The 505560-nt window shown below is 39.4% G+C and overlaps 6 protein-coding genes and 2 long non-coding RNA genes across 26 annotated transcripts in view; 4 read left to right on the top strand and 4 right to left on the bottom strand.

Annotated features, from left to right (window-relative positions):
- Positions 1-58945, bottom strand: part of PHEX (phosphate regulating endopeptidase X-linked) — a 99851-nt gene extending 40906 nt beyond the window's left edge. Inside the window, exons 1-12 of one of the 2 annotated variants that reach the window (XM_021552941.4) lie at positions 58810-58945; positions 54556-54624; positions 53241-53402; positions 38073-38159; positions 36831-37057; positions 33636-33704; positions 32945-33061; positions 29845-29928; positions 29386-29531; positions 23096-23189; positions 18386-18514; positions 14835-14936 (exon numbers count right to left, since the gene is read on the bottom strand). In XM_021552941.4, the coding sequence (XP_021408616.3) occupies positions 14835-14936; positions 18386-18514; positions 23096-23189; positions 29386-29531; positions 29845-29928; positions 32945-33061; positions 33636-33704; positions 36831-37057; positions 38073-38159; positions 53241-53402; positions 54556-54624; positions 58810-58921 (1398 nt within the window). In that variant the 5' untranslated portion in view covers positions 58922-58945. Of the gene's footprint in view, positions 1-14834; positions 14937-18385; positions 18515-23095; positions 23190-29385; positions 29532-29844; positions 29929-32944; positions 33062-33635; positions 33705-36830; positions 37058-38072; positions 38160-38800; positions 38943-53240; positions 53403-54555; positions 54625-58809 lie in introns of those variants that run through there. The other variant, XM_085559662.1, reaches the window with a different exon arrangement.
- A 23031-nt stretch (positions 58946-81976) lies between these two features.
- SMS (spermine synthase) lies at positions 81977-125233 on the bottom strand. Its single transcript, XM_021553026.4, has 11 exons — positions 125138-125233; positions 112019-112139; positions 104725-104818; positions 103918-103982; positions 101316-101491; positions 99364-99518; positions 98395-98484; positions 97312-97426; positions 96774-96853; positions 86019-86134; positions 81977-84727 (listed from the first exon to the last, which is right to left on the bottom strand). Exons 1-11 carry the CDS (start codon positions 125187-125189, stop codon positions 84685-84687), a joined length of 1107 nt encoding a protein of 368 aa, XP_021408701.1. The 5' UTR covers positions 125190-125233; the 3' UTR covers positions 81977-84684.
- A 114-nt stretch (positions 125234-125347) lies between these two features.
- LOC146768802 (uncharacterized) lies at positions 125348-152986 on the top strand. 2 transcript variants are annotated; one of them, XR_014949944.1, is made up of 3 exons: positions 125348-126284; positions 126376-126456; positions 126744-152986. It is a non-coding gene; the product is annotated as an uncharacterized LOC146768802 (long non-coding RNA). The 2 variants fall into 2 exon arrangements; XR_014949943.1 differs by having other exon boundaries at positions 125361-126456.
- MBTPS2 (membrane bound transcription factor peptidase, site 2) lies at positions 146296-186760 on the bottom strand. Of its 5 annotated transcripts, none has more exons than XM_021552920.4 (11): positions 186601-186760; positions 181448-181596; positions 179612-179750; positions 175802-175905; positions 173233-173360; positions 169682-169800; positions 168680-168860; positions 166156-166250; positions 163740-163935; positions 153378-153453; positions 146296-152078 (listed from the first exon to the last, which is right to left on the bottom strand). In XM_021552920.4, exons 1-11 carry the CDS (start codon positions 186673-186675, stop codon positions 151856-151858), a joined length of 1485 nt encoding a protein of 494 aa, XP_021408595.1. In that variant the 5' UTR covers positions 186676-186760; the 3' UTR covers positions 146296-151855. The 5 variants fall into 5 exon arrangements, with proteins under 5 accessions (XP_021408595.1, XP_085415827.1, XP_085415845.1 ...); XM_085559710.1 differs by lacking the exon at positions 146296-152078 and adding an exon at positions 163545-163609 and having other exon boundaries at positions 153397-153453; XM_085559701.1 differs by lacking the exons at positions 179612-179750; positions 186601-186760 and adding an exon at positions 182296-186179.
- Positions 186761-197616: 10856 nt separating this feature from the next.
- Positions 197617-238459, top strand: SMPX (small muscle protein X-linked). Of its 5 annotated transcripts, none has more exons than XM_085559802.1 (5): positions 197617-197779; positions 201317-201376; positions 206579-206668; positions 210287-210440; positions 219794-219944. In XM_085559802.1, exons 2-4 carry the CDS (start codon positions 201338-201340, stop codon positions 210425-210427), a joined length of 270 nt encoding a protein of 89 aa, XP_085415928.1. In that variant the 5' UTR covers positions 197617-197779; positions 201317-201337; the 3' UTR covers positions 210428-210440; positions 219794-219944. The 5 variants fall into 5 exon arrangements, with proteins under 5 accessions (XP_085415928.1, XP_085415923.1, XP_085415946.1 ...); XM_085559797.1 differs by lacking the exon at positions 219794-219944 and adding an exon at positions 237969-238459 and having other exon boundaries at positions 197625-197779; XM_085559820.1 differs by lacking the exon at positions 219794-219944 and adding an exon at positions 218207-219018 and having other exon boundaries at positions 197625-197779.
- Positions 238460-255673: 17214 nt separating this feature from the next.
- Positions 255674-261250, top strand: KLHL34 (kelch like family member 34). The gene is made up of 2 exons (XM_085559678.1): positions 255674-257984; positions 258126-261250. Exons 1-2 carry the CDS (start codon positions 257913-257915, stop codon positions 260022-260024), a joined length of 1971 nt encoding a protein of 656 aa, XP_085415804.1. The 5' UTR covers positions 255674-257912; the 3' UTR covers positions 260025-261250.
- CNKSR2 (connector enhancer of kinase suppressor of Ras 2) lies at positions 261159-467237 on the bottom strand. Of its 8 annotated transcripts, XM_077781640.2 has the most exons (22): positions 466690-467231; positions 431259-431422; positions 419377-419579; positions 408646-408733; positions 394015-394056; positions 384732-384851; positions 378176-378235; positions 373422-373490; positions 357053-357199; positions 347337-347470; positions 343391-343602; positions 339385-339474; positions 337795-338009; positions 319838-319886; positions 318748-318920; positions 316575-316648; positions 314038-314109; positions 308224-308291; positions 303584-303684; positions 301900-302443; positions 266872-267068; positions 261159-263891 (listed from the first exon to the last, which is right to left on the bottom strand). In XM_077781640.2, the coding sequence occupies exons 1-22, from the start codon at positions 466751-466753 to the stop codon at positions 263676-263678; spliced, it is 3102 nt and encodes a 1033-aa protein (XP_077637766.2). In that variant the 5' UTR covers positions 466754-467231; the 3' UTR covers positions 261159-263675. The 8 variants fall into 8 exon arrangements, with proteins under 8 accessions (XP_077637766.2, XP_077637768.2, XP_077637767.2 ...); XM_077781642.2 differs by lacking the exon at positions 357053-357199 and having other exon boundaries at positions 466690-467237; XM_077781641.2 differs by lacking the exon at positions 373422-373490 and having other exon boundaries at positions 466690-467235.
- A 239-nt stretch (positions 467238-467476) lies between these two features.
- LOC110483267 (uncharacterized) lies at positions 467477-483366 on the top strand. Of its 2 annotated transcripts, XR_014949942.1 has the most exons (6): positions 467477-467666; positions 467888-468103; positions 472355-474667; positions 475818-479882; positions 481914-482047; positions 482174-483366. It is a non-coding gene; the product is annotated as an uncharacterized LOC110483267 (long non-coding RNA). The 2 variants fall into 2 exon arrangements; XR_014949941.1 differs by having other exon boundaries at positions 467477-468103.
- Positions 483367-505560: the final 22194 nt, after the last annotated feature.

Below are 505560 nucleotides of genomic sequence, written 5' to 3'. Positions count from 1 at the left end.
CTTCAATTTCTCAATCTCATTTCCAACCCAAAGTCATAATCCTCCATTTGTGACATCACAATTAATTGTGGTTGAGATAATTAAGATGTCACAAACAGAAGATAACAACTTCAGGTAGAAAATTAGCAGCAGGAGAAGACGATCTCTTTAGCAAGAAAGATCCCATTGTCATGCAAATTGCCCTAGTAATAAAAAAATCAATGGAAGAAAAATGCTGAATGGAAAATATGAAATGAGCCAAATTAACTCTCAACAGAATGTTTCCTCACTTTGACAGAAGGTTCAGTAGTCTTTCATGATATTTTAAATGCTGTGGTAGGGAGGGAGAATAAAAAGCCAGGAAAGGAGCAAAAGTCAGCCGCAAGTTTGTATGTAATCTAGAGCGTCTGAGTTTTTCCTGGTGGTGTTGTCAGGTCCAACCAACTGAACTTTGCAAGGAATCAGAAAATTTCCTTTACTATTTCCCATGTTTCAATACTACTTAAAACTAGCTTTGGAAAAAGGAAAGGCAAAACCCAACATTTTTCATTTCTGCTAAGTCAGCTACTTAAACAAATCAGGTGTATCTCAAATGTTCTGCATGAGTTCATTATTTGCTTTGTGACTTTCACATTTGATGTTGTGAGACTGAGATTTCTAAGCGTGAGAACAAAATAGTCGGACACTATGAGACCATTTTATAAGGGCTATATAAAACCCTAGTAAATAACAGAGTGTGTCGAGATTTTTGAAAGCAACCTCAAAAGGTAATGCTGCTTTTAGTACTTTAATGCTTTGTCAATGTCTAAAACTGTCTGTATTTTGTGAGATTAGATAGATAGATAGATAGATAGATAGATAGATAGATAGATAGACAGACAGAAGGGGAAATGTTATATTGTTGCATTTGTTACTTAAAAGGCATTACCACAATATGTGTGGTTTAGAGATCTGAGCAAATAAGACACAAAATTGATGCTGACAGCGAAGGTTGTTTGGCTCCTGGTTAGGTAAACTGTTTCCTATAGCCAAAGCAAACCATCATGAGAGAACATAGGCGGCCTTCTGAAGTCCTAGGGAATCCCTCTGACTGGGATTCTTCCTAGAAGCTTTGCATCAGGTGCAAACCTTTTCAGCTGAGCCCAGCACATGGCACAATTTATTTACACAGCTGACAAGTTAGAAAGTGTCATAATGAGAACAGGTTTCTAAATTTGCATGTTGGAAGTCTTGTTTCTGTGCCTATTTTTCTGTTCACTTGTGTAATATTTAACAGCAGTTGGGAGATTCCTTATTTATATAGCACAAGGAAGTGGAAAACTCTTCTACAGCTTGCTTACTTTTTGATAATGATGTCATTATTTTCCCCTTGATAGGATTAAAAGTATATATAAGAGACCAGCCTTCCAGGAGGCAAGCACAGGGAGTCAAATGAAATGTGACAAATGTACAGGAACCAGCCATGTGGCAATTGCACATGAATCCACCATAAATCCACCATGCACAACTTTTTATGGTTTAAAGGCTCATTTAACTCCTTTCTCTAATTTGCATATTAAACAGCCATGTGTGCAGGAAGAAAAGAGGAGCTGGGGTATTTCCCCCAGGCACCATTAAGCACTCAGCCTGGGTGTTGGGTAAATTAAGGAAGCTCATTTCTGCAGGGTGCTTTAGGGTAAATCATGATGACTCTTTTCCATCCCAGCAGCCAGAGGGAGCAGGCTCTGGGGCAGAGGAGCCAGAGTGGGATTACTTCCACCACTCCTTTGCATGGAAGTTCCCCCACTGACTTCAACACAACTGGGATTTTCCCACCAGTTTTTCTGTCACAGCGAGAGCATTGCAAGTCAATTTCCTACATGGGCAAAATAATAAACGAGCTTTCACTCTCTGCTTAACACCCTGCCAACGTGGGAATGCACACGTGTCTCAGCACTCCAAAGCAGCCCAGGTTCCAGACTATTCAAATTCTCATTTGACAACCAAGCATGTGAGCATCCTGAGAGCTTTTTTGTCTCTCAGAGTATGACTTGGATATTTTATATTACAGTAAGTACTGACATATTTTACTTACTTTAAAGAGAAAACAAAACAAAACATATATCTCACAACAAAGTTTTATGAGTCTGACAGAGATCTTCTGTATATTAACTTGACTCAATAACTTTGTGAATATCATTTTTAAGCTTCTAAATATATAAAAAATTAATACAATTACAGTTCACTGAAAAAAATTAGCATGAAATACATTGTGAAAGCTAAAATAATTCATGGCAAAGTAATGTTCCATTTAATTACAAAGATTAATTCAGCCTTTATATTTGTGCCCAGTCTTTTCATTTTTCATTGAGAACAGACGATTCAAGAGCCATCTGGTAAAACTGCTGCATAAATATCACTGCATCTATCTAGGGTTTACATACGGAAAAACTAGAAAAATAGAATGATGGATCTTGGCAAAACACAGTTAAGTTCCATCACAGGACTAAAGCCCAATCCTACAGATGTCACTAGGAAATCACTACTGACTTGAGTGAGAGATGGATTGAGCTCACCCTAATTATGCACAGTATTTCCTTTGTGGGAAAATGAAATATCAGGGATTTTCACATTGCCAACTACAAAGGAAAGTGAAGTGGCAACTTAAACATGAACACTTGGTCTGAAGTGACAATTTTTAACAGTACTTGATCTGCGGTGAACTGTCTAATCCATACTCAAGAATATCATTATTTATTTTTAGAACTTGGCTTAACTGTTCTATTTTTGTTGCATAACTGTCCTCATTTTGTTTTGTCACAGTAATAGAAGCTGTGTAGACTTTTCAAGAACTGGTGTTTCATTTAATAATAATTCACATTCCACCATTTCACACTGCACCATAACCATCCCCTCTGTATTACAAGAATTGTTTTGAAAGCTCTAAAATAATTGCTAAAATAAGGAAGACAGAATCACAGCTATTATTGCCTCTTGGTAATAGCTTGAGGCCAAGGTCAAAGAAAAAGTAAAATAAATAATCAAGTGACTTGTGTGAATAATGACTCTCATGTACACATAAAATTGCTTTCACTTAAATACACATTATGGTTTCAAAAGTAGCTGAATCCATTTAACAACTTTGTGCTGCCAAATGGAAAAAAAGTCCTAGTCCTTGTCCTTCTCCCCCACTCCTCTCAGCTCTGTCCATAGTTCTTCTCATGCTGCCTGCACCCCCTGCCTCCAAAGGCTGCCTCAGCTTCTCAACACATCTTTCTGTGGGACCACTTAACACACCAATAACAAGGTGGAAATTTAACCAAGATTTTCCCAAGCTAATTTTCTGCCAGATCACTGGGCTGAACTACTTACTACATGGAAAGACCCAACAAGTTCTGGAACTTTTACAAGCCAAGTGCTGGGGACACATGATGTGACAAAATGGAGAAGGGTTATGTGGTACAATAGTTACCTCCTCCTCCGAATGATCTTTTGAAACCAAAGCCTCACTCAGACAAAACTTGCTGGCAAGACAATGCTATTTAGTACACTTAAAAATAACATACCATACCTTATAATCCTAGGAAACAGAGAGGAAAAGGGACACAGCAATTCCTAAGACAACTGTTCATTGAGATTATATGTTCAGTCATAATAACTACTATTCAGCAAGACAATATTATTATTACACACCATAAAGTTTAAAGCATCCAGAAGTTTAGTAGGACTACCATGGACAAAAGAGTCAGAAAAAGCAACAATGTACATCAGTGCTACTCTTTTCTGTTCTAAATCCATTCTGGCTCTCTGGAATACAAAGATTCACTCATTGGTTCAAGCACTGTGATGAAAGTTTCACTAGAATTAACCTTTCAGTTTAAATGGATCCCACGTGAAATTATTATTTTTTTAGCAATAGAAATGGATTAAGTCAGAGAAAGTGTGAAATTAGCATTTTTATTTCAGTCTTATATAAACATACTAATTGACTGTGATATTTTCATAAGCACAACTCCTCAGTTCAGTGCAGCACTACAATTAATAGACCTAGTCATATTTTCTCCTTCAACCAGAAACTCATTCTGCTTCTCACTTTGCTTTAATTTTGCTTAGAAAAAACAATTCTTTGTCCATTTTATTTTAATTCCAGATTTCATTTGCAACCTCTGTATGACAATTAGCATGATTCCATTATGTTATAAACAGAATATTATATGTAAGAGACATATATTCTGTCTTTCGCAAACAGAGCATCATATCTGCAATACCTCTATTTGTGGCACACAGAAAATATTTTCATCTTTGAAGATGTAAGTGCACTTACACTGCAGATCAGCACAACTGAGTTCCTGGCACAGGATGTGTGTAACTGCTAACTATTCCTGTCCAAAGCACCTGGGTGAGTTTTAAGGGTCTTTGGATTGTCAGTGGAGCTGGAATGATGCCCATGGACCAGAAGAAAGGATGATGCCCAGATATGCAAAATGCCTCAGCTATGGCACCACACCAGCAGTGACAGGTCAGCTCCAGTGTGGGGGTCCTGTGTTGGATTCCTCTCTGCACACCTGTGGATCACCTGGGGCACGACTGCACCAGGGTGTGTGGAGAGCTGGGAGCTCCTGCAGTGGCACTTCAAACAAGCCAGAAACTAAAGTGTTGTGCTCTGAAGACACAGACTATCATTAGTATCATGTTGCTATATAGTTAGATATAGATATAGATTATATAGATGTAGATGGTATATATAGATATAGATATATAGATAGAGATATATGTCCCATGGTGTGTGCTGCTAAACTGCCTTTGACAGGGCTCATGCCAAGCTAGGCTTGGACTCTTACTTAGGAGTATGTGTAAATCCATACTCTTCCTGCCTTTATTTTTCAGGCAACATTCCATGTTTTCTAATGTAGCTATCTCTGAAAACCAAACAACCAAACACACTCCCCCAACTCCAAATTCTCTTTGTGTTTTGAAATTAACTTAAATATCTTCACTGATACAATTTTGCACCAGGATCCTAAGGATTTGCAATAGCAAAAAAAAAAAAAAAAAAAAAAAGCCACCTTTGGTTGGTCTTTGTCACATTGGCGAGCTGCAGAAATTATTATATTCTATAGAAACTCCTTCCTGGAAGTGAAGGAACTCCTTCACTGCTAACCCCCAGAACACCTCGTGAGTTGACCCACACTCCCATGTTCATGCCACTTCTTGCTAGAAACACACCCACCTTGATCAAAAAATATTTTCTGCTGTTTTGTTTTAGCTCTAGACAAGCAGCAGGCTTAATAAACCCCACTGTGCTAGCAAAATAAAAGTCCCCAGGGATCCAAAAAACTGTGCTGAGATCTCTGGCACAGGATACTGAGAGAGCGGCAGGCTCAGAGATCAGGAAAGGGTGAGGAAGCTCTCTCCCCATCATAACTGTATGGGATTTTATTTACCACAGCATTTCTTTTCCAGTTTTATGCAAAACTCTGAATAACCTGTTCCAGAAAGGGACAACTTCTGACCTTAGTCTCTGCTTGCATCACTTTACATTCATTTAACATTTTCAAGGTTAAGCAAAGGTGCTGAGCAGTTTTTTTAAAATAAAGAATAGCATGTGAAAAATTCCCTTTTCATTTCTCATTTCACAAGTGAGTTTCAGCTGCAGTCTTGATGCAACTGAAACCAGACATGGTAGAGACCCCTTTTAACACTACTCAAACTAAAATAGTGACTGAGAACTTAAACACCAGTAGTACTCATGACTTGCATGTTTTATCTGAGGAGGAATTCCTTTTGCTTGAACAGGGACCTGACCAGCACTGTTCCAGTAATATATGGGGGGAAAGCAGATGTGTACATAATTAAATACATAGGCTGCAGAACACAGAAAAAATATACAGAAAATCCTCTACTCTCTACTCAAGATCAAATTCCTCTCTATTCCAAACCTTTACATATTTTTAGTTTTAAATAAATTATATCTAGTTATTTTCACATTGATAAAGCTCATCCCATATGCAGAAAATTGAGCACAAGACGCTTCACAGCTCCCTCACAAATTTTGGCAGCTGAGGAAGATTTTACTCTTAGCTACAGCATCCTGGCTTCTAAAAGGCCACTAAAGGAACAAATTCCTCAGTCGGATGAGCTGCTTGTGATATAGTTCCTTTATGGGTAAACTCCAGCAATACCAGTACCTGAAGCCATTTAAAATCTCACAACTTTGCTTCAGACCCCAGTGACTGGTACAACATCTGAGCAAGATGAAGTGCTGCTGGTTCACGCTCCTGGCTCTGGACAGCTCCATGGTGGGGTCCATGGTGGGGTCCCAGCCCCACCCTGCCCTGCTGAGCTCCTCACTCACTCCCAGCCAGCAGGCAGCTCTCTTCAGTGAGCATTTACAGCACATGGAGATCACCACAGCCAGGAAAAGCACTTTCATTGCAGAGAGAGGCAACGCCAAGCACATACCTGGGCATGCCCTTGTAAACTCCTCCACACAGAGAATGGCTCTCCTGCACCTCCGTATCTGCTACTGCTGAGCTGGGGGACTACACTTTGTAACTGTACCTCTACAGAAGACAGGTTTATTTGTTAAAACAACAAAGATAGTGAAAGTTAAAGCTGAAACAATCCAAGAGTTTCACAGGTGGTGGAAGATGTCTAGCTCTTTGGAAGAATTACTCTGTCATTTAGCATAACGATGTTTCCATGTTGCATTTCTGCTATAAAACCTTGCGATTCACCCTGGTCCCTGAGCATCTGCAGGTGTCTGTCCATCTGTCTCCCTCCTATTTCAAGCATGAGATTTGTCACAAGTGTTTTGATGTTACACACCCATTCTGGCCTTATGTAGTCGTGGCTGATTCTGAAAAATGACAGCTGTGAGATCAGGGTTAAATACAATTTCCTCTCCCTTCACCTGTTTTCCACTATCTGTTTGCACGGTGCTCAGGTTATTAATGGAACTGACATCCCTGCACAACTGAGTGAGCAGTAGCAGCAGCCAGATAACAAGGGAGAAGCTGACAGCAGCAATCTAACCCCAGAGATAAGAGATAAGCAAACATGCCATGGCTATTAGTTTCAGCTCTGGCCAATGGAGAAGAACATCTCCTGTGGTTACAGATCCAGAAGGCCCAGTCTTCCTGGGAAGGTTAAATTAAATTCAGGATGTGATAGCTGATTCGTAGAGTTCAAAAATTAAAGTTTGTGATGAGAAATAAATATTTGATGTAAAACTAATATGAAAGAAAAGGGGATGTTAATCTGATAGAAAGTGAAGATTTATTTTTATTCAGCAAAAACCATGGAACACTTCTACTCCAGAAGGAAAATACCATTCTCTGTTTCTTCTAGGTGAAAAAATGTTACTCTAAAAACTGGCATTTTCCAAACAGCTATCTCAGGAATGATGTAGGAGTGGCAGCCTCAAAATCCTGACCAAATTCCAAACTAGGTAAGTAGGACAAATTTTAAAATCCATTACATCATTTCTGAGAAGCATCTACTTTCCTTACAGCTTCCTATTGAGTTGTCCCCTTCTTTTCATATATCCATGCACATGATAGAAGAAGGAATGAGCTGTTCAGCCTTAAAAAGGGATGACTGAGAAGGAACCTCATCAATGCCTCTAAGTATCTGAGACTGTCAGAGGATGAAGCCTTTTGGAGGCTCTTCTCAGTGGTGCCAAGCAATAGGACAAGAGGCAGAAACTGATACACAGGAAGTTCCACCTCACCATGAGGAAGAACTTTACTGGGGAAGTGACCAAACACTGGAACAGATTGCCTGGAGAGGCTGTGGAGTCTCCCTCACTGAAGATGGTCAGGAATGATCTGGGCACATTCCTATGCCAGGTGCTCTGGGGTGACCCTGCTTGAACAGGGACGTTGGACCAGATGACCCCACTGTGGTTCCTTCCAACCTGAGCCATGCTGTGATTTTGTGAAAAATGAGTTAAACCAGGAAGATAAACCTCTAGAGATAAATATAATGCACAAAGGAATTGCAGACATGTTGGAAAAGAGTTAAAATGTGACTCTGCCTTTTCCAAACTTCAACACATTCCAACCTTATAAGGAGATTGGCTCAGTGCTCCCTGCAATGCAACCACTACAATGCAACCAGGCCCTTGAATGTTTTGCATCCAGACAGAGACTACCCTAATTTCAGAATGCTGACTTCCACAAAGGAGAAGTGTGGCTAAGGTTTAGTTGGCACTCAACAAAAGTACACTTTCCAATTAATAAATAGGAAGGTGGTTTCAAGAATATTTGAATCAAACTTTCCAGTAAAACCAGTAAATTAGAAAGTCATCAGTCACCCCTATGGCTTTTGAACAGGAATTAAGTGTATGACTGAAATTAGAGTCTTTGGAAATTCCTCCTGCTTTTCTGAAGTATGTTTAGCAGTTTCTGTGAGTGCTCTGAAGCAGTCTTACATTTTGTGAAGTTCTCTGACATCCTTAAAGCAAAGATATAAAGTCTTCTTAAAGGAACATGTAAAATGTGTTTTGCAAGCTTTAGTTTTGGAACTCCATCCCTCTAACCAAATATTTTTCTATCAGCTTTGTGCTGGCTTTCATTCTAGAAATAGCCATTGAAATCGGAGGCACTGAGTCTCAGGGCTGGTTCCACTGTCATATTTTCGAATTAATTTTCATAGGATGGGTCCACAGACCCCACAAAACTCAAAAGGCATTTCTAATTTTTTGCAGAACACCCAGTAACCACATTCAAGACTGGATGATTTGTCAGCTTTGTGCAAAGTAGCTTGGCATTAAGCAAGATTAATTTCAGCTCCTGAAGCTGTGGTGCCTGGCCTTTTTGTCTGGGCTTCCCTCAGGTCTCAATGAAATGTTATTTTTCAGAACTGTATCTAGTCTTGGACAGTCTATGTGAAGAAAAGCAGGAGGCTTCTTTCTCCCAGTATGTATTGCTGTGCCAAGACTTTACAGAAGCAAGAGTGAGCACAAAAAGAGAATATGCAATGATAATTCTCTGGTTTCTTCACTACCATAACATAGGAAAAGACTTTCAGTCAAGCAAAAAGACATTCTTTTTACCCACAGAGCACTGTGAGGCAGTGGGGCTCATTACTTTGGGAAGTAGTGGATGATGAAAATTTTTGTGGGTTCAAAAAGTCATTAGATAAACTCACAGGAGGAAAATATGAATAAATACAAAGACACCACTTCTGGCTCAGGATGAAAGTGAGCTGCAGTTCGTCAGAGGCCAGGAAAGGACAGTGGAATGTGTCCCTTTATGCTCACCCTGTCCTTGCATTGACTTTAAACATCTGCTACTGTCTGGCCACTGTCCGAAGCAGCCACTGGACTCTGCTCTGAGTAGTGTCACTGTCATGGCCATAGTGAAATCACCCAAATGTGAGCGAGAGAGAGACCAAGGAGAACTGGGAAAGGGGGTTGTGGTTCTGATAAGTGACAGCAGAGCTGGACAGAGCCAGCAAGTTCTGGCTGGGAAACAAATAGCTTCAGTGGGATAACCCACAGACACCCATTCTTTAAAGTACCTATACTTTGTAAAATCAGGGCTTGTACAGATGGCTCTCGATTTCCTAAGAGCTATTGGCCCAAATTACACTGTGTTGTCTAGGGAGGTTTGCTTTAGATCTCTGAAGAAGCAGAACAAGCCCTGTAGGCTAAACAAAGGTACCTAACACTGCCCGAGAGAGCCACCTATAGCTAGGTACTGATGTTTTGCTCCTCTTGACTCAGCCTTCAGACTCAGAGATGTGGAGAAAACAAATGTTGCATATACAACTTCCTTAGAAATAAAGCAAAGCAGCAGGCAAGTTCAGGAGCCAAATGATTGCACAGTGACCTTGGGATTTGTGCTCCATGACTTAAGGAGGTTAATAATGTTACAGAAAAATCTTACTAGAGGAAAAACAAGCTCTTTTTTGGCTTATCATCCATCCTTTAAAAATAGTGCTGCAAAGCAAAAGAACTAACTCCCAAATAGGAATTTATTCCTATGCCATAGCCTAACAGGATATTTTACAAGAGAATTGCAGAATTTAAGAAAAACCTCTCTTTTGAAGCCTTCAGTTAAAGCCAAGAACAAAGGACATTTTAGGAAGGAAAAATAGTGATTAATAAAATGATGGTTCCTGCCCAGGAGTGGGAATAATTTAGCATGTCAGTGATGATCTTCCATTGAATTATCCTTTGAAGAGCAGAAGCAATAAATTACCGTTTTAAAAAAGTGAGTCCTCATCACACATCAATGTTACATCAATGGAGTTTCAGTTGTGGGTTCCCCCTTTCCCCTGTGGCTCACCATGCCAAAACACAGCTGTCAATACCATTTAGCCACCATAGCTGGCTGCATTCTGCACCTTCATTGTAGGGGAAACAAAAGGGTGTCCCTTCTCTCCTCCACCCCTGCAGTCCTGCTCAGAGGCTGTGGTGTGGCCATGGGTAATTCACAGAACATGCATTTGAAGAGTGTTGTCGACACATCCTTGGGGCTGCACCCAGTTGAATAATCTCTCTGTTCTGCAAATAAGGGCAAAATGTAATGACCCTTACAAAAGGGAGACTAAAAGGACAAGAACAGAAACCTGTTTGGGGTGTTTATTTGTTTAGCAGAACATTCCACTGAAAATTCGGGGGGTTAACAGACATATTGAAGCAAATTTGAGATGATAGTTAAATACAGTCAATAAAGAATAGAGCAGAAGAATAAGGACAGGAGAGAAAACATCACCACAGCTCAGAGCCGAGCGCTTCTCTCGGGCTCGGAGCTCCTTTGGAAGCAGCGTGAGCTCCATCCAGAGAGCCAGGTGAGAACTGCACTGAAGGCAGAGCCACCTCACCCTGCCAGAAACCTTTTTTGTCCTTTGCAGATGGTCAGGCTTAAATTCATCTTTCGATCACAGAAAGAAAGGAATTGAAGGGAGAGAGAGAGGTAAATTATTAGATGTTATCTCATTATATTGTTTTGTTACGAAAGGAATGTCAAACCTTAACTCCAAACTACACAATAGCTAAAGAGATTATTCTCAGATATCAAGGCAGCAAGACAATTGTTCCCTGTGTCACATGGAGTAGTAGATTTGATCCTTTAAACATCAAATTAGTAGTGTCCCCTCTGAGTAACATAAAACAACAGGACAGACACAAAGAGTCGACGACATAGTGATTAGATAGAGCTGACAGGCTGCCTAAAGCAAAATTCACAAATAGTTTCTACCAGAGGGTCTTTCGTAAGTCCTTTGGAGGTCGATGGCTCCTTTGATTGCAAAACATCAGGCTGACAGCAAGGGATACAAATTTGGCCTCAGCCAAGCACAAAAGGTGGCCATCAATCAGAAAACAGGAGGCAAAAAAATACACAAAACAGTGAGTATCTGAACCACAGAGATTTGCAATTAATTCTCTTTCAAATCTGCCATGTCCTTTACATTACAATGTTGTCATCTAAAGAGACAATCACCACAAGGCTTTCTATGCTCATTGTCCAGACACACAGATCCCATATTGACTCTCTTCTTCTTTCAGGAAATGAGTAAAAAAATAGTTAATGACCCAAATATGTCTGGAATTAAAGAAAAACGAAAGGAAATTAAACAGATCACATGGGGCAGGCTCAGTAAACAAAACCACTGTCAGGTTTCTGCAGTTAATTTCTTTTCAGAGAATTTGAACATTTCAAAAATAAAATGTGATTAAAAATACAGGGGATGAGCAAAATATCTGAAACAGTCATTTCCATATAGGATATAGTTCTGCCATGGAACTTAGAGCAGAACCTCCAATCTGCACTGCTACAAGCATATGACAGTTACTAATGAAAACATAAATGACCACAACATCCTTTACCTAACTAATAGCATCCTTTCTTTACTTAATTGATAGAATAGAATTAGAACGTTTCAGTTGGAAGGAAGAACATCTTGCCCAACAGCTAGACCACCTCAGGGTAACCAAAAGTTAAAGCACAATGTTGAGGGCATTGTCCAAATGCTTCTTAGACACAGGTTTGGGCCATTGACCACTTCTTCAGGAAGTCTTTTCCAGTGTTTAACCACCCACTTGGTAAAGAAAGGCTTCCTAATGTCTAGTCCAGTCTCTTCTGAGGAAGTAGCTTTGAACTGTTCCCACACATGCTGTCACTGGACCCCAGGGAGATGAAATCAGCACCTCCCACTCCACTTCCCCACTTCAGGAAGATGCAGAGGTGGCCCCTCAGACTCCTTTTCTCCAAACCAGACAGCCCCAAAGTCCCCAGCTGTTGCCCTGCACCCTCTCTCTCCCAATTTATGCTTGGTACCTAGTGTTTCTCCATCCTGGGTGCAGAGTCCAATGTGTGGATGACATTTATTGACAAAGAAACTTTTACAGATCTCTATAATAAAGTAATAGTGGGGTTTTTTTGACCAACCAATCTCCCTCATAAAATTCATGCTTGTCTGTGCTGCTTTATTAAAGCCTAAGTATTTAAAAAGTAACAGCAGAAAGTGCTAGGCTCATGAGATTTAATTAGAATAGTGTAACAGATTTTGAAGGTTCTGCTGTATTATAAAACTTAGATTTCCCCTGTGAATTATCTGACCCTACATGTAATGAATCTATTTCTTGAATTAAAAACATGCTCATCCAAGAGTTCCAGGACAAACAGAAGATCTATCATTAACAATAAGTAATATTTAATAAACATGCACACACTCCATGACTGGAAATCTACCAAATGTCTCTCTAGGCTCTTTCCTTCCAGCCAAGTAGCTATTTCTGTGGATCTGAACTTAAACTTGTAGACGTAAGCCATATCACATAATCATTGCTGCAGTATCTAAGGCATTACATAACACTCATGTCTTATAAGTTTGACTTTGTTCCTATGTCAGCAAACTCTGAAAAGGTTTTTCAGTTCAGTGAGAATTATTTTGAACCATTGGCTATACATTTGATAGTACTATGGCTTGTAGTATTGTATTTGTTGTACTTATGGAATTTAGTTTGCCATGCATTGTTCAGCCCAGAGTCACCCCACTAACTTCAAAACCTTCAATGACATGTCTAAATTGGGAGCTTCCAAAATCTGTCAACAGAGGGAAACAGCCATCTCTACCCACCAAAGAGCTAGCCTACCTTCTGCTGAAAATCCTCCTTAAAATGGGAAAGGGAGAGCTTTTTTTAGGAGTTCATTGGGTTTTGGCAATGTTTGTATTGTTCCCTGCTGAAAGGCAGGTAGTAAAATTTGAACAAAGTCACTAAGCATGTTGTTACATAGAAATATCTTTATTAAGGAAATAATTAGAAAATTTTCCTGTTCTTATTTTGCATCAATTTTAACAAATATCTAAATTACAGATCATTATATTTCTAATGGTATTTCTAGCAAAAAAAAAAAAAAATGCAACAGCTAGGAAGAAGTAATAACTGCAGCCCATTTACCACCAGGTTAGCAGGAAATAAATGTCATTTTACTATTGTTCTCTTGTTATAGAGCTTATCAGTGCATTTATGCAGCTCTATTTCATTTGCACGTATATGAAGAGCACTGCTGTATAAAATGTAAATGGACTGCATATGGAATTTAAATCTTTCCAATGATAAAATTGCTCAACAGCCTGACGTTCCCCTGTCACACAGCCCCCTGAATATCAGGCTAGCCCAGAGATCCGAGGCTTTGAGGGGAGGAATATCAGGAGATGGCAAAGATTTCCAAAAGAGGCTCTTACCCCAGATATGTTGGTTCAGCTCTCTTTATTCTGTGTTGTCCATGTGGAGAGCGGGGCAAAAGAGAACAAACAGGAAATGTCAGGGGTCTGTATAGACTTTGGACAGGGTGGGCTTCCCTGGCTCTCCACCAACCCCATTGGGGCAGGAAGGAGGGGTCCAGGGTTATCTGATCAGAGTCACAGGGTCCCGGGGAAGGGGGCACAGAGTGCCCATGAGCTCACTGTAACAACAGCCTTTTCATTAGAATTACTAAAAAATTTGAAGTTCATGTTTGCTTTTAAATGAAAACACTGCTGTTTTTATTCAAGCACAGAGAGAAGGAACAGTTCAGCTGCATTTGCCTCTCAGTTTATTCAAAAGAGGATGCTTACTAATTCACTGATATCCCATTGCCTCAATAAATAAGGACACAGACCTACACAACACACTCCACTTGTCTTTTTATACACCTCCTCCAATTGCTGCTCTGGGGGCAGAGCTCTGCATCTAGACAATCTTCCTTTCCACTCATCACATGCTGTAAATGGGAGAATAGGGTGAAAAGGAGGTTTGAGTACATCCTCTGGCCTTCACCTTTGCCTCCTGCAATTTATTGTGACTTTATCTGAAAGCAATCAGGACTAGTGATACCATCCTAGATTATAACACTTTATAACTGGCATTATTCTGTCAGGAAATGGATATTCAGCTGGGATTGCCATTACACTCTCAAAAGACAGCTCTCAAGTTAGGCCTCCCACCACAGCACTGGAAAAACTGTGAAACCTGAATTATTCTCATATCCCCTTCTAGGCTAGATCCTCCATCTTCACAGCAAATACCCTTGGCTAACACAGGTAGTTTAGACACTGTTTTCTGTCTATAGATTGCTGTGTCCCTGGGATCCCAGGCAAGGTAAAAACTTTGTCAAGAAAAGCCAAATCTGATATAAGCTCATACTCTATATCAGCCAGAGTCAGACAGGGAAAGATGGACGCAAGGAAAGAAGAACAAGGTAACAAAAATAACTTCAGCAGAGAAGCAGGAGCTCAGATGGCTTGGTGTCCAGAAAAACAAATGTGTCCCTTCACAAAGAAAATGATCAGTAAGCAAGCGGAACTGCAAATACTGTTATTACTCAAGTCAAATTTTTATCATAACAGGATTTTACTTATCCAACATTTGTATTTATTACCTTCTCATGGGCTTTTCTTTTTGTTTCAGAGTCCATCCAGTCGTTCTCCTTTTCTAACATGTCAATAAAAGCCCAGCGAATTCCTTCTGTCAATTCCTCCATCTGCAAAATATTTAGTAAATCCATCCCCAGTAAAATATATCATAGCAGAATCATTGTAAGGAAAGGTTTGGTGTATGTAGGATGGATAGATTTGTTTAGACCACAAATTATTGCAGATCAGATGGTATCAGCTGTGTTTCTTGAAGGCTAATTTCTGCTTTCTCCAGTACTAAGACACTTCTGAAGGTAAGTTTTTTTCCATCTTCATTCCCTTCTGACATCACACACCCCATTGATTGCTGATCATTTCATGTCATATTTGTGAGAATACCTATCTTGAAAACATAAAAAACACTAAGAGATTTGCAGTCCTTGGGGAGATTTCTGTCCCTTAGGTTCTAGATCACTGGCCCATGCAGAAAGAGCCAGCTGCAAGGCATTTGTACAAATAAAGCCTTTCCTTCAGAGAGAATGTCTGTGGTCTGATTTGGTTTATCTGAGACTGAGATGTGCCTTATTAATGCTGGCAAAGAACTGAATTTGGGCTGACAGCATCATCAGCCAAATACAAAGCAGTATCCAAATATTTAGCCTGTATTTAGCTGCATTTGTGAAGCATTGCTACCCTGTACTTACTGCAGGGAAAGAGGCCCTGGCTCACACCACTGAACAGCCTTAACTGCTTCTGTGGTCCTGGACCACCAGTGACAGCTTGGATCTGTGCAAAACTGGGTAAACCCACAACCATTTTGCTCAGCTGCTTCTTCAGACACCTCTGCACAGCCAAGCCCGCATCTCAAGCCATTAAAAAAATAATAATAATAGGACTGTTCAGTGAGTATTCACAATAAGAAAACACTGAAATGCCAAAAAATTGGAAAATAATGGCTAAGATATGCGTTATATGAGTCTAAAGAGCCTTCATTCCTATGGATCTGTCTGGCAGCCCAGAAAAGTGTATGCAACCAGCTGTGTCTGTTTATGTCAGCAGATGAACCCCATGACAGATAGCCATGGGAATGCTGTGAGAGTGAGGCAATGAGAGAGATCCAGCCATTGACTGACTCCTTTAGCACAAACCAGAGTTGAGACAGCACAAGACTTGACAGATACCCATTAGATGAAGACTTATTGGAACTTTGTGTTATCAGTTATGTTACATTTAAAAATAATGAAAATGTCAAGCAGCAGAGATTTGTATAATCTTATTCTATAAATCTAGTAGATCTGAAATGTCATTATAAGCAGGGACTAAACCATCAAAGTAACATTACTTTTAGCTAAATTGTCATTAATGCATCAGATGAACATTTTAATCTGGAACTGTCCTTTATTTGTGGTGCAGTCAGAAGAAATGTAGCAAAGTTCCTTAGATTATTCATTTTTTCCTACCCTTTTCAAAAAACATTTTCTTATTTTTAGAGGCAAAATGGGACGGAGCAGGTCTAGCATTAAATATGACTAAGGAGTAAACTTTCACAGTAAACTGCATCCCAGGAAATAGGTAACTTGAAGATATTGATGGCAGAGCACTGACTCAATTAACTTCATTCACTAATGAGGTGAACTCCCTGTATTTGGAGGTTACAAGTTCAAACTCAAGCTCTGCAGCTGGGCCCTGGTGTATACTTAGGCTTTATGCAGCAGCTGTAGCTGCAGGGGGCAGGGGCAGAAACCTATTCCTGCTATCAAAGTTATTACTGAAACTGCTCAGGCGTATCTGTAAAAAACACTGCAGGCACTCTGAGTTAGAAGCAGTGCTATATTTAGACACAAATAATGTCTTTCTTGATAAAAGAAGTATCTAAGGTATGAAACATCAATCACAAAACATGGGGGGGAAAGAATCCATATTATCCGTAACTCAGGATTTGCTTATCATAGACAGATATATGCCATAAGCCAGAAAAAAAAAAAAAAAAAAAAAAGAAGAAGAAAAAAATTGTACAAATAAGAGTACTTTACTCACATGCTTTCTTACTGCTTAAGAAAGAGAAATAGAACTGAAAACCAATGAAATGAAAATGATAACACCACAAATTATTAACTTGAAAAGCATACTTCTAAATGAAATGCAATGAATTTCATCTGTGTGTAATTTTATCTCCATGGGTTTTTCATTTAAGACTGAATTTTGTGACCTACACTATGAATTTTATATGCATTTCTCACTACAGGTGCTATTGCGAATTCAGACTTGATAATTTTCCAAAGCCTTGGTCTAAAAGGAATGTGCATACTAAGAAACATTCCAATTAACTTGCATTTCAAGAGAAACTCTGCTCTATCTGCTTCTCATAATTTTTCCTCACATATGCAAATATGAGTGTCCATCCCCTCCATAAAGTGTACATTTCTTATACTCCTACTCTTCCTACTTATCTGTGCAGGATAACGTACTGCATATGCCTGGAATATTTTTGCCACAAAATGGCCAAATAGCACATTACAAACTGGATCAAGAAAAAGGAGATAGATTCCTCGGAGAGGAAACTCCAGTTGAAGGCAAATATGAAAAGAAATGCAGAACCTGGGAGGGAAACAGATGACAAAGATTTGGACAAGTCAAATAAGTGTGTGCTTTCTAAAATGGAATCCTTCCTTGAGAAAGAAGTCTAAACAGATTAAGCCAGACAAACTCAGGTTACAGAGCCAGGGCAGTGCAAGGCTTTCACAGAGCTGCTGCTCCCAGCACAGGGTGCCATCTCATTTTTCCTAAATGGTTGTGCCTCTCCTGCATGGAGAGCTAAGTTCAATGACTAAATGAGTCAATTTGAAACTGATTACTGCTGAAAAATCAATGGCTGCAAAAGCAGATATTGGAAAACTTTGTAAGAAAAGCATGAACTGAAAGTAAGTAATAAATTATTGTGAAGGGTAATTAATTATTTGAATAATGAAAATTTTAGAATGAGGATGAACATCTTTCTAGACTCAAAGTATGAAAGAATATTTCCTTCCACTGTTCAGCAGAAAAGATTTGAATCACAGATATAAACTCTCACTATGTGACTCTCAGCTTCCCTCAGTTTGGGCCAGACATCAGTCACATGTTTCTTGCTCAGATTATGGGTGAAGCAGTTACAGCCTGAAAGAGTAATCTTAAAACAGAGAAATCTCAACCAGTTTTTTGATTAGTCAGTAAAAACTTTACCATAATAAATTATATTATTTATACTAAACCATTTCTGATCAATACCCCTCATTCTGTTCCTGCACAGCCTGGCTGTAACTATTTGCATAAATCATCAGTGTTCAACCTGGTTTTGGACTGGCTGCTTATTTGTCTGAAGGACAAGAAAGGAAAGCAGGGGCAGTGCCCAGATGGGCAGAAAGGCAACACTTCTTCAAATTCATTCAATTTTCTCCTAGTGTTTTGGGGTTTTTAAATTCAATGAAAACATTTTCAAGAATCTTCTCTTTTTAAACTTTGGTCTAACATCAGAGGCAATTTGTGAGGATGAAACCACTAGCTGAAAATTTCCAGACAGAGACTGCAGAGGACTCACCATCTCTTTCTTGTCTTCTTGAAAATGGGCTTTCACAAACATCTTACCCACAACATAGGGGAGGGCATTTTCTACAAGGTCCACACATTTATCCCACTGAGGCAACAAAGTTGTAGTCCCATGGATCACCTGTTGACAGGAGCAAGTATTAGGCCATAACATCATGCTGTTTAAGGAGAATCCAAACACAGTATAGGCCAAAGCATGCTTGTCAAAAGGCCACCAAAAGGAAACAATAATGATACTATACAGTTATTTCTCTTTTCATCCAATGCTATGACAAATATTTTGAACATCACAAAATACTTGTAAGATTTTAAACTTCAGAACAGTACAATGGTAGCAGTGATTTAGACACTAGGCTTAGAGAATTCATGCTTACTTGGGACTAATCTTGGTATTCTTTCTGTGTGAGAGACAATTTCCTCTAGAAAAACCCTGCTGTGAGGTATCTCCTGAAAACATTTGCCTCTCCCCTGACAGGGTGAGATGCCTAGGGAGATTGTCCTCATGAAAATTGGGTTAATCCTTATGAAATACCTCCTGCAGAGCCCTCCATTGCCATGAACTAATGACATCTAACACAGATGGGTACATGTTCACACCTTCTTGTCATTTACCTGTCCAACTACTTTTACAGCAGTTTGTATAAAATAGTAAAATTGCTTTCAGCTCCTTTCCCAAATGGAACATTTTCAGGAGAGAAGAGGTTTAAATAATCAAGAACACAATATGTTTGTCTCCCCCCAAAAAAACAGTCACTCTGTTGCAGTAGAAAGATGTCGTTAGAACAGCTTGCAAGTTTTACTAAAGGAATGGTAATAAATACATTCTTTCAGGCTCTGATGATGTCACCATAAATTAGAAACAGTCAAGAATGGTCAACACAACAAGGAACAAGGCAAAACAGAACTCAAGAGCATTTGCTGCCTTGGTTTCTGTTTCTTACAGGGAGAATGTTATTACTGTGGGTGCTTAGCTAGCTAACATTATATTGCTTATCAAGATGGAGTTTGTGTAAATAAATCCTGCATACAAAGATAGGAGATGAGTCCATGTGAGCAACAAGCAGTGCTGACTTAAGAATATTTTGTTATTTTTCAATGTTAGTTTCAATGTTCCCTTTCCACTTAGGGAACTTCTTAAGCTTTTCCACAGAGAACAAGCACAATTCCAGTCTGGACATTAATACCTGACAGCTGTGTAAAGGTAGAGTATAGTCAGCATCAGACCAGAACAGGTGGAATAGAGATTTTGGCCTCTCATAATTTATAAAAGCCTCTTAAGCACCAATTTTGCAGTTTCTTAGCTCTTTCTTTTTCCCATTATTCTCCTTCTTTGAGCACAAGATTAAATGTCCAGCAAAATGAAGGGTTTGGATTTGTCTTTTGCCAATAGGAAAATATTTCATTGGAAAATTCCAGAGCAGCTTAACCCTCAGCCATTGAAGGTGAGATATTTTGGTAGTTCAAAGATCGATTTTTCCCTATCATATTGGCTGTAATTAAGCATAATCAATGACTCACACTTAAATACACTAGTGAATTGCATTTCCAAGTGCTTTTTATTAATACTGTATATACAGTAATAGATTTTCAATGGCGAAGAGTACATTGCTTCCAAAAGAACTCCTATTAGTCAAACCAATGCACAGTAAGGTGATATTTTTTATAAACAGAGCCAAATTTGACAATCGACTCCTTTTCCAAATTCTTCAACCTTTATACATAACACAACAAAACACTCAAAAAAAGATAAGAACAAAAGAGAAGAAAATTTCTCTCTGGGGTCAGAGTAAACCTGAAATGAAGATTTTTCCTGACGCAGGGGGAAGAAGGGGAGTTATGGCATTAGTCATCAGAGCTTGAAATTTCTTCCAAAAGCTGTGAGTATGCATCAGCCATAGAAATAGTCAGGAGACAGAGCTGGCTTTTATACAGTGACATACTATTATTACAACATAATAATTATTATTATTTTGATGGAGGCTTGACTGTAAGGAGGACATAAAGGCAGCACAGGCTGTGAGACCAATAAAAATAGAGTTGAGAGGAATAGATTATATCACACAGCTGGTTTATTGATATTTATTTCACAACAGCAACAGGAACTCCCTCAAATGGTGCTCCTAATATTAATGTACCACTCTAAAACACAGTACTTCAGGTAGTAACAGTGCCTATAAATAGCAGGTTTCAAGCCCTCCCAGTCAATTCAGAACTTCACGACACAATTAACCAACCTCTTCCCCAGGTGCCACTGCACATTTACAAGGTCTCAAAGTGCCACTGCAGAGGAGATGCTGATAGTTGCTGATGTGATACTCAAAGCACTTTCTCTAGAGTCAGCAGGTTTGTCCTATTTCTAAACCTGAAGTTTTTTTTAAAGTCTCATCATGTACTTTTCCTTCTCCTTGCAAAGATTATAAGGTCTTGGTGCCAAGATTTCTACATACAAGGTATAAAAGCCATCAAAAGAAAATGAGAATCTGATGAAAAAAAAATAGTCTGCTTATGATGGTTGAGGATGACTGAATTAACAAAATGATGAATGTATAAATGCATCTTTTCCTTTAAGGGTCACTGATTTATCTCATGGTCATATCTTTTTAGTAGTAATTAAATGTATTATTCACTTACTTGGCAGAGGGGTTGGTGGGTCCTTTTTATGATCCTAAAGTGCCTCCAGTTCTCCATCCTCTGACTAGATAAATCTATTCAACAATAGAGTAGTCCAATGCCTTGGACTCCATTCCTCATGTCCTTTCTATTGACCTGTGAAGTCTACACCCATCTACGTAGCCAGTATTGTTTAACTAATTCATCAGTGACTTGGAGGAAGGGGCAGAGGCCTCCTCAGCGAGTTCACTGAAGACTCAGAGCTGGGAGGAGTGGCCGATACCCCCCGAGAGCTGGGCTGCCCTTCAGAAGGGAGACAGGCTGGAGAGATGGGCAGGGGAATGGCCTGAAATTCAGAAAAGGCAACTGCAGGGCCCTGCACTGGGGAAGGACAAGCCCAGGCACCAGCACAGGCTGGGGTGACCTGCTGGAAAGCAGCTCTGCAGAGAAGGGCCTGGGGGTCCTGGGGGACAATGAGCTGCCCATGGGCCAGCAGTGCCCTGGGGCCAGGAGGGCCAACGGGATCCTGGGGTGCATCAGGGAGAGCCCTGCCAGCAGGTCAGGGAGGGGATCCTGCCCCTCCACCCAGCCCCTGTGAGAGGAATCTGGAGTGCTGTGTCCAGTTCTGGGCTCCTCAGGACAAGACAGACACAGAGTTCCTGGAGCAGATCCAGTGAAGGGAAACAAGGATGAAGAGACTGGAACATCTCTCTTATGAGGAAAGGCTGAGGGAGCTGAGCCTGTTCAGCCTTGAGAAGAGACAACTGAGAGGGTAGCCCATCACTGTTTAAGAGTATCTGCAGAGGAGGTGCCAAGAGGATGGAGCCTTTTGGAGACTCTTTCCTGTGATGCTGAGAAATAGGACCAGAGCCAGAAATTGATGCACAAGAAGTTCCACCTGAACATGAGGAAGAATTTCTTCCCTGTGCAGTGGCCAAGCACTGACACAGATTGCCCAGAGAGGGTGTGGAATCTCCTTCACTGGAGATGTTCAAGAACCATGCGGTACAAATTTGTCACTGTGGTTCTGACAGCCAGTTTCTCATATCTTACATGAAGAAAATAACATCTTTAACAAGACTATTTTGAATATGATCTCAGAAGTAAAAGAAGTTGCCTTCCCTGTGCAATTTCCATCAAGCTATTGGAATTTATTTTTAGGTATGTGATCAACTCAGAATTATTCCACTATTACTCAAAGCAAAACAGTATAGGTTCTTTAATTAGTCACCTGCATGCCTCACCAGGGAGGACAGAACACCCACACCTCCTGCACCTTGCCAGCCTCCTGTTGTCAGCCAATTTGCATAATGGCAAAGTTCACCATCCAAAGTGGCTTAGACACAAGACAAAGAACCACTCAGTTTCAGTTTCATCCTTGGTTTACTTAAGGAGCCCTCACACTGCCCACACAATTACCAAGGTGGCTTTCTATTCAGGGTTCACTTAATTAAATGTATGTGTTTTACATAAATGCCCCTGTTACTGAACAGATAATTAGTTCTGCTCTCACAGCTTGTAGCAGTTTTCTGGTTCTTCTGCAACCCCAAGCTGGAAGGCACCTGATCATCTTCTCTCTGGAAATGGCTGGGTATCCTTTTGCTAGAACTCATGCAATGACATTAGAGCATGGGAGAGCTTTGAGCAAGCTTCAAGAAAGTGAAATGCTAGACTTCAGTTTTAGTACAGCTGTATTCACAAATGGGTAAACAGTAGTTTTCAAAAATTTCAGGTTTTGGTCAAAAGGGTTTGTCCTGAATGTCACAGTACACATAACCTAATTCAAGTTTCTGCAAAAGAAGACTAAGTTTTTTAAGGGGAGGTTTCAAAACCTCTTTAACATAATCTAAAAGACTTTTTTGTTTTAGTGTCATATAAGTGTCTTAGTGTCAAACACAAAAATATGTGTATCAAATACAAAAATACATATGTCAATTGTTTTAGAGTGTGTCTTAAAAAAAAAAAAAGTTTAGTCAATAAATTAATCCAGCATGGAAAACATTTTGTGTTTTGCAAAGGTATAAGCAACTATAAGGGAAACCAGCACTGTAAACAGTAGGACCCTTGTAAATGCTATGAAAGCATAACTTACCCGAGCAAATTCCAGCCATCGATACTGAAAACGTCTGCTGAGGTTAAATAACCTTGAATAAACCATCCTCCATACCAGGTAATTGGCAAGAGTCCTGTTAAAGCAGGCATATTTTTATCAGACATGTAAACACCTATGATGTACCACAAAGCACTCACAGAAATAGCTCCACAAACGTTTTGCCCGAATGCTGGAAACTTCACCTTAAAAATTAATGATCGATGGCCAAATTGATAAGTCCCAATTACATAGAATAATCTGTATGATTTCAGCTATTTAATATATAATTGGTCCATGATAACCATCTTCTAGAGATTATTTATGACAGGTCCATCAGCAAGTACATAATTTTTAGGTAATGTTTTTTTTCAAAAGGCAGCTTTCATTTTCCTTAGAAGTGGCAAGAACTGTGTTATAATAATAGTTGCATCAAAGTTCTATCCAGAGATTAACTAGTTTTTCTTTTGTAGATCAAAGTGAATTTTATCTCCCCTCATTAGTAGGACACACAAATGGTAACAGAATAGATAACAGTGCATCCCATAGACACTCTCATTATCCCATAGTTGTATCTTTCATTAGAAGTTATCAATATGCTTTGAAAACTTATACTATTCACAAAGTTATTAAAGTTTTACCATTCCTATTTTGTCAGATGGATAATTGAAATACCAAAAAAGAGAAGTATCAGTAACAAAAATCTTATAAGAATTGAGGCTGAGAGATCAAGGAAGAGCTTGTTTAAAATTCCCAGGAGATCTGGCATCCATGTCCCTTTTCTAAAACTTTGGGCACCTGATTGGAGGATTTATCCAGCCTAGACTGATCTCTCTCCATGTTCAGCAGTGACTGTATAAGCTAAAAGTGCATTCTGAAATACACAATTCAACCTCAGTCTCAAAAGAAGTTCAGCAATGGCTTACACTTACTACTCTCATCTTCTTTTATACATGACACATTTTTCAAGGATAGTCATTGCTTCAAAGCTTTCAAAACAAAATAGGATATTCAAATGTTATTTGTTTCCCACTGGAATACACATAACATTTTTGTCAGGCTTCTGTGTAGATAGGAAAATGGTTTCTATGCAACTGAAGGTGCTGTTATGGACTGTCTGAACAACTCCCCCATCTCTAAAAATCCCATTTCTGCAATCTCCCATTGCCATAAGTGTGGGGCAATGCAGCTGTTGCTGCAGTGTCACTCCATTAGCTTCACCAGAGACACATCCCAAGCAGCTCCCTCCTCTGAATCAGAACAGCTTGGGAACACACTCTGTGGGCTTGCTGTCTTGACAGCAGCATTTGCTTGAGACATCACTTCAGTTTTGCCTTTAACCAAGCTCCAGTCCACCCACACAAAGCCTTCTGCTCAAGATGTGTTGTTGCATCTCTCACACTGGGTGTATTCCCTTTTTTAGTACACAGATATATTCTATAGTGCACCTAATAATTGTAAAACATAACTGAAAAAATATTTTTAGCATGCATAATGTACATTTATAAGATAGTGCATGTCACAAAAGCCAAAACAATTAGCTCTGTTTAAATAATCACACCATTTTAAGATAATGTTTAGGAACATTAAAAATTAATTTCAACCTAAGAATTGCCACAGAGTTCAGATTTTTTCCCTTAACAAGTTTCTGACAATGTGGAATTTTCTCACTCAATGACAAGAGAAGCATCCTAAAAGCACTCAGCTCTCACTGTTTTGGTAAATGACTCGAACTCCAGAAACCTCACGACAATCTGCCTCAGATATTTCAGCAGAACTGAAGAATATCCAGCTGTAGTGACTTCTGCAGCATTTATACAAATCTTACAGATTAAAAGGTTAAAGATTTGTTTCCAATCAAAAGCCGTAGGTAAAATCCTTACCTAACTCAATCACTATCACATCGATTATGTATTACAATTTGATACTTAATCACAAAACCAAAATCAATTCTGTCTTTTGTGTACTTGTTTTCACACAGCAATGCTTGTCCTTATATTTGAGTTGGGGAACCTCTCTCAAACTGGTAGTGAATGAAAGACTGAAATTTATAAAGGCTGGGTCTGAACAGGTGACTTATTGAAAAACAGTAATATCAACAAGAATTCAGAAATGTTTATGTCAGGTATAAGTCAAGAAGGGGGATCACAGTTGCAGGAAATATAATTAATTGGAGATTATTTTAATTTGGGAAGGAAAAGGCTGACACATGCTAAAACCAAAGCTGTCTGATGAGACAGTAATAATTCCAGATTGTAACCACAACAGAACCACAATACATTAAACAACAGGGGGGTTCCACTTGAATGCTTATGAATTGGGGATGGGCAACAGGTGGAAAGGTTGAGGGGGTTTGTTGTCATGTTTGAAGCCCAGTGTGCTTTAGTTTGTTTTTCAAAACAAAACAAAATAGTAATTTATCTGAATTTGTTTACTTATTTGGGAAATTATTATTTTACATTTTGGGCTAACTATGCAAACTTCAAATCATTCTATTATTTTCAGCTGGCTTAAAAACTGACACTTTTTGCTGATAAAGTTACTACAGTGCAGATCTTGGGGTGATTTTTATCTTAATTTCCCAAATAAATTCACTGAGGCACAGAGAAGTTGATCTCTACACATTGAGAAAATTCAGTAGACAAAAAAAACAAAAATCCTCTCTGCTCTTTCGATGAGACCAGACTATTTGTTGCTGTAACCTTTCAGAAGAGTACACTCTATTTTAACTTCCTTTAAATGCCCGTTGCAGAAAGTGTAGGCTCACTTCTAACCAGTATGACCCTTATTCTGACACACACTCCCAAAGGAAGTGGTAGAGAGATCGTTTGCTGGGACAGTTAAAATTATACCAGTACTTATGAATATTTACTAAAGTACTTTCTGTCCTGTCTGAGAATAAAGTAGGTTGCTCATGTAAAATTCTGTGAGTTTGCAATATTTTAATCAACAGACATGGTAGCAATTAAAGAGGACAGATTTAATATGAGATAGGTGAGAAAATTAATTGACATTTTAAGAAAAAGATCCTTCACAAATTTTAGATCTGTTTGAAAATTCTATTCAGAATTGAGTCACGAATCAAATTATAAGTACTGAAAAAACTTTTGCCTCTATTGCTAGAGGCAGTAATTCAAGGCAAATTATTATAACTTCTTTGATTTTTCAGATGCAGACTAAGACCAGAGAAGAGATCCAGTGCCTCCCACCATCTCTGAAGAAAATTCCTCATATACTATATGAATTAGAGTTCTCAATTAATAGTCCCATATTGCAAAGATATGGGAAGATAAGACAAGGGAAAAGGGGCCTACAAGAAAGCTGGAGGGACATTTTACTAGAACATATAGTGATAGACAAGGGAGACTGGCTTTAGACTAAACAAGGATGGATTTATCAGCTATTAGGAGGAAACTCTTTACCGTGAGGGAGATGGGGCACTGAACAAGTTGCCCAGTGAGGCTGTGGATGCCCCATCCCTGAAAGTGTCCAAGGCCAGGCTGCCCTTGCCCTTAAGAGTGTGTCATGACAATGGGCTCTAAGCAGCCCAGCCTGTGCAAGGTGTCCCTGCCTGTGGCAGGGGTTCTGAAACAAGGTAACCTGTAGGGTCCCTTCAATTCAAACCATCATATGGTTCTATTAAACTAATTATGCATTCTGAGCTATGAGAATGATAAAGCTGCTTCTTTCAACAGCTGCAAGGATCTCCAAAAAGGATGCAATTTAGAGTATCCTATCTATGGCTCCCATAAAGCACCAGCACACCGGTAACAGGGAAGGGATAAAGGGATATCAGCTCCTAATTAGTACCAGCACAGCTCTATCTCCCCTTTCACATGGCACAGCTGTACTGGAGCTCTGAATTGCTCATTTACATCACAGCTACACACACACATCTCTTCTTCCTGTAATAGGGACAAACCCCATAAAAATGAATTAGTACACCAAGAAGCTGAAGGAATCCCTGAAGACCCCTTACAAAGGTGTGACTTACTTCAGCACCAGACATGACAAAGGCTAGCTAACCCCAAGCTGGTGGAAACTCCTGCAGGCTATTTGCTGAGATTTTTGGGAAGCTTTTTATGGAGAGCCCAGCTCCTGGGCTGGAGTCACAGCAGTGCTCTGGCCTGGGGACTTCAGACTGACCTCTGGACACCACTGCACCTATTTCAAGCTCCACACAGCAACTTGATTATATGCAGTTAAGTAAAATTCTGCTAAACTACACCATGTCAATGTGCTCTCTTCTAGTAATACTGCCCCGTGAATGATTTCACAATTCAAGATTGCTCAGCAGGTTCCCTGAGGGAGAAATTTTTAATACAAGGATTGTGAGTCTGTACAGCTTGCCACCTCCAACACAAAGTGCTTTTGTAGCCTGACTTAATTTTCACTCCATTCTTTCCTCCACCTGAAACAAACTTCATTAAATACTTTACCAGATCACTGGGTAAAATACTGGGGCATGAGCCATCTTTTTGTGACATTTTAAATAGTACCCAGGCTAGCAGGGTGCTCATTCAGGAAAAGGACACACAAGGCACTGGAATAAAAGCTTAATCTAGGGATAGCCTTGTAACTGAAAAGAATATGAACTTGGTGAAAGCAACTGCTTTTCCTAATGGCACTCATCTCCTGAAATGATGATAAAATAATTACCATTATGAACACTGAAGCAAATCTAAAATTTTGAAATGCTTTTCTAGGAATTTCAGGTCTGGATATTTATAGTAACAAATCAAATTCATGTTGTTTACATTAAATAAATCTTTAAAATGTAATATGGAGAATAACAAATGAGATTACCTAAAATAAAATATCCTTATGATGCTTTCAAAGTTCACCCTACAAGGAAATGCTGAGACCTCATTGTTAGGAGTTCACCTTGAGGTGATTTCCTAATTTTCTCAGGCCAGATAGCAAGGTTACCTCTGAAGCAGACTCTGACATTTTAAGTAATGAACATTAGCACCTAATAGATAAACATGATCTTGGTTATCAGGCCTGGGCTGTTTGGATACATTTTACACACAAGAATTTGAAACCTGCTTGGATTCAGTTTAGCAGCATTTGCCAGTTTCTAACATTTTATGATGCAAATTTCTTAGGATAAGACTGGGCAGAAAACGCCTAAGTCATTAACACCTATAAAATATGCCCTGTGAATATACTGGAACTGGTTTTGTTCACCCTCTCCCCCTGACCTGTGAGGTCAGAAACCTGGTTTTGAGCTTTGCTAAAGACAGGCATTGCAATTATTTCTGATCATTACTCCGGCCTCCTTCTGCCAAGACACACAGGCTGGCTTAAATTCTCTTGAATACTCAGATTTTCCTTGAATAAGAAACTAATGGAAAAAGTCTCCAGGTATTTACTCTGTAGTTACAGAATATATTTGCATCTAAGTGTATTTGTATGCAGGGAATAACAAATTCCCTATTATCTTGCTAGATATGCATCCTCTAAATCACACATTTATACCCACTGACCTAACAAACTTTGAGTTAGAAAACAGGGACAGACAAAATAATTTTAAAAACTTTTTTTGATAGATTAATATTGGCAGCACTAATGCTACTTATCCAAATCTTTTTAAATAAAAGATATTTGATTATCTGTAGGCAAATCAGTAATTTTTATTTTTCTAATTGTTTGATTTGTGTGCTATTTTTACAGATAGTATGAATTAATGTAAGCATTCCATCACTAGTGCCAGAGAGAGACAATATAAGAATAATCTTTGTCCTTTTTTTCCTGAAATACATTTGGTTGTGGACATATTGTACAATCAGCACAGACTGATATTTGGGGATAGCATCAAGTTCAGTAACATGCCTCAGAGACCAAATTATCACAGAAATCCCCTAGAAGTCATCAGTAAGGATGTTTCAAATGGGATGGCATTTTTTCATTACTGATCAAAGCTGTCTTGCTTCTCCGTGCAAAGAACATATACCATGTTTAATTTGAGTTACCTGCATTTTACAGCTATGTTCTACAGGTGAAAAGGATTTTTATAAGATACAAGACCCTATAAAAGTAAGAGATGCTGAATGTATCTGGAAAGAGCAGCTTTACTGCAACCTGTGTTAACCATAGGAGAAATGTGTTGAAACTGAAAATTCTCCTGCTGTGCACAAGGTAATATCTAAATCCTTATTCAGACAAAACCAAACAGACTCTCTGCCTAGAGGCTTGATTACAAGACTAGCTGAAACTCATGAAAAAAAAATAGAAAAAGCCCAGCATTTGATGTCCCCTTACAAGTGAGTGAAACATCATAGGATCCTTACTTTTTCCTTTCATTTTCTAGTATCCTGAATAAATCTTTGAAGTACTGCGGAACACGGACAATCACGTTTTCTGAAGGACCTATATCTTTAAGCTCAGGATAGACTTTGGTGTCAATCACCTTCTTGATGTATCCCAGCCAGTCAAACTGCAATGACAAAGAGAAGGCTGGTTAAAGCAGATTATGGAAGTGAGATGATTTATTAACTAAGTTACTTATACCTTTAAAGCTAATTATTTCAATGCTTTACTTATTAAAATCTTAGAAACTATTGCACTTTCTCACTACATATGTTTTCAATCCTCATTAAAGTTGGAACTATATTTAAAATAACATATACTGTAAATGAGCACACACATTCTTAATGATACATCTTTAACATGGTGTTCTGAACACTAAAGACAGTTTTAATTATACAAGCCATATATTAAAAAAAAAATTTCAGTTATCCCCAACCAACCTGTGGAATCAAGGCACTAAGGTCCGATATGTTCATTTTATTGTACATCACCTCACTTGTTCGATTTTCATATGGAATCATGATCTGGTGAAGAAAAAAAATGCACAAAACCATCAAAACAAGGTTTATCCTGCAGGGACTCTTACGTCATTACCATCCTTCATAATCCCAGTGCAAAAATATCTCACCACCTGTTTTCCAAACATTTATGGCATTAGCCTCTGTTTCTGAGGATTGCATTTAACTAGAAAATATGGAACATATTTCCTTTTATGTTTAACTTATTACTGGGGAATTTAATGAACTGCATGTCTTCTTTGGATTTTAGACTAATTTAGCTTGGATTATGCTAAGGAAAAAACATATTAATACATAAGAGAGAAAAGTACACCTTGAGCATTAATACTTATTTTTATTATTAATATTTATTAATACTTATTCATTCCTTCATTCCTTCTATTGAATAGAAGCCAACTTCAGATTTAATAGGTCAAGTTTGAGATAGGTTCATCTTCATAACTGGAAGTGCATCTCATGCGTCAGATTTGAATATGTTCTTGCTAGGGCTTTATTCCACCTGGGAGAAGGGCCAGATACACACAAGTTTCTCCTCATTTCACCCCATCATCCTGATTTCCATAGCATGAAACCTGAGTATATAGGCCAGAAATTAATAAAGTATTTTCCAACCAGGCCTCTCATGTGGGTGAGCAGAGGAGACGGATCTCAAGTTCCTCTGCAGTGTCCAAGGATACAGCAAAAGAAATCCTAAATATGAAGCAAGACCTTTTATGACTGACAAGAGGGACATGCAGACTCCAAGACACTGTGGAGTGTAGTTCATAATAGTAAAACAAACAAAGTACAGATACAGCTCAAAAATTTCTCAATGTTCAAGAGAAATAAAAATTCCCAATGGCAATTCCAGCCTGCTGTAAGGTAAATCTTATACAACAGGCTGCATGCTGGGCAGTCTAAAGGACAGAGATTGACACCTGACTAACCAGATCACTGGCACTTCTCCAATCAAAATTCTCCAGTAAGTGTTTATGGTTTTACTATTGCCCAAGCCAAGGGGAAAGAAACTTGCTTTATTTTCCCTTTCTGCAAATTTCATTTATCTGAAAAATCTTTAAACACTTCTTGAAGCCATTTACTCCCTTCCTCACAAAACTTTCCCTCCTGCTCCAGTGATTCAAACTTAATAAAAATCTTCCTTGTACACAACAAGCTCTCTCAAAGCATGCCACTCCTTCCTATTCTTGCTGCCTCTTCCTGAGCATAGAAATTCTCCATTATATATGGAAAAATGAAAAAATGCAGAGGAACACAAGATACAATAAAACCTCCAGGAAGAAACAGGACTACATCCATCACAGTAAGATGTTCATATAATCATTATGTTTATTAGGGTTTATGCAACAATCCACGTCTATTGACTGATGCCTAATATCTTGACAGATGTTAGGAGGATTATCCTTACTAAAATAACCTGTAAGCAAGCATGACTTGTTGCATAATGATGTGCATTACTGATGCTGAGGGTTGTTACATGATCCACGTCATCTTGTATGGCAGCTTCATTTACGTACTTTGTGGATTAATGCTCTGTAAGACAATTGTTAAGCAAAGCATTAGAGCTACCACAGCTAAGGATACCTCTTCTTATGCCATCACTGATAAACAGAACAAATATGTACTGTTTTTCAAGTGTGCTGGGTCACAAGGAAGTATTTGTGCTTTAGTCCATCCATGCTAAATAGCTGCAAATGAATATTGGGCTTGGCTTAGATGATTGACAAAATTTCCTCCCCTTCAGCAGAGAGATGGAAATACTGATTGGCTGCTATTGTGGGTGGCCCTCACTTCTGTACAAACACACATTAAGAAGTATCCTGTAGACTGCAAAACCAGAATCCAGATAAAAGACACCTGCTGCATCACCTGTCCTATGCAGCAGATTTCTATGCTAACAGAAGACCAGCATATCACAGGGATAACTTCTTTCCTTGCACATATGAAGAAGGAATACTCAGCTCAGCTGGCAGTTCTGCAAACCAGCATCAAGTCTATACCCTTACTTTTGGTGGTTTCCCAACACTGAGGCCAACCCTTCTCTTTAGTTTTAGTAAAGGTTGAAATGATAATGAAGTTGCCGCTCCCATGAGTGGGATTCCTGTAGTAGCCACACTGAAACAGAGGTATAGAGAAGCAAAAACACTCCTTCAATCTGCACTAATCCTGTGGTATAAATTAAACTCCTTGCAAAAATGTCACCAAGTAAATGTCAGAACCAAGCACCAGATTTAAATATGCTAAACTTTACTATCTATATCCCCTAAATTAAAATATCCACTCTCCCAGACTACTCCATGAAAACACTTCAGGAGCTAAGGATGGTACTGCTGTAAACACCACCTCTCACCACCAAGATCCAATATCCCACCTAAGTCTTGCACTGCTTTTAGACTGTTCCACAGAGAATAAGCCCAGTCTGCTTCTTAAACAACAAAGTAATATATTTTTAACACAGGTGCGTGGCAGGAGCTCAGATTCTACACAGCTTCAAAATTATAGAAACACTTAGGTTGGAAAAGGTCTTGGGTTATGTCATATTTTTCCAGCTGACCAGTGGGTACCAGTGAACTGGGGTAGATGCGCTTCAGCTGGGATATTGATCTCATCACCTTTTTGGAAGGAGAAGCCCAAATTCGTATGGGACCATCCTCAGGCACTTCCACAGTTTCTAACACATCAACAGCCCCTGTATCTCTGTTGCCATATGGGTCTCCATCTCCCAACTCCATGGAGATGGCAGACCAAAGGACCTTGCTAATACACCATCCCTTAAACATTGCCATGCCACCCCCAGGCTTGCCTCTGGTCAGCCTGGCTGACATTACAATTTAAAACACCAGGGGTTTCTGGCTAAGGTTTTTGCCCTGAGAATAAAATTTACAGTTTAACAATTAACTAAGGGAGAAATATTATTCATCCTTTCTTCATCAGGATCTGCTCCTTCTGCTTCTAAAATCTCTTTGCTAATGCTGTTGATACAATGGCTTTTCATTTCAAGAGAGGATTAGATTAGATTACCAACCTCTGCTATTTTAACTTCCAGTTTTAGAACTGATTTCATATCAGATTCGGCTCGGGAGGCATTTGCACCCAGAAGCACTGCTGTATCAACCATGAACTTCAAAAAGGCATCTCGGTACTGCAAAGAAAGAGGAAGACTGAAATGACAACAGGATTTGCTCTTGAGAAAATTTGCTCTTGAGAGTTGCAGCAAGAGACCAGAAATGCCCAGGTATAGAAAGGGGTATATTATTTTCATGCCTTATGAACCAAGGTTGTGCTTTCCTTACCTTGAATGGCAAGCAAGTTAAAAAGGAGAAATAACACTGTAAAAATACCGTGTATGACAGAGACAACTGCTGTGGTTCAGGGAGTACAAAACTCAGGAAATGCAAATGACATTCTGGATTAGACGGACAATATTCAGCTCATACAAATGGATTAGACAATGTGTAAAAATGCACACCAATATTTTAAGCCAACTAATACAGTAACCACCATGGGACAGAAGTACTTGCATACAAGTGCAAGCTTCACTTAGGAAACTGCAAGAGTATTTGATAGAAGTGTGTTTTCTGCTAGAAACCCTGCAAAACCCAAATCCAAACAAAGCACAACCTTTTCTCAGTTTGGAGCTCAACAAAAACAAAACTAACAATTAAAAAAGATGGGGGGAATAATGGTGGTTCTATTTTTCAGCTGACAATACTTACAGATTTGGCTTCTGTAGTATTTTCTAGATAATCCTCTCGAGATGCCAGAGAGAGGCTTGCTTGATCAAGCTGTTAAAAAAAAACACAAAGTAACATTTAACAGCTAAATTCATCAGATTCAAAGATAAATTGACAAGCAGCTTTGGAAGAGTTCACATTTTTCTGAGTTGTATGCAAATACCCAACATATAAAACACTGCACCAGTCTGAGTTGGACAGGATTTCAAAACAACAGGAAAATGCTATGCTGTGCTGACAGGAATTAGCTAAATCACATTACTGTGGTCTGGGGAGCCTCAGATGACCCCTGCAATAGCTAAGCCACCTAAAGAAAAGAATCACAGGTGTGATTTAGCTGTTTAAAACAGCTACATCAGTGAGTAGGAAATGCAAAAGGACAGGGCCTACAGGATCAAAGCACAGGTGCTGATGACTGTGCCTGTTTCAGGGGTACAGGAGTCAGCTTGGGACCACACCAGTCCAGTGTATGCACCAAATACCCCCGAGGTGCTGCAGCATGAGAGCTGCTGTCTATCTGGGAGGCATCATCAGATTTTTGTGACTGAAGCTGGGGTTACACTTTTGAGTTTCACCCTAGACCAGCACCGGGGCTGTACTCAGTCTTCTGAACAGATGAACTGAAACTGAAGTGCCAGCCAGGACTGCATGCACAGGATACTGTTATATCCCCAGTACCTTAGCTAAAGGTGTCTGGTAGTCCAGAAGGATCTTTGACCTTCATTTACCTTTTCCATCTAAACATGGATCAGATTTTCTGGTCTACATTCACCCTAATACTGGAATTAGACCTGAAAGTTTGAGATCTGCATTTAGTGTTTTGAGTAAAATATCTACATGGGAATATTTGCATACTGTTTCAAATTCCTAACCAGGAAGAACTCACTACACAGTATGTATTTTATAATAATTACTAGTAACTGAGATTTCCCAGAACTTTTCAATGTAATCAACTTAGGTTAGGGTATGGAAGCCAAAGCTGAAAACTTCCATTAACCGTCTTCCAAACTCTGAATAAGATACAGATTGGAGCAGAAGCAACTTCTTAGATGTTCTAAACAGTTTTGGTTTGATGCTGCAATTGTTTTTAAAAGGTAAGTCTAGTGACAATAGACTGTATTTATTCATACAATTCATATAAGTCTTATTTAATCTAAGTACTTTAGGCTAATTGATTTATATTTCACATTTTCTACATGTGAAAAATAAATAAAACTTAGAATTTTAAGTGCATGAATAAATGTAATCTTTTCCTCTACATAACAAACTATCCTGAGAAAGGAGTTATTGTGATGCTCAGTGCAATTCTCATTCTTTGAAAAACAGCATCAGTTTCTTTTCTCAGCACAATGATGCAAAAAGAATATACTCATATTTTTTTGTACATGTGTCTTTGCAATAGTTAACTTCAGATTATTTGGGGAATTTCAATTATGTGACTGTTACATTAAATGCTCATTCAAATTCCCTGGTCTTAGAATTAGATTTGACAGCATATTAAACCAAGAGAGCACAAATATGAGAAACAAACAAAAAATGTTAACCAACAGCTTCAGCATTCATGAAAAAAAAAAAAAGAAAAAATATCATGCTGAATGCTGAACAAAGTTTTATTTGGAGTTTCCACTTCTTTTATGACCCATTGATGGTTTTGCAATGCTGAACAAAAATAATTTTGCAATAAAGCCATTTTTACAAGAAGATTGAAATACACTGTGGTACATCTACACCCCAGGGAATTTGTTAAAACATGGACAAAGTACAGCAGTGGCTTTGCATTCTGCAGATCAAGGTCCGAATCAAATTAACATCAGAATACCCACAGAATATACGTCATTTATAGCATGTAGTGCTTCAGTTAGATATTTAATTCCTAGGTGCCCCTAAGCATCGTCAGTGAAGGTCCTGCTGGTTGTAAATAATTTCCAAGAGACCAGCACTGAGGGTGCTCCTGCCCAGCCATTTGCTGACAGGAGACTTGAACTGAAATATTATGACAGGAGACACTCAGATAAGCATCTCCCTGATTCTATAGCTTCAGTTCTTTTGAGTGAGTCTCCAGCTGAAGAAAACCTGACAGGATCTCAACAGCATTGTAGCAGAATGAAACCTTTAACACAGCAAACTGTTGATCTGCTGCTGATTATTCAGGAAAATGTCCTAGAGATGAAGGAAAGTTACCCTTCAACTTTATGCCAGTTAAATGCCTCAGTCAAAAGACACATGGAAGAACTGACTTAGAACTGTCCAGTACCACCACAGTCCCTAAATACAATGTATTCTTGGCTACATTCCTACAGCTAGCCAAGATGCTTGCAAAATAAGGATCTGAGATCCTTTTTTTTGCTGTGATGAATGCCATCGTAACTTTCTTATTTGTTCCTTCTCTCTTGCTTTCATGAACTATTTTCTTGTAGCCATGGAGGGAGGGTCTGCTCTGGCTTCTCATCTGAAGTTCTTAAACAACAATGCATTTGGCTCAGGCACTCAGTCTTGTCACAGTTATACAATTTTATCTGGAGTTTTGTCAGACTACAAGGAGACAACATTTCTTAAGTCTTTTTCTTACTAAACTGTTATTTAATGCCATGCATTGTTAACAATTTGGCAATGTTTTGGTCTAAAAGCAATTTCAGGAAAAATTCAATTGGTTTAAAAGCAATTTCAGGTCTAAAAGCATTTCAGGAAAAATGTGAATTCTCTTATTTCACATTTAAAAGCACTTGGGATAGATCTCTCTTTTAAGATGCTGTATAAGCACCAGATTAAGTGTTTCCATCTCAAGAAAAACAGCTCGAGTTCAAAATCTCTGCTACTGATGGACCATTTTTCATCCTTACAGACAAAAAGTCTTCTTCATGAAACCGATGAGTCATAAGCAGCACACAGAATTAGATACTGAGTTCTGATTCTCCTGCACATAGACCCTGGCTATTGGTCTACTGGGACATTTTTATGGGTTTTTTCCATTTGAAAGAAGAAAACCTGTACAGAAATACTTTTCAATAGCATGTGGTTGCTAGTGACTTCTACATTCCCATAAACAGGCACCTACATGCATCTGTAAGCCAGCAGATAACAACAATCAAATGTAAACATTTGGTACGTAAATGTGTTTTAAAAAAAGAGACCATAAAACAGCATGCAAAGTGACCTGTTAGAAATGCTGCACTCTACCTTCAGGATATAGCGGTGGGAGATTTTGTCATCGGCAGCCACATACAAACGGATGAAGACAGAGCTGCTGTATTGGCCACGAAGAGTTGCCAAGGCTTGGACCAAGCTGAACTTCCTCTCTGACCACAGTCCTTCAGGCCCAATATTGGATTCCAGCACAGGCCAGCGGAAAGGTGAATGCTTCAGGATACTTAACAGGGGTTTCACATCGGCTTTTTCAATTTTATCTGAAATGCCCAAGTGTAACAACAATTACATTCCAGACAATTCAAGTCCAGCAGCAGCCACACAAGACAAAGATTTATTGGCATCGATTGACTTCCAGGCAAGGCAATCACAATAGCTGAAACTCAAAGCCTCTGCTCTGCCTGTGAGCAGGGCAGCATAGAAGTCCAACCCTGTTTATCTGTATCAAGAATAAGAGAGGCAAGTCAGCACATTTCCAAAAAGGCAAAGGATAGAATTAGGTAAATTTTTTTAAAAAACACTCTTTGCTTAGGAACTAGCATAAAAATTTTACTGGTTTTAGGGAAATTTTGGGGGTTATTGCTCATAATCAAGTCCAGAGGGGCAATATCTGGGCACCAAGGTTATAGAGCAGGCTGTCTCACTTGCTGGCAGTCAGATGGGCCATGCTGTGTGCAGGAAATAAATCCTGAAATAGTCAGAAGGACAAAGGGGACTTCCAAGCCTTCTTTCACCTGTGTAGCTACCTAAGAGTAGTGATATATCCCGAATTAGTGAACATTACCTTACAGCATTTACAAACTGAGGAAAAGCACTCTGCTAACATGGCTAACTTTCTTGACATGCAGATACCAAAGCTAAAGAGTCAGGACTGTCTATACCCAGCCCTGGGGTAGTGTTTTGATTAAACAGATTTAGAGAAATGTAGAAGGTGATGAGCAACAGGCACTTGAAAATATCAGTATGAGAATTTCATCAGAGTATTCCTCTGATTTAATAACCCCAGGCACTAACCCCACAACCGTGGGGCACAGTTTAACATCCTTTTGCACAGATAAATATCTCTTCACAGTTCTGACAAGCAGAGGTTTCTCTAAAACTGACTTGCACCTGAGTGTATCACAGTCTCAGTTCACAGCTTCAACCCCTGCTGAATCCATATCAGTACAATCCATGCATCTGCATAGAGCTTCACAGAGCTCTGCAGAGAGACAAAAGCCTGCCTTTATAAATGCAGGAAATGCATCTGTGACCTCCTCAAATCAATCTACCTACCCTCATTCATGCAGGATGCATAAAGGATCTTGGCCTTCTGTACAGCTTCACTGTCTCGTCTTTTGCTGATGGGTTTCTCTAGCAATGCTGAAAAAAACAAATAATTTTTTTCAATACTTTGGAAAATGCAGACACTGCTTGCCTGTTTCAGCATTTTGTATAATCACAGGATTTGTTTAATTAATTATGAGGCTCCATGTGTACTTTCTTAAGTAGTAGCATAAACATAATTGCAACTTTTTCAATCCCCAACAGAGAAGGATTTTTTACTTATTTATTTTAAAAAGAACTGATATAAAGCACTAAATGATCGATGCAGCTTGTTACTCATCCTCACAACCAGCTACCCTCAGCAAATAGAGATGACAGGCAGTTGTGGGGTGAGGGTGGGAACCAACACACAGAGAAGGGAGTCAGGAATTTTTTCAAGTGGCTCAGCTTCTGGTGCTGGTACATGATGAAATCAGGACCTAACAGAGAAGGTTACAGGATCCCAGGAGCAAGCTGTAAATCAGCCACGATGCAGCTGCAGATACAAAGTACAGTGGCTGAATGCAGAGGCAGCTGAGCTTCAGAGAGATATATCAGCCCAGGTGCTGCACAGCACAAGCACTTCCACGGCCAAGAGAAGCAGGGAACTCTTGAGCACAGCACAGGAATGGGGCTAGCAAACTCTGTTTGACCTCATCTGGTTTTGCAAGACCCAAGCAGGTCCTGCACAGCCTTACCTTAATGTTACTGGGACCACTGGATGGAGTGGCTTTGCTGGTATCAAGTCCCTCCTGTGGTGTGGTCAGCCAGAGCTAAAAAGCCTTGAAAAATTCCAGACTCCATTCCGTGCACCAACGTACCACCCAGGGCTCAGTGCAAGTGCAGTGCAGTGCAAGTGTGCTGAGCAGCATGCCCCACACAAAAGGGGGAACAAAGAAAACAAGAGTCCCAGAGGCCTGTGAATGCAGAGAACCACTGAGACTCCATAACACCAGCCAGGGCAAGACAAAAAGCCCTATTGCCCAATTCTTTTGCTTAGACAATTAAGAGATTTAATGACATTATTCCCTCTTAGTTATGAATAAGATTTTTCTATAAAAATACCTGTGGAGAGGATAGCTTTGGTTTCAAATCCTCAAATATTTCCCAATTTATTAAATATAATATAATGCAAATAATATATATATATATATATATATGTTCAGTGTGTACAATTCATAGCAGCATAATCAGACCTGTTCACATTTTTAAATGGCATTTTGAAAGAAATTATACATGAGTCCTTCATAAAACTAAGGATTAAAATCTTCCCTCTCATTACAGCCATTACAATAATTTCTGTCTTTGCCAGTGACCTGTACAACCATGAAATTTTGAAGCTAATAAAATCCAATGGCTAAAGCTCAAGAGAGAAACAGATTATATGAGCCAATAAAATCAACTCTAGAGATACAACTGCATCAAATTGTGTTAAAATCAGACCTGATGTTTTTCCATCAAACCATTTCATTTTTGTGACATCTACCCCATCTCACTACTGCAAAGAGTGAGGTGGGGTAGATGGTGCCAGCTTGCACAGAATCCTTTTATGAAGACAATTCTCAGTTCTGATAACATAAAATCCAGTGATCAAATATGAAAGACTCAATAAGATGCTTGAATCCTGTGGACACTGAAATAGAGGGTGTGATCCATGGATGGTCTTTAGGCTGTGGAGATTTCCCAGCCTTAACCTCAAGATTTCAGAAAGATTTAGAAGCTCAAACCTGGACCACTGCTCACAATCACATGATTTCTACACTAGCTAGTATAAAATCCAAACACAAGATTTAGAAATTTGCTTCTTATTTAATTCACAAATACATATAGATTTTATGTGTCCTTGAGTATTTAAATTCTTACAGATGAATAGCAAGAAAAGGCAAGAATAGGAAGAAAAGGCAAGAAGCACAGCATACTGATCAAAGATATATGTAATCAATTAGTCTGTCTAGAGGTTGCTTATTCATGGAAAGAAAGTCACTACTGTGATTGAAATCTATGTAGGCCTATCAAGCTCTCTTTAAATTAGCAAGATTGGGTCCTGTGAGCAGCCTGGCTGCAGCTGCAGGCTCTGACAAACCCACTCCATACAGAGCTATGTTTGTGTGGGTCTGTGCACGGAGCTCTGCAGGGCAGCAGCTCAGTCTGCTCTCCCAGGGCTCTGCAAGCTGAACAAACCTGCCCCAGGGCCATCCCACGCTCTCTGAGCAAGGGAAATGCCAGCCAGTGACATACAGAGAGCAAATTCAGCCTGCCTGAAAAAATTCACCTGATCTATAGCTGCTGGGAGAATTGTCTTTCCACTTTAGAAAACTGTAATGCTTCAGATATTTTCTGTTTTGATGCCAAAATGTAAGCAAAACCAATGTTGTCTTTCAAGGGATAGGAAGAGGAAAGACCACCAAAGATCAGTTAATGCTGCACCTCATAAGAAACCACAGATTTGCTGTTAAATTCTTTTGTGTTTCCAAGCTCCACCTCTCATGCCTCACTAAGGAATTGTGTGTGTTCATACAAATCTACGGAGAAGTTCAGCCTGATAGGCTTTCCTTAAGCACAGTTTCCTTAAACTTTGACTTAGTTAGGGAGATCAGGACTACCAACATTTTGACTAAAACAGCTCACTTAGCACTAAGAAGGACACTGAGCTTCTTCTTGGAGCTGTCTTGCTTGCTTGCTTTCTGTTTTCTTGTCTGTTTTCTTGTTTCAAACTAAAAGTTCTAATTCCTTAAAGCAATCTTCCATTTTAGAACACCATTTTTTTACCTCTAAAGAAGAATTGTTAGGAATAAATAGTTTTGATCAGATTAGGAAATACACATCAAGCATCCAACAAAATCTGCACAGGTTAAAAAGAAACCATAATCTAAGCTGATTTCCACACATCTGAAAATGCACAGAACTGTTATTAATATCAACCAAAATTTAACAATTTATTGCTGCTACTGAGTTATACCATTAGCCTGCCTGCAAAGCAGAATATCATAACCTAAAATCACCAGGACAAACAATATGAACCAGCATAGCTTAAGCCAGTTGAATATACAGTTTGAATCCCATTTCCTTAGCCAAATATCAAGGGTATGTTTGAATAGCTTTTAGCAAAACAGTTAACTTTAAGTTACATCTTTCACTTTCTTCACTTTTAAATTATTTCTGAAGTCATTTTCTTTAGGATAAAAAAAGATCTTTGCCTCAATCACTGACCTCAGCACCTCATTGTTCATGTTTCCATATGCACAGGATGCCCAAATGCAAGATTTCTGTTTTTTGTCACATAAAACTTAGTTATGGCAAGTGTCAACACCTATTAGCAATTGCACTTCACAGTGCTGTAATAACATAACTCATGTCATTAAGCAGCTACTACTTCAGTCAGAAACTGGCTAAAGGTGTTCATGATATCCAAAGCTTCCTGAGGCTGCAAATGGCTTCATCATTCACTTTCTTTCATAAAGGAGATGAGGGTGTAGTCAAGGTTCTTGAACTTCTGTCATCCCAGGTCTGGCAGGTTTGCACCATTGCACTCCCTGACTGTCATATAAAACACACAGATTAAGCATCACCAGCAAAAAACCACTCCATAGCTGGGAGAGATCTTTATTTGTCCAAACTGGAGATGCTCAGATATACAGTGAAGGAATAAAAGGCACATCTGTGGGTGGGGAACTGGGAAGGAAGGAAGAGAGTTTATACTGAGTTGCCTTCACATAGTTCTTTTTCAGGGCAAGAGTGCTAAAAAAGGCCAGCTTCCTGTGGTTTCCTACCCTTGAGTAAATAGCAATCATCTGCTGTTAAAAGTGAGAGCAAGGCACATTACAAAGTAAGCTTTGCACGTGTGTTTATTTAACTGCATACTATTCTAAAGCTGCTAAGGATAATCTTGTGGCTAAGTGTTACCTTTAATCTTACTTTCCATTTCCAGCCCGTGTTGATTTTCCAGCCCACTGTCTTGCGCAGCTTCACTTTTGTTTTCTACCATCATATTTTATTTATGGCACCAAGAAATCCCATACCTTTCCTTCTTCTGACTTGGACTGCATGAAAAAGGATTGCAATGCCAAATTTTCAGAGAAAAGAAACATGCACACCATTCATTCAGATTAGAAGTATTGATTTCATTTATCAGTGTCCTGATCAGATTGTATATATACTGTACCCTATCAGACAGTTTTCTATATATATTGTTGTGTTGAAATCCTGATAAATACTGTGTTATTCATGAGGTTTATTTCCTATTCTAGTGAAAAAATAAGTTTTCTCTGCACTTTTCAACCCTAAATATAGAGAAATATCTAGTTGGTAAAGACAGTAGCATTTCTTCCATTAGTTTTTGTCCTTATCCTTTTACAAACATTTCCTCTGTTTGGAAAATGCAAGCTCAAGTGTTTGTACAGTGATATCTGACAATGATCTGAAATATATTATAATGCTTTGTATCTTAAAGAAAAAGAACTCCATGTGCAAACATCCCCCAGGGAATATGCATGGACTGTAAAAAAAACAAAAATTATACAAAAACCCCAAGGGACATCCTATTTCCTGGGAAGTTGTAACCCTGGAGGACTGAAAAGCTAAAAGCAGACAATAATTCAGTGTGAACTCCCAGGGCAATGCTAGAATAGACAGGAGTCTTGGATTGCAAAACCAGAGGAGTATCAAAGTGGGGAGATGATCTTAATATGTACACAGGCTGGTGAGACAGACTGGAACACAGCCTGCCCTTTGGCTGTTGTCTGAGCTGTAAAAACAATGTTGGACAGTTGGACAGAGGGCAGAAAAATATCAAAACAATTGGGTTTTTTTTCTTTGGAGGGTGTGGCTTGAGAAAGAGAAGGGAAGGACAAAAAAAGCATGCAATGAGGGGACATGATTTTTTTCACAAGAGATGTGAAAGGGTGATGGGATCACAATATCAAAACACCTTTAGAAAATGCTTGGTGCCAGAGAGGTCTTTAGTCTATGGCAAAAAGGCAGAAAGAAAGCCAATGGTTGAACGATGAAGACAAATTCATCAGTGACAGTGATTAACCACCGGAACCAGCAACCAGAGAAGATAATGGCTTTTCTGCCCCTTAATATTTTCAACATGCTTTTTTGGGAATAAACTTTACCCCAAAGTCAATTATATTTCATCCCAGTGCAATGCTGAGCTGCATTACATGGGCAATGTAATTGTCTGTGACACAAAAAAGGTCATAGGAAACAATCTAGTGGTTACTCCTGCAATTGCACTCTATACATTTAGGATACAGATCTCAAAGCACTCTTAGGCATGACAGAGCAAGGAGACACAGCCATTATCCATTGTTGCAGATAAAGAAAGTGAGCCACAGATTATTACTTATCTAACTAATGTCAGGTTCCAAGTGACTGGAATAGTGCTCCTTTATGAGCATAAAGCTTGCTGAACTTGATCCACACACTCAAAGAGCTTGATCCTTTGGAGACAGTGAATGCCCCTCAGCCTCTTTAATTTCAGAGACAGTGGGAGTTGCTTGGCATACTGACATGATGCTCAGTACTAAACTGAAAGCAGCTCATAATGCATTTTTTTTTGGGACCAGATTCAGAAAGCAGCCCAAGGGCCTACACATTCAGCAGGTTTATTTGTAAATATCCAATGACAGAGAATTTCTCTTTCAATATTTGAGCAATAAAGACTCTGCTAGTCATCCTGCCCTCACTGTGCTCTGCAGCTATAAGAACTAACTTACTTGAGAAGTTGAGAAGAATAATTAAAAGAGCTGTTCCCATCTCCAGCTATCAGTGACAGCCTTTGTTTCCTCCCTAAGTTAGCCCTATTCTGTGCTACCTCTGTGAAAAAACAAAATCCAAGTTATCTTTTGAAAAATTGCACATGGTCCTCTGATGCCAACAGCAGGTCCTTGTAAGGATGTTCTGTGAGGAATTATCTCTTAAATGCAGAGAAAAACCTTTTCAAACCTTGGTTGGTGTTTAGCAATCAAACCAAACACACAAGACATGTGTGCAGAATGTCATTCCTTGAGGTCCCTGAACTATAAAATAATTATGACAAATCTAGTCCTCCTTAAAAATGTCTAACTCTTAATTCCCATATTTGCTTCACACTTAAGAGGTATGACAAAAGAGTTCCTGAAAAGTAACCTCTGAAACCCAAGTATCCAACTGCACCTGTGCCACTGGGGTTGTTTAGCCCTCCAACTGCATCATGAAGCCATTGGCCCCTCTTTGAACTCTCAGCACTCTGAATTTCAGAAGACAAGGTCAGTATGGTTCACAGAGCAAAGATTTGGCCAAGATGCCAAAGGGCACACAAAAAACTTTGAAACCACACTGCTATTACAGATATCACAGCTAGACAAATGTACAGTCTGAAGCAACATAAGCTTACACATTCCAAGAGTGATAATTTTGGAATGGTTTGGGGCCAGCTGACATTCATTTAGAGTATCTGGTTTCCAATTCCTCCTTTTCAGAGTTCAAAGTGAAGGAGAGCTGGCAGTGGTAAGTATCATTGTGCCTACGAGGGGCATAATGTCCTACCCCAAAATAAAAGCACTGGCCACAGCATATAAAATTATACACAAGACTGCTGAGATCATTTGACCAATGGTAACATTCCTGTCTTGATACATGAAAATAAGAATTTTACTAGTCTGCAACATTCCAGGTTGCAAAATAGTCAGAGAAGAAAATCTGATACATATATTTTTATTCTCATCAGTTGGGAAAAGGGACTTATACTGGAATGGGATCTAGAGGGGAGAGTGAAGAATATTGTATATGTATGTATGTATGTATGTATGTATGTTCTAAATGGAAGTGATAGACTTAATTGATATTTCAAGCTGAACATATTTCTTGGAACAAGACAAGTATCATCAAACCAAGATTATTCTTAGAGTTAAATCGGTTCCCTCAGGGCACTCTTGAAAAAGACATGGACATCTGCTGTAGGACACAACATTTAATGTTTCAGCACAACTTTATCCCTCTTAGCAGGTTAATAGCACAGGTCAAACTCCCACACAAATGCACCTGCCCAGCTTCCATTTCAGAATTGTTTTGCATCTGGAAGCCTTGGAAGAAGAGCAAAGCAAGATCTAGTCTGCCTGGAAAATACCACAGAGACAAATCTCAGTGGAGGTGCAGATACCTGCTTACAGTTCTCATCTGACACCAGTGCAACCCAACCTCAAACACATCATTTCAAGGCCTCAATACATTCCTTTATGTCTTTAAAACACAAGTTCTGCTGAGAATGTCTCCTGATAGGCAACTTAAGTGTGCAAAATCACTTCTTTCCTCTAGTAGAAATTGATAGCAATATTTGGTTTCTGAGGGTTCCCTAAAATATGAGCTTAACTAAATTTATTTGTTTTTTGTAAACTACTAGTAGAGCTAATTATTCTGTAGAGCTTCTTGCTAGTTCACGTATCTTATGCACAGTCTGGCATGAGAAGTCTGGAGTCCTTTTCCCCACCAGACACTTTATTAGAAGTGAACTGCAAATAATTTGTTTTCAAATAAAAATTTGTTTCCAAAAGTCCAAAATATGAAAATACACAATCTAAAGATAAAATTTTTATTCCCTTGCAAATAAACAAGCAAAAAAAAGTGATGAAAAATGTTCTCACCACCATAAATAAATTAAATAATTGCTAACTTGTTACTGACATTAAGGATCTTCTTCCTTTTCTTTGTGCATTGGTGGCTGCAAAGAATTCTCCATTTCAGAGCACAGGAAAGGAAGCATCTAAGCCTTATGCAGTACAAAATATATTTCATTGCATTTTATAAATATGTATTTTGAATTTCTGATTAATTATAGTCCATATTTCTCTACTGTTTGCAAAATATATATATGGGAGAACAAGCTAGCATCAAAGGCTTGCAAAAAAGTCTTTCTCCATATGCTTAAAACTATCCTTGCCTAATTAATGCTTTTTGCTTTGTGTGTCTAAAGTAAAATAAGATAGCAAATCAATACAACTTTCTGGTGCTTATAATGCAGTTTTTAAATGCTTCCAAAGTACACCTTATTTCCACTTTCGTGGCTTTTGTATTCCCAGTCTTAACTAGCCTTAACCAGAAGTCTTAACCAGGTTCTACTTCTTTCTTACGTTTCTTCTCTCAGTTCCTCATTGTTAATAATCAGGTCACCAGAATCATCTTACTGGAGTACATAAGTGATTGAAATAATCACTCAAAGCAAATTTCATAATGGCAAACCCCTTATTCAGACAGGAATATGAAATAATGCAGAGCACTAGCCTCCTCTCAGATTGCCCTACACCTGCTGTATTGCATATTCCCACTTTTTTGGAAGGCAGAACCACCCAGGATGTCAAAAGATGGGGTCATTAGTCACTTTTGGAAGGCCTGGTGTTGGCTTACATAGCTTCAGATATGCCTTAGATATTAAATATAAAAGTTTCCATATTTTCAAACAAGCAACTAGTTTATTTTTGGTTTCTTCTTTAATAAAACTACCAGTGTATTCTGCACCTCCATGAGTTCATTCCTCAGAATGGCCCTTGTGGAGCTGATGCTTTAATCTAGGTCTGTCTTGCTTTGATAAACTGTGTCTCCCTCCTGCCCTTGTTTTATTTTTTGAGCTGAGGGGAGAGGATGGGTTGGTGGTTGGTTGGAGGGAGAGAATTTAGTTTGTTTGCTTTTTTTTCATTGTTTTGGTTTTTAGGGGGTTGGTTGGAGTTTTTTGTTTGTTTGGGGGTTTTGTTGGTTTTTCTTAAAGGTATTTAATAATGATCAAGACACCAGTTATCAATTCAGGAAGCTATCTTTTTTATTTGATGCAATTAATGTCCATCAGCCAATTTCTTGATGGCAGCATTCATCTCATCATGGATGGAGCAGTTATTCTAGAAAATAACGGTCCCTCATTATTAATTTTTCTGATATTCCAATGGAACATTTAGATCATTATGAATTAATTTTTAACTCACAAGGATGTAATTAATATGAATATGTATTCCCACAGGAATTCATTACAATCTTGTAATTAATCAATTCATATAGGTTTTAGTTCCCAAGGAACATAAACCAAGTAGAACAAAAAAATATTCCCAAATACAAATTTAATTTAAGGATTCTCTATTTAGACATATAAACCTAACTAATATACTGACATTCTAGGGTTCCTCCTCACCCCTTGAAAAGAAATTCTTCAATTCTTTCCTTGAATATCCATTTTAGCAGTATGGAAGTTCTCACACAGCTGTGCTTACACAAATGCTTCCTAATGCTGTTCAGTGCCCTAATACATAGCACATTTCCAAAACAGAAATGTTTGTTTACAGTTTCAGGATTTTGTAAATCCTCTGAGTCTGTATATCAAAAGATAAGCCCATCATGTGAGTTCCTCCAAAAGTCAATGTAACTGTACACAAACTGTGACCAAACCAAAAATTGTTTTATATGTTGGTGATAGCCTCCGTTCATAAATTAAATTCCAATAATACATCTTACTCTTTTGAGTAGAATTGCCCTCTTCCCTACCCTGCCCTTCTGGCCTCCTAGTATTATGCTTTAGGATAACACATGTCATTATAATGTTAGGCAAAAGATTTTAATACACATTTTCAACAGAATGGCAGCATTACATTTATTTCATTACAATAATACTTTCAACATGTACTTGTGGATGTTTTTTTTTTTTTTTTTGTCAAATGGGGAATCATATGTCATGGATTGCTGTGCCTTCCAAGGCATCAATCCTGATTCTGTAAAATTACCCACCCAAACACAGCCAGGATGACACATATCATACAAACCCCAGGTTCACTGTAAATTTAAGGGAAATATGTGCCACATGTGGAACAGGAGTGAGCAGGATGCCCTGCTCAGGCTCTAGCTGAGGGCTCAGAGAAAGATGCCATTCGAGTCTCCACACCAGGCAGACGCTGTGGGAATCCTGCGGCTCAGTTACTGTGCTGCCTTTAAACCTCATTTAGGAACCAAAATTGTCTCCTATCTGTACTCATGGTTGCCCAAAATGACCCATTACACACAGTTTTCATTCTGAGCGGCCACAAAGCCTGGAAAAGGTCCTGGCTTCTCCACTTTTGACTTAGGTATTTCATTTTACCAAAATGCTATTAACTTCTTGCCTGGAGAGATTTACCTGACTTGTACCACTTATATTTTTTTCTTACATTCAGATAAATAAGCCACTATAGGAAAGATTTGGACCACTGAAAAAGTGTTTGTACCATTGAAAAGAGATCTATTTATTGCAAAAATGACCAAGCAAAACAGCATGAAGTGCTATTGATTTTTTCTGCCTTCTTGTTATTCAAGAGCAGTTAGCCAGCAAAATATTGGAGGCAAAACCATAAATATCCTCTTTTATTTGAATTGCTGCTGGTATTCTTCCTCATACATGGGACAGCTCTCAAAAAGCTCAAATAACTTTGAAGGAAACAAACCACAAGAGACAGGTCAGCTAATATGGAAACCTGGGGATGAGTGTCAGCAGCTGCATTACAGATTTCATGGGACACTTCCAAACTATCCCAGTGGTCCCAGCTGAGCACCAGCTGAATGGTGGGAGATAAAACCTAGCCCTAGAAGAGCCCTGTGGCACAGGGTCCTCTGTGCAGGACAGGAACCACTCAACAGCAACAACAACTGCTCAATACCAACTCCTGGGATCAGTCTGAAAGGATATCCTATAGTCAAACAGCATAAATTTCCAAAGAGATATTTTTACTTACTGGTTTTACTTATAAACAATTTCTTTTCCAAAGGAAATCATTGAAGATTATCCTGGGAAAAGTTGCCTATGCTGCCAAGATATTTTGTTTGCTGTCTGTCTCATGTTCTTCAGAAACCCACACACCATATCCTCCTAAAAGACCTCCATTTCTGTTTACCACATTTGAAATTCCTCATTTTAAACTGACTGGCATTCAGAAACAGCCAAACTACAAAGCTTAGCACAGCAAATCAGCCTGAAGTATGTGTCTCACTGGACCAGGAACACTATGGACACTTAATTTGTAAACCAGTTTCCACAGTAATAAATTAAGATTAAAAGGTCTGAAGACATGTTCACAAATGATTCACATAATTTAAATCAGCTCCTTTGCAGTGCTGAGATTTAGGAATGTTTATGGAGTTTTGTTTTGTTGTTTTTATTTTAATTTATTGCTTCCTGCATGGTCACTCACAGAAAGAAAAAAATAAGCTAGCTGTGTACCACTATACTTCAGAGAAAGGAAAAACAGCTTCTGGGTTCACCACCAACACTCACCACAGGCAATAAGCACTGAATTATGTGCCTCAGACCTCCACCTCTGAACAGTTCACAAAAAGCCACTTGCTTTTCAGTGACAAGACAAAAGCACTCCTAATACCTTAATGGAGGCCAGCAAATCAAAACAGAAAAATTCATCAGGAATGCAAATAGCTTTGCAGGAAATATTATGGTAAGTGGAGAAACATTTAATAACTCCTAGAGTCACTGCTGTCTTGACCTGACAAGAGTCTGAAGCTGAAGCTGTTGCAGATTGAGATCACTTCTATTCACACAATGCAGGCCACAGCCAAATGATTCTTTCCACTTTGAAGGACTCCAAGGACTTCCCCATCAGAGTCCTGTTGGGCACAGAAATGTTTGCTCTTTAGTCAGGTACTTTCTAACATGTCTGTGGTGTAGCTGAAAAGGAAAGGCTGGCTTCAGGTCAGGGACAATCTGATCTGGCCCAGAATGGTTCAGGAGAAGTAGTGGTACCTCAGTCCTCTCCAGGAAAGTTCTATAAGGAACAGTTCTATAAGAAATTTTAACCTAAACATGTCCCTTACCTAGGTTTGGGTCATAACCCAAACCACAGGCCTCTGCTTTTGAGGTATTTTTGGCTCTCTACAATTATCTTCTTTACATTCCTCCACGACGCCTGAAATCCTGCTGAAGGTCTCATCCAAGGAAAGACCTACCACTACTTTCTCCAGGCTAAAACTTTATTTATTTTGTATAGTCAGGAGATCAAAGTGAGTTACACATGTGGTTTGTGGATTCCTCTGAGCACAGAAAAATAAACCCAAGTGACCCTCAAACAACGTATAGAAAAGAAATTAAAGGGGAAATGATGATATGATTTTAGCTGGAATGCATCTTAAGACATCTAGACAAAACCATGGGAGCATAATATATATATATGTTTTCCTACCCCATTATAAACCCAAATCTTAAAAAAAGAAAAAACTATTTTGAACTATCACATTATGTTTTGAATATCTAGAAGAACCCCAAAATTAATGTTTCTAATCCTGATCCCTTAATAAGCCAGAGATATGCAGACAAAAAAATCTACCACCAAGAAGTTCTTAGCTATTTTCCATTGACCTACTGCCATTTCCTCTTCTTGGAATTCCCTATTAAGGCACCAAAAACCTTCACTGATACAGAAAATATTCTACCCTTTTTTGAAACTGACACCTGCAAAGCTGTATGCTCTTGTGAGTCTCAAAAAACCTCCAAAAACCCACAAAAACACACCAGGGAAAAAAAACACAAAAACCAAAACTAAACAAAACCCAAAAATGCACACACATGCACCAAAAAAAAAAAAAAAAAAAAAAAAAATCCCTACCAAACAAAGAAACCACAAACAAACCAAAACACCAAATCCAAAAGACATTGAAAAAATTGCTTCATCATCAAGCCCACTAACACCTAATGCAGGGCTCAGTACATTACATTACACAGCCACAACTACCGTTTTTTGGTAAGACAAAATTAATTCTTACACTTGCTACTCATTATCTACTGAAAGATCTTCTGTAGCAATTGATCCTGAACAAAAAAAAAAAAAAAGCTTTTAGAATATTAAATATACAGTTGTGCAACCTGTGTATATAAGTCTTTGCCCAAAACCCCTTTCTCCAGAACAGGAGTAGGCTCAGGAATATTCAGGGAACAGAAAACAGATTAGATGTCCAAATAGTTTCTTTTAAGTAACATATTTTTTTAATATATAGCCTGAATAAATGTTTCCATCTATATTGTACCATTAAAGAAAATCAAATATGAAAAATGTGTCTTTCTGGCCAAGCCACGTTATCATTTTAGAATTAATAGTTTTCTTTAATATGATAAGTATTTCAGAGCATGAAAGTTGCATAATGACCAGGTCTTTAAAGACTGGGTTTTTTAATCTACCAAATGTCAAACAGAGATATTTGCCATGTGGTACAAAGTTCTACTAAGAGTTCTTGAGAAAGGAGAGATTAAATTTGCTTCCAAGGTCTATTCATTCCTATAGCTGCTTCTCTATGCAGGAGTTCTTCCTCTTACTAAAACTGCTAGCAAGGTTATGGTCATACACAAATTAATAACGCAGTGTTGAGCTAATATATTGAAATAACTCAAGAGATAACACAAATATACCTAGAGGCTGAAGTTATGCTTATTATTTCAGCTGCCAACGCTTCCCTTTTTCCTTTTTTTTAATTACAAAGAATATATTTTGGAAAGTTCATGAAGTAAAAAGTTAAGGAGGAGATGAGAAAGGCTATTTTAAAAACACTCCTGTACACCAACCAGCATTTCACATCTTTTTGTCCCTGTCTGTGCCAAGGGCCACTTATTAAATAAATTTGTATAAACTCCCTTTATCTGATATGGAATTTTCATTAAGCAAATACTTCCCACTTGGATGTTTCTTTCTTTGTCTTACTTTTTTTCTAGCTATGTATTAGCAACTTCTAAAGGAACTGCGTAAAGAAATAAAATAAAAATCCAGCTTAGCATGATGTCCTTGATTAGGACCTGTAAAAAGAGGAAATTAAGGATGACAGTGACATCTTGCTACTCTATATTCAATTAAGACTGGCTTCTTTGTGGCTATGGTTCATGCAGGACATGCAGTTATCTAATACAGAACAATTCTGACAGCAGAACAATTAGAATGCAAAGCATAACTTAAAACAGGCTCTGGCAATACGTTTTTTCCTTTCCTTGTGGCATCTTCAGCAGACTTTAAACAGAAATCTTGAAATCATGTACTATGCTGAAAACCAAAACTTGTATTCTGAACCCAAATACAGCTTTTAAAATACTTAATGAGGTGAAAATTGGATACAATAAGACTGAAAAAAAACAATTGGAGAAGGGCTTTGGTGCCTACAGAAAATCCAAAGAAAAATAAGTGCTGTATTTAAGCATTAAATTCTAAAACTGACCTCTGTTCTGTGGTGAGCTCAAGCCAGGCCCTTATGTCAGTTACTCAAGGTGGGCAAAGCTCAAGTACACTACCAACAGTATTAAATCTTGCATGTCTCCCTTTTTTTGAATGACTCACTTCTAGACAAGACGGTAGGAATCTGGCAGGATTTTCCTGCCTAGCAATAATCATCACCCTTTCTCCCCAGCTGGTCTGCAGGGCTTCCTGGCGAGGCAGCCACACTGCAGAGTATAGCCCAAAGTCAAGTCACATGCAGACTAAAATACCTTTTTTCCTACACATTTCCACCCTGGGGTTATTTTTTCCTCCAGAAACACATTTTTAAGCAACTTTCTGTTTCACTGATGATAGCTCAGGTACTTCAGTGGCAGTCTGAATGGCAGTGGGAAGGAAACCCAATGCCCAAACAAGCTCCATCTCCGGAAGCCTGAGAATTGCCTCTGCCAAGGGCGAGGTGAGTGTACTGGAAAACATCATTCTGGTTTGGCCTTATTATATTCATTCCTGCTGTTGGCCACCGTTAGAGACAGCTTGGTGCCCTAGACTGATGATTGATTTTGGGACATTCTTACATGCTTTTGCTGAGCTTCTGGACTGTGATCTAACCATCTACTGCAAGGGAGAAAGAGTTAAATCCCCTTGTCTTTTCCTTTTGCTATACTCGGTATAATTTCATCCCTCCATAACTGGTAGAATTTTCAGAATTCCCAGCAGTCCTATTCTTTGTCCCAAATTCTGTTTATGTTAAATTCTTTATCTCTCAATGAAAATCTCAATTTTTAATTAAAAAGAGAAAAATATACTTAAAAGAGAACATCAAGTCAGGCTGTTGGATGTTATCCAGTGACAAGAACTGTGGAGATTTTTTGGTCATCTCAAACCCAGCCAATTAACAGGCTACAGTGACAAGCCAACGAAATACTTCTAGAAATTCTCTACTTACCCTTTAGTTTGAGGTCCACATTGTGTCGCAGCCAGGGATAAACACCATAGTTGGACATATCTTCAGGAATGGGGTTATTATATATCCAGCCATCACATGCAAATCGATAGAAGTTCTCACATGGATCTACAGATTGATTTATCTTGCTCAGGATGCCAGCAGCTGTAAAAAAAGACACCACATAGATTTTGTGGAACACTTTTTCCTAAATAGAGAATTACAGAAGGCTACAGTCCAGAAATTATGATTAATGAGAAACAAACAAACAAACAAAAACGACAAAATGTCTGCAATAAATCTTCTTGAGTGCCATACAGCAATGATGGCTGAACTTAGCACTACATGAACATGACCTGCTGGAGCCAGATACCTGAAGACAGGCTCTCCATTGTTGCCATGACAGAATTAATTGCCTGAGGAATTAGTAGTGTTACATATTAAGTTGATTGTGATTAGCATTTCAGTAACTATGCAGTGTTTACCTCTAGTTGAATACTGCACAAGCAAACAGATCAAATTCTGATCTACCATACACTGGAAAAGACTACTGTATTTTCAGCTCTATTTTGTGATTGCTTCCTTACCAGTTGCTATTGTCAGTGAAAGAGAGGTGGTAAGAGAGAGATCAGTCTGACAGGCCCAAGACTCAGTAGCTTTGCATCATAAAAACATCAAATAGTTTGGCTTGGAAGGAACTCTTAAAGGTCACCTAGTCTAACCTCCTGCAATAAGCAGGGACATTGTCAACTAGACCAAGTTGCTCAGAGTCCCATCCAGCCTAACCTTGAATACTTCCAGAATGGGGCATCCACAACTTTTCTGAGTGACTTGTGCCAGTGTTTCACCACCCCCACCATAAAAATTTTCTTCCATATAACTAGTCTGAATCTACCCTCTTATAATAAAATCATATAAAGTGTGTGTCAGATCTGTACAAAATCATCTCTGTGCTTAACAGTACACTTGCTAATTTTCTGATAACTGGAAAGGAAGCAACAAATTATACCTGAAGGTCTAGTCACTCAACATTTTTTTCCTATTAAAGAAAGGAAAAATAATCCCTATGGGAAACTTTGAGTCAACCTAGTTTGACTAGTATTAGACCAAATTAAAATCCAAATTTTAATTGTACAAAATAAACAAAACAGAAGCAACTTTAACAGTGACTTTTTAAAAAGTTTGGTGTTGTTGTTCTTTCTTCCTCATTAATTAAGCTTTCTGAGTAATATGTATAATGGGAAAAAATAAATGGTATAAATACCTCATTAACATACTATAATCATGATATAATTGAGATTATAAAATTGCTGCTTACCAGCTTCAATGCATTCTGCAGTCAAACAGTACTGTTGCTTCGGATGAAACTTTATGAGACCTTGGCTAACTGCAAAATGGAAAACCATAATGAGATCATTTGCAATGAATTTTGACAGCTGCAGTGAAATGTTGTGTACTTGATCATTCCAATATCAGTGCAGCCTCTGGTCCCGGTGCTTCTCTGACTTAGAAAGCACTTAGAGCATTAGATTTAGAGCACTTAGAATGTATATTAAGTAAATATTTAGAATGTATATTATGTAAATACTGCAGCTTGTACAAATAACTCCCCCCTCCTAGTCCCGCTTTCTCCTTCCCCCTCTGTGCTCACAGGCAGCACAGAGCAAGGGCTGCCTCTGCACAGTGCCTGGAGCAGCATCACTTCAGCCCTACTGACAGTGAGCACCACACCATGCAAACAATTCAGCATTGTTATCATCCTTCAGAGCTTGGAAACACAGGAGGATAGAATGGGTTAGAAGGGACCTTAGACATCCTCTGATTCCAATGCTCTGCCCTGGGCAGGGACTTTCCACAGGACCAGGTTGCACTTTCCATGGCTGGAAATGAAACAGGGAGCAGTCTCCCCACCCTCTGCAGGGTTTCCACATCTCCCCTGAGCTGCAGGGCCCACACTGCCCTGCAGCAGCACTGCCCAGCACAACCCAGCATCAACAGGATATTCCCAGCGTCTCCTAATTCCAGCCTGGAGCAAAGCAGATTGCAATGGGCACAAGGATAGACGTGCTTTATAAGGCACAACCCAGTTTCTGTCTGAATTGTCTCCCAAAAGTATTGTGATTGCATTTGCTTCCAAAAGCCTTGCTGAGAAGAACTGTGAAAATGTCAGTTAATTTTGCTCGTATTTTAAAAACATGTATTACAACTGCCACTGAAATTTAAGCACAGGAATTGCTAATTTCAGACACTGCTCTCAGGCAGCAAATATGGAGATAATTGATACTTGGGATTAGGAAGGGAGAATCCCATGGGATAGGTGAAATAGTTCTCATTAGATGTGCTCAGTAGGCATAAAGAAATGTCTCATTATATCCATTATCTTAATAATATAGTCCATGGAAAAAATAAAAAAAGCAAATAACACTAAGCAAAAAAAAACAACAATGGAATATATTATGGTACCTTAGCTTTAACAGTGCTGATAGTTCTAAAGCAATTTCTGCTGTAGTTACATCTTGTTTCAAAGTGATAGAAAAATATGAAATATCATTTCAGCCCAGGAATTTTTTTTACAAAAAGTCCTACAGCTAGAGTTGAATAGTAAGCTGTTTCTTCTCTTCCAGTCTCACAGTTTTAATGGCAATTAATGACAGAAATAGCTGGATTTCAATCCACATTTCTCAAAAAAATGGGAATGTAAAACTATTTCTGGACAGCTTTTCCACAGCTTGCATTGGTTTAGTGAAACACAACACCTCAAACACCTTTGTAAATTAGCCAAGAAATACACAAGATTCTGAGACATACTAAGGTTGTAATTGGAATATTGAAGAACAGGAGAAAATAGAGAAGTAGAGCTCTCCAGAATATGATTTTGAGCTACTACAAAGATGAACTACAAATAATGGATAATGACCCTTTTAATTAAGTGCTGCACTCCTCCCAGCTCACCTTTATACATGATTTTAATTTAGCCCTTTAGAATCTATCCAGGTCTTGAATGTTTGCTAGACTTTTTTTCTTAACAAAGCAGAGAAAGGAAGGAAAAGGCCAGACATCATTTCATGCTTAATCTGAAGCAGCCCTTGTGCTTTTGATACTTATAAACAAACACAAAGGACCATTTCAACTGGGAAACATTTTATCATTTTTATTATAATATTATATATATATATATATATATATATACACACACAATTTTATCATTAGAATAAATTTTTGGCAGTAACATTTCCATTTTAATTAACAGCTAATTTTGACAGAAAATCTTTGCAGTTTTGCTCTCTTGCCTTTTTATTGTTAAGATAACTATTCATGACATTATTACTTAGAGTCATGGTTATAACCCTCAGTGTTCTAGCTTCCTCCTTGATAAGCCTGTTTCCAGATTCTTAAACAAATACACACCACAACTGAGCTTAAAAAAAAAAAAAAAAAAAGGATAAAAGAAAAGGCATACAAATATACAGATGCAAATAATGTGAATGTTCCTGTAATGTGAGAAGCCTAAAGACTACCAAGTCTGGAGAAGAGGCTCTCAAATTGAGATTCAAAGCTGCCTGACTTCTCACCCAAGGGCACTGGAGATGAATCTGCCTCCTCCAAGGAGGAGGTGGCTCCTGTCCTGTCACAGCCCCCACTCCTACCACAGTGTCACAGGCAGGACCCCAGCAATGCTCCCCACTGAGGTCACAGTGAGCTCACAGCCAGCACGAGCAAGGAACAGTAAATAACAATGTCTGATTCACCCACATCCTCCTTAGACTTGCAGGAACTATGAGAAGAAAAAAGCAGGAGAAAGATACATTTCACTCCTCAGGCTGGAAAATTGATTTCAGGTGTACCAGAAACAACAAGTTTTGCAGACTAAATGAAAACTGAAGAAAAAAGGATATCTTGAGGTGCCATAAATATTTAATATGGACGGAAAAAAAATATGTCCATTTCTACAGTTAAATAAAACTTTTAAAAAAATAGCTCAAACTTACAAACAAAACCATGTCACAATGAAACACGGAAACATCTAATTGAAAAAATGTTAAACCAAAACAATTTAACCTTTTTTCCTTGGTTCCTTAGCTTGAAAAATTCAGACCATTTCCAAATAAATTCTAAAAAAATTTTGGTTTACCCAAGGACAGCATTTTTATTTTCTTAGCAGTTATGCCAATGAAAACTTCAATATTGAGCCCCTGCCTAAAGAACATGCCACAGGCGCACTTGGAAAACTGTCTGCAAGAATTAATATATTTGCTTGAATTTTCACACCTGGCCTATGGATAAAGCAGTTCTATCTCTGAGAAGCTGTGGTGATAAATGTCAATTACTTTTATTGCTCTAAGCAATAAACAAACAAATCTAGTGCAGACAAGAAGAAATAAGGTCTCTCCATTATTACTCTCTTGTGTTTATACTGCCTTCTTTAAGTTAAAAACTTTTCCTTTTATCTAGACATTTAAAGATTCAAACTCACTCATGGTTATAAAAAGTTGGCCTGAATGGGATCACTAACACAGAAGTTATTTTCCTGCAAATATTACAGAAATTGCTCCAGAGTAGAAAATCTCTAACCAAGAGTGATCCTGGTGCTTTAAATATTCTATAGAAAACCTGACATCGTTATGTGACTATAAACAAAGCAGACCTTTCAAACAAAGTCACAAGATCATAAAGGATTGGAGGAAAGCAAAAGATATGCTTAGAGGCAAGGTTTCCACCAATCTAGGGAAATCTGTGTTGATCTAAAGAAATAAAAACTTGCGAAGAATTGTTCCAAAAGAGGATCCAACTCTGCAAAGTTCTTACAACAAAGCTTCCTCTTTTGTTGGAGTTTCTGGACATATTTATACTTCTACTCATAATTTCAGAAGTGTAGGCATATGCTTTCAAGTGTTATGCTAACAAAACCACTCTACAGGTAATTCCAAATCTGGAAGAGGGAAAAAACTATTTCCTTCTCTGTTGCATCTAGTTACAAGCTTATATATCTAACAAAAATATTTCAATTTCACCCTAGATGCATTCTTTATGACTTCTGTAGAGGCAACTTCACAATTCATCATAGAAGAACAGAAAGATCTAAAAAACGTGCACACATATGCATAATTGAAGCTTTCTACAGGGGTTTTAGTCAAGCCCTAAATGAAAACCAAATGAAGGAAAACCCAAAAAGATTCCATAAAATATGTGCAGTACACAGTTTCATTTTTCAGGAAACAGAATATTACTCCACATCGGTCACAACCACTGAATCCATAATCAGCAAAATCTCACCTGCTTCTCTCTGTCCTGTGAAAGAACCCAAGTCTGGTCAGAACACATTCAACTGAGTATCCAAATTTAAATTCAGCATTCAAAACATTACATGAGTTCCCATTGCATTTCCCATCTCTAGCATTCCCAGAAGAAGAACTCCTTTACTGACACATATCCCTTTCAGGATAAATATAAAAAGGGAGGAAAGAAAAAGAGACTTAGATTTTCACCAAAAGACATCATGAGGCACAAACAGTGGCACCCAGCAGGCAGGCTGGGGAGGCTGTGCTCAGGTTAGTGTCGACGCTTTACTTACCCAAGAAAAGCGCGGTGCCAAGCACAACAGTGCCACTCACAAAGACACCGAGGGCGATCCGAGTGGCTTTGCTGGCTGCTCCCCTGGGCTCAGGGACTGTCTCTCCTTCCATCAGGATAGCCTGGGAGGTGCTTTCTCTCTCAGAAGTCTGGTTTTCCCCGGCTGCTGTTGTGTCAGTGTTTCAACTGTTCACCAACTGTGCCCATGAGCTCTCCTCCTCTTCTCTCCTATTTAAAACTCCTGGTTTTGGTCATGAACCATTCCTAGGCACTTCCTGCTCTCTCCCTCTCAAAGCAAAATCACATGTAAAATAAAAGCTGTCTCCTATGTTTTGCTCTGCCCAGGAGGAGGAAAGGCAAGCAGTGGCCACAGTTTGTGCAGCGCTTGCTGCCTGTAGAGCCTCTAAGAGCCAAGCGCTCAGCAGTTCCCCTTATCAGGGGTTCCGAACACGAGCATTTCACAACGTCGCCAAACAGATGTTTTAACTATTCAAAGAGCTGCACACCCTCTCCAATCAAAGCAGGATTGCTGACAACTTCTACAAACACAAGTCTGATGGAAGGGTTTTTTTTTTTCCTTTTTTGCACTTATTTAAAAAGACTAATTATCTGCTGACTAAAGTTTTCTCCTTTTAAACCATTGCTGCTGCATCATTTGGCTTCAGAAGAGGTACGCACTCAGCAGTCAAATCCCTTTTTAAAGCTTCCTAAGAACTCTTAGAATATCATGTAGCATTTTATTTCGGGAATTTGGTATGTGACACTGTGTGCCAAAAATCACAGTCAAGCAGCACAAAGCAATAATCAGCCAACCTACAGAAAAGTCCTGCTCTAAAAGCTAGATCTGTTTTTTCCTAGGCGAGATATTTCAGTCCTTGTGGGTACACAACACATTTTAAGAGATGATTCTATGCTTCCAAGTCAAGTACTACTATCAGCTTAGTGGAAAAGTATCAACTTGGTACTTTAAGATGGTGAGGGATTAAAAATAAAATCTTATATGGTTTTCTCAGTGGAGTAGACTTGATAGTCCTCTCTCCATGAAGCAAACTTTCTCCATTCATCAAGTAAAAAAATAGCCATTTCAGGGTGAATTCTCTGAGCTGAATGTGACAATCAGCCCTCTGAGGAGGGCGCCCTGAGGAGCTCTTCCTTTCTCAAGGGCTGGACTTACATACAAAACATAAGGATGCAGGGAGAGGCAGCACCATGCCCATGCTATCAAGAACAGTTTATGTTACTGAGTTACTTACTTTCATGGGGACTTAAAAGTCCTTATCCCAGCCCCCAACCATCCTGATAAAAAGTTGCACAAGCAGACAGAGAAGAAATGCATGTCACAAAATGTGCGTGATGGCAGTTACCAGCTTGGAGACTGAAAACTTTTTCCATGTGAGCACCTGCACACAAGTTGTCCTGGATGTCACATGGACATAGAGGGAAAGCCTAGTTTATCTAGAAGAAGACTAAGCATTTAAAGGTCTTGAAATCCTCACTTCTCATCCCCCTCTACTGCCTTTTTGGGGTCCTGCAAACAAAATGCCCTCAGTTCTTACTCCTGTCCCTCTTCACCAGCAAGCTCCAAGAGGGCACTCCCATCTCTGCTTGGTCCAGAACAGGAAAAAAAACATTTTCTCCTTTTCACCTGCCTATTATCCCACATATAACCCATGACTTTGACACCCATCAGCTGAGGCAGAGCGGAAAATGATGCTGCAGAACCAGGAGGGCCACATGCCTCCCACTATAAAAATTCCCACTCGTGTGAAGGACTCCATGGGTGTGAGCAGATACCTGGTTATAAGAAATACTCAGCACAAGACTGTTACCAGCACAGGTTTGGGAATGCATTTGTGTGACGTTGGTGCAATTGAGTCCTCATATCAGAAATCACTATGATCTCAAAGGGGCTGCCAGAAGGGCAGGGTATTGACAGAAGATCCATGGACATTGTGTGATATCAACACTTAAACCATTGTATCCATGATCCAAACACTGAGTAGACCTCAGAAGGACCCTTTGACAAGTATTTGCTGTTGGTTACCTAATGGTTTTTCTACTGAACCCCAACACTACAAATGCTGAGCTATTGGACCTTTATGTCCCCACAACCAATACTGAATTATCATATGCTTACTTAATCCCCCCATAATTTCTAAATTTCAGCTGCTTCCCCCTTGAGCAGTACTTGTATGTACTGAACATCATGCTCTATCACGTTTCACTAGCAGGATTTTGCTTTCATCGATTGTTGCACAATCATGAAGTCTTATAAAATAAGGCAAAGTCTTATAAAATAAGGGCCTTGTTACCCTCGTAAAACAATGGCTCAGGTCTGCTACTTAGGCTAAGTAGAAGGGAAAAATGGGAGAGTGACTTAGCTGGAATAGGGGTAGAGAGACGTGAAGCGACGTGAGAGCCGGGCTGCGCAACTGCCGCGTGTCCGCACCGCGCTGTTGGTGGTTGGTTGACTTGGGCTTGTTGTGCCTTAAAACTAGGTAAAGTGATAACCAGTTAACTGCTTAGAAAGGCCTGGTTTTTGCAATAAAGCAGGGCTCCTTTGCACTGCCTGGGGACTCTGCATCACTCTGCATCGTCACAATTGATCTCTTTCTAGGACAACATCAAGTCAGAAACTAAGAACAGTTTTCAACAGACAAAGCAGCAACCAGTTATTTCTCTTTGGAAATCTGTGTCAGGGGAGGAAGGAAAGGAAAGACAGGGAAGGAGCAGGGTGAAGCTGGACATTCATTCCCCTCTCCCAAACACAGGAAGTTGAGGAGTATGGGAACATGGAGCTACCCCAACAAAATCCAGCAAGCTCCAACTACAGGAGTCCTCTGGCAAATCAGCTCCAAGCAGCACCTAATCATTGTGGCAAGAAAAATCACAAATCAGCTGTCAGCAACAGAATGACTTTTCCATGTTTGGGTTTGTGGTCTTATTTACACTGTGGCATAAAGTGTCCTCTCTGCTGGCTGTAGAGCCTGCCTGCAGTCAATAACCCATCTTGGTTTCTCCAGCATGTAAAGAACTATAAAATTACAGCTAAACCATAAACAGCTGCAGGCAACAGCTGCAGAGGTCCACTTCTGGCAGTGTTTGAAAAGGTGCACAGAGCACATGTAAGTAAGTTCCTGATACTGATGATCTGTGACAGAAGCCTGTGGAATTTAATTCACATTTTTGATGAGAGTTCTAGGATTTGGTTGCCTTGCTCTTCTCAAGTCCAGCAGCTCTTTGGCAGGTACAGGACATATGGCCACACCTCCTGCTGGAACTGCTAACAGCACTCCTGGCCATTGCAGCCCAATAAGGCACTTAATGAGGCTATGCAAAGACTCTGCTAAACATTCATAAAACATTGAACAGAAACAGGGAACAAAAAATGCTACATGCTTCAAACCACACTTCATTCACTCAGAATTCCATCTCATCAAGATCCCACTCAAACAATAGGATCACTCTGGCACTTTTAACAAATTCAGGACAATGCACAAACAATTCTATCCATGGTCATATGCCAGAGCTGGCAAACCCTCTGGAACATGCTCTGGGCTGAGCCACATCAAGTGTCTCAGCCTCTAGGAAAGGTCTGTCTGTGAATATGTGTGTTTGTGTATGCACATAAACGTACACTCACAAACACACACGTGTGTGATATCCTGCTCTTCCACAGGCAGACACAATTCCCGCTTCTAGCCATTATGTCAGAGTCAGACGAGCACTTATCCGAGCTAAAATCAATAGGACCATGTCAGCTTCTCCTCACAGAGCTTGGCCCAAGAAAAATGAGGTTTAATTATTCAATTGATCAACAAAATTGCACATATTGCCCAGTTTTTACTGAACGGTCAAAACCAGTTGCATAGGTGTTGGTGAATGTCTGGAACAGCAAAACAGCCTGATGTCAGCACATGGCCAGCCCAACCTTGCTCAAAGAAATTGTGGGCAATGAGCCTAAGTACTGTAAAATAGTTCATCTTTCTAGCATTTAGATAACTTCAAAACGTATTAAAACAATCACTGATACTTTTTATACAAAGAGAAAAAATTCCAGTTCAGTTCTAGATGTAAACCCCAATGTAAGACAGGTAAAACACAATAGGTTACACCAACACATGAGTTACATTGCCTCAGAGGACACTGTTCCCATGGTGCACATTAAAAACTTGCCCTACCTGGGAGGTGTCTAATGCACATTAGTGCAAGTACAGCTTAACAGAAGTAGTCCACAATCACAGTGTCACAGCTTTGGTGATGTACTATTGAGGATTTTTTGCCCATGGTAAAAGGAAAATACAGCCACCATCACACTGATGGAAGCAGAGACACCAGACACAATTTGAGTGGCTTCCTCATGGAAGCCACTCACATGAGTGAGGGGATTGAGCCTTTCAGTAGTATATTTGCAGATGACACTAAGCTGAGAGCGTGTGTCAATCTGTTGAAAGGTAGGAGGGTTCTGCAGAGAGACCTGGAACAGTTGGAGGGATGAGCAGAGTCTAACAAGATGAAGTTTACTAAGTCCAAGTGCCAAGTCCTGCATTTTGGCCAGAGTAATCCCCTGCAATGTTACAGGCTGGGGATGGTATGGCTGGACAGTGCCCAGGAGGAAAGGGACCTGGGGGTACTGGTTGACAGCCGGCTGAACATGAGCCAGCAGTGTGCCCTGGTGGCCAAGAAGGCCAATGGCTCCTGGCCTGGATCAGGAATGGTGTGGCCAGCAGGAGCAGGGAGGTCATTCTTCCCTGTACTCGGCACTGGTGAGGCCACACTTGAGTGTCGTGTCCAGTTCTGGGGCCTCAGTTTGGGAAGGATGTTGGGACACCTGAGTGCATCCAGAGGAGGCAACAAGGGAACACAAGCCCTGTCAGGAATGACTGAGGGAGCTGGGGGTGTTTAGCCTGGAGAAAAGGAGACTCAGGGGTGGCCTTATCACTCTCTACAGCTCCCTGAAGGGTGGTTGCAGTCAGGTGGGGTTGGTCTCTTTCTCCAGGCAGCAACTGACAGAAAAAGAGGTCACAGTCTTAAGCTGCATCAAGGGAAATATAGGTTGGATATTAGGAAAAACTTTTTCACAGAAAGAGTGACAAAGTACTGGAATGGTCTGCCCCGGGAGGTGGTGGAGTCACCATCCCTGGATGTGTTTAAAAAAAAGACTGCATGTGGCACTTGGTGCCATGGTTTAGTTGAGGTGTCAGGGAACGGGTTAGACTCGATGATCTTGAAGGTCTTTTCCAACCTTGTGATTCTGTGATTCTCATAGAAACAGAGGTATATGCTGGCTTCATTGAAAGAGATTAATTAGTATGGGTCAGAGTAAAGGCTGTATTCCATCCCATTTCAAGGGTTTCACCCTGGGCCTTGAACTGTTTTTTTGGACTATGCAGCTGTTGTAGCCAGAACTGGGCTTTACATACACAAAGCATACTCAAGAAAAGCCCAACATGTTGCATTTGAAGACAGCTTGACCAGTTGTCATCAGATTGCTGAATTTTATAAATTACACTCCCTTGGCCACAAAAGCTGCCAAATTTCTGTACAGCAGCCAACAGAAACCACACTCTGGCACTACTTCATGTCCTTTATTCATGGGACAAATACAGCTGGAAATAAATGACTCTATTGTTTTCCACTGGTCCAGCCACATCACAGAAGGCCTCAGTGCATCTGTGAGAATGTGGATAATTAATTAGGAGTCAATACTGAGCCAACAGAATTTGCAGGGCTCTAAACAATGCTGGTGGCAAGCTTTTCCACTAACTGCAACTGTAAGATCACCCTGCAAAGCAGAAAACTTTGTTCTCTAACATTTAATACCCCCATTTTTTTTTTTTTCCAGTTCCAAGTAAACAAAGCTATTCTCATTACCCTAAGAATTTTTTCTCCCTGCTGCAGGAAACATTGCATTCTCTGACCAAAAGGTGCTTATATGTAACCTAAACAGTAACTGACTATGAAACCCAACATCTGGGATGCTTAAAGTTACGCCACTCAAGTTTGCAAGCTTTTTATTTGCTTCTTTTGAAAAAGCACTTTAATGAAGCAATACATATGTTCTCAAGCAGAAGGAACTGCTTTAGGTCTTCCGGCAATTTTTTGTCAAGAAGCACATTAAATTCTAGCTAAACCAAACACTATTCTCCTAAAGACCACATTCGCACTACAACCAGAGAGTGTTTACACTCAGCCATCACATGGGCATCCTTCCCATCTGTCATCCTGCTGTAGAGATTAAACAAGGGTGAATGCTAACATGAGCTGTAGAAAGGCATTTTAGTTGGGGATTAAGAAATACACAAGATACCCTGGCATAACTCAGAGCAAATTTTTGCTTTTTTTTTTTTTCATATAATCTAACTATGTACATAGGCTGTAAAGACACTGCAAAAGACATTGCTAGGAAATGTCACTTTTCTAGTGAATTGCTAGGAAATGTCACTTTTCCACAGCTGTAGGTGCACGGAGATAGAACACAAATATCTGTTGTTTCCTTAAAATATTGCATCATTCCACCAGAGCTTTACCCACTTATTTTGCTTTGTCCAGATGTTTGCTGACAGTTGTCAAAGTCTATTTATATGAGTGGAAGCAAGAAGCTTGGTTACCAAGGAGTTTGTGTTCCATGGAGGAATTTTCAGGTGTGCAGTGAGACACACATTCACTGGTATTTTAAATTAAAAGAAGAGGAGATACACCTCCTGTCTCTCAGAGAAGCATGACTGTCTCTGCAAAAGCAATGGTTTCTGCCTCCTCTCCCACTTGGATCTCCAGCACCACAAATCTGTCTTTGGCAGCAACAGAGCTCAGAGACAACTGCAGCCAGGAGCAGAGCAATTGCTCCACAGAGGTGCCACTGAATAGGTAACAGGCACTGTCAGTGCTATCTGCTCAGGACTTGCTTGTGCTAACTTCTGTAGGAAACCAGAAAAAGTGAAGCAGAAGCTCCTCCAAGTGCTTTAACCCCAAGGCAGTAGAGCTCAGCAGTCCTGTCAGGCACAAGCTCTGGTGAAAGCTCTTCTCACACAGGGGCTGTTGGGTCACATCTCTCTGCACAACAAATGCACCTAACCACGGGCTTGTAGCAGAAGTAAGAGACCTTTTCATCCACGCAAAGACTTGTCAGAATTTATATCTTTGAACCCAAATTCCCTCTGTCAAATTTGACTGAAGTTGGCTGACAAGGTCCAGCATTATTTACCAAGGCTGGGTGGGAGAGAAGGGATACAGAGACAGGAAAGCACAACTGTATAACCTCTGCTTTCAGAACAAAAAATACCCAAGAAAAACAACAACAAAAAAACCCCAGCCACAAACCTAAAATATCATATCCTGCTCTTCCAGGGCATTGCTACAACCAGCTCAGGATCTTACTTGAAGTTAGTTTTATTTCAAAGCATTTTATTCCACTGAGTTCTTTTCCTTCATCTCAAAATGAGATTAAAAGTCACTTTGCACACAGCTAAAAGCCAGAAAAATCACACATTAAATATGTCCTAAATTAAACGCCCCTTGACAATGTGAGATTATGTGTGTATTAATTCAGTGGAGGTATTTCTAGATATTTCTCATCTTGTCCTCATCTTGGTGCAACTCTAGTAACTATGTATGCATCTAATAATGCTGAGTAGCAGCCACTCAGCAGAGTTTAAATGTGTTTAGTCAGCAAGTTCTCTGGAAAGGAGAGACCAGAGTTGGATCAGGTTGAAACCACAGCAAGAGGCCCCATGGGACAGGATCACTGAGAGCAAACATTTGCTTTCCTGAAGCTGCAGAAATCCTCAAAAATCAGTTAGGCACCAACTATAATTATCTTTACAAGTCAAATTACTATGTCTCTGACAGCCCTTCCCTTAAGTTTCCAACATCTCTATTTCAAATAAAACTTTCTTGCCTTCTTTACTATTAACACAAGGTTTTAAAAGAAAATAAAGATTTCTGCAATATCAAACATACCCAAACTACTTGTTATAGATCAAAAGCTGGATCATTACATGGTATTGCTCTCCATAAATTTTCACTAACCTATGAACAAGTAACTGGATTAGGGAAACTGATGAAAGGGCCTCAGCTCTAACTAGCTACTCTTAGAATGTAAATAACCCTGCAAAGAAATCAGCAGTACTGTTAGCAAAGTTAATAACAATGACAAAAATACTAATGACCAAGCTTGCCTAAAGGGAAGGAAAATTATGCTGATCAAAGCTAAATCCTTTTCTACAACTTGCAGAAAGGATCACGCTCTTCTGAAAGTTTCCTTAACTTCTTTAATATGCACTTCCCAAGAAAATGACAGTAACTTAGTCCACTAAAAGACACTGATAAATTCATAGGTCTTTAATAATTAAATGCTGTTTCTGTTGCTAGTTCTTTGAAATTGCTGCAAACACAGCCAGCCTCTTCCTTGGTTGAACTGGTTGACTGAAATGGGACATTCATTATCCAACTTTAAAACAATACTAAAGTAAAATTCCCACGATGACTGTGCTTTTCATAACAAAGTGATAGATGTGATAAGTGTCTTGCAACTTGGACTACCAACAGAATTCAGATTGGCCAGAACATACTCACAGCATTTGCTTTACCTAAGGAAAAGTCTGCAGGCTGCCAGTAAGTTTCTAAAAACAACCTAGGAGTATCATGGCTTTTGAAGCAGCAATTAGTAAGAGAAAATAAGAGCCCAGAGAGCATATTCCATCTCCCCAAAACAGAGAGAAAGCACTCACAGCCAGACTACATCTGGACTAAGACACAAAAAGGATTTCCTAGTGGCTTCCAAAACCTGATTTAACTCCTCATTTGGGTACAGTCCCCACCACATTCAAGGCAGCTCAGAACACTGGTAAGACCTTGATGAAAATTCCTGTGTGCCAGGGGTATCAGAGAAATCAGGATCCCAGGCTGTGCTGTAGCCAGCCAGAATGTGGTCCCATAGCCCAGGGTATCAACTGTGTTGAGGGAAAGCCCTCCATTTCCTCACAGGACTTTCTTACACTTCTCAGAGGCTAAGACCTGCTCCTCTTACAAAAACCTTTCCTAACTTTCTCTGGTTCCCAGTCTTTCCCTGGAAAAGCATTCTGAAAAAATGCAGTGCCATGTTCCTCCTTTTCACCCAGCTGCTGACTGTTGCAGAAATTAATTCATTCCCTTTGCTGTCACTACTCCCACTTTTCAGAGCACCAGAACACATGACCAGGAATGATGCAAATGCAGCTCACTTCACTCTGAGTCAATCAGATAAACTCACACTCCTGTCTACGCTTTCACAGTGTGATGTCATGACTTCCTTTTCTTGGGACATTGAAGCCTTTGTCTTTGGAAAATATGCTCTTACAAGGTAGGGAATGCTTTCAACCTCATTTTAGAAAAACATTTACAGCTTGCTGCTTTTATTTTAACCACATTTTTTTCTCCCTATATGTGAGCATAAAAGGAAAAATAAAACATAGTTTTAAGCTAAATAAAATACTGAATGAAACTCATCCATTGTTGCATGAATCCGGATGCACTATAAAATATTTAAAGCTGTTCAAATATATTCTTATCAGTATGACGTAAAATGTGTTTTAGTATGTGGAGTTGCGTTATGTATATGTTTTATTATCCCTGTATTATGTATTGGTTTATTCCTTTGTACCCCCGTGTGCAACTTGGTTTATCCCCAGTTTTCCCGCCTTGTCCGCCCTTCCCGCCTTCCCAGTATCTATCCATCACCCTGAAAGAGGCATTTTACCCCCCCCGGGTGCCTTGTCTATCACTCGGTGCCCCTTCCCATCCATCCAGAAGCTTCTACTCAGGGCACCGGGTGATTGGGCGAGGACCTGGGGCTCCCCCCATATCCTTCCCCCATTGGACCCCACCATATCCCCCCATCCCGGAGCCACCCCCTATCCCTATCCCCATTGGTCGTTGGATACCCCTCCCTTACAGTTTATAAGCCAGTGCAAGCACCTTGTGCTTGTTCCTGTTGGCTGGTATCGTTCTAGGATATTTGGCCCCGTTGGGCTACAATAAACTCGGACTTAGCCCCCAGCAGGATCCGCTCTTCATTTACCACCGCGAGGCTTGCTAGCGCTGCCCGGAACCCACAAAGGCACTCTCCAAACCCCAGCTGGGAGCGGCGGAGGGTGCCTCCATCGCCCGCCCTCGCCCCAGGATGAGAGCTAGCCGGGGCTGAGACAAAGGGAACCGGGGCGGGAGCGCGGCAGCTGGCGCCCAACGAGCGGCCCCGTTTTCGCGGCGTTGGACCCTCGTTTGAGGATTTTAGGGTCGCGCAGACCTGAAGAATCGTCCTCCTGGCCGTCAGCTACCCCGGCGAGAGCAGACCCACGTTTTAGTGGGTGGCACTCTTGGGGACAGGATCGGCAGCTCTGGAAAGCACCTCCAGAGTCGATTCTCTCGCGGAGAAGCCCTGCGATTGGTTTTTCTTTTCCACCCTTCCCTCTCGGACCCCTGTGGTTTGTGAGTATAGGGGCCCCTGGGGCTTTCCCGGTCCTTTTTTTGGTTGGTTCCTTTCCCCTAGGGTTTAGGGGAAGGATCCCTTTTTGGTGGGTTTCTTTTTCCCCGGGGTTCGGGGAAAAAATTCCTGTTTTTGGTGCTTCCCTTTCCGGGCGGGAAGCTAAAGGACCGCGACAAAGCCGGAAGTGTGGTCTTTTGTTTTTCGTTCGTATTTTCCCAATCGTAGGCGCTGCAGCACGATTTAACATCTAACAGCCATGGGTGCAAGGCTGTCCGTGCCGCAGAAGAGCATTTATTCCCAAGTTGTGGGTATCCTTTTAGTGGGGGGAATTAAGGTTAAAAAATCTGAAGTAAAACAATTCGTTCAGTGGTTGTCGCAAACTTTCCCTGACATTTCGCCAGCTAAATTATACCAAGCCCCTTTTTGGGAACAGGTAGCGGAGAAGATCCTGCGACAGTCAGATCTCTCTCTCTCCATATTCACCCATTTGGCTCTCCAAATTCGCGATATAATTAAATATCACTACGAAAGTCTGCCACAGCCAGCCGCAAACAAACCGATCCCCAGTTCAGCGGATAGTTCATATAACCCTACTCCGCTTCCCTGTCCCTCAGCCCGGTCGCTGCAGTACGATGCAGCGCTCGCCGCTGCAGCGGAGCGCGGGGCAGCTGCTGTCGCTGCTCCCGAGGCTGCGGCTGCGGCGGGCGCTGCGGGAAAACTGCGGCAAAACTCTCCCTCTCTCCCGAAGTCGGGTATTATCAGACAGGCATCCCGGCATTGCCCGCAGGCAGATTCTGGCCCCTCTGAGAATACCCTAGACACCCCGCAGAGCGGTGCAGGCACTGTCTCTGCTTCTACCCGTTCCCCTTCTTCCCCGCGCTGTACAGCCCCGTCCCGTACAGACTCCGTTCGTTTTCAGTTATCCCAGACCCCCGAAGATCCCTCATCCCCCATCCTCCATCCCCAAACCCCACGAAATGGCTCCCCTTCTTCCCCCTTCCCCAGGACACAAGATGGAGGTGACCGCGTGGGTTTTCCCGCCACTCGTGCTCCTTCTTCCCATGATCCCTGTCCTCCCCCCTCCCATAATCCCTTCCGGCAGACCAACCCCTTCTGCTCCCCAGATTTCTCCGCCCACCTCCCTCCTCCACCCCCCGTCAACTCCCCCTCCATTGAATTATTCAACACCCCACCCCTCACCTCCACCCCCGGGGAGGGGAGTCCCCACCATACCACTCCCCCTGCTCCAGACCACGCCTCGTCCCCTGGTTCCCACGACCCCACTTCCAGTTCCCACGCTTTCGGTTCCCGGGGGGGGGAGCGTGGGAACCCCGATCCACCCCAGTCCCTACCTGCCTTCTCGGCCGCACCTGTCACCTGTACCCCGCGGCGGGGGGGTAGGCCCCTTGCACAGTGGTCCCCCATCCCCCAGCAGACCATCAAAGAGCTCTGCAAGGCCAAGAAGGGGTTCGGGATGGAAAGCGAATACTTCCGAGGCTTATTAAAAGCAACCCTCTCCTCCAAAGAATATGTCCCAGCAGACATGCGAACTCTCTTCTCCTGTTTAATTACCCACGGAGAATTCCTCATCTGGGAGTCCGAGTGGAAGCGGGAGATCAGAGAGGTGTTACCTGACCTCTGGGCCAATGCAGATAGCTCTAGGGATGAGGATGGGGCTGTAATATCGCTAGACCACTTGTGCGGGGAGGGGGATTGGAAAATGGGGACCAAGCAGGCGGAAAAAATCCCCAGAGAGGCGCTGCAAGTCAGCACTAGGGCAGCAGAAAAGGCGTTTTTTAAGTTAAGACCCAGCGGTACAGTTATTAACTTCTTGTCCCTAAAGCAGGAATCCCTAGAACCTTTTGTCGCGTTCATGGATCGCTTGCATCACGCGATGGAGGCTCAGGTCCCGGACGAGAGGCTGCGAGAGGGGATGCTTGCCACAGTTGCGAGGCAGAACGCTAACGACGCGTGCCGGCAAGCAATCCTCAGTCTGCCCCTGGACCCTGAGCCTACCCTTCAAAGCATGCTACAAGTCTGTGCGAAAAAGGTGACAGTTCCTGCTAAAGACATTCCAGAGACTCCTAAACCACCCACAAAGAGAGTAGCCTTCGTTGAAGCCGTGACACCGCCAGCCACCCCTTCTCCAGATCGCCGCCCTACAGGAGCACCCCCGAGGAGACAACAGCACCATCAGGCCTGCAATCTATGTAGGCAGAAGGGACATTGGGCTTCCCAATGCCCGCTGAGGGACGAGTTTTTTAGGTTTAAACAGCAGCGACAAGAAAAGAGTGCCCCCAACTCGGGGGGAAAACAAAAAAACTGAGTCATCAGCGCAGTCCCTCCCTGCGCGAGGACATAAATATGGTGGGTTCTATAACATCAGAGGAGGGGAGGGACGACTACCTGCAATGCCCACCTGAGGACATTTCACTGGACTTGACACACCAGATTATGGCTGACAAACCAGCCTATATGAGGGAAGATGTGGATTTCATTCCCACTGCTTGGCTGGGTCGAGGCCCGAACCAGCCCAAGCCGATACTTAACATCGTATCTGGTTTCTCCCCATATAGGTTGGCCCTGACTGAAGCTCTGCACCTAAGGGACAGCGACTGGCACTCCATCGCTGTCGACACAGAGGACCCAGGAACCTGGAGGAACCTCCACAGTAAGTACATCGTTCTTGGGGACACAAAATTCACGCCTCTCGAAGTCACTATTGCACCATCCCTGACATCTAGGAACACCGAGCGATTAGTGGTGTGGCTGCACTGCCCCCATCCTCCAGTCTTCCTTCCCAAGGGCCAAATCATCGCCCAAGCCATTCCAGCATCTGGGCCTCCGGCACACCCTGAGAATCTATGGAAGAAGTCAGCGAAGAAGAGCTACCAGGTGTGCCAGGCCCAGGTCATAGGGAAGGAAAGACCAAAGCTCTCCTGCTATATGCGGAAGGATGGGGAGTACAAACACCTAAGCGGTCTCCTAGATACAGGAGCAGACGTGACGGTCATTCCCGCACGGGATTGGCCGTCACGCTGGGAATTGCAAAACGTGGCGGGGAAAATTCAAGGTGTAGGGGGTTCTCAATTGGCAAAGCAATCAAAAAACATCGTAAAATTTGAGGGGCCGAACGGACAATCGGCCTATTTACGCCCGTTCGTATTAGATTACACAAAACCCTTATGGGGAAGAGACCTGATGGCCCAGTGGGGGGTCACAATTAACATCCCGACCCCCCAGGTTTTTCGGGCAACAGTCACTGAAGAGCGTCCTACCCGAAAACTTAATTGGCTCACAGATACACCAGTGTGGGTAGAGCAGTGGCCGCTCAATAAACAGAAATTAAAAGCGCTTCGGGAGCTCGTGAAGGAGCAACTTGCCAAAGGAAATATCCAGGAAACAACATCCCCCTGGAATTCCCCTGTCTTTGTCCTGAAAAAACCTGGCAAAGACGAGTGGCGCCTCCTTCATGACCTTCGCGCCATCAACAATGTAATAGAAGACATGGGTCCTCTCCAGCCAGAGATGCCGTCCCCCACGATGTTACCAGAAAATTGGGAATTGGCTGTCATTGACATCAAAAATTGTTTTTTCCAAATTCCCCTACACCCTGATGACGCACCACGGTTCGCCTTCTCGGTTCCTTCCATCAACCGAGAAGCCCCAATGGAGAGATACCACTGGAAAGTTCTTCCCCAAGGCATGAAAGTCAGCCCAAGCATTTGCCAGTGGTACGTCTCTTCATTGCTGTCCCCTGTGCGTGCAGCCACCGAGGGCGTGATCATCCAGCACTATATGGATGATATTCTTATTTGTGCCCCCAACAGCGATCTACTTACACACGCGCTTGAACTGACAACCAGTGCGTTGGTTGCTGTAGGGTTCGAGCTGCGAGAAGATAAGATTCAAAAAATGCCACCTTGGAAGTACCTGGGTTTAGAAATAAACAAGCGGACCATTGTTCCGCAGAAATTGGCCATAAAAAATTCAATTCGGACTCTAGCCGACGTGCAGCAGCTGTGTGGGTCTTTAAACTGGGTGAGACCCTGGTTAGGTATTAACAACGAAGACCTAGCCCCTCTTTTCAATTTATTGAAAGGGGGGGAAGAGCCTAGTTCTCCCAGGGAACTCACTCCAGAGGCCAAAGCTGCTTTGCAGAAGGTTCAGGAGGCAATGTCTGCCAGGCAGGCCCACAGGTACGATCCGGGCCTGCCCTTCAGATTCATCATATTGGGCAGACTGCCACACCTCCACGGTGTCATCTTCCAATGGGCAGACACCCTAGGAAAGGGCAAGGATCAGGACAAAAGGGACCCACTCTCCATCATAGAGTGGGTATTCCTGAGTCATTCACGATCCAAAAAGATGACACGGCCACAAGAGCTAGTGGCAGAGCTAATCCGCAAAGCGAGAACGCGGATTCGGGAGCTGGCGGGGTGTGACTTTGATCACATCCACATTCCTTTGAAATTAGAATCGGGCCAATTCACAAAGGCAATGTTAGAACACCTGCTGCAAGAGAATGAATCATTGCAGTTTGCACTGGACAGCTACACCGGAAAAATTTCTGTTTTGAGACCGGCCCACAAAATTTTCAATTCCGAAATCCAATTCACTCTGTCAACAAAACAAATTCAGAGCAAAAAACCCTTAAAGGCTCTAACAGTTTTTACGGACGCGTCCGGAGGGTCCCACAAATCAGTAGTGACTTGGAAAGATCCTCAAACTCAGCAGTGGGAGGCAAATGTTGTTGAAGTAGAAGGATCCCCTCAAGTAGCTGAGTTGGCCGCAGTCGTTAGAGCTTTTGAGCGGTTCTCTGAACCTTTTAATTTGGTAACTGATTCGGCCTACGTAGCAGGTGTAGTGTCTAGAGCACAGGATGCAATCCTGCAAGGTGTCTCCAACGATGCCCTTAACAGGTTGCTCTCTAAGCTGATAAGACTAGTCTCCCACCGAGAGCAACCGTTTTATGTGATGCATATCAGGTCACACACCGACCTGCCGGGGTTCTTGGCCGAGGGCAATCGCCGTGCCGATTCCCTCGCTGCCGCCCCCGCACAGCTGGCGCCGCTCCCGGACAAGTTCCAGCAAGCAAAGATCAGCCACCAGCTTTACCACCAAAATGCGCCTGGTCTGGTCCGGCAGTTCCATCTAACCCGGGACCAGGCCAAGGCCATTGTGGCCACATGCCCGTCCTGTAAGTCGCTCCCACTACCATCGGTGAGCGCAGGGGCTAACCCTAGGGGTCTGAAGTCCTGTGAAGTGTGGCAGATGGACGTTACTCATATCCCCTCCTTCGGGAGGATGAAGTACGTCCATGTCTCCGTGGACACCTTCTCTGGAGCAGTTTTCGCCTCTGCCCACACAGGGGAGAAGGCCAAGGAAGTAGAGAAACACCTGATACAAGCCTTCTCCATGCTAGGCGTCCCAAAACAGATAAAAACAGACAATGCCCCCGGGTACACATCCAAGAAATTCGCAGACTTCCTGCAGCAATGGGGAATAGAACATAAAACTGGCATCGCCTATTCCCCGACAGGTCAAGCCGTAGTAGAGAGGACTCATCAAAGCATCAAAAGGATGCTTAAACAACAACAGTCGTCAGCTAAAAATGAGTCCCCACAGGTTCAGTTAGCGCGGGCCCTTTTTACCATCAATTTCTTAAACTGTTCCTTCGAGTGCCTCAACCCCCCCATCGCGAGGCACTTTAATTCCTACGAGCAGAGCAAGGTCAGGGAAAAGCCGCCAGTTCTCATTAAAAACCCTGAGACCTGGCAGCAGGAAGGACCCTATGACTTGGTCACCTGGGGACGGGGGTACGCTTGCGTATCCACGCCCTCAGGCCTGAGATGGGTCCCTTCCAAATTCGTCAGACCATATGTTCCTAAGACCCAGAAGAGAAAACCAGACAGTCCTCAAGTTGGGTACGCCGCCCTCCGACGGCGGAAAAGGTCCCCCTCACCTGGTCCCCCCTCTTCCCTCCCTGGCTCCTGGGATTCTCTGTTCCCCTTTGAGTTAGACCTCCCCTACCTCAACTATTAATTTCAGTTGCTTTCTAAAGAAACAGGACTTTTGCTGCTGCTGGGACTCATTGTGTTTATTACAAGCTTTAACATAGTGATGAACTGAAACCCTTGAACAAAGAAGGGTTTCAAAAAGAAGAATTTCCAGAAAAAGGAAACATCTAGTTTCAAAATGAGCCCAGTGACTGTAAAGCCCCCGTTTAAAGACTTACTTTATCCTCTTCACCTTTCTTTCTTTTTAAACAAAAAAAGGAGGAGATGTGGAGTTGCGTTATGTATATGTTTTATTATCCCTGTATTATGTATTGGTTTATTCCTTTGTACCCCCGTGTGCAACTTGGTTTATCCCCAGTTTTCCCGCCTTGTCCGCCCTTCCCGCCTTCCCAGTATCTATCCATCACCCTGAAAGAGGCATTTTACCCCCCCCGGGTGCCTTGTCTATCACTCGGTGCCCCTTCCCATCCATCCAGAAGCTTCTACTCAGGGCACCGGGTGATTGGGCGAGGACCTGGGGCTCCCCCCATATCCTTCCCCCATTGGACCCCACCATATCCCCCCATCCCGGAGCCACCCCCTATCCCTATCCCCATTGGTCGTTGGATACCCCTCCCTTACAGTTTATAAGCCAGTGCAAGCACCTTGTGCTTGTTCCTGTTGGCTGGTATCGTTCTAGGATATTTGGCCCCGTTGGGCTACAATAAACTCGGACTTAGCCCCCAGCAGGATCCGCTCTTCATTTACCACCGCGAGGCTTGCTAGCGCTGCCCGGAACCCACAAAGGCACTCTCCAAACCCCAGCTGGGAGCGGCGGAGGGTGCCTCCATCGCCCGCCCTCGCCCCAGGATGAGAGCTAGCCGGGGCTGAGACAAAGGGAACCGGGGCGGGAGCGCGGCAGCAGTATGTTTTAAGTTCAGATGTATTTGAATATCATTTGTTCACAATTAAATGCTTAAAACTGGCCAAATTTCTGTTCACTGGAAAAACAAGTTACTCACTGCCACCAGACAGCCAAGCAGGTGCTGGAAAGGCAGGTCACAAGTATGATCTAGACTTAGACCATGCTGCTCTGCTCTCCCAAATGATGCATGCTCAGTACAGAAAAACACTTCTACTGGAGGAAGGAACTCACTGTGGCCCACACAGGTACCCTGCCACTGTAATTCACTGAGCAAGGACTTGCCTTTGTGATAGCATATAACAGCACTCCTTGTGCAAAGGTATCTAAAGCCACATTGTTGATTTTGTTTGTAGCAAAAATGAAATTAAATGGGCCTCATATTTCTTTCTTTTTAAAAAGCAGAGCAAAGAAGGCCAAGAGCAAGGAAGCTCATGTTGCACCAAATTGGTTCTGTCCCCATATTCTTTAAAACAAATTCCTTGTGAAAAAAAATCTATCTGAAACTTGAGTAGTATTATCATATTTTTAATCTAATTCTCAGAATAACAGAAGAAAATCAATCCATGTAACCAAAATCAATTGAGACAGCTAAATTGCTGACATAAAATTTTATTTTAAAGTTTTGAAGGTATGAATGGAAACAAGAAACCAAAAAAAAACCACACCCCCCTACTAAGCTACACCACCAGCAGAGTACTGACACAGGTTTTTCATTCCCACTAGATTAAAGATACTAGCTCACCTTTTACGTGCTGTAGAAGTTCAAATTATTTGAAACTTCTGGATGACTGAAATCAAAATACCTTTAGTTGGAAGGGGCCCATAAGTAATTCAGTAGATGGGGTCAGAGAAAGGCAAGAAAAAAACAAGAGGTAGCACACTTAACAACTCCTCTCCCTATTTCTAAAGCTAGTATAAACCATGATGCTCTGCAACCTTTACTTTAAACATTTTTCCCGTATTCTACACCTGGTGTGACTTGCTCCTCAATCCCATGGGAACCACCAGTTCCCATTCCTGCTCACCACTGAGGTCTGCCAGCACATGAGGAGCCAGACAGGTATATTTGAAGCACGGACAGCTTTTTCATCCATTCATTTCAGCAGTGTAGCTGAGAAACATCAATTTCTCATTTCCCTTTAACATCTCTGCTTGCTTGTTTTTAACCCACTTGGTTTGTCACATGGCCATGGGAGAGCTCCCTGAAATTCTCATGGCAGATGGGACAACACAGGGTGAAGCCAAAGCAATGAGAGGGCAGGGATAGCTGGGACCATTCACATGGCACAGCCACTGAATAAATGACTCACAGCAACCATCTCCTGTAAGCTGTAGCATTGGGGGACTGGGTTAAACAGACCTTAGAAAACACTCCAGTCAAGAAAGTCTGAATTATTTCTCTTTGAGAAGTTACAGCTAATTAAATTTCCATATATCTCATAAGCATTTTCAGCACTTCTAGAAACAGAAGTTTAGAGAGACAGGGGACAAGAGGAACTCTTACCTTCTAGCTTCAGCAAACCTAAGGGTTAGGTCTGCATTGGGAGCAAGCTCTCAAAATAGTTCTAGCACAGCCCCTAGGCTGAAAACACACACTGCAACAGAAGCGCTTTGCCAGTAGTTTGGATCTTTAGATTTAGCTCAAGAGAACAACCTCTTTCATTGTTCCAGAAGTTCCAGTTAATACTTTTATGCCTCCAGGCTAAGCAGTCAGCTATTTAAAAATGGTTTGGACTCCTCAGTTTTAATGAGGCTGTTTCTTGCCCTACTTACCTAGAAGAGCACTAAATTCCTCTCTTATTTTCCCAGTCATACCTAATGTTATCGCCTGTTTAAGGCTGAAGGTGCTCCAGGGAGACCTTAGAAAAATGTCCATCCTACAGACCTCCCAGAGAGGTGGGGAATGTCTCAAGACTGAAAGCATTTAAAAGGCATTCGGGTAATGCCATTTAACAACATGCTCTAACTTAGGTTACTCTGAGGTGGTCAGAAAGTTGGACTAGATACTTCTTTTTGCTCTAGATGTTCCTTCCAGCTGAGCTTTTGTTCCACTCATCATTTTACCAGTAACCAAATTGGTTAAATGTGTTGCCAGTTAAAAATGCAGGGAAGTGAGCAACAAAGGTTAAACACCTTTTCCACCCTTTTTTACTGGCCTCAAATTCACTCCTGGCTGTTCCTTGTCCTGCTCCCCTGAGAGGTGCAAGGCACTGAGCTGGGCTCAGTCACCACCACCAACTCTCCTCTGCTGCTCCATCTTGCACACACTTTTCCCTTGCTCCGGTGGGATCCCACCCAAGGGCTTCAGGACGAACCTGCTGCCAGAGGGGCTGTCGTTTCTTCAGGAAAAAGCCGCGTACCCCAGTGCAAGTCCTGTGGAGAGCCGTGTGGATCCTCAGGCCCCATTCCCTCCACGGGCTGCAGGGAGCCCGTGCTCCACTGGAGCCATGCCCAGGGCAGCAGGGGAATCTCTCCCGATGCCTGCAGTGCTTCCTCCCCTTCTCCTCCCCCCTTGCTGTTCCCAGCTCCACTCTGCAGCATTTTGTCACCTCTCAGCCCAGCCACTCCTGCAGCTTCAGCGCTCCCAGGCCCAGAGACCCGGCCAAAGACGCCCATTACCTGCACCGTGAGCGGCCTCCGCAGCTGCCTGGCAGACACAGGCAGTACTTCTACTCGGGAGCAGTGCAGAAAGAACAGCAAAAAACAGAAGTCTCTGCACACAAGGCCATCTCCCAGCAGCCATGGAAGTGCATCAGAGGTGGTGAGGCTCCAGCAGCAGGTGAAGGTCTGGCAGTCAGAGTAACCCAGAGGCCTCTGCAGGCCTTTGGGGCTCACTGTGGGACCCCAGAGCAAAAACCATAGGGGCAGCTGAGGCAAGCCTCTCTAGCCTTGGAAAAAGACTAGAGGTTACTGCTCTCTGTAACCACCTGAAAGGAAATTGTAGAGAGGCGGGGTCACTCTTTTCCCCCAAGTCACAAACAGTAGGACAAGAGCCAGAGGCCTCCCTTGGTGGCACAGGCAGTTCACACTGGCTATTAAGAAAAAATTTCTTCACTGAAAGCGTCGTGAAGCACTGGAACAGTTGTCCAGGGAAGCAGATGAGTCACCATCCATGGAGCAGATATGGCATTCAGGGACATGGTTTAGTGTTGGCACTATTAGGTTAATTGTTGATTTTCTTCATGCTTCTATTAAGTGCATCTAGACTACAACTTAAGCCACATGGCTGTCTGCAAATCAGCTCCAGAAAATGCCAGCAGATAACAGTTAAATACTAAGGAAAGGAAAGTTATACATACTGTAAGAATTTTACAATCCTAGTAGAAACATTTTAATTCAAGACACAGGTGAAAATTTCTAACAGTATTCAATCCTTTCTAAAACAAAAAGTCATGGCATGTTCCTATAAGTATTCTGTCAGCCTTCACTGTGATTTTAAACAATGAGCTGTCAAAAATTTGTTTCCTGAAAAGAACTTGTCATCCTTCCACCCCAATTAACTAACCAGTGGTTGTCAAACATCATTGAATACACCTAAGTGTTACAAGACATGCCAATCACTAGAAAGTAATTTCACAGGATGTCCCAGTGAGGAGCCTAAGAGCAGAACCAGGACAAAGTATGGAACAAAAATAATTTTTAAAATCAAACCCATCATGTTTGATAATTAAAGTTAAACAGGGAAGTGTTAGATAACACTAGCAGCCACCAGAACAAAAGGCTTCACAGAGCTTCCAGTACACACTTATCTTTGTTATTCCCATCTACTAAAGCCATTGTTTTATTCCATTGGTGCATTTCTGTGCCTATACAAAGAAGAGTTACAATAAAATATTTCCATTATACACCAATAAAAAATGCTTTTGTATTTGGGTGCTGCACAGGCAATATGGTATACTGTGCTGTGCATTCATCGTTGAGTCATGAAACACACAATGTTATCATGGCATGTTGAAGTCAGATGGCTGTAGCAGTGCGTTTTAGTTATTATCATAATTTGTCAATTCTGATCAGTATTTCCAGTTCCATGAGCTGAAGACAGCAGAGACACCACTGCCCTCCTCCTTTCCATGCTCAGTGATGATAATCCATGACAGTTAAATCCCACAGCTGCCTTGTCTTTGGACTTCATGAAGTCTGTATTTGCTTCAGTAATCAGTCTACCCTAAACACTCCTTAATCTGAAGTTTCCTTTTAGTCTTCATTTAATTTCCAGCAGTTAAGCTCTTTTCCTTCTAAAATACTTAGAAGACATCTTGCACTCATTACTAGTTAGGAAAAAACCCAACAACAAAACAAACCCAAATGTTTCCAATTTCTCTTCCTTCTCTGTCCAATACCATCAGAGGACAGGCTGGGCAGAGTGACTGGCACTTTTTTGTATGTCCAGATGTGTTCCCCAAATTCCCACACCACATCTGTTGTGCTGTCCTGTTTCTTGGTTCCTCCTCCTGGCTCATTTCCTCAGTTCCTTTCCAACTTAATGCCTCTTGCCCCTGCATCCTTTCCACTCTTGATACTGCACAGGAATACTACTCATCACACTTCCAATTATGAAGTTAATTTCACATTTTACTTTTCCTTCTTTCTACCTTCTCCGTTTCTACCTCTGCAGCTTAAGTTCACTGCAATGTATGACCACAGTATGAACTTCATATCCTCCCAGTTCCCATTCCACATTCCTCATTCCTTGCTTCCTAAAGCATTCCACATTTCAAAAAGGCACTTCTGAGCTGCTCAGTGCTATTATTAATCGCTGCAGCAGTTGCTTACTTTGCTACTTCTCTCACTTGTTCCCTCAGCATCTCTAATGACTCGAACTACACTTCTCTCTGTGGGGAAAGTTTGTCAGCTTTCTCCTATTACCCACAGGCAACATCATCTACACTCTCCTATTCCGCAATTAAAATAAGAAATTGAGTTCTCTTCCTCTCACCCGTCCCCTCACCTTGTTCCCTCCAGCAAGCTGTCAACACCTCAAACTCTCAAACAGCAAAAATAAAAACCCAAGATACCTATCTTCCCTCCCATGCACGTAGGAGCTCCAAAATTACTCCTTACCATCAGTCTATGTGTGAGACTTTTTTCCCCTCAAAGTTATGCCTTCCCCCTCTCTTTTTCCCTACGAGCAAGCTGTCTGCTACCACTGTACTTAATGCAGATGTGAATAATTCTCTTTTCCAGATAGCTGGAATTCATGTAAATCTCTCTATATTTTCTGGAAGTAATGTCTTTCTTTCATTGTATGACATTATTCTGGGGTGTGATTTGGTAAGACTGATAACTTCTGCCCATCCTGTTTGTGCCCTTCTCCCTGTTTCCTACACTTCTGTGCCAGTTTCCATCATTCTCAATGTCACACTGACTTCTCCTAAGCCTTTTCTCTGTGCCACACAATGAGTCACACTGTCACCCAAAGCCAACTTACTGCTTTAGCAGAAAAACTCAAACGTCCACTTAGAGGCCTTCAAAGAATTCATGTTTAAAATGCTGTACAGAAAACTAACTCTTTCTAGGCCAAGTATCACTGAAGCCTCAAGTGATTCTCCCCAACACAAATATCAGTGCACTGTTCCATACTACAGAGTATCTTATCTGAACATTTATTATATAGAAAACAAACCAATTTCTTAAACTGAGACAGAAAAGATACTCAATAAAAGGACCAGGAAGTACCTTTATGCAACAAGGAAAAAGGAGGTACAATGGTAAGCATCATACCCATCAATTCTGTCATTGGAACACTGAATCCACAACGGATTTAACAATGCAAACACACAAGTAATGACAGCGTACCTTTATTTTAACACGTGCACTGCACTGATGCAGTAGATACAATGCCAGCAGTCTTCTCCTTGCACAAACTACTATCAGTCAATAACTTCTAGGTGGAAGCAGAATTTAGTGCAAAGAATAATTAAGAAACTTCTAATGTTAACCATGTCTTGGGAACTGTTTGCATACATAGTGCAGCAATCACAGACATTTCCCAACTGGCCTTAAACATGGAAAACTGATCAGCTATAGCAGTTTGCATTTGAAAAGTCTAACACAGAGACTTGTTTTTCTTTCTAAAAAATCTATACTACAGCAACAAATAAATAAAGACTAACAATGTGTATATATATTTGCTCAGAATCAATTCAGTAACTTAAAATATAATGTTCAGTGTTTACTGAATTGCTTTATACTGCACCTATCACTGCGAAACACTACGTTAAAAAAAAGTTAAGGAAAAAAATAATTCTCCCAACTCTCTCCATACCCTTTTAGTTGAAAAGGTTGCAAGCACTGCTGCCTCTCAGCTATTAATATGCAATTCAGGTCCCTTGGTCATTCTGGGAATCTTTACAGAACATCCCTGCACACCCAGCAGCTCCCTGTGCAGCGATATCAAAGGGAAGTACAAGCCCTGGTACAATGAGCAGATTAAGTCATCTTCTAGTTCACAAGTTTCTTTGCTAAAAACCAAACAACCCCCACCTGTCATGACTGATTTCCACATCTGCCAAGCTCACCCAGGAACACAGATGCTCGGAGCTCTGTCCCTGTGGGCTTCACTTCACCTACATGAGTAATCACACTAAGAACCAATGCAAATATTCATGCCTGCAGAGGTATGGATACACCTGCTTACAGGATATCTGCATTCATCTGCAGCTACACAAACTGATTGCAGTCCTGGATCATAAATCAAGAGTCTCTATTAGATTAAAGGTAATGATATCAAAGTTTTCTGGGATGCATACAACAGAGCTAGAACATTCAGAGACATACAGGAAACTTTATTCTATTTAGAGGGAAGCTCCGTTCTTTGGGAGTATTCAGTGATTCTCAAGCTGTAGGCCATGGAAGAACCGCACCCTGTGCATATTGCAGAATTAACTGCGATAATTTAAACTACTAAGACTGAAAAATGCTTCTACTGGCTATCCAAATTGAAAACATTTTAACAGATTTAGACCAATTATAGACCAAAGAAAAAGCAAATTTTGGCACATTTTCTAGCATCAGTCCAGAATTCTGCATAGGCTTCTCAGATTCTATGAAGAGTTTATATACGTGGGATGCAATAAAATATTTCTTTATGTATGGTGTAAAAACATAAAGGACAGCTTTAGTATGGTTTGTTTTCATTAACAGTATATAGGTGGGGCAAATCAACTCTCTCCAATAAAACTAAGAAAATGCTGATATGGGTGTTGAATGAAACATCATCATTGCTCAGGACTAGAGTGTTTAGGGAAATAGTGCACTTCTTATTCTACCTTGGAAAAGTAAAAAATGCACATATTGGTCATATCCTTCCTACCTCCTTTCAAGTGGGATTTTGAAGCACAAATATTTTAGTCCCTACATAGCAAACTCTCACAAAAATATAACGGCTGGCAGCATGAGAAACTGCTGAAGAAAAATGCATTTTCTTTCAGAACAGAACTACAAGACACCCCAGCTTCTACTGGTTTTTACACTGCAAATGAATCTAACTGAGCAAGAGCTTCACACGATATGGGCCATCCATGGAAATACAACCAGCACTGACCCAACTGAAGCACACATGCACTTGCTTCAGAACATTCAGTACAGGTGCACATAAAGATAGATCACATCACACCACATTTCTGCATCCTCTAAGCCAACTTTTGATTCAAAAATCTAGTGCTTCCCATAAGGCTAGGGAGAGGATATGCCCACACAAACCTCATTAGACTCAATTTCTTGCACTGTGGTGGAATGAAAACCCATCCTTGATATTCATGCTTCAGTACAAAGCTACTGTCAAATCCATATCAGAATCCAAATAATCAATATGGCAGCAACTAAAGAAATCCAGGAGGTAAAAGGCAAAAGATTCTTCTGCAGCAGAGATTACAGCAATGATGAATTGCTAGGGTAAATAAAAATTTAAGACTGGCTTTCTTCCCTTTGCAACAAAGGACTTGGGGTATTCTACCACATGATTTTTTTCTTTTTAGTTATGCCTTTCTCTATATGGAAGCACTGCAGTGTTCATTTAAAAAAAAACAAAACCACACAAAAACCCTCTCCCATTTTTAAAAAGCACCGTAAATGAAAAATCTGTTGGAAAAACAAAAACAACAAAAACTCCATGGACCACCCTTCAGGGATGAAATGCTAAAGATGTCTTTTTTAATCAACCAGTTTGTGAAGATCTACAAAAAAATAAAAAGGATCACATTCTAAAGGTTCAGTGCAGTCAGCAGCTATATAGTTTTGCTGCTTATTCATCTTTAAGTTGACTTTCAAAAATAACACCCTACTCGTCAAAATATACATTTTCCATTTGCTTTTAAATTAAAATAATAATAAAAAAACATTTAAAGAATTCACAATCAATAGCATGACTAAGTTTCAGGATCATCTACAGCATATAATTTAAAGGTTCAAGATGCCAATATGCAGCATGTTGCAGGTCTATATGCTCCATGCAGCATGTATATTTAGGATCATCTCAAATAATCTTGATGTTCAGATGTCAGTCTGTTTCTTCCAAATCGTGTAGAATACCCATCTGGAGAAAAGAAGCAGTTAAGGAAAAAAAAGGCAACACTTGTACACAGTTAAAATGTAGTTCTTTTTACTTATATTTAAATTCTGAAAATTTCTGGTAGCTCATAAAGAGTAGGGAAAACACTCAAAAGTGAAAGCTACCTGGATTCTCATCTTGACTCAGCAGTTCAAAAGATGCCTACTCTTCAAAACACATACATGTGGCAGATGTAAAGGCAAAAATAACCAGTTCCTCTGGAACTGTAAGCTTTAAGGGCAAGTATCTTGCTAGCCTTCACATGCTTTTGTCTTGAAAATGCAAGGTCAAACCTGCATTTCACAGAGTTGACAATAATGAGAAGCAGGAGGAGCTGGCTATAGTCAGTATGGGGTCAGTATGGAGGCTGCAGCAGTGAGCACTTCCAGGCTTAGAGACACAGGAGGGAGGCAAATTAGCCCACACCACAGAAGAAAGGTTGTGGCAGTATTATGTGCTTAATGTATTATGAATAAGAAATATTGTGGCAAGATGTTTCCTGTCAAGAGAGACAGCCACAGCAGGCTTCACTCTGCAGAAACATTTCCAGGGAGATCCCACAAAAGCAGCAAACACTCAAGTCAAAGGCAGATGGCAGAACCACCTTACAGCAGATCAAAATGCCCCTCTCGAGCTAAGGGCTTGAAGTTTAAACTTCTAGGCTCCTTATATAACTTCCTTGCTACCCACAAATTGAAGAAATTCGGAAGGATTATTTTTAGGAATGGGATGTTGCTGAAAATATGCATACCCCTCTACCTGGAATATTTTCCCAGTAACACTAACTAGTAATGATTGCTAGGAATCACTCTTCTCCATTCCCCAGCCTTAAAAATCAAGCCTGAGCTGTATGTTCAAGAATAGTTCTATCAGACAATATCTAAAGATCTGGATGATGCTGATCTGTGTGAAATTAGTTTCTTATTTTTGTAAAAGAAAATAAGAAGACACAGCCTTGTCAGAACTCCTAGGCAGCATTACCCTTATCATACAGTTTATTCTACATGACATACACCACTCAAAAATATTAACAAAAACACAACCTGTTCATGAAAGGTGCTGATCATTTCACCAGCTGTGAATTTATAGCACTTTTAGAAAACAATTCCTAGAATTATCCTCAAAATAAAAATTCAGTAGTTCATTTACCATGAAAAAAACATTAAGTATTTAAATCAGAGCTGCCTTTTTGCTTGAGTTCATTACCTCCAAACAATCTAGGCTTGCTTGATTTATTAATACACACTCTCCAGTCTTCTTCAATCTTTAAGGATACAATTCCATGTAGGAGGGAACACACACAGTTTCTTTTGAAAACTCCACAGGACAATAAAGCCTGCTAAGCTGTTCTTCATACATAGCCAAGGCATCGGTCAGATTGATACAGTTTCCCTGAAGAAAAAAGAAGTCCCAGTCACAATCAAGCAAAATTTCAGATGAATACATACATTTTGACATTACTGCAAGGCTCCCACATATTTCAGAACCAGATACATGTTGTTCTTAATGATTAATATTTACAAGGCAAACACTGAACAGCTTGTCTTCATTCTGCCTATAGCAAACAACAATTTGTATCCTTTCAAGAAAGGCTAAGTATAGGGGGATTATCTATATTATCATTAGCAGAAGCAACCATTATATGAGGGCTTCCAGTTAAAACAGACCACCATGTTTGTTTACCTATAACATCTTCTCCATAACCATTTTCTTTATAATTGCTTAAATGTACTAGTAAACAGTATTTTTCTGTTATTTAACATTGCCTAGATTTTACAGTGTTTAAAAACCTACAGCTTATTAATTTTAAACACATTCTTCCACAATGAAATATGACAAAATACATCAAATTATACAGAAGTTCTCTGGCTGCAGGCTACATTATCTTGAGTTTCCACACGTCATGCTTCTGAAGAGATTCCGACAGTACTTCTTTTGCCTTAGGGGTGAAACAACATCTCATTCTTGGTATATGAACACATCATGGACTACCAAGAGTGAGGAATTAAAAAAAAAAAAACAAAAAAAAACCAAGAAATAAACACCCCACCCCCCAAAAACCCCAAGCCCAAAATCCCCCAAGAAACATCCCTCACCCCCCCCCCCAAAAAAAATTAAAATAAAAAACCCCATCCCCCAAGCAACTCCTATTTGCAAGCACTGCCATGTCCCAAGCTAAGTATTAATAAGAAGCAGAAGTTACTGCAATGTATACCTGGGGTGCCCAAATGGAGAAAGCTCTAATTTGAAGTCTGAATTGTCCATATCCGTAACATTTGAAGATTTAGTGGTTACAGTGAGCTCACCAGAACACCAGACTGAACAAATATCAACTACCCAAAGCAATAAGAGTCAGCTGTGCAAGTTCAATCAAAAAAGCTTTGTCAAGTTTCTTGACATAACCAAGTAGACAAGCAAACACTTTACAACCTTAAATTCAATGGTCTTAGGAAGAGTGTGGCCAATACAAGTTATTTGGACACTAATTTGAAATTAAGTTGAATACAGTGACCACTGCGTGGTCTACAAATAATTTAGGTTTTTTTTTTTTTCTCCAGGTATGAGGCACTGAATGAAGACTCACCAAATGAAGTGTACTGTTGCTGTGGCACAGCACAGAGAAAATATATTCCGTGATTGTGGCCAAGGTGGATATTGTTAAAGGCCCTTAGCACACTGACAGCCAAATGAATTGATTTGTGGTCTTCTACTTGCACCACTTTCCTGAGGAATCTTCAGCTCAACCTATAGGCCCCAAACATGATAAACCAACCAGGCTGTAACATTATACATCAAGTTATATGATGACTATCAATCTCTCCTGCTCACACAGTATGTGCCAGTCTGGCCATACGTGGGGCAGGATGAGATCTTCAGGAGATGTGTGTCCCCATCTTCCTGTAGTGGTTCATTTACTAGTATGTAATATGAATGTCTTTTACTGTGATCTAGCACAGACTCTGCTTTCCTCTTCAGATTTCTGATCAGTAGATAGAGAAGCATTAACTAGCATTTTCTAGAGCTATTCTCAATATAAAAATCCTCAGCTTTCCCACACACTTTACCACTTCTAGTGGAGGAATGTTTGCCAAAGAAGATAAAAAGGAGAATAAAAAGAAAATTTTCATGTTAATGAATACACACAGTTCCTAAAGATCCAGCACAAGAGCCAAAGCCCCACAAAATGATAGCAAGAAATGCAAGGCACAGAAGTTGTGTTAGAAAGAAAAGGAGTCTAAAGCAACACCCCCCATTTACAGAATAACAGTATCTTCCTGCTGTTCTGAATGACTGTGGGAAATTTTTGTGTGTACATACAAGTACACATGATTTTGTTTTTTTTTTTTTTTTAACTGACCATTGAATGCAGTATCTTGTTCATTCCTGCTGTTCAATTACACAGGTAACCTACACCTACCTGACTGTGAAAGAATGCAGATAGCTCAATTAGAAAACACTAGATCTACTGAAAAAATTAGCTCCCTTACATTCACATCTTATTCAATATTTTAAGTCCTCTAACTTGAAATGAGGACCCCACAAACCAAGAACTTACTCAATGCTTCCAAAGTGTCTGACTGCCTATGCTTCACACATTGTGTTGCACTGCTAAGACACTGCAAAGCTTTTAAATCCAGGAGCAGAGTATTAAAGACTTGTTTTACTATGCAGCTTACTTTTGGTGCTCCCAGATTTTTTTAAATGGCCTTAAAATTATTACATGTACACAGATGCAACTGAAAATTATTTTTCACAAAGCAAAGAACTAAGATGAGTTCGAACAATATCTGTGCTCTATAAAGCATACAACAGGCAGAGGCTAAAACAAGCAGAAATCACATTTGAAATCAGTATTTCTATGCAGCTCCATTTACACTGATTTTTCCATGTAACAACATCAGATGATAACTAGAACCAAAGTGTAAAATGTACATTCTGACTTTGGGATTTATACTATTTTTTCCTTCTTTTTATTGGTAGGATTTTTTCACAGTGTATTCAAAACATTTCTATTTCCAGAAGAAGTGAAAAGAGAATTCATTCCACTCATCTTCCTCTGAATTTTCTGCATCCTGCTCATTTTTTTTTTAATTGTGCTCAAGCCTTCACAAGTAGAAAAGAAAACCTCAACTTAAAAAAAAAAAAATCTTAACACAGCATCTTGACAATGGCCTCAGGCACATGATGTGATTCTTGGGATTGTCCTGCACAGGGCCAGGAGATGGACTTGGATGATTGTTGTGGGCCCCTTCCACACCGCAAAATCTATGACTCTACTCTATTCTATCACTCTCTAATCTTTTAAAAATCATTTCTGGGAAAGCACTCCTTCAAAAGAATTTGCATAAAATATGTTTGATTACAATTTTGATTATATTGCACAAACAAACTAGTACTTGCTTATTTAGTAAAGGAATGTGACATGCTGTATATAAATTTTCATATTTGGTTTTGGGTATCAGAAAAGAAATGAGACTTACAAAAAGGTAAAAGACTAAAAGAAAGTGAGCACAATAAACAGACTGCTGCAGTACTTGTTTAGTAACCTGTTATTATCCAGGGGATTGTGGTGGGGTTTTTTTTGTTCAGATGCCCTTTACCAAACATCTCATTTTGTTTCAACATCAGACTGAATCCAAAAGAAAACTAAAAAACAACCTGTGTGTAATTTGAGTCATAAATAGGAACACTGCTAGGTAATTTACAGAGCACACCACTATTACGCAGGGAGTTGAACAGGATACACAATGACAGAAGAGTATACAGATTCCCAGACTGTTGCTTCAGTATTTCATCATTTCACCCTTCTCTAGTGAGGGACAAATCAGTGCAGACACCATGGAAAACAAATTACAGGAACAATGAACATGCCAAAAAACAATTTCTACTTTTCAAACCCACAATCTCCAAATCAAGATCTTGCCTAAAGGTTCAGACAACTCACCTGGTTCTTCTATCAACTTTTTTCTTCTGGAGAAACACTACAGAATTTTATAGTTCTGCATACTTTTTTTTTTTTAACTATCTGGCTTCAGTCAACACAAAATTAAGCACTCAAAAAAATCAAATCTACAAAACCTAAGGCTTACTTCAATAAACTTATTGAAAAAAAAAAATCAGTATTTTTAACACCTTTCTTTAAAATATGACCAGCTGTACTAACCAAGACTACATTTTAGTAACAATGTCAATCACACTTGGATGTTCCAGTATCACCCAAATGCCACAGAGAACCAAGCCCAGAATGCAACACAGTGTTCACTTTAACTCCCACTGCCTAATGAAGAGTTATGTGGTAGAGCAATGCATTGTTTGTTCTAACAGACACCATATAACTCAAAGAACAGCTAATACTGAATGCTGTTCAATAAGGTTTAAAGCAGATGACTCACCAATTACACATTTTCAAAAAGCAAAATCACTTCCTTTTTTCTCCCACAAGGTTCAGCCAATTTTTCACCATATACAAAAGACCCTACCAAACTCCTCTCCCTAGCCCTCCTCACTTAATCTCTGTTCCATGTCAAACAATTTGACAGGTAAGAACTAGGAGAATGAGAATTTATTTTACCTTTAAGATGCATCTCTCTGACACAAAAATACTTAAGGCAATTTTAACTTTTGAGATTAACAAATCTTAATGTCTAGAACCTTGCTTAAGACAGTTGGCTCCTGAACTGCTTCACAGCCTTTGCATCCTGAGTCTGCTCAGTGCTTGCACTCGCTTCAACAGCTCATCCCCTCATTTTCTGGGCTCTCACAAGGCATAAATTCTGCAGTTCCTTGGGTTTCGTTTTTAGGTTTCTACAGGACAACACACAACAAATTTAAATAAAAAATACAGCTCTGGACAGACAAAAATCATTCTTTAAAGTAAGTAGCAAAACAAAAAAAATTGTTTAAATTGGCCCTGTAAGTTCCAGTTAACTCTGCCCATTATGTCCATCAACTGGTTACAAGTTGAACTTAGGCCACTATGTGTTGGGAAGGATGAATAAATATAATTGCCTGGCAAAAGATTCACAATAGGACAGCCAGGATGAAAACAATCCCCCCTACTGGTTAAACAATGCCCTTACCTACAGATAGGTCCAAAAGTCAAATGGACTGTTCCATCTCAACCCCCAAAATGTATGATTCATCCCACACCTGTAACCCTCCCCTGAAGCATCAGGTGTCTGTGACCCCATTGGCCCAAGTCTTGGCCCAGCCCACCTTGAAGCCCCCTGATAAGGGGCCTCAAGGGGCCAGACACCCTCTTGGAACCCCCACCCTCTTGCAACTTCCCCCCTCTTGGAACTCCCACCCTCTCCTAGAGCATCCTCTCTACCCCTTGTCTCTCCCCTCCCCAATCCCCTCAGGCCTTGCCACGTGCTGTGTCTGGCAGCTCCAAGCAAGACCTTTCACCATCCTAATAAACCTGATATTCTAAGAGCAGCCTTCAGAGATCTCTCGTCTCCATTCATCAAAGCTGTCCTGGAGCACAGCGTTCCCTACAACTATGCTTCCTCCAACCCTCAGAAAGTAAACTACTGAGTTAAAAGCAGGTGAAAAGGTTCTTTTTCCATACTTGCCCATTTCTTACATATCTAACACCATATATCACGGGCCACCTTTGTCTGTGACTGTATGCCAGAGAAGTTGAATTTTTATGTTTAGCATGGGTTTCTATTTTTATTTTATAATGATGTGCCAGCATTGGACATGGCCATGGTTTGGTTTTATCCTTCCTCACTTCACATTGACTAATAAGCAGTAAGACACAGAGCATGAAACACCCAGCATCAAAGCTAGGCTTAGGTTTTGGGGGACACTGAGGGCTGTTAAGGAAATAATGGAGTCAAACCCACTTGTACCTCCACTGGCTAAATGCTCATTAACAAAAGGAAATGAAACGTCTGTTCCTTAAAGTCTCTTGAACTACCAAGAAATCACAGAGGTTCACATAGGGACATACAGCCATTCTTCCAACTTCCTTTCATGGTTCACTCATGGAGAATCTTGCTCCCTCATTGGAAATGCTAATTAGAAAGCCCACACAGTAGCCAAAAAAAGGAGTCTAACTATGGAGCAACATGATGATTGTCTGGACATTTAGAGGGCTGTATATGAGTGGCCAGGAAGAGACAGCTTAGCGAAGGGCCACATGTTCATGTGGGAGACACATGATCCCTTCAGTAGGTCAGTGCTGTTTACTGGAACCTGTGAGTGGTCTGAGCTTCTATCCTGCCTGGGCTGAGTAACCCCAACCAGGAAGTTACAAATTCCTGTTCAGAGGTATTTTTAAAGGTTCTACTACATAAACAGACTGAAAATGACAGCCTTCTCAACCTCAAAAGATTAGATCAACAGAACAAAAACTTAGCACAGAAAAAGGCATTTTCTTAGCTACACACAATCCACTGACACTCAGAGAAAACTTTACAACCAGTCTCAGCATCTGACAGAGCATGGCTTCACAGCTCTTGGGACAATCCTCATGTGGTACTGTGAATGCACAAGGGTGATGGTTCAGGTAAACAAAAAAGAACATATCATGCTGCTATCTACAAGTATATATACTCACTTGTAAGAAATCACTTGGGCCATATAAAAATCATACTTTTAGGGAGTCCAATACTGTAAAAACACTTAACATGTTTGGAAACATATTGCTGGGAAGGTATATTAGAGATGAAAGTGGACCTCAGGTTACACCAATGTCTTACATCCTTATCAATTCCCATTTCTCTCCACTGTGATGGCTGGGAGCCTGGACCTCTGTCTCTCCTTGGAGAATATAGCACCAAGTGCCTCACAGACATGGCCTCCTATCATATCATTAAGTATGTCAAAGCACCAGCTTCAGAAGAATGGAAATAAGAGCATGCCATATGAGCACTGAACCTCAGAGTGGTGGGATTATGTTTAACAGTAAGTTTTCACAAACAAGCTTCAAGTCTTAAACCTACAGACAGGTTTGCAAGTCCTGCAGGCTAAGGGCCCCAAAGCTCATGTCTCTCTGTGCAGATTGAGTGTTGCAGCCTCTGTGCAGAGGTTGCAACACTCAATATGGATGATGCAGCTAGAAAAGCAAGGGCATGTAAAGCACATCTGCTACTCATACAAGTTTTTATTCTAAGCTGTGATTACTATTTGCACAGAGAAAATAGAGGCATTTTTCCCCAAACACACTCAGACACAAATTTAAAGCAGCAGAGAATGACATCCATTAACTGCCCTTTTGTATCTTTCTAGAGCTGAAAAAAAAGGAAGAAGTCCCTCCTGCATCTTAAAATTGACAACATAAGTTCTTATATCCCCTAGGAATACAAATAAACAGTCTGAAAAACCTTCCACAGGAAGAATCTCTATAAATGTTAATGAGCTGCCAGGCAACACCGGTTAGCTGCCTCCACCCAGTGGTGACAGGACATTCTGCAGCAGCATTTGGAAACTGCTTTGAGCATCACCACGGAAGGAATCCCAAGGGAACCACCAGGTGTGTTAAGAGCAGCGTGCCAGAAATTATTCTTTTTATAATCTCAGATAAATTATATCCATCTGGAGTTAGGCAGCACTAAGACCCTGCTTGCTGACAATTCACGTGCACATCAGAACATTTTCTAAAACTTGTGCAGAACTCAAAGAGGTGATGAGCATTTCCTTTTATTTTTCCCAGCAGTGGCATTTAGACAGACAGCAATACATTATGGGAAAGGATGGCATTCTGTGAACACAATTCCACTTTTAGGTAAAGCATTTCTTTGGCATTGAAATAAATTACATTCTAACTAGATGCACACAGTTCTGTTCTGGGTGCAAGGGGACCAACTACAAACTACAAAGGACAGAAATTTTCAATGTTAGTACAAAATAATGCCAAGGCAGAAGAGACAACTGCAATTGCTGGCTGGTGGTCACCAGGACAACAATCCTTTTGCTGTATTTTTCCTACGAGACATTTCCTCACCATAGCAAAGATGATACTCCAACAAGTAAGTGGACATTCCCTCAGTCCCTTTTCTTGACGACATTTAATATTTTTTGTTTTAAAGAACCAAAATGCGAGGAAGGGGCTGGGGGGCATACAGTCTTGCATTTTAAAAACACAACTGCCTTAAAAGGCACATGATTTCTTCAGCAAGGCCTGCTGTGTAACATAAGCATCCTGCAAGTAGATAGCTGAACCAGAAGTAACTTAAATTCCCAATGTTAATACACAGAAGAAAAAGCACTGGAATTTAACAGCAAACACAACAGAACATTCAAAATAGTTTATGAGTTCCCAATGTGTGACTAAGCTGCCAAAGTTGGTAGTGGTCATGTTTGAATTTCTGTCTATAGTCTAACCAATCCTCCAAGTAGCCAGCTTCAGTTAGCTTAATTGAATTTAAATTTAAGTAATTTAAACGAAGTTATAGATAGCTAATTTTATTCAAAGCACCCCAATAGTCTGACCAGACTGTTGAGTTGTCTGAGGGTGTGGTGGGTTGACCATGCCTGGATGCCAGGTGCCTACAAATAACACCCTGCTCAGCTGGACAGAGGAGAGAAAATATAGCAAAAGACTCATGGGCCAAGATAGGGCTGAGGAGAGAACACTTACCAGTTACTGTCACAGGCAAACAGACTCGACTTGGGTAATGAACTCAATTTCCTCATCAAATCAGAGTGGGATAATAAGAAATAAATCCAAATTTTAACAATACCTTCCACTACCTCTCTCTTTTCCCCACGGTGAACTTCACTCACGAATTCTCCACCTCCTCCTCACTGCACTACTGGAGGATGGGAAACGGGGACTGTGGTCAGTTCATCCCATGTTATTTCTGCTGCTCCTTCCTCCTCACACTCTGCTCCCGTCTGGGCTCTCCCCCTATGGGAGACAAGTCCTCCAGAACTTCTCCAACCTGAGTCCTTCCATAGGCTGCAGTTTTTCATTAATTGCTCCAGCATGGGTCCCCTGCAGGGTCACAGGTCACAGTTTCTGCCAGGAAGCCTTCTCTAGTGTGGGGCTCCCACAGGGTCACAAGCCTCCTTCAGGTATCCACAAGTTCCACCATGGGTTCCTCCAGAGGCTGCACGGGGATCTCTGCTCCCCTGTGGAGCTGCAGGAGCACAGCCTGCTACTCCATGGTCTTCATCATGGGCTGCAGGGCAATCTCTGCACTGGTACCTGAAGCATCTCCCCCCCTCCTTCAGTGACTTTAGAGTCTGCAGAGCTGTTTCTCTCCCATGTTCTCACTTCTCTCTCTGGCTGTTGTGCAGCAATTTTTGGCCCTTCAACAATCTTATCCCAGAGGCACTACCAAAGTCACTGATGGGCTCAGCCTTGGTCAGGAGCAGGTCCATCCTGGAGCCAGCTGGTACTACCTCTGTTAGACATGGGGAGCCTTTCTCACACTCCTCCACTACCAAAACCTGCCCAAATAAACCCAATAGAGGGTTATTCCATTTTTACAGAGGACTATTTTGTTTTTTCAGGCTCAACTGCAAAGTGGCTACAAGGACCATCAAATGAGCTGAGTAGTCTATCAAAAGATGTATCAAAAGCTCTAACAGCTGTCTGCCCCAGTATTACTTGTCCTTTTTTCAACATCTTCAGGAAGACTAAATTGCTAGAGAACACTGCTTCTATACTCCAGCCCCTGCTCTGGCTACCCATTAGCCCTAAGTCCAATTTTAAGCCACATCAATTTTAATATTGTTTCTTTCCCATCCTGCCATGTTGCTTTGGGACCACAAAATGTAACACTTCATAGTTTCACAACTGCTAAAACCCACCAGAGCTGGTTCAGGATTGCTATCCTTTCCTTCCTTCTGTGCAACCACATGCTGGAGAGCTGACTTACCTCCTCCCATCAGGGCAAAACAAGCAGCAAGGGCTGCACCTGTCTCCACCTCAGCTGGTTCCAGCTGACACAGAACAACCCCCCTGCCCTCTGGCTGCAGCACAGCCATCATTTCAGCTTTCAGCACAAGCTTCTTTTCAAGAGTCCTTCTGCAAGGTCCAACAGAAACTGTCCCCAGATATACGTTTATCCTCATTCCAATAAGGCGAGTTACTATTGCTGTGTATGCTACAAGGACAGTAACTGCAACACAACTTGCTCTGTTTCCAAAACATTTAGTGTCATTTTCACAGCAAAGACTGCCACAAATATTTCTACAATTAACAAGACAGAAATGCCATTAAAATTTAAAAGTGTGGCAAAACCATGTTAATCATGTATTTTATTTCAACCACAAGATAATTTTGTTGCTCATACAACCACAGCATTTTAAAATAGAGCAGCCTACTAGAATTGCCAGAAACCTCATCCCACAAGTTTTGCATTTCTTTATAAACCTGCACAATTTTAAAATAAATGAATTTCTATATATTTCAGAGTTTAAGGATACTATTCTAAATTACAGTACTTACATTCTCCACACATCAGAAGTCTAGTTTATGAGCATGACAAAAAACATACTGCTTCAGAGACTTAGACTTCACTAAACCATCTGCTGGCTCCTGTCACATTCTTGTACAATAGCACACAACTTTGTAATATTTCAAATTCAGGATTACCTGAAGTATTATCTGTTGAAAGCTATACCACAATTCTATTACCTATGAGGTGACTATACCAATTTTCTCATCTCACTGCACCTATGTCAAACTCTTACACTTTAATGAATGACAAATTTCTGTGGTTTATACTCTACAATTAGAGACATTAGCTTAAAAACCATGTATCTCTTCATGAAGTACATCTGTTCTGCTTTTCCAAGAACTGTTTAGCTGCAATATTCTGAAGTGTGCCTTGCTGAGTCTTAAAATTATGCTTTTGAACTCCAGACAAAAGCAGTACATATTCAGCTGAAATAAGGAGAAAAGACAAATCAGTTAGCAAATCCTAACTTTCATGCAAAATGCCTGTTAAGTCATTAAAGGGAGAAAACCAGCTTGAAGTAGATTTTCAGTTAGCTTTGTCTTTTTTTTAACTGAAAATATGCAAATTGTGATAGATATAAAGCAGTACTTTATTATATCCAAGTATCATACCTGTGTGAAGTATTTTCCATCTTGTTTCAGGACTTTCATTGAGAGGTCAAGAATCAACCGTAGAAATTCCCATGTGGAATCTGCATATGAGCAATGATTGAAAAACAGAACAGCACATTATTGGCTTGTTTACTTATTACATATTCAAGACTTAAAAAGTTTTTAAAAATAAAGCCTGGATTAAAAAAAACAAATGCAAACCATACACAATGGCAATGACAGCATGAGTATTGTTTTTCTTCACAGGAATTTTCCTGAAGTTTCCAAGAAATTATGCAGCGAGGAAAATTTACTGGAGTATGAACTCCAAATACTTCAAGAGTTACATGAGTTTATATTATTCTGGAATAAGAGACTAAAAAGAGTGCTAGGCACTTGCTAGTCTTTTCTAACATTCAAAAAAACAGTTGTCTTTTTTTCTCAGATCTGCTTCTTAAATCGAAAAAAAGAAAGCATTTATGCTGCAGACTATTATGCAGCAGAAGGACAGAAATGTGAAAAGTCTCAGAAGTTTAAGTAAATAAGTTAGAAGATTTACCTTCTTCTGGAGATGTGGAGATTGGAACAGCTGTCAGATCATTAATTACATAATCAAACATTCTTCCTTCTTTGGCATATCTCTTCAGTACCGGAATACAGTCTTCAATTAGAACCTATAAGAATGAAATATTGTTGCTAGTCCTAAAAATACCCTAAAAATGACCAGGTAAAAGAAACAAATGTGGACTTGCAGAAATTAGGAGGAAAAAAATTACAACATTAAACACATGTTAAATTCTAGTCTCCACTTTCAACTTTTTACATCATACAGAAAGGAGGAACTTTGTAGGAATTCTGACAGTGAAAACACAGGCATTCCAGGACTGAAGTTCCTAGATCTGTGACCACTGTTCTTTCTACCAAATGCTGACAACAGTTAGCAGTTCCAAGATGTTGAGTTAAATAAAGTATTTGTATGAAGGGCCACTGATTTCCATGGAGTAGCATGTGACTTCTGTTATTTTTGTGTATTTCTATTAGCTAGCTTTTGTAAGTTTGTAGCTGTGACAACAGCTAAGGGCCAGTAATAAAAACAGAAACATGTCAAATTACACTGGGCTCATTTGTAAGTGCTATCAGATGCAGCACAAAGAACTCAACTGCAGGGATGCATGACATTTATTGGGGCTTTTACTTTAATATAATAGCAGTGTAATACTAAGGGATTTTGCCTGCAAAATAAAAATAATTGTTAAATGTGTATTCCAAATTCAGCTATTTTCAATAGTCTAGAACAACTAAGAAACACATTTCTTCTTTGTTTTTAAGAGTTTAAGGAATGATGTTAAACACAACATTCTTACTGCTAGCTCTTCTTTATTTCTAAGTTAGAGCGATCATTCTCCTATTTCATATTCCTTAAAAGCTACATATGCAATAAATTTTAGAAGTCTAAAGAGAGAGTTAAAATACTTCCAACATAAACTCCACTTATTAAAATATGCAAGTGTCGTACAAAAGAAAAAAAAGATCTTCCCAAATTTGAGTCAGACGACTTGTCCCCAAAACTTTGCCATAGCAATCCTTCCAGACTACGTGTATTTGAAATAAGACTTGCAATGAAAGTAAAACAAAGTATTACCTGGTAGCAGTCTCCTTTCAGATTGTCTAAGACATCTCCGCACGTTTTACGCATGTGTTTTTTACACCCGTCAATCACCATTTGGTCAATGTTTGAAGCTTGTCAAGGCATAATTGATTCCAAAAATACAGTTAAGAGTTTCTTCTTCTTCAGAAGCAAGTTATCAAAGAGGCATTCACAAAGAAATAATTAGATGTGTGTAGGGGTAAATATACTGCAATAGTCGACCTTATGTACTGGCCTCCAGATTAAATTAGATGATCACGAAGTGCTTATTCTTGGTTTTAACCAGTATTTTTGATACCTTAGGTTATCATTACTGTGAAAGTCTGAAATGTGAACTGTAAGACTACGGAAAACTATAAAGTTAAACGAGATTAAGATTTTAACCTACACTTTTGAAACAATTATTTTTAGTCTTAGCAAATAAATCTCAAAACCTAGGATGATCAACATCTCATATGGCTAACAGCAATTTATGTGACAAACTACAGAATGTTGAAAATTGGTTTGTATTGGTATTTTTAGAACAGGGTTGGTCAATTAATCAATACTGTTGATCAGGTCCTGACATTTCTATGGATTAAATTTTTTTGCTTCTAGGCACTATTTTTTTAATAGCTTTCTTTAGGAAAACAGACAAACTCAAGAAGGCAGAAGTGAGCCCAAACTTGACAGACCTGTCTTCTGTTATTAGAGAAAGCACCAGTCTGATGACACAGGCATTCCTTTCCAATCATATGTAAACTGCTACTCAAGACTTATGGTATGGATTGGGAACCTGAAATCAGGTGTTGCGTAATGACGCACAAGTATGCAGCCAATGGGTCTCTCTAAGGTGACAAAAAGATTTCACTTTGGACCCTATGTCCTCACACAAATCAAAACCTGACAGGTAACTGTGCTCAGTGCTGGTATCAGAAGAAAGCTCAGGTTGATATGAATGATGGGCCATTTGTCAAAGGATATCTCTACCATAGTAACCATCTTTGGCTTCAGTTTGACTATCTCATATAGTATTCCTCCATCACCACCTCCTAGGATTAGAACTTCTTTCCCAGTGTAATCTTCCTTTCCACTGCCCATTATGGCTTGAGTATATGCCAGGTCACTTTCTGCCAGATCTGAATGGAAGGAAGAAAGAATTGGACAGCAATATTAAATCTTCAGTTGTTCCCAATAACTGGTATTAATCCAGAGGTGATACAACACAGACCAAAGCAAGAATATCTACAGAAACAACCTGGCTATCAGTGACAGTCCAAGTAATGAGACTCTTCTCAGAATCCCACATAATTCCCCAGTTCTCCACATGAGCCCAACAATGGCCACCTCAGCACTGAGCAGTACTGTGCACCACGAGAAAAAGCAGCAGAGCAAAACCATCGGTCTTGGTAACTTAATGCTGTCACTTCATACTTCAGTGGGCTTTTATCTCACACTCATCCTGCACGATACAAATCTGGAAACTTTTGAAAATCCATTGTGGATCCCAGCTAATAAGAGCAACCTGGATGCACACCCATGGATCCCTGCACAGAAACAAACATGACCCTTAACACCCAGGTGCTGAAGAGCCCTGCAGCTTGCCTGCTGCCAGCATTAGCTTCAAAGCAAGCAGTAACACTGCCAAGCTGCAACAAGGGCCAAGATCTACACTACAAGGGCCAAGCTCTGTGCAGCAGCACATCGTGGCACATCCTGTCACTCTGCCTGGCAATCACTACCTCACTTATGAGCGCACAATAACAAAATGAGACAAAGCATTATTTCAAAGTCCCATGGAAGGGAAGTAAGTAATGGCATACTTCCTTTTCTACAAGGAACATTGTCATAATGTTCAAGTAAAACCTCACCTCCATATTATCTCTGATGTAGAATTTCTGGCTAGAATAACTGAGTATCCAATTTGATGATTTCTAATACAATTCTATCTGGATTAGAAAATACCTTGCTAATGAATTCAATAGCAGTACTTTTCAGCTGCCATCTGCACAGAAACCCTCTTGATACTTGCAGAAAGTTAATTGAATTGTTAGAGGTACTTTCAATGATTTCAAAAAGCTGTATTTCAACTTCTTAATTACTCTGCCATTAGAGTGAAAATAGGTATTCTATCCCTGGGCAGCAACATCCTTCATTTACCACAGTCAATCCCTTTTCAACATAAGAACTAAGATTTTACAAAGCATAGTCCTGTTGTTGCCTAGATTTTACAGTAAACAGCAGTCTCCAGCTTTAAAGAACAGTAGTCCACCTTCTCCTAAGTCCACTTTCAAAAATACAAAGGTCAGCAGGCATGAAGTACCACATATAAAAACCCTCACAAAAAGGTTGGGTCACTATTTTGATTAATTTATGAGTTCTAATATTTTGAAGAAGAGTCAAAAGATGTTCATCAATAAAGCATCTAAATGGTTTTGAGATACAGCTGTCCTATACCTCACCAAGCAGGAAATTCCCTTAGAGAATTAAAGGGAGAAGCAAGATTATGCACACACACCAGGTCACATTTCATATTTCTTTGGAACTCCACTGTGTTTTGAAGACTGACAAAGTAGCTTGTTTTACTTTCAAAGAGAAGCTCTTAGAAGGTTGGACTGGCAACAGAGAAAAGTTCATATAAAAGAATGGAGTAGAGCAAGCTCTGCTATAGAACATCATCTTCTATTCTCCCATGCCACTTTCTGTGGCAAAGACGCTAACTCTGGAAAAATAAACTTTATTTTTTTTTTAACTCTAGATTTTACACTGGTCAGCCTGATGAACGTCCTTAATGTATAGGAACAGATATATGTGTACATGCACAGTTTCCAGTATCTGAACCATTACCTTTAGACATCTATTAAAACTGCCATAGGATAGAAAACAACACTTCTGACATTTTTACACCAGACATTCTTAAATGAAATGATACTTACTAACATCCCCACTGAGAATAAGAATATTCCCAAATTGTTTTGAATGCAGAATTTTAATGTTCTGAAAAGGTGAATCTTCATCATAAACAACTTCATCTATGTCATACTCCACCAGGCGCCCATCAGCTGTGGGCCAGTATCTATCAATAACACCTCCTCTCAAAATGGCTGGCAACCTGAAAAAAGTGATATGAGAGAAGATTACAACAATTTGGAATGTTTATTTTTTTTTAATCCCCTCTAAACATACTGTGGATTTGCCACATTAAATAATATATATAAGAGGCTTCTAAGAAAACTTGCCACATTTAACACTTAACAGATATAAGAAATTTACCAGTCATATGTTAACTTGCTAAGGGACAGGTAGCACAAATGGTTCTTCTTTATGTACAACTTCTACAATGTACCTGTAAATTTCTCTCTATTCTACGAGACAGAATTTACACAATGTATGAGCCTCTATAGAAGAATCAGCTCATTAACTAGAAATTAATACAGTACAAAAACAGAATATAGACCAAAAAAAAACCACATGAGAAAAGCTTTTCTAATCTTCTGTTCAGTTAAGAAAGCCATTTCTCTGAGATTAAGTGGATCTCATTCTGAAGCTATACTGAGACATATGTTAATACATAGAGAAACAAAAAAAAAAAGCACTATTACAGTGTTTCAAACTGAGCTGGGTCAGCCTGCAGTACATAACCACAATCCTTGATATCAGTCAATAATCTGCATTACTTTTTAGAAGTGGTTCAAGCATCTGCTAAGATTGCTTTGGATATGTTGTTTGTGGGTTTTAGGATTTTTTTTTAATTCATAGATATGTACCTTGGTTCAAACCTGTAAAGACAAACTATCTTTGATATGACAGTAAACAATCAGATTGCATTTAGGCAAAATGTGCAGGCACAGAGTTCATCAGATCTCCCACAGGCACATCAAAGAATTAAAGGGTTTTTTTTCCAGGAGACTGTAGCAGAAGACAGATCCAACAAGCTGCTTCTAAATTCCCTAGCGATTCCCAATCAACATTCCAGAAACGCTTCCTACCCGCAGCGAGCCGCCAGATGGCGGCACACGGTGGGAGCAAGAGCAACCCTGCCTTACAACAAAAAGGTGTGAGAAACTTCTCCAGCTACATTCATCCTACTGCAGCTCCATGTGTCCAGCTGACACCAAAACAAAACAATGCAAAATGAATTTAAAAGAACCCAAAAAAAACCATATAAAACCTCACAAACCAAAAACAAGCGAAAAAAGACATGGAGGAGTGTGTGATAAGATCCATGCCAGATGCACTGTTCTAGGAGGTTCATCTCCCTATACAAAGGTAATCAGAAGATCCAGAGCACTCCAGGCAAACTTTGTCCCGAGCCACTCTTAGGAAATTCCTATCACAGGGATTCCACAAACTCCCTTTATCATTTCAGCATCAAAACAGCCTCAGAAAGCTTCTCTCCATAAGCAGAGATGCAATCATCTATGTTCATACACTGTGCACCTTTTGTGAGGATTTACCAGGTTGAAGTACTCTCTTCTCTGATAATTACTGTTTTACATGCAACTGTAAAACAGAAATAACAATATGCAAGTATAATACCACTTTTCAAATTACCACTACTTTACTTGTGCTCTCTCAACCTCCAGATCTACTTTCTGCCATAATACTGCTTCACTCCTTGGCTTTACTGAGCCTCGTTGATCTCACACTTGCTTTTTACTTTTCTTGACCCATTTTCACTTTTATGTTCCTTCAAGCACCTGCTGCACTTCCTGCCGTGTGCATGCCTAGAGTAAGTGCTCCCTGGCTTCAAGGTATCAGTCACTTTTCAGACAGCCACCACAAAGACAACAACAAGCCACATACAGTATGAGTTATTTCAGCACCAGGCCATGAGCTGCAATTTGAGTCTTTAAATTTAAACACATAGCCTTGAATTTAAATAATCCAAACTGACAAAGGGCTTGCAAAGTCTCCATTCTTAAGTTTAATTATATAAAATTTGCTACAAAACATACCTTCTTGGCAGATATGTTAAAGTACACATACCCACAAGCAAGCACCATGATGCACAGCAGAGGCAGAGATGTGAGAAAGAGCTGCAGGAAACCTTGTCAGGGCAAAGTCTCCTCTGTGGGCTTGAGCTCCATTTTAGCTCTAATGCTCACCCCTAGTCCCTGTGCCAGAGCTGCACTGCAGCTCTATCCCCACCTGTCCAAGTCTTTTGCCAGTCCCTGACACCCAGCTCATGCTCAGAGTTGCCTCAATACTACAGCCCAGCCTGGCAGTCATAGGGCTGGGTCTGATCCTGTTCACCTTCTCCATGAGCTATGGGATGTGGCCCATAGAGTACAGTTTATTCCCCAGCCTATTCCTCTACCACTTTTGGCTGCCCAGCTCTTTCAGAGCAGTTTGCTTCTGCTTCCATATTGCATTATCTCTCACTATTTCATGCAATCTTCTCAAGAAACTAAAAAAATATCCCATCCATACCTTCATATTCCAGGCTATTCACTGCAATACTGCAAAACCTAACTTGCTTATTATCTGTAGTAACTATGCAGACACGCCACATAAGAAGCAAAGATACAAACTTACCGTTTCACCCTTTTTATGTTACCATGAATCAATTCTTTCATTCTTTCTTCTACTTTGTTTAGAAGCTGCAAAACAGCAAACCAGAAGTACAATTTGTAGATCAGCACTTCATGCAAAATATCTGTTAAATTAGCCTACCTGGAAGTCAAAAGAACAGCACCTGCTATGAAAAGGCTATGAAATGTAACACTAGAAGCCCACGAGTAACTAGCTGGCCTCCTCAGCCTTGTTACTAGCAAGAATGTGCACATTTCAGCAGCTGTCATCACTGCATTTAGCTGTTCTCCAGGACAACAAATCCAAAGAGGGAACATGAGAACCCTTCAAAGTTCCATTCCTGCTACAGCAGTGGCCTCTTCCCCTGCAGTATTCAATGTCTAGAGTCTTCATGCCAGGGAAGATGAAGTTGTTTTTCTCCACGGGGCAAAAGATTGAGTATGAAGGCTTCCCATCTCTCAGAACAGAGAATACAAAGTCTCGCACTAATACACCAGGGCTGTAGACAGAGTATCTCACGTCCTCTCTCACTGCCCTGTGTAGCTAAAGAGACTCAAGCCCTAAGCAAGGCTGCTGTATCCTCACAACTGTTACAAAGATGAGGCCCAGTACTTGCAGAGGAGTGTGTGCATTCACACTCACATGTGTGCACAACTTCAACAGGTGCTACTGCTCCTCATCTGTGAGCATCCAGGTTTGAACTGACCTTAATATCTGTAATCTTTTACCATGACAGACTTTGAGAGACGTGACAAAAAAGGGGTTCCCCATACAATTAGGTAAATCTAGTAAGATAAGCAACACTCGTACCTGATCAACTTCTTCTCTTCCTTTCATGTCATCACTGTAGCTCTGCAGATCCACCAACACTAGTCCATGAGGGTGAATTCTCAAATTGGCAAAACTACAACAGAGACAGTAATGACAATTTTATTATCAAAAACCAGAGTATGGAAAGCAAATCTAAAACAAGGTATATTAAAATTCAAAATGAATATATTTTTCCCCAGTATCTGTAGCTGTTGGCAGCACCAGTTCAAGTCTTCCTCTGCAAGTCACAAAGAGCAAACAAAGTTGCAAGAACTTGCCTATCACTACACAACTAAAAACCAGTAGGAAGCAAAGCAGGGGAACAGGGTGTTAAGCTATAAGAACAGTGGTATAATGAGAAGACACTGCTTGCTAGTCTATAAGGCCTGCTGGAACAGGTGTGTTGGTTTGGGCTTTTTCATTGAAAACAAGCCTTAAGTAAACAGACACTCCTTCCCCTGTGTTTTCCTTTTCACTTCTGGGGATGTGTCTGTTTATCTGTAAGTGAAAAACAATAAGCTTCCTGGAGCAAATCACAGCTTTGACTAGCAAAGAAGTTGCAGCAGCAAATCTCATTGATGAATACAGATGGAAAGACAACAAAACTCCTACTGTATATTTACTACAGAAACATTTAAAGACCAAAGAGCAAGGCTTTGCCACACTAAGTATGTGAGGTGAACAAAGAATCTCCGAGAACTTGCAATTAAGAAAACAAGAATTAAGGGCAGTGGGGAAGGACACCAGGAAACAATGTAGCAGAGGCAAAATCTTTCCCATTCTAGGGAGGAGGAAAGACAGAAACTGGCTGCAAAGGAAGCAGAGGAGAAAAACATACACTGGAAAAAAAAAGCAGAAGAGGGGATGAGAACAAGAATGGCTGAACAAAGAAAGCAGGGTATTCAGGCATAGAAATGCACTAGTACAACCTGAAACCTCAGATAAAGCTGTATCATTCTCTGAATGCTCCATTCTCTGTCTCCTCTTATCACCCCACTCAACCCCAAAGGAAAACACAAACCAACACTTGTTATGACAAAGTTTGTCTGACCTTTCATCTTCCTACCACTCCCACCTTTTTTGTCTCTTCCAGAGCTCCTTTTGCAAAACTGTCAGCCTCAACAGGGATACTACCTCCCCCATGGTGCTGGGACCTTCAGCCCCCAGCTGCAGTCACAGATACAAACCTGAATATTGTGTGTTATCTGAAGATAACTTCTGGCAACTCTAAAACAATCAAATTATGAAACTGACTGAAGCAATTCAAGAATAAAAACACCTTGCTGGCTTTGGAACAGCAGTGATCTGCAGCTCTGATGTGTTACTACTGTCACCCAGTTCTCCTCAGAGGATGGGTCTGGGCACTCCTAGTCTTTCCTGAAGACTCTGCAGACAGGCCCTGCTCCCAGGAAGAAAAGGTGTTTCTACTTACTACACACATGCACACCCACGGCACACAGACTGCCACCACCCTGGAGCGGCCCTCCCTCCATCCCAGAGCTTCCCCACTAGGTGTCCTCCGACACAGGGTTTTGGCTAGGGATCACAAGAGCCTACCAGGATTCTGTCTTTGTGAGGGTTTGGGGGTTTTTTAAAGGAAAGACAAAAGAGCAGAACTTGGAAGCACTTGACACTCCAGCAGGTTTTGGACATGACCATTCACAGAGAAAAGGGTAAAGTCCATAGGCCCTTAGAGCTGTGGCATTACAGACAGAAATATGTATAAGGACTTCAGAAGACAGCTCTGTCATTTGATTTCCTGAAAACTGGCATAGTGTCAGAAATATTTTCACTGTTAGAAAAACTTTTTATCAGTTCACTTCCACATTCTGGGAATTGCTGTTGGCACAAATGAGCAACAGATAGACTGCCCTGTGACTCGAGTTCTCTTTTAAATTAATTTCTCATAAGAATCACACAGGTGTCATAAGATTTGACAGCTGACATCTTCACTTCCCCTGTGACTCGATGAGAGCCTCAGCAGGGGATATTCCTGCCCCTGCTTTGAGATGGGAGGTAAGAGAGGCAGAGAGGAGAGCTGCTCTGAAAGTACAGCCACACAATTCCAGATTTGTAAGTGGTATGACAGCATTAGAATAAAAGACAACAGCCTGCAGAACCATCCATTTCATCCAGCTGCCACCTCTAGCAGAACAGAAGGGTCCTGACACCTGGGGCAAGGGGGAAGATATGAAAGGTAGGCAGCAGGCTGTGTGATGGGACAAAATCTCAAGTTCCAACAGGTTCCAAGTTGCTGGCTGATAGTCTCAGCTGGTGTACAGTAAAAAAAAACCAAAAACTTGAATGAAATTCAAAATACTCAACAATAATACAGGTCCAGGTTGGTTATACCTTAGCTATAAGTTATCTGGATGAAAACAGAGACCTAAAATAAGCTAAAATGCCCATAAAGATTTAAGCACACAGCCAAGAGTACAAGTGTACCTAAAAAAGTTAACAGTCCAGTATTAAGTAGTATTAATGCAGTAGTGGTAGGCCAAAGCAGAGCTCACAAAAAGTTACTAGCAGACAGCAAAGGCTATGCTGGATTTTGCCACTTTACATTTTTCTGCTTGGCAGAACATACATATGAATTTGGTTTCTATCAGCAGCTGCTCTTTTAATATGTGGAAGAGGGTTCTTTAAAACAATGACAATACTTTCCATTTTCTATCTATGAATATACAGGAAAGATTACTTTAAAATCCATACAAGGGGAAAAATAAACTTTGCTTCAAAAGTAGCCCCTCCTGTCTCATCTTTCTGAAAAAATATAACACCTGTTTTTTTTTAGAAAAGCCACCTGCCACGCTTCTGGTGTGTGCTTGCATGTAATTTCATAAAAGTAGCAAGGGGGAAAAAAAAAGCTCAGTGAGGAGGTATCCTCTTCCTTTCCATCTAGCAAGGAAATCTGCATCTGAAAAGCAGCACTCACTAAAGCAGCCCCCATTGTAAGAACACTCCGCTTGCTGCTGCACCTGCATATCTGTCACATCCTCCAAGACAGTGCTCAAGCTTTTTGTGCTTGTATGCAAACAGGTGTCAGCTACAGACACAATTCTATTGAGTTCTGCATCTTAGCACCTGAACATCAGAAAACATCAGATGTCAACAAATAATTCCAAACTGCATGAATCAAAAAGTAACTGCTGGAAACAGGATGCAAAGATCAAAATATTCTAACCCAAAATGCACCATCCTACCTTAGTTAATTGTACTGCAAAGTACAAGGAAACACTGCAATTCCATGTACCCAAGAAAGGATTTCCCAAACCACCACACCCAGAGAATAAAGCTGGATAGAAAGACAGGTACCTACAAACTCCACTTTACCCATCAAAGCTTTTATCTGCTGACTAACTTTGAATCGCTATAAAAGAGAACAGTTCAAGTATTTAAAAAACAGCTTGCCACAAAAAGCATCACCTGTCAAACTACTCAATGAGAGAGGAAATAAAAATTTGCTTTTACTAGGAAAATGTAAAATTTTTGAAAATGGCATGAGACTGCTTCACTAAAACATACTCTTTTTTAAAGTTCTTCACCTTAATTACAAAGTACTTGAGGGATCTTAAGGAGCTAGGCAATCACATTATACTATTAGTCCAGTTCTGTTTTTACAGAAGAAGAAAATCAAACCAATAAAACCATTTGCTGATTCCTACCAACTGCTTCTTATTCTTCAGCCCATTTTTACACTCTGGGTCACTCCATAGGCAACTACAACATTTTAGCCTGCAACAAAGAGCTGAGGAATGTTCATCCTGCTCCTTTAAAATGCGCTGTCTAGCATACAGAGTGGTTAGCAAAGGACTAACAAAGAAAAAGTAAACACACTCCCCTCTCCCTTCAGAGTGTTAACATATTCATCAGCATCTCTGTGACATACAAACCAAATTCAACTGGCTAAAGCTTTCACTGCTGTGAAATCAACTGCAGTAGGATTAGAACTTCTCTAAATGAGAATTCAGACACCAAAGTAAAAAATTAATGTGTAGTATAAGGGAGGACAAAGCTTTTCTAAAAGACACTCTTCTACTGTAGAAACAATGACTCAAGTTTCAGGTTTTGGGGGTTTTTTAAGAACTTCAAGGTGGAACATGAGGGACATCACAAAAGAAGGAGCACAGATGCACAAGGAAAAAAAACAATCAAAGCTCTATGCAGTATAATAAAAGACTACTCGCTCACAAGCAGTAATGAGATTAAGTATTAGTTGAGAAGACAGCAATTTGTAAGTTTTAGCTTCACTGATTTTTCTCCTTAACTTAGATGTAACAGCACTTCTCAACCTATTGAAATATACTAGGTAATATGACTCTGTACTAAGTCATATATACATTAAATAAGGTAAAAACTTCATATTTTAGACCTAACTTAACTGTTTAGTCCAAGATAGTGAAAGCATGCTGGCTTAGTGTGACCCTATACAAACCACTCTAGAAGGAATCTAAAAACACAAAACTCAGAAAAACAACACTGCTTGAGACTCAAAACTCAAGAGACAGTGTTCCACTCCGGCACATGCTACTGCTCCGCAGGCAGTGCTTGGGCAGGGCGGCTGGCAAAGCAGAGAGGAATGCATCCATCCCCACCACTTCAGAGAAGAACTTGAGTGGCTCAAGTGAGCCATTCCCTGCCCCACTCCAGAGCCTTGTGTCGACAACCCCATTAGTAAATTTCTTCAACTGAACCTCCCTCAAATAGGTTTTTTGTCAGAACAAATCACAAATTAAATGGACCAGGTAGAGTTGCCACATGACTTTTGCTTGCTTAGCTTTGCACAAAAGAGAACAGGGATCTGTTGCTTTGGTAATGACAACAGGAAAGCAGGTCTTAATCCCCAAATCAGCTCCAATTCGTTCAACCAGCACAGCCCTCCATGGAGCTGTTCCCATGGTGGCTTTGTCAGACTGCTTTGTCAACAGCAGGGCCCACAATTCCAGACTGCAGCATGGGGCACCCTGCAGGCTATGGGGGTTATCTCAGCAAACTTTGGAGTACAGACATTGTTTAGCAACACATTACTTCTCAAATATTTTCCCCAGGGATTAGTACCCAGCTTGTCACATCAACTGCACATCTGTCTTGCAATGGCTCGGTCACCTTTGGCTGGCTAAAAACACGTTTGTGTGCACATGCTCACAAACCCTTACTCACAGACCCACTCCATCTCTCCTTCTAGGGAACTTGTGACAAGTTGTAGCCAGCCATTCTTACAAGAGCTGCTCATAACATACCTACATCACAATTCTTTTTTCCAAGTTTTACTACAAGCTGCTGCTAGAAATGAAGTGCATTCACTGCTTTGCAGGGAAAGAAGAGAAAAAGTCTGCATGCCTTGGCTACTTTCTTCGTAGTTGTGTCAGGTAATATTTTTATGCTAACTAAAATGTATGACATTTTAGGGTACTAACATAAAGTGCAGACAAACTTGCCGATTTTAAAACAGAACTAGGAAGTTCTGTTTTAACTATTTAGTTCAGTTGAAATCCATATGCTTATCAGTTCACTCTTACAACTTGTGAAATGTGTTTGTTTTACAAGGATTTTTGACTGTCCAGTCTGTTGGGTTTTATGGGTTTATAACCTCATTTGTTTAAGTTAACTGAAACTACATCAAACAAATACAAACTACACTAGCAGAAATATACTATTTAGGGTTACCTTAAAAAATTCAGGCTCGTTATATAACCAGAGGAAACAAAACTGCTGAGGTCCCAAAACTCACAGAAAGTTCCCCTACACACGTTTAGTTGACAGTGTAACAAGAGCAATCAAGTCAGCTATTTTAAAATATAGGTTTTTATAAAAACCTTTCTCAGAAATGCTTCCAGGTGCCAGTTCACTTATCTCTTGGAAAAGTTATGCAACAAAACACTGTTTTCTAGGAAGTTCCTGGAACACATCAAAAGACAGGCAATTTAACTCTGAAACTGCTCCTTTAGAAGAAGCTATCATCTTAAATTATGATCAAATGAATGATCAAATAAATCTGCAAAAAGAAAACCCAATTTGAGAATTCACATCTCAAATCCCTCTAACACTCAAAGAAATGCAGGAAAGCAACCTGAGGTCACGTAATCAAATACACCCAACCTTTTAATCTTCTAATTTCTTTTTACTTTTAGGTATTATCTTTTAATTCTTCAGAGTTGGTAGAATCTTGATATTATCTTTTTAGGAGAATTACATTAAAGTTTAACTCAATAGAGAGGAAGGATAGAATCAGAGTAGAAAATTACCAACTTTGATATCTTTTCACTGACCCAGAGACAAAAGGTTACCAGAACTCAATGTTGATCAAATTATTCAGGAAGAATAAAAAAGCACAGGTAATTAAAGACAAATAAACAAGGCTGTACAAAAGCAAGACAACTAACAGGTTTTCTAGACAAATTAAGTACAATAACCAAGTAATTTTGAGCAGAAAAAGCCAGTGCCACATTTGAAAAGCTAACTGAAATCTAATAAAAACTTCATAGAGCACAACTGAGAATGATAAACATAGAACTACTAGTATCTACTTACTTGTTACCTTAGTTTGTGTCCCAAAAACCCCCCACCAAAATAAACCCCAATTAAACAAACAGAAACAAACCACCAAACAAAACAAATCCAACCAGCAAAAAACAGAAAACACGCAACCCCAAAGCAGCAACTGCCACAATTATGACAATAACAATAAAGAAATTTAGTGCAATAAAACTATGGTAGTTACTTATAAATAGACCAGATTAATGTAGACCATAATCAACTAACTGTAAGGCAGCATCAGGAAATCAAGTGAATGTAGTTTTGTTTATCAGTTTGTCCCAGCAGACTCAGCTTTTGTGTCACTAATGACACCAACCACCCTTATCATGCTGTTAATTACCTCAGAAGCTGCTTGAAAACTTGAAGCATAACAGCATGTAAATACAGACAAACACAAAGTTGTCGTTGTTCACATGCCAAGGTTAGACTCCAACATGTTTAGACATATTTAATGGTCAGAAAATCACAAATACATTGAACTGACTTGAGCTTTCCTGCATCTGGAAGGACTAGTGCTGAGACCAAGGCACCATTCTATGGTACAGACCAGACTGACCAGCTCAACCTTCTGATATCCAAACTGCAAGATGACATAGTCCAGATTAGAAACAATATTCTGCTTTATCATAGCTACTTCATACACAAGGCTGATAAAAGGATAGGTTTCCCTCTCAACACTACCGGAGGTCCAATAGAGGGAGAAGTAAACATTTTAAGGAAGGACAGTGGAGACATAATCAAAAGAAAATCCACTCACCTGCCATTTTTTTTAATGTAGGTTACTAAATAACCATGGTCTTCCCAGTTATGAACTGTTTCTGTCATTCCCTGCTCCTGAAAAATGGGCTGTAGAGCTTTAAGAACGGCATTACAATCAGCTGCAAGATTAAGAGAGAAAAAAAGCAATCAGTGAGGATTTTCCACTCAAGTTACTTCTGCCTCTTTTTAGAGGCTGGAAAGTTTTTCCCAGAAACCTGGATTAATTTTTCTTTAAGTACCATTTGACCACTCTTTCATGTATCTTCTCTTCTGCCATCCTCATCTACCCAGACATATTTCTCAGTGCATGGGTATCCAAACAACTTTAAATCAGTTTTCACGCCTGAGCAGAAATGGTTATCTACTATGGATGTAATTAGAGTATTTTTATTATGGCTACTATTGATCATATACTATATCACAATCCACACAAGTCTTTACTTACATAATTACTTTTTAAATCATTTAATACACAAACAGCAATCCCAAAAAAAACCACAGAACTGAGAAGAAACCTCAAAAAAATGTTAAGCTGTAATACTAGATAACTACAAAGGCATTGAAGACTAACCTATCCATTATACCCCTACACAACATCCTTTTTTCTAATATCCAGGTCAGATCAAGTCCCCAGCTGAAATCTTCATAATAGTATGAAAAAGAACTCTCAGAAGAGCACAAAAAGCTCACTTGGAAGTAACTGACATTACTCTGGTACAACTACCTTCAAAAGCAAGCTGATAATTTGTCCATACAGGTGTTTCCTTAGTCAGAACATGCTAAGTTCAGAAGTCTCAAGGTTGCTATACAGTTTTGTGGGGGGTTTACTACCCTCAACACAGCTTTAATGAACAATTTTAGTTTCTTCAATTAAGTGTCTCAAAAGCAAGTTGCAAGCTTTGCCCATTTATTTTGGAGTTGACAAGGTGAATTAGTGGAGGATGCTCCTAAAATTGCACTTAGCAGAAGACAGACAAAACTGGAAAGACTTACCACACCAGTGTCAGTGAGGAGACCTAACAAAACATCTACAGGATGTTCCTAGAAGACAAGTAACATCACTTCCACCTCACAAAACACAGAACTAAGCCACTATGGTCATGCAGTATGGCATCAATACAACCAGGATTTATTATCTCCACCAGAGAAATCACCTGACACTGAGGTAGTACGGAGGCAGAGTTTACAACCAATGCTTCAGCACAGACACAATCTTCCCCACTGTGACTTTTTTAAAAGAGTTATTCCCAAGGTAATTACTTTCTTTTACCCCTGTTCCCAAAATGCACATACATTGGAAGTAAAGGGAGCCAGCAGACATAATCAGCAAGTTTCCAGGATAAAATGGAGTTGTACGAGCTACAAAGAAGTGAAAAAAATATCCATACCAAATAAACCAAAGTCCATCAATCAATCGTCTATCCAACTCCACAGCAGACTAAGCTAAAAATCTAATTGCTTGAAACTTATGTTTGCCCAGCCATAAACCCTAGACTTGAATTACCCCTGAATATTTCAACCAGACTGAAGTAACTGATAGAGTATTTACTTTTCTTCAAACAAAATCAAGAGCAAGGCAATTTCCCAGTAGCCAAGGATATTTAATAAAAATTGGAAGGTTTTGCTTATCACTCATTCTATCTGATCTCAATGCATGTTCTGAGATAAGATTTCTTTTTCACCTTCTAAATCTCACTCATTAACTCATGTTACAAACTAAAGGCAAATAGAATTGACAAAACTAAATTCTGCTAGCTCACAGTGAATTATTTAACTGCTGGATCCTTCTTAGTCAGGAGCACCACTGATGAAACAGCACAGTCCACTACCACCATGGAACTTCCTCCTTCCCCTACCTTTCTGTAAAAATATGCATCATCTGTACCAGTAAGATTTTAGACTTCCTATCCAGTGTCAGGTTCTACCACAGCACAGGCAATAGGGCTCAGAGTACACAGAGTGTCTACCCAGTAACCATGGTTACTACAGTAGTAATAAACTGGCCAGCAATCAAACCAACATGTTTTTCAGACATCAAAAGAATAGATAAATGGGGCCATAACTATGAGCCACAGTTCTTAAACAGGTTCTAATCTCTGCTTTGCACTGGTAAGGGAATTTTGCGAGGCTCACTTTGAACTTGCAGCTTCTGGCAGGCCATCAGCCATTTTGGAGAAGGTAAGAGCAGCTGCTCCAATGCCAGTACATTCACAATGAATTTTTGTTACTTCAGATATGTCATCCCCACTTCTTCAGTAACATTTGCTTCTTTTCCCAACTCCCTTACCTTCTCCGTTTCTTCCACAACAAATGCCTACTTTCACCATTTACTTCTTAAGCCACAGAAACATTAAAAACTCTGTTTACTAATGTATTGCATACCCTCCAAGGACCAAGAGCAAAATTACATGAGACCCAAATTGAACCACTGTCCAACCAACCCCCAAACCACTTCACTTCTGCAAGACAACAGTAAGATGGAGAACAGAGTGAAAGAACTGAAGTACTCATAACACATGTAGCCTGTTTTCAAAAGCTTTAAGGAATCCTGCTAGGTGCATCTTGGCAGACACTGCAGGACAAATCATCACAGATACTTTTCTGCTCCATGAACATATCAACCCCTCATATACACCTCATCACTCAGCCGCAGAGTTCTTTGTTAAAAAACAGGCACAAGCTTGATTAAGCTCTCCCAATTATGCTATTAACTTTAGGAAATTAAAACAACAACATGCTCTTTCACCAGGTATCCTTTTAGTTATACCACCCAAGATTTGCCTTGGAGGGCTAATTAACTCTCCCAAGTTGGAGATTCCCTTATAAAATGTTTGAGGTCTAAGTGGTTGCTTGAAGGCATCAGGAAGTTTCCGTGATCTCAGGATATCTCACCCAAATCCACTTGTCACCCCCTCACTCCAAGCTCAGATATGCTCTTATCAAGCATTGATAAGCAAATAGGACAATGGTGATTAAAACAAGAATACCTCTGAATCTACATCTAAATGCTTATTCAAGTAGTCATTATTTTTTTGGTTATTAAGGAACAAAAGAAACAAACTCTGGATATCAAGTATAAAATACTGGTTTAGGCATTTTATAATTAGTTGCCAGAAGTAATGAAAAATGCCCAGAATTTCAACTTTAGAGAACAGGAACAAAACCCACTATGTATAGGATTTGAAATATATGTATTTTTCAGGAGAGTTAATGCCCAGTTTAGCCAGAATATTTTTGAACCCCAGCACATCTGAAGAGAAGACTCGCAGCAGTTGCAGATGTTCCTCTGAATTTGAGCAGCAAAGCAGTCAGTAATTGACAGTAATCTGTGAACCTGAGAGCAAAGTGCAGAGTTGCTGTAATCAAGTCTGGTCTCATGCACAACACTGGCTAGTTCCACCCTGATACTTGAGCTCAGTGCTGGAATCATCTGCTATTGAGCCAGACTATCTCTAAAATATTCTGGATTAAGACTTCTTCATGCTTTACAATTAACAAAATTTCAGTAAACTATGGGAACAGATTAATTTTCATTTGAAAATATTCACCCCATTTCCAACTTTAAATTTTTCTTACGCTGATTTTCACTAATTTCTTCTAATAGTTGAGAATATAGCATAACCAAAACAATAAAACACATCAAAGCATTTATATATGATTCTGCAACTGAAGAATTTTGTCTTAGCAGCTAGATACTCAGTAGAGAAAGGTGAAGAAAACAAATCAAACTAAGTGCTACATTAAGAACACATTAAAAAGTTAGCATACATTAGGAATAAAGATGCAGAATATGCTTATAGTAAACAGCAACCTAAACTGCTGGCATATTGTTTTAGTTCAGAGCTGTTTAGGTTGTTTCAACATAATAAACTCTTGTGTTTTGCAAGTCTGATTTTCTTGCACACAGGCACTTTGCCTATCAACTCAAATTCTTCAAAATTCTTACAGGAAAAGGAAATACAGAGACAGAGTGGGGGGGCGCCACATACAAGTGGTGAAGGAACGCACCTGACAGAAGAGATTAATTTCTAGGCAGCTGAGGTCCAGGGACAGTTCAAGAAGAGCAGCAGGAGGGGGTACCTCCAACGTGCTACAGCTGCACACCTGACTGCTCTGGCACTGAACTCAGAGTCAAAACTGGCAGCCCCCTCCACCACCACCACCTCTTACTGGAAATAGTGTCCTCAGGCTCGCAGGTGTACAGGGAATCTCTCACTCACAGACTGATCCAAGGCATTTTTCCAACACCAATATTAATGCCAGTATCTCAATCTTAACCATCAAAAAACTGTAGAATTAAGAGGTGTGCAGCAGAAATCTTTGGTGAGCAAATTGTTCATAAACTTTAAAAATCCAGAGCCAAGGAGAAGCACAGGCTCCCACGTATTTTCCATGTCCTAGATGTTTTTAGCACTTGAGAAAATAGAAATAAAAACAAAAAACCAACCAAACAAAGAAAAAAACACCCACCAAAAAAAAAAAAAAAAGCTAAAAGTCACAACTGTTTATGGAAAGTCAACAGCTGCCGCCTCCTCCTCCTAGGTCCCCCCCTCCCCTCCATTGTATGTGACCAGGTAAAACAGTACATAATAATTTGCAGATAACTTGTTATCACTTAGTCATCAACTCCTGCATGGCAATCTTTTTCTTAGAACTAGAAAACTTGAGGACTGTAATTCTTTTGTGCTAGTTAAAAGGATCTGCCTGCACGGAAAATGAGTGAGCAGAGCACACTGGTGTTTGGAACAGACTATCCAGAGTTTTCATAACAATATCACAGGCTCAACTCAAGTCTGAATGCCAACAGTTGCCTAAGCTGAGTCTTGTCCTCCAACAAGAAAATAACTCCACACCCCACAAGAATGAAAGTACACCCTCCAAGCATACTCCAAGACCCCTGCTTTCATGACTACCCAGAACAAAGCAGGTAGCTTTTTCCAAACATGTAAACAGATTCAAATAAATAACAACTGGCTTTAGCAACATACACCTTCTGGGTATTAAGATTCAAAGTCTCCCACCAGAACACACACACAGGAAAAATCCTTTGTTTTGTCCTTGACAGCTCTGCAAGAGAAGAAAACACCAGGAAGAGGAAAATCATACTAAAATTACTCCTTTGAATCAATTTACACCCACAAGGATCATCCTCATTATACTGACTTCGACACAGAAGCCAATAAATCATATATGGCATGAGGCTTATGGGGGCAGCAGGTGGAAATAGTCATCTACTACTCATTCATCCATGGGAAAACAGATCATTGAGTTTTCTAGTGCACATGCTCTATTGCATCACGTATTACACAAGGCTAGGAGTAGAAGCCTGCTTTTTCCAAAGGTTTCCACAGAACATCTCCCCCTATTTTTAAGGATTTCCAGCTACATAGTGAATGTGGGCAAATACAGCTATTCTGTATCACATCAGCAACAACATGAACTTAATGGCACTTCCATGTGATCACCAGAGCCAACAGGAGTCACTCTGGGCATCCAAGGGTCCCTTAGGAAATTGTGAGTAAAACAAGCATGATCAGAACAAGCTCTCAAAGCATTAACAATACCCAGCTACAAAAAGGAGAATTCAACACTCTCTCCTCCCCTGCCTACCATCACCTTTGTATTAGCTCCCTAATCACTTTCAAGGGAGAATTCTACAGATCTCAAGTTTTCAGCAAATATAGGTCTATGAGATCCATTCCCTTCCATAATGGAATAAATAGGCTAAAAGTAAGTTAGCCTTCACCCTTCCTCTACTTGATTGGCTGTATTACATCTATCAAAATATCTAATTTACTGCACAAATATAGGGTGCCTCTGCTTGCGGGTTCATCAATATCTGAAGGCTCATTCCCAATGATTCCTACAGAAGAATGTATTACGGAAAATTTAAAAGACTCCACCACAGAGACCTGTGAGTGGGGTTTTCCCTTATTAGCTTTCAGCAAAATTTAAGAAAACCTCATGTCTGGAAGCACATTAGGAACCATATTTTCAATCACTAGTAGAGTCTCCCCCATTCACTCTGACATCTACAAATGATTTCTTTCTCTATTTTTAATTAAATATATGCTTTAAAAGTATTTTCCTATACCTGGCATCTAATTGCAGTTAGTAATGTTATGACATCCAATTGTTAACTTTTTCAATGCCCAGCTTCTGGAAATGTGCACAATAGATCACAAAGCAATTCTCTGGTAACTCCAAAAAAAACCCAAGACAACGCAGGCTTCCATTTGAGCCTTAGTATCAACAAATGTAGTTTCAATGCCTTAACAAACTTCATTTGTCCCCCAGTAACACACAACTCAAGTCCACCAACTGGTATACAAAGACTGTTCACATTTTAAATCTTAGCATCTGTTGAAATACCTGTAACCCTTCCGCACAAGAAAGCTCTAGAGAAGAAAACACCCTTGGTAACAGAACTTCAGCATGTCCAAATCATATGAGCTCTTCTGATCGCTTACATTTTTCAAGCCACTTTCATCACCTCACCTGTTAATCTTCTACATAACCATTATGCATAGTACTTGTCCTATATACTTTTCTTTCAAGGATTTTGATATTTAAGAGGCATGGTCAGAGAAATGCATCTGAAATGGAAATACTGATGTGTCAAAAGCAGTCTTCATTTCCAGCAACAATTTGCTCTACAGCCTCAAACCAGAGCCTCACAAAAAACATCTCCCACACTGTTAGCCTTCACCTTTGCAGGTGACACAGTTCCTTCATGTCTCAGCAAGCAACCACTGAGAACTTGACATCATGCTGGAGAATCAGATAATTATATTTTCAGAGTTCCAGTCATAAAGCATTTTAATCTTCAAACCTAGAAACCAACAAAAGCAGGCAATGAGTTCATAGCAGTCGTTACTGCTAAAAATGGAAAGCTATTAATACCTGTATTAACACCTCCTGACAAGCCCCATTTGTGCTCTGACACTCAGCAGGCCAGTTCTTGGTCCAGGCCTGCCAGAACTAGACCATGGAGACCTGCAGGGCTCAGCTCATAACAGCCCAGACAAAGGCGCAGGCTGAGCCCACACCACTCGCGGAGGCTGCTAAGGAAATACAACCAAAACAGACCCATTCCTGAACTGCAGTTGCAAACACACCTTTAGCCAAGGTTGATAACATATTGCAAGCTCCAGAGACATCCAAGTCTTGTTTAATACTTATTTACATGGTCTTCACATACAGATCATTGCTAAGGAGTCAGCAAATTTTGTTCACATACCATAAATCAATAAGGTAAGGAGATAAGCCTGTCATCTGCATGTTATCACTGCAATCAGGTGTTTCAGCACTTCAGACAACCCAATGCTTGACAGAACCAGTCAAATTTAGCTATAAGGATCAGAGATACCATTCCCTCACAAGAAGTTCAAATATACTTAACATGTTTTTACAGCTAACTGCAGCCAGCTCCAGCCACAAAAGCAAAATCTGTCTCATAGGAAAAAACAAAGCCTTAGCATCTCTAGTACATCAGACAACAAAAGCAGCCACTAGAGAACATCAAATTAGAAGTAACTCTGTACAGGTAAGTGCTCAAATCTGTTATTGATGAGTTTTATTTATAATCTTAGGCTAATACTGAACTTGACATATTTTTCCTCCTTCATACACAAGTTTGACTTACTTGAGAAAGAAACCACAAGTTTTCAAGAGAAATATCAAATCTTCAATTGCAGTCATCTCTTGCTGCATTCCCTGCTATTTCTACACTTATTATGGGATGAACAATGTTTCAACATCTAGAACTATTGATTATCTGCTAAATAAACTAAACCAGCACCAGTTCCAAATTGTCTTTATTACAGCAAGACACAGTTCAAAACACAAGCAACTGAACTCATGCAGTGTTTTCCCAGGTAGAAGTTAAGGCAGAGATTTCAGAGACAGTAGCAAGTAAAAGCCAATGCAGCACTCCCCAACTCCCCCCCTATCCCCACAGTACTTAGTTCTCCTAAACACTCCTCTTCCCAGCATTTACCCTTTCAGAAACACATTTTCTTAATTAGTTCTTAAAGTAAGGAAACTCAACAAAAATGCTTTTAAAAGGTGTAAAACTCAAAACCTTGTGTCTTCTCCCCTTCAAAAGTTTACATCAACACAGCCAAAAATAAGCACATGAAACATCAGTACTGCTCCATGAAGAACATTAAGACTTCCAATCCAAACAAAGACAAGAATGAAAATATTATTTTAACTGCATTCAGTTCAAATATTTAACAATTTGATGGCCAAGTAAAAACTTCAATACTAAAATATTTAGGAAGGTAACTCAGAACACCTGGTAGTTAAGATTTTACCCCAGCATAGTGCCAGAATTGAACAGTGGACCCAACCCTGCAAACAGGAAGCAAGCCACTAACAGAGGATGCTCAGCCTACAAAAGGTCATTCCCTTCCTTTTATCTCCTTGAAAATATTAATTTGAGGAAAACCAGATCGTGTGCACACACACATTCACTTGAAATTTTTCTTAAATTTAAGCATTGCCCTACCTGCACTCTCTCAAACCCCAGCATTCCCAGAGCGTGTAATTCACCCAAAAGCTTCCTAAGCTTTTGTTTTAGTAACTGTGTCAGCTCAGGTAATCACTGCTGTCTTCCACCAGCTCACTCATCTTTGCACCAAATATGTATATACTTTCATAATAAAGTCCTCAAACTAAGTAACTGGAGGAGTCTCAAATTCATCTCTTCTGACTAACAAAAAGACCACAACTAAAGTTTTCTATGCCCAAGTTAAAGAAGGCCAGTGAGCTGTGTCGATATTTATAAATATTAGTCTTCTTGTATTTTAGGATAGGGAGCACTCTGCTGCTTGCCTGCTAAAGCTGTCTATCTCAAGGGTCACAGATAAGTAAAATACCTCTGTTCAAAGGCCTGAACTCTTGAGTTGCTAATTTAACCAGCTCTTGAGAAGACCATTACTGAAACTCAGGCTGTTCTATCCAGCTAACCAAAGATTCACCCCTGCTTGTATTTTTAACTGACTACTCCTAAAAAATTAATAAGGTGCCTAATTAGAGGAAAGAGTGACAAGGACAGGCAAAGGGGCCTTTTTTAAAATAGTATATAGATTTTTATCGTACACAAAAAAAGCCAAGGACAGCACACAGACAAGCAAAAGGGTGTTTTTTTTAATAGTATACAGATTTCTGTAGCACACAAAAATATTTATTGAAAAGTTTGAAAAAAACTGGCAGCTTTTAGCAGAAGTACATGGCTTTAATCATCTCATGTAACCCTACTCCCAAGGCAATACTGCGTTCCCCCATCTAAAACCAACCCAAGAGGACCTGTTTTGTCAAACTCCCCAGACCCATGTTTTTATTTGCATTTCCAACAACCTTATGGAAGCATGACTGCAAACATGAAGAAATGGCTATGTAAGTTATTGATGTCACAATTCTTGCTGAGTACATTTGAGTCCTGAAGAATGTACATGTCAAGCTGCACAGTCCAATACTCCAAGACAACTGGAATGCCTGAAGAAACTAGGGCTGTTATTGAACAGGTTTGTAACATGCCAAGTCAGTCAGCCAGTGGGAACAACCCACCAGAATTCACACCATTCTGCAGCACAAGCAGTTGCTAACAGCTGCACAAGTATTAACACATGACAAAATCCCATAGTCCTCATGCAGAGCTGTATCCTGGAGATCTTCCCCTGCCAGCAACAAAGACAGCCTGCATCCTTTACTCACAGAGAATCTCAGAAAACTGAGGATAGACAAGAGACATAACCAGAGAACAAAGTGATAAACAGATCCCAGAGAACTATAAACATCACAGCCTTTATAGTCATCTTCAGTCTTGATGGTAGACAATTACAGTGATACCTTTGGATAGCTGCTATATTAAATGTGGACAGTGAGGAACACATACAGATTATTTCAACAGTGTATAATGACTCAGACCAAGCAGATTCTTTAAAAAAAAAAAACCCATCATTACCATGTACAGTTACTGCAAGATACATGCAATGAAACAAACTATTGTACAACCTTCCTACAAAGTACAGATGCAATTATTTGGACTTGTGCAAAACCTTTGACATGATCCCTCACAACATCCTTCTCTCTAAACAGGTGAGAGCTGGACTCAGTGGGTGAACTGTTTGGTGCATAAGTAAGTTATTGGACAGACCCATCCAGAGGGTCATGGTCAGTGGCTCAGCATTCCAATGGACATCAGTAACAAGAAGTGCCCCTCAGGTCCATAAGGGCACCAGTTATTCAGTATGTTCATTAATGACAGACAAAGAGATCAGTTACAGATGGCACCAAGCAGAGTGGCACGGTTGCCACACTTGAAGGATGGGAAGGCATGAAAATGGGTCTGGACAAGCTTGAGAAGTGGCTCATGGGAATCTCATGAGGTTTAACAAGGCCAAGTGCCATGGGTTGCACCAAGGTCTGGGCAACTGCTTTTATCAACAACATCTGGGGATGAACAGAACAAGAGTAGTCCTGCCTAGGACTCAGGGGTGCTGGTGGGTGAAAGGCTGGGCATGATCCAGTAACAGGCATCTGCAGCCCAAAAAAACATCAGTGTCCTGAGTGTTCACGGCACTGAGCACAACAGGGTGAGGAAGGGAATTCTGCCCTTCTGTTCTGGTGAGGCCCCACTTGCACTGCTGCCTCCAGCTCTGCGGTCCCAGCACAGGAGGGATATGGACCTGTTCAAGTCCAGAGACAATCAAGTTTAAGATGTTCAGAGAGATGGAGAATCTCCTCTACAAGGAAAGGCTGAGAGAATTGGGATTGTTCAGTATGGAAAAGATAGCTTTGAGGCGACCTAATTACAGCTTTCCCGTACCTGAAGGGAACGCAGAGTTGAAGGGAAACTTTTGAAAAAGAGCCTGGAGTAACAAGGGAGAATGGCTTCAAACTGAAAGAGAATAGGGTTCAGTTCTTTACTGTGAGGGTGGTGAAGCATTGGGATAGACTGCCCAGAGAATCTGTGGATACCACATCCCTGAAAGTGTTCAAGGCAGGTTGGATGTGGTTCAGTGTAAACTGACCTAACCCAAGGTGTAGCTCCCCATGGCAGAGAACTTGCAAGTACATAAGGTCCCTTATCTACGTAGATAAGGTCACTTAAGGTCCCTTTCAACCCATCCATGACAAGCTGGCAACTTTTGTTATATTAACAGCGACACAAAAATGCGCATTTGTCAAAAACAAGTACACAACTAATGTTTTGAGGAACATGGAGTGCGCATTACCAAGTTTACAGATTCCGCCTTGTTCAGGGGGAAAGATGAACCAACTTTAGCTGAGACCTAGAAAAAAACATGTTATCCTCACAAGATCTGAAGGTCCAAAATCAAACATTTAATTTTACTAAATGCCATTTCATGGCATTCCAGACCATTCAGGAGTCTAGTTGTCCACCTAATTTGGAGAAAAAAAACTGAATTAGTTGACAATTTATGATTAAGCTATAGGGTTTAGCTCCTGTAACATAACCTACACATGCACATTCATCAACTTTTTCTATTTAGATGACTGTTTGTGCTTTGGACCATAGACACTAGATGAGAGGAGAAACTCCACATAAGAAGTACAAACCATTTACTGGGCTGTCATAGCTGAAAGAAAGTTCTTCATATTTCACTGAAGAGGTCTGTTTTGCTGAGACAAATGTAAGGGAAAAATGCTTCTTCCTTCCTTTGATCTACACAGCAACACTTCTACAGTGGGTCCATCCTCCCATCCCCACTTAGGCACATCCATCTTGGTGAGAGAATGATGCAAACACTGCCCTCAAAAGTAAAGGCAAGTGGAAAAGCCTACCTAAAATCAAAGCAATTGCTGAGATCCTTACCACATTTTCTAATGAACAGCATTGTTTTTTATACCATAGAGGAGCTAACATACCTATGGCTTATTTTCCATACACCTACTTTATCCCTGGCGATTTGCATCCTTCTGTAGAAGCCAGTTATTGTTGTAACTCTTGAACCTATGGTAGTTCAGTGGACTACAGACACAAAGAGGCCATTGTGGGGGGCTGGCTGGTTTCTCTGAAACTGGTTTTTACACTAGTCTGGTTTACCAATTCTGCTCATGCTAGATTAGTCAAGCACAAGATGCAAGGAAAATAGCAGGACTATCTCATTTACCATTAAAGTGGCTAATCCGCCCTGAAAAAAACCCCGTGTAAAAGGGAAACTGAAAGGTTTTCACTGTGAAAACCACCGAAAGCACACACTCTTTGGGAACAACTGCAGCAACACCTTCCCCTTCCTGCTCCCGGCTCTCCGAAGCGCACATGCAGCAATGCCACAAAGGGCACAGCTCGCAGCAAAGCCCCCGTGGTCAGAAACCTCTTCCCAAACCAAGCTTTTAGAAGATTTTGTCTGCAGATGCAGGGCACTGCCTTCACACCGAACTGGGAAGGAGAAAGGGGTTCCACAAGGAGGCGAGGCCGGCCCGGGAGGCCACACCGAGCCCGCGGCCTGGCCCGGCACTCGGCGAGGCGCTTTGGCGCCCGCGGCAGCTCCCCCTTCCCCCACCAAACCTTCCCCCGCCTCGGCCGCGGCAAACGCGCTGGTGGCCGCGGCTCCGGGCCGGAACGTGCCCCTGCAGCCACCCGGGGGCAGGCCTGCCACGGCCCGGCGCTCCTGCCCCAGGTTCCCGCAGCCCCGCAGCGACACCGCACGCCGCGCCTCGCTCGGCGGCAGCCGCAGCCCGGTGCGCCCAGCCCGCCTCAAGCGCGGCGCGGCCGCAGAGCCCGGGCGGCCTCGGGGTGCCCCGGCCCGGCCGCTCGCCCACAGCCGGGCTGTGCTTCCCTTCCCCGGCCCTGCCGTTCGGCGCCTCCCGCCCGCCCCGGCCCTGCCCAGCCCCGCCGGTGCCCCCGAGCGGGGCAGCCCCGCCGCGGCGGGCCGTGGGCAGGAGGCCGCAGCGGGCCGCCCGCCGGCCCCGGGGCTCGGGCGGGCACCGCAGACAAACACGGCCCGGCGGGAGCGCGGGGGAAGGCCGGAGCGGGGAGGCGGCGCCCGCGCGGGCCGCAGCCTCGGCGGCCCCGGCCGGACAGCGAACGGGGCGGGCGGCGAGGGGAAGGTGCGCGCCCCCCGCCGCCGCGGAGCCCGGTTACCTGTGGCGCCGAGCAGGAAGTCCAGGGTGCTGTGCCGCGCTGCTGCTGCCATAGTGAGGTAGAGCCCTGTGCCATGCCTGGAGCGGCGGCGGCGGCGCGGCCGAGCGGCGGAGCGGCCCTATATGCGCGGGGCTGCGGCGGCGCCGGGGGGGCAGCGCGGCGGGGCGGGGCCGGGGCGGGCCCGGAGACCCGCCCGGCGTGGCCGAGAGCCCCCGGGCCGCGGCTCAGCGGCGAAATCCCAGCCCTGAAACCCCACGATGGTGGCCCGGGGGTGCTGTGTGTGCCTGCTGCCCGCCCTGGGCACGGAGCGGGCCCGCCGGCCCTCCCTGCAGAGGCACCACCATCAGGGAGTCTTTAAAGCCTTTTGTTTAAAGTCCTTTTTATTCATAACGGGTAACTGTGAAACACCGCGCTGAATCCACAAATTATATTAATCACGTGCAGTTACAAACCCAGCAAAATAGTATCCAGAAGTAGTTAGCTACAAGATTAATCACAGAATCACATCACAGAATCAATTGACCTCTGAGATACCGAATCCAACCTATAGCCGACCACCACCATGTCAACTAGACCATGGCACTGAGTGCCACGTCCAGTCTTTCCTTAAAAACATTCAGGGATGGTAACTCCACCACCCCTCTGGGCAGCCCATTCCATTAACCTTTCTGTAAAGAAATTCCTCCTAATGTCCAACCTAAACCTCCCCAGCTGCAGCTTAAGACTGTGTCCTCTTGTCCTGTCACAGGCTGCCTGGCAGGAGAGACTGAGCCCTATCTGTCTACAGTCTTCTTTCAAAGCAATTGGAGAGAGCATAAGGTCACCTCTGTCTCCTTTTCTCCAGGCCAAACAACCCCAGCTTCCTCTGCTGTTCCTCATCAGATTTGAACTCCAAACCCTTCCCAAATTCCACTGTCCTTCTCCGGACATGCTCCAGCCCCTCAACGTCCTTCCTGAATTGAAGGGCCCAGAACTGGGCACAGGACTCCAGGTGTGGCCTCACCAGTGCTGAGGACAGGGGAAGATGTTTGGCTGCACCAGTCACTAGCTTTATTGCATGAATTAATGTGGATTTGCACAATGCCATGGCATCAATGGTTTCACATGATTCTACAATTAAATGAAAAGATTTACAAGTAACTGCCATGTGAGTAATCTAATGTGTTACCATGATTATTTCCATAACTTTCAATAAAGATATTTTCAGGGCAAACTTCCAGTATCCCTGTTTTGAACAGTTATAGCTCTGCATAGACACCCTGAGCAAAGCAGAAGCATTCATTGGAAATGTGCATCAGAAGACACACAGCCATCTGCAGGTCTGTACTAACTATACTTTCTTCAGATGGTCTTCATGTGACACAGCTCATGCATGAGAGGTTGGGGGATTTTATGATTCATTAGCTAAAATATACAGCTTTGCATGTTCCCATTCAATGTCTTTGATCCAGTCCTGGATGTTACAGGGATTATATAGTTCTGTTTGGGTGGCTTGTGTATCCTTGTTGCCATTCCACCCGAAATTCTGATTTTTCTTTTTGTTTTAATTTAACCCAAATCAATTCTTTCTTGCTGCCAACTTCAATCTCTCTACATTTTTTTTCAGGACATGCAACTGCCACAGGACAGCCAGTAAAATCCTGCTCTTTAAAATCTCTTACATCTCTCACCTTTGCTTGTGGCTGCTGCAGTGGTTTCAGTTACCTCATTCCATGAAGGAACTTACTGGATTGATTTTTACTCTCTTCAGTGAGAGCAATGCCTTGTGTTCTGTTCAACCTATTACATTGTCTATCCACTGCGGAATAATTGGATGAAGGTAATAGAGATGCTGCCACCTAAGTGCCTTCAAATGTATTATTATTATGCCCTTACATACACATGAGCAACTTTCCTGGGTTTACAGGGAAGGAAAAAAAAAAAAAAAAAAAAAAAAAGGAACATCAATATGTCATCCACATCTTTTCCTGGCATTAGTTTTGCAATTGAAGGCCAACCATTTCAGATTGGCACTTAGAGAAAGTTGAAACATCATCTTTTTAATTAAATTTGCTGTGGAAAAAAGAACAGTAGTTTTACTGTGTCTTTTTTTATATGATGAGAATTTTGTGATTTTGTAGTGGGTTGAAAAGCTGAAAAGGCTAATGAATTAATCCAAAGAACAGTACAAAGTCTTTCTTAAACTTTGACTTAAAGGAAAGTTCTTATGCATAAATGACTTTTGCAGCTGATCATTGGGTTAGGTGGAACTGGGAAAGCTGGAAAAACTACATGAAAAAATTCAGTAAAGGGTGAAAAAGAAGAAGAGGTTCATCTTGGAAACTTTGGTAGAGCTGTAGGAAAACACCCAACAAAAGGAAGAAACCTGCAATATCTGTATGTAGGAGTGAAAGTAAACAGTAAATTACGTATGGTTTTACAGAAAAGCATAAAAAGAAAGCCCACAGAAGTTAAGCCTCCTTGTGCAGGATCCCATCACTGAGGAAGGAACTAACACAATCCTCTTCCACTTCTTTGGCATGACTACTTTGTGCATACTACTTAACTAGGTCATGCCTGGGATATTTTTGGGAATCTTCCTGTTAGAAAATTACACTGAAGGGAATTTAAAAAAGGGCAATTAAAATAATTAAATAGATGAAGGGATTGATTTATGAGACAAGATCAAAAGATCTGGAATATTAAAACATGTTTCACAAATGCTGTGGAGTTTGGGTGACATCACGTTGTTAAGATTAGCACAGACTGTTTGGAAAGAGTTTATTCAGTGTGACGTTACCTGCGTATTTTGAAACTAGTAGAAACTGAAAAAGTGGGGAAAAAAGGTTGAGGCACCAGTGTTTGAAAAGCTTTGTGCTGAAAATCAAGGGCAGAGACCATACCCTCTACAGGTAGATTGGATAGATTAGAAAAAAGACACCAGCTGATGGGAACAATCCTTGCACTGGCAAATAGCTGGGACAAAGGCTTTGCAGAGTATGCAGTAACCTGCACTAGATGTGTGGTTTAGCCTGCATAACCCCTGTTCTTCATGCAGGACCACAGCAGGCTGAAATACCAAGTGTTTCAAGTCTCAAGTTTTTTTAATCAGGGTATAATAGCATTTTTAACCACAGGTTCCCTGTTCATCCTCTCTGACTACCTCTATTCGTTGTTCTAAAGATATTTCACCTACAACTGCCACAACCCTAAATTCACCTCAGGAATGAAAGGTAAACCAAACTTCTTCTCATACACAGCTAAGAAACATCCCTTAAGAAAAATATTCTTTTTCCTCATTTTTATAATCTGTTCAGAAATTCATTAACTTCAGGTCCTGCTGAGTCCAGCCCAGGGTTCACTAAGGTTGCCTAACAACAGTAGATTTTTTTTCCCTGAATGGCTAAAAAGTTTCTAAAGTAATAAAACATTTAAGACAGGAGTTCACAAGGGTTCTTTTCACCCTTGTTTAGGAACACTTGTGTATCTTATGGCTTTATCACTTGGGAATTATGTGGCCATCTCACAGTGCTAATTGAAACCTTGAAATTAAATGTATCTATCTAAAATTAACTTACACATGAGTTCTTTCTCCATGCCTGGTTCTGTATATTCAAAGTATTGTTAAAAATTAATGCAATACAATTATATAAGCCGAATAACATGTGCAAACATATTACTCCAAGCTGAAGTGCTTGCTAAAAGATATCACCAAAATGGGAAAAGCAGGGGCTGCAAACAGAAGAGGGTTAGAACTTGGTACAAACCCCTGAAAGTGTTTTCATCCTCTTCATTGTTTGTGCATCTGAATAATTTTTTCCCAAGGAATTTTATTTTTTTGAACACAGCTCTAGTCCTTAAGTACTTGCTTATCATTGACAAAAGTCATGGTAAATTTTGAGAGGAAGGAGAGGGAAGATAATACTTCATTTTAGAAAAATATTGGTGGGGTGGGATGGGAAGAGGTTTGTAAGTTAATGGTTGTTTTAGAAATGATTTGAGGTGACAATGTGGTATCAAAATTGTGACCAAACATGAAATTCACCACTTTGCAAAACAGCATTATCTTATTATATAAGATGAAATTTGTGGTTTCTGGAGGTGAACAACTGTTTAATACAACTAAGAAAACTAGAAGTGATTATTGTAATGAATTTGCTTCTTTAATTTGTATTTCTACTCTTGTGCCTGAACATGTTACTGTTTACTAAAACAAATACAGTTTATCCCCCCTCTCTTGGATGCTTTGTATATAATGTATAAGCTTGCTGGGGCATAGCTTTAGAGGCTTAAAAAAAAAGATAGCAAACTGTCCATTTCAAATTAAACTTAGGCAGTGTGGAGTCTACATCTTAATGGAAATTATGAGGAAAATCTCTGACTTTAAAAACAAGCATATTGAGTTCAACAGGAAATTTACTCAGATAGATTACAAGATGAATAAAGACTCTTTTTTTTCTTTTTCTTTTTTTTTCTTTTTTTTAATTCTGCAAAGAAAGACCCTGGAGAGTCAAATTATATCATACGATGTAAGACTTCTCACAGAACAAGAGAACAATTTCAGGAAGCTAGCAAACTCAGATAAGAGTTAATTACTTAAATAAGTGCTACCATAAATTATAGCAGCTATTATACTCCGTGATTTTTGAGAACCCTCTGCTGGATTTTAGCCAGAGTGCTGTGTGTGAACCCTTGGGATTTCCTCTGGTCGAAATAGACTCTGCTCTGTTTCCTTCGGGCAGAGGTTATTTACCATTGAGGTGAAACCTTCAGTCCAGTCATCCCAGGATCCTGGTCCTCCTGCACATCTTCAGGGACACCTTACTTGCATTAAAACACTCACTAATCAGGCTTCAATCTTGACAGAAGCTAATGAATTATTTTGATAACACTGAGAAGTAGCCACAGAAAACACTTACAGACCCTTCCCTACCTTTGCCTTCCCAACAGCATTCTCTAAGCTTAGCCCACATCGTACCTTTAACCTGCACATATTGGGAGGTTTGGAGTTGAGGCTTTTTCCTAACTGCCAAAATGCCACAGACCTGATGGAGTTTCGTCTGTGTTTCTCTGTAGATGTTTGACCATTCAACAGAATTCCCCAGAATCCTAATGAGTATTTCCTCACCCCCAAACCAAATATAAGTAAAGGCTAGATGAACACTGCTTTTCCATCCCAACCACAGTCTTGTGGTGAACTTAGCACATGATATAGCAGAATTTGATCAAGCTTTTCTTTAACATCTGTGTCATTTCTCAGAACAATTACAGTCTATAAATCCCTCTTGGTGTTTGAAAATAGCTGTTGAGGAACCTTTTTTATAACTCCTATCAGATAATTTTCCCTATTCACTCTTTGTCCCCAGTCATCATCTAATCCCATGGGCAGCTCATCAGGTGATTCCCAGTAACACATCAGATTATTGTCCTGTTGGATAGCAACAAAGGACTTGTCTGGCTTGTCCACCTTCTGTCATGCCTGTCACATTGTCTGGATGCACCTCCTCAGGCATCGATAGGGCTTGCCAGTACTAGCCTTCTTTTATGACCTAAGCTATAGAAGTTACGTGTGATGGCTGCATCAGCTTGTTAGAATATCTAAACCACTCCCAAGAGGTGACTTAGAGAGTACAGGACAGGACCTGTGGTTCACAATCAAAAAGAACATAACAGAAAAAAATCAGATTCTGATGCTTCATTGCCCCACACACAAAGCAGAATGGCAGCAAGCTCAGGTGAGGTCAGATAACCAGTGCTAGGGGTGGCTGTGTGTGACATGGTTGGGACTTCAGGATAGCCCTTGTTTCCAGCAGCAATACAACACAATCATTTGTCTATTACATTAAGCTGGTTTTGCTTTTTTCTTTTTTTTTTCTTTTTTTTTTTTTTTTCTTTTTTTTTTTTTGTTCTCCTTCTGTTTTGTTTCTATGTCCTAATAATAGCTGTCACAAAAGCAATAATAAGCAGGTTTCCCCAATCCCTTCAAGTTACATCATTCTGTCTGTTCATGATAATTTCCCATGGTACGCAGGTGACTTCAGGAAGAGGTTACCCCTAGATATCAGAAAACACACTGAATAGATAAATCCCCTCTTTTTCATCACAGCACTTTGTATCCAGTAGACACCATTCTGCTTTCTGCAGCTACAGCTGAAACAATGTAAATAGTATTGAAAACCTAATCAGGGTTAAATAATTTCTTTTATACCTTGTAAAACTCTTTGTATTAGGGAAAAATATACATGGGGGGATAATTTGTAATCCTAGCCTCTCATAACATGAAGAAAATAAGATTCTTTCTGATCAATGTTTTTTTTGGGGGGTGGGAGGGAATCCCTGCACAGTGAAGAATGGATGGTAAATTGATTAAAATTAGAGTAATGAATTCATCTGGACAGCATGGAGGCAGTACAACAAATGAGCAAAAGAGAGGGAGTGTAAAAAAAGCACAATAGAAAAGATGTTTTACCTTAACTAGACATCAGTAATATGTACTTTATATGCGTGTTTTGCAATATTATTTCTCATGAAGTTGTTTTGCTCCTTTTAGTTACTTTTTCCAATTCTCTTTTGAGTGTTGATGCCTCAGCTTGCACTCTGTGAGAAATGCTGATAAATTATAGTGTGAATTTTATTTTCATATCTGTATTGTATACTGGATTCAGGGCTTCTTACATTAAATTCTGTTGCCACTGAAGTCAGACAGACTTAATGCTATCTTCAAGGGAGCCAGAATGTCAGTATTTGTCTGGTGCACTGCAGACAAGGTTAGACCAATATTCTTTTTTACCTGATCCTTTGACTTTTCAGGCAGAATTGTATGTAACAGCATTCAAAATATAAAACCAAGGAGCATGAACAAAATGCTTAAATACATGCCAATAACACACTAGCTACAATTAAGACATAAACTCAACTCAACCCCTCAGAACTCTATAAGGGGTATTACTTTATTGATGAGTTCAGCTTTCTTACTGTGAGACAAGGTATTACTATTATGCCTGTCATGAGGGAACCTTTTAATTTCAAGTGCAATAAGAATTCCAAGTCAGAAAATGGTCTCTTCTGCAAAGGGATTTCCAGATTAAAGAAAGGAAAAATGTCTAAATAGCAACATGCCAGTGCAGAACAGCTGTTGCACATCAGGCTCTCCTGTGCACCCTGTTCATGAAACTTATCTCCTTTAACTCAGATATCTACAATCCAGAAGCCTGTATTTGATCTGGTTGTCTTGACTGCATTCAGAAACAGCAGAGAGCCAGTTTTAAGATTTAGTTCATCTCATCTGCAATTTAATCCAGATCAGTTAAAATGTGTTCTGTTCCTCTCTGTTGCATATGAAGAGTTCAGGTGAATTTCACATTCTTGGAGTGCTTTGAACAGATTGAATTAATTTCCTTCTATTCAGCGATACTGTCAACATGAAATAAGAATTGTCACATGAGGATGAGAGTCATGATTACTTTTTTCCAAGTTTTCTCCTTAGCAGAAACTTTTGTATCAACTTCTCCATTTTCTATTGTAAATAAGAAAGAGCATGTGCTTAGGAAAAAGAGATGAGTTTTCTAGGGGAAAAACTGATACAGTAAGTTGGTAGTACAGTTGATAATATTGATCAACTCAGCTGGCCATGGTCTCATTTTATTTGCTGTCAGACCATCTTTGAGTTCATTAAATAACATCACAGAAAAAAAAGTTGAAAGGACTTTGTCAAAGACTGTGGCTTTCACAGTCAGTTCCTCCAAGAAGTTGTCAGGTAACATCTAATCATAAATTTATATGTTTTTTTAAATGCAATGTAAATTAAATTGTAGAGTCAAGAATATAATCCAAAGTTATTGATCTTGTAGCTCATCTAAGTGCTTTCACAATTAGAGCTAAAATGGATAAACCAAATTTGGAGAAACAGATAAAAGTCTAGTAGTTAATCTTCCAAAACCTATGGAAAAATACTGACCCCATTAACAAGGTAGTACAATAATAATGTATTGCAATCTGTTACCAAAATTTCACCAGAACTCAATAAAGTAGTAATTGACAGTAATTACAGCAAAGTGCCTTTTGGAATTGACATAAAAATTTTCAGTCTGAAACAGACTGTTGTAAACATCAGAGAATTTATGTGTCCTTGGAACTCAGAAGTTTGTCAGGTAAGATAAACTGATTGCAGAAGTTTGTCCCCACTGGTACCAGCTGAATCTTTACTAAAATGTCTCTACTGATACTTTGAGAGAAACTAGAACAGTAGGTTAGGAGTCAGGAGATCAGTGTTTTAATTCTTAAGTTGCTAATGTTTATTCCACTCAAAAAGTGGTACTAACAGTACTTTCTTTCTCTGTTAGTTTGTACACCCATGAGGATGAAAACTGTTTCAGTTGTGACATTTTAAAAAATACAAATTCAACAGGTAGCTCTAAATTCCTCTTGTGAAGAATGTATATGGTATTCTACACAAATTTCCCATAATGGTTCTTTATTACTTGACTAATATTATCTGAGTGATTCCTTATACAGTCTTTAATATATTCTCCAGTTATTTAACAGGTTAGTTTAGATTTCTTATTTAGGTTTTCTTCTTTACTCTGTTAATTTTAAACTTAAAGAACTCCTGCTGAACACAAAATGGCATGTGTGATAAAGATATTGTCCATGAGTAAGCAGTTGTTCAAAAGATAACATGTAGTTTGTTTAGAGGTTTTGGCTGCAACACTTATAGAATGACTATTATTGCCAGCAACATTAATCTCAAATACAAGAAAATCAGAAAAGTAATCAGATAGGAATACTTACCATATGCAAAGTTCAAATGTAGGTGTTTTTTTTTTCTTCCTAGCATCAGAATTCTTGAAGGTTTTCTTCAAAGTGGTGAGAGGTGAAAATCTTGAGAGGGAAGATTTTCAAAATTTTAAGGGGATTTCCAATAGAACCTGCAGCTACTGGTAACACCTGAGGATAATTTTCAAAGGCAGGACTTTTGAGCACAGTATCTATTTTGACTTTGGGGTGAAAGTTGTGAAAGAAATGAAGACTTGGCAAACGAGATAGAGGAAAAAAATTTCTTATACAGAATTCAAATTGTCATTAATTTCTTCTGTCTGGACAAAACTGGAAGCAAAACTCCTTGATGGGAGTTGTGTCAAAGCCTAGGCACTGAAGATTCCATTTACTTCAATAGACAAGGATTGTTCAGCTACACAAAGGAAGGCTATTCATAAAGGGTTCTGTAATTTAAGAAGTTCAAGTGTCTTACAGAATAACATGCAATTGTATTTTCTTTATTTTAAAGTTTATCAATTCAGGGTCTTACATCTTACTCTTGAGAGTACATGAATCTTGAAAAAAAAAGCAAGTATCTCTTTTGTTTCCTGTCATTTCCCAATCCCAACTAGACCAGCATGACATGCAAAATTAAAAACATAAGTGAATAGGTAATGTAATTAGAATTTCTGGTGTGGAAACATTTTAATTTTTCAATTAAAACTTGACAGAAAGGTTGCTTTTATGACCTAAAGCAAATCGTGGGTAATTTAGTTTGGTCTGGCTCCTATGCTTTCAGTGTTTTGGGATTGCTACTATGCAGGGGTTAAGCTGTCAGAAGAAAAGAATGTATTGTTGTACCTGCAGGGTACTAGAAATCCTGGTTAGGTTTCTCTTCTGATCTAGGCAGTGATATGGTGGCCTTGTTTTTGTACTCTGATGAATTCAAGCTGCTGTGTTCTGAGTGCTCACTACTTCCTGACCTTTTTTCTATTTTGCCATGTTTTCACGGGCTTCATCTGTCATAATCAATGATACTGTGTTTCATTGTGCCAAAAGAGCTCAAGCTGGTGTCTTGTCAATGCCAAAAGACACTGATTCAAAAAGATATTTGAGAATGCTGAAATGAAACTCTTGGATTATATTTTCGTCCTGATTCCTGTTTTAAATTGTGCACTATTGTATTTCTCTTCATCACATACTCAAAATGACAGAGTCCTATGTAACAATAAACAATGCGGAACTGGCAGCCTTTAACTTTTACTGTTTGCTTAGGAAGTGTGCAGGAACTAATGACAAAGTGCATGAATTAATTTTTTGACCAATGAATGCTGAATAACAGATTTTGCAACAAAAATGGCTCAAGAAAAGACAAGATACATTTTCTGTGTGACAGACAATTCTGGGTCTGTCAGACAAAGATGTAAAACTTAAGCAATATGTCATGCAGAGTTCTTGGAACAAATTATGCAGTTGCCTGATTCCATTCTTCCAGAAGACTTTTCCACAGATTTTATTGCACTCTGACACGGTTACACTATGGCACTGAGAGTCACTGACACAAGGAGCCCAGGGCCCTCCCTTTGTGTTATGGGCAGCACAGTACAGCCAGATTTAGTGTGGAGCCTTTGCTGGCTGCAGCACTGCAGGACCATAGAAGCAGCAGCCAGCTCTGTTTTCCCACTCGCTGTCCTGTGTTAAAACTATGTGGATGGATGAAAAGACTCGGCCCTAGAGGCTCACAGCTCATCCTGTCATAAACCAGGCTTGAGGACTGATGCTGGGCTCCCTCTGATCCCCAGGCATTGCTGTAGGGCTTCCTGGTGGTGTGGAAACAAGTCCCATGGGATCACTGCAATAAGCCTGCAGGAGGAAGCCAAGATGGTTGGAGGAAATACTAGTAAGCACCTTACTCTTTAAGTATTCTTCTTCCCTGGAAATATTTTCTTGTCAGCATTTCTACTGTTGGATCCCTTCTAGTTATGAGATCACATGATTGTGATTTTGCAGAGTAAAGCCAAGGGACTCTGAAAAATTTCTTTGATTTCTGAACAAGAAAACAAGTATTATTACTATGCATATAACACTATTTAGTCTACTGACCACTTAGCAACAAATATACTTTACTTTCAATTAGATTTATTTGAGGTGCTGAAGCAAGTCCAGAGAAGGGAAACAGAGCTGGTGAAGGGTCTGGAGCACAGGCCTTATGAGCAATTGACAGGACAAGATGAAATGGTTTTGAGTTGCACCAGGGGTGGTTTAGATTGGATATTAGGAAAAATTTATTCACTGAAAGCATTGTAAGGCATTGAAAAAGGCTAGCCAGGGAAGTGTTGGAGTCACCATCCCTGGAAGTGTTCAAAAACATGTGGGTAGGGCACTGGAGGGCATGGTTTAATGTTGAACATGGTGGTAGGACTGCGTTGATAGTTGGGCTTGAGGATCCCAAAGGTCTTTTCCAGTCTTAACCATTCTTCTTTATTTCTTTCTTTCTTTTTCTTTCTCATTCATGAATAATATCAAGATAAAAACATATTAAATTTGTTTCCCTCTGTTTTGTTCAAAATGTAAATGGTACTTTTTAATGGGAAAGAGACCAAAGTTCTCTGCTTGTAGGTAATTCTGGTCAAACTGTATCTTATGAATAGGATTAGCTTTAGGCTTACTTCTGTTAGTAAGTCTCACTTATACCTTTATAATAATTAATGGAGCTCAACTTTGAGGGATAGTGCATTATAGTATTATTCCCAGAGTTGTCCTATTAATATGGCAACCATCAGGCATGACATATTCCATTGCTCGGATCATGTGCAGTCTGTGTGAATGGTAGCCTCCAGTAACACATTTACAGTATATCCTTCTGCTGAAAACAACACAGAGCTCTATTTATAAACTGTTTAGGAGTTAAATGTCTCATAAGTGTTCCAGCCCTTAAAACCAAGCATTTCCACTTCCAATGTATTAGTGAAATGACCACATTTATTCACAAACATTCTCTGGGCTGGCTTTATCAATTCTAAACCACAGCTGAATCAATGACATTTTCTCCCTTCATCGGGCTTTCAGTCAAGCCCACAATCACTTTCCTTGTGTGCCTTGAATGTTTAGTTGGTAAATACTGCAGGATAATATTTAGCTACAAATAAAAATCTGTCGTTACTGCCATGTTATAAACACATAGGGAAATTCCAGTTTAATTTTCTGAAATTGCATGCTTGCAGCACTAAATATGTGGGATTAAACTGACTTTGAGAGAATGCTGAGAAGCAATAAGATGCTTTTGGCGTGGTGCTGTTTCTGAAGGCTTTGCAAAGATGCTATCATGCAGCATTTCAGTCATGGCAGGAATGAACTGGAAATTTCCTGAGAAGAGGTGGTGGGTAGGTAAAAGGTTGCTATAAAACCTTAAACCTCCCCTAAGGTCAAATTGCAGGCTGCTTGAAACAATGAATCTTAAAAACATGTAGTGCAACTGTGGTGTAAATACAAAATGAGCTGCATGAGTAAGTAGATAAGGGAATTATAAAAAAAACCCACAAAATTCCTCAGAATGAGGGAGAATCAGTGACTATCTATATGGTGTCTCTTTAATCCTTACACTCTTTCTACAGTTTCAAGTCCCAGTCATCTCTCCCATTCCCCCTTTCAACTTCCTGTCCCTCAGTTCCATTCTCTCTCCTTTCTTTCCTGTGATCATCACTTTAAATCTTTGCTGACTGGAGGCTTTGTTCTTCAATACTCTCCCAAATATTTCCCCTCCACTAACTTGATTTTTAATTTGCTGCATGCTACTCCAGCCCTGCTTCTGTCTATAGCTCTTTGATACTTAATTTACGTTAATATCTTTCATTTATCTCAGCATCTTGATCTTTCGAAACCAGCAGAGCTTTCTCCATGTTCCCATTCAAGCCACTTCTACCCAACCTGTTCTCAATGCAGCACTGTTTGTTCTCAGTGCTTCTTCCTTTCTTCTTCTCTTAAACCATATTTTTTTCTGTTTGATACCATCATTTGCATTCCCTCCTGCTGAGTCCTTTGTAGGATGTTCATTCCATCAGTTTCTGATTTCTCTGCTGTTTACAACAGCCTTTTCTTGCTCTGCCTGCACTGTTGCTCACTTCCTGACTGAATTAATTTTCAAAATGCATGCTGCTCTTGGGGTTTGGACTGTATGACAGGGTTCATGTTTAAGACCTAGTATCTCTATTCTAAAAATCAATTTCTCCAGTGCACACTACTTTCAAACCATCTTCATATCAGTACTTGGAGCCCCACTCTCCAAACAGATGCACATCATTGTACACAGAAAAGGGAGTTTCTACACAGCAAATTTATGATCCAAATACTGAAAAGAAAAGAGATGAGCAAAATGCCAAAACATTATTGTTCCTCTTTTACATGGTCTGAGCTGAAGGTTTAATTCAGCTCTTGTAAAAACTTCGTCCAGTTTGTTAATGGTGGAAATATTCTGTTACTCAAACCATCATCTCCCTGGTTCTCCAAGAAGTAAAACCAAGCCTGGGCAGATGTGGAGATTTCTCAGCACCTGCTGTAGTTACTCAGCATCACATTTAAGGTGCTGTCAGTTTTGATGACAGATGTATTGCAGGCTCTACTGTGAAGTGCAGTCACCCAGTAGAAACTGCTCCAAGGCACTAAACCAGGCTGCTATTATTTCAGCTGTCCAGGAAACTAGTGTGATTGTGTGTGATAATATGGTTAGTGCCCTTACTAGCACCTGTCTTCAGTTTTTCCAACCATTTTATTTTTTCTTTGGAGGGAAGTAAATCAGAGTCATATACACAAACACAAATGTTGGTGTGTGGTAAGCAATGGTCCTGGCGTGCAAGTTGGCTCTTCTAAGAAGACTTCATTTTCTGTTCTCTTGCATTGGAAAAATAAATCCTTTAGACTGAGAATTCTAGAAAAATACCCAGGTTCAGTTGTTGCTTTCCAGAATCTTGGCTGGGTGTTTACATGATGCATGTAAGGCTTATTCACTGTAAAGTCATCTTTCTTCCTAAAGCAAATCATCCTTCAACGTTAGTCCAGTTTTTGCCTAATATTGCTAATGACCTCAAGGGAGATAAAGCATTAAGCAATAGACTATATGAAAGTATGTAACCTGGTATATATAAGCTAATAATCTCTGGCCAGAAGTGAAGCCTTTCAAATAGTTGCCACAGCTGGCAAACTACACTTAATTACATAGGGAGTCATCATTCTCTAAGCAGCCCTTGTCAATCATATCAGCACAGTCATTTCTTTTAAAGACATGTAAAAACTAGAAAGTCTGATAAATACATTTGCTAATTAAGTCCCCAGCTAAATCAAGAGTAAAACACAGATGCCATGCTCCTTCTTTGCTTCCTCGTGGCTGCATAGGAATGGCTTGTTGAGAAATTATCACTTTTTCATTTAAAAATCATGTATTACTGACAAAACAAAGGCAGGCAGATACTAATAACTTTGCAATGTGTTTCTGGATTTGTTTGTGAGAAGGTGAAGTCAAAGTGAGGAGGTAAAGTCAAAGTGAGGAGGTGGGGGAGGTGCTGGGAATAGCAGGAGGTAGAAGAAATATGGGTTGTGAATTCAGTGTCAAACTGGTAATCATAGAATCACAGAATGGTTTGAGTTGGAAGGGACCTTAAAAACCATCTCATGCCAACCCCCCAGCCATAGACAGAAATACCTCTCACTTGACCCGGTTGCTCAAAGCCCCATCCTGGCCTGGAACACTTCCAGAGACATCCCCAACCTAGACAATCTGTTCCAGTGCCTCACCACCTTCACAGTAAAGAATTCCTTCCTAATACACAACCAAAATGTGCCCATTTGTAACTTAACTCCTTTCCCCTTGCCCTGTCACTGAGCACCCTTGTGAAAAGTCCCTCTCCAGTGAAAAATGAACAGTCAGCTGTGACAGGGAAGTTGTTTCTCTAATTGGCTTTCCAGCCTTCAAACTTGATCTTGGCAGAAAGACAGGTGAGCATTTCTGAAGGTAATAAGTGATTCTTTTCTACTACAGCAGAGATGTATGGTGTAGGAGATGGACAGGGATGATGTGAGGCCACACATGTAATTGAGAATGCCTGTTTTCAGGCATACATTTGGCCTATTTCTAAGCCTGTTCTAGAAAGCTTGATTTCTAAATCACTATCTCCATCATTAGTACTTTTAAGCATTAATGTTTACTTTCTAAACTCTTTTTATTGTAATAGTTACTTTAAAAAAAATGGAGAGATTGTTAACTCCAGATATCTAGCAATTAGAAATTATTCATCATGTTTCAGTGATCTTAAAGACACACACATATATGAGATACTGTGTTAGTAGACTAAAATATTTTAAAATTGTGAATGATTAAGACCAATACTTACAAGTTTTAGAACATGTTCTAAAACGTTCTCTGGAGGAATGTGGTGTGCATGAATGAAGATCTTTTGAGCACGGTAATCAGCCACAAACCAGTGTTTATTCACACAAAGCTTTTTATTCACAAATGTGCCAAAGAAAGAGGAAATAAGGCAGTGTAGGAACCAACACTGTTTGACTCTCTACTGCCTGATTGCTCTGAGCAATCCTATCTATTAATATAGTCCTGCATCATGGCTGTGGAGCAGCTGTGCCCTGGCTGCTCAGCCAGGCTGGGTCTGCAGTATGTTGGTTGAGAAGCAGCCCCAGAGCCTGGTGCTCCTCAGATGGCTTCTCTGTGGTGGTATGTCTGTCTTTGTTAATCTAGAGAGAGGCTAGGGTGACTTTCCAAATGCCTAAAGCAAGTGACTCAAGCTAGGTGGGGTTCAGTCCCTGAATTCCTCCCCTCACAGCAGCAGCCTGTTCCATCAACAAGCAGCCTTGAAAGCTTGTTATAGCCCAAAGCAAAAAAAACCTTCCAAATTCCATTTGATTGCCACATTCTTATGCTTCCATACAAAATAACTTTTACAAGATGTGCTTGAAGAATAGGGCTATGTCTTACACTACAGAAGTAAAGAGTTTTGCAAAAAGCATTAAATACAAGAGAAGCCCCTTGCTTCATTCTGTATGTTGAAGCAACTCTTCCTCCTTCAGTAGATCCAGTTCTGACCCTGTTCTTTAGCCACACCTCCTTACTCTGCTATCACTTTAACACTCCATAATCCCCTCCATACAGGGCCAGGATGTTTCCCACTGTCAGTGCAGCCAGACCATGTCTGTGGTGAATGAGGATGGAAGAAACTACTTCTTCATGTTTTCATATTGATAAGAGTCTCTCTGCTCGTGCACAATATTGCTCTGTTTTCATATGCATATCATATTCAGGGTCTACTTCAAGAACTCAATTTAATTTGGACCTACAATTTCCTGGTATCAGGTCTAACTGTCTGGCTGCAGTGTTAAATTTCATAGGACTGCATTCCAAAGCCCAGGATGCACAAGCAAAGATTCCTAGTTTCAGATGCCCAGCTGACTAATAAATTAAGCTGTTCTTAAGACAGCTGACTTTCCTTACAGCTACACAACAGCAAGTTTTTGGTGCTGATACAAGGTCAAACATTTGGAGCAGTTGAAGAGGAGACAGCCAATTTCAAAGCTCCTTTGTTCATAAGCTTCCATGGCCCAAGCTGCACACTCCTTAGACTTGGAAGAAAGTTAAAATGTTTTTTTAAACATTGAAAAGGTATTTCAGCAAGTTCTGTAGAAAGGCAGAGAAACTTTTCAAATAAGAAAGCGATTTTACTCTTTAAAATAAAAGCCTTTTCCCCCCAAAGCTTAAAATTGGCAGCATCTCTTTTAACATTCCTCTCCAGCAAAAAACCACCTTATTCTTACGTGGTTTGTGTGCATCTGCAGATACAGCAAAGATTAAAAAACCCCAACTACCAAGGCATAATTTCAAACACTCCTGGAAACTTCATGGCTCTGTCCTGGAGATTTTAAGTAGATCCTGGCCAAGACCTGGAACTCACCTACAGTATTACATAAACTGTTCAGTGGTTCACTAAACAGACACTGGATTGTGCTCAGGCTGTTTCCCATCTGCTGTATCCCGCTCCCACCCTGCACACAGCATTTACAAAGCCAGAACTAACCCCTGCTGCATTTTGTGGGATGCTGGATTATAAAATTTCACACTGAGACTGAGTGCTGTGCTGAGCCTCAAGCAAGAGGAGCAGCATATGTCATTGCCAGACCCCAGCCTGGATGTTGTATGTGAGCCCCTCTCCTGCCAGGGCTGGGCATGTGCAGAAGAGCTTGGGGCTATTTTGGGTAAAAATCTGAGCTAGTTCTGGAGGGCTGTTGACATCAGGGAAAGAAAAGTCTTAATGGTAGAGCTTAGTGAGATCTACTGGCCTGTCCCTGCTAAGGACTGCAGGTGCCTCTCTGGGGCTGGCCCTGGCGGGTGCTGTGGGGCACACAGGAGAGCGCAGCGGGATGGATTCTGCTCTGCAGGGTGGCCTCACATCCCAGGCCCAGAGAGAGCTGCTCAACCACTCTTCAGTGTTTTATGGATCTGACAGTGCCACTTCACTGCAGCTACAGCCTGTGTGGTTCACAGCCTTCTGAGGACACTATCATTACTTTTGTCTAAACTGATGCTAGTGCAGGCCAGCAGAAGTTAGCAAGTGCTTATTAAATTTGTATCTCAGTGTATACACAAACCCATGGCAGAAGCCAAGAGGTTCATTTTGCCTTTTAACTCCTTTTTGATCTAGAAGAGTGCCTTCATTTAAGGGGCTTTCCCCCTCTATTTATTTACTTACTCATAATTAATAATAAAAATAATTATTTTAAAACTTGCATGAGCATTAATTTTCTGGTCTATTTTTGCTATTTTACATCAGAACACAAAAGGTTTGGTTTCATGACCACATATATGAGAACAGAGTGATTTATACATTTAGTGTCCCATTTAGCATCACTTTGTTAAATAATCCACTTTTATTTTTACACCATCATTTGCACATGCTAAAAGAGAACCCCTCTAAGTAACCCTGTAAGTGAAAGCTAAAATGTTCTCTTCAGAATGGCTTTTGGTATTTTCAATCAAAATGAAAAAAAGAAGAAGGTGAAAAAAATAGTGCGGTTCCAGTGAGCTAAAATCAAAACTGAACAATAGGTTTCTGCATTTTTATGAAAAATTACCACTTGATAATATGCTGAAGTTTCCACGACAATGACATAATATTTTAACTTCTGGTCTAACTTCTGGTTCAGCTCCATTTAATTGCAGAGGTCAGTGGTACACAGAGGCCAGTCAGGTTAACTGTACTGAAGTGCTCTCCTTAGGAGTACCTTTGAATATAAATGCTGGAAAAATAACCAGAGTCTTTACCTATGACAAAATAATTTTATCTGTGTTGGTTCACTAAATGAAACAGTGAATTTTATTGCAATAAGCACACTATGCATTTATTCCTTCCTTCAGCACTGCAGCACGTTTAGCTCTGCAAGTGCCAGAACATTTCCAGGGAATAAATTCAAGCATCTAATAAAGAGCAGTAAACAGTCAAAGTTAAGAAAACAAAAAAAATCGTTGGTATAACCAGTGGCAAGTCCCCAAGAACTTTATGGTTCATAATTTTTGTTGATTTTGCAGCAATGGTAGAGATACAGGTGGTTTGGCCAAGTATCTGCTAGTTATTCAAATAGCTACAGGAATGAAAACAAAGCCAAGGGGCAAAACATTTAAAATTTTATTTTCTTAATAATTGCATTTGTAAGGTTAACTCATGCTGAAGGGAGATTGTGGAAACAGGAGAAAAGTTCTGACTAACTGAAAGTCAGATTGGTCCTGATCCTCAGTCAGGGAGAGGGACAAACTGAAGTCTCAACACCCTGAACTGCTGCCTAGAAGGACAGGCTCTTATTGCCCCTCTGATCTTGCTACCAATGTGTTTTCACCAATGACTGAAGTTTGTTAGTTCTAGTCACAGGTCAGCTCTATAAATGCCTCAATGGGAAGAAAAAAGTAGTAAAAAAGTTTACTGTGGATTAATGATTCTTTAAATTAACAAACCACCTCTCTCTATCACTTCCTTCCCTGACTTTATCCTGTTCTTAACTCTCATTTCTTGTCTCCTGCAAGTTAAAAACCAGTCAAATGCACAGTTGTGGCACTTAGCAGAGATGATCACAGACCCCTCACAAGCCTTGTCTCTACCTGGTGCCTCCACAGGCTGCGACTGATGGAATTTTCCTCATAACATCAGCCTTCCTTTTTCTTGCTGTAGGTAAGGCAGCAACACTAATTTCTGCTGCTTCCAGGCCCGAGGTCAGTGCAGGAGGAGGATGGATGCATTCTGCTAGCCTGACTTTTATAACAGTCTGGATCACACTATTCTGCATAAACAGAAAAGCTTAGATGAATTTTATGTCAGATATACTTACTGAGAAAGCCTCATAGTCTACTGTAATTCATGAGCCAAAAAGAAAAAAATGCAAGGAAGGAAAGGAATCTGTTTGGCTTGATGTGTTGCCCACGTGCAAGCATCTGATGTGATACAAAATGCCCTCAGGTACCTTCCCAAGTATCCAGCAGCTGGTCCAGAATGTCTTTGATCTCCAGTAGGGTCTCACCCACATCTGGAAGCCCCATGTGTAGGTCTCAGAAACCCTGAGACTCACCCACCAGGAGCCAAAAGGAGACAAGTGGGGATGAATTTCAAAATGTTCTTTCAAGTCAGATTTTTAACCTAAGAACACCTTAGGATATCTCAGACCACACCAGATGCCTGTGTGAGCAACTGAATCAAATTCAGTTGGTTTGGGGAAATTAAAAAAAAAAAAAATACCTGGTAATATTTTACTAGATGTCCTCAAAGAGCCATAAAAGGTAAAAGGACAGGAACTTTGTAATGCAATAGCAAATTAAAAGGATGTCATTAAAAAGAAAAAAATATTTCTTTTCAGTTTGAAAGATTCTTTTGAGGGGGAAATAAAAAAAGACGTAAGGACCATGTGTTTTCAAGACAGGCAGAAGTGGCAGTGACGTAGTACGCAGCCACTAATATACTTGCAAAGAACTAAAAAGAGGTAGAACTAATCATAAATGTAAACAATATGATAAATAATTGGTAAGAATATCCAATTATATTTCAACAACACCAGGGTCTTAAAAGTATGAAAGCAAACACCAGACCTACATCTCTCTGAGGCAAAAAAAGGGGAAGAATTTAGTCCAGCTACAAGACTATGTATCAGCTTAGTCCTCATAAATGTTGTGAATTCTCTGTTAACCAACATAAGATTAAAATCAAACCTTAAATTTTATTTTGTTGTGTAGGTCACATCAGAAGATCATAAATATACTTTAAAAGTATTTAAGTGAGTTCAGTGCATACAGATGATATGCAGATATTTAGGAATGCTTCTGCTTGGTGGTGCAAACTGGTATGATCACAGGAAGAATTACATTTAGCTTTCTTCATAAAGTTACCAGCAATAAGACTCATAGATACAGGGTCTCATTTTAAAATTTTCCCTTAAATTACGTTAGTGGAAAAGGCAACATTCCTCAGGATGACATTAGGATATAATTGATTATTTTTCCAGATTACAAGAGGAACATACCTCATCACAGTAGAGGATAAGCTTTTCAAAACCAACTGAAAAACCTCAGAACTCTCCTAAAAGCTTATATGCTTCAGAAAAAAAAAATTGCTACGTATCTACCTTTAACATGTGTAAGAGGAAAAAAAGAAGGCATCTCCTCATGCCAGAAAAATGCAATTCAGAAAAGAAAAAACTGCATAGCAACCTATCTGGGAAATGCTACCAATGTGTCCAATCTGTGCTTTTGTGTCCATTTCTCATGGCAATCTTTTATCTGGGAACAAAGCCACAATTGCTGAAACAGCTCTGCTTGTATAAAGCAGCAGTGTGTCCAGCAGGCAACAAAGGCCAGCTCAGTCCTCAGAACAAATAACCTGGCTGGCTCCAGATGAGCTTGCTCAAGAAACAGCAACAACGCTTCCCTCGCACCCAGAGCTGGGTGCCAGCACAGCCCAGACACCACCTGGACACCCAAGGAAACCCGTCCAGAACCAGCCAGGGGATGTGCCTGGCTCTGGGCTAGCCTGGATACACAAATCAGAAGTTGCTGTATGTAAGTTCACTTTTGAAGACCTGACATTTTAAGTTCCTCACACAGGAATGGCCAGAGCAGTGGTTTTGCCTACCTTGACGATGACATCCAGCATCAAATATTTGAACTATTACTATGATAAGCTGATAAATAAGGGAAAGTAAAGTTACACTCATTATTATTTTTAGGAGGTGGTCAGATACCAAAAAGAATAGTGTATCTTGTTGGTACCCAGAGAGAATATATGAAGCACATATGAAGAAAATGAGACCATATGACAGAATATGGCAATTGCCACTAATAAAGAATTATGTCACTCTACCTTATTTATAAAAACAGACTTAAGCACATCAACAATCAGACAATGAATTTATTTGCAGGATACATTTATCATACATAGAAAACAATACTTATTGTTTGGTTAATTAAAGAGAAAAAAGCAAAACAAAACCACAATGCATTATTCAGTGTTCCATATATTTGTTAGCTGACATTTTCAAAATGAAGCTTTCTTTTTTTTCCTCTTTTTTAAAAAAAACCATGATCATGAACAATGCATAGTGGGAACAAAGGGTCTAGAAATCTAACATTCCACAGCTGTGAGTCAGTGTGAAAAATAAGGCCATGTAGAGGGAAAAAAAAAACAACCCACAGTGAATTTCTAAACAATACATATTCAATTGACAGACTTCAGATAAGATCAACTAAGTACATGAAATCAAAAAACAATGTAATGTAAGGAAAAGATGAATTTAAAATATTAACCAACAACTTGGAAATAGTTTTTCCTAGTGATGGCTTGGAAATAGTCTCCAAACTTTACCCAGTATCAGTGAAGATCAATTATACTATGATACTGCAAAAACCATCCCAGGATGAACATCCAGAGGTGAGAAATACCCAAGTCCATTTTACAAAATAAGCTACAACTACCCCTGCTACTTATTCAGCACATATTTATTGAAGGAATGACAAAGTGTTAAGAAAAAAGTTTGACCACCAGTCACTGAATGATTCAGTGAAGGGCTGGAAAACATATCTTCCTGCTCTGAAATGTTAATTAAAAGTTCTTTTCAGGTTTCATGACAATGTAAACGGAATGAAAGGAATTGCAGTGTCATATCCTGCTCTTTGTTCCTGTCCTTTCACACCAGGTCAGCAGTGTGAAAGTTTCATAAAGCTGCCATGAACAGAAGTCCTTCACTGCCCTTAAACGCTGCCATCTGCTCTTCACATGATGCAGTGGATGAGCCCAAGGACCAGGAGTTACAGAGCTGCTGTTTTCTGGCAGTTCCCAGTGAATGTTCCCAAATGCTGCATTGATACAGGGTGTGTATCCCAGATAACTCAGTCACATTAAATAACTAATCAATAGAAAGCATTACATGAAATTCAGGATAAAGAGGGTATAAAATATTTACCAATATTGGATCTTACCCCTGTTAAGAGTCAAGATTCCTTACAAAATTACAAGAACAAAGCTGAGGCAGGACTGGTTGTGGAAACTAGCCTGAATGCAGGTGTACAGAATGCATATTTTACAAAAAACCACTTATATTTAGAGTTTAATTCACATATTTTAAAAACAATTAAATACAGACTAGCCTATATAAACCTTTGTAAGCCTTCTTCATCTGTCATTAGTGATATCCAGATCTGTATGAAAGCTCTGAATTTTTAAGACATACATTATTTAAAAAATATTCCTACAGGTCACCCTCTGACATCATGTAAAATGTATGGGAAGCTTTGGGAACGCTGGGATTGCTGATGTGCTAAACGGAACAAAACATATCCTTATTAAAAGAAAGCTGAAATACCCTGACTGCCATGGAGAGTTCTGTCCTGAAAACTTTATTTCTTCAGTATGCTCTACACAGTCTTGTTCATCCCAGTTCTCCAGAACAGCACAAACAACAGCAGTAAAGAGTGAAGACTGACCTTTTTCAGCCACCCTGAAAAAGCTGTGTTTACCATGCTTGTAGCTGAGGCTTCACAGAAATAAGACACATGCTTTAAACACCAGCTGAACAAAACTTATGCAGCTGTGATTACATCATGTCCCCGTCACTTGTCTTCTGTTAATAAAGAAGTTAAGAATTGCTTTTGGGAAGAAAACATAAGTTTCTTTTTTCAAACCCAGAGAAAACCATAGAGAGAATTCACAGTGAGAAGGAAAAAGAAAAACAAAAGCCTGCATTGCAGGATATGGAGGGTTGCTGTAAGCTATCCCTAAAAAAAAGCACTAATCCATCCTATGGCTATGTATGTCTGTTATACAAATGTATGTATACATATATATCAAAAAATGTAGAACTATCACATTAACATGGTTGTCACAGAAACTATTAACATGGTTGTTTCATTCTAAATAAAAAGGATGAGGTAACAAATTTTCCACTGTGGCTCATAATTTGGGATGACTAATCTGCAAGTTTGTCTATACTTTTTCTACTGAAGCCTCTTTAATTTAATTTGTACAGAAGCAAGCTGGTTTTAAATTCCTAAGTTAGCAAAGAGCATGTAACATCTCCCATGCTAAGGAGTTTGCCATTTTCATGTCATATCATGCACTATCAGAACATGCTATGTAAATATTTGCTGATATAAAAAATTATTTCATTAGAAAAAAAGTAGAACAATGATTATAATTATGGAATTATTCTGGAAATTTTCAAACAAAAGCTAAGTATAACATTTCTGAATATTAGACATTACTTTTTCCATCTGATACAGATTTAAAATGCATAGTATATACATAAAGAAGAGCAGCCATCCAGCCTTTAAGAGTGCTGTGTTTTATAGTCCAGTCAATATGCCCTTAAATTATATTGAGGGATTCTGCATTAAAGATTCTGAAGGGCTAATTAGAATAAAATATAGAAGGATTTAATTTAAAGACTTCCTATTTTTACAAAAACAAAACACACATCAGAAATACTCCAGTAAAAATCTTACACACAAAAATCACTCTGTACTTTTGTGTTTTCCCTTGCTAAATAAATGACCAAAACCCAAGGAAAAATCATCCCAGTGAGTGTATGTAGGGCACATGCTTATCAGAATGTAATCCATATGTCAGGATTATAGAGAATGAAATGAACTCACTGAACAACTTCTTCAGAGAGTAGTCCAACCTATTACCTTTGTCCACACTGAACTGTGCTATCTCACCATTCATACTCAGTTTGCTTAAAGTCTTGATTTAAAGAACCTGTACATACCTAAATCAACCCTTACTCAGTTAAATATTAGCATGTGGAGAAATGGACTCATGAATTATTTTTAAGCACTTCTAGTACTCTCCCTTCCATACATGATAAGCTATCTAGGGTCTTTACAGTGCACTAGTGTGTCTGTTTTGCTAAAGCCATGACCAATGTCTTCTCCACTCTCTTCTTGCTTATGAGGTCAGACACAGACTGAAGTTCTACTCAGTAGAACTGTGGCTTTCACTGATTGTAAAGTACACTGGCTTTAGCTTCATTTGATAAAACTTCATGTTTTGGTAGCACACTAAATAACCAGGAACAGCCTGCCAGTCTCATTATAGCAAATGAAATTTGTGCATGCCAATTCAGAAGTTTTGGGTTTTTCCAAATCTGTTGCCTACACTTCCATGAAAGGCATTATGCTAAAGGATTGTTCCAAGCCATCGTAGTCAACATGAATAAATAAATATCAAACTTGACAAGTTTTGAAAGCAAATATCCTGTCTTACTAAGCTACATTAAAACTTCTAAGTCCAAATTAATTTTTTTGCACTGTAGATTGAATAAGACAGAGAAAAGTGTTACAGAGTCACTGAAAGAGCTCAGATAAGAAAACAGCCACTGAGGTGAGACAGCAGTCTGGAACAGTCTCAGAACCAGGCCTTGTGCAAGGACCAGGCTGCTCCTGTCCTCCTGTCCACCAAGGGATGGCAGAGTGGTCCATCAGAACTGCTACTCTGAAACCTCTCTGTGTTTCCAGGTGTGATGACAAATTAGGGTTACAGGTTTTCCTTTCTTGCACTTTGTTTTACTTTTAATGGTCCCCAAAGGGGCCAGCTCACACTCGATGGAAGGATTCACCCTCTCCTACCAGGACCTGTTCCAGCTTGCCTGGGTTGAAATGACTGAAGAGGAGAGGCACAGGCCAGCCACTCCACAGAGTAAACTTCAAGGGCCCACTCAGCCTGTGGCAGCACTGGAAGGGGATATAAACTAGCAAACAACAAATAAATAAACATGGTTTCAAATTGCTGATTCCATCATTGTAAGAAAGGAGTGCATCTTAAATGTGAAAGTTACTGTGCAAAAGTACACATAAATGTACTTTGAAATTACCCAGGTTTTCACCTCAAGTGCCAAAATAATCTATTTTACTTGGTCATGGATGTTTCAGCACTCCCTGCAGGCAAGGATCTGTAAGCTGAGGTTCCACTTCAGTTCCTGATGGAAAGGCCATTTCTGTAAAGGAATTCTGAGCTGCAGCAGCTCCTATGGAGAACACTGTATCAGGCAGAAGTTGTAGGGTATTTTTAGAAAAAAATTCTATTTCAAATATTTAGGCTTCCAAACCAGAGCATTTTTGTTTAAATCTCGGCCTATATTGAGCAAGGCTCTTGACTGAACCTGATTTAGATAAACTAGGCAATATATCACAGGAAGAAAAGACATGAAATATATAATCCTATTGGGTACAAAATATTACAAACCTAAAGAACTTCAAAGCACATCAGACATACTTCAGTCAGTAAAACACTGACTTGTCCTTCCACTGTTCATTTAAGAACAAAGATATGGTCTGTATTCATCTCAGAAAGCAAAGCCAAATGTTTAAATAGTTAAAGTCACAATCATATTCTTCCTCTAAATAATTCATATCTAAGACAAGCTAAATATCTTTGTTAGCTATCTTTGAACAGAATGAATCCTAGCAAAGGAAAATTCCCTTTGAAATACAGAAAACCATCAGTGAATTACTGTACATAGTGCATGCATAGCATCAGAAAATAAGACACCATAAAAACAACAGGTTTCACTTTCAACTGTGAATAGAATACAGTATTATTTTCTGAGTAAAACACCACAAACATTACGTATCACTTAGGAAAACTGTGCACAGCATACTTCAGCACTCAGAAACTAAATTTCAGTTATCTTGTAGCTATTGCTGACAAATATTGCCTTTAAAAAAACTTCAGCTGCATCTTATAACACACAACTGAAAGTGTAAGCAACACAAACATGTGGGCTTTGTTATCCTCCCACATGCTTCTTTTTTAGCAGACATTGGCACTTTTCATCTACATCCTGAGGACAACATTCCTCCGGTCATTTTGGCCAGGTGGAAAGGAAAGCCACTAACCCAAATGGCTGCTCTCTCCCCACTAACACATGGTAAGCATTTACCTAGCTTTTCCCCATTTTGAGACCAGACTTTAGGGCTTCTTAAAATCCAGTTTGGTAGAACACCAGACTAAAAAAAACCAAAACAAGTCACTGAAGCATATGCTGATGGAGAAATGATCAGAACCCACACAGAAAATTATTTAAATTATAAAATAAAACTGTTTTTTTCCTCCCACTTTGCAAATGTTTGAGAGAAAATAATTCCCTTATTTTGAGATCTGAATTAATGAAGTCTGATTTTTTCCTACAAAATCTTAAAATGCAATTTCTCCAAAATTAATACAGTGCTTAAAGAGTAAATAAAAAGGCTCCTGCTTTTTCCTATTAGATTTCTCATGAACACAGGCATGGTGTTATGAAGTTTTAAATTAAAACAGCAACCACCAATTGATTATTCTTTCAGTCTCATATTAGGGGAATTATTTCAATCTCAGTGCTGGACAAATTTTAAAAGGTAATGGATTCATTATTTTTATTCATTATACTTTGAGAACTGATGGAAGAATGTCCAATGTTCTATCGTGCTGTCACCATCCAAAGTCCCAGTGCAACATTGGCAGCCAAAAGTGCACTACCAGCAAGCAAAATCAAAAAGCCAACAAGCTCTCTGTTTTGTTTTTCTACAATTAGGGAGCTCAGTGTGGCTTCCAGGAAGGAATTTAATATCCATTGACCATCCAAAGCGAAGCAGGGCACAGCGTTGACAACTGCCAGTGCTCCTGATAGTGAGATGAGGTACCTGGTTGAATGTAGTTAAGGTTCATTAAGAGTATCTGAGAAAATATTTTAAAAAAGGTAATAAAAAATAAAGATGTATGTATTGTATTTCTAGTATGCAGACAGAGACATACAAAGGTTATTTTTCTAGCTGCAATTCTGTTTCACGGAAATTATATGAGTAAAATTAGTTTCATGCCATAACATAGCCACTCAGAGAATTGCCTCTACAGATTTTTATTTTTTAAGAGCTAAGTTTGGGTACTTAAACCTGCATTTGTCACAACTTGAGTAAAATCAGGAGACGGCAAAACCACCATCTTTGCTTGATTTGTGTGGTTTTGGAGGAAGGTTATAGCTCTGACACCATGTCTGAACTAAGAAGGTATTTTCTAGACCCAAGTATGAAATCATGATTAGGAATATTTTCCAAAACACTCCCTAGAAAATGACTAGAATATCATCAGAAATCTGACCTATCTCTCCTACTTACCTGTCAGGCAGAAAAGCTGGGTGGATTTCTGTACGTGTGTGTGCACGTGAGAATGAGGCACGGGTAATTTTCACTGCTGTTAAAGGCTTGCTAACTGCAGTACCCACCTCCATCCTGAATGGCCTGGCAAGATACAGTCAGAAAGCAGCTGGAGCAGTGTGAACCTTGATGTGTTCTCAGAAAATGGAAGCTTATGTACTACCTTTCCTCTGCTTCTATGGACTTGTTACTAAACTGAACTACACAGTTTAGTTATTCTATGGCCAGCACAAACATTTCAGTTCCTAAGGCTAAGGGTTCCTAGATTAGCCACATTCAAATCTACTAATCTATATGTATGTGTGTGTATATAATCTTATTAATATAAGCAAGAGTTAATTGAATCATCCTGTTTTTTGAACAGCTATTTTTTCTTTTGAAGGAAAAAAAAAACAAAACCAAAACTACCATATCCTGTTATTTATCAGTAAAATGATACAAAAATTAATAAAATTCTGATATGGCAAAGCTAGCAAGAACATCTCATCTTTCCTGACTTAAATGCAAGCTTACTTTGGCTTTCTTGTCACATCTGTTCAGGCACACCCTCAAGAGTTAAAAAAAGCACTGACCAAAAATATGCTCTTAATCACAAGAAAGTGAGAGATTTCATTTTTAGCTTGGCACATGGACAATAATCAATGCAGAGATGGGATAAAGATGTCAATTTCTACAGAAATATTTTAGGGCATCCTGTCTAAAATGACATCCAACTGAATTTTGCTAGGTCACTAAATTCTGAACAGTTCCCTTCTTACCTTAAAAGAACAAACACACTTCAAAGGATACTTGCAAAATGTCTCTATCATCACAGGCAGATCAATACTTAGAAAGTTTTGTCGTGGTACAAAACTGCTGAGACTTACTGAAATGAAAATACACAAAGCACGAAAAGACATTCCAGGGTTATAAAATTATGAATTTTAGATTATAATTTTGCAGAAAAATCACATGTGAAATGACCCTCTTCCAGGACAAATAATCAACCTCAATAAGGGTTTCATTGGGCTTTTTTGTTTTTACAAGAGTGCAGCTATTCTATTTTTCTTAAATGTGGCCACTATCACAATAGTCACTGCACAAAGCACAATTAGCATTTCAGTAAAACTAGATCTAAAATACGCATTTTCAGAAGGCATCTTTAGTCATAAAGACTCCACTATATGCCAGTATTTTTCAAAGATTATAGGTACCAGACATTTTCAACATATGCAGTCCACATGCACACTGTGGGTGCACATGTATATTTTCTCTGAAGGCCAGAAAAATTTTCTCTGGCAGTACCTGCAGAAGATCCCCAGGAGAGATAGGGAGCAAAATTCTGGAGTCCCTCTGAGAAAGCAAAGGCTGTGAGGGGATGCACAGCTGTATTACACAACACCAGTCAGCTGATGCTTCAGGTTTTAGGCTTTTATAGTTTTCAGATTCTGTTCTGTTTTAGTGTGTAGTTCTGAGCTTCGTATTATGGGATGGTAAACTCTCTTTACAGAGTAGGGAGACAAAGCAATCCCTTCTCTAGCTGGGGACCAGGGACAACAAATCTCAGACCCAAGAGCATAAACAAAGGTGGAATGAAGAGAGAAAAATAAGAAGGATGGGACTTCATAACATAAAGCTGTAACTGGACAATTAACTCCAATATGCTAATGAACCAGAACTTATAAAAATGAGAGACCTCGTGACCAGTCGTCCATTTTGTGACCATTTTGACTCATCTTAGGTGTAGCCCTGGCTGGGCTCTTGGACTGCCCAAGGTGGATCTAATGAGGCCTTTTAATAAATGCCTACTTTATTCTTTGACTCTGTCTAGCCTCTGTTCTAAGTCAGCCCTCACAAGGCATCATAGCCAGTACGTAAGTAACTTTTCTGTGTTCAGATGGTAAGTGACTTCAAGATATAACTTGGTGCGACTTAAAAACCTGGGAGGTGGGACTTGGCAGCCTTAAAAATAGTGACTGGAAAATTGCAGTGTCAACAACCACATGATCTTGAATACTTTATTACTGTACCCACTGTTCTTTGAAGGTGTACATGAACCTTCAGTAGACTGCATGTCAAATGTTTCTGAGAGATTCTTCAAGGCAGGTGCAGTAGTTTGAGACCTGCCAGAAGGCACTAAGTTGGTACAGGGATGTTCCACCTGGGTAGCATTCTGGATCTACCAGCACCAGGGACTGTTAGAGAACTATTCTGTGACAGCTGCAAAAAGAAATGCCTTTCCTACTAAAAGGAAGGCACAGCGGGGTCTCATCCCCAGAAGGAAGAGGTTAGGGTAAATTAATGCAGAATTAGAGAACTAACTTGAGAATAAACTTTCATAGTACCACCAATACTCTCTGCCTTTAAAGAAGAACTTTAGATGTGAGCTGCCAGCCACAATGGCCTGAATTTTCCCTACCTATGTGGAGAACAGTTATAGTCATAAGAAATATATACATCTACAGAGATATTTGAAGGCAAGAGTTCAAATCCCATTCAAAACAAACACCTTTTGGGAAAGGAACAGTTTAACCCACCCTTGGATAAATTTTAACCATAGGCTAAGAGAACACTGGGAACAAAACATACCAGAAGTAGTATATATTTCTTAGGAGTGAGATCAGATTTCTTCAGGTTCACTAAAGAATTCAAAGACACAGCAACAAAGGTGAGAGAAAGTAGTTCTAAAGTCACATAAGGCATAGAACTGGTCCATTCAGCCACATAGAGACATTTTTTTCTGTTAATAGGTGCCCTTCTGGTAAGTCCAGACAAAAAATACACCATGGGTTGGAAAGATATGAACAGCAAGGAGAACAAAAAAAAATAATGGGTTTGATGTGGCAACAATCAGAGAACTTTTCAGTATCAAAACTGCCAGTGTGCTTGAAAGTCATGTTTTTGCTTAAAGCTTAAGACTGACCTTTGATTTAGGGGAACTGAGAGAAAACAAATCCGTTGGATGACTGAGTGAAGACCACAACAGACAGAAATCCCGGAGAGCACCCAGCTCAGAAAGTCAAGTCAATCACAGAATGATTTGAGTAGGAAGGGACCTTAAACATCATCCTGTTCCAACCTCCCTGGCACAGGGAGGAACATCTACTAGACCAGGTTGCTCAAAACCCCATCCAGCCTTGCCTTGAACACTACTGGGGATGGGGCAGCCACCATTTCTATGGGCAACATGTTTCAGTGTCTCACCATAGTAAAGGATCTCTTCACTGTATCTAATCTCTTTCTAGAAGAAAGCCTGTATAATAAGCCACTGATTATCAGAGATACAACTGGAAAGTTCTTTGACACATTCTATGCATTTTTCTAGCAGTTTTTAGTATCAAGGCATGGTAAAAAAAAGTTGAACCAAACAAAGCCCCAAAGATGCAAATTTTTTTTCCCATTATACCTATTCTACACACAGAATTACTCAACTAAATGCAGTATTTTATTAAAACACTCCTTTAGCCTTATTTTAGAAATTACATAGGTTAACCAAGCAGACACCACAGCCTTCTGCAGTTTGATAAAGGGGCTTTCCCCAGTGCAGGTGCAGGACCTTATACTTGGTCTTATTGAATGTCATGAGTGTTCTTTTCAAGGTTGTTCAGGTCCCTCTGGATGGCTTCCCATTCTTCAGGTGTGCCAACTGCACCACTCAGCTTGGCATTATCTGCAAACCTGTAGAAGGTGACTTGATCCTGCAGTGGGGAGGCCATTTCCCAGCCCTCGGGTGGAGCTGCCCTATGGGATGTGCTCGCCCTGCTTGGGAGGGCAGCTCCCCAGGAGCACCCTGAGTTCCATCCCCACACAGGCCCACCCTGGCTGCCCGCTCATTCCAGGGCCATGAGGTCACACAGCCCCAAGGTGCTCCAGCAGCCCTCCATGAGCACCCTGAGTGCCATCCCCACACAGCCCTGCCCTGGCTGCAACAAGGCCATGAGGTCACAGAGCCCCATGGCACTGCACTGGCCATAAGAACCAACTACTCAGCCCCAATCCTCGACTGCAGCAGCAGCAGCAGCAGCAGCGTGGTGGAAGGGGGATCATGGCCTTTGTCCACAGTCTTTTCCTCTCCCTCCTCATCCTCCTGATGGTCCTGCATCCTGGGGCTGCCAACTATGCTCAACAGAAATCACAGGAAGCAGGTAAGCTGCCAGCATGGGTCCAACTTTTCATGGCCAGATGGGGGGTTTTCTCACCAATATGTTTTTTCCTCCAGTGCTTTAGTGAGGGTTTCCTCTGTGTAAGCACTTTCCTGGTAAGGGAGTCTCAAGGGTTCATCTCTCCTCCAGGGGGTGTTGCACAATGTGCTTGAAGAGTGTTGAGCTGCCAGCTCAGAGGTCCCCAGGTCCTCCTCTGCAGCTCTGGCAATCCACTGACATCTTGCTCCCATGTTGTTACCTGACCCCCAGTGCTTCTGTACACAAAAGCAGAAGATCCCAACACACAATGGAAACACTTCTTTGTGCTTGCTTCTAGCTGACTCTCTAGCAGATTCTCTGGCAGCTTGGAAGAAAGATGGTTTGGAGCTCTTGGGTGAGCCTGAAGCATGCAAATTCTCAATGTCCCTTCCTTTGAAAGAATAATTATCACTAATGTGTCAATAGCTTACTAATGAGCAATTTTCTTTAAGATGTCAAGACTGATGGCTTGCAGAAATCTCTAGCTGCCAAGTATATGTATAATCCCACAGGTAAGTTAGTTGGAAGAATGTACATTTACCTTTTAATCTTCCTTCCATGTCAAATGCAAGTTGTTCATTCCAAAGCTGATGCCAGCCTCTGTCATGGTAGTTGTTGTCCTATGGTCTGCACAGGATGGCTTTGTGGCAGCAGGCTCTTTCCCCAGTGCCTGATCTTGCACATCACATCAGCAACTAAGCTGAAAGTGTGTTAGGTTGAAGACATCTGGATACCATTGCAGAGACAATGAAAAACTGGAGTCTTGCACAAACATAGCTTGCTTGCATCTCCATCCCAGAGCTTTCTCTGAGTACCTAGATGACCAAAGCAGAAAAGTAGCCCCAGGCAGGATCCCTCTCATGAGCTGAAGGTCCACATTAGTGTTCTGACTTGTATGTTGGGCAAGGAAGCTAGAGGGAACCTCCCCACCCCCCTCTATCCTCCGTGCCTGAGCCATACTGAGGCTTTACCTGTATCTCCTTTATGGCAGTGCTGCCCATGTCTGGAAAAAAGAATGCGCAAGCTGGTGAATCTTCTCAAGAAGACCCAAAGCACTCAGGTACTGAGCAGTCCTGCTGGGGTCCCTTATGGGGAGACACATCCTGAAACCTGGGAGTGGCCTCAAGGGGTGCACATGCTGCAGAAAAGGCAAAGCTCAAGTATTGCCTGTGAATGCCCGACTCCATCCCCTTGGGGCGTGGGAGTAGGCCCAGAGAGGGAGAGTTTCAGGTGGAACTTCCTGATGAGTTTTTGCTGAAGAAGTGCCAAAGAAGTGGCCAAGCTCCCCACTGTGCTCTCCTCCTGATCGTTTGAGTTCTGTTCAGAGGGACAACCTGTCCCCAAAGGGTGGGAGTATGCCTCCAGGATCACCACTGGGGGGAAGACAGAGAACATTCTGTTGATATCAAACATGCTGGAAGTTCACAAGTGGTAAACTGGCAGAGGACAGGCTAACACTTTGAATTGCTCTGCAGAAATGGCTGGAGAAACAACCAAAAAAGTTCCTAATGCCACTGAGCACATCGAAAGCATTTTCTGTCGTGGAATACGCTGTATGATAGGCATGGTGATAGCTGTGGTTGCTGTGCCAGCTGGGATACTGATATGTTCTCTTGCAATCTGCTGGTGGTGTAAGAGAAAACGGTGAGTCATCGACCCCCTCACAGCTCCTGCTTTCTTAAAGTTGGCTCACAGCCACAAAGCACTCTAGTCAGGCTGCTGTGCAGCAGCAAGTTAGTGGTTGGTTGAAAAACTCTGCTGAGGCTTTTGCAGCTGTCAGCAATTTTATCTGGGTCTTCTCTTGGGGCGCCTTCTTGCTCTGGAGATAGTGTTTGCTCAAACTGAGCCTGCCTGGACAAGAGTAGCTTGCAGGAGTGACAGGCAGAGGCAAAACAAAGTCAGGATGAGAAAGAGTGGGGGGGTAATACTGCTCTAGAAAGCAAGAGATGCATTGGCACCTCCTGCTGACCAGTGAACTTGCCTAGAGGAGTCCCTCTGTTTGGCGGTGCCTCTGCCAAGGCGTGTCAGCAGCTCCACTCCCAGCAGTGAGCCCTGACAGCTCCAGGCCCTGCTGTGAAGGACAGTCCCTGTGTGTCACCCACAGCTTAGCCACCTCCTCTCTCCACAGGCGCCTCTCTGGAGACCAGCAGGAACGCACCCACCTGATCACACACTCAGACAGCCAGACCAGCTCACCTGAACCTGCCATGCCACTGCAGTAACCCTAATAAACTCACACATTAGTTCCCTCAGCTGTCCCTGTTCCCCTGCCCCTCCCTGGCTGCCCTTAAGCAGCTGTGGAAACTGCCCAGCCCCAGCCACAACAGAAACAGCCCCGTTTATCCCCAAACCTGCTGGCCCAGCCCTCAGGACAAAGCTGAAGATGGGCCTGCCAGAGTAGGGGTTGGGCTGACAGAAACACAAACAACAGCTTCAGGCATTGGCTTTTTGTCTGAATAAAAGGGACAGTCTTCGCCCAAGTATTTGTATCGTATCAGAATATCCAGAGTTGGAAGCGACTCACAAGGATCATCAAGTCTAACTCCTGGCCCTGCACAGGACATCCCCAAGAGACACACCATGTGCCTGAGAGCATTGTCCAAATGCTGCTTGAACTCTGCCAAGCTTGGTGTCATGACTGCTTCCCTGGGATGCCTGTTCCACTGCCTGACCACCCCCTGGGTGAAGAGCCTTTTACTGACATCTGACCTAAACCTGGAGCAGTTTCAGGCTATTTTCTGGGGTCCTATCACTGGTCACCAGAGAGAAGAGACCAATGCCGCCACTCCACTTCCCCTTGTGAGGTTGTGGACCATGATGAAGTTTCCTCCAGGCTGAGGAAGCCAAGTGACCTCAGCTGCTCCTCAAATGATTTCCTGTCTAGACCCTTGACAATCTCCGTAGCCCTCCTCTGGATGCACCCTAATGGCTTGGTATCTTTCTTATATTGTGGTGCCCAAAACTGCCCACAGCACTTGAGGTAAGGCTGCCCCAGTGCAGAGCAGTGGGACAAACCCCTCCTGGCAGTGGACAGGCAGCCCTCCTGGCTGCCAGGGCACTGCTGGCTCATGTTCAGCTTGCCACTCGCCAAGACACTCAGAGGTCCTCCTGCAGGGCTGTTCTCCAGCCTCACATTACCCAGTTTGTCTGTATGATAGGTCAAGTGATATCCAAAGCAAACAACTTGTCAAGCTGAAGGCTGATATCAGAACATCTGATCAAAACTCCTGTTCATGAGTAAAAATAGCAAAATGGCTGAGACAGCCAGTGTATTCAAAGGTTTCAAAAGACACACTGAAAAACACCGTAGTTTCAAAGCTTGACTGCCTCTTGACAAATGCCTAATGGCCACTACCATCCTGAACCTGAAATTATGCCTACATTGAGAATGGATCATTGCTCTTCTTCCTTCTTTGTTACAATAAACTGTTGTCACTGACAGCCACTAGACATGGATCTAAACTCCAGACCTTGCTGCAAAGCAAGCTCCAAACACAGAGAAACTCTTCAGGAAGTTTCTGGACTGAGCTCTAGAGACTGTAATATGAAGCAATTAATTTTGTGGTTGTAATGGATCAAACCTAATGGCAGTAGGCAAATCTGTCCTCTGAAGAATAACAAAAGAATTACAGAAATTACACTCTACAGGCTTGTCTTCAAAGACACTGCCGGGAAGAGGTGAACAGCAATGAGCCTGGGTGAGAGAAAACAGTCATTGTTTTCCCACTCTAATTAAACAATTCTGTGACCTGGAAATAACATTTCTTTTGTTGGCTCATGCTAGATGGTGTTGGAGAAGGATTCACAACAGACAGAATTCTAATTGGAAGTGACTTGGAGACTAGGTTGACCAAAGAGCTTTTCAAAACTTCTTCATGGGGGAAAGAGCATGTATGTCATGGAGGAGACAGACAGCATGGCATGAGATATTTCTGTGTGGTCTCCTGAAGAACTATATGTGTAATCCTTTAAACCTGGGTTAAAAGCAATGAAGGACCATCCTCAGTTATAAGGGTAAACAAGCATGGAAACACTGAGAGAACAGGCTGTACCAGAAAGACCTTCAGCTTGGATTCTGGCTGTTGTTGCTCATAAACTTGCCCAAAGCCAGGAAGTGCCTTTTTTTTTTAAGATTTGGATACAACAGATGTAGGAGACTGGTCAAGCTTGAGGAAGTGATCTCTAGGTAAGTTCCAACTTGTTTCATGAAGAAAATCTTAACGGTTTTTAGTCTGTGATGGGTAAGAGTAACATTCAGGGATATGATGTTTCCTCAAGTAGTGTGAATTCCTAATATAAATCTTAGTCACCAGATTCTTCCCAACCAACAAGGAAGAAGAGAAGGAAGCAAAAATGTCGCACTATTAGAAATTACATGAGGGAATAAAACCCCTCATACATAATAAAGAAGAAACACTTCAAATTTGCAGGGCAGTACTGGCAGGGCCCTCCCTTTCAACCTTACATATCAACTGTCCAACAAAGGAAGGGACTCTAGAACATGACTGGCCTGCAATAGGAAGAGTTTAAAAGACTTAATACCAAGTGTATTGAACTGACAGTATGAATTTATACTAGATAACATTACATACTTTTTACAGAAAGGATGCTAATTAAAAGCATTAATGTGTCTGTCCCAAACAACATGCACTCCTAATCATCCTTCTGTTTTAGTTTTGGCCAGATCTTCATCCCTGTAAGTTCATCATTATAATTCTTTACTGGACACTGGTATATATAGCCTCCGTATGGACAAAAATATTTTTGCTAGGATATTTTAATTTGAGGCAACAGAAAGATTTAATAGAAATAAACTGTGGAGACTGTTTCTTCTAAGTAGCTAATATAGATTACTTTAAAAAAAAATGTGTCATTTGGAAGTTATCTTCAAATGAAAATATGAATTAATTACTGCTTTTCCATAAATCAGGACTACCATGACAACAATACAAGCCTAAGAAGAAAATAATGCATGCATAATTTTAGAATGTTATTCAAACATTGCTTTAGTAATATTTCTAGAGAAAGCATAGTCATAGTACACACTAGTACTACAACTCCCATATTATGTTGTGTGTTAAATATAGCACCACTCTGAAAAGTAATGTTTCCTGCAGGCAGAAATATCACACTAAAGAATAAGGCATTTCATTAAAACATATTCTTATTTCAAAGCTCACACAGTAGAGGAAGAAATTATTTTCTTTTTTAAACTGTAAAAAGCAGTTACCATTTTCTGATCGGTCACATTTGGGAAAAAAAAAAAAAAAAAAAAAAACCAAACAACCCACATTAAACCTGTGGGCCCCAGCCAGTCATATACAGTGCAATGCTAAGCCTGAAATATTTAGAAGTTGTTTCACTGGAATTAAATTCTACAATGGCACAGCAGACTGCCTGCTACCCAAGCCAGCATCCTATCATTTTGGTCTAGTGTTTTTCCAAAAGAAACATAAGAGCATAGATTACATTTGCAGCAAAGCTGGTAATAAAATTTAACTTCTAGCTTTCAATGTATTTTTCATGTATTATGTGCACAATTCCAAGAGAAAATCACTTCACAATTTTATTCCTACATGTGTATGCAAACAGTATTTTTACAAAATAACTTCTTAAAGAAGAACTACATCTTTAAATGCAGTAACAATCTTTTCTGACTTCTGAAAGACTGGCAGGTTCAATCCTTCTGCAGAATTACTACAGTGGAAACACCAATGAAAACTCCATTGCTCCTATTTACTGAAAAGGGAACAATATCAATTGTTCCTCAGTACCAATAGTTGGTATTGTTAAAGACCAAGAAAAGGAATTCTGAATAATTATAAAACTCTGTTCTTAAAATATGTTGCTGCATTTAAAATAATTATCATCAGATACAGTAGTGTGTGTTGGTAACACACAAGTGAAAAATGGTTTCCTCTTAAATGATATAAGGCCAGAAGTAACAAATGAAGAGATCATATTTTGGGCTTAAATTAGAGTATATTGTAAAAAAAAAAGTTGAAATAAGTAACTCCTCACAGACTATCAAATTACTAGCATGGAAAAATAAAGACTGATAGATTTAACTGAAAATATGGTATCCAAGAACATTAACGGATTTACACCACCAGATTTCATCACTGTTTCTAAAACTCTTTTGTACCTAATTCCAGTGCTTATTTAGAAAAGTACAATGCCTTCCTAAGGAGATACTTCCAAGGTAGTACTTCCAAAATCACCCCAGGAGTTTCAGATCTCTGTGAGGAACAGACACCTTCCTCACAGGAAGGGATAGCAATTTAACACTTCAAACTTCTTAAAGCCCATCTGCAGCTAATTTTCACCATGCCACTCAAGCTATCAAGCAGGATGTTGATAAATTTGTTCATTCTTTCCATACTCATTTCAGGAGCAGAATTACTTCTTATTTATATAAGATGCCCAAAGGAGAGTCATAGTTAACTTCAAAGAAAGGAACTAAAATTTTATATGTTACTTAATTTAGGGCAGTCAAATGAAAAAAATAAATCAGGAAAAACTATGTTGTGATAACACTTGTGGCTCAGTAGTCATGGGAATTTGTCACAGATACTTGGATATTAGGTGTGATTTAAGCAGTCATGCTAATATTCTAGGCAAGGTGTTGGAGCAAGGTGCCCTAGAGTTTCACAAGAGCATTTTGAGACATTTATGTGCTAGGAAAATGCATGCACCTGGTTTCTATGACTAACCTGAATAAGCTCTGTTCCAGAAATAGCCCTTTCATAGTTTTCTGAAAAAACAACCATCTCGTATCACATATGGTTTCTATTACCTTCAGAATTCATTGCATTGTGAACATTTTATTTTAGGCCTGAGTAGTCCATGTCTCTCCACTGGCTGTAAGAAGAAATGGATTCTGCTTTAAACAAATTAACACAGAAGCACTCCAAGACCTTGTTTAAGCAGGCAGACAAAGGAAATCATATTAGAGATTGCTTTTGCTAAACTTTCAATAAACAATACCAACCTGTGTACTGAAGATGCATGGGGTGGCCTACATAGAGCATGTCAATATGGGGTGGATGCTTTACCCTGATTAGCCTTGTTTGGTTCTCCAAAGAAGGAGTCACACAAAAGCTTGGAACGAAGTCCTTATGGCAGTCCATGTTGGTTCGACAAACTTTGCTGGCTTCAATAACTTTTCGTGCTGGCAGACAGGCATACTGCAAAGGGCATTTAAAATCATCATGAAAGGTAAAGGTAAGCTATTTTCCAGAAGATCAAATAAAAGGAATAAAATATTCCTTTTTAAACAAAGAAATTCCTCACTGATATAAGCCCATGAACAGCTAAAATCTGATTTTTTCCCTATTTTTTTGTTGTCAAATCGTGACAAATCTCTATACGATGCATATTCAACCTGTCATTCCATATTTTGTAGTGTGGAAGAGAGAATATGTACATATAGTTAAATAAAAGCAAATTATTTCTACACATATGTACAACAAAAAAAGTACACGTATGCATAACAAAAAATCATGCCATCTAAACACAGGTCAGTGATTTCTAATGGACGAGCTTATATCAACATCCTAATGACTTACCTGTTCAAGATGAAGTTTTAGCAAATAAACCAACAAACCTAACTGGTGTGTGGTAGCTAAGAAATCATTCTCAACTAAGATGAACACAGGACACAATGCACTCCTGTGCCCCAGCCCCTGCCTATAACACTCTTTCACTCTCTGACAGACCAGATCTTTCTTGCTCCCCACGGGCCAAAGACAGTACAGCAGAAGGGAACAGGAAATTAGTTTTCTCCTTCATGTCTCTTGGAAAATCTCAGTGACACGTTTCCTTTTATTCTAAAAATAGAAGCAAGGAATCATAATCTACTGTTTGCCTTAGGAGGAAAAGCAAAAGTAATTTCTACCTTCTCAGCCTGATCATTGCACTCCCCATAACGCATGAGTGTCAGGCCCTCATCATTACCCTTGATACAAATTCCTTCTACTCTAATGAAGGAGAAGACACACTTTAAAAAACTGCTGCAAAGACCATTTAAAAAGAAGTTCAAAGCTCACAGCCAGCCTAAGGACACTTGAAAGTCACAAGGTCTCAAGCTTTCTGATGCTTTTATTTCTTCCCTGTTCATAAGTAGCAACTACAAGCTCAAGAATGCCCAGGCTCAATGGACAGTGATTTATCAAATCTGCTGCCACTGCCATATTTCAAATGAACCACTGGAATGTGTTCAGCTCTTAGTGGTTAAATACCCTGGAGTAGGAAGTTTACCACTATAGAAACTGTAAACATAGCAGATTTGGAAAAAATTTATTTGAATTTCTTCAGGTATTTATCACTAGAGCCAGAACAATAACAAGCTGGTATGTGTAGAAAAGTTTACAAAGTTGATTTGTGTGTTCTTCTGCTTGTAAAGAACCAACAGAAATATTGCATCACTGTCAGTATGGAACACCTATTTTAAAAAACAATGATGTATTTTCATAAAATCATAGAATGGCTTGGGTTGGAAGGGACCTTGAAGATATTCCATTCCAACCCCAGTCACCAGCAGGGACACCTTGCCCTAGATCAGATTGCTCAGAGCTCCATCCAGCCTGGCCTTGAACATTTCCAGGGATGGGGCATCCACAGCTCCTCTGGGTAACTGTGCCAGTGGCTCAGCACCCTCACAGTAAATAATTTCTTCCTAAAGTCTAATTTAAACCTGCCCTCTTTCAGTTTAAAGCCATTCCCCCCTTGTCCTATAATTATATGACCCTGTGAAAAGTCTCTCCCCAGCTTTTTTGTAGCCCCTTTAGGCACTGGAATGCTGCTAGACCCTTTTATAAGGGAATAAGGCAAAATGCTATTGAGAAACTTTGTTTCTATGCAACAAGAAAATCAACATAGTGAAAAAATATTCTAGTATGGGCCTTTATTTTGAGAAACTGAACAATCTCTAGGACCTTCTCCTGCATGTTTTCATTTAAATTTAGGGCTTCAGACAAAATAACTGAACAGGCAGTCCAGGGCTTTGCTTTCCCTGTAGTGCTGAATATTTTTAAAAGACTGAAACACGAAAATAAGCAATTTCGACTTCTTCTCAAAAGTTTGTTTTCTTTTCTCACCAGTATCGTGCATCCAGAATACTGAAAATGACTGAGGTGTCTTTCTGCATTAAGGAATGAGGTGTCTAAGATTTTTTATGATTCTTTCAGAGACCCCCTGTTTAATTATGGGAAAAATAGTAACTAATATTTTGTAGTTTTTAAGCTGTAATTGGGAAAATAGCATATATGCACACCTTTATTGCTAACTCTAGATATTCTTAAACACTTCAGTATGTTGTATAGGTGTTGGCAAATATTACTAATTTAACATTAAAAAAATAGATTTAATAGATTTATCAAAGAGAATTAGCAGTTTAAGTAACTTACCAGATGTCTCTCCAACTTATTGCTGTATGAAAAGCAAATGTCTGTGAGGCTGTTGTTACTACAACATTCAACTGTGCCATCAAGTCTTCTGTAAACTAAAGAACATAGCCATAGAGCAAATAATCAATATTATTGGCTGAAAAAATTAGTCTTTGAATGAAGTAAAGCAATTATCCTGCAGCCTTAGAATTACACAAATTCACAGTCTAGCTGAGGCTCAGTCACAACTACAAATAAAGCTTCACCACCAACATGTGAAAATCCCATGATTTCAGTCATGTCACATACTGATTTTTTCACCTTTATAAATCACCTTGAGATACTGGTGATCTTCCACTACATTATTTTGAGTATTACATGTTGCAAAATACTTTTATATCCAGTGCCCCTAACTTACACCAATATTTGTCATAGAAATTTATTAGCTACTACTGTACTGATTTCACTGGCTGGTTGTTGAAACGGCCAAGACTCAAAACATACTTTTTACATCATGAAAGCCTTCCAATCCTTCAAGGCTGCAGCAGTGAACAAATGATGTTTTAAACCATGATTCAACTAGTCTGGTAAAGAACCTTTATACATATGCTCTTGAAATTAATTAAGCCTAACTTGCTGTCCAGCTTAAACACACACATTTGCAGAAGAGTGGTCACAGAAAGGATCTGTATCACAGCAACTGCAGTCCCTTCCCAGGCAGATCAAGCCTGCGATACTGGTTGCTGATTTATCACTGCATAACCTGCAATCCACTGACACGGAGCTTTATGCCTGGGGCTTACAGGTGCAAGCACTGTACTGTACAAACCTTTTTTCAAGTACCCTGAGGCTAAGAAACCACATATATTTTTGAATAGCAAATGACCATGAAATTAGTATCCTTATAAACTACATTGAATCCACTTTTCTTTTTTTAATTTCAAAACGTTCCTTAGGGCATTGTTTTCTCTCTAGCTTCAATACTCAGCTCACTCTCCATTTGTTTTATGGTCAACTAGATGGAGTCCATTTGCTATATGCATTTTAATCAATACTCTGTATTTATGTCAAGTTGTGAACTGTCAAGATTTTGATAAATGACAGCTGCTTGAGACCATGCAGAGTTCATTTAATTTTAGAGGAATATTTCTCACTGCTGGAGGCTTATGACTCCGAAAATGCAGACAGACTGGTCTGATTAGAAGGCAGCAGTGGGAACAATGGGCTGCTAACACAATACAGCAACCAGGTTTGGAAGCAATATTGAATCTCCAGCACTAAGTCTCTATTATTCCAACCTAAATAGGACTAGTTCATCTGCGAAATATGCAGTTTTATTACCCATTAATCCAAAATTGCACTTCAGAGAACAGAACAATCTGAGGATATATATACCTACAACATCTGAGAACTGTTCCTTGTCATCCCTGCCCAGCTGAAAGCATGGGCCAAAGTGGCACTCCTCTTCAGAGGCATAATCCAAACTGTCAGACATCTAAAGACAGGTTCTTACCCATACTCCACTAGTTTCCATTATAAATATTTATCTCAGTACTGGCTATAAGATCACTTTCTTTACATAATAAAAAACCAAACAAACAAAACAAAACAACTTTTTCGGCCTCAGGAAAGTTTTATAGTGCATCAAAAGCAGGGACAGTTGAGTTGCCTGACCTCCTTTTTTTTCCCAGGATGATGGAAAAATGCAGTGACAATTTTAAAGCTCTGAATAGCATCCTACAAGCTTTGCTCAGCAGCAACCCCCTTACCTCTGGAATTCAGTTTCCATGAATGCTTGCATGAAAGAAGCTTTAGAGAGCTTCAGGACTTGTCACAAGACGCTCAGCCAATTTATCTTGACTGTTCTTTTTTGTTCTGTTCAATTTTTGTATATTGTTCTAGTTTAGTTCAGTTCTTTTTCTTTCTTTTTTTGGTTTCTTGGGGATAAGCCCTTACAGCAATAAGCACTCCAATGTATAAAAGGAAACAGAAGGAAGTAGACTGACTTCCAGAAGCAGTATGTGCAATCCAGACAAAACTGAGTTTATGGGCAATGACATAAAACCCTATAGGGAGACACATCTGAAGAAGCGACCATAATAAAGCACATTATTGGGTTAAATCCTATAATTTTCAATGGCATGCTGATCAAAGCTGTGACATAACATGAAATTTACATCTGCAAAAGATCACTGAGTTGCTCCATTTTACAGCAATTAAAATAGAGGAGAGAATTGTACTACTGCTAAGAACCAAGTTCTGCAATATCCCAAAGAAGCAAATTTTATTATTCAGATCATACAGGGTATTTGTACAGGATGACTGAAAGAAATTCCTATATCTAGCCCTCCCTCAGTTTCAGATTTCACAAAACAGCATGGCACATTGGTAATTGCTTAAGACAGGACAGCAGATTTGATTTACAAGAAATCTGACCCCAACAACAAATTCTAAATCCAAAGTAGTCTTTAAGACATGATTAAATTAAATTAAAATATAAATTAATTAACATACAAAATAATGAGGAGAGCACCTTAAGTCATACCTCTAGCTGGAAAGCTTAATTGCTGTAGGGTGGCTGCACTTACACAGTAGCCGACCTGTGACTTCTCTGAAATGTCTCCCAGGCAGGAATTCCAGTCTTCCACATTATAAACTGGGCAGTCTTGTAGGTTAGTAACAAGGTCTCCCACAAAAAGACCTCTCGGTCCATTGGCAGGAGAATCCTGAGAAGAACAGAGAAGTCAGTCATTATTACTACAGGAGGATAAACAAGGATTAATTTACAGTTCATTGAATACTATGAAATCTTCAGGTTAAGACACTAAAAATAGGGGGAAGGGGAGGGAAAGGGAAATCTCCAAGTATCCTGGACACATCTTCAAATTTGAGTAATTATTTTCATAATTAATAAATAATAATAAAAAAAGGTAGGAAAACCCACAACATATTAAATTCAAGTAACAAAAATTAATACCCTGAACTTTTCAAGAAAGCAAGTGTACTTATATTTTCAAAGTATACCTGTAGTTTCACTCTCTCCTGAGTTTTATCAATTGACTTTTAGATCCAAGAAAGACTGGATTATTTCAGCTCTGCTGTTCAACTGTGCTGTATTTGATTAAGTCAGAAAAAAATCATTCCAGAATCCCAGAAGTCTATTTCGCTTCCAGCTGACCAAACAAGGAAATCAGCTCAAAATAATCTTTAACATTAAAACCAGATAGCAGTAACTGGAGTGATAATGCAGTTTCCAGTAGATTTGCTTTGTGCCAATACTGAAAAACAGTTAAAACCAGAAATAAATCTGCAAACTCATCTCAAATGTCTCAACAGTTTTAGAGTATGCTAATTAGTCTATCATTATTCACACCATGTTCCTTTATTTACTAATACTAAGATACATGAGACTGAAAGGGAAACTTTAAGCAAGAAGTTCAGTATATTAGATTCTGCAAAGGGCTACACTGACCAAATCTGATTGTGATAATAAGAGGTACATTTCAGATCATAAAACATAAAATATGGAAACAGCAGATCTTCTTACCTCTGCAACCTCAGTGACAAGTGCCCCAACACCCGTGTAATAGAATGGGAAAAGAATGGCTGGCAGCAGAAACAACACCATGAAACTGGCAACACCAAGAACAAAATTATGCCACACCCCTAAAAAGAAGGTAAAAAATGTTTCTAAATAAACACTAATAACAAAAAGTTGGTTTTTAAATGATCCTACAGCTGCCTTCTAATTAACTTTCCTGAAATTATTACTGCAAGAAAAAAAGAAAAGTTAATTTGTGAACATAGGTATAAGAGTACATAGATTACAGACTTTAACTTGTAGGATGCCACTTTGTAAGGCAGTTTTAGAGAAACCTCTAAGCTCCTGAGAATTATACTATCAAAAAAGACAGGAGAGCAGTAAGTCTATTTCTACAGTGTCATTCTACCAGATTAAGATTTCATGTACCACTTCTTCTAAGTATTAAAGGGTAGTGTATCCAGAAGAGAAACTGGGCTTCTGAATCAACTATTAAAATACAGTTTCTATCTACAGAGTTGCCTTCAATTAAAAAAAATAGTGGAATGAGATATATTATGTGTTGCCTTCTACCACAATAAACTGTTGAAATAAAGAATCTCAATAAATGGGCTTATTTTTGAATAAACACTGTTTGTCCTAGAGAGTAAGATGTCTGATATTGACTTGCAATTCAGTATTTGTGATGATAAACTGCATTATTTCAATTAAAATTATGACATGTATATATGCCAAATTAATTTAGAAAATTATTTGAAAAAAAGCTTCTTCTACAAGAAAATATGGACCTGAAACCCCATCAAGAAACTGAATTGTACAGTCAGGACTTGCTGACACATTGTTTTGGGGAACTTATTTGCAATTACCATCTTTATAGTATGTGGTTCTCCAGAAGCAATGAGCCACTATCATAAGACACAGCTGGTGCTCAGCATCAAAGTTTTGTGGCTTTTTCCATATTCAGCTCTACACAATTCCTCAGTTCCACAATTTCTCATTAGTTTGTGATCTCAGACAAACAGTTTTGTACGAACAATGCAGGAAAACCTTTCAGTGTTGAAGAGTCTTTATTTCTTTCTTACAGTGCTTCATCCTGTTGTGAGGAGTTTGATTAAATTCTATACTTACAGTGCAGATACAGCACAGGAATTCCATTAAATATATTTACAAATATATTAAACCTATATTTTTTGCAGTGTATATAACACAGAAATCATAGCATATGGCAGACTTATCTCCCCTGTCTATCTCCGCATCTCACCTCACCTTCTTTCACACTTTTAATGCTGCAGAAATGAGAGACATTTTTGGAGTTCTTGAAGTAAGTTGCCATTTCCACTGGCACATGCTTCTTAAAGTAATTTTTTTCTATAGTTTTAATTGTATCTCATGGAAAGGCACTCAGATAGAGGAAATGTTTTTGTAATCAGTTCTCCTTATCTCACATACACACATTTATTTGCAACAAATCCAGAAGTAGTGAGCAAATATTTTAACTGTATTGTTTTAACTTTTTTATCTTAAAAATATTTTTTCAGCTTAACACCTTAACAAAAGACAAAAATGTAAAATGGAAACAAAATTCTTTTCAATAGTGTGGCTGCTACACAGAGTCAACTGAAAAAAAAACCCCAACCCTTAAAATAATAATAATAATAAAAAAGAGGTGATGGTACTGCTAGAGAGTGACATGGAATACTTTCAAACAGCTAGGAAAAATGGGCCTTGCTACCAAAATTGACACCATTTGCTGTGTGGAATACAGCAAGAAGTCTAAAATAGAAAGGTTTCAGACTCATGCCACGTAATCCACAGAAAAATAAACATACTCCAAATCAGAATACATGCAGAGGCACACTGCTCAGTCTACCTTCTTGCTAAAACAGCCTCATCCTTGGACACCTAATTTCTTACATTTAAGAAGAGACACTTTACACAACCCTAAAACACCTTAAAATAATGTATTAACTACTAATTAATTTAAAAAAGAAAATCAAAAGCATTTAACTCCTGTTAAAGACAAGGTGAAATTTATTAAAAATTATCTCAGAAAGTGACACAAATATATGAACTAATTACAAGAAGATGCTGCACAGAATCCCTTTTCATCTATCTAGAAGGTATGGAATTATGCTATAAATATCACAAGTCTTACAAGAACACTAATTTCCTATTCTTGAACATATGATGCCATCTGCTGTACAAAAATATATTTTTTAATCTCCAGAATATAGCTGGACTACATAAAGAATATTTGGTATTGGCCTTTATTCTAGCTCTGTTACTTAGCTACTATACAAAATATGAGCAAGTCTCCCTAAATTTAAATTTCTGAACACCAGGAATAAGCTAATTCAACTGCTCTGACAAATATAAGAAATTGGTTGTTTACTGAATATTGCATTTTATCATTATGTGAATTATTTTTGTTGATTCAGGTATCTGGAATACAGATATATTTAATTACCTAACATTTCTAATTATTTACTTGATTTATGAAAGCTTGAAAACATGCATGCTAAAGGCTTCTCTATGTCCACCCTTTATATGATGTTTTAGATACAACATTCAGGAAACAATGTTAATAACTAAACATTACAACAGGCTGGCTGCTAGCCTGCAACAGAAAAAACACCAGTATCAAGAACTGACCCAAGATGATAACTTCTATCTCTATTTTAGTTCTTTGGGAGCCACCTTTGTCTCTGGAAATAATAATACAAGTGGTTCAGGCAGAGCAACACAGTCTCAGCTTGACTTTTCACAACCAGACTCTACCTCCCAGTAGCCAGAGACTTCAACAAACATCAATTCAAAAACATCTGGAAGTTATCTAGAGCCAAAAGCAACGGTTCTCTTTGGATGTTTGTGTTTTAACCTTTATTTCCTCCTGATGGAAACATCAAAACACAGTGACCTGTACAATAACAAAACTCAGAGGTCAGTGAAAATCTCTCACAATACTATTGAAAAATAGATTGTTCCTATTGCAGAAAACAGTAGTGAATTGTTCAAGGATGTTGATGGGAAGTAGTTTTTCTCATAGGACCATTCTGGCTCAGTATTTCCCAGCTTGTGTGCTCCAAGGTTTTGCTATTTAGACTATAAAATATGCAGAAACATCCCAAACAACAAACAAACAAAAAAGACAGAGGAACTTCTGCACCCAGTGCAAGAGCTCTTTCTAATGAGAGGAACACCAGAAACCACAGTTTTTCCCCAACTACACAACTGGAATTTCTTATGCACAACTATTACTACTCTGAATTGGATCTAGAATATAATAAAGTTTTTCAAGACAAGAAATTTGTGCTCATTTAAGATCTTAGAAATGGACATCTCCAGCCCAGAAAGCAGCTCAATAAGGACAGTAATGATCAAATGATTCCCTGAGATGCCAACACAGGTTCAGAACAGAAGGATCACCATTAGGTAAAGAGAAGCTTTGGTACTTACTTATTCTAAACCTTAAATACTCAAATGAAAGATTCACAACGATGCCTTGGAATAAGTAACAGCACTAAGCAAAGATTTAATAAAAATCCATGAACTATTACCTGCACAAAATATCCTTAACTGCTGAACAGGAGATATCAACTGCAAGTGAGTTGTGAAGAGGTCAACAAATGCTCCAGGATAGATAATGAAGATAAAAATTCCAAATCCATTAAATCGTACTTGTTCTCTTAAAAAGAAGAAAAGAAAAGTGAAGCGGAGTAACTGCAAACAAACAAAAGAAAAACTGAGAGATTCTAAATAGCACACAGCTTTTGACAACAAGAATGACTAAATTTTAATTATAAAACTAATTTATTTTTTGTACTATCAGTATAACTGAAAGATAATTAAACCAAAGGATGTTTTCTGCAGTAGTTGCCACTTCTAAGCAGTATACTTTTTTAACTTTGGTAAAAATATAAAGGGTAAGTTCAACTTCTTTTCTGTCCCCTGGTAACAGTAATACATAAAATACTTTTTAAAAAACTACCTAACTTCCATATTATCATGTATTTCAACATTTGGGGTAATTGTTCTTTTAAGTAAAACAATGGCAGCCCATAGGAAGCAGTTTCAAACTCATCTATGTAAAAATATTACCAAGAATCAATTGCTTTCCTTTTAAAGAAATACTTCTATAGTTCTGGAATTTTTAAATCTGTTTCTCCTAAATGGACTTTAGAGTACATTGTAAACTAAGAAAAAATGAGGAAATGTCATCTGAAAAAATGAAAACAAGTCAAGAGGTTAAATGAACAAATGCTAATGCCCGTCCAAACCTTAACACTCCATTATTCAATATATTAGTAGCTGACACTATTATACAGATATTTTTTTTTCCAAGGGTTTGCAATTACTTTTAAATTGAATTTTTTGGAAAAAACACATTAAGGTTTTTTGAAACTAGAAACTGTAGAAGGGACTTAAGAGAGGCATGGGAAAATCATGTTCCAAGACAAACCAGGCACAGATCAGCTAATCCCATATCTTTACTGAGACAATATACTGGGTCTGACCTTTTCCTTATTTACATTTATCTATTTAATGTGTATATACACCAAAAGAAAACAAGGAATTATACACAATAATTCATAGTTAAGTCTCACACTAATACTGTGGAGCTAACTCATCCCATGTTACCAATTAATAATAGGCAGTTTAATGCCTGTTCAGGATTTCATGAAGGGTAGAAGATACACAGGGAGGAAGAAAAAGACTTGCTTGGTATGAGCCTTGACTAAGCTAAGGCTCAAATATTTAAGCTCTTATAGTTTGTAGCTAATGCTTTCTAGTACTGAAGTTGGCATAAGTGTATTAGATTTCAGGAAGGTTAAGTGACTTCCCAGAATAATAAAATTTGCCCACAGCACAGCTTTTTAGTGAAGTTGAAACCCTGAGAACTTACAGTAACAGCACACTACAGACTCAGCATATGCCAGAAGGAGAATAAAAAAGCCATGCAGAAAACAGCAGCAGCAATGTTGGCTGCCAAAATACATTGGACCAACCAATTTCTCCTCTGAAAAAAGCTGGAATTTTTTTTTTTTTTACAAAAATATAACCTGAAATTGAATATTCAAAGCCTTTGCTGTAGACCTTGAAATAAGATATCACACCATTAAGACACAAGAATTATTCTTCCTTTCTGCTTAAAAAGAGCTCTGTATTAATGCCTAGTTTCTCTGCAGTCTGCCAGCAACATGCAGTAGAAAGAAAATTTTGTTTCTTCTTCCTATGATGGGATAAACAAAAGGTTCATCCTCCACAGAAAATTCCCTGTGAATATTTGAGGGAAGACAGCTGAAAGACAATCAGAGCATATGAAACACAGAGGTTCTCAAACCACCCCTTTGAGTGAGAACCTTTGTGGTTACAAGAAAGGTATTATATGGGTTAAAATGCAGTCATGACTCCCTACACTCAGGAAAATCAGAGAAAGAACTTAGGGCTTTATGCTCAAAGAAGGGATAATAATGCGGCCCAGAAGAAATGTGGAGGACACCTGATCATCAGTCCCAGTAATCACTGCTTAACCTTCTTATGCTAAAGTGGCATCCAAAAGTAATAACTAAACTGTAAAATAATTTTTGTGAAGTAATCATCATAGTTAAGGACATTAAAAAATATAATTTTTGATCAAAGCTAATAAATCACAAAGGTTAACAGGGGCAAATCACATTTGACCAAGTTATTGCTTCAACCTGTTCATACTATATTCACAAGCTATGTTTAAACAAATCAATTAAAAATCTATTTTAAAGTATTACTGTGCAATAGCACATGAGCTCAAGTGTCACAAGCACAGAAATTAAATGAAATTGCTGTGGAAAAAACAGGGCCACTTTAAAAGGTAAAAAACAGGGCCACTTTAAAAGGACTGTTTTAAACCTGATGTTATATTTGCAAATTGGAAGTCCTTTCCTCATAATCTGTATAAATGACACTGTATTAAAACTCTGTCTCTAATTTGTACACCCTCCCAAACTTCAAATCTAAGGAAGATATGAATTACAGACTAAACAGACTCTACATAAGACAAAGCTGTGCTAACATCATTCACAGCTAGGTAACTGCTCTGGAATATTTGGCTTTGCTGTCAGAGTAGCAGAAAAGCAAAACAGAAATTACCGAATCGCTGCCACCCCATGGCCGACTTCGTGTATCACACCGCTGATGAGGATTGCAGAGAAGAAATAGGTCAGCTGGCTGATGGGCAAATTGACACCAGGCACCTGTTGATGTGGGCATGACAACAAAACAAAACATTGGAGGAAAACAAGAGGTACAAAGACAAATCATTCAGGGGCTGTTCTCATGCAGCATGATCAGATTGCACCTCTTTTATCAACGTATTCAGTGTATTTTAAAATATATTAAATATATAGTCTTTTGTGGAACATTAAATACCTCTCCAGGCACAAAAGCCCTCTCCCTACCCTATATATTCCCCACAGCTCTGATCAAATGTGTCCTATTCTATATTAAGCTCAAGAAGTTTGTAAAAATGTACACAGACTTCCATTCAAATGAAACAGGCTTGGCACTGTGAGCATGCAGCCAGTCATGTAGCTATAGAAAAGATTCACCTTTCAGAAGAAAATAATAAAAACTGTATGGCTCTTTAAAGAGTATGAACATGAAAAGTTAAAATATTAGTTGACAGCTGAACAGTCAGTCTCTTCCTTCTCTCTTCCTATACAAATCATAAAATCATCCCAGTTTACAGGGTCAAAAAAAAATTCATCTGTTCTTCAGGTTTTGGTAGTCTACACATGGCAATTTAACCTTAAAAAAAAACCACCTTGAAATGAGTATACTATTTTAATTTGCCTATGACATAATATGCAGGCCCCTCATAGTCTTCCTGTTGCTGTGGATTCTCATTACTCCCAGGTCCTTCTCTGTGCTTGTCACAAGACACCAGCTGCTTCCAGACAGGCTTCAAAGTGGTCACTAGTCAAAGCATGAGGAACTGTTTCCTCCTTCCCTCTGATGGACCTTCATCCTGCTCGGTTCCACCCCCTCAGCTGCTGGGCTGCAGTGGGATTGCTCTGGGACATTTCTCCTGTCACATCCACAGCTTTTTCTACTCAAGGCAGGCTGCACTCCAGGATGCTCACTAACAACTGATGTGAACACAACCTGAATTGCAACCCAGCCTCACAAAAGAGATGCTGTGGGCAAAAACCCCTGGCCTGTCTACAGAACTCTATAAAACCCAGCATCATGGAAGACAAAAGGCTGCACATCCAGCTAGGTTGGATCCTACCTTTGTTCTGTCCTGCACATTCTTCACTTATATGCATTTACCTACCCAAGCAGCAGACCTCTACAAGAGTTAATTGAGACAATCTAGCTAAGTTAAATCCTTCAAAAGGATTCATTAATGTTAATCACCTCACAAATTCTGTCCAGTGTGATGGTGACCAAGGAATTTACCTCAATTGATTCAGCTGTGGTACCTCACAGTATGAAAGACAGCCAGACTTCATTTCTTAAAGTTCACTGCTTGCATTGCAGCATCAGCTGGTGGCACTAATGCATCACTTCAGTGGCATTGCCTCTGCAGCGGGAGGACAGATGGCAACAGCAAGAGCTGCCATCTCAATTCTACCATGACTACAGCCTTTAGAACACAGCACCAGATGCTCTCAGACTTTATGTTAAAGAAGCTATTTTAAGATTCACCTAAAACATTACTTCTCATGAAGGGTTCTGAAACCAATAGCAGTATTTTGTTAAAAAAGCATGCTGTCTTGTATTTTATGGCCTTCTGGAAATGCCTTTAGTAAAAGAAGATCCTTTCCTTGTAACTAATCTGCCTCTTTCCTACTTTTGTCAGTAGGCAACCAACACAAGTGGGGGCAGCTGAAGAGAAACAGCCCAGCTACCTATAGATAGGTATTTTTAATCAAGTAGATAACTGAACATAAGAGGAAGCATACAAAAATCTTAATAAAATATAAGTACAGCTGTTTCTCCGTCTCTCCACACCGAGAGGGTAAAGGTTAAACAGCTTTATGCCACAGGCTAAAATTAAGTTTACAAAGAAAAAGTGGAGTTTTGTTGGGTATTTTAACAACTAATTTGCTCTCTTCCAGGCAGCCAAATACAAGTAAATAATTTAAACGAGAAGGTCCTCCTAATTCATTCTTCACCTCTTTGGAACCACATAAGTCTCTTTTTGGTGTCAATTTACACTAGCATATTCCCCTTAAAAAGAATACTGAAACTTGCTAAAGGCAGAATTATACAACTGTGAAATGAAATAATGAGGTAAGAAAGTAAGAGAACCACAACTGAACTTAGGAGAAGTAACCTTATCCCCACACATGACATTACTTTATCCCTTTCTATTAAACTGTTTTCAGTGCCAGTCAATCCTTGGTTTGAATGCAGTGATATTGCCAGCAGGCAGCCACTGAGGAAACAAGTCCACATTGAAATTGTGAACATTATCCTACTTTTCTACTTTTGTTGTTCCAGTTCACACCAGATTAATTCCAAAGGCTCATCTTTACTCTGGTTGTGTCTGTGTCATTTTCTTCAAAAGCAATATATTGTCAATGACCACTTTACTCTGGTGTCACAAAAGTGGATGGATCCATACAATGACCTCAGAAAATGAAGACGTAAAGGAACTTCAGAAAGGTTATGACAGATCCTGCTGGAATGTAAACTACAAAATTTTTTGTCTCATGTTCAGCTCATGCCCTCCCAGATGCACAGACTGCCCACTCCTGTCTGCCCCCAAAGGTATCTGAGGAGCAGGCCTTGGACAGGGGACAGCAATGGCAGTGACAGCAGTTCTCCCTCAGGTCTCACTGCCTGCTTTTTCCAACACACACTGAACTCTGCATATTCACTCTGCTTGTGGGAAACCGACCCAGCCATCCAAAGGTACTGAGTTTATGGCACATGCTAAATCAGGCTTCCTGTGCTCATGCCAGTCTAGCTGCATGCAGTCAGTTTAGTGCTTACAGGAAGGTTTTTTTGTCTGCACACAATTCTCAACATCTAGTCACTTGAATAGCTGAGTACTCAAATGGAGTAACAAGGCTGGGCACCTCTGCTCTAAGCCACACAGCAGAAGGCAGAGCAATCCCATAAAACTTTCTGAATTTCTGGAAAATGACCATACATTTTGGCCACATTGCACTCTTGGTATAAAAAAGGTGACTAGGAATCCTTCCAGGTTAAAACTTGCAAGGCAATGTCAGTTCTTCCATTACTGCCATGTGAAGAGATTAAAAAGACAGTATTTGAAATCTCTCCTATCTTGTGAAATACATTCCATTCTAAAACTATAAAATATATTGTCCAGCACCAGAAATGCATAGAACAATTAAATATCTCATTGGACTTTGATACTGCCAGAAACAGCACTTGAAATTTCACATAGTAAATTAAGTCATAAGTCCTTGAAGAATCAAAAAATACTCCTCACTAACAATTCTTTGCTTCTACTATCACACAAAAGTTTTTGTCCTTCTTTCCTTTTCCACTGCTGTTTTGTATTGTATTAAAAGAAACAGAACTTGTCTCCTCTTGTCAATTATGTATGAGATCTGCAAACTTTAAGGTCACCAGAACCTACTGCAAAGCTTACAGGCAACAAGTTCTTAACTCACTTTTATATGCTTAGTACTATAATTATATTCTTAGTACTGTAATTTAGGGCTTTTCAGAATGATTATCCAAGTCCCACTCCTGAGAATTTTTAAAATAAACTCTTCCACATGTTTGCCTTCATTTGCCCTTTTTCTATACTCACTCTCCGATTTTTAAGGCTGGAAAGAATCAGCACATTTTCATGTAGATAACATCAGGAGTTGGGTTATTCGTGCATAGAATATTTTAGCACCCCATACCCCATTAAGACGCTGCTTTAGATGTGTACACAGTTCTCAAGCAAAGACCTGAGGAGGGAACACCCACCACGACTTGCAGCATTCGATCATTTTGGGCTTTCGGAGCCTCGGTGAGCATCTGGGTCAGTGTCTGCAGCAGGGTCTTTCCAAGCAGAATAACAGAGCCAAACATGGCAACTATTCCAAACACCATTCCTACACTGAACCTACACAGAGAAGCAAATAGTTCAACAATGCAGAGCCACAAGAGAAAAAGGGTATTATCTCTGGCTATGTAAATCTCTGCTTTACAGCAGAAGTTTTTACACAAACCACAGGGCAAAACTTACCTGATGCTACCACAATTTACCAACAATCCAGTACAAAAATGCTAAAGGAAACGAATAACAATAATATACAGTAATAACACGAATAACTTATATTCTCCTTGTTTAATAAATGTTTTACATCCAAACCATATCTCGATCAATTTTCAAATACTTTTATTCAGTTACCTAATACGTGTAACTTGCTTGCAGCTATGAATCTATGAATTCAGAAGACTACAGAAACATAACTAACAATGTATAATTTGCCATGTTTCACCACAGCATCACATATTTAGAGACCTGGATCAAATCATGGGGCAGTTCATTTTGCATCTTTCTTACAAAAAATAAAATGAGCTAATGAACAATAAATGAGACTGAACCTTTTTTAAAGAACAATAAATGAGACTGAATCTTTTGTAAAGAACAACTAAAATGTACAGCTGCAAGACCACATTAACACAAATTTCTTAGGCTACATTGCTCTTCTCAACAATTTTTCCTTAAAATCAATGTTGAAAATAATTTATTGTCACTCCACCTAGTGACAAAATTTTATTCAGCATTAATATTACTATTCTTATTTTACACTGTCCTATAGCTGAAGAATGTGCTAACTTTCTTCTAACTAAAAAAAAACTTGTGGGATGCAAATCCAGTACATACACCTCACTACCAGTCCTTCTTCCTCTCATAACAGCTCAACTGTTCTCTTATCAGCCTTAATGGAGCTCACTGGGAATTAGTAGATTTATTTTAAGCAACATGTACTTGTAATGTTAATTAAAGAGACTAGTGGAAACATTATACTGTAATAAATTATACACATTAAAAATTGTAATTGATACAGAGCTATTTCAGACTGATTATTACAAAATCATTACATACTAGAGAAACCAATTTGAAGTACATCTCTTTTATTACTATCTCATTGAAGGTAGCAATACAGGAAATGAAACAAAATTCAAACCTCACTCATTTTATATTTTCAGAGCAGATACAAAGTAATGGTAGGAAGGCAACTGAACAAGTTTTCTAAACCAGTCCAGGTGCACCCATACTAGACCACCCTACTTATCTACCCATTCCCATCACTGTACAATGTTTGCATGGAAAAGTGCAGGCAGATAAAAGACAGAAGGTAAGCAAGGTACCTGAGCAGGTATCATTGCTGAATGTCTGGGCAATGATAAACTACAGGTACACAGCTGGCTCTGAATACTTTGTAAACTTGAGTGGTTGGTAGAGCTCAGTCTACAGAATTGGGAATGATCTAGGATCTCAGCAGCTGCTCTCAGACCTACTTCTGCATGCAGTATTGCATGTAATAGCTGTACTCTTCACAACTATGCATACTTCAAACCACAGGTAAAAATAGTTTAAGGATTTCTAGTTTTATAGAATCTCAATATGCAACCTGTATTACACTTACGAATTTTTTAGCAGAGGAATTGTACTGGCACAGTACATTTAGAGCAACCATTCCAATTGGTTTTATCATTAGCCTATTAAAATACACCCACTGCCCAGTTAAAAGGCACCAATGTGGTTCAATAGCTGACTCAGACAGAAGAAAAAGGATGCTGAATTTATACCACAAGTAGAGGAATTTGGGTTTCCATCTCCCCCAGTTGTAGAACTGGCGGTTGAAGAGAGCCGTTTGCCAGCGCAGGTGAAAGGGAGAGACGCTCAAGCCGTATGTCAGCAGCCACTCCTCGTACGACGCCTTCAGAGAGTTGGAGGACTGCACACAACAGAAAACCAGTTTGACCAAAACATTCTAGGAAGATTTTGTAATGTGACTGAGCAGCAAATGTGATCTGTTTATATAAAAACAGGCGCAGAATTTCAAGTAGATGTCCTACACATTATTTACATTTTGACATATAGGTATGTGTGACAAGTAATGTGAAAAAGTTATGTCACTGTTTAGATGTTATTTCCAACAACTGAGGGTTCATAAAAGAGATTTGGTGTCCAGAGTTATTTGACAAACAAGGTCTTGCATCATCTTTCCTGGTGTTAAATCACTTTCAGTAGTTCTACTTTCTGGTTAGAAGGCTAGAGACTGTTGATGGCATTCTTTCAACATGCAATTATATTCCAATAAACATTTTAAAAAGTACAATAATGAAAAATGCTTCTTTTGTCTCCAGCTGAAAAAAACTTTCTAATACAGATGAGATATGGCTCAGTATTGCAGATACCTGCTAGTAAGGATAAAAACAAAGTCTATTTTTCAAACACAAATACTATGCCTAAAGAGGATCGGGAATATCTGATCAGACTAACAGAAAACCACAAGGAATTTAAATATATCAACCTGTATTGCAATAGCAGTTTCAGTATGGCAACTTCCCAGCATTTCAAGATACTTCCAGTAGTTCCAAAGACTTCTCTTGATGAGAAATGTGACCTATAAATGTGACCTATGAATACTTACCTACAGCATTATCTTGAATTATAGACCAACAGACATGGTTTTTGCAATTTCTAATTTCTTTACTTTCTGGTGCCTGCATTTTCAATAGGCTTTAGTCACCTGCTTCATGGAAGCTTGTGTCAGAAACCCAGATGAAGGAATACTTTTCTTGGAGGAACTGAGAGCTCAGGAAAAGCACAGATGAGCTTTGAGCATTCTGACACTGGGCAGTTCCCAAGGCAGGAGTGTCTCCCACAATCCAGACAAGTCTTTGGAGCTGTCTGAACTGAAGCACTGTTCCCAAGGTTCCCCACAAGCAGCAACACCTGCTGAAGATATCCAGAATGTGTAGTTCACAACAGGCTCCCTTCTCCTCCCTGACAAGAACTCCACAAGTTTCTGGCTGTTGTCCTTGGTCTTTGAACAAATTTAGAACTTGCCAATTCCTTGCATTCCTTCTGCCCTGTACCACAGTGGTGGGCGGGGGGGGGGGTTGAGGATCTCACACTGCACAATTGTATTAACAGCCTTTATCATTTTGTCAAATTAATTAAATCTTAAACACTAAAAGTTTATTTCAAATAACAAATTTCCTCAGCTGCAAGACCCATTTACTTAAGCCATTGTTCATGCATCACCTCTTACACCATTTATCCTTTCTGCCTATATATTTCTGTGTAATTTCCTTCTTCTTCATCCTACTGATTTCAACCACATTTTTGTTGTCAGCTGAGGGCACCAACAGAAATTTTCACTGTAATGCACTCCCATCAATACCACTCACTCCCTATGGCACTATTAAGTTCAATCATACCAGCTTTTGCTAATTTTAACAGAAGAGATCACAAAGATGATTAGACTTGTACACAATTAGTGATATATAAGCCAAGGAAACAAAGAAAAAGACCTCCTCACATAATCTACCCAATAATTCAGAACAAAAATACATGTATCATTAAGAACCCCTGATATGAGAAACTGTCATTTGTGAATTAAAAAAAAAGTCCTATTCATTCACACGGTCAAAAAAAACTCAAAACCACCCTAATGCATTATTCTAATAAAGTTAATCAGATACATTGATTTGACACTTGAAAAAGTGTTCCTTTTATCACATGCAAACCCCACTTTTTTCCCTAGAAATGCCACAAATTCATGCCTTTCAATTCATTCCAACAACATCACAGCCCCACTGTCCTAGCAAGAAATAAATAAGTATGAAGTTTTCCATGAGGAATATGGAATCACTGACTATAGAGCCATCAAATGTGGAAAAGAAAGGTACCAAAATTTTTCCTTTTGTATTTTCCTCACAATTTGTGTAAATGTTATTCACGATCACTGAATGACTGCAAACTTTTGCAAAACATATTAAAAAGCTTTTTGCAGAGTTTTGCTCCTTCTGTCCTGATCCTAGTGGGATCCCCACATGAAACACACACCGTCATGCCCTGGTATGCTTCATTTCAAGCTGCTTTCACACAGGCCTTGGCCCTGCTTCTCTGAGATCTAAGAGCTCTTTGTTAGATTAGTTTTGCTATGAAAGCAGCACCTATTTATCTATGCAGCCTTTAAAATGTTGGACACCTGCTAAGCACTCCAGGAGCTCCACAGCAGCCAGCCTGCAGGAGTCAACATTCTTCTTTGCTGGCAGAATCTCTTCAAGAGCTCTGAATCATTTCAGCTTCCTGACCTTAAAAGCTGAGAGCCAACCTTGACTGAATGTGTCTAATGGATCCTTTACTTCTCACACCAGAAGGAGGGACAACCTCCTACATGTCACTCCTTCCTGATCCTTCAGGCAGAATGAAATGTGATGACTTAGGATGGAGGGAGAAGGAACTTAGGGGTCTGAGTGATTCCCTCTTACAGAATCCAAGCTTCAGTGAAAATATTGGTGGCAGTGATACAATGAGGAGCAAAAAGAGGGACTTAACATTTAAAATCCAGCTTGATTTGGCACAGCTTTAGCTTTCTGACACAAATGTATCTTTTATTTCAAGCACTATTATAACAATTGAATTTATGTGTGCAAAAATAAATTTATAAACAGTTATACTTTCTGTATAGTAGTCTAGGAGTCAGACTGCCAAAATAGAATATTTAAAATCTGAACAATACCAGTAAGGGAACAAACTGAGCAAAAAACATTGCACATTGAACAGATTTACAGAATAAACATTAACTGCAAGTTACAGCACACATCCTTCTCTTGCCAAAAATATCAACAGGATCACACATGGAAATGTGCTCCCACATTGTTTTTCACTCAATTCTCTGTACATCCTCTTGGCGTAATTACACTGAAAGTGATTTGAGATTTAAACAGTACAATTAATTAAACAGTAAAATTTTGCTATGGTAGCTAGCAGCCTTGGGTTGTGACTGTGGTGGAGATTTACAGTACAAGCAATCTCGGCTTCCTAATGATATAAATCTGGTTATTTAATCCAAATTGTATTTCAACTGTGGTAATCACAGTGAAACCTATGACTGAGATGTACAACAGGAGATCTACCTGCAAGTTCACTGCGGCTCAATAGCTCCCACATAATTCCTGAGGATTAATAACCTTGGTCAACTTCTGGTTAAAAAAATCATAATTAAAATTTAACTCCTGGATTCTCACACTTGCTATAGAATTCTAGGCATTGCCCCTTCTTTTCCAACATAAATCAGGCATTAAGTAGGCTCCAATGTAGGGGATTTTTTTCCCTCCCTTGCTGCTGCAAGAAATTGCGGTGACTCTCCTTATTTACAAAAGTAATTTTACTGATTTTATGGTCTAATAAATGATTTTACAGTCCAATGCAGAAAGAGATCTTCAGAATCTCAGAGATGCAAATGGTCTCAGCATTATGGCACAACAGTTCTCACTTCACAGCCCAAGAGCCCTCAGCAGACACAAAGCTGCTGCCAGAGAAGCAGCCTCCTGGCTGACCTTCCTGCTGTGTCTCACTGCAGCCAGAGCACCTTCTCCTGGTACCTGGCCAATCTTCTCATGTGTTTCAAAACAATGCTGTATTTTTTTTTTTTTTAACACTTAACACAGACTTGCAGCAAGAAAATTTAAGAAGTCTTCAGGTAAACAACCCTAATTGTTATTGTCATGATGTACAGGCTGTATTTTGCAATTATCAGCTTTCATCATTAACAGAGCTACATTTGCTCTCCAAATAGCTGCAGGGGGAGACACTTTTCCAAGTTTTCTAAGCATCTGAATTTTCTTGTATTTCTTCCTATATTTCACAGGAGTAACAAAATGCACATTTTGTACTTTCATATCACTAAACCTTATGTGCCTTGGCAGAAACAGATGCAGCTCCTGGACTGTAAAATTAAGAAATACACATCAAACCTCTCATTTCATCTTCCCTCATATTTAACCAGCACATAGCCTACTTTGTACGCGTTCTTTCAAATTTCGATCATGCCTTAGAAATCACATCTCTGAATGTGTAAAAAACCCCAAAACAATGCCACACCACTTAATGAAACTTCAGCAATGCACAGATGCATCCCATATGTAACAAAGGATGTCCTGGTGTATTTTCTTTTTAAAACTTTCCCTATCAGGAGGAAAAGGATGAGTCTCCTAATACTCTCTGAGGATCAAAGTTTATTGCTTTAAAAAAGTATTTGTATCGAGTTCTGAAATTTGAAAAACATTAATTTTTTTCCAGTAAAACTAAAGATACTCAAAAGAAATAAATACGCATTGCTTTTTACATCTTTTAGGAAAATCGCCATTACAAGGCACATACTCTACACCGCAAACTTACGAGGGTGTATTTTAGGTTTTGTTAATACAATAATAACAAACTCCAGACAGCGCGTTAAAACGCCACGGGTCCTTTGGCACAGAGCGGCTCCCGGGCGCTCTCCCGGAGCCGCTCGGAGCCAGCGCGGGGCGGGAGCGGAGCAGGGGCAGCCCGGCCGGGAGCGGCCGGATCGCCTCAGAGGGGCCCGGCCGGGATCGCCTCAGAGGAGCCCGGCCGGGATCCCCTCAGGGCCCGCGGGATCGCCGCAGAGGGGCCCGGCCGGGATCGCCTCAGGGCCCGCGGGATCGCTTCAGAGGGGCCCGGCCGGGATCGCCTCAGAGGGGCCCGGCCGGGATCGCCTCAGGGCCCGCGGGATCGCCTCAGAGGGGCCCGGCCGGGATCGCCTCAGAGGGCCCGGCCGGGATCTCTTCAGAGGGGCCCGGTCGGGCGCGGCCGCTCCGCCAGCCCGGGCTCGGCAGCGAGGCCCTGGGCCCGGCGCGGAGGGGGGACGGAGCTGTCGCTGCCTCCTCCCGGCCCCGTCCGGCCCCGCGCCCTCGGCCCTCACCTTGAGCAGCGTGTCCGCCAGGTACACGGCGCACCAGCCGCCCAGCACGGTCACCACCACCGGCACCGGGATCATCGCGGGCCGCGCCGCAGCGGGCAGCCCGGAACCCAAGCTGCCCGGAACCTTTCTCCCAGCGGCTCTGCTGCCCGGGCGGACGGTTCCGGGCGGCGCGTAGAGCGAGGGCAGTTGCGCCGTGACGTCACGGGCCGGGGCGGCCCCTCCCTCTCGACGTTGCCTCAGCCGCCGCCTGCGGCGCGCCCCGTGGGGGGCTGCGGTGGCGGCGATCGGGACAGTAAAAGTAATTAGTGATGGCAACAACAAAGCACGTTGTGGAAGCGCCTCAGTAATGTTCCAGATAAAAATTGGTCCAGCCAAATTAAGAATGAAAAAATATAAATTTTGTTAAAGATCGAATTCTGTCCGAGTCTGCCGCAAGGAAAAGGGCAGTGCCGAGCCCGGGCCCGGCGCTGGGCGCGTCACGGAGCGGGCAGAGGGTCCCGCTGTGCCCACACCGCCCTCCTGGGACAAGCAGGTTTTATAGGCAATATTCTGCCCGAGGCCGGGATTTCGGCAATCCGTCTTTTCTTCCCATTCGAAGTCCCACATATTCATAAAGTCTCTTTTCTCTGTGTTGGGGTAGAACAATTCGGGGTCCGGTGGTGATGAATCTTCTTGATGGAGTTAGGGGAACAGGGCTTTCAGATGTATCAGCCAGATGATCCCAGCAATTCCAGTCTAGAGTCGATCCCAATCTAGAGTAAATCCCAATCTAGAGTCGATCCCAATCTAGAGTCGATCCCAATCTAGAATAGATCCCAATCGATGGCTGTTGCCGTTGATGATCAGCGCCCTGGCATCCCTGTATCACCTCGAGAAGCGAGCCACATGTATTAATTTGCAAATGAGGTTTTGTCAGAAACCTCATTTTTTCGAATATGTGGGGGTAACTCCCAGTGCTGGCGTGTGTGCTTTCAACAATATCAAATATTACACATATCATATTATACTGGCGTGAATTACATTCATTACATATAACAGGAACAAGGGAGTGATGGGATTCCCTTTAGCCGCTGGTGTTCTGTCAGTAATGAGCACCAACCTGGTTGCACAGCAGAATCATTCTGTGAGGCTGCCTGGAGGATGGCTTTTAAGCAAATGTTTCCTGGGCTCCTGTTTCCTTCCCAGGCCATGGTCAGTGCTGATTCTCCAGCCAGTGTTGGGTCAGGCTGACACGGAGCTCATTTTCCTCACAGCTTTGCATCGAAGGTGATGGTGACACACCGGGATGTGGCACAGCATCAGCTCTGTCCCTGCCACATTCTCCTGGCACAGGATACGACTGGACAGCTGACCCAAATTAACCAAAGGGATATTCCATATCATGTGGCATTAGTTAAAAAAACCTAAGCAATGGAGGAAGAGGCATTTGTTATTTACAGTGTTTGACTTCTACAGCAAGTGAGAGAAAACAGCCCTGGGCAGCCTCTCATCATTGGCATTTGTGGGTGCAGAGTAGGAATTGATGCTGGTAGTTGTTGTGGTTTGACATGTCAAACCATGACAGTAGCGCACGCTTTCACTTGTTGTGTTTGCTCAATTCCTTTGTCTTTCGTCCCACCTTGGGGCTTTTCTGTCCCTTACATTTAGATTTTCCATCATTCTAACAATCCCACGTTTTGATGGAAGCTGTCTGTGTTGACTGATGCCTTTTGAGAGGGTTGGAAAGAACTTCATTTGGACATAAAATCTGAAGAATTGCAGGAAGTGTATCCAGCCCTGCATGCAACCGAATTTGAATTTATGCACTTTCATAGATGACTTTAAGATGTCCTCAGCATCTAAAAGGACTTACAAACAGTAACAGAATATTGAGATCTGATAATGATTTTTTATTTCTGCACTGGTTCCCAGTCTAAAAAAATTATCAAATCATTAAAGAATTATGCAAATATGATTTATTCTACACTTTATTGGTTGAAAACTCAAGTTGTTCCACAGACCAACATGAATTTAATGTAAATATACAGACTATAAACCAATGGTGGTCTTCAGAAGCAATGGAGTGGAAATGTATTCAAACAGTTGAGAAGACAAGTATTTTTCCTAGTGTCATATGCTCACTGAAATAAAGAGAAATAAAATGGACGTGTTTAAATGAATCAGTTGGTGACCAGGTTTTATAACATTATTGTATTTTTGCTTCTATGTTCAGTTAGTGTACCATAAAAATACAGACTTTAATTTTTTTAAGTTTTCATAGAAATTGGAAGTGCAACTAAAAAAGGAATTAAAATACACAGTCCATATTTAACTGCTGGGAAGTTTATCTCAAGAAAACAAACAAAAATCAGAATTTTCTAAAATGCAGAAGGTGGATGAACAGTTCCATCAGTTCTGAGTGAACTGCCAGCCCCTGTGTTCTGACTTGGGTGACTTGAGCAGGTGCTTTGCCCATGGCGGAGAGGCAAAGTTTGTCCTTGTTGCCACGGAATTAAATTGTTGTCTGTGATGTGTTACATTTTTTAAGTAATGGTATTCAGGATTAAAGATTTCCACTTTAGAATGGTTCAGGAGGTAGCCCAGATACTGATGCTCATTTTCCCTCTGCTTGGTTTTTCTTAGAGCCAGGTATTAAGCTGCAGCAAGCCCTGCAGACGCCACATGAGTGCACAGTGCCCACACGCTGTTCCAGAGCAGTTCAGCTCTCAGGAGGCACAGCTGAGGGGTGCATCAGGGGAGGGCAAGGCTGAACCTCAACAGGGCAACTATCAAAGAATGTTGGAAAAGGTTAGATATCAGTCATCATACAAGAGTATATAGGTCCATGCAAAAAGCTTAGGCAGCAAAAAAGTTCTCTCATAAACAATAATACTGATTAAATATATTTTATCAAGTAAATACCAAATATAATCTGTTAATAATACATTAATTAAGATATCGTGTTCAGCTAGTGATTTAATATCATAGGCATCTTTTTCTAGACGTGCTAAGTATGTTTATCTTAAGATTAATAATAGGTCTAATAATTAATCTCTTCAACTTCGATCTATTATTGGAGTAGATATGTGATTATTCAGATATTACCATAGATGCTGATGTGTTGCATAATAAAAAGTAAAACTAGCCTGAACAGCACTATCGAAAAGTCTTAAGTTAGAGGGGCTTGCAGGGCTTTAGGAAAATTGTACCCAATTGCAATTCATCACAAGCTCAGACCTAAAATCAGCTAAGATGTTGATTCTGTCAAGGAGAGGTTGTAAATGTTACCAGTTTGAAGATACTACAATCAGAACATGAATTGATTGGATAAGTGTTTGAGCCTCGGGGAAAGAAAATGGGGTTTTAAATATGTTCATCAGTAGATTGTTGGGCATAGAGATGAGCTAAGGACAGGAAAGGACTGCTGGGATAAAATGTGATTCTGCAAGTGTTTATGTGCCACTGTAACTTAAAGTGAAGGGGTGCTTTCACAGAGTACAGGAATGTTTCCAGAATGAGCCTCCAAGCCTACCTGAGAATTTAAAGTACATACTAGAATGCATGAAAGAAGAAATCCATGGGAAAAGATGAAATAGATGGTCCCTTTAGCACTTCTGCAGGTGAGGAGATTGCTTCTGGAGGAAATAAAGAGATCAGAATAAAGAAGAAATCTGAGAAACTAGAGGAGACATACAGAGACTGGCATGTTACAGAGACGTGTGGCATTGGTTGTGAAACTGTGAAGGAAAAATATGTTTTCGTTACCTTTCTAGTAATATTGTATAAAGAATCTCAATACAGGGGAGAGAGGTAGTGGAATTATGGATATACGAGGCAGTGGAATTATGTGTGATATTTTAAACTGAAATCCAAACAAGAAAATAAAAAATACCCTTTCATCTTTGCTCTGTTTAAAACAGGTAATAGTAGAATGTCACACTATTTAATTGGTTTGGGTGTTTTTTGTGTTCCAATTACAGTATAAAACAGTCTTGTTTTATTTAAATAGAAATGAGGTCAAAATACTCCGTTAAGGTTCAGGAATTGTTTGCAGTATTTAACCTGGTTACCAAAAATACGTGCTGGAAAGGTGGAATTTTGATTTTTTAAAACAAATGAAATTTGTTCTTAAGTCACTATTCATGTGAAAACATAGGTAAAGCACAAGTGTTCCTAGAAATATGCCTTTACTAGATTATTAAGCAAAAACCACTAGTTGTACGTGCTTTTTCACCAGTTGTCTCATAGTGTTAATCTATAGCAAAACAAATGATATTTTTTTCTTATTTGCTGTCAGTTTGCAGCATGTACCCATCTGTGTTAACTCTGTTAGGCAAATCTCAGCTGGATTTAGATCTAAAAGAGGGTCCTCCAAAGCTGTTGCATTCTGAGGAGAAATAGGTATCAGACTTTAAAGAAAAGCAAAGGAAATGGAGGAACTTGAGAGATGTGGCTTGAATATTATTCTAGAATACAGCTCCATAAAAATATTATTTTCAGGCTTATGTTTCCCATTTTTATATTATAGTCTTGCTTGCACCCTCTGTAATAATTTAGAAGTTTTACATGAGGAAAATCTACTGAAGAACAGCTATTCAGCATTAGCTCTTATGTTGGGAGCCCTTTACAACTTTAAATGTCTATCCATGAAAGTGAGCTTACTTAATTACAGGAAATAAAGGTCTTAGTCAGTGAAGGAGGAGACCATGAAAGGGCATAATATCAAAAAATTGTTTCAAAGTTTGAGGGATTTTTTTTTTTTTTTTTTTGCTTTAAATTACCTGTGAAGTCTCTATGGACACAATCCCCTGTTCTACTGCAGAACGCAAAATAAATTTAATAGTTTCAGTCTAACAGCCTAATGCCTACTGTAACCTGAAATAAATACACATGATAGCATTAGACCTATCAGCTTTGAACCCCAAAACCTGTAGGGCAGCCTTAAACCCTAGGGACAGAAAAGGTAAAGAAGTGCTTTAGCATAAGCAAGTCAAAGTGAGGTAACAGTTTGAGACAAAGTAATCTGTAGCTATCATTGCATAGGCTGTTAAAGCCTGAAACATTTCTCTTAGTAGTAGCATAGGTCGGGTTGGGTTGGGAGGAGCCTTAAAACCATCTAGGTCCAATCCCCCACCATGGGCAGGCACACCTTCCCCTACACCAGGCTGCTCAGGGCCCCATCCAGTCTGGATTAATCTGTGCGTGTGTGATGCTTAGCTGTTCTGAGCAATAGCAGTGTCTTGCACAGGATGAACCAGTGGGGATATCCCCAGAACTGCTCACTGGGGCTGCACAGGTGGCTGAAGCAGCTCCTGAGTTGCTTCATCGTGCAGCACAGCACTCAGTTAAACCAGCACTGGCTTTGTTCTACCTCAAGGACAGAGGGGAGCAGCTTTGTGATTACATAGCACTGCACACAGTGGATAAACTAATTTTAACTGGTGTCCCAGTACTACAAATCCACCCTGCCCCTTGTCAGCCAGAGCACCTGTGAACTATCCATGACAAAACTGTGGGTTTGCCTTAGACAACTTTGTGTTAGGAGCCTAAGCTAAGAGCATTTCCTTTCTTACTAAGCAAAATAGTTTGAGTTGGCTGCAATAAAACAGGGACACTCTAGTCAGAGCATAGTCAGTACCTCACCAATAGCGGGTGGGCACAGGAAACACAGAGCAGCCCTGTGGTTTTCAAAAGTAATTTGCAAGACAAATGATTTTCAAGCATAACTTTTATCTCCAGATCTTGAGAACTGAACTGTACTTAAAGAGCTTTTGTTGCACAGCCAGAGGAGATGGAGTGAAACAGTTTGAGTTTCTTTTTCCAGGCTTTTTTTTTTTGTCCTTGTATAGAAGACACTGCCTGTCCACAACTATAATTCATATGGGTTTAAAGTAAGATGTGAAGATTTTAAAATCTACTTTTTGTAATTTGCTAAGAGAAACACTTCTTGATGCTGGAGATTTGATATTGTATTGGAAAACATTGTTGCCCAGTGGAGCAGCTGGAGAACTTGTCTTTCTGTGCCAACACTGAATTCTTTAGGCAATTTCTCTGTGAACATTGCAGTATTTGTATGGCAGGAGGCCACAGATAATTGAAAAATGTTTCTGTAGCAGATTTGATTCAATAAAAATAAGGTATAATAGAGATCATGTTTGACTACTTCATAGGTAGGTATGACTAATAGATTTATTCATCCCTTCATCATGGAAAGAATTCATTCTTAGTGGCTCCAGTTTTTCAGAACATTGGAGGTGTGACAAGGTAAGGATTTTTTTCCTTATGACTCTTGAGAATTAAGGTGTAAGTGTCCTGATATTGATTCAGACTTTAAAAACCTTCACATCCATGATTTAACTATCTTTATCTTTTATTTTCTGTTCAACAGGTACAAACCAAAGATAGCAACTGATAAATCACATATAATTCAGCAGTTTGGTGCTGTTGTACTTGACTTTGGTGACTTTTTATCTAAAGGCATTAATTTATTTATACTGTCCTTGAAATTCTGCTTCCTGCAGCCCATTTCCTCATCTTACTTGTTCTGGGTGCATCTTTCTACCAGACAGATTTTTAGTGTCTCAAAGATGTATTTCTTTCCTCTCAATATGCCATTCAGATAAGAAATCAGCAGAATTTAGTCATTGTTCTCTTTGTTATACTTTCAATGATTACACTCATGGAGGAACCAAAGCTGCAATTTTTTGTCATACTTTATTATAACAGATAAATAAATTACTTTCTGTGGTGCCAAGTCCCCAAGTCCTCAAGTCCTCTGGTATAGCTGTACCTAGTTTTCATATATATCTTTGGGCTGAGTCAACAGCAAAATTCCCTGCTGCAGTCAGGTAAGGTCTTAATTGGACAAGACCTAATAGTGCACAGCTGATATGATCAGCTGATGGGGATGGGCATCATCAAGTAAGATAGTACATGCTTACTTAATTATCCTGATTTGTGAAAACAATTAGTAGTCTCTGTTGAATGTTTCAACAGTGATTTAGTCAGTTCCTGTTTTGCCAAAATTGCTTGCTGAGAACAGTATCTGATAGTGCAGTGTCATGTCTTTTGTTTCTCTCCCAAATAATTCTGAATGATTACAGTAGAGAGGGTGTTTACAAAAATCAGCATGTAATTTAAATTTCATATTCAAAATCTGCTATTAGCCTTGCTCTTTCTTATGCTACCAGCTTTGCGAGATATATTGGTTAAAATTTACCAGGAGAAAAGTTGAAACAAATTTGTTGCTTGTACATCATCATCATCATCGTCTTTCAGTTGCTGAAAACATTTGGGTAACTAGAAATTGTACACACTACAGAGCAACAGAGAATATGGCTTTTGGGTAATAGTGGTCAAAGCTATGATGCTCTAGAATTTATATGGATTGGATTCATAAGACAGTTTTCAGAACTTAATACAAATTCATAGATGATGCTAACAACACTATTAATGATGCTGTAACTCTGAAATTCAGAACAAGGTCACTGTGAGCCTTTAATAAGACCATCTCCTTAATGCAAGCCTAATTATTTCTCTATGGAACAGTCTGTGATAATAATCATCATGCTTTTCTATGGAAAAGAAAGGGAGTATGCAGGTGTTGAATTAATATTTAGTAGCCAGAAATGCCACAGAAACAAAATCAGATACTTTAGATATGTTTTGTATTGATTTCCTGCCTACTAGATAACAGCAAGCATTTTTACATGCTATTTTATGTCATTCATTATTTAAATGACTTGATGTTATTGTTGTTGGCATAACTATACAAATAGAAACTCAAGGGCAAGTGCTTGATTTTTTTTCTTGATATTAACAAATAGAGATTTAACAAAATGAGAAGACTTATGCAACCAGTAGATGATACTTTCTCAAACAATTTTTCTTGTGATAAAATTGCTGAGATTTGATACTCCTTCTGCAATGTATGATTCAAAGTTGCTTTCTGTTAAAATCAAACATTGGAATCGTTTGTGATACCTGGTAAAATTGAAAGTTCCATTGTATTTTAAATTTCTGTAGTTCTGTCTGACCACATGTGACTAGGAACCGTTGCTAAAAATCTCTGCCTTTCATCAAGTCCATGTGCCAAGTCATTATTACATGGACACATCTTTACTAAGGGGAAAGAGTCCAAAAATACAAATAAGACCTAAGTGAGTTAGAAAGTGGATGGTGAGTTTGGGGTTTTTTTCAGGAACCTCTTCATAAGTCCTCTGATAAATCTGTGTCATAGCAAGTTTCTTTTTTTTACATCTTAACCAGTAATTCCAGTGTGTTGACTGAAAATAATAGTTATACTAGTTACACTGCAACTTTAGTTTGCATATTCTTCATAAAAAATTCAAATGAACTTAAGGATAGGAATTAATTAGCCAAATACATAATATCATGGGCCCACTATTCTTACCTGATTAAAACTGTAATTTATGGAGTTAATATTAAGATAGAGGAGCAAAGTTTTGTGTTTCTAAAGATCTATAACATGTTGCTACTACATGGTAACTTAAAGCAAGACTCCAGAAATGTTTTTTTTTTTTAACTTTTTACTTCAAAGAAGTCTTATTTCAAGTGAGCTGAAGTTGTGACTTCTTATGTGTGGACTTGTATTTTCAACTGTATTACACTGTTTGCATTACACTAAAACACTGTGGACTACAATAGAAAAATAAATTCTTTTGACACACTCAGGAAGTTTTATCTGTGCTCATGAGGTTTCTCAAAAAGCAAAACATTTATGTAAATGTATTAAGTAGTGACAGCTTTAAACAACAGTTCTGACATTATGCAGTGAAATATCTCAGTGGAGAAGTAAGACACATACACAGTTCTGTTAACTATCAACTTCATTTTCAAAACTAGTAAGTTGTGCCAGGAAGCATATTAATTAGACAAGCTTCTAGCAATGCCACAAAAGTATATTTTTAACTTTATTGGGATTTTACACTTCAAATAAATGCATTTCTACTATATCTTTTGGATCTCTATACATGAGACATAATAATTTTATGCCATGTGTGTCAATGTACAGGGTCCTAACTTGCCAGACACTGAATCCATCATCTGAAATGCACATATGCCTCCTTATTTACTTCCTAATTTCTCTGCTGCATGCATTTACCAGGTGACTCTGCAAGTCATGGGGCTGTGCATCCTAGGGGTTATTCAAAGGCAATAATATGCTGCAAAACAATGCTGAGGGACTATTTTTCCCTTCAAAATCTACTCATACCTGGATTTCCTGATATTAGTGATAGGAGTTAAGTTTACTCCTTTTATTCTCACAATTTGATACAGTTAAGGTATAGTGATAGTTACTGGATGTTAGGTAGGGGACAGATTCATTTCTTGTTTCCACATCACTAAGACTATAAAATTACCTGTCACTACTATGAAAATTTGTTGAAAGGAACAGTGTTGAGCTGATATTTCTTAGGCATATTTGCAAGACGAAGAAATTATAAAATCTAAACAATTGCCTACCTTTGCTTAATTAATGATACACAGAAGAAAGAACTATGCATTCAAGAGCTAGTTTGTAATGTTACTATTGTAATATAAATTGAAATAAGTTAATGTACAGGACCATGTTACAAAAATATATTGCCTCTTCCATTGCCTCCTGGTACTTTTGTTGTAAATATGAACCTTCAGAAGGAGGTATGTAAAGTCACTTACCTGAGTCTGGCTTTGTTTTAATGTGGTCTCAATGACCTGGAAGGCAGGGCCTTTGGCTGCAGACTGCTCTATTCTAGCCAAAGAACAGCTTTGCAAGCCCTCTTGGGAATTCCACCACGTTTCAAGTGCAGTAGTCCTCTCATGCCTCAAATTTTTGGCAACAGGCATAATCAGCCTATCTGAGGAATAGAGGTCTCCTTGGAACGAGCTGATTGCTGTGTGTATGTCCAGCAGTCCTGACCTACACCAATGCATGTCCTGGTTGCATGCCCACTTCTGTGTCGTCCATCTTCTTGTGGCTGCTTGGGAAGGGGGCAGCTGTAAGTAGTCAGCAATCTCCCAGAGCTGGTTGTCAGCTTTATCAGCTTCCAGATGACAACATTTTTGGGAAAGACAGCAGTGGAGAGTGAGTCACAGGCTTAATGAAGCAGCCTGCTTGGTCACCATCCTCTTTGAGATACTTGAAATTAAAAGGGTCATTTGTCAAATGAGTTAAACTCCAAGGAGATCCTTGACAGTTATTGCCCATAATGACGCTGCTCTTGTCACCATTACTACTGTGGGTCCAGTGGAGATCAGATACAGCAGAGGAGTGAGGAAGAGGGAAATTCATTCTTGTGAAGATGCACAGATGACCAGGAATTTGCACTTCTGCAAGTGGAAACCTGAGGATATGCCCCACGCAAGACTTGTTGTGAGATCTCCATCAGTAGCCCTCACTAAGACAATACTCCAGCCAGCATGAGCACAACAGTGTAATGTTTTACTTCCCTCATGAGCTATAACAACTCTCTCTCTCTCACACACACACACACACACACACTCCTCCTTTGGCTTTTCTTCATCCCCACGTGGGCCTGCAGGCTCAGCAGCTGGTCGCTATGGCCCCGCATGCTCAGGAGCCCTCCCTGGTGAGCAGGGCTGTCCCGCAGGGGGGAAGGCTCTGCTGACACCCCTGGGCAGCTGCTGTGTGAGTTTGCTCCCAAAGCAGCAGCAGTACGGTCACGTTGGTGTGTCAAGCACCTCCCCTAGATAGTTCCTCTGAGGTGACTTCTTCATAATTATGTCTCCATAATTATTTCCTTCTCCAGTGTGATGTAGGGAGGTACACACTGCCCCAGATGCCATGGGAGGAGTTCTGTGTTACCTGCTACTGCTGTGTGCCTGGCACTTGGGAAAAGCCTGGAATGACAGGGAGAGGGAGGGCAGGAAAAGGACCTAAAGGTGTGTTCCTTCAACACCTCCTGCTTGACAGTCGAGCCCTGCTTTTACCATGGTCAAGTGTCACAGGGGACCAAGTTAGAGGGTGAATCAAACTCTATATTTAGGAAGAACAACTGGAAGCTATGACAGGAATTCCCTTTTACACTTCGCTTCTCTGCTGAGTCCCACTCCAGCCTGGAGCAGCACTCAGTGCCGTCCAGGCTGAAAGCATCGGAGCTATTTCAGACACATTAAAAGGGTCACAGTCAATACCTCAGCTGGTAGAAGAAGGTACCACTTTCATCATCAAAAGGAGGTGTGCATACTCACTTGACGGTTTGGAACTTTTTTTATATAAGTAAATAAGTTAGCTAACCTTGAAGGGGTCAACTAAAATCGTGAAAGACCCTCAAGAGAACTCTTTACGAATTGCTGTGAGTTTACTGCAGTAGTTGTGGGTTTCTACCTATATTAATGTCTCATGCAGTGTATCAGAGTATTCAGAGCAGAACGCTATTGCTTCATAGTCCGTGAGGATCTAAACATTAAAATAAAAAGTCACTTAAATACCTCATGACTCATAAGTGTCTATGAGCCTGAATATTGTAATACATAGACAGGTTATTGTTTTCTGTTTGTTTATTATAGTTAATGAAATATTACATTATGGTTTTGATGTAAGTAAGGTTTATTTCACTAAGCTTAATAGGCAACTGTAGAAAAGATTATTGTGTATGTATTATGGAAAATGTGACCACATCTGCCTAGAGCTTGTAGTAAGTTTTCATGTAACAGGCTGAAAGCTGCCGAGTAGGGGTTTCTCTTCTTTCATTGTACTGGTTGGGTCTCACAGTCGTTCAGCTCCTGTCGAAGTCTTTTAATAAGATAATGCACTGCAGTTCTGTCTCCAAAATGCCTGTTGTGCTTGATGCTGTGCATGCAGTGGGGGGAGAGGACAGCTTCCAGCTGGGGCAGGGGGAGGGCTCTTGCTGTTGTCTGTGTGCTACTGTGCATCTCTTGTGTGCATTACAAAAGATGGCATTATGATATCTCATCGTATTTAAAGCAAATTTAATAAATCAGCTTATTATCTTGCTGCATCCCTGTCAGTAATTATTTCAGCAGAAAAACAGAAGATGATAGGTTCCTTTGTTTTACAAAGTTTCGCTTCAAAACACTCATTTATTTCACTGCAGCTGTCCTATATTTCACAAGTAGTCCTGCCTGTGAGTACTTTCACTGCAAAGCAAGGGAATTTGCAAGGGAAGGCTGCCCTAAACCAGCTCCAAACTGAATTAGCATTGCCACTGCTTTCTAAGTTTGGCTCAGCATGCAGCCCATAAAAGGTAAAAGGTAAGGTGTGTGGGGAGGCCAAAAAGGCACCGGGGAATAGAGGCAGCGTGTCTGCTTTTTTCTGCCTGTCCGAGATGTGAAATCCTGCTGTGGAAATGAGGGTGAAGTGGGATTTTTTCAAGTTTGCAGAGCTGATTGGAATACCAGAAATAACTTAATACAATCAGTGCAGCACTCTTGACTCTCTCTCTGAGATACAAGGTGAAAGAAAAAAGGAATTTCTAGAAATTAACTAATCACTTCTGTAATGGATACTTCTGTAAGCTAAGGTTTATTTTCCTATGATTGATGGTCAGTATTGCTCTGTAAGGAAATTCAGGGAAGGGAGGGAAGGGGAAAGAGCCAGAGATCTATTTTTACTCAGTGGTGTGCTGTTGTCCTGATTTCTCTGGCGGTAATGAGGACAGCACGGTCTGGTAGGAAAATCACCTCCTCCAAAAGCAGTCCTACACAATTGTATCATGCATCCCTCTTTAGGAACCGGTGTCTGATTGCAGTAATTTCCAACACTGGCTGCTTGTGAACCCAGAGCACCTCGCTGAGGAGCACTAATGCTGTGCTTGTTGCAAAGCTGAGGTTCAGGGTAAATCCTTCCCATTTATCTCTAAGTGGCCCAAGAGGTGTGTATGGGTGTTTTTGCAATGCACAGGCATGCAAGATGAAGTACATCTTAGCAAGAATTTCTTCGTGACAGTGTTTGGGAAGTAGATCCACTATGTTTCAAAATATTTAATGCTATTTAAACATTTTTAAATGTGCTTTTGTTTCTATTTTTCATTCTGATTAGAAAGATGAGAAGTTGATTAAAAATTAATTAAACATTCTATATTATGACTCCTATCTTCCCAGTCAGTTGGGAGATTGTTGTGTGTTTATTTTAGAATACAGTCACTGATCAATGGAACAGTTATTTATATGCCTAGTAAAGGTTTTAAAAAATAAAGGAGACAGAGTGTAGTAAATACTTTTGTGTTTTTGAAATCTGAATTTTGTCTTGAATGTCATTTGCTGAGATTGCATCCCCTGAAGTGAATTATGAAGTTTTTTAAACTCCCTCTCATTTTAAGATTGTATATATAAAATCACAATATAAAGTTCATTAAAGGAATGCTGGTTTTATTTTGCACAGTGGGATTCTTTCTGATTTATGAATTTAGTGGAAGCAATTTAAACCCAAACAATTTATGAACATGATTGTCCTCTGAATGCTGTGTTGGTTTAGACACCACTTTTTGCAGCTCGGAGTGTGACTAGAGGGAGACCTCTAATGGCAGGTAATTTGTATTTTTGATTCTGTTCAGCATCATACACAGATTTAAAACTGATGTGAGAATATGCAGGAGGAAGTCTTCTAGTCAGTCCCAGCAATACAAATTCAGGCTGATATTGCTGACATTCCAAGTGGAAGCCAACCTACAACTCATTTGTATGTTTTTGGGGGACTGCCTCATGTGGCAGTTACACTCTTTGAGGTACCCAAGTCTTCACACACTGTTAATTTCTTGGTGTATTTCTACTGTTGTCTCCTTTGTAATTTATTTCTGTTGTCATTACTTCCCTTCCTATCTAAGATTAAATACAGTATCAAAAATGTGCTGTAGTTCATTGGTGATCAGTGACTCTCCTGGTGAATTAATTTCTCAGCTTTTAGAATTACTGCCTTACTTTATATTATGATAGTTAAATAACAAGGCTTTGATGAAAGTCTACTCCAGTAAAAATCTAACTTCTCCCTATTCAGTGAGAGAATAAAAGGCTGAGATGGCATTTCAAATAATCAGCTAATAAAAATTTATTTTACTTTGATATGTTCCCCTTTGCTATTTTATATTAATACTGTATCAGTCCATATCTCTCCACTTGCATAAAGTTATATGGAAAATTATGTAATTTTGGATCTCATTGCTAAAGAAAATTGATGAATCTGTATGATTTAAAACTTTGAAGGGAGGCTACTTTGTGCTCTAGCAACTGTCAAGGAGAACTTTTCTGCTTGACCATCTTGATCACTTTCAGTCCACAGGCATTAAAGATTTGCAAGGATTGAGAAAGAAAATGGTTATGTCTGCATTTATCAATATTTTCTAACAAGTTACATTTTATTTGAGAGAAGGCTTAAACTGAAAGTTCTTATAATACCCACATACATACTGTGACTGGGCTAATCATATACTGCTTGTCCTCAAATCTTCCTTTAATTCTTACTCATTTTACAGTTCTGTTAAGGTTTGAGAGATTCCTTATCTCTACTCATTATTATTTTTAATGTGAAAGAGATAGCTTCATTTGTGGCTATGAAAGATTAATTGGTGAAGCTCAAGTGTTCTGTCTCCTCCTGATATCAGAAGGAATAACTAAACAGCTTGGAAACTGAGATGGAAACAGGAGCTGGGCAGATGAAATGGATGCCTGTCAAGAGGCAGCATGGGTTAAGTTCTAGCTTATCTTCCATAGCTATCAGAATGTCAGAGCCTGTAACACTTTCCAATTTTGCTTGCAGGGATAAGCCTCTGTTGTAAAAATGTCACAACAACCAGCATCACATGTCAAAGCCATTCAGGTAAGAGACAGCATTTATGTTTTTAATATAATAAAATAATAAATCTCATCCTCCATTGCTTTGCAGACTGCATTTTTACTCAGACAAAGCACCATGGTAGTGCTAGCTGGGGTTATTCTGTTAAAGTGAAAAGCTTAGTAGATATGAAAGCACTGAAAAAGTGTGACCTGGAGATCATCTTCTGATCTGAGCTGACAAAAAAAAAAACTGGATCAGATAGGTTCATTAATCACTTGTTTGCATGGTCTTTGCAGTGTTAGGTTATGTCTACTGGAGGATCATCCAAGCAAAATATGGTAATGCATCTGCATAACTGTTAAGTAAAAGTAATTCCTGCAACTATTAGATTTTCCACAAAGCCAATATAATGTTGGGAGAATTAGAAGCTAAAAAGATAGCATGGGTGTTGTGAAGATTTTCATGTCTGCATTCTTAAGGAGAAAAACCTTCAAGTCCAAATAACTGTTTAAGAAGCATTTATTTAGAAGCCAAAGGAAAATGAGAGAAACGTTGATATTTAATTTGAAAGATTCTTGTCTGCCACATACCTCTTCAATGATATATTGAAGGATGATGGAGTTGATTGTTGCATACTTGTAGCTTATAAGGATAGAATGGATTGTTGCATAATTGTAAAAGAAACAGCTGGAGAATTATCCCAACATCATCATGAAGTAAGGTCATGAAGTACATGTTTAGTTTATGTTATCAATAGTTCTTATCAAAAGGCCAAATATCTTCTGAACTGAAGAATCTTACAGAATTCTCATGTATTTTGTAAAATGCACTTCCAATGAAATTTTACTACAAGTTCAAGTTGCCTTACCTAAGAAACACAAAATGAAATTTCTGAAGTCTTTTTTGTTCTGTTTTCTTGAGATAATACTAGTGCAATGGATTGGAATATCAAGATTAATTAGCCAGGGGCTAGGCAGCATACTGAAAATGTAAGGCACTGTGAAAATGCAGATTCTTTTTATCATCATCATCATCATCATCATCAATTCTGCCAAAATAGGCATGCAAAATACTGTACTCTAATTCTGTTGAAATTAGGGAAAAAAAAAGAAATTTTGCCAGACTTTTGATTTCACTCAGTTCAAATTTTAATCCCTCTTTTACAGTGACTATAGAAATGTTTGTAGGATTAATGAAAAAATATGGCTCTTTAATAGCTGAAAAGTATTAATTTATATTTTTCATTTAAATTCCGTAGGTACATACATACATTTCTAAGGAATTATTTGGTTTACATTTTTTTCTTAGAGATGTAATGCTAGGCTGCATTTTATTTCTAGGATGGCTTCCAACTTCTAAATATAAACAATGCTCCTAGGTTGTTCATTTTAAAAATGCATTAAATTTAGGCACTAGGTGTAATATTTTAATAAACTTTAGTTTTTGCAAACGTAATTTGAAATGTGAGAAAAATTACAGCAAAAAATTAAAATATATCTATTAAGCATTGTGTCATAGGTGGTTCTAGCAGGGAGACTTGCACTTGAATTGATGCTTGTTATGCTTTGAGCAGTCTAAGAACTATGACTCAAAATGTCACATTACTTTTATACATTGTGATTCATATCTTATGATCCTTTGCTATTGTGTGCTGGTATAATAGGACTGATGTGCCCTGGGGAATGCACATCATGCTGCAGCAATGGGAATGTAATGGCACCTCACTAACTGAAGTGTTTCATGGTGTTCTGTGTCTGAAATGGTTTTTTCTCACTGTACTAGATATAGACAAAAATGTTCACTTCCCAATAGCTACTAAATACAGATGCGTGAGAGGCAGCAACTGGTTCCCAAGAGCAGTTTGGGGCAAAAGTATGTTAATTGCTGGAAACAATTGCTGACCTCCCCTTCACAGTGTGTTAAAGGCTGTGAAAAGCTCTGACTGGAAATTATTTTAACTTTAAACATTCTTGGTTTCGCCCAGAGGTAAGGGTGAGGAGGTTTCTAGGGTTTTTGATTGTTGTTGGTTTTTGTTGTTTTTTGGTTTCTGGATTGAATTCCATTTTCTCTATAGCTTCTGTTTCTTTCTTTCTTTCTTTTCTTTCTTTCTTTCTTTCTTTCTTTCTTTCTTTCTTTCTTTCTTTCTTTCTTTCTTTCTTTCTTTCTTTCTTTCTTTCTTTCTTTCTTTCTTTCTTTCTTTCTTTCTTTCTTTCTTTCTCCCTTCCCTTCCCTTCCCTTCCCTTCCCTTCCCTTCCCTTCCCTTCCCTTCCCTTCCCTTCCCTTCCCTTCCCTTCCCTTCCCTTCCCTTCCCTTCCCTTCCCTTCCCTTCCCTTCCCTTCCCTTCCCTTCCCTTCCCTTCCCTTCCCTTCCCTTCCCTTCCCTTCCCTTCCCTTCCCTTCCCTTCCCTTCCCTTCCCTTCCCTTCCCTTCCCTTCCCTTCCCTTCCCTTCCCTTTCCCCTTTTGCCTTTCCCCTTTCTCCTCCCCTTTCTCCTTTCCCCTTCCCCCTTTCCCCTTTCCTTCCTTTGTTAATTTTTTTGTAATTAAATACATTTCTACAGAAGTGTCTTTCCAGATTACTCAGGTATTCATCTGGACAGCCAGGAATGGCTGTGATGCTCTGAAGGACTGATCCATAACAGTCCTCAACTCATGCACAGCTGCATCATTTGTATCCTAACCTTAATACACTCTCTCTATTAATAAACAGAAAGAAGAACACACCAAAAAAAATCTCAAAGTACCAATTTAATTGAGTCAAACCAGCAATATATTAGTATGCCATTTTTACAGGTGTTTTTCCTCTGGTCTGTTCAGACGGACCCTGGTTGAGCACATACCTAGTAAATATGGTAGGCCTTTCAAACAAAGAAAGAGGCAAACTCAGTTGTTTTCATAATTAGCATGGTTAAACATAACAATCACACTTAGAAAGTCTGTCTAAAGCAATTATAATCTAGGATTTCCAGAGTCTAGAAAAGAAAATTTCCTATTTAGCATTTTACTGGATGGAGATCCTCTACGGTCATATCTACATCTCAACTCACAGGTGACAAAAGTCTTGAAATGTATTTTTAAAACAAAACTGTGAAATTGTGCTGAACACAGCACAAGTCTTTGCAGAGCTATGCTGGTGTACAGAATTTGGCACACCCATTACACAGCTGCTCATCTGTGAGACAGGACCAGCACTGGATTAAGAGAGATTCACAGCTCAGGACTTTGCTAACTACGGTCAGGAATTGTTTGGAAGTGTCATATTTTCATTTCATGATGTAAATATTTTAATTTACAGTATGTGTTATTAGATCCAAACAGTTTTAACTACGTCTTTCTTAAAGGACGTTCATTTTACTAAGTTATTTTGTCATGACTGTGTACTTCCTGCCTGAACTCTAAGCAGGCAAAAAAGTACAAACTGCGTTAGTGTGACACAGATTACTGGGAAACTGCTGAAGCAGACCAAAGAGTTGTTTATTGAATTTAATTAGCAGCTTGGGACTTAGTGGTTCAATTTTGCTTTCTGAACCTCTTTTAGTCACTGTTGGTCTGTCAATCACAGTGGGAAATGCAAGGGCTGTAGTGTTCCGTGGGAGGCTGGCTTCTGCTTTGGCTGCCTCCAAGGGGAAGGAATGTCCAAGTTCAGGATGTGCACCACAAGGAGGGATATCTCTTACAGTTTCAACTCTTCAAACTTGTATAACCATGCTAGCTGTAATTTGCAGAGAAGTTTCCCATTCCAAAAATCGAAGCTGTCTGGAGATACCAGAGCTTGGTGGGGCAGTTACTTAAAAGAAGAAATAGCAAACCTGGGTTTTTTCCACCCATAAATGAAATGAGTTAGTTAGGAGCTGTGAGGCTGAAAATGTCCTGTCCCCTGGGAACTTAAAAAGTGCAGGCAAAAAGTTTCACAATATCTAAACTAATGCCCAGTGGAAAACCTTTATGAAACAACTAGTGGTTGTCTGTGACCCTGCAGATATTTGGCAGCCCTACTGAAATTACAGCGTCATCTTACATAAATAACATAATGAGAAACAGGTAAGTAGAATACAGGAAAAGCATTCATTTCTTGGCAGTTGGATTCGCTCCTCATTTGCTTACAGCTGTCAGAACAGTTGTTGTTACTGAAAAGCGTGAGCTGTTTTCCTGTGGTTGCCTGAGTGGGTCACGATCTGCAAGACCATAACTTGAGCAGAAGGATGGGATTATTCATCTTCATTTAGTGCAGATCAGTCAGATGGTAAAGGACAAGAACAGAGCTCGCTGTTAGAAGGTTCTCTGCTTCCGCTCCGTAACATTATCGATTCAACCCCAGGTTTCACCAGTGGGAGTCGTGGTATTTTGATGACATTTCCTAGGAGCAGCTTCTCTTCTGAGATCACGAGATAAGAATAAGGATAAATTGTGCATTTACTTGATCATGCCATTTGACTTTTAAAACAATCTTGGCTGGGTCACATTGAGAAATGGATACTTTTCAGCTGCTTTTTCCTAAGCAGTGTTTTGTACCATTCTATTCCCCAAAATCTTTACTTTTAAGATATCCATTATCAGCCCAAATTATGTTATGGCTACTGGTTTTCTGCCCCAGATAAAATATGATATTGATGCAGTTGTGTGGGTATAATTCTGGAGGGAGCTTGCAGAAGCCAGGGGCCAAGTGGTCTGCCCAGTATTGGAGCAAGTTCAAGTATTTGCAGTTCATACCAACTGGGGGTAAATTTTTTTGGTAAAATCACATTTTAAATACTTATGGCTTAAGATGACCCAGAGCAGGCTTTCCTTCTAAGATTCCTGTGATTAACTGGTGTCATTGGAGAACGGATAGTGGTCCAGTCATTGGGTGCTATTGAAGGATTTGCATGATTTACACTTAAACATTGTTTTTGGCACTCACTTTCTGTTTGACCTTGACCAAACTGAAGCAGACCCAGGTGCCTAAAGACACTTTAGTGTCCAGTACTCATTTGTTTTAATGGCCAATGAAATCAGAAGGCATTAGTCTAAAATGCACAACTTCAAAAGCTTTCTAGTTTGTTTTTCCACTTTCTCTCTTTCAAATGGAGATGAAAGCACTTCTCTTTCCACAGGAGTGGTGTGGCGATGCATACATTAAAGGCATAAGTGCTTGGAAACCATGATGATGTCTATATGCTTATCACATTCCTTTCGAGTTTTGCCATTTACCAACTGTATCTTTATTTATCAGTCACTATTATATGCATCATAATTTCCTCCTCACAGGCTAATATTAACATCCCAATGGGAGCATTTCGACCTGGTGCCGGCCACCCTCATAAAAGAAAAGAATTTACACCTGAAGAAGTGGAGGAGGTAAGCACAAAAGATTTTTTGATTTTTTTCTGACGAGAATCCCTGCAATACAATGGAAGCCTTTAAAGTGATCTTGTATCTCCACATACCAATCTTAGGTACCACAGCTGAACACGCACTCATCATTCATGGAAATAAATGGCACTTACTAACACTTCATGTATAAATAGTTCTGCTTTTGGTGCCAAAGCACCTATAGGAATATAAACTGTTTCAAAGGTGTGTAGCACTGCTTCCCCGGCGGGATGATATCTGCTGTCAGAGATAGGATTTCACCAGAAGTATTTGCCTAGATGGGAGCTGATGAGATACAGCAGGAAAAGTTATAGCAAGGCTTTGGAAGACTTTGCTGCTGCCTGTCGCCCTGTGGTGTGATTTATTGTTACAGCTTAAAAGTATTGGAACAGGTTTTCAAACACAATGCTTTTTGGAAGGTTTATCAACAAGAAGAAATTGAATGTGAAGATGCTTACAAGTTAAACCAGAAATTCTGAACCCATTTAACTGCCCAGGGGTGAAAATACTCCATTTTAGACTGAATTCTGTATTTTCATGCTTGTATTTTACAGGAAGTGTTTAACACTGAGTTTTGAATATAAAATCCAATTTATACCTTAACTAACATTGGTCACAAAGGTTATGATTAAACACAGATATCATATTTCTGAATCATACTAAAGCATCTTAATTACCATTAACTTCAATAATAAATGAGACCCTAACACCCACAGTGGAAGAAAAGGTAGTGGTAGATACTCCAAGCAAGATGAAAAAGATGGGTACTCCAGGTTTCCTGGCCAGTTTACTTAGTTTGGATTCACAATCCCTACATGAGAACTCATCCTGCTGGGCCAGAGCTCCCACTGCTCCTCACAGCCAAGGGCAGGACAGGCTACGTAAGAGCCAATGCTTCTTTTCTTGTCTCAGATTTTTTTTCTGAATTTTGCCATATTTTCATATAATGTGCTCTGTGCTTTGTTTACAGAGAACTTTCCTGAAATAATCAAACCTAGGCTGACTTGGCTCTTATGAAGATTTAAAAAACAAACATAAAAAATTACCTTGAACACATATTGTGACTTTCTCCCTTGGAAAGGAATCAAAGCATATTCTCTCTGCAGTAATTAAAGTGGTGAAGGAGTGCATGTTATTAAGCAGAAACTAATATAGCATGTGTGAGTTCCAGTAGTGTTTGAGAAATAAAATAAGTGACTGGTGCTGATAATTGCATTTCTTTAGGTAATTGAATGTTGCTTTGTTTCTCAGCTGTATGAATACTCTCTAGGAGAGAGAGTATTATGGACTAGGAGAGAGAGGACATTATGGAAGTTCTTGGCCCAGGTTTTATGGGCACTACTTAACCAAACCAATGGGATTACACACTACAGAAAAAGATCTTGTTCTAGGAATAGAACAAAAATGCTACCAGTGAATTTGTAATTTCAATTTTCTCATCTTGTTAAGTTTTGCCATACAGCTCATGATTTTTAAGAGTGATTTTAGACAAATGCAACTTTTGCTAACAGTGCATAATCACTGTTAACTGCATTTTCCACTGTATTTTAAAGCATTGACATAGGAGATGAGGGAAATATGGATCTTACTCAAAGGGGTGGTGGAGTCAGATGGAAATGTATATTTTTGAAGGTCAGTGGAGCAGATATGTTAACATGAAAATAAATGGAGGGTGGGAATTACAGAAAATAACACTTCTTCAATCAGAGTATTCCCATGCTTGTATTTTTTAACCCGTATTGGATATCTAAGTGACTTCCAGGCTTCCTTCCATAAAATGGAAGGCTTTAGTCTAACCTCGGCTGTGTGCTGCACATGGAGTGAGTGATACAGGGAGCAGTGAGGTCACAAATAGCAAACTCCTGAGGCTGGGAGAGAACGCTGACAATTTATGGAGCACAAGGTCTCCAAAATGTGTACAAAGCTTGCACCACTTGTGCTACAAGAGGAATGGTATTGCACGTGACTTGAAATGGTATTTTTTTTACATAGTTTCTGCTATGTACTAATAAGTACTACAGGGTTCAGAGAGTGCTTGTTTCTGCTGATTATTCAGATTAGCTGGAAAAACTGTCAAAGGAAACAATACAAGCTCATGGCATCTTTGACTACAATTTTGTGCATCCTTCCAAACAGCTTCTGTATCAATTTACTTATTCTGCTGCTGTGCTTTGCTACTGTTTCAGGATGTTAGATCATTAAGCCAGATATCAGGCAGTACATACAGTTCCTGGTGCTGAATTACTGGCTGGGATTTGAAATTATCTAGCAAAAAATAGTAAAATATTATTAGTATTATCTTGGATTAATTAACAGTGCATTGGCTAAAATGTGAGGAAAGATAACACAAGTGTACCGAGCCAAGAAATGTAATTATCACTTCAATTTTCTTATATCTGGTGGTCTTAGGAAAGTCCTTAAAGATCAGATAGGAAGAAAATGACAGTTTTCTACAATACCTTGTTTGTTTGCTACTTGACATTGCAGTCTTGTTCCTGATTAGCATATAGTCCATTAGTCAACAGAGGAAAAAAGAAAGGGGTTTACTGGCCAATAATATTTGACAAGTGATGTTGGAATTTAAAAAATTAAGTTAAATATTAAGAACCGACTGTTCACAGTTAATGCACCTTTTCAAAAAAGGTGGCTAATAAATCTAAATAATGATTGAACTTTAAAAAGCCCATCACAAGATGACATTCACAGAGTAATCAAAAATGAAAAATAATTTCATCATGAACTTATTTGTAATAAAATATAAATTAATCTCTACATGTACTTGATTCCTCCTGTATACCAGCTTTATAAAATACACAAGAGGCTGGAACAACAATAAACCCACGTCTGGAAATCTACTCCTTCAAAATATTACCCAGTCTAGGGTAGAAATGGTCTAAAATACTCACCTAGAAGCAATAGTACAGCTGAGGAACTACCAAGGGCTGAAATACTGTGGTTCATTGGGAAATTAGCTGAGTTGCTCACTATTGTGTAATTCCTGTTATTTAACTGGCATTTTTACAGTGTCAGCAAAATAGCCATGCAGCACTACCATAATTCAAACATAAAATTACAAAAACCCATCTGGTCTTGCAAATGAGGTTATGAAAAGTTAAATTTCAACTCATGTTGAACTTGCATGGAGCTTTTGGAGTCCATAACCTACTATCACAGCTCTTCTCCAGAGCTGCAGAAGGGCATGATGATCTTCCTCTCCAAGTGTCTGGCAACTGTGAAACTCTCAAAGGAATTAGATGATAAAAATTGTTCTTCTACTTTTTTGTCATCTAAAATATGAAAAATTTGGAGTTGCCTTTAATTCTCCAGTCAGTTATTTTCTAGTAATTGCCTGGCACTTTAAATTCTTACCCATTCTAATCCTCATTCCTCTACACTGAGCATCTTCTGTCCTTTTTAGAATGTTGCTAGACATTATAGACAACAACCAACAAATCAACGTATCTCTTCATGCCTCCATCCTATTTTCCACTGGGATTGCCTTTAGTATAAAAACATCATTTCCTGTTTTTAAATAACTGGTCTATGCTCATGATCAAGAGATTGTTTTTGCAGCAGGAAAGTCACTGGTGTCCTTTTGTGCAGAATGCTTCTGCTTCAACGGAGGAGGAGAAAGAGAAGAAGCTGCTCCCAGGAGCTAAGAAGCTTCCAGGTCCTGCTGTCAACTTGTCAGAGATTCAGAACATAAAGAGTGAGCTGAAATATGTCCCCAAAGCTGAACAGTAGCTGGAAGAAGCAGGTGAGTAGAAGAGAGCTTCTCTGCATGGCTCTAGGAGGAGCAGGCTGATCCAGAAACCTCTCTAAGTAAAAAGATGGCTTTTCAATTACTTCAGTGGACCTGGAGTCACATCCCATAATTCAAATAAAAAATATTAGAGGTCATAATTGGGATTTTCTGTTATTTCAAACATAGATTGTGTTGGAGACTATATCCAATGATATATGGCACCCATCAACCGGCCTGAAGCAGTCTATTCAGCATACTGAGAATTTGGTGTATTTGGAATATTGAAGCCACCTTAAAGCCACCTTAAAAATAACATATTGCTTCAGAAGCACAAGTTTTGCAAAATATTGAACTTGTATTTTTACAATATAACCACAAATTAATGTTTTACAATGCAAATAAATTTATTGCAGTGATGGACAAGTAGGTCAATATTTTTAAAAAGTTCCTTTGGAAAATTAGTTATTTGATATTAAATTATTTATGTAATTCAAAATTTACCTACTAATGGTTCCATGTATTTGATCACACAAACATACCCAATGCTATTTGTGGCACTCCAGGACTTTCTGTAGTCCAGCACAGGAAGGAGCTGTTGGAGAGAATCCAGAGGAGGGTCACAAAGGGGAAAGGAGGGCTGGAGCATCTCTATGAAAGACAGCCTGAGAGAGTGAGGTGGTTCTGAGAGAGGCTCTGGGCAGATCTCACTGTGGCCTTTCAGGACTCAAAGAGGGCTTTTAGAAAAGATGGGGACAGAATTTCTTGTCATAGGATAATGAGTAGTGGTTTTAAACTTGAGGATGTTGGATTCAGACTAGATGTAAGGAAGAAGTTTTTTACAGTCAGGGTGATGAAACACTGCACCAGGTTGCCCAGAGAGGTGATAAATGCCTCAACCCTTAAACATTGAAGATCAGGCTGGATGAGGCTCTGAGCAGTCTTCCTGGTCTAGTGGAAGATGAGTCTGCTTATTGCAGAGAGGTTGGACTAATGATGTTTAAAGACCCCTTCCAGCCCAAACCACTCCATGATCATTTTATTTAAAACAAAATATTCAGCACTTCAGTGCCAACTTCAGAAAAATTTATATCTGATTTCAAACAAGACCTGTAAACCTTTGTTGTTCTACATTCTGAATCTTATAGAAATTAATGATAATTTCTGTCCATGAAATTATACTTTTATTTCCTTTGAAAAGCCTTAGTCAGTAAAGATGTGTCAGGCACTTACAATGAAATCTCAGATGTACAGAGAAATTTTAATTAAAAAAAAAAACAAAAACACCACCCTGGCTACAGTAAGAAAAAGATAGCTGTGTCACATAATATTCACCTGAATTGCTAGCTGTGCATACTGACTGATAACTCCTTTTTATCCTGAAGAGAGGCAGAGGAGTTGAGCAGGAGAAAATCATCTGGAATTTACTGCACAGAAATATAAATGAAGACCAGAGGAAAATAGAAAGCAATGCAAAGGGGTTCTGGGACTGCAGAAGTGCTAAGAACCAGGAATCTTAAAAGAAATGGTGTATAATTTGAGTGCACTACCTCAGTGCACTCTGCATCATTAACTTATTTTTTATGTCCAGCATAAATACGCCATTTGGAAGGAAGGAGTGTATAGTCTTTTCTTGCTTTTACCCTGCTGTGTCATAATATTCCTGATATTTTAAAGATGCAATAGAGTCTTTCTCTTCAGGAAACTTGGGAAAAAAACATTTTGTAAAATGTAACATTTTAGTCATTTCACTAAAGCACTGCCCAGAGAAATATGAATTTTTAATGTGAGGCTTTAAAGAGGTTTTTTCCTGTAAGAGATATTGCAATGTAAATTTAGCCACATATTTACTCTCAGATGATTGCTGTTTTTAACATTTAAAAGTTTTTTACTAATTACCTCACTGAGAATCTGACAGAAACATTTAGGGCATGCTCAGATGTTCACTCTAAAGTTTTCTACAGAAAGCTCAGTAAAGTAAAGGGCATCTTGAAAGCAGAGAGGTTATTATGAAGTAATTTTTGTCTCTGTCCTTCTTTTGATGTATTGGTTATCAGGTTCTGACAGGGATACAGATTTCTAGATTTTGGGTAGTGCAGTCACAGATCAAATCTGAAAACTCAGTTTCCACAGGAGCTCCTCGCTGGAGCCTGTGAGTTTGGATGTTGTTCAGAACTAAGCATGTGCATGAATTCCACATAAAATTGAGATGTAAATTAATCACATGCCACATCCAGCAGTCTTGAGTGATACTAAATCTAAGGAATGTCCCCTATAAGAGGAAATTCGTCAGATTCAGTGCTTAAGTTGTGACCTGCAGCCTTGTATAAAATATGATATTGTCAGAGAGCTGCTTTATGATTGATCAAGCAAATCCGGAGAAGATTATCTCAGTCTGCAAGAAATGCACAGTCACATATGCCTGATACTTTGCTCCATCTACAAGGAGGGGTTAGAAATCATCCTTTGGCTGTGATGATCTCAAAAGTATGGTGAACTGACTGGTCAATGGAATGTGCCTGTGCAGAGTGTGTACTGACAGATGAGGGTGTCCTTTGGTTTTCACAGTTTGGAAATTAATTCTCTCTTACATCAGTACTATAATCTTCTCAGATATTCACTACTGATTTCCCTTTGATATTATTTTTTTCTTTCTTGTCGTACTCTGTAGAAAATACCTACTTTAAACAGTTAGAATAACTCCAAATACTCTGGATAATTTCCATTATTCTGTGACCCTATAATATGGTACAATAAAAAAAATCACAAGTACACTTTAACATGCCACAGATATCAAAGCTTTTAGAACCACAGGAGGTAAAGTTATTTCCAACTTTACCTCCTGTATTGTCATATTTCATGCTTAGTTTCAGTAAATTGCAAGCTAACATGATTAACTTTGTATTAATTTTGATCCATGTTTTCTTGCTCAGTTTAGCAAGCAAACCCAGCAGCAAAAATAAGAAACCTACAACACATTAAGTTGGTTCATTATTTGCAAACCCATCCCTACATAATTTGCACTTTGGAGCAACTTCTGTTAAATATCTGTGGTCTTGCTCTTCACCAAATTAGGAAACATGAATAGACTTGCTAAGATCACAATAGTGAGTAGAAGAGTTGGTGGGTGGAATGTAATTAGGGAGATATCATGAAGCTGAATCCACTAAAGGCCATCAAGTACTCCTCAGTTAAGATATTACTGTAGTCAACCCTTATGGGGATCTGGTCTATCATCTATAATTAGCTAATTAGCATAATCTGTCATAAAGTTTTTTTTCTTCCATACCTGTACATGATGTGTTACATGCAGCTAGTTTTAATATACAACGTGAGTTATGATTCATTTCCCTTTTCCCCATCTACAATTTTTTTCTGCTCTCTTCACACCTGGACATTTCTACATGCACAGGAGTGAAGCATATGCAAAATAAAATAGTAGCAAAATATCATACACTAAAAATACATGCCCTCTTGAATAAGTAATGGTGGGAAGCATTTAGTTTGTGACAAATGGAACCTGCTGTGGCTGAGATTTATTGCCAATTGTTGTGATATCTCATGTGATAACTAGTATGGTGATTGTACTTGAAAATGGGCCTGAGCACAAAGTGGTATCTCACCTTAGAATACAGAGCATGTCAGCCAGTTACTTCTGCGACTCATGTTCATTCTTCATTCTGTGTCCCTTCACCTTTTGTGTCCTGAAGTGTGGAGGGCTGTGTAACAAATCTCTTTATGGTGAAGGGCCATGGAGTCTAAATGCTGGACTTTGGTTTCAGAGGACCTAAATCTTCAACTAAAGTGGTCTGGTCCTTTCCTCTTGAAGAACATCTTCTTCAAGAGGAAAGGACCAGACCAGACCACCAGAAATTTACTGTCTTGAAGTTACAAAACTCTCTCTCATGGACATAGGGGCAGCACTCCCAGCACTGTATTCTGATTATGTTTGGGGAAAAGAATTGTCAGGATCCCCATCACAATGTTGATGAGATGGTTTCTCACCCTCTGATACAGTACTTGCAGACAAATTGTTGTCTTTACCTGGAGCTCTACTGGAGAGAGTGGTTTGATTGCAGAAGGTAGTTCTGTTGTCAGGTTACAGAAGCAAGGGGAACTGTATTTTGAAGGCTGAAGAACTAGCAAAAGCTTCCTAGGGCAGGTTAGCCTTTGCATTATGCAGAGAATTCTGCTCCGCATAAAATCAGAAATCTTGTCACATAGCAGCCTCTGAGATTAGCATAATTTGAGGAAAAAAGAAAGGGTAAAAAACCCTAACAGAAGTTCCTTAGGGAATAAAGGTCTTATATCCATACACATAAGATGTTCCTTGGTGTTGCTATTAATTATTTACATTAAAAAATTTGTTGATCACCCCAGGCTAAAAATGCACATTATAACTTTGCCCACTAAAGATTTAATTACAGTTTCCTGCTATATATTGCTCTAAAGCTTCCCCTCAGTTAGCAGCAGCCATTTACCTCTCCTGGTGTCCCTGCTTTGACACACAGGTTAGTGTTTGCATCTTATTCCTGTGCTCACATGGATCAGAGGGGTACAGTTAAACTGCAGCACAGTTACAAGCAAGGTTATGGCTTTTTTTCTCCAGAAAAAACAACAATGCTTTGCTAGTAGAGGATCTCTGACCTGCTGTAAGCTCTTGAAAGAGCACTGCAGTTTTAGGAATATGTGTTCATTTAATTGAGTCCCAGCAGCCAAAGCTTGTGTGAGAGAAGGGAATCCTGCAGCCAGAGAATGCCGTGGTAGGTCAGGAGATGAGATCTCCTGGAGTGGGAGCTATGGGCTGAAGAAGGAGGATGTGCATCAAGAATTTCTGCAGGACCCTCCTGCCAAAGTCAGAGGGGTCATGGGGAGATCTCCTCCATGTGCATAAGTACCTAAAGGCAGGGTGCAAAGAGGACACAGACAGGCTCTTCTTGGTGGTGCCCTGTGGCTGGACATCCCCCAACATACTCACTGTGTGGCCAGTGTTAATTTCAAAGTGCTTCTTGTCTTCTTCTGTCTATCTATGACTTCCTACCATCCTGCTTGTTTTGATTCAGAACTCCCAGACCAGCAGCACTCAAGGATTTCACGGCCAGTCATCAATTTTGTTAGGTCCCTTCTTCTTGTAAAATTGTCCTAAAGAACTAGGTAGTTGAAAGCTTGTAGAATTTTTTTATAACATATTTAAAGTTCTTTTGGTTTGCCTTCCAGTTTTTTTGAGTCTACTTAAGATGTGCTTTCAGACTTTAAAACAGAAGAGCTAGAAATTTCTTTTCAAAGAGAAAAATATAATATCCAGGACATTACAGTATCAGAGGAATCTTTGTAATCCTTTTACCTCCTCGAGAAAAAAAAAAAAAATTTTTTTTGTTTCCCAGGGTTTCTGCAATCAGAAGAAAAAATTTAGTTGTCATGGTTTAACCCCAGCCAGCCACTAGGTACCACACAGGCACTCACTCACTCCCCCACCACAGCTGGGGCAAGAGAATTGGAAGGGTAAAAGTGAGAAACTTTTGGGTTGAGATAAAACCAGATTAATAGGTAAAGCAAAAGTCATGCAAGCAAGCAAAGCAAAACAGGGAATTAATTCACAGCTTCCCAAGGGCAGGCAGGAGTTCAGCCATCTCCTGGAGAAAAGAGCACCATCACAGATATCAGTGATGATGGGGCAGCACTCCCAGCACTGTATACTGATCATGATGCCATATGGTCTGGAATATCCCTTTGGACAATTGGGGTCACCTGTCCCAGCTGTGTCTCCTCCCAGCCTTCCACACACCCCAGCCCCTCATCAACATGGCTGTAGGAAAAGCAGAAAAGGCCTTGGCTCTGTGTAAGAACTGCTCAGCAATAATAAAAAACATTTCTGTATCATCAGCCCTGTGCTCAGCATAAATCCAAAATTTAGCCCCATACCAGCCACTGTGAAGAAAATTAACTCCACCCCAGCCAAACCAGCCCAATTTCCTCTGACATGGCCTGCAGCTGTCCTGAATTGAGTCTCCATGGCCAGCACAATGCTGTGGTAAGCCCCAGCACACACCAGGGCTCTGCAAGTCAAGGAGAGATTTCCTTCTCACTCTCTAGCTGAATTGTGGAAGAGGAGGGCGAGAACAGGCTGGATAGAGGCTTGAAGGTGTGTGTAGGAGGTTAATTTTGCCAAGTAAAGAGCAGGGCATATTCTTATAAACCACAAATGCTTCTACATAAACTAGTTAGGAAAAGAATCTGCTTTGTGGTTTTGGAAACTGACTAATAACTTCAAAACAAAGACTGAACAATCAGAAAACATTTCGCTTCAAAGCAAACTACAAGAACAGATGCTTGTATTTTTTTCCAAACAAAAAAATAATTAAAATCTTTTATTTCCAAACTGTATATTCAAGCAGAGCTTTTTATTATTATTATTACTTGAAGAGACAAGCCCAAAGTAATACCTTGAAGAAATCTGTCCTAATTTTTAGATGAGTATGTTACTAACTGCTCTGTCTGCACCATACACAAGACAGTTTGCAGACATCTTGAGATGGACAGGCTTCTACACAGAGACAGGAGAAATGTCTTCATTGAGCCTCTCCCTTTGAAACATTAATGCACTTAAAGTAACAAAATACTTCCAATGCTAGCAATGTGGGCCCACAAACCTCTGCTCTGTTCTCAAACGAGAACCATTTCCAGAAGAAAGGTCCGAGAGTTTTATCTGAAAGCTGAAAATTTTCATAGATCACTGATATTTAATAACTGCTTCCCTATGGTCGTCCTGTTCATGAACTTCTCTTAGACCCTTTTATAAAATAACCCCTCTATTTTCACTGGTGCTGTTCATGACAGATTTTCATAGAAAATAAACTTTACACTCAATTGCCTGAGTGAGATGCAATTTCTGGGCTGACATCCCTCAGAAGAAGCTTAGAAAGGCAGGAGGTCTCGTGAGATACCAGATGTTGAGGGATCAGTGAAGTGTGAAGAAGGAATAGAGTCAGCAGGCTTTTTCTTGCTTATCTCTGCTAGATGTGTTAAGAGTTAGCCCATGAACTACAGCATCTATCAACAGGTACTACTGGAATGCACTCCTATTGGAAACTTCAGAACAGAATACCAGGAATCCCTAAAACTTCAGTTATTTGCTGTGTGAACAGGTCCAAGTATTTAGATGAATGTTCTGTGACTTGAAAGACACCTATCCCAAGTCATATGCATATAAATCCATGCAGATCTAGTTTTAACCAGGGAACTGTGGACATTAGAGCAGGAACAAGATCGTACTGATCACTGTTAGGGAGCTATGAGTGATACGAGAGCCATGCTGTTTCTCTCTTCCTGGAAACTGTCCTGCTGGTGTTAGGTATGCCTGAAGCAATCAGACACTGTAATGACAGAAATCATCTGAAACACAAAATAATAAGCAATTCCAGTCATTCCCACCCTATATAGTTCAAAATGTGTTCAGCACAAGGTTTTCAAGTGCTACATGGAAGTGAAAAGGCTAACTGCTTTGGAATACATGAAGTGTGACTTCCCACATTAGTAACAGCTCAGATAGTTTTATCAAATCTACATAAATTGTAGCCAATTAAGTTGACAGTATGATCTGAAATATCTCAGCTCTGATGTGATAATCAAACGAATTTTCTTCTAAATTTAGTGCCTCATCATTTTGTTTTATAGATTTTATTCATTTCATTTGATAGAAGACTGCCTAATTATGTTCTCACAGCCTTGTGCTTAAAAACCACATAAATTACTGCATTACTGTACTTTGTCATCTCTTGCAGAACTGGCTCAATGAGCCTTGTCACCCCTGTCCAGGAGCAGGCCATCTGCAAGTGTCCCAAGCCCTGCTTTGTACTCAGGACTACACCTGCTTCAGCCACCAAATTGCTCCTGGTGTGCCTTCTTTTAAAAAATGTAGCTCTTTTAGTGCCAAGGCTACCTCTGTTTCACACTTATTTGCAAATTTCTTCAGAGAATAACATTTTGTAGTGTTTGAGCTCACTGTGTATAGGTAGAACATCATATGTATGTAGAGCTCACCATGACACTAATCCCAAAATCTACTGTCCCTTTGTCAACACTACTGAGGAAATGCTAAGCTTCCAGTGCAGTTGGGTTTTGCTGACCCTATCTGCCGTTAATCTTCTAATTTCCCTTTGATTTGCCAAATATGCTGTATTTCCATGTGAACAAAGGACACAGCAAAAATGAGCAGTTCCCTGCAGAAATACGTATTAGTTTTACTCTCAGTGTTGGTCATAATTTATTTTTCAAATTTGATTTGCTGCAGGTTTTAGCTAGCTGAAGGGAGACTCAGCTGAACTAACTTTTACTTCAACTTGGGAACAAGAATAAAGCCTGTTTTTTTGTCCTGCCATTTACTGCTCATAACAGTAGGGCTGCATTTGCTTCTGACTGCAATTGAGTGAGGTTCATGGACAGACATGGGTTCCAGAAAAGCATAATAAAGCCCTCAGTCTTGCTATTCAGAACTTACTCCCCCACCTTGGTAAAGTTGATGTAGCATTGCTTTTAATTTAATAATTCAGTTATTCAATGGATAAAAGAAATAAATGGAGTCCTTCAGCTTTTAGCTCTCCTGGGTCTTTGTTCTCGTTTATTGCCTTGGAGCACACCTTGTCTTAAAATTGCTGCTACTCCCACGTGAGTTTGCAGAGCCTTTCAGGGCACAGAGAAGCAATCTGGAGCAAATGATGGCAGTGCTGGGAAGGCACTCGGGGCAGGGAGGCGCTGGCCGGGGTCCCCAGCTCCAGAGATGAGCCCGGGAGGAGCGGCCGTGTCCGCAGCCGCCACTGGCAGGGCTGGGCACAACGGGGCAGCTGGAATTGCTTTTACTGAGAAAACATCAAAGAACAAAGAGCTCTCCCCAAAGCCAAAATGCTCCTCTTCTGAGGGAAGGATGACGACAATAAGTGGATATTGCTGTTTCAAAGCTTTGAAACGTGCTGCCTTTGTGCGGAAGATGAAACCAACACAAAGTATGTACTGAAATGGAAAAAAAATGCATATGCAAAGACTTGAAACCAAATATTTGAGCTAAAACAGGCAGAATATAGGGAAAAGGACACCTTCAGTTTTTCTGTGTTTACAAATTGCACTGCTCTTGACTGCAGTATCCTTCCCAAAGACTGTTAAAGATGAGATAGAGTATGTCCTCTGCTAAAATTAATGAAGGATCTCAGACCTCCATTAAATACTTAATGAAGGATCTCAAACCTTTTAATTTTGAATTTCTCAATTTCCTTGGTCTTGTGGTTTTGTCTGAAAATATTTGAATTGATCTGTCTCTTCAGGCTTTGAATAGAAGCATTTATTTTTGAAAAATATGTAATATTTCTCTCTTTCAGTTCTCAAGAAAAGAAGAGCTCTCTCTGTGAAGATGAGACATGTTTTCAGTTTTTAAATCCATTTTGCTGAAAGTTAAGAGAGTCTGGATGGCTATACCACACATGTACCCTTTTTTTAGTTTAAGCCCTTCATTAAAAAAGTAACAAATAATGTAATAGTTCATCTCTTTCTGCTTTTTATATGCTTCTAAATTTTTTATTCTGGAACCGAATCTTAATTCCTACTTTTTGTTTTGCAGTCACAGGTTATCCAAAGCAAGTAAAAAGTAAAATATTCTTTGATATCCATAGGCATTTCTTACATGTACAAAAAGCCAATATTTTCATTTTCTGAGATATGCCATCATATATGTGAATAATGGGGCAAATTAATTCTGCAGCTAAGTGTTGTCTGTCTCCAGTTACTACAGTTTAACACATTGCTAGACAACACCTGAGCCACTGCTGAGCTCATGAATGCTCCAAAGTCTGTGACAAATCATATTTGTGTTCTGCCTTACATGCGTAGAGAACAAGAACCTGGCCAAACCTGTGTTAAACCTGGCCACAGAACACCACAGGTCACTTGACAAGCAGTCGTGGGCCATGTCCAAGTGTGATCTGCAGCTGGGTTGAAGTTAAGAGCACCAGTTTCCCTAAGGCAGGATGACAAAGAGGGTGATCAGCTCCAACACCATCAATGCCTTGCTTTAATAGACACCATGGCTCTCAGAGAACCTGGTGCTGACCTGGGGCTAAAAGCCTCATTTTTGAGCTAAAGAAGCAAAGTCAAGTCCTTGGGGCTCCATTTCCAGTGAGATTTTTGGCATCTTAACCATATTCATCAAGGCAAATGCATGGTATAAAGTCATGTGCCACGGCAGAAGAGTACCTTGAGCCAATGGAACATTCATCGACATCCCCCAGCAGTGTCTGGAATTTTATTAGCAGCACAGGAACCAGATCCACATTGGGCAGAACGATGCAGGCAGCTCCAGATAAGCCATCCAGGATGGCAGATCAACACCTTGCCCTGCTGTGTTCTGACCTGCCCCAGGGAGACACTTCATCTCCCTGTCTCCCAGTGGTCTCATGGCCATGGAGGTGATCCTCTTGCATCATCTACCAGAGGGAAGAGCTGCCTGAACCCCAGCTTCTGTAAACACTTACTGGCCCCCTGGCTCCAGGGACCTGAAGTGCCTCAGACCCTGAAAGCAGGCAGGAGTGGAGAACAGCTGGCCCACATTATGGCACTGTCTCCTGCCTCAGTTGCTGTATCCCGAGGGACAGACGAAGGCCAGAACTGTCTTCCCCTGCCAGGTTCCTCTAGCATTACACAGGGATAAGTCCTGGCTCCTCCCATCGGGAAATTGGCCGTAAAGAGATGTACAAGGTTACTGAGAGAGGAAAATGGAAGTAGAGAGTCCTGTCTCACCCATAGTCCTCAGTGCCTCTGATCACACAGGTCCCTTCAGAAACTTTCTGCCTTGCAGAAACCCACACTTCTGTCATCTCGAGAAGATGGTTTTGCTTGTGCTGTTATGAACCCTTGAGACACTTCTGCAAGAAGCGTGGTGAAGTTTGTGTGGAAAGCTTTAAAAAAAATGAAAACAATCAGATTTTTTCCCCTGGAGCTTCAGCAATGTTTTCAAGTAAAGCCAGGAGACATTTCCTGTCACCCTGATTAAACAGTGTGAACTGTCTCCTCCAGATATGCTCCAATTTTTTAAAAAAGCAAATAGAAAAATTTGCAAACATGCAAGAGAAGGGATGTGCTGGTGGCCCCTCCCTTCTGCCTTGGCTCAGTGGTTATCACACATACACAGCCAGGAAGCATGAATAAACCAGGTCAGGTCCTTCTTTGCCTCAAAAGGATTAAAACCCACAATTCTTGCTTCCCTGGAGACTGCAGACTAGCTTGGCAGGGGGGCCCTTTCTAGATTTCAAGCTAAAGCTCACCTTCTGTGCAGAAATGAATTAATGTGCAGATAAGTCAGCCTGATGGCAGCTTAGCAATGTGGAGCTCAACTGGAACTAAGGAAACTTGCTTGCATGTGCCTTAGCCTGTGGATTACTGTGTGCCATGTCTAAAGGCTAATTTGTGTAGCAACAGTCTTCTTAAGCTATGATTTGAAAGAAACCAGGGTGGCTGCTGCTGTGTGTTTGTACAGTCTGATGCAATTTGTAGGTGCTGAGGGGGACAGTCTCTGTGGAAACCCACCAAGCTTCTGGGCACTGCTTAGGTTTACATGTCTCCCTGGCACTCAGATGAGCAAGGTTATTTAAGCTCAGGTCATTTTAGATGGGCATGAGCACAGTTTGAGGTTATGGTGTAGCTGGCTTGTGGTTTTGAGGACCACAATTTTGGATTTAAGTACCTGCATCCCATTTCCACCTGAGGCATCCAGATTGCTGGGACTGTCCTCTAGTGGTAAAGAGCTCAACCCCAAGGTTACTCAGTGGGAACCGTGCTCATGAATCACTTAAGTGGATCTGAAAATCACAGTCCAAATTTGAATCTTTAAAGTGCATTTTTCTCACTGTTGAGAATGAATGGGGCTCTGTGTTTCTGCAGTCAGATCCAGCACCTGTGTGGTACAGCTGTGTGAGTGCTCCAGCAGGAGCTGCTGCATACCTTCTGAGAGGAGCCTTTCTGCCAAACTGAGCAAAAGAAATATTTTCCACAGAAATTGTAGATCATGGCCATGCAAATTCAAATTGGTCTCTGGTGCCTGTTTTTTTAACAGCAGGTGATTCCTCTCAGCTTTTCCTTCTGTTTCTCTGTGGAAACATATTCTTTTTCTTTTCAATTTGTTTAGTCAGAAAACAATTTTCTGTTTTGAAACATGGTGCTGTGAGAAAGCTTAGTTCTCCCATATGTCTTCCAGTCAATCCCAATAACTCATTTCTAAATGCTCACCTGTCACAGATTGCAAATCAAATATTAACACGACAGGCAACATGTTGTAACACTTTATGTTTTGGAGAAACCTATCTATTCCTTGGAAAAAAATGGGCTTATATTTGAAACCCTAATAAATGACAAAATCCTATAAACACAACACACACACACACACACACACACACACACACACGCATGCACACACACACACACACACACACATATTTATATATATATATACACACTGGTCACTGATGTGAAAACACTCCATTTGTACTGTAGATTTATGGATTTATGTATTGAATATTAAGCTACTTGTCCATAGACAAAATGCCCCGCTACCTGCAGTAGCTTTGAAGAAGTGAGGTAATGTGAAGTATTGAACATATCCTGTACAGACCAGATGTCAGAATACACAGTTTTCTAATGCAGTCAGTAAAATGTCAAGTTAAATTAACAGCCTGTATATAATGTCTTGGCTTCATGCTTTTCCATCTCTGAGGCGATTCTCTGGGTTAGGTGCAAGACGCCTGTCAAATTTCCCAAGCTGATTAAGAACTCTCACTTTTCCATGGCAAAGGAGCCATAAAACCTCAGATGAGGCTTAAATATGCAGAAGAAGCTGCAGAGACTCTGGGTTATGTAAAAACTATGTTGGGTTTTGAGTTGGCAATCATTTTCTCACCACCCTTTCCTTTTCCTCCCATTTGCTATATTTTTCAATATATTTTGCTTCATACAAAGTGCTAAGAATTTCAGAAAAGTATTTGCAAAGTGCACATAAACCACTAAGTCTCAATTTAAATGTATTGAAAATAAAACCACAGCCAACTTCTGTCTCATCTGTGAGTATATTTGCAGGGATGTGACCATTGTCTCAGGCCCTCTTTTTATTGCACGTGCCAGAGTTATGTTGAAAGAAAACAGGTGGATGATTAGCACCACTATTAATCATAGTTCAGTTGTGCTGTGATATTATCTGTAGGCATATCAGACGTACACTATATTTATATGGAACAACACTCACTGACACATTATGAATTCTGTGAGAAGAAGCCATATGACCAGGAGAAAGTAGCATTTTTAGAAACTGTAACTAGCACAGAGAATTAAATGTGGGTTATTTGCAGTACAGACTGGGTAAGGTGGCAGAAGAGGCAGAATTCATGATGAATAAATTGGGTATTGCTGCTCAAATAGAGATATCTGAGATTTCTTTTGTCTTTCTTGGAGAGGAGCATCTTCTCGATCACAGTGTCTTCAAGATCACAGAGCTTGCTGCTAATGCATTGAGAGCAAAGAAATCAGACTGAGGGACGTTAGGGATAGGGATTGCTTCAGGTTTGGCAGGACTGGCTGGCCCCAGCCCCAGTGCTGCCCATCCCTGTTCCTGCAGTGCAGCTGCACTGAGGAACCACCTGGCTCCACACCAGCCTCACAGTCGAGAAGAAGCAACTTCCCTGCTTCCAGAGCCCAGCAAGGACCACTGAGTGTCACTTCAGCTGGCTGGGGTCTCTGGGCACATCTTCTCTTTCAGTGGCAGAGCAGCACACAACACTGGGTGTTACTCTCACAGAGCTTCAACGTGTCCAAGTGCCCACCATATCCCTGAAAAGTCCTGAAAGAGCCAAAATTACAGCAGAGATATGTTCCTTTCCTGAGGCTTCCAGACAAACACAGATCCTGGCAAAGCCCTCACTAGTGTTCACCTCTGGGAAGCTTCTGAAGTGAATTCTCTTTGTAACTTTAATTGCAGTTTAGTTTTAAAGTGGGGAGCACATAAGGCAGCAGCAGGAGAGCATATGCAGGACGATTTCTCCTCCCCAGGGTGGCAGGTCAAGGGGTGGCAGCCCTCTGTTCAAAAAGGCTCTGTAGAGGTTTGCTGCATTTTTTCCCTTTAACTCCAATAGCAGAAGCAGGTAGATTGTGCTGCTGCCCTTCTGTGTTTCCCTGGCTACCACAGAAATGTGCTTGTTTTACTTTCCCCAGCCTCTTTTCAATAGTACTGTAAAGGAACAGTGTGTCCTTCAGCTGCTTCAGCAATCTGAAGTGCTAAAAATGCAAAAAACTCTTTTCTGACAATGTTTTTTCTTCTTGTGCTTCTGGGTTTGACATTAATAAAGACCATTTTTTCCCAAGTACTAGTTTTCAAATGAATTGTGGTTTTGTCAACTCTATTGATATAATGATTTAGTACAGAACATTGCCCAAAGGGTTAATGGTGAATCGAGTTTATTTACACTGTTGATTGTTGGTAGGATGTGCGTTTGGGAATTTACTTTTTTTGGTGGGGAAAAAGAAAAAAGGGAAATAACTGTTACAGTCAGATAAATCCCAGTCAAAACATATCGGTAAATACTGCATCGTGGCAGTAACTCTTCAGGGAAACTAGAGGGCAAGCTTCTAAAGTACTTTGAGCTCTGTAAACCTGCAATTAGGTACCTCCTCAGCTTCCCAAAGAAACGCTAAGTGCCTCACTCCTAGGGGCTTGCATGTTTAATCAGCTAAATGCTTTCCAAATACTGCCCTGAGAGGGCTCAGGAAGCCTGCTGCATAAAAATAATAGTCCTTGCTATTTGTCAGCAGTCAAGCAGCCCTATTGTAAGTCTGCTGATTATTATATCCAATATAACTGAGCTGTCTTTTGCCTATCCCTCCATTTGTCACAAATTTTTGCCATGAATTGTGTCTTACTGTGTACGAGAAATCACTGTGGGCCAAATAGGGTTTTATTATTATTGTTATCATTATTGTTGTATGTGTGAGTACTGCTTAGCATCTGCATGGGGCTTGGCTTCTGACCCATTCATAAAAAGAATTGTTCACTTCCTATGGGTCAGTCTTTGAGTCAGGGGAAACTGGGTATACAGCTCATTTTTAGAGCTTGTAGTTGTCAAAATGAATCTTGAAGGTGCAGCATTAAAGTGTTTGGCATCACACACCTGAATGAAGGTGCAGATCAATGCAGCAGGAGGCTGAGATAAGGCAGAGGCTGTGGAACCAGTTTGGGAATGCCAAGTTTATGTTACACTGCATATTTAGGTCCTGCCCTCAGCTGAACCAAAAGGGAGCAGGAATAGCTGGAGTTAAACCATACTATTTACAGTTTTTAAAAAATAGTTTATTTGTCCTCTGATTTGGGAAGCTATGTCTAGCAGCTTCTGAATGTTAGGACTCTTGAGCAGGGATTAGGATTTTTGAGTCTATCAGACCTGAAATTGTTGACCCTTGGAAGCTTCCAAAGTCAAAGAGCAGCACCAGCCTCCTGGGCAGCTGCTGGGATAAAAAACTGGGCAGATCAGTCATGCTCAGTGTCCCATGTTGCATCAGGAGAATTGCTGAAAGCAAAATGTTTCCATAAAAAGTTATATTTTCAAATCACAAAACTTTCCCAGTGGAAAAATGTTCCATCAGAAAAATGTTGGACCATTTTGACTCTTGGCATTCTCTAAGGTACAAAACCTCATTGCATTTTAAATAAATTTCAGCAGCCTCAGACCATGCCAACTCTCAAGCAACAAATCAAGCAAACTTGGCTTTTTCTCCAGTAATTATCCAACCTGATAATTCTCTTGTCATTTCACCCTTTTGCTTCACTGAAGGAAGAAAGGGCGTGTTTGTAGCACACCAAGATGCTGTTTGCTTCTATTTTCATTGCCCCAGAACTTAAAATTCATAAAAAAATCATGATCTAAATATATATATGATTTTAATCCCAAAGTAAGCATATACAAACAACCCCAAAAATCAATTACCTTCAGGATACAGATGACTAGACTTTGTTTTATAAAACTTTTTTTTAACATAGTCATTTCTAAAATCAGCATTAAATGTGCTTATTTTTCAGGGACAAACATAAGACAACATTCTGCTTTGTCAAAGTTTGAGCACATGGCTTTTGAAAGCCTAACCAGCCAACAACCAGAGCTTAGACCTTTCCTCTCAACCATTAAAGTTGTACAAAAATGGAGAGCATTTGCAATAAAAAATGGGTGACAGAGCTAGGATCCTGGACAATATGTGAATTCCTATGGATAATGAAATAAAAATCTTTGGACAATATTAAAATCTGATAGGAAGTGAAAAATCAGGCAGTATGGAAGCTAAGGGTGAGTGTTTATTTTTTTGTCATTTCACGTGAATTAACATACTGTCTGCCTTATATTGTGTTGCCTGAATTTTATGATTCATAACACTTTTCCTCATACCATCTCATAGCTACAAAATTATGCATGGTTCCAAAACAAGCACATCAATGCTGAATCATTTCTACAAACCAGTAAGACTCTGAAGTAGCCTACCTCACTTTAAGTACAGGGAAAAGAAAACTTGGTATTGATATCTTAATATTTGAATATTAATAACAACTATTAGGCTTCATGTTCAGTTTTGACTGATTAACTGATGCTTTTGTGAGTCATTTATCAATTCAATATTATTTTAATATGGGATTTTTGACATTAAGTTCCTCAATTTTTTTAAAAAAGATAAAGCCACTGACTCCACAAAAAATTGTCAACAAAGACCCATGGCACCTTAAAAATGCCATTAGTGAGGGACTCCATAGGAATCAGCAGCATGCCAAATATTTCACTTTCCACAGTCTTTGTCCCTGCAGTTCTAACATCTCTGACAAAAAATAATATTTAACCTTTTGCTTACCATTTTTTAATTAAAAAAGTACAGACAATATTTAAACCCTTCTCTGTGAAAAGCACGAAGCAGTGCTGCTTAGCACTCAGTGTGTGTCTCTGGAGAAAATGCCAGCTTACCAGGAGTTTTAAGTGGCAGCCAGCATGACAATAGCAAAAGACATGAGCACCCAGGTGTGAAATCATAGAGCCTTTCCAGCAGCAGCATTTTGCTGTGTGATAGGTTGCATTCGGATTTGTGAGAATGTTTCATAAATAATTTCAGGTAAAGCTTTAATATTTGATTGGAGAGCCGGCACAAATGAAGTGCAAGCATAAAAGAAATCCAAGGGCAGTGCCTTTCTCCAGAATCTCTTTTGTGCAAAGCAACTTGAAAATCATTGTTCGTAATTTAATTATGTAGCACAGTTGTGCCTTTTTAGAGTTCATATGGCATGAGGCAGAACAACCTTGAGGGTGATAGCCCACGCCTACATTGGCTTTTATTGCACTGTTTGAGGGACCACAAGAAGACTGGATTCCCTACCATAAAAATGTCAGTAAAAATAACATAATCTTTCTCCAAATTTCAGCCTCCCCAAATCAAATATTTTTCCAGCAAAACAAAACTGGGTGGCCTGAATTTTCCCACAAAAACACAGAATATCTGGGGATTTTCAATTTCCTGAGAATGGATCCAAATTTTTAAACTAAATCAGGCCCTTTTGTCAAGAAGCTTTGATTTGTTAGATTTCCAGCTCTCTGTCCACCCCAAACAACATTTCTAAGTGCTTGCAACAGCTGTTCAGCAGCTCCAACCTTTGGTGCTGTGGTTCTGGTGCAGACACAAGAATCAAGACCATGATGAAGTTTTCCAGCCCAGGCTGCTGGAGGGTTTACACGGCTGGGAGGTTCCTCACCGAGCGTGCCCGTGTGTGCCAGGCCTGACCGTGTTTGATGTTATAAACGGGACCACACTCCCAGTACTAAAAGGGATTTCAGCATTTATTATAATGAAAAGAAAAGCCCAAAGCAAGGGGGCCTGGGGGCTGAGCAGGAGTGTTCCCCCGAGGATGCTGCGGTGCCGGCGCTGGCTCTGCTGAGCAGTGATGTGCCCGATGTTCCAGGTGGAGAGACACAGAATCAGTGGTTCAGATGCCCCTTTTGGTCCTGGTTTTTTGTCCCTTTGAATTGGTTTCTTTTTGGATCCTTCATTTGCGTGAAGGTTTAAGGCACTTGATTGTCCCATTACAGTTCTGCTCAGGCTGGCTCGTTTCGCTGCGGGTGGTGCACTTTACTTAGGTGTACTATGGTATGTAGAGTACCGTGTGTGGCAAGCACATTTCTCTCCCTCTCAGGATTTTTCATTGAGGTGCACAGAGAGAAATGAAAGAGAAAACGATTTATATTTCTGCTCCTTGTTTTTCTTATGTGGATTGTGTTTGTAGATTTGTTTACCTGGAGTGAGTGCTTGATTGGATTCTGGTGAGGATTGTTTGAGCCTGATGGCCAATCCAACCCACCTGTGTCTAGACTCTTGCGAGAGGGTCACAAGTTGTGTTGGAGTTAGAGAAAGTAGTAGGTAGTTTTAGTATCCTCCTTTTATATAGTATATTAATGTATTTTGCATAGTTATAATAAAGAAATAATTCAGCTTTCTGAATTGAGTCAGACATCGTCATTTCTTCCCATTAGGTTCACCTGCATTTACAATAACCATACTTCTTATAATGACCCTTTTCACCCCTTTTACCATAACCAAACTAACAGCACATGCTTAACAATTATCAACTGTTTTACAGCTGTTTCTAACCTATTTTTAACATTTGATCTGGGTTACAGAGTCCAGTACCAGTGACCCTGTTGCTGCCTGTGTACTCCAGCTGCAGACACCTCTGAGGTGTTTTCCCCAGCTCATCTCTGTGGTGGGCTGCCAGGTGCTGGCTGCAGGGAGCCTCTGCAGCAAAAGCACTCACCCCCATGGACATTTTCTCCTAGCTGGAAACTTTGTTTTCAGAGACACCCCTGGCTGAGAAACCCCAGTCATGCAATTAAATCTCAGAGGGTGCATTTCATATTGCATCACCACTCTCAGTAAAAGAAAGATGTCCCATTGTTTTAAATGTCACAGTTTTTCTTTTACTTCCTCTTTTAATATTTTTATTGTTTATTTGGGTGTTTTTGTTTGTTTGATTGACTTTTTGTATAGAATATTTTACCAATCATTATTTTATTTGTATTAGTATTTCATCTGGTACCTTCTGTATAGATCTTTGCCTTGTAGACACCATGTTTACCAGTCCATAATGGCTCCTAGCAACCTCTTTTCTTTTTCATGCTACTCCACCACCCAGGTGCATTGCTACTGGCTATTTTCCACCCTGTGCCTGCAAGCAGCTGGGTAGTTTTAGTTATCATTGGAGAAATCAATTGGATTTATTGCACCTCAAAGATGGTAATAAACACTTTGCAGGATCAGCCATTAGGCTTTGGCTTCCTTACTGATGAATTTGCTGTAATGATAATTATGAAGTTTCGCTGTCTGCTGTTATAGGCAATGAAAATCAACAACCATAAACTGTCCAAGAAATCCCTCTCTAATCTCACCAACATAAACTTTTTGCTCCTTAAGCTCTTTAAGTCATTTGGTTTCACTAACAGACTATTTGGGTGCACTTGATAACATGGTCAGGATGACACCTGACAGCAGTGACCAAGCTCTTGAGTGATGCCTACACTCACAGATGCTTTTTTCAAGCAGAGATTGGATAGGTGAATGAGAAACAATTAACATGAACCCAGAGAACAATTTTCCCTATATTGATAAATAATTGCCAAGAATAATAACTATAGGCACACACCTGCATGGACTTGGCAGAGCTTACTGAAGAACTAAAAAGGAAAAGCTTTTTTTTTTCCTTCAGAAAACACTAATTTAAAAGGTAGAAAGTGCTGCAGCATACTTCTCATTAACAGAAGTAAAAAGAGCCACTGCAGCTTCTTATCAACAACTTTAATCATAGCATATGGTATATGCTGCTTAATCTTTGCTAGCTATTATGAATCACAAATTACCTCATACAGTCCCAAAGCAACTGAAGATGGGTCTGCAAAATCTTTTTATAGGGGTGACACTTCAAGTTATGAGAATTTGTAGTAAAAATGTTAATGAAAAGCAGAAAATTGAATGAAAATTTGAAGTTAATGAGAGGTAAGCATCTGTTACAGCCACTGTGCATTAAAACCTGTACATTATGCAGAGAAAATTTAAGGGATAGCTCCAGAAAAAGTCATTGCAGAAGTAGTAATAATACCAATAACAGAGTATACCTGAATTTATATAGGGTTTTCTTTGTAATAACATTTTAATGTGCTCTACATAATCAGTCCTTTAAAATTCAGTCTCTTTATTAATTACTCAGGTATGATAAACTTTAAAGTGTGTTTTATCAGCTTTAAGAAACTGATGGTTTTCTATCTTTCTACACAATGTATTTATATCTGCATTTGTAGTGAATCCATTAGCTAAAAAAACCCATGCTCATTAAGGTTCTACTTCATGTAAATGAGAACTGGCAGCCCAGCATAATGTTTTAGGCAGCTTTCTGATCTCAGCCAAGAAATGCCCAAACAAAAGTAAAATTATAACTGGTCAGGCTAAAGAGGTGTAGAAGTTCAGAACACATATCCATGCTCTAGAGGTTGTAGTGTTTGTAGCACACTACAAATCCCAAAACTCTTGAATTAGTACTAGTGAAGAGGTAGGGCTATTTTTTTTTAATCTTTAACTGGAAATGCTGATATCTGAGGTTTCTTTTTTTCATTTTTGAAACTGCTACTTATTGCAAGATCTTGGGCCACATGCATGTAGATCATTGGCATCTGGGCTCCACTTACAAAAAAAAATACAATATAACAAATGACAGGTATCATGTATTTGTGGACATTAGGTCCTTCAGAGAACAAATTTAGAATTCAAGTTGATCTGAAAGACTTCTACTTGACAGCTGTCATTTCAGAATCACTGAGTGAAATTGTGTCTCTTTTGCAAGTTCCTTTGGTGTCAAAGCTTTGTGTCAGTGCAGGTAACAAGAAATTTTGATAACAGTATAACACAAGGAATGCTTCCACCTGACTTTTCCTGTGTTAAATAGAAGGGTCTATTGTGTCTGACTGGCCCTGCTGGTACACAGCACTTGGCTGCAGCTCCTGTGTGTGTGCACTGCCGAGCTGCAAACAGTGAAAGGGTCAAAACTGTCCTTCACTCCCCATGCCACACTGTCTGAACTGAGATTTAAATCAGAGAAAGAACATATGTATGTCAAAAGGACCATATGGCTTTCAATAATTTCTTCATAGTGAAGATAGCAATGTTTGTTATTTAAAAGATTATTTTTGTGTTTTGGTAGAAAATATTTTTTTGCCTAGAGCTCTTTGTCAGGCAAATTGAAAGAATAAAAATTTTGACCTTTCTCTTTCTGTTTTGAAACTCTGCATGTATGTGTATGTGCAACCTACATTTCCATCTTCACCTGCTTCCTTACATATTTTTATCGACTGTAGGTAAAGGACAAAAAAAATTTTAAAAAAGGCATAAATGTTTATCTTTCCATTATTTCACAGGCACAATGCCCAGAAAATATAAAACAAGAGAAAACATATTTTAAAAGATATATGATATATGCTCAGCTAAATGAGAGTTGCTCTCATTATCCTGACAGAAATATAACAAATGTGTTGAAATAATTTGTAAAAAAAACATGCAGGAAATTAAAATAGTTTAATTTACAGTTGTATCTTTCATTTAGTCAACCAGATATCACTTTAAAGGAGTCAGGGGATGAACTCCCTTCCCTTTGCAACTTAAAACATCTCTCTGGCATCCCATTGTGGTATTAATATGTTAACCTGGAGCACATTTGACTTCCTACTTCTTCCTCTGGCATCTGTGTGGACAGTGATCTCAATATGATATAAATATTAAAGTAGTTGCATGGCAGAAGCTGATTGTAGCAAGTGCTGCCCATCAAAGGGAAATGAGGGGAGAGGAATTAAAGCAGATCCCCTGGCACTCCAGGTTACTGTCTCCAAAAGGTCAAGGCTTTTACCAGATGTGTAGGAGAATTAGAGTCTCAGGAGATAGTCTGGCTTTATTTCACCTTGACAATTCACTAGAGCAATGAAAAGAGACATGTCCCTGAATTTACCTTTTACCCAGGTTTTTCCTTCTGTAGAGCAGTGTGTTTGTAATTCTAGGCTAATTCTGCTCCAGACTCACAGACGTTCACGACCTCTGTCCCCTTCTTTCCTTACTGTAACTGATACCCTTTTCATTCCAGTGTGCTGTTGCTGGGAATGGCCAGATGTCTTTTAAATGACATAATGGGAACAACACTCTTTCCTAGGTCTCCTAATTCTGTAAGAAGTCATTACCTTCACTTCCCACTTGCACTTTTGGAGGGGCATTTTTTAACCCTTTTTATAAATTTTTCCAAATGGTGCAGGATTTTCCTCAAGCAGCCATGCCTGTTGTACGTGTGTAATTCACCTGGTATGTAATAAACATTTTCAGTAGTTTGGAATCTTTAGAGTGTGGATGACCTAAATCCTGATCCACAGCCTGGCTGAACAGTATTGTGAAGACAAGGGCCAGTTCTCCAACTGTGAACTCTGTCTGCTCCCAGATAGAGCTCTCCTTGCTGCCTCTTTAGAGGGTTGCACTTATGGCTGAGGTAGTGGTGAGTAAGAGATCTATAAATGGGCTCTGGTGAGGAGTAAACATCATGTGGTCGTTCACTTTGGAAGCTTGTTGAGTGGGAGGCATTTACTGAACCTTGGTGCACTTGCTATAATCACTGATCTTCGAAGTGCTAATGTCTGTTTTCTCCTGTGTAGAGTTACTTCTTATAAAATAAGATGCCTTAACAGAATTTTAGGGTTAAATGTATAGGGCTGGAAACTATTGAAATAAAGAAAAAAAAAATTAGTGCCCAGTGATTCATGCCTGGTCTTTAATTATATAATATTAATGTATTAGCAAATGCATATATGGAGATACAGCCAAAATCTGGATGGATTTCATGTTTCTTCTTCTTTCAGCTACCATGCTCTCTAAGAACAGAAAGCACTGACAACTGGAATTACTAGTGGTTTTTTAAGAATAAGTATTTTGTGTGCTTGCTGTTAATTAGTTGGCTGTTTTCAGAGAATAAAAGGGAGATACAGAATTAAAAACTGTAGTTTTGAAAAAGGAAAAAGTAATGAGATTTTACAATTAATTTCTTTATTTGAATTTATTTTTGAAGCTGCATCTGTGTTGAACAGCACAAACATTAAATAATTTCTTATATAAAAATAGCTACTGCTTTTTTTCTGTGGTCAGAAACCTCAGGGATCCAGTCTTTTTTATTCCAGAAGCTGACACTGGCATGTAACCTACTGCAATCATAGCCTTGCAGATTCTCAGTCAGGGAATAGAGGTCTTGAGGGCTGAAAACTCCTCTAATTCCATGATTCAAAGCACTCCTAAGTATGTGCTTATGTCCACCCTTAATCAGGACAACATTTAAGCATTTGCTCTCAAGTATATTATTTTTTTAAATGGCTGAGGGCTGTTTGGTGCAAGGTTGATTGGAGCAGCGAGGGAGTCTGGTGAAAACCTGCAGCAGCTGAAAGAATCACCAGAGAACATAACTGTGAGCATTACTAATGTACCATAAGCAACCTATTTTTGAGTTTACAGGCTCCCATGGATCTCTGGAGGAGTTTGTGCTCTAAAAATAACGTGCCTTTGGGAGCTGGGACAGGGAGAATTGGAGCTGGCCAGTGGGAGGTCTGAGTGGATTAGAGCATCACAGGGAGATAATAGAGAGTCCACTGGCTGCAAAGGGAGATCAGGTGGTAATTATAAGCAATCAGAGAGCAGAGAGTATACCTGAGAGAAAGGTGATACATTTAACAGGTGTTAAAATAGCATCACTTGCAAGCACCATGCTTTAGACAAAATTTGAGAAAAGTGGGCTTGATTTTCCTCAGCACCTGAGCCCCATGGAAATATTTATCATCATGGCAATTTGGTTTTTGCTTCTTTTGGGTGGCAAGGGGCAGGGTTCCTGGAAGCTATAGTTTTTGATTTTTATTGCTCCTCCCTGCAGGCACATGGTCTCCTGGAAGGCTGGGTTTCCTTTGGTTAGAGCTGCTGTGTCCCAGTTGTGACTGGAAGAACTGGACAGCAGGTTTTTTGGTGGTCCACTGCCTAGTGAGAGACCCTTGTCATGGAAGGAGGGAAGCAGAGAGGTGCTTGCTTGGCTGGATGGGATACAATGCCAGTTTGGACCTTGCAGCCCTGAGGTCATGAAGGTATTAGGGGATATTAATTTCAATGGGAGCTGGAGGTCAAAGGTATGGGAACCATGAGGAAACAAAGAAAGGACAAAGTTATTGAAAAAATGGAACATGTGACCAAAAGTAATCCCATCAACCAGATTACTTGTTTTATTAGCAACACAGTAATATAGTTTATAGCACCTTGCTGTTTTAGTTTGTAATCTCACTGATGGCTCCACAGCTAGGCAGGGGCAAGAAGGACCTTGCACATGGCCCATGAATCCACCTTGGCCCTCATGAGTAGAGGACAGCTTCCCCTGGGACAAGCAAAGCCTCTGCCAGACTTGCAGACTGCCTGACCCCAAGAGTGCCTCAGGAAAACATCCAGTCCCATGTCCTGCCCTGGTCATTGCTCAGGGCCGTGTCCAGTCCGGGTTTGAATATCTCCAAGAATGGAGTCTCCACAACCTTCCTGGGCAACCTGGACTAGTGTTTGACCACCCTGATGGTAAAATAAGTTTTATTTCTTATTTAGATGAAATTCCATGTATTTCAATTTGTGCCTGTTGTCTCCTTTCCTGTCACTCAGCACAGTGAGGAAAGTCTGTCTCCATCCTTTCTGTACCCAAAGGCTTTGTGCCCACCTTCTTTGTGTCACCACAATCTTGGGGCTTGATGTGCCCAGCACAGGATGGCTGTCATTAGGAACTCGGGAAGTAAGGAAAGATTAAACTACTTAAAGAAGATCAGCATGTAGCTCCCATGCAAGGCAGATGTGTCCTCCAGGGTGATACCTGTTGCTGTTGGACACAAAATCAGTACAGAAAAGCTTGGTGAATTCAAGAGAGAAAAGACTCAGTTTTATTTCTGACCTCACAATATATAAAATTCTAAAAGTGACAGTGGATTGGAGGATGAAGTTGCCACCTCTCCAACTACACTGCTCAAACCAACCCTTTATTAATTCTCTCCTCTCACAAAAAAGAATGTAAAACAACCATTATTTACATGAATAGTGTGTGAGAACTTCAGTAGAAATATGTAAACATTATCAGAAGGCTAAAAAAGTTTTATAAGAACTTTAAAACATTCAAAAGAACTATAAAACAAACACTTTTAAAAATCAAGGCAACAGACACCTGAGAAAACACAGCCTTAAATCTCAGATGCTGAATCTGCTAGAAAGATGCAAAAAAAAAAAAAAGTAATCCTAAAACTCAGAATGCTAAATTACAGTTATCCATCATGCCACAATCTGCCCACAATGTGTTTGGAGGCAGAATCTGTCACTGGCCTCTTTGAGCAGAAGGATCAAAAAACACTTGTGATGCTGGGGACCACACTGTGCTCAGGTTTGCCTGGTGTGCCCTGCACACTCTTTCCTGATCCCAGGCTTGAGCCCTTGAGTTCAGTCATAGCCAGCAATGTTTTATTCACATACCACTTGAAAACAACCACCCTGTGATACTCAGGAACAGGCACAGAAGAGTTTGAAAGAGAAAGGAGGATAATCCTGAATGCTGAAGCACACGGAGAGTGTGTGTAGGCAGGAGGTAATTACATAGGACAGGATTACTTGTGTGTGTGTATCCCAGGGAGCCATCAAATACAACCCTAAAGCTGGATTTTGTTTTTGAGAGCAGAAAGAGAAATACCTTAAATTACCTGACTGGAAGGAAATTTCAGCTGAAACAGAACAGTGCATTGCCTTCCTGAGCCCAGCTATGAGATGGCTGCACTGTTTGATTGCTAATGGCCACAGTGTTGTTGGTAGCACTACACAACGTGTTATGGCCACCTCACTGTAGGCAATGACACCCTCTCACTTTATTTCAAGACAAGTTAATTAATATTTGATTTCTTTATTTAAAGGTTGCCACCACTTTCAAGCAGTCAGTGTAAGTTGTTCAGGGTTTCTCTTAATAGCACCTCTCTTCTCCAGGGAAGAGTTTCTTCTGAAAGAGAATCCCAGCCTTTTGAATGTCCCTCCACCGTTTGCTCAAATGTGCACAGCCTGAATGTGTTCAGGAGCACAGCAAAAACTCCCATCATGTAACACGTTGTGAATATAGAAGGTTGTCGTTTTTTGTTCTGTCTTGTGACTTTTTCTCTTGTTTTCTAAGTGTTTATTAAATGTTCATGAATTCAATAAAATTTACCAAAAGTAGACATATTCCTCCACCTCAAATACCTTATACCAAAGTGTATCAAATACCCAAATACTTATATCTTAGCTGATTGAACATATATGCTGAGAAAGTTAGTGTCTTGACCTTTTGAGAGTTAATTGTAAAACCTGTTTTCAGGTTTTCAATATTGAGCTGTTTAGAACCACTGATATCAATAGCAACCATGGTATTTCTTAATTTCAAATAGAACAGAAATAGGCCCTGTGCTGGGCTTCAAATTAGTGGTGATTTTGCAGGAAGAGTCTGTAGATGGGTCAAAGGAAACTGCTCATCACTCCCCAGACAGAAGCTAAGTACCCCCCAACCTTGCTTTAGATAAATAAGTAAGTGGGATTTATGAAAAGAACACAGAAGATACTTTGCTACTGTTTCTAGAATACTGCCCTTAGTGCTGGTCACTCATGAGAATTAAAGCAGAAATAGGGAAGAAGTGAAGCTGTGACAAAAGTAGTTACAGGAAGATAGACACTTCCAAAAGAAGAGAGGCTGAAAATTCCCTAGGGCTATTCAGTTTGGATAGAGTCTCACCAGTGAAGAGTCTAACAGACAGAACAGAAAAGGCAAGAGAACCAAAAGCAGTTAAAAAAGCAGGTTTTAACCAAAGCAGTTTTTAAAAATAAAAATGCACAGACATATATATGTATGTATCAGTAAGTAGGTACTATTAAACAGTAAAATTAAATACCACTTTGATTTTTATGAATTGATGCATCCCTACTCCCTACAACATGGCCACACTGCTGAGCCACAAGTCAGGATTTGCCTCCTGTGCCTGCTGAAGCAGTGGCAGGGCTTTCCTGGGGCTGAGTCCCACCCAGGGTCTGCAGGATGCTGGGGATGAGATGGGCAGTGGGGTGGGGCAGAGCCCCAGCACCCTGTGCCAAGGGCAAAACTCAAGGATTTGAAGGTCTGAAGTCTTGACAGAATCATGAAATTTCCTCAGACAGAGATCTGGAGAGTAGGTGGGAAAAGCTAGTGGATCAGAAGGATTTGTATTCCCTGAGCTTGGCTGTAAACAAGTGCTGTCAGCAAAAGAAAAATTGCAGGTGTGGAGAGTGTCCTCCCCCTCACAGCTTTTCTGCATGATCTGAAAATACCTGTGAGTGCACTGATAATGATTAATTTCTGGTCTTGTATTTGTTGCACAGGTCTGACAAGTGAAATTGAATGGGTTGCAATGAATGGAGAAAATTTCAAATATTTTATATATTTGTATGAAGACTATGAACTTCCCAACTCTTCAATACCCCATAAGAAGCATCTTATTTTTACATTTTTATCAATGCTTTCTCGTTGACCATTTTGTTTAACATAGGAAAGTAGTGTTGAAATAAAACAGAAGAAGGCAACTAGCAATGAATGTGTATGTACAGGAATGATTTTGGCCTGAGTAGTGTAATTTGAAGTTTGAGCAAAAGTACAAAAAACTTTTAAAGATTACATTATTATTTTCAATTAATTTGGTTTCTTTATTTTTGAAAAATGTCAATGTGTACAAATGAGTTTTTAAACTCACAAAATACAGAATAAATTAGGGATGTAACATGTTCTGTTGTGAGTTCCTAGTTATAGAAGAGGTATCATGTACAATGTGTAATAAAGGAAATTAAAATATTAAAAGCAGTGGTCTTTCTGGTGAGTTGAACTAATTTCTTCTTTTGTTGTAGAGACAAAGGGTTTCTTTCCCTCCTGAATCTAAAATGCACTGCAGTTCTGATACTCATGCATCACATTTATGCAATGAATATACAAGATGTGAGGTAGCTGACAGAAAACCTGCAACCATTATTCAAATAAACAGTCATCCAGCCTTGATGGAATATGTTCATGAATATAGCTTGGAGGATCATTATCTTCAAAAGCTCAGATCAAAAGGGGACACTGGAATATGGATGCTGGGCTAAAGTAATGTATGATCACAGCACCTCTTCTATAGAGTGATTAATCCTTGATGCTTGCTTTTTATGGACTGTATATAAAAGGACACTGATGCATATTCCATTTTTGGAAATGAGATCTTATTGTAAGAGAAATTTAATACACTGTGTCTCCATGGTCTCTTTTATGTTACTTACTGTAAAGGGATATGAGGAGCTGTTTTTAATAATATTCTTCTAATGTTGATTGAAACTATTCTACATACTCTGAAACTCTCTGCCTGGCTCTTGTTTATTCAAATAAAATAAAGATAATTATTCTGGTAAGAAAACAGATTTCAAGTTGAATATTACTTACAATGACATCCATCCAATTCTTGTTTGCTCCATCAGATAATGCAAGAGCTAACTGAAGTGATTTTTGAATTTTAAGTTTCCATATATTTGCATTACTTTGTACAGGAAATTAGAAAAGAGCTGTACTCTCTGAAGCTCAATTAAAATGACATTCTTGTATTTTTTGCTTTGAATATGCAATATCAACATTGCTTACTGTCCTGCTTCAACCTTACATGCTCTGATTTCCCTTAATGCATTTCTTGGAGGTGAACATCCCTGAAGGATGGGTTGAAATGGAAATGTCAAGAGATGGAATGTATCAGGAGCAGCTTTCATTTACATCATAAAGAGATGAACATGTCTGTTCAATTGAAAATGAACAGTTTTCCCCAACACTGCATTATCAGTCACTGGTATTGGACTGCATTGTTCCTACCAGTCTGGAAATGATAAAAATGAGAAAACATGTAATCCCTTGATCCAAAAGCATGCTGAAGGTGAGATGAATCAGGGCCTTGGCTTTTGTTTTCTTTACTCAAAAAGACTAATTTCAGAGAACTGGGGAAAGGTAAAGCCTCATTTCTCTCCTCTTATAGTTAGGGACTTCACAGTGGAAATTCCAGGAGATGGAGAGAGTTGGGACCACATTCCAGTCTTCATACCTGAATGTGTAGGTGAAAGAAAAAAACCTCATCCCTGACAGAGGAGTGTGGTTCTTTTGCCAGATTTCAAATCCTTGTTTCCAAATAGAGGGGTACCACCAGGAGCCACTGAAACACCTCCAGAGTGGGGAGGGACCAGTCAGAGGCAAAGAATACTTTTTCTGAGCATTTTCATTATTTTAGATGAAAATTTTTACACTCCCTTGAGACTGACACCTAATGGGAAGTGGAGATCAGTGAGATCCCTGAGTTAAGTCTAAGTACTACAAGAAATCCTTAATAAAACATGAAATTATCCACCAAGTACTACGAAAAAAGAAGGCTGTGAAGAATCTCTGTCTCAGCTAGCAAACTTTACAACTGGACTGAATCATCTTGTGCTAGTGAGGTTATTTTTCATCTAAGCCTTATGGAAGGTTCTGGCTGTAGGGCACACACAGGCCAGTGAAACATGTCCCAGGCAACTCTGCAGCCTAGTACTTCTGGCATGGGAAATTCTATCCCCAAGTGTTAGAGTTTGGCATAAATAAAGGATTGAGCTCTTACAATGAAGAATGAGTACTGAAATACATAATAACAGATCGTGCTAAAATCATGCCCATTTCCTGTGGTCACAAGGGAGTGTTTGTGGTGTGAGCCAAGCTCACTGACAGGTGTGCATGAACACCTCCCTAATGACCACCCCTAGAGAGTGGAGCCAGAGGAGTGGCTGCTCCAAAGCAAACAAAAAAGCTGAGCCAGAGAGACAAGCTCCCCTCCACCCCTGTCCCCGACCCTTTCAGCAGGGGACCCATGACATAAAGCAAAATACCTGAATTTCAGTGTCATCTCTGTGTGGTGCTGGTGTGAAATCCAAATGACAGTTCTGCCTCTGTGTCACCAAGCACTGAGCATGAAAGGTGGGGGAGAGTTTCCTTTGTTAACTCCCAACCCAGTGCTCTGCATTGCATTTTTTTTTGTCCTAATGCCAAAAAAGAGATTTTATTAATCTAAGAGAAATTGCTCAATGATATTGTGGCAACATGTTCTGTTATAAAAAAATAGAAATAGGTGTCATGCAGTGCCCACAGCAAAGGGTTTAGTCTAATGAGACTGCAAGACCCCAACACATCTGGGAAGAGAGTTTTAATCACTGGCTAGTGAACAAAACCACACTTGAATTATTTTTCTGGTTATCTGTACAGAAAAATCTGAACACATTTAGCTTAGAAGTAAAGATAAAGATAGAAGTAAAACAATAATTACGGTTACTTGAAATTTTTGGGGAATTTGAATTTATCTCCATTGGTTACTCTGGTTTAATCACTTTCAGTGAAAAGATTATATTGCTTCTGCATTTCTGAGGCAAATAGTGTTATTTGTCTTAAAACTCTGGAGGCTTGGATTTATGCATTAATTTGAATTATAGAACTAAGCAGGCAGTTTTGTCTTTTTTGTGATGGTGTAAGCTAGTAGTAAAAGCAAGTAGTTAAAAAAAAAAAGCAGTACTTCCCCACTGTACTGCTTTACCTACTGTATCAGTAAAACATCTGTAGTTACATGCAGCTGTGTTTATGGGGGTGAGTTCCCCAAACCAAAGTCTGGAGGCACAGTTCATGAGTTCAGTGGCATCTCAGCAGCACCATGCTCAGTGTACTCACAAGGATGATAGAGAAGGTCCTTTTATTTATCTCTTGTTTTGTGCAGTCTGTAAATTATTTATGAGAAGGCATTGAAAAATCTGGCACTTTGGCCATTTTTTATTATAAAAAATTGATGTTGAGAGAAGAGAATCACGGAAGAGGATCCAAGAAAAATAGTTGTATCTTTTCTTTAGCTTTAGGGGCAAAATATTGAAACAATTTTCTTTTGCCCTTGTGACTAAGTCCCAGTTTCTCTAATGTGTGCATATTTAATTTGAATGAGTTTTTGCAGATTAAATAATGTGCTTGGAAAAAAGATCCTAATTTTGGTATATAGGCTGCCTAGTACTACTGGTGCATAAATAATTACAAAGGAAACTTCCCCTAAAGCCAGTTTTTCAGTCCTCAAAAAATACTGCATCCCCAAGATAAAATATTCTGTAGAGACAAAAAAACGGAGCATTGGATATAAGATCAGTCAAACCTGGTGAAATCCAGTTTTCCTGTGTCTTTGGAAGACATTTCAAGCCATTTATAAAATAAGCACACCTAGCCATATGTTCTATTTACTTCCCACTACATTACTTTGCAGCAATCTATGAGGTGGATGTTTTTAAAGGCATCCTGCAGAAGACTGGTGGCTGACTGCAAGTGCAAGTGAAGTCAGAGTTCTCTGGCCCTGATACCTACTGGGGGTTTCTTAAGCACTGGTGGATGTTAAATCTTGTCTGGTAACTAACTAAATTTGATTCTTTCTGGATGTCATACTGTGAAAACTGATTTAATCCTTTGCTGTATCTTTAGTGAAACTAGAATTATATTTGTCTTTCTTATAGATGATGCATCCACAGTGAATGCTTTTTACAGGTGCTGCAATAGTTTCTGTTGAGAATAATCTTCACCTGATACAGCAGTTCTTCATTTCCATCTAATATTTTCCTAGGTGAACAATTGCAGGGTTTTAGTGGTCCATAACACATTTCCCTTCCAACAGGCAACTGACATTCCAAGGCCTGGATCTTCTATCCTTAACACATATCTGTCAGCCATGTGAGGCAGGTTTGCACACAAGGGGCAGGATTCACACATTTTTTTGAGCACAAGCAGGATCCATATGAGTAGATGTCATGGGTTGACACTGCAGCTTCCAGGCACCCACCAAAGCAGCTCACTCACTGTCCTCTGCAGCTGGACAGAGGAGAGAAAATACAATGAAGAGTTCATGAGTTGAGGTAAGGACTGGGAGAGATCACTCATCAAATACCACCAAGGGAAAACAGGCTCGACTTAGAGATATGAAGAGAATTTATTGCTAGATCAGCGTAGGATAATGAGAAGTAAAGTAAACCCTTAAAAAAACCTTCCCCTACCCCTCCTTCCTTTCAGCTCCACCTCCTAGCAGAGCTGGAGACAGGGAATGGGGGCTGTGATCTGTTCATCTCCCGTGGCTTCTCCCGCTGCTCAGGGAGAGGAGTTGTTCCCCTCCTGCACCCTGGGGTCCCTCCCATGGCAGACATTCTCCATGACCTTCTCCAGCATGAATCCATCTCAGGGACAAGAGTCTCCCTCAGACTGCTGCGGTGTGGGTGACTCTTCCATGGGGTGCAGTCCTCCAAGGACAGGCTGCTCCTGCCTGGGAGCAGGGCCCCTCTCTCCACAGGTCTCCCAGAGGATCACAGCCTCCTCTCAGGCATGTGGGCTCCTCCATGGGCTGCAGGTGGATCTCTGCATCCCTGTGGATCCCCATCAGCTGCAGGGCCACAGCTGCTTCACCATGGGCTGTACCAGGGGCTGCAGGGGAATCTCTGCTCCATCACTTTGGAGCACCTCCTGCCCCTCCTTCTTCACTGACCTTGGTGTCTGCAGAGTTGTTACTCTCACATGTTCTTACTCTGCTCTTCTCTGGCCAAAAATTACTGCTGTGCCACAACTTTTGTTTTGATTTCTTAAATATTTTATCACATAGATGTTCCCTCTATCTCTAATTGGCCCATCCTTGGCCAGCAGCCCATCCATCTTTGGACCCACCAGGGATTGGCTCTGCCAGACATAGTGGAAGCTTCCAGTAGCTTCTCACAGTCATTTTTGTGGCCTTCCTACTACCAAAAGCCAGGCCAATGCAAACCCAATACAGTAGATCAAGTCATCAAGTGCAGGAGGATAGTGCAAGTGGAATGAACTCATAGAAAATGAGATGGGGAAGGTGGGGCTGAGAGACAAAAGACAGCCTAGGTGTAGGTTTCTGCTTTGAGAAACAGGGCAGGGAAAAGATTTATTTCAGGTAAAGCAGATTAAATATTCTGTAAGGCAGATTAAATATTCTTATAAGCAGCTGGGAGAAGTCTCACAATCACTGGCCCTTTTTCTCATGGGAGCCTTCAACTTTCCAGTTGTCTGCTGAAAATACACTCCACAGGGAGGAAAGAGTCCAGGAGGTTCCTGGAGTGTGTGGAAAATTACCTGACACTGGCTGGTGAGTGAGCCACCCAAGGGAGGTGCCCCGATGTTTGTGCCCTGTTGTGTGGACAGAGGAGTCGTGGGTGATGTGCTGCTTGGAGGGTGTCTCAGGCAAAGCCATCATGAAACAATAAAAGTTTTTGACTCCTGGAGAAATAAGGAGGGGGGTCAGCAGAACTGCCACCTCCAACTTTCAGAGGACAGCTGGTCACAACTGGTATTCCCTCAGGCTCAGTTATGGAACCAGTCCTGTTCAGCAGAATTTGCTGATGACATCAAGCTGGGTGGGAGTGTTGATCTGCTGGAGGGCAGAAAGGCTCTGCAGAGGGATGTGGACAGGTTGGATGGATGGGCTGAGACCAGCTGTATGAGGTTCAGTAAAGGGAACTGCCAGGTCCTTCACGGGATCACAACAACCCAAGACAACACTCCAGACTTGGAGAAAAATGGATGGAAGTCTGTGAGGTGTACCTGGGTCAGCCCGGGGGTGCTGGTCAGCAGAGGCTGAAAATGACCCAGGTGGCCAAGAAGGCCAATGGCATCCTAGCCTGGGTCAGCAATGGTGTGGCAGTAGGACCAGGGCAAGGATTGTCCTCCTGTACTCAGCACTGGTGAGGCCACATCTCAAATCCTGTGTTCAGTTTTGGGCCCCTCACTACAGGAAAGACATTGAGGGGCTGGAGTGAGTCCAGAGGAGGACAATGGACACTGTTTAGTGGTGAACTTAGCAGTGCTGGTTTAAAGATTGGACTTTGTGATCCTGTCTTTTCCAAATTAAACAATTCTATGATTCTGTGATTCTAAAATCCCCGCTGTCATACCATTTCTTTCTTCCCAAATTTTCAAACAGGTAGTTCAGCAAGTTCACCTGAGCAGGTCCAGCAGGTTGGTGAAGATATGTGCTGGACTGAACCATGAGAGATAAACACTTAGAAGAGGCCAAACACTTGAGGACAAATTTTAAAGCCCTTGGATCATTATTGTTACTGAACTTAGGAAAACCATCTTTCTCCTGGCTTCCACCCAACAGTCCTTTTTTATGCTGAGGTGCTGATTTGGAGATGCTGGTGAGCAATGGAAGAAACAGCAAGGTTTGAATAAATAGGGCTCTACTTCTCAGTGTTGCTGGTTGTTGTCACAATTGCTGACAAGCCTGGCCCTGACCTGATGACGAGAATTACAAGGGTGAGGGGAACATCCAGATTTGTGCTTTCCTACAGAAACTAGGTAAAAAGCACAAATTCTTAAATGTCTTATTGCACAGACAGGCAACAAATGCACACACACACACAAAATCAAATAAAACACATAGTGTCCTCCCCCTCCCTCTTTCCATGGCAGATACGTGTCCCTGGAGCTGGGGTATGGTTTCCCAGCCCTCTGGCCTTCACAATGTTCTCGGCACTGCTTGTACACTCCCTGCGTGCACATCCATATGCTCATCCTCTGTTTTTATTGCTGAAGGTTATTGAGGGTAAATGTAGGCCTCCAATGCCACTTTCTATAGCCAATTTAGAGCTCTCAGATAATCTCCTGTGAGGTCACCCACCTCTTCTAAATGTCATGCACGCATGTGATCTGAAGGCCTTCACAGTCTGTCCTCATGCCTGAATGACATCCCTGTGACTCAGCCACTAACACCTCTGAATGAGGCCATCCCTTAATTCCCTGCTATGGCTGTTTCTCCCATAAAATGTTACTGAGCATCCTCACAATAAGAGAAATCAAGTGGGGCAGTGCGAGGGGAAAGAGCTCCAAGGAGATTAGGAAAATGACACTGGACGGCACCACATAGTAGAGAAAATTAATTTGACATCAAATTCATATAGTCATGACTTAAATGGCACATGTGGGGTCTTCCCTTGCCCTTGAGAGCAGAGGAATGTGCTCTGCCTATGCCCCACATCCAGCAAGGCAGCTGAAATCAGTTGTGTTCTGATCTAAGCCCAAAGGCCAGGTCAGCTGCAGGTGTAGGGGAAACTCTGCTGCTGTGCACCATGGATCCATCAGCAGCCTCCACCTGGAGAAGAGCCCCAGCAGATCAGGAGTTCTGGAGGAGCCTGATTCAGAAGGACACGAGGTGGGACCACAGCCTCCAAAACCCCTTCCTGCTGGGGTGGAAGCAGACCAGGAAGGCTCCTCTCCTTCCCTTCTCTTCCCTTCAGCAAGACCCAGGCTCTGCTAGCTCTGCTAGCCTCTGCTGGGATTGCACCCATCTAGCCTGCTTGGCTGAGGCTTCCTGCCCTGCAGGGAGCTCCTCACATCTGTGGGGAAAAACCCAGTGCCCAGGATTTCTAGTCCTTCCCCACAAAGCTGGGACTACCTCATCCCTCCGTGAGGTTCTTTAGTGTGACTGTGATTTCCTCTGTGAAGTCATTCTGTGCTGGAGCAGCAAGTGAACCAGTACACTGGGGAAGTGATTTTGCATTGCAGGATTTCAAGATTTCAATGTGGAGGCCTAATTCCTCCAGAATTTGTCTTGTTGTATCCCAGCAGTCTCACTGGTGTTGCATTGTCTGGCAAATCTTTACCAAGAGCAACTTCCAATTCTTCAAGGGGGTCTCTCTGCTGCACCTCCTTCAGCTTGGTATGGTACAGCACGAATCAGAATATGGCTGTGGTTAGTCTTGATTATTGGTTTTTTTGGCTTACTGATATTTTGCACACCTTGCTCCTTCTCCTCAAGAAAAGAGAGAATAAAGTGACATCCAGAAATGCAAATTACTAATATCCAGAACAAGAAATACCAATCTAAAAAAGAAAATTACCTGTTTTATTCATCTTTATGACATGTAGGAGAAAAAACAAGAAAAACTAGCTCTGACATCAGTGATGGTGGAGTTAATTTCCACACTAGTGCAGTCAGTTGTCAAAAATGCATTTTTTGTAGATCTATCTCAGCAGTTCTCAAATCATGACATCTCTGGGAAGCAGCTTTATAAAGAGCAGTGATGTTGGGCACTGACCTTCCGATGGGTTTTCCTGTGAAGAGGCAGTGCTTTCAGGCAGACAGTTTGCATGCCCTTTGTTCTGTACATTTTCAGCTTGCTGACATGCTTAGTAAATTTTGCAAACAGCAATTATGATGTCTCCAAAGCATCACACACCAGCATGTATCCAAGGCTTTCTCCTATTTAAAGCTTTTGTTTTTCAGTAAAGCACCTCTATTTAGAAATGCATTTGTGTGAATCACCAAAGCCTGAGGACTCTGTGTATTAGAAGCAGAAGATCCTTAACTACAGCCCTCAGAGGGGTTCAAAATACCATCTAATCCATCTCCTTGCCTCCAGGCAGATTTATAAGGAATGTATTTTTACAGAACACTTTAAAGATGATGCCATGTTTGATGGCAACCTCATGACCTCCCTAGGCAATTTGTTCTAACCTTTTGTTGTCTTTACTGTTAGCTAATTTAAAGCTGTTATTATTTGCCTGCATATATATATCATATATCCGTGATATTACATGTTATGCCTCTGCAGGAAACACACAACACTCAGTAGAACAATCAAATTGAAAAATTATGACAACCATTATCAATTTCCATCCCAGAGGTGAGAAAGCAAACCCTGTATTTCCCAAGACATCATTGGCCTACATGCAAGAGGGGACCTTGGTCTCCTGTCATTTTTCTAGGTCAGATGACAAAAATAATGAGTCTTAAAGGAAAGTGAGCAGGTTCTTGCTGAGCCCAAGCAAGGAGGCTGGCACTCAGAAGAACTAGAAATGGTTCCCAGTCCTGGGAGGCTCCACCTTCTCTAATGCCACTAGAGAACAGACCAAAACCAAAACAAGGGAAAAAAGGAAAGGGGTAGGTGACTAAAGTTTAAAAGTCAAACCCCAAACTGCTTAACCATGCAGAAGATGTAGCTCAGAACACATTTTTTTATCTTCACAAGCAAGGAGCCCAAATTGTTGGAACCTCCAACAATGTCAGACATTTTGGGGGGTTCCAGGCCCTGGTCAGAAGCATTTGAGACCCTGACAGGCAGCTGGAAACAGCTGTGATTTTGAGTTTGAGCCATGGAATGATTTACCAACTTTGCAGGAAGAACAAGAAGTCACAAAAGTTTAGCTATTATAGTAGAAGTAGTTACAAAGTAGAGGGAAGAATTTTTTAGTGCTGTACAGGGGGGTTTTAATACCTGTACAGGAGGGTTTTTACTTTGTACATGGGGGTCAGAGGTTTTAAGATGGAGGGATTTGGGCTTGTCCTGTCCTCCCTCTTTCTTCTTCCTTATCTCCATGTTCTTGGTGATATTGGCACTCACAGATTGGTTTAGAGTAGAAAAGCACCATTTAATATAGGTAATAGGTATAGGGGAAAACTGTAAACATGTAACACGTAATGTACCATATAAAAGATAGCAGCAGCCCTGGGCTGGAGGAGAGGAGAAGAAGACACAGACAGAGAGGATGTCAGGGTGTGTGTGTGCCTCTGCCCAGGCTGCTGAGCAAACCACAGCAGCCTGAGAAGACAATCCTTTAGATAACTTGAAATAAAGAACCATGAGACCAAACAACAAGAGACTGCTGAGCTTTTCTTTGGAAGCACGGGTTGGAGGAGAGACTTTACCACCACACGGAGCCCCTGAACCAGGCCAGGGTTCCATCACAAATGAGTATACAGTGATTGGTGCAATTAGAAATTATGCTGTTTAAATGTAAAGAGTCAGCACAGAAAAAGTCAAGGCACAAAGTAGGATTATACCTTCCCCAGTGATTCTCCTGGTTGGAACTTTTGGTCATGATGAAATGAAAGTCAGTATAAGAAATATTGATAGAGATAATTTCATGTCTCAACAGCCTTTGGAAGTTGAGACTAGTAGCTGAGTTGAAGCTTTTCTGGAGCTACAGCTTCCCACAGTTGTGTAGGGGATGTAGAAGGACTGAAGTTGTTTTGGAAAGCCTGAACCATTTTTTATTCCTAATACAAATGTTCACCACTAATATCAATCACAAGAAAATCCTTTTCTCTTCTCTCCCTCCACATTTTTTAAATGAGAAACTAACTCTAATTTCCTGGCATACCATTAGCACCCAACACATCAAACCATCCAAAAGGATAAGAAGAATGAAGACGTCTATTTTCATCACTGAACACATAAGCTTTTAAAAATAACATGCTGAGGTGGGCCAAGGGGAGAAGAACTTTACCCCCCATCCTTGCACATTCGTCCCATAGTGATGCCTGCTTTTATGGCAGTGCAGGCTGCCACAGGAAGCCAAGGTTAAATAGTTTAAGGTTGAATAGCCTGGCTCCCCTTGGAGCTAGCATTTGTGACCTTTAGAAGCCTGTCCAAACCAGAAGCTGGTAAATATTTGTTTCTAAGAGAAACCCAAACAATTAAGAGTAAAAGGATTTATTGACTGCAGTGACTTACAGCAGTGGCCTCATGGGAGGGAGGTTTCCAGCACCTTCTGAGTGTTCCAAAAGTGCCCATTGCACACAGCACTGTCCTGAACAAATCTGACACTTTGGTGTCACCTTGATAACAGAGTCACAGAATTTTAGTAAGTAGGAAGGACATTGTCATGAGGAGCAGTGGCCATTAGGATTGCTTAGCTGCCTGATGGGACCTTGGCTTCCAACTGCTCTTTCTGCCTTCAAAAGTGGCCTGATTACTTTTGTTTTCTGATAGCATCCAGCTATGCCTATTTATCCTCTTGTTTTTCTTTTCAGTTGAGCATTTCAATACACAGGAAACCACAAATGGCCTTTAGGAACTGAAGTTCTCTGCAATACTTTTTTTTTTTTTTCTGGACTTATGGCAATGTGCTGCAATTCCAGAAGCTGTAGAAATGCAGTATTTTCTCCAGTAACTCTTTTCTGAAAATAAGAGGAAGAAAATAAGAGGAAGATCAGGAGAATGCCTGATCTGAGTAGTGGGGGGGGGGGGGGTGGGGAGGGGGGAGGGGGAAGAAATCAACCTTTTTTAATGAATTACTTTTATTAATAATTTAATTAAACATTTCCAGAAGTTGAAGCAGTAGGAAACAATGCAGCAGGGGCTCCCACATAACACTGATGTCTGAGGACTCTGCTCCCCAAAGCATCAGTGAAGGCTGCAGAATGAGCACAACCTAGCAGAGATTATTGCTGCCCTTCCCCATCACCAGGGCCTGCTCTCTGCACACAAGCCACTGACAATCTCTACACAACAAGAGTCAGTCCATTAAAAATAAAGTGCTGTAGCTAGAAACTCACCAGTCTCTCCTCTATAGGAGATAAGGGGCTCAGTTGTAAAGGTCTGATCTTTAAAATTACCTTTATTCTAACAGGACCATTGGGAGTTGATTATACCCTGAATATCAGGTGAGAAAGCTGGCATATAAGGTTGAAAAATTAATCTGAGACAGACTCCCAAGATCCTCTGTGCTAAGAAAGTTATGTTTCTGTTTGTTCCAGAGTTGATGGCAAAATTTCTATTGGCTTTGAAGGAATCAAAACCAGTCTCTATTTCCATATAACTCTGTAAACTTTGGACTGAAAAGCAGTTATTCAAGCACAAAGTTAATTTGAAGAAAATTGCAAAATATAGCTCCGTGCAGAAGATCTGTTAGACTTCTAACAGCAATTTTATATCATCAAAGGCAAATAAAACCTGTTGGGGAAAAACAGACAGGTGATTTGTATGGTGACTGCTTTAATATTCTGTTTATACTTTCAATTTACAGCCTCTAAGCCACAGTCAGGCGTAGCAGAAATATCAGGGTGTGCAGTTTGTTTGCACAGACTGTTTATTTTACATGTTCAGCTGGTGTGTGTCAAAAGTGAGTGGATATGGCTATTTCAAGGTATGTCCTGACTTGAGTGTTTTCTTTCCAGACACTGTAATCTTCAAACCCTGGAAATTATGTTATGGTGCTGATGATGGGAAGTATGGGAGAATTTACCTAACACAATCAATTTTTTTATAGGTTTTGACTTAGCTGGTGTAATGAAGTGCTATACCAGCAGTGTACAGTATCTGCCTGCATAAAGATAGGCTGAAAGTCTGCCTCCAGTCTAATTTGTGAAGTTAATATTTTGACTTTTCTTTTGGTGTTTTTTGGTTTTGTTTCCTTTCATTTTGTTTTTTTTGCCAGGGCTGTAGGCATATTCATATGTTACTGTGAGCTGAATGAAGGTGGAGAGATTATCTACTGCTCTACATATATAAGCCTATTCACTTTTTGAGATTAGGTTTCTTCTGACCATATTTCTTATTTTCACAGTACAAATTCAGGAAATTTTCTTTGTGGCAACTTGCTTGTTTGACCATGGTTCAGCAAAGAGAAAGACTGGTAGAGGATGAAGGTAGGGAAGCCCTTTCAATATGGTCAAGTTGGCCTAAACTATTCTATTGCTGTCCCTGAATGGCAGGGGAAGGTGTGTTGCTCTTAGACATTTCAAAGTTTGTGTTACCCCACAAAGAGTTTCAGGTTCATCTGTCCCCTTCACCTGCTTTTTCTTCACTTGTCTACAGTTTCCTTTCTCGGGAGTGACAGAACTAACACAGAGCAATGATTTTCCTGCTTCAGGCAGGCTGCTGCTCTGTCATGCCAGGTCACACTGCTGGGGCTCAGGGCATGAGTGGTCACTCCCTTCAAGGGTCACTTATGTCAATCCTTACCCTAGACACATGAGACCAAAATCAGCTTGCCAAATAGAACAGCCTTTCAAGCTGTTTTGGGCATACTATGTGTTTTTTCTGTGCAGGCAAACATTTTCACTTCCATAATAGAGTCAGTATTTGCCTTGTTCCTGTCATAAGAACTCCAAATTAAAATTAATAAAAGTAAGATCATAGCACATTAATTCTTGGAGAGTGCCTTGGAGATGAGAGATTTGGCTCACTGCTATCCACAGTTTATGTGCATGCCCAGCTGGCATCCAGATCCTTCATAGAGGAGGAGAAATTTGCTAGACTGGTAGTTTGTCCAGTGTCATTGGAGAGGTGACACTTTCACCCTCCATTCCACTGTCACCTTTGGAAAAACTATAAATGTATAAATGTTAGAGTTAGAAACAAACTTCCCATTTTTACCTTCACAAGAGCAGAGGTGTGTGTCGTGTTTTCTCGTGTCCTATAGTGACAGGGGTAAATGACACACATTCCATCAATGTCTTTGTCACACTCCAGTATGGCTTTATTCAGTCAGGAGTCATTGAGGAAAAAAAGCTCTTTAGACACCTGGGGGTTTGTCATCCATCCTTCATTCTTTGGCATGTGCAATTAATTCCAGCTGCACTTCACCCATGGGTGCTCTCCCACTCTCAAACCTGAGAGCTTGTGAATAAATGAAAAAGGATCAGCATGTGCAGGGGCAATCCTTTCACTCCCAAGGATAAGCCTGAGTCTTATATGACATGGAGGGACCAAGTCCAGCTCACTAAGTGATGTGGGGGTGCTGCTGACAGTGATCACAACAATGATGACAATAGTGTACAGACTTTAGGAACACTTTCAGTGATCAGCTGAGTGTAGACATGAGGATCTCATTGTCCCATGCAGTAACAGCAGCTGATTGCACTGTAACCTTTACTTTGCTCACCAAGAGTCCATGCCTTGGAGAACATTTTCATGAATGTGAATTAGGAAATCAAAGAGGATAGTAGAGCTGAATCCTAATAGCTGATGTGAAAAGCACTTGGTTTCAGAGACATGCAGCTTTACTTCAACACTGCAGCTTTACTTCATCTCTGTGGTGTCCCAATACAGGAAAAAGTCAGTTTTCTCCTCTGTGCTCTCAGAGCACTGGTTGTACCTTACTTCTCTATCCCTATAAAAACTCATCCTCCTCCTAATTACAAGTAAATGCATTCAAAGATCATTGAATGTGTCAGGCTAGTCCTCATGTCCTTATCCTTTTCTTAGACCTGAGGTGTATCCCAGCTGTAGGGGTTTTGTGCTGGATACAGGTATCACCATGGAGATCAGGCCAGGGTGGGCTGGGCTGTGTGCAGGTGGGTGGCTGTGTCCAGCCAGGCAGAGGGGAAAGCTCAGCTCTCCTGCCACGAGGAGTCACACAGCCCAGCTGTTGCCACCACATCAGCCATCCCACTGCCCAAGCAGATAAGGGCTGGGAACAGAGTTCAACCAGCCCCAAGGTCTTTGGGAGGCAGGAATGCCACATGGGGGTCAGAAATGTTCCTTTTATAGCAGGAGGGCTTCCATACGTGCAGACAGGACCCCGTGAGCAGAGCAGCTTCAGCCAGGGCTGTACAAACCCATGCTGTGCAAAGTCAGCAGCCAGAGGTGTCTGTGAGCATCCCCCAAACTGGAGGCAGAGGGAAGATGTCCCTGGGCAGGGGTTGCAGGTCCCTCTCTGCCCCAGCAACAGCACAGGCAGCACTGCTTGCCCAGGGCTGGAAGCCAGGGCTCAGTGCAGAGCATCTCTGGTGCCACCTGCCCATCACAGGAACAGATGAACCCCAAGCAGCCCTCCACCCTCAGCTGTGAGATGCTGTGAAAGCTATTAGTGCATCTGCTCTGAAATGGGCTCATTAAAATACACATTCTCCTCCATTATCCTGTGGCTGCAGTGCCTGACTCATCCCACTGCAGTTACTCTGGAATGGGAACCCAAGTTTAAAATTTTCCAACTTTTTTCTATCCACCAGGGAAGCTCTCTGGTGATAGCAGTGGAAGCTGGAACAGCTTCTGTCTTCATGGGAGGCAAACAAAACCTGCAAAAACAGAGAGAGAGAGAGAGAGAGGAGATAAATGAGGCACTGTCCAATTGAAAGTCTGTTATTTCATGTTGCCTTTCACAATTTGACACGGGATGCTTTCTTGCACAGCTGTAGCTGGTGCTGGAGTAACCCAGCTGGGATGTGGTCACTCTCAGCCCAGTGTGCCAGTGGTATTTCCCCCTTTCCTCCTCTTTTCCCACAGAGCACAGAAGAGTGCCACACAGCCATGGCTTAGCAGCCTGGTCTTGCAGCAAGCTTTGGCTGGGGTCCCTGCTCTGACTCCTGACCATGCCACACCTCACCTCTGCCCAGGGCCAGACAGAGCCTTGCACTCAGCTTTTCTGCCAGCACTGTCCCCAGACACAGACCCCTCTGAGGTGACACAGGGGTGGGCACAGGGGGCTGAGGGATTGCAGAACTCCCCAGCTCACAGGGACAGTGTCCTGTGGGCACCCCTTGCACGGGGCTTAAAGCCACCAGCAACCCCAGCCTCGCCCTGCCAAAATGGAAACCTCACGGCCTCAGCCCATGCAAGCTGAGAACCTTCTCTTTTGCTTTTATACACAGACATGATCTCACCAGACATTGCTTTTAGCTGCAAGAAAATTCCTCCCTCTTACTGTTTTGCTCTTAAGAACTTCTTTCCTGGGCTAAACATGCTTTGCTTTAAATAGATGTGCTGACCCAAATACTACCATGAATGATTATTCAAGGATGAAGAACAGACTGGAGTCCAAAGATTTTTACAAGACAACTTAAATCAATATGATCTTTCTGATTAGCACTTCTAGGAAACCTGTATGGCTATACTCATTACTTGGCTCATTTTGCTGTTATTTGTTCATGCAGTACATTATCAAGCATCTGAAATATTTACTCTGTTGTCCCCTGGACTGCACTGATTTCTTTTGGAACAAAATGTAGCTTGATAATCTTCTGCTGTGGGTTTTTATAACTAATATTTTACAGTAACCTACTTGTTAGTAATGAGCCTAGTATCACTTATACAACTCTTTTTATAATATTTACCCTTAAAAAATAATTTGCACCATTTAAAATATTAATTAAATTGTTTATTAACCAATGGCCTACTTGCAATATTAAACTGAACATGGCATTGCAACTTGGGACATTTTTCAATTTTTTATAGCAAAAACCTCTGCATGTGTGGAAGCCAACATTTTTCACAGCACACATCTAAATGTTTTTTTTTTTTATTTCAGACTGCCTACTGTAATAGAGCAGTCACTTCAACAGAAAATATGCTGAAAGCCTGAAATCTAAATCCAATTTAAAGTCTAAATGATGCACATGATTAAAAATGTATTATCTATCCCACCAAATCAGCATCATTGAAACACTAATATTTCCCTAATTTTAAGCACCATCTAGTGAGTCAAACGTTAGATCTGATCTTCCAAATTACACCCAAGGAAAATAAGATCCTGGTTTGACTGCATCCCACTTAGTGCTAGGTCTCGTGCTGAGATTTGTAAGTCAGCTGTATAGTCACTGTCTGTTCTCTTAGTAATGGACATTAAATATTCCTCCAAAGGTGCTGGAGACCTGAGCTTCTGCATGAAGATAATTTGTTTGTTGACAAAGGAGGATCTTGGCTGAGCAGGCTCCCTAGTTAGATAAGGCTAACTGCCTGGAAGTGAAGCAGGGAAAAACCTCATTTTGATAATGATAATTTTTTTTATCACTCCAGAGCAAGGGATTGGAAAGAATGTGGTTTTATTTCAATTATAAGCAAAAAAAAAAAAAAAAATCTCCAGGCAAATAAACAGCTTTATAAGGATCATGATTCTTACTACTTCCATTAGCTGGCTTGCCATGAAGATGAAGTAGGTCTGAGAGAGAATAGCACAGTAAATCTGCATACAATTATAGGACCTGCTTACCTGGCACTGGTGTTAAATCAGTTCAGTTAAATCAGCACCAGGAACTGACCTGTATAAACAGCCCCCATGGATGGAATTCATTTGGAAAGCAAGTGATGCACAGCTGGCTGGGTTAACATGGGCATTGGTTGGGTTAACAGGGATGTTCAGACTGAGCCTCTCTGAAATTGCAGAGCTTGTGGCTGGAGCTGTGCTGGTACTTTACACGTTCTGGTGCAAGAGCAGGCAGTGGCCTGGCCTTGCTGGGAGTGAGGAAAAGGCACATTGCCTTAGACAGCAGTGCCTCACTTGGGAGGCAGGAGTGTCATATGGGGGTCAGAAATATTCCTTGCCTGCTAATGCCAATACCCTCAGTTGGCCAAGCCATACATTTGACCTCTTTGTGGTCAAATCTGGGTCCAGGGGAAGTGGATTGATTTATGTGTCCCCAGCCCTACCAGCACTGGCACTTCAGTGATGCCCGGGGCTGGTGGACCAGCCCAGCTCTGTGCCCAGGGTCCCTCTGGCTGCTGCAGCCCCTGCCCAGCCAGTGCTCACCTCTGCTGAGCTGTCTCTGCTTGGGAGGTCACACAGTGAGGGAGGCTGGCCTGGGCCACAGACAGCTCTCTGCTGTTCTGGTTTTGGCTTTTCCCCATTGCTGCCTGTGCATCACCTCTGGCTGTGCCACAGCAGCTATGGCAGCGCCGGCTAAGGGCTGGAGGGGGACAAGAACTGTTGACTCGCCCCTCAGGCTCCCAGGGAAATTGTGCTGGACAGTGCCCACCTGCTATTTCAAAACAGTGGAGGTTTATCTGCACCTCGTGTTACAGAAATTTGGTACCTGGTGGGATTTAATCAGGGAAAGCAGTGTCTCTAGTGGGAGTGGGAGCATTTAAGGCCTGGTCCCTCATCACCAGGACTCATGACTGCTGAGGGGTGATAGAGGTTCCTGGCCTTTGGTCTCTACTTCCAAAACAGGAGAAGTATCAAAACTGAAGCTTGGAATCATTTTCTCTAACACTTGAAATAACTTAGTGTTGTCCCAACTTGGACATTGGCAAAACTGCTGGGAAAAAGAAACAAGCATCCCTTTTCTCCTTCATCCCTGCTGCCCATACATGTTGTGTTGCTAGCAAAGGGAAAGATCTTTTAGCAAAAGATTTGTGGTCTATAAATGGTCATGATGGAAAGGGGATTCTAGCAGGAACTCAAATTTCAGAGCTATACAGCAACAAAAAAATAATGTTTTTGGAGTCCTTCTCCACAAAAAGCAGAGCATGTGTAGATATCAGTCTGTTTAGCAAGACAGTTTAAGCTCACTGGAACAGGCACACAGCATGCACAGTCCATATTAGGATCCAGTCATCTCCAAACACTGCTTAGCTACAGGGGTAAGACAGAATTTAATGACATCACATAAATAAATATAAATTGATACAGTAAAAAGGCTTTACCTTGGGCTTAAGCAAAAAGCAAAATTTTCCAGTCCTGTGCGATCCTTCTCTGCTCCCAAGTCTGCTGGCTCACAGTGCAGCAAAATGATCAGGCATTTATCAACCCTGGCAAGCTCTGCAAGTCCTGAGAGTGTTTGACTTGGAAAGAAAGGTGTTGGGACAAGATTCCTGAACACCTTCACCCAGAGTTATGCAGGGAAAAAAAGAAGAAATAAAAGCAAGCTTCAAGAGGTCAGAATGTGTAGCCTGCCCAGAGCTGCTATTCCTGGTAGAAATTAGACCCTGAAGTGCCCAGGTGAAAATCAGGGATAATCCCTGTATAAGTGCTTCTAATTGGGACAAACTGAAAGTGAGGAAGTTGAGCAAGACAGCGCTGGCCCACCCCTGGGGGCTCTGGGTTGGTTCCCAGCTGGTAACTGAGAGCAGAATTATGCAAAGCCTCCTCTATAAACAGAATTTGGTTTATTATGGCCGAACTGGGGGAATCTATTTTTATCACCACTTTGTGCAAATGTGTTACCCTTGTGATATCCAGCCAGGTCATTCCAAGTCAGCTGCTTTGGCTGTGGCTGTCACTGGAAGCTCCTCTCTCTGCCCAGTCCCTGGCCCCATTTCTCAACCACCCGGGGTTGGCTCCCAGGCGAGGGGGACGAGGGGATGAGCCTGTGGCTATTCTGGTAGCTGTGAGCTATGGAGGTGTCACGTGAAGCAAAGAGCCAGAAATGCATGTCAAATCGAACCACTGACTAATCATGGTATTTTGGTTGTCTTAGTGGCTGCCAGGGAAAGATTTATGGGCTCAGAAAAATCTTCCCATAATAATCCCTGGGTGCTGATTTGATCTTCAGCTGAGGCTTCCCAGGGCCGTGCGGAACGAGGACGGAAAGGGGGCTGCTGTCCCGGGGTGGTGACGTCTAAACTGATCCGAGTTCAACATACAAAGAAGAGGAGAAAAGTCAGCGCTCTCTTCTCATCTGTGTCTGCTCAGAGCCACGCGCTGGCAGCCAGAGAGGATCCCTTTGATCTGCCTGTGGAGCAAGAAGGGTTGGGGGCGACGGCTGAGCAGACACGAAGGGCCACTTATTGGGACTGTCATCTAGCTCCCTCATCTGTCACCTGATGGCCAGCCAAGCAAGGGCTCGGCACAGCTGTGGACCCTTCATCCTTGTGCAACTTGTGGAGGCAAGAAAAGTAAGCATCCTACAGCTGATATGACATTCGGCTATTTTTTCTATAAAGGAATGAATTGAATTCACTACAAATCTACTAACTGTCCCCCTATGCCAGGCAAGATACTGACTTGTTATTTTGGGTTGGGCTTTTCTCTAACAGCTGGAGGTCTGCTGGGCATTCAAGCAATGGCTCTTGAGTAAGGCAGCTGTTTCAATATCTAATTGCATTTTAGCTCTAATAGCTCAAGAGAAAAGCATTGCATTTTCTGCCATGAGCTACTTCCTGTCCTACTGCAAAGCACACTGCACTACCGTGCTTGCTCAATACCAAAGCCTGAGATCAGAGGGCTTTCTCTGTGACATTTTGCTGAAAGTGAAAGAAAACGAGTTTCCTGCACACAAGTCCTTGTTGGCATGCTCCAGTGACTACTTCCGAGCCATGTTCAAAAATTACACCCAAGAGTCTAAAGCCAGTGTCATTCACCTACAAGTTGTCTCACCCACTGGGCTCCAGCACATCCTGGATTTCATTTACACATCCTTCCTGCCCCTTTCCTTTGAAAGTCTGGAGGATACCTTGGAAGCTGCAAGCTACTTGCAAGTCACTGATGCTATCGGCTTGTGCAATCAGTACTTAGTTAACAATCTTGCCTTGGAAAACTGCTGCTACTCTGCCAATGTGGCCAGGAAGTTCTACCTGCCAGACGCCCTAGCAGCTGCAGAAAAATACATTATCAAAAATGTCTGGAAGCTGCTGGACTTGGATTTGTCAGGACTTCTTGAGCTGAACTTCAGGTCTTTGCTAGCAGTGATTCAATCACCAGATCTCCCCATGGTGGAAGAACGCCGCCTGTTGAATCTTGTCCTGCTGTGGTTGAAGCAGGATAAATCCAGGCTGGATCATGCAAGCAGCCTTTTAGAGCACATAAGATATGGTCTTATCCCAGTGGAAGAGCTGAGAAAAACCTACACACAGTCAGAAGTGTCCCTCTCAGCAGGTATTAAGTGCTCGATCATAAAAGCGATAAATTATCACACATCTGTATTCAAACAGCCTGTCGTGCAGGATAAGTCCACCACACTGAGGAACCAGAAAACTCGGATCATTCTGCTGGGGGGAGGCACAGCAAGCGAGGGGCTCGTCACTGATGTGGTGGCCTTCGATGTTTACAATCACAAATGGAGAACCCTCACACAGCTGCAGGACAGGGTGCAGAACCACAGCGTGTGTGTGGTGGGGAACTTTCTCTATATCTTGGGAGGAGAGATAGAAAGTGGTACCCTTGGTGATGCTAAAATTGGAAATACCTTATCGGTTACAAACAAGGTCCATCGGTATGATCCGAGATTTAACACGTGGACCCAAATCACGGGCATGCTGGAAAAGAGATACCAGTTTTCTTGCTGTGTGCTAGGCAGGGATATCTTTGCCATTGGTGGAAGGGGTGAGGACGGATTGCTGCATTCATCTGTGGAAGTCTATGACATCAGCAGAGATAGATGGAGGAAGGCCAGGGAATTGCCATGCAGGATACACGGTCATGCCAGTGCTGTCTGCAAGAACACCATATACATCTCTGGGGGCAAGTACTCGGCCTCAGCCAGCACAAGCAATGACGTTTATTCTCTGAGCTCACCTGAAGGGCAGTGGGTGAAATGTGCCCCAATGAGCATTGCTCGGTTTGGGCATCAGATGGCAACAATCAGGGGATCCATTTTCACTTTTCTGGGACTGTATGAACCTTTCTCTGAAATAGAAAGGTATGACCCAGATCAAAACCAATGGACTCGGTTGAAACCGCTGGTCTACGATCGATTCTCCTATGGCCTGGCAGTGGTAGAGGAAACAGCTCTTCTTATTGGGGGAAAGAAATGGCAAAACTCGCTGGAGGTCTCCACGCAAGACGTGGTTGGCTATGACATTGACAACGATGGCTGGGAAGAGATCTGCAAGGCCCCTCTGCCGTGGTGTGGGCTGCAGTGTGCTGTGCTCCAGCTATCTGAGGTGGCCGAAGAGCAGGACAGCGACAGCCAGCAGAAGAAGCTGCCCAACTGCTGAGCTCCCATGCTGAGGAACATCTATCCCAGGAGATGAGTGAGCAGGGCATTCCTGCACTGGCACTGGCACTGAACATGAAAGTGGAAGTTTTGCTTGGATAAGCCAAAAGCTTGGTGGAAACAGGCAAGAAAATCTGGCTCCAGCACAGGAAACACATCTAGGATTTATAGAGCTGGAAGCTGATCTCACTGAGCAAGGATGTAGCAAGCAGCACGCTTAGAGGCGATGAGTGAGAATTGTAATCCTTGACTTTTGGATAATACCAAGATAGCAATTAGTAGGTGTTGCAAGTGGGATTTTTAAATATTAAAAAATATAATCCATATTTTCTGTTTTCTTAATCAGAGGTAATTTTCCCAGCTGGTAAGTGTTATTGAGTTTTTATGCTATGGCTAAGCGAGAGCTGTATAAAGACTAGAAAATTGATGCCTACAAGAATTAGTAGCAAGCATTGCCAAGGAAAAAGTATTATTTGATATACTACTTACTAGGCAAGAATGTCTTAGCTAACCGGCATGAAATTACTGGCAGAAAGCATGGACTTTTCACTATGTAGACTCAGCTACAGCTGAAAGTTAAAAAGTGTTTGATAGAAGCCATTTCTCTCTCAGTGGCCTTTGTTGTAGAACACCTTCCAGATGCTTAATTTGTGTCATTTTAAAGATGCGCACTGCTGGTGATGTACAATTCTTTTGTATCCAAACCCTGTATTGGCTCAGATGGCCAGAGTTGAGTGGATATCTTTATCCTTAGCCTCCAAGAAGTTTCTTACAGGAGTAACAAGCTGTTTCTGATGCCTTGGCATTTACCTCAGCACCATATGCTGTTTATCACACCTGTTCATAAGGCTAAAATGCTTTGTTGCTGTTGAGCTGCTACATGAGAGAACCCAGCAGTCAAAAAGGTTTACTTTCATCAAAGAGTACAAAGGGGAGGGAGGTAACTGAAGGTTTTCAGAAGTCCTTACTCAGTGTCTGCTTACATACAAATCAGCAATTGTGTCACTCCCTTTTGGCCACACTGGCAGCATTTGAAATCACACTGGGGTACATGAATATGTGAAATGTAGACAAAACGGTCAGATGCCACAGAATCAATCTGGTATGGACTAAAGGGAATCTTGAGCCATAAATGTTCATTTAAAAGCTAAATTTATTGTACTTCATTTTACAGTGTTCCCTTTCTAGGCTGAGAGTTAATACAATAAAAATATATATAGAAGAACATTTAATAGTTTTAAAAGAAGGCAGCACAATGGAGAGGACACATGTTCTTTGTCACTAGACTAGCTTAAAAAACTGTAATGTTTCATTTTCACCTTTAAAGCAATCAAGCTAACTTTACTAATGTAAAGTGCAGGCAGAACGGCTGTTGCATAGCAACAGATCTAAGTCTTCTGAACTGCCTTGGTTTTGACAAGGAATCAACTACACAATGTGCATATACATCCATCAGATATAAAGAGTTTTTCATATGAATATATTTACTTTTGGTCCAGTAAAACAATAGCAAGAGAATCTAAATGCTTGGAACAATAGCACAATCCATTTCAAGTCAAGCATTTTTTAAGAGAAATTTACAAAAACCTCACAAATTTAATATACAAGTCAGTACCCATGCAGTAAATAAATGTCCAGTTTATACAAACAATATTCTTCTAATAGTACAAATCTTACACTGGATCCAGAATTCTATACAAACGTTAATACATGATTTGTCATCCAGACAACTTGAATATAGGATTACTGAAAATGGGCTACAGAAAGGCCACTCTTCTGTACAGTTGTGCAAAATCTGCAGAACATTTGCAATCCAAACACAATAACAAGATAGAAAATGAGGGGTAGAAAAAGGAAAAGAAAAAAAAAGGGGAGCAAGAGAGAAAAAGGGGAGAAAGCAAGAAAGAAAGAAAGGAGAGAAAGGAGAGAGGAAGGAGAAAGGAAGGAGAGGAAAGAAAGAAAGAAAGAAAGAAAGAAAGAAAGAAAGAAAGAAAGAAAGAAAGAAAGAAAGAAAGAAAGAAAGAAAGAAAGAAAGAAAGAAAGAAAGAAAGAAAGAGAAAGAAAGAAAGAAAGAAAGAAAGAAAGAAAGAAAGAAAGAAAGAAAGAAAGAAAGAAAGAAAGAAAGAAAGAAAGAAAGAAAGAAAGAAAGAAAGGATTTCTGTCCATTCTTTCCTTCATCCCTTCATGGATATAACTGCCAGGAAATATCAGAGTTCATAAAGTTTAAAGTACATTCACTGAGCTGTACAGGCAATAGTCTCATGTTGGTTAAGAGTACAACTCATGAAAGTATACAGGAGGCTTTTCCTTTCCACATGAGCACTATTAAATCATGAGTCCTAACTTATGCAGCAAAATACTGAAGAGCAGCAGAAATACTTTGTCATGCTCTTAACATTTTTTAAAACCAAGTTCATAAAAAGTAAATATATGATTTAAGAGTTCTCTCACACTTTTATTTCAGGCATGTGCCTAACCCTAAGGAGCTATTTCCCCTCATATTCACTGGGTTGTCTTTAGCAGATAACAAATCTCATGGAAGTTTAAAACATTTTAATTGCCTTGTGAACTCAGCAGAACCCAGAGACATCCCTTCCCCTTCAAAAGCAAACCAGAGGCTTTTTTACTCCTTGGTTATTTTTCAGGTTCCATGCTCAATTCTGCTCTCATCACACATAATCCCTGCATACAATACAGCCAAATTTCACAGCTGAGAAAACACATAGGAAACTACTTGAAAAATCCAATTCACTCCTTTTCTATTGTGGGAATCTTCAAAGCATCTCAGATTTGAAGCATTTCATTGCAAACCTTTTCCACTGCTGCTGTTCAGGGCTAAAGAAACGCTGCTACCAACGATGTTGAAAGTCTACATTTTCCCTTTTGCAAATCTGCACATTATACTGATACCTTCAGTGCAAAAGCATCATCAATCACAGTACCATGACTATTTTTTTTAAATCAACCTAATGTGATTAAGAGACAACACACAATTTGGTCTTAATTTAATACAAACCAGCATTCCTTTGCAGTGATGGTAAACCTTAGCAACAGGCTTTAAAAAAAGCACAAGGAAATAAGACCTAACCTTTTGACACTTAAACTCACATTAGTTACTTTTTGTCTGCTGATTTTCACCATTTTATATGTTTGACAAAACTGAAATACAACCACTGCATTATACTTTCCCCCTGTTATTTAAGAAAACTCCTAGAGTTTCTCATTAAATATAAAAATTGGTTTTCTCCCACCACCAAAACAGTACCTGCACTCCAAAAATGCAATGCAATACTGGAATTATATAATATAAAATATCATTGTAAAACTGACCTTTGATAACAAAAGCTTTATAGCATGTGGAACTTCCTGCATGAAGGCCACAGTCTTCCAAAAATGCTTTTACATACTTTTTTTCAATAGCTAAAGATCATGTTTTTTTAATTCACAGAAAGTAAACACAAGCAGAGCATTGGTAGCTTATAAAATATACAAATCCTCATTAAAGAAGTGGTATCATTGACCACTGAAAGTTTCACACAGCTGAGTAACATTAAAATATAATTTACTAGAGCTCTCACATATTGATATAAAAACTACTTTCTGCACTTAAGTAAAGGGCTGGGGTGTAGCAAATGGACAAAAAGAGAGACTTTCATACATGAGTTTCTATGTAAGAGTGAGTGTGTGCCAACGAGGCTATAAGTGCTTCAACCTCAGAGGAGCCATTAACAGAGTCCCTCCGCGGGCTGCTTTCATAGGTGTTCATGAAGAGATCAAGGTACATTTCTTTCCATTCTTGAAAGTCTCTAGACGTCAAGGCTGGATTATCCAGAACTTTATCTATAATGGCTACTTCTCCTTCCCTGGCCTGTGAGAGAAAAGGAATAAGCAAAGAGTTAATGCAGGTGATGAGTCACTGACAAAATCAATCACATCGGTGGAAGCAGAGAATGGGGGGTAGAACTCAAGCCTCAGAGCCCCTGAAAGCACAGGGACTACCTGATCTATGAGCACTCACACACAGAGCCTTTCTACAGGGTGTGCCACATTCCCCTGTGGGACTTGGGCTTCCCTTGCCTTGTCCAGAACCCTCAGTAAGAGTCCCTATTCCACCACTTGCCCCCTTGTTCAGCCCCAGAAAAAGCAAGTCCTGTACTATTTCCTATTAGCTGCTGCATTTCTCAGGGTGGGTTTCACACAGCAAAGTGCCATCTGTTTGCTCTCGATCAGCATCACAAGTACTGCGTGGGTGTGTGGGATGCAGACACACGCACACGCCCAGCCTCCTGCCCGCCAGCACAGCTACACCTCCTCACCAGGCTTGCCATGGGGCACCTGAGCTCTGCATTGCAAGGGCTGTGCAAGGAGACTCACAGGAACGACAGCTCATCTGCACTACAGATCTGCTGCATGCCAAGGGCTGGCTGGCTGCAACCTCTTCCACCACTGACGTGGCAAAGAGAAGGCAGAAAAAGGGAAAATATAGCTGCTGCTGCCTCCTTATGCCCCATGGAGGCAGGGATGTGACTGTCCCACAATCCCTCTCTGGCGACTGGGTCACAGAGCTGAGTGTCACAGTAAGCCTCAGATGTACCCACAGCCACTCACAGCTGTTGCAAGTGGTGGAAACTGGGTGCCACAGCCATAATCCTTGGAAACACAGCCAACACACACCTCTGGTTCCCAGCACTGCTACTCAGCACAGGAATGGCATGGCCACAACCAACCTCCCTCCAACCTCCCTGCAAGATGGGTTTCACACTCCTCATGGCTAACTCATATTTTCCATGTCCATACTATGAGTAATTAAATCATTCTGGCTAGCATGGCAAGGGGAAATATCAAGCTGTGTATGATGGAACAGATCAGAAGGGTCAGAGACATCTTCCTTAAGCAGTGCTTTCATTGCTGTGCAAACAATAGCAAATTAACACTACCTGCTAGAATATTCATTTCCAGAAAGAGAGGGCAAGCTGAGAACATGCTGTGGAAAAGGAACCATGGGAACTCCTGATCACCAGATCTCAGCTTGAGCTACCATAACTTATTTCTCACAGATTATGGCTGGTCCCACACCTCTGCAGTACCAGCCAGGCAGCTCATACTCAGTCATCAGAGAATGATTTTATGTTGTCACAGGACAGAGAGCACAGGGGTCTTTCATGAATGACTTAGAAGATAGGACACCAAGAGCCAGAATCAGTTTGGAGGACTGTCTCTGGATATTATTATGTAGGATAAAATTCAAGGAGAGTTCAGAACATCAGTGCCAACAGGCTAGTGCAATTGGCTGCACTCAGGAGGGAGAAATCACAGGTACTGATAAAAAGCAAGACTAATTGATTAGGTAATAGCAGTAGCTACTGCTTGATACAATTGCCAGTAGTGTGGCAGAGGTGGAGCTCTGGGCTGTAACGCAGCCAGTCACAAGCTACCATGTTGTCACTGCAAACCAAGCATGTGTCATTCTATGCTGCTGCTCTATGCAGAAAACAACAATTATCTGTCTTTGCTCCTTGCTGCCACTGCATTTTCCATTATTGGTCTCATGTACATAAGCATGATTTACACCAATCACAGTCCAAACAAGAGTGCTGACAGGCTTAGAAAATATGGCTCATGGACAGAGAACGGAAAAATTGTTTGCTTGGTGCAAAGGAAAGAAGTTCCAGAGAAGCACAAAACCAGGAATGTATCTCAGGTATCAATAACCACTAACAAAGAGACAATTCAGCATGGCAGCAGGCTGCTGATGCTGAACCACAGCTGTGGTGTGAGACCCCACTGTGGTACAAACCCAAAACTACAGCGTGAACCTCCTGCCACCCCGATGTCTGTGAGCACTGTGATTTTGTTTCAGTTTCTCATGCTTGAAGAAGCCATGGACAGCTGTGAATGTTGCCCTTTTTTGTCAGCCTTCAACCCTACAAAGACTCACATGCCAAGATAATAATGCAAGTTGCCTTCAAGGAGATGATGCAGTACAGAAAGTTAAGCACATGTAGGATTTCTTTTCAGTATGGGAGCCCCACAGCATGAAAATAATATTGTCTAAATGCTTCTCTAGGTGATAGAAAACTAAATTAATTAATGTTTATAAAGCCCTCTTTGATGAAAGCTGTTACAACATGCACTGTACAATTATCTGGTGGCTTAAAATGTGGTAATTTAATATAGTTAACAGGGTCCCTAAGGAAATCCAGCATATTGTTTCCTGAAATCTCTATCAGGGCATAACTGAAACTGCTGTAACAAATAAAGGAAACTGACAAGGAGACTAAAAGAGCTGTAGTACATTTAAAATTACCATATAAATTTTAAAATCTATTATTATCACTACTTATTTAATCAATCTTACTGATTAAATACAATGATCCTATCAGTTTTCACAGAAACCAAGCATACAGTTTCCTCCTGGACAAGCTCATCAATTAGAAAACAGTCAAATGTTGCAAAAGATACTGTTCTCTTCTAAAGGCTGGCTTTGTTTAACTTTAGACTTTGGCAATTACAAAATGAATGTGTTTTGATAATTCAAAACCTTCAGGGATAAAACAGGGATTAAGGTTTCCTCCAGTAATTTGGTGTCAACTTCTGTTAAACTAACTAGAGGAGGAGCAGCTGACTGAGATTAAATACAAGAAAAAAAAAGAAATTGAAACTGATTCCCTCACTTTGACTGCTCTCCCAGGCACATTTTTCTCTTCTTTTCAAGCAATGCTTCCCCATGTGTCCCTCGTCTGCACACCGGGGCTCAGCCTGGACTCCAGCTGCACACAATAATCTCTGATTACAACACAGCCCGATCCAACCCTGGGGCAGGATTTTTCCTCCCTGTTTTATCTCACCTTTAAAGTGCTTTTCAGAATTCGCAGCTGGTGCAGTTTTTCATTGACTACTGGATCGCTACATCTCTTTATAAAAGATTTCTTATACTCCAGCTTAGTGGAAATCCGGTGTTCTCCTAAAGGAGACAGGCTGGCCTGCTCCAAGGCTCTGTACAAATCTTGCAAGGAGTCTGCTGTTTTTTCCTCTACAGTTTCAACTGTAATGAGACAAAGGGGAAAACAAAAAAAGGAGGAAGAAATAGAGAAAGCAATAATGTATCATTAATGTGATTACATGAAGACCTATAAAAAACCTTTGCCAAATGTTTAACAGGTTTAACTAGACCATAAGGAGAATATTTCACACCTCCTAAGTTCCAGAAAGGAGCTCAGAACTGCTCCTTCTTGCTATTGGCCTTCACAAGAAAGGGAGAAAAACTTTCAAGAATGTAAAAACGTGACATGCAACAAAAGAGGGGAAAAAAGAGAAATAGCTCAAGGTGCAGTAATATTAGAGTGACTTACTAGCAGAAATCAGATTTCTGGTACTGCAGTTACATAGTTCTGGTGACTTCCTTATTACAAGCAGAGCACCCTGGGAGCATCCTGCTAAGGATCAGGGATCACATCTCAGACTGAAAGTGCTGATAACAGCACACAAGAATATGTGATGGTGGTCCTGGAATGACACATCCTTTTCCTTCCTAGGAAAGTTCACTTATTTTTGTCTCTTATTTTTGATACTCAGTGGTGTTGTTCAATAGTCAGTAATGCTGTCACTTATTCTGGTCTGTTACTTTACTATTACCTCATGGTTCAGCAGCAAACTAGAGACTAAATATAAGAGCCATGACCTGGCAGCATAGCAAACCAAAACAGAGCTGTTTGCATTATAGTTTTGTTTAAAAAAAAAATCAATATTTATTGTATACTGTATCAAAATAAGAAATAAGAGAAGTATTTATTTATTATAGGTTTAAAATATTTGTTCTAACTAGTACTGAAAGCATTTAAAAAGTAAAAAAGAAAATAAAGGTTTTGCTTCTTTAAAAACAAAACCAAGCAAAAGCTGGGGATGAAGTGTTACTCTGATATGAGCATCTGAAATGCTTCATTTAGAAAACATCAAACCACTTCAACCTTTCACACAATGTTTCCCCCAGAGGAAAATCTTTGGTGACTCCGTACAAGCTTTGCAAGCACCAGTGCAGTCAGGATTAGCAGAGTGGGGATCAGGATTAGCTGGGGCAGCTCTTGGGACAGTATTGGCTGTGTCCCATGGCTGTGTCCATGGCTGTGTCCATGGCTGTGTCCATGGCTGTGTTCCATGGCTGTGTTCCATGGCTGTGTCCCATGGCTGTGTCCCATGGCTGTGTCCATGGCTGTGTCCATGGCTGTGTCCCATGGCTGTGCCCATGGCTGTGTCCATGGCTGTGTCCCATGGCTGTGTCCCATGGCTGTGTCCATGGCTGTGTCCATAGCTGTGCCCATGGCTGTGTCCCATGGCTGTGTCCCATGGCTGTGTCCATGGCTGTGTTCCATGGCTGTGTCCCATGGCTGTGTCCCATGGCTGTGTCCATAGCTGTGTTCCATGGCTGTGTCCATGGCTGTGTCCCATGGCTGTGTCCATGGCTGTGTCCATGGCTGTGTCCATAGCTGTGTCCATGGCTGTGTCCATGGCTGTGTCCCATGGCTGTGTCCATGTCTGTGTCCATGCCTGTGTCCATGGCTGTGTCCCATGGCTGTGTCCCATGGCTGTGTCCATGGCTGTGTCCATGCCTGTGTCCATGGCTGTGTCCATGGCTGTGTTCCATGGCTGTGTCCATGTCTGTGTCCATGGCTGTGTCTATGGCTGTGTCCATGCCTGTGTCCATGGCTGTGTTCCATGTCTGTGTCCATGGCTGTGTCCATGGCTGTGTCCATGGCTGTATCCCATGGCTGTGTTCCATGGCTGTGTCCATGGCTGTGTCCATGGCTCTGTCCCATGGCTGTGTCCATGGCTGTGTCCATGGCTGTGTCCCATGGCTGTGTCCCATGGCTGTGTCCCATGGCTGTGTCCATGCCTGTGTCCATGCCTGTGTCCCTGCTGTCCCTTGCACACTGACACACGTTCACACAACACCCAGACACTGCCTGTGCTCCCGGAGCCCTCGGGGAGCTCCCAGCCAGTCCTGGCTTTCACACTGTGCCTGTTCTCCTGGCTCAAGGTGCCTGTGTCCTCCAGAGGTTTCCTAGAAGCTCTTGTAGGAAGGCTGCTTGGTTCCCAGCATTTACCCTGGGACACCCTGCTCCAGGACAGTCATTTCTACTGGCTGAAAGTTTGCCACATACAGAAGCAACTTTCAGTAAAGAACCTCAGTGTCCTCATGTGATTAGAGGGTTTCTTATCAGTCACCAAGAGAGAAGACAGCTTGTGTTTAAAAGTGACATTTTTAGCCCATCAAGAGCTACCTGAGGCCACCTCCCATTTGAACCCGTACTATGCAGTAGGGCAACAACTCTCCTCAGGCTCAGGCAAGAACTCCAGAAACCCAAATCTCCTCACCCCATCACAAAAAGTGTTTGCTTTTGTACAGATATTTATACAATTCAAGAATTTTGCAATCAGCAACTAATCTTGCTTTATCTCTCATATGTTTATTCCTTTGGCTTTTCAGAGGGCAGATGCTTTTAAAGCACACATTTAAATTTTTTTTAAAGAGATATGGAAGTGAAGAAAGATTGGAGACTTTTTATAGATGGAATTATTTTGAATTTGCATAGAGCTCATCCCATCCTGTGCTACCCTGCTTGGTGAGCTGGGGTCATCACTGTCAATGGTGGCCAGAACTGAAATAAAATAGAAGAGACTCTTTTCTCTTTCTTGTAATTTTCTTTCTTATTAAAACATTCAGTAGCTGAATAATCATAGAGTGGTTAAAATCTTTTGTGGTCTTGATTTTTATGCTTTCTTACGAAGTCTATGCAGCAATGAGGTCAGAAGTTTGGGATCTATCAGTTCCTATCAGATGAATGCTGATGTCCACCAGTCTGACAGCTGTGGAAGGGGAATGATTTGCTAAAGGGCAAAGGGAAAACTCCCTCCTGGTCTGACACACGAGTATTGGACACCTGTTTCTCTCTCTCTATCCCCTTCTCATCTCTTGCTATGCAAGGCAAAAGAGGTCTTTCCTCAGGTGTCCCCAGCAGCACTGCCAAGGTTGTACCCTGAGGGGATTAGGGCAGGGATGGCTTCCCTGCATGAAGAAGCAGGCCAGCGCTTTGTTTCCACACCATCTGAATTCACTTTACTAGAGAGATCTAGAGCCTGGATTGGCAACCAGCCACTACACCCAGGCTTGCCATCAAAAAAACATGGTTTCCTAAAACACAGAAACTCTCCACTAAGGCAAAATGCAGCATTTGAGTTCAGTCCCAAGGTCAAATACAGAATGACAAGTGAATGAACCTGGATGACAAAATGGCCCCTGCCCAAGAGTATAAACCCTGTGCCAGGGGGGCTTGTCCTGCCCTGCCCACATTGCTGGCGTGGGATCTGCATGGCTGGTGCTCCTCAGGGCTCATTCCCTGGGACAGGCACCCACTGCTCGACATGGGCCTCAGAGGGAGCGTGGACACCAAACCTACCAAGCTTCTGCCCTTCCCTGAATGGGAACAGCTCTGAGCCGGCCCAGGAAAGGCCCAGCACTGTGGGGGCAGAACACAGGCTGGGTCAGTGCTCTGCCTGTCAGCACAACACTGACAGGAGGTCTCTGGAAGGCAGCAGCACATCACCTCCACACGGCTGGGGCTGCGTCCCCCACCACCCTGTCACTGACTCGGTGATGTCACTATGAGCAGCACGTCAAAAACGGGACAGGATTTCCTAAAGAGGAAAGAGGAGGAAATAAAAACAAGTCCCTTAAATGCCTTGCTGCTGCTGAAGCTGGGAAAGCTTTAAAGAGGGCAAGATGCCATGTTCACCCATGGTGGGGGAGAGGGCAGTGGGTGGCACAAAAACACATCCCCAGCCCTTAATATTTTCCAGAGAAATGCTGAAGGTGGTGCTGCTGCTCTCAATGGCTCTCAGTAGGCGGGAATGAGATTACACACACATCTCCCCTCCCTCAGCCTTCTGCTAGAGGCTTTGATTGATTTCCTGTAGGTGTTGGTGAAACCCTTGGCACCATGAAGCATCTGAGGTATTCTGTTAGATATAGAGCTGAGCTTAACACATATTTTCTTTTTAAAAATTGGTGGATTTGTATGCAAGTCATGCTTTTACAGCATGGCTGTCTTGTTAAAGAAGAATAAGACATCTGGTAATGTTTTGTTTAAGTAGAAAATGAGGTCTAATAGGATTTGCAGGTGACCTCAGACCAGCAGCCAACACAACAAATTGTTTTTCTCACTCATTTGGCTGCTGAGTTGGGGGTTGCATCTTTCCTGTTTCTCTGAATGCACTGCCAGGTCACAGTTTCCACATACTGCTGAAAAGCTGTGTCTTCTCTGAAGCTGTAATTTTGACCCCTGCCCCTCACAAGCCTGAACAACTCTATAACTCAGGGGCAGAAATAAAGCTGCACAAACTGCAACACATGGGATCTAAATCTAATAGAACCCTATCTTCCAAATGCAAGAATACACAGGTACTGAATTTTGTAACAAAGAAACTCCTGCTGTCTTCAAGTGAATGCAAAGTTATTTGCATTTAATTCTGGAGATAATGAATACATCTCTCTAGTAAACATTGTGTTTATTATTATAATTTACTATTCTGCTTTACATAGGAAAAGTTTCTGAACTTTTTGTACTTTGCCCTTAAAATGCAGTAAATCTCTGTAACTACTTTTACATTTTCTCCGGAGTGAGAGAGATGAAGATTATGGTTGAGTAGGTGAAACTCCAACAAGTCAGGAACTGTTTGGGTTCTCAGCATTCAGGAAAAAGCTAGTGGGATTTCTCATACTGTGTTGTCACTTGCTGTTGAAAAGAGCATGCACCAAGCTCTGTGATGTCCTAAGTGTCATCATCTCCTGGCTCTGTTAGGAAATTCATCTTTCCATTATTTCCCTCTTATAAACCAAGATCATAACAGCATAAGGTACTGTTGCTGTCGAGGCAGGACAGGAATGAAGAGACTCTGATCAGAAGGCTGTGAGAGTAAAACTCTGATTTATTCAAAATACACCGCTCTTTTATACAGAGCTTCATGAGGACCAAATCCATTGGTCCTGAAGTGAAAACAGCCCACCACCATTGGTGCAAAGTGCTTGACGCACAGTGATAGAACTTAACTATAAACAATATGAATAACAAGAGAGATAAAAAATTATTTACATTGTTTTCCAACTCTTTCCCAGGCTTCTGCCTGGCTAGAAACTCCCGTTTCTCTCTTTGACTGAATCTGAGACCCACAAGGTACTTCTGTGAAAAGTGACCAGAGAGAAAGTTACCATTGGTATTTACATGGATCAAGAGATGATTGGTCTGTGTAAACTGATGATTCAGGAAGAAGGTACTGAATTAGAACCCTGTAGAAGGTCACCACTGCAGCCCAGCTGGCTAACACACTGCTCTCTGGACACAGAGAATCTCTAGGTACACACTTCTCAAAAATCTGCTCTAAATATATGGAATAACCTCCAGCAGTTTTCAGTAGAGGTCCCTGCACTTCTGTTCATTTTTCTGCTAAGCTCAAGCCACCAAAATCTTGCATGGTTTTTGTCTTTCGGTGAGTTACCAGAGGAGCCGTGATTTCATGTGGGGCTGAGTGAACACAAGTGTCTGTGTAAGGATGGTTAATAAATTTTGTCACTACCCTGCTAACAAGGTCATATTTCAAGGATCAAAACTCTTCATTGGGGCCCCTCTGGTCTTTGCCAGTGCCTCCAGACACCACCTACACTCAACCCCTTTGCCTTCAGACTTCTCATCCTGACTGAAGGGCACTGCTGCCACCCTGATGGAATTCTCCATTTTCCCAATATCCTCTTTTCTGTTTGCTCCCTTTTCTGCTCAGTGACGCACTTTCCTTCGCTGCGCGACTCCTCTCACACACGCCCACTCCTCTCCTTGCAGTCAGCCCTGCATTTACCAACCTCTGCAAATCCCCAGAAAGCCAAGCTGCTGTGAAGTCTGTGACAGAAGTGAACAAGGCACAGTCAGACTGAAATCTCCAGGCTCCATTGAAATTTAAACTTCCATTTTCACTCCTTTTGGTGAGCTCACTCCCTCTGGCAGAGGAACCAGCTAACCTCAGGTTTCTCAGGATATTAAGGAGGCAATTTTGTTAGAATACATCACTAATTACATTATTAAGCAGCTGCCATGTTATTTCTTCCTCCAAATCCTAAAGATTTGCTTCCAATTTGACAGCTACACCTTTTTGCTTCACCTTTTGTGTAGGGGAGGCATTTACCTCAAGTGTCCCAGAGACCTGGGAGTGAGTAAATGCAGTAAATACTCCCCCAAAACAAGAAGCATCCCAGGCCTCTGGGAAGTGGTCTCAAGTTAGGTAAAACAGCCTTGGGTGTACAAACCTCCGGGTGTTTTTTTTGTCTTTTTCTTCTTGACCCTGATGTGTCCATGTTTGGAACAGACATCCTGGTCTGCCACAAGCTAACAACTGATATAATTCCAGCAGCAAGAAAGCTTTTGTAACCCTCCTATGCCACAGCAGGTTCTCTCTGCCATGTCTAAAACAGGGACTATCAAACCTGCCAGTGGTTTCACTGCCAGGCAGGCAGAGCAGCACACAGAGCCCTGCTGACCCCTTGGGAAGGGGCAGCTCTGCAGCAGCTCTGCAGCCCCTGCTCCAGCTGTGCCAACAGGCAGGCAAGGGCTGTGGCCACAGCGTGCAACAGCCTGGCTGGGCTTCTAAACCCCAGGGAACACTTAGCAGAGACTGAAGGGATCTCCCTAGGTACTAGATACAAGGTGAAAAAGAAGAAGGAGGAAAGGAGAGTGGATGTGGATTTTAGCACTGTCGCAGCGAAGGGGAGAAAAGAAATTTCTGAAGAAGCAGTTGGTTTCTCAGTGCAAGGCCCAAATCCATCTTTGCTGCTGTTTAGGTTAATCATTAAGAGTCCAAATTGCCCAAGAGTGAGACATACCCAAATGCTTCTAATACAAAGATTCAGGAATTAATAATTTTTAACACTATTTAGATGGCTGGCTGGCAGACTAAGCTATGTATTTCCTTACCTCCTCCCCCCAGGCTAAAAGGAACAAAGTGGTGAAATCAATGTAAGGCTTAAAGGAGATGGTGTCTGCAGAGCTGTGGCTGTCCATGTCACTCCTGCACAGGTATGGGGGGAGTTACAATGACTGGTAGCTCCTGGTAGCTGACTGGTACAAGCTCCTGGTAGGAAAATGTTACAGGTCACATCCCTTATTACCGAGAAAAGGAAGAAGTAACACAGGATTTAATCCTGGCATGGTACAGCAGGCAGGAGGTGCAATAAGATGCAGGTCTACATGGAAACAGTAGCTAAACATCTGCTCTGGGTAAAATAGAGCAGATTTCCCTGTTGAAGTACAAAGACACCTATGCTATGTCCTATGCCACATCCTATGTGACTTTAAAATCAAGGCTGGACTGGATATGTGATTACACCTGTAAACACACACACACACATCTTTATATATATATATATATATGCCTACACATACACATCAGCATATTAATGTTTTCTATAAGTGAAGAAAACTTAAAGCAAGCTGAGTTAAAACTAAATTAAAAGCAAAACAAGTTCTTCTTCAGCAGTACCCAGTCTTTGCAACCCTTCCCCTAGGTATTCCTTCCCTTTCCCTGCCTTCTTCTGATTCATGTAATCTTCTGTCCTTTCTATCCCTGTGTATGTGAAAGTGCAGGATTTTCCCTAAAGTCTTGAATCAAGGAAGAGAGGAGCATTGTTTAAAAACAAGCATTGATCCGTATGTTTGGTGAAATTTTAGTAGCTGGAGACTACTAAAATAAAATTATTACATTTTATATTTATTGTATTTATGATTTTGTATTTATTCAATGAAGGTATTAAATCTGGGTTTTATACCATCATTTCCTCTAAAGTGGAAGTACTTTTGGGTTACTGGAAGAATTGTACTGAGTTTCCATTCTCTTCCATTACATAAACCTTCAGACAAAAAAAGATACTCCCTGGGGAGGGTGCTCACTGAAAGCACCAACACAATAGAGTCCTGCACTTGCTGGAGTTTTACACCCAATGGTATTGAGCCTGCTTCTCCTCTCACATGCATGAGCATAAATTGGGTTTCTTGAAATACAGTGAACTGTGCAAGCAAGTGGAAAACTCATATCTCAAACGATAGATATCTGAAGTTATTTCAGGTATTTTCTGCTACAGCAAAGTTTAATACCAGAATCAGGCAGGTACCATCTTTTAAAAGATCTAGCCCTAGTCTCGCTAAGGCCTGACAGATGCCAAGCCTTTTCTGTGGCACCGAAGGTCTAATTCTTATTGTGAACTACTTCTGGCACTAGCAGTTTTCCTTTTGGGTCAGTAGATCCCTGAGAATCTCTTTTCCACTGGAGACACCTTTCTGGAGATGTCTGAAGGACGAGCCAGGGCTACACAGGCCTCCCGTGCCTGCTGGCTGCAGTGTGAGCTGGCAGGCTGGAGCACGTTCACGTGTTCAGCCTCCAGCCTTCATGGCACACGTGGGCTGCTCTTGCTCTAGGTCTCACACCCACCTCAGCCACATCTCTTCAGCCTTCCAACAACTGGAATTGGTTGCAAAACACAGCTGACACTAAACTGAGCATAAGGAAAAACCCTCAATGTCTCTCCCTGCAGATCTGCGTTGCTGAGCTGAAAGCAGCATTCAGCCACTTCTGACATGCACTTAGCAGTGAAGTACAGGTGCCAGCTAATGAGTTACTGTGTTAGTGAGAAGGGGACACACATAATTAGCTTTTGCTGCTCATGCTGCCTCTTCACAGCTCTTGCATGCCTCACATGAGCATCTGTAGCTCCCTCTTTGCTCGCAGTCCTGCTGTTTCATGAGGTTATATTGGTGGGCTGTGATTTCAGAGAGGACAGAAGAATGAAGTCACTCCAAAGCTTCCCAAAGTAATGGAATTCTGATCAGTGGCAGAACTTTTCTGCAGTAGGGTTATAGTTGCATCCTTCCTTGGTTTTGGATATGGTACTCCAGTCATTAAGCTGCCTATGAAGGCACCAGTTTAACTTTCATCTGCTGATTCTAGTGACTCTCTGGGAGAATTTTACACAATGAAATAGGATATCCTGACATTTTTATGTGCCACACACTGATATAAGTGCTGTTTAATTTTACTAAAAGCTATCAATGCTGAAGTGAAATAAACAGACCAATCACACTTTGATGGTACACTTCCCCTTGGGCTCTGCAGTTCAAAAACAATAGAAAACTTGTATTTATGAGGAAAGCCAGGAGCTGGAGCAAAGCGGGCAAAACTGCTAGACATGTGATGATTCTGTAACTTTGGAACAGGATGAGGAGTTCCTTACAAGTATTAATTCACAGTATATAGAAGCAATTACTCCTTGAGGAAAATACTGGTATTACAAACCTAACCTAAGGCTGCAGCACTCAAAGCTGTGAAAGGTTAAGTGACAAACGATACGGACCCAGTGACATTACTCACCAGTCAGATCAAGCCACAGTCACGCTCGCACAACAGCAGTGCCTGTCAAGGCTTATGGGATTGATACCTGAAAGCAAGCCTGAACAGATGGGGGACACGTTCCTGGTGAGCAACACCCACCTGGAAAATGAACTCTACTTCAGGCAACACCCCAAGTTGCTTCTTTGTATGAAAATGTAGCACTGAGACTGGAGTTTTCCAAAACGCATCACTAAGGAATTGCAATTCTAGGTTCAACATGGGAGAAACTTTAGTGTGGGCAGGGGCCAGGTTAATTGAATGTCTGCCTCAGTTACCCCTGTGAGCCACTGTGGTCTGCTGGGGAAGCCCCTACTCCCCAGGCGTTTCTGAAAGGGACCCGAAATACTTCCCAAAATGTTACCCCAGATGATGTCATATTTATTCAGATATTCAGATTTATTAATGGATTTATAACTGCACATTATGATAGCTGCACTGATCAGATTCCAACCTAATTAAGCTGTGCTCTGATTTACATGTTAATTATGCAGGGCACAACACTGCCAAATATTAGGCACCCCCCATCAGCTGCTGAATGCCCATCACACCCCCATGGTCTGTAAGCACCACACAGAGTTCAAGGTACCTTTCAGGACAAAAGCTATTGCTGTGACAAGAGAAATGCAATAATTCCATGTGGCTTTTCTAGACATCACTCATGTCACCAGATGTCAAAATGAACTTGTGAACATGAATGAACCTTAGCATAAAGTGCTCTCAAAACTGGCATGAGAGTGGTCACAGCAGAAAGGTCCATTCCCCACCCATTGGGCAGAATGTGTTTGCCATGAAGGGAACAAGAGAAAGGAACTGAACACTGAATGTCAGCCCTGGCACACGATGGTTATGCAAAAGCAAGACAGAAAATTTGCTGGCTTATTTCCTTTATTAAGCCCAAAATAACACCTTTAAAAAAATCCTGACTTCATGAATAAATCAAATGCCTTCATTAAAGAAACATTTACTGCCATTTTCTATACTTTATTTTAAGGCATACAGAAAAATATTTAACAAATGTGTATGCAATTAAATGCCAGGGACTGCTAATTACAGCCCTTCTGAATGCCTCTGCAAAACAAAGATACTCAATACAATATGTTAGAAAGGGAGGGGAAAAGAAAGAGAGGAAGCTGAAGACAATCTAATAGGCATTAGTGCAGATATATGCTGGCCTTTGGCTACAAGCAGCAAATAAGCCATCAGTGTTACCCCAAATGGCAGCCAAAGGACATTTTAGAGTCACATCCTTGCTTCTGCTTCTCTAATTCATTTCCAAAACGTTTCACCTCTAACTAATGATGGAATTTAATGACAGAATGTAAAGGACTGGCTGGGGTTGCAGGCCATTCCAAGACTTTAATCACATATCCTTCAGGTTGCAGAATCTTTATGTACTTAGCAGTGATTTATCATTCCTGGCAGAGGCAGGTACTTCAAAGGCAACCTTATATAAAAAATAAATTCTGCCTTTGCCAAGCATTGGAAAGAGCACTAAATTAAATTTTAAAATCAATTCTACAGACAAACTCATTGGGTTTGTCTATCTGGCCAACAGGCAAAAATTTATGACAGTACAGTTTTGTAATCAATAATAGCAATACAGTGCATGTTTCTGATTGGAAAAAATTAAAAGATGCCAAAACAACATTGCTAAATATTTAGGCTGCTTTGTGACAGTCCCATTGAGCAGAAACATAAGACATGCATTTTGATGGATTTCCAACTAATTTATGTAATACTATAGTTTTTATTTTTCAAAAAAAAGAATATTAAAACTATTATAAGCTTTGTCACCTGCTGTAAGGCAGAATGAGTTAAATTTATTCACTGCACATTTCCTGTTTGTGAGGCAAAAAAGCATAATTTACTTCTTTATAAAAGGGAAATATATATATAACTATATATATATATAATTTTATTTGGTATTAACATAATGCAATACCATACATTGAGCAAACAGAAAGAAAACATTTCAAAATACATTTTTTAAAAGTATCTCCCCAAAAGATAGTATGAAATATCAAGTAATTAGCATTAACATTATTACAATACACCCTTAGCCAAATATATCAAGGAAAATCCACATTCTAATCACAGAGAAAGAGGCAAACATCAACCCATAGGGGACTCAGAACATAATGATAAATACAATATCTGAATCTACTTTGAGTGACATCCAGACAAATACTGGCCCCAAAACAGCCCTCTGGAGTCTGGGTGTTACACAGAGAATACTTTGTGCCTGCTTGGCCAGGCAGCATCACTCACATGTTTTAGTCCTAGAAGATAAAGAGGAACCAAAGAGTTTAACTGCAGAGTCTAATAAATCTCAGTGTGAGGTATCTTCTCCGTCACCATCCGAACGAGTGCCAGCGTACCCTCTGGGAATTCAGTACAAACCACTGGATAAATGGAAGTCTCTGAAAGGTCTGTACATACCTCCACTTGACAGAATACACTTAGTTTAGCATGACACAGTAAGGAAACTTCCTTCACTAATGTGAAGCACTCTTAAATGACACGACTCTGTCTGGTTGGCCTGAATGGGTTCACTGGAGTTCAGTACAAGCAATGGGAAATTACAGTTACCATGGCTGAATCCCTCTTTAATTCCTCAAGGTGTGCAGAACAAAACTGAGTGACATCAAAGCCCTTCCCCTGCCAAGACCCTCTTCCCCTTCCGTTCTCCCGTGCGGGGGGCAGTATTTTCTGCAAATGTGCTCCATGTAGACTGGATCTGACTTTGTGCCTAGTCCCATTGTGGAAAGGGTGCATTCTTCAAAAGACTGGCCATGCCCTTTGACACCTTCCTGGAGGCCTCATATTCAGGCATGTGGTTGTCTATGCTTTAACAGGTTCTCTGTTATAAACATCAAAGTTATTCAAGAAGAACTGACTTTCTGAACGGAGGCCATTAGGTTGCTTGCAAGAGGCTGAAGTTGAGTCTCCGTCGTGCCAATTCTCTAATGATAAGTTTATCAACCTTTGAGTCCAATCGGTTCAGTGCCAAGAGATGTGGTTCCCATTTGACATGGAGAGGTGCTATCAACTCTCGCAGTGTATTAGCCTAATATGATAAAGCAGTGATACAATATGTTGAAAGATCGGTGATGTGCCATTATTTCCATATCATATTAGTAAATTAGAAATACTATCATGCAAACAAGAGCAAATAGCAAATCTGGCATACAGCAGCAGCACTACAGAGCCTTTCTAATCTGCATGCAGCGATGCTCGTGAGGACAGAGACATGGCACTGTTCTGCTATTACACCTCACCCCATTAAAATATACATCCCTGATGCAAGAGAGGTATTTAGGGCAGAAAGTTATATATTCTCTTTTTGTAGATATGTTTTTAAAAAGAACAGAACAAAGACCAATTAAAAAACCCCCAAACAACCCACAAATAAAACAAGAGAACAATACACATCCTAACCAACTTGGTTGGTTGATTTTCTCCATGTTGAAGACACATTAGCTCATTTGGAAGCACTGGGAAAGGGTCACATGAATGAGGAGAATGGAAGCAAAGAATGTGCCCCAAATCCACCAAACGTGCTACAAACACAGAAAAATAATCCTGGTGGCAACTTATGCGTGAACTAGAAAAAGAGGTGGCACAACACAATCTGGCTCCTTTCGTTCTCCTAGCTGACAGTCCAGCGTTGTGCAATGTTGGGTGAAGGATAAGATACAGAGCTAGGAGATCGTGTGATTTTGCAACCACACTGACATTACACACTTCCATAAGCTAGGGCTTGAGAACTCGAGAATCTTTGTGGACCTGTGTTAGCAAAGAAAAGAGAAAGAGAGAGGTGGAATAAACAGCATACAGCTAAATTGTTTACTTAGAGTTTCTGTGTGGATATGCAGTCTCTGCACAGGCAGTTTCAAAAGCCTGGCTGCTCTCAGTGCATTCCCTATTCTACTGCCTACTACACTAAATTGTAATAAAAAAGGAAATTCCATGGATCTTAATATTCATTGTCATTTTGAATCCCAGATATGGAAAGCTGGGGGATATTTTGTTGTTAAAAAAAAAACAAAGAAAGAATTCAACTGTGCATAATGCAAAGATGTACAAACTCATTCCAATTTAACTGGTGGAATTTGTTTAACCCCTGTTAAAAAGACTTTTTTTTTTCTCCAAAAGACAGGATGGAAAGGAAGGAAAATATCAAGCACTGCCATTTTTATTTTTGAGCATATCACAAAAGGTCTGGAAAGCAGACAAGAAATATTTTCCCAGGGACAGAAACCGCAAGGTAGAAAAGAATCCCAGATGGAAATATTGGTGACATTTACTCCACACATGGCAGCAATTGAAAAATGAGTTTCAGAAAGGCAGAGGGTGAGCAATGCTACACAGAACTCAAACCCAGTTCAGCCTCTTCTCTATTACTGGGACTCTGTGCGTCAACAAGGAGAGGAGGAAGAAGTGTGAGGAAAACAGTTTATATAACTAAATTCTAAGTATAGCAGTTAAGAGAAACTTTTATATAACCTATTGTTTAAAATAAAAAAACTCATTTGATTCCACAATCAAAATGAAAAAAATCCCAAACCCAACCTCCAAAACCAAATCCCAAACCCCTGACAAACAAAAGGCCAAACCAGCACATTTCAGGACTCATGGGGTTAAGGAAAGGGAGGACTTTGCAGAGTACAAATGGGAATGTTTTCATATTTCATCCTGTTCTATACTATGAACAGTGGTAGCATTGAAAATAAGAGTCTTGGATTTATTTGGAAAAAGGCACTAAGTGAAAGAGGATACTGCTGCCTCATAGGTATTACTTCTGCAGTTTATCCTGTCATCTTATGGCTGTTGTTCATACAACTTAATCACTAAGAATTCAAAATTTTGTTTAAAAGGCTGGGCTTTGGCAAAAGAAACTTCCTTTTTTTTGTGAAACAAGGTGGCTGTGAAATAAAGGAGGGTTACTGAAGTTAAGGCAAGGGCATTATCTAGCAGATGTCTATACCCAGCTCTTGCTCATGCCCAGCCAAGTCTGGCTGGGACACATCCTCTAGCTGTGGAAGAACTGTACTACCTTCAACACATGGTGGGACAGGACTTGTGTTATGTACATAAAATTCAACTAAATTTTGCACTAGAAAACTATTTTTGAAAAAAAACTTGCTAGCATGACATACTTTTGTAAAGACTATTCCATAATATTGCTAAGGTTTGATTATTGTATAAATTATATAAATTATCAAACACTGGCAATTTTTCACTTTCCCAGTTTGGATTAGTCACTGTGCATGAACAGCCTTCCATTAACCTCTTAAGATAAGTAGTAGCATATGATGTCCTATTCATCTTAATGTGAATATAATTATCAGACCCTAGGGGGCTTTTTGAAATAGATTTTCAATATCACTTACTGATAGCAACTACGAGTTTAGAAAATCTGCTTTTTAGAAGTAAAAATTCATTTCCCTTATCCTTACAAGCCCCACTTTTTTTTTCCATATCACTAACATTAGCAAAATTATTTATGTAAAAAATCTCTAGTATATGGCTTTGCTTCTAGATGAGGGTTTTAAAATTTGTTTTAAAGGAGAACAAATACAAATAACAAAGAACAAGTAATGTGCTTTTGGATGGATACTTATTGACACTACAACTTATGAAACTCATGAGACTTGCAAACATTTTAAAAAAGAAACCAACTGCCATTCACATACAAAAATGAATGTGACCCTGTGAATACAGCAAAGTGACTTACTGCATTTATCAACCAAATTATGTGCACATTATGAGAATAGTTTTATGGCAAATGACTTCCCCAGAGTGGTTACAGACACAAAACTGTCTGCTGTAAATCTCTGCCTGTTTGTTGAGCTAACATGGTCATGTAGGATGTGAGGAATTTTATATCTGAACAAACCTGCAGCAGTAGGAGGTACTTTACCCATCTAAAGTGGTGAGGCAGAAAGCACCTGGGCTGGGATCAACCCACCAAGCAGGAGCAAGGGGATGCTCTGCAAGCCTTTCCAAGTGTCAAAAGCCAATAAAATGTAAGCAAAGGGAAGCAGAAAGTTCTCATGAGAGAAATATTTGAGAGTCGCAATCAATAAGGTCTCAAAATGGCTCTCAAACAAGGAATCCTATGTAAGGAAAGGGGCACAGAAGGTGATACAACTCCTCTTACTGATCTATAAATAAATTTTTAAGGAACACCAGCAGTCACTAATAAGAAGGTATAGTTAGGGTTTTCACTTTGATGTGTTTTTTGATAATAAAAAGCACAAGATTTTACCACTGCCACTTAAGAGTACACTTTCTTATCAATATTCACATTATATATTTTGCCTGAACAGACTACAAGATACCTTTTCATTAAATGGTATGTTTATGACAAATTTTCTTTTCAAAGAAGGGTTAGGTTGAAAAATAGGTTAATAAACTTATTTTTTAAATACATACTGAAGATTTAGAAGATTTCAGATTTCCCATCTATAGTGACCATCAGTAAACCTGTATTTGCCTTTTGAAGATTTACCCTTTCCTTAGTTTCTATCCTATTTTGTGTACCTATTTCTACATCTGTCTACATATTCAGGAGAGAAGAACTTTGACTGGAAGCCCTTACCTACTATCTAGTCCAATAATCTAGTTATGCATTTTCCCCTAAAGGTAAACACTTTTCATGAGTGATCAGGTTCCCAACAAGAATGAATTAAAGAACAACAGGGAAGAGAAAACCTTCCCCATGTACCACAAACTGTGACCTGGCTGCTTCTGCTGGAAGTCCACTGGCAGATACATCTAGCTCCTTACTGGAAATGACACAAAGCTCTTTGACACGGTCCTGGGGAAGAACACTGGCAGATCTGCAAACTGTCTGCAGCTCAATGGTGGGAAGCTCCCACCACCTCCAGGTGTCAGACAGATGCCATGCAGAGATAAAAAGGAGCTGGTGGAGAGCCTGGCAGTGAGATTGCCTGAGGAAGGAGGGTTTTGGTGACACATCTGGTGCAGATCCCCAACACCATACTCCAAAGCAGCACCTCCCCACATTATCCTGTGGGAATCCAGTTAGGTATGGAAGCAAAAGCAGGAGTCACTCAGCATTGCTCTGGAGACTGCAGTAAAGGGCACTAAATCAAACAATTAAAATACAGAAGTATGCTATCTGCAAATAGCAGGTTTCAGCTTTTACAACATCACAATATATGCTTCAGTGTCCCCCATGTCCTCACCGAGGAACACCAAGAGGACAAGTGTTCCATGGGAAGCACCATGGTGAGGAACAGGCACAGGGAGGACAGATGGGGGTGTCAGCCCACATACAGCCTCCAGTGCCTGCTCCTCTGCAGGTGCTACATTGGTCCCATGAGAACAAGGGAGTGGAAATTACAGGGCTCTGATCAGCAGGCACTTTTCCTCCCACTTAGCACAGTATTTCTAAATTGCAAATGTAACCCAGCTCTCCTATGCACTTCATGTACTACAGCTACTGCTAAATAACCCTCTGTCTGCCCAGTACTAAAGAACTAAATAAACTAAAATGTAGCACATTAAATCGCCAAATTACTAACTCTTACTATATTATTATACTGCATTATATTATATTATATTATTCCTAATTCTGCCCCTATTTTGTCCCTCCATATTAGATATATCTCATGGTTATTCTTATGCTGTTTCGATATCTCTCTAATATCTATCTGCAAAACTCTCTCCTTCAGCTCATTACCAGGGTCTTACTGGGATGACAGTTCACAGCTTCAAGATGGAGCAGTTTGAGTGTGGTTCTGTCAGAAAATAAAGTTATTTTTCCAGAGTAGTTAATTTTGTAACCATTGCAAAGCAATACAAAGAGCTGCTCCCAGAAAAGGAAGCCCTCTAATTTGGGACATAACCAGTGAGACACAGTTGAATAACCATGTTCAGCAAAAAAAAGAAAGAGCAGCTGGCTGAACTCAATTTTATATAGATTTAGAAGGCATAGGATGTAATCACAACTTTAACATCCCACTGGGCAGTTTATGAATTCTGATAATGATATTAAAACTTCTTCATACTGGCACTCTAATTGCTGGATTACACAGAGACTTAAGTTACATAAGCCTATGGGACATGCCTCACCCAGGACAAGTCTATGTTACATCCCAAAGACAAGCACATGAGGCACGTGTCTAATGGTGAGATTCCTTTCAATGCAATTCTTAGTACTATTTATTGTAAGCTAAAATCAGCCAGGCTATGATTGCAATGGCATATAAAGCTCAATTTAATCTACCAAACCTCCTGCATTGTTTATTTTGAGAACTGCTTGAAAAGCCATGTCCTTGTTTCCTAATCATAAAGCAGGAACTGTAGTTCCAGTCTATCACAACACAAAGATGAGAGTTCTGTTTCCTGACTAATGATTTGGACATCAATCCTGAAAAAAACCCAATGTACTGATTTTTTGCATTGGTATCAATGATTTTCTAAATAAGTATTTAAGCAGAATTGGTCTTATTGTTGTGACAAATTATTCTGTGTATTACTTTTTAAATTACTTTTTCAAGCAGTGTATTTCTGGAATTTTTTTTACATTAACTTGCTCAGGGCTTTAAAAGAAGACAGACACATATGGAATTAATTATAGCATAACAAATTTAAATTTACACAAATAAACTTTTAACTTCAACCAGTACAAGCCCCTTTGGTCAGAGAAGACTTAAACAGCCCATCATCAAGTAACGTAATTGCCTTTTTCTGGTGTGCTTTCCATACTGATAACAAAAACACCAATACACTGACAAAATCCTGGGTATGACTAAATAACACCCAGCCAGACTGTCATGATCCCACAGCCAGCTACATCCAAGGGCAGAGGATTGGAGATGCTGACCCTGCCACAACTGCTGACAGCTGGAGCAACCTGCCAGCCTGGCCTGGGTCAGTGAAAGAGCCACAGATCACCTGAACACTGTAAGTTACTGATAGCACACCTTGTGGTTAAGGTAAAATGACCAGACTGAGAAAAAAAGTGTTATCTTGTTTGTGTCATATTTGGCTGAGGTTTTTCAGCAGCTTTTGCTAAAGCCTCCAATGGGAATGGTGTCAAAAACTACTCAGGGAAAACTGGGGGAGGAGATTATCATTATTTTTATACTAACATTCATCATGTTGAGATACTTTAATTTAATTTAGAGCTCACTGGAGGGGCACACACACAAAACATGGACTCTACTATTACTGCTCTGGCAAGGCCAACAAGTGAAATGTTGGCACCACTCCTGGCTGTTGTGCTGTGTTTAACAAATGTACTCCTTTCTCCTCATGTTCTAGCACGTGTTTCATCTGTCAATCCAACTTGCCTTGACTGTTCCCAGGCAAGTATTATTGTTCTGCTCTACTCTATTTTTGACTCAGTCAGGTGTCTTTCAGGTTTGAGAAGGACCATATTTAGCAACAAAAATGCTATCAGACTTGAAGCCCTCCCTCCTATCAACAACCTGAAATATACTGCATGAAATTAGCATATAAAGAAACTTCTTTTAGAAGTCTTGCTTTTAATTAGTTTAGTTCCCATAAAAATAAGACAGGAATCACCTTTCTTTTTCTAAACCAATGACTGAGTTGTTTTCTTGGCTATCTATGGTGTCTTGAAAGTCCATCAGACCAACACAGAAATGACCTCCTTGTTTGCCTGGAGGAAATTCCTTACCTGTTTTAGAGTATAAAATTAAGAATTACTGATTAAATGTTTCACACCTTTTGGAGGCTGAAGATTTGTACTTTCATCTGGTAAATTTAAATTATTTTTATGAGAATAATTATCTCTATATAAAAAGCTTGCACTGGAAGGTTTTATGCAAGGCACTCTTCTGAGAGGCCAAACATTGCTATGTTATTTGTTAAGAATTGCTTGCATATTTTTAATGTGTAAAAGCTGTTTTCAGAGGGGATCCAATTTTTTCATAAGAAGTGCATCTTAAGCCTTTCATATTCCAAACAATGGTATCACTAGTGTAATAAGAGAAAATCAGGGCTTCAGAGGGATTTCATTACACTAAGGATTCCTGTTACCGGAGTGAAATGCTGGAAACATCTGAAGCTCTTGACTGTATTTTAACTTTAAAGATAGCAATAAATAGCAAATTTTAAATTATTTCAAATCCCTGAACATGCTAGACTGGATGAGATATAGCATGGATAGTATCTCCTGAAGCCTGCTTAGACAGTATTTCTGTATGCCCTTTAGGAGGGGAAAAACCAACAAACTAATCAAGGGAGTATTCTGTCATATCACCTTATGTGCTCAAGCTCCTTATTTAATACTCTTTCTGAAAACCACAAGGCTGCCATTCATGAAAATGGATGGCAAAAGGGATTTGCCAGACTGGCCAGGGACCTAGACAAAGCTGAAGGATGCCATGCCAGGGTTCCATGACACTGATGCCCAGCTATGTAGGAGTCCTTAGCCTTTCTCCCCAGCCTTTTCTGAAATACAGGCACCCACCAAAGACCCTCTTGGTGAGAGGACATGGTGCACACAGTGGTTTTCAAGGAAAGATCCTGGTAAAATTCTTGGTGAACTGGTGATAGCTAGTAAGGAAGTACATCTACACTTCCATCAATTCCACCAATTCTTCCACCAGTCCAGGAGGCTTTTACCCTCAATGACCTTTGCACAAAGGTGCAAAGACATTGGAATGAAAATTGCTTCTCTTTAGCCTCTGTCTTAATTCATCCCCAAGCATCTCCAAAACTGCCACAGCTACACCTCCACACACTGTTTGGTGAGGTGTAGCTGCCATACCTCCGTATGATGGCATTGCTCCACAGAAAAAAATAATCCTGCGCTGAACATATTACAGCACCAATATGTGATTCAGGCCCTGGTTCTCTTCTGCACAGCTGATCCCTTGCCAGTGTGGAAGGGCAGAGCCTGGGGGAGACCTGCTGTTCCCCTGGAGTGATGGAGCAGTGCACAGGGCCCACCTGGTACCAATCTCATCATTCCTAAGGTATGTCAAACTCCTCTACTGGCAGAAACACCAGAGTTGTGTCAGAGATGGGCACTTCTCAAAACCTTTTGAGTTGTTAGAAGTGGTGTTCTTTTCCGTGAAACTGAAAAAATTATCTCTGCAGCTTTCAACTGGAGATAAGAGTGCCATCATCTTAGAATATGTATGACTACTTTCTAGCTTCTGCTACCTCATCCAGGTCTTTTGATCACAACAAGGGAAAAATACTTTTAGTTTACTCAAAGTTAACAATATCCAAGAAAAGAGAAGTCTTATTAAAGTGAGGGCAGCTGTTCCCTAAAGGGCTGCCCCAGCTCTGGGAGCAGCTGGGCACAGGAGAATGGCTGGTGTGAGATGGTGGCTGATCAGGCTGAGACGAGGAAGAGGAGCTGGAGAAAGGCAGGTGCAGGGTAGGAGGGAACACCACTGACACCTGGTACTGGCATTGCTGTAGCAATCTGCTGGGAGGTGGGGACACATTTTAAATATAACAAGTTTTACAAGACACCTCTTGATCTGAGTGAAGATGTGGAGCACCTCCAGCAGTGCCAGGCCCCAGAGCCACTGTGTACTCAGCCCTTGGTCCTGCCAACAGTGCAGAAAGGGCATCGAGAGACTCGAGGAGAAAATCCCTTACTGTCACCACAACTGGTGATTGTTGTATGCAAGGGAATCCAAATGGACCAAAACACCCTGAGGTGCTGGAGGAAGGGTTACCTGTAAGAACAGCCACCTATTGAAAATAGCAGGTAAGAGTGCCCTTCCCTCAGGGGATGGTAATCCAAAGGAGGGGTTCCTGCTGTCCACACCAGTCACATGCACGAGCAAGGTTTCCCTGGACAAGCTGTAGCAAGACCCAGAGCTGTTATCAGGGATATATTCCCAGCAATTTGCTACACACTCTGCCTTTGGTTTGCTTAAGTGCCTTTCACTAAAATATCACCACTAAACAAAGAAAATATTATCATCTCTACAGCCTGAAAAACACTAAGTATCATATAGCTGAGCTCTGTTTTATCCCATAACAGCAACCTCCATGTTATGCATTTCTCAAGCTGCTCAGTTAGCTATTGTCCTCTGCTATTTTCTTCAGAAGCTACATTGTCTTTTTTACTTTCTTCTTCTCTGCAGTCTTGTGCATGAATAAGCATTACATGTCTCTTTTCATGCCTCACCAACATCAAAACCAAACCTTTTTCCTTTTTCCCTATCAGGCAAAAACATACCAAACAGATCCATTTAGTTCTCTTCTTGGATTGCACTTGTTAAAAACATCAAATCAGCTTCTACAAAAACAGAGGACTAGGGAGGTTTGGCTTCTACCTACATATAAACTCAGGAAGTAGTGTAGATAAAGCAGAAACAAAAAAGCCCCAACATATATACTGGTATATGGTATACATTATCAGAGCACACTCAGCTGAAGATGTTTGAAACAACCCCTTAGAAGGTGTGTGCAGAAACCTTGGGGTATTTCAGAACTGAAAATCCACAGTTAGAAGTCTAAGTGTAGAGAACAGTCTCCCCTGCTCAACCTGGAACTACCACAACCATTTGCCTTGGAGGGAGGAAATTAGTTAGTAAAACCCAGGAGCACCAGAGATGAAGATTTGGCTGTATATTTCTGGTCATTAATAACACTGCTAAAGATGAGCAACACCAGACTAGAGAAATGTAAAACATATGAGGGCAAAATAAAGAAACAGCCTCATGCATTTGCCTTTTAAAAAATTTACTCTATTTACATACAGTAGAACTGAGAAAGTACTCTGAAGAAAAAGTCTCAGCTAGTACTTTCAGCAGACAAGAGCTAAGGGGCCAAAAATAACTGTTGCTGCAGCTAATTATGGACATTGATATTACAGGGTTTTCAACTTCATAATGAGGTTATGCCAGAGTCTCCTCCTTGGAAGACAACTTGCACTGAGAAATACTTCAATGCAGTGGCATGATCAATGCACAGAACATGGCTCCAGCATAAAATCCATTCACGTGGCTCACCATGGCTCAAAATGCTAAACTGCATAAATCTTTGAAATAAAGCCTAAAGCAGCATAGATGCATTTACAGTAGGTTATGCTGTAAGAGAAATGAGACACTGTAGAAACAAAATACTTTTAAAATAGTTTTTCTAACTGAGGAAAGATTTATAATACCATCATCCTCATTTGTGGCCCAGAGAATTAGAGGCTGATGGGATTTTCATTTCAAAAACCAGTCACAACTTAATTAAACTTGTTTCATAGCTTATCCTCACCAATACAGATTTATGCCCTATTTCTAGTCTTCTACTTTTTGCTTCCATCTTACCCTACTCAATTTTGCAGTCTCCTCCCCAGCTACCCTGATGTTTCCAATGCCCAAGTACTACAGATCAGACCGCATAACCTGTTTATTTTATTTTTCAAGAAAAGGGGTAAATTAAGCCTCCACCACCTTGGGAGTGTGTGCTTTCCTTTGTTCATTGGGTTACTCTCAGCAACCTCCTACTCCCCATCATTCCAAGGAGCAGTGGTACTGACAAATGCACAGAGCTTTCTGACAGCCTTGGCAGCAAAGCCAAATCCATGTAGAATATAAAATTTCACCCCCCCATGCCCTCATCCTTCCACATTCAACCTCCACTAAATTTCAGGACTAATGAAATCCATAAAGATCTAAGTTCTGTTCTCAAAACTGAAGAAGTCTAATTTTTACTTCAAGTGACTTTTATACACTCCTATAAGTCCCATAGTCTTATTTAGCCACAACATACACAAGCTTAGGAAAACTGTCTTTTGGGATGGGACAGGCCAAGAAGAAGGTGGTAGTTCTGAGTTGCATAACTGTAAAAGCCATTTCCAAACTGTGAGTCTTCAAGGCAATATTTTTTAAACTTTGTGAAAACACTCACACTTCCTTCCACCTTCTAACAATAGTTCAGAAATAATTGTGCCAAAAATTTCAGTCATACTTTAAACAAGTATTCCTAGGAAAGCTAACACACATCTTTTTTCCCCCTCTTCTTTTACTACAAAGACATTTTACAGATATTTTACCAATTGTGCAAGGCTTTAATAAAATTATTTTCTCAACTTCTTAGAATTTGCATAGATACAGGGTAGCCTGTTTATGCTGTAAGAATCATGACAGCCACTATAAGATGTCCTTATCTGCTAGCAGAATTTGTAACTCAAGGTTAAAACACAAAGTGAGCAGAGAACTTGGAAACTATTGATTTATTAATCCATAATGCAGTAATGTCTAAAGTGCATTTATGTTTTTTCGGTCTTTTTTATTAATTTTATTTTTATTCCATGGTCTCACCATTTCATAAACTCTGTTAAACTTTCAGTGTCTTGGTATAAAAAATTTTTGGTGAAATTAGTCAATTAATAGTGAAATTAGTCTAGTTCATTAATAAGTATTTCTAGCCCCTAAAATGTGATTACATGAAACTCCGAGGATACATTAAGAAACAGGACATTAAATATTTAGATCATACAGTGACACTGGAGAAGGTAAGCAGTATAAAGGTAAGCAATATAAAAAAAATAGTAATTCAGTCTTGGATAGTTTTAATTTGGAATCTAAAGCTTAAATGGAATTTTCCCCAGGCTCTTCACATGTCTGGAAGTAAATAAATAAAAATTCTTTCTTCTGTCTTCTAAAGAAACAGAAGCCAGCAAATCCAGTTGTCTTTAAAGTATTACAATAAAGTTAGAAATATAAATGTTTTGCTGCAAAATTATGTACATGTACTTATCTAGATTAAAATTAAAAAAAAGAAGAAGAAAATGTCTTGAGAATATTTTTTTTTTTTTTAATTAAAAGTTTAAAATAAATGGCAGGACACATTCTAGCAGGGAGGAAAGAAACAACTCAGAATAATCAGCTTCAAGCCTTTTATAGATTTAGTATGATTTTTAGATTGGCTTTCAAGTATGCACATTAGTACAGCAAAAAAAAAAATCTCACTTTAATGCCAAGTGTAGAAGCAACTAAAATACTGTTATGCGAATTCTAAACCAGATTTTACCACTTTTACTACAGGAAAATACTGTCCAATTTTGTCTCATATTCACCATCTTTCAAGTATTCCATAAAGACCACTTTGCACAAGTAGGAAACCCCACTAACAGGGGATTCTGGCATTGCCAAACCCCTGGGTACCATGCCAGGAGCTGCTCCTGGAGCCTCCCCAAGCCATCCCTCCTCACTCAAAATCTGAGCTCCTTTTAACCTGGGACTACAAGCACAAGGATCTCCAGCTGGGTTTTCTTACTTGTCTTATGAGTCTGCTGGTAAAGTGATGAGGGTAAACTTCCTGCCCTTGCCACTGCCTGATCTCTGTCCGTCCCTGAATTTACAATCAGGAGAAATCTCCTTAGTGAGGCTTCCTTCTGCTTCCTCCTTGAGGCCTGTAAATAATCTTATGATTAAATGAACGTTTCAAAAACTGATTGAAAGATGGTTTAAATTGAAGTTTTTTGACAGCCTCTCTCCCCTCTCTCTGATTGTGATAACAACTCAAATACTTTTAAAGAAATCAGTGGTGATATTTTATATTCCAAAAGCCTGAAGTTTATCCCTCTGGAATCCAGAAGAGAAGAGATAATTAGCTGGTATTATTTTGTGCCAGCAGTACTCAAAATGCGAAGCCAGAAAGCAAAAATCCTACTTAAAATGCAGCCATTTTCTTCATATAAATACACTAAGATCCTGCAGAGAACTTCTTGTATACTTTGTTTATACAATAATGGTATTTAATAGCACCACACTAGTACATTGATGCTGGACTGTTAACCATCCAACAAATTTAAAAATTCACAAATTTGGCGCACAAAAGGAGACATAAAATATTTATCTTCTTGCCTATTTTATTAATAATGAATGAGATCTGTGAAATTGCCGGATTACATGTTTTTTTTGTTTGTTTGTTTAATAATAATGAATGAGATCTGTGAAATTGCCTGATTACATGTTTTTTTTGTTTGTTTGTTTAATAATTCTGTATTATCACATTTGTTTCTAAAGAACTGGAAATTCTTCATTCTTAACAGAAGATCTTACAAATTAAACACACATGGCTGCTATAAACTCTGACCATTAAACGCTTTTGAGGGATGGAATCCTAAGTGACAAAAGAAAGAGACTTCTGCTCCCCACTTATCTCCAAGTAACATCTTTGGCCATTTAGATGCAGAAGGTCTGTGACACAGAGAACCCCATTTTCCTTCTAGAAGTTCAGCTCTCAGAAGTAAACAATATTAGTCACCTACCCTATCCAAGGTGTCCTCTGACAGCAAAGCCAAGCCCAGCTGGAGGAGACACCAGAGGTCCCTTTAAAGGGAGAGGCTGCCCTACATGGGGTTCCCCTGAGGCTGCTCTGCATCCAGGAACTATCCCACACGGGACCAATAGCCTGAACAGTGCAGGAGAATAAACTTATTAAAATCCACAGGCACCAAAGTGTGAGGAAACATCTCCTAGGACTGCTGGAGGACAGCCTCAGAGCTGGAATGATCTAGAGGGATGAAATCCCTTGCCAAGTTTTATATAACAATATGGTAAATGCTGTGCTAACAGACACAGAGCCTGGCAAACACCAGGTTAGTCTGCAAGGCTTTTTTTTTTTTTTTAAACCTAGTCAGGCTGCTAGTTTTACAAAATGTCATATATATTTGTTGGTTGGTTTTAGCCCAATTAATTTGACATTTTAATTCAGCTGAGGCTTTTATTTATATGAGCTACTTAATGTGGATAGGTAAGAGGCCCAGGAAAAAACCAGAACAATTACAATTAGAAAAACAACCATTAAGCAGAAAACCATCTGGGACACTGCAGAGCCCCAAGTGAAATATGAAGTACAGTATGGCTGCCAAACAGATGCTTATCACAGTACAGAGCATAAAACAGCCAGGGCAGAGCAAGCTCCCTGGTCTCAACCAGATGTGCTGCACCCAGCTCAGACTCTGCCATGGCAGAAGGGATGGGATCAGCCTGGGAAACCCAGGGAAGCTCAGCAAGAGGAGTCAGAGGCCTATCAAACACTAAGGATGGGAAAAACTAACTCAACCTTCACAGCAACCTTTCAGCTTTGGAAGAAGGGCTGCTGTAATGGAGCAGTCTGTTTCCTGTGCCATAAGGGAATGGAAATGCTGGGCTTAAATTGCAGAGGGAACAATTCAATATCCATTAGCAGAAAAAAAAAAAAAAATTCCTTCCCAGAACAGCAAAGAGGAAAAGCACTGTCTGGAGGGAATTAAGAATGCCCACCACCAGGAGTGTTTAAGATTTGGACGGTATGGCAACTCCAGATTTGGATGGCAGACTTACAATGGATAATCTTCCAAATCATTTCCAGCTCCCTGGCTCCAAGGCAAGCACATTACACTTACAGCTTTGCCAGGATCTTTGCAGGGACCAAGATTTTAACCTATATACACTGCCCTCCTGCACTGAAAAGGTCTAGGAAACCGGTAAGGAGATAAAGATGCCAAAAATTAAGCATCTAGTGCCATTTTAGCTGTCCAGGGGTATCCAAGGAAGTTGCATAGGGCTGCCAGGTTAGACACAAGATGAGTGACCCTCTGGAGCAGCAGCTAGTGACTGCAAGAAAAGGCAGCCAGAAGGCCAGGCTAGCATGATAGGACAAGTCACAAAAAATTGTCCTACAAGATTGACTGCATAGACCTCTATGAAAATATTCATCTTAAACCCAAAAATTCTGAGGATTTCTTTTTAAAAAATAGTTTAAACTGATTTGCTTTGTAACAAATCTGCCTTTTCAGGATGTTGACTGTTTGCACTGAAGTCTTTAGTATCCTATCCTGCTTCCCATGATGAACATTAATTAAACAAGAATGCATGTTTACATGGTGACCCTCCAGACATCCAGCATGGTAGTAGTTTAATAAAACTGTATTCTTCCCATGTCCTTCCAAGCACTACTGACTCAGGTTCATCCTTGTTTCAATGATTGCCTTGAAATAACATGAGAGCCACACACAACAGATGGTACCACCTGGAGATGTAATGAATACATTCTGGAAAGACTTTAGGACTCCTCTGTTCCCCTAGTCCTACTGGTACTATGCCATCATCTTCTGACTTAATTGCCATTGATTATAGAAAGGGTTTCATCTTTTTTTAGCTTTACAAGTTTAAAATTATACATTTCTAAAGAACCTTCTCATGTAAATGATAGGGACCTAACTTTTTTTATTGTAGATTTCTGTTTCCTTTGCATTTAGAAACCTTCAGATTAGGCCAAATCTCTGCTATATTTCAAAGAAAAACTATGCCAGTTCTGCAAAACTTCCAGTGAGAAATGGCTTTGTCATAGAAAAATTGCAATCAAATTGCAGTAGTCAAATCTAAGAACGTCTTTATAACCATTTTCAGCAGGTTTAAGTGAGAAGTTTTATATAAATGATTAAAAAAATGCATGTTTTCAATGTTTATGAAACCTAAATGAATTTAAGGTTAAATTTTAGGACAGGAAAACTCTCTTTTCAATGGAAAATTATGGGTTAATGAAAAAATAAAGTTGGATTTTCCTTTTCATTCAAAAAACAATGTCAAAAATCTACATATCTTCACTCAGGAAATTTGACTATAACTTCAGAATTGAAAGCACATTAAGAATTGAGGGAGTTGAAGCAGCAAGCACAAAAAAAGGGCATTTTTAATATTGCTACCAAAATTTTTCAGGCCAACAAACTGGGAAGGAAAAGCAGTGAGGTAAACAGAGAGCCCTAGAGGATTTGGACTGTTTTCCCTCTGTTGCTTGTGGAATGTTTTACCATTTATGAGTGACTTTTCCCAAGGAGAACATCTCTGCAGCCAGACCCAGACAGGGCAGCAGCAGAGACAGAGCTTGCTGACACCATGAAGTGGAAAAATTAAATGTAAAATAGATTGGTTACACAACACCTGGAGAGAATTAATGCAGAACATAAAAAAGCCCCACGAGAAATATATTCTTGCATGTATATATTCCTTATTTCAAGGGGGTCTCTGGTAGGGAGTAGCATAGCTCCATTCACAGTCCTCAACTTAGTAACTGAATTGAGGAAACTTAGGAAGAAAAGCAATTTGGAAGAATGTCCATGTAAGAAATTCTACTGTGAACTTCTTTTGCATATAAAAAGACAATTTAATTAATATATTTCAGGCAAAAGCAGATGACCTTTATTGGCAATGAGACCCAAAGCTATTAAAACCAAAATAAAAGTAGGAATTAATCTCTCCTTTGTATTTTTAGCAGCATGGGCAATAGAGATCAAATAAAATTTTAAAGGTGGCAACAATATATTTGTGGGCAAAATGCATCTATACGTATAAACACTAACAAGCATAAAATTAAAACTAGTCTTATTTTTGTTGACAGCCCATATTGCTTTCTGAACTGCTACTCAGTAAATGATTCAATACTTGGCTTTCAAACACTGCAGGCAATATCTTCCCCTTGAACTGAAATTTAAAATCAGGATATAGAGGTTTTATATCCCATCACTTTTGTTTAGAATACAAACTCATTTCTGCAGTGGAGTTGTTTTTGCATATGAGAATTGAAAAAGCATTATTTTATAAATTTTAAATTTTAATTAAAGCACATGCCAAATATGAACATATCTACTCCCAGTTGTTTATCTAAGGTGGTCATATTTTTGAACATAATTAGGCAGCACTTTTAGGTAAGCTCAATCTGAGTTAACAGCAAAAACAGTGCCTTGGAGGCAATAGGAAAAGTAGAGAAGGCACAAAATGCTGATGGTCTTCAGCCCACAGGAGTGCAAATGCCCAGTCAGGTACCACTGGAAGGCTCAAATGGGAATTAGGAATGAAAAATCAGATCACAAAAACAAAGCTCAGAAAAAGCAGACATTTTATTAGCCTACTCCAGTGTCTGAGCATGCATGGGCTGTGTTGCCCAGAAGGATGTCAGGCAAAAATAAAAAAAACCCGACTTAGCAAATGCTCTTGGTTGTACAGGACTGATAGTGGATGCAGTAAGAGAATAAAAGCCTCCTTTAGTGTCTCAGAAGGTGCTGCACTTTGTGCTGTTCACCAGTTTCATATAGAATACTTCCTAATGTGAAACATTACCTCAATTTCTCATAGCTCTGTTTATTTAAGACACCCCTAGGCATTAATTCCAGAGGGGAATATACAGTATCTTAATGCTTCCTCCCTCATCTCTTGGTGAGGATAAAACTGGGTGGTCAAACAACAGGACACCACTAATGATGTCCTCTCTAAAATGGAAAGAGGCTGTCAGAAAAGCAAACTGCCCTATTAATTTCAGCCACACATCCTCATCAACTCCAGTGTGTGCAATCCAGGCTTTATGTGTTATTCATCCTGACTCACACATTTCACTGTTGCCTAAAACCTGCCAAAGTGAAGACACGCTACCTAAAATGCAGAGAAGCAAGACTTAGAAGTGTACACAGGGTACCACTTCATAACACAGTGTTTAATTAACAAACATTGATCCTTCTGAGACATACCTACATGCATTACAGCCCCCTCATTAAAAAGAGGGAAGTCTCCCTAGACCTGTATTTTAGAATTTGAAATACCTGGCCTTATTCAGAGTATATTTTTTACTGGTACTAACTCCTTCTTGAAAGCAAATGCTGCCATGTCTCATGTATATACCTTCTTGGGCACAGTGCATGATTCTTGCTGCTAGTCATGGGAGTCTTTAGCTCCTCTGTCCTATTTTGTGAAAGCACTGCCACCTTCAATTTAATTCTGCAACTGGGAAGTTGCAACATGGGAAAAATAGTCCTTAGTTTCCCTTATTCTCTGGCTAGTTTGTACTTTTTTACTGGGAAACAAAAGAAGAAAACCTCTCAGGCTTGGCACCTCAGCACAGTCATTTGATACCTCTTTCAGTGACCAGCCCTCCCTGACATAAAGGTGAGCTTTCCTGAAACCCTCCACAGGGACTGGACATCTCTCAGAGCTGCTAAATGCCAAGGTTACCTCCTGCTCTGGCCTTTGACAAGTGTTTTCAGTAGTTTAGGGTCAAAAGGCAAATTTCAGAGACTGGAGCATGAGGCTACTGTGTTCCTCTGAGGTAGCATTCACAAGACTGTGTGGACTAAGCACGGGATGCCAGGAGATGTTGCAAAACTGCACAAGAGCTTGTGCTGATGGAGCAAAATGCCACGGAATACCTGTGAGTTTGCCCAACCTTCAGAGTGAAATCTTTCCAAGGTGACAGAAGTCACATGAGGAAGGTTGTAGCATCTTGTAAACACTCTGGAGGGTGAAACCAGTGCAGCAAACAAGCGGCTCTCAGCCATTAATTGCCCCAGAAGGGCAGCCAGTAATTTATTAGAATTTATATGAGATTTTGTTACAGCTGTCCATGATATATAGAAGGTATTATCCAAAATTACAATAATGGGGTAGCAACAAAAAAGTCCTTAAACACATGTCAGGAAGAATGATTGCATTAAGAGTGCAGAAAAAGAACTGAAAACTTGCAGAACAAAGAGGCAAGAAACAACACAGAAGGAAATGGAATTTAACACTGTGAAGACAATCTAAGTGATTTCTTCCTGCTGCAAATACCTTTTCAAACTCCAACACAGACATCAGTGCTTTTCTATCCATGTTCCCTGAATAAATTTTTATGGAGCCAGCATAGAATAAATTTTTATACAGCCGGCATAGTAGAAAACTGCCTTGCACACTGTTGCAGGTCCCAGGTGTGAGCTCTCTGGAAAGTGTGCCAGCATTAGCCCAGCCAGTGCTGCAGCACACGGAGCCAGCAGCAGAGCTCCTGTCCCAGCAGTCCTTGGGCAGATGACAGCACCTGGGATTCCCCCAGACACAGCTGTTCTCCAAAGACTTTTTCAGGGAGTATGCAAAAAAGATGCAGGTTTTTCTGCAACTAAGTTGACAGGATCAACAGCCAGATATACCCTGCAGAGAGCTAGTTATGTACTTCTTTTAGATGCTGACATTAGTAATGCACAAACCAGAGAAGTCTTTGAAAATGAAGGAACCACCACCAATGATAATTTTAAAAAAATAAAGCAAAAAATGAAACAAGCTTTCCTGGGACAAAACCTGGAAGTAGTCTCTGTAGAAGTATTCTTTGCAGTCAGTGGCAGAATCTGCCGAAACAGAGAGTGCAGACTGAGGTGGGGCCAGAGGGGAAGAGGGTGACAGTGTCATGATACGCTGCTGTCTCCTTCTACTACCTCCCACTAGCAGAAAACAAACCTGAGAAGGCCCAACTCTTCCTTCACAACTGAATCACAGAAATGCAAACACTGTGCCACAGCCTCCAACCTCTCTCTGTGTTCAGGCTGCCTCTGAACAGCACAGCAAGGGGCATGTTTGGTGCTGCAGGTCTGAACGTGGTTTGCCATTTGCATAGTCAGGAGCAAACACATGGAAAAGCTTAAATATCCCACAAGAGAATCCTCTTCAATTACAAAGCAAGTGACCATTACAAGATGGTGTCAGTATGAAACATCTACATGATTTACACAAAAGTCATTTGGGAAATAAAACAATCCATTAAGGATTAGCAGTGCACTGTTAATGTGATATAACAGGACAAAAATATGCACCTGAACACACAACAAAGGTAGGTCCTGACAGATAAACACAGGAAAGGACAACCCATATTTTCAATCTGTCATATATATCTAGGCATTGTAGCAGAGTTGATACACAGAACTATTTTCAGGGTCAGTAAAGCCTTGAAATATCTATTTAAGACATAAAATGGTGACTGACTGAGAGAAGATGTTTAATTGTTGCAAATCAGTGTAACTTTAGTACAAAATCAACAGAACTATGTTAAATTATAGCAGCTAGAGACAGGATCTGAAAAAAGTGTGGAGCTCCTAGTTTGTGTTGCAGTTATTTGAAAACAATTGTGCAAGAGAAGTTGGAAGAAACAGGATTGCATTTTACTATTTAATTTAAATTCATGTAACTCTAAAAGTGAGAATGTAAAACCAGAAAGCTGAGAAAACAAACTTTTGGCAATGACATCTGACAACAGCAAAGGAGCTGCATTCTTGTCTCACACACAGAGCAATAGGAATGATTAAGCTTTAAAACACACACAAATACACACAAGAACACAAATAATCATCCAAGAGCCCAGCACTGTGTCAGGATCACAAACATGTAAGGCAAATAAATATATTTAAAAGATTCTGATACCACATGAGGGAACATTCAACGTGAGGTTAAAACATTTCTGAAAGAGAGAGGCTTTCCTTTCTCCAGCCAGTTGCAATGTTTCATTCTCCCAGAGCAATGGAAGTGAAGGAGGCAGTGAGGTAGCACATACAAGGTCACCCATCACGTTAGTGACTTAGCAGATGTAAGCAAATCTCTCAACTCAGAAACTGGATTTTGCACTTAAGAATACCACTTGCAGGAAATCCTCATGCCTTTTACTGGTAAGGGCACTGGAAAAAGTCAGTGTTGCAAACAGAATATTGCAGTCATAGCAACAAGCAATTCAACACTTAAACTTTGCAACAGACAAGACAGTATTTTACTTCTGGTTTTATAATTTCAAGGTCAACAACTCATTAATAGCACTTAACCTGTCTAGCTGGTTATCAATGTCTCAAAAATAATCTCCTGTTAAAGCCTCAGACAAGGAAACCTCCTAATTCAAATAAAAAAAATATAAGTTTATGTATACATAGAGACCACTTCAAAAATTACACCTTTGTTCTCCTTTTCTGGAAATAGAAAAGAAGGATGGAGAAAAGCCCAAGTCCATTACATCAAGTGCTAGCCTTTCACTAGTAATTAGCAGGCTATAAAATGCTACAATCAGGTACACAAAGGCATTGAAATTGAGATTTAAAACACCAAAAAACCCCTTCGACCTTGCAACAGTATCTGTAAGTAGTGCCCAAACAGCACAGCAAAGCCAGTAAAAGCCAGAAAAGTCTCTTTGACCCTTTCCATTTTCAGTAAGGACTTTTAAAAAAATATTTTTACATTTCTATCAGTAAAAACGCATTTGAAATCCAAATCTTAAGGCTAAAAATAGGACAAAATGTGCTGCATGGTTGATGAAATTTAACCCTGTTAATTAGATACCTTCATTTCACAGTCAGTAAGAATCTAATACCACCCTAATAAATGTACCCGTTTTTTTGCAAAGCATCATGCATGAACACAATTGAAATAGTGCTTTTTTAAACTTTTAATGACATCAAAATTAATTTCTGCAAAAGAAACCACTGTTTTCTCAAAGCAGCAGAAGAAAATATAGAATTGGAGATGTTTAAAAGAAGGTAATGCCTAATGCATAAGGGCAACTTTTGATCTCTCTCAAGTGTACTAAATAACATCCACCTGAATTTTAATGCTCAACAAAGGTGCTAACTTTAATGAATCAACTTAGGTAGGTAGTTAATCATACAAAGCTTTCATTACCCTTTCCTCTCTTTTTGTACTTCTTTACTGCAGTGAAAAAGCTGAATTTGAAGGAACAGATAGCAGAGACCCTTGGAGAGCTCAAGGGCTATCCTGCCTTCTTTGCCACTTCTGATAACTTAATTGCAGTGCAACCCCACAAATCAGTTTCACTGATTGACCCTACAAACTGGGTGTGGACTCAACGTTGCTAGCAGCACATGCTGAGAAGCTCCACAAATGACAGCGAAGGACAGAGCATGAAACAGACACAAAAATGTGTTTACATGTTCAGGAATGGCAGGGACCTTCTCTAATTCCTGGTTATTTGGATTATGTTTGATAAGTAGCACCAATATCTATGGAGTTTATGTGCCATGTAACTGACAGTTACTCAGCAGTAAGATTTTTTTAAGCCTCACTGGTCACAGTTTTCTCTATATTTTTTTGTTTGTTTGTTTGAAATGCTTTTTGAATTTCTTTCTTTATAAATCACAGTAAGGAACTGGGTAAAATACTGAGTAAAATACCTTCTCTTTTTCAACTTCTTACAGATTTTGGGATGTCTTGTGACCTGCCTGCCTGGATACTGCATAATCACAGCCTGACTCTGCACTCCAGGATTTACCAAGAGGTTTTCACAGCTCAGATGGGGTTGGCTGGAAATCTTAACAAGTATGTCCCTTGAACACACGTGTCAGTGGAGGAGGACACTGTGCAAGTGTAAATGTGAAGAAAGCATGGAAGCAAAATCCATTTATTCTAAGGATTGCTAGTAGGTGACTGGTGACCAGCCTACAGGGAAATGTCTGGTGATCATGAGATGCCATGCAGCACTCTGGTTATTAGGCCTCATACATAAGGCAGACCAAAGAGGTGTGCAACAAGGGGGACCTGGTAAAACATGGGGGATGTTGAAAGACTGTTGGGGATTTTTGATAGGAAAAAGGAAAAACAACCTCCACATTACACAAACAGGACACTTGAAAAGCCACAGAAATATTCCATACTTACTTTTATCTTCCTGGTTTTCTTCTGCCGCTTTGCCTTCCGCTTCCTCTTCCTCCTCCTCCTCCTCCTCCTTCTGCTGTGCTTCTTCGTGGTGGTCGGCAGCGCCGACTGAGAGGCTCTGGCAGCAGTGGTTGAAGCCGCTGTCCCGAGGCAGAGTGAAACTTCGGGGCTTTCCCCCATTCCCGTTCAGCACTTGCATCCGCTCGCCCTCCACCAGGGGGAAGGGGCCGTAGTGGTCTTGCAGGTGGCACTTCTGGGTGGGCAAGGTGGACTGCCGCCGGTGCTCGGGGGACACCACGGCCACCTCGGAGAACACGGAGTCCTCCAGCGGCAGCGTCTGCAGGTAGTGCAGTCCCGAGCTCGTGAGCGGCGTCTCGATGAGGTCCTGCCAGGAGCGCCGCTGGCTCGCCGTCTTGCGCACCGGGGACTCGGTGGCGCTCCCCGCCACCTCCGGGCGGAACTCCTCGTGGGACGACTGCGACTGCGACGTCTCCGTGGACGACAGGCGGCTGTGCTTGGGCTCCACGTAGGGGCTCGTGCAGCTCATCTGCAACAACAACAACGCGCAACCTTCGGGTCAACGCCGCTAGACCTGACGCTAGTCATAACCTGCCACTGTCAGCCATGGCACCCGGTTCATTAATAAGTTGCAAACTTACCTAATTAACCTGTCCTGATCCTAATTTTAACGCATACCCATGGCTGTATGTCACACCTGTTGGCCAAGTACTGATAGTTATTCATAGTAAGTATCTTTACTATGTCACTTAATCCATAAAATAAGCCACGAAAATTTGCAGAAATGTTGCAAAATATGGCACTATGGAAGACATAGAAAAGATGTACCTCATTCAAAACCTTAAAAATGCTATCCAAATGCCTGTTATCCTATTTTGCTTTTCTTTGGAATCATGCTTGCAGTGCTTCAGCACTGTCATTCAAAGATCTATAATTTTGTAAGATAAAGTGCTGCCTTTAAATTAAACATCATGAATGTTCTCTTTCCTCTGAATTTCCCCACTGTTCATTCCAAAACCCATATTGAAGTAAGATGTATTAGTTAACACTGAGTATGCAGAGATGGAAGTTAAAACTTCCAGTGGAGAGTAAGTTAGAGGTCTATAATAAGGTTTTATATCAACAAATGCTTCAAGAAAAATAAAAACAAAACTCCCCTTTTTTTCTAATTTATATGTTTCTATAAGAGAAACCTACTTTTTCACAATAAGAGAACAGCTGGTGTTGCTGTTTCCAATACATGACAGAACATTTTTATGCTGGCATTTTCTCTGGAAATTCAAGTGTAATTTGTTACTGTAATGCTTCACAGCACAACTGCTGGAGCCTTATAGAAGAGTCTGTGTTGTTCCTGAGGTAATAACATTCTCTCAGAAAGTCGATAAGGGGGTGGTGAAGGATTGCATGGATGAGTAGCTGTCCATCATGAATGAAAAACAAGAAGAATGACTTCTGTAACTTACTCTATTTTGTACAACAAGTGGGATTATAAATCCGTGCTCTCTACAAACCAGTGGAAAGAGCAATGGTGGCCATTGGTGTTGCTTAACCAATGCCTTAAGTCAAGCACCGACTAAAGAACACATGTTTGGGTGCCACCCTGGGCAGGAGAGCAGGCAGAGGTGGCACTTCGGGCACACGTTCCTGGGGACAGCTGCAGGGGACTCACCGAAGGTGGCCGTGGGTACGTGTCGTACGGGGGCGGGGGGCTGTCCTGCTTCGGTGTTGATGGAGTGTCAGCCTCCTCCTTGTCACTCTCACTCCAGTAATCTGCAAGTCACACAAGGATCAGGTCAAAAACTGCCAACACATTTTGATGCAGTTTTGTATCAGAGATTTGCTTTCACAAAAGCAACATTAAATTCCTCCTTTAGTATTACTGGCAGTGAAATACCAGAATGGTGATGCTGTCAGTGTTAGCTGCTGCAACTTGGAATTGTCTTAATCTAAAGAGGGAAAATTCTAAATATTGTGGAGTATGCTAAACCTAATGTCCTATTATAGAGCTATGGACAACAACCTGAAAATGAGACACAAATTTTACCCTTGTGCACATCTTAAAATGCAACAGGCATATAGGATACTCTTAACACATGTATCAGACTTTCAAATATTTATACCGCCACAAAAATAATTATGATTGGGCATGTATTGGCTGAAAAATACAGAAATATCTTTGAACAGAAATGATTAAAAAAATAGCTTTGATAAAGTCTGCAAATAACATCAACAAATGTATTTAATCAACTGGCAAATCAAACAGATAAGAGTTATTGCACCCATGAATAATCAGTGCTATTTTTCTACCCATTTTCTCCATTATATTCTACCATTTAGACATGTTTTTCAATTCAATTTTTAATAACAAACAGCTGTATTTGAGGCAAGACAGAAAAACTTTTTATCACGTATCTGCATCATAAAACAGCTGCTGCCCTGTTGTCCATGCAAAACCATAAAGGTGATATGGTAAGGAAAAATATGACAATGACATTTAAGAACACAGTTCAAAAAGAAGGATGAGAAAATATAAAGGATACAGATTTTGTGGGTTAAATTAAATGGGCCACAGCATTTAATTTTTTCAGGAAATCAAGCCTTGGCCAAGCTTATTTCAAAAGAGAAAACACATAGAAGAATATACTACAAACGAATTTATTCTTTTACAAAGATTTTTTGAAGGAGAACAGCATCTAACTAAAAGGACACTGAACCTTAATATTCTCTGAAATAAAATCCCCTAGTTAACTGCTAACTTGGTTCAAGACAGACAACTCTTAACATTTTTGCACATTGTAAGACTTACGCAAACATTTCTGTTGTCACTTCATTTCTGACTGTATTACCTTCCAGTACTTGGGTAAATCATTGTACAACAGGACACTACAGCTCAGACTGCTTACAGATTATTCACAGGCAATTTTCACTTCACCTCAAGAGTTTAACTAAGTGCATCATTTACTACTCTTCCTTTGATAGATAAGGAGAAAATGATTGATTACTGCTTCACAAATGATCTAAACTAAAAATCCGAGCTGGCACAACATGTAATTTTGTCTTTAATGATTTTTTCTTACAATTACTGTATGCTATGATCAAAAATCTACCATATTTAATCTTATTCAAGACTTAAAACATAAACTTACCTTTAAATTACAGAATCTTGAAACAGGAATCTCTATAGTTTTGTATTTTTTTAGATTTTAGTATTGGTGGGGATAGCCTTATTTATCTATTCAGTTTTTCCACACAATAGCAATTCTGTTTTTACTCCAAGCCTTTTCATTTCCTTCCTGCAAGCTTATAGCTGAGACTTGCTCTTTAGACAGTATAATAAATAAGTTGCATAAATAAAATTTTCATGACTACAAAATAAAAAGAAATCTTAACAGTTATGTCTCTAGACATCTGCAAATAATTATTTTCTGGTGAATGAAAAACTAAATCAGTGAAAACTCTTTTTCTAAATAAATCCTAGTTTTATGAAAACTTGTTTCCAGCAACTTAAAACAGTTGAAAATTTTGGCATGTAGGCATGTTTGTTCCTATTGCAGCAAAACCTAATGGTCTGCTGTGTGGTGAGAGACCTGTCAGAACTGCATTGTTCAGTGACATTTCTGCAGACTTGGAGCTCAACTGTTTATTCCGAAAGCAAAATTTAGCAGTCTCAGTGCAGGTTCCAATTTTGGCTAAAAATATGAAGGTGTTCTTGCTGTCAAATCCACATACAAGAGAACGCTGTAGGATGATGCTTTTGCACACCTTACCTCAGACAGAGAATTCTGTTGGCAGCCTATAGCTTGTCTTGAAAATTTCTGCAGTAACAGGGGTCAATTTTCAGATAAAATATATGAAAATGGTCTCCCACCAATTTTTATAAATGGTCTGCTTTTAGCAACTGACTCATTATAGTCCATCTAAAACATGTATGATGCCATGAAACATCTGCTGTACTTCTCTCTGTAGATTTATCCAATTCGGTGATGGACAAGCTCTATGCATCAGGCATATTTTGTAAGTTTTCTCAATGACTAACAGACTGAATATATTATACACAAACCAACACTGACCTGCCATTTCCTGAATAAATATACTCTATTTATATAAACTAGGGATCTTTCCTTTCTGATTTATGTGACTGGAAAGTATATAACTTCTCCAACCAAGGAAGTCCCTTGATGTATTGCTAACATGCATTGTATTTCAGATGAAAAGTTGAAGGTATTTTTGTAAAACTGTTCTGCACAGAATGTAACATTTTATTCAGCAGTACACCCACAATTCGATGATTCGTGCATCTCTAAAGCTCTTGAAATGTATTTATGAACTTTAGATTCAGAACCATTCAACTCTTAATTGAGACAGATTTGACAACTCCTGTTGAATTGTTTCAGAGGTATTAAAAAGCTTTGCTGCAAAGGGCTGAACCACACAGAAATAAAAGAGCTTTTGTCAAATCAAATATACAGATGACAATTGATACAGTCACTGAATATAGAAAATTCCAGCTTCACAGTTTCTATAATTGCAAAAATGCTCGAAGTGATAGAGAGGTTTTACTTTGCAAACTTGATGCCTTTGCTAATTAGGGGCACTATTGAGCTGTGTAACAGCCCTTGTGTTGGGAGCCAAGGAAAATCAGCAGAGGCATTAAAACAGTGTAGAGCAGAGAGGGGAGGATCTGCCTCCCACATGAAACACAACTAAGCAACACAAAGAGGGTACAGTTCTACCTACCTGCCTACAACAAATCAACATGAGTGAATGGTGTTAGAGTGGTAATAACGAACTCTGTCAGTGCCTGGGATATAATCTGCATAGTCAGTGGGGTTTCACTGATTATCTTCAATAGGGAGACATTTTAATAATAAGCTTTATTGCACATCATCTCATGTCTATCTGGATCATCTGCTATTTTATTACTCAGTGATTTCTTAGTAGTAAAAATATTTCTCCACGTCCATCTGGATTTTGAAAGGTGTATCATGTGTGTAAATGTGCACTTGGACAACATTAGCATAACATACACCTTTTCACTTACTGCCCCACATGGCATTGTAATTCTAGTGCCAACCTGCTGTCAATAAAAATTGTAATTTGGCTTTGAATGCCAAAATAGAGGATTTCCTTGAAGACTCTGAGATTCAGTTTGTTCACAGCCTCTTCAAGCAGTGACAACAGATGGTACACAGGTTCTTTCAAACAGGTTACTGTAGTGATGCTTAGGAAATACGGATTTCCAAACTTATTTCCAGGTCTGGTGAGGCACTGAGAACATGACTGAAGAACAGTGAGCATGGTGCTGCTGGGTACTCCAGGTTGTGTAAATGCAGAGGGCCTGAAATGACCTGAGTTTTTTGGCCCAAATCCCAAAATCTTTCTAATGAAGCCTTCAGAGCCACAGAATTAAAAACTGAGGTTTTAACTGAGCAGAAAGGCATCTGGATAAGCTCTGGATCATCATGACCACGGCAATTTTCTGGTGCCTGCTGCTGGGTACATATGTTAAAAAGAGCATGAATTCAAAACCTATCTGCTTGTCAAAGCAGATACTTGGATAGGAACCCTTCTGTGCATCCATATCACTGGCAATTCTAAGAAACAACCTCCGTAACACCAATGGACTGACCCTTTCTTTTTTCTGTGTGCAAATAGAATTTCTGCTGCAACAGTTCAAAGAAAATCGACACATTATTTTATATATGCTGCTTTTTTAACCCATTAAATATTAGGCATAAAAAATAAACATATAAAATGTAAGCCTACAACTCCAAATGAAATGCTAACAAGGCTGTAGCACACACTACAATACAGTAAAACCAGCAGGAATAATGAAATTTAAGTAGCCTTAAAATTAAAGTCCTTAGAGTAAATCCAATTGTCTCAACAGGCTTTAGAAAAGTGGTTTTGTTCCCAAGAATAATTCCATGAACTCCTGCCCTCTGTGAATTCAAACACAAATGCAATGTTTAAATTTTTTTTTTTAGCCTACAGATTCTTAACTTTCTTCTGATAAGGGACACAGATTCCTTGATATCATATAGTGGAGCTTACTGGCAGTATATCTGCTTTTTTAGCTACCTTTTGCAACCTTCTCAGAAATAATCTCAGAAGTGTCTGCAGATCAGAGTCTGAAGGAATTAGTCAGAACTCTTGACAGAGAAGGAATTCTCTAAAGCAATAACAGCAATACTCATATGTGATTTGTTTTCGGATGACAAGAATGAGGCCTGATACACAGCAGGGGAAAGAGAATAGATGAACCTGTGATAAGAGCTGACAGAAGAAACCGAAATAACAACACATTACCTTGCTCTTGTTTGATCCTCTCTCTTTCTGCATAGCCAGCAGCAAGCATGTTAATTCTGTTGAGCCATCTGAAATAATATTAAAAAAAGCAGTGATACCGATCCAGCCTCTTAATTTTGCGTGCATTTCAAGCAAAAACAAAGCTAGAAGCATCTGAAGGAGATTAAGGACAATGTTATTTTTCATATCAGACAGCTGTTCTCTTTGATACTCTTATTCAGGGAGTCTCCAAAGATCTATGATTTTGCTGTTGAACAAACTGTTTTCACAGCAAGAATTTTATTTCAAATGGAAAACCATGTATGATGATGTCAAACATCTGTAAAATAAAGGATTTAGAGATAATCAAAGAGCTGTTAAGTCTCCTGCTCACAGATATGCCATCGCACAAATACTCCTGCTGTTCTGATTTCTTAAGAATAAATACCACTTTTCAGAGATTTAAGCAATATTTTAAGGCCTGAATTGGCAACTTAGCAGAGGGAACAGAGCAGAAAACAGCAGTAAAAAGAACAGGTTCACTCCCAAACAGACATTGTGGTTTAATTATGCCATTTTATTTTAGAGCTTACCTACAGTGCTGTGTACAAAGAGAAGGAGGCATATTAGAATTCACTTTTGTGTTTGTGTCAGAGAAATGCAGGGAAAAAGACAGTTGCTTCAATACAATTCACATCTAAGGCTTTAATCTCAATTTAGCATTGAAAAAGTGCTTCCATAAACTGCACAAATTAAGAAAAAAGCCCAAACAAAACCATATAAAAAATCCCAGCACCCAAACACAAAAAAATAAAACCCCAAAAACCCAAACCAAAAAGCAAATCAGCTATTGCTGCTCTCTTCTAGTAGGGCTGTCACTGCCAAGCATACACTGAACTGTCTGTAGCAGGGCAGTTTCAACCTGTGCTCTTCCCCCATGGGGCTCTCAGTGTATTCATCAGCCAAATGCTTACACTGAATCAGGTCCTTCATCAACGAGGCTTTAAACCACCATGGCAATCTCCCGTGTTGTCCATTCCATGGTAAACCTGGAATTACTTGCTCCAGTCATCCCATAGTCAGAATTTGACAGGCCTGGTTTGCCAACCTACTGGCTTGCAATTTAACTGCTAGGGTATACAGAAAGACAAGTCCAGTCAGGTTTGAGTTTTCTTCAAGAATGGGAAACCCCCATTTCAGAAACCTGTGCCTGATGGGTTTTGTTTGCATACATGCACAGAAACAGGATGTTTGTCTGGCAGAGGACATACCTTTGTAATGTCTCCTGCATGCCTGTCTTCAACTATTGCAGTGCAGGGCAAGCATCAAATCATAAAATACCGTTGCTTTCCTAGAAATTAACTCCTGTCATCATGGAGTCAGAAAACTACAGAATGCTTTAGGCTGGAAGGATCTTAACAATCTTGTAGTTACAAATCCTCCTGGCATGGGCAGGGACATTTTCCACTCACTGTCACTGTCTTTGCACAAACAGTGACCACATATTTGATCTGTAAACCATGCTAATGCTAATCATTACACATTAGGAATAAAACTAGGGATTTGCTCCTGAAGTGATTGTAGAATACTTCAAGTTACCATACAATCAAGATTTCTGACAGAAGAATAGGGAAGCTGAAGAGGACACTAGAATTTGAGTTGTAATGGTTAGGAAGTGCCATACAGCTGTAAAAACAAGCAGCATACAGGAACAGAAATTCAACAAACCTTATCTCAGACAATGATGTCCAACCTTCAAAGCCAAAAGATGATCCACTACAAAGCCATATTTTAGGCTCACATTCTTGATATATGAAGACCTGCTTTGAGCAATAAAGTTCAGCTGCCAGCTGAGCCAGCTCTGCCAGCTCAAATCAGAGGCACAGAGGCAGGGATCTCACCCAAAGCACTCCAGCCCCGTGCTGCAGAGGGACCAACAAAGGCCACAGGGTAAAGCAGCACAAGATGACAAGCATCTGCTCTGTCAAATGGCACAGCAGACACTGGGGATGGTGCTTTGCTTGCCTCTCACCTAATTCAGGGTTTCACATTCCCAGTTCAACTCCCGGTTTACCACCCTCACCTGCACTGCCAGAAGGGAACAACCACCTATGATCCCCACTGGGCAGGGCTGCTAACCACAAAGCATTAGACAATTGAGTTATAAGGGTTCTCCTGTCCTTCATTCTGTCATTAACATGAGATAGCATTTCCTGGTAAGTTTGCTTATTATTGAGGTAACCAATTAAATTAATGAACTGACAGCCAATTGATGCTGCTTACAGATGATGGTTCCCAGAAAAGCATTATTTCCTGAAAAGTAAAATCTAATGAGACCCCAGGAAAGGTGTAGCATTCTCTCACTCTCTAGAGAGAGAGCAGGCTTACTTCACCTTTAATGAATTTCTGCAGGTCATGATCTGTGCTGAGGTTTGGACTATGACCTGCAGTGCCTGTGGGGTGAAGCAGAAGGTGGCTGCAACCACTGATGTGGTTGTACACTGTGAAAAACCACAGCTTCTGAGCAGTTTGCCAGTCTGGAAACTAAAGGAATGGTATTGACTTCTTCTGCATATTTTATGATATGTGGCTGCTAAAGCTTCTTCAGATAGGGTTGGGGAATCAGTATTATTTTAATAAAGCATGGCCAGAGTTCTGGTTTGTTCAAGTTAGAATTGTAGGAGAAATCCAACACACTAGACTTGTATCAAAGAGGAAACGTACAGATTTCCTGCAGAATGGAAGAGGAGTAATACATGCCTGGGTTACAATGCACTGGGGACAAAAGTTCCAATCATACAGCTACACAAATATTTCTTAATATGCATATTAATAGATACAAAGCCCTAGCACATGGGAAGATTTCTATCTTTCTTCCCTTCAGTTTGTGTGTCCTGGTAGGCACTGTAACATTTGGAGGGCAAGAGGCCAAGAAAATACTGCTTCTTTAGAGCAAATGCAGCTTCATGCACAATTTTTTTTGGTGACAATTCTAAAATCTGTTTTCTAGGTATAACAATAAATACAATGTCACTGGTAACTGCAGTGCTAACTGCAATAGTCATTCAGGTTTCCTTTTTTCTTTTTTTTTTTCTTTTTGAGAACAGCACATTCATTTCTCATCAGTATTTAATTAAAACAGTTTTATGACACATAGAACAGGATTAAAACCCCCTGACTTTCTGAATGCCAGTAACTTCTGCAAGGAAGGATGCACAGTACTCTCACAGACTAGTAGAAAACATTTCTCTACCTTATGTCACATTCAGGAGATGCAATACTTTTAGTCAAAGCAGGATGTCAAATTCTCCTTAATCATGAAACTCAAGGCTATAGGATGAACTTGATGCATGGGAATTTGGATACCTTAGAGTGTCTATGAAAACCTGAATGCAGTTGAACCAGAGTGAAGCAAATAACAATGAATTTCCAAGCAACACGTTTCCATGACCACACATTTACCCTAGAAAAAAAGTACTTTGCATCTATAAAGGATGTTTCTGTGCTTCTTTTCACATAGAAAAAGCATGCTAATAGGTAAAAAGAACATTTTTCTGGTGTTACCATATAGACTAAAGGGACTTCAGATGCCACAGCAAAAAAATTTAGTGATTATACCTCCCCAGACTCCTTACCAGCACCATGGTGTGGCACAGTCATAAAAGTAGTAAGAAAATTTGAATAGTGGCAGAATTACCTGAGATTAAAATACCCATTTTATGTGAGTAGATACACACAAACAAAAACTTCATAGCTGGCAAACATTTTTAAAATATAAACAACTGAATCATTTCATACAAGGGATGAAGGAATTGAGCTATTTTGAATTTTCAGTCATTCTATGTATTAGCAGTTTTCTACTGCTGTTTCTTCTAGTTCAAATATAAACAAAACTGATAACTAGAATTTATGTCAGAAACTTGACAAAAAACCCATAAAATCATCAAAAGATAATTAATTTAACTTCATAATTTCATGCCATGTTTTACTTCATCTACGCCTCAGAATACTTTTAGAAAGGAAGTATTTTACTATCCCTGCATTTGAAAGACTATTTTTCAGTCACTTTTTCCCATCTATTGAGTTAATCTAATATTTGAGAAAGTGAACTAATTTTTCTAAAACATTAAACAAAGAGAAAAAAATAAAATTATTTGGTGAGACTCTGACGGCAACTCAAATATAAGAATTTCAAGTAATTCCACAGACCCTGACAGAGTTTGAATTTACATGTGTATAACTCAGATCCAAACTTTGTCAAGCTCATTCTAAAGGAATTAATAAGCACTAATTTCAAAATATGATAAAAAGACTATTTGTGGTGGGAAGATAAAAATATTTTAATTTCCGGTTTTATACTGCGCAATATATTTTTAAAATATTGCTACACATTTGCTGCTGCTTTCTGTTTACTGAAAAAATATATAAATTTCTATCCTTAAAAGGAAGGTGCCTTGTCATACGGAGTGAGGACCTGCTGACAGAAATGATTCAGCTACTGCTGTTGCTCAGGATACGTTGAATATTGACCAAGCCATTATTGTGTTTGTTGTGGAACAAACTGCATTTTGAGTGACTCGCGTGACAGAATTATCATGGAAAGGCAAGCCTAAAACTTCACAAACAAATAAAAAGGTTTAAAGTTTTCTAAGTGTGAAGAGACTTTTGAAATGAGCCTCAGTCATGCACAAACTTCTGAAAAACTGTTAACAGACAGCTATTTCTAAAGGCACAGTATAGTATCAGCATGGCTTTCCACCCAAATATTATCTGCAATGAACTGGCAGTATCCTGAAGGTGCTCTGCCAGGTAGTTGAATCTAGTACTCACAGGAGAAATTAAACCATGTTAAGTTTTATTGATTCAGTTTTATCTTTTTCCTCTGTTTTGAAAAAAAGCTCTGGTCAGCGAGGATATCAACAGACATTATCCAAGACAGAACAATTCTCAGGTTGCAATAATAGATTTTTGTTTGTGTCCTCTGTCATTTGATGAAAATGGCGTAATATTTTGAACTGAATTAATGTCAGTTTATATTGTGAAATAAATGAAATAATCCCCCTAATATCTGAATAAACAAGGAAGTCATGTTCTAATTTACCATTCAAATGAATTAAGAGGAATTGTGTTTATTTTGTGCTGAAGTCTCAATCATTTTTCTGAAAAATTTCACAAGTGGCCAAGAAGAGATACAGTAAAATTTAATACTCAAAGAACTAATACTTTAGTACTTGGTTTTTTGTTTATTTTTAAATGCTGACATTTTCCCCCATCAAATTCAACACAACCAAAATTTGACTTCCAAGTTCATGGAAGTAGAGGGAATCTGCAAAATTCATTACTTGGAACCTCCACTCCTTTTTCAAGACTGGCATAAGAAAACCAGTGACTGCTTTAAATCTTTCTCCAAATTCTTACTCCGTTCAGGACAAGAAACAGAAGGACTCCCAGAGGAAGCCTCATGTGTTTGGGAGTATGTAAGGAAGCAGTTAGAGATATCTCACCTTTGCAGGTGCCACATAACCAAAACCAGAAATCTGGAATTCTGAAATTGTGTTTGGATGTTGCTTCACACTGTATTTATTTCTTTTTAGAAACATGGAATCATGTTTCTAACAATTTCAAACTTTTGTATCATAGAAGAAGTAATTCTTTTGAATTAAATAATTAACATAATGAAGCCAGTCAGGAACAATGTTTCTCTGCACCTATTTTCTCAGCAATTAAACTTATGTTTTTAGATTAACAAGTAATTTATTATAGCCATGTTATTAGTAGCTTCAAGAAGTGTCACATTTATGGAATGGGTCCTTGAACTTTGCTAGATATCCTTACCTGTTCATATCATCTAGATGTTCAGCAGCAAAATAAAAACTTTTGATCTTAGGATGGCAGGCTTTGAATGCACTGTAGAGGAAAAACACAATTAAAAAATGTAATGGCACAACTCTTTTTTTTTTTTTCTGAAAAAAAGTCAGATCACATGGTAATCAAGGAATGAGATGAATTCATATTTCTGCATGCTCCCAAACAGTGTATGAACATACAACTTTTAGGATTGTGCCAGGTTTCACCAACTGAAGTGCTCTTCAACTACCCTTCTAAATAATCCTTGATTCATATGTGCATAAATAATTGTTCAACCATCACCTGCAATGTACTGTATGTGGATAAAGTTCATCAGTTAAGGATATAATTTTATGTATTGGGTAATTTTGCTGATGTACATATAGCTGTCATTTTTTTCTGAACAGAAAACTACACTAAACAATTAATTCAATACAACAGTAAAATTCTCAATCCTAGTGATTTCTCATATCCCAATGACTTTGACATTACCTTTAGCTCTAATGACTGCATTTCGAGCAGGAAATTGTGATGTGCTGATTGACTTCTGAAAAGCTGTCATAAATCAACAGTGTGTTCATGAGGTCATCCTAAGCAATGGGCAATTACATCTCATCTCTCCTTTCCACCAAAGTAATCAACATGACTGGGTTGAGAGAATTACTGCATTTCATACATAATATGAAATAAATTACTAGAAAGAATCTTTTAACTATGTTGGATAAAGATTTATCGTGAAGCACCTGAAGCCCCAGAAAATGCATTTGAAATAATGAATAATTTACAGTACAGAATAATCATTTTGAGAATAACCTGAAAGTGTCTCTTAACAACAAAAAATGTAACAGTCCCCCCAAAAAAATACGGAAAACTGCAAGCATGATACATGATGAGTATCATCACCATTTTTCTGAGACATAATGGATTTTATATATATATATGTATATTGACACACACATATGTAATGTAATAAAATAATTCTCACTCTCTAATCAATTGTGCCTCAGAAAAATAGCAATGACATTCTTCATACTTTATCATGCTTGCAATTTTCAATATACGTGTCTGTGTGCATACAGATGTACACACATCTATGTTTTGGAAATCAGGCAAATGAAACTGATAACAGGAAAGTTACTGCTAGAGAAGGCAACATAACATTGAGACTAAACAGATTCCTCTAACACATGACAGCAAACAGTGTTATGCAAGTCAAAGAGATGTACAGCGACATCTGCTCAGTTTAGAAAGACATCATCAACTCACTGAAACCTAAAACTGGACTTCTTAAAACTGTTACAGCATCTCTCATCTGGATTCTTAGAAGGTTTTTTCCTTTCATCTTCCACCCAAGCTAAGAATCTTAATAACCACATTTTATGTGCTGCTATTCAATAGACATTAAATCAAGTAAAACCAAACAATTTAAGCAGGCTGCAATTCTGAAAAATGAGTTGACTTTATGCTGCTGGGCCAACAAAAAAGAAACAATGAAGCACTTTAGCCATGTGGCCCAAAGACAAAGGACAACAGGTTCAAGCCAATGTCTCCTTTTTTTTTTAAATCAGTTTTTATCTTCTACCCTTTGAGACCACCTTGAAGTGTACAGCTCATCCTAAAGAGAGATACAGATCAACTGATACAAGGTTGGTGCTTTCTGTTGAACTGTAGGTAGCACAAATCATACCGTTTTACATTTGAAAATTATGTTTTGCATGAATTTCAGCAATTCCAGCCTTTTTTAAAAAACTGAGCAAATCATTAGAAGGCAAGGCAAAAAATTTTGAACAATAATGACTCTAAAAATATCTCTGTGGGAGCATGCACCTGTCACATTGCTACACATGCTTGAATTTATCTAAATAATAAATGGGTTTGTGCAATGGCACAAATCTGGATAGCAACATAAACAGGTGAGAAGAAACGTTCTTTGAGACCTTTATGTCATATAACAAAAATACAACAAATCACTGTCATCCTCTTTTTTTTAATTCTGCCTCAGGACTGAAATAATGTCTCAGCAAACTTTAAGATTATGCTAAATAATTTGGAGTTACATTAAATATGAATGCCTGGCCATGAACTTGGGGACTTTCATATTTGGATGGTCTCCGTATTATGCTTAAAGCTGTTTATTGAGTATAAAGCACACAAAGACTCTCCAACCCTCAACAAACGAACAAAAATAACAGCAACCCCTAAAAGAAAGGAAAAAATGGAAAGTAAAACCAGGAAAATAAGGGGACAGAAGCAGCCAGGCAGCCTTCTTGCTCATAATTAATTTTGGTCTAGTCAATCACTGTGGTTCACGATGAAGTGAAAAAATAGCCTTCTTTGGGCAAGATGGCACTCCAAATAGAAAAAAATAATTTGCTCTTTTTATATGAGCTTATTCTGTGATACAACCTCATGGCAATTGCAACAAAGCCCATTATCTCCCTGTTTTAAGGGAAAACCTTGTCTTTTGTTTGCACTTCATTATTGTCTTCATTGTTGTATCATTGCATTATTTTGAGCATGCTTACTATTTCTTGCGGCATTCACTGGCTCTGTCAATTTTAAATTCAGGTAGACTGATGAATCCTTCTGCTTTTTCATCCTGCAAAGATAGTTCCAGATATTACTGTAGCTAAAGTGTAAGAAAAAAAAAAAAACCAGCATGCTGAAAACTTACAAATATTTTCACTTGCCTGCTTCTTACAAAAGGAATACTACTGTCTGCTCTGCTCTGGCAAACCCCCCACAGAAGTCACTGGGACTTCTGACGAAGTAGCAAGACAGATCCCTTGGTGAAAAATACTATTTTAGATACCTAGTTTTCTGAAACAATTTCACAGCTGAACCAACATTTGAAATTATACAAAATGACCAAATGTATTCAGTCAAATTAGTTATTGTAATTAGTTAATTTTTGGGGAAAATGGACTAATTAGTGTAGAAATGCAGCCTAGTGGAAGAAACAGAAAAAAAGCAATTTCGATGGGTGTTGTTCATCATTTATATGTATCACAGCTAAGAGGCATGATATCTCTTTAGCTACTTTCATCTCTCTACAACATTCAGAATGTATCTGACCTTCCTCCCCTCTCCTCTGAAGATTTTACAGAGTTTATTTTATCAGCTATGCAATTTCCCTTGACTTTTCACAGTTTCAAAGCATTATTTATATTAAGCTACTATTATATCAATAACACAAGACTCAGTATTTAACTGCTCATAACTTTGCATGCAAAATTAATACAAGATCATAGAAATGAAGCTGGAAAACACACAAACATATGTGAAGGAATTCCACAAATATACATCTTTTCCTAAGAGTTGAAATGGTTATTTACACTACATATGCAGTCCATATGATTATATGCCTTCCTAAAAACAAGTAAAAGGAACAAATCAGCACATAAAACTGGAGATGGAGTCATTATGTGGAAGGTACAGGGTTGTAACTGGTTCTGAATTAGCAGGTATTTTAAAATCAAAAAGACACTGTTTAGAATAATCTTGCTATTTCTTTTTTGAATGGCTGCCTAGAGAAACAGAGTTTTGGCAAGAGCAGTGTTTGCTTGTCTGTCCACCTGCCACTGAGGCACCCCCTACCAGCCTTTGACTCTACTGGTGATGACAGACACTGTGCTGAGGTCTCAGAAATAACCAAAACTCAGAAAACCTCAGGGAAGGCTGGGGTAGGGTGGGAGACAGAGGTGTTGAGAGCGCTGCCCTCCACGTGGGAAGCACGGCACAGCTCAGAGCTGCTCCTGGACCTGGGACTGACCACTGCTCTTGTAGGCATCAATTACTGCCCTGATGAAAACCTTGCAGTAGCCAAGGAAGGGAGAATGGAGAGGAGGGAGTTAGAGTTACTGATCTGAAGCTGGGATCAAGGCACAAATGGAATGAGTCTGAGAAAACAGGCTTCAAGAGCTCTGGCCATGGAACAACTTGCTTTCTCTTTACTCAGGGGAAGAAAAGTTGGGGATTACTTTGAAAAAGTTATGTACAAATGCTTGCTGTGATTAAAAGAACAAGTCCAGGACAGAGCGCATACAGATGTTAACAATGGTTTTACCTCAGCAAATTTACTAATGAGTCTAATAGGATTAAAAATCAAGGAATCATAACACTGGCAAAAAGCTTTGCAGCTTAAGTTGATATAATAAATGTGTACCAATGCAGAAAATGTTGCATAATCAAAGCTGTACACAATTCAGCTGGGATGCTCCTGTGTTTTAAGTTCAGCATTTATGAGCACTGAAATCATATCAAAAGCTACAAAGAAGAAACAACAGAACAGAACTGAGAAAAGAGAACTATCTTCCTTAATTGCCTAGCAGAGATAAACAAGGAACACCAGGCAGCACAACATTAAAGTTTACACTTCCATGACTAAGCTTGAATGACAGGATTAAAGTAATTACCTTTTCACTTTCAAGGGTTTGAGGATAAATTTATTCTGAACTGGTGTCATGAGGACACAGAAAACACTGTTATTTCTCCATGTAGTAAAAGGTGAATTGAAAGGAACAAGTATTTCAAAACCTTCATGGTAAGTTTTCAAACTGTTAATATTAATTTCAGCATGATTATTTGGATGAATAAAGTTATTAACATACATAAGCACTGAAAGCATTGTTTTCACACTAAATCCTGACTACAGAACTACAGAAAGTATTTCTTAAGACTATGAGTACAGATGTTTACCTCTTCATTGATATACCAATATAGAGATGTGTCCTTCAAGACAAACCAGTACTTCTTCCATTTTTGGGAGAAATAACTCTTGGCATCTTTCTTTTTCCAAAGCCAGCCTTCACAGTCCCCTCGACCAAGATCTTTACATGAGATCCGTCTTTTGCTTTTACCAGGAATAGGAGCTGAAAATGACAACAAGGTGATGTGAAAGCATTTGATTTGTCCACTAAATCAACAAAACACCTACATAGTCCCCTATATAGTCAGAAAGCACTATATATCTGTTTGAGAAAATTAATTAAAAATTTCAACCTCAAATTGCCATGAAAAATTATTACAAGCATTCTATTTTGACCACAAAACTTATGCACACCACCATAATTTAAAGGCCAAAGCAAATCAAACCAAACCATGTTCAGCACCTCAGAGCTCATATCCTATGGATAAGACAAAAAAAAAAAAAAAAAAAAAAAAAGAAAAAAAAAGAAAAAAAAGAAAAAAGCAACACAGAAAGAGAAGAAAGAGAAGACAGAAGACACTATAGAGAAGAGAAAGGCAAGATATTTAAAAATAAGAAAAATGCTTATTTGTAATTGTCAACACATTTCCCATAAGAATAAAGCGCACAACATATAAATTCATGTACTTCCCACTTGGTTATCAAACACAACTATTTAAGTACTTCACAGGTGTTCACAAACCTCTCTTTGCAGCTCTTTTTGAAACTAAACAGTTCCTAAGGCCTTTGTACTTTAAAATCAAAGGAGGAAAATTTACTATGATATAAATTACCTGAGTGCGTAGGTAATGAGCAAGTGCTGCAGTGAGGCATTACCTGAACACAGCTGGAAAAACCAACCCTGGCCCCAAAGAGGCTAGAGTCTAAGTATTCAAAAAAGAAGATAAAAGCAGATACATGAAGGTAGAGGAACATTAGGAAACTATGAGACATCAGAAATGGACTAATACATTCTCAACATGATCAACTGAACTGAGCATTTTATTGGAGCTAGTAAGTTACAGTTCCTCCCATACTGCAATGCAATTAATCTTGGTAATTCCCTTCCTACCCATATATGGAAACAAATTTATTTTTTACCTTTGTTCTTCTTTTTACTTTTCTGCTGTAGAGAAGACTGCTGAAATGTCTACAAGAAAATCAAAATGGAAGAAGTTAAAATACAATGTTCATATTCAACCACATACCTATAATAAAAGAAATATTATGTTAAGGCCTAAGAAAAAAGGTGATTTTAGTTCACCTGTTCATAAGGTTGTAAAGCAAAAGCACACTTTAAAACACCTCAAAACACATCAAACCAACTGTAGTTTCTGTGCAAAATAGTCACTCTCATCTTTTCTGTTAATAAAGAAGGAATATTGCTCTTTGTTTACTACAATAATGAAGCTACACTGCCCATGTATTTCTAATGTAGGCACTAAATAAAGTATTCTTGACATCTATACATAAATAAGCAAAATAACACACTGCCTAATGCAGGTGTGGAAGTATTCATACAACAGTCATCAGACAATTTTCTCAGATCCAGGCCTAGTATTCTGAAAGACATCAGTAAATTCTGCTTAATCACAACTGGGAAAAAGTCTCCCAAGTAAAAAGACTGAACTAGAACTTTATTTTTTCACCAGGTTTTTAAGTGGAAGTATTTCCCTTCAGCTGATTCACTCCCAGAAACTAACCCACTCCCTTGACAATGAGACAGGATGGAAATTGCTCCTTTATTTAAGACCTTAGCTTATTAATAAAATCAGTAAGTATTAATGCATTTTATAACCATTTCTGTTTAAAAACTATGACTCAGATAAGCACAATTCCCAGTGAACTAAAAAAAAAATCTGTAATGAATCAGCCAAAATTTAAAGACGTGATTTGACTTGTTTTGAACTTTAGTTTTCTAGAAAGGCAGACAAATGTTATCAGTGTTAAAACTACAAAAAGGCTACATTAGAGTGTCTGCTTATTAAAACTTCCTATTTCAGCTTGCCAGGAATCAATACAGAAATCAATACTTTTGTGCCACCTGGTAAAAATAAATCAAAGCAAAAGCACTGACAGCTCTGCAATTCCAAATCCTGGTCCTAGTAGTAAGACAAACCCTCGTCCTAGTTTACAAGACTAGGTTCAATTCAAAGAGCAGCTTTGGCTTTGCACATGGCACTCAGTGCTATGGCTTAATTGACATGATATTTGGTTAAATGTTGGAGTCAATGATCATTGAGTTCTTTTCTAACTTCAATGACTGTTGAAATTTTCTCCTCCCTGCTTCCCACACCCCTGAGCTCATGTGCAGCAGATTCAGCTTCAAAGGGATCTCTTGCCTCACCGCTGAGAGATTTTTGTGCAGCAAAAACTAACATGCCTATTGGGAAAAATTATTAGCAAGACAATAATTAAGTGTAATTAAAAAATTTAACTGACTTACTAGATGTGCTAATTCCTTGGAGACCATATCTGGGTTTACTCCACTACATTGCTACCTCAGTGGGTCAGAGTAGGCCTCCACTGGGAGGTAAAGAAAGGATCCCATTCATTTTCATTTCCTGGCTCTTGTCCTTTTTCTTCTGCTACTGGTACCAATTAAATCAGCACCAGCTCTCAACAAACCATGACAGCAACACCCATCCCACTTACATCACACGAAATATTTCAACCTGCGAAGGACTAGAAGAGATCTTAATGACCCAGGAATAACAGAGTGGCTGAGCAGAATTGTGTAACTCCCTCTGAAAATCTTACTTAATTCAAAGTGGATGAAAAAATACACACACATACAAATCCAAAACTTTAGCCCTTCTCAGTTCACAACTCAGACAATTTCATTCTGCTGTTTGACTTCTCTGCACTATTATTTTCACAGTGTCGAAACAGAAAATCTCTGCTCCATTTTCTCACAAGTAATTCTGAGAGCAGGTGAGAACATATGAAAAGCCTTCTCTTTAGATGTTTTGTCTGTAAATTGAACTTGCAAACCTCAGTTCACACCTTTTTACTTCTGAGTCAGTTTTTGGGAAGAAAGGGTAATGAAAGGGTATCAGTTTTTAACAGGAAGAAAGCATATAATTTACATGTCTAACCATTTTCCCATACATTATGTTATATTGCAAAATAGAAAGGTTTTATTAAATTCAGCTATTATTCTAAATTAGCTCATTGAATTAAATCATAATTAAGGGCAAATTCTACAAGTGAGAGAAGTTCCTGGGAACTATTTAAACTGCAGTGAGTTTAACTAACACTTCAGATTATTTTACATAGACTTCAGGCTTCAAGTTAGTTGACCCTTTGCAAAAAACAGCACTATCTTTTTACTTAAGAAAATGTATATGTAATATAAAATATGTAATTAGAGAACAACAACAACAAAAACAAAAGAGTGAGGATGAAATCTAAAAATGCTTTACAACACTTCTTTTGTTGCTTTTTTAGGAACTCACTGAACACAATCTACAGCCTCTGCAGTTGGAAGATAATGCTTAGAGCCGTTTTCTCAGCAGTTTCAGGAGATCATGTCCTTCCTCCTGATCAGAGCAAGGCTTGCTTTGAAGCCAATACTGGATCCTGTTCTGAGTCATATCTAGCCTAGATAAACTATCTCCAAAGAGCTTCTTTAAGCAACTGTTGGCCACCATAATGTTTCCCCTTTTGCAGCTTAGTTCTGTGATGTGGCAAATATGGAAATAATGTAACTACTACTTCTGAATTCCATGAACCCTAAATCCATGGATTTACACCAAAGCAAGAAATTTAGTTGTATTAATACAAACTCGCTGTAACACAGTGTTTAATCACTCGCCCACAAAGCCAGATTCAATGTATGTTCACTGCATTTTGATTCTGATACACCTTGAGCTTTGAGTAACTGCTTTCATAAATATCTTTTCCCAGTTTCCAAGAATCCATCTCTTCTACTAATTCTGAGGGCAAGCATGAAATGAAATAGAAAACAGCATTCCATATTAAAGAAAGTAGTTATTAACTCAAAATAATGAGTAAAATTGAAACAGTACAGACACTAAAAAGATGAAATAGATGAGTACCTTAAGACAAGTGGAAATTGGCACTCCTGAAGAAAATTTCAAACTGTTTAATAATATTCTGAATTATATGCTTTCTAGTCTCCAAAATACAACTAGAATAACTTTTCATTACCCAAAAGCAAGGTGTCAATTGATGTTTAACATACATCAAAACCCCTCTGAATACACTGAGACTCAGTGTGTTTTTTAGACACAATGATTTTCTCCTGTAATGTGTGATCTTTGAGCTTTCTCTGTTTAATAATACATCTAGATTATCGACAAGTGCAGCTCTGAGGAGAATATAAAAGAAACATTTAACATATATATAAAGTCTGCCTTTCCTATTAGCAGCCTCAAAGAACAAGTATTTTAAGAGCCCATTTATTAAAGGGTTTTTTCTGTTTCTGGTTTGGTGTTTAAGTTTTTGTGGGGTTTTTGGGTGAAGTTTTTTGTTTGGTTTTTGTCTGTTTGGTTTTTCTTACAAATGTTCTAGCATGCCTCTAGCCCTACCTAGCTGCAAATTCCAATACCCAATGGAGATTTAATTGGGCAGGGAAGAGCCTTATCAGTCCCTCTCTTCCTGCAAGTGTTCATTACCAAACTTGCTGTGTGGGTTGCATTTACTCTAACAGTCTTCAAAGCTGCAAATTCCAATACCCAATGGAGATTTAATTGGGCAGGGAAGAGCCTTATCAGTCCCTCTCTTCCTGCAAGTTCATTACCAAACTTGCTGTGTGGGTTGCATTTACTCTAACAGTCTTCAAAATGATTGACAGAGTTCCAAAAGGCCAGCAGACTGCACACCTGTAAAGAGCAACCTGCCCCAGGGCAAGCCCTTTACACAGCAATGCAGCTGCATTGTAAAAAACTTGCAGGTGTAGGCTCATACTAACCAAAGAGATCACCACTGGCCTGTAATTGTACTTGCTCTTTAGCAAGAAAATAATCCTGTACAGGTGGTCTAATCAATACTATCTGTGTGCACACAATCACACATCAGCATCTTTGTAACACAACATTTTCAAGAAATGAGACTATCATGTTTCTGTCTCATTCTCAGAGATATTCAGGTTTCTCTTCTGGGAGAAAGTATTTATTATTGGTTAGTCCTGTGACTGCTCTGTATTTGCTCAGAAGGGAAACAAGATTGAAAGTTAGTCACTAATGTTCAGAGGCCTGAAAATTTATTTGATATTTGTTTATTTTGTAGTAATTTCATAGCTCTCTATTTGGAAAAAATGTATTTAAATGAAAGTGTGTAATTATTTAAGTTTCAATGAATTTGTTTTATGCCAAATAGGAAACTTAATAAACTGATCTTTCAATACTAATATTAAGTTGGAGTGAAACTGCTATCAGAAGAGGAGAATGTTTGCTAAAACTGTTATGATGATTAGAAAACTTATAGTCCAGTTGATAGCTCAAATAAAAGTAGAAAAAAAGCAGACTGGTTATCAAAATGATAAATTTGAGAAGATAAGTTATTTTGACAAACTTCAAGAGTCTGAGGAAGGGGTCTAAAGATTTGAGGTTAAGCTGCTCCTAATATCTAATATAAATTAGATAGGTGTGATCAACAGAATGTTACATCCACGTCCAAAAAATAAACATATTCTGATAGTTATATAAACTTCTTCATGGTTACACAATTTGTACCAAAAAAAGACCACAACTGAAGATTCTCTGAAGAATGACCATAGCAACAAGTACCTTATTGGACAGCACCTAAAATTCTCATTCAAGGGTTTTTTTGTTTCTCCACTATTCTTCAGAGATTTTTCACTCAATCATTTTAAAAAAGCTGGAAGAGAGAACCAAGTAATGGAAAAAAAAATATCCAATCCTTCTACCCAAATCTGAGCTCAGTCTGATTGGAATGAAAAATGGTACATATCTTTATAGCTTTATTTAGAGCTTGGGTCAAATCCAATATTTCTCAAGGTGTAAGTTTAGACACTAAGGAACTGTTTACAGGCAGGCACTTCCCCTCTGTCACTGTAAAATAGCTTTCTCTAGTTTCAGCAGGGTAGCTTGTAACACATCTGATTACTGGAACTTTCTGCTGCAGTTGGAAAAGCCAGTGTCTAGGAAAAAATGAAAGCTGGTTCTGCCAATCGTATCATTGATCTCCCACTTTGAGAGATTGTTCTCAATGCTTTGAGAACATTGTCAATGTTCTATTTGCATTTTGATATACCACATACACATTTCTCTTCATTTGGTGTGTTGAGATCCAAAATTTCAGAGCTAAAAGGGGGAAAATGCAAACCTATTTAGGTACAATGCCACACTTCTCATCGGTATTAACGTCTCATGCTTAAGGATACTCACAACACAGGATTTTGCCAAAATCTTTTTTGTTTACCATCTTGTTTAGTCTCCATTAAGACCCTCTAGCAGACAGTTCTAATTATTTTAATGAATATTTGTGGAAAATAAAGTTTTCAATGACTGTGTTAGAAAGACATGATGAAGGAAGACCTCTGTCAGATTAGAAAGTTTGAAACCTCCTGCAATGAGCAGCAAATATCCATTCTTGCATTTTGTTAATGACCACAAGGAGAAAGATATGGTATGTATGTGCCTTAAGAGTCTTTTACTGCAAAAAAAAAGGTAGGCTGAGATCATGAAGCTGCCAACTTTTTATGTGCCTCTGAGGTGAGCAATGGCTATATGAGCTGTGTAGAATGGTCCCCTTATCATATAGTCTATAAGGGTTGATAATATAAAAGATGTGTATTTTCATACAATTGCTCCTATGTCTGCTTATCCAAGAAGACTAGGCTAAGGGCAGAACTACGATTGTCTGAAATGTGATAGCAAGCACAGCTTTTCTGCTCAGGGATTCTTATTCATTCTCCCATTTCTAAATGTTTTCTTATCATTTGGTGGGGGGAGGGGCTCTGTTGCAAATATTACAGTCTCTGGATACAACTCAGGAGATGCAGAAGCTAGTAAAAATATTTTGAACAAAAATAAAATTATGCAAAAATATGCAAAAAATATGAAAAAATTATGCAAAAATGCAAAAATAAAATTATGTTTTAAATTTTCAGGCTATTTGGAAAAATAATATACAGTGGTGCTGCTTTCCACCACCAGGAAAGACTTTCCTTCTTAGTCATTAAGCCACAGGTCTCTTTAACTGAAATACCAAAGCCATAAAACTCCTGGACAACATTAAATGAGAGTTCTCATATTCCCCCAGTCTTTTTGACTGACATAACAAGACTGTAGCGGTGTCACAGCTGCCTGAAGCAAATGAGAATAAAAAGTTAAACTAAACAAGTGTTGCTCATTAGAATAATTTATTCTTTGATCATTCTTCTGCTCTACATCTGCTTTAAAACATGCAATTTTGGTACCTCCCACACTACTTTCTATTGACAGTGAGAAATCTAGGAGGGAAAGGGAGGATTCAAAAACTGTATGTATCCTTTAATGGCCAAAGTCCAAGATGCATCAGTTGCTCTATCACTGTGTGTTTCAAGTGCACCAATTTAAGAAGGAAAATAGAAACTAAACTACCACCTGTTACAGAACAGTATTTAACCCTTCATTTGGATTTTTACTCCCCAACAGTTCACAGTTTAACCTCTTACTGAGGAGAATGGACCAGTCAGAAAAAACACAAAACAACTGAGGTGGGAAATTAGCCCTGGAGATCATTTCATCCAGCCTTCTTGCTCAAAGCACAAAAGGCTGTGGCCAGATATGTTTTTAGTATCTCCAAGATGGAGACTCCACAAACTCCACAGACAACCTGCTCCAGTTAAGCCATCTTCACAGTAAAAGTACCTTTTTCTTATGTTTATATGGAATTTCCTGTATTTCAATTTTTGACCATTGCCTTTTTGTCCTTTCACAGTGTGTCTGAGACAAGTCACCCCAAAGACCTCGTGGATACTTGTGCCCTGCTGCTATGCCCCTCCACTAGACACCACACTTTGCAATTTCCTTCAGGAAAAATCCTGTTTTGCTTAGAAAATGTCTGTGTTATTCATAGGGAAGGTAGATTTTCCTTGTATGCTTATTTAAACATTAAAACTAGCAAGACTAAAGATAGCAAGACAATCCAAGCAGATTTAAGAAACTTATTATTGATCTCTTATTGGATTAGAGAGGTGGTCTGTGGCACAACATGGAGCCAATCTTGGACCTTCTCAGAAGAAAACAAACTGCTATAAAACACAAGTCACCCCTGGGGCGTTAACAGCATCTTCCACCAAGCCCATGGTCTTTGCAAAGGAAAAATCATTAGCCTAGAGTAAAAGTCCCATGTCCCCTTACAACACCTTGGTGCATGCTTATGGTGACAAACACACCTCCTCCTGCAGGAGGAGTGAGCAACACTTCTGACTGTACCCCTCAGCATGATCTCTTTCATACTCTTTCTGATTGTGTGACAGGAAAAAGTGCAGAGGATGTAGGATGGTCTGAGAAAACAGATTTCTGCTTTAAGGAAGATACACTATTGCAAGTTATTCTCTGTTAGCACTTGGACATAATATGCTTCGGGGAAAGAAACAGAAAACTCCTTCTGGATTTCAACAGAGGGAAAGTTTTCAGGAGGAAAAGAAGGAAAGAGTTTCTGTACATCAGGAATTACACATTCTATTAAAATTCATACCAACCACTTCTATTGCCCTTATGAATTAAGGCAGAAAAAGAACAGCTCATTGCAGGATAAAAGTCTCATTACTTGCTGGAATTCAGTAAAATTTCCTCTAAGCATAAGATGAAGCAGGCATTTGCAGAAGGTGGGGAAAGATAACATTAGTTTTTTTTTTTAATTCTGAGCTGGCCGTGGTGAACTTATGGGCACAAACCAGCTTAAAAAAGTTTTATACATCATTCTAAAGCCAGAATTCTGTAGTGTTGGAAATGCTATCTACTTGGGTTAATCTGAAAGCAAAGGGATATACTTGAGAAGTGGACAAAAGCAGTTATTGCTTTATGAAAAATACCAGGTTGCTTTTTCCTCCACAGCACAGTAGCAGAGATGGATTGGCTGACTCAGGGATCAGGCGCTAAGCAACAAGCACTTCTCTCCAGCAAAACAGAAACACCCGATAAAACAGCTTCAGTTCAGGAGCTGCAGTGCTGCAAAGAGCCACTTTCCTCCCAGGTGGAACCATACAATCTCCCAGATTGTGTGTTAGCAGCAGGCTCAAGGGACCACCACTGTGTAAGTGGGGCAGAGGAATGGGGCAGAGACTCCTGTGGAGTCAAAACCACTACTTGGAAAAAATCCCTTGTTCAGAAACAATGGAGCTCTTTGTCAAAGCATTTTGATAAAATGGCACTCTGAAACAGGCATATGTGCACCATTAAATTCAAATAACATTTCCACCACTCAGTACAAGTTTTTTAGAATGCCAAATTGCATGACTCATGCCAGCCATTGTCCTTGGTTAAACGCTTCCATAGTCCTGGTATCCCCCTTGTGCAGAAAGGAGAACAGAGAAGAACCAGTGGAGAAGGCAGGCCCCGGATCGAAGTTCCCCTGGATGTGACAATCCCCAGCATATTGCAGTGGTAACTCAGGCTGAGTCCCCTCTGTGCAATACCTGATATAAGCTTCTCTGCCACAGTGTGCTGAACTTCATCTCTTCTTTATCAAAGTGGAATAACCAAGAGCCTAAATCACTTATTTGACATTAATAAAATATAAAACTGTGTTACTGTGATTGTACCAGCTACAGGGAATGTAGGTAACTGATGTACAAACAAATAATACCTGCAAAGGCAATGGCTCTCTATCAGGTAATAAAAGCAGGATACAATCAGGAACGATTCTATGAAATAGATAACAGAAAAAAATACAGAATAGGGATGTGAAAGGAAATTAGGAAATGTTCTGAGCCGAGAGATTTATTAGTGTATAGATCTACATCTCTGGACCATATAAAATTAAATTTTCTGACAATTCTATACTATGCTAGACTGGCAGAGCTGGACTAGATTACCTTTACAGTAACTCTCTCATTTTTAAAAATTTCCCAGCGTTGTCATGGAAAGAAATTACGACATGCTAATTTTCCCCCTTATGGTCACAATGTAAAAGAAGGTAATAGAGAAAGTTTAAACAAAAATTTTCCACAAAAGACCCCCACTGTGCTTCATGATGCCCATAAACCAATCTTACCTCATCTCTAGGGGATTTTGCTTTGCAGCAATAATTAACTTTGGATTTCAGTTACGATCAGAAAGTATATAGAATTAGATGTAAAATCCCCCATATTCAATACCTTCAAATTTCATTTGGACAACCACTTCCCCAATAAGAGCAAATTAATGGTATTAACTATTTCTTTCAAAATGAAACAATGCAGATGTGAAAATATTCTCTAATCTGTGACAGGAATAATATACCTCAAGAACAATGCAGACATTATTCCATATAATTAAAAGAATTTAGCACTCCCTCCCAAGGAGACTAAGTATTACTGTTTCACAACACATGCTTAAACAGAACTCAAATATAAAAGCTGCATATGCACATCTACTCTCTTCAGTCTTGAGTTCAAAGGACTGAGAGTCTAGAACTGGGAAAACAGATGTGAGATAACTGAGGCACATTCCCAAGATGATTTTAGCTAAGCAGCAATGAAACAACAGAAACTATCCCTTAAATTTGAGCAAGTTGCTATACTCTCAGCTATTGCCAAAACACCTGTTTTGCTGTCATCTCCAACTTTTCTGCCATGGGGCAGACAAGCAGTGCTGCAGGTTGGCCAGGAGTTCATTCGGTCTCCATCTCAGGGGTGCTCAACACCCAGCTGGCAAAACCCTGAGAAGCCTTGTCTTACCTCAGAGCTTGCCTTGCTTTGAGCCAAAGAACCTCTTGAGGTTGCTCCCAGACCAAATTATCCTATCATCCTATGCAATTTATGCTGGTTTCTGAGGCATTTGGGTTTTGTTTTTTTTTTTTTTTTTTTTGCAGCAAATTCATTAGATTACTTTCTCTTGCTGACATCTTTGCTCCCCTCTGCCCAACATTTTACTTGGAATTAGGACAACTGGCTACCCATTCAACCAGTTTATCACCTTTATCATTAGTAACAGGTCCCATCATTAGTAACAGGTAATTCATACCCTATTTGAATGTGTAATTTGATACAGATCTGAATAGGATTACATGAAAGAGATTAACTGTAATAGCAGAGGACTAGACCTGGAGGCCCTTCTATTCCTCTCTGTTGCTTGCACTAGTCTAAAAATAATATAAAGCCATCTTCCATTAGCAAGGAATTTATATGCTGTTTCTCTCTTGCTTTTTCTCTCAGAAATATAGATTTATTTTGAACCATATTTTTACCAAACTCAGAGGGAATAGCAAAAATTACCCTTGACCACAACAATTTAATGGCTATGCCAATCATATTCCAACTGTCACAAGAAAGGCATATTTTGTTTATTGGTTAACTGTTTCACTGTATTATTTGTTTTATATGCTACACAGTTCACTTATGACCTAGATGACATTTCTATACAGATTTTAACAACATGAATACCATTTTTATCACTTATTTTGTGTCCGTTACATTTGTGAAGTGCTGCATTCAATTAAAAGGAAACATACAATATTGTTTAGATGGTTTCTTTTGGGCATGTAGAAGCTGGCCAAGTCCTGGAACCACTATTCCAACTTGAGAATGTGAGTGAAACATGCTGCTCTCCTGTCTGAATCAAACATACAAACCCACAAGTATCCAACTGAAAGAAACCCCACATGTGCCCATGGGTAGGCATTCAAAGCTGCCCATGGCCAATGTGGCTGTGGGACATGATGGTGTTACCCACGGCCTCATGAAGGCAATAGGTAAAAATTTCCTATTATGTTTCTTTCCCTTTTCCTTCTGTTCCCTTAATTTCTTCAGCATTGTTCTTTCTACATGTCTCTCAGAGCAAATCTATACCTGAACCACAAATTAGGCTGATGAGAAATGGATAGAAGCTCATGATGTCTTCATAGCACAACTAAATTTGCTTCTCTGCATTGCATTATATGAAACATTTTACTAGCACTTTTGCCTTTGAATAGACTTTGAGGCTTTTAAAGTAACTTCAAATCAGATTATTCTATAACTTCATAAGCCTTTTCAGCTCAGTTTCTACTGCAATGCAGAGATTCCTTCCATTTCCAGACATGTGGACCTGGTTACCATCACAGCCTTATTTCCTCATTACATGCTCACTGATGGAAAAGGCAGCAAGGAGCTGAAGTCCTAGAACAAGACAAACAATCCCCTAAGGCTATAAAAACAAAGCTGGGATGTGACCAGTATAACCCAGGGTAGAAAGATGTAAATATGTTAAATGCTCCAGTACCTCCAGAGAGGATATCCAGGTGTTTTTAGCTTTTACCAGCCAAGCTCTGCTGGAGCTTCATGAACATGAAGTACTTGAGGAGAAACTCGGGCACCACAGCAGCTCAGAGTGTTGGACTCTCCTGCTGAGGTGCCCAGGAGCTTCCTGGCAGTCCAGGCTGAGACAGCTGTCTTTGAAACATGTAGACATCATCAGAAATTACAGTTTTTTCACTTGTGAAATTTTAACAGTGTATGTACCTCTTTTGGTAAAGACTTGTATTTTCCTGCCTTTACAGTAAAAGCTAGAGTGTGCACAATTATATTTAGACTGTAAAGGGCTAACCTGCAACAAAGCAGTGAAGAAATTATTTTAAAGATAATTTCTTACTGCGCTAATTAGAGACTGAAATTTTTCACAACTATTTCTAAAACAGTTTATTATGTTTATTTAATTTCTGGACAGTTACTTGAAATCCAGTGCACTTTCTTAGCTGGGAATATAAAAATGCCAATGGTTTTTAACTGGAACACAACTATAATTTTTTTGTATTACATAATTCTTACATTTCCAAAAAAGAGTTTAAGATTTCCTTTGCATATAATTAAAACACATAAATCTGTAATCTATCTGCCAGTTTCAATATTATTTTAATACATATATTTAAATGAAGATGAAAACCACAGAAAATTTTAATAATTAACAAATGTATGGAGATTCTATTGGAAAATATTTTTAACTATGCACTTAGATTAAACCCTTTGATAACAACTGCTAGATTTTTATTCTATAACAATTACATGTCTAACTATAGACTATTGTGAAAATAGGGAGGAGAAAAAGAAAACGGGAACCTTGTTATTTAGTCCAACTTGCCATAGTTGGACTCTAGACATTTTTAAGAAGAAAATTTTTAAGAAAAAAACACCAACTCCATCTGTTGTTAACAGTGCAATGACATTCAAAATTTCAGACACCTACCTAAAATCTGTGCAACTGATTTTTAATTTGTTCTCTACAAATTTTTTGTTTATTTACAAATATCCATTACAAAAAAATTAACTGAACAGAATTTCTTTAAATACTGTGATATTTACAATTATAGGAAACTGCTAGTTTTTCAGTGGGGTAGTTTTGTTAGGGCTTTTTTTATAGCAAATCATTCCGCACCATTAAACGTTTTTTAGATGCCATTTTTATAAAGAAGACTTTTGCAATATGTTGATGGGTATTTTGCGCATAAGTTTATTAGGAAACTGTATGTACATGTTCTGCACTTTTTAAAATGCTAGTTATTGGGTACTACGATTAAAGGTTTTATAAATACATGCACATTTGATTCAAGAATTTTCACCAAAACTATGTAGTTGAAGTATCTTTACTTTTTACTTCCTTTCAGCCTTTCTGCAGAGAGGAACAGGAGAAGTAAGGGAAAATCAACCACTTAAGTAGAGTTAGACCTGAAGTTTTCAAAATCATGAGTTTTTTGGTGAATTCTTCTCTGTATTAACAGCACCTAAATATATGCATTTTGAATTCAACTGTTATAAAGCATTTTCCTGTATTTTTTCTGGAAGGGTCTGTAGGAGGCAAGAAACACCCGGAAATACGCATGATTTAAGCAGCAGTTATTTTGGCTAAAAGTTACTGTCTCCTTTCCAATTTATATTATTAGGTAAAGACCAACTTTTGCAATAGGTCCCTAACCAAATCGTCACTTGAGGTATTCTCAACGAGATCACTGCTGCAGCCAGCTGAGCCTTGCCTGGCCAGGTGATGCTGCCCCAGCAGCTCTGCAGAGAGAACCAAGGAGGAGCTGACCTGGCACAGGTCCTTGGGAGGACTGGAGGGAGCAACAGCTCAGCCCGAGCCCTGCTCACACCCTGGTCCTTGCTGCCTCACTGGCGGAGGAGGAAGGAGACTGCCTGGCTCTCTGTGGGTGCTCTTGCAGCAAATATTGCCCTTAATTACGTGATTAAGAGTCACCAGGCTGCATTTCAACCACATGGATGGTTAGACATTGCTAAAGTGGAAAAAAAGAAGAATTTTGCCAAACTTGCACCAGCTTAATTCAATTTGCGGCACAACTCCAGCTGATAGCTTTTATTTTATTTCTCCCTTATTAAAACTAGAACTGGAACATTAATGATAGTGCATGTGTACATATCTACACATGTAAATTTAGCGAAATCCCAGTGGTACAAAACCTAGATTTATCCCCTCAACTGTTCCAGATGTATGAACTTCAAGTGGCACATTTTGCTATTAAACTTCCCTTATTTTCAAATGCAAATAAAATAATTAAGAAAACTCCACTATTAATTAAACAATTTAAAATAGTCTGGTGATCACAGCACAGTGAGAAGCTGTTATTTTTCTGTCACTTTTCCTACAACAAGCGAGCCACTCTGTATTGCTAAGAAGACATGAACAAGTGAGCACACATGCACTGGAAAAGGCAGAGGAATAATGGGAGGCAGGAAGGGAGAAGAAACAAGGTCAATAATAAAGTTTATCTGTGTAGGTTACAACCTATTGTATATAGCAGGGAGTTATGCAAGGAAAAGCAATCTTGGTTACTATCACAAAAAATAGCCTGTAAGCTTTTCTTCACATTGCAATGCTGCTTCTAGGCTAAGAGAAAGTTGTTTTGATCCAGTTACAAAGTTATTATTATTAAGTTATTATTAACTGATTATTATTAACCTGACATTGAACTTCTTTTGATCCATTACTCTATCTCCCTCCTAAATAACACATTATTTTCCTTCAATAAAAACAAAGCACAACACACCAAGAAAATTCCTTTACAGAAAACATAATGGACTTGAGAAACTACAATATGGCAGAGTTTTCATCTCTTGTGCCCCAAAAGTTCAAGACAAAATGCACTGTTTTCTACCTACAGAAATAAATCACATTGAACATCTGCTTGCACATCAGATTAGCAACAGCTCAAACAGTTTGCCTCAGCTTAATAAAAATATTAACACTCTGTGTTGGTTTCTTTTACAATACTGAGGAAGAAAAATAAAATGCAAGAACAAAAACTTGTCTAGAAATCAACAAAACAATGAAAACAATTTCTAGGATGGGAAAAAAAAAAGCAGGGCAGAAAATTTATATATGAGGATTCAGAAACACCAGAAGAGGATACAAGAGATGTTCAGTTCACAGACACAACACAAATTAGTTTTTGCCTTGCTATGGTATCAGCTATCACACTGGTTGCATTCAGTCAACACAAGCAAACCCTGTTCACTTTCCAAGGCTTCAACTGCTATGTACCCTTGACCAGACAGTTTTGGTTGCAATGGCAGGTCAACAATACAAACAAAACTTTTGAAACCAGTGATTTTATGAAATTTTAGTATCCTGACAGTCAGAAAATGCTAGACTGCCACAATCTTGTGATCACTTTAGAATGTAACAATTTGAATCTGCTGGCATTTTACAGAATAGCTTTTAGCAAATATTAAACAGGCACTTCTACATTACCATGGTAATTTTTTAACACCATCCACTTTGTTTACAGCACAAAAAATAATACCATTTCTGCTGTGGTAATTTAATTCAGCAGTAGTTTTCTGATCAAAGATTTTTCTTTTCTGTAGACACATACATAAAAGCAGCAGAAGGAGCTGAAGTCAGCATAATTGTAAAAGCTGCATTTCTGTAGAAAAGCTTCACAGTAAAAAGGTAATCAACCTGCTCACATCAACAGCTGCGAAATCCAAAAGGAAAGAGGCCTGGAATTGTAAAGGGAATTCATCATTAACTAGTGGGATGCATTTTAGTCCAAAATTATTTAACATTTATATCAATGGAGTCAAAAAAGAACGAAAGCACCATTAAACAAAGGTAAAACAGAATCAAAGACCAGTGAATGACACAAAACCTGACTGCTGAGTGAGCAGCATGGCTTTTACTCCAGGGAATTCAGTAAAAAGGGAAAAGAAAATAGAAGAAAAGAAAAAGAAGAAATTAAACATGCATGCTTTCTATTTCCCAGAATACACACATTAAAAATATAATTTCAGAACAAGGAAACCCCACACTAGGCCCCAGATTCCTGGAGATTCAACACTCCTTTGTTAAGGACTTGGGAATCGTGGGGTCCCAGTTTGAGAGTCCAGAGTCCTTACTCTCACATATTTCATACTTAGGGTTGCTTCAGAGACATGGATTATTCAGCAAGCATACAAGAAGTTACATGTTTCCAAATGACCAACTATATAAAAGGTTATTGTATTTAAGAACAAAGAATGCAAGATAAAAGCTAGTGATTTGAAATAATACCATTACAGAACAAAATAAAATTAAAACCAAGTAACAAGCATACTCTCATTCCAAGGCTATGCTTAAAATCAAGAATCAGTCCTTTAAGCATTTAAATAGGTAAGCAGTGAACAGGAATGGTTATGTAATCTTTCCATGCAGCTTCTGGAAATTTATGTACTCTGCTGGCATACATACTTTAGGAAGGATCCTTAAAATAGTTTAGGATTAGAGATGAAGATTTGAAAGAATTTTGAAAATGAGAAAAGGATGTGAAAAACAATTTTTGAAGAAAAACATAAGAAGCTCATTATAACTCTTGCAAACAAGCAAGAGGAGTCTACAAAATTATTTGATTATAACCTGTAAAATCCTATATTGAGGCATAAATTTGGTTACAAAAGATGTTTAAATCCAGAGGATAATGGTACATTTAAAACTATGGTTGGACATAGAAGCCAGGTAAACACAGGCTAACAGATGAATACTCTTAACAAGAGCAATGAGGGATGGGAGCTACTTAACAAGCCTGGTGGAGTGTTCTTTAGCACTGGGACCTTATGCAAACAATTGAGGCACTACAGGCTCAAATTCAGCTAAAGCCACGGGGTAGAGGCTTTTCTTTATGAAAATCTACTGGCTTGTGGTATACACAGCACAGTCAGAGTATTCTCTCTTCCCCTGATATTCTAGCAAGATGGAAACATTGACTTCTGAAAAAACACCCAGATCAAACCAAACAAAAATTTCCAGCTCTTTCTCTACTATCAGGGTAGCTCTTTTACACCTGACTATTGCGTATCAGGAGACTTCCATTTACAAATAATCTGAAATCTTTGGGAAAAACTAGGTAGCTGCTGATTGTAAAAAAAAAATTGTATAGGACAGCCATTCTTCTAGTGATCTTTAAGATGCAATTTGAGCATAAAGTATGTTTTCATTGTCTGATTTGTTATCTATAGCTTAATAAAATTTTACTGCAAACAAATACGAGTTCCTTGTGTGTTATCCATACTACCCCATTCTTTGCTCACTGCTCTGTTTATTTAAGATTAGAAGAAAAGTTCTGCCCAATTTTTTACAAAATCTTTGACTCTGCTATGTGGCAAAAGATGTATGCACCAGAATACTTGGGTGTCACTACCATTAAATAGAAACTCTGGAACTGCATGTTAGCAGCCAGCTTCCAGAGGCAGCATCAGCAATTTTCAGCTGCAGAGTGCTGTAAATGCTTTGTGAAGGGCTCCTTTCCATTTCCCATTTCTTGGACAAATCAATAGTCCAAGATTCCTTTTTCTGTTTACTTCATGCATTTTGATTCATAGCCAGCTAGCAGATCAATACTGATTTGTATTCTAAAGAATGGATAATCTTTATTTTTATACAGGAATAAGCTCCAACTAAACTTTCAAATATCAGAGAGAGATCCTTCAATGGTAATGATGCACAAGAAAGATTAGCTGATACTGGTGGAATTTGGGTTGGTAATATTTCAAGTGTTTTGTGGATGGATATCCAAAGTAAATGAAAAATGCTTGTTGTCAATTCTACGCTTGCTGCTGCTCATTAATTTCCAAACCAGAGCTCTGAGAATCTGCCAGTTCCTGTGTACATCATTAGTTTTTGTACAGAATTTGGAAACTAGACTTACTATGTGATAGAGGGAGCCAAAGAAAAATAACAAGATGGTACCTTAAAATAAAATATTTTGTTACTGCATAGTGTCTGGAATTTAACATACTGAGAAACAAATGTCATTGAGAGATGAGTATTCTCTTGATATATGGAAAGTGCTATAAGGTGAATGTCTTATCACATCTAAAATATGTTGTGCTCTTCTAACTCCATTTTTTGGACACACTTGAAAAGAAGGAAGTTACTGCAATTTTCCTTTTGCATCCCATTCAGCAGAACCACTACCTTCACATTTATACTTGCATTCCTGAGGGCTGTATGTTAAAAACAGTTATATGCAGTAGAGCTCCTCTTACCTCAAAGGAAAACAAACACCTCCCACGAATTTTCCTGCCATTATCAGGCCTTCAAAGTACCTGTAGTAAAGGGCTTGTCTGACAACACTTAGCATATTGAAAAGTGATGGAGATGCTGGGAAGAAGGTTTCTAGCCAGTCAGGAAACTGCTGCTGCTGCTTCCCTTTCCACCAGCAGTCAAGGCAGACATACCACACTGCATTTCCAAGTGCCATTTTCTAATTCAGGAAGTAAAACAATGCTGTTCATCCTTAATTTTAACAGCAAAATCAAGAATTCTAAAATATTTCTTTGAGACCTAGTTATTGTCTGAAGAATATAAATCAGCGCAACAGCATTAGTCCAGAGAAGGTTTGAAGAACACTATTAAACCAAGACTGTCTCTTATCACAAGCACAGAGCAATGACTTTTGTTAATGTTATTTTTACTCACATGGTACAAAGCAGTTTCTGGTCCAGGTGTGCCCATGACTTCTTGTCTCAATGACTCCATTTGTAAACTAGGCAACAGTGAGTAATGACTTGGACTACTACTCTTGTCTCCCTTCTTTTTGGACTTTTTCCCAGTATCCTTTTTGCTATTCCTTTGAAACATGTAGTCTTCTTGACCTATTTTCTCATTGCTCATATAGCGAAGCAATGAATTTTCTGTTGAAAGGAAGGTAATGGAAAACACCATTGTAAACTGTTACAGGCATGTAAATCCTGCTTCCAGAACATGAAATATTCTTGCTAAGATCTACTGCCAATTTTAACTCTTTGGGACTATTTCATTAACAAAACCCATATGCTTCTTTGGTTCAGATATAGTAAGAAAGCAAACTTTTGGTAGGGAAAATTTATGACTCTTACAGTTTTCTGGTATATTTTAAATAAGCGAAAATATATAAAAGAAGATGCACATCAATAAATTTTGTCTTGGAGTTTTAAAAAAATGAGCGATGATGGACTTAGGATAATTTTTGGGGTTTTGCTACTTTTTTACCAGGAGTCATAATTAATACAAAAGTTAGTGGCACCACACATTTTAAAGTAATTTGCTCTGAACAGTCATTGGAGATCATTCACCATATCATAAATACTTTCCCTGAATACGCTTCCAGCATGTAGCAATTTGTAGCTGACCCAGAAGCAGTCTGTCAATTTAGGAAACCTCAGATTTCTTTTTCACAAAACTGTCTATCTTTCCTTGCATTAATGTGAACTTCTAGTACCCACTACCTCCTGTGGCAAGAGGTTCTTTAGCTTGAACATGAACTGCACCAGCTCATTTTCTTTTTATCCAGCAACTGACAGATATTTGAACTCTCTGCTCTTGTTTCAGATCAAACACTGACAAATCTGTTTCCTTACTTCACTCCACACAAGCTTTTATAAATGTTTTTTACGTCCTGCTCAAGTTCCCCAAATTGATAAAGGCCAGCCTGTGTAACTAACCCCAGTTTAGGAATCAATGCAGGCATCTGATTAATTTTTGTTGTCTCCTAAACCTTCTTGAATTCAACTGTATTTTTCTTAAGAGATTAGGAGACTGGAATTGCACACACACATAGCATGAGCAAGAACTGACACGGCAGCATAAGAATGCTTCTAAATTTGGTCTTGTATTCTTTTCCTAATAATTCCTAAGTGTTTCCTTTTTTGATCCCTACTGAATATTTAGTTAACATTTTTGCAGAAATAGCTATCATTACTGTAACATCTTGTTCCTGGCTAATAACAGCAATCTCAGAGGTCATAATTTTGTACATGTAGTTATGCATCCAAGCCTCATAACCCAGAAGAATCTTATCCTCTTTGATTTTGAAGTAAATCTCATTCTGCTCTAAAATGCTTTCCAACCAACTTCCTCAATCCTAAAATAGACTCTGCAAAAAATTAGGCATATATAATAAAGAAAATACCAAGACAGGTTCACAAACATACATAGTTAAGCAAGCAGCAAAATGATGTTGAAATACATAGCTTAAAGTAAGGTAAAATCCATAATACCTTGTATAAGTTATAGGTTCAGATTACTTACCTCTCCTAGTATCTCTTTTAATTTTATTGGGGTCTTCATAATCTCCCACCCAGTTGTATTCTACTGGCATAGAAATAGGCCTCAGCTTCCCTGGAAACAGAGGAAAAAATTGAAATCATGCGCCATAAGGCAGCATTAACCCAAGGTTATTTAGAAGAAAGAACAAATTATGTGCTAAGCTGCTATTCTACAGGGTTGCTTATGAAAGAGGATCCAGCGTTACCTCTGAACAAGAGGTCAGGACAGGAGTTCTGTTTTGTTTAACAGAAAAGAAGCAGCTAAGTATTTAATGGATTTTTTTTTTAAGTTTAGAAAATAAATCCAGTGCCCTACCAAATCATCAGTGGAGTGACGTCTGACACTGACAAACGCATTCAAATTACTTCAGTTTCCACTGAGCAGAATCTATTTCTTATTCTGGAAGCCCTTGGCACACACATGAGAGAACTGTTTTAAAGCACATGGGAATTGTTGGTAACAGAAACTTGTGCATATCACTGAAGTACCTTCACAAATAGCATATTTGCTGGTGGGTTTGCAAGATCCATCAGTGACTAAGTGAGAAAGGAAGTAGAAAACCTCTACATGTAATTTCTTCTGTAGCATTTCATCCACAGAAAGCAAAGTACATTATTATTGCTAAATTCACTTTGACTTCAGACAGCAATAAAAAGAATAGCTGAAGACTATCCTATCTTTTAAATTTTGATTGGAAGATGCTGAATTGATTTTAAAAAATGCTGTAAACTATGATTTCTGTTTAAGGATTGCACATATATAGCTGAAAATCAGTGTGCTGTGGAACTTAGTGGGGCCACTTAAGAGTGGTCTGAATTCTTTAGCAAGTTAAATAGTGCATTGAAACAAAGCGTGGGCAAATAATATACTGAAAGAAAACAGAGAAGCAAAGCACATGGCATATTATCTGACATACTGAAAACAAAATGTTTTCCCAACAAGATCAGGCCTTGCTCTTTTTAAAGCAATCTACCAGTCACAAATCAAAAAATCAAGTAAATAGTTTGATTTTAGAAGTAGCAAAGCTTAAAGTAAAAACTTCAAAAGTCCTGTAAATTATTTTAGTAGAAAATCCCTACACAAAAGTCTTGTTCCACATTTTTGAGGTTAAATCCTTGATACACTGCAAAAAAGAGACATGTTTATAATGAAAACAAATATTCAAACATGTCCATTTCCCTGCTGAAGTACTGCATCCATGGAAAACACACCAACACCATGCAGGCAGCACAATGATAAAACTTAGCATCTTAAAAAATAAAAAATTGAAAAAAAAAGTTGTATGTTCTGTTTAGACCACAGGATCAGGTCACACATACTTCACTACTCAGGAAAACCACATATATTTTAAACTTTTCTCTTATCATTCATTTTCCTATTTAGGGACACATATTGAAGTCTGATTCAATCTGAAGTTGGTGAGATTTAATGCACAGAGTAATTTCCTGAGTGGGGATGTATTCGGCTCATGTTTACTTGATCAGAAACAGCTCTCAACAGTTTCTTCTTCTAGAAAGTAAAACCTTTTCTTTGTGAGGCTAAACACACAGCATCTTATTAATAGGAACTGCACACTTAATAAAATAGAAAAACTACAAAACTGATTGTTAAAATCTGGTTGTTATCAAAAGTAACAACACATTTTCTGCAAAACTTTCAGCTGTTCCAAGTTCCTGCTTTTGTATCTGGCATTAAAACTGCAATGATCAAATTTGTTTCTTTCCTTAAACTCAAGTTTCATTTGCTTGTTTCCTCTCCTAACAACCTTGTTTTTATACCCCTATGGATTCCCTAATCTCTTTTCCATTGGGAGGACACTCAGGAAAATTTTTATCTTGTAAGTGAACAGAAGCTTTCCAAGGCCAATTAGCAGCAACTATGGAAGACCTCAAAGCCAGTAAGAGCATGAAAGAGAAATATCTTTGCTAACATTGTCAAAAAAATGTCAAAAAATTCCAATAAAGAAATTACAGAGGGCCTTATTAACCTTTCATGTAGGAGAACTGAGAAAAGTTTTGTAAAAAAGTTGACACATCACAAAAATTAATGTTAATGTTGAAAATAATTATTTCTCTAGGCCTGGGAACTCTCTTTGACCTTCTTTAATGGGTGACCATAAGCCATAAAGTGTTATTGTCGTTTTCCAGATTTCTGTGAAACCCTAAGGTCATGCCTACCCACAAACCTTATGTTAATAAATACTATGTGGGAAACTTTAAAATTTAATGGTGAAATGGTAATATTTTTAGAAAATACACTTAAATGAAAATGGACTTGACAATTCATTAAAAATGGACTTGAATTCATGAAAAAACATGAGATCAAAAGACTGTAAAACAAATGTGTTAAATAATGACTGATTTTCAGTGGAGTCTTTGATCCATGTCTTTATGAATCTTTTTGCTAGCAGAAAAAAAAGGCCAAAAAAGTTATCCTATAACAAAATAATGGATTCAGCAGTCCTTGAAGAAGATACGTGTTCTTCACTCTCAACCACCAGTATTAAAATTTAATGTCTGGAACAGTGAGTACATCTCTGTTAATGGAACTGACTGCAGCCACCAATTGTAATATTTGAAATACTGGAGTAATAAAATTGATATATCCATTTTCAAAACTTAGCAGTTACTGTGCACAGAATGGGCATGGTTAGAAAACACTTGAAAACACTTGGAAATCAAAAGGATACTGAAGATTTTTCAGCAGGATGGTGTACTTGTGTAGAAAATTTTGTGAAAATGCAACCTTTCATGTTGTGCAAGAAAATTGCTCCAGGTCCTGAGGATATTTTATACAGCTCAACTTCAATTTATATCAAGGTTCCCAGGTGATTCTGGGGCTTGGCTGCATGATGTACTAAATCTATGCTTCCTCATAATTTATATCTATTTTCTTCACAAAGGGATATGATGACAGGATTGTTACAATGACTCTAACATACAGCTTGTGCTCACTTTTAAAGTTGAAGTATCACATCAAGTAGGTTGAAAAAATATTCAAGAGTGTGCTCAGCTAATACTATAGTAGTCAAAACACCTTTTTTAAACATGAGATTTCCTCTTCATTTTCCTCTATAGACTAACAACTCTGTGTCTGTACAATTTATTTTTGGCAACAGAAAACCAGTTCTCCCAGTCCAAAGCTAAACAAGTTACCATACAAGGTAAAGGAAGAGTTCCAGCAGTTTCAAGGGTAAAATAAGCTGGAGTACAAGGGTTTGAGCATCAGAACTCTTACCTGATATTTACAGAATTTACAGAAATTGTTCCTAAATTCTCATCCTAAATAAGCCAAAATCCAATAAGTGGATGTAACACAAATACACATGCATGTTTACATGCAAAATTGCTTCTTAAACAACCTATGCTCTCAAATAATGAGGAACTGCTATATGTAAAAAGCCATCACTTGCAATATAGGAGGTTATAGAAGGTTAATACAGTATTACCAAAAAAAGACCACTACCATCAGTCATACTTCAGTTCTGGGACTAAAGAAAAATTATAGAGTTTTAGAGAGCAGTGCAGCATGAAAGCAGCATGTCATCTCTTAGTAAATCTGAAGGAGTTTAATTGTTATTATACCTAAGAAAATTTTTCCAAAGCTGAATTCCAAAGCTTATTCAAGAAGTCTTACCCTTATAATGAGAGAAAATTTCCATTCTGTATTTTTAGTAAAAAAATATAAGCTTCTGGTATATGCTTTTTTCAATAAAATGATACTGAAAAATAGTCTGGAAAACTAAGCTGATAGCAAAATATATGTTCAGAAAACCCATCAGTTTTAAACTGGACTTACCTATCATAATAAGTATTTTTCTTTCCTATAACAGAATAAGCTCTTAGTCTGAAATTAGACTAAAGTAGTATTGAATTCTCAGCAAAATCAATGGCCACCAGAAATATTTTCATGGTTAAAAACAAAAGCAGATGCATGAAAATCCTAAAATCAACAAATGGTGATTATCTTTATGAGATCAATGCTGTACCATATGTCGGTGTGCTCTCTCTCCTCCCAGGACCACTTGTTCTTCCTTTCTCATACTCATAGCAGTACAAAACTGCATCTTCTTCAACCACATTAAAGCGTTTCCGATATTCTTGGTCCAGAAATGAGTTTGGAGATTCAGATCCTGTATGAACCGGTTTCCCCACTATATGTCTGCCAACATCATCACAGGGGAGATTACCCTTTTCATCCCTTTAGTTAAAAAGAAAAGTTATTAATATATTGAGATATTACACTGATTTTTTTAATATTGTAAATATTGCAATAAATATGGGTCTGTGTCAATATTTCATGCACTGAATCAGATGAAATCCACCCCACATCAGGATCACACAGAATATATGCATATGTATGCATTTATAGGCCAGTTACCTCACACATTTCTGTTTGTTCAGTTCTTTACTGATTTATCCATCTCACTGATTTCTCTTGAAAAAGTATTATAGAAATAAAATTGATGTGCAGTTACTCTTTTAATTTTTCTTCTTTTTTCTGGAGTCTACCTAGCACTTTGTGATGTAGGGCAGAGGAGTAATGTTTGCCTTATATTTTTGGCCTTACACTGGATATTTTTAAGACATAGCTACATGGCAAGCACCAGCAAACTCAATCTGGTTCCTTATACTTCATCCCAGATCAAGAAGAACCAGGCACAGAAGATGTACAGACACCTGACATAGTTTTGCACAATCATTTCTGGTCTAGAAGTTGTATAGGTACATCAATGCAGTTTCACATACAGTGTGCAGCACCTGCTTACCAGCTGCTACCCCAGGACAGTGCTAGCTTTGCACTTTGTGTCAGTTCCCCATGATCTTTTTGCTTTCCTCCACCCCTGCCCCACTCTTTGAAAATGGAAAATACTCAAAGGCATCAAACGAGAGCAGGCAGTGCTGGGTTAGGAGTCCTTTCCTGCATTAGATGAACCAGGACTCAACTAGTAAATGTGCAGCTACAACTGCCTGGAGATGGCTACAAAAGACTTGATCAGACAGTCATTTCTGATCAACAAAATAAAGGTACTCAGGAGAGAAGTAGGTATTCAAGAGGTAATCAAGAGACAAACTGGGCCATATGCTCTTGTTGGAGTCCTTCAGCCCCTGTGAACTTCCCTGTGAGTTCCAAGCTGGCCAGCGTGCTGGCCCCTGCTTCACCTGGCACCTTGAGACTCCATCTGAGGACCAAGCAAAGCCTCCTCATGGCACCCAGGCAGCCATGAAGGATGAGAGAAGGCCATCCTGCTTCAGTGTGACAAAGCAACATCACAAACCCCCACTGATCTCACACTCAGTTTGGCAAGCTGCTTTCCCAGAGCAGGCATGGTGCTGGCTCAGTGAGGGAGGCTGGCACAGCCCCAGCAGGGCTGTGGGCTCTCCTCCAGGCACACAGAGCCCTTCTGTGCTGACAGAGCCGGGGATCCCAGCAGGTAACACAATGGAGACTGACACAAACCAGCCAGATGCTAATTGATGCTGCAACCACCATCAGGGGCTGGTCCAAGGAAGGCAGTGCAGTCTGGCCTAGAGGGATCTTTACTGCAAGCATGGAGTTAATACAGAGCCATCAGGCACACAACCTTTGCCACAGCCCTCTAGAGATGAGGGCTCCAGTTCCCATCCCCAAAAGTTCTTGATAAATATGAGCAGGCACTAACACACAACCAGCACATGGAAAGTGTTGGTCCCTTTTTGTCATGCCATCCATGAGAGGATATGTCAGCCGCTGTAGTGTTTGTGGGTATCATCACCAAAGCTTTGAGTTTTACAATTAACATCAAAATATCGTCTTTTCCTCTATTCCAGTAACAAAAGGAGGCATGATTGTTTGCTTTTCTTCCTTTGGAATGGCAACAACAAACTGAGAAACAGATGTTGAGCAGTTTGATAATATCCAAAATACACACATGATTTAATATAGTTAATCATGAAAACCTGATGAAATACCCAAACAAATTATTCAGAAACACAGCACCCTATGTGAGAGGTGAAATCAAGAACAGTCTATTTGGATTAAACTGATGAAAAAATTCAAATGTACCAAGCTTAATCTCTCTACAAGATTACAGCTTGTACTAATATGTACTATAAGATTTAATCTGAATTGGTCCAAACTACTGCATTATCATCATGATTTAAGAGTTGTTATTAAAAATAATCAAAATTTGTTTGGAAGGTCTCAATTTGTACAGCAGAACTCAAAAACTGAGGAGTAGTGAATGTTTAGCAAAAATACTTTAAAAATGAGGATGCACTTCGTATCAAATTAAAATATTCTTGTGATGGTAAACATAATCAGTTTCAGAAGCACTAGGTTTTTGCCATATGACTACTGCATTCAAAGAGAAACATACCTATGACTACTCTTTGGTTGGGTATTTCTTCCTCCCAGCTTTTTTTATGTTAATGGATTAGAATTAAATACGTGGTTCTTTTCTGAAAACCGTGTCCTTAAAAATATTTGTGTGAGCATAACAAAGGATTCTTATCAGGGAGGTAAAATATGTATTACTGTATTTTACTGTATTACACAGTAAAATAGAGTACTGTGCACAATTCAAGTGTCATGACTAAGAATGTTCTCATGTAAAGAAAAAAATTAGTTATAGTAAACTACAGTATGTGTTAATTCAACTGGGTTATACATGCCACACTTGAAATAATTATTTTTTTCTCTGAGAAATAGAGACCAAGCCAGGGACAGATGAGGCAAGGATAAGGAAGGAACATAAGACACAGCTTAAGGCTTCACAAAAGGCTTCTGACATCCTCATGAAGTCAAAATCACACTTGTGCTCTGCAAGGTTTTTCATATCTCTGAAGAATAAGAATTTATCACAGAATCTCAACTTCTCCTCCCCAGTAGGCAATTTAACTTGTCATATACCTCATTCTTGGGCAAGGCCCAAGGCAAAGGCCCTGGAAAGTCCTGTCAGTATCAGGTCATACATCTTATTAACTGGCTAGAGGAGTTGCTGATAATGAAGTGAAAGAAAAACTCAGCTACAAGGAGCTCAGGTGCAAGAAAGAACACGCTGCCCTTATAACCTTTCCAAGAAAGGTAACTAAAAGAAAAACAATAATTAATTTAAAAATACATTAACTGGACATATGAAAACCTATGCGTAATATTATGGAAGCTTTAGGAAATCTGATTGCTCTTAAATACAATCCTAAACCTCTGGGCAGCCACTTTTTGCACTGTTTGTAGGCCACAATTCTCTCAGAGTTTCAGGAATGCAACATCTGAGTACATTATGGAAATATGCTGAATCATTTGTGGTTGTGTAAAGGTAGGCTAAGGAGAATCTGCTGCTCTTCTGGCTCAGCAATTCCAGAGACCTAGGAGGGAAGACAATGCCTGTTCCAGGTGGCAGGTCAGGGTATCACTTACGCTGACAGGGAACAGCATGGTCACTGCACAGTCAGGCAGAGTGGCCACACTAAAACACAAACCTGAAACTTGCTCTAATATTGGAAAAAGAAAATGCTATGGCAGGACTAAACACTGTTGTTGTTAGAGCTCAAAACTTTCTTGCATTTAACTCAGACTCCCTTACTGCATTATGATTATTGGGCAAGGGGACAAATATGAGCTCCTTTCCTAGTTACAGATTCAGGGTTTCAGATAACTTCTGCTCTTCTGAATGAGGAGACTGTTGCAGACAATTGATTATTCCATATTTGAGAGAATAGGGTACTGAACCTCTTTTTATGAAAGCTACTGTCCATTTTGCAGACAAGATACTGATTCAGAATATTCTGGGTCTGATTCAACACATCTACCCTTAATACCCATTTTACCTGCAAAATACAGTATTAATAAAGTATTATCTACAGGGAAGACTAATAAATAAGTATTAACAGAATGGTCAGTTACTTTACAAACATTTTTTGTAACAAATTGTACTGTGAAATGGTCTTTCTTACCTTGGAACATAAGGTTCTGTTGGAGGAGGGGGTATGTAGAGATCCTGAAGGGCAGAGCTGTCTCTTTTTGTAGGTGTGCTGATAGTGCTGGATGGAGTAGCAACACTGCTTGTAGGGCTTCTAGGAATAAGAGGCTGATTCAAAAGAGAGAGAGAAATAATCAGGATTATCTTTATATATTACACATTTTTATTTGTGAAAGCCAAAACCAGAATATAGTTCAGAAAGCTAAAGAAATAGCAGTTCTAACATTCTGTATGCTTTTAAACTGACTAAAAAACCACTCATGCTAAGAGGACAGATCTACAAATGGACATGAATTGTGCTTATAAAATTGACTCCTCTGATTGCATTTTTTTCCCTGTAGCACAGCAAGTTTATTGCCAATGCCCATAAAATTAGTTATCACTAGAGCTACTGGTGAAATCTTAATGAGTAAATAATATACAGAATCCAGTTAATTCCTTAAATAAACATTGTAAAGAAAAAGTCTAGTGTTTACAGCAAAAGGTGCATAAGTAGGCATTAAATTGAATGTCAATTCCTTCCATCTGCTCTACAGCTTAAGAATTAACTGTAAAAGCTTCAGCTTATGCAGATGCTGTTAAATCAGGTACTGCATCCTCAGAGCACACATGCTATGAGAGAATCAACTGGAGATTATTATTATTCTTCATTCCCCTGAGCACACTTCTTACAAAGTAACATTTACTCACAGGTAAATAAACTGTACCCTCCCTGCAAAATAATAATGCATTCTAACTATAATTCCAGTCCGGATAGGATCCTTCCTCTTAATCACATTTTCCACAAGATTTTCACAAGATTTTCTAAGTCACTACACAGAGGCAGCAAAATCAAATGAGAAGAAAACTTTGATTTTTTTAGTCTACTTAATAACATGGCTGTTTAAAAACAAAATCTTTGTGTGGCTTGGTTTGTTTGATAGCTAAACTCAGGCAGAATAAAAAGAAAGAGCAGAACAGCAAGTACAAGAGTATCTTCATACACCCGAAAAAGAATCTAATATTAACATATATGGAGTTTTGCTTCAACAGAGTTTTTTCTCCTCCATCTTTCTGGAAGTTTACTCCTTGAATAAAGAAGTGCTAGGGATTGAAGAGAGTTCACTATACCTAAAATTTCTGACCTTAGGAACTACTTAAAGACACAAACATTCACAGTGTATTGATGGCAGAGAAGCTCTAAATGTGGACTGAAGGAGTGCATGGAAAGATCCATCTCCCAGCACCATTACTCATACTTTATGACAGACCAAGAATAGTAAATTCTTATTTTCTAGATATTAATCTTGACACTGTAGCAGAAAACCCAAAAAGTTTAAAGCAGGATCATTGCCAGAATGCTGGCCACTCATCAGCTGGCGATAAGCAATACAAATCCACACCTATCAAGCCAAGGTCCCACCACTGTGTTACTTTTTTACAATCTGTATGTAGGAACAATGAATATCACTTAGGAAAACTCATTCTGCCTAGTTTTTGGAACAGAGCTGTGTAAGGTGCTATGTAGCTCTAACATAATAAAATGCATGCTTAAAATTTGCTTGTTAAAACTTTGCAAGTCCACCTTTAGAGTAACAGCTATAAACTGACAAAAGTTTTCTGGTTTTGAATGTCCAAAATCTGTCTCCTATAAACAGTGATACTGCTTAACTCTTCCATTGCTCATTAATATTGGAGTTAATGTGAATATCCTACAGCCAGGCCAAAGAAGGAGTGTCAGTATTTACAGGAAGAAAGGGAGAAAGACACACACAAAAAACCAGACAGGTAAAAGACTTTACAACCACTAAAAACAAGACAAATCTGCAAAAATAAGAATAAATTCTGCAGCAAAAACAGGTCAAAAAACCCAAAACAACTCAAAACAATGAAGAACACCCTAAACACCCCCCCTCCTTCTTTCAGAGAAACAAAAATTTTATCCTTTACATTTTTATCTGTGACATTGTAGCCATAGATTTTTTTGAACCACTAATACAACAGTGTTTATTACCTTTCTGATACTCTGCATTTCTATAACAAGAACACTTTGTGGCTTGCTGAGTAGCTTGTTGAATTAATTTTCATCGTAAGCCGAGAGGATTTTGTGACCTAGATCCTGTTTACACTTGTTAAGCCCAAGCTGCTTGCTCATGGCTCATACCAGCAGAAGCACTGCGAGGAAGACAAACTGTGTAGGTGGGTTTGCTCTTCTCCATTTAGAGGAAGAAGACAAGCCTTTACTTTACCTACATGAAGAGGGAGGTAAGAGGAGAGGGGGACTTGGAGACTGGAACTGTGGCAGTCAATATGAGCTTATGGTTTATCTTACATAGCATTATTTTCATAGCATTATTTTCAATGCTCAAGCATAAAAGTGTTCTGGACTTAAAAGAGAATGATGTGCCTATGGTGATCCTGACAAGCTGCTGGAGGGCAGGAGGACACAGGGAAAGAATTTCCCTTGTGCTACAGCCTAGAATACCTGCCTGCAACTATATAAATTCTAATGATATTGCCATAACTTCTGGAAAAAAGAAAAGAAAAATTCTGAGGTCTGAGGAATTGGTTTGGTATAGCACACAGCCTGGACATACAAGTCAGTTTGTCCCCCAGGCAATTTGCTGGTTGATCCTAGAAATCAGTTTGGGTTTGGACATCTCTGACAAATGTGTATTTTGGTTTATCTTTCAGCACAGGAAGGTGATTGAAACAGTGAGTGCAACAGGAAGAAATGGTGCTCAGTCTAACACAGGAAGCCTATCCAAGCTATCCAACTTACTGAAGGCTAGTGGTTCCCTGTCAGCCACTGTCAGAGGTGAAGACACAGTGTAACTGTGGACACTGAATGACTGTGGTACCTGACAGGACAGCGAAGTGAATTCACCATCCCAGGGCACCTGGAGCTCCCAAGGGGACAGAAATCATCATCTAATCCAATCCCTGTGGAGGCAAATCCTGTAGGATTGTCTAAAGACATACTAGGATGTCTCATATATTTTCCATATTTCTTTTACATTGCCAAACTCAACTCTCTGCTTATTTCCAAAGAAACAGAAACCTTGTCCAACTAGAAAAAAAGGGAAATCTTAATTTAAAAATAGGTCACCCCTTTTTAAAAAAAGAACCCCAGTCTTTATCATCACTACACCAGTAAATCAGTTGCTTACTAAGAATTTTTACATGGTAGAAACATTTAAATGGTCTCTCCTGGTAGTAGCTCAACACAGAGAGCCTTGCTGCAACTACCACTTTGTGCTGTAGAAGTTCAGCTTTCATTTTTATATACAGAATGAAAAAATCTTCAGACCCCTCTGGTTGAAAAGAAAACCTTCAGAACATGGCATAGATGTATGGTACATCTAGATAGCATTTTGATTTGAAATTTAGAGACCTCAACTGTTCAAGTCAATCTGGTCATGTGCAAGCAACCAGCTCATGGATCTCTCTGCTTCAATGGCAGCCACTCAGAGGGCCACATTCAGGCTCCTTGGACACAAAACCACATGCAACTGCAGTTAAGAATTTCTCAAATGGATGCCTTGGAGATCAGTGATATCACAAATTTAATTCTCTTCCAAAGATTAGAGATTCTCCTGCTGCAGTTCCTTCTGGCAGGCTGGCCAGAGCAAGTGGGATTGCTGAAACAGCAATGAAACTAAAACATTTTCAGGTATAAAGAGTTGAATACTTGGCCCATGGGAAAAGCCTGACAGAGAAAGTTTGGAAGTTACATATTAAAACTAGAACAACCTAAAAAAAAGTCCCACAAATGACCCTGCATCAATCTTAATCCACAATGACAGACACAAAATCTGTAATTCAATATATTTTGGAGTACTATTTCTCAAACATTTGGAATGCACCACCCTCCCTGAGGTTCATTAGTCTTTACAGAGCCTTCCCTGAACTGTTGCTTGGCTGCAGAACAGTTGTCAAAAAGGAAATCCCAGTCAGCACAGACTGACAGCACACAGTCCCCTCTCTTCAGCAGCTGTTCTGTCCCTGTTGGCTCTGCCTGTGGCTCCCACCTCCCTCTTGCTAACAGGACCCGTTGCTGCTTTTTGCACCCCTGGTCCTGAAGAAACTGAGAGGGTGTCCCAGTGAGTCAGCATATTCTTTTTGATTTTTCTATCTAAGCAATTAATGTAATAAATATTTAATGAATACTATCTAAAATTATTTTAAATGTTTTTTAAAACTCTTTGAACCTTTCATTAACACCCTTGGAAGCTGCAATATAAGTTTGAGAAACATTGCTCCAAAAAAGACATACAATTTTTCAAAATATAAGCAAACCTAATACAAAATTTTAAATTACATTATATTTATACAGTATTTGCATCAATAAGCAGATTTTACTGCCAATGTATTTTTCATATTAGATCAAAATTACAACAATACATCAAACAAAATGTTTCCAATAAAATAAACTTTTTATAAGAACAATCATGACATGAAATAATGAGATACTGTAACTAATTCAGAGTTCATTTTAACAGTGCTACAAAGAATGCCCAGTTCCCATGCAGTTAAAAGACAAATAAGTAATTTAAAAGCAAGCGAGTATTTTATTCAAATTTAATAATTAAAAAGGGTAGGGTCATTATTTCTAGTCATAAACGATGAAAACAGTATTGTGTCTAGATGAATGAAGGAGGCAATATAATCAAATAGGAAAATATACTGAATAAAAATAATAAAAGCAGCATTTTCTTTCAAACAAAGGACTTCTTATTGTTACCTTTGCTTCTTAGGAAAATGAAAAGCTTAACATATAACAGTGGAAATATGATGCACATCTAATCCACAAGTTCTGTTAAAAAACTACAGATACTGAGCTGCTGGTGCTTTTACAACAGTACAATTTAATCAAATACAAAACAGTACAGCAAACTATAAAGATATACAAAAGGTGACATTTAAAAAGGCTTGGTGAAGGAGGGGTCAGAAGGTTTTTTTCCAAGTCAACACACCAGATGTAGCTGGCAGCTGGACCTGCCCCATCCTCACTGCCATGAGGAAGAGCCTTCTCACTGACACCAGCATTCCAAATTAATCGAAGCATGGCACATGTTGCTCTAGCACTCTTTTTCTGTATTGAAAAAAAATTGGATGAAGAGTCTTCCACACTGTAATTAAGTCCATTTTCTTTTGAATAATTAACAAAGCATTTTCCAGAAGACAAAGGAGGACTTTGAAGCTAGGTTCTTGCTAGTGTGCTGACAGCAACTTACACAAAATTTCATATGCTCTGAGGATCTTTATTGAACTTTCCATCCTTATTCCAACAGCACCTGAAGAGGCCTTCCTTTGAAACCTCCCCAGAATAACACAAAGTGGAAAGGAGAAATAAAACAGACAATCTAGAGTAGAGGAAATTTATTTCAGTTAGGTTTTGAACCAGACAAAAATTTGGAGAGTTCAAAGATAAAATCACCTCTGTGTCAAACAAGGAAAATAAAATAAAAAAAAAAAGGGTTAAAGCGAATTGGTTTGTTCACCATATTCAGTAGCAGTCAGAAATACAAATATCGCAAACTGCAATATCGTTCTAGGTTCTCACACAATGAATCAGCCTATCAAAAAAAGTAACTGAAAGGCAAATATAGTAAGGTTTGTCTTGTAGGCATAACACCTTAATATTTATGGTACAATACCATATTAATAATTACTTTCAATTTTTCAAAAGGCAACCACTAAATTCCCCAAGGCCACAGCTGCCTAATTCAACTGTTGAAAAAGCAGTAATAAAAAACACAGGCTGAAAAATCCCTTGACTTCACAAATTTGGACATGATTCTAAAATGCATCATGGGAGAACCTTGATTACCAGTAAGAGGTTGGATATTAAAACAGACAATCAACTCACTGAAAACACACACACAAAAAAATCCCCAATCAACCAAACAGCACTTTCTTTAATCAGGACACAAGGGGAAAAAAAGAGGTTTTTATTTCTGTACTGATTGACCTTAGAGCTGGAATTAGTTCACTTGTAAATACAAACTCATTATGTAATGGTGCATGGTATAGCCAAAGGCTAATTGTATTATTTTACTGTACATCAAACCATTCTCTTTCAGGATGGCTACACCAGATGCATAATTCTTCTTCTTTCTCTCCCCTAACCTTTCATATTTATTCTAAGGACAAGAATATTTATGAAAAGAATAAATGTCAATGTTTCTGCTAAAAAGGAAAAAAACCCTCACAAATTATTAAGAATTAATCAATAATTATGTATCCTGCATTTAACTCCTAATTCATGGCAAGACTGCAATGCAAAGGCAGAGCTGTTCAAAGTAAACATCTGAAAATTCTAAGAAGCATTTATGCCAATTAAAGAGAGTTAACATCTGAATGATCTAAAAGCATTTTCTACACTTGGAGACTGTGAATGTTTGGCTGGCATATGGCTAACCTAGATCATAACAGTGGGCAGAAAGCTCTTAAACATTTCACTATCAGTTTATAATTTAACTCCTAGGAAACCCTAGGAGTGTGACCCACACACAAACCAGCTCGATACACTGGTGGTACCTGCACACTGCCTGAGCTGGGACACTCATCGAGCACTTTCCCAGCTCACAGGCATATTTATTATCTCTCCATTTAGCCTAGTTTGTAATGTAGCTGCAAATGGCAAACTTCATGTTCTTAAACACAACTGCAGACTGAACAACCTGAATGTCATTTACCAATAATGCCTCCATATTATTCACTTAAAGCTAAAATTAAGTTTCAAAGGTTCTCAATTTAAACATCACAATGTAAATTTTAATGTGAGTATTCTAATTTAAGACACTGAAATATTTACCTTCTACACGTATGGCATCAGCTGTTAAACATATTGATTGGTGGGATATATACAGAAAACACAAGTCTGATTTTGTCTCATCCTCCTTACATTAGGACAAACTTCCACCTTCCCACCTCATTCATCACAATATGATTAGGTTATGACACATTTTTCCTGTGTTCAATCCATTTGCAGAAACAAAAAGACCACAACAGTCTTTTTGCTGATCCTATTTCTCATTTTATCAGAATTTCATCCCCATATCTCATTCTATAATCTTTTGAATATTTTACACTTCAACAGAATTATTACTGAGTCACAATTTCCTTATAGCTTGTGTCCACTGAATAACACATATAGTTCAATTAACTTAACTCTGGGATGACAGCCCATTTATAACCTTCTCAAATCTTTCAAGACAACCTGATATGGGAAAACAAGTTAGCATAACCTCCCCTGCTTGCAAAGTTAATGCTAAGCACTACTTTCCTTTATGTTTTTTGGTATTTGATATCACTTTCCTTCCTCTCCTCTCACATTACATACCAAGCTTTATTGAAGAATAGCCCCTTTATGTAAATCAGGAACATAAGAAATTTCAGAACAGCCACAGCATCAAATTGCAATTGTTACACTTAATAGTTTTTCTGAAGATTTTTTTCAGAAAATTAGTCAAATAAACATAATTTCTTCATATTTTAACAGCTATAAAATTACACTGCACTCGAACTTCTTTTGATGCTTATTAATGATAAAATATACAGTACTGATTTCACACTTAGGCTGCATTTAAACTTCAACATCAGCTGACTTTAACATCTGTTCAACTCTGATGTGCATAAACCAACAACAGAAATTTCCACATTATGCATCTTCTGAAGTTTGCACTTCACCCTGGAGCTTTGTCCACACTCCGCCTACTTAAGAAAACTGTTGTTTCTCATACTAAAATTATAAATTACAACAGACACACATATGCCCACTGCACACATAAGCGCTGAATGAGGTTCTGGCCTTTTCCTGGTGTCATGTTTGATAAAATCAGAATAATATCATCATGACACCAGAATTATATCTGCAGTGTTTAACAGTATCTCTATTTGTGCTCATATTAGTCTTGAAAATATTCATATTTTTCATGCTAACAGCAAGAACTGATCCTCTCACCCCCAATACTCCCATTGCTCCCCATTCCCCAAATCTGTAAGATTACAAAAAACCACTATCTAGGGTCAATGCCATCCAGTACAGATAATCTACATTCAAAGCAGCTGTCCAGATTCCCTTTATCATCAAATGCAGAGAAAGATGTATGTGCAGGGGCAAATTCACCGTATCCTAAAGGCAGATCAGTAGAAAACAGGCCAAGACAAATGAATCAGTAATTACTAATGCATGTCTGCTGGCCAAAGGGAGTTTAAATGAGAAACCTGAATGACATGTAGATATTTACATAGCAGATATAAAGTTAGATCAGTTGAGTAAGACCCAAGTACCTGTCAGAAACTTTTGATGTGGGGTCTGGAGCATAATTATTCTGGTAATAAATGCTAAAGTGAAGCAAAATGGAGTAGTTAGGAGCCTGGCCCAATTCACCTGAGGAAATACAAAACTCACCCAAGCTTGGTATTTAGACTGAAAGCATCTGACCCCATTTAAAGCAATGACATGTATTTACATTTGCATTTATAGTCTCACTAAAGCTATGGAAAAAGTGCAGCCTTCAAGTATAGACATTCATACACTCATTTCATGCATCCCGATTTGCAATTATATCTTCAGATACTAATTTCTGGTTGAAAGTTTTTGTCACATGTGTATTCGGCTCTTTATATGTGAAAGGCCAAAACATCTCAATCATTTAAAATCTTAGTTTCAAAGACTATAATGCATTTCACCATTATATAAATATTTACACACACACACATAAATACACACACACATATGAAAGAAGTTCTTCACGGCATTAGCTTTTTATGTATCTCCTAATATGTCAAATGGCATAAGACCACAGATAATGGCAGTGGTATTTCCATATCCCATTTTCCTTTTGTCCAAACTTTGCAGAATTCTTTCCTTTTTCATATGTACTTAATTTTTAATTAGAACTTTTAGTGTGCTAATAAAAAAGTCCCAAATAATGCACTCTTTATGCAAACAAAATAAATTTCTTAACAGTATTCTGTTTGAACTGAATGGAAAAATGGATTATTGTTGGTTTCATCAGTTAGTTACATGCCTTCATCAGTCTGAACATAACTTTTATTTCCTAGAGTAATCCATCACAGTGACATTTTATCCTAGAGTTAAATGAAAGCTTTAATGAAACCATTCCATGGCTTCCCACAGGCTGCAGATTTACTAAAATTAAGTGCCCAGCCAGACATCCTGTGCTATGCCTCCTTAGGGCAAGCCTTCGGTCTCAAAGACAACTTTGACACAAGTACAGCTTTGTTTACATGAGGAAATTTTGATGGTCAAATGGTTTATTGAATACATTTACCTTATAAATTTTTCTATAACTCCATGAGTGATCAAACTGAGAACTCAAACATTTTTATCCCCTCTTTTTTGAGGTTATACGGTACTGAAATCTTCACAAGAAATCAAACTAAAATTTATTGTTTTGTGAAGTGTATTTGTCTCTCCTTAGCTAGAAAAAATTATCTGAGGCTATTTTTCTACATTGTAGAACACTGGGATGATTACTTCTTAACTTTGAAAAGTTCTAACAGGTTTAATTTCAATTAAGCCTATGAGAAAAATCGCAGAGAAATAATTTCAGAAACAATTTTTCAAAGTATACAAGAGTAAATCTATATGCTGCTGAGGATGAAGAACAATAAAGCATCATTGAGATAATCTATAGTTAAAATGATGGTGTATGACTTATGATTAAGCTTTATTACCTGCAGAGCAAGGGGCTTCCATCTCATATTTTTCAGTAAAGCTGGTGCTGAGGTAAGCATGCTCTGAGGTCGCTTTTTCAAAGTTAAGATAACACCACTCGGATCCTCTCGTAGTGCATTCACCAAATTTTTCAACTGCCACCCCACCTGGTAACCAGTAAAATCATTACAATAAAATTGAGGTACATTATTCAATATGTAATGTTCCCTTTTTAAATAAGATTAGTAAATAACATAAAGGAGTGTATATATATCATAAAGGAGATTAACACTAGAAATGTCGAAAGTTAATCACCGCATAAAAATCACATAAACTAAAATAGTTATTATAATGCATTGAGATGTATATGCATCATTTCAGGTTTTAGAATTAACAAACTACTGTTATTTCACTGCAAATGCACAATTAAATCTCAACTTAGTTCTGGTACATAGACTTTATGTACTAGACTAGAAAGATAAAAAGCCCTGGCTTTTGCATTGACAGTTCATTTCAAAACTGAGCATTTTGTACTTTGTGGTTACTATTCAAAGTCCACTAACCACATGTAGTCATACAGTACTACTCCTAGCAGCTTAGGCAAACACAAACCAGCTCAGGAAAACCTACTTTTCACACTGCTATAAAAATGAAGTCAGAATCACAAGGCCTTTTTAAAAATAGTGCTTCTTTCATAATGATTTCAGAAACAAATACAGTAAATCAATGACAGAAATGTAGTCCAGTATTTTGGGCTAATACTATGTATTAGCCCAAAATAAAATTTTCCTGATTTAATTATAGCATTTTGAAATATTTTAAAACTAAAACCTTGATTAAAATGGAAAGCAACAAGTTTCTATTTATAAATGCAAGGAATCTGAATAATTTATTTTGCATTTTTGGAAAAAGTACTTCAAATGCTAAAACATTTTAAGTTGTGGAAATGGTTTTAAGTCTGAATATGGCCTGATTATAAGGTATGTATTGCAAAATGCTTTAGGATAGTAAAAGTATGTTTTTTCAAGTCTGGTGCCTAAACTGGCAATACACAGAATCATACATCCCTTCAAAATCTTGGCTTGTAGACTCAGAAGTTAATTCTTTCTGTAAATTTGACAACTTTGCTACGTCTTTTTGCTCTGTCCCCAGCCCTTGCCCTGCTAAACAAACAAGTAAATTTTCCTAATTTGTAAATTATCACAATTAGGGATATTTTCCTTCTTTCACAATTTGTACAAGAACACTGTCAAGAAGAAAATTATCCAGCTGGGAAGAGGAAAAACAAAATCTAGAACTTTGAAGTGATAAGGTTATTTTACATTTGAATAATACATTTTAAAAATGAATTGGTAGTGTGAACAAAGAGCACAGATGTTCCTTATCACTGGTATAGTGCAACATGACACAAACATATGTTACCTATGCTTAGACAAGATAATCACGTGTAGGTTGTTGCTACTTATTTTGTACCTTATTCCCTATCACAACAAGCCTCACTTTGGTTAGTATCGTTTATTTTAAGAACTTCTTCTCCCAAATAAGCACCCCTTGAACCAACACTGATTTTACCAACAACCCTGAATCACAGACGTGACTCAAATCCCATCACCCTTTCTTCAGCTCCTGTGGACCTACCTGTCCTGTTTCCACCACAGCAAAGCCCAATATATCCAGGATGCACTTCTACAGTAAGGTTATTGTATGCAAAGAAAAAGGGTATTGATAACATGCATCTTGATAGAATATTTTTCAGCTTTCACAGAAAACTTCCAAGCATGCTGAAATCCTTAATTTTAGTCCCATTTACTAGGCATATGGCTACTGTATTTCAAACAAAGTGAAACATTAAATTAACCAACTCCATCTCAATTCTCACATCCCACTGAAGTTTCCATTGTGTTTCAACAACATTTAAACAAAATATCTTCAAGCCCAAGCTTTGTGTGTAAAGACACTGCAATCTTATAAAAAAAAAAAAACAACAACTTGCTATTTACAATATGGTTTTCTTATTTTAGAGAATACCACTCCTCAGCAGCAATATATTCCCCTCAGTTACATAATGTCACTGTGGGCATATGTGAGGTTTCACTTGCTATCCAAAAGAAGGAAATATTTGCCAACAGTTCATGTAAGCTATCTCTGTACCTAAGGTACTAAACACTGTAATTTCCTAATGCAACAACTTTAGAGCAATTTGTGGAGCAGAATCCTTCTGCTGAACAAAGCAGCACAGGGAGCCTTGAGGAGAACAGGATCTGATCTCAGTTATGGAGTCAGGATGTAAAGTTCTTCCCAATTAAGTTGGTAGGACACTGTATGCAAAAACTGTATTTTAAAGCCATCTGTTTCTCACTGAAATAGCCAGAGGAATATAAATAAAACTGGGGCTTTTGCGTTATGCTAGCATTTTAAAATTATTTAAAATGCACTTTCATACTTTGCAGAGATAAACTGTCTTGTGTATTTGAAATATGCATTACACTGCAATAAATGGGAGATTATCTAGTATCTTCATAAGAGTTTGGGGGATTAAAGAAAAAGATACCTTCAAAGCACTAAATCTGATGTATTTAATTTAGAAGCTCATAAATGAAAACAATTTATCTTAATTTTTCACAGTGAAATTCTGAGTTTACTATAAATTTCAAATGAAGTTCATCCTCTGCTTTTATCTAGTTCCTGGCAGACGTTTTCTGGCTGTTCAGATAGGCCTTGATGGCTTCTCATAATTTGAACAAAAAGTACTACTTTGGCCTAAGAGGAACAAGTCACATAAAAGGCAGTCAACAACCAATTGAAGGAAATAGATGTCCACATAGGAGGCCTGTTTTCAAGTTACAATATAGCTCAGATCCTCTCAAAATTCATTCTGACACAGGCAAAACAATTTTTTTTTGAGGAGGTCAGGTTGGAAAGCAGAAAAAGCAGGGACTATATCTGGAACTGAAAACTCTTTTTCAGAAATCCACTTCAGCGACACGTAACTTACCCTTTAACTACAATTTGGTTTTATTCTCTCTAACATCTCCTTTCTCATTACCACAGTTAAAAATTTGCAACTTCTAATCACTGTATTTTTTGGGCAGAATTTTCTAAGTTATCATATCCTTTTCTATCACATCCTTGCCCATGTACTGCAAAAAAAGGACAGTAACAAGAAAGTTTCAACACTGGTTTGAAAATTCAATATATATGTAAGAAGACTGAATTAGCAGACAACTTTACTTACAGTAAAATAACTTGAGCAATTAATTTTGAAAACAGTGCACTATGCCGACCAAGTGGCCATTTTTAAGGGCCAAGGAAGTTACTGTTGCTTGCTTTAAAGTAAATTTACACTGTTAAACTAGTGCCACCTAGAAGCAGCAGTCAGGGGGGGTGTCTTTGATGGCAGCCCAAGCCCAACGGTGGCTTTCACTCCCGTGCCTGAATCCCTGTGCAGCTCCAGGCCAGGAGCAGGGACGGACCAGGGCAGCCACTGGTGCCCCAGGGGTCGTGGTGAGATGGTTTTACCAACATTACAGCAACTCTGCTGGAGAATCTGCCGGGGAAGGGAGGGACAGAAGGGGTGACCCACACCTGAGGAGCAGTGGCCCAAGGCCAGATCCACAGCACTGCTGGGGTGGCAGGGGCACCACGCTCCCAAAGAGGAAGAACCCGCACAGAGACACAGCCTGCACACAGGGTGCCTAGAGCACCAGCATCAGCCACATCCACATTCTCATCCATCCCATCCTACCTGCGCAGGGACTGGGACCAGCCTCACCAGAGTGCTCCAGAGACACTCAGGACACCCAGGTTGTGCAGCAGGGCAAGACTGGCACCCAGGAGGGAGCCCTGCACAGCCCTGACACATCCTCCTCATCTCCCTGCCAAGCACCCACCTACCCAAATCACAGGAAGCTTTAGCAAAGGGTGCTTTTAGAGGTCCCCACCCACCACCTGGAAAAAAGCATGCTTTTTTCCAGGTGGTGCAAGTTGAGACAGACTTTAAAAGATCTCTATGTTTCTTTGGCTTTCAGCAAAGACATCTGGATAACACTACTACAACAGCCTGAAATTAAACTTTTGTTTTGAATTTCTATTCTAAATCCTCAAGAATTTCACTTTCAAATAATTAAAAGTTGCTCTTAAATAGGTTTTTTCCCCCCAAATGAATCTGTTGCCCCTCTTATATAAGACTATCTTAGAAGATTGGAAATAATCTTGCTTTTTCTGAAAGTAAGCATGACCATTCATTGAATCTTTTTTTCACACAGTTGCACTCATGACAGTATTTCCATATTCCTGTACTGATTCGTGAGTACTGCTGTATGTTATGATCCAGAAAGGAGATCTGTAAAGTACTAACATGCAGGCAGCTCAAATAAAATTGGATGGCCATACACCAACTATTTTTAGGATGCTATGAAATAACCTACAGTCCGAAAAATCTAGGATTTGTCTCCCCAGAGAACAGCTACATCATTTAAAAGCAGTGTGCAAACCCAGTACGCAGTGAAACTACATCATCAAGAGGGTGGAATAACAGCCAAATGGTAAATAGAAGAGAGTTCATATTTTTACAGGCATAATTCTATTCTAAGGGTGACCCGAGTGAAAGTTAATGAAAGCTTTCTGTATCCATGAAAAGAAAAGAATTACTTTAATTATTTCCTGATTTGTAGATTTTGAAAAGGTAAAAGTAATCATATATTTAAACTTTTGAAGAAAAAATAATACCTTGCTGCTAAATATAATCTGTTAAGCCATTTCCCATTTTCTAACTATGCAAATATGCACAATCCACTCTAGTGTCCAAATTTAAAAAGTTGGTGGACTAGGAAGATAACCAAAATTATTTTTCTTTTAATGTTGCCTGTAATGAGTTGCATGCACCCAGAGTACTTTGACTTAACATTTCAGGCTTCAAGCTTTTACTCATTTTTCAGCTAAAAAACCTAAACAACTTCTAGGAGGAAAAATGTATTCACCTTAAGAAATATATTTTTTAAGACCTCCATATTAAACACCATCTTGCATTTAATGAAAAAAATAAGCGCATAAGAAAGGAAATCCCCAACACTGCACATTCCCCTTCAAATAACAAATATCAAACATAGCATGTTGTAAACAACTCAGAATTTGACAAGAAATTTGGCAGTGTCATGCTGCTAAATGACCAGACTGATTTCCATGAACACTGGCCAGAAACAAGGGCAGTCAGCTGCTAGCCCCATGAAAAAATGTTAGTAGCAAGTATCTTCTTCCCTTCCTTTCACTGCAGATACCTGAAAAGGCAAAAAATTAATGGAAAGCTTTCTGTCTCCAGAAAATGTAACTGGTGAGGAAACCACAAAAGGATGTTTACAGCATGGACTACCACAGAGATGAAAGCTGTATCTGTATGCAGTAGGGGGAAGCAGTGTCAGGAGAGCAGTAAATGTCTTTTCAGGAATTTATCCAGGTTCTTAAGCTAGCATGATAATAGCATCTGCACTTTTATAATGGTTTTCTTCAAAAGAGGAGAGGTTAATAATATTGTGATTGCAGAAGCTGCAATTCTAATTAAAGAGTATCTTGGTTATATTATTTAAATCAATGCAATTTTAATTCAATGTTAAAAGTCAGTTCTGTGCATCCTTAGAATGTCACTGATCATACTGCACTGTATCATTGCCCAAAGTCACAGTAATACAGTTTGTATGTAAAGTGCATTGAAAAAAAATCACATCTTTTACTTGAATAATTCCTGATATTTCACTAAAACTTTTGCTTACTACCACCAAACCATGAAATAAGTGATTTTTAAATTGATTTTTGTCTATGTACACTAAAGATCACAATTAAGAGACTCCCAAGAATAAACCAAGTTAGGATCCAAACTGAGAGCTAAGTGCAGAAATCACTACCTCTCATTAAGCTGCCCTAAACACATTTCCTTGTCACATGTATCTGACCCAGAGTTTAACTTCTGCAAAGTACAGCAAAGTACAAACATAATTCAACAAACTTGAAAATATTACTACCATGACTACAGAGCACCTCAGTATAGGAGCCAGCCATTTGTATTATCCACAGGGGAACTAAAAAATTGATTTATCCAGAAATAGAGGATCAGTTCTGTACTGAAGCTTGGATGCTGTTTAATAGCAATGCTTACCTTTCATTTTGTACTGATACAATCAACCTTCAGCTCAGAGATACCCCATTGTTTTGCTTTTGAGTCATTGCTAGTACAACAGCCTAGAACAAATAAATGAATTTATTTGATGGAAGACTCCAACTTTATGAGTTTGGTTATATATTTTACAGACATAATGGTCAGTTACTAGGCAAAATTTCTGAGGACGAAGGATCTCATTTCCCCATTGTAGGGTATGGCTCTAAAATAATGGGGTTGATTCCAGTTCAGATTTTGTGTACCTCTGAAATGTGAAGCATTTCCCTTCATTTGGGTACCTGCAGTGACTGGCTGTTTGCAGTGTGGCAATTATAAGGCATCTGTCTCTTCAACCAGGAGTACAGATAACCAGAAAAGTCATCTACTGGCAAATTGGAGTGTTTTCACTCAATCCTCCATCTAGTTTCAGAACATGGATCTCAGCATTATTTATCCTCAGAGGGACTAAACACAGTCCTTACGAAGGTGTCTCAAGCACCAAGACATGCATAACTTCCACGGGAGCAAAGTACTGTGCTGATGGGACTATGCAAACACAAACCTCAATCACACAACAGGCAAGAAACCATTAGCTCCTTGCACTGGGATATGGGAAATGAGGGTTCTGGTCCCAGTTCCCCACACACCACGCTTTTGTATAATATAAATGCAACACAAACTAACACACACTGCAGAGAACAGGGTCTGGGAGCCCTGTTGTGATGAGCAGGCCCTACCCCTTTCTTCAGCAAGGACACAGAAATCAAGCTGTTATGAACAAAGGTGCTGCCACCAAAGTCCTTTGTTTGGCCCATTTTCAAGAGCTTCTAGGGAATATATGGAGAGCCCAGGTGCCTATCCATTTCAGCAGGGCTTCTGGCAAAGGACAGTATCTCCCAGCCTAAGAAGAGGCATTTCAGCATCCCTGGGTGGCCTTGGGCGAGTGCTAAGAAAACTCAAGTGCTGATAAATATCTTAGCAGGCACAAAGAGCTGGTGGCAGGAGCTGGAGGCTCAGGCAGGATTTAGGCAGACTGGGTTACACTCTGCTTTCTCACAGATTAAGGATGTGGATGACTTCCCCCTTCCTTAGGGGAGAGGAAGAGCCGAGTTCTCCACATTTCATGTGGCATAAGGAATGTGCTCCTCAGGAGTGACCCTGCAGTTTTAACTCCCAGTCACATTTGCCTTACAGGAACTCATTTTTGTGGCCCTGTGCTTCATCTCATAATGGGAATTTGACTTGTGTGTGTGTGCATTGCACAGTCTCATCACCAAATGCTTGTCTTGGAATTAAAACAATAAACATATGTAAATATACATGCATACAAATATATAATTTCTTCCAGATTAGATTTACATTATCAAAATTTAATAATTTAGAATTATTCCACTGAGTCAGTAATTCAAATAGTCTTTGACCTCCCCCAGATTTTCAGTGTATAAACTACTTGAGATTCCCAGATAAACAGTGCTGTTACCCTTGAAGCAGGTGTTTCTTGAGACTGAATTCATAGAGTGAAAATAAATTAAGACGTGTACAACAAAATAGTAAAAAAAGAAAACAATACTTAAGATTGCTAATGACCAAGCAAACAAAAATTATCTAAATCCAAAATAAGCCTGTAAGTGAGCTGCAAACTTATGCATCATCACTTAGCTAAAAGAAGGACAGGAATATGTAGTTAAAAGAAATTGTCTTAAAAAGGCAGTAATTATTTAGTCATGAGAGAGCTTTTCTTTTTTTTACATTTTACTTCTATTAAAATAAGCAGCCATAGACTATGTACTCTGTTCAAGCCACTGAGTTGTTTTAATTCAGTACTGAGTTTTTTAAAATAAAAATGTACATGTTCACAGTACCTCTACTCAAATCATGGTATTTTCCTTGCTTTAATTATTCTTCCCATGGGACACAGCATGGATTTGCTTTTCTTACTGTTTTGATCTATTTTTACAACAACTATCACTGTCTTACACTTCCTCACAGTTACCTCCTATTTTCATCGGAGTAAGACAACAGATTATGCAACAGAAGATGAGGCTGGAACCTGAAGACCAGCTGTGTCATGTACACAGCTGCTACCTGCACAAGGCACACAAGTATTCAAATTTATTCCATCCTAACTCATATGTGGTCCAGGCTGTGCACAACTGTAATGTCAGTTGTGTTAACATGTAGAACATTGAAGACATCCTTCCTTAAGCTTTCATCATCTTTTTCTATAGTGTACTTCAGTTTTCAGTAACCTCAGTTAAAAGGAAATTATTAGCAGCAGAACAATACCTGCCTTCCTTTCCAAATACACATACCTGAACATACACTTACAAGAAGCCTTTTTAACCTCTTCTTATGAGGCAAAAAGGGTAATATAATCTGTATTCTGTTCTACAGGCATAAAAAATGTTAATAATAGAAAACCCTAATTCTACTTAATATCTGCTACCTGGCATAAAAAAATACTCTAACTATATATTCTGAAATAAACATTTTAACAGCAGACTTTACAGTATCCTCACTATAGAGAACATACTGTTTTAAACTGCCTGCAAATACAAATTGTACCAAGATTTGTAGCCAGTAGCAACTACTGAGAATATGAAAATAATTTTTATCAGGAATATAAGCAAAAAAAAAATTGGCAGTATATTGTCTTTCAATATTTATGTTGCAAATATTAATACCATTTACAGCACCACTTAGAGGATTTTTTCCCTATGGAAATGCTACCATGTAGGGAAAAAAGGCAAAACATAAAAAACCCCTCTAAAATAAAACCATTAAAGTACATAATCTTCCAGTGTATCTGTGCAGAAAGATGAATTTATCAATTAGGCCACAAAAATACTCCACAGAATCCTGCAGCAGTTTTTAGCAGACACATCCTCAGGAGTACAGTCCTAAGTATAATTGTATAAAAATACTTGACTTGGATATGGACTCAGAAACGTGGCTATGGCCAGTGGTGACACTATTAAGGCCCACCAGTGACACTCACAGAAAAAGTCCACTATTGTCTGCAGAGGATTTATTACTACAATTACACTGCTTTCAAAAGATACTTTGGTGCCTAAAAGTCAGCCCAGGTTTGTATTCCCAAACAGTAGCCATACAGAGCAGTCTATGTCCTCAATTACAAAAGAAATTTTTTCCTCAAAGAAAAATAACTGAGGAACTCAATGTGAATGTTGTCTGTTGAATGTTGTCCCTGTATGTTCATATAATCACACAAGTAAAGTACCAGGGCTCAATAGCAGTAGCGTTGTCCATTCTGGGGTACAGCCAGGACAGAATAAAAGAAATCTGGTTTTGAGTGAGCTGTAGCTCATAGCAAATTTGGTGAGCAAGACCACAGTCAGCTGGCAGGGAATACTTCTAGAAATACAGTGTATAGGTACTGCAGCCATGTCGATGAGCATCTCTTGTTGCAGCAACTTCTTCTTGAAAGAACTTCCTGAAAGGACTCGTACAGCAATGCCAACCTTTCAGAGCCTGACTGTCCACAGCTCCATCAGTTCCACACCAATCCCACAGATGAGGCTTACCATGCCCAGCACACGTTCTAGTGCACTGAGCTGCAGCAGAGGGTCAGGATCAGGTGCTCTGGAGCACAGAACCAAGAGAACACTGGACGTGGGATGCCAGTGCTCAGGCTACAGGACCAAATGTGCCACTCACAAAGCCAGAGGCAGTAAAGAGCACTTTCCATAACTATATGTGATTTACTAATGACACCGACAGCGTTCCCTTTCCATTCTTGGGCACAGTCAACCAGGTTTAATGCTTTCAGCCAAGACAATCGGGTTGACTTTAAATTAAAGTAGAAAACCTGACATAGTTTTGTTCTGTTAACATCCTGGAGGAAGGCAGCTGCTGAATGGCAGCAGAAGCTTTCCGCTGCAAGTGAAATTCCACTGGAACATGACAGAGGTGTGCTTAAGTCTGAAAATTTAATAAGGAGAATTATTTAAAGTTTGGCAGAAACGTGAAGCAGCATGGGCTGGCCAAAGCTTACACTGATCTAACATAGATGTGACAAGGACTTGTTTGTTGACTGTTCTTGTCCTGCCAGAGACAGAGTGCAACTGGATGCCCATACTGGCACAACACCCTATTTACATAAGAATAAGCCTGTGCTCATCGAAGTGGTGTGTGTTCCACACATCAAATCCAAACAAACCCCAGGGATCAACAGGAAAGAAATTGCATGGACAAGAGCATCCAGCATTGTTCCCATGGGGAAAAGAAAGATCATGTTCTCTCACACATTTCATTTCTGCAGTACCACACTTCCCTTACATATGCAATATAAAATATTTGTGGGTAACTGCACATCTATGTAAAAAAGATAACATCAATAACATCTTAGAGTCTCAAGACAAATTCCATGGTAAAGGGAATTTGACAAAAATATTCTTTCTTTTGAAGGGATCATGACAATTTAGTTCCTTTCTCAGTACTACACAATACTTGTGGAGATTGTAAAAACAGGATAGGGAATTATACTGAAATTTTGAGAGGGTGGTTGAAGGACAGACTACAATTGCCAGAAAGAATGGACCCCTTATCTTGCCAAATGACAAAGAGTTTAGGACAGAGCCCTACAGAACTAGGTTACTCCCATAAAGACTTCCATGAACATTTCTGGATTTAAAAAAAAAAAAAAAGCTTTTAAATGTAAATTCCATCCACCTTTAAAACTGAATATTCTGTGTTAACATTTATCAAACCTCTATAAACAGAGAAAGCCCAAGAATTCAGACAGAATTAAAAGCATGACATGGGAGCTGTTCCTCTATCTCCTCCTCCATAACAGCACATGCATGACAGCAACTGAAGGAAACGGAATAAAGAGCTTATTTCCCTTGAACTTTTATAATCTTGCTGCACTGTTTTTTTGTTCAAGTCAAGGACCATAAGAAAATAAAAGTACTGTTTTAAATAAAGATATTGTGAATGGAAGTTGTATAAAGTGTTAAACATCCTATGTTAAAAGCTTGGACTGTCTCAGCTGTCCCCTTCCTTGTACTATTGATGCCTTAAGTTTTAGCTTTCATATTTTCCAGATTCTGTACTGCATTATTATATAACTCTGAACTTCATATGAAGTGTTAGCAAGTTCTCATTACAGTTCAGTCAAACAAAACAATCCTTTTCCAACCTGACAACCAAGGACACCATTGCAGCTTCAAGCCCGTAAGGTACAAACAATAGCAAATTGAGGAGAGCAAACTGGGAGGATGGGACTTCATAACCTAAAGCTGTAATTGGAGAATTAACAAAATATGTAAATTGACCAAAACTTTCGGAAGTTTGAAAACTTATGACTCATGGTCCATCTTGGGTACAGCCTTGGCTGGGCTCTTGTACTGCCCAAGGTGAATCCTTTGGAAACCTTTTCATAAATACCAACTTTATTTCTTTAACACTGTCTAGCCTCTGTTCCAGGTAACTTCTCAAGGCATCACTGTTCCAGCCCATTTCCCCACTAAGCCTCTTTAGAAATACTGCAGCATTAAAAGCCAAGTTAACATGGCCATAAATGAAATACCTGTGTTCACAAAAGCCTAGCTGGATCTGAAACAGTGAAGAAAAAACAAACAAATATTTGCAACATAATTTTTCTACTTACAGGTGTTTTGTTTGGTTGTCCCCCCAAAATAAGAAGCCATCTACACTCCAGAGATTCACATGCACCCCAAGTTCAGTATTTCCTATGAGCTGGAATTTACCATCTCCCAAAAATCCTAAGACATTCCGTAAAAGTTGAACTTTCCTCACTAATTGTATAGTAAAACTTAAAAATCTGTTATTTCATTTTCCAAAGATTTAATTTAGGATGTCCACCTAGACAGGCATCATATTCCTAAGTGTATACCTTTCCAACAAAGCAAAGTATGATCTTGTAAATGTATCCATCATTTTTCAGAGGAATTTTAGCAAAATCTTCTCTAAGTTTTTGTGCTGTAAATATAAAAAGAGTTCCTGTAAATCAATTATGTGGACTTGGTTTGGCACACTGGAATTTCCACAGTAAATCTGCTGTATAAAAGCTAACTGTTATCTACAATAAGATGCCAAAAAACCAATTCCAACTTACAGGTGTTAAATACACTAAACTTACCAGCTTCTACATATAGCAGATTGATAATTGACCATAGTCACTTTTTTTTTCCCATATTCATCAATATTTACATAACTTCTGATGAGTTTTAGTCAACAAACACAAATTTTAGGAATCCACAAGTCTATCATGTCATATCAAATGTGTATTCAATCCATAAGTCATATCATATTTGTATTCAAAGTATATGCAATGTACCAAATATGCCTCCAAAATAAAGAAACTATTACACAGGAGCAGACTGTTAATCAAGAATCCTATACCATCTCGAGTCTGTACATTCCTGTTTTCTGCTTGGAGTATTTTTCCTACTGTTTTATCACTGATACAACCAGAAACAATACTGTGGAGAGTACTAATTAATATAAACAATAATATAGTGTCCTGCACTTTTAGTTGGTTAAAGAAAGGACTACTTGAGCCAAAATAGGCTCTTGAATTATATAGGGGCAGAAACATGAGCACTACAGTGAAAGAAATCCGAATGAGGAAGATGTTTTTGCTTGTTTGTTTACATTGGAAATATTTTAGACACATCAGCTTTTAGAGAAGATTAAGGATGGAATTTGCAGGGAAGTTTAGAAGACATTGTCTAAATCCTTTGAATCTTAATAGAAGAGCCATAGAATCAGAGGACTGTTTGGGTTGGAAGGGACCTCAAAGATCACCTATTGTCAAAACCCCTGCCATGGGCAGAGACATCCCCACAAGGCCCTCTCCAGCCTGGCCCTGAATGTTTCCAGGAATGGGGCATCTACAGCTTCTCTGGGTAACTTTTTCCAGTCTTTCACAAGCCTCCCAGAAAATAATTTCTTCCTAACACCTAATATAAACACGCCCTCTTCCAGTTTAAAGCTATTCCCCTCAGACTATCAATAAAGGCCCTCATAAAAAGTCCCTCTCAAACTCTCGTGCAGCCCCTTTATTTACTGGAAGGTGCTACAAAATCTCCCCAAAGCCCTTCCTTCTCTAGGCTGAACAACCCAAACTCTCTCAGCGTGTTCTCATAGGAGAGGTGTTCCAGCCCTGGGATCATCTTCGTGATGTCCTCTAGACTTGATCCAACAGGTCCATGACCTTCTCACATTGGAGGGAGTTATGACCCTTATTTACAGAACTATTGAAGAATAGATCTGTCCTGTAAGGCAAAACTTACACAGAAGATTCACATAACTATTTAAACTCAAGAAACCACTGTTTAAAGGACAATTTTCTGAACGTTAACTTTTCACTGACTTTAGGCCTAATCAATTTTTTTTTTAATTTAGAATATTCCAACGGTCCAAACATCCTGCCAGCAACAAGTGGAATAATCCTGTTACGCATATTTTATACTGAATAGCAAACAATCAAAATAATCACTTGAAATTCTTTGATTTCACTGCCAAATGAAATACTACAAAGATTAAACATCACTACAAGCAGAGGATGTCAACAGAAAACTTAAAACTATTTGACACCCAGTATTAGGACATGCATAATGAAAATCAGTATAAATCACTTAACTATTCTCCTACTTTGTCATGCTGCTTATTTGAAAGTCAGTGGACTTTCTGAAAAAGCAGCCTTTTTGTAGTTATTACAATGTGACACTTGTAAAAAGTATTATCTAACAAGTTGGATTTTTAAGCCAATTGTTTAAAATTGGAACTTTGGAACTGCTCTTCTTCCTATTTGTATTTACTCTCTGAAATATAAAGTACAAAAGACAGACATTAACTTCAATCTGACAGATAAATACACTGAAATAACTGAAGAAAAAACATGTTTAGAAGAGCTTTAACTCTAAATGAAATTATAGAATATTATTTTTTTTAATATATTTTGAGTCTTCATTTACAAGACATGACCTTAATAACAGGTACATGTGAATAACACTTCCCTACAGCTTTAGAATTAGATATTTTTAAAAATCAGATATTTAAAAAAATTAGTCAGTTATTTCTATGGTCAATACTAGTGATATAAGTATGATGAGTTACATATGATATGTATGATACGTACATATGATATGTACGATAAGCTACAGGGAGCAAGTTGTCCTGTATCTGCTGTTGGTGAGTAGCATATCAAATGTGAGAAAAAAAGTCAATAAACAGTAAAAACAAAATGTAGTATCTTCAGAATTATTTATCTCCTAAGCAAGAGTCAGTGTAAGGAATAATACCCCTTCCAAGAAAACACATTCCTAGAACTGGACAGTAAATTCCTCATGAGAAGCTGTAGTACAAAAGGATTTACTAAGATTCTTATCCAATTCTGCAGAATCTACAGAAAAAATGAAATATTTCAGCTTAATAAAATTGAAGAGTGAATGTAGTGTACTTTTGCAAAGATAAGATGGGAGGTACTACTGGATTTCTAAGAAAATCCTAGTTGACTTTCACTGTAGAAAATTAACTATAAAACAGAAGAAAATTATTCATATACATTGTATGCAATATCAATGATGACAACTATTTCAATTATATTGTTGATACAACAAAGAAAAGTGTAAGTAAATGTGTGGTTTAGTCTATTACTATATATATTCACCATTTAAACTACATTTGTCTTAGCTCTCTATGGTTCTTTTCCCTAGAAATACAACTACTTTTCTTCATGTCTCTGAAAATACTTTGCTTATGCAAAAGCCAAGACACTCAAATCCTACATTAAATATTCCATCCATGTAGGTAAGAAAGCTCATCTTAAGGCTAGTCAAAACATTACTGGTGATGTTAGGGTTAAGAATCTGATCTTTCCATCAAATAAATGCAGTGCAGATGTGCTAAGAAAACTAGAATAAATACCTAGCCAACTGGAAATTTTCAAGTTGACAAGGCAACTTTACAGTACCATCAGAAATTTTTGGGAAAAATAACTAGCTAGTACTGAATGTTTAATGAAGTGCTTCTCCAGATGATTTTAATAGCCAAAATAATAATTCTCTAAAGTGTTTTCCAAATTAAATTGATGTCATAAGCTCCCTTAGTGCAGAAAACCAGAGAAATTAATCATCAACTGTACATGAAAAGTAACCATGGAATATAACACTTATAAAGAAGCTGTATGGCCTAAACAGTATCAAAATTCACCCTGACCTGCTCAGATTTATCAAATTATATTGCATAGCTCCAAAGATAGTTTCTCATCTGTTAAGGTCCACATATATACAGTATATTTGATTTCAAACTTAACTAGAAGATATATTGAAGTATTACCCTAATCTGTGCAGAGGAGCTGACATGATGTACAATGGCCTAAAGCTGGAAGTGAAGCCCCGTGTGGAATGACAAAACACAACTTCTAACAAATGTCAGAAGTTCTAAACTTCTAACACAACACAAACTTCAAAACACAACTTCTAACAAATGGTTGCTGCACTAATACCATATATTGACTTTCACTACTCTCAAAAAACATAATACTTTGGAAAAATAATAGCTGCTTTCGATACTGTAAGTCTGCCTTTTCTCTTAGAAAGCCTTACCTTAGAAAAGGTACATTCATTTTTAACAGTTCACGAATCCTAAAAAAAATTACCAGGCACTAACAAGTATCTGTTCCCACAAAGGGCAATTTACACGGTATTAGTTTTCTTGACTACCATTTCTGAAAGGTTTGTTTAATTTTAAGTTTCCAAGTTTAAAACCTGTCTTTAAATTAAGTCAACCCACCCCATGTACCCCTATGGGAATTTCACATGCTTGTCTTCTCAAAAACCACACTCTAAACTTTCTGGTATATTTGGAAAGTAGTACGTTTTCCTGTGTCCAGGAAGCATTCTTGATGTGAAATGCACACAGGCACAATATTTCCATCTCCTTGCATCCCTTCAACCCAAAATTTCCATTACATTTAAACCAACTTGTGCATGTGCAAGCAGAAAACAGCCTAACAGATCTCCCAAGCCATAGATATTTAGCCTAACTTGATGTCTCCTGTAATACTCAGATGATCAGGGTTTAGCTTAAGACTTAAGAACTATGTTGTTTCAAAAGATAAAAGGAAAATTTAGATGTTAGAAGAAATAATGATTTATAAAAACACATTTTTCTACACAATTCTTCTCTACACATGCTAATATGCCCCGACACCTCTATCTCCAATTGACACAGAACATAGTTATACATACCACAGTTTGGTGGTTAACTTGAATCACTTCATCCCCAGCATGGATTTTCTTGCACCGATCTGCAGGTGACTGAATTTAAAATAAAAGAGATGATCAAGAATACAGGTCTTACCGGTCATCATCTCTCTTTCAGCAGTATGATTGCTAAGCTATGTAAATCAGGTTAGATTGATAGACATTCTACTGTGAAATAAAGAATGAAAGAAATGTTTAATAATCAGTTTGTTCTTGTTGGAAAAAAATTATATGCACTATTCTACACAATAAAATCACATGTTTAGAAAGGTATGAATATAAATGGTAACTGAGTCCTAAGGATTTCTTTTGAATTTCATCCTGACAAAAGGATGTTTTAACCTGCCGGACATATCTTAAGTCTCAAAACCCAGTCTGTGGATGCCTTTTGAAGCTATCAAGACTACCTGACAATTCTTCATAAACAAATTTCATAAAATTGTCTTTTTATTCTACATTATTTCAGTATGTTGCAGAGAGCTTTAGTAAATTATTGTTCTGCCAGGAGCACACAAGAAGAGAAGATTGGGTTAGATACAACCTAGGAAGACCAAGTAAGTTAATGGTAACTGGTTTTGGAACACTATTAGAGTGAAAGAAATGCAACCACCATACAGAATTCAAAAAAGCAAAGTAGTTTTGTACTTTGCTTTTGCCTCAAAAAAATTCTCAGTGAGAACAACAAGAAAAACCAAATAAAAATAAAAACCACAACAAAAACTGCCTCTTTTATTAAAGTGAAAGCCCCACAAACTCTCCCTTCTCTGTTTACAGTAGACCAATTGTTTTCTGAGGGGAATAGCTGTAAGTTCAAAGGAAAACAAATTCCTTCAGTTTTTCAGAGTCACACTGATTTTTCTCACAATACTGTGGCTGCCAGAAGGCACTTAATTGACTCCACAGTAGAAGGTGAGACTGACAGTTTGAAAAAAGAACCCAAAGGAAACATGTTGCTCAGGAGCAGATTTCCAAAAAAACTGCTACAAATTTTATGTAAAGGAGTGGAATTAATTTAATTTTCAGGTGAGGTAGCAGTTCATCTAAAGAAAATGCTCCAGGCCTGAAATGTGGACTTTTTGCAATAACCTATGTAGTACATCCCCATTCAAGACACATGTCCCACAGCTAAGCCATGATTTTTAGTTGAATTGCACATAATTTATGGCCTAAGTTAATATCAGTGTACAAATGAAAGATATCCAAGAGACATGAGAGACTGAAAGTAGGATCACTCATGACTCATTTCTAGCAGACATTGCACAGAACATCCTAAATCAAACAGGGCTGGTAATATCATTTAACTTTATATAAAGAACACCAGCCTCGATATTTTGGCACTATTTAAGCAATAAAGGTACTGGCTGAGTGACCTGGGGAAATATTTTAACACTGGTGATTATGTCCTAATAATCTGTCTTCTGTCTGCCATTTCACTACTCGCACTTACTCATTCATACCTCTAAAATCTTTATAATCCTCCTATGTAATACAGCTCTTCTAGATCTGATGTAGTTACACCTAAAACTTTTAAAATGCAAATGCAAGTGAATTCTGTGTCATTACCCTTGAACTCTTCAGGACTTTATTACAATACATCCTTTGCTTTACAGTGTCTTCAGCATTTGCAGCTTAAATCTTGACAAAACGAGTGACGTTTGCCAAGATATTAAAACATGGTCTGAGAATCTTCAAACTGAAAAAATCTATGTTAAAAAATGCCTCATTGCAATTATGCCTCAAACACAAGGTGAGATAAAAAAAACGTGGAAAGATATCAAGGCTGTGGTCTTATGAAGGGGGTGTAACTCCTATTCCTTATTGCTTTTTCCTCTCCAGTAAAAAACAGACATTGTTTATAAAACAGCATCTTTTATCATGGCTATATAAGGAAAACAGAGGAGAACCGATAAGTTCTTTCTTTTTTAGATGCATATGCTGATCATTAAGCACAGAATCCACCCATGAAGTACTGCTAGGACAAACAAAGTGTGCCACACCACAACTGTATCCTCATTAGCTGGTAATTCGGTTCAACAGGGAGTTGAAGAGATGGAAGCACCTGTCACTGAGGCTCACACATCAATAACTAAAAGCTATCCAGAATCTGCTTAGATTTATGCTTTAGAATAATTTAGTTTTGTCCTTTAGGCTAAATGTCTTTTTCCTATACCCCTGGTATACCCACACTGTCTGAAAGTCCAGTTTAGAGCCCCTGGAGCACAATTGCTGCATGCCCACAGTAGACATTTTGGCAGTATTTCTTCTGAAAATCTCTCTTCCCTGTGATCTAAGGGCACCATACAAAGCAAACCAGTAAGTGATGACACTGGGAGATCCTCCTTCAAAGCCAGATGCCTGCTGGAGATGCACTGCATACTATTACTTTAGAAAAATGCTGGTTTTTGTTGGAAAACCAAAGGACAAAATGGTCTTATTTGAAGGACACATTTGGTTGGTGAATTAAAATAATTTCTCCAACATGGTCTAAATGGGCTACTCAACAAGGAACCTGAAATCTTTTGTTGGACCAAAACACCCTTTTAGATTGTTACTTCCAAACAAAAGACAGAAGACATGAACTGGAAAGCTGAGCTTGCTCTAATGCTACAAGGCCACCAGAGAGAAGCCCTTACAGGGCAGTGACCTGTAAGGAACACTGCTCTCTCTCAGTCCAAGCTTCAGAGCTCAGCTGCTTTGATCTGCAGGGCTAATGTGTTGGGGGAGATGACTCCTAATGCCAGACAGCAAGATCCAAACTCTAATGGGCTTTGCAGCTGGATATCAAACACCTCAAAGGCCAAACAGAAAAAGCAGAACTGTCATTACAAAACTACTCTCTCACATTAATGTGGAGAGCACTACCATTACCATGTGTTTAAAAAGATGTATGTTCTTCTCCAGGATCATTCAGACAGAAAATTCTGTCACTATCTCACTTGGAAGAGAAGACTTGGAAATTAAAAGGACACAAATTTTTGTTGAAATGGAGGATCATTTGGATTCTTGTTTCCTAGAAGTTAAGCTGTACTGCAAAGAGTAAACATGTTAAAGCCAGCAGGTCAGATCACACGTGCACCACTGTGATCTTATTCTAGACATGCTGCTTAGATTTTTCTCCTCTTGTCTACCAGAATCAAAGCTCTGTGTGTGTGTGTGTGTGTGTGTGTGTGTTAAAGAAAGCAGCTAGAAACTCTGTCTTTAAAAGCAGGAGACACCCTTCTTTCGCTAAAGCATTGCTCATTTTCACAATTGCTTTAACACACAGCAGCTTTTTCCCTTGATAACAGAGTGCAGTTTCTTGGTCTGCCATGAGCACCTCCAGGGTGTCACAGCGAGTGAAAGAGTCCATAACAACAGCAGAAGAGTCATCATGACTGAAGCTTCCTGACATAGCTTTAAATTATATTCATGAATCACAAAAGATAAGGGTTTTGAGGGAATGCATTAGGATTTTATTTTTATCTTTGCCCCTGGGAAATTAAATCCATTAGCAAGTTATGGAAAGAAACTGTTCCTTCTTTAATTTGAGAGATTCAACTGTAAAAATTGTTCTCTTTATTTCATATATTTTCTAGATTAACTTCAACTGTAGTTCTGTTTGGCTTGTTTAGTTTTGCTAATTTCACTAATGATGTCTTTAGCTGTAGGCCTGACTCTCTAGAATTTTTATTTTCCTTTAAATTCCTTATTTTTCTTTATTGCAAGGTAGGTTGCATTCACACAAATTCTACTATAGGTATTATCTATTGGTTATGACCCATGAATATTCTGCCCACAGCAGAAAACAGAAAGGAAAAAGGCTATCAGATTGCAGCTCCTATGAAAGGATGAAAATAATATTCCTATTTTGTTGAGATGTTAACAGAACCTCACTGTAGATCAGATGCAGCAGCTGTAAATGTCATGTACGTAGTTTGCACTTCCCACAGGATGACACAGTAGCATGATAAAACAAATATTTTTGACAGCTTAATTTTAAGAAAATGCCATCAAAATCTTTCACAGGAATTGCCTAAACCAGTATGGGATAGTTCAATGTTGTTAGTGATTGCTCCACATTAATTGAAGACCATGGATAGAAGCCTTTTCCCCCAAAATTATAATTTTGCTTGACTCCTAACAGACAGCCAGTTCCCTAAATATAGTGTACAAAGGAGGTTGTATTTCAAAGGCTTTTGAAATGTAGTCTTGTTATGTTTTAATTGCTCTTTAATGCCTTCAGTGAGAATTAGTACACTGGTAATTGTTCCTTTCCATAGGCATTACTCAGAAGTTCATGCAGAAATACATGGTTATTTGTCAATGTGAAGGGATGTCCATTTCCATGCACTCATTTATTAAAAGATGAAGCTTGATAGATGGAAAATATAAAAGCTGTTTGTCTAATACTGCAGCAAACTTCAGCACAACAGCCTAAATATAATACAGACATTTATCTTTTATTCACAGAGCAAAGTAACTCCAAGACAGCTGCTTCCTGTCTGGATCAACTAGAGCATTTCAGGTGTCTTGCAAGAACAAATCAAGACTGATTCTCTTGGTTCTTAAATGGGAACAACTCTTTCAATTCTGAGGTAAACAAGCACAAGCATTCTGCTGTCCAACATGCCATTGGTCCTTAACAGCCAACCAGCACAAGTTTGCAAGCAAAATGTAGTTTATAGCAAAGGGAAAGCATTAACCACAGGTAAGGTCAGAAAGGCTTCCAGGTCTGAACATACAGTATTAACAATACTTACATTTTCTGTTGTTCCAGTAATTACATGAAGACCATCATATGTTGACTTAATGTACATACCCTAAGAAAAAGACATTATGGGAAAGAATTTTTAAAGTGTTTCACAAACCATCACCATCCAAATAAAACTTGCATATTTCTTAAAGAATCACTCTTTTCTTTTTGCTTTCTGTAAGGTATGTGGACTTTAACACATGCCATAAGGAATCTGTCTCTGCATAACAAAGTGCTTTTTTATACACTTCAAGAACAGCCCAAATAATTTTGGCCCTAATTAGCAATAGAAAACTGTTTATCACAGTTATGTCCATAAATACTCCCCATTTTTTAAATACAGTTCTTCAACTACAAAGAGAACAATGCCTTCCAAAAAGCCCCAGAAATACAAAATGCCTTAGTATGATTGCTTTGAAAATTACATTGAGTTTTAAACGATCTGAGTCTTCAGTAGGCAACGCTGCAAACACAACTTTCAAACAGCTAACCAGTGCTTGGAATTGTGCCTGCAAAACGGCTGTAAGACATTCTCAATAGCCTCCTTCATTCCAATGAACACTTCAGCTATAAAACTCAGTGATGAAAAAATCAACATCAACTTTGTTAGCTACCCCACTTCTTAAAAAAAAAAATATGAAAAAGCAGGGATAGCTTGTGAACAGACAGAACTTCCTGCATGGGTCATCCAAAACAGTGTCTCAAATATGCCTTTGCACCAAGTTTCAATTCAAACATTTTAACAACATCCACTATGACACTGAGAGAAGGAAAAAGGAGAGATGATTGGCATATACTGAGCATTCAATAACTTCTGAGTAATCTCCTTTCCCTCAACCACTTTACAGAGAGCAAGTAAACACTGAGCACCTGAGTAAACATCCTCTCCATAACCTACTTTTTCTTGTTTTAATCCAAGTGCCACTGAGAAGTCTATCCCTAGCTGAGGAGTCCAGCGCACTCACTGGGGAGCAGTATAGCAAAGAGGCAAAGAAGACATATTGAGTTGTACTAATCTATATTGGGACCAGAACTGGCAGACATTTTGGTAGCAGATATGAGGACATACACATAAATTAACAAAGTGAATAATATCTCCAGTAAAACAAGCCAAGGACTTCCAGAGTTTCTCTGGATAGGGCTCAAAAGTGAACTCCTCTTCTGTTCTGCACAATTACATAGTGTTAATCGCATCAGCCCCAGTTATCATGTTCAGCTGCCACAGCTAGAAGGAAAAAAAATCCAGAACCTACTAATCAATACATGGTCAGAAACCTCCTGACATCATCTTTCAACTTCCAGCTCCTCTATGTACCTTCAGCGATTTGTCCATTGATTGGCTCCATCACACAGCTTTTGCTTAACTCAAATATAGAATGGCTTTTTCATACATTTATCCTCACAACACCCCTGTGAGGTAGGGAAACACTAATAATACACACACATCTTAACACTCATATACATATATCTTACAGGAAGCATAATGAGCCACACAAGAGGCTGAAATATGTTAGTATGTGTTCCTTGGTAGACACGCCTACCCTCAATCCACCACTAATGGAGACCTCAGTCCCTCTCAGGATCCCCATCTAAGTCACTGGGCCACACACCCTGCAACATGGCAAGAGCTAAATTCACAGTGACCATGGAGACTGGCACTTTGAGTCAGGTCCCCAAACAGAGCAATTTCTGAAGAAAGCCACATCTTTATTTTTATGCACAGTGAGTTACTGCTTTCAGCCTTAAACATCAGGTGAAAGCCGAGGGAAAAGTCTACACAATGGTTACATGGTGGTTCAGTTTTGTGCAAAGCATTGTTCCATAGGATAGTAAGTTCATCCAAGTGTGCTACCATTCCAGAGGACAATTCACATCCAACCTAGTCTTTCCAATAAATTTAAAATACTTTGAAAATGTACAAGAGGAGAAAGAACTTTGACAGAATGTTCTTAAAAAGACAGGATCAAGATTTTGCACACATTAAGAAAGAGAGGGAAGAAGGAAGCTGAAAAATACCTACCCTAGATTGTATTTATTCCACATGTGCAAAATTAATAAATGTTCTATTAGTACCATGTCACATTAATTTTACAAGCGCCAACATAATTCTTAATATAAAGCAGCTTTTAAATGAGGAGAGGTAACATTTTGCAACACAAAAATAAGCCCCTTTCACCCATGTTTCTTCACTCATTCTTTTAAGTGAACAGCATATGGGAAATGGTACAGAGAAGAGAACATTTCTGGCTTACAATTGTTTGATCTGGAATGGAAATAAGAATACCACAGACATTTACAAGTTTTCCTCTCTCTGCCTCCTTGTGGCTGCACAGTATCAATAGTACTTTCAGCAATCAAGAATAGAAGGGAGAACAGTGTGTGCTCTGTCCATTTGCACTGAAAGAAATTGGTAGGTACAGTCTTAGGTATTCAAAGGTAAGTCCCTAAGAATTTACAAGAATCAGTTCCACCAGATAAAAGGAAAGATAATTCAGTTTATATGACTAAAATAACTATAAGATAACTAACCTAGTAATCAGGAGTAAATGTATGCCTAGATTAAAAAATTAATAACTCATGCTTAATTACATGAGAGATTGTTGTGATCAGTTATGGGTAGAGCTCTAATTTCAAACTAATCATTACAATTTATCTTGGCGATATAAAAGAGATATTTTGTGCTTTTTTTTTCATTTTTCCTCCCTTTCTTTGTTTTTGTTTATATTTTCTTCAAGAATGAAAACAGAATGTGATATATTTCTAACATATTTTATGTATATAAATATATAATGTATTTCTTGATATTTTATGCAATGCTGGAAGGAAAAGGAAAGAAGATAATAATTTCATTTAATCACACATGTAACTGAATTTTTACTTTCACTCCATTTTCATGGAGTCCTCCAAAGCTGCACGTGCCTCTTTAACCACCAAACAGCTCTTAGAATGCTGTTCATAACTCTTTCCCAGCTCTTTCAGTATTTCAAACAAAAAAATTCAGGGGAAGTATCAGGAATAGTAGTACACTGGAATGTTGGAAAGGGAGTAGCCAGTACACTTTAATCAGCTGCCACACCCTGCTGTATCAATGACTTGTATTTTATGACCAATTTTTTACACGACAAGCTTTTGTTGTGTTTGCTTCAGCAGGCAAAAAGGAACCTTGAACAATCACTCTCGTATTCTGATGAATTTACCTTTGCATTTCTGAACCCTTGAGATCACATCACAGTCACTTACCTGACTGGGATGAAAATGATTACCTGAACAGCAAACAACTGAAAGTCAAGATTAGTCTTTGCTACAGATCTCTGATTTTCTGTTCTATATTACAAATAAAAATAAAGTAGAAAGTGAATGTTGTAGAAAAACTAACCAAGAAAAACTTGGTTTTCTGCTTTTTGTCTAAATATACTCACTGTTTTCAGTCAAGAAGCAACATTTTTAAGTCTGTTTCATGGTAAAACATACTACCTAAGCTAGTCAATTTTGTCTCTTTGTATATCAGTAATGTAAAAACACACAAAATTAAATTCTGCTTACTGATACAGATGAAACAACTTGCAAGTCCTCAAAGGAAAAAAAAAAAAGAAAAAAAGAAAGGGGATTACATATGGGAGCATGTTGGTGATTGCGAAGTTGCCCATATTAATCAATTTTAAGGCTTTTTAAATAACTTTCTACCATGAATTCTTTTTCACCCTTACTGCACAGCCACTGCAGGCTATATCTCTTCCCCCAGCAGCACTCACTGGAGAACATGAATGCAGCCAGTCACAAGAGACAAGGATAGAGGGAAAACAAAAAGGGGAAAAAAACCAAACAACAAAACCAATACCAAATCCCACCCATAACACTGCTTTACCCAATACACAAGAGGTTCTCCACATCACACCCTAACAGCATTTTCTGTATGACATCTTTAGTTGTTTGAAATGTTATCTAGTCAGAGATGTTAGCTAGTTTGAATATATATGAGACATAGTAACTAACACATTTACTTGTTTCTTCTGCATTCAGGTATTAGTCTGAAAATTTAGATTTACCTCTGACAAATACTTACGTTTCCACAGGAAAAGACCAAACACAGTGAAGGAACTATTTGTGCTGATTAAAATCTCCTGATCATACCAATCTTCTTTAAGTTGTAAAAGCTTCAAGCACTTTCTTAATTCCATCATATATTTACCATGAGTTTAGGGAAAGAGCATTGTTTTCCAACCTTTTAATTTCCTTCTCACGTCCTCTGCTTTTTCTCTCCCAAATTTACTTTAGCTTCTTAGCTATTGAATTTGAGATGGTAGATATTCTGTTATTGAGAGGCAACAAAAAATCTTCCCAGTTAGCAGCAATCTTTATCTTTTTCTTCTTCCTGAAGTCCTTCCGTTTTTACACATTTTATTTAGTGATTGGTAAAGCCAGTACAGAACTGTCATGTGGGTCAAAAATCTACAGGAAAGTTGACAATAAACCATTTTTCCACCTCCATCATTGCACAAATCCTGGAAGAAGGTCCAGAAACAAATAAGCTTCGCATTTATCCCAGCATTTCTGATGTGTAGAGAATATTCACAACTCCAAGCTCCACCATCAGCTGTTAAACCCTCAGCACTCAGTGGGGCAGGAATTAAGTTTAAAAAGCAAACAGAAGCCCAAGAACCCAAAAGCACATAAATCACCAAGAAGCACATGACACAGGTGATCTGTTGGCCAGACTGGCGTGGTTCCAAAGGGAAGGGGACGATTTTCACTCTTCCAGTGTGAATCCACATCCTTGGTGCCTGCTCTGGAGAGCTCACAATCTACAGGAGAGGCACAATGCCGAGGCAACATAATAGTGGCACGCAGGCAAGGACAAGGGGGAAAAACCATGACCCTGTCAAAATGGCATTGTATCCTTCTATGGCTTGTATACTGCATGGTTGCTATTTAACTTTTTTAAAAAAATACATATAATTATTTTTTATGACAATGACATCAAGACCGTGCTATATTGGTTCACAAATACATAAAAAACAAAAGCCCTGCCTTGAAGAGCTTCCAGTTTAAACAGACAAGACAGACAGAGGATGTAAAACAGAGGCACAGAGAGGGAAAGAGATTCTCTCATCAGCTACCCAGCAGGAACAGACCCATGAAACACACTCTTATTTACAAAAATACCATTCAACATTTCTCAGTCCCTGGGAGCTCATCCCAACCTACATGAAAACTTAAATGAAGGGGGAAAAAATAAAAAAAAAAACAGTCAGAAGACAAAGAAAAAAAAAATCAAGTTCAGATAAAACCGGACAGCACTCATAAAAAGGTGATCAAGACAAAGAGGAAGAAGATTTTCTCATTACAATAGAACAATAGAAGAAAGGGTTTCAAAAGGTTGACTGCAGTAAGGTGGTGGAAGAGTTAAAATTACAGGGGAAAGGGAGGGAAAGAAAGGGAGCAGAGAATCCATGAGAAGCTGAAATCCTGAAGGACAAGTTTAAAATGGATTCAGAGATAAAAAAGAAAGCCAGAAGAGGAAGGGAAAACAAACTGCAGACTAAAACAAATGATGGGACCATATTTACTTATCCAAGTGTTTGGGGTTTTTCTCATATTTTAATTGCAATTTTCCAAAAGAATGGAAAATTAATTTAGTGCACAATTGCTCTAAATAACTTGGCATACCAACTTTGCCAAGAAAAACAAATCAACCCAAAACCCAGCAACAACCAATCATCTGCAAACCAAAATATTCTCTAAAACTACAACAAGCAGACAGCTTCAAAAACCTGCTGCAAAGAGTATGGCAGTCCTCCTTCAAGACTATTCAAGAATATGGAATGAGAATAAACTTGTGCAGAAGTTGCAAAAGCTATTTCTCTAGACAAAAAAATTTAACTGTATTCCAAACACCTTCTTTTCAACCTCCAAAAATTATGGAAGCAGATATTATTAATGATGGAAAGTCAGACATCTGGAATTGTTAACAGTGTTGGTTTTTTCCATGCAGCAGGTGTTGGATACTTGAGTAAACAAGAGATCAATGGTCAGCTCTTGAACAACAAACACAGGATGGCTGCATAAAGAGCCTTCACAAGTACCTGATTAAGAATGAAGAATTCTTGAGTTACTTATCAGCAGTGCTATGAAGCCCTGGAATAACTTATAAAATAGCTTTGTATCCCCGAGACACTATGAAACATTTTCCAGAATCTGACAGGTTTTGTGCATAAGCCCACGCAAACTTCTTGGTTGAGTTGATCTCAGTAATTTAAGTCCCTTCTGACTTCAAGATCCTAGAACAATCTGAACCATTTTAAGAAGCTGGTATAAATGGCAAGAATTTCTTACTCATTTCTCCCTGTTCACTAAACTGTGCATACTTCAGTCAGCTTTAGAAAATCCCCTCCTGTTGGCCCAGCTGCATGAGAAACCAAACTAGCATGAGGAAATCAGTCTGTTTTCAAACTTTATAACAGAAAAGGCTAAAATGTCCTATTCATTTTCATATATACAACTTATTTAAAAAACATCACTTTCTCATCCTGGATGATGGGTTTGATTAACTGCGTACTTCTTACCAGCCCTTCACTTGGCTTGATGTTTGTAAGCTGGATCACCTCAAGATGGGCAGACTGGGAAACCAGTGGATCAGAAGAGAGCGAGATAATGTGATCACAGACGCCAGAGAGAGTTTTACACTAGGAAAGAAAAAAGAAAAGGAAATGTCACAATAAGCACACCGTTGCTAACTATTCGAATGTCAATATATAGCTGAAATCACCATTTTTTTCACATGCATACAAGGCACAGAGGGAATGCCTCAGGCAGCAATAATAATCTGTGATGACCCTGAACTAACAGCACCAAACTAGGGGAGAACAGGAGGCAAATGCTTTTGTATCTGAGCAGAGACAAAGAGGGGCTCCCACGCCCCCTCAGGGATAGATGCCCTGCTCAGGCACACAGGGAATGTGTGGTGAGCCCCCCCACTCCATCTTTTGCAAAGACAGTAAGTGTCTCAAAGCCCACTAATTTCCATTGACTGTGCAGCTGTTCAGCAGAGATGAAAATCAGGCTCTTGATGATGACAGGTAACTCTCATTAACTCTGAAGTTGATTCTATACAGATTCCATACTATTTCTATACTATCCATCTATATGATTCTATACTAAAATGCTAATTGTCTTTGGACTGCGTTTCTCATGTTCTACAGCTGCCAAACACGATTTTCTATTGCAGACATAAAGCACCACTTCACAATGGCATAACTCTTAAACCAGTTATTGTTGGCAGCCTCTGCAGCAAGACAGAAAAAAATTCTAAAAAGGCTGAGACTGTGAAATTGGTACTGTTTTATCTCCTGATCTGTCACTCCCTGAACAACCTCTTCTCAGAAGCAGGAAAGCTGTGAGGCTTTCCTATCATTCTCTGTAAGAAAGTGATTTTTGAGACTTTCAGTGTTTTCCAGGAAGTCCCCTTTCAGCAACTTTAAACGATTTCTCTATTCAGATTTCCAATGCATCTTTTATCAGGGATTAGGAGATTTTTCTGGTCCCAAAACCTTGAGCATCTCCAAAAGCAATTAAGAACCATCGTAACTCCTCTGAAATTCAGAAGAGGAAATCTAACCAGTCTCCTCAAATGACTGAAACACAACTGCACACAACAGTTGCTCCAATCAATCTTCCAAGATTCCAAAGTATAATTCTTACAGTAAAAAAAATCTGCAACAATGCTATGGAAACATTATGTAAAACTGGATATTACCTCCTGCCAAATCACCATTATAATTCCAAATTACTAACTACAAATATCTTACGTAAAAAGGAAAATTTTAAAAAAGTGATTAAAAACAAACAAACAGACCCACAAAAAAAAAACCCCAAACCCAAAAAACCCAAAACCAAACAAAAACTCCACCCCAATAAACAAAAAAAACATCAAAAAAATCCCACAACAAAAAAATCCCACAAAAATCAAACACAAAAAACCCCAACCAATGACAGTGACATCTTAATCCTATTACTGACCAGTACATTCTCCTCCTCTTTAAAGTATTTAAAAACAGTTGAAAGTTTAGATTTGTATAAAAAATTGCTTATTCTATTGAGCAATAATGTTTCAGGAAGAATAAGCAAATCAGAATCAAATGGAAAATATAACAAAATTTATAATACCAAGATGACCTTCTTGCAGAAAAAATACTACCTTCAAGCAAAGCCACATACACCAACCTTCTACTTTTCCATGCAATGCAGAATCATTACTGAACAAAGGACATCAACAAATATATAAAATGAGATTAAGAATGGTTTGTGCTTTACTTGAAGTACAAAAAAGTGAAAAAGAGAACTTTATTGAAATTTCGGCTTTTTTTAATGGCTTTTGGACACATGAAAATTGCTTTGAGCAGACATTTTTAAAAGGTAAAATTATATAAAATTACATAATAAAAAAGAAAGCTTAGATTTCTCTTAATTTGTGTCTTTAAATACAGTGTTGGCATGTTATTTCTATTTCCATCTTGGAACTGCACTGACAATAATTGAAAAATTGCTTAAAAAACTACAGAGCATTCAGCTATTTGTACAAAGTGAAGAGACCCACATTATAAATTATTTTCTGCAGATGAAAATGGAGTTTTTCATATCTGTTTAGACTTGTATTCATCCACCTATTCTTCCTATTAATCTCCTCTAAACCCAGTAAATGTACGGAGTTCTTAGCAATTTCAGAGAAACTTCTGTTTATAGTGAATTAATTTTTTTCCTCCAATATTCAACTGTTGCATTGCAGAGAGATGCCAAAACACACAGAAAAGGAGTGTTCCTACCCCCTAAGACAAGGTATGGCATTTCACAGATGTGGTTCCTCATTAAAAACCACGTTCCCAGCTGCCTTGACAGATGATGGGGAAAGGAGAGGAGTTGGGCAAGTCCAGGATGTGGCATGGAGCAGAAGCCTGAGCTGAGATGCATTAAATACCCCCTCGGAGCAGCTGCACCTCTGCCCCCCATGAGAGGGGTACAGACAGTCTCTACAGTAATGCCTATGGTGATCAGCATTCCAGTACAGCTAATTGGTTGCAATCCTAAAACAAGGTGGTGTGAATATTCCTCAAGAAGACCTCTGGGAATATTGGGTGCCAAAATCACCAAGTTGCTAGGATAAAAAAATCTACCATATGCTTCAATGCATTTCTAAAAGAGTATGGTCTTTTGGGTCTCACAGCTTTCTTAGATATTCTCACTGCAATCCAACATTAATTATAGGGATAATGCAACACATTATCCCTATAAACTTTTATACATTTGAATATTTTCCTTAAATATTCCTTGGTTAAAGAGCTGAACTATAAGTAGGATCAGGTATCTATTTGGTGCATGCTTAAGAAAAATCTCCATTAACTCTGAAGTTGCCCAGAGAGAGCCGGGACAGTAAGGAGCACACACTTACACAGCAGATGTTCTCTGCCCACTGCAAAGGCAGGGTACCTAGGCCCTCGCTGGAAACATGTATAAAGGCTAACACAGGCAAAATGATGCATTTTTCCTTGCCTTTGCTCTCAGGAATATCTCATTCACAGTTTGTGCTGATAACATGCTAAGCAGAATGAATCAGCGTACAAACGAAACTGTCTGTTCACCAGGAAGGTGCTTCCTCCCAATTAGGCACCAGTATGGAAAAAACCCTTGGACCTATTCAGTGGATCAGGGCATTCCAAGACAAAGATGTTGCCATGTGACAGAGCACTCAAACATTGCACTTCTTCCACTCATTTTGTTCCTAACGATTTCTAAACACATTATTTCTCAGCAGAATTATTCAGGACAATCTGTATCCTCGACATGTATTTTAGTTCCACTAAAATCAGATGGTAGTCACCTTTTCTCTCAAATTGTTACTACCTTTGGAGGCCTTGTAAAACTACACTTATGATGAAAACACTGTCAACGAGATCAGGATCCTTTATCCTTTGTAAGTGTTGATTGCCTGCTGCAATGCAGTATTAGTTACAGTAAGACACACAAAAGCTGAGGATCCAATTGCTCCTACAAAAATCATCAGGCATTAAAAATCCCCAGCCTTTTTCAAGCTGTACTCAGTTCCCAGTATGCAAGGTTATCTGCACACAGGGAAAGGATTTGTCCAGGCCAAAAATTAAAAAAAAAAAAAAAAAAAAAGCAAGTTACAAAAGATTAACTGAGAGAAACCAACAGATAATTACATTTTCTCCTTTTGTCACATGGTCCCTGTTCTCACTATGAGCCTTAAAGCAATGATTTCAGTTCTCTTTTGCAGTAACTCATCACTGCACTTCAGTAATAAATTCTCCTCTCTATTCAAGTGACACACCTATAATTGCAGATTGAAGCTACACCACAGTCTTTATGTGCAAATCTAAATGATTCAAAGGAGAACAAAAACTATCACCACACAGCACCTTGCTGTTTGGTAGAAATTGAAAGGGAAACATTATTTTTCCCTCAGTAGGCAACTTCTTTATGCCTCAAAGCATGAAGAATGACAGATAATATTTAGTTTCTACCTGTATTTTTGGACCGTAAGGTACCAATTTCTAACAGCTTTTCCACAATTGCTCCTTCTTTCAGACAGGGGGATGGGGACCTAAAGGTGAGTGAATTAGATTTACATCTGCTTCAATTCTCTGTGGCTGCTTCAGTTTGTGCTGGGAAAATGTCTGTGTTTGCACCAGAGTGAAGCACCTATGGGCACAGCCTCAGTGGCCTTTCCTCAACCTGTCCAGCCATTGTCTGCTCAACTCAGGCAGCTCTAGGTCACCAAGCATTTCTGGTCAAGAAAAGAGACTTAGCTTTGTTTCTGTCCTTCATTTTACCCAGGCTAGTGGTCAAGTTTAAAATCTATCTTGCCAAGTATTTGCAATACTGAAACATCCTGGCTTAAACATACTCCCAGGACTGAGGACTCCCTCATCAGCACCCTCACCTATGGCATTAGAGTGAGGAACAGGATACCAGTAAGACATATGGACTTTCAAGACTAACAGTAAGAAAAAATGTCTGGGTAATGTTAAGCTTAGTCTGTTAGTTTAGTTAGTAACAGCTGTCCAAGATGACGTCTAATTAATTAACTTAAGCCAAACCAAATAATATTAACCAATTAATTTTAGTCCAAAACAATTTTTATATTGTACAGAAAACATCATAACTCCAGCAGTCCTAAAACCAAGTGGACCTGAACATGCACTGGTGCATACATGAAGTTTGAACAGTGAACTACATCCGCTTTTGGCTGCAAAAGGAGAAGTTTCTATTAAACTGAAGCTTGTTCAGTTCAATTTACAAGGTATATGCTCTTCAAAGGCAGAAAGTGGTTACATTTTCTTTTTTTTTTTATGACTATAAAATGATACCTTTGACAATGTATTTTTAGTCCATTATACTTCTATAACAAATATTCAAATATAGTGGGCAGAAGCAAATTATCATCACTGTGGTTTCAATAAGGCTCTTGTAAAAAGAGAACATTCTGATCCATTGCTTGTTTTCTCTTTTTCAATTTAGTAACTCTTTAAATTTACATAGTTCATTTGCTTTTGAAAAAAACCTCTGAGCATTAGCTCCCCTCTTTAGATCACTTTCCTCAGTGTTCAAACTCAAAAAAATTGCAGGAAATGCAGCCTAATTTTTAAAAAGGGAAACTCCTTAAGAAAAGAGTCCTTTTTTTCTTATGAAATTAAACTAACAAAGTTAAAAAAATTATTACATTTTTTCAGTTAAAACATTGTTAATCTGACTGAAGCGTGGCTTCTACTTTCTATAATTAGTTCTTCTAGCTTTGCTCTCCTTTTAATACTCTACTGCTTCACATGGATTAATCTGAACTGGGTATTTCCATCAAATACAGCCTTGGACAGCTGGATGGAATCAATGAATTATTCTTCAAGTATTTTAAATCTCCAGTCAGAATTTTGCAAGGATTAACATACAATTCCCCAAATAAGCAGATATAAACTGATAGTCTTTTAAGTTGAGCAGTTTTCTAAATACTTCATCATCTCAAGTTAAATCAATATAAAGATTCTAAATATGAACTAGCATGAGCATAGTAATCTTCAGTTTTGAAGCCAGCACCACACCTATGGCTTATCCTTCCCTATTTAGGCCCTGTGTATTACTAAACCTGTGTTTCTTCAAGATATTAAAAAAATTGTGGTTTTTTGCTGCCACCTACTTCTGTTAGAATTATTTTCTAGTGCTATTTAACTTCTGTTTATATCAATAAATTATTATTAGTATTATTTAACTACATATTACATTGCTTACTTAGTAAAAGCTACCCCAGAAAAAACATACTGAGAAATGAAGCTGCAGAAGTGCAAAGCATTTATCTTTATTAATGAATATTTCCAAATTCTAATGAGCAAAACCCAACACATTAATCCTGTGTGTTTTTATGCTTCTTATTCCACAGAAATGAATTGTTTCTGAGAATGAAGTCATAGACAAAAACCCCAAAACTTTGAGAAATGTAGTAGTCTTCAAATAATTTTTTCAACACTCCTACAATTCTAGGACAAAAAATTATAGAAAAGACATTTCTTTCCCTGGATACATTTGAAACTCCATTTAGAAGAAATAAACAAGTTCAAGTAGGCAATTTCATCTTAAAGCTTCATAATTATTCAATGAGACCTTTTTCCTTTAGATACATTTTATGTGTTTACTTGAATAACATAGATTCGTTTCCTGCCTAACCCAATACTGTAAGTGACAATCAAAATGCTTATTCAAAGCATTTGAAACTCATATTGCTTGGAGCAAACAAAAATATTTCTTCCTTGAATATAAACTGAAGATACAGAGTTCTGTCTCCCCAAAATAACGTTTCTTAAAAAGCAAATCCTGAAAAGCTACCTTGTGAATACATTAACTGACATTGAAACAGCTGTGGGGACAAAGTGGTTCAGCCATGTACACCTACACTGTCACCTCTGAAGGAAAGAGGACATTAATTTGCTTTTCAAAAAAAAAATTAGTACTGTTAGAATATGAGCACATGAACTGTTTTTTGGCCTACCTAATTAAAGCAAACCAATCAGTCATTTATTTGAGGATCCTGCCTACTTCCCCATGCTTTAGATGAAGCCATGGAGACTCAGTGATGGGTTGACTTTGGAGCTTTCCTTGTATGTAATTCACTAGCAAAGGATGGTCTCGCATCCCTGCTGTGCCCTGTGTTCTCCTGCTCTCCAATTTGGCACAGGCTTACTCCAGGGGAAACAGGGCAGCATCCCCACAGGAGATCTGTGCTTACAGAGCTCCAACCTTTGATCCACAGCATGAGTCAAAAAGAAACCCTTTTCATTCCATGGACAATGGAGATGTTCAACCCAGAACACAAAAATCTACTACTTTGATCCAGCAGTATGCTCCTAAGGTGGTAAATATCTTGGTGTCCTGACAAGAAAGAGTGCACCACTGTCCTTTAAGGTTTTTTTCTTTTTTCATTTCTGTAACTCTAGTTCTATTTTACTTATGTAAGAAGGATCTCTTAAAATTTGACTTCAATCTTAAGTAAGAACAACATCTTTCAATAAGGATTTCCTTATGCTAATTGCCTGGAATGCTAATTGATTGTTAGTAATTTCCTTTTGCTTTTTTGAGAATCTTGATTCCTTGCATCATGAAGAGAAAGTGGTACATAAAATTACAAAGGATGAGCCCACAGGTTTGAATTGAACCTCTTGTCTAAGTCAGCTCAGCAAACTCAGTTCTATGATTGTATGTAATCATTCAAAGGCAGCTGGATGGGATGCTGGTCAAACATCAATTCAGATGGGAAATAGACTCCAAAAATGGACTTGGAATTGTGTGATCTTGGAATTTTAAAAAAGAGAATTTCTCTCCTACAATATCTGTGCCCATGCCCTCACAATCTTTCCTATTTCTCCCAGTATTTCTTACTCAATTTCCTTCTATGCCTTTCCCACAATTTACTGCTGCTCTTTTTGTATCACAGAAACCCATTTTCACTGTTGAATTGCTCTCTTCAGATTGTCTAATGGGCTAAAGCCACTACACCTTTTTCTATCTTCCAAGGAAAAGGATTAGAGGGAATTGTGACTTCAATTACAATTATATCATCAACCTTTTCATGTGCACATGTAAAAAACTATCTTTCAAACTGAAAATATGATGAGGATCTTGCCTACTATGATCTAAAATGCCATAATTTAATTATTTAGTCACAGATTTACTTCTTTTACTTTTGGTCAGCCTCTCCCCCATCAAATCCCACTGATCAGCTGATATGCACCACGGTCAGAAATGCTCCAAGTTACATGTAATCCATTTTGTCGTGTTTAATCCTTGTGGGGTCATTTTTAACCCACGGCTTCACTAAGACATTCAAGGCTCTGTTTGTGCTCATGTTTCTTTTCAAGCTTGAGCAGTGATCCCAGAAGGTACACTTATACCTATGTCCACCTGTGTCCACAAAGAAGTTACTGCAGACTAAAGAAATAAACCTACAAGAGTCTAAATGATGTAAGATAACTTTTGAAACCCGTCTCAATTTTGTGTACTCATGTATCCTGAATTAACCCCTCTCAGTTTCTTCAAAACTGTTTGCTGATAACTGTATAAAGTGATGTTTACTCAGTCCTAAATTCTGGCAGCTTCCTTTGCAATCCTTTCTGCCAATTTGTAAAAGGTATATAGTGTATATACGAGATTTCAGAACTGTCAGCTCTTACAGCAGACAGCAAGCATGCTTTGAAAACTAGGCTATATATATAGATTTCAAACTCATAGCACTTCAACTTCTGCCAAGATTATGTAATAAAAGATTTTATTACTTAAATACTTGCAGAGGCCAACCTAGTGTAGATGACGATGTCAGCCTCACTAAATTTTCTAACTCTTTATATCTCACACCTGAAAAAATGTCAGTGAAACTTAAAAATACAAGGATACTTTTTATTCCACATCACTGTGAAACCAAAGCATCAAAAGCTTACAAGATTCAGCCTGTCAAGCATTTCATACAGGTACGCTACGAATAAAATGAATAACAGAAAAATAAGTATTTGAACATTTACTGGGAAGATCACTTAAAGAAATGCAGTATTTTCTGGCTTAAGGTCTGAAAACAAGAACAGTAAGATAGCAAAACTTACTTGAATGTGAAATAAATTAAACTAATTAATTACTCACCCTTAAAGAGATTATCTTCACTTCTAACTTTTAGAAACAAGCTGTGGTTAACTTAATACTCACTAAAGCTCAGCCACACTTGAAACACAATTTAATACCCAAACTTTGGATGCAGCTCTCAGACAAAGTTTACTCAAGTTTTTGACACTCTATACACCAGCCTTTCAAACTCATCATGTTTTCTGATGCCCTGATAACTTTCATCTGCTTTATTTACCACAAATAGCACTAAAGATTCTCAGAAGAAACTATTGTATTTATGCTGACAATTCAAAAGGAAACAGTGCATTAATTTTCCTATCATTAGGCTATCTCCTGGCTCCTATGAGGAATAAAGATGTATAAATTAAGCTATATCACTAACATAAACATAAATTATTTCAAAGAAGCCTAGCAACCATCTCTCTCTCAAAAAACTGCTTTTTAAAAACATCACTCTTCTAAACAGGGTTTACAAATAACAGATGAGTCTGAGCCAGACAAACACCAAACCTTTCAAAGCTCCTGACCTGCTCACAAGTAGTTCCATAAATTCACTCAGTCATACTCAGTCTAGTTAGTTGTCAAACTGCCAATGCATCCAAAAGCACAAAACAAACAGCTCTAAAATCCTATGTGGTCTATACAAAATCGGCTATGAGAAATCCAAATGGTACTCACCACATGAAGAATTTTGTTCTCTGTTTCGTATACTGTGCAATCCTGAAAAAGGAAAGCAGAAAAAGCAGGTTAAATTGCTCCAATCATGTTCCCTTCCTTGGCTTACCCTTGAAAGAACAGAACTGAATTGAAAAGTTTTTAGGATGAAACAACGTATTTCAAAAACAGAAATATTTCAACAGAATGGAAAGTGTGAAGCTACCACTGAAAGGAAAGGAAATACTGGTAAATGCTTATAACTATTCACTAGCTCTAGTTGCTTCCTTTCTTGAGACAGACAACAGTCTCCCCAGTTTATATGCTTTTGGCAAGTACCAGTCTACCACATAAGTGCCTTCCACCAGGCATCCCTGAGCATGGACAAAAATGACCTGCTTCTAGTGGTCCCACTGGAAAACAGAGATACCAGCAACAGTGACTGGTATTAAGTGACTGAGATGAACAATTCTTGCTGAGCTGAACTGACATTTTCGCACACTGCTGAATAAGGGAAGGAAAACCTTGGAGGAGAGGGAAGAGGAGTTTATTGATAGTTTATAACACACCCTGACAAGAGGGAGGAGAAACACTGCACACAAAGCACACACATTAAGCCTGAGGCACACACAGCCTGCTGGGACTGGGGGTACACTCTCATTACCTCATGAAGCACGTGAGGCAGCTTCCATAAGCAACACCAACAGATGTTGCTGGGGTTGGGACTGTGAAACTTTTTCTGACAGGCCAGAATCTCAGTGGATATAAGGAAATAAAATTCCCAAGGCAGAGAGCACATGAAATAGAATCAATATTGGTGAAAGAACCACTGCTAAGTTCATTCAGCTGCTGTAACTTTGTGGTAATTGCTGGAAGCTCTGTTTAAAACAGATGCTTTATATCCTATCTAACAAACCACATGAAAGATGTGACTAAGTTTTCATGTTTAAAGTCTCATTTTAAAATCAATTTATCCTGCTAGAAAACCAACCATTCTATATGAAACTGTTTCAAAACAACAGAAAAATATTTTTTCATCCATTAAATACTTCAACTGTTACTCAGGCAAGAAAAGCCAATGTGTTCTTAGCCTGTAGATAAAGCCACCTATACAGAAGTAGCAGGTTGATCAGGAAACAGTTTCCTAATAACAGCTGTTGGCATTCAGGAAACATTTGCCAGTGAGTATAGCCAGAAAGAAAATCTAACACATTTAATTATATGCAGACATCACTGAAGTATTTGCAATCTTAGTAGCAAAAAACACATTTCATTGTTATATGTGGGAGGGCATGTAACATTTTAAATGTGGATACATCTATTTTCTGCATGGTTACTTATGAATCATTTTGCAAAAATAGCAGGAAGAGATTGCAACGTTTATATTGAAGAAAAAAAGTGCTTTTAGGCAGACATAATAATTTCATTGGTAATAGGAAGAGCTTACTATAAGTTTAAATACTCCATTAAAAGAGGATACTATTTGGGAAGTCTCACTACTAAGGAAAGAAGGATTTAATTTCAAACCTGTAGGCGTTTATTACAAACAAGAAAGTAGTGAATGACAGAGAAATACTGCTAGATCATTGAACTGAAAACTCCCTCACAACCATGAAGGAAGCTAAAGCAATATGCTTTCTTCTGGCAAACCAAGACTATATGTAAAAAAAAACAAAACAAAAAACAACAACAAAAAAAAAAAAAACCAAAAAAAACTTCTGAATCCACGAAAGATAGTAAAACAAGTGGAAAACTTCTCAGTCATCCAGTCCATTAATAGATTCATCCTGAATTTCCCTCCTCAACACACAATTCCCTACAAATCCAGGGTCTGGGTAGAGGAATTGCTAAACAAGTTCATCACATAGTAACAGCAGATTGTTGATACTACATCTTTGCATTCAGGCAAAAGGAAAATTAACAGTTTAGTGAACCATAAAAGACAGAAAGACTGGAGGACAGCAGATGCAACACTTAGGTAAAAAAAAATTACAAAATACACTTTCTATACATTAATGACATCCAACTAAACATAATTCAAGCATGAGCTCTGGGAAATGTGCAGGAATGTCAAGAACCATGATGGCAACCCAGAGCAGCCCTGAAGTCCAGGATTCAAAGAAGCTTAGGAAAAGGTCACCAAGCTGATCCCTCCAGCTTGTCTCCACTTCCTGCAGCCATCCCTGGAGTTGAGGGCTGAGACTGCTTCTGAATGACCCCAGGAGCAAAAATCACATGCCACTTTCTGTCACAGGGATCAGTTTCTTTCCCCTTTGCTGCCTTGTGCTTTGTCTTTAAGCAAGGGCTGAAGAGAACTGTGCCCACCCTCCACAAACACCCTTGGTGGAATGGTAGGGTTCCTGCTTATTACTGGGGGCCTCTACCATTTACAGTTATTGCTTTTTTATACCCATTTCATCTCACCTAAAAGAGCTTAAAGCACTTGAGAACTATAAAAAGTCTCTAACTATGCAATTAGAAATAAATTTTTATTCTTAGTAGCAATTCCACCCACACCTGGAAAATGCCTTTTTCTTCCATACAAGCCTATATCTTACTCCTGAAAGAATTTCTTTAATACCTGTTTAACTAGAGTATCAAAATATTGCAATTAAGGTAAGAAACAGATCATATGCAAGTTTAACATCAACTTTTTTTCTACTTTAGAAAAGCAAGAACACACACAAAAATCTGCAACCAAGTTTCACTCCTACATAAGCTAAAATTTTGCTATTCTCTTAGTTAAACCAATACAGTGATTATCCCTGAACTGAAAGGCACAGTTACAGCAAGGAGGAGATGTATTGCTTCTACGTGTTTATTCTCTGAACTTTGCATATATATGCACTGCCATACTGTAAGTATAGCTAAGTTATGTGATCTTCTAACCAACCAAACTAAACTTCAGCTGAAACTCTGTTAGGTTATCTTCTAATTGTGGATTATTTTCTAAAACATTAATGACACACACGTTAATAAAGCAAAAAAAAGAAGTTGTGTTAATTTACATTTCCTGAAGATATGGTCAAATACTGGTCATTAGTAGTTTAAGGGAGAAAAATGGCAGAGTATCATCCACAAGAAAAAGGAGAGATTTAAAAGAGAAATACATAGAACAACTTAATAACTAATATCAGATCTTCATGGTCACTCTTTCCAGCTCTGTCTCATGCACAAAAATGAAAAATGGCAAAAGCGACCTTTGTCATACAGCTGGAACTAGGCTAAAATTCTAAACAAAGAGAAACAAGAGCTCCAAAACTAGAAGGAAAAAAAAAAATAAGGGAGGAAGATAAGAGCAGCAAGAACAAACCACACAAATCAAGGAGCAGGTTCTTCTGCATTTTCAATCCAAGTACAATTTCAAAACCTAAATTTAAGACTAGCAAGACCTACACCACACTGTAGCTGAGAGGCATTGCTTACTTATTCCAGAAATTCTGACCTTCATAACCTTCACATGGCCTCTACAAAAAAAAAAAAATTAAGTTGTATCTGCACAGATCCTACCATAATGTCATAAGGAATAATTGCTGAAAACGTTTAAATTAAACCCACTGAATCAGAAAGCACTGACTGGTAACAACACTGCAAAATGTAAAAATTTTACCCATCCCATCCCAGACATTGCTGGGACAAATCAGACATGAGACAACATATATAAAAGACAAATATCTGTGGACTTTTTTTGTTTTCAAAAGCAGTGCTTATGATACTTTATTTTTCCTTTTGTTTTTTCTTTTAACCTCAGTATTACCACCTTCTTTTTAAACATTTGTCTTAGTATCTCAAAGAAGTGGGGAATGGGAAAAGCTAATTACACTAGTACTTTTCTTACTCCTTGTTTTCTTGTCACCCACATTGATTAAGTCTCAACTCAAAAAGTGAAGAACTGAGACAGACAATCTGCCAATTTACCCTACTGCTCCCGTGCCCCACAAATAAAAAATGTTCATGCAGTTCTCCAGTACTATAACTGTGGGATAAATATTCTGCAGAAAACATTTCTATTTTTGCATCTATATGATCTGGTTTACAAGTCCAACCTGTCAAATTAACTATTGCATTTACCTGTCAAACATTTCTCTCAGGATACTTGCAGGCTATAATCTTAAAACTTTCCATCATTATTACCACTACTACAGCTATTAATATTATTCATGGTTTTGCCTGGTATTCCAGACAGCTGATGCACTGCACTCTTCTTGGGAGTCTTAAGTTCCTGTCAACTCTATACTTCACTTCATAATAAAATTATGCTAGTTCAGAAAAATAAATATATACATAGAAATAGTTAATGGATTAAAAAAGGGAGAAATGCAAAAATATATGCATTAAATCTTTCACCAACATTTCAGCAGTTTTAGTAATCCTTACATCACAGTACCCAAGAGATGGCGTGGACTCCTTTCATTATATTTTCTTGTTCAGCAGAATGCCTTAGTTGCTAATGTATATGTAGTCATCCTGATTTATTTTTTCCTATAGGGTAAGGCAAATTCCTATGTAGAACTGATATAGAAGCAGACTACATGATTTTCAGGAACAAACCCCAAAAGTCACAATTGTTAGATAACATATTAACCTAAAAATGTCCTTTGTAAATTCATATGATAGTAGCATTGCCTAAAAAGGCAGGCTGTGTGATCGACTCAACTGAAGCAACCTGTGAAGAACAAGAGCTTGACATGAAATCATTAATTCTCTGGGTAGCTTTTATGATGCTTGTAGTGGAGCTCCTTCACTTATTTCTTCATTCATTTTCCTCTGCAGTCCAACTGAATTCACAGGAAGCTAATATACATATGTATGTTTATGTATGTGGATATTGTACCATTTTTTTCAATATGTTGCAAATAAAAATGTAGGTAATTTAACTATTTTAAAAGTGGTAGTAAAATTACCTGGAAAATGCATGAGAAATCCCACTCATCTTCCATGTCTAGTTTTAAGAGGGCTAGATTTTACATACTGGTTAAAAATATGTCTGAAAGAATTATTGTCACCATTATTATTCAAGTCATGTAAAATATTCTAATCTATGCAATTCCAGTTTTCTATTTGTAACAAAAATAATGAATTACATGATTGCTTAAAAGAGGGTTCAGACTCTCATAAATTGCTAAACCTTTGGTATAAAACCCTCTTGAGCAATGTAGCCATTGGCTGGAATTAAGCCAAACAATCCTTCACATCTCTTTGCTTCTCAAATTGATTAAAACTGTAACTGAATAGTTTAATAGCAGTATAAGTAAAATGAAAGATCTGTTGGTCTTGCTACTTAGCAACAATAAAAAATAATTAACTTGAAATGCCCAGATCATAACTTCCAGCCCCTTCAGTCTCAGTAATGCAAAATAAATTGTTCTGGCTTCAAGGTGCCTGTTCGAGTGTCCCTAGGTCTAGGGAATTTATGTCATTGGCTCTAGAAGGGCTCATTTGATTTGAATTTGCCCAATTCAGCAAAAGCAAGAGAGCCACAAGACTGGGTTTTGCTGGAGTCATCACTGAAGGTTTTCACAAAAGTTCTCAACAATAATGATGACAAAGTCTAAATATTGGCCAATATATGAAGGTGGCAGAAGTTTTATAACCTTTAGTGTACTTTCATTCATTATTATCCTTTATCACTTCTCAGACAAAGAGACTGGTACATAGTTTCCAAACAGGTACAAGGATAAGACAAGTTGAGTTCATTTAGCCTTTCAGTAATTAGAAAATACATGGAAAATATATCTAATATGGCAGGAATAAACAATGACAGCTTTGAAACAGTAGACTAGAAGGATATCCTAGAATGGTCAGGGCTTGAAGGGACCTTAAAGATCATCTAGTTCCTATACCACTGCCATGAGCAGGGATGCCACCCTCTAGACCAGGGTGCTCAGGGCCCCATCCAGCCTGGCCTTGAACACTACCAGGGATGGGGCACCACAAGTCCTCTGGACAACTTGTTCCAGTGCCTCACCACCCTCACACCAAAGAATTTCGTCCCAATATCTAATCTAAAACTGCCCTCTTTCAGTTTAAAGCCATTCCTCATTATCCTGTTACTACATACCCTTGTGAAAAGTCCCTCTCCAGCTCTTTTGTAGCCCCCTTTAGGCACTGGAAGGCTGCTTATAAGGTGTCCCTGGAGCATTCTCTTTTCCAGGCTGAACAACTCACTTGGCCTGTTTTCATAGCAGAGGCACCCTCTGATCATCTTTGTGGTGTCCTCTGGAGTCGTTCCAACAGATCCACATCCTTCTTACATGGGGCCCCAGAGCTGGATGCAGCCCTGCAGGTGGGGTATCTCAAGAATGGAGCAGGGTGGGGTAATCGCCTCCCTTGACCTGCTTTTGAAGCAGCCCAGGATATGGCTGGCTATGACAAAACTCTGTGTTCTGTAGAGCATGATGATTAGAAAACTGAGGGATAGCATGGAATCCTGCTTAGACTCTGATTTACAGGTATGTCTGGGTAATTACTGGAATAACAGAATACAAACTGGCAGATATACAGCTCCGTTCAACCTCCTCCTCCAACCCTCTTTTAAAAGTAAGGAGCAAAAAAACCTTAAATCCCCCAAAAGTAACAGTCTCCTCTGGCAACAGGCTAAGAAATAAGAGCACGACACAGTCAGTCATTTCCTGATGTGCTTTACCACATCTTATATTTTAAGAGGTCTAGCAAGTCGTTGGATACAAAAGGTACGGGCCTTAGACACTGAAAATTATAAATGCTGGGAACAGAGACGGGGGGGAAAGGAAATATCTTTCTTCTGCCTCTTTCCTAACTAAAATGCAATAGCAAGCTCCTCTAAGCTATACAACACCCAGTGCTTGTGCAGGTAACCCTTGGCTGCTGCTACACATAATTAAATTTCAAAATTACACAGACACTGTTAATCTACACTGTATTTCTAAGTAACCGTCCCAAAATATGCTATTTCAGTGATTCAGTTTCCACTGGGCTGCTCAAAAATTCTCCCATTATGGCTGTTTCAACTGCGACAGTCCCAGGGAGCTCTATCCTCAACTCTCCCCTTTTCTGCAACCTCTTCCCTATTGCTCAGCAGCCTCCTAAAATCATGCTGCTTTAATTATCATCTCTGTATGGATGAGTCACAGATCTCTCAGCCCTTCTGTTCACATTCACAGATCAGAATCTCCTTCTGGATATTTGCCACCAGCCCTAACACAGGATGCTGAAGAGCTGAAATCACGTTTCTTCCCAAACGCTCCCTGTTCCCCCTTTCTTTCCCTATCTCTGTCAACAGTTCCACCACCTTATGTCCCACAAGCTCACAACCTGGGTGCCATTTTCAACTCCTCTTCTCTTCCCACACAAATCCTGTCGGTTTCATCCCTACTGCTGTTCAGAAATATTTGCTTTCTTTCTCAATTATGCTACAGTTATTCAATTCCTGCAATTTCTTCCCACTGGGTCTATAACATCCTCGTTCTATTATAATTAATTCCCTTCCCCTCCACACTAAAGCCAGAACTCATCTGAACCTGCAGGACCCACTCTTTCCTTGCCCGTTGGGGATGTGCATAAGAACTGAGAGAGGTGGGAGAAATCAGAATGGTGAGCAGGCACCACAGTAAAAGGAGAAGGAAAAAATCTCTATTGGGAAAATACAATTCAAGCTACTAAATAAATGCTATAAAAAAGGACATTGCTTATGCAACCTACCTGCTTCTAGAAGTCTAGAGCCTTTCCCTGAAAATGCAATAAACCTGCAGTACTCTAAGTTCATAACCCTTGTGTACAAACTAATAGCAATTACCCAGCCTACTGAGTACAAAGAATTGCTTTAATTTTATTTAAACAATCTGTGTGGAGTGGCACCTATCACCATAGTAACAGAATACTTCATGTAGAAATTTAATACAACTTACATAAATCACCCACAGACCAAGCAACTACTGGGGAAAATTGCTTGCTGGATTAAGAGAGATGCAATAGGTACACTAAGCTCTTTTATTATATCTTTCTGAAGTAATTTTCTATTTCCAGTTATATCTCCCTTCTGCAAAAGACATGTTGCTTCATGTTGCTTTCCTTAGGGATCTGGTCACATATTAATTTTTACTTTGCATGTACAGAGTTACACCTCTTCATTTTTTCTAAATGAGCCAGCACACCATTCAGTCAGAAACCACAGCCAGTATTTCAGCACCAACTAAAATCACTGATACTTGCTCATATATCCTTCAGAATCCAAGCGCTTACATGGTCCAAGTCAAATTTCAGCTGCTCAGATGATTTCTCTACTTGGTGACATTCTCAGAGGAAAAAAAAATCCACTGAAACTATCAACAGATGAGAGATAGGAACTGAGGAAGAAATTGTCTATCCAAAGGAAAAAAAAACAAAGTCAAAACACTTCCCACACCTCTAAATAAGCTTAAAACATTCAAAACTATTTTATTATTGGCATGCAAAATAAAGCTTGTAGCACAATGTATTGAGCAATTCTTAAATTTTCAATGTCACTTACAAGACAATTTAGAGGTAAATAACTTTTTAATTTTTTCAGTTCTGCTTTTCCTCTAGTAGTGTCATGGCAAATAATCCTGGTTCTAAAAATACAACTGCAGCAAAAATATTTCTTGTTTTATATTTGTCTAGGTGATTATTTTGCCAATAGAAAAAAATTAATTAACTGAACTGGAAAAAAAAGTACTAATATTTAGGTAGACCACATTCCAGGCTGGGCTACAACTTCAATGTTTCATATTGGATTATCTCAAATGTATGTATTTGTAATGGATTTAAGCAAACACACACATACATATTCCTGAAATAAATATAGACACTACACTAATTTATGATTAAGGCACTTACTTGCTACTTAGCAACACATGGTTTCTGTAACTCCCTGTACTCAACTGGAATCTTGCTTCACTGTACCTGGTTACAGAGACTGCCCTGCCTCTGGGAAGGGAGATCAGTTTCCAAAGTAATAAAAAAGCAGTCTCAGGCTTCACATCTACTGATATGACCACCACAATACATCATATTTATCATAAAAGTTACCATGCATAAAGAATTACACAGTAAGAATGGCATATCCTCTGTGTGCCTCATTCAGATGGAGACTGTGATGCCATTCAGTGTGCACAGACACACTGCCCACATCAGTCTAACAAAAAAAAAGCTTTTGTTTAAAGGAAACATGAGATACAAAACTGTATTTTCTCTCCTGTCTACACTTTATCTCAGTTTTCACCAACTTTCTGAAGCTTTCTGCATGTGGTTCCATGAGTGGGTTCCATAGTCCCTGACTCCTCCACTGTCACCTTGACTCACTCAAGCTCGATTTCTTAGAAAAATTTAACAGCTGCATTGGTTTACCAACAAGAAAACCCCATACCTCTTTACAGCACCTATCTCAATGACAACTAATGAGTCATCAAATTAGTTCTAGTAGAGGTTCATCCCAATAGACTATTACTGACTTTTGAATCTTGCAGTTATTCCATGCCTAATTCCATTTCTAAAAGCACTTCAAAACTTACATCAAAAGAGAATATATACACAAGTAAGCAATTTCAAGGGGGAAAAAAACTGTATAATCAAAAAGCAGAAACAAACTACCAGAATCAGAAAAAGGCATCGATGCTAAGTACCTTGGGCACTTTTTACATTACAATAAATTACATCTGAAATTTTCCATAAAAGTGTGCTTTAAGAAAAATAAGCTACTTTCCTGTGAAAAAAAACATAGCTAAGGAGCATACATTTATACATATTTTGATATAGCTCCTTGTGAACAAACAACAGTTTCATGCTTCCCACAATCCTTTAGTTTTGATTTTTGACTATATATACATTATATGCAATACACATTAACTTTTACAATTGAAGAGAATAACTGCACAGATCAGTAGTATCCTGAAACACCACTACTGAGAGCTGCTTTGAAACCTATAGAACAGAAAATCTTGCATAAGAGCAGCACTTGAAGGATATAAGGTAAGTGAATTCCAGCCAGCATTACTTACAATGAGGTATAATACTCTTATATGAAGACCCTTTTGATTTCATATATATAGGCAGATATTGCCTGTGAACTGTTTTTGAGGTGAGCTATTTAGTTACTACTTTCCTCCACAACTAGCTAGCTACCTATTTGTACACTTACCCCTTACTTGAATACCTATCAAAAAACGGGGTGTTTGCATAAACAGTGTGTTATGCACATAAATAAAAAACTTCAAGAATGTGGCCTCTTTGTCATTCAGTATTTTTATCTAAAAGAGGGGGGAAGGAAGTGATTATTACCACAGCAGGCTTACAAAGTTTTTTCTGCAAACATTTGGCAATAAAGTTGGAGTGGAATGAATCATGCTAAAAATGTAAATAAAAAACCTGAAAATTGAATATGCAACTGTCTCCAGCAAACATATGTTGCTTTGAAAATCCCAACAATCTGGAGGCGCAAAGCAGCTTTAATAACGATCCAATCACAGCTTCACACCACTAAACTATTAAAATAGATACCTGAGGTAATTAGCAATTTGGTATGATCTGAAATTTTAAAATTTTAAGCTATATTTAGTGAGTCCTTAAAGTCCTTAATAATTAGGACTTAAAAACAAAAGTGAGGAATTGTGACAGAAAAGATGAGAGATAATTTGTAAGACTGGTACTCAGGATACTAATTATTCTTCTCTATTCATGAATTTGACACTGTCCTTAACTAATGAATAGAACCACTTTATATCACTGCATTTGGATTCTGAGTCAGAGCAGGGGAGCTAGAAAGGTAAATTTCCATTTTATCTTTTTAACTGGAAAACAAGCCTCTACTTACATTTCTCAGTGAAACAACATTTGAAACATTTCTTTTGAGTTTACAGCTGTGTGATTACAAAACCCACAATGCCATAGAAAATAGTGCATTTCTCAAGAAATAATCTGTGATCCTTTTCAATATCTTTCATCTGAAAACCAGCCATGGCTAAAACCCCAACAGAAGTATCCCCTGGGATGGGAAGTGCATCCATTGGGCAAGGGATATATGGATGCTTTCTTTTTTATATCTCAAATACCTTTAAATGGGAAAAAAGTTCCAAACCTCTCAGTTAAACCAGTGCACTTCTGTGGGCTCTATAACACAGCTTTCAGCTCAAAATCACATGTGTCCATGAAGTCCAGACAGTGCATTTGTGCAGGATTACATTGGTCTCTTTGCTATCTTCCATCCTGGCTGCTACCTCTAAAATTGCATCACTCAGGTTCTCACCCTGTGTCATCCAAAATCTGAGGTTACCTCCAGAGTTGCAGTGAGACAGGTAATGTCAGAAGTGTTCTCTGTGGCAACAATGCAAGACAGATCCAACAATGCAAGCCTGCTCTCCATCTCCACCCCGCTTACACAGCATTGCTTCCACCACAGCTCTTCAAAGAGGTCTTTAGGCAGAGAATTAAATGCAGTGAAGCTTTTCTAAAGGAGTATTTACAGGCCTATAGCTATGCTTCTACTGCAGCATACTCCTGAGTAAATCCCACAAGACACTAAAGCTGCAAGAAAAATGTCAGTGGTTTTAAAATTAAATACACACCACAAATCATTGTGAAAGCTGATTAAGGAAAGTAAAAAATATGTGATGAGGGCAACTAATGATCACTATTAAAGAGCAGTAAAAGAAATAGTGTGTTCAGCAGCAAAGTTTTCTTTAACTGTCTTGTAACTTACAAAGTCAATAAAAAATTACTTTTCAGATATTCCCAAGATTTCCAGGGCTTCCATTTTAAAGAAAAAGCTTCTTTAGTGAAACCTTAATGAATTCCTGAGAAATAAGAGCATTGAAAATGAAAATAAAAAATACAGATTGCCAAAGAAAGCAAGAAATCTTCTGTTCCCTATTATCAGTGTAGCTACTGCTACCTTTCTAAACCAAAATGAGCACACTCAAAAGAACCAGTTCTTGGCACCCTCTGAAGCTGAATAACCCAACTACCTAAGTCAACAGCAAGACTTCAATGAACACCATCAAGACATGCTCTCATGTTCTTCCTCATACGCATCTGTGACTGGAATAATTCTGTTGACACAAATCTAAATCCATTAATGAACCAAATGGGAACAAAGCACAACCCAAAACAATCTCACACACACACAACCTGTTCACCCATAGTTCTTTAACATCTATCCTCTACCATCAAGAAACAACAGGCCTTTTTTATGCGTAGCAGAAGAAACAGAAAGAACAGATAATGCTCAGCCTTCAATTCCTACTGAGAGGCAGATATGTGTAGGAGAGAGAGTGCAAGGAAATGGTAGCAAAAATAATACTCTCGTGGATTTGTTTGTTTTTTAAATTCTTTCTTTTTCCCCTCCAGTTTTTCTGCAAGGAAAGAGTTTATTATGAAAATGAACAAGAATGCAAGCCCTGAATTAGAGAAGCCATCAGCAAGGAAGACAGTATTCAAAGTCAAAACTTGCAGAAGATGTTGTGAAACAATATCTGAAAATCCTAAGGGGGAGGAAAAAAATCCTAAGCCAAAATAAAGCAGCTGCACAGAAACAGATGATCAGTGCAGCCTACAGTGATAACTTGCAGTGCTCTGAGGGACCTGATCTCACTGGCAAATATCCACTGCACACTGGCCTGTCAGGCCTTGGGCAATGTGCAACACACATAGAAAACCTGAGAGTTAAAACAAAGCATGTGTCTTCTCACATTTTGTACCAAAATCTGTCTCCAACTCCCAACTTGTCTAATTATTTATAAGTTCAAACATAGACACTCAATAGGTTTTTCTTAGACATCATCCTGATACAATACTGTCCTTTTGCTTCATTATCTGTTTAGCTCTGATAATGAGAGGGACACCCAATATAATTTAATTCTATAAAGAAACACAGTATTACAATTAGCTTCAAAATATGAAAAACAATTAAAGGAAGCCACCTTAGGTTTAGTGCTTTTTATTCTTCATCTTGACTAAAGAACTGGGGGTTTTTGTTTTGGTTAATAAGTCTAAACATCGGCTGTAACTTAAACAACACAAAAATATCCTGATGGAACTCAGCTACTGAAATTCTATTTTTAAATTTTACAAAACTATTTAAAAAGTTAAAAGTTATTTTAAAAATGTATAGACTGTGTACCTTTCATAAACCTTTAATCATTATAAGAAATTGTTCACTACTGTTAAAAAGAAAAATTTCATCCTTGCCTTTTGTAGATTTTTTACAAAAAAACCTAAGCTAGTAAGGTACTATAAAATACTTTGCATAAAAAAGAAAACAAGATTCTGAAACAGAAAAAAACGCCTGAGGAGGTTGAAAGATTTAATTTACAGCCATAAGGAAGCACAATGAAGATTCTCAGTGTGTTCAGTGAGCATAATAAAAAACAGCAGCCAAAAAATTTTGAAATGCTACATTGGAATGCATTTAAGTACAGCTCAAACTACATGTGTTTGAGACTACTAATGGAATTTTTAATTATTGTTCTTCTGAGTACAGCCCAATTCAATTTCAGTACATGCTTAAATTTAGGCACATAAATGCTCCTTTTGACTTCAAAGTATGGATTCATGAACTGCTTTCTGATTGCAGAATTATGTTGGTTTTGGAGAAGGTAAGAATGCTGTTCTTCAAAGGTATTAAATAGTAACATTTATTCTCATTCACACTGAAAAATATGCCTAGAGAAATACCAACCTACACCATGGTGAATTAGCAGTATCATGGATAGGGATTAATTTTTCAGATGAATTGATACTGACCTAATTCCTGGGAAATACTGCTGTGGTTGCTACTTTACCCACATTCTCATTAATAGGGGACACATGAAAATTGATCAGGTGGCTCTTTCCCTCGCCTAAAAACTATCTAAAGACAATGATGCACAGCTACTGTGGAAAATGACCAGTCTGGACAGCTGGGTCAGGAGTTTAGTTTTTCTTAGTTTGGTGTGATTCTTGTGAAAACCAGAAAGTCTCCTCAGTGCTCCTACTACCTAGCCCACACTCTCCCTTTTTCTCCACTCTACCTTCTCAAGCACAAAGAATTCCTCAAACTTCTGCTTGGCAGCAAACAGAGTTTACAGTTCAGCAGAACAGCAGACAGACACAGAGACAGACCAAAGCCTCACATGGAAGGGTGGGGAAGGTTCTCAGGTTTGCACTCCCCATGAAGCTCATTAAGCAAGTTACTTCTCAGTAACTACTTCTGGATTTTTTGAAAGCAGGATACACAAAAATATAATCAAAATATTCTAACCACCTCATGGCAACATGTTTCAACAGGTGTCTAGATGATACAAACTTTAGGAAAGAAAGAATTACTGAAGTTCAATATAAACAGATCTTTTGAACCAGACAGGTAATTAAAATTTAAAGACAAAATATAAGAAATTAAATATGCATATTATCAAATAGTTAGCTCAATTTGTAGTGATTATATCATACTAGAGAACCCAAGATAAATATTACTGCTGAGATATGCAGAGCCATATACACAGCACAACACAAACTAGTACGACAAAACCAGAAAACAGAATTTTAAAAAAGCATTTACTAAATACTAGTATTCCCTTGTTTTGTTTGGACAATGATACAGCCAGCATTAAACAAAATTGTGGGGAAGAAAGTAATAGCCATTTACAGTTCAGGAAAAAATAAACTGATAAGCAGACTGTCTCATACCTGTTGTACTATTGTTGTTAGTTCCAGACATAGTTGTATGACATTATTTCTTGTTACTGAGTAATCTGTGACAGCAGCAAAAGGTGATCTAAAAATAAAAGAAAAAAAAGTTGAATAGCACTAGCAGATATCCACTTGCAGTTTTAAGTTCATCTTTCAGAAATTCCATTTATAAAAACATTATTTCTAACAGTTTACTTCTGGACTACCTTTACTCCCCCAGAAGCCCAGCTGGCCTTCTGCATCAGTTTGGGAATACCCTTACAAAGACAGCCAGAGGCACTGCTTCCTCCTGTGATATGAACGGTGTCCAGATGTGAATGAGATCAGAGAAGCTTTTGGCTGATTCACTGGGATTCTTGGGAATTGATCTAATATCTGGTGGAAGTAGCAGAGGGAATGAAAGTAGCAGAATGGGTAGAATCTGTATCTAGAGGGGGAAACAGCATTTAAAGCCAGAGATGCATCCATGAATGCTGAGAAGTGGAAGCACAACCCAACATTCTCACACACTATGCTACAGTCAGAACTGCTTAGTGAAATGAACAGTGTAATCCAACATTCACAGACCTTACCTACATGCATCTTAGCCTTTAAAAACTTCACATTAGGATGTTTAAAATTCTTGCCTTCCTGGAAACTTGCTTGCTTTCTAGAAGCACTGCTAAAATGCATTTTGTTAGTGAAGCTGGCAGTCATCTGATTTGTATTCTACAAACCTCTCAAACTGTAAGCTCATATATATGACCTATATTCTTTATTCAAGAAGTAGCCAAACACTAGGCAGGACTGTTGTTTTCTCTAAGAGGAGTCAAGAGCCTGACTTTATCAATGTTTAAAATGAGGATTTTATGGGCATTATTAGCATCACAATGATAGCATTTGTTCCTAATATACCTGCGCTTCAAACATTTAAAACAAACAAAAAAAAGCAGGTGGTAGTGAGGTTGTTTTTATATTAGGATGGGTGACTAATCCCTTCCTCAACTGGCTTCTTTCATCACTTCACACACAGTTGCATATTCCTTGAAGAGTTTTACAGCACTGCTTGGTACTATGCCTTCCTTATTTAAGCCTGAAGACATTTCCAGCACAAAGAACTTTGCTATAAGCAAGTCCAAGTGCTAGCTGTAAATACTCTGTTTCTACTAACAGGTTTCTAAATTACAGTAATTCTACACACAGAATTATTGAAATTTTAGTGCGGGCAGATTTGGAATTATCCATTAATAACTCCATGTGAACTCACCTATCTCTGACTGTTTCATCTCATGCTCTTTCTTCTCTAGTGCTTGCAACCCAGCTCTGATGGTTGATAAGACAGAATTACCTCTGAAATGCTTAATTAAGTCTACCAGCTCTAATTTTATAGAATACATCACACAAGGACATACACTTTCTGCCTTTATTTTCTAAAGAGGAAACCAGTACACGCTTTCAAAATGAAAATACAGATGCTGGAAGCTAAGATAAGTTCCAAAAGGGGCCTTATGAAAGTTATTGGACATAGACATGCACTCACAATTCAGAGTCCAAATTTTCCACAGTATATGACAACCATACAGCAGGTACACACTAGAGCAGGCCAAACCATGGACACACCCAAAGATTATTTCTGAAGTTTAGGAGATACATGAGCATATTAAAGGATGAAAGGTAACTGAACTGCTTGCTTATGGACCATAACTGAGTTCAAGAAGTATTTGGACAATGCTTTCAGGCACATGGTGTCATTCTTGGGGAGTCCTGTGCAGGGCTAGGAGTAGGACTCAGTGATTGTGATCCATTCTAAATCAGGGTATTCTGTGGTAATTGTGTTTAAAGAAGTACATTAGTCAAGATGTACAAAACTGCTGATTTTCCTTCCATAATAGTAAATATTGAGGTTCTGAAATCTACCTCAAACCTTGATTTTAAAAAGGTCATGTTCATTTAGGAACTTACTTTTATTGAAGATTAATGGAATCAAACCAGCAAATGGTATTATTTTACTTTAAGTATGGGTGTTAATACAATTTGATCCTGAAATTACACAATGGGAATTTATTTGACATTTCACGGCCGCCAGCATTTCTCTAAACAAAATCACACAGTAGGTTATGTGATTTTAATACTGCATCATCTTCCCTCATACTTTTGTAATTTAGTTAGGTTTTCACGGTTCATGAGGAAAACAATGGTATTTTTTACCATCATTACTCTTAGTGAAGATCATTAGAAATGCCCCAAATAAACTTTGTTGACTTTAAAGAACAGCCAATTGTACTGAGACATTACTCATTTTAGTCACATTTAAGTTATCACAATGAAGATTTACTGGCAACAGCATGTCAAGCAGGCAGCAAGTGTGTCTGCAGGAGGGAGAAGACTACTACAAATCAACAACTAAAATCTAAGATTTTGAGAAGTGCTTCACAACTGAAAAAGATAAGGAGGCAGGTCTATTTTTTATATAACTCTACTCCTGCAGAAAACCTAAACACTCGCAAATCTCTGTACCTTTTAAACCAACTTCATTGCATTGATTTTTGCTGATGCCTCTCTGGGGTATTGCTGCAAACTGGACCAGTAAAATTGCAATTCCCTTGCCTCCCCATCCCCAGTTCAGTGCACATCCCTGGAGGCAATCTGCATGCATGATTACACAGCCACTACTACGTAAGCAACTGGATAAATGGTAAGGGTCTCTCCAAGTATTTGTCTCCAAAGGAAATGTATTTTGGTATTCCATCCCAAGCCTCAACTTCAGTAGGCAAAATGCAGCAAGACATAGTGTAACAACATGCCAGCATTTTCAAATCAAAATACCAACAGAAAATTCACTGCAGGATCACTGACTGGACTTCACATGAGACAAAAAATCTCTTCATTGGTAAAATGCCCATTGTTTGTAATTTTAATACAGCACAATATTATTGACTGTGAATAGATTAATCAACTTGTATAAATGCAAATAAAGCCTACATATATTATATCTTGAGGTGACTGCTAAAACCCCTTTCTCCTTAAGACATGAACCAAGTATAAGAAATTCCCTGTTTAATTAGACAACTTCTCTCTACTAAAAAAAAAATCCTTGGCTTGGTAGAGCCATTTCTATTACCTTGCAATTTCTATGCTTTTCTTTCAAAGCCACATTTTTCACAGTCCCTAGGTCTTTCAGGTCTGAAGTACCTCATACAACTCCAGTTAAGAAAATTCCCTGAGAAGAATTTGCAATATTCAACACATGTACTGTCCAGTACGGTGCTTTTAAAGTTAAACTGAACTAAAAAACTACCTTGGTCTGGGGCCACATGTTGCCCCACTTCCTGCTGTAACATCAATCTCAGTGTCTCGTTGTCTTACCTCTCATAGTCATTTCCAAGATACTGCCAATACACATTTCCCTCTTTGTAGAACATTTTTTACTGTTTCTTTTGCAATTTGTTCGCTCTTCCTTCAAAATTGTGATTTTCTTTGCAACACCCACATGAAAACACCTTTGTAGCTCCAGAGCATGCCTATCACATGCCCCTTCCACTCATTTTCTCTTCCAAACCTCTGCTAGCTTTCCATTTTGATTATCTGTCTAACCCTTCTACACCTGATATTTTAAGGAATATAAATTTACACAATCACATGAATGCTTTTGCAAACACATGCAGGGTATTTTTTGCCTTTAGTCTCACATTTTCTCCATCCTTCTCCTTTCCAACACTTGAAGCCAGTAGTCATTTTCAAACCACTTTCACAAATGAGTGGGTAATAGGTTTCAAGGATAATTAAGTTCATAGACATTTTGTGATCATGAATACAGCTGGAAAAGTGGGAACCACAAAACCTTTCCACTGTGCAAACCTACATTGTGAGCCTTTACCTTATGAGACACCAGGGCAAGATGAAGAGCTTTGAAACACTTCATCCACAGGGAAAAAAACACTGGTGCTTACTTTTTTTTCTTTTTTAATGCTAAAGTCAATTAACTTCAATGCCCTGATCTATATAGGATGAAAGGTTTTCCTAAGACAAGGCATGAAAAAGCTACTGGCTCTTTTCGCACTTTTCTGAACCAGTGTTTGACATAATCTAACACCTCTGAAATGTGAATTTATTTATATACATGTAATGTAGGCTGCAACACACATCCATGTGTGTACACTTTTATGAATTGAGACCTAATTAGCATTTTTAGCAGTATCAGCATTTTTCAGAATGAAAAAATAAGTTATATTATCAAACTTTCATTAATGAAACCACCCTGAAGGACTGGTAGAAAAAATAGTCACATTAACATAGCACAGCTAATTCCATCACAGAATTAAAAAATAATACAATTCAACAGTTATTAATAGTCATAACTATTGATTGCACATGAATAAAAATCCTTCAAAAACAATTTAAAATTTGTGAAAGAGATGCATACCCTATCTCAGTATTTCCACATTATCAGCTTTTTTGTCCTCATACACTGTAGCCTCATCTGTCTTCTTCATATAACATTAAGGGAAAATAATGCATAGAACTAACAATTTCACGTTAAAAAGCTGCAATTTGGACAAATATAGACTGCTGATAGTAAAAGTATAACCCAAACCAAAAATTAATCCTATTTCACCACTAGCTGTAGTCCTGAGATACTTTTTAACAATAGACACTGTGACCAGTTCAAAACCAACATCATACTTATTTTAGCATCCTAACAAGGGAAAACATCCTCAGAGCTCTTTGATTAAACATGACAGCCCAAAATCTTTCAAAGAGAAGCAACCAAAGCAGTAACATAATGCCATCTTCAAAGGCAACATACTACGGTCAAATAAAAATCTGAATGCACAAAACTGTTGTATATATACTGTGCCTAAGCCATCTAAGATTCATAGTTTTAGGCTTTCATGAATCAAACATTTCATTTGTATTTCTAATGTAACTGCTTTATGTAGAATCAGGGAAGAATGCATTGGACAAAGGCATTCTTTAAATGAGTGGTCTATTAAACATCTACAGCTATTCCAGGAGCACAATACAGTTAAGTACCACAGCATTCTGAGGCAGCACTTACTGACAGGTTTGATATACCAGTCAAATCAACAAAAAGGGAACTGCATAAAGGAAACAAGATTCAAAGGTTTAAGGCGGAAACCTGGTCAACTGATAGTGCAATACTGTTGTGGTGACTAAAGAATCACTAAAGTCTTTACTTCTTTTTGCTTGGGTTTCATTTGTTTACTCCCACCACCTTGTGTATAAAGCAGATTTACCCTGTCAGATCAAGTAATAACCAAGCACAGCTAACAGGACTGCATGAAGTTTCTAATAACGGAGACTCTAAACCAGTAACACTTTCTTTGTAAGTAAGAAGTTATGGGCTCACAAACAATGTGCCTCTTTACTAAAACTACAAAATAGTCACAACATTAACATCACCAGGGCTCATTCAGCAAAAACAATGAGGCAAAGAAACAGAGCTGAATATATTCTACCTACAATGGAAGGAAATGTATGCATTGAGTATGTCACCATGGTGAAAAGAAGGATATCCATTTTGGAGTGGGGAACATTCTCCTACTACAATGCTTTACATAATGCAGACTTAAAGGGTGTGCTAAACCTGAACACCCAGAATTGTTCATAAATCAAGAGCATTTACATCATTGCAGGCTGCGCTTCTCTGATGCATTGATGCATCACCCAAAAAAGGCCATGGTGTAAGGCTTGGAGATCCTGTTCTGCTGTCAGCCACTGAAGTATTCAAATGTCCTTAACTTCAGAAACAGATTTTACTCTTACTTAAAAGGATTTATTTATGGATACAACTGCTTCACAGATGTGTAGCAATTCATGCCCATACCAAAATAATTTGCCCACCTGAGGTCTAGAAGTTATAGGATTACACCCAAGTATTCTGTGAATGACCACCCTAAAAGCAGACGTAGAATTGTTAAAAAGGCCTTTTAGTGTGAAAGTTTACATATTTTTATTTCTGTCAGCAATTTCACCATATATTTTATATAACCAACAATTTCTATCTACAGTTAGGTTTTTTCCCTGCACCTTCTTTTTCCATTTTGTTCATGTACCATGTGTTCAGACAGCAGTGGTAAGTTCATCAGACTGATGCACATCTGTCAGCCTGCTAGCTTTTCTCTGGTCACAGCACTGAAAGTCTTGAATACAAAAATCTATCTCCACAAAATCTCTTTGTTTCTACTAGACCTACTTAGACTGCAGTGATATCTGCAGCAGCAGTTCAAGTTTTTTATTTCCAAAAAGGGGATAGTGCTAGTATGAAAAACAGGAGTTACAGAAGAGTTGCTGTGAAAGACATATTGAATCTCTGCCCACACAGATGGCTGAGTCAAACAGTACTCTAAAAAAATCCAGTGGTGCTTGACAAATCCTAATTCATGATCAATAAAATCTGTGACACAACAACAGACGCAAAATGTAGCAGTTATCTCATGGGAAGTTGACTGTATTTTCTTAAATTCTTAAAAGAAAAAAAAACCTACCACACTATCTTAGTGTCTCTTTAATGAGAACTCACATAGTCCTAAAAACAACCAACCCTTCCTCACTCCTATTCTCTAAGTCTGTGCTTATAGTTTATACAGGTATTAGTCCCATTGTTAAGATCCAAAATGTTCTACTGATGTTGCACAAGATATATGGTATAGAGAGTCCTTGCTCAGATAATATGGCCCAAACACTAGACCAGACAGGAAGAAGCCCAGAAGCACAAGTAAGAATTCCATTCTTGCTTAGTGCAATCTGCAGGAAATACAGATTTTGAGGGATTTTGGTTGGCAAAGACAACTGAAGTGGGGTGAAGGTGAATGAAGATAACGTATCAAACCATGAACAATGTGGAAAACGACATCACCAAAAGTTTGTGCTGGTGGAGCAAGAAGAGAAATGGGAAGAGACAGAGCTCATGAAGCTGCCATCAAATGTCACCTCACTTCAGCTTTGCTAAGGATCCTTCCTCTTCCACAAAGAACGATACAGTTCTTCCCAGTCAAGACTACAGTAATGAGCTGTACCTGTTAAATCCAGCTGTCCCATGAAAGCAAAATATATGATTTACAGTGGGACTTGAAGAGGAACAATAACATGCTCAAAGGATTTGTAAAATCCTTTTACTCCCAAGGCTGTCTTCACTTTGCAGCAGCTTCTGACTCTTTAGGAGACAAACTCAACACTCAAAGTTGTGCCAGCTTCTGAAGAAGATACAACCTTCTGTCAGCCTGTCAGGCGGTCTTCGAAGATCTGGGAGAAAATCTATTGGATGAATGATGAGTCCTTCATTCTGGACTCGTCACAATTTCAGTACTGCAACCAATAGGTATCAGCAAATTAGCAGAAAATAAATGAGCTGGGAGTACAGTACAAGACCTGGCTGTGTCCTAATCAGAGAGAAAGCTACTTATAAGCATTAGTAAATGCTCTAAACTTGGGGCTCAGAAGAATTTTCTGGGATCTCTACAATATCATTACTTTCCAGATGATGCTTGCCTCTAGACAACTGGAAGGTTTTCACTGGTGTCATTGAAGATACAAGTAACACGGTAAAATCTTAACAGAATTTTGTTAAAAATGGAAAAAAGTAGCTGCAACTCTCAAAATCCTTGAGGTGTTCATGCTGCTTTTAGATCACCATGGAAAAGCTATGGATGGATAATGTATATATACATAATTCAGAAATTACAGAGACAGTGAATACCAACACATCCACACACAAAGCAACATTTTACAAAGTGTTTTTCAGGTGGATTGTAAATGTGTGGTCTAAGAATGAAATCTTAATCAGGAATGACAGAAATAAATATGCCTAATTTCAATTCCAATTAAATGTGTAGATAGTACTGGACATACTAGTGCACAGAAAAAAAATACATTCATGAGGTTAGAAATAGCTTTATGCCAAAAAATTGTAATACATTCACAGTGCAAATCCACCGTAGTTCTAATTACACATTTTTAAATATTTCTCACCAGGATGAACTGAATCAGCCCTATAAAAGGCAGAAGAATTTCCAGGAATCTGACACATCAGACAAGAAGGAAGATAAAGAAAGGTGACATATATTACTATTCCAAAGAATACAACTTTCATGAATTACAGGAGTAAAGACTGAACAGAACCCCCGTGATTTATAATTCCCGAGAAGTATCACGGAGATATTTCAATTCCAAGTTGCTTCGATCAGGTAAATAGTTTCTTGCAATAGCCTGAAGTGTGGGTTTCTATCTGTCTAAATTACGTTAAGCGTCAAGTAGAAATGCATCACCCTTTCACAAAAGACTCGTGGTTTTTCAAGATACCAATCTTGTCAAGAAATTCGCTTGGAAGAATTTTAAGATTACAGAGAAAGTATAAAACAAAAGGTTTTAAAGCTATGAAGTCTCCTGAAAGAGGAGACTTCATTTTGTGGGCTGAGAAAGTAACAGGAAGTTAAAATTAGATTCAAATGTATCAGTGTGATGACAGTTTCCTTACAGCGTGTTATTGGAGAGTTATTTCATGCTCTTCAAAATCGTCAGACGATTTCTTTTGAAAATAGAATTCTCCATTAAGTTTTCCAGCTCATAAATGAAACTAAGCCAAATAACTTTTAAAGCCTGGCAATAAAAGCTACCCTAATTTTCAGTAAAACTCAATTTCTGACACACATCTGGAAGTAGGACTGCTCCAGGCAAAGACCTGGAACAAAGAGTGTCCTTGGATTGGCCCTGCACAGTAGCACTGCAAAACTACAGTGAAAGTAACTCAGCAAATCACAACTCTCACACTCTTTTAGATAACTGTGCATGACCTAACAAAGTCCTTTAAGATCTTAAATGTCCCACGAAACCTCATAAACAGAGCATTCACTACAGCAACAAGTGAAGCACAGCCTGTATGGAGTCGTCACTATTTTGTACGTGTAAAACCCACATCACTGCATGTCTAAGCAAGCTGGAGCTGCTGCTTTTCCCAGACATGACCTCAAAGCCTCTGCCTAGGGGCAGCCTAGCAGGGCTGTTACAATGGGGTGACAAGCCTAACAGCCACTTCATTCATCCTAATGGTTTGCTCTCCCCTCTCACAACCCAAGATGCAACTGGTACTAGAAAACAACCAAAAAACTAAGATTTGGGGTCTAGATTTGATAGTAACAAGGGTGCAGAATAAAATTAAATCCATGTTCCTTACTTTTACTAATCAATTTTTAAAATCTTTCTATCTCCCCCTAGTGGCCCCAATACTTTCTTAGAAGGTACACAAGAAGAAGAATCATACTGATCTCCAGATGTTCCCACTTCCTGAGAAAAATGTAGTTATTAGCCTATTTTCATCCTCATTTGGGGTGTGCACGAATAAGGAAGAACAAACTTTACCAAAATATCCAGATGCTCATAAATCAAAAAATTCTTAAAATATTTTAGAAAACATTTCTTAGAACCAGGTGTTTAGATCTTCAAAAGGACTTTCCTGGAAATCTGAAGCTTTCTTTGGACACTCAAGACAGTATTGCTGAAATTTCCCATAATTTCCCTCATTTTTGACTTTTTGGAATTCCTGGGTCTGATCAGCTGTCATTTCATTTCAGCTAAATGAAAAAGTACATGTAGTGCACAGTACTACAGCAACACACCAGTCCTCAGATACAGATGTTTTCTAGCATTAATAACTACTGCTTCCTGAACATTCATTATTAAATTAATATTAAGTTGCAAAAAACCCATTGTTCTTCAATGTGTTAAATGTATGTATATATGTATATGAAATTTACTTCTGAATAACAGACTATTAAAAAAAGAACTCAAAACCCCATCAAACAAACAACCAAAGAGCTTGCACTCCAGCTTAAGAAGTGGAAAAGATTCAGGCCTCACCTAAACCATTCATATAGAAATCATTTATGGGAGAGAAGCTGGTTTTCCTCAGAAAAATGAAACACAAAACACACAACAGTAAAATTAAATAATTCTGTTGGATTTTAAAAGTTACACAAAGATCATACTCTGAAAAAAACTTCAGCTGCTGGAAACAAAATAAGATACACCTTTAAATCAAGAAAAGCATTTTATTTTCTCTGATGAAAATTCACTATGATATATTATATAAAGACTTACAGATAGACTAATTTCTATCACTTTAGGAATTTCAATTATTATCTTAAATACCTACATATTATTCTTGTTATAATTGGAAAAAGTCACTACAGATGTAGAAAAAGCACTTCAGTCCTGGTCCCACATATGTCAGGGTAGGCAAGAGAGGTAAAGGTGTAGAGCATTACCTCTAGAAAATCAGAATTATTTCACTGCTATTTAAAAAATCCTAAAACACAACATGCATGTTTGTACAAACACACTCTGGAATTATATGTTGACATTTACAAAATGGAAAGTATGATCAGTTTTGTGAACTTGATAGAATCAAAGCAATGAATCTGATTTATGCAGGTTAAATTGCTGCTTTACATTTAGTAAAAAATACATATATAACCTAATGATGTCATCCTGTTGCTTATATATGTTGTGTATATATGTGTAGGGTGACAGTGCATTTGAAGGTATTGTATTGAAAAGCTAATCTGAATTGCATGCAGACCTAAAAAAAAAAAAAAAATTGGTACAAACATCCCCTTGTAACATGTGAATGAATTCTGCTTCCATTCAGTTTCTATTTTACATTTTGTAAAGTAGTTGGAGCTGGCTCATGTGCTTGATCTGGTTACCTGTGAGACATTTGGGAGATTTTACCTGTCCAACCAAGCCAGAAGACTTTTAGCTGCTCCAATCAGATCCACTACTGATGTCAGAAAATCATTAGGTAATTTGCGACTGGTCCTTCCATCATAGTGACCACTCCTTCTCCTCCCAGTAATGAAGTTCTGCAGATTTTTGGCAGATGCATTCAGTTTGTGAGAAAGGGTTTTTAGATTTTCTGTTTCCAAACCATAGTTCTGCATTGAAAAAAAAAAAAAAAAAAAAAAGAAAGAAAAGAAAAGAAAGTCAGCTTTATAGATGAACAGAAGAACCAAGAACAGCAAGACTGATATTCTACTTCAAAACTTAACCATTCCTAGTAATTAAGGCAGAAATACACCCACTCAGTAGTTTTTAAATGTATAGAATGTTCTGTTTCATGCACAAAAAGAGAACAAAAGAAGAGCAAAATTATGAGTGATCCTTTAACTTGTTCTAAGTGTACTGAGAAAAACATCTCAAACAGAAAACCTAGTCTGGAAAACTGTTTTTCAAAGCACTGCATCACTCTCAGTAGATCCCATGTCTACACTCACAATAATTCCTAAGACACACCCGGCACCAGGCTTGCAACGAGCATAAGTATGTAGCATGCACATGGTGTGACGCTAAATTGGTTTTGTTGGCTTCAGAGATCTAAGGTAATTAGCATACTTATTTTTTAGCAGTCAAGGACCGCTACAACCACAGACCAGAGAACACACTGCCGCCCTGCTCAACCTCTCTTTCACTCGTTTAAAGTCAAGTTTTAAACTTTGTTTCCATTTAACAAAGTTACATTCCTTAAATTATATTCCTTAGCTGTGCAGAAGAGACAGAAATAATTATGCAGGAATATTAACAAACAGTATTAACAAACAATACTAACAAACAGTACCTGCAAATCCTTCAAAAGTAAAAATGTTACCTAAACAGCACTCAAGAATGCCCTGATTTAGTGTTCTATTACAATATAATATAGTACCATCAGCAATTTCTCATTTCTGTAAAAGATTTGTTTTCCTCACACACAGAGTGATAGAGTTATTACAAAAAGGACTGATTTTCCTTTGCAAAGGAATAAACAGTTGCACAGACTTGAGTTTTGTACTCCTCTAAGAGAATTACGGAATTTTGAAGGTTCTCACTTTAGCCATGTCACAGGGTGATAGCATGGGGTGCTGACAACTTGCTCAGTTGACTCGTTACAGGACATGGACCATTTCCTACCACAAACAATGAAGTAGAATGCACAAAGCCCCTCAGATGCACATAGGAAAATCTACATCCTAATGACACTCCGTGACCTCCCCAGCTCTCCTCCCATGCCCCTCATTTGCTTCCCCTGCTGATCTGTCCACAAGGAGAGATGGCAGAAGAGATACTCTCCTCAATGCTAATTTAAGACTGCTGAAGCTTATTCACCTTAGGCTTTTTTCTATCAGAACTGGGGAGCAGGGTGTGAGGTGGTGATTATTTATTTACAGCAGTTGTCATGCTCCCAATCCAAACCATCTACTAAATGAATTTAATCCTCTTGTACTACACAGGAACTGCAGGAACATTATATTGGAGCCATTCCCAGTGAGCCCCCAGCCCTCCCACAACATCCACTCCCACGCCAAGGGGGGCTCATGGTGGAAAGGAGAGATTCCAGCACACAGCTCGTCTGTCACCTCCCAGCCAGCTCTGTGTGCTTGTAAACTGAGCACACCTTGTGAGGGAGCTGCTCAGCCAACAGCCATCCTTCCACAGCAGAAAATGCACTTTGGAACTTTGCTGAAGGGGGCACTGACCATTACTAAGATTGCATTTCATAAACCATTACTGGAACTTCTGTGAACATCCCTATCTTGGGCAAAAAAGGCTTTGCAGGCATGTTTCTCAACTACATAGATGCTGTCCCCTGCCACCACAATCAATCCCAATTAGACAAATTGTATGTTTGGGCAGTGGCTTTTCCACCATGCAAATATTTAAGAGCAATTATACAACAGACAGCGTTAAGTTATAAATAAAAAATTACAAGATGAAAATAATTAATTTGGATTGAAAAGAAAAATGTACTTTATTATGCAGCTAAATGGCTCATAACTAATAACTTATTAAATCAATCCAAAGTAAAGAGATAAACATCAGATAAAAATACATCTGGGTTTTTCCTGCAGCTTTCTGTGGTCTGGCTGAGGGAGTATGATTAAGGAGCAAGGGGAGTAAGTCTGAAAAAGGTAATAGGTTTGTTCTTACTTCATTCTGCTTCTTGAGAATCTAGTTCATTTTGGCAAAATTAATGGGGGAAGAAACAAATAAAAGATATTCTCATGAATGATAAATCACTAAAAATGTCTTAATGTCTTAAAGACCAGCCACAAGCAAGCCCCAGCAACATGGCACTCACACCCCCACACAGGGTAAAACCACAGGCTGCAGGCCAACCACAGCCTTCCCACAGGGCTGCCTTCTTTCCAATACACTGAAATGCTGAATTTCTTCATTCAGCAGGCTGTTCCTAAGGAGCTGAGTCTGATAATCCAAATATAAAATTAAGGTGGGAGAGACAGGGGGTGTGTGGGGAAGGTGCCATACAAGCTCAGGCACCTACTTGTCACCCCAGCCATGCCCCACACAGGGCCACAACCAGGGGAGACCACTCTGAGGCTGAGGTGGGACCCCGAAAGTCCTCAACAACCCCAGATTATTTCAACTCCCCATCTTTTGCCATCTCCTCTTTGTATGTACCTCACCTGCTCAGACAGGCTGGTGCAGGTTCCCAGCCTGTGCAGGTGGTCCAGAGGAAGCCCTGGCAGGCAGAGTACAAACCTCCAGTACCACTATAAAGTCAAGCACCAGAAGAAAAGAAAATCTGCAATACTGAACACTGCTAACCAAGCAAAACAACACTGAAAATTTTTTGTACAACAGGAAAATAGTCTGCATATATGTATACACTTTAGAAAATCAGCTACAAAACCTTAGTGGCTTCCTCTTAACATCTAAGTGATGGCCACCTACAGAAACATTATTTTTCTTTTTTTCACCATCACATATGAGGGAAGGAAGAGGCAGCATTAACAGATTCAAAGCCTATTTTCACACATATTCATCAAATATGTGTTTGTGTGTGTGTGTGTACGTGTTAACATAAAACACTGCGCCAATGTGAATTCAGTCTTACATGAGGATGCCACTGACACTGGTAAAGCCTCCACCTGTAATATCATACAGATAAAGCCAGAGATGGGAAATACAGAGATAAATTTCAGGCAAAATGTATTTCAGGGTAGCTGTGTTTATTGAAGCATTTAAGTAGAAGGATCCTAAAGCAGAAGCCCAGCAATCAAAATCCTCATTTTGTTTATCACTAATATTTCTGGCCCACATTAAAAGCAACCAGAGTTGTGTGTTCAAATGCTACAAAAAAGCTTGCTTAAATAAAAACTACCAAGTTGAATTACACTTTATATTCAATAATATACTATTAACAACACGGTTTTGTTAGAAATGCACTGTGTTTATTTTCAAGCACTGTAAGAAGATAATTGCAGGCAAAGGACACAGTTTTTTGTTTTCCTCTAGTCTGCATTTAGCCAGCACTAATACAAGTTACACTTTTATTAGCCAAAATATATTCACAAGCACTGAAAGAGCCACAAAGAAATCTCTGCATGCCTGTAGAGATTATGAGAAGTGACACAAGTCTAGGCATCCACTTCCTCAGTGAGAGGCCACAGAGTGTCTTCAGAGATACCCTGCTCCAACAGAAAACAGCTCTAATGGAGTCTATTCTGGCAATCATAAAACAAGAACTTGTTGAAGCTGAACTACACAGAGTAATAGCTTGTCAGCAGGTGTTTGAACTGAAGGTGGTGGGAGCTATTAATAGACATCTTAACCTGCTAATTACTTTTCTGTGGCTTCATATGACAGTGTGAGTGAGGAATTGTAGCTCTTTTTTTCACATGCTGACAAGCAGCAGCTCTAATCACCACTGATGAATTTTGCTGGGTATTTTTGTAAGAAGAGCCAGCCTGGTCCCTCTGCAAGCCCATCCTTGCACCAGCATCCCAAGAGTAGGAAGGGGGTTCACAAACCAAATGTGAAAGTGAAGCAAAATTTTCTTTAACTAGCTTGGTCAATGTTCAGTAGTGCATTCCCTGGTTCCCTAAATTTAAAAAAAAAAAAAATTAAAATTTAGACCTCATCTCTTTCCTGTGTTAAATTCACTTGATTCTTGCTGGCAGGGAAGTGCATCTGACACTTTTAGCATAGCTGAAAAGTAAAGTGTCCCTAACTCGAACAGTGCTAACTAATCTCTGCTGGCTTAGACAGACTGTCTAGAAGATGCCAGGACTTTAGGGTATTTTTATACTGCCCATTGAAAGTGCAAGGCCATCTCAGCTACCCAAATAAGCCAAGCTCACATCTAAACACAGTACAATGTGCAACACAGTACAATGTGCAACCACAGTCCCATTAACAAATCCAGAAATCCCTTAGAACAGCTGTCTCGATCACAACTTTTTTGCAACCATGAATACCTCTATGTCTCCAAGCACAAATGCTATATCAAGTTCAGTGACACTGTTTGACTCTTACACAAGACAGGGAAATGAACATATGGCCTCTCTGCCTACCACTCTAAATCACTGTGTCTTTTCTTCAGCCCAGAAAGCTGAAAACCTTGTGACACAAAAGGCATGAAAACCATACTGCTGGAAACCATGTGGAGCAAAAGACATACAGAGACCAGTGTTCACATCTGCTGAAGAGACCCAAGATGGGAACTGAAGATGCTACTATAATACTGGTGCTTGTGGGCAAGAAGAAAATAAAAAGCAGTATCTTCACCAGACAGCAGAGCAGATAGGAGCACGTACACCGATTAACTTCTGCTGCTCCTCTGCAGAAGGCAACCACGACTGCATAAACTGAAGAAGGTGAAGGTTTATTTTAATTTGGTAAATATTTTTGTAACACACACAAACAATATAATTTAAAGAAGAAACAAAATGGCAACCTTTTGAAAAGACAACTTTTATAGTCTAGATAGCTATACTGAGTAATAAAGTATGTGTAAAGAAGTGCAACTTCTCAATTACATCTGATGTATCTCAGTAATAAGGATAACTATTACAAGAATGAAATAATAAGTTTTCTCTCTAATGCAATAAAAAGTCATTTTTCACTTATTCACAGGAGTTTTAAGCAAGAATAGCACATGGCTACTAAGAAATGGACTTTAAAATCACTTCAGGTAAGTTTAATTCTTCTCCTCACTATCTTTCACTGCTTTCATCTTCCACACTTAATTCCTGAGTATCCTTTCTGTACACATTAGTTATTTGCTTTTAAACAAACACCCTGAAAGCAGTTCATAGGGTCCTCCTTTCTTGAAAAGCCTGAGGAAGATTTTAAACGAATAATCAAAACAGCATCACACACATACCACAGCACATGGCAGGCACTGCAAAACCACATCTGAAAATTAGTGGTGGACAGAAATTCACTAAGAAATGTTCCACCCTTTGCCTCTGAAGCTGATTTTAAAAATGAAAAAAATGGATCTGAAACTCGTTCTCCAAAACATTTGGCTGAACACATCCCACAAAGTATGAGGCAGATAGCTTACCAGCCCAAAACTGCTAGCAACTGATATCACAGCTTGTCATATGGAAGGTGCCTTATGTAACTTTATACCTCATCAGATCAGCCTACAACATATATTTCTAACGGCCCTTCCTCCAGCGTCTCGAAATGTTAACACTAAGGTTATCTCTCCTTCAAATAGCACTGACATATAGGGTAATTTAGAAGTGCACAACATATGATCCTAATACATCTGTTTCATAAACACAGAATAAGCAGATAGGGACAGAAACCTCAGATAGCTCAAATGACACTTACAAGTTACTGCAATTATTAAACACACACTGATTAAAAGGCAAACCGTTTCAAAGAGTATAAATACTTGTTTTAAATGTTTATAGTCAGAAACACACTCAGGTGCATGATACTTCTAACCTTGCAGAACCCAGGAAAGATTCACAGTCATCATCATTATCTCCTTTCTTGAAAAATGCCCTTCATTTCTACAGCACAATCAAGGAACACATCAGAAAGCCAAGCCCGGGCCATACTTTGTAGATATTCTTCTTTCTCTTATCCAATCAACAGACTCTGAAAGACCAAGTGCTCATTACTTTTTTGGGTTTTTTACTTTCTCATGTAATTTTGTCCCTAGCCTGCCAAATGCTCTTATTTCTCCATAATTTGAACTACCAGTTCCATATCCAGTTACATGCATTTCCAAAAGTCTTAAACAGATAATTACTAGTTCAAAATAATTTTTTGAGAAAGGAAGTAAGTATTGTTATGAACACACTACCTTTTAAAAACATTTTGCATTCTAACAGCTCTTTTTATCCAGTTTGCTTTTAACCGGGGGTTTACAACTTTTTAAATGTCCCTCCCAACCCAAGCCACACTATGACTCTATGAACCAGAGTATGTATTTCATACTTGCCCAAACCTCCAAGCAGTCCAAAGGAAAAAAAAAAAAAAAAACAACAAGGAAAGAAAAAGAAAGAAAGGAAAAAAAAAAACCTAAAAAAAAAATCCACAATTAAAAAGTATCTAGGATCCATGACCAGTTCTTGAGGCTGGTGGGAAGAAGGATGTTCACCCTTTGCATGCAGACATATTGACATATTTACTGCCTTTGGCACACCATGGCATTTACTGTAGTTCTGCATAAAAGATTTGCTAACACATTTTCAATGTGATCTATATGAGCTATCAGAAACTCTTTATCTCCTTAGCTTTATTGATCTGGTGATGGACTTCCAGGATTTCCTGCACTGCAGTCAGATTAGCTCAGGCTGAGCTAATCATATATATATATAATATATAATCATATATATTATGATATATGATATATAAGCAGAACTTTAACTTGCAATGGGCAATAGTGAAAACGGTAAGTAATTTTTCTGCTATGAGCACTCAGAATACTAACAGTAAATTCCACCTTCAGTATACATAAATCTCCATTCTGAAATGAAGCCTTCCTCATTTAGCACCATAATGATTAAGTCTAATATTCACTGTTACTGACAAAACAGTATTAAGTTCTGACTCGTGATAAGTGCAAAGGAGAGGATTTCTGTGTGAGAAATGGCAGGAAGATGAAATTAAGATAAAAGGCACAATTCTTAAGAAGAATCAAATCATTCACAGGTAAAGTAGGTTTATTTTTTATATTCATTTGCATATAAATGTTTTGTGTTAGTGGTAAATGATAAGTAATTTCATGCTGTTAGTGCACACCAATGTTTTCTCTGCCAAATAATAATGCTATTTAATCTGCTGCAATCTCCTAGCTTTACAGATTCAAATACAGTGTGCAATAAATTCCTGTGCAGCCATATCAGATTTAACTACCTTGCATGAAACTAGTACTGAAATTAGTATGCTCTATAAAGCAAAATCTGTTTTGTTTTATTTTTTAACTAAACTCTATTCTACACAAATGAAGATTCCCTGAAGAATTATTTTGCAAATTCACAGGAACTTCATAAAATTCTTTGCTAATGAAAAATTTCAAAGCATCCAAAAATTATTTTTTAAACTTTTCAAATATTCTTAGAACAACACACCTACTTTAGGATCTTGTTTAAAAAATATTTGCAAAATCAAATTAAACTAATTTAATCTTCATGCAAACACAATGAACATGATATTTAGGAAAAGGGAAAAAAAAAGAAAAAAAGGAATCTCCATCCGGCATCTCATTTATCAAGGTATTGTTTCTTAAAGATGGAAGAAGTCATGTTTGGCTATGCAGTCTTCAGTCTTTGTGCTCTCCAGGCACAAAAAATGGTCCTACCCAGTTTCGTAAATGAAACTCCATCTCCTAACAAACAGATGGTGGAAAAATAGTAATGTACTTGTGTACTTTCTTTGCTTTCTTCAGGCCAGTTACATATAGCAGGTGCTACAAAATCCCCTGATGCATTCCAAACCTGATGACTGGTATTGTGATCTGATGGCCTTATCTATATAATTTGTTCTTTATTATGTATTTCTATTTTTGTAAGCATCATCTCCTTTTCTTCTCAATTTATTTTATACTGGCATTGTTCATTCACACTCAGTTTTTAAAGCTGCTATCAAAGAAACAAGGCTTGTCACATTTTGTGACAATGAAGTCTGCTACACTGTTGTTTGTTTAACGACTAATGAAAAGCAGCGTTAGACTAGCTTCACCCTCACACACATACTGAAAAGGATCATCTTGAGGCGAAGATCTTGCTGGTAATTGTGAACAACTGTATATTTTATTACCTGTGAATAGTGGAGAAACATGGCACTCAACTCAGTAGTTTCTCCTGTATCTCTAGAGCTGGACATGCAATTCCTCAGTCTATCATTTTCTACCAGTTTTGAGATGTCAATTACTTTGGGTGATTTTGTTAGTATGAATAAAAATGTCCATCCACATCAAGTAAAAATCTACCTACTGACACCACCAGTGTGATTGCATGTCCCAATTTAAACATAAAGACAAGAACAGGAAATTTGTCTTGCTGGAAATAAAGAAATGCTGCCAGCATATACCCATCACGGTGGTTTCTGAAGGTTTCTCACCTTGAAAACCATGTGACAAACTCTTAGCAGCAACAAAATACCATCACAGACATCACTACTTATTTCTTCTAGGCACAGGCAACATTTCATTCATCATGCCCTTTCTGACATATGGATTTTGTAAAGCACAAAGCTGCACCAAGGCACGATAATCTATTGAACATGCTGCTCCCACCTCCACAGTCTGAAGGAGAAAGGGAAGAGACAAACTATGTTCATTGGATTGCCTGCCCTCTCCCAGAGCACTTTCAGCTCCAGCGAAGGTATGCAGGATGTACACCCCCACCATTACCAGCAAGCGTGACCTATAACAGCAGCAGCAGCTGGGCAAAGACTTTGTTCCTCCTTCCCTGAAGCACCACAGGAAAAGAAAACCTGTGAATCTCACCCCCTGAATCCTTGCTCTGCTGTCAAGAACACAGTATGGCAGGCTGGCAGCCAAGAGAGACTCAACTAAAGATGGATAGCACAGGCCACCATTTGTCCTCCGATCAGCTCACAAACACTGGAGGATCCATTTGTTGCAAGTGCTGATGACAGGAGGCGAATTATGTGAGAGACCACAGCCAGCCACCCACCCACCTTCTGTCAAAAACCCATAAAGAACATCCTTTAAATAGTGTTATCAATTATATCTGGCTCCCAACTCTTACTGCGGCAGTTTGTGCGTTTAGCACAGTTCAACAGCTCCTGCTGGCGTGTCCCCTGCACTCTCCATACCAGCCAGATAGGATTGTTCAGGCTCTCTGCCTTACCCCAGTAAGAAAATGCAGGCATGCAACACAGGCAGCTGCTTTGCTGTTTGCCATCTCCACAGCTGCCAGGGAACTGCAAGCAGAAGTTTACCCCCACCCCCCCACAAAAATACTGGGAAAGGGTGGTAGGAAAAAAGCACATCAGCAATCAACATTGCATAAGCTTTCCTAAGTGATAGCAACTCTGTACTGGGAAACTCTCCCCCACAGAGTGGGAACAGAGATAAACAGTGGAAAGGGTTCTGTCCCCTCAGTTGTCCTCAATGCCAAAAACCGTTTAGGTGGTCACTCAGAGAGAAATGGGGAGAAGCAGAACCAACAATCCTTTAATTTTTAATACCTACTTTTAAATCAATCTGGGATTAAGCTTGTAAGGCATAATTAACTTTACTAGCCATAGCCGATCATAGCACCCATCATCTCCAGCATCCAAAGAGATGTTAATTCATTTGGATCATTTATCTGTAACTCATGCTAAGTTCTATCATGAAACCTCTGTTAAACTACTGTGAAACAAAAAAAAAATCAGAAAATTAAAGAAAAAAAAACTTGCATAGCCACTAGCTGAACTACCAGTTATCCTATATTGGACAGTCATAGGCTTAATGTTCTTCTTAACAATACACCTAATATTAAAGTCAAATCAGAAGAAAAGGCAAGCCCTACCCAGGACAGACACTCACAGATGCAATAAAAAAAGAAAAGCCTGTCAGTATAGGACCAGTCCAGCCAAATGGATTGCCTCTGAATTAAATTTTCTAAGAGGTTTATCTGATTGGTAAACAATACATTCAAATTAAATCCACTAAAATCAATATAACAATAACATTTTGTATCCCCGAGGAGCCACCAGGAGCCAATTGTGAGACTGCAAAAACCTCATCTTAAATTAGAAGCTGCGATCTGAACTCATGCCACTGTGCTTTAGCAATTTTCTCTAAGACAAATTCAGAAAAGTAGACAATACTGTACGTGCAACAAGAACCAGGAAGGGAGAGACTTGCTGCACGCATTTAAGATGCAGTGTTAGTCTTTGCTAGAAATTCTTAATTTTATATTCAACTTAGTTCCATATACTTTTGCCTAAGATAAAGGAGCTACAAAGACAAGCCGTGTTTGTTTGTCTGAAGATTATATCTGTAATTACATACCAAAAAAAAAAAAGAAATTTCAGCTAATAAACAAGGGTGGTTTTTTTTCCTAACATTTATTTTTCAAAGATCACAATCTCTTTCTCTGTGTGACTGGGGAAAATGGTCATTGGTGCTCGCTAACTTAGACTTAATCTTTCTCAGTTAACTGAAGTATTTACTTTATGTTTTCTTTTGCACTGTCTGATAAGAAAAGTACTTTGTGAATAACTCTTTAGTCCCCTTCTATATCAGTAGCATTTTTAAGATTGCAACTTCCTTATTTAAAAAACAACTTAACTTATTGCACTGACTCACACTGCAATGTTATTAGAAACTGTATTCTACAGAAGATAATCTGTGTTTAAAATCAAATGTTTTCTTGTATGAAAAGGCTTTCTCCTTGTTTTAACTCTTTTGGGTATGTTTTATCTTTTTTCACTCTCTCCTTTTCATTACACTTCACAATACCCCAAAAATGCAACAACAGGGTATCCAGAAAAGCTGCTGCATATGGAGAACTGACAAGCTCTTCTGAAGAGCCTTTCAGCCTACCCGTCTTTGATTGCCTCTCACAGGATTCAGCCTTCTTAAAAGCTCCTTCTGAGGCTTGAAGAATAGGATGTACTAAAAACCCACAAAACACCACCTTAGGCAGTGAAGTACATCTTAACAGAGCTATTCACAATCCTTTCTACAGTGGAGAATGCTATGTACCCAATCTATCACTAATCTTTACAGACACACACTAGAAGTTCATAAGGAGGGTGAAGTGAGCACCACAGCCCTCACTGAGCAGATAATCCTAGTTATGCATGACATGACCTGACTGAAAGACCATTACCAAAATCCTTCCCTATGCCCCACTAAAAATTTATATATTATTTACACATAAGTATTTCATCCTTTCTAGTGAAATACCAGCAGCTCTGTTTCATCAGGCTCAAAAAATCATCTAAAACATAATTTGCATGAAAGGACGAGTGACATGAAGAATGACATGCTTAATATCAGAACATTTTGTTTGTAAAGGGCAATCAACACTCAATTACTCCATTCACATATATAACTATTTTACATTCCAAACCAAACAGAGTCTAGTTTTTTTGTGATTTCAGATAAACTTTTATTCTATAAAGACGGATATGCAAGCCCTAAATCTCTGTTTATTTAACAAACATCACTCTTATCCATGCATTTTTTCCCCTTTATCTTTCCCCAGCTTAAAATGCTAAACTGTTTACATGTTACAAATCAGGAGTTTCTTGAGCTGCTTAGATAAGTCTTTAGGAGTAACAGTTTGAGCACAGAAAGTGTGAATATGTGAACCCTGTTCACCCCTCCCCATTTGCCCCAAGAAATTTACCAGTGCACAGAGCAAGTCTACTGCTTCCAAGATAAGCTCCTGATGGCCAATTCGTGTGACTCCAAGATCTTCCAGTTCCTGATGAGTAATTCGTAATAGCTGGTCACCACTAATCTTCTCTCTCTCAAAGTTCTTTATATATTGCTGCAGGCAATCATCAAGACCTGCAAAAAAAGGACAGAAGGAGGGAAGACAAAGGTTAGCAAGATCTTGTATCCTAGTAGGAAATAAAACTGGCTGAAAATTAAGCCAGAAGAGGATTCTTGCCCTGCCTTTAAGAGAAGTACTTTAACATTACAAAAACATTATGTAACTCAGAAACCTTAAGATTTGAAGAGCTACAGCAGCCATGGCTTTTTTACCTGTGGATGATACCAACTGCTCCTCAACCCTAAACCCTAAATTGCTGTGGTTTATTTTGCTATCAATGTCAATCTGGCAGCCCCTAATAACAGGTATGTTAGGGATGCCTCCTTCACATCTGAAAGGGGAGAGGAGAAAAGGGAACAATGGAACACACAAACACAAAGTGGCAGTGGCACACCCCACTCCAAGGTCACTCACACATTGCTGAGTCACCTGAAAGCTCAGAGCTCATGCCAACCTCTAAAACAAGCTGCAAAGAGCTCTAGAGAACAAGAAAGGCAGTAGCATTGCAAATGCAAAAACTGGGCCCCAACTGCAGCAGCAGATCCAGCTCAGTGTACCACAGAGACCTGCAAGGAGTGACAGTACACAAATGAGCATGAAAAGCCATTCATATCAAGAGCTGGCTGCATTTCTCAGAACACAGTAATCAGGGAGCAGAAACAGGCCCGTTGTGCCAAAAAACATGGCTAAAAGTCATGCAACACATTTGCTCAGGACATGGCTGCATGCAGGATTGCACAGGTCCTGTTCTGGGGGGTATCCAAATTCTACCTTTTCAGTTTGATTATAACAATGACATACAGCTGGCCACAGGCATTCACCTGGAGCAATGAGCACTGCAGATTGAGAGAATCCACCATGCTCTCTTGCCCATCGATCTTTTCCCAAGAGAGCCAGCAGTACAGGGAAGCTCTGCAGCATGTGCACTCATGTACCAAGGGGATAAGTAAGACTCTTGGGTATTTGGTGGTCCATTTAACATTTCTGTCTGAATACTTTCCAATGGATCAACATGACTGCTACCAAGCAGCAGGGCTTGACAAAGCTCTGAACACATCAATTTTGCTGATTCTTGAGAAATACAACCTCTCTCTGAAAAATGCCTTCAAACAATCCCTAATAGTGAAAAGACATCTGCTCATTAGACTGGAAGAAACCAAGAACATTCTTACTTGTTAATCAAAATGCCTGAAAAATCTGAAGATATATGGAAGATAAAAGATGGATCTGACTGGTGAGCTCCAGTTATATTGTAAGAGCCCTGGTATACAACCTAAAGCTTCTCTGAAACTGGTTTTGTTGCATTTTTGGTTCTCATTCGTGCCTTTCAGGGTGTAGCCACACCTCAGGAGAGACTCACATGAGGCACATGTTGGTACTGCAGGCAGGGATGCCCCAGTAGCAGGCCAGCCTTTTGCTCCTGGCTCAACCCTTGGGCAGGAGTCACCCACAGTCTGTCCCTGCTACACCAACACAATATTCATAGGGCTTTAACCTCTAGAATTCACACACTGAAACTAAGCCACACGCAAACATGGTGTAAAAGAAGCACTCCAATCTCAAGATACAGGACAAAGTCCCCAGTTCCAGCAGACTTCACCCATGTCGTTCCAGAGCCTGCTGCCTGATTTTCTGCCTCTGAAACACAGCTACTTAAAAGTCTAGGTTAATCAAGCACTTGAAGCTATTGCCTTCATTTCACTGCCCTTTCCAATCAAAAAGTTGCTCAACCCATTCTGCAGGAAAGAAATCTTAAAAGGGCAGGAGAGGCTCCCTCCATAGGCAGCTGCTTAGATCAGCTCAGCTGGTCTAACATACACCAAAGCTGGGGGCTTGATCCTTGTACAGACCATTCTCTTAAGAGCTGGTCTGAATGATTCTTGTGGGCCCCTTCCAACCCAGAATATTCTGTGATTCTGTGACAGGATGAAAATTGAACTGTCAGGGAAGACCAGCCTGGCTGAACAGAGAGCTTCGACTGGAACTCAGGAGAAAAAGGAGTTTATGACTTTTGCAGAAGGGGCAGGAGACTCAGGAGGACTACAGGGATGCCATAAGGTTATACAGGGAGAAAATCAGAAAGACCAAAGCCCAACTATAACTTAATTGGGCCAGTGCTATAAAAGAAAAATATTAAATGTTTCTATAAATACATTAGCAACCAAAGGACAGGCACAGAGAATCTTCTACCTTTATTAGATGTGGAGGGAAAAACAGTAGGGAAGAATGAAGACAAGACTACTTTATGTCTTCTCAGCCTTGAGTAACAAGACGAGCTGTACTCCAGGGACCCAGCCCCCTGAGCTAGAAGACAGGGATGAGGGAGCAGAATGAAGCCTCCATAATCCAAGGGGATTATGTTTACATTACCTAAACACAAAAAAGTCTGTGGGGCTGGTGAATCCACCCAAGGGTACTGAGGGAGCTGGTGCAAGTGCTCACTGAGACACTTTTCCATCAGCAGTCCTGGCTAACTGAAGTCCCAGCTGACTTCAGGTCAGCAAATGTGATGTCCAACTCCAAGAAGTGCTGGAAGAAGGATCTGAGCAAGCACAAACCTTTCAGTCTCAAGTCATGCTTTCTAGGAAAGGTCATGGAGCAGCTCTTCTTGTGTGCAATTACAAAGCACATAGAGGACAACTGCGAGATCAGGCCCAGCCAGCATGGATTTAGAAAAGGCATATTCTGTTTCACCAATCTGAACTCCTTCTGTGACAGGGTAACTCCCTTAGTAAATGACAAAAAAGCTGTGGTATTGTCTACACAGACTTCAGAAGAGTCTTTGACATCATTTCCCACAGCATTTTCCTGGGAGAAACTGGCTTGGATGGGTGTACTTTTGGTTGGGTATAAAACTGGCTGGATGAATGGGCACCAGGAGCGGCGGTGAATGGAGTTAATCCAGCTGGTGGCTGGTCACAAGTGACGACCCTCAGGGTTCTGTGTTGAGGCCAGTCCTTTTTAAAATATTGATGATCTGTATGAGGGACTCAATGTACTTCTGCTCTTCCTGAACTTAAGATGCATGTTGGTTACATAGACTGCTGAATGAGAATAACATTAAAACAATTAACGTCATCAGGTATCCAAAAATGAATTACCAGTTAAGACACTAGCAACACAAATCCAGAATAAGACATGACATATGCACTTAATAAACAGTTACTGACAGATAATTCTATGTAAAAGCATTACTCTTCCTCCCGCTACCTAAGTATTTTTGTCATTCAGATGTAATCTAGATGGATGCATGTAGTTCCTACAGGGTGAGAAAAAAATTTAAGAGACCAAAAATATTACTGACAATTGTTTGACTCACCAATTCCATAAAAATTACAGCCAGGAAACAACAAAATAATTTAACTGGATGACATTTTCAGAATAGCTTGCCACAAATATGTCTCCTTATTCCCTAAACATCCTTTTAAAGTAATTTATTTCTGTCATTTTATTTCTAAATTACATAACAACTCTTCTTTTTGTAAACAAAACTGTGAACAGATTATGATCATGACAATAATGATGATGATAATAATAATAATACAAAAAGGCCAGCATTCCTCTCCCACACCTTTTGCCCCCAAAGCCACAACACACCCAGACAGCCACTGCTGCCTTCAAATCAACAGGAGGGGAGCCGAAGGGAATAAGCATTCCCAGCTGATGATGCCATTAACTTGGGACAGGACACGATGTACCAAAAAACATCAGGTGCGTGGAGAAGAACTAAATGAAAATAACAACTAAATAGTACTGTCTTCTCTTAATTTCCTGCAAGTCCAAAATCCACCCAACCTTAATGCAGTTAGCAATTTTTCTAGCTGCCAAGGGCTACTCTGCTTCTTCCCCTCTGTCATATGAGAGTATGTCACCTACCACAGCAATTCCAGCAAATAACCCAGTTTGATGCACTACTCCCTGTTCCTGGCCATGGGTGAGATTAAGACTATAGTGTATCCAGCACTCCTGGATATTTCAAGAAGTGGCCTCAGTCCAAAAGCCAGGTTCATTATTATGTTCTGGATGTGTAAGGCCCCAGAGTATATAAAAAACAGGTTTTGTGGTGTCAGTACACAAGCAATAGTCTTATATTCAACTCTATTCCTCACTCAAAAATAACTGCAAGATTTTTCGAGCATATGTACAAACACAGGGATTTTAGTAGTAAGAGAGGTAAAGTATGACACTCTTAAACTGTAGGGTGATAGTCCTCTTCCTTTTAAAGCTACTCTTTAAACGAAGTTATATACTATAAACTCTTTTTTTCCTTGAAAGATCCCTGGTCTTGAGTTCCAGTAATAACACAGACCTCCAATGATGTTAACTCCTCAAGAAGGACTGCCCTGCCCCACATGCTTTTCACCTCAGCTTATCAACCACGGAGTCTGGCAATGCCATCCAGACTCCACTATACACTCATTACCTGGCCCGTTTGATTCACACCCACAAGGGCAATGAAGATGTTAATCCATTGCCCATTTTTGTTAGCTGGTGTATACCTAAGGTGCTGTGCACACAGATTGACCTTTCTGGACATTGACAGAAAAGGAACAACTCTTTACATTAACTCTCAAGCAAGCTCTCACTTGTGGGATTAAATACATAAAAAACAGCAAGAAAGTAAAAAAGCTCCTCCAAAAGAAACTGTACAGAAGACTCAATGCTTTAAACACTAAACAAGAAAACTTATTTAGAAAAGTTCCTCTTGCAAGTAGAACATACTGGAGCTGTTTTTTTTTTCCCAACTCTGTCACTGAGTTCTACCTTGCATAGGCCTATTCACAGTTCATCAAACCATTAACAATTTTTAACAGTTCACAGATGCAAATCAGACAGATTTCTATGTAAATAATTCCTTTTATTACAACAGCATCATAGAAACTGATCGAGAAAGGTTTAATTTTTTTTTTTTTTATTAATATGATATTCTGGAATAAGACTGCAAGATCCAGTATGTCCCTCCAGAGAAATCTTCCATGGTCACAGTCTTCTAACTAATAACTTCACAGTCATTCTGAGGAATTGTCTTATTTTGATGTGTGTAACAGGCCATCTTTTGAAACAAGCTAACCAACAAACTGCCCTGTAATTCAGTGCCACAACACGTTATGCACATCTGTGGTAACTGAAACTCAAATAAGCCTCTCCATGAAATATATTTATGAGCTATATATATTATCTCAGTCTGCTCCTCCTCTGTAAGCAGTTCAGTCTTTTCTGCCACCTCTAAGAGACTAAAAAATATTAAAATAGGCTCTTTCTATGGCTAGATCTGAATAAAATCAGCTGCTCAGATACAGTTCTAAAAACAGAGGCAACTAGGTAGAATATTCTTTCCCAAATTAGCAGTAAAATAATTTTTCTTCAAGGTTGGGAAACTACAGTGGAAATAACAGACCTTCTGTCCTTATCAGCCACCTTTTCAGTTTGGGTTAAGGAAACGATGATGAATATTACAGGTTTAATTATCATACCTGAAACTTTGACAAGGGAGTATATTTTTCTAGTCCCCTAGTATATCAGAGTGAGGACACAAACTGACAACACTGACAATTTCCCTGAACAAGGCCTTGTTCTATAAACACAGCACTTACTGAAAAGCAGTAACATACAAGCAATACATGGAATAATTTTGCATGGGAAGGAAAGGCACACAGCTTTATTAAAAAAATAATAATAAAAAAAAAAACCACCCACAAAAACAAACCCAAAAAAACAAACCCAAAAAACCCAAACACCAGAAACAAAAGGAAATGTCTAGCACTTTTCTTTTTTCTTTAAATATAAGGCAAACAAATGTATCTTTCAGTCTGAACAGAAGGAGTACCTGAACTCAATCAGCTTTCATACCTTAACAAAAACAAATTCAAGCAGCATAGGCTTTACCAGGCCATGAAAAAGAAAAGCAAGCTAGAATTTAAAATAAAATGGGTGTGCATATATGTAGCACTATCTCATGCCTTTTCATATTGCAAACTATTATTTGCCATGCTTTTACCTGAACAAGAATGAGGTGACCTCTCAAAAGTTACAGTTGTTTTATCCCTGCTCACTATTAAATTTAAGCCTAGTATTCTTAAGGACTGACAAACTTTGAGACTGCACATCAGTCTACATATGTTTCAAACTTGAAAATTCAGCCAAGTTCCTGGTAAGTTAAAAATTTTTGCTATGACTTATGCATTTGCACCTAGGCTTTACTAATCCAGGGCTGATAGGCTATTAGTCTATTCCCTTTAACTGTACAAAAGTACAAACTTTAGTTATGCCAAAGAGCAAGGCAATCAAGCAGAAAACTACTCCCTCTCTTCCACTTCCACCAAAGGAGCTGTTCCTGGGCACAGACACTGCTGGAAGGCCACAGCAGGCAATTATCCTCATTCACATTTTCTCCCCAGGACCAAAAGATGAGAGGCAAGACTAGAAAAGGCCAGTTTTCCCCACAATCTGTACATGGGAGATGGGCATTTGGAAACTCTCCATGCCCCTCAGTCTTAATGTCACCACAGCAAGCAGGGGCGAGCCAAACCAGCTGCTTCCCCACCTGAGACACAAAGATAATTTTCCTCTGCCCACGGAAGGGATGCTCACTGCTTCAGGATCTTCAGCACCTCCTGGGCTTCATATGTGACAAACAGATGTCACAGTTATTAGTGCCAGAAGATAGTGCAAAGAACAGAATGTTTTAAGTGCCGTGGATGGCAAAAGCCTATTGTGAACAGGATAGCTGCAAAAAAGTGATGCCCCATCCCAGAGGAGCACTGAGGAAGGATGTTCAATGAACCACCAGAAGCAGCTTTCAGTACAGACTGAAAAAACATTATGACACATTTGAAACTGGGAAAAAAAAAGCCCAGCACATTAATTGCAGGCAGGTTAAGGAATGGGTACTGGATGAATAAAAAAAGAATTGCCAAATGCCTGGATTACAATACTTGCAAAAGAGCTGGACAATCACTTTTGCACTGTTTATCTGTAATTTCAGGCGAAAGCCCTCTAACTGCAAACATATCTATTCTTCACTTTGTAGAATTATTCTGTCTCTCATTCCCTCCTCTCCCTCTCTATGACATAGCAGAGTAAGATAAAATTCCAAAAGCATTAAAGAGAAACATTAAAAATTACCAAGAACATCCAAATAATTATTCCTTCAAGCATAATGTGTATTCATAGAATATAGTATAAGATTACATGTTTTCTATGTGCAGTTTAGTTTAAATGTATTTTTACTAAGAATTTTCAAATGTTCAGTCAAAACATTAGCTGAAAGGTACTGCTAACTAAAAACTACTATTTTAGATAATGAAAGGGAAACACAATTTAAAAACCCACTTTATATCCACTGGGTATATACTGCTATATCTGGAAAAGCATGTTAAGTTTGTACAATGAAGAACGCAAAAGAGATGTGAACATGAAAAGCAGCAACATAATTCAAATTCAGCATCACTTGACTCTTTCTTCTTAAGGTCCTTGTCAACAGAAGGACCTGTAGTTGGTCAGTGGAAAGCCACAAGCAAACAAGGAGATGGCATTACACTGAGCAAGAATCTGGGAGTCAAAGAGTGTATTTGTGACAGCAATGGATCAAAACAGAAGTCTGAGATGAAGGATGTACTGTCTCAAGTCACTATGAACTACACAATTAAAAATTAAATCCTGCTCAAGGAATCCAACTCTGAAGGATCTGGTATTTCTATCCCTACAGATGCATTCTCTTTTTGGGATTGCCCTCTTATCACACCTGGATATATTAATTGTATGACCATGTTGGCAATACATAGCAATTTTGTTCATCAGAAAATTACAGAAATATCAAGACTGTGTGGATCACACATGGCTCAGCAAAAGCTCTACTTTACAAAGAACTTCACACTGACCAATTATAAAAGTGTTCTATTGAAAAAAGGAAACTAAAGAGGGAGATGAGAGAAACCGAAAATGTACATGTAGAACTAATTATAAGCATGACTGAAAGATACAGAAGACCAAATAGGCTGCTGTGTCCAATAGGGCTTATTTTAATAAAATCAGTGTAGACTACTTATAATCAGTGCTCATTGTGGCAAGCTAGACTCCTTAATTACAAGAATAATATCCACAGCATTCTGTTTAGCTGTTGATAAATGTAATCATTTGTATTTCTCTGTATACTTTCTGCTTCCATTATGCCTATCTGTATAGCAAAGCCAAATCTTTACACAACCACATACTAGTTTTGCAAGGCATTTTAAATCTTAAAACATGAATAACACTACAACCACCAGTGTCGAGCCTTATTTCTATGAAATTCAAGGATTAGTATCCCTGATTATCAATATTGTTCTCAATGTAAGGGGTTATAATTATTGTTATATTTAGGACTTTTATTATTGGATTACAATGAACACATTGTTCAACTACAGCTGTGGCCTTTGCCATAAGAATTGCTGAAGTGTGCTGAAAAATTTGTGTAGCTGATAATGGCAGCAGAAATCTCTTTGACAGTGGAAGGGAGAGGAGCCAAACAACCCACAGCATCATTAAATATCAGGAACCCCTCAAATGAAGCTAAATCAAAGGAACATCTTCGCTTACTCCTGATATTCACAATACCCAACTGCAGGGGCCCAGGACAGCCCTAATGGGGGTGGGATGAGACAGTGTTCATTCACTTTCACAGTAAAATGTATAAAATAACAGCTTTTTAAGTTCAGGGTTAGAAGTTCAGCCCAATAGGGGAGGCATTTTGAGATAAACTGGAAATATCTAATCCAAAATCAGAAGTTCTCCAAAAAGTTATCCAAGCATTAAGATTACAAGACTATAAAGACTGAATGAAATACTCCCCTAAAACTTCAAAGAGGAAATTACATTATTTTTTCTTACTTAAGTCTATGCCCTTATGATTTTTGGAGCAGAATTGACAATGGGAATGTACCATCAATGCTTTGCAAAAGTAAGAGGCAAAAGTGACATTGGCACTTTACATGTCATAATATAATTTTATGATCCAGGCTTATGATTTTTAAGAATCCAGCCAGTCTAGCCTTATTCAGGCTCCCACAATGCTGTGAGATTGAACAAAGTAACATACAAGTAGACATGGCCCTAACCCAAGAAGCTCAATATAATTCTCTTTTCCCAAGAAATTCATGCTGACTAGCTAATAAAGGCAAATCCCTCAACAGCTACTTTCATTTCTACTCTGTTTCACACGGCAGTTTTCATACTCTCACTATCATTCTCCCCTTTTTTCACATGTACTTTAGTTGGCAGAGTACCTCAGGAAAGGGAAGTCTCCTTGGGTCCAATCAATGTTTAACTTCTTCCTCAAAGTACCATGTTTCTGCTCCAATTATCACAAGTAAACTAGAATACACTGCAACTACCTTAGCATATAGGGATTTTTCAACCACCACTATAAAATTAGGGGTCTAAATACCATTAACTAACACCTATTTCATTTGTGTTTCATCAAATGTTAAAATTTCAAATGCTACCCTTTTTTCTCTTCTCTGCAATGATTCCTTGTACAACAGCTGTCTGCATCACTACCACTATAGGCATTTGATGCTTTCTACAAATTTGCTATCACACATCCAACTGTAAGGAGCAACTTTATTACCAATTGGATACTCATACAATACAAACCAATATATGAATGAACACAACAATAAGTTCTTCTCAGCAGTGTCTTTCTGACTTTAGAGTTTCTGGAGGCTAGAACAAAGCAACTTTGAAAGATTAAAATACAGCTTACCCCCTAACATACAGTATTCTGGTACCAGCCCACAAAGAGGCTACAGCACTGTTTTACACTGGAAAAACAACTGACCCTCTAATAACAGTGTGTGGCTTTGTTATTTCTCCAGCACATCTCTCCAGCAAGCACTGAGCACTGATGACATTAAAATAGGCTGAAGTGAGCACCACAAGACTCAAGCACACCACCAACATAGCAGTGCCAGAGCTGGAAAGGAGCAAAGAAAACCAGCCCTCCATCTGCCCCAGCCCTGGGCTACAGCTGCACATCTCTGAGCACAACTGCACGAATGTGCAGCACCTGCCCCCAAACAATTTTGCGCCAAATAACAACGACAAACTATCAAATTCCCCAGTATTACTGTAAGCATTGAAATGCAACCACCATATTCCCTAAGGATAGCAGGCTTTGTCTAAATAGATGTGGTATTGGCTTCTTCAACAGTTTAGAAGGGGCTAAGTCTGAAACACACCCTCAGGACTTAAGATATGAAAGCCTTAATTTTCCATAGGTTTTCACTGTCTCCTATGATTACTTGCAGCTGTGCTTTACACCATACAACTATAGAAAGTGCAAAGCCATCAAATGTGCAAGCATGCACCAGGCAGGACAGGAGGAAAAGTTTCTTCAAACTCTGAGTGAACTCCCTCCCATTCCTTTTTCCTTCTCACAACGCCCATGCATTTCCCAGGCTTGAAGCTCTTTAGAATGAAGTTCGCATAACTCAGCACAGTGTGAGACTTGGGATGGTTTTAGAGTTGTTGGCAGAAAAAGCTGTGCATCCCCCTCCACATGACAAAGAAACATCTGTAACTTAAAACCACTGGTCAAATACTTTGATATGTGTAGGGGTGTCTTGAAGAAGAAAGGGAAAGCTATAATTCTAATATTCATCACTTCACATACAATGTCTCCGTAACCATCCCACACCCCTGGAAAATATAAATGAATCATATATTAAAGAGAATAAACAACTATAATACAGTTAGACAGTCAAAAGATGTTTATGTAAGCCAAGCAAACCCCTGACATTAGCCAAGTAAGTAAATAAGTACTGGTTGTTCTTTCAAATGCCTTCCCATATTTGCATTTTTACAGTGCTCTGGAGCAGCCACCTGAAACACACTGTTGTTGTTACATAAAGGGGCCTCCTCTTCTTCCTCCCTCACATGGGCTAATATATGCTGTTATGCAAAATAGTCAGATAACCCCCCCCCCACAGTCTTTATTAGAGTTTTTCACCATGAAAACCAGCTTTGCTGCCAATAATTTATTATGTCAGAAGGCATCCTTTTGGCATAAGCTGGAACACTGTGTCCCCGAAGAAATAATACAACAGTTGTTAAAGCTTTCCTTTATCTCTGTACTTTACAGGCTCCCACCCACTGGAGAAATCTGCTAATGGTTCAGATAAGGCTTCAAGATTTATTTGGTGATGCCCTCACAGAGGGTCTGTTTGATATAGCCCAGTAGCATGGTTAAAAGCAAGCCAAATTATTTTGCAATGGGAGCAATTCTGTGGTTTTGCTACACTTACATTGAATGTCTCTCTAGAACAACAGGGGACAAGATGATAAGTTTAGTTGGGGGTACTTACACAATGATTTCATCCATGCTTCAAATTACTCTTCCTCTTTTTACATTTCATTTTCCTTCCATGATCAGGAAAATCATCCAGCATTCATTGGCTCTATCTGCCTCCTCTCAGGAAGTATTTCACAATTAAGAGAGAACCCTAATGACATCAACCATAATTGGACAGAATATGTTCAAATTACTTTAAAAACAGTCCTGTAAGTACAGCTTTATTACATTCTGATATGTACAGATATGTTAAGAAGTAAAAAAATTTTGGTTTTAAGCTTCTTGGCTAACACAATCTGCTTCAAACTATATCCAAAGCAGAGAGCTTTACGTAAGAGAATAGGCAAGGATAACTTTACATATGTGCTCTTCCCCACTCTTCCTCTCTCTCATTAGAAGTAAAGAATACTTTTCATCATGTAAAAATCTACAACATGGACTGTAAGCTTGTAAAGTGGAAATGCAAACCACACAACTGGATCATGGTAAAATATATCTTTTGGGTTTTTATTTTCTTTAGCAATATAGTTTTCAAAATAATGTTGTCAGTTTTGCCGAGGTTGTACATACATAAAAATAAAATTTAAAAAAAAGATCTCTTGAAGTGATAAGCTAAACTACACTTTAGTTAGTTTCTCATTTTACATAATCACTTGCTTGTACTATTTATCCATATGAGCAAAAAGCTGTAACTAGGAATTAGACCCTTCAAAGACTGAATTAATCTACTTCGACATTAGTCTCTTTCAAGTCTTGTCAATGTTATATTCCCAGAAAAGTGAAATGAACATTCACATGGAAAGTAACATGTGCACACACAAAAATAATAATTCATTTTTAACTATTAACTGCATAGCACTTAATTAATAGCATGAATCCTTAAACTTCTTTCCCGAAGACAGGATTAGGTAATTCATTAAATAGTAGTATTACACACTAAATACATTTGTGCAAAATGCTGTCATTTAGTGTTATGAACATATATACACATACATTTACTTCACCCATTCAGAGGCCTAATGCTGGCAAATCCTATTAATAACCTGAAATTCCTGCACTTTCCACTTTTGCAGGCAACACTGACAACTGCCTGTGGGGAGGTGGAAGATGCACACCACACACCCTGCCAAGGAATTCACGTAGAAAGAGGCCAGGAACATCACAGAAAACATGCTGCACTGAGAGCTCTAGTTGTACAGAGCCCTCCAGAAGGCAACACAAGGTACAGTGATGTTCTCCTGTGTTTCCCTTAGCTGTACTGACAAACAGTCCTGCCCCAAGGCACTTGGAAGGCATGGGAAACAACCAACCCTGAGGTTCAACTGCAGCTCTAGTTTATTGTTGCCATAGCTTATCAGCTAAAAGGGAATAAACAAAAACAAAAAAACAACAAAACAAAACCAAAAGCCCAAAACAAACAAACAAGGAAAAAAAAACCAAAAACAGGTGAAATTTTACCACTGACATAATTTTGAAGTTGCCTTTCCTTTCTGTGAACTTCATGCTTTATTCTGCAATAACCCTGGCTGGTAGAACTAAATACTTGTATTAGTCAGCATGGGATAAAGTGCACTGATTACCTTTATTCCTGCCCATTTCCACAAGATATCAGCAGGAGGTTTATGCTAAGTGCTGTTTAGCATTTCCTGTGCTAGCTGGATATAGTCAACTGTAGTATACTTCCTGGTCTTGCTCCATTATCTCCTACCCATCTAAGCATTATTTATATTGAAAAGTGATAAGACAACAGTATAAAAATCCTATGTATTTTGTTAGCACTTAATCCATACCTAATCAAAAGCCAGGAAAATTTAAAAACCAAAGAAAGACAAACTCTGCTGAGTTTAATAGGACTTTTTATATGTATTGATTTTTCTACTATATAAGACATTTCTTATTCTATATTTAACCTTTAAAACATTCCTGAAACAGAAGGCTGGATAGATGTAATTTCAAATAGTTGTAAAACATGAATGAGTTAATAATTATTATTTTGATATTAGCTCTGGCTGACTTTGCATGCCTCCCTACTTTTTGCTAACAACTGAAAGAAGCGGCTCCCAGTTACTTGTCACAAATTCCTCTGGGGCTCACTGAAAAATAACATTCTGAGTGAAATTTAGAGTGTTGTTTATTGTATTTTTTTTTAAAGAGAGGACATCTTTATGTCCAAGTATGAAATATATAATTTGTGTTTCTCAAAATGTTATCACCATTTCCAAATCTTAACCATGTATCAGCTGTATTCTGATCTTGCATTGCATCAAATGCATGCTAGTGTTTGTGTTTTACTTCATCCCCAATTAAGAAACAGCAATACCTGAAAACTTCCAGTTCTTTTATAATGTCTTTCATAACTTGAACTATTTCAGAAATAACAGGGCTTTTAATAATAAAGCATGCATGAAGTTAAGCTCTGGTAGAGAGGAAATGACAATTCTAATGCCTAAGATAAGGGTGCAATTCTTCTCATGACAGGTTCTGCTCTGATGAAGTTCCCTTCAGAGTTGGTTCTCTGCATAACAGTCAGTTTCAGAACTGTAATAGGTAGACAGGCAGAAAATTGAAATATCTGACACTTTATATTAATAGCTTACTATCAAAAATTCAACAAGTTATTGGCAGAGTTTTGAAAATAAAAATATAGGACATGCAGATTTTTGGGACAGTACTTTTTAACAAGCAAATGAAGCCCAAATGATAGGGTGCAAGCTATGGGCAGAAGGACACTCTGGAGACTTCTGACTGGAGTGGTTTTGCAACACACTGGTCCATCACCTCAGTCAGCCCCTCCTGCAGCCAATTAATAGGACTCATCCCTGAAGACCACTGCCTTCTAGCCAGTTGTCAAGTTCTGAGCTGAAACTGCAGCATTTTCATCTGCAGTCCCCTGCCCCAAAAAAGTACTATGGTTTCTGCACAGCAATAAGAAATTAGTTGTCAACACCTTAATAAATAGAATGCAATCCTTAATAAATAGAAAACTGTAACACTCTTTTAACTATCTTGCCCCAATATTATGCTCATAAGACTATGTGGCCAACTTGTGGTTACCATCAGATTAGAAAATCTTAACCACATGCAAAATTTTTGCAAGAACCCTAAGTACCATCTTCAGCAGAGGAGAACAGAGATCCTCTTTGGATTACTATTTGGAGAACCCATCTTACCACCAAGGTAGAGGCTGCATAAAGACCAGGTAAGCTTAACCTATATCACCATCTCTCATTTATTCCTTTCCCAACACCATCACCAGCAAAAATTCTCCTCAGCACATCTTTTACTCTTCCAGGCCAACCCACTCCCTCTCTTCTTTCGCTCCATCCTGTAATTTTCCCACCTAAACAGGAATGGAAAAAAACATTTTATCCAAGCATTCATTTTTCATCCTTCTCTCTTCCTGCATAGCTCCAAGATCAGCATCTCCTGCAGCATGTAGCTTTCTGAAGTGGCAGGAGCTGTATAGCAGACTGACAAGAGCCTCAAAAGATTTAGCTGCTGCATGAGAGCTGCTGGTGACATTAGCAAAGCCATCCAGAAGGGCATCACTAGCTTCACATCACTTGGAAAATCTGTGACTAGCAATAGTGGTATCAAAGACATTTTCCAAATTTCAAGCTGGCAGTGTTTTGCTGCACTAGAACCAGAGAGAAAATTGTGTTTGTTCTACAGAAAAATTCAAACTGTGAGCAGCCTGTAGAGATCCCTCCTTGTCAGGAGAACTGCACCTCCACCATTTGCAGACAGAATTACACAAGCCAGTCTTTGGCAGGCAGAGCAGTGCTTTGACCTCCAAGCATTCAACAGGAGATGCTGTTAATGAAACAATTTTAACCCACATGGTTGAGGTAGGGAGTGATTTGCTAACATGTGTCTCACAAAGTCTGAGCGCCACATTACTGCTGGGACAATGTCCTCTGATACAACTTGACACTTCAGTCATATGTTAAGCTCTGAAGCATCTGTTTCATAATAAACTGTTATATGCTTGCCAAGAACTGAGCACTGTTTTTTGAATGAGTACTACTAAGTTGCAAGCTATAATTTAATACTCATCTGACATTGATGGTGACCCAACATTTAATGGAGCTTAATGCTCTTCTGATGCCACTGATTAAATTATTGCTCAGTAGTCCAGTTTCATAATCTACAATTTGCAAGGAAGCAAGACAGATAGATATACAGGCATTGTCTCCTCTCACATCAGTGAATCAGTTTACTGGCAGGGAAAGGTTCCCTAATTGAAGTTAAAGGTAAGTACAGTACAGCGCATCATTCGTCAGTCAGTACAGAATTTCATTCAGATGCTTTAAGCCAATTAAATTATTTTGAAAAAGCAAAGCATGAAGTCTTCCCAAGCACAAGGGGAAAATATGGGTAAAAGCCTTGACCCAGCATGTGCAATGACTTCATAACGTCCTGAGCACTGTCCAGGAAACTCATTCCTCTGGCCAACAGGCCTTTCTATTCATTTTCTCCCCACCAGGTTGTTTAAAAGTTTGGTCACCGCTTAGGCACAGCTGTGCAAACAATCTTTCAGTGTTTGGCCTGATGCTATTGAATTCCATCCCAAAACGTCTCTCTTCTCTCTGTGCACAGGATGAGGAAGGCTAGTTTGGACACAGAGGATTAGAGGCTTTCACAGCCCAACTTAAATCATTAGATCCTTAAGTTTCTGAGTTTTGAAAGAATTTCACCAAGTAAATTAGCAAGTTTAAATGTATATCTAAGACAGCTGGCAGCAATTGCACTTTGTAAATCCTCTCAAAGTCAATTCCCATCTTGAGGGAAAAAAAACACTCTGTGAATGCCTAAACATTTTAAAACAATTAAAAGCAATTAAACAAAACCAATGAGAGTGCAATGTTTTTAAAATGCCTTGGAGGAAAGTAACTAGAAAAAGTTTATAAGCGTACAGGCATAAAAAACAACAAATGCTTTTTTTTAGCTTCCCAGAAGGTAAACCTTTCATCCCAGATAAAACAGAAGTCCTTGCCAGTACAAAAGTAGTTTTACAGTACTATTCATTATTGCATTATTTTCACAGCTACTGGCAACCCAGAAACATACCACCCTCAATAAAGTAACTAAGGAACAACTACATGCAAATTGAATGGTAGATGCTAGCACAAATGCAGTATTAAAGCTGCAGAAATAAAAAAGTCAAAATCAGAAAATCCCAGAGTAAGTTTTTCAAGGTGTACATACCACAGCTACACTGCAGTTCTCAAATATGGGCCTCATTTCTAAGAGCATCCACGATTTTAACTCTGAGAGAGCGAATATTCCTACCAAAGATCACACAGGTCACGCTAACATTTTATGTAAGTGTGAGCTTGCACATCTTCTTAGGTGATGAAGCTTTGTTCTAGCAGAAAGTTGTGGAGCTACTTAAGTCTAAATAATTTAATTGATATTACTGAAGGAATATATATATCAGGCTAAGTATGTCCTTTACAGTCGCTCCCAGAAAATAATGACATTACCTTAGAATACTGTGAAAATCTCAAAAGCATCAGCATTTGGAAATATTTTTTAAAAGCCCTCCAATTAAACATACTTTACTGGACAATGTTAAATTATAAAATATATTCCAAAATTAATTCAGATACAATTTTATACAACCATAAGGCCTATTGACTTGTTCCTTCATGTTAGCTTTAATACTGGCAAAATAATGAAATTCTAACTTTTGATTAATTTAGTCTTCAAAAATTTTCCATGTTATAGAATGGGAAAACAGAATGTACTAGAATAGATGGTAGAACAGAATACATATAGAATGTATTATAAAAAAAATCTGCAAGTGTTTTGAACATTAACACCTGAGAATCAAACTTTAAGGATTTCACCTCATGTCTTCAGAGAATCTCAAATACTACCATACTGTCTACAGGAAAAAGCTCTCCAGCTTTTTTCTCAAGCTGCACTGAAATCTCAAGAATCAGGGTCCCAGATGTCTTCTTGTGAGGTGCTTGTAACATCCTATGGTTTCTGACACCTTCAGATGCTTTGCCGAGGATAAATGCATTTTTAGGATTCTACAAGCTGTGCAGTATATACAATCTTTCTTCCCTTATGTAAAGAAGTATTTTCTGTATTGTCAAACCCACAAAAGTATTTTTAGTTCTAGTAATAACTGTCCTTTTCTTGTTTGCATCTTACTCTCCAATTTTACCATCCCCACTTTTTAACACATTTGCAAAGAAGTTATTTTTCCTATCTCTGTATGAAGGGAGCTAAGATCCAAAGAGAAGGAGATGACTTTCTACTGCAAACCCAGTCCTCATGACTCAGCATCCTCTAAATGCCAGCAGAAAAATATACCCCATTGGCATGCAGGAAAAATGCAACAAGGGGTTATTTTTCATGGTCAGTTTTCACAGAAAACTTTACCATTCAGCATTTATAGGAAAAAAAAATGTCTATTTTTCCTGCATCTCAGTTCTTCCCAAGACCTTTGACTGCAGCAGTCATCACCTGCAGTCCACTCATTCCTTCTCCATGGCTGGGTAAGGCAAAGAGAAAAAAGACTGTCTCAGCCAAGTCTCAACTCTTCAGTGCAAGCAGGAAGAGTTGAGTCTTGCAGCCACAAGAGTCACATCTCTCCCATCCCCAGATTCCCTGTACAAATCCAAAGCTCTTCCTGCCCTGTCCATGCCTTGCAGAGTGGATACCTTGAGTCCCTCACTGCATCCATTCCATCTGGGGAAGACTTCAGTGTGACTATGGAATGTCTTTGCCCAAACCCCCCCGATCTCTGCTCAGAGCTCCCTCAGAACCAGGGGTGAAGCTGTAGGAAGCCACAGCCCCATCTTCTCACTTTCACTCAGCCTTTCAGCTGCCCCCTCACTGCCCTTGGCATGGGATGCCACAGGATGCCACGGGATGCACTGCTAGGTACAGAGCTGGCTGCATGCTCCTAAAATGCACAGCTGGCAGAAGTCATCACAGTCATCATATTCATGGTGAAGACATCTCCTGACATGGCTTGGGAAAGATCTGGGCTATTTAGAAGAGTAAAGAGAAGGACAGGGGTTGATTAGCAAAGTTCTCACTGGTATTTTCCATGGCATTCCCTTTAGAGTTCCCCAGAACATACTATTAAAAATGGATGCTTGTTTTTATCTTTCACATATTCTGTAGTTCTAGAACACACGTAGCTATATGAAAATTATTTTGATTAAATTTTGATTCTGTGCAAAGAAACAGATCTCAATTTAAGAAACAGGTCCTATAATTACAGACCCCTAAAAGAACTAGCTGTTTTATTTTACTGAAACCTTTTGAATATCAAGGTGAAAACATTATAAAAGACTGTGCTTCAGTATTTTGAGGATTTCTGAGGCTTATAAAATTTCCTTTAATCTATAATTAAGAGAGCTCCTTCTTAAACTTAGTCAGAAGTCTATTCCAAATAGCTTTTTTAAAGAGCTAACTAGTATTAGGGAAGAGAAAAGCAATTCAATGAATGTGTCACTGCTACAAAAAACTGCTGTATCACACATTTCATTAACTAGCAGACTTTGGAAGATGAGAAATCAGCAGTTTCAATCATGACTAAAAGTTCCACCTTTGCACCACACACTAGAAATGCCCAAACATATAGAGGCAGTAAAAGGGGATCTTCTCAGCTTCAAAATGGCATGTAGAATTATTATGCTACTATTTCAAGAATTTAAAAACATTATTTAAGGGAGAAAATGTAGTTTCCTCAGGGCAGTAATCTCAATGACTGAAATTGCTGCATCCCAAGTAAAATTACTAAAGTACAATTTTTTCACTTAATTACAATTTCTTTAAAGCACTCTTCTAGTGACTACTGCCAACAAGAAAAGACATGGTGATTAAATGTTTCATGTCCTTTAAGAGCTAATCTGAAGTGCTAATGAGTGTTCAAAACATAACAGAACTGTCAGTTGTTACTGAGAGCTTCTCATTACACAGTGGAGCAATGAATAAACCCAACTCTTTTGCTTAGTTTGAGTCAGAATCAGAATATTGAGACCTGGTAGCTTAAGCACTTGTGACACAAAGTGACTCCCCTTAGGACTGTCTTCTGTCACCCTGATTCTCTAAGATTTTCTAAAGCCTTCTGAGTTTACATTCTGTTAGAAAACTTTCCCACACATTTTCTGTAAACAACATATTGTTTTGCATTCCTTCATGGGGGTGGAGGAAGTTGATGTACTGGTGGTTTGCCCAATGTCACTGGAGAGGTGGCACATTCACTCTCCAATCCACTGTCACCTTTGGAAAAGTATAAAAGCTGGAGTCAGAGAATAAACCTTCTTCCTTTTTACCTTGCCATTGTAGTGGCTCGTGTTGTGCTTTCTCGTGTCCTATAGCGACAGTCTTCCACCTGTCTTGCCAGGTGTCTCAGCTCACGGACACCTGCTGGGAAGGCTCTCACTTCCCCCTGCTTCACACAGTCCAAGGGTAGTCACCAATTTCAGCACCTAGCTCGAATAAAACCACAATATTACCACTATCACCCTCCCCCTGTCTTCTACAGATAATCAAACTGAAAGAATTGTCTTTGTTAACTGTGGGACTTTATCCCTCCCTTCCTTTGCATGCAGGCCCGTCTCACGTGCCCGGCAATTTCCCCCTGGCGAGCACATCAATAACCCAGGGATGCTGCAGGGAGGCTCAGGGCTGTGGCAAGAGATGCCCCCCTGGCCAGCACCAGAGCCACCTCCAGCAGTGACCCTGCTGCCCTCACCTTGCTCCCACATCAGCAGCTCAGTGTCCACACCAATAATGCCAAAGAGAGACCTACAAGGACCTTCTTTTAGTCCCTCTACCAAGAGTACGAAAGCATCTCCCCCCTTCCCTTCCCTGTAATCCACGTTTGGCCTATGGCAAATGCCATAAGCATTTGTCATATTTTACCATTAGGAAATAAAGCAAGAAAATCAGTGTATCCTTTATACATAACATGTTGCACTGGTAACTTTTAGTTTTCTGTAATTTCTATGTCATTATGCTTTTCCTACCAGTGTTGGTATCTTAGTATCATAATTTCTTCTATGCAAACTCACAAACAGTAACAGTTTAGTCTTAAACTGTAAGATAATGTAATTTCAAATTTGCCTTGAGGAAGTTCATAAATACCCATTAAAATGTTCCTTTAAAAAACATCTCAAATACTGGTGCAAATAACAGCTAGAGTTTACCAGAATGTCAGCATTTACTATCATTACAAATAGTAAGTACTCTTGAGGACCTCAGTCGATAATTTGAGCTTCTTTTAGCACATTAACATACTGTACAGACTCACCAAAATATCTGGTACACTTACTTCTCTTCAGAGCACTTTTAAAAATCCTTGAAGTCCTATTGCAGCCCAACTCACAGCTGGTGACTTACTGGGCAGTGTGTACAGAAGCTCCACCTGCCCTTGGAATAAACAGCATGCAGATTCAGCATTCAGCCACTGCAACACCATGTACCAGTATTCTGTCACAGCTCTGGTATTTCTCATAAAGCTTCAAGGAGCTTCTGAACTAGGTTTTGGTGGCATATTTGCTTACTTTCCATCAACACAAATTTGTCCTCCGGTGTCTCACTTATCAATGTAACAGTAATATGTGCTGTGCAAGATCAAACAGACCTATCAATTATGCCAGGCAGGAATTTTATACTGAAGGAGTTCCTTATTTTCCTTAAAATAATCACATAATATATATATATATAATATAGTAAATTTGCAGTACCTTTTTTTCTGTCTGCTCATACATTGCCTTTTTCTTTCATGTGACAAACTAAGTTATACAGGGCCTACATCTTACAGAGCCCAAGACAAGAGGTACCCATTCAGTTGGTTTCTGCTACCAGGCCTCTTACAACATAGTGGGTTATGATTTACAAACAGTCTCTTCTCTCCTACATTCAGAATAATGGTGAACTAGATGGCAAAATGTGATGGCTTCTACTGCTCAGCCAGAAGTATGAGCAATTACCACTGGGTGACCAGATCTCTTCCTCCAAATAATCTACACAATTATTTACTTCACCTTGTCTGGTACCATTCAGGCTGCAACATCCTCTTTACTCAGGGATGAAGAGAGGTGCTCACTTAAGCCCTCCCCATCCCTTACTTTTGGGCAGGTGGGGGTGGTTTGTATAAATTAAGACTTCTGTACTTACAGAAAGAATCCAACTTGTTCAGCCAACAATAAACAGAACAGAAAACTCATGTGTGAAATTTTAAGCCACTTAATAATGACTTTTTTACTTTTCAGTGTGTTAAAGAATCTGCATCATCTGACCACCAAAAAACTTTACAAGGGACTGCTTAACAGCAGGGATGAAAGTAATGAGGTTGTTAATCCTCAATCCACCCCACAGCTTTTGGCAAAGGATAGCAGGAAAAGTATGGTTTGTTTAGGAGGTGGCTCAGTCTTCCCAGGTGAGTGAAGCTCCTCAGACCTCCAGCCTAAAATCAGGAGTGACAGGCAGCACAGCAGTCTTTGAGTCCCACCTGTGCATGCTCAGATTCGTGCAGAAGAAATGGGAGCTCTGCAATAAGGATACCACAGAACAAACATCCAAGGCCTCCAGTAATTTGAAAGACATCAGCCACCACCAGCGCCTGAAAAATAATAGACAATCCTGCCTCTTCACTAAAAAAGAGCATCTTTCCTTTTAAAAAGGTTCATAGAAAAGGATTATGGCATTGTAACCATTTCTTTATTTAAAACACATTCCCAAGCTTCATGTATAAAACTAAAGGTCATTCAGCTTAGTCTCAACGTAAGGCAGAGGCATTCACAAAGGCAGAACAAACCATATCTTATGAAGCTAAACAAGACTGAAAATGCTTCCTGTGTTAAGCATTAACAAAACTTTGTATTTGCCAGTATTTAAAACACCTTATTATTTCTAAGTTATACAAGTCTGAGACAGCAGCATCCTACAAAACTAATATCAACAACAAATGAATCTGTCAAAGTGCAAACAATTTCTGCCTAACAAAGAGGATACATGGCAAGTAATATAACAGTGGTTTTAATTAGCTGGGCATATAAAGCTGTTACAAGACAAATTTCTTTCATTAAAAAAAAAGCAGACAGTCAGTTAGAAATGCTTCATTGCACCAAAACTGATGATGACATAAGACACTAAGCCTTCTCCCTCCCCTATAACGAGGAGGAACCACAGCAGTATGACCCAACTAGCAGGTGATGAGCAGCCCCTTCTCCTGCTACTGAAACACTGGTAACTGCCCAGAAATGCCAGCAATAAAGGGGGTCCAGCAGCACAGAGAAAAACATTTCAACAGTAAAAAGGACCATTTCTTGTAATTTTTTTCAGACACTTGGGATAAGAGTTTCATGCAAAATTAATTGTAGGATATTCTAAGTCCCTCCAGTATTGAGTAACAGTGTTTTGTGCATTGGCCAAAATGACTAAGAGTATGTGTGTATGCATAGACCTTTTTTCTCCACTTCACTTAAGGCACTCTGCTTTCCACATCATACAACTGCATTCCAACATAAGGTTCCCATCTTCCCCTCTGCTTCGGGCTGGAGGAGCAACCCAAAGAAGGGCTGTGCCAGCTGCTCCTTTTCACAGAAGCACCAGGGGTAACATCAAAAACATCAGCAGAAAGCCCACTGCACATATTATTAGAGAAGACTTAGTCTGCCCAGGCCCAAGGAGAGAGACTCAGGCACTTGGAGACAGAAATTAGATGCCTGAATTTAAGATCACAGGGCATGATTGCAGGCAGTTCTGTCTGATCAAGTTAGGATGGAGACAGACACATCCTTGCCTCCAGATCCTGTTGTTGCCAATGCCACCCTGGGCACACCAGCCAGGATGCTCAAGGCATTTAAGAGCACAAGGAACCTTAAGCTCCCAAGCCTTGCACTCACAATTATTAGAAGATTCTGGGTAAAATAAAAAACAAAATGTAGACAGTCCTGGAAGCAAAGCTGGGAACCCAAGACATCCTTGCAGCCAAATGGAGATTCACTGGACAGCAGTTTCTTATTTCTTAAAGTGGCTTTGTGAACAAAGATTACAAGATATTGCATGAATGTTGGATTGTTCCCCTTCAATTCAAAAGAAGCCATTGTTCTGGGATGGGAAACTGGTTTCTGAGAAGACAAACATCTCTTCTTGCTTGTTTCATTAAACTGAAAATTTAATTCAAATTAAGAAAATTCATATTCAAACGGCTCCACTGGAGAAAAACAATTGATATTTATGTGCTGTTGCCACTTTGCACTCATTACAGGGGGTAATGTTTTGCAAGACACATCTTTTAGACCTTCCTAAGCTTATTATTTACTATCTCCTGACAAGCATTACTTCATTTCATGAGCTGGCACACATCCCATTGTGAGAATCTAATCTTTAATAACATATCCTAATTAAATATGCACATTTAATGCAGAAACCAATAGCTAAAATTCAGAACAAAACAAAAACCAGTCATTTGACTAAACAAAGGAATTGGATTAGAGTGCACAGAGCAAACTCAAATATTAAGTCACATATATCACAGCAAAAAGCCATTAAGGGAAGGGGGAAAAAAGGGTAAAAGAATCCCCAAAAAACAATCAGACAGACAGTTCTTTATACCTGATTGTATCCAACCTCTCTGAATTCCTAGCTAGCTTACTCTCCATCTGTCATATGATAATAACTTTGAAAGAAGCATATTTAAGAACTCATCAAAAGCTCAGGCCAATTGTTCTTAGTGCGTCTGATTCCACTTAAGAAGGGCGTGCTCTTTTACACAAGCTACAAGGATTTATTCTTCTCAACACTCATGACATAATTTCACTATTGAACTATTTATTATTTTGAGTGGTTCCACAGTGACAAAAACATCCTAAAACAGTGAGCATCAAACAACAACAACAAAAAAACCAACAAAAAACAAAAGCAAACAAACAAACATTTAAAAAAATACCTCTTGAGATTTAAACACCAAAATCACACCACCAAAAAGCTATTTCTATGCCCATTTTTGAATTACTGTAAACTGGACACCACTTTCCTTCTAGTGAGTACAGGCCTAACATTTGACATTATGAGATACTTTGAACTCAAAAACTTTGAGTTACAAGTTTGTGACCTGCTATAACACTTTCAAAGACTCTATCAAAACAAAATTAGATAAATTTGTAACTTTATAAACAATTTTGCCATTGATTCAGACTAAACCCCAACACACATCAATCTTTGCCTTCAGAGGTTCATTGTAGTTCTTAAAGTTTGATTTAGTAAGATTTATCAAAACAGTATTCTGCAGGAAACTCCTCATAGTATTTGAGAGCATGAAACAAGAGGGGAAAGGCTTAGGGTTTACAAGTTTGGTTCTTAGGATAAGTACAAGTCAATTACCTACACCACATTGCTGAACATAAACAAATCTAGAAAATCTAATGAAATATTACAGTTTCTAGGTCTTATTTCATCCTGACTTCGAACATGCACAAATGAAGAGTTATAAGATGTTCATTTTCCCTTTGAATCTAAAACGTCACCATTCCCACCACAGACTACAATATACTGTCAACTGAAAAACAAATGTTTTGTAAAGTAGAGGTCTTTAAAATATTTTTTTAATAATGGAGGGGACAGCGAAGTTTGTATTCAGCTTTACCTTCTCTTGAACTAGAAAACAAACTTTTTTGGGTTTTTGAAGGGACCTGTCACATATTGAAGTTCTATTTTCAATTATTCTATTAAACAGAGCACTCATTTCTCTAAAGAGGAATTTGCTCAGATCTGCAGAGGTGGAAAGCATTCAGGACATGCTGTTCTGCAGACTCAAGCCTCTGTCCCACAGTCACAGCAGCTAGATGCCCAAGCAGTCACCTACAGCACACCACTGCACCCCACCTTGGAAGGCAACGGTGTCAGGAATACCCATGAAACCCCTGGTAACAGAGGCAGGCATTAATTACCCAGGCTGTTTAGGTTTACTCATTCATAGCTCATTAGCATTAGTTACCTCCAGTTTATAATTGGATAGTTCAGCACAGCTTACAGTGAACTGATCAACAACAGATAAGATGGAAGAGAGAAACTAGATGATGCCCAAATAAATAACAGGAAAGAGTTTTACTGCCCAAGACAGATCAACCAACATACTGGTGAGCTCCTTGTAAAACTAACTCTAGAATTTTAGTAACTGAAAAGAAATTACCTTTAGACCTCTGCAATAGATTTAATTATTTGTTCATCTAGCAAATACTACCCTGTACATGGGATTTTCACAAAAAAGTAATTTTTGTTTTGTTGTTTCTCAAGACCTCAGACTGGTAAACAGTCAAGACCATTTTCAAATACTGACATTTCCATAAGGGAGATGGGGGCCAAGAAAATGCTGCCAGACTGCTTTCAATAGTGCCCAGCAACAGGACAAGAAGCAATGCCCATAAACTAAAATACAGGAAGTTCCACCTTAACATGAGGAAAAACTTCTTTACATTGAGGGTGGCAGAGCACTGGAACAGGGTGCCCAAGGAGGTTGTGGAATCTCCCTCTCGGGAGATATCCAAAACCCAACTCGACACATTCTCCTGTCACCTGCTTCAGGTGACCCTGCCTTGGCAGCGGGGTTGGAAAAGATTATCTCCAGAGGCCCCTGCCAATCCAAACAATTATGTGATTCTGTGAGATGGCTACCACTTCTTCATTGTCACTACTCTTCAGCTGTCTTATTCAAGCCAAGGTACATCAGGAACACCAAAACCAATTTATGAAAAAAAAACCCACAAGAACAACAAAAAACACATCCAAAAAAATCCTATCAAACCAACAAGAAAACATGGTAATCATAGGAAATACAGAAACTTCATTATTACATATACATCATTATACTTTCTGTAGTTGCAAACAGTAGCCTCACTATAACTCATTAGGTATCCAAATACTCTCAGTAATGAAGTTTGCTAAAGCACTCATTATTAAAACAGTCCTTTAAAGACTATCCAGTTATTTTCAAAAATTAATTGACTTGCTCTCAAGGAGTCCTGTCATGTTTTTCTAATGATAAGCTGTCCTATGTCCTTCAAATGTTCAGATTGACACTTACATGGAATTTTTTTATGTGCAATGATTACACTTCCAGGCTAAACCTCTGTCAAATCCACATGCAGAGCATGACAAATTACTCACACTACACTGTGCTCTTGGACTCAGTTATCAGGACTCCAGAAATAGGCTTTTGACCTCAGACTGCATTAAACAGTTAAGATCAGGTCAGTTTAAAACAATGAAGTACAATGAAGTAATGACTGAAGCAACAAAAACTACATCTGCTTTTGAAGTCCAGTATCCAACAATAAAATTACTGGTGATATTTTCAAGTGGACTCGTGGGGCACAATACTAAACACTACATCCAAAAACATTAAAAGAAATTTAAGAAACATTAAGTCTCCATATTCTAGGTTAAACTAGTATATACATTAAAAAAAAAAAAACTTGAAGAATGCAACATTTGAAATAATTAACACCTCTTGAAAAGTAGTAAGGACTGCCTTTGTCATCCTGCCTTTATAGAAAATTTTAGAAAAAAGCAGAAGTGAACTACCAAAATAAAAACTAACACATTTGGTTTGGATTCTTTTCATATTGGCTCTAATAAAATAAAGTCTACCAAAACCAGCCATTCTTGATATCTGAAGAGAAATGGAGAAAAAAAGCACATGGTTCTATCCATGATGATAAAGCAACAATAAACAAGACAGCCAGATGTCAGCCAATGCTGAACACTCAAGCAGGTACAACTTGGATATCTCACAAAAATGTCTCCAGTCACACTTCACTCAAAGCGAAGAAGCAAGAAGAAAATTGTTATTTTTTGGTGCTTAAAAGATGTATACAAAGCAGGACAAGTGCAGGTTCACAACTATTGAGGGTACACAACCAAAGACTTTTTTTTAGAGATGTTTTTCTTTTGTGTTCAGCAGATCCCTCCACTGATATTTCTCCAAAGAGAAAAATCTGAAACAAAGCGAGGACAAGAACAGCAGTGCACCTTGCAAATTAAACTACCAACTACACAAAAGTAGCCAACAAAACTACAAAGCAATTAAAGAAAGTAAGACAGGTGCATGTCAGTAATGGATATCGATGAGGGGAATCCAGTTACAAAGATTTTAATTATTAACATGGAATTTAATTAGCGTGCTGCAGCTCATTCTCCCACCACTATGAAGCAAGCCTTCAGCAACCACACCTGGTCAAGATTTCAGGTTGGCATCTCCCTAAAATGACTAAGTTCTCTCATCATTCCCATGAAGGGTTTCAGTGTTGACTCAGAGGGAAGAATGCCATCTAGTGAATTACTCAGTCAACACTGGCACATCCCACCTATATTTACCTGGCCTCAATACGCAGAGGAAGGATTTCCTCACGTTCTTATTGATGTGAAGATTATTAGGAGAGAAAGGACATAAAGAAAGTGGAGAAAACAGGGAAAAAATACATATTTAAAAATACGCCATTTATAGCTGTAGCTACTGGCAACTGGTGGATCTGGGCGAAATAAAAATAAACTGTGTATTTTAACAAAACCAGTAATGTTATCAACTTCTTTACAGCTGACAATCATTCCCTGTGGGAGGAAAAAACCCTTTAGAGGTGAGCCCGCCAGCTGCTCAGCTCTATACGTGGGTATGCTCATCCTTCCAAATACAAGAGGCCAAGGAGTGGTCCCAGCATTACCCACGCTCATGAACAACCTCAGCTGCCACCCCAGCACTCTTCCAGACTATTCTGGCCAGCTCACACAGGAATGTATCATTCCACCAGTGCTACAGCCCAAGTGGCAAAGGCACGGCCCCATCAGCAATATCGAAGCTCTGTGAAAATGGTTCATGCAGCTCTGCTGGACACCCTCTGACCACCCATACCCCACACCAGTAAAATCCTAGCAGAGGAGTCACCACAGCATTCACAAAGCACAACTTAACATCACCAAATATAGACCCTGTTCCATTTAGATCAATGGATGCTTGAGGCCGATGCGAGTCCTAAACCATTTATTTTAAAAGCTACTTGAACCTTCAATTTAAAGGTTCAAATAATTCTCATCAACATTTCTCCCTCTTCTTCACACAATAGTACAAAAGCACAGCAACTGACTATATTAAAATAATACACTTAAGCTGAATATAGTTTAATTAAGGCTTACTCTGGTGCACTCCAATATTAATTAATAGTTTACTTGGAAATTCCCACCATATGGTACTGTAGCAGATGTTAATCATGTTAAGCCAAACACTTCGAAATTACTATTCTAGCCACTTCATCTGAGGTACCAAGTGCCCTAAATTTCTACTTAAAGGATAAGCTAGAAATGCCAAACATCCTACAAGATGACATCCACAGCTATTTTCTTCAAGATAATATTATGTGGCAGATAAGTAGCACAAAATGGGGTAGATTTTTAAGCCTCCAGTACTATAAAATGACTGGCTATAGACAGTGCTGGACTCCCTTTGCATAAGAAAAATGAATTTGGCATTTCTCAGGAATTTCTAAGAAAACAGCTTCTCCTTATTCCTCTGGAAAATGGCAACAAATATTACTACTTGTCTCTTGGAAATACAGTACAATCAAAAGCTACAGCAAATTAACTGAGATTAAATGGTTATCTACACTTCTGCAGATCAGACAGAAAGGCTAGACCATTTGTCAATTTAGGGTTTAGAAGATAAAACTGCCTGGGTTATTATTGTTAGAGTGCTTAAAGACAACTACTTGCAAAAATTCTAAAAATACATCTGTATATATATATTTCAATCCTCTCATCTGATCTGGTTTATATTGCTGCCTTGCAAAATTCTTGACACCCATTAACCAGAAAAGGCATTTGTAAATTGCTTGGTTTAATACTGCATTGTACAAATAAATTTGAATAAGATCAAAATACAGAGCTTTACCAAACTGTTGCAAAAAACCACTTGAGAAAACATATTGTGAGGCCATATTTAAACTAACAGATGTTTCAGAAATAGAACAATATGTTCAAACAAAATAAAGGTGTAAATGGGCAGTGCTAAAAGAGCTTCACAACTAAGCATATCAATTTCAGTAGCGACTGAAATGACCTCATCTAGGAAAGCTCCCTCCTAAAAAGATCATAAATTTAGAAATGAATTCTGATGTTATGCTTAAAATTTGGCTGCATGAATTACTTGCAGAGTGGCTGCTTATGTAACATCGCCTTTGCTATGGCAACACCCGGCTGTTAGGCTTTGACACATCCCAGTTGCAATTGCAGTTTCATCTTCTGCTGATAAACAATGGCACGAGAGGTTTTCTAATCACAAACAAAGATGCTCTAAAAGACATCATCATGATTGATGCGGTGGCCATTGATACTGCTAAAACTCCTAATGTCAGAAGGGCAAGCAAAAAGTGAGAGATCCACAGGAAAAATAAACAACCTAGAGAAAGAGAGATCTTCCAGCACTGCTTTCAATACAGTTTTAAAGCTGGAGTCCTTTAAACTAAAGTTTGGAACAGTACATTTTGATTCTTGACTACTTGTCTTTGTATAAACTTCCTTCTCCAGAAAGTCCCCCACTTTGTCTGACTAAAATTTTTGTTACTTTCTTACAGAGCAACTATCCATAAATTAAAGAGGCTGTGTGCTCATCAAAAATAAACTCCAGCTATGGCATTATTTCATATTTTTCTACAGCTTTTTTTGCTAGACATTACAGTAAGTCATAAATCCATTTAATAGCATCACTTCAAAGCTAATGGAGTACTACATGTACCCTCCGATACTGTAAAATTTTAGTTTGCTTTACATTGGAGAAAGAAAATAGTGGTTTAATGCTGACAAATTGTAAAATGCCTGATCTATTCCACATATGGCACTTAGCAATGACTATTAAATTGATGACTATTATGACTCTCATCAGTCATCTACACACACTTGACAAGGAATTGAAGTTTCAGAATCCAAGTGTTTTTTATACTTTCATCCAGCTATTTTTTTTTTTCCCTGAGACAACTCAGCCTTTTCCATATTATTTCCAATAGGCACAATTTTTAAGTGCCGTGCCAAAATCAACATGAAGGGAAGTAGCATAAGAAAGAAACTTTAACTTAATAGACCACTAGAAGAAAAACTAGAAATTATGGACAAAATTGAAAGCCCTAAATGAGGCACATACATTTGTGGAAACACACCTCCTCTTTAACATAAAGTAGGTGTTCACATGCCTTTGTAACACTGTAGTCTATCCTATGTTGGAAAAAGCTCCCCCTAAATTCAGTCCATGTCAGCCTTTAGAGAAAGCTATGGCCAAAAACGAGGTCAGTCTGATAGTGACCCTGAACACAGGATTCACCCTTACCTTTTTTAAGGCCTAAACTAGATTGCTAGATGCCAGAGCTGTGACAAAATTTGTGACCTCAATGATGAGCTTCCCTGTTGCTAACTGATGGTTTAGGAACTGCAGCAAAACCCAGGTGCTGCCAAAACAGTCCTAGGGCTCTGCATATGCACGAACAGGAGTAGGAGGATCCCCATGGCAATACTTTTTAAAAATCATCATTAAGTATTTGAGCATTTAGTGTCGGAGCATTCCCACAAACTTTCATTTTCTTGATGAATAACACATAATTCCCACAACACCAAGTGGAGCACAGTTCTTGGCAGTCCATGATGACTCTGCAAACACACGTGCCACTGAAAATGGACATGAACTTCAGCATGCAAACAGCAGACAGAAACAGTTCTCAAACCCATGCAATATTTAATCATACAGGTGGGGAACTTTAATACTCTGCTCTCACTTTGCTAGCATGTTCATATTTCTGCTTCCCTCCCCCCAGTCCTTCTAAATATCCGCATTCTTCTAAGCCCTGATAAAGTAGATTTTATAGAGGTTAAAAGCCCCTAGTCCTTAGCATTAGAAGCCTTTAAAGGCAACCCCACGCTTCAGATGTCAGCTTCTTGAGTATGGACTACTGTTGCAACAGTTTAAACTGTATGAGCCTCATACAAGCCCTATGAGCTGTCATTCAGCAAGCAAAAGATAAATATTTAAGCTTTGTTAGATAGAGTAATATTGATTTTTTTCAGGTGGACTGCCTTATGGAACAGATTCTGCCATTGAGAGATTGGTACTGAATTAAAATTTGAATATTGTTAAAAGCAGCAAGCCCTTACCAAACTACAGCAATCATCAATAACCTCAGACCAAAGAAGTTAGATCAGACAAAAACATCCTAATGTTTGTTAAGTAAGTGAGTGTCTTTTAAGTGTACGCAGAACCTCAGAAACCTAAAATACATCTGGCATGTTTGCCTCCTGAGTGAGTGAAAGCCATGACGTTTGACGACACTTGCTTTTGTAACGTGTCAACGTCTTGAGACTCAGCAGTGGAATCCACACATGTCCTCCAGAGGGGAGGCAGAGGAGGTGGCTGACACACTTTAATCTCACTGATCCATACAGGACCTTTAAAATTAGTATTAAATAGATGAAAAGCACAATAATACATGGTTTGAATCAATTTAAATACTCATTTTATCCTCCTAGTACAATATGCCATCCTGTGGGAGAGATGAGCTAATCCATCTACGTTTTTTCCAGCTCTATGACAATTACTCTTCTGGGTTCACTTTAAACACTGCAAAACTCATATGCTGACATAGGTTCCCCTCACTTTGTCCCTTTCATTTCCAAAGTTTTAACTGGTACTTTGGTCCACAACTTCTTATTGTACACATCTTCATAGTCAAAATTTAGATAGTTATTTATCTGTATAACCAATTCCAGGTACAGCCTGTAGCTCAGCAGCACTGGCATTAGGCCATTACAAGGATCCACAGACAATGTGCATGTTGAGGAATTAAAAACTGACAAGATACTGGAGAAACTGCATTTATTCCATGAATACCCAGCCTTGAGTCTGTTCCCTATACAGAAATTGGCACTTTTATCTAACCCCTTTGAGTTACACTTTCCCCATGCTGATTTCTCACATCTTGTCATTTCAGGCCCAATGCTTCATCACTACACTGAGCAAAATGCCACTGAGGTAATGGTTCTTTTGCCTAAATAAAGAATTCCAGATGAGGCCTTTTACTGCAAATGTTCCAGTCATACCAACAAGACCATCACAAAACACTGAGAACAATAAAATCTAAAGTGTTTCATTTCCCCTTACTTTCAGATAACTGTAAACAATGTTGAACAGTAGGATTTTCCTTTTTCAGGAAAGATTTTGCTTTGAACATCAAAATCTATTTGGAAGAATTCTCTTTACAGAGCTGGTCTGAGCAGGCATATGACATAGCAGGGCACTTACTTCAAGGAAGAGGTTAAAACCAAGTTCAACATTTATAATTCTGTAAAATAACCCCCAGTAAGTCAGCAAAATATTCTCATATCTTGAAGTTTAATGTAATTTATACAACCAGACTTGACTGCTGCTAATGCAAAGACCAATATTACACTCCTTTCACCCTTCTCATGACAGGCACATTCCTGTTTTACTCTTCAAACTTGTCTTGGGTACCTCTTAAAATACAAATAAGCTATTTTGGGAACTTTCAGAAACAGAATTTGCTGGAAACAAAGCACTTAAAGCATTAGAAGACCAATTCTTCATATGGATTTCAATACCAATGTTTGCAACACGACACATTATAAGTAAGGAAAACAAAGTTCTTGCAGCAAAGACCACCTGCCCTTATCCACTACCATCCTTCCAACAAACTCAGCAAGGTGTGACCCATCAGGCAGGAGCAAACGTGCCCCCAGCTACTGGTCATTCTCCTTTCCAGGCTCAACTTTTGAAACTACAGTGGTTCCCTAGGTGCTTTTCCTCCAAAAGTGCCAGTCACAGGCAGGTGCTTTATCTCCTTGCACCACCTAAGTGAAAGTTCCTGTGCTGCACAGAATACAAAATGAAGAAATGGAAGCGTGAAGCAACATATATGCGTTTGCTCCATATAAATGAAAGTCCTCCAGAGAAACAATCAAACATTCAGGCTGGAAAAAACAGGTTAAACACTAAAAAACAGGCTTCGTATTCCAGAAAGAGGGCATGACTGCAATAACTGCCTTTTTTTTTTTTTTAACTTTACATGATATTTCTAAAAGATCAGCAGCTCTGAGCATTAGTCGCAGGTTCCTAACTACAAACCCTTATCCAGCAGCACAATTTCTAATGCTACCATTTAGTCTGTTCTTTTCAAATTACTGATTTTATAATAATGTAATACAAAAGCAGAATATGCAAAGCACTTCACCTGTCATTTATGATCAGTAGTTGATTTACTACATTTTTTAGGTGGTTTAAAAATGCATTATCTGCAAATTCATTGTTTTCATGAATTCCCCAAATTATGGGGAAGGTATCTCAGACACTGATTAGAAAAAAAATCTTACACAATCTTTTTATTTTGAAGTAAAAATGCTGGAAGCTAAATTGCTGTAAAAAACACTTTGAAGTTGAAAATGGTTTCCTCTTAATACTGATCATCTGCAGCTTCTTCAAGTTTCTTATCAATATTTACTAATTTCTCAGGATATGAACTATTACATCATTCTTTTAGATTATTATTCTACAGAGTGAGAATGCTTCCGAAACTGCAAAACTATGTATGTTACTAAATACAATTATAGCTTGCTAGCTGTAAATGCCAGTATTGAATAACTGAAAACATATGCTATATGCCTGAAATTTTAAGGATGATGAAACTGTCACATTGGTAGCACACAGCATGTTATAAAGAACTCCCACAATGTAGCAGTTGTTCAAAACTTGTACCCATCCGGTCATTCTATCTTTATAAAAAGATATATAACACTAGATGGTGATTTATTCAAAACACAGCTGCAGCTTAACTTAAAGGTAATACGAAAATACCACACACACACACACACAAAAATCACACAACAAAATACTTCTTCACATCACAGCATTAAAGCCACGTCAGAATGGTATACACAGAGAATAAAAGAAAAGCGTTTCCAAAAGCTCCAAATTTTATTCCCATCAGAGTTTATTTGAGGGAAGGACAGGTGAGGCAGCGGGAGAAGCGGAGCAGCGGAACAACCACACTCAGCCCAGAGCCCAGACTGTTCGCGCTCCCTTCCATCACGGATCTTCAAGTGCAGCCCCGGGGAATGGGACGGCGACCGCCTGAGGCGCGGAGCCCCCGGCCCGGCCGGAGGAGGCCCCGCCCGGCGCGGCGGCTCCCGGCAGCGGGGGAGCCCCGGCACCTCCGAGGGCGCGGACCGGCCCCGGCCCCGCCGCCCGCGGGCCCCCCCGGCCCCTCCTCGCGGGGGAGGCCGCAGCCGGGTCTCCCCGAGCCGGGTCTCCCCAGCCGGGTCTCCCCGAGCCGGGTCTCCCCCAGCCGGGTCTCCCCGAGCCGGGTCTCCCCCAGCCGGGTCTCCCCCAGCCGGGTCTCCCCGAGCCGGGTCTCCCCGAGCCGGGTCTCCCCCAGCCGGGTCTCCCCCAGCCGGGTCTCCCCCGAGCCGTCCCCCGGCACCGGCCAGCGCCTCACGTCCGGCTGAACTTTCATTCGCAGGCGTTTCGCGCCGCACCCGCCGCGAGCAGCCGGACCCGTTCCCGCGTCCCTCGGCTGCTGGGGGGCGGCTCCATCGCCACACCACCGTCGCCGCCCGGGAGCACCCCAGGCTCCCCCGGGCACAGCCTCGCCTCCGCCCCCGGCCCCCTCCCCGGCTCTGCGGACAGCCGGGGACCGCCAGCCGCCTTCCCCGCTCCAAGCCCGGGGCAGGGGGGCAGCGCGGCCCCCGGCCCCAGCGACGCGGCCCCGACGGCCTCCCGCCTCCCTTCCCGCCCCAGCCAAAGCGTGGGGACAGCCGGCGTTGCCAGGAGGCGGGATCCCGGCGTGGGGGAAGCCGCGGAGCTCCCCGCACCTGCGGGGCGGGGGTGGGGGGCGATGGGAGAGGGCACCGCGCGGCCCCGGCGCCGCTCCTCACCTTTCATCCAGTCGACGACCTGGCTCGGCGACCACTTACTGACGGGCTCCATGATGAGGGCCATGGGCGGCTCGGGGGCGCGGGGCTCGGGCGGCCGCCGCTCTCCGGGTGAGGGGCGAGGCTGTGCGGGGCGGAGGGACCGCGCTGCCCGGAATCCCGGCGGCGGAGCAGAGAGCCGCTATATCCCCGCTTGCCTTCGCTCCGCTCGCTCGCTCGCTCGCTCGCCGCTTCTGTGCCTCTCTGGGGATTTCAGTTCATGTTGCCGGCTCGGCGGGGAGGGGGAGGAGGAGGAGGAAGGGGGAGAAGGGGGCGGCACGCTCCGACGCCTCCCGCCCCCGCGAACCCGCGGGCAGCGGCGGCGGCTGACGGCCCCGCCGAGAGGTCGGTCCCTGGCGGCGGCGAGCGGGGCTCTGGCTCGACTCTGCCCGCTCCCGTGCCCAGCGGCTCCCGCGGCTCTCGGCGGCCGCGGCTGCCGCGCCGGTGTCTTTTTCTCCTGGCGGAAATGACGAGGCGGCTCCTGCCACCCGAAAATATCTCCAAGTGAAATGGGAAGCGACACCCGACGGCCGCCCGGGGCGGGGGGATGGGAGGGAGCCGGGATGACTCGCAAGGTGCCGGCGGGAGGGGGGTCTGGGGCGGCGGCAGCGCCGAGCACCTGCTCCCGGCGGGCCGGGCAGCGGGGGAGCGCAGCCAGCGGCACCGAGCTGCGTCTGTTGGATTCTGGGTCTCTTGGATGTTACTTTCCCTGAATTAAGCATCGCAGCGTAGGCGGGAAAAGTAATTTTTTTTTTTTTTTTTTTTTTTTTTTTTTTTTTTGAGAGAGAGAGTGAAGCCCGGCTGTAAAACGGCAGGGATGGACGGTGTCGCCGGGCGCCCCGAGGGAGCCGTGGCAGCAGCACCGCGACCTGCGGGCGGCCCGGGCAGGGGAGGGAGAGGAGAGGAGCTGCACCTTGTTCTTAGCCCGCCTCACGCCGAGGGTGCGGCAATGGGGCAAGCTGGAGCGAAGTCAGTTAGCAGAACGGGGGGCGGACCCTGGCGACCACAGCATGGAGAGAAGAGCACCGCAGGTGCTCTCTGTCCTCCCTGTCCTGCGGTTGCACCAGGAACGTATGGAGGCTGCAGGTGTGAAAATCCACCATCCCTGCAGCGGGTCGTCATTGCTGGAGCTGTTCGTGTTCTCCTCATTCTGTCTCCCCAGGCTGCATCATCCTGGAAGTCACCCCAAAAAGGCAATTCCTATGGGGCCTGTGCCCAGTCTCTTGGTAGGAACCCCTCCTAAGTGCACAACGATTCCTCCTAGGATGGCCGTGGCACCCTTTTCCAGCACCCTTCCTAGGAGCCCCTGCTCTGAGTAGATGGCATCTCCCTCTGGAGCTCCAGGCAGAGGATAGTACTAAAGCTTATTTTCCTGCTGGTAAGTTGGCCAACGTGCGGCTTTGCCTGCGTTTGCATTCACCCTGCTTCTCCTGCCAAGACTGAGGCAATGACCACCGAGATGTTCCCTCTGACAGCGTTGGCCACTGAATGCCAATTGCCGATACTGACATTTAATACCTGTATGTGAGGAAAAAAAGAGGATTCCCCGAGCCCTGAAGTGGTAATAGCAAAGGAATCAATTCCTTTGTGCTGTATAGGCAGTGCCAGAATCTTTCCCACTTCGTTAGGTGAGGCTGAAGTAGCAGTGATGAGGGGCAGTAAAGCAGCCATAGGGTTGGTAATGCCTCTCCCTGGAGACACAGGAAGAGTTTCCCCGCCAGTGTTAGGTAGACTTGGCTCTCACTTTAAAGGTTGTACTTATTTATCTTTGAGAAGAATCTTCTTTTTACTGAAAACTGGGGCTTGCACACAGTAATTTTCCTCGAATTTAGCTCTAGACTCATTTCTCCTGTGTCACATTCCTGCCAGCACACTGACGAGCCGTCTGCTTCTAAAGAGGTTGTGTTACTTAAAGCCACAGAAACAATAAACTCACTTGCAAACTAAGGCTGACATTTTTTCCTTGTGAAAGGTTTGAAAGGTATGTAGGATCTTTATATACTGAGTTATTGTTGTTGAAAGAGCATGTTATAATTTTAATTAGTAACCAGTAGTTTGAAAGGTTTAAAAGTATAAATATGCAAGATCAGACTGAAGCCTGGCATGTAATTTATAGTGTCATCATGTAATTCTCACTGGGCTGAAATGTTCTTTGTAGGTGAGGACAGGGGAAGTAGGTCTCAGTACATATCTATGTTTGTAGTCCTACAGTACATAATTATGCATGCCCTGGCTTTCCTATAGCTTGTCAGCTTAATTTGTAGCTACGGCAAGTTTTTCAGTAGAGCATCTGTGACCCAGGACTGTCCCCATGGTCAGTGTCTATTACTTTTAAAACCCCTTTTATGGAGGTTTTATCAAATTATGGGGTGGTAAAAGGGAGTTCACTCTTCCACTTCAGTAAACAGATGAAGTACTGAGCATGGAATCTAATTACCTTGATTGTTCTTCTCACAGAATATAACCATGTCATAAAGACTGGGGTAAATACCACTGTTTTACTTAGATCTTGTTTCAGTTTCACTGAAGATTGTTGGCTTGGCTATGGTAGGGAGGACTTGGCTCAGGAATAATGATAAAATTATCCATCCATGGTATTTAACTTGGTGACCTATTACAGCAATGAATTCTATAGTCAGGACATGTGCTACATAAAAGTATTTTTTAATTTGCTCTAAATTTATTGCTGCCTGATTTTCTTATTGTTCTCTCTTTCTAGGGTAAGAAGGAGAGCTGAATGACTCTTTATGCTGACCTAAAACTGAAATGTTTCAGCCAAAATGCCTTAACCAACATCTTTTGGCTATTTTCATCTTTCAGTTTAGTGGCCTTCGTCTTGTTATCGAACTTAAATGAGTCAGGCCTTTTACATAAAGCGCATGGGACAGTCTCCTGCAGAGACACTGAACTACAGAATTATGTCCTAACTCATATTTGAGAATTACTCTGATCCATAAAGTGCATAAAAATTAATATGTTTAAAAATATATCTAAATATACGTGTTCCTGTTAGGAAGGCATTTATTAGGTAGTAAATGTAAAAGCAGGTACAATAAAACTCAATATTGCAAAAAAAATAAAAATAACAGGAATAAGTTTAAAATTGTACTGTAAAACTGAACTCAGAAGTATAAAACTACATATATGCTTAGATATCTATTCTCTGAGCAGCAAAGGATACTGATGGACAGCTTCAGCAGCTAAGTTTGAGTACACATACCTCATGGATCAGCACCTCAGACTGCATGCTCACAGAAGATACTGCTTTTCTGTCATGGTATATTATCCAAAAAACAACCTCCCTAGAGCTCAGCTAGCAATCATAGCTGCTACAGCAATACAGATTTGAAAATAATACTAATAAATAGTTCAAGTCTGTCTTATAATGTACATTTTGTGCATATTTAATCAATAGGACAACTGAAGTAGAGCATTGCTCATCCTGAATAATGGTGGCAGCTAGATCCAGGTTTTAACAATAGTACACTGAATAGTCATTTGTTTTGTGCATATAAAGCCAGACTCTACAGTGCGTATAAGTGATGAGTTACAAATGCAATTGTGGGTTCCTCAGAAACTTCATGGACTTTTTGCTAGAGTGTCTAGAAAGCATTCAAGATACTCAGAAATGACAATTTGAAATCTTGCCCTGAAGTTAGGGAAACAAATATTGCTCTCAAAAGACGTTTCTGGTGCTGGATATTAAAGCTGTTTCTTAGGTGAGAGATGAAAACAAGTGGAGGCAAATTAACAGTAACTAAAGCTGAGGTCTAATAAAAACAGTTGGAGTAAAATTTAAAAAAGCAAAAGCAAGAAAAGTGGAAAAACTAATACTTTCTCCACATTTATAAAGTTTGTTTGTTTTTTTCAAGCAAATAAATTCCTGATTTTTACAAATGCGGCTTTATTTGATAAGGAATGAGCTTTTCCACGGGTGCTAGCTCATGCTGCAAATATGTGTTTTGAATGTCATATCTGCATTCTAGAGAGTATTTTATTCCACAGCTTGCAGCAAGGTGTAAAGCAAGGTGCTCTTCTCCTTAAGGGGAGGGCTGCTGTCTGTCCTGTGTTCCCCAGAGCCTTTTTGCCTTTGGAGTGGTGCCTGAACTGGTGCCTCAGCAGGGTGAGGCTTGCTGCCCCTGCCAGGGCTGGCATCTTCTACAGGGAAGTGGGGAAGATATTTAGGGGGAGGGAAATAACAAATAGCCTTGGTTCCAGGAGCCATGGGCAAGCAAAGGAAGAGGAAGGTTCATGATCAGAGGCATAGTAAGGTAGTAAGCCTCTGAGAAGGATAGACATGGGGCAGATAAGAACATTTAGAAGAACAAAGGGGCAGTTGAAGACCCAAGCCGAATTAGACTGGGATCTAAATCTGGGCAATTGTCCCTGGCAGTGGAGCAATGGGGAGGGATGTGGCAAGGCATGGGGCTGGGAAGGAATCCATCCCAGCTGAGAAAAGCAGGTAGCTCTCTTGCCTGTGCCTTGGGTGTCTGCATGGCCCCTGGCAGCTGGCCACTGCTTGCTCCATGGCCATGGGCAGCCTCTACCTGTACAGCAAAGGTGACAAAAAGACAATGAGCCTCCAATGACTTAGGGCCTACATTGGGATCTTGCTGTTCCCTCATTTCTTATCACTCATCTTCTTCAACCTGCTTGAAAGCAAGAGTCTTTTAAAGTGTTTCCAATGCAAATATCCTGGCCTTGAAGCATATGCCATATGTCCCTGGTAGTTTAATTTGACATAAATAGAGGGGATGTTGTTGGGCAATTGATACTATTTTGTATAATCAGAAATAGAAATCATAATCCCCCAAAGATGTTTAATAATTTAAAGTATTCAGAACTCAATTAAGGCTATTAAGAGATTAGAAATTAGATTAAAGGTGGCTAAAGGGTAAAAATTCAAGGACTTCAAACACCTTTTGTAATACAAAGGCTCTTAAAAAATGAAAAGGCTGAGAATTTCCCCAGGAAATTCTTATAATTTTAATTAGGTTTCTTAATTTAAAATAAAAAAAGAAACCACACAATCTGAGTCCCACTTCCTCTCTCAAGCAGTGGACTCAATTAATTGCCTGCTGAGACCTCCTCCTTTCCCAGGTTTGGGGGGAACATGCAAATGTTTAATAGGTTTTATACCAGGAGGGACCACCCCAACCATCTGACGTGTTCACTTGTATTGATGCCTGACAAAGAAATTCTTCCAGCCTTTCCTGTGGTGGTGGGAATTATCTTTCATTTGATCATGTTTTCTCTGGCCCAAACTGTATCAATTTCTCAGTTCCTTCCAAATGGAGTCAAGTCACTGGCTCCTTTTGTCACTGAAAAGAACAGGAATCCCTGGAAATGTGGAAGGCTCTTGTCTTTCTGCAACTCATGGTTTCTCCCAGCTGGTGCTGCTTCACAACAAAGATGGGAAAGAGCCATGCTGCCATGAGGAAGGTGCAAGCCAGTGGCAGAGGAGCAAGAGATACGTCCCTGCAGATGCAGAGGGTTTTGCAGGAGCATTGGCCTCTGAATTGGAGCTGGGTGGGAAGCTGCCATCTCAAAAGAACAGTTTTCTGTTCCTTTGTGAAAATAAGTACACATAGGTTGTGCTACACGGGCCTTCTCATTTTCTGTTTTTCAGGCACGAGCTCATGGATCCTGTTTGTTCATCAGCTCTGCTAAGGCTCCACCTCTACTACTTCCACACAAATGCCCTGCCCCCAACAATGAGAAACCAAGGGAAGTGTGCTTCTGTGCTGAAATCATATAGAAAAAGATTATAAAAGAAAACAGCAACTAATTATTAACATCAGGTTCCTACTCAGGTCCCCACATTATTAGCATCACAAATGTAAAATGGCTGCCAACAAGATTCAGCTTGGAAACCTCATTAGAAGGGAATGTCACAGTTTATTCCTGGTGCTAAATGCTATTTTATTGCCTTTGGAACGGTTGGCTGGTTTGGCTAAATGCAATGGGTGGCTCCCCTTGAGGTATATATTTCTACTGATGAATTCATATTGTCTGAAGAATAATAAATATCTGATAATTTTCTAAGCAATTCTGAAAATATTTAATGTTGCCAAAGAATGCAGTCATCTAAACTGCACTCTGGAGTACAGAAGAAAAAGAATAATGATATGGTAATACAAAAAGGGCAAAATCATAATGAGGAGGGACATTTGTCAGTATACTCAGAAAAGCACAATCTGTCTCCCTGGTAATTTGGTGGAGTACAGAAAGTATTACATGCCATATTACAAGTATTACATTTTATTTCTGACTTCAAGAATCGTTACCATATGTTCAAAGTCAGACATGACCTCTTAAATATAGCATGTTCTTTGTTCATGCTGTGCGGGCTTCATCCTGCTTGGTGAGTATTTATTCTGAAAAAAATGAAGAGAATATAAATTTTCCAGTGCCAGAAGACTTCATATCAGCCCGCTTTTGTGGATGAACTGGACAACAATAATTTGGCTCCTACTGACAAGGGAAACTTGACAGGTCTGCTTTATTTCTCATACTTAACAACTTTCTCTAAAAACTATTTCTATGGAAATAGTCCTGAATTTCAAGAATCATTTGTTGCTTTTAAACACATTTTACAGGAAAAGGAAAATAACCACATATTTTCAAATATTCCTGGTGTGCAGCAGCCTATTGATGTTACAATTAAATGTGCCTTGACTGTGCTCTGATAAGGCTGTGATTAGAAGTTCTTTGAGATTTAATGCATCCAGCTTCGTGTTTATAGATAGAGAAGTTTATGACCTAAGCTCTACTATGAGCTTGGACTCCAAATTCTTCCTGGAGTTGTGTTTGGACTGCACATAGACCTAAAGGTTTATCCATATGATGTCACATTGAAATCAAAGGGAATTTTAGGAGTCGAATGGCCAAATAAAAAAAATGCCTGCAGATGGATTTTCACCAGAGTGCATGTAAGACTTAAATACCACACAGCATTCGTATATCTCATCATATGGTCTGGCCTTATGATACACAGGAAGTGATACACTACAGGAAGAAATACAATAATCAGAAGAAAATATTACAAGAAACTGGGAAAACCAAGAAGCATAAGAGGAAATGAAAGTATATATAAGTATGGATCAATCTGTAGGTACAGGTAGAATTAAAAGTGGGGAGGATTAGAAAGAGTGAAGTGAGAAGATATGGCAGAGTATTAAAGCTGGGAGGAAATAAATGAGAAAGTGAATATCATAAATGCTAAGAAGTCAAAAACATGGACAGATTCTAGAAAAAAAACTCTTTTTAAAAGGCAGGTAGATATTTCAAATATCCAAAGTGACTCAGTAGGAATTCAGCCAAGGATAAGTAGTAGAAACTAATTAATCAGAGAAGAAAGCAAGCTCCTCCCAAAACATGCCCAACTGCTCAACAAAGGCTTTTTGTTGTTATTTTTCTTGTTCCTTGTTTTACTAGAGCTAATGAATTGAGCTCTGCTGGATTAATAGTGCCTGAGTCATTCTCAAGCACTGGTCTCAGCTACCACAGAGTGGCTTATGTCCATAGCATTAAATAGCCTTTACTTGCAAAACCAAGTGGCTGCATGTAGCCAGCATATTTTGAATGGTTCCTGGCCATTAACACTAACAGAGCTTGGGACTTGTCTGGGAGGTGTTAGCTGTGCTGGGCAACATTTGAGCATTCTTATGCCTGGAAATATTCCAGGCTCTAGATAGATTTTTTTCCTAGGGAATTACGGATGGAACCTGCATTCACACCACAGGCTGTGTCATTGCTTTCCCTTTCCATGTCTAGGTTCATGCTCTGCTCTACTCTTGAAAGCAGCATCCAGTAGAAGGCTGGACAGTCTCCGTCAGGTCTCCCAATCCCTGTACTTTGGCAACCAAAGGTCAAGGATGTCCTGGAGGTGTCATAAATCCCAAAAGAGAACTTTGGGATGCTCTGGAGATGACCTGGGAAGGTAATCTAAACTCTTGTGTCAAAAGAGTTTAGAATCAACTGAAAGTATCACAACAGCTTCCTTTCCCACAGCCAGCCCCTCCATACCTGTGCTTGAAAAAGAGTAGGATGAGGATAAATAGTCAATAGCAAGCTGCAAATGAAACCATTTACTCTCATGTCATAGCTCCCTCTACCTACAGAGCATCAAAGTCCCAACAGAAAGTTGTCTGTCCTCCTACCCAGACAGTCTGATGGTAATCATGGTGCTTCCCCAGTTATGAGGTCTCCAGAAGCTTTTGTTTGTGTAATTGTAAAAGGATGAGCAGTGGAAGTCAGGACGTAGGAATCACAGATCAAAAACTTTGGCAGAGCTCAACTGCAGTTTTGATAATTGCTCAGAAAAAATGCACATCATGGTCTCATTTCAGATTCCTTTAACCACCCCAATTAAAAAAAACTCTATTAATTCCGGTGACATGCAGGTATCACACCCATCTAATCTCATCTTCCAAGGCATTTCCATTGTGCTCCTCTCTGTAGTACCCTGAGCATTCTAGAGAATTAAATGAGCCTACCATATAACCTAATTAATATAGATTTTTTGGTTCTCTTCCACTCAACATGGGAAGGAGGAAAAGGTGCACAATTCATCTAGCTTTATTACTATTATTAAAGTTATTACAGTGGGAAAGCAAAGACAGAAAGGACTCCTGCATTTTAGCCAAAGAGCATTGATAACTGTGAGGCTTCCAGTCTCTCTCAGGAGTGAATCCCAGAGAACACTGGGAAAACCTCCTCTCATGATGTTGAACAACATGGAGAACACTGCACTAGCATATCCAGATCTGTTCAAATAGTGTTTCAGCAGCAGATACATAGCAGAGGTGCATATTAACATTTGCACTGCTGCAGCATATATGGTTTCATACCCAAAATGAAGCTCATCCAATTGAAGACCTGCCCTGCATCTGTGCGCAGGGTTTGTATCTGAGTTTGCATAATGCGTTGTGCTGATGTGAATTTCTACTGTGCAAATGTGACCATATGGCTTTTTAGAAATAAGTCGTCTTGCAAATAATCTGGAATGAGTCTGTTGGGACTGATGAAGGTCAGGTCAGAGTCTGCAGACATCACAATGATTTATTTGCCCACTTTCATTCTCAATGCAGGTCAGCTGATGTCCCTTGATCCAGCCTGAATTTTACATTTTCCACTCCAGAGCTGAGGTTATTTCTCAACTGACTGGATTACATCTGTCCACTCTGGAAGTCAACGATGTTCAGAACCAAGTCGGCATATGGCAGTTATGGACTGGGTCTCCTACCATTACCAGATGAAAAATATTGTTCCATCAGTCTTGACTAATGGAAAACCAATAGAAATAGAAAAGCCAGAAAAGCCCATGGTGATTCCACAGCTAAAAATCCTCCCTGAAGCCTTTAAGTGAAGTCAACATTTTGCATTCAGTCTACCTCCATGGCCACATGACCAGATCTGGTCATTTGGCATGGGTAACATGCTATGCCAGCTGGTGACACAGGGAGGGACAAAAGCTTTTGTAGTCCTTGCTTGCCCACTAAACCCTCTTGGTTTATATCTGCAGGTACTTGGACCCAGCCTGCAGCTGTAGCAGCAGGGTAGAAGTTAAAATCAAGTGTCAAACAGAAGACACAGAAGCTGCATGTGTAATTTCACAGGCAAGGTCCATAGAGAAGGAAGTGCAACTGCTTCTCCAGCCTTCAGAGATAATTTTAGGATGGCTTGAATGGCCATTATGGCCTAAATGACCATGATGTGTCTTTGTTTTCATAAGACTTTTGGCAGCCAGCATCAGTTATTTGCCAAGCAAGAGCATGCACAACCAAAAGTGTGTCCTTTGTTCATAGGAAAAGTATTCCCTGCTGGCAATGCTAGCAATGAATCTAACATGAACTCAAAGTGGTGTATTTGAAAAATTACCAACTGCCCATTTTTTTCCTTTCAGTCTAGGAGAGAGACAGTAACAGCCCAACAGGGCAAAATGTTAGAGCAGGTTTTATATCTGACACTTCTTCCTGCGCTCTACAGAAAATTGTCGTCACCATCTCCAGTAATTACAGATTAAATTCTCTACAAATGTATAAAGCAGCATGAGTGTATCCCAATTTACATAGCACCTGTCTTATTGTTAGTGCAAGAAATCTTTCTTATAGCTGCCAATAATCATGGAGAAAGTCTATAGGTTACACAGTGATCATTTACTGAAGTAAGAAATGAGTCAGTATGGGAAAGATAAAACCTTTGTGGTTAATATGCATTTATTTGAAGGATATAAAAGTCTTAGGAATTAATTTTATTTGGGGCACTTTATGTGGGCTTGCATACTGTACTGTAAATGCAATTACTATGCAAATGTACTCAGTAACCATGTAAGAAATTTAGGGTAGAGCTGGTGGCACCATCCTTGGTTTGAGATCACAGAAACTATTTTGACCAACTGATCCAATGTTACTGTGAGAAGCTAGAAGTGATGCTGTATTTTAACTTGGGGACAGATTTTGAAACAACATGCATTAAAATGTATTTTCTGGATCTATTTTTTTTTTCAGCACAGATGCATGTATAATTTCAAGACATTAGATATGATTAACTAATTCTGTAACATTATCCCATTATCCCAGACCTGTGCTAACCACTTTGACAGTTCTCTTTTGTTCATCCTACATCATACACATACTTTTGTGCTGAAGAACCAAGGAGAAAATTGATTGGAACTGGAGGAGAGTAGTGCTGAGAGTGCTTCCCCACTACAGTATGTGATACAGCTGCCAATCCAAAAGAGTGGGCAAGTTCCTCTGCATCAGCCTCCTGTCTTGTTTTCTGAGAGGTCCTTTTCTGCTGCACTGTTAATCTCTGGCCAGCAATGCAGGCTGGCTTCCAAAGCCTTTTGTATTAGCGCTCATTCTAGTGGGTCCAATTTTTCTCTGAGTTGAACCAAATTAACTTCAGAATAACTCCATTAACTTCAAGCGAGTGACTGTTAAGTGTATGGAAGAGAATTCAGGGTATCAACTTCAACTTCGGTAGCACTGCTTTCCCCTGAGCACCCTGGCACGTGAGGAGAGAGCAGAAGCCTTGTTCTTCATCATTGCCTATTAATATCGAGTATCTGGAAGTTTGTTTTAGTCTCACCTTTGTGACAAGCTTGTCAAAGAGAAGAGCAATGGGTTTTTTATGTTTTCAAAAGTTGTACAATAATCAATTTTGTTATTTTTTCATCATGGCATTTCTGCCCACAAAAAGATATATAGTTCTAGGATAAATTGTTCTGCTCTGTCAGTCACATTAGCTCTTTTTAAAATAATAATTGCAACAGAAAAACACATATCAAAACTTGTGGAAATACAGTCATATAACCACAAGATTGCGTATTATTCTCATATTTTGTTTTCAGGAAAAATAAAAGAAAGACAACACTTACAGTGAAAAAACACTGGAGTGTTTTGAAAGTTTTCCACTGATATTAATTCAGCGTGTGCACTGCTCATACTTTGAATAAAGCTCAAAAGTATCTCAAGCTATCCTTTATATATAAAAAGTCAAGTGTGTTATGATTTGTAGTCAAGGGACAACTTAGAGGAGCTCAAAGCATCAGAGGTAACTATGTCAGACTGAAAAACAGGATTGTGTACTTTTGCTCTCAATGTAAGTCACTAGTACACAAGAGTTAAAAATTGCATAAAATTAGAATTTTTCCATCATATATTCAATAGGAATTTGGTACAAAAAGGAAGTTAATCTTTTAGCATGCTACATTGGGGAAGGATTGACCAGTAGATTAATATTCCTGTACTCCAGAAGCATTTCTTCACAACTGCCTATCCAAATTTATGCACCTAATCTTTTGATGTGACGTTTGAATACAAACAGCATGTAGTTTATATTTCTGCCACAGAATAGGGTAGGCAGACTCCTTTAACTGTTTCCAGTCTATATTGCTTTGTGATACTCGTATGAGCAATTCCATTTGTTTACATTAACTCTCAAGAAGTGCATGGATGTCTTGAACAAGCTGAGGTTTTCTCTTCCTGCATGCATTCATGTGTGCATATTTGGGATTAGCCTTTTAAAAGCTTTTCCACTCTATTTGTCCTGGTGCTGGACAAAGCCACTTGTCACTGCTCTCATATTTATATGGCATTCCTTGCTCTTTCAAGCAGTACGAGTATTAAAACAAGGAAATGTGTAATATTTCCATCTGAAATATTTATATTCCTCTCTTTGTGGAGGTCAAAAATTTGGCACACAAAGGCTACACAAGCTATGGGGCTTGCACAGCTGGCAGTCTAAGAGTCCTGACTCTCAGCCTCATAGCCTCAAGGCTCTTTTTTCTTTTTGGATATTTCCAAAATAAAGCCCAAAACTCCCAGAAATGTTCCCAAAAGACTTTCCCACAGCACCCTGAGATTTTTATCTCACAAGGTTTGGTACAGCAAGAAACTCCTGGTGTCCACAGGAGGATGCCCTGACATAGTGGTGGACAGAGAGGGAGGGGGAGAGGCTGCTGCCCCTGGAATGCCCAATTTATCAGTAACAATATGCAGCAAGTATACATCAATTAGCTAGTAAGTATGTTTTTCAAATAATATTAAGTTTTTTAAGTTTTCCAGATCATCAGAAGTGTAAAGAAATCTAAAAATACCAGAGTAAGATAGGCAACACTTCTGAACTCTCTTTTAAAAAATATTTAGTATCAGCTAAGTATTTTTAACTCTTGGTGCTTTGTCTCAGCTGCCTCCTCTTTTTTATATTTGCTTTTATTCATAAGCTCTTGGTTATAGAGTGTTCCAAATGTGTGTGCATTTTTTCTTGCATAAGTTCCCTATATATTTGCTTCTCCTTAGAAGTTGAATTTGAGGTCACCCCAAAATTTTGGCATCATTTAAGATGTTTCATATGTTCATATAAAATATTCTAAACTTACTATGAGATGGAAGGTTTGTATTAAAATTTAGGGTATCATTTAGCAAAAGGTAAATCACTCTGGGATTTTATTGACATAATTATTTTCTTCTATAATTCTTGATGTAATTCTTATAGTCTACATTTTTTCAATATAATTCTAGAGCTTCCGAAAAATCAGATTTTCTCTTCCAAGATCCATTTTCATAGGGAACCTGGAGTCCAGTTACAGAGTTGTGAAGATATATATAGCAACAGTATCCATGAAGCTTAGACTTTTTCATCCAAAGAAGGTAGGTTTGGACTTTTCTCATCTAGATTACACCAAAAATGTAAAACTTCCTTTAAAAAAATTAAAATAAGGAGCTGTCTATTAACCAGAGTCATAGAGAGGTATAGGTTTTATCATTCATTTCTAAATTATTTTCTAACCTGTCACTCATAGACACACTGAAATCATTGCTGTACAATTGGGCTGCTCACATCCAAAACAGACTGGCATCACTGGTGATGACACTGAATATTGTCTCTACCCCTGCTGTTCACATCTTCTCCAACCACATCCTCTGACACTGGGGCATCAGCTTCACACCCACCCTTCCCACTGCCTTCATCTCTTAAGCCCACTTGTCTGCAAACAGGGTCAGCAGTGCTGGGGCCTGGGGTCCGGGCAGGCAGGCAGTGATGTCCTGAGCTGAGCCACAGGTGGAAGCCTGCATAAACAGCTGCTAGTAAGGGCCTGTGAACAGGCTGTTTCTGGGCAATTCAAATTAGCATCCATATAGGAAGAGGGAGGTGTCTTGGCTGTGGCCTTGGAAGTGGTTTGTGTGATGCCAGGGGCACGCCTCCCACAGGTGGGAAGCCACATCTGATGTCAGTCTGTACCAAAATAGATCAAGGCAGTATTGCCTTCATGCTCCATAGAACAAGACCTGCAATAAGTGAATTATTTAGTGGTGATGCACATCTTCTGAATATTCTTGCCCTATTTAGAGGCATACTAATGAAATAGTTGTTACAAGAATTTTCTTGTCATCCTGTACATCAAACACATGCCAGACAGTTTGGGCAGAAGTCTGGTACCTCAGCCATGAATTAGCTTGTGTTTATTTCTGATCTGATTTTTTTTATTTGTTTCTTCTTTTTACTACTTCCCATATTTTTAAATGGTAAGAAATATGATGCCATGTTAAACATTAAAGTTAAATCAACAACAGTACATCAAGAAGTACTGTTGGTGAAGGACATTTTGCAGGTTAAGTGCAAAAGAACAACTTGTAGCTTGTCTTCCTGAGGAATTTGGTAGAGGACCAGAAAGCAGCATTACTTAGGCTTGACAGCAACTTTAGTCTGCCATAGTCTTCTTGGATGTGCATTGCCTTCTGGCATCTTTTTCACATAAGAGAAATAAGTGGGTCCAGTGCCCCTGGGACAAATTCAGAAAAAGTGCATAGTAAGGGGCCAGATTTCTTTAAAGATTTTCAATTAGTTCTCTTTCTGTCTCCCTTTGGGAGTTTAACTTCTTAGAACACTTGCAAACGTGGGCAAAAGCTCCCATTAGAAGGACCCCACACGGTTGAAGTGCAGCTGGTGCAGAGCACATTGCTATGCCTGCTTAAACACTTAGTATGTAAGTAGGAACAATAACTTGTTTTAACAGCAAGTTTGGGAGGGGAGACTTGGGAAAGTTATGGATAATCAAGTGGTGAATTTAACAGGCATAAGTTCAAGCACGTTAAACTCCTGGGACATGTGTTTTCACTCAGAATAAAGAGGCTGGAGTTTGCAGCAATTTAAACAGAATTAAGCTACAGAAAATGAAAGCAATTTTACTCTGTAAGAGCACCCATATGGCGTTTATCAGCCTGCAGGTTAGGCAAACTTACATTCCACCTTTATTTGATTAACTTTCCTGCATGCCTTCATAATAGGCTTGGTCTACAATTTTCGTTAGTTTGGGAAGCCTAAATTATGCTATTTATAAGTACCATTCATTGTTTTGTGAACTAATATGGAACCCATCGCTAACTGCAATTGCACTAAAATTACTGTAATAGTTGCTTAATAAATACACAAGATTAGCTACTTCTATCTTGAAAGTAAAAAAAAAAAACCAAAAACATTATACTAGGACTAGCTCTCCAATAGAAATGAGGTTTGGTTTGTTGGTGAATAAGTAACCTTTGGTTTTTTTCCCAAAGAGGAATGGCTCCATCAGGTACATCTGTCCTCTCAAATAACAATTCCCCACTTCATTTCCAGGTTCTGTTTTCTAATCATCCATGTTAGTCCAGTTCCAGTCTAATTTGGCATGAACTTTCTAGATTTCCCCAAAACAAGAAGTGTGAACACTTTTGAGGATGCTTGGATCCAGGACACCCTCCAGGACAGCACTGAGGGACAGATTTGGCTACCTCTGCCTCATACAGCATCTGCCAGCAGAGAGGTGTCAGTAGGGGTAGGTCCAACAAATTATACATATTTTACATTACTAAATCTAACATCAGGAATGCATTAAATGTGCTCCTATATGCGAAATGCCATGCTCTCTATACCTCTCTCTCTTTCTTCTTTTTAAAATTAGAGATTGATTTCTGGTTTCACTTCTTCTGATTGAAGATATGTCTACAGTAATCTTTCTGTCACAGCTGAAGTGAGTTTATCAATTGTCCCAATTTACTGTGCTTTGCCTTGTATGGAAGTTGGATCTTTGAACAAAAAAAAAAAAGGATTATTTTACATCAGATACACCAGAAGACTCCATTGACACAACAAATGCCCTCCAGCTGCAGGTGAATTTACAGCCCAGGGACCAGGCCAGAGATGATGAATGTTTGGGCTAATGAAACTCACAAATGCCTGTATACACTTCCAGATATAAACTTTGGATTTGGTACGAGATACTGTACTTTTTATAATGCTTGGCTCCCCACTACTGTCATGTCATTCTGTGGTTATGACTGGATACCAAGCGGAGCTGTGTGGCCCCAAGGTGCACATGGCACTTGGATTTACAGTGTCTGAGACTGGTCACGCTGAAGTCCAAGAGCTACCCCTGATTACAGTGGTTTTGAGGGACAGCAACAGCGAGGAAAGAAACAAAATGCATTTCTGGGAAGGCAAATGCAGTATTAAAAATGAGATCTGTGTGTCTGTCTGTGTTTACATGTGTATGTATGAGAGCTGGTCTAGTGGAAGGTGTCCCTTCCTGTGGCAGGGGTTTGGAACAAGATGATCCTCAAGGTCCCCTCCAGCCCAGCCATTCCACGATTCTGTGATGTATCCATGTTCATGTGCCTGCTGGGATCACCTGCTCCACCTGGAGCTGCAGCAGCCCAGCCCCTGTCCCTGTGCTGCCTGCCCCTCGTGCACAAACACAGCCTGGAGATCAGCCTTTCCTCTGCAGGGAGGATGGGAGCCAGAACCTCCTCCAAGGCTGAAACAATTGGTATGGAGTGGGCAGGCTGTCACAGGGGCAGCATCCTTCCCCTCAGGAGCAAATGGGTCATCCCTGAGATTTTCCATCTGGCAGGGAAGCAGCAGTCCCAAGGTTACTCCAGAGCTCAGTTCCCCTTTCCTGAATTACTTCAAAAAATGAACTTCCCAAGCAGATGTTATGTTTTCTCTCTATGTTAAACTTAGTGTTGCATTTAAAGATGATTTTATCGCATTTAGCTTAGTGATGGATATCATCCTGTGTCTGATGCAAGAGACTTCGTAGTAAATTTGTCAAAAAGTAATGTTCTGCTAATAAAATGTTATTAGAATAACTGTTTGTGAAGGTTTGAGTCTCTTCTGTGCTTATTTTAACACAGTTAATTGGGGGGGTTAAGTATGAAAGCATTCATATGTTCATTTAAAAACAAAAAGGCAATTAAAAAGTAATTAAAATAATGTTTTAAAATTTTAAGTGATCTATGGGATCTGTTTTCACTGAATGGCTGAGATGCTTGAGTGTCTTTTATATTATGCGTTAAATAGTTCTAACATAATATATACCTTATTTAGAATTTATTTTCTTATAATTATCACAGAAAAAATGTTTTTTAAAATTGAAAAATTTCATAGAAAATTGGGAGTTTATATTGAAAAATAATTTATGCCCTGAATCCTCTATGGAAAAAAAAAAGGTTTTAATTTCTCAGGTCATTATCTGACTTCAGTTTATAAAATTTAAAACTTAATAGATGCAAAATACAAAATTTTCTAATTGACAGCAATCATCAATCTTGAGTCACACATAGCACTTGATATTGTTTTATTGCACTTCAGTCAGGTACAGGCAAGAACTGACAAACATTGTGTGCCTTTACTACAGTCTCTGGAAGGGATGCATCTTGCTTAACCTTAAGTAAGCAAACTTTAGATATCTCAGTCTGAGCTGGCCCCCTCCAAAGCCCAGTTAAGAGAAGCAGGCATTTCTAGAGGATGATTTGTGTTAAAGATCTTACAGGAAGAGGAATTGCCCTCTGGAAATAGCCATGTCTCTCAACAGACTACAAAATGATCCACTAGTGAATAATTCAGACACAGATATTTAATTTCTCAAAAAATCCTAAGTTTGAGTAAATGCAGCCCATACTCTATGTGCACAAACTCAGAGGCTAATGTGACAAAGCAGCAAAAGCAATGCTGGACATGTGTGTGCTTGAGCAGAAGTGCATGAAGCCACGTTCTTTGGCATAAAGCCATTAAAACCCCCTATCTCAAGGACAACAGGAGACTTTTCCTTGGGTGTATGAAGTGTACTCAGGTTGAAGATGTCATCCATACACTCCCTTCAGTCTTAGGTTACAGACTTACATCTTCACATGATGTAAATTCACTGAAATAGGCCAGAAACGTTCCTGATATATTTCAAACGGGAACTAAATTTTTATGTTTATGGTCAACATTATAAGGTGTCCTCATATATATATGTATTCAAATATACCCATTTTAACCTGAAGCTTAATTAAAAGTTACTCACACAACCTAAAGGAAATTAGTAAGATGTATATATATATATGGTATACACCCATACCTAATTGATTTTTTTCTGTTGTGGTAAATCTCTTCCAGGCATTCCAGTTAGTCATAACTATAATAATGTTGCATTTTCTTAATAACAGGTGCATGCCTCTTGTTGGCTTTTTTTTCCCCTTGTGATTTTTTTTTTTTCTTGCTTTTGTTGGTTGGGGGTTTTGTCTTTTGAGATAAGTTTTTGTTGGTTGGGGTTTTTTCTTTTATATTTATAACTAACATCAGCTGATCTAATGCAGCCCCATATGTCTCTGAACCACAACTGGATAATCCCACAGACAACAGGTCCAGATTACTGTGTGTTACCATAATATTTTCATGGGATGTGTCCATGCTTTCATTTCCAGCTGTGCACAAGGCAAGGTGGTGATGTCCTGACATTGGACTCAAGCTTGTCTGTGATCCATTCTTATCTCCTTCCTCCTGGACTTCTTTGGGTGAAGAGTTTGCTTTTGGGTGAAATTCCCTTGGGTGAAACCTCAAGTACAAATGACTGAGTGGCAAAATTCCCACTGACTTCAAATGGAGAAAGATTTTACCCTCAGAGTAACTCTTACTATGGTGCCAGACCTCAGGTTTCCAAGGAAGCCATGTGCCCCAGAAACAGAGCCTGAAATGAGCCTCCCACACAACCAAAAACCAAAACCAGCTTATGCCACCTGAAAATCTGAGCTCGTGATATCCTTTCATTTTGGCAAATGCTAATGACTCTTCAGTTGATGCTGTGTTGAGTCAAAATTTTTAAGAGTGCTTAGTCTGTCATATTAAACCCCTGAGGAAGAGATTTTCTTTCAGTGCTGCTAACAAGTAATATTTTTATGACTTAGGTCTGGTGAAGCTACTTATTATGCTCAATATCTTGTTTTATGGGCAAAGCAGAAACAACTTATATCTAAAGGCAGAAATTTATTGTTAGTATAATTGAGACCTTAGGAGTCTACTCCAAAAGTCATTACTACTCCGTGTACAACTATTACAAAAAGAAAAGACTATGTCTATTGCACTACAACACGAAACAACTCACGCACTCACTCAAGATGTAAAAAAAGGAAAAGAGGAAGCTGTATTTCTGACTTCACAATATATAGAATTCTAAAGGTGACAGTGGATTGGAGGATGAAATTGTCACCTCTCCAACTACACTGGTTAAACTAATAGTCTATTAATTTTCTCTTTTCACATAGAAGAATTTAAAGCAATCATTAGTTACATGAACAGTGCGTGAGAACTCCAGTAGAAATATGTAAATTTTAGAAGGTGTAGGAAACCTTTTAAAGAGCTTTAAAACTTTTAAAAGAACACTATGTCTATGCAGAAAAGATTGCAACTGTAATAGTAATAATAATACAGCTAAAACTGTGACTCCTTAGTTTCTACCCCTTCTCCTGGTGAAATGCTCCCTCTTTCCCAGTCCTTTCAGGCCCTTCAGGGTGGATGCTTTTGCTCAGGTATTGGAGTTGTCAGGATTATGGATTGTTATTGGCATCTGTAGTTCTTCACCAGGAAGATTTTGGTGTTAATGTTGACAGTTTCCTTTTTCTCACTCTATGATTTATTTGGGTGCATTTTTGCATGTCAATTAACAAGCTTTTGCATCTTTGTTCTTTCTAAAATGGTCTGAACATTACATCAGATCTCAATTTGCTAAGGATAGAGCAGAGCCTTACACATATTCTATATACTGTTTCTTTGTTCTACTTGCTGCCCTAGAATCAGTTTTGTCCAGCTCAGATCTGCATTTCTTTATTGACACTGGTGAGTTGTTTATTGCTCTGGGGTCTCCAGAGCCAAATCTGTGCCCCGTGTCCTGTGTCCCAGTGCTGGTATTCCCCTACACCACACATGGGATCTGCCATCCCAGAGGCACTGCTGCCTCACCAAGGTGGAATTTCTCTTCTGGACCACTTCTGTGCAGTCACAAAACCACAGCAGTACCGTACAGCAATAAGCAAAACAAACCAAAATAGCCACAGGCACCTGGTCAGAAGGAAAACTGCAGTTACAGCTAAAGCAAGTTAAAGTGAAACTGAGGGCAGGTCAGACAGAGCAAGCTGGACAGGCTTCAGTGCTGAGACTTGGCAAAACTGACACAAAACTCATGGGCAGACGCTGGCCACAGCGATGCTGTGCTGCAGGTCTGTGTGGGCACACAGCTTGAGTCCTGCTGTTGAAGCAGGTTGAACTCCCTATACCAAATGAAATGCATGGAAACTAAATTTATGGAAGAAATCAATTTCCAGCACATCTTGGAAAGAAAAGATTTTAGCACTACAGAGGCAAGGAGAAAGTTCTTCAATGTCCTCATAAATCTCAGGAGGTTGTGACATTTATATCAAATTTATGGAAAGGTGTTGAGGATATTTGTTGGAAGGATTTAATTTCTTTAAAAATAGTAGTTAAAACTTTAAATATCCCCTGTAATAGCTGTTTACTAATCTTTGAAAGTTCTCATGCAGAAAGCTTCTTCTAAGGTACCTGTCTGCCTGGTGCACCACAGCTATATGTTTCTATATTCTAAATACTGTAAATACAGGTGGTGTTAAAAAGAAAAACTCTGGTTTTGTGTGGCTTTTATTTTCTCAGGCTTTTTTTTCTTGCATCTTCAGACTTCTCCCTGAAGAATTACTTTGGTTATTTATGCTGCTCCATTCACCAAGAATAAAGCATTATTTTTACACTGATCTAAAATTGACTGAGCTCATAAAATACTTCACACTGATTTGTGTTTGTGGTGGAGGCAGTTTGTCATGCTTTTTAATGTATGCCTAACAGAGGCCTTTTATATTACTTAAAATATTTAAGGAGTGTGGCAGAGTCCATTTCTTTCTCTGCTGAGGATGCTCACCTGGGTCACTCAGAGTTCATTGGGTTAGTGGGGGCTGGTGCTATTAATTGGTGTTTGGGTTTGGGCCTTTTGCTTCCTCTGAAGCTGAGGCAGAAGAGGAAGGGATTTTCAGTATAAATCTTCCAGCACTCGCCTGGGGATGAGACCCTGCTCAAGGCCAGATTAAAACCCCAGCCCCAAATCACTTTGTGTTTTGGGTTTTGGGTTCTGACCAGAAGCACAGGGTGGCAAGGAGCTCCCCTCAGGCAGGAGCCACGTGCTTGATGATCCTGAAGGGGTTTGAGGCTGGGTGGGTGCCCCAGCTCACAGCCCTCGCCATGGAGCTGCTCTGCAGGGACAGACACAGGGACACCATCCCCTGCCTCGCCCAGGGGCTGCTCAGAAAACAGCCCAGGAGTGGGAACAGCCCAGGAGTGGGAACAGCTCAGGAGTGAACAGCCCAGGAGTGAGAACAGCCCATGAGTGGGAACAGCCCATGAGTGGGAACAGCTCAGGAGTGAGAACAGCCCAGGAGTGAACAGCCCAGGAGTGAGAACAGCCCATGAGTGGGAACAGCCCAGGAGTGGGAACAGCCCAGGAGTGGGAACAGCCCAGGAGTGAGAACAGCCCATGAGTGGGAACAGCCCATGAGTGGGAACAGCCCAGGGGTGGTGTCATAGTTTGGCACTGGCACAATGCCAGTGCCCCCATGAAAATGCAATCTCTCAATTGAATGCTGTGAAATGCAATCAAGAACAGAGCAAAGCAGGCCCAAGCTTAATAACAGAAAAAAAAAGCTTTATTAAGCTACTACTATAAAAGGAAAAAAGGAAAGGGAAAAAAAAAAACACACACACACAAAAATCAAAATGAAAACCTTGCAAAACATTCCTCCTCCCACCACCCAACTCCTACAAACCACAGTGAGACACAATCTGGACCCCAATCAGGTTTCCACCCTCCAGACAATCGATACTCAGTCCATCGAGGGAGACAGTCTCCCCTGTGCCACAGACCCCCAAAGAAACACAGCTGCCACATCCTGTGTTTCCATGTCATACATGGCACCACCCAGAGAAAAAAGTTTGCCATGGTGACCCTTCTTCTTTCCATGCACAGTGCTCTCACCACCAATGCATGGATGGACAGACTGCTTTTAGGATTTTCTTTCAAGGATGCCCTGCCCCCCCCATTTTCCCCCTGGGCCCGAGGGTCCAAGAACAGAGATGATCTTCTCCTTGTTTGAGGACAGAGGGCACCACCACAAACCCCCTAACTTTTCTCTGTTTGCTCCACTTCTGTCTCCTGGGAATTCTGCTTTTAACTCCTCTGTGTTCTCAGAGGCGTGTCCACTTTCAATTGGTCAATATCCAAATTGACCTCTTCCTTCTGGAAAATTCTTTTTCCGTGTCAAACCACGACAGGTGGGAACAACCCATGAGTGGGAATAGCCCAGCAGTGGGAACGCCCGGTGGGCAGTTCCTGCCCAGGAGCTGCAGGACCACAGCCCTGATCTTCATGATTACGTCCTCAGAAGGCTCCAGGGATGAGATGAAGATGCGAGTTAAACACTCAGGAAGTGTGGCAATTCAGTGAGGGTTATATATGTGTGAAAGCTAAAATTGTTTAAAGTGTAAACTGAAAGGTCTGACCTCTTCAATAAGAATATTTCAAAAAGATGGCAGTACCAGCGTTCTGTGGGGAAATACCACTTCTAAAAAAAATCAGAAGGGTATTTTTATAATGCTTGACATTTTTATGTTGAAATAAAGGCAAATCCTTATGTTCCCTTATTCTCCCCACCTCACCACCCCAGATGAAAAATGGAGTGTAAAGTAGGAATTTCTGAATAAATAAAAACAAAATTTTAAATCTTCAAATATATTCTTTTTCTATCACTAACAATAATATACTAAAAACCAAAAAGAGCAGCTAACTTCTCTTCTGGTGAGAAATTAACTGGGAAGGAAAAGTCTTCCTCCTCCTCCACTTTTAATTTTGATCTTTTCACTTACTCCAGTGACACAGAGGACACAGAAGTGGAAAGTAAGTGACAAGTAAGTGTGTTACTTACTCCAGTTTCTTTGAACTCTCAAGTTGTTTTAACTTCTACAAAACACACTGCTTAAAATTTTTGTATTTAAGTGTCCAATGCAGAAAATTTACTTTTCTGGAAATGGCCAGATTTTAGAGTACCCACATTTCCCAATATGTCCAGATGAAACAAAGCATATTGTTGCCACTTTTTGAATACTGACCTTTTTGAAAACTATCCTAAACTAAACACCAGCAACATTTGAATGTATTTTTTAATGTCATATTGACTAAACATGAGAGCAAGCATTTCAATAAGAGAATGAATATCTGAGCCTTTCTCATGAGGGCAAAGCACATAACACATTTTTGGTAGAAAGCACAAGAACACCCTTTTAGCTATTAAATAAAGTTACTGTTGGAACAGCCCTAAATTTTAAAATGTAGGAAACATTTTGTTAGGTTGACACTGCATGAGGAAACTCATGTATATACCAAGCCTCACTAGGTTTAGATGTTTATTGTATCTCCCACAGCTGTATATTTTGTTTTTTACCTGCCTCTTTTCCATTCTGTTCCCACGATCCCCCAGCACCTACCCATCAGACTTCAGACTCTCACAGATACTTTCTGGGAAAGTTAAGTTGCTGCTGGTTCAGGCACACTGCTACCCTGCCTATCCATGTACTGGTGAGGTTTACCCACTTGGGCAAAACATAAACAGACCTATGCATAGCAGGTCTGGGAAATTTGGGGTTAGCAGTGCTATTTGTGTGCTTATGGAAGGGAAACATACTCAAAGTAGTAAAATCTGGGTTTTTTCTTTAATGATCTTTTGCTTCTTGCACTGTCTAATTTTTCACATACATGATTTTTTTACTTTGGTGTATTTTGAGAGAAATCAGCTCTCATAAAACTTTTAGATGAGCATTTTTTAACCTGTTGGATTGAGCATTATTCTTCTTGTTTTCTTAAAAATAATTGTCATTATTCATATTACATACAGACAAATCAAATAGGCTTTTTCTTTTTCATCTTTTACAGGTTAACTGAATGACTAAGTAGGTCACTGAAGTGAATATTGGATAAGAGGAAGGCCAAAAAGCCACATCAGAGCCACTCAGGTCAGTTGGTTTAATGATTAACAAAGAATACAGTCTGAAAAAATATTTTATTCAACAAAGTAATTTGATTCTCATGCAAATGTGTAATTACAGAAATGACCCAGATTGTTTATCCCAGAGAACATCTGTTCTGTTTTTCTGAAGGTGTTCAATTTGGCATCTTACTATGAAAACTAATTTGTAGCTGGTATATTGGCCTGAACAGTCTGATAATTAGGCTGAGCATTCTAAATTAAGTATTTTAATACTTTATTATAAAGTTTGTACCATGTGTGCCTTGCATATTCCACCTTAAATATTCACTCATACAGCTGGATTTTTGAAAGAGACTAAGGAATTAATTTATAATTTTTTAATGAATTACCCCTTCTTGCTTACCTATTATGCATATTTCAACTCAGTGCATAATATAATAATATATAAATATAATAATGGAGCTCTACTAATAAATATATATTTACCCTATGGCCAAACTGCATTGCTGCTTCTACACTTTGGGTATTTTTCCTCTGTTTTAGACTTCCTGTCATCAAGGAAGTTTTTTATTTACTCAGTCACTTGGATTAGTAAAAACTGGGAAACTGGAGAAAGATGTAAATAATATTTTGACATATTATTGGTACTTCTCTTTCAAACAAGGTCACTTTCTACTTTCTGTGGGCTATAGAAAACAATAAAAAACCTGTTTACCAAATATGCTGGCACTTGACACAGTCTTTGCCTTAAAAACACTGAAATATGATTGACTCTTTCTAAAATAAGATCACTTTTATTTATCCTAAATTAAACAGCATGACCTTTTCAGTACCACTTTACATGCCACAGGTTTGCTAAAAAAGACTCCACAGTATGACTAATGAACCATTCCACTCACAGCAATGAAATCTCCAAAGACAGTGTCTGTCCCTCCCCAGATGCCCCTCAAGAGCCAGATTTGCCTTACTGCTAGCAAATTTGGATAATTTAATCTAGAGTTTCCATTTCTTTAGTTTGGTGTGGTCCCTTCTGCAGAGCCCCCACGTGCAGTTTGCTTTAATGCATTTCCTGGGAGAAGTCAGAGGAAATAGAAACCTCAGAAGCAAACCACAGGCTGCTTCTTTGGGTGCAGCACATCCAGGGGACCCTCAAGTGTGCACCTCCCAAGGGGACAAAAGAATATTTTGGGCAGTTTCGCCCAGGATGGGCTCTCCTGTGTAAGTCTGCAGATGGGTGATGGTGCAGTCCCCGTTGCCTGGCTCTTCTCCCCATCTCCTGCAGATACAGGGGCTGCTGCACAGCTGTGGCTACAGTCCTACAAAGGTAACATCAGACCCTAGGGGTGATTTGGGCAATGCTGAAACACCTGTTTTCCCTAGAAGCTGGATTTCACCCCAAGCTTCTATCTTTCCAAAGATGCAGTGCTATTGCGTGGACTTATATTAAACTGTTCTGTCATGGACTGATTCCAATTCTGAGATGTCCGATTTTCATCAGTTAAATATACAAAAAACTTCAGGATTATTTATGGTGAAAGATTATGAATTGATGTTACAGTTCAGTACGTGCCTGTCTAGATGGTTTTACCCTTTCCAAATCAATTCTCAATTCACATATCACAGAGGGGTTTCATTGCTCGGGTTTTCATGCAACACACCTGCACGAGCCTGTGTTCTTCCCTCATTGCTCCTATTTAGCCTTGCATTTCATTTCCAAATTGCAGCTGCACTTTCTGTCAGCTTCAAATAACAATTTTATCTCATTCCTCTCTGATTTAATTTGAACAATTTAATTTTGTTAACCTGCCATCTTCAGAACTTGAAAGACATGAATGTGCAACACCTGGAACAAGGCCTATGTGGAAGCACAGGATAGGGAGCAGTAGCAACTCTCCTGCAGTGGGAATGGGGAGAGGTTATGGCCCCAGTCTGGAAAAACACTTACACATGAACTTGTTGTTAACCGTAAGAAATATTCACATGTAGGACTTTGAGAGCACATACCTGCACTGCTGGAGTGCTGCCTCTGTTTCTTAAAATGGACTGTTTACTTTACATTCTGATACTTGTCCATCATGAAATACACTAACACTACACAAAAAAGAATATATCTTTTTTGTGTAACCCAAGAATCAGAGAATGGTTTGTGCTGGAAGGGACTTTAAGGACCATCCAGTTCCAGCTTCCCAGCCATGGGCAGGGACACCTTCCACTAGACTGAGTTGCTCAAAGCCACATCCTCCTGGCCACAAACACTTCCAGGGATAGGGCATCCACAACTATCCCCACAGTAAATAATTTTTCCTTCATATGTAATTTAAACCTCTTTCAGTAAGACATTCCCCCTTGTCTTATCCCTATGTTTCCTTGTGAAAAGGCCCTCTCCAGCTTTCCTGTAAGCCATTAGGTACTGGAAGGTGCTGTAGGGTTTTCTGGAGCCTTTTCCTTTCCAGCATGAAAAACTCCAAGCCTTGCAGCCTTTTTTTCATAGGAGAGGTGCTCCAGCCCTCTGATCGTCTCTGTGGCTTTCTCTGGACTTGGTCCAGCAGGTCCTGATTTTGGGGGCCCCAGAGCTGGACACTCTACTCCACTGAGGGGTGGGGTGGGGGGGGGTCTCAGGAGAGCAGAGGGGCAGAATCCCACCCTTGCCCTGCTGCCTATGCTGCTTTTTAATGCAGCCAAAGACATATTTGGCTTTCTGGGTTGCAAGTGTATTCAATCCCACTGTCCATGTCACTGACAAAGAAGTCCCAGTATCTGGTGCTCCTCTGAGGAACACCACTTATCACTGGTCTCCACTTGGATGTTGAACCATTGATCACAACACTTTGAGTGTGACCATCCAGCCAGTTCCTTATCCACTGAATGGACAATCTGTCATATCCATGTCTCTCCAACTCCACCATTCCCTGGTCACTGCAGCCCAGGCTTCCCCTGAGCCTCACATTCCTCACCAGCCCCTCATCTGTGACCACGAGGTCCAGCAGAGCACAGCACCTCTCCTCAATGGCTCCTCTGTCACTTGGAGTTGGAAGTTTTCATCAGTGCATTCCAGGAACTTCCTGGATTGTCTATGCCCTGCTGTGTTGTGCTTCCAATAGATACTCATGTATCCCATGGGGACCAGGATTTGTGAATGTGAGGCTTTCCTACCTGTCTATTGCTGCAATTTGCTTCCCTGTCAATGAAAGCTATTCATTCTCTCAAATATCACACAGTGATTATCTTCTGTTTCTTAAGAATTCATAGGTATAGTGTCTCATAAACAAAAATAGTACCAGATTTCTTAAGGAAAAATAAATAGCACTTTTAAGTTTAATGTCCTAGAATTTTTTTAGATGTGACCATGTATTATTTCTGTATTATTTGTGTAGTTATATTATTTTGTGTTATAGATGTATTATTTTGACAAAGAAAAAAAAATTGAGACTAGTTTGAAACAACAGTTTGATAATCTGTATTCTTATCTCAGGAAAATGTGGAAAACAAACTCCTTAATAAATATTTTTTTCTCTCCTAAAGCAGTGAGGAAACCTTTGCAGTCTATGGCTTTTGCTGGTACATGCTGGTACAGAACATTCTATTCACCCACTCTTTAAAAAAAATAAAACTCTGTATGAAACAGTGTTAAATTATTTTCCTGAAAAATATGCAAGCATCTCTTTCAAGTATAAAGGGGGAGCTGTGATGACCAGATGGAATTACATTTCCTTGATCAAATAGTTAACAGCAGAGGAATCCAAAGGAAAGTATTCAAAAACAGTGGGAAGAAGATTAGTGGTGATTTGCAAAAGATTAACAGGACACATTTTGAGTAGTTAATTTTCTAATCCGGACAAAGAGAGCATGTTTGAATTTTCAGATATACATGTACAGTTCTGTGCAAATATGTGTGTCACAGCTTGCTCAGGGAGTCTCTGGAGGAGGTATAGTCTCCTATTAGGATGTTCTTTTTGAAACACTTAACATGGAAAGCAAAGAAATGCACAATTGAAGTGTTACAGTCAGTAACACACCTCTTTAGGATCCCAGTCATCAAAAGTGTGCTGTACATGATTTTGTTATTTATTTATTCAGACAAAAATAGTATATCCTCATGACTCTCTGTAAATAAAATGAGTATGATTTAGTTCATTGCAGAATATGGTATGCATCTAATGGGGCATGTTATCTATGTCATGTCTTCAATGTACCAGGAGACCAAAGGACTTGAACAAAACTACAAACATCCCCAATTCCACACAGGTACATTTATATCTCTCATCAGGTGTAAGTTACAAAAAGATCCATTCATGTAATTACATGGCATATAGAAAATTAGGCTGCCAGGCTATGCCAACATTTCTACACTGTCTAATACTAACACTTTTCTGTTACAAAATGTTATCTTTATGTTCCCTACTCTTGCAATCTTACTGTATTTCAACCAAGGATCCAAAAGCTATGGGCTATATATAGGCTCTGGCTTCATGTGTGAATCAAGTTCATAAGATCTTGGCTGGATTTGAAGAAATGTAGCAATTTTCTTTAGCAACAGACCTTTCTATGGTTGCTTGCATGTTTTTTAGTACTTCTGAGGGCACAGAATGTGGATGGATGGCCTCTTAGGCTTCTCCTGTAGTCAGTGAGTAAAGAAAACATTCTTTGGGAAATGACTAATTCTCTGCTTGAGACAGATGAAATAAATTGCCCTCTGAATGCATCTCCTTCTTTACTGACTGCAGAGACAGGCCTGGGCTGGGTACCTGGCCAACACAGCCAGCCAGCGTTGGATGAGGTGGATCCCATCTCAAAGGGAAGTTTTTAAGGTGCTGAGGCATCACCAGGTGAATCCTCTCCACAGCCTTGAGACTGGCCCTGATGCTCTGTCCTCTGCAACCAGAGACAGAGGGGTTCCAGGTGTTTAGTGACTGCCAGCCCTTGGAGCAACAGCTCATGTGTTTATGTAATAGAAGCACTGGTCAAATGCTATACAACTCTGAGAAATTAAGAACAACAGTAACAACTCAGGAATCAGTAAAAATGTAGCATTGGATTCTTAGCTAGCTCTTACCAGCATAAGTTTCAAGACCATTTTAAGTAGTCAGGTATTTGAAAAGCCATGCAATTCATGGTAAGTGCAAATAGACTAAGTTCTCTGTTCCAGTTTCAGTGTAATTGCTTTCACATAACCAGGTTTCCCTAGCAGGAAACACTAGCTTCCCTAGTATTCCCTAGACCAGGCTCCCTTGCCCACCAGACCACAAGCACAGCCAAACCAGCCTGCCTGGGGGTACCTGGAGAGATCAGAGCGAGGACAGAGTGCAAAGGTCTGATGTAGTCTCGGGAGGGATTTCCCTTATTAAAGTTTCTTTGCAATAATGCATTTTTTTTATGGCTCTGTTCATTTATCGCAAGCACAAATACAAGCTGGGTGGCCTGGAAAAAGAGATGGGTTTTAGAGGAAATGTTACATGGAATAAGATGGTCAGCTTTACCTACACGTTCATATGCTTTCCCAGCAGTGCCCTGCATACCCTTCATTCATGGGTCTCAGCTGCCTGCCTGGACTGTCTTGCTCAGCTCTGATATGTACAGGCATTAGAAAAGGGTCTTGAGAGCAGTTCTGTGTTTTAAATACCTTGAGTACCTGGGCCACTGTGTCTATCTGAACAGCATTATATTAAATGGAGCTATTCTAGAATCTCATCAATATTTCATATAGATTGTGGTGCACAGCATTTGCATTCCTCTGTTAATGTATCCTTTTGGTGATGTTGACCTTCTTTCTTTAACTTTCTCTATTGCCTTATTAGGATCCTTCCTAGGCCATGGTAAAAATCTGTTTATAGAGTTGGGGACTATTTGTGTGCTACAAATTTGAAATTTATGTCCTTGAATAGCACATGTCATTTATAATCTGAAATAGATCTACAGTATATTAATGAATACACTGTGGATATGTGGATGCTTATTTTGGTGTTCCTCAGCTTTAGACTCAAATGACATAAGGTCACTGTGAAAGAAAGGAGCACAACATCTTCGAAAGAAACTTCTCTAAATGTAGTCATACAAAATAGCTTAATCCAAAATCCATGTTTGCAAAAATCCATGCTTCATGTTTTGTGCTCAATTCCACAACAAGTTGTTTTTCCAAGCTGGAGATCAAAAGGCAGCAGTGAGCCAAAAGATTTGCCCTGCAGAAAGTGGGGCAGGAGGAAGTCACCAGTGGCTGCATGTTGCCACAGGCTGACGCAAAGCCAGTGTGTGTGGCCCTCATGACCTGACTTGTGTTCTTAAAGCAGGGAAAGGAAAAATTTCTCCTGCTGAAGGGCTTCAGAAGGATAACAAACACAGGCAGGACTGTATGTGTTCTCTGTAGTTGGTTTCTAACCAACCAAATCACAATCAGACATTTGAATAATTCGGTGTCCCAACAGACATAGATATGTGAAAGAGTAAGTGGACATCAAATGCAAAACATGGTGGAAAAATCATCCTTTTGCTTCAAAGAGGCTCGTGCAGGAGCCAGCAAAAGGATCTAACTCCTACAGAGAGACTATAGTGTATAGAGTATCTTCAAATCTGGCATTTTGATTTGAAGTGTAGTCAAATAGCAGTGAAGAAATGTTGAGACTGTTTTGACACAAGGACTGTTTTAGCTGTTTCTTCCTGAGGTGAGCTGTGGGTGCTGGACATTTTTGAGTACGGGTCATTTGCTCTCTATTAGTGTGCTAGGTTTTTACATCTATGACTAGAAGAAATTCTAGTCACATATACAGAAGCTTTTATTCTCAGATATTTTGCTCTTAACTGAAGATAGAAAATAAAATTAGTTGAAGATAAAAATAGTTGAAAATAAAGTCCACTGAAGGCATATACTTACTAAAACTCAAGCATATTCCTATAGTGTGAGGTGGTAAAATCAATTTGCTTTGATTTTCCAAATTTCTTGAGAAAAGTACTCAAGTTCATGCTGAGAAGTTGGTGATAATTCCCATATACCCTAAAAGACTAGAAATTGATGCTTTTATAATATTTTGCATAATTTTAAATTAAAATAGAATTAATTGTCCAACACAGAAAAATAATGGACTGCTGCCTTTTGAAAGCAAAAAATAACTGATAGCATAAATATTATTTCTATCACCAAAATTCTAGCTTACAGTTTAGTGAGGTAGCACATTCCTTAGTAGAAATCCTGTAGAAGTTATTTGGCTGAATCAGGACACAATGTCATTTGCAGCTGGAGACTACTGGACTGTTCTTACCTTCTTTTCCTCTGGCTACATGGGCTGATAAGGACTCTTCTTGGGGAAGTTCTGTTGTGAGAGGCACAGGTAGGGCAGGCAGTTTCTCATTTATGCTATGCTCTCACAGAATTTTGGACATCTTTCATGGTATAAACCTGCAAACCTTACACATTTGGGAAAAAAATGGGTTTGTGATGTTTGGGACACAGCCTTTCACTGCTGCTGTCTGTGATTTCTTCTTGTATGATGGGAATGACCTTTGTCTTCACTGTAGCACTACTGCACCCTTTTTGTTGGCTGAATCATTGTAGGGACTCCTAAAAAATATTTTAAAACAATAGCATTACCAAGAAAATATCAGTCCATGCAAGCTCATTGATGAATTATTGTTAAATATTAACATAATAGAAAATAAGTGAGAAAGAAAAGTCCCTGATTCCGTTTTATCCTGTGCCACGCGTCTGTCTGATATTGCTCCTAGCACCCCTATAAGGCTCAGAGAAAAAACATTTGAGCTACACTCTCTGGTACAGATCCTTTGAGGCAAAAAATCCAGTGAAAAACTGCCATACTCAGAGATAAAGTCCTAAAAATATTCATGGTATCCTGTCTCCTCATCAAAAATGACAGGAACCCCTTAGGAAATGACAACATGCAGTAGCACTTAGAGATGATGGGGATGATATAGATGTGTGTGTGTGTGCGTATGTATAGTCTTTAAAAATCTGGATATTATATAAATATAGAGACTTAGAGGCATAGAGATATAGATATAGAAATATAGAGATGTAGAGAGATCATCTGATGCCACTAAATAATGAAAATGGAAAAAAGAGCGCTTGGCTCTGAAGCTGAGCCCAGAGAAGTTTCAGATGATGCTGGTCAGAAAGAGATGTGTTTGTAGACCAAAGGTCTTTTCCAAGATTCTGTCAAGGACATCATGCCCTCATTTGGACAACAGGTGCAAATCCCATGGGTTTCTGCCTGGTTCTGCACAGTGAATGGGTGATGAGGATGAGCAGCTTTAAAATAAAGTGCCTTCTTGAATCTCCTGGTAATCTTGACAAGCCTTCTTGAATCTCCTGGTAATCTTGACCATGGCATTTGTCTACTCTGTGCTGGCACGGAGTAATTCCTCAAGCCAAAGCTGCCCCACAGGCTGCCTCAAGCTGTGAGCCTGGCTGGCCACTCTGCTGTGGCTGTTGTGAGATCCCCAGCCTGGCTCCAGTCTTGGCCAACATTTTCAAATCAGGTAATGAATGTATCAATCCCCAGCTACGCCAAAATTTGTGGCAACAGCTCTGACCCTGGGGGATGGCAGAGATGAAAGGAGTGACCATGTGGGAAAGACCCAACCTTGTGGAAGAATCTTTTGCCAGTGGAGCAGTGTCTCAACATTGGGAGCTGAGCCTGTTAGGAATCTCTCCTCCAAGGGAAAGGCTCTGCTCCAGCTGTGGTGCTAATTAACAAAAAGTCCCATTTAGTCCTCATATCCTTTCACTTCTCTCAGAATAAAACAGAACAAAAGCACCAAAGTAGCTCTCTCGGGCAGGGATTTGACTTTATAACACACATGAGACTACCCAAAGTCCACCAGGGAATCTGCTATTGATTTTGCATGGACAACTTTCATAATCTATAGAAGTGACAGAAAAAAGCTCTAAGAGGGGAGAAATTCATGGCTGCCTTTAAAGGACAGTAAAGTGGAAAGGACCAGTTTATAGAGAGTTGAATAAATATAAGCTAAATAGGACCAGCTTTCCTTGGACCTGCCAGAAACAAGGTTTGTTTTCAATAACCACAGTTGTGAGACTTAGCAGCAGCATCTTGGGGGGCACACACAGAACCACTCCACACTCCTCCTGTGTATATTAGAGATATTATAGAGGATATTATGGAACACCATGAAATGCTACCTGCAGCATTTAATGAAATTAATTCAGAAAATGTGTTGAGAAACCCATACTCTTTCCTAGGAAATTTTTAGGCTGGAAATGGAAGACAATCCTAAAGGAGCAACTCAGGGTGGTGGCCAGCCTGTCTGCTGTCTCCACCACTGACACAGCACTGACATCTGGAACCATCACAGAGCCAAGACTGAGATAAATATTCAGTTTCCCTTACTCTACATTTCGTGTTCTGTTTTTACCAGGCTGATTGTTTCCTAGTTGACCCATCTGACATTCCTGCTAAATCAGACAGCTATCCTTGGAAGGACAAGAGAAAGAAAAACACACAGAAGTGTGAGGCTGAAGCTGTGACTTTATTGGTACAGGACTTAGTGTACCAATGAATCTTGCACTCAGCAAAAGCCTCATCCCATAGTACTGCCAGTCACATACTTCAAGACCTGATTTCTCTGCATCAGGATCAGTATTTTGGTATTTCCCTTCAAAAGTAGATTCTCAGCCTCAGATTAATTTAGAGTGGAATCACCCCACTGTAGATTAATTGGGATGCCTTGAGAATTCAGGCAGTATAGACCCAATACATAAAACAAAAAGTTTTCTTCACCAAATTCTTCCCTGCAGGCATGGCAAGCCAAAGTCCCAGCAACCTTCACTTGATGGCAAATCCCAGGGAACTAGAAGCAGCTAATAGAAGAGCAGTGTTAAGTCTGACATCTCACTGAGGACTGAAATTAGTGGTACATTCAGGGCTAAGTCAGGGCAACCTGGTCTTGCCTGTGCTATTGCAGGGATTTGCAAGACTGTTCTTGCCAGCAGCTCCTGGGTTTGTCTCTATCACAGGTCACTTTGGGCTGTTTTCACACTCTGGCCAAGGAAGGAACAGGGACCTCTCAGCTGCCAGCAAGGTGGCCATGGCTCAGGTGCTGGTGCTCTCATGGGCATAAGAACCAAGGCTACCTGGCAATGCCAGGTAATGCATGATTAGATTCTTCAGCTCAATACCCACCTGCCAGAACCACAACCTACCTTCTCTTGGGTGTCATTTGTTTCCTAATGACCTGGGAGCTGGGATAAAATGCCATCTTACTCCCATTAGTACCACAGTCCCACATTTTCAACCATTTGGATTCATCTTCCCTCATGCCAATAGATTTTTGTTATTCATTAGTTTTGACTGAAAATATCAAAGCCCTGCCTGTACAGAGGGCTTCATTTGTCTAATGCTGAGAATTTGGGGGATTAAAGCACTCCCAATTCAGATGTGACAAAAAGTAAGCTAAAGATACTGACTACAACAAGGTGTTACATATGGCAAAATGTCCCTTCAGTCCCTGTGGAACTCCCATGTGTGAGCCCAGCCCTGCCCACATCTTTAGCCTGGTCCTGTGCTGCACTCAGCTCTGCTGGGGAGCAGATGAATGGTTCAGGAGCCACTGAGCTGTCCTGCCATGCACCACCAGGACAATTGTCTCTGCTCACCTCAAGCTGCTGACAGAGTTGGCAGCCCTTACTAAATCCCCTAGAAGAGCACTTGAATGTGGTCTGACAGGGAAATGTGGATACTTATGTCTCTCCTAATGGTGTTCTTAGAGAAAATGCAACTCTTCCTACGCAGCAGGAGAAATCAAAACATTTGAAATCTACGTATTTTTGAAAGAATATACAGAATCCTACATATCACCTGAGAGGTCTGAAAAAGTATGTTTTTCTTTGTGTTGTTCATTGTAAGTGATAACATTGACTATATCATTATGTCCTCTTAGTAAATAAATGCTGGCATCAGTTGCTTGATAGATTTAATTCACCCTACCTGTCATATTGCTACAGCTTTTTGCTGGTTGTTAGTACTGTGGTAGTACCTGCAACATTACCTGATTTGTACATCAAAGGTTAATGTTCCCATTGCAGTTCAATTTGCATTGCCGAGGTTTATTCAAGGAAGATGATTTCCATGTCTTGATAGAGGAAATTAATGATAAAAATGATAAAAAATTGTCAAACTATGGTTCTGAATATTAAGAATCAAAAGCAAAAGGTGCAAAAGAAGCAACGTTGTGGTAATTTCAATGAGCAGAGTGCTACTTCCCAAAGTGCAGTTCTCACATAACAGCAAAAGGATTTGTGTGGGTGCATTCTAGCTCTATAGTGTGTCCAAGGTACAGCAATAATTTTATTCTCTAAGTATCCTGGACTGACTAGCATGGCTTTTTAAAACATACTTCAAATAGGGAGGGTTTCATTAACCCTTCAGAAGATATGAAATGTAGAGTCATAAAAGCCTATTTAAAATATAAGGAACAAGTATGACTCACTGGAAACTTGTTTTATGTTCCTGAATGGAATACTTACACAGCCAATGGTTCTGTTATTTACAGATGCTGTCACAATATAATTTTCTCATTTTCATGAAAGAAGAAACAGCATGATTGTTTCCTTATTTTTTTTTTCTTCAGCAATGCTGGATGTTGTCACAGAGAGGATGAGTTACATCATTAAGCTTTCTGTGGTAATTAATTCACTGAGTTTCAATGTTGCTCTAGACAGTGAAGACAGGCATGGCTGCACCAAATAGGCAAAATAAAAAATATTAAGTTAATCCTAAATTCTTCTTTGATGTGAATATAAATGTATTGAGTGTATGTGTTAAATTCTACAGCTCAGCTCATTGCTGCCTCCCTGTATCTGGGCTTTTGCATCTGTTACATAACAGACCAAAGATATCGCCTCTCATCCTCTCTCTTGCACATTGAACCATGGTAAACATCACATAAATGCCTGCATTTCACAATGGTGACATAATTTGTCCTTATACTCCCCATATGGATGTCAGAAAACACCATGCACATAAATGACTACCATGTTTCCATAGAAACTAATGTACTTGAGGCAGAAAAATGAAATGAGATTTACAAAATTCATTCTAAAAAGCACAAAAGTTAAAAAAATATTAAAAAAAAATCACATCTTCTTATGTTTTTTTCAAAATGCTCAGATGGTCTTCAATCCAGTCTTTGATAAATTATCTTTTAGAAATAATTATTGGTTGATGGTAATGACACTGTCTTGGACTGTTCTGCTGAACTGTTAGCTTAAATATCTTGCTTTGTTATCTCTGCCTCAGTAGTGTAATGCTGACAGTGTTTTGCTTCCTGGCATCTTTGCAGATGAGCACAGAGCAGAGGTGCCTGTGAGATTCCTGCGTGCCCCACGTGTCCTTTGAGGGCCTGACATATTTTCTTCCAGAGGGCTAAACTTCACGTTTCAGCTTATGGGTGACTGGTTGCTAATCAGAAAAGCAAAATCAGCTGAGGAGGAGGCACTGCTACAGCCTTTCCTTCATGAATTTTATGGGAAAGATCTCAGAGGCAGAGCAGGCACCACCTCTCTACTCTCCCAGAGCAAATTCAGTGCCTGGAGCTGCAACAACTGAACTGAGCAGGAACATTTTCTAAGTGAGCTCTGATGACCCTGGAGCTGGGATGGCAGCAACTCTGCAGCCACATGGCTTCTGGCACTGGCAGTATATCCCATCTACTCCCATGTTCACCAGCCCCTGTTTCAGCATGGGCTCAGAAATATTCCACAATGACAGAAGAGCAGCTTCCCCCTTTCCAGCACCAGGCTGCAGCTCCTTGGTAACTACAGGCTGGCTGTCTCAGCTCCTGCTTCAGCTGACTTAGCACTGCTGCTGGGGCTGTGCTGCCTCCTCTGAATTCGTAAGACCTACAGAAGTGGATAGGTGGCTCTGAATGGGTTAATGTGGTAGAAGGAGAAATAATTTGAGGCATTTTTCTGTATTATTTTTTATTTGAGGGACAGGAAACAGTTTTGTTTCGCCTGGCATGTCATCAAAACAAGTTTTCCAGCTCTGCTTTGAGTCCAATACAGACATAAGACAGATGTTGCTATACATTTTTCAGTAATTTTCCTATTCAATTCTCTTGGTGTTCACTCTATGACTCCTGCATAATTCAGGTTGCTTACAGTGGTTTGATGTTCTGTTTGAGTTTCTTTCTTGTTTGTTTGTCCTCGCCTTTGCCAGTGACTAACATCACGATACTTCACCACCAGGCTGGGGACTGCTACACCCACACATCAGCAGCCCATTCCCAGGGCTTCTGTGCAGTCCCAGCCCTGGCAAGGAAGCCCTAAATCCTCTGGGTTTTTAGTGAGGCATGCTGGAATCTCCAAAGAGCAACATTCCAAACCTAAAGGAAGATCTCAGTGTACTGTTATCAGTAAGGCTGTTTTTTTTCCAGACCATGACATATTAAGGATGAGGGATTTGCATCATTTAATAAGAGATACCAGAGCTCAGAAGTGTGTGTCTGAGCTGGTTTTGGAAGGAAAAGTAACCAATTGAATAGTTGTGAGGTGATGAAGTGTCTGAGAGGCTGGGCTAGTGGACAGTAGAAGCTTTCATGAATTAGTCATCTCTTTAAACTCTCTCAGGTTCACCACAAGCAGAAACAGCTTTACCTGTCAGATGACAAGTGCAGCTGACTTTCTAACACAGCACAACTACAAAAATCACAGCTGCCACCCTCTCTTGGTGGGCTCAGCAGTGAGACACTTGACAGAATTATTGCATTGTTTTGTCAGTGGTCATTCCAGGTGAGGACTGAAACACACATGAATTCATAGCAAAAAGCCAACAGCCAGTTACATAAGAGCTGGCTCCATCCATACAGGTTGTAGGCACTGAAGTGTGTCATCTCAGAAGCTCTGGTGTCTCCAGTGTCTTCTGAACCCCATTTTAGGTGCCAGAATTCCCAGCACCCCAGTAGCAAGTCCTCTGGATGCACTTACCCAGCTCTGCTCCAGGGCAGAAGGCAACTGAGGTGCCACAGAGGGATTCCTGCTTTCAGGCTAAGGGCTGTAAGCCCTGATGTATCCTATCCCTCCCGTGGAACCAATCTAAGGTGTAAATAAAAATTCAAAAATTTCATCCTCCAAGTCAATCTGCACATTGACACAAATCATTTGTTGCCTTAACTTTACATCCTTAATCTCTAACCATGCTAGAAAGAACTCAAATAAGAGTTTCTGTCTTCTTTATTAGCTGCTTTTGACACATGTCCTCTTGTAGATACACAACAGGCTTCAGAAAATAGTGGGTGTTGATTCATAGAATCATGGAATTGTTGAGTTTGGAAGGGATTTTAAAGATCATCTACTTAGGGGTTAAAACTATACAATCTCTAAGACTCCTTTCAACCTAAACCATTCTGTGATTCTATGTTTCTGTAACCTACACTAAAAGCTGTCCTAACATTCACTGCTGCAAAATCCCCGTATGCAAATAAACATACGCATCTTAAAAACAAACAAAGAACCAAACAAAAAACAGAGAAGAGGCAGGAATAACATCTAGGACAGAACAGAGATCTTTCAAGGAGAGCATCTGTGCTCAATGAATGTCAGACCTGACAGCTAAGCTGACAAGATAGAATGCTTGCCCTGTATTTAATTAAATTTCACAGCTGCTAATGAACACATAAAAGCATACGAAGGGGTGTTTCAGTAGCAGAACTTACAATTTTATTACAATGTACTATTACTGCAGCAGGAGAGCAGCTTATATTATCCTTAAATAGCATCCAACTGGAAAATAGGCAGATTGGGCACTACCTGTTGGCAAACAGACTAATTCTGCCATTTTACTTGCAGTGCATAATTAGAAGCCCTCAACAATATTCTGGTGTACTGCAGAGGTTGAAGAGCTGAGCTTTTGGAGATGAGAAATTTCATGCATCTTTCTGCTGGTTAAGAGAAAGGTTCTGATGGCTCTGCTCATGCTGAGTAGCAGTACAGAGCTGCACGTGGTCTCAGCGAGGATGATACGCCAGC

Source organism: Lonchura striata, chromosome 1 (genome assembly GCF_050655825.1).
Source record: "Lonchura striata isolate lonStrDom1 chromosome 1, ASM5065582v1, whole genome shotgun sequence".
NCBI lineage: Eukaryota > Metazoa > Chordata > Aves > Passeriformes > Estrildidae > Lonchura > Lonchura striata.
This window is presented reverse-complemented; position numbering and strand designations above follow the sequence as displayed.

Coding starts and splice junctions, on each gene's coding strand:
- SMS (XM_021553026.4), bottom strand. CDS start 125,189: ATGGCAGCAGCAGCGCGGCACAGCACCCTGGACTTCCTGCTCGGCGCC. Junction 103,983..104,724: donor GAAGAGAAGAAGTTGATCAG/GTACGAGTGTTG, acceptor GCTGTTTTGCAG/CTTCTAAACAAAGTAGAAGA. Junction 101,492..103,917: donor AACATAAAAAGGGTGAAACG/GTAAGTTTGTAT, acceptor CACTTTTTTCAG/GTTGCCAGCCATTTTGAGAG.
- MBTPS2 (XM_021552920.4), bottom strand. CDS start 186,675: ATGATCCCGGTGCCGGTGGTGGTGACCGTGCTGGGCGGCTGGTGCGCC. Junction 173,361..175,801: donor CATGGGGTGGCAGCGATTCG/GTAATTTCTGTT, acceptor CTTCTTTTTAAG/AGAACAAGTACGATTTAATG. Junction 169,801..173,232: donor GTTAAGGATATTTTGTGCAG/GTAATAGTTCAT, acceptor CCTTCTTTTTAG/GGGTGTGGCATAATTTTGTT.
- SMPX (XM_085559797.1), top strand. CDS start 201,338: ATGTCACAACAACCAGCATCACATGTCAAAGCCATTCAG. Junction 201,377..206,578: donor CACATGTCAAAGCCATTCAG/GTAAGAGACAGC, acceptor TCCTCCTCACAG/GCTAATATTAACATCCCAAT. Junction 206,669..210,286: donor CACCTGAAGAAGTGGAGGAG/GTAAGCACAAAA, acceptor CCTTTTGTGCAG/AATGCTTCTGCTTCAACGGA.
- KLHL34 (XM_085559678.1), top strand. CDS start 257,913: ATGGCCAGCCAAGCAAGGGCTCGGCACAGCTGTGGACCCTTCATCCTT. Junction 257,985..258,125: donor AACTTGTGGAGGCAAGAAAA/GTAAGCATCCTA, acceptor TTTCTCTAACAG/CTGGAGGTCTGCTGGGCATT.
- CNKSR2 (XM_077781640.2), bottom strand. CDS start 466,753: ATGGCCCTCATCATGGAGCCCGTCAGTAAGTGGTCGCCGAGCCAGGTC. Junction 419,580..431,258: donor TAGACTTGCTCTGTGCACTG/GTAAATTTCTTG, acceptor TTTTCAATGCAG/AACTATGGTTTGGAAACAGA. Junction 319,887..337,794: donor CAGAAACTGCTTTGTACCAT/GTGAGTAAAAAT, acceptor ATTTTCTTGTAG/ACATTTCAGCAGTCTTCTCT.